General features: G+C 39.4%; 3 protein-coding genes and 1 non-coding gene across 20 annotated transcripts; 3 read left to right on the forward strand and 1 right to left on the reverse strand.

The window, feature by feature from the left end:
- Window positions 1–43,958: 43,958 nt before the first annotated feature.
- LOC141414724 (uncharacterized) lies at window positions 43,959–45,544 on the forward strand. Its single transcript, XM_074049020.1, has 2 exons — window positions 43,959–44,420; window positions 45,190–45,544. Exons 1-2 carry the CDS (start codon window positions 43,959–43,961, stop codon window positions 45,433–45,435), a joined length of 708 nt encoding a protein of 235 aa, XP_073905121.1. The 3' UTR covers window positions 45,436–45,544.
- A 53-nt stretch (window positions 45,545–45,597) lies between these two features.
- Eml6 (EMAP like 6) lies at window positions 45,598–304,011 on the forward strand. Of its 13 annotated transcripts, none has more exons than XM_074049718.1 (42): window positions 45,598–45,940; window positions 145,244–145,403; window positions 147,505–147,603; window positions 151,927–151,995; window positions 166,768–166,953; window positions 168,761–168,896; window positions 190,370–190,571; window positions 193,207–193,344; window positions 195,026–195,282; window positions 199,825–200,037; window positions 205,087–205,254; window positions 206,218–206,324; window positions 208,948–209,066; window positions 211,108–211,294; window positions 213,435–213,540; window positions 221,885–221,978; window positions 230,538–230,638; window positions 231,835–232,037; window positions 234,690–234,801; window positions 235,042–235,169; window positions 239,568–239,709; window positions 242,575–242,727; window positions 242,896–243,027; window positions 249,992–250,080; window positions 254,339–254,515; window positions 263,634–263,835; window positions 263,937–264,063; window positions 282,501–282,579; window positions 284,984–285,113; window positions 286,504–286,602; window positions 287,221–287,241; window positions 287,571–287,744; window positions 291,158–291,366; window positions 292,114–292,271; window positions 292,880–292,994; window positions 294,605–294,793; window positions 295,971–296,143; window positions 296,517–296,679; window positions 298,202–298,305; window positions 298,937–299,090; window positions 299,488–299,588; window positions 302,133–304,011. In XM_074049718.1, the coding sequence occupies exons 1-42, from the start codon at window positions 45,744–45,746 to the stop codon at window positions 302,155–302,157; spliced, it is 5,898 nt and encodes a 1,965-aa protein (XP_073905819.1). In that variant the 5' UTR covers window positions 45,598–45,743; the 3' UTR covers window positions 302,158–304,011. The 13 variants fall into 13 exon arrangements, 9 of the variants coding, with proteins under 9 accessions (XP_073905819.1, XP_073905820.1, XP_073905822.1 ...); XM_074049720.1 differs by lacking the exon at window positions 45,598–45,940 and adding an exon at window positions 82,691–82,937; XM_074049719.1 differs by lacking the exon at window positions 287,221–287,241.
- Window positions 304,012–304,242: 231 nt separating this feature from the next.
- Window positions 304,243–371,088, reverse strand: Rtn4 (reticulon 4). 5 transcript variants are annotated; one of them, XM_074049727.1, is made up of 10 exons: window positions 370,292–371,088; window positions 351,209–351,265; window positions 347,968–350,337; window positions 317,783–317,990; window positions 313,545–313,683; window positions 306,379–306,448; window positions 305,826–305,872; window positions 305,565–305,623; window positions 305,170–305,229; window positions 304,243–304,891 (listed from the first exon to the last, which is right to left on the reverse strand). In XM_074049727.1, the coding sequence occupies exons 1-9, from the start codon at window positions 370,845–370,847 to the stop codon at window positions 305,187–305,189; spliced, it is 3,549 nt and encodes a 1,182-aa protein (XP_073905828.1). In that variant the 5' UTR covers window positions 370,848–371,088; the 3' UTR covers window positions 304,243–304,891; window positions 305,170–305,186. The 5 variants fall into 5 exon arrangements, with proteins under 5 accessions (XP_073905828.1, XP_020041457.2, XP_073905829.1 ...); XM_020185868.2 differs by having other exon boundaries at window positions 304,243–305,229; XM_074049728.1 differs by lacking the exon at window positions 347,968–350,337 and having other exon boundaries at window positions 304,243–305,229; window positions 370,292–371,077.
- A 98,166-nt stretch (window positions 371,089–469,254) lies between these two features.
- On the forward strand, window positions 469,255–469,381 carry LOC141415260 (small nucleolar RNA SNORA31). The gene has a single exon (XR_012440254.1). It is a non-coding gene; the product is annotated as a small nucleolar RNA SNORA31 (small nucleolar RNA).
- Window positions 469,382–487,662: the final 18,281 nt, after the last annotated feature.

Below are 487,662 nucleotides of genomic sequence, written 5' to 3' on the forward strand. Positions count from 1 at the left end.
GAGACAGTACATCAGACCGAGGGGGGGCAAGTTGTCATCTCACCAAGTTTCTGCCCTTGTAGAATTTGTTGTATCTAGAGGTCCTGTGATACTTCCCATGGATATATTCTTTTCCTTTGTGATGGATTTTTTGTTGTGGTAGTCCTGGGGATGGAAGCCAGGCCTTCACACATGCTAGGCACTCTACCACTGAGGTACATCAGCCCTAGTTGGAACTCTTATGTAAAGAAATGTTAGTGGCTGTGGGTGAGGGTCAGTGGTAGAGCACTTGCCTAGCGTGCTCAAGGCTCCAGGCTTGGTCCCTAGCATGGCAAAAGAATTCGTCTACTTGTATAGCTAGTATCAGAAAGGAAGAGAAGTGCTTTGGAGTTTCTCATCGCAGTGCTTCCCGTGACTTCTATCATTTATAATGGATTGATTTCTGTTACCCTCTGAAGCAGTTAATTTTAAAGAGATTTTAATGAGCTGGGGCATGCATGGCTCAAGTGGTAGAGCACCTGCCTGGCAAGGCCCTGAGTATTTGAACTCAGTACCCCAAAAAAGAAAAGAGAGTGTAAGGAAGTCACAGGCTTAAAAGTATTTGGTGAGTTTTGTTCAAGTGAAGTTATCTTTTTTTACTAGGACCAGGGTTTGAACTCAGGATTTCATGATTGCAAAGCAGGTGCTCTACTGCTTGAGCCATACCTGTGGTCCATTTTGCTCTGGTTATTTTGGAGATGGGGATCTCATGAACTATTTGCCCAGGCTGGCCTCAAACTCTGATAATGATCCTCCTGATAATGGCTTCCCAAGTAGGTCAGGCTTACAGGTGTGAGCAACCAGCACCTGGCATCTTTTTTTTTTTTTTTTTTTTTTTTACTGAATGTAGTTTATAACTTTGAGTCAACCTCTCTAAGCATGGTCCACACCCAAAAAGCTTTTATAAAAAAAAAATCCTGCCCATGAATGCTCATCATTTCCTCACCATTGAAGGTCATGGTGAAATCTTTCATTGTCTGTCTCCACTACCCATCGATTAAATTACCTTCCTTGGAATTTAAAAATGTCCCATTTGACTGATGGAAGTCTCCAGGCTGGCTTCCGAAACCTTTTGATACAGCCCTGAGTGATGGCTGGCAGCTTCCTTCTATCTGGGACGACAGGTGTCCCAGGGTCACCTAGTACATTTCTTGCTCTACACCTGTGGTCAGCCACTATCTGAAAAGCCATCGCTAATCCTCACCCTGAGTGTGAGGAATGCTAATGTGACGTTTATATTCAAATTTAGGGTTGCAGGACTTTTTCTTCTCAAGGATACAGGGGGTATACAACTAGAATATCCTGTAATTATTCATTTGCTTTATCCTATATTACACACATCAATTCAGGATGACATACCAATACTACTGTTGCTGATAAAACTAATGAGGACAGTTTTGTTTTGGGGAGTACTGAGGTTTGAACTCGTGACCTCACGCTTGCTAGGCAGGCACTCTCTCACTTGAGCCACTCTGCCAACTCTTGTGGTGGTTTTTTTTTTTGAGATAGGGTCTCAAGAACTGTTTGCCAGGGGGGCTGGCTTTGAACCACAGTCCTCCTGACCTCTGTCTCCTGAAAAGCTAGGATTACAGGGGTCAACCACTGACACCCAGCTGTTTATTTTGAGACGGGGTCTCCGTGTATTGGCCCAGGTTGATCTCGAACTCCTGTTCTCAAGTGATCCTCCTGCTTCAGCCTCCCAAGTGTTGAGACTACAGGTGCACACCACCACACCCAGCTGTTTCATCACTTGAACTTTTTCTTTTGTAATGCTTGCACATTCACATGCAGTTGTAAGAGGTAACACAGCCGTTTCTTTCCCCAGTGGAACTTCTTACAACACCAGTACAAAATCACATCCACAATACTGTCATCGAAAGTCAGGTGGAACGTCTCCGTCAGCACAGGTCCCCATTGCTGTGCTTTCACAGCTACACCACTTACCACCTCCACCCACTTCCACCTCTTGCAAGCAGCAAGCTTCTCCATCGATAAAATTCATCACTTCAAGAATGTTGCCTAAGTGGAGCCATACGGGATGGGATCTTAAGGACAGGGTCTCATTGAGTAACACTCCCTGTGTCAACAGTTCATTCCTTTTTGCTGCTGAATAAGACGTCACGGCACTGACGGAGCCATTCTCTCACTGAAGGGCAACTGCGTTTCCACTTTGGACTATTAAGAATACAACTGCTGTAAACATTTATGTGTGAGCTTTTGTTATGTAGTCACTCCATTCTCTCAACCTTGGTTTTTAGGTAGTTTTTTTTGGCGGTGCTGGGGTTTGAACTCAGGACTCAGGGCCTCTTGCTTGCTAATCAGGTGCTCTACCACTTGAGCCAGGCCCCCAGCTGGTAGTTCCTTTTACTGAATTTGCAGTATTCAAGCAAATAGCTGTTTCTCTCCATCTCCCCCGATCCCCACTTTTCACCTGTTCTCCCCTCCCATGTTGGGCAGCAGCAGAGATGTGCAGTGGGGGAGAGGGCGTAGCTCACCCTGGTTCACTGTGTGGCTGCATCATGGCATTCGCAATTCAGTGTGTTAAATGCATTTTTGTTACAATATTTTCTATTTGCATTGGGACATACCTCCATTGTGTGCTGAAGTGTATCTAGCTGGCCTGACTTCAGTGCCCCTAGACAACTTGGTTGTCAGAAGCCCTCACCTGTGTTGGCAGCAGTGGTGGTGTGGTGTGATGGTGGGGTGGGGTGGTGTGAGATGGTGGTGGTGTGAAATATGATGTATGAAGTTAATTTTTACTTCTTCAGCCCCCACTGCTCCCTTTTTCGGCCAAGTCTCTGGGTCAGGCTCTTGAAGTGCTCTCTGGTTTCAGAACTGAATGAAGATTTTCCAAGGGAGAAATAAATATGAGCTTCAACTCAAGGTTTAGATCCAACTTAAAGAACACAGGCTAAAAAATAAAAAAACAGGGCATTCTAGAAAAATGAGTTTTCATCTTGTGAAAGAAAAATCAAACTGGCTCAGCTGTAAGAGCATTGCAGGCTGTTTGCAGCTTTGAATGTTTTGTGATAGTCTTCTTCTGAAAGAAGACTTTCAGGAAGTAGAATTGGGAGGCACCTCTTTTTGCCTAATTGTTTTTGTTTGTTTCTTGAGGAAGAATTTCACTATGTATCCCAGGCTGGCCTTGAACTCATGTAGTCTCTCTGCTCAGCTTCCCAAGTGCTGGCATTACAGGTGTGTACCACCATGCTGGGCTCTCTTTTGTTTAAATTAGGACTCAAGATCTATGAGAGACACTTCTCTTCTGAGCTGTCTGGGGTACTTCCACTCCAGCTGAGGAAGCCCCACCAAGCCTGATCCTAGAGAACCAGTGTACATTAGAGGTAGTGATTGAGGCAGTGTTGCTTTTGGTGAAGTCACATTGTTCTGCGATGTCACCTCATTTTAACTCTCCTCTGTAGGGCAGACATGCCTCCTGGTACCTGGGCATCACTGCTTGAGCCCCACTGGTGAGTGTTCTTTTCAAACCTGCTAAAAGCTGTTTGCGTTTGCTGTGTCACAGAGGAGAATCACAGGCGACTGCTTTTGCTGAAAGTACCAACTCTTCACTTGGTCAAAACTCAACATCTCTACCTTCACTTTGCATCTTTCTCTTTTGCTCTGAGCTGTTCTGTTCTGCTGTCACCTTGGATTCCAGAAACAACACCTTGGATAAACAGCTTGTAATGAGAATGGAATCTAGCCCCTAAGCAACAGTGACTTTCTTATTGTGACTAGGCACTGACTGACCAATCCTAAAACGATGATCGACCAAACCACAGTGTGACCGAGACTGGTTAAATGTGTACACTTCTCGCCCCTTCTACATACAACCTGGAAGCTCGCGTCAGTACTCTGAAGACCTCTTTATTATTTTCCCACCCACATGGCCACATTGAATAAGTCTCTTTTCTCTGCCCTTCACTACCACTCATCCATTTAGTTGGTGTATTGGGATGGGTGGCCAAGCCTAGTCTCTTGGCACTCCTGGAACGGGGACTTTTGCCTTAAAACTCTGTTATGAGGAAGAGGAAGAGCAAGTAGCAGATCCTTAAACTGAGACTCAGAGAAGCTGGAAGGACCTTGCTCACCCAGGGCCCACAAGGCCTGTGGCTGCTCCTTGGTGAAGCCTATTCCTGTGTGTTCCTGTCCCAGTGGAGGCATCCTTGAGGGCAGCCATGTTGGGGCCACAATTGGCCAGCAGGCTTGCATGAGTTTCCCCCGACCTTCACTTATCCTTTCTGATACCTATCACTTTGGGGAGCATTGTGTCTGGGAGTGGAAATGGCGGAGGTGAAACAGCGGACATTCCTGCTGCTGGTTCTTTAAAGGGAAAGGGAGTTTTCTGTCCCAAAGCCCGCAGGAGCTTTCTCCATGGGGTGGAGCATCCAACATTCCAGCATCTGGACTTGAGCTCAGCCTGGGAACTTTCTCCTTGGGAGCCCAGGCCTAGTCCTGGCTCACGCATTTCCCCTAGGGCATCTGCCTTTAGTCACCACTTTAGTCTCTTTGTCAGTGAGTTACTTCCAGTGTTGCTGTTCTCCAAGCTTAATTTTGTGAGGGAAACACCGCTTGAGGTTCTAATCTGCCACCCAGAGTCTCCATCTTAGGCCTTACTTAAAATGGGCTTCAAAAGCAAATGACTGAGCCAGACACCAGTGGCTCATGCCTGTAATCCCAGCTGCTTGGGAGGCTGAGATCAGGAAGATCAAGATTAGAGGCCAGTCTGGGCAAATAATTTGCTAGACCCCATCTCCAAAAAACCAGAGCAAAATGGACTAGAGGCTTGGCTCAAACAGTAGCCTGCTTTGCAAGCTCGAAGACTTCAGTTCAAACCCCAGTCCCATCAAAAAGATAGAATAAAAAGCGTATGTGTGAAGCAATGCTTGCTCATGGGTAAGCCAGGCCTTTTCCTGCTGCTGTCTGTTTTCATGCCTGCTACCTCTCTCCTCCTGGGTTTTGGAGCCTTGGTTTCCCTGGGTGAGCGTGACTTGATGACTTTACCCTGCTCACTCAGCCTCACCCTTCTGGGAAAAGACCATTGGCTTTGAGGCCAGGCTGACTGAACAGTGGCTCCTCACCTGCCAGCCCCATAACAAGCATGCTCTCGCCACCTTTGCCACACCCCCCACAGGCCAGGAGCTCTGGGAAGCAGTGCTGGAGGAGCCTGCAAAATGCCACCTCCTGCCCGCTGCTTCCCTTGAGCCCGGCTCTTCTTCCCATGGAAGAGGTGGGATCAGTGGTAACACCGCCCATGGCTCAGTTCATCCCCCCCACGCCACCGCCATCTGCGGGCACATCTGCTGCTGTGCTCACAGCTGCTCACTGCATGCCTGGAAAATGCCCCTTTACCTTCCCCAGGAGGGGCTTTGGGGCACAGCTGACCCAAAAGACCAGACAAGGGTTAACAAGTAGGCAGGGCTGACGCTGGAGTTTTAGACCCCAGGCGCAAATTCCTAAGGTTCCACACATCAGGTCCACTCCAACACGCCAAATAAAGACAGTAATGGAGAAGGGCAGAGGAAGGAGGTGGCACGGGCAGCCAAGGGAAGGAGCGAAGTAAGCACTCAGCCCATCTTCTGCCATCTCCAGTAGAGACATGAGTTTTAGATTTACATAAACGAAGAACCAGGCAGGAGAGAGAGGTCCCAGTCACAGGCGTGGTCTGCTTGATTATTTTCTCCGTTCTGGCTTGGGGAGGGGTTCTTCATCACATCCGGGGAGCAATCTGATCAGGATAAACAAGTCCTATCCAAGCTGGGCACTGGTGGCTCACACCTGTAATCCTAGCTACTCAGGAGACAGAGATCAGGAGGATCGTAGTTCAAGGCCAGCCCAGGGAAATAGTTCACATGACCCTATCTTAAAAAAAAAAAAAAACATGAAAAAAGGGCCAGTAGAAGGTGTAGGCCCTGAGTTCAAACCCCAGTCCTTCCTTTGGGGCAGCCCTCTCCATCCCTCCTCATGAGCACGGTATCCATCAGTCCTGGATTCCAAGGTGGCTGCAAGGCGAATGGCTTAGAACAAAGGACAGATACAAGTGGGGACAGAGTGCCCAGTTTTTCTCCTGTTTTAGTTCATCCAGAGGCCCAGGTAAGGAGTCAGTGCTTCTCAGCAAAAGTAGTTGAAAGTCCCTCATGGCAAAGGGCATGGCCAGTGTGGGGAAAGGAGAGAAGGGGAATGTCTGACATTCCTTAGGAGGGAGAGAGTTAAATTTCCATAGATGGTCCTGTTCTTAACTGTGACACTCCACAGGTCCATCATTGGTCACAGTTGGCTCTGGGAGAGACCCTGCTGTGGGAACATAGCCACACGGTCCCTCCTGTGTCAGAGCCTTGCTTGGGACTAGCAGAGGGCCTTTGTGTCTCCCAGGAGTGTCTTTGCAGCACTTGGAGCTCAATCAAGAGGATCGCCATTAGTGCACTGGCTGCCACCAGGAGCCAGCATTCCAGCACTTCCTGCAGGCCAGGTGCTGCCCTTCCACTGAGCTCTCACCTGACCTCATGGTGACCCTGGAAGCTAGAAACCCAGGTACCCAGGGGTCCTTAGGCTGAGACCAGAACTGTCACCAGAGGGAATGGGAGCCCCAAGGGCAGACACAGTGATCCTCTGAGGTCCACCTGACCAGGGACACACCTGTCCCCCTGCCTCACCTGCACTGGTTGTCTCGATGCCTTGAGCCGGGGAGGAGGGTGTGCGTGCAGGATGTCGTCAGCACCCAGCATGGCAGGCTCCCCTCTGAGTGGGTGTGACAGGAAGGGGGCTCAAGCCGGATCCCAGCGTGCCAGAACACTGGCCGGCAAGGCAGCCAGTGGTGTAGACGGATGAGACTGAGCAACGGGCTGGGCGTGTTCCCGCCTTTGTTCTTCTCCAGGCGGACGTTAACCTCCCCAGTAACAACAGGGACGGTGCCGGGTCGCGGTAGCCCTTCGGGCCCTGACGGCCACTAGCGTCCTGACTCTGCGGAGGAGACCCGGTTCGGTGGCGGTGGCGTCAGCGTAGGACCTGTCCCGCGTCTGCCCGCGCCCCGCCCCCCGCGGAGCGCACTGTCACCGAGCGCACTGTCACCGCGCGCTCCCGGCTTCCTCCCTGCGCGCTCTGTTCTGAGGAGCAGCCGCCGTGCAATCAGTGCCAGGCAGGAGGAGCACGCGTGTGCAGCCCGCCACCCTATTGATGGGCTTTTCGGTGAGGACAAAAGCCCGTGTCGTGTCCACTCAACAGCCAGGAACACCTGGGTTAAGTCACAGCTCTTAAGTGACTTTGCCCTCAGTCTCGCGCCGTGTCAATGGATTCACGCCTCACAAACCTGCAACGGGAGCTGAGCTGGCAAGACGCGCTGAAGTCCCCAGATCGAGTGTGAGATCCGATAAAGGAGGCATGCTGCGACACAAGAGACACTTGGAAGGAAAAGAAAAAAGGCGGCAAGAAGAGAGGAAGAAGGGAAGGAAGGAAAGAAGACTCCTCCACCTAGCTGGGTAGCTATTGCCTTTGAAAATAAATCATGGCTCTGCATAAAAGTCCCTGTCTACACTGGATTTTTTTTTTTTGCCAGTACTGGGATTTGAACTCAGGCCCTTGCTCTACCACTTAAGCCACTACCCCAACCCCTTTTGCCTCAGTTATTTTTAAGATAGGGTCTTGCTTTATGCCCAGGCTGGCCTGGACAGCGGTCCTTCTATTTGTGCCTCCTTCTGTGGCTAGGATGACAGCTGCACTACCACGCCCAACCATTGGTTGAGATGGGAAGCTCATAAACTTTTTGCCGGGGCTGTCCTTGAACTTCCATCCTGCCGATCTCTGCCTCCCAAATAGCTAGGATTATAGACATGAGCCACGGCACAGGCCACGCTGGGTATTTTTAGAAGGTATGGTGGGCACCCAGCGCACCGCTCTGTGGATAGGTTTCCTTCAGCCTCCATCGCAGCCAAAAGATGTGAGGACAAGCTGTAGGAACGATGGGCTCCACCCTCGCTCCCTCAGTGGCCGCAGCCTTTGCTCTCTGCCTTCCTTCATGGCTTCTTCTGACCTCAGACTCTCTCCACTGTCCGTTTGTCTTCTTGGCCTCCTTCCTCTCACCTGTGGCTCCACCTCCTGCCAGCTCTGAACCACTGGGCATCCTCTGAGGCTCCTCCTGCAGACCCCTCAGAGCTGCTTGCCCTGCTCTCCTGGTTTTCCTCAACTTACAGCCTTTCATTTCTGCAGAGCATAAAAAGACCTTTTCTCTTCTTTCTTTTGTTTTTCTTTTAGCAGTACTGGGGTTTGAACTCTGGCCTTGCACCTGCTAGTCAGGCATTCTACCAGTTAAGCCATACTCCCAGGCCTTTTTGCTTTTGCTTATGTTTCAGATAGGGTATCAGGATCAGCTTCCTACTGTGATCCTCCTATCTATGTCTCCTGGCCTCCCACTTAACTGGAATTACAGCTGTGACCACTTTGCCTGGCTTGTTTGTTGAGAAGAGGTCTCTTGAGTTTTTGCCTAGTGTAGCCATGAATTGCAATTCTCCCAATCCCTACCTCCTGAGTAGCTAAGATTACAGATGTGAGCTACCACGTCCTGCTACAGTGCTGTCTTTTGAATTTAAGGCCTTATATGTGCCAGGCAAGTGCTCTGAGGTATCCCCTCAGTGCCAAAACACCACTTTACTGGGATCAGAGGCTGAGCTCTAGAAGTTCAGTCATCATTTCCAGGATTAAGGATCTTTGCATTTCAAAGAAGAAGTAAAGATGAGAGAGCTGTACCCCAAGGAAGGTGGATAGCCCCACATGGTGTTTTCCAGACAAATGATGTGTCAGCCAGTTGGGACCCTCACACAAAACAGATAAGTAGTACCTGGCACGGATAACTTTCTTTTTTTTTGGTGGGACTGGGATTTGAACTCAGGGCTTTGGGCTTCCAAAGCAGGCACTCTACCACTTGAGCCATGTCTCCAGTCCATTTTGCTCTTGTTACTTTGGAGATGGGGCTCTTGAATACTATTTGCCCAGGCTGGCCTTGAGCTCCAATCCTTCCAATCTCAGCCTCCCAAGTAGCTAGGATTACAGATGTGAGCCACCAGTGCCCAAGAGAGAGATTAATATTGTAGAAAATAAGACTTTTTTTGTTTTATTTTGTATTTTGCAGGGCTAGGGGTTGAACCCAGGGTCTCATGCATATTAGTCAGGAGCTCTACCACCTTTTTTTAAAAGAATTACATTTCTTACACAGGCATTTGGTGAATTTCATCTTTTTTTTTTTTTTTTAGTGAAACATGTCGGTAAGAAACAGAATTTTTTTTAACAGGAAAACTACAATAAAAGTATTCCTAATAATTTTTAACTCTAATAATTCTTTGTCCTACATGTGTAAAACTGCTACAGAGTTAATCCTATGTGCACTCTTCGGTCTCAGGGCGGATTATATACATGGGGACAGAAAGCAGAAGGTAGTGCTTTAGCCCCCAGGGGGATGGGTGGGTTTTCTCCTAACATTGCCCATTGGTTTAACCACTGTTATGCATTCTATAATCTACTTTAAACTCTTCATTCTAGACCTGGTAATGTAAACACACATGCTTGCCGTACTCTACCCTCTGTAAGGATTCCATTTTTCTAGTTCAGGAATCTGAACGACTGAGCATCTTTCCCTCTGATTGGCAATGGACACCCTGTTAATGAACTTATCAGTCCAAATACATGGTATGCACGGTGTGGGTTGGAAACCCCAGGCAATCCCGCCCTCACCTAAACAGAGTTTAAAATTTTACTCCAAGTAAGTTATAACCAATAAAATGAGATTCAGTGAATTCATACTGAATTAAACAAGTCAGTAATAATTAAGTAAATAAGTAAACGGAGAAGGGAACTTCAACAATAAACATAGAAGAAATGATGGACTTAAAAAATCAGTGGTGTCCATGATAGTGGGTGATAGTGGGTGATGAATGGTGTACTTGCATAGTCTCGAAGTGTCTTCCAGGCATTGCTGCTGCTTAATTAGGAAGAAGCATACAGCAGCTCTGTATCGAGAAATCTGGAGAGCCCCACCTTAACCAAACCAGCAAAACTAGCACCACCGAGCTAGGGGAAACCCAGTCTCATTTGCCTCCTCATACAATGTACTGAGAAGAACAGACATCCTTGCGTGACATTCTTGCCAACAAAGCATAACATTAACAACATAGAACCAAATGAGGTGGGGCATTGGAGGCTCACGCCTGTAATCCTAACTACTTGGGAGGCTGAGATCAGGAGGACTGGGGTTCATGGCTAGCCTGAGCAAATAGTTTGCGAGACCCTGGGGTCTCCAACATCATCAGAGCAAAAGAGACCAGAGAAGTGGCTCAAGCAGTAAAGTACCTACTTTGCAAGTGCAAACCCCAACCCTATCAAAAATGACAAAACAAATGAGGAACATCCTCCAAACTAACTGGTCTTTACTTTTCAAAAATGTCGAGGCCAAGAAAAGCAGGGAAAAAAGAAGACTAAGAAAACGTTCTGGATTACAGAAGGTGAAAGAGACCCTGGAATGGACCCTGGATCCAGGGGAGGTCAAAGCTCAACAGGCCATTACTGAGGCAATGGCAAAAATTGATTTCCAGCTACATTCAATGAAAAGCTTATATCAGTGTCAATTTCTTAATTTGACATTAACACTGTTCTCCTATAGAGGGACATCCTTATTCTTAGTGGGGGGCAGAAGGGGGCGACCCTGAAATATTTCAGGATAAAAGGGCCGGATATCCACCTGCTCAGAGGACAGCAGGCACAGAGAGATGGGAGTGAAGCAGTTCTTGAGTCTGGGAAGGGTTCTCAGGAGTGGTCTGTACTACTCTCAAGTTTAAAATTACATCAAAATTAAGTTACTTCCTGTCCCCCAAAAATATCCCTGTGCAATGAAAGAAACACAACTAAAGTCAATGACTTTAATAAGCTGCTTGGTGGTCTACTTCCTCTGGAATGGCTTCAAAGCCTGCTTCCAAAACTGTCCTGTGTCCCCGTTGACTGGGAGGACTCTTGTACCTGACTCTGACCGTATCTTCTGCCAGAATATTGTCACATTTGCCTGTAGTTAATCCTCTAAGCACAGATGGACCTGGAGCTTCACCGAGTCCCCAGAGACAGTGGCAGGGCTGTTCTGTGCCTGCTTGCTAATCAACACTTATACATGTGGCAAAATTGAATCTAGGAATTATTTTTATTATAACCTGGTTACAATGAAAGCCTTAGACATTCCTGAAAGAAGACTATAGTGAATAAGCAAATCATCTCAGGTAAGCATGCAGCAACCATCAGGCCCACGAGATGTGTAGTATTCATGAGGGAGAGTCCTTTTCCATATTTATGGATGGGCCACAATTTCTTTGGGGGCACAAGAGGCCAGTTGATCTCCAGCTGAAGTTCATGACCCCCATTTGCTCCAGACCCTCCAAAGCCTTTGCCTATTTTTGTGCTCACCATTTTATGTTCTTGTCCCTAAGCCACCCCCTCCCTACAAGTTGCATAAACATCAGGCCTTTCAAAATCTGCCTGATAATTTAGGTCTGACTGGGATTTGAACTCAGGCCTTTGCACTTTCAAAGCAGGTGCTCTACCACTTGAGCCACACCTCCAAGTCCATTTTGCTGTGGTGATTTTGGAGATAGGGTCTTGAGAACTATTTGCCTGGATTGGCCTCAAACCATGATCCTCCTGATTTCAGCCTCCCCCAGAGTAATTTAGGTTTTTATTCCAGAAGGTTCTGATTCATCAGAGCAGCATGGTCTCCACCACACAAAACTGAAAATTTACTACCTGTCCTGCTTCCCATCTAAATGTAGGTCTTGTCCCATATGATACATGACATCATCTGCCCTGAGGCAGAATGTGTCACCCCTGACTTCCCAGACTGAAACAACTTGTGGTACGTTCTTGAGGCTGGACATGAGAGTGCATAAAAAGCACTGTGTGCTTATTCCCTAGGTGCCACTCTCAAAACTATTGTGTGTACATGCAAATAGAAAATAGAGATTTCCCCATTTCACCTGAAAAGTAGCACTTTGAAACGTGCTCTTTGTGCGTGGTGTGGTAATGGGGTTTTGAACTCGGGGTCTTGTGCTTGCCAGACAGGTGCTCTACCATTTGAGTCAGGTTTCCCCACCACATTTGTTGCTTTATATTTTTTTGGATAGTGTCTCAGGCTTTTTGCCTGGGATCAGCTTGAGCCTGATCTCTACCTCCAGAGTAGCTGGGATTACAGATGTTCAACACCACATGAGGTCTAAACTTAACTTTTCTTTTTGAGGTAGTAATATATCTAAGTGCCCTTTCCATATCAGTAGTTAGAGATCTTGCTCATTTCTTATAATTACGTAGTACCCTATTGTGTGGATATACTGTAGTTTATTTAAACAGTCCACTGTTAACTGTTCCTACTTTCTCTGTAGGTGAATTTTTTCTCTCTAGTTTTCTAAAGTTTCATAATTACCTTTAATACATTTACATATTAATGAAAACAAAATTGTATTTCACTAATACATTTAATAAATAATTAAAATTGTTGATTACGCTATTAGAACTGTCAAAATCCGTAGATATTAATTACAATTCAGAAACAACCGAATTTCTAATTTCAGGGATTAAAACTAAACATAGAGGCAAATAACTCCAAAAAGATAAGACCGTGAAAATTTGCTACGAGATGGCCACTCAAGATTCAGCAAGAAGATATGATGACAAGTGCCCAGGTGCTAGCCAGCCAGGCTCCTGGCAGAAGTGCTGCTGAGGACAGGGCTGCACTGAGTGACATTTGTTGTTCAGCCCATGGGCAAAGCCTACTATAGGGGTCAGGCACCCTCTGACATCTCAACTGGATATAAATGTAGAGCTGAATCTATCAAAATGAAATGTGCACACAGAGAAATGCTTTCCTGAGAGGAAACCCTTTCATCACACCACATGGAATCAAGAAGGTTACTTAGCTGGGCACCTGTGCTCATGCCTGTAATCCTAGTTACTTGGGAGGCTGAGATAGGGAAAATTGCAGTTTGAGGCCACGCCAGACCTCATGTGACCCCCTTCTCTAAAAATAACCAGAGCAAAATGGACTGGAGGTGTGGCTCAAGTGATAGATCACCTGCTTTACAGGTAACTTGTGCTGTGCTTTGCAGTTCTCCATGGCTGCATAACAAAGTATCCCGAAGGGTGGCAGCTGGAGGATGTATTATTTCTTATTACTTCTGGGGTTGACTGGACTCCCCTGGGAGGAGTTTTTTCCCCCTCCATGGTCAGCTGAGCTCATTCATGAGCTGCATCAGCAGGCAGTGTGGCAAGTACCACAGGATCCCAACGGCCTCTCCTCCTCTAGGAGCTCCATCCTCTTGGCCTTTCACCCCTCTGTTAGCTAGCTCCAAAATGGAGCTTCTAAGAACACAGGAATACTAAAAGTGCCTTTTAGGCTTCTGTTTGCACAACACATGGTAATGCCCCATTTGCCTAAGCAAATCTCACAGGCAGTACCAGTCAAGGGTGTGAAGACCAGGAAGAGGGTTGCATCCAGCACCAAGGTAACAGAGTACCACCCCCTGACTTTCTCTAATGTTATTTGTAAAGGTGGGCTCACTTCCCGCTGAAAAAGCCACTAGGTAGAAGAAGCAAGTGAAACTAAATAGGGCCAGAAGGAACACCCAGGCAAAGTTTCTCTGAGTTCAAAAAACATCCTCCCAGGGCCAGGTATGGTGGTATAAGCCTATAATCCCAGCTACTAGGGAGGCAGAGATCAGGAAGATCATGGTTCAAGCAAGCCCAGTAAAAGTAGCTCAAGACTTTATCTGGAAAACAAAAAAAGCAAAAAAGGAATGAGGTTGTGATTTAAATGATAGAGTGCTTACTCACAAGGTCCTGAGTTGAAAACCTAGTACTGCAGCCAGACACTGGTGGCTCACACCTGTAATCCTAGCTACTCAGGTGGCAAAGATCAGGAGGATTGTAATTTGAAGTCAGCCCTGGGCAAACAGTTCACAGGACCCTATCTTGAAAAACCTCACCAAAAGAAAAAAAAAAAAGCTAGTGGAAGAGCACTTGCCTGGCAAGTGTGAGGCCTTGAGTTCAAACTCCAGTACCATCCAAAAAAAAAAAAAAAAAAAGGAAAAGGTGAAATATGTAAACTATACCATAATTGTTTTGTGAGATGCTGGGGCTCAAAGCCGGGGCTTTGCAAAGCACTCTACTACTGAGTCACATTCAGCCCTGAAGCATAATTTTACCAACTGTCATTTTTCCTGGCTAAAGAGAAAGAAGCTTCACTATCTGGTGGGTCCCTTGGACTCACTTTGCCCAGACAGAGTTTAGGAGAATTTTGGCTTGTGGCCCCAAATTTCTCTGGCATGCCTACCATCAGGCTGGAGCAGAAGGTCCAAGTATGATCCAATGTCACAAGGCCAGCCTTTGCTCCTACCAAAGGGCTTGGAGCTCCCTGACTGCAGGGTGACCAAATGAGGGAGGATTCCATGACAGTAGAGCATGGCGATTCTGAGGACCACACTTACAGGGGAGGTTGGAAAGAAAATTGGGATGTTGTAGCTTAATTAAACTACTGTTTAGTTGGAAAAACAAAGCATAGCAATCAAGTCAACAGACTGGGTCCCAAGCAACTGATGGCGGCCTTATTGGTGCTGACATGGTAAGTAGTTTTGACAGTTCTAGAAAATCAATGACAATTTACAGGATAATGTTGAAGGAACTGCTAAGCCCTTAGTGAACAGAATCAAAAGGAAAAGATAAAACAGGATAGTCGAACAATAAAACCACGCAGCTCCTGCAAAAACAGCTTGGACATGCTCAGTGAGGTTTTGTGTTTTGGAAAACTGTTTAATTCTCTTTTCCTTTTTAACATTTTTAGAGTAAATGCTGAGATAGATGCATGGATTGGGATTTTTTTTTATTCATATATGCATACAATGTTTGGGTCATTTCTCCCCCCTTCCCCCACCCTCTCCCTTAACCCGCCCCGCCCCCTCCTTCTCCCCTCCACCCCCTCCATACCTGGCAAAAACTATTTTGCCCTTATCTCTAATTTTGTTGAAGAGAGAATATAAGCAATAATAGGAAGAACCAAGGGTTTTTGCTAGTTGAGATAAGGATAGCTATACAGGGAGTTGACTCACATTAATTTCCTGTGCATGTGTGTTACCTTCTAGGTTAATTCTTTTTGATCTAACCTTTTCTCTAGTTCCTGGTCCCCTTTTCCTATTGGCCTCAGTTGCTTTTAAAGTATCTGCTTTAGTTTCTCTGCATTGAGGGCAACCAATGCTATCTAGTTTTTTAGGTGTCTTACCTATCCTCATATCTCCCTTGTGTGCTCTCGCTTTATCATGTGATCAAGGTCCAATCCCCTTGTTGTGTTTGCCCTTGATCTAATGTCCGCCTATGAGGGAGAACATATGATTTTTGGTCTTTTGGGCTAGACTAACATCACTCAGAATGATGTTCTCCAATTCCATCCATTTACCAGGAAATGATAACATTTCGTTCTTCTTCATGGCTGCATAAAATTCCATTGTGTATAGATACCACATTTTCTTGATCGATTTGTCAGTAGTGGAACATCTTGGCTGTTTCCATAACTTGGCTATTGTGAATAGTGCTGCAATAAACATGGGTGTGCAGGTGCCTCTGGAATAACATGTGTCATAGTCTTTTGGGTATATCCCCAAGAGTGATATTGCTGGATCATATGGTAGATCAATGTTTAACTTTTTAAGTAGCCTCCAAATTTTTTCCAGAGTGGTTGTACTAGTTTACATTCCTACCAACAGTGTAAGAGGGTTCCTTTTTCCCCAAATCCTCGCTAGCACCTGTTGTTAGTGGTGTTGCTAATGATGGCTATTCTAACAGGGGTGAGGTGGAATCTTTGTGTGGTTTTAATTTGCATTTCCTTTATTGCTAGAGATGGTGAGCATTTTTTCATGTGTTTTTTTGCCATTTGAATTTCTTCTTTTGAGAAAGTTCTGTCTAGTTCACTTGCCCATTTCTTTATTGGTTCATTAATTTTGGGAGAATTTAGTTTTTTAAGTTCCCTATATATTCTGGTTATCAGTCCTTTGATGTGTAGCTGGCAAATATTTTCTCCCACTCTGTGGGTGTTCTCTTCAGTTTAGAGACCATTTCTTTTGTTGAGCAGAAGCTTTTTAGTTTTATGAAGTCCCATGTATCTATGCTATCTCTTAGTTGCTGTGCTGCTGGGGTTCCGTTGGAAAGTTCTTACCTATCCTATTAATTCCAGAGTATTTCCTACTCTTTCCTGTACCAACTTTAGAGTTTGTAGTCTGATATTAAGATCCTTGATCCATTTTGAGCTAATATTGGTACAGGGTGATATACATGGATCTTGTTTCAGTTTTTTGCAGACTGCTTAGCAGTTTTCCCAGCAGGTTTTGTTGAAGAGGCTGTCTTTTCTCCATCGTATATTTTTAGCGCCTTTGTCAAAGACAAGTTGGTTATAGTTGTGTGGCTTCATATCTGGGTCCTCTATTCTGTTCCACTGGTCTTCATGTCTGTTTTTGTGCCAGTACCATGCTGTTTTTATTGTTATTGCTTTGTAATATAGTTTGAAGTCAGGTATTGTGATACCTCCAGCATTGTTCTTTTGACTGAGTATTGCCTTGGCTATTCGTGGCCTCTTGTGTTTCCATATAAATTTAACAGTAGATTTTTCAATCTCTTTAATGAATGTCATTGGAATTTTGATGGAAATTGCATTAAACATGTAGATTACTTTTGGGAGTATAGACATTTTTACAATGTTGATTCTACCAATCCATGAGCATGGGAGATCTCTCCATTTTCTGTAATCTTCCTCAATCTCTTTCTTCAGAAGTTTATAGTTTTCCTTGTAGAGGTCGTTCACATCATTTGTTAGGTTTACACCTAGGTATTTGATTTTTTTTGAGGCTATTGTAAATGGAATTGTTTTCATATATTCTTTCTCAGTTTGTTCATAATTAGTGTATAGAAATGCTAATGATTTTTCTATGTTGATTTTATATCCTGCTACCTTGCTATAGCTATTGATGGTGTCTAGGAGCTTTTGAGTAGAGTTTTTGGGTCTTTAAGGCATAGGATCATATCATCTGCAAACAGGGATATTTTGACAGTTTCTTTACCTATTTGTATTCCTTTTATTCCTTCTTCTTGCCTAATTGCTCTGGCTAGGAATTCCAGTACTATATTGAATAGGAGTGGAGGTAGTGGGTATCCTTGTTTGGTTCCTGATTTTAGAGGGAGTGGTTTCAGTTTTTCTCCGTTAAGTATAATGCTGGCTGTAGGTTTGTCATATATAGCTTTTATAATGTTGAGGTACTTTCCTTCTATTCCTAGTTTTCTTAGAGCTTTTATCATGAAATGGTGTTGGATCTTATCAAAGGCTTTTTCTGCATCTACTGAGATGATCAAGTGATTTTTTTCTTTGCTTCTGTTAATGTGGTTTATTACGTTTATTGATTTTCTTATGTTGAACCACCCCTGCATTCCTGGGATGAAGCCTACTTGGTTGTGGTGAATAATCTTTTTGATGTGCTGTTTAATTCGGTTTGCCATTATTTTGTTGAGGATTTTTGCATCAATGTTCATTAAGGAGATTGGCCTATAGTTCTCATTTTTGGAGGTGTTTTTGCCTGGTTTTGGGATAAGTATAATACTGGCTTCATAAAATGTGTTAGGCAGTTTAAGGAGGGTTGGTGTCAGTTCTTCTTTAAAGGTCTGATAGAATTCAGCAGAGAATCCATCAGGTCCTGGACTTTTCTTTTTGGGGAGACTCTTGGTTGCTGCTTCAATTTCATTTTGTGTTATAGATCTATTCAGGTGATTAATTTCCTCTTGGTTCAGTTTTGGATGATCATATGTATCTAGAAATCTGTGCATTTCTTTACGATTTTCAAATTTATTTGAATATAGGTTCTCAAAGTAGTCTCTGATGATTTCCTGGACTTCTATAGTGTTTGTTGTTCTCTCCCCTTTTGCATTCCTGATTCTACTAATTTGGGTGTTTTCTCTCCTCATTTTAGTCAGGTTTGCCAGGGGTCTGTCAATGTTGATTATTTTTTCAAAGAACCAACTTTTTGTTTCATTAATTCTTTCTATGGTTTTTTGGGTTTCTATTTTACTGATTTCAGCTCTTATTTTTATTATTTCTCTCCTATTTGTTTTGGGATTTGCTTGTTCTTGTTTTTCTAGGAGTTTGAGATGTATCATTATGTCATTGATTTGGGATATTTCAGTCTTTTTAACATATGCACTCATCGCTATAAACTTTCCTCTCAGGACTGCCTTTGCTGTGTCTCATAGGTTCCAGTAGGTTGTGTTTTCATTTTCATTGACTTCCAGGAACTTTTTAATTTCCTCTTTTATTTCATCAATGACCCATTGTTCATTAAGTAATGAGTTATTCAGTTTCCAGCTGTTTTCATGTTTTTTGTCTTTACTTTTGTTGTTGAGTTCTAGTTTTATTGCATTGTGATGAGATAGAATGCATGGTATAATTTCTATTTTCTTATATTTGCTGAGGCTCACTTTGTGTCCTAGGATATGATCTATTTTGGAGAAGGCTCCATGGGCTGCTGAGAAGAATGTATGTTGTGTAGAAGTTGGATGAAATGTTCTGTAGACATTAAGAAGGTCCATTTGATCTATTGTATATTTTAGATCTAGGATTTCTTTATTGTTTTTTTGTTTGGATGACCTATCTATTGATGATAATGGGGTGTTAAAGTCTCCCACAACCACTGTGTTGGAGTTAATATATGGGTTTAGGTCCTTCTGGGTATGTTGGATGAAATTGGGTGCGTTGACATTGGGTGCATATAGGTTGATAATTGTTATTTCCTTTTGGTCTATTTCCCCTTTTATTAGTATGGAATGTCCTTTATCTCATTTGATCAATGTAGGTTTGAAGTCTATTTTGTCAGAGATAAGTTTGCTACTCCTGCCTGTTTTCAGGGGCCATTGGCTTGGTAAATCTTCTTCCAGCCTTCCATCCTAAGCCTATGCTTATTTCTGTAGGTGAGATGGGTCTCCTATAAGCAATAAATTGTTAGATCTTCCTTTTTAATCCATTTCATCAAACGGTGCCTTTTGATGGGGGAATTAAGTCCATTAACATTAGGTGTTAGTACTGATAGGTATGTGGTGACTCCTGTCATTTAGTTGTTAGTTGTTTGAAGGTTTGATTGTGTGTACCAAAGTTGAGGTTACTCTCTACTTTCTTGCTTTTTCTTTTCCTGTAGTTTGTTGCTGCCTGTCCTTTCATGGTTATGTTGGGTTTCACTTTCTGTGTGCAGAATCCCTTGAAGAATCTTTTGTAGTGATGGCTTAGTGGTCACATATTGTTTTAGTTTCTGCTTGTCATGGAAGACTTTTATTGCTCCATCTATTTTGAATGATAGTTTTGCTGGGTAGAGTATCCTGGGGTTGAAGTTATTTTCATTCAGTCATCTGGAAGATCTCACCCCAAGTTCTTCTTGCTTTTAATGTTTCTGTTAAGAAGTCTGCTGTGATTTTGATGGGTTTACCTTTGTATGCTATTTGTTTTTTCTCTCTTCCAGCCTTCAATATTCTTCCTTTAGTTTCTGTACTTGTTGTTTTAATGATGCTATGTTGTGGAGTAGTTCTATTTTGATCTGGTCTGTTTGGTGTTCTGGAGGCCTCTTGCATCTGTATGGGAATAGATTTCTCTAGATTTGGGAAATTTTCTGTTATTATTTTGTTGAATATATTACACATTCCCTTTGCTTGTACCTCTTCTCCTTCTTCAATGCCATGATTCTCAGGTTTGGTCTTTTGATGGAGTCGGTGAGTTCTTGCATTTTCTTTTCACAGGTCTTGAGTTGTTTAACTAATAGTTATTCAGTTTTTTCTTTAACTACCATTTCATCTTTGAGTTCTGATATTCTATCTTCTGTTGTTCTATTCTGCTGGATTGGCCTTTTATTTTGTTTTGCAATTGTTTCGTTCTTTTTTCTGAGGTTTTCCATATCCTAAGTCACTTCCTCTTTAATATTTTCTATTTTTGTCCTGAGTTCATTTATCTCTTTATTAATCATGTTCTTTGTTTCACTTTGGTGTTTATACAGTGCTTCTATGGTTTCTTTTATTTCTTGTTGTGCTTTTTCAAATTCCTATTTTTGTTGTCTTGGAATTTCTTGAGTGTCTCCTGTACATTTTGGTTGACCATATCCAGTATCATCTCTACAAAATTCTCATTGATTACCTGTAGTATTTCTTCTTTTAGATTGTTCTTGTGGGCTTCATTGGGTTCTTTGGCATAGTTTGTCTTCATTTTGTTGGAGTCTGGATCTGAGTATCTGTTTTCTTCATTTCCCTCTGGTTCCTGTACTAATTTTTTGCTGTGGGGAAGCTGGTTTCCCTGTGTTTTCTGTCTTCCCGTCATTGCCCTTTGTGTTGTTATTGTCCCTGTACTGTGTGCAATTAAGTATTTTCTAGCTTGTAATAATAACAATGGTGATATTTAGAATGGAAGGGTGAGCTGAGATGGAAAGCAAGAAGTTAAAGAAAAAGGGAAAACATATAAACAAACAAGTAGAAAAAACAAAACAAACAAAAATGTTTCAAAGATATAAACAGGAAGAGATAGTGTAGTAATCAACTGTAAGCTGAACAGACATTAAAGAGACAGAGAGAGGATTGAAAATAAAGAATAAAAAAAATAAAAACAAAAAATAAATAAATGAAAAAAAAATCTCCAAGTTCAAATGCAATAAAGTTTCAGTCTTAATAATTTTGGTGTTAGCTCCTCAGCCTCCAATCCTGGAGATGGTGTCTCAGAAGTAGTTCTGTCATTGTCTCATCAATGGAAAAAAAAATTAAAAAAAAAAAAAAAGAACAAAACAGAACAACACAGAACAACAACAACAAAAACCCCACAAAGTGTCCCAAGTTCAAATGCAATACAGTTTCAGAAAGTTTTTCAGCATGCAGGTATACTTCGGGTGTTGTCTCATCAAAGGTAGGGAGAAAAAAAAAGTCTGGAGACAGTTCTGTGAATGGCTATCTGAAGCTGTGGCTTGCCTGCCCACTGCTGTCAGCCTACTGTTGCTGGAGGCTTTATTTATGCAGATCTCAGGAGTGAGCTTAACACTCACCTGTCCTCTCAGGCTTTGTTTACTCAGAGTTCTCCTGTGTGCAAGCTGCTGCTACAAGCTTTCTCCTTTCCAAACACACTGGGGGAAGTGACACTGCACCAGCTTTCTCAGGCCTGCATGTTTATTTACAGTTCACATGGGAAGTGGGTCTTCCCTCCTCTCCTGTGGAGTTTTCGTCCCATCACCACTTTTAAAGCTTTCCCACTCCTGGTTGCTGGGCGTGTGCCACCACTCCTGCCTTCTCCAGCCGGCTTGTTGTGAGAGATTTCCCCTCCCCTCTCTTTGGCTCTCAGGGTGCCCCACCCTCTTTGTTATGTGTCTTTTTTGTTGTTATTGCTTATTATTCAGTTTTTTTTCCTTTTTTCCCTGGGTGGAGGTTGGTCTGTTCAGGGTGCTATGCTGATATGGCTCAGGGTTGTCTGTTTGACTACCACATACCACTTAGCTCACCTTGTGGTCTGCGTCTTCCCAAGCCGTCTGGGCGTGGGCATCTAGCAGCGGCGCGGGAGCCCTCCTGGTTTCTCCGTTTAACGTGAAGTGGAGATGCTATGCGCAGGCTGGAGGTATGGCAGAGTCAAAGTTTTGCCTCTTCTCAGTGGTTTTTCCTGTAAGGTTTATCTCCAGGGTCTCTCCAAGATTTTACTTTAGGAGGCATGCTTTCTGCTTCCTCCCTCTAGCTGCCATCTTGGAATCTCTGGATTGGGATTTTTAAATACACCTAAAATTTTACTTAAAAGAAGAAATAGATTGGTAAAATGTGCCTTTTTGGATAAATTTTGCTTTATATAATTTTTCACTAAAGCAAAAACTATAAAGATATTAAACACCAAGCCAGGCATTAAGCTTATGCTTGTGGAGAATTCCAAGATGGCGGCTAGAGGTAGGAAGCAGAAAGCGACCCTCCTATAGTGAAATCTTGGAGAGACGCTGGAGACACACTTTGCAGGCATAATCACCGAGAAAAGGCATAACTTTGACTCCTCCACACCTCCAGCCGGCACAGAGAATCTCCACTTCACGTTAAACGGAGAACCGAGGAGGCCCCCGGGGCCGCCAGTGGCCGGCGCCCATACGGCTTGGGAAGACGCGGACCAGGTGAGCTTCGCGGTACCGCGGTTCCCCCACAGACAAGCCTGGGCCAGAGCAGCATAGCCCCCTGGACAGACTGACGTCCACCCGGGAAAAAAAGAGAAACTGAGTACTAAGCAGTAAGAACAGTTAAGACACGCTGGAAAGAGGGTGGGGCGCCCTGAGCGCTGAAGATTGGGGGAAGGGAACCCTTCCCGGGACTGTAAATAAACGAGCCGGGCGGGCCGGAGAGGCTCTGGCGGGAGCGGGGCGCGCCCAGCAACCAGGAGCAGGGACGCTTGTGAGAGGAGGGAAGACCCACTTCCCACGTGAACTGTAAATAAACACACAGGCCTGACAATGCTGGGCAGTGTCGCCTTTCCCAGTGCTTGGAAAGGGAAAAGCCTGTAGCAGAGGCTGCCGCACAGGAGAACTCTGAGCAAACAAAGCCTGTGGGACCAGGTGAGTGCTAGCTCACCCCAGAGATCTGCATAAATAAGGCCGCCAGCTACAGGCGGAGAGCAGCAGGCAGGCAAGCCACAGTTGCAGATACCACTCTCGGAACTGCCTCCAGACGCTTTTTTTTTTTTTCTTTTTCTCCCTACCTTTGATGAGAGAACAACCGAATTACACCTGCAAGCCGAAAAACTTACTGAAACTGTATTGCATTTGAACTGGGGACACTTGGTGGGTTTTTTTTTTTTTTTTTTATCCTCTGTGTGTGTGTGAGTGTGTAGTTTTGTTCTACTTTATGCATCCCCTTTGATTAGACAACTACAGAACAACATCTGAGGCACCAACTCCAGGACTGGAGATTGAGACGGACATCCAAATTATTAAGACTGAAACTGCATTGCATATAAACTTGGAAGTTTTTGGTTTTTTTTTTTTTTTTTTTTTTTAATTTTCTATTTTCCATTTTATTTTAATTCATTTTTATAAATAGATATTACTTTCATATACTTATGTTTTATTTTTTTATCTTTGATTTTCAATCCTCTCTCTGTCTCTCTATTGTCTGTTCAGCTTACTGTCGATTAGTACACTAACACTCCCTGTTTATACCTTTGAAACTCTCTTGTCTGATACCTTCTTCTGCTTTCTCCCTCTTGTCTGTATATTTGTTTTCCCCTTTTCTTTAACTTCTTGCTTTCCATCTCAGCTCACTCTTCCATTCTCAATATTACCATTGTTATTATTACAAGCTAGAAAATACTTAATTGCACACAGTACAGGGACAGTAACAACACCAAGGACAATGACAGGAAGACAGAAAAAACAAGGAAACCAGTTTCCCCACAGCAAAAAATTAGTACAGGAACCAGAGGGGAATGAAGAGAACAGAAACTCAGATCCAGACTCCAACAAAATGAAGATAAACTATGCCAAAGGACCCAATGAAGCCCACAAGAATAATTTAAAAGAAGACATACTACAAATACTCAATGAGAATTTTATAGAGATGATACTGGATAGGGTCAACCAAAATGTACAGGAGACACTCAAGAAATTCCAAGACAATAAAAATAGAGAATTTGAAAAAGCAAAAGAAGAAATAAAGGAAACCATAGAAGCACTGTATAAACACCAAAATGAAAGAGAGAACACAATGAATAAATGGATAAATGAACTCAGGACAAAAATAGACAACAATAAAGAAGAAAACAGCCAGGATATGGAAAACCTCAGAAAAAAGAATGAAACAGAACTGCAAAACAAAACGGAAGGCCAATCCAGCAGAATAGAACAAACAGAAGACAGAATCTCAGAACTTGAAGATGAAATGGTAATTAAAGGAAAAACTGAAGAACTATTAATTAAACAACTCAAGACCTGTGAAAAGAAAATGCAAGAACTCACTGACTCCATCAAAAGACCAAACTTGAGAATCATGGGCATCGAAGAAGGAGAAGAGGTGCAAGCGAAGGGAATGCATAATATATTCAACAAAATAATAACGGAAAATTTCCCAAATCTAGAGAAAGATATTCCCATACACATGCAAGAGGCCTCCAGGACACCAAACAGACCAGATCAAAATAGAACTACTCCACGACATATCATCATTAAAACAACAAGTTCAGAAACTAAGGAAAGAATATTGAAGGCTGTAAGAGAGAAAAAACAAGTAACATACAAAGGTAAACCCATCAAAATCACAGCAGACTTCTCAACAGAAACATTAAAAGCAAGAAGAGCGTGGGGTGAGATCTTCCGGGCACTGAATGAAAATAACTTCAACCCCAGGATACTCTACCCAGCAAAGCTATCATTCAAAATAGATGGAGCAATAAAAGTCTTCCATGATAAGCAGAAACTAAAACAATATGTGACCACAAAGCCACCATTACAAAAGATTCTGCAAGGGATCCTGCACACAGAAAGTGACACCCAACTTAACCATGAAAAGGCAGGCAGCACCAAACCACAGGATAAGAAAAAGCAAGACAGTAGAGAGTAACATCAAGTTAGGTACACACAATCAAACCTCCAAACAACTAAGATAACTAAATGGCAGGAATCACCACATACCTATCAGTACTAACACTTAATGTTAATGGACTTAATTCACCCATCAAAAGACACCGTTTGACAAAATGGATTAAAAAAGAAGATCCAACAATTTGTTGCTTACAGGAGACTCATCTCACCGACAGAAATAAGCATATGCTTAGGATGAAAGGCTGGAAGAAGATTTACCAAGCCAATGGCCCCCGAAAACAAGCAGGAGTAGCAATACTTATCTCTGACAAAGTAGACTTCAAACCTACATTGATCAAACGAGATAAAGAAGGACATTCCATACTAATAAAAGGGGAAATAGACCAAAAGGAAATAATAATCATCAATCTGTATGCACCCAATGTCAACGCACCCAATTTCATCAAACATACCCTGAAAGACCTAAAAGCATATATAAACGCCAACACAGTGGTTGTAGGAGACTTTAACACTCCATTAGCATCAATAGATAGGTCATCCAAACAAAAACTCAATAAAGAAATCCAAGATCTAAAATATGCAATAAATCAAGTGGACCTAGTAGATGTCTACAGAACATTTCATCCAACCTCTACACAATATACATTCTTCTCAGCAGCCCATGGAACCTTCTCCAAAATAGATCATATCCTAGGGCACAAAGCAAGCCTCAGCAAATATAAGAAAATAGAAATAATACCATGCATACTATCTGACCACAATGCAGTAAAAGTAGAACTCAACAACAAAAGTAAAGACAAAAAACAGGCAAACAGCTGGAAACTAAATAACTCATTACTTAATGAAGAATGGATCATCGATGCAATAAAAGAGGAAATTAAAATGTTCCTGGAAGTCAATGAAAATGAAAACACAACCTACCGGAACCTATGGGACACAGCTAAGGCAGTCTTGAGAGGAAAGTTTATAGCCATGAGTGCATATATTAAAAAGTTTGAAAGATCCCAAATCAATGACCTAATGATACATCTCAAACTCCTAGAAAAACAAGAACAAGCAAATCCCAAAACAAATAGAAGGAGAGAAATAATAAAAATAAGAGCTGAAATCAACGAAATAGAAACCAAAAAAACCATACAAAGAATTAATGAAACAAAAAGTTGGTTCTTTGAAAAAATAAACAAGATCGATAGACCCCTGGCAAACCTGACTAAAATGAGGAGAGAAAAAACCCAAATTAGTAGAATCAGGAATGCAAAAGGGGAGATAACAACAAACACCATGGAAGTCCAGGAAATCATCAAAGACTACTTTGAGAACCTATATTCAAATAAATTTGAAAATCTAAAAGAAATGGACAGATTTCTAGATACATATGATCATCCAAAACTGAACCAAGAGGAAATTAATCACCTGAATAGACCTATAACACAGAATGAAATTGAAGTAGCAATCAAGAGTCTCCCCAAAAAGAAAAGTCCAGGACCTGATGGATTCTCTGCTGAATTCTATCAGACCTTTAAAGAAGAACTGATACCAACCCTCCTTAAACTGTTCCATGAAATAGAAAGGGAAGGAAAACTGCCAAACACATTTTATGAAGCCAGTATTACACTTATCCCAAAACCAGGCAAAGACACCTCCAAAAAGGAGAACTATAGGCCAATCTCCCTAATGAACATTGATGCAAAAATCCTCAACAAAATAATGGCAAATCGAATTCAGCAACACATCAAAAAGATTATTCACCACGACCAGGTAGGCTTCATCCCATGGATGCAGGGATGGTTCAACATACGAAAATCAATAAACGTAATAAACCACATTAACAGAAGCAAAGACAAAAACCACTTGATCATCTCAATAGATGCAGAAAAAGCCTTTGATAAGATCCAACATCATTTCATGATAAAAGCTCTAAGAAAACTAGGAATAGAAGGAAAGTTCCTCAACATTATAAAAGCTATATATGACAAACCTACAGCCAGCATTATACTTAACGGAGAAAAATTAAAACCATTCCCTCTAAAATCAGGAACCAGACAAGGATGCCCACTATCTCCACTCCTATTCAACATAGTACTGGAATTCCTAGCCAGAGCAATTAGGCAAGAAGAAGGAATAAAAGGAATACAAATAGGTAAAGAAACTGTCAAAATATCCCTATTTGCAGACGACATGATCCTATACCTTAAAGACCCAAAAAACTCTACTCAGAAGCTTCTAGACATCATCAATAGCTATAGCAAGGTAGCAGGATATAAAATCAACATAGAAAAATCATTAGCATTTCTATACACTAACAATGAGCAAACGGAAAAAGAATGTATGAAAACAATTCCATTTACAATAGCCTCAAACAAAATCAAATACCTAGGTGTAAACCTAACAAAAGATGTGAAAGACCTCTACAAGGAAAACTATACACTTCTGAAGAAAGAGATTGAGGAAGACTATAGAAAGTGGAGAGATCTCCCATGCTCATGGATTGGTAGAATCAACATAGTAAAAATGTCCATACTCCCAAAAGTAATCTACATGTTTAATGCAATTCCCATCAAAATTCCAATGACATTCATTAAAGAGATTGAAAAATCTACTGTTAAATTTATATGGAAACACAAGAGGCCACGAATAGCCAAGGCAATACTCAGTCAAAAGAACAATGCAGGAGGTATCACAATACCTGACTTCAAACTATATTACAAAGCAATAACAATAAAAACAGCATGGTACTGGCACAAAAACAGACATGAAGACCAGTGGAACAGAATAGAGGATCCAGATATGAAGCCACACAACTATGAGCAACTTATCTTTGACAAAGGAGCTAAAAATATACAATGGAGAAATAGCAGCCTCTTCAACAAAAACTGCTGGGAAAACTGGTTAGCAGTCTGCAAAAAACTGAAACTAGATCCATGTATATCACCCTATACCAAGATTAACTCAAAATGGATCAAGGATCTTAATATCAGACCCCAAACTCTTAAGTTGATACAAGAAAGAGTAGGAAATACTCTGGAGTTAGTAGGTATAGGTAAGAACTTTCTCAATGAAACCCCAGCAGCACAGCAACTAAGAGATAGCATAGATAAATGGGACCTCATAAAACTAAAAAGCTTCTGTTCATCAAAAGAAATGGTCTCTAAACTGAAGAGAACACCCACAGAGTGGGAGAAAATATTTGCCAATTATACATCAGACAAAGGACTGATAACCAGAATATACAGGGAACTTAAAAAACTAAATTCTCCCAAAACTAATGAACCAATAAAGAAATCGGCAAGTGAACTAAACAGAACTTTCTCAAAACAAGAAATTCAAATGGCCAGAAAACACATGAAAAAATGCTCACCATCTCTAGCAATAAAGGAAATGCAAATTAAAACTACACTAAGATTCCACCTCACCCCTGTTAGAATAGCCATCATCAGCAACACCGCCAACAACAGGTGTTGGCGAGGATGCGGGGAAAAAGGAACCCTCTTACACTGTTGGTGGGAATGTAGACTAGTACAACCACTCTGGAAAAAAATTTGGAGGCTACTTAAAAAGCTGGACATCGATCTACCATTTGATCCAGTAATACCACTCTTGGGGATATACCCAAAAGACTGTTACTCCAGAGGCACCTGCACATCCATGTTTATTGCGGCACTATTCACAATAGCCAAGTTATGGAAACAGCCAAGATGCCCCAGCACAGACGAATGGATTAAGAAAATGTGGTATCTATACACAATGGAATTCTATGCAGCCATGAAGAAGAACGAAATGTTATCATTCGCTGGTAAATGGATGGAACTGGAGAACATCATTCTGAGTGAGGTTAGCCTGGCCCAAAAGACCAAAAATCGTATGTTCTCCCTCATATGTGGACATTAGATCAAGGGCAAACACAACAAGTGGATTGGACTATGAGCACATGATAAACGCGAGAGCACACAAGGGAGGGGTGAGGATAGGTAAGACACCTAAAAAACTAGCTAGCATTTGTTGCCCTTAATGCAGAGAAACTAAAGCAGATACCTTAAAAGCAACTGAGGCCAATAGGAAAAGGGGAACAGGTACTAGAGAAAAGGTTAGATCAAAAAGAATTAATCTAGAAGGTAACACCCACGCACAGGAAATCAATGTGAGTCAATGCCCTGTATAGCTATCCTTATCTCAACCAGCAAAACCCCTTGTTCCTTCCTATTAATGCTTATACTGTCTCTACAACAAAATTAGAGATAAGGGGAAAATAGTTTCTGCTGGGTATTGAGGGGGGGGGAGTGGGAGGGGGTGGAGTGGGTGGTAAGGGAGGGGGTGGGGGCAGGGGGGAGAAATGAACCAAGCCTTGTATGCACATATGAATAATAAAAGAAAAAAAAAAAAGCCTATGCTTGTAATCACAGCATTCTGGAAGCAGAAGCAAGAGGATCCTGGGTTTGAGGGCAGCCTGGGCTACATAATGAGGCACTGTTTCAAAAAAAAAAAGAGAGAAAATTCAAAATGGCAATTAAAGTAGAATGACTTGTCAGTCAGATTTAATTTATTGACATCAAAGTGAAAACTTGACCTGGTGCTGTGGCTCATGCCTATAATCCTAGCTACTCAAACACAGAGATCAGGAGGATTAGGGTTCAAAGCCAGCCCTAGGCAAAGAGTTCGTGAGACCCTATCTCGAAAAAAGCCAACACAAAATAGGGCTGGTAGAGTGGCTCAAGTGATAGAGCACCTGCCTAACAAGTGTGAGACCCTAAGTTCAAACCCCAGTGCCACCAAAAAAAAAAAAAAAAAGAAAGAAAAATGGAACAATTTGACATGTTAAGCAGTAAGTCAAAGATCTCCCAGTGATGTAGTCTAACCCCCCCCCCCCAACACACGCACAGTATGTTTTGCCCTTGTCTGAGATCGACTAGTGCGGAGAACCATGCCTCTTCCTAAAATATGATGAAAGAAATATTTTGCACAATCCTCCTGTATCATGGCCACATGACCATAGTGGTGGCTTTTATTGAAAGGCTGCCATTTATTGAGTGAGTAGTATGTACCTGGCAAGGGGTTGAGTAGCACTTCCCATGACTACTCTGTTTATTGTTAACTCTCATCCTCATTTGTTTGTTTGTTTGTTTTGCAGGTTTGGAAATGAAGGCCAGGAGACAGGTGCTAAGTCACTTGGGAGACGCAGGTTTGGTTTGATAGGAGAGATGGGATTTCTGCTGGGCAGACTGACTGCAGCTCTGCCATCCCACTGATTGGGAGCTGCAGTCTAACAAGAACTGGGGTGAATATGCCTGGGAGTTGTCATAGCAACCAAAGCAGGGAGCCTGAAGAGCTGTAGCTCCACCCAGCTCAATGGATTATGGGATGGACCACCCCAATTTTCCTGTTTCTACTCCCTCCCTCCGTCTTTTTTCCTGGTGCTAGTACAAAGCAAACAAAGCTATCCAAACAGTCCGCCCCTTACACTAACTGCAGCCTAGAAGTATCATTTCTTTTACAAAATTTTGTAGATTTATTAAAGAAAGGACTTCAAAATTTTCCCCTTCACCAGCAGGGGTTGGTACACAAGCTACAAGCCTGTGTTAAAGACACAGTCCAGTGTCGCCATCTTCAGGAAGAGATGTGAACATTTCCATTGTGTTGGGCTGTCAATTTTCAGTGACTTCAATTCAATAAGACTGTCATGGACAAACGGATAAAAAGGAGTTAAAAGCCAATTCTTTAAATGTAGTTTACTTCCTTACAGTGGCTTACTATTTAAAGAATATCTAAAAACTCAACTACAGTTAAGAGAAATAAGAGTATTATAAAAAGTTGATTCTGTCATTTTTCAGGAAAATTTGGGGTCTTCACCATGCTGTAATGTTATTGAATTATCACTTCATAAAATATAGCTGCAAGCACAGTCCTTGCTTCCTAAAGATTTTTGCTCAAAAACAGAGAGCAGCTGCATCTTCTTTCTAAAGTTATTTCTGCAGGCATGGAAGCCCCACCCACCCTGTGTTTTTGAGAACAAGCTTACTTCTTTACCATTGGGGATCGACATATCCCCAGCGGACAGGTTTTTGGTCTGCTGTAGGCTTTCAGTAAACACTTGCAAGAAATGTTCTCCTTCTTTGTTCCATAATGAATTCATCCTTATTGTATAAAAAAAATTCAGACCAGGCCAAGCCAGCTTGTCTTACCAATGAGGAAATGAGCTTTCCAAGGCAAGCAGCTTTCAGGATTAAAAAAAAAAAAATGACCCTTTCTCTTCACAGAGCCTAAAATTCCATTATGAATCCCCACCATTTTTGAGTGTTAACCCTGTAAGGATTTCCTATGAAATGTTCATAATTTATAGGGAAATAAATATCTTTAAGTGCTACTACCTCTAAGCTTGCCTGGATTAAAGGCAGTCTTAACCCATGGTTAATGGATACTTCATCGGGGTGCTATAGGAATTGTGAAAAATGACTGAGGTATGTATGGGAAATATGAGTTAGGATCTAGAATGTTCCCTAAAGGTTCACGTGTTTAAAGGCTTGGTCTTCAGCTTGGTGCTATTGGGAGGTGGTGGATTCTTTAAGAGGTGGGGCCTAGTGGAAGGAAGTTAATTTACTGGGGGTGCATCCTTGAAAGGGTATTGGAACCCCAGCTCCTTCTTATTTTTCTCCTTTGCTTCCTGGTTTCCATGAGGTGAGTAGCATCCTCTACCGTGTGTTCCTGCCATGATGTACTGCCTCACCACCCCAGCCCCAAAGCAACAGGCCAACTAACCATGGACTGGAACCTCCAAAACTGTGAGTCAAAATAAATTTTTCCTCCTTTCAAGTTGATTATCTTAGGTATTTTGACACAATGGTGGAAAGCTAGCACAAGAGAAAAATACTAGAATTTCTATACATCACATTCCCAGTGTCTGTTCTATATGATTTATAAGGTATATTACTTAATATAATGGCATATGTATAGAATTTATTTATTTATTTTTTATTTATTTTGGTGGGATTGGGGTTTGAACTTAGGCTTCATGTTTGCAAAGCAGGTGCTCTACTGCTCGAGCCACATCTCCAGTCCACTTTCCTCTGATTATTTTGGAGATAGGGTCTTGAGAAGTATTTGCCTGGGCTGCCCTCAAACCATGATCCTCTTGATCTCAGCCTCCCCAGAATTACAGATGCGAGCAATCAGCACCCAGCTTTGATAGGATTGGGTTTGAACTCAGGGCTTCATGCTTGACAAAGCAGGTGCCCTACTTCTTTAGCTGCACCTTCAGTCCAGAATTTATTGTTATACTCAGTGTGGATTCCTTAATGATAGTGATATATTCTCAGAAATGTACCATTCCATGATTTCACCATGTGCAAACCTAAATGAGGTAGGTCTGTCAGCATAGCCCCTTGTACAATGAAGAGATGTCATACATATGAGACGCAGAAGGCTGCTGCCAGCATAACATGGTACTGGAGGTTGAACTCAGGGCCTCATGCTTGCTAGGCAGGCTCTCTACCACTTGATGCACTCCATCAGCCCTAAATTTTTTTTATAAGTAGAGAGGGTACACTCTGAAATAACAACAGAAAGTAAAATATAGTAAATACATAAACCAGTAATAGTCATTTGTTGCCATTATCAAGTATTAGACACTGTACGTGATTTTTTATGTGCTGTACCTTTATAGAACCAGCAGCACAGTGGGTTCCTTACACCAGCTTCACCACAAACACGAGTAGTGGGTTGTGCTACCTTATGACAGCTATGATGTCACTAAGCAATAGGGATTTTTCAGATGCATTATAATCTAATGCAACCATCCTAACACATGTGGTCCATCATTGACAGAAATGTGGCTATGAAACACATAACTATACTTGCCCATATGCTGAGGTGTTCATGCAAAAATCTTTGCTCATGAGTTTGAACACTCACTACTGGTTAAAATAAGACTTTGGGTCCAGATTCATTACTTACAGGCTGTGGGAATTGGACAAATCCTTTAACCTTTTAAGCCTTCGTTTCCTCTTTCATAACATGAAGATAATAATACCAGTTTTGCAAGGTTGTGGTGAGAATTGAATGAGTACTCTGTCAAGTGTTCAGCCCTAAACCTAGACTTCTAAACCTAGAATCTTTTCTTTCTGTGCTGAGAATTCAGGACCTTGCATATAGCTAGGCAAGGGTCTACCATGAACTATACCTCCAGTCCCTTAGCCTAGAAAATATTAATAGTTCAGTAGATAGAGGTGACTTCCTGGGCATGGGACCTGTCTTGACATTCTCAATAATCTTTGAACAAGGGCTCTGATTTTCACTTTGTACAGTGTCATGCACACTATGTATGCAAGCCCGTCCTGGTAGAGGGTAGCTCTCACTGTTGGCCCAGCTGAGCTGCTGTCCACGTTTTCTTAGTTATCTAAAGGTGTGTGCTCTTTTGTTCAAATCACCATTTAATTTTTTTTAGACCACAGAAGATACTTCTTAGGGGATGAGCACAATTTTTTTGCCTGTTTGTTGTAATTCAATTTTTTGCTGAGATATAATTAATATACCATAAACCTCAACATGTAAGGTTTCAATTCAGTAGTGATGTCCTGAGTTCAAACCCCTGTTACCCCAGTCTCACCAAAAACAAAAACAAAAACACTCCTCCTTAGTGAAATGGGAAATCTTAGAAATTCAAAATTTCAAGGATCAAGATATTTGGATAAATGTTTTTCTATCTTTCCTCACATTAGAGCATGACCACTTGATTTTGGAACCTTTGTGCTGACAATATTCTGCCTTCTGTGTACAATTTTGAAGTTACTTACCTATTTCTTAATGATCGTAACTTAATGAACATGTGACAAATTGTTTAGCTCTTAAAGATTTTGCATTTAAGTAATGTTGATGCCTTTAAGGCTATGAGGACTTTTTAGTCCAGTGCAGCATCTGTTCCAAAATATTTTAGAATTTTGTCAGAAAACATTGGTTCAGAGACTAGACGGACACCAATTTTCTGGCCAGACCTATAAACACAGCAGTAGTAAGTCAGGTAATCGCATGTGCATAATTAAGTTGAATACTTCTGTTGGATTCTTTGGAAGACTTCTGTGGGAGAGAATTTAAAAATTGATAACATGCAACTATAATTAACAGTATACACATTTTGAGTATTTACTATGTGCTAGGCAGTCTCAGTACTTTAAATGCCGTATTTTGTTCTTTGAATCTTCACAACATATTTGTTAAATGTGTCTATTTTATTGTTATCTTTCACTATTTTATTGTTATCTTTTTTTTCAGTACTGAGGAGTGAATGCAGGGCATGCTAAGCAAACTGTCTAGCACTTCACCATGCCCCTCAGCCCTGCTATCTCTATTTTAAAGGGTAAAGAAACTGAGATGTTGGGAGGTAAATATTTTGCAAATCCAGATGATAGATGTGTGAATCAATTTTCCATTACTATAACAAAATACCTGAGATAATTTACCTAAAGGGAGAAAAGGTTTATGGTTGCTTATGGTTTTGGAGGTTTAAGACTATGGCTGGATGGCCCTGTTGCTTCTGGGCCTGCGGTGAGGCAGTGCATCCTGGTGGGAGTGGGTGGATCTGGAATTGAAAGGGAGAGAGGAAGAGACTGGCATCCCACAGTCCCCTTTGAGGGCATGATCCAATGACCTAAAACTTCATTAGGCTCTACCTCTTAAAGGCTCCACCACCTCCCAATAGTGCCAAACTGAGGGTAAAAACACACTTTTACCACATGGGTCTGGAGGGCATTTAAACTATAGCTATAGAACTGGACTTGACTGCAGGTGTCTGACTCCAGGGCCTTTACCCTAGCCATCTCGTTGCACTTCCTATTTCTCTTTGGAGGAAAGAACGAACCATGATTTTACCTGACCTATGTCAGTTAAACTATAATAAAAAGCACTTTGCAAGACTAATGTATAAACCATTTTAGATGGCTTTAAGGCCAAGAGAAGGTTCTGTAGGGGATGTTGCTTTTTTGGATTGTGCCACTTACCATCTTAGCTGTGAACAGTCAGAAAGGATGTGCCCTGTTCAGGATCCTAGGTTTAAACATAGTTATAATAGTTTAAAAAAATATTTACAAATTGGAAAAATGAAATAGATGGTGTATTTCAAGTGTATAGAAAAAGAAGAGAGAATAGTATAGTGAACCTACATGTACCCATTATCAATCTTCATTGATTTTCAACTCAGGGACAATTTTGTTTTATCTGCAATCACACCCACTTCTTCCTATCCTCTCCAGATTATTTCTAAGCAAATGGAGATCTCAAAAATGTTTCATAGGTAAGTAGCTGAGCATGTATTTTTAAAAGATAAAGACTAAGCCTGGTGCTGGTAGCTCACACCTGTAATCCTAGCTACTTGGGAGGCTGAGTTTAGATGGATCAGAGTTTGAGGCCAGCTGGGGTAAATAATTTGAGAGACTCCCACCATCAATGTCCAAAGTAACCAGAACTAAATGGATTGGATGTGTGGCTCAAGCAGTAGAGCAGCTGCTTTGCAAGCTTGAAGCCGTGAGTTCAAATCCCAGTCCCACCAAACAAACAAATAAAAAAGCATAACCACAATATCACCATGGCACCTAAAATTATAGTAACTTAAAATAATTCAATATGAAGTGCTTGTTCTTATTTCCATCACTATCACATAGTTCTTAAAAAAAAAAACAGTTTGTTCAAATCAAGATCCAAATAAGCTCCATGAAATGAGATGGTATGCCCTTTAAGTATCTTTTACTATTGAATTTCCCACTCGGGCTTTGTTTCTAAATCATATAATTCAGTTGATTAAAAATACTAAGTTGTCTTTTAGAATTCTCCCAAATCTGGATTTTGCTGATCCCTGTGGTACTATTTAATACGCTGTGATGTGATGACTGAAAAAGGTTTTGTTTTTTGGCAGTATTGGGGTTTGAACTCTGGACCTCAGGCTTGCTAGGCAGGTGTTCTACCACTTGAGCCACTCCACCAGTGGATTAACTTTTTATTTATTGTTTACCTAAATAAATTCAATAGTAAAAGATACTTAAAGGGCATACCATCTCATTTCATAGAGCTTATTTGGAACCTATCCTTAGGGACACATCTTTTTAATTCCTTTTGTCCTTCACATTTCTCTTATTTTGAAATTTTTTTCCATATAGTTAAGGACCATATTTATTTCCTTTTAAGTAAGTGCTTGCTCATATATATTTTCCATAGGGCTATTTTTGTTAAATCAAAGGAAGCTCTTATATTTTAGATATCCTTTATCTGTGATATTCATTACAAATATTTTCCCCAGTTTATCATTTATCTTTTCTCTCTTTTTTTTATGGTACTGAGGTTTGAACTCAGGGCCTTGCACTTGCCAGGCAGGTGCTCTACCACTTGAGCCATGCCCCAGCCCTTTTTGCTTTCGTTGTTTTTGAGATAGGGTCTTGCCTGGCCTGGACCATGATGCTCCTATTTATGCTTTTCATGTAACTGGGATGACAGGCGTGGATCACCATGCCCAGGCATTACTGGTTGAGATGAGGTCTCTTGAACTACCCACCCCCCTCCCGCCCACCACCATCTTGATTGAATCTTGATGCTCTGGATCTCTGTTTCCCCAAAGTAGCTGGATTGCAGCCATTAGCCTCCCTTTGGTTCCAGACAGAATGTGACAGCATGAGAAGAAATGACTCCTGCCTTTGGCTGCCCCCTCTCACCCTACCTCTCACTTTGCTCACACCATAGGGGCCTCACACACATGTGTGTGGACTCAGCCTGTATGTCTAAGCTTAAGGTATAGTCTCCTCCGCCTATACCACAAACTGCTGTCCTCCCCTGGCCTAGGCGAGCTCACTACAGTGGAGCAGTCCAGAATATGACCCTGTAAGTGAGTAAAAAGTCTTTGTGAAGGTCATTCTGGGGTTTCAGGTACCTGGAACATGTTCTAAATTGGGTGGGTATGGGATTGGTGGGCATGTCTGCTTGCCCTGCTGGAATCACAAGGAAAAGGAGAGTCAAAATGGGGCCCTGGGTTGCTTTGTATGTATTTAGCTCATTCAATCCTTACAATAATCCAGTGAGATATTATTATACCCATTCTACAGATGAGAAAACCAAGACCCAGAAGGTAAACTGCCTAAGGCCAAAAGACTACTAGGTGGCCAAGTAAGGATTACCATTTGTGGAGTCTGGCTTGAGTCTTGCCCCCATCACACAATTTTCAGATACTTTATGTGTACAGTATTAACCTATCCCACACCAGTGCTCAAATATTATGTTTCTAAATATATATTCACTCAACAAAGTGGTTGCTATGAACTCTATTTTTGGCAATCGTCTGAGCCTTTTTTTGTAGAAGAGTTATGATATCTCTAAGATACCGTTTAGCTCCAGAATCTTGATTCTTAGTTGGAGACCTTCCAAGTTCCTCTTCAATATAAACTTGAGCAATATACTGGAACATATACCTGAAGGTAACACAAAATTATCAATAATTATTACTAGCAGTAATTACTAAAATCTTATTTCATGAAATACCTAGCAGTGAGATTGCTGCACATCTTCAAAAATTTTAAACACAGATCAACACCTTCTGTAGGAAGCACTCATTGCTTTTATTAGCAAATACTAGGAAAACCTGATAGCTAAGAAAGGGCTAAAAATTGAGGGAACTGTAGTGTAACAGTGCAATAGGAAGTTAAAATACCTTAGAAGAGATCATTATAAACATTCAAAAAATGTGGTTAGGTATTTCTCAGTATGGATTCTAGATAGGCACATTAATCAGCCCACAAGGCCACCTAGGAACAATGTACAATGATGCCAGATTCAGTGGTTCGTATCCATCAACTAGATGTCGCTCCTATTATACTTAACCAAAAACATTTGCAATGTTCTGGAAGTATAGCATATGTTATTAGCTATATGGCTAATTTTTCACATTCTTTCACTGAGATTAGAGCTCTCATACAAGTGTTTCAATAGGGGCTTTATCAAGACTGAAGTGTTACCCATAGGAAAAAAGAATTACTACCAGCGTTAATGTCTGGGTTAAGAAATAGCAAGTGGTGTGCTGATGTTATAAATGTTCATTGCAGATTGGTTTTCAGGCAAATCAGACTTTTTGCGCAGTCTCAGCCAGTTACGTGTTCATTGGTTGTTTTTTTGAAACAGGGTCTCACTATAAAGACAGGCTGGCCTTGCACTTGTGAACTTCCTATCTTGGAGTAGAGGGATTACCAGTGTGTACCACAACACTGGGCCCAACTAGTTTCATTTGAAAGACAGACTGGTGTCTAGGAATGATTTTTAGAGTAAATCTTTTTCAAACATGGATTAAAGCAGCCTTTTCTACCCATCTGACCTGAGCCTTTCATGTTACCTGAATTGAATAGAAATATAGGGGAATCCCATCTTCTATTAAAAAATCATGGCAAGCTTTCATTGATTTGGTCTTCTCTTAGACAGTACTGTTGACCATAGCTCAACAGACAAAACCTCACTATCCTTTGCTGGAAATGTTTGAAAAGAGATGGGGGAAGGAAAAACTTTCCATCTTTTCTTCACAAATGATTGCTAACTGCTCATTCCCTTTATCACTGACATTTTATATCTTCTAATAGAACTTTTACATCTTCCCTAAAATGTTTAGTATTCTGACAAAAATGTTAAACACAGGTTCTCAATGACAAATTAAATTTAAAAATCAATCTTTTCCTCTATAAGAAATCAGTTCTTCTCTAAAAATGATTCTGACAGTTAAGGAATAAAGTAGAGGGAAATGATCAGTATGTACAATACACAGGAAACCAAGATGTGACAACTAAAATGAGCCATACTTTGCTTTTTAGTTTTATTGAGATATAATTACAGACTGTACAGTACTCCCATTTATTTATTTTTGGTGGTACTGGAGGTGAACTCAGGGCTTCACTACCAAGTGGTCTTCTACTTAAGCCATGTCACCAGCCCTTTTCATTTTAGTTTTCAAATAGGGTCTCACATTATGCATGGTTTGATCTGGACCATTTTCTTCCTATTTGTGCTTCCCCAGATAGCTGGGATGACAGGCACACACCACCACACCCATCTTTTATTGGTCAAGAAGGGGGTCTAGAGAACTTTTTGCCTGAGCTGACCTTGAACCATGATTCTCCTGATCTCTGGTCTGCCTCCTGAGTAGCTAGAATTATAGGCATGAGCTGTTTCATCCATTTAAAGTGGTGTTTAGTATATTCAGAATTGTGCAATCACCACCACAATATTATTTTAGAACATTTTTATTACTCCTCCTCCAAAAACATTCCTTTCCCCAGCCTATCCCATTAGCACCACTCACATTTCCTCCACCTCTCCATCTCCAGCTATAAGTAAACACTAATCTACTTTCTGTCTATATATTTTTGCCTATTCTAGACATTCTATCTGAAAATAGAATCATATAATATGTGTCTTTTGTGACTGGCTGCTTTCACCTAGAATAATGTTTTCAAGATTTTCTGTTGTGGCTTGGGTCAGTACTTCATTCCTTTTCCTTGTGGAGCAATATTCCACCATATGGGTATCCATACTTTATTGATACATTCATCAGCTGATGACTATTTAAATTATTTCTACTCAAGGGCTATTATGAGTAGTGTTGCTATGAACACTCATGCACTTTTCTCCCCTTTTTTGTATTTTTAAAAAATTATCATATTATTGTTGTACTGGGGGTACATTGTGACATTTACAAAAGTTCTCACAAAATATCATAGTTGAACTCACTCCCTTCATCATTCTCCTTTACCCTCCCTCTCCCCCCATCCCTGGAATAGTTTCAACAGTTCTCATTTTTCCATTTCATACATAAGTACATACTATTTCCACTACATTCACCCTCCTACACCCTTTCATTATATCCTCCCCCTCCCACTGGTACCAACCCTCGACAGGAACTGTTTTACCTTCCTGTTCTCTGTTTTTTAAAAAAGACATTTTTGTTTGTTTAAGATAGCTACACAGGGAGTTTCCTTGCGACATTTCCATGTATATATGTATTATAACCTGAATTGGTTCATCTCCTCTGCTTTCTCTTCTTTCTCCTTTCTACCTTAGTCCACTTCTTATGGTGATTTCAACAGGTTCATTTCTTGTATAGAAAGTACATCAACCAGTTCCCCTTAGTGTGAACTGTTTTTCATAATATTGCTTGCATTTGACCTGTTTTCAGAATATTGCTTGTATTTGTATTGTGTCTATCTCCCACATATGAGAGAAAACATGTGGCTGTTGTCTTTCTGAGCCTAGCCTACTTCACTTAACATGATGTCCCCCAGTTGCATCCATTTACCTTCAAACCACATGGTCTCATTCTTCCTTATGGCTAAATAAAACTCTAGGGTGTATGTGTGTGTGTGTGTGTGTATCATACACACATACACACACACAAACACACATATACTTTTCTTCTTCTTCTTAATCCATTCATCAGTTGTAGGGCACCTAAGATACCTTGGCTATTGTGAACACTCATGCGCTTGTTTTTGTGTGGATGTATGTTACTATTTTTCTTGGGTATATACCTGGAAGTGGAATTGTGGGTTCATACAGTAACTCCAGATTTAACATTTTGTGGAACTCTCAGATTGTTTTTCAAAATGGATTCATCATTTTACACCTCACCAATAATGGGTGAGGGTTCAAATTTCTCCAAATCCTTTCCAGAAATCATTATTGGTCTTTGATTATAGCCATTGTAGCAGTGTTAAATGGTATCTCATTATGGTTTTAATTTGTATTTCCATGTTGGCTAATGCTGTCTTAAGCATTATCTCATGTGCTACTTTTATTTTATCATATTTTATTTAGTGAAGAATGTGGACTCTAACCCTATTAGTTGATAGATGGTGAAGTATTATTGGCAATTTTTAGAAGTTGAATGGTGTTTAAGTTATGGTGCTAATGAGGTCAAGGCTACAAGTTCTAGCTCCAAGCAGATTCGGTTAGGTTTGTGCAGATAAATTGTGGTCAACAGCGACTCTCATACACTAACTACTCTATGTTTTGATCGGCTCCTGATCCTGCCTGTTATCATGGAGTGGGTGGGTCAATCAAAGTGTATGTCCTAATGACTCCAGACATCATTTCAACAAAAACACAATTTATCATAAATAAATGTTTTAAGAGCAATAACTTATTATTTTAATAAAAATGGTACATGCTCATTCACAACATTTTGAACCATTATAATGATAGAGAAGAAAGCAACAAAATCTTCCTAAATGACACTGCTCCAGAAATAAGCAGGTTAGCTTTTGTGAACTATATCCCAGTATCTTGATGTATAGATACAGGTAGATTCCAGGACAGATGGCTGGATGGATAGAAATGATTTCATGGGACAGGATTGTATACTACTACTTTTTTAAATCTAAAAAGTTTCATTTCAACTAATTTTATTTGGATCTAACAAAAAAAAATGAAAAAAATACTTCAGTGAGACTGAAGAATGAATGGAGTTGTTTCCCTATTAAATTAATACTCACCTTCCATTTTTTAATAATGACATCTCTATTTCTGATCCTTTTGTTCATTCCTTGGATAGCTTAATATCATTGTCAGGAAGAAGTAGGTTTTTTTTTTAATTGGGTGCTGGAGATTGAACCCAGGGCTTCACTCACGTTAGGCAAGTGTTCTACCATTGAGCCATACCCCCAGCCCAGATTTTAAATGTTTGAGAATGTTCACTAACTTAACACGTCAGTTGGTATAATTCTGATTTTGTACTTTCCTTCTCTCAGTACTTATACAGATACTGTTTCATTTTTTCCTTGGCATTGTAGAAAGCTGAGGCAAAGCAAGATGTGGTGGGACACTTTTGTACCCCGAGCACTGGGGAGGCTGAATAAGGAGGATTATGATTTCCAGGCCAGCCCAGGCTACATAGTGAAACCCTGTCTCAGGAAAAAAAGAAAACAGAAAGCTGAAGCCAGCCTGATTTTTTTTTTTTTTTGGTGCCTGGGGTGGCCCTCAACTGGGACCCTCCTATCTCTGACTCCCAAGTAGATGGGATTACAGGTATGTTCCACTATACCCAATCTGAGATTAGCCTGATTTTTACACCCATCTTCACTGTTGCTTTTTCCTAGATCCCCAGAAAACCTTCTCAATTTTTTAATAATAAAAATTTTAAACAGGTAGAAAAATATCTGGCTTCATCAGTTGCAAATATTCTCCATATTAACTTCATCTCTCTCTCTGTGTCTGCATGCATGTTTATCTATCTATCTATACCTATTCACATCTTTCTGAGTCATTTGAAGATTAACTGCATGTATTTTTGTTTTGTTGTTTTGGGGGAACTGGGGTTTGAACTCAGGGTTTTGCACTTGAAAGCAGGCACTCTACTGTTTCAGCCACACCTTCCGTCCATTTTGCTCTGGTTATTTTGGAGATGGGGTCTCACAAATTATTTGGCTGGGCTGACCTTGAATGGCAATTCTCCTTATCTCAGCCTCCCAAATTGCTAGGATTACAGGCATGAGCCACCAGAACCTGGGTCAGATAATATTTTATTCCTAATATTTCCGAATGTTTCCTGAGAACAATACTTTCCTAAGAAAGAACTGTAATTCCTTCCTCTAGTGTCCATTCTGTATTTAAATTGCCCATTTTTGTTTCTCCTAACATTCTCTTTTGGGACCCTTAAAACAAAACTAAACAAAAACAAAGCTAAATAAAGAAGACCCAGTTAGAATTCACACATTGTATTTGGTTGTTAGATCTCTTTAGTCTCTTTTATCCAAGAATAGGTTCCTACTTTTTTGTTTTGTTTGTTGTTGTTTCATTACATTTTTTTTTTTTTTTGGATGGGACTGGGGTTTGAACTCAGGGTTTCATGCTTGCAAAGCAGGAGCTCTACCACCTGAACCACACCTTCAGTCCATTTTGTTCTGGTTATTTTGGAGATGGCATATCAAGAACTATTTGCCTGGGCTGGCCTCCAAAGATGATCCTTCTGATCTCAGCTTCCCAAGTAGTTCGGATTACAGGCATGAGCCACCAGTGCCCAGCTCATTACATTTACTTTTTGATGAGGCAAGACAAGATGGTTATCACCAAGACTTATTTCACACTTTAAGGAAGTTAAATTTTGGGGGGTTGAAGGTGAGTTCAAGTGGTAGAATACTTGCCTACCAAGCACAAAGTCCTGAGTTCAAACCTCAGTATTGCCAAAAAAGAAGTTAATATTTACCGTCATATAGCAATGGTTAACATTTATACAATGCTTTTTAACTCTCTTCATATATATCTTGTTTCATTTTCACAACTATATTGTATTGTTATAGTTTATTAAATGAGGAGACTGAAGATCAGAGGATTTACTGATTTACAGTTATGATTGAAAGTGGCAGACTTAGAACTTTTCCTCCAACTAATTTAGCAATCTAGGGTAGGAAGGCAGTCATTACTTATACTGAAGATAACTTAGGAAATGAACATGGTCCATTAATTTCTATTTGTTTAGGAGACACCTTTCAACATACTCATATTTTCTCTGGAAAATGTCCCTTCCTTTCTGGGCTACTCCCACTATCTCTAATTTAGTACCTCAAGGACTACTTGACACCTCAAATAATGCTTTGATTACTACTGTTTTTTAACTTTGAGTCCTCTGTTCATAAATTGACTCAAAGATTCTTCATTGTTTTAAAATATAGTGCACACCTCTTCACAATCTCTTCATCCCTGCAGACAGCAACTTCTCAGACACTCGGGCGCTTCTAATCTTCTAGGAGTTCCCTACAGGTCAGAGGACTGCAACGAAGCGTGAGGTAGACGGAAGAATTGAGTAAGCGATTTCATCCATCGTGACCATGGAAAGAATGTCAGACGTCCAGTCAACCTTTTGCAGCCTCTTAATCACTGGGATTTTGAAATCTCCTCTTCCCAAAGGCTGGTTGTGGCCCCCCAATTTGAAAATAGGCTATTTCAAAACACAGTGGATTCATAGTTCACCTCAGGAAGCTTTAGGAGAAATGCCACCGGCTTCTGTGTTTGAGGGCCAAAGTTAGCTGTTCATGTTGTCCTTAAATACCCACGGTCCTCTAATTTAGGAGCAGGTCATAAGAGGGCACATAGGGCCGAGTATTTTTCTTAAACTTGGCAGCACTGCACTTGAAAAACTAGCATCCATCTGAATAAAGAAGGAAAACCGAGGCAGGAAGCTTGAGTCAAGTGCGAGGTGGGGGGGGATTACTGTTGCCGTCGGAGTCAGGCGCAGAAGTCTTGAGGTGGGCTGTCAAGACAGTCTCCACTCCGCATCCACTGCTGTCCTCCACGGAGACACACCCGCAGCCGGTCTCAGTCACTATGGAATGTCAGTGCCGGCAAGCGGTCGCTCTTGGAGAACCACGGTGTCCTCACTGCAGAACTGCAGATTTCGCGGACGCTGGCGCCAGCCTCTGCTGGCGCGCGGGACTCTGGGACTTGTGGTCCGCCTCGCGCGCTCCAGATGCCAGCCAGAGAGAAGAGGACTACATTTCCCAGGATGCACGGGGAGAAGGCGTGAGAGGTAGGAACTGTCCCAGCTCTTGCGGGCGTCGTGGTTTCCTAGCGCCGCGATCTCGCCTAGTAACCCGTCCCCGCGGTTCCCGAAAGCAGTGCTGTGGCCCCGCCTCCGGAGCCCCCGCTGGAGGAAGAGCCTGTCTCCCGCGGCGCCCCAGTGACGAAGCCTATCCCCGGGTGCGCGAGGCAGGGAGGGAGGGCAGGCAGAGGATTTCGCTCGCCGGTGCGGGATTCCGGACGCGCCGGCAGCGCCGGCTGGCAGCAGAGGTTAGAGGCGGAGAGAGCGGGTATACTCCGCGGCCAAGCGGGATCGGATGTGGGAGGAGTGCAGGACGCCGCCAGGACAGCATTGCCCGCTCTCCGGGGGCTAGCATCCCTCTGACCGCGGCGGCTGGCTCCCGGAGGGGGTGTGGGGGAGGGTCGCTGTCTCCGGTGGTCCCTCAGACGACCCCGCCCCCCGCTGGGCTAAAGTCAAGACCTGGGGCCCGCCGGGAGCCGGTAGCCTAGCGCAGACCAGCCTGGGGAGAGGGACATGATTTTTTTTTTTTCTTTGCCACTTGTTAATTATTTAATTTTAACTGGACCAGGAAAAATTGTTCGAAGCGCTCTCCTCCCTCCTGCTGCACTAGTGCTTGGTTTCCTACGATTCAGAAAATCTTTTATGACGCTTGTGATTGGAGTTGCTGATTAGGGAGAGCGGTTAAGTTCTTTATGGTTTTCTCGGTGAAGAGAAGGTTCAGGGAGGATGTGAATTTTAAACACCTACATGCCATCTAATTGGAGCATCTAAAAAAAAATGACCATTGCATATTCGCCCTGGCTTAATGGGGAAACAGCAAATGTTCTTTCTAATCAGATCAGCAACCGCCAGCCAGCAGCGTTTAGGGCATATTTCATATCATTAGGGAGATGGATCTCGAGAGAGAAAGGTGGAGTAGTTGACAATTTTTAAAAAATTGGTTTAGTTTAGGGGTCATTTTTTTGAACTGGGTGACTTATGCAAAAATCCTGTTTCTTCCTCGCTCTCGCATCCTAGATAGAGATTGTCGGTTTCGGATCCAAGGACGGTGATGGCAAGGCTTACTCGGGCTGCTTGTCAAATCAAAACTGTCACAGAATAAACTCCGCTGCCTGCTGCGAAACCAACACCCGCCCCCCGCGCCCTGCAAACTTAGTGAGCGAACTGGGTAATCAGTGTCTGGATATGCAGATCTCCCATTTCAAAGGCGGGGTGACCCCCCCGAGAGCCTCTCCTGGGGGCCGGAGCCCGCAGGTGCAGTGAGGCGTGCGCACCGGTGCTGGCGCCCCTGAAGCCTCTGCGCCCCGGGGGAGGGAGCCGTGCGCCCCGCGGGGTCTGGCTGCCGCGCACAGGCGGCGGCGGCTCGTCTCCGGCGGCGGCGGATGATGGTGGCGGCCCGCGCGCTGGGCTGTGCCTGTGTTTGTGCGTCGCCGCGGAAATCAGCGCCCGGCGCTGCACGTTGAACCCTTGCGGGTCCGACGCAGCCCGAGCTTTGGCGAGGACAGACCCGGCACGCAGGGGCTACGGACCTGCGCGCGGGGAACCCGGGGGGCAAGTGGGGTTGGCTTATCATGGCGGATCGGACAGCTCCCAGCTGCCAGCTCCGGCTGGAGTGGGTGTACGGGTACCGGGGTCACCAGTGCCGCAACAACCTGTACTACACGGCCGGCAAGGAGGTGGTCTACTTTGTGGCTGGGGTCGGGGTGGTGTACAACACCCGCGAGCACAGCCAAAAATTCTTCTTGGGACACAACGACGACATTATCAGGTAAGGGGGTGGACTGGGGCGCTGAGAAGGGATTGGGTGTGGAGGATGAAGGGTGGGAAGAAGAATGACCAGCTGGGTTTTCTCAGGGTCAGATCCGGGAGACCCATGGAATAAAGGATGCTTTCTGGAGCCGCATGGATTTACAGAAGAGCTGATGATTCTAGGGCTAGGGCAGAAACAGGGCGTGTGTGTGTGTGGTGGAGGGGTACAGTTGAGGGGAGAGGTCTCTTCTTTTTATCTTTCCGGAAGGCTTTTTAATCTCTTTGGAGTTGACTATTCTGATGTTTTTTTTGTACATTCCTGCTACAAGTGGAAGGACTGGGTAACTATCAAACACTTCTCCTTCCTCCCTAGCAAGGTAAATGGTAGTACCAGTAGATGAACTGCGGGGATCATCCTCAATAGGTTTCTCAGCAAGAAGAGGATTTTGTAAAAACCGGAAAGAAATTTTGCTCCAGGCACTTTGGAACCTTCGTCAGAGATGCTTCGGACCTGGGAAATCTCTGCAGTGGGCGGGGAGTTTGTTCTCTAATATTTCTCTTGGCAGTGTTTTAGTGCCAAATGCCTATTTGCACACTCCATGGATGCTCCTACAACTCACTGAGGTTATGAAGGCTGGAAGTTGCTGGACCACAAAACCCTGCCACCTAGCCCACACAATGATCAACATCTGGTAGGGATGGTACAGGACCAGCTGATAGAAGAATTCCATTGAATGAATAGTCATTTGGGGGGGGGCTCCCTAAGCTGAGGGGGGCATATTTGATTCCTAGCCCTATCCCCTCATCAGACACTTTTCCCCCATCCCTAGTCAGCTTCTCCTATGACCAAGCAAGGTGTGGTCCAGATGCTGTTTACAGGGAATTCCTTTCCACCTTGAGCAGTGGAACAGTTCCATGATATGGGAACCTCCACCCAGAGAAAATGACTTGCTGAGGATATACTACAACTGACAGAGACCATATTTGTATCTTCCAAATGCACATGTTTCACTGATACGGAACAACTTCTATCACATGTTCTTAATATCGCCACTTGTAAGTTTGCCTTTTACAATGAAATAAATTATTAAGTGATGTAATGTCAACAGTCCTAATTTCTCAGTAGGGAGAATGATTTAAAAGATCACCTTTGCTACCCATCCCCCAATGTTGTGCTTATATTCCAGAGCCTTTTGTCTGAGACCTAAATTAAAAAAATGTTACAGAAGGTAAAAACTTAATATTTTAAACTACAGCAAGATATATATACATATATACATATATATGTTTGTGTATAAATTTTTTAATTTTAGCAGATGAAAGCTGTAAGTCTTGGGAGCATTCATGTTCTCAAGATTTGGTAGAACTGACATATATAACTTTCTTCATGTCACATAAGACAAAATAGCTTTTTCCACCCCTCCCTGATGCGGTGATGGTTGTGACTGGTACATCTTAGTTCCATCCTGCAGATTCTGTTCCTTTAATTGCCAGGCTGATTATTAAAGTCACAGGTGCAAAAGATTAGCAGTGACTCGTGGAAAGGTTGGATGTTTAAAAATTTAAACCCATTATGTTTTTGCTCTGTCTGTCTTAATGCAGTGCTTTCCATTACAACATCAAAATAAGATGTGGTCCTTTGGGGGAAGGGAGAGAGTGACAATTAAACAGAAAATTCTCTGGGGTTAGATAATATTAACGGGACAGTTCACTGAACTACTTTGAGGATTAAACTCTTAACCCTATTCTTTTTCTGATAGGGAAAAATTAAATTCACTGTTGAAACTGCAGGTGGGAAAAGGGTGGAGTTGCAGTAAAGCATTGTTATGAGAAGCAGCTGGACTGGCAGGGCTGTGATGATATCTGGCTTGGGCAGTTAAGAAACACTTAGATTTGAAGAAAAGAGGAATGAAGTTATTTGTATAACTTGGTTTGCAGAGAGCCTTGATTGGGGAAAAGGAAAAAAAAGTGATTTTATCTTCTGGTCTGTTTATTAATGTGGCTGAATACTGACAAGGTAGTAAGTCTGACTTCAGAGAAAGGGCTTTATTACTAAATTCTCCATGATATTTGGTTGGGTCTAAGTATGTACAGGTGAGCAGAGTTCTCTAAAATCCTCATATGTTTTTGCAGGTAGTAATAAAGTCTAATGGATTAAAAGTCACAACCACAGATCTTTATGTAATTAAAAGCTATAAAATTGGAATGCTTATGCTGCTCTTTTGCTTTATCTTAATTTTTTCCTGTCTTAGGCCATGCACAAACCACAATGCACAATCTTTTATGTTTATGCATTTAAATTTATTTCTGAATACAACAGTATTCTACTGTTTTCCACTTAAAATATTGAAGATTGTCATTAAATTGGGAAGAATGTAGCTAAGGTTTTAATGTAAAAATATCCTGGATTTTTGGAATAATTACATGAATACTAAACCTTCTAGCTTGTGTTCTATCAAATTAGATCAAGTATTTGGTACTTAGCTTTTGCTGTAGTTTGAAATGTTTATATGCATGCATTTCCCACTGCTTTATTTCTTGTGCAGCTTTGTCTAGAATATTAGATAGAAAATTATCCCCCAAAATATTGGTAACACACACTATTTTCTAAAACCTGTGCTCTCTGAGATCATAATGAACCTTAATGATGTAGGATTTGGCAGGGCTCATTAGAGCTCAGCATATGTGTCCTCTTGCCTTGAAAGGCTATGTATTTAATTCAGATTTTTAAAATGTCGGTATGTGAGCCATAATGTGATTTATTGGATATGGAGGCTTAGTTTTCTTCTCTTGAATGATTGCTTTTCAATGATGATAACAGATCAGAGAATGATGCCATGTTTTAGCCTTGGTAACACTGTGATAAGACAAGTAAATACCTAAAGCAGTGCCTGCTATTGGGCTAACAGCAGGACTCAAATCAGGGCTTAAAGGCAAGGGCAAAATGATGGGGACTGGAATAATTACTAACTTGGTTTCTACTTCAGGTAGCAGATCATGACATAGGAAGAGAGTAAATGAAAAAAAAGGTTATGAACATGTTCACTCTCTGTCCCTACCATTTTCACAGTGAAACCAGTGGAGACATTTTGTCTTCTTGCTCTGGATCCCAGTATTGCTTCTGGACAATTCCCATCTCTATTTTTATTCTCCCTTAGGTTTTGGCTCTCTGTCACAAGGGGTTATATTATCTGCAATGCTGTTTTAGGGGAAGGATACTGACTTCAACATTACAAATGCATGGGTATGAACCCCACTCTGGCATTTACTGGAAGCATCCTGTGAGTGGCATGACTGCTCAGGATTTTGTTTATTTGTAATGGGGTGACAATATCTAAATTGCATAGCTGTTGGCACTATTAGAAATAATGTATGCAAAGGGTTTAGTGTGGGGCTTTGCCCTTAGTTGGTGCTCAATAAATATTCTTTGTAGTAGCAGTAGGATTTAATTAAACACATACAGACCAAAACCAACAGTTCCTCATTGTGCATAGGCAAAAGACTGCTTAGCTTCCATTCTCTTTGGCCCTAACTTACTACTCTATCTTTATTTTCTCCTTAAAAATCATGACTTGTTTGCTTCCCATTTGCCACATCATATGATTACTTTGTTCTTCCCTGCCTCATACTGCAATGACTTATCTTCCTCTTTTGTCTTCTTTCCAGCCTAGATCTACCACCAGTTGAGTGACTATCTTATCAGTAAAACAGCTTCTCACTTATAGTGAGAAGTGGGTTTATAGGTATCTATTTTGTAGTTCGTTGTGAAGATTATATAAAAGGTACCCATGGTGTTTGGCAACTAATGATGTCCTCCACAGGGGTCCTGTTTGAATCCACGTCCTGCAAGGCCCCATCTGCTTCAGTTTATCCTCTGCCGTAAGACATACAAAAAGGAAGATGCCAAGTACTCCTGAAGTGTTTTTTTCTTTTCTTTCTTTTTTTTTTTTGTACTGGGATTTGGACTCAGGACCTTGCACTGTCCTGAAGTTGTGCATCTTTTGTGACCAGTGCCGCTCACTTAGTGTGTATCTAGTGCTATTCTTTCGTTCTGAATATTTTCATGTGCAAATGTATATGAGCTCCTTGATGCTGAGACTGCACACACCAGAACTAAATACAGGTTTCTCTCATCTGTCCTTTCACCTAACCTGTGTGGGAGGAGGTAGTGTTGCTAACCCTAGTCTACTGGTTCGGCAGCTGAGGCACAGAGAGGTGAAGGGACTTGCTCCATAGTAACCATCAAGCAGACCAAAGAATGGGAATTTGAATCCAAATCAGTCTGATCCCAAAGTCCAAAGCTATTACTTCAATGCCTGTGGCCTCTTATTTTTCTCAGAAACTCTGGTTCCTACCACTGTGCCTGTTTCTAGCGAGAACCAAGTAAGCTTGTTTTCTTTGTAACTCCATTTTCAGCTGATACATGGTCTACAAATCCTGTGCTTTATTCAAGAGTACTTGAAGTAGATTGCTAGAACTCAATTTAGAGGTGGACTCATGTTCAAGTTCACTTTCAGGACTTCACCAGCTTTGACACCATGACCTGAAATCATGATCTACTAGAGATGTTTCATTTAAAATTCTTTGAAGTCTAAATTGTGACAGGCTAAAATATCTAGTATTGCAAGTACGATTGAACTTGTTGGGTTTGAAGAGAGCAGTGCAACAGTGATGGTTGGGCCTGGAGTGTCAAGTAAGCAGATTAACACGAAGGCCTAGAGATAAAATTTTATGTATTTTTGGGCCTTGACCAGTTTGAATAAGGTAAACATGGAGATACCTAAAGAATTAAATTCAGGGTTAGGGGTATAGCTCAGTGATAGAGTGCCTACACAGTGTGTGCAAGACCTTGTTTTCAATCCCCAGTACCTCCCCCACTGCACAAGAATTAAGTACATACTGAGTTTAATGCCTGCTCTCTACCAAACACTTTATATATATATGTCACCTTATTGAACTCTTCTTCCACACTCTGAGACATAATCTCATTTATAGGCTTGGCTCTGAAAGGGAAATAGATTTAAGCAAAATCATCCGGTGTGGTCATTCCATTGTTCATTGGATCTCACTTATTCTGTGAATTGGTAAGAGCATGAAGCAAATTTTCTTGCTGCTTTTGGTTTTTGAGACAGGGTCTCATATGTAGCTCATGTTGACCTCAAACTTTTGATCCTCCTGCTTCAGCCTCCTGAATGCTAGAAATATTGGAAATATAGGATGTACCACCATGACAAGCTGTAAAAGCTTTTCTGAAAGCTTGTGGCCTGTTCACAGATGGTCTTATTTTACTGCTATGGATTATAGTCTATTTGGTGATTTTTATTAAGATTTATTCTCTCTTTGGCTTATTCATAATAAACTCACATCTAAAGTGTGCCCAATGCAGGGGGTATAGCAGGGAACATGACAAAGTTCCTGTTCCCTTGGAACTTGCATTCTGGACAATAAATGAAGAGGAAAACAAAATGAACATGGATGGTGACATGGACATGGAGAGGAGATGAACTGGGTGGGATATGGGTATGACCTTAAGTCAGGTTTCCAGAGCAGCCCTTTAGGGGAATGACATTTAAGTTGGGGCTTGAAAGGTGAGAAGGGGCAGGACGTGCAGACCTGATGGCAGAGGAAAGAACTTTGTCCAGAACTCTGGTATAGGTACCCAGAGAAAGACCAAGGTCATCATAATTCTCATTCAGGTCATTAATGCCTCATGGGTTTTGGTACCATATGTCCTAGATTTCCCAGGACAGTCACACATATTACATTCAATTATTGTCATGGGTGTACTTTTTCTTGTCACACCATAGAGCCTCAATTTTTCATTCAGAAATATGGCCATATTTTTATTTGAAAACTATGGTTACCATATAATGGTCACTGCTTTAAAACATTGCACCAAACTATCCTATCTTACAAGGAATGATATCAGGCTCACCAACATTAATGGCCAGTCAGACACTGTGGTAAGCAGAAAGCTGTTCCATGGCAGCATCTCCAAGCAGGGCTATTCTACAGCCTCTTTTTCTCCCCAAGGATATGAATCTGAACACCCTTTGTCATGGAAGTAACATTTTTGCCATAAAGAAAGGAAAGGGAAGCTACTGGGAAGAAGGCTGATTACCTGTGGGGCTTTATGGAAAGCTGTACTTTAGCTCATTGAGCATACACCTTCAGCAGCCAGGCTCCTTTAAGTAGGTTGACTTGAGTTTGTCATGTGTGGATTGCTCTTAAATATGGTTAAAGTTTTGAGAGCAAATAGTTCTCAAATATCAGTGTTCATAGGGGTCACCGGGGCACCTGCTAAAATCCTGTTCTGTGTCAGTAGGTCTGAAGTGAGGCCTTGCATCCTGCAGTTCTAGCCAGTTCTCAGGTGATGCTGATGCTGCTGTTCACAGATCACATTTCCAGCAGCAAGATTTTAAGGACTTCATTGGTATGTTTCAGAGCTCAATAGACCAGTGTGTTTTCAACCCAGAAGATATTGCAAACTAGTGAAATAGGCTTTTGATCATATATACTTACATGACCATATGTTTATCAAATTCCTAAATTAGCAGAGTCTGTTTTTTAAAATTAAGTTGACACTTAATCTGGTGTTTCTTTTTTTCTAGAAAGAACCAAGCAGGCACCAAGGAAATGGCAAAAGCCTGCCCCTGAGCAGTGGAAGAGAGCTCTTTGTGTGGACATATGTTTCTTAGTCTCTTGAGTGTGTACTTAGGAGTGGAATTGCTGGTAACTCTGTGTTTAACTTTTTCTGTGTGTGTGCCTACACTGGAGATTAACTCAGGGTCTCATCCTTGCTAGGTAGATGCTCTACCACTTGAGCCCCTCCCCTAGCTATGTTTTAACTTTTTGAAGCACTACCAAACTGTTTTCTAAAGCAGCCACACCATTTTGTAGTCCTGTCAGCAGTCTGTGAGAGTTCCAGTTCCTCCACATCCTTGCCAAAACATGTTATTGTCTGTGTTTTTGACCTGTAGCCATCCTCCTGGGTATGAAATGGTATTCATTGTGGTTTTAATTTGCATTTTCCTAATGCTTAATGGTATCAATTATGTTGCCATAAAATTATTGCTATTTGTATAATAATCTTTGAAGAAATGCCTATTCATATTCTTTCCCACTTTTGAACTGGTTTATTTGCCTTTTTATTGTTGAGCTGTAAGATTTCTTTATATATTTTGAATGTTGGTCTTTTTCCTCTTTTTTATTAGCATGTATTAATCATACAGAATGATGGGTTTCATTATGACATTTTCATACATGTACGAATGTAGGCCTTTATTTGCAATTTTTTTATTCAGTGAGTTGCTTTTCACTTTTGATGATGCTCTTTGAAACATTAGTTTTAGTGATAGATATCTAATTTATTTGTTTTTTCTTTTGTTTCATGCTTTCGATGTCATATCCAAGAAATCATCACCTAATCCAAGATCCTAAAGATTTCTTTTTTTTTTTTAAGGGTTTCAGGATTTTTAGCTCTTACATTTTGAGTTAATGTTTACATATGCTGTGAGGTAGGACTCCAACTTCATTCTTTCGTATGTGATTATCTAGTTGTGTAGACACCATTTGTTAAAAAGATTATTTTTTTTTAACCTCATGAATTGCATTGGATATCCATGGTCATTGAATTCTGCTACCAGGAATCCTATTTCTTCCATATAGAAGATGCTGAATGTTTGTGGACCCAGAAATGGAAACAACCATTAAAAAGATTAACCTGGAAGTAATAGTAGTCAGGTTTTGGTTGTGTTCTATATTTGTAAAGATACTCTTATATCTTCTGAATGATTTTCAGATTTTATAAATATGTAGAATAGATCTATTTGAACCTTGAGGAACAGTACAGTATTTAGTCACTGCTGATTTAGGGGCCAGCAGTCTATACTTTGGATTTAAAAATTTGTTGCTTTTAAAAAATGAATTTATAAGACTGGGGACATAGTTTAAGTGGTAGAATGCTTGCCTAGCAAGCACAAAGCCCTGGATTCAATCCTCAAACCACAAAAACAAAGTCTATGTTTAACCTTCCTACTTGTCCGATAAAAGTGATTACTAAAATAAGTAAAAATGAACTTGTTACAGACCTCAGCCCTCCTGCTGGAGATGGGTCTATTAAGTGGGGTAATGAGGGATGGTACAGAAAGCAGAGGAGTTGTGAGAGAGGGTGCCCTTTTATTTTTGCCCCTTTACTCATTCCTTTCTTCTCCCAAAGGGAGGTGAAAGGGGGCAGGCATCAGGATGTCCTCAACCCGATAGCTGAAGGATTCTGGGATTTCTGCCACTCCATTTCTCATCAGCATAGAGGAGAAAACAGTAGGCCAGCTTTACCTCCTGGAGATGAAAGAATCTGTCTCTGGACTAGTAGCATATAAGTGGTCTGGTCAGGGAATTATTCTAAGGCTCCTGAGAACCAACCCTTCCTTCCTTCCTTTCTTTCTTTTCTTTTTTTTTTCAGTGCTGGATATCGAATCCAGTGCTTCTTGCTAGCCAAACACTCTTACCACTGAGCTGTTTCCCCAGCTCTTTTTGAGAATTATTTTAAGTCATGTGCCTTACTTTTTAGTTTAATTTAACATTTGCCATACAAGATTATTCTGTGTTCATTGTGAATTGATTTTATAGATAAAAATAAAATAAGACCCACAAATAAAAGTTTGTCTTCTAAGTGAGGGATATCAGTTGCAAGAAACTAAAACGTTTTCAAAGAAGCACAATTAAGGTATGGGTTATAAGGTGACAAGAAAATGTTTTTACTTCAATTACAGGAAATGTAGCTATCTCTCAGATACTACACAGCTACCAGCTAGCTAGTGTTTTCCTACTTCTTTCTCTTGCAAGTGTCCCCCAGTGCACTGGAGGGATTCACATCTCTGCTTGTTGTGGATAATATGTACTTTTTTTTTTTTTCTGGTTTCAGATTGGCTGCTTAACTCAGTGTTTCATTTTGGATATGGCTACTCCCAATCTATCTCAGTCCTCCAGTACACATGACCATCCTGTATGGCCTTTCAAAGCCAACCTAATCAATCTTTTGAGTCTTAATTCCAAATTCCTGGGAAAGAGAAACCAATAGATCTAGTATGGGTCAAGATGTCCACCCAGTCCAATCAGCTGCGAAAGATAGGATGTGCCTATCTTTCAAAGGGCTTCCCCTTTAAGGAAGATCATCTAATAAGGAGGTCTGGGCTGAGGAGGAATGGAGAGCAACTTTAGGAGATGGACTAGAAGAGGAGGCAAATGATTTCTTGATACATAGAAGAGAGAAGGACAGTGATGAGAAATATGAGGTTAAGGACACAAAAAGGTAGGGAAAAGGATATGAATAGGACTTAGACTCAAAATATGGGTGATATATCATGGAATTTTTAGTTCTAATAAAAAGCCATGCTAGGGTGTCTTTGGGGAGTGCTGGCTCATCTCTGCACATGCCATTTTGGCTGCCTGAAATGACCCTCACACCTCCACTGCTATAGTCTTGCCCTTCCTTTAATCTTAAAGCAAGTGCCATCTCTCCCTGCAGACTTACCTCACAGCTCCAGCCTATTTTAGGTTCTCCTTTCTCTATGCATCCAGACCCTGGTGCAAGTTCCTCCCTCACTGAGTCATTGTATCATGTTGCATTTGTTGACTTAACTCATCTTTCCTCCTGTCTTGAGCTCCACGTGTATGTCTCCATGCCTAGCACCTTATCGTGGACATAGTAAATGACTAATATATTTTTATTTGTTCTTTGTTCTTCATATTTCAAATTAGTTGTAAGAATTGAGATGTGAAATAGGGAGAGATTTGTGTATGCTTTGCAAATCCTGTAGTTATTCTTAACTGGCACTAGAGGTGGATTCAGAATCTCCTTTTTAAATATTTAGATGACAATAATGACCAGTTCTACAGTGTTCATTTTTTTTTTGTGGTACTGGGAATTGAACTCAGGGCTTTACTCTTGCTAGGCAAGCACTCTACTGCTTGAGCTAAACCTCTACAGTACTTTTAAATCTAACACCAAATTCCATTTGACTTCTTTCTTCTGCTGCTTTACTGGTCTTGATGGAAAATATAGCCATTGAGGACATGGTGTTTTCCATTGAAATATTGTCAGGGCTTTTGCAATGAATGATACTTTTAAAAAAAACTGGATCTCACTATGAGCCTAGGCTATCCTGAAACTTGAGATCCTCCTGCATCTGCCAACCTAGTGCTGGGATTATGGGCATACACCCCCACACTTGATTAAAACATTCCTTTTGAATGACTTGTGCTTAAGATTTTTGATGGTATTGTAAGGAAAATCTTAAATCTTGATTTGTATCCCTTTTGAATTAGAAAACACGTGGTCTTTTAAGTAACTTTTGAAAATATGACAATGTTTTTAAGAGGGAAATGAAGTCCAGATGTGTGCAGTTATTGTTGCATCTCTAAGCTCTAAATAAATTTAAGTCTTTTCTGGCTCAGAAGAGTTTCACACAAAGACACAGAAGTAGATATTCAAGAGCAGAAGTCCAAGGTTTTGAAGGAAGTAACTTTTGGATGAAGAGGATTTGGGCAGGCAAGTAGAGCAGGGATGGGGGAAAGACGGAAGAGCTTGTGCAAAGTCTCGGGGTCTTGTAGGAGCAGGGTGCTCTGGAGGAAGAGTAAATGGCTCAGTATTGCTAGAGTGAGGCACATATTGTGAAGAAGAATCTACATAAGGGCACTTGGGCTAGATCACTATAGGGTTTACAGCTCATCCCAGAAATTGTATGAGGGGATTTAAATGGGCAAGAGAAGACTGGTTTACATTTTAGAAAGATCATTGAAAGCAGAGGACTTCGGCTTTACTTTTATTAACCTTTGCTTCAGGATTCCTTCTCATTCTTTCTTCCTTCGATGTCATACTTCTCTGAAGAGCGAGCATGCCATTGTACACAGGAAAGTGGGTCTTGTGAGTCTGAACTCTGCACCAACTCTGTTTCTTACTAGACACATGACTTTTCTCAGTCTGTTTGCTCATCTGAAAATGAGGAGACTGACTATATTATCACTAAGATCCTTCCTTCTAAGATTCCTTCAAAATGAGTGCTGAGATTCTGAGTTGTCTCCCTTTACTACTTCCCTTCACTTTGTTTTGTGGTACTGTGGATTTGAACTCAGGGCCTCAAAGCTTGGTAGGCAGGTCGTTTATTGCTTGAGTCACACCACCAGTTCTGCTGTACACTCTTCAATGTAATGAACTGATTTCCACTTCCTGCAGCCATTGGAGGTATTCTTTGGAGCTACTTTGGTGATTTCCAGTGCTTCATGGGGCTGCATCCTGCTTAATCTCTTCACAGTGTTGGGTTCAGTTGATCACATACTCAACATCCTTCTTTTTCTTCCCTTGACATTGTGGCTTTCTGGTTTCCTCTTACTCTCTGGCTACCTTTGTCTGCCTCCTTTTCACACATTCATCTCTTATATCCACAGGCTCCCAACATTACTTCTCAGGTTTTTCTGCCAAGAATTTATGACCTCAAGCTAATTATGAGGAAACAGACCAAAGCAAACTGAGGGACATTTTAAAATGCATTTGGCCTGTACTTTGCAAAAACAAAAATTCATTCTTGTAAAAGACAAAAACAGATTGACTATTAAAAAAAAGGTGAAAAAGAAACTATAACTAAATGCAATGTGTGATCTTGGATTGGGATGGAGAGGGGTTACTATAAATGATAGTATTAGAAAAATTGATGAAATTTGAATGTAGGGCTATATATTAAGAAAGTTTAGTGGAATAAAAATGTCTTACAACAAAGATTTCTTGAGTGGCTACTATGTGCCATGCACTGTGTGACACCCTGGGGATCCAACAATGAGTAGTATGCACTCCTCTTAATGTATGTGTAACCATGAGGATGATACTAAACATACACCAACACCTGGGTATCAATGCTGTGATAGTTAGCTCAAGGATGTGAGAGCCTGGGGATATAGACTTAAACCATTCAGGGGAGGTATGAGGACATGGTCAGAAAAGGCTTTCTGAAAGAAGGAGCATCATTATGTTAGGATCCAAACTGGTCATTCTGGCTGCAGTGTAGATAATGGCTTGAAGGAGAGAAGGTCTGAGGCACTTGAAATAATGCAGGTGTGTGGTGTTTATGGTAATATGCAAGGAAAACTATATGTTTTGGAAATTTTAGATCTTTAGTGATTGATTGGATGTAGCCAGAGGAGATGGGAGGGATAGAATGAAATAAGAATGGTCAAATTTCTGATGTGGTTGGATGGTGGTTATCATTCACTAAAGTAGAATAAGGAGGAGGTTCAAAGTCAGGGGATGATGAGTTCAGCTTTAAACATATAGTCATGCTACACTTGTAATCCTAACTACTCAAGAGACAGAGAGAGCAGGAAGATTGCAGTTTGGAGCTAGCCCAAGCAAATAGTTCATGAGACCCTATTTTAAAAATAGCCAACACAAAAAAAGGTCTGGTGGAATGGCACAAGTAGAACACCTGCCTAGCAAGTGTGAGGTCCTGAGTTCAAACCCCAGTACAACCAAAAAATATGGCTGTGCTGTATAAAGACATTTCAGTCAACAATGGACTGCATATAAGTTGGTGATCCCATAAAATTATAAAGAAGCTGAAAAATTCCCATCACCTAGTGATGCCATAGCCACCCTAATGACCTGGCTATCATAATGTGGTAGTGTAACACATTACTCACATATCCATGTGATACTCATGTAAACAAACTCACTGTGCTGCCAGGTGCCTAAAAGTATTGCACATATACTTGCATACAGTGTGTAACTACTTTATGGTAAGTGGCTATGTTACTGACTTCTGTATGTAGCATGTTGGTTTTTAATTATTATTTTAGAATATACTCCTTTTATTTTATATTAAAAGAACTGACTATAAAGCAGCCTGCCATGTTATTCTGGCAGCAACCTCATACAACTCATGTTACTTCATCTCTTGATCGCCTCAAAAGGCCATGTTGAGTGATTGACTGTTACCATCTAGGTTTGTGTGAGTACACTCTATGAAATTGTCTAATGATACTGTTCTCAGAATGTATCCCTGTCCTTAAAGTGAAGCATGACTGTATTTAGACAGAGGCATCTGATATATCATAGAGGTGATTACACATCTCAATGGGTCTCTTGCTCAGGAGAGATCTGTGGGAGTTTCAGTGTGGGTAGAGGAGTGGATAAGATAACTCAGAGAATGTAGGGAGAAAAAAGAAGGGGTGAGATTCAGGACCTGGAGAAAGATAAATTTTTCAGAGGCCAGTAGAGAAAAAAGTGCTCATGAAAGATGGGAATGGTCACAGGAGCAAAAGATAAACCAGGAAAGAAGAATGGTCTGGAGACCGAGAACAGGAGGATGCCAAGAAGGAGAGTCAGGTTGGAGGCATAGCTCAAGCAGTAGAGTGCCTGCCTAGCAACAAGCCCAAACCCCTGAGTTCAAAACCCCACCAAAAAAAAAAAAAAAAAAGACTATCAATAAAGCAGAGAATAGAGTAGAACAGGTAAGTCTGGAAAATGGCCCAGTGGGTTCAGCATTGAAGCAGTAGGTCATTGATTTGCTTTTACTACATAAACACTGGGAAGATTTTCCCCCTCTGGATTGTACTTTTTCTGGGTTTTAAATTTCCAAGGGTCATTTCCTTTTAGCTTTACTTTTCTTCTTACATCTCCTTTATATATTTTGGTCATGCTCCAGTGAGTGATTATGCTGCAGTGATGGAAAGGAAGCAACTCAGCGTATTGACTTCTATTGTTTGCAAGTTAGCTCCTCCTCTCTCTCCTCCTCCTCCTCCATCTCCTCCTCTTCCTTTTCCCCCTTTTGGTCCTTACTCCTCCTCTCCTTCTTTTCTGGATCATAAGAGATATTGTTACAGGTATTGCTTCTTGGTAAAGCTTTCCAGGTTAATTTTGCTGCATAGTGGATGTGAATAGAATCACTTTGGCTGATCCATGTTTACCTGTGGGAGCACCCAGCCTACTGACTGTGGATTCCCACCATTCTTTTGCCTTGAGGAAAACTCACTTTCTAGTCCATATGGTAAAAACTATTGTGGAAGAGACATAAATTGTAAAATGTTTCATAATTATTTTCTTCCCATAATGTCACCTGGATTTTTATATGATCTATAGGAGAAATGTGAGAAGATATTCAATTAAATAAACATATTTTGAGTGCTAATTAAGTGAATGACAATGTGCAAGTCCCAGCAGTGACAGTTATCCAAGCAGGAAACACAGAGTGCCTATTCCTTTCTTCCCTCTTTCATCTCCACTGTCCACTCATTCTGCCGTATGAATGATCCTGTCCTCTGCCTTTTACTTCTACTGTAGTTCATGCCCCATCAGCTTTTGTCTGGACAGTTGCTCTTCATGGTGTCCTGGCTTCCATTGTGTCTCCTTTTAGTACATCCTCTGCTCAAAAAGCTGGTAAAATTCCAAACAAAATACACATTTTGTACCCACTCCTAAAGATTCTGATTCCATATTTTAAAAGACTTTCCCAATAGAAATATAGATAAAGATATATGTAAATGAGTGTATGCACAAAGATACACATACACTCCAACAGGTGCACATATTTGCCCTGTTCTGTCCACCAAGATGACCAAGAAGTAGTGATGCATCAGCACCAGGAACACACCTGTTTCTTCCTTTTTGTTTTTTTGGTGTTACTGGGAGTTGAACTCAGGGCTCTGCACTTGTTAAGTGCTCTACCACTTGAGACACTCCACCAGGTGTTTTGCATTTATGATTTTTTTGAGATAGGATTTTTCTGTCTGGCCTGGATGGTGATCCTCCTATTATTTATGCCTCCCACATAGCTGGGAGAATAGGCATACACCACCACACCCAGCCATTGTTTGAGATGGGATCTCATGGACTTTTTACCCAAGGTGGCCTCTAATCTTGATCCTCCTGATCTCCACCTCCTGACTAGCTAGGATTATAGATGTGAGCTACCTTACCCAGCCAAAACCGTTTCTAACTACTATTCCCCACAAAAAGGCCAGGACTCTTTAGAGAAAAAGCTGATTCTAAACCCTGGCAGGGAAAGCACTGGATGAATCTGAAATGTATTCATGTGCTAGAAGTATAAGAATACTCCAGGAATAAAGGGTGATATTAAAATAGCACAGGTGTCAGCTTGGAGGGTCTTCCACTGGCCAAAGCTGGGGTGATTTAAGCATGAATTATAATCCACTGACTAAAATAAAAGCCCATGCATAGTGACATGAAGAGCTTGGTGGGGAGAAGGAGAAGTTCTTTCTTGAGTAGAGAGCCAGTTATTAAATATAGATGGAAGGATGGAGTTAAAAATCAATGGATACTATAGTAGTGGTGAAGCTTTGTTGAGGAACATGTTATTTACATTGTGCTTCATCACATGATACTTAATAATTACTAAAGACAAATATTAACCACATTGGAGAAGCGTGTCATTTATTATCTTAACCAAATTCAGTGGTAACATTCACAATAATGAGAATCCAAGTCATTCAAAAGAGTTTCCCCAAATAGTTTTAGATCTGGAACTCCTGAACTGCGCTAGCCCTTGGATTAGTCTCTAAAGCCCAGGTCTCACCGCCCTCCCTTGTTAAACTGTCGTGCTGGCTGTTGCTTCGAGAACAGATCCACCCTACCTTTCTGTCATCATTCCCTACCACAACTCGATTTCCCCATACTTCCCCACATTTGCTCCCATCACAGCTTACTCTTGCAGTGACTCAACGTGTTCCATCTCCCTATGCCATTGAACACTGCCCTACTGCTATAATGTCTTTCCAGGTCTCTGTGTGAATCAGACTTCAGTACCATCATCTCTGTGAAGACCTCCCAGATTTCTTGAGGCAGAATCAATGTCTTTTTCCTTTCTATCCCCACAGCATTTTCTCCATACTTCTCTTAGAACACTTTTCACATTATGCTATAACTTCCCACTGGTGTTTCTCCTCACTCCATCCATCAGGCCACTGGTTCCTCTATGTCCTGGAGGCACTTCATGTGGTGAGAAAAGCTAGAGCTTCAGAGCCAGTCAGACTACTTACCTTACCTTAGCTTTTTCCTCTAGAAGGTGGGATTTGGGTGGATATCCAGATGAGATAGTCTCTTGTATGAATGGAAGTCAGATGGACAAAGGTGAGATTTATCTCACAGAAGTTCATTGAGTGTCTTCCAGGAGATGCTGCTGGTAGCCATATGTGTAAGGTTAAAGGAAAGCCTGTGGAGTGAAAATGGATGAGGCTTAAGCCAGAACCCTGGGATACACCTTTTAAGTCATGAGGAGAGGAAAAGGAGCACGAAGGGGCCTGAGGAAGGAGTAGAGACAGGAAGAGTTGGGAAGCCCAGGGTCTTGGAGCCAAGGAAAGAGCAAACATCTCTCTGTGTTTTGGTGAGGCTGGTGGTGGAGTGGTCAACTGGGGTGCTCTGCAAAAAGGTGGACCAGGACTGGGACTCAAAAGAAGTCAAGGGAAAAGCAGTTTCATTTCAGTGGTGGGGAAAGAATGCAGATTGCTAGAACAGTGAGTAAGAATGAAAATGTGGAGGCAAGAGGAATGTGGAGCCTAATTAGGGCTACATTCCCACATATGGGGGCAAGGCACTTCCTGGTATCTGGAAGATTTCAGAGTCGTCTTGCTCATAGGTATCTATTCTGGGAAATTCAGCACCCCCGAGATGCCATCTGTTTCAGTTGTGAGTACTGCATGAGGGCGCAAGCTGACCATCAACTGTCTTCTCTTCCGCTGATGATCTTTAACCAAGAGGGCAAATCTGCTTTAAGGGAGCAGTAAATCAGAGATTCAAAAGCTACTGATTGTTTCCCTAGCATACAGGCTTCTGATTTTATCTGGTTTTACACTGATTTATTATTTTTTCATGACTTACACAACATTCTACTTAAGTGCTTTAGCAAAATTTTGAAAATGAAGAGAAAAAAGGGAAAATGATTTTTTATGTCAATTTTTATAGTATGTCCCACTACAAAGACTGAATCATTGGTTCAAATTTGACATAACTGAGCTTAATCTTTTTTCTGAGTTAGAGAGCTTTTTTAAGTGATAGTTTTCTGTTTTACAGATGGAAAGTGATTGATCTGATATAGGATTATTTAATTCCATATGTGTCCTAGTTACATCTAAAATCTCAGAAGCTAATTCAGCAGCTAGCTTTTTCCTTCTGGGTGCCATAAAAAAGAGGAAACTAAATTTTCAGCAACAAATCAATGAAAGTATCATGCCACGTGTGGTCACCCAGAGATGCCACAATCAGGGAGGCAGTCACTCAGTAGACATCCCGGAATCGGCTACAGGCAGTGTCACTGGACGTCTGAGTGACTTCAAAGAGTTGGACCACAGTGTGAGTGCTGACTTTCTACTCACAGGAGTTTTAACTAAATGTTTAAAATAATTTTATTAAATATCAACAAGATAGGGAACATTTCAGTAAATATATATGAAGTATAAATAATAATTAAGCGATTTGGAATTTACCAAATCTCACTGCTGTGCTGGTGGGTAAGTTCTTCACTTGTTTTTGTAACTAGGCCACCCTACAGAGTGACTTGGTAGTCTAAGGTCTTTTTGTTTTCAGAGCAGGCCACTTCACCTTTTCAACCACACGGGAAGCCAGTCTAACCAAGGACGCCCTTCTTTCCTTGCCAGCTGTGCTTTCTGCTACACTAATGTCCCCATGGTGCAATGACAATAGGAAGCCAGAAAAATAGACGGCAACAGAATACAGAATAGTGGAAGTTAATAATGAGATCTTTAAATTCATTTTTTTCCTTTAGATTAGCATTGTTTGGAGGTTCCAAAACCCTGATGCAGGAACGAAGTAAGTGTGAAATGGCTGGAAACAAAATTAACTCTATACACTTTGCTGTAACCTCGCCTGTTACTAGGATAGGAGAAAATAGTGTCTGTGTCAGAAGCCTACATAAAGAATGAACTTAATTCTCACTTAAGACTAAAATAACAATAAAAGCGATAATCATAAGGGGAATTAGAACTTTAAGTAAATTTATATCAGACTCTTTGTTTTATTTTATTTGAATACTAAGCAAAAATTATTATACTAATTAGCATAATTGACTTTATGGCATGTTATTTATCCTTTAAGCTATGTGAAATTATGAAAAATCTTGAAATATAATTGAAAACTTGGTTGTTTCTATTAGTGTACTCATTTTAATCTTCTTTAATTATAACTACATTACAGACATTTATCTAGTATTACTAATTTGCATTAATACTCAGGCTACAGAATTGAGTCATTATTACTCATCCTAACTTTGAAACTTGTTAATTTTTTTTTATAATTTAAAGTTTTGGAAATTCTCCCTTTTTAATGTGCACAAGGTGTTCTAGCATTTTGGAGAAGACGGTTCCTTTTAGTGTGGTTTATTGCAAAAATTATAAAGGGTAAAATTGTTTATTGATTTTTGGCAAGCCACCAAAATGTAATTATAGGTATTTGACAGAAAACTTGGGAGAAATAAATAGTAAGATAACAGGAAATTACCAAAACTATGATTATGTGGTATCAAAGAAAGATTCAACAAGGCTTTATTTCCTTTTTACACAAATTTGCCCCATTGCTTTTGGTGGGCATAATTTTTATCTGATTCTTAGTTGACACTATAAGCTATAAATCATGGGTGCCACTGAAAACAATCTTGAAAGAACCTGCCTGAATTGGAGAAATATGGAAAGTCATTTGGTTTTTCTTCTGGCTAAAGGCCCCAGTCTGTCTTGTTCAACATTGTCCTTGCTGTGGGCCTGGTACACAAAAGATACTCAACACAATTTTGTTCACTTGAGTTGGCCCAAGGGCCAGCATTTACTTACATTGTGGCTGTTGGAAGGACCCCTGGACTTCCAGTTTGTCAATTCAGTCTCTTTTTTTGTGTCTAAGCATTCTTATTGGTGGACATTTGGATTGCTGACTATTGCAAACAATACTGTATTGAGCATCCTTATATGATTTTTAGAATACAGTCATGTCTCTGTAGCAGTTATTTCTGTTAGAGCATGTAGGTCAAAGAATATGTATATTTTATATTGTAATAGATACTATCAAATTTCCTTCCAAAACAGATGTGCCAGAGTACATATAGGAGAGTGATGGTCCTCTTCTACAGTTTCTGCTGATCATATATCAGATTAATTTTAACATCCCTGAAGTCAGGAGGAATGTAGACATTTTATGATTTACGTAAGTAAGGCATTATTGGGAAAAAGTAAACAAAGTTTCTTCTGTTTGCTTCCTTTAGTGGTGATGCCTGTATTTACAAATGTGAAGATTCCCAGAAATAGGTTCTTTAAAATACTAAATTAAAATTATCTTTGGTTTGATTACTTCATGCATATGGTTTAATTGGTATTGTAATATAAATAAGGATTCATTTTATGGAATCCTCATTTTCTTTGGAATGGTTCTACCAATATATATTGATACAGAGAGAAAATAAAATCAACATTGTGCGTGTGTTTTATTGATTAGTAGTATATTACGTGCTAGGCACTTGGCTGGGCATTTTGCATATGTTATCTTATTTAATTCTCACAAGATGTCCTTGAGGTAGATGTTATTGTTCCTTTTTACTGAGGAAGAAACTGAGGCCTAGAAAACTTCAGTAACTTGCTCAAAGACAACCTGCTAATAACTCAAGCTGGGATTTAGACCCGGGTCTGTCTTACCCTTGACCCCAGTTTCTAATTTACCTAACTGCCTGGCCTATTTCTGTTACTTATTAATTGTCATCCGATGGTGAGAATCAGGGATATTTTCCAAAGAAAATTAATGACAATCTAATACAGATACCTATCAAGGTATATTTATTTGTGGTTCTCCTTTTTGAAAAAATAGGCTTCTTCTAAGAACTTCTGCTTGGTGCTAAGTCCAGATCATCTTTTTCTCTAGGTGGGCTTTGCTAAACAAAGGTAATAGTTCCCATCACCTGCATTTTGAGCAAGGGAAAATCAGTTCCTTTTCATGGAAAAAACATAGGTTATGACTGAAATGTGTCCTTCAGCACAGAGCAAGGTCCTGCCACAGTGAGCTCTGACTGTGAGCATGGCTCACTGCCCACCACATCCCCTCAGTATGACAGCACAGCCTGAGAGCATCGTGTCTGGCTTTTGGGTGTGGCCTGGAAAGAACTCAGGTGGCATGACTGATGATCTTCAACTCCTGGAACTGGACTCAATTTTTAGACCTAGAATGGCTAACCTGGAAATCCTCCTTTCAGAGGACTTCATGGCCACTTGCTCAACCCCCACCCACTTCCTCTTCTAAAACACCGTTAGGAGTTGGTGAGAGTAGGTAGCTATTGGCATTGCCATTTCTACAGCAGTTTCTGGTGACTTAAGATTGTTAGGGTAACAGAACCCTGAGAAAACAAAGAAATCGAATGGTTTATGTCACTGGAAAATTCTAGATTGGTGCTCACATCAGGGCCTACAGGGACTCAGATGAGTGCCAATGCTTAGACTCCCTCTTTCTCCATTGCTTGCTGTGTTGTCTCATTTGTTCTTTCTGCTGGCATATTCCTTTTCAAGCTATTGGGTGGGCTGGATGGTGATGCCATGCCAAGGGTAGCTTCTAGTTCTCAGCCTCTCAGCTAGAGACTTAAGAGGAAACTGGGAGTTTTTCTAATCCCAGTTTGTAAAATTAAAGAAAGGAAGCTCTGATTGACCCTGCACAGGTCATATGACCATCTTTGGCTATGTGACTGTAGCCAGCAGTGAGCATCATGGTGGTTAGCCAGTGGAAGGAACTGCAAGTAGCAGTTCCCCCAGGATCTTGATGGGTAGGAAAGGGTTAATACTTAAAAGAGGGAGAAGACTTATTACCAGAAAGGGGAAGAAATGTTGGGGTTACTAAAACTTCATCTTTCAGTGTGGCAATCACAAGAAAGCTTAGAAAATGATAGAGTGTGAAAGAGATGGTCACCTTTCCTAATATCTTTTTTTTAGATTAAATTTATTTTAACTGATGCACAAAAACATAAAAAGATACATACTCATGAGGTATAGTGATATTTTGATATGTGTGAATATTATGTAATATTAAATCAGATTAAGCATATCTATCCCCTCAAAAATTTATCATTTCTTTATGGCAAGCCCAATATCTTTTTAGGATGGGAGTCAGAGCCATTTTCATGGTGACAAAAACCATGTTCAGGGTCCTCTCCTTTGATTATTCCTGGAAACACAGAATGCCTGAAGGAGTGTAGGTAGAGCTTATTCTTTTTTTTTTATTTTTTTATTTTATAATTCATATGTGCATACAAGGCTTGGGTCATTTCTCCCCCCCCCCCCCCGTCCCCTACCCCCTCCTTTACCCGCCCCCCCCCCTTCCCTACCTCTCCCCGCCACGCCCTCGCTACCTGGCAGAAACTATTTTGCCCTTATTTCTAATTTTGTTGGAGAGAGGATATAAGCAATAATAGGAAGGAACAAGGGTTTTTGCTAGTTGAGATAAGGATAGCTATACAGGGAATTGACTCGCATTGATTTCCTGTGCATGTGTGTTACCTTCTAGGTTTATTCTTCTCGAACTAACCTTTTCTCTAGTTCCTGGTCCCCTTCTCCTATTGGCCTCAGTTGCTTTAAAGAATCTGCTTTAGTTTCTCTACGTTGAGGGCAATAAATGCTATCTAATTTTTTAGGTGTCTTACCTATCCTCATACCTCCCTTGTGTGCTCTCGCTTTATCATGCGATCAAAGTCCAGTTCCCTTGTTGTGTTTGCCCTTGATCTAATGTCCACATATGAGGGCGAACATATGATTTTTGGTCTTTTGGGCCAGGCTAACCTCACTCAGAATGATGTTCTCCAATTCCATCCATTTACCAGCAAATGATAACATTTCGTTCTTCTTCATGGCTGCATAAAATTCCATTGTATATAGATACCACATTTTCTTGATTGATTCGTCAGTAGTGGGGCATCTTGGCTGTTTCCATAACTTGGCTATTGTGAATAGTGCTGCAATAAACATGGGTGTGCAGGTGTCTCTGGAGTAACCTGTGTCACAGTCTTTTGGGTATATCCCCAAGAGTGGTATTGCTGGATCAAATGGTAGATCAATGTTTAGCTTTTTAAGTAGCCTCCAAATTTTTTTCCAGAGTGGTTGTATTAGTTTACATTCCCACCAACAGTGTAAGAGGGTTCCTTTTTCCCTGCATCCTCACCAACACCTGTTGTTAGTGGTGTTGCTAATGATGGCTATTCTAACAGGGGTGAGGTGGAATCTTAGTGTGGTTTTAATTTGCATTTCCTTTATTGCTAGAGATGGTGAGCATTTTTTCATGTGTATTTTTGGCCATTTGAATTTCTTCTTTTGAGAAAGTTCTCTTTAGTTCACTTGCCCATTTCTTTATTGGTTCATTAATTTTGGGAGAATTTAGTTTTTTTAAGTTCCCTATATATTCTGGTTATCAGTCCTTTGTCTGATGTGTAGCTGGCAAATATTTTCTCCCACTCTGTGGGTGTTCTCTTCAGTTTAGAGACCATTTCTTTTGTTGAGCAGAAGCTTTTTAGTTTTATGAAGTCCCATGTATCTATGCTATCTCTTAGTTGCTGTGCTGCTGGGGTTCCATTGGGAAAGTTCTTACCTATACCTATTAATTAGAGTATTTCCTACTTTTTCCTGTACCAACTTTAGAGTTTGGGGTCTGATATTGAGATCCTTGATCCATCTTGAGTTAATATTGGTATAGGGTGATATACATGGATTTAGTTTCAATTTTTTGCAGACAGCTAACCAGTTTTCCCAGCAGTTTTTATTGAAGAGGCTGCTATTTCTCCATCGTATATTTTTAGCGCCTTTGTCAAAGACAAGTTGGTTATAGTTGTGTGGCTTCATATCTGGGTCCTCTATTCTGTTCCACTGGTCTTCATGTCTGTTTTTGTGCCAGTACCATGCTGTTTTTATTGTTATTGCTTTGTAATATAGTTTGAAGTCAGGTATTGTGATACCTCTAGCATTGTCCTTTTGACTGAGTATTGCCTTGGCTATTTGTGGCCTCTTGTGTTTCCATATAAATTTAACGGTAGATTTTTCAATCTCTTTAATGAATGTCATTGAAATTTTGATGATTACTTTTGGGAGTATAGACATTTTTACGATGTTGATTCTACCAATCCATGAGCATGGGAGATCTCTCCACTTTCTATAGTCGTTCTCAATCTCTTTCTTCAAAAGTGTATAGTTTTCCTTGTAGAGGTCGTTCACATCCTTTGTTAGGTTTACACCTAGGTATTTGATTTTTTTTGAGGCTATTATAAATGGAATTGTTTCCATATATTCTTTCTCAGTTTGTTCATTATTAGTGTATAGAAATACTAATGATTTTTCTATGTTGATTTTATATCCTGCTACCTTGCTATAGCTATTGATGGTGTCTAGGAGCTTTTGAGTAGAGTTTTTTGGGTCTTTAAGGTATAGGGTCATATCATCTGCAAAAAGGGATATTTTGACAGTTTCTTTACCTATTTGTATTCCTTTTATTCCTTCTTGCCTAGTTGGAATTCCAGTACTATGTTGAATAGGAGTGAAGATAGTTAGATGCATCCATCTTTTGTTGGATGGGTTTGTGCTTTCCTATTGGTTTGCACCTACATGATAGGGGTTGCACAATACGTTATCACAAATTGTCAGTGTTCAGCTTATTGAAATTTAGCAAAGTGAATATACCCATATAACCACCACCTATAGCAAGAAATAGAGCACTAACCGTTACCTACCATCTCCCAGTCATTAGCTCCTCAACACTAACCACAATTCTGACCCATATAGAGATAAGTTTTGCCTGCTGTTGAATTATACAGTATATGTTCTTTTGTGTGGGGATTGAATTGACCACAATTCTATCTATGAGATTCATACATGTTGTTACATATAGTACTAGCAGATTCATCTGTTGTATGAATATAATTTATTATGTTTGTTATTGGGCATCTGGGTTGTTTTCCATGCTTCTCTGAACATTCATATACACATCTTTTGGTGGGTGGATTTGTGCTTTTTCTACTTGCTTGCACCTAGATCATATGGAAAATGCACATGCTAGTTTTAGTAGATACATTACCAGACAGTTTCCCCAAGTGGTTCTGCCTACTTATGTACCAGCAATGTATGAGAGAGCTACCTTTTCCATGTTTTTGCAAACAGTTGGTATTGTCCTTTTTCAGTTTTTACATCCTGGTGGGAAGTAGCACATTTTTTTTAACATTATGATTTAAATTTTATTTTCTCCAATGATCAGTAAAGTAGAGCACTGGTATAGGCAAAATAATGTACCTCCAAATATATCCATGTCCTAATACCTGGGACCTGTAAATAAGTGACCTTTACAAATGTGATCAAGGATCTTAAAATGGGGAAAATTATTATGGATTAAGCCAGTGAGTCTATGGTGACACAAAGGTCCTCAGAAGTGAAAGAGAGTGACTGGGAGTCAGAGAAAGAGCTGTCATAATGGAGGCAGTGCTGCAGCATGAGTGACTCCACTGGCCATTGAGGGCTTGGAGAATAGGAGGAGCCCACTAGCTAAGGAGGGTGGGAAGCCTCTACAGGGTGAAAATAGCAAAGGAACAGATTTCTCCTTACAGCTCCTGGAAAGAATGCAGCCTTGAGGACATCTTAACTTTTGCCTATTGAGACTCATTTTTAATTCCTAATTTTCAGGACTATAAGATAATGAATTTGTATTGTTTTTAGCCACCACGCTTGTGATCATTTCCTACTACAGCAGCAATAGGAAATTAATGAAGGTACATTTTCATGTGTTCATTGGCCATCTGGGTACCTGTTTTGTTAAGTGCTGGAGCAGGTCTTTTGACTTTTTAAAACAACTAGGTTCTTTACCTTTTTCTTACTGATATATAGGAGTTACTTATATAATGATGGGTATTCATTTTGAGAAATTCATCCTTAGGTTATTTCATCCTTGTACAAACATTGTAGTGTGCACTAACACAAACCTAGATGGTACAGCCTACTACACACCAAAGCCTTATGGTAGATACTGTCATATATGTGGTTCATATTTAACCCCTATGTCATATACTATATATAAGTCCTTTGTCAAATCAATATTCCAGGAATTGGGGTGTGGCACAAGTAGTAGAGTACCTGCCTAGCAAGTGTGAGGTCTTGAGTTCAAATCCCCAAAAATCTATGTTCCAAATACTTTCTCCAATTTTATAGCTTGCATTCATACTCTTAATGGTGTCTTTTGATGATTAGAAGTTTTTGATTCAATGAAACCAAGTCTATCAATCTTTTCCTTTAATCGTTAGAGCTTCCTGTGTGCTACTGATATTGTCTTCCAGAACAGTGCTGTCCAACAGAGCTCTCTGCATCATGGAAATATACTGCCCTAAATGGTAGCCCATTATCCACATTTGGCTGCTGGTCACTTGAAAGGTAGTTGGTGCAAATTGAATTTTATTTAATTTTAAATTAAATGTAAACAGTCACTATGGCTATGGTTGTCATTAAAGAATAGCACAGTTCCAGAGACTTTTATCATTTTACCTTTCAATTTTCCATGGGAATTGATTTCATGAGGTATGGTCATAATCAACAATTCTTTTTTTTAATACAAATAACAGTTAACCCAGATCAATTACTGAAAAGCCTCTTTTAGAACCCAATGATCTAATGGCCCCCTTGTAATAAGTCATTTTGAAGGTGTTTCTGGATTTTTTTTTTTTTTTAATGACAGTACCAAAGTTTGAACTCAGGGGCTTATGCTTGCTAGAAAGGTGCTCTACTACTTGAGCTGGCTGGGGACAGCCCTTTCTTATGTTGGGTATTTTTGTGTCTTTCTTTTTGCCTGGGGCTGGCTTTGAATCGCTATTCTCCTGATCTCTGCTTCTTGAGTAGTTAGGATGACTGGTATGAGCCACTAGCGCTCGGCTGGACTCTATTTTGATCCATTGGTCTTTCTTTATCCTTGTACGGTACCATACTGTTTTAATTGCTGATAGCATAAATTCTCCAATTTTGCTGTACTTCTTCAATATTGTCTTGGGTATTCTATGTCCTTTGCATTTCCATATTTGATTTTAGGACTGACTTGTCAGTTCTGTTAAAAACTTGCTGAGATTTGATTGAGATTATATTGATTGCATAGATCAGTTTGGAAAGAATTGACATCTTTACTTCTAAACCATAACAAAAAATATTCCTCTATTTAGTTTTCTCAGTAATAGTTTGTAATTTTCTGGGAAGGTCTTGTCCATCTTTTGATGTTCATTTAAGATATTTGGTAGTTTTTGCTGCTATTTTAATTGGTATAGTTTTATTTTTCACTTTCAAATTACTTTGCTAGTATATAGAGATATAATTGATTTCTGTACATCGTTTTGAATCCAACAGCTTTGCTTAAAGTTCACTTATTAACTGTAATTGTCAGTAGAGTCTTGGGCTTTCTATGTGCACAATCACGTAGACCACAGATAATAATAGTTTTTTTGGTGGTACTGGGGTTTGGACTCAAGACTTCCTGCTTGCTAGGCAGGTGCTCTACCACTTGAACCACACCTCTAGCCTGATAATGATAGTTTAATTTTTCCTTTTCAGTCCTTAAAAGCTTATGATTTTTTTCATGCCTTATTACAGAGGCAAGTACTAACAGCAAGCATAATGTTAAGTAGAAGTAGCAGCACTACACATTGTCTTCCTTCTAATCCTAGAGGGAAAGCTTTCAGTATTTCTAGATAAATATGACTTTTGTGTTTTCTGCCACACTCTTCCTAATAGCCAAGTTATGGAATCAAGCCTAGTTGCTCATTGGCAGATGAATGGATAAAGAAAATGAGGTATATGTATACAATGGAGTTTTATTCAGCCACAAAAAGTGAAATTATGTCATTTACAAGAAAAATGGGTGGAACTGGAGATCATCATGTTAAATAAGCCAGACTCAGACAAATACTGTATGCTTTCTCTCATATGAAGATTCTAGATTAAAAAAAAAAACAGACAAGAAAGTAGATAAAGGACTATTTGGGAAAATGGAGATGAGTGGGATGGAAGAGAGGGGAAGAGACGATAATGGGGGTGGAATATGATCAAAGTACATTGTATAGATATATGAAAATTTCACAATTAAACCCATCATTTTGTACAATTAACATACGATAATAAAACTAGGATGCTTGCTATAGGTTTTGTGTGTAAAACCTTTATCAGATTAAAAGTCTTTCTATTCTTAGTTGGTTAACAGTTTTTATCCTGAAAATATGTGAATGAGTTCTTATTTACCTCTTTTTTTTTTTTTTGGCAGTACTTAGGTTTTGAATTCAGCACTTTTCCACTTGCGACACACCTAGCCCTTTTTGCTTAAGTTATTTTTCAGATAGGGTTTTGCATTTTTTGCTCTGTCCCCACTGAGGTTGGCCTCTTATTTTTCTTACATGAAATGTAGCATGTTACATGTACATTTTTACTTTGCATTATTCACTTAGCATAATCTTTGGGAAATCACTTCATGGTGTTTCCTTTGGGATTTCTCTGTTCTACTTTTTAATTACTCCACTGTATGGAGGTATCATCATTCACTCAGCCAGCACCCTACATGAATGTAATTAGATTGTTTCCAGTATCTTGTAGTTACAAATAATGCAGTGAAGGATAATCTTATGTGTATGTGTTTTTGCATTTTGGAGGGATTTCTTTGGGTAAATCCTTAGGTTATGTTCTGGTAAATTTCTAAGAGGAGGTTTTGTATTAAGCATAAATAGTTATGTAGTTTTGTTAAGTGTTGCCAAATGCTCCTCCATGGGGACTGAAATGTTTTGCCTTCCCTCCAGCAAGGAGAGTGCTTGTTTTTCCTTACTTTTGTTAATGGAATTTAATTTTTGCCAGTCTAATGGGTGGGATATGATACTTTAGTGTAGTTTCTGTTTAGATTTCTCTTATCAGTGAAGTTGATTATTTTCCATTGGAGACTTTTATTATTATTATTATTATTATTATTATTATTATTATTATTATTATTGAATTGTCCATTCTTGGACTTCACACAGTTTTCTATTAGGTTTGCAGTCTTTTTTCTTTTAGTTTTTTTTTTTTCGTGGTACTGGCGTTTGAACTCAGGGCCTCACACTTGCTAAGCAAGCAATCTACCACTTGAGCCACTCTCCCTGCAGTCTTTTTTCTTGATTTTTTGGAAAAGCTCCTTATATGTTAGTGATAATAGTCCTTTATCTGGGATATATGCTAGTACATATTTTTTGGTGGTCCTGGAGTTTGAACTCAGGGCTTCACACTTGTGAAGCAGGCACTTTACTACTTGATCCACACCTCCAGTGTCCAGATAAATATTTTTACTTTATTTTAGTGAGAAATCCTTTATTCACACCTACATTATAAAGTAATTCACCTGTGTTTTCTGCTAGTATGTATGGTTTCATTTCTTTTACACTTACATGTCTAATCCATTTAGAATTTTTTTCTTTTGTGTTGTATGAAGAATAGAGTCAACATTTTATTTTAAAATGGCTATAGCATTCTTCTCAGGCCAGCTATTAAAAAATCCTTTCCCCTAATAATTTGAGATACCACTTTATCAATACTAAAATTTCATACATAATTGGATATATTTCTAGATTTTCTATTCTACTTCACACTACCAGTGTAGTCACATTCCAGTATGCACCTGGTAAGGTTTGATGAAATACCTGACAGTATGAATAAAAAATGTCAAGGGTGTACATGATGTTGCTTTCTGCCAAAGGAGATTTCATTTTATTTCATAGTGTGGGACAGATCAACTGAGTCATGAGCAGTTGAGATGATTTGGGGCTAGAACTCACCTGAAAACCAGGGCTTTACTGTGTGCTCTGACCTCCATCCAACATGTCTGTCTTCCACTGTGTGACTGCCACCATCTCTAGGTTTTTAAATTCTCTTAGCAGCTGTTTTGTGCTTGCTAAGAAAACTCATTCCATGAATGCACTAGTTAGGAATCAGCAGGTGCCTGAAGGAGAAACCCTGCAATGGTTACCTTTGCTCTCAGTACCATTTTTCTGAGTCTTGATCCTCTCTCTAGTGGAAGCAGCCTTGGAAACCCTGAATTTTAAGTTATGTTTCCCCAGTTTAGTGAGAGTATCACAAGCACTAGGTGGCTGCTTTCTGCTTAGCCTCTGGGCTCTGCACTGAGAAGTACTCCATGTCCTCAAGGATGAAAAGTGGGTACAGCACAGGCTTCCTGCAGGGCGCAGGGTGGTGCCTTTCTACCAGGACCTTGACCCCTCAAAATCTGTCTGTTTTGGTCTGTTCTTCAGTGCCTTCAGTTGTCTGTTTTCTTTCTTTAATTTCACTTAGCTTTTATAGTAGTTCTCAGTGGAAAAGTTGCTATAATAAAATCCATTCTGTCAAAGATGGATGGATGCATCTCTGTTAATATTAGTGGATTCCCATTCTGATTCTTGTAATATACTTACATTTTTATGACTATAAGTGTGCTGTTTATCCAAGTTTGGGTTCTGATTTTATATTGTGTCCAACACTCTCCTTAACTACTTCCCTTGTATTTGCACAGAAGTCTGTTTCCTTTTCATAAATGATGTTTTCATGAGCGTTTTTCTGTAGAAGCTTTTTCTGGATTTGGGATTATTAATAAGTGGAGTTGCTTTCTTTGAAGTTTTTAGGAATTTCTCTTAATTCCTGCTCAAGCCATGTGCCATTGTTTGGGTCTCTTCTCATCATTGTTCTAGTCTTTTTGGGATTTTCAGTCGGCTCTTCCATTTTCAAAGTCTTTTTGGGATCTCCTGGATCTGTAATTGTAACCCAAATTTACATATCATTGTTTCCTATTTTCTGATAGATTTTTCAATTTTACCCTCCAAACTTTCTATCAAATTTTTATTTCTATTATCATATTTTAAATGTTTTAAAGTTCTTTTAAATGTATAGAATATTTCTTTTTTTTAGCTTCTCGCTCTTCTGCCACTATATTACAGTATCTCTCTTATTTCTCTGAGGATATCAGTTAATTTTCCCTCCCATCCCCTCTACTTCTCCATTACCTTGGTGTTCCTTCTCTCCTAGAGATTTGCAGTGGTCTTTAACTTTTAGGTTAGAAGCTTTCATCCAATGATATTTTTGTGTGTGTTCAAGAGTCACACCCTGAAAAGTTGATTGGAAGCTTGTGACTTTACTGGAAGGGATTAAGGTGGCACACCAGCTTTGTTGCCAAATCCCCCTGCATGAGGATCTGTACCTTATCTGTATTCTCCCCACTACCCTGTATTTCCTCCAACTTTTTTCAGTGGGAGATGCCAGTATGTTAGAACTGAGAAGCACTTTCTCTTGTGTCAGTCAGTTTCCCCAGAAAGGAACCCCCCAGTCTCTTGGGGAGTGGCCTGACTGCCAGTGTTCCAGTAACCAAGGAGAGAGGGGTTTTATGGTTCAGAAGGCCAACTCTCAAGCTCCAGGGTGGACCTCAGCAGGGCGGCCTTCCCAGAGAGGAAAACCCCAGACCTTTGCCAACATGGTCTGGGGAGCTAACTGTTCTTTATATGAGCTCTCAGCTACTTCTACTTGTATTCCACCTGCCACACCTGCCCTGAGCCTTTCCTGGCATCCACCCTCCTCCTCCTTCACCCTGGGGGCTGAGATTTCTAGGGCTATAAAATCAGTCACCACTTACTCATTTGCCTTCAGGCTCTTTTTTCTTCTTTTCATACGTTCTCTTTGTGGGTTTGTATCTCTTAAAATAATGCACTACCTTTTAAATTTAGGTTTGGTAAGAAGCATAAATTAATGCTTTAAAGTTAAAAGTCTTTCGTTGGATTTTGAATGGCATCAACTGTATTTTTCACTTGTGAAATTTCGATTTTATTTCAGTTTTCTTTGCTCTGAGTTCTGGATTATTCTTGCCATGTGGTGCCTGTACCTTCTTTTACCTTTTCTTTCAAATTACTCAATTATTTCCAAGTCTTATGGTGGCTAGGACAGGGGGTGCTAATTCTCTTTTTGTGTCTTCCAACTCTTCCTCATAGTGGTGTGTCTTCCTTTGTCCTATGTGCTATGGTTTTGGGTAGGAGTCGTGTGTACCCTAGTTGTGTGGAGCCATCCCCATTTGTCTCTGCTTTTGCTTGGCTAGAATATCCTCTTCCTTACAGTCTCTCTTCTTTCTGGGTCTCTGTTTGTGGTTTCTGGAATGTGTTACTTCTCACCTGTGCTTGGCTATCTCTTAGTGATTTCTCAGATCTCTGAAAGTGTTTTTTTCTGGGACACTTTTCCTAATCACCCTTTCCCTGTGCTCTCCCCACACCCATATTTCCTCCATTGTAATACTTTCTCCCTTTGGCATAGTCATTCGGTTATTTGCTCCTCTCTTTCATATGAAGACTGAATTCTGGAGCCAACTGGTGGTGGCTCACGCCTGTAATCCTAGCTAGTTGGGAGGCTGAGATCAGAAGGATCTCAGTTTGAAGTCAGCCTGGGCAAATAGTTTGCGAGACCCTGTCTCGAAAAATCCAATCACAAAAAAGGGCTGGTGGAGTGGCTCAAGGTGTAGACCCTGAGATGAATCCCCAATACCACAAAAAAAAAAAAAAAAAAAAAAGACTAAATTCTGGGAGCAGGATCAGTGGAATCTTGTTTACCATTAAGTACCTGCTCCTAACTAGGTGGCAGTAAATATTTTCTAAATGAGTATGGTGCTGTATCCTGTTTTAAGAGGCTTTTCTGGAATGGATTACAGTTTGGTATGAGAGCATTATTTTTTGTCCTGGTTTTGCCATACCCTAGGTCCCTCCTTCATAGAGAATGTGGAGCACTGCAAGGATGTTCTGCAAGCATGAAACATGGAGGTTCAGGATGCCTGGCAGAGCTGTCAGAGGAAAACTTAGTACATATTTAAAGACTGAGTTGACTTTTATTTGTGATTCCAGAATTGGACAACATCTAATTCTGTAAATAGAATTGTTCTAATGAGCTAAGCAGAGGAGGCTGGCTTGTAAACAAAAGGGTGGAGGGAAGCAGAAATGGAACAAAAAAGCAGATTTTGCATTTCAAAATTACCTTTCTGATAGGGTTAAAATGGAGGGGCCTTTCTTATTATGCCGACTCAGGTAGGCATAATTTCCTCTGAAATTTATTATTTATTAATTGTTATTAATATTTTGGCAGTACTAGAGTTTGAACTCAAGCTTCATGCTCCTGCCATGCCTCTAATCCTTGAGATTTTGGTTTTCTTTAAACTGGGTATTTCAAAATTCTGTTTGACTTTGTGAAATGTGAATGTCTCTGTTTTGTTTCGGTCTCATCTTCTGGGGCCTAGTACAGGAGCTAGCCCTAAACAGTGGCCTCCAATACATGTTTAATAGAGCTATGAGGGTCTTTTGTAATTGTCACTTCCACATTTAACACATAAGTGGACCATATGCTTGAAAATGTAAAATCGTGATGGAATGGCTAGAACTTAGCACATGGTACATTCTTACTGTGACTCACTCTTTACAATGAAGCAGCTTTCATTACATGAATGTTTTCTTTGTTTCTCGCTCCACCCTTTCCACCTCCTCCTTCCTTTGGTGGTAGTGGGGATTGAATTCACATCCCCAGTCTCTTTCCTCTTAGTTTCTTTTTCAGACAGAGGCCTCAGACTGTGGTCCTCGTATCTCTGCCTCCTGAGTAACTGGGATTATAGGCACATGCCACCACACCTGGCCCAAATATTTTCAATTCCATTGTTCATTTGTGAAATGTTGTGACTATGGAACAGTTGTGTAGCAATCTGTTGTTTCTATAGTGCCCTCTTTACAGGTAGTAAGAAATGACAAGTTATAATGGGGAAATAGTGATATGTAGATCTAATAATTAAGCCCATAGGTTACAGTGGCTTTAACGGATATTTTTGTAGCTACCCTCCAAATTGGAGTTAAAGAATACCGTCTAAAACTTTTTCTTTTATATAACTAAATGAATGAGTGACTTCAGCTTTTTGAGTATTTCTATAGTAATACTAGAATAAAGAGTAGTGGTAATAACTATTATAAAATTGTAGGGAAATACCATACTTCATTCATTTGTGACTAATAATATAATATTTGCTAATGTTTATTGAGTGCTTACTACTTGAATTCAGAAGGCATATTCTTCTGAAACTGTACATGTACTAACTCATGTAAGTCTAAAGAAATGTTGACTTAACATCAGTAAATCTTTATAACTGAGCTAGTATGTGAATGTTTGGTAGAGAGCATCAGAATCTGTTCAAAGTGGAATATCATTCAATTATATCCAAATACTAGGTTACATTAAGGTGATAGCTATTTCTGTAATTCTTTGGCTATTTTTGACACTTTTTTTTTTCATTTTACTTTTATTATTCATAAGTGCATACAAGGCTTGGTTCATTTCTCCCCCCTGCCCCCACCCCCTCCCTTACCACCCACTCCGCCCCCTCCCTTCCCCCCCCTCAATACCCAGCAGAAACTATTTTGCCCTTATTTCTAATTTTGTTGTAGAGAGAGTATAAGCAATAATAGGAAGGAACAAGGGTTTTTGCTGGTTGAGATAAGGATAGCTATACAGGACATTGACTCACACTGATTTCCTGTGAGTGGGTGTTACCTTCTAGGTTAATTCTTTTTGATATAACCTTTTCTCTAGTACCTGTTCCCCTTTTCCTATTGGCCTCAGTTGCTTTAAGGTATCTGCTTTAGTTTCTCTGCGTTAAGGGCAACAAATGCTAGCTAGTTTTTTAGGTGTCTTACCTATCCTCACCCCTCCCTTGTGTGCTCTCGCTTTTATCATGTGCTCATAGTCCAATCCCCTTGTTGTGTTTGCCCTTGATCTAATGTATTTTTGACAAACTTTTAAATTTCCAATATTACCTACTAATGGCAGTTTAAGTAATTTAGACCAGTTCTTCCAATGTAGTTAACTAAAAAAGCTGGATGGAATATTAAAAAAAATCTATTAAGCCAGGTGTCAGTACTCATACCTGTAATACAACTACTTGGGAGGCTGAGATTGGGAGAATTGCAGTTTAAAGCTAGCCTGGGTAAATAGTTTGTGAGACCCCTTCTCCAAAATAAACAGAGCAAAATTGACTGGAGGTATGGTCCAAGTGATAGAACACCTGCTTTGTAAGCATGAAGTCCTGAGTTCAAACCTCAGTCCCACCCCCCAAAAAAAATCTGTCAAAAGCATCAAAAAATTAATAGGCTTATATTTATCTATCAATATCTATGTCTATCCATGTCTCTCTCTATCTGTTATCTACCTATCAATTGATCTGTCCCTATCTCTATCTATCTAGAAAGAGATTTATTAGAAGGCATTATTGGCCCATGTGATGCTGAGGCTGCCATCTACAAGCTGAAGATCCAGTAAAGCCAGTGGTGTAGTTGGAAGTCAGGAGACTGGAGGGCCATGGTATATATTCCAGTCGAAATCACAAAGCCCTCTAGAGAATCAGTTGTGTGGGGCTAGGAGGAGCTCAATGTCCAGCTCAAGCAGTCAGGCAGAGTTAATCCAACCTTCCTCCACTTTTTGTTTTCTTCAGGCCCTCAATGGATTGAGTGATGCCCACCCACACTGGGGAGGGCCATCTGCTTTCCTCCACCCACCAATCCAAATGCTAATCTCTTTTGAAAACACCTTCAGATACATCCAGACATAACGTTAAACTAGTTATCTGGGCATCCAATGGCCAAGTTAAGTTGGCGAATAAAATTAGCATGCAGGGAACTTTTAAGTTTGGAAGTTGTATTAATAAGGCTTTTAGGGTCTTGGGAGCCTGGCAGAGGAAAGCAGAAATCCTTCATGGAGAATAATACCACCTACACTTCAAGTTATTTCTATAATTAAAAAAAAATACAGTGCTCAGTCACAATCAGAGATGATTAGGCATTTGAGTGGACAAAATTAGAGGACCAAAAATCAACAGAAATATTTTCATTTGGCAGTTCAGAAGAGGAAGCAAGAGAATGGGATAGGAACACTATCTGAAGATAGTCACTGAAACATTTCCAGACCTGATGGAAGAAATAAGCCTTTATACTGATGAAGCTCTAAGAGGCTGGGGGAGTGGCTCAAGTAGTAGAGCGCCTGCCTAGCAAGCATGAGGCCAAATTCAAATCCCAGTACTACAAAACAAACAAAAACTCAAAGAATTCCAATCAGGATAAATAATAAGAAATTCACACCTAGACATATAACAGTGAAATTATAGGTAATCAAAGATGAAGAGAAAATAGGAAAAACTGCCAAGGAAGTTAGATTATCTTCACAGGGGACCAGTATGACGGACAGCTGAGTTTTCAACAGGAACAAGGGAAGAAAGAAGGGGAAAATAAAAAATTTCAAACTGAAACACCCTGAGAGGATTTGTGACCAGCAACCCACACTAAAAGAAATTCTACTGGGCTGGGTGCCAGTGGCTCATACCTGTAATCTTAGTTACTTGGGAGGCTGAGATTGGAAGGATTGAGGTTTAAGGCCAACCCCAGGTCAGTCGTTCATGAGACCCCCATCTCCAAAATAACCAAAACAAAATGTGCTGCAGGTATGGCTCAAGTGGAAAAGCACCTGCTTTGTAAGCATGAATTCCTGAGTTCAAACTCCAGTTTCACCAAAAAAAACCCCTCAAAAAACAAAAAAAAAAACATAGCATGACAGTAGCATTTTAGTTGACAGGGAAGAGGGTAAAAGTATGTATTAACTGTAAGTGTCCAAGTCAAAGGAATATGTTACAGTTTCTGGAGTAACCAGCACAAAAATTTAATTCCAGCTACTTGGGAGGCAGTGGCAAGAGGATCACAAGTTTGAGGCCAGCTCAGGTAAATTTAGTGAGACCCTATCTCAAAAGCAAAAAGTACAAATAAAGGACCTGGGGTGGCTCAAGTAGTAGAGTCTTTGGGCTCAATCACCTCCTTTCCCGTCCCTCCCCTCCCATCCCTTCTCTTTTCTTCTCTCTCAGAAATGAGATACTTTTCTCTTTAGGTAGCAGCAGGATGCCTTATACACCATAGGATCTTGCCTCTGGCTCTGGTTCTAGACCATTGCTGTGATGTATTAAAAATGTTAATTACTCAGGGGCTGCAGGTGTGGCTCAAGTGATACAGGGTCTGTCTAGTAAGCATGAGGCCCTGAATTCAAAACCCAAGTTTTGAATGTCATTCACATTTAGCCTAATTATCAGTATTGCTCAATTTCCATTATTTTGTAGTTAAGTTGATATGTTGTAGATTTTTACTTCGTGTTTAATTTGATCCATTTTTTTCTTTTAATCTTTGAAAATTAATATTTAGTAGTACATGAATACATTTGCCTTGAAATGTTAGAACACCCCAGATAAAGCTTTCATTTTTATTTCTGGTCTCCATACTCCTGGGAGGCTAATCACAGCTGTGGATTTGATGGAGAGCCTTTCCGATCTTTGTGGTCGCATGTTTACCAGAGAGCATAGCAAATTGCCTTGTGTTTCTTCTCTTTGACTTAATCTTCTCTTTTAAGTTCTTTTGGTTGCCTTGCTTTTGAAACAGTGTTTCAGTGAGTACTTGCTGCACTCATGGGGTGTGTCCCTGTAGGGGGTGTCCTACAGGTGGACATGGTAGGTCATAGGGATGCCAATTTGCAGTGTTAATATTCTGCAGAATCGCACTACCAAGTAGCAGCAGGCTTGAAGAGTCCTTATTTTACCACACCATGCACCATATGACACTATCAAATTGAATTCTTTTTGCCAAATATGATTCTATGTGGGTTTCCTTTCTTATATAAGGAAGTAGGTCTGTGAATGTTCCGTCTTTTCCTTATATAAGCAAACCTTGAGAGGTAACTGCTGCTCTTGCTCTAGAATTTAGAAGACTTAAAAGATGGTAGAAGGGTACAGGGGACCCATCCTCTCTCCCCTCAGCTGTGAAATTAAGGGAGCGTATTTTTTATTAGAGAAGGGATTTGGGACAGATCAAAAGAATGGAGTGTCTGGATAATACCAACCTGCTGAACACAGAGGGCAAGGCTGAGCATGGTGAATGGTGAGCAGTGATACTGTTGTTAATCTGGGAAACTCTGAGTATGGTAATCAGTGTCTTTGAGGTTTATGCTGGCAAGTTAATCCCAAGACATTTTGAAATTAGATTTTCAGCTTCCCTGCTCTATGATTTAATTCCTGCTTTATTCTTAGTGACAGTGCAGCTGAATAGCGAGTCTCATCATCGTTGAGAAATTGTTCTCCATATGGCTATTTCATCTGAGAACATGATTTTAAATGGATGTAAATGTCCCAGTACTCCCAGTTTGTACAGTGGACTTGTTCAATGTTATAAACTTGAATTTTGCATAATTTTATGAACTGGAAAATGGGATAGTAAATAATATACTTTGTTTTCTATGAATGCTTGATTAGAAAAAGCCTAAGTGAAGGTGCCTGGTTTTGTTAATCTTGGGGGAAATGCCAGGGATTAAGCACATCTTGGGACTTGTATGTTTATATTTGCTAGCAAGAAATAAGGTATTTTTCATTTTCAGAGCACTTTGCTAATTTAATCCAAAGTTGTTTCATATATGAATGTAATTACTGTAAGCATCAAATATTTGGTTAATTATTTTGAAAGTCACAAAGGCACAAAAGTAGAGATTTATGATCACATTGCAATCTGATTGAAAGTGCTTCTATCATTAACATAAATTATAAACTGTGGATATAGCTTGACTTTAATTTGCCTGAATTATAATATAGAAACATTTGAAATGGTAAAGAAAAAAACCAACCTAGTTGTAGGTGTTTTTTTCTTTAAATTCAAAATATAGAGTATTTTCTAACATCTTAGAATAATTTCAAACAGAAAATAGCAAGAATAGCCACGGACTTAATCCATTTTTATTATTTAGACATATTTGCTTTATCATTTTTCCTGTTTATAGGTACATATTGAGTATTACTATTTTCTGAATCATTAAAAGTAGGTTGCATACATTATTCATTTTACCCTTAATACTAAAGCATGTAATTTTAAGAACAAGATCCTCTCTTATATAACTACAGCACAGTTATTAAATTCAGGAAATTTAGTATTAATATAATATCGTTATCTGGTATAGATTCTGCCTTGGTCTGCCACCCCAATAATTGCCTTCAGGGCAATTGTCTTCTGGTATAGGATGCAGCCAGATTGTGCATTGCAATTTGTTGTCATTCCAGCACAGCTCCTCACCCCAAATTTTTCCTTGTCTTTCCCCTTCATTATTTGTATCTCTCTTCTTCCATAGTGAGAAGCCTAGTTAGCAAAAATGCATATTAAATAGTTTTAAGATTGTTATTCTCATCAACTATGAAAAACAAACCTACTGGGAAGAGTTGAAGATGGGTGTGGTGGTACATGCCTGTAGTCCCAGCAATCGGGGGGTAGTAGAAGGAGGATCATGAATGCAAAGCCAGCCTAAGCTATATAGCAAAATCCTGTCTCAAACAAATGTTGAAGATTTATTTTCAGTTCTTTTTTTTATGCTGAGAATAAATAATTAAGGTTCTGTATTCGAAAGTTACTTGGATTAGTTCTGCCTTGGTTATGCTTTCATCTTAAGTTTTGGTTTGCTTTCAGTGTTAAAGTCCTCTCCCATCCTTGTTGGCTTAGTTTAATTCTTTAATGTTTGTTGAATATTAACATAATTTCAAAACTGAAGACCATCCCCCCCCCCTAAAAAAAAGAAAACGAAGATATACTCAAAATTCAGAGAAGCATGACAAGATTCTTTTATTATTTTTGTTAGTGGTCTGCTTTTTTGTTGCTGTTGTTCAGGTAGGGTTTTGCTCTGCAGCCCAGGTTGGCCTTGAACTTGCAATCCTCCTGCCTCAGCTGCTCAAGTGCTGGAATTACAGGCATGAACCACCATGACCAGCATAATCTGCTTTTGAATATTGATAATTTAATATCAACCATAATATGTATCTAGATGCATCTGTGTTGTTTTGATTTTTTTCTGAGTGGTACTGGGGTTTGAACTCAGGGTCTCAAGCTTGCTAAGCAGGCGCTCTAACACTTGAGCCACTCTGCCAGCCCTCCGTATTGTTTTGGATGAGTGGGTGATTAGAGGATATTGTTGTCTGTTCTCCAAGGCGTAGAAAATATGCACAATGAAATTTTTTTCTCCCTTACCAGGAGCCTTTGAAGGGGAAGTAGTACAATGTGTTTAAGGTACAGATTGGGCATAACATTAATTTCACAGGAAAAAATCTTCGTCAGGCCTGAGGAGGGGTTTGGGAAGGTGGTTGTGCTTTCCCTGCATGACACTAGGGGGCGCATTGGCCCCAGGTGCTGTCCAGCCCCGGTCTCTGCCAGGAGGAAGCTGGGAAGTGAGGCTCAAGATCCCAGCCCTAAAGGCCTTCCAAAACTGTCTTGGTGGTTCTGTGACATCTTTTAGGGTTTTGAGCAGGATAAGGAGTGGAAGTTGAGAGGAGGCCACTGATCTCTTCCCGCTTTGATTTCTTTGTGTTTTTTGTTTCCTAGTCAATATTTTATTTCATTTAGGTTGGCAAAATGGCTGAGAGTCAAGAAGCCTGTCCATGGTCATAATTCAAACCCTAAGCTGTCTTGTTATTTTCACTATGCCATTTTAGAATTGTTGTAGAGAGCAACCATGTATGCTGTGTGTCTGCCTGTACAATAAGATTAAGTCCATATAATTTCTAAACACAGAATAAACTGGTACCACCTAGACAGTGGGAACATTTTTAGTCATACATTATGAAATCAGAGAACTGCAGTGAGGGCCATTTAAAGTAAATATGAAATTAATGAGATTAGACCAAAAGGAAAAAGTTGAACTGATAATTAACTCAACATCTGATCCACCAAAGTCATCATAAATAAATCCATTATCCCTATTGTGTATAAAACCTTGGGGCATTCCACTTGTGTGAAGAATTTGAGGTGCATTAACCTTAAATTGCACTTGTCTACCTCTTGTTGCTTGAGTAGACTTATTCACATTGCTACATTAATGCTTAATTATTCAATCACTAGAGCAAAATCCTCCAGCTTTAATTTTGCAGAGACAAAATCAAATTGTGTCCTCATCAGTAAAGATGGGATGGATGGAAAGGTGCATTTGTGTTTTAATGATATCACCTATTTTATCAATGCAATGACTAATACAATAATATTCTACTCAGAACAGAATCAAACTGAACTTGGGGAAGTAGGGTAGTAAAAGACCAAGTGACAGTTTTATTTCTATTCAGCATATGAGTGCAAAAGATGCAAATTCTCTTATTTAAGCTCTGTGATTTACAAAATCATTTATGCTAAAATTTATCCATGAGTGCTTTCATTAAGACTTTTAGTGGATTTTCCTCTTCTGGGGTTGTTGACATTTGATTAGTGGAAAATGGCTAAGTAGCACATATCAATAATTATCTAATGTTCTTGCTTTCAGTGTTCCTTGTTTTTCATTTTTATCTCTTTTGGCTTCATTAGAATATTTTTCTCTGTGTCCCGCTTTCTTAGAAAAACACATATTTTGGATATCTTACTTTGAGTGGAAAAACTACTCCATTTCAAATCCAAGTGACTGTAGATGCTTTAGAAACAGTAAATAGTTTTATATTTGGCCTCTAAATTTTTGTGTGTAATTATATGTGCACATAAATAGATCTTTAGCAATTATTTACTGAGAGCTGGGCATGGTGGTACACACCTCTAATCTCAGCACTCAGGAGTCTGAGGAAAGAGGATGGTAAGTTTAAGGGCAACCTGGGCTATATAGCAAGACCTTGTCTCAAAAAAATTATTTAATCTTTGCAGATTCTGTTGTAAAAGCAAAAATGTTGATAGATCTTACATATTTGATGTGGTTTGTCATTATTGTATATCTTCCTAAACAGTGGCTCAATATTGTTATGAATTAATTATGCATGGTTATTATTTTAGTATTTAATTATGTATCTACTCTTTTTTTAAAATTCATTTATTCACATGTGCATACATTGTTTGGGCCATTTCTCCCCCCTACCCACCCACCCCAACCCTCTCTCCCCAACCTTCCCTCACTTCCAGGCAGAACCTGTTCTGCCCTTATCTCTAATTTTGTTGAAGAGAAGACAGAAGCAATAATGAGAAAGACAAAGTGATTTTGCTAGTTAAGGATAGCTATCCAGAGAGATTCCTAGCATTGCTTCCGTGTACAATGTTGGTTCATCTCTAACTGATCTTTACACTGGTTCCTGATCCCCTTCTCATGTTGACCTCTGTCTCTTTAAGGTTTCTGTATTAGTTCCTCTGGAGTGGGGACATCAAATGCTTTCATGTTTTGGGTTTTCTGCCTATCCCTGTACCTCCCATATGTGTTCTCCCCTTGTCATGTGACCCAAGTCCAACCACATTGCTGTATTTGCCCTAGATCTAAAGTCCTCATATGAGGGAGAACATGTGATTTTTGGTCTTCTGAGCCTGGCTAACCTTGCTCAGAATGATGTTCTCTAGTTCCATCCATTTACTTGAGTGATTGGATTTCATTCTTCTTCATGGCTGAGTAAAATTCCGTTGTGTATAAGTACCACATTTTCTTGATCCATTCGTCAGTAGTGGGGCATCTTGGTTGTTTCCATAACTTAGCTATTGTGAATAGTGCTGCAATAAACATGGATGTGCAGGTGCCTCTGGAGTAATCTGTGTTGTATTTCTTTGGGTATATCCCCAGGAGTGGGATTGATGGATCATATGGCAGATCTATGTTTAGATTTTTAAGAAGCCTCCAAATTTTTTTCCATAGTGGTTGCACTAGCTTGCATTCCCACCAGCAGTGGATTAGGGTTCCTTTTCCCCCACATCCTCGCCAACACCTGTAGTTGGTGTTTTTGATGATGGCTATTCTAACAGAGGTGAAGTGGAATCTTAGTGTGGTTTTGATTTGCATTTCCTTTATGGCCAGAGATGGTGAGCTTTTTTTTCATGTGTTTTTTGGCCATTTGAATGACTTCTTTTGAGAAAGTTCTGTTTAAGTCAGTTGCCCATTTCTTTATTGGTTCATGAATTTTGGAAGACTTTAGTTTCTTAAATTCCCTGTATATTCTGGTTATCAGTCCTTTGTCTGATGTATAGCTGGCAAATATTTTCTCCCACTCTGTGGGTGATCTCTTCAGTTTAGAGACCATTTCTTTTGTTGTCCAGAAGCTTTTTAATTTTATGAAGTCCCATATGTCCATTCTTTCTCTTAGTTGCTGGGCTGCTGGGGTTCTATTGAGGAAGTTCTTGCCTATACCTATTACTTCCAGAGTGTTTCCTGCTCCTTCCTGTACTAACCATAGTATTGGGTCTGATATTAAGGTCTTTGATCCATTTTGAGTTGATACTAGTACAGGCTGATAAATACGGATCTAATTTCAGTTTCTTGCAGACAGATAACCACTTTTCCCAGCAACATTTGTTGAAGAGACTGTCTTTTCTCCATTGCATATTTTTGGCACCTTTGTCAAAAATAAGGTGGGTATAGTTGTGTGGATTCATATCCCGGTCCTCTATTCTGTTCCACTGGTCTTCATGTCTGTTTTTGTGTCAGTACCATGCTGTTTTTATTCCCATTGCTTTTTAATATAGTTTGAAGTCGGGTATTGTGACACCTCCAGCATTGCTGTTTTTGCTGAGTGTTGCCTTGGCTATACACAGTCTCTTGTGTTTCCAAATGAACTTTAGGGTAGATTTTTCAATCTCTGTGATGAAAGTCATTAGGATTTTGATGGGAGTTGCATTAAACATATAGATTGTTTTTGGTAGTATAGCACAGGAGATCTTTCCATCTTCTGTAGTCTTCCTTGATCTCTTTCTTCAGGGGTTTGTAGTTCTCCTTGTAGAGGTCATTCACATCCTTTCTTAAGTTTACTCCTAGGTATTTGATTTTTTTTTGAGGCTATTGTAAATGGAATTGTTTCCATATATTCCTTCTCAGTTTGTTCGTTGTTGGTATATAGAAAAGCTAATGATTTTTGTAAGTTGATTTTGTATCCTGCCACCTTCCAATAGCTATTTATGGTGTCTAGGAGTTTTTGGGTAGAGTTTTTTGGGTCTTTAAGGTATAGGATCATATCATCTGCAAAAAGGGATATTTTGACAGTTTCTTTACCTATTTGTATTCCTTTTATTTCTTCTTCTTGCCTAAATTGCTCTGGCTAGGAATTCCAGCACTATGTTGGAGTGGGGATAGTGGGCACCCTTGTCTTGTTCCTGATTTTAGTGGAAATGGTTTCAGTTTTCACCATTAAATATGATGTTGGCTGTAGGTTTGTCATATATAGCCTTTACAATGTTGACGTACATTCCTTCTATTCCTAGTTTTCTTAGAACTTTTCTCATGAAGTGGTCTTGGATCTTGTTGAAGGCTTTTTCTGCTTGTATTGAAATTATCAAGTGGTTTTTGTCTTTGCTTCTATTAATGTGCTGTATTAGATTTATAGATTTGCATATGTTGAACCACCCCAGCATCCCTGGGATGAAGCTGACTTGGTCATGGTGGATGATCTTTTTGATGTGTTGTTGAATTTGGTTTGCCATTATTTTATTGAGGATTTTTGCATTGATGTTCATTAAGGAAACTGTCCTTTAGTTCTCCTTTTTGGAGGTGTCTTTGTCTGGTTTTGGGATGAGAGTAATATTGGCTTCATAAAATGACTTAGGCAGTGTTAGTGTTCTTCCCTTTCTATTTCATGGAACAGTTAAGGAGGGTTGGTTTTAGTTCTTATTTAAATGTCTGATAGAATGTAGCAGAGAATACATCAGGTCCTGGACTTTTCTTTTTTGGGAGACTCTTTATGGCTGCTTCAATTTCATTTTGTATTATAGGTCTATTCAGGTGATTAATATCCTCTTGGTTCAGTTTTGGATGGTCGTAAGTATGTGGAAATCTGTCCATTTCTTCAAGATTTTGAAATTTATTAGAATATAGATTCTCAAAGTAGTCTCTGGTTATTTCCTGGATTCCCATGCTGTTTGTTGTTACCTCCCCTTTTGCATTTCTGATTTTACTGATTTGGGTTTTTTTCTCTCCTCATTTTAGTCAGGTTTGCCAGGGGTCTGTCAATCTTATTTATTTTTTCAAAGAACCAGCTTTTTGTTTCATTGATTCTTTGTATGGTTTTTTTTTTGTTGTTGTTGTTTCTATTTCATTGAATTTGGCCCTTTATTTTTATTATTTCTCCTTCTGCTTGTTTTGAGATTTGCTTGTTCTTGTTTTTCTAGGAGTTTGAGATGTAGCATTAGGTCATTGATTTGAGATCTTTCTGACCTTTTAATTTATGCACTCATGGCTATAAACTTTCTTCTTAGGACTGCCTTTGCTGTGCCCCATAGATTCTGGTAAGTGGTGTTTTCATTTTCATTAACTTCCAGGAACCTTTTAATTTCCTCTTTTATTTTATCAATGAGCCATTGATCATTGAACAATGTGTTGTTCAGCTTCCAATTGTTTGCATGTTTTCTACTGTTGTTTTTGTTGTTGATTTCTAGTTTTAATGCATTGTGATCAGATAGAATACATGGGATTATTTCTACTTTCTTATATTTGCTGAGACTTGCTTTGTGCCCTAAGATATGATCAATTTTGGAGAAGGTTCCATGAGCTGCTGAGAAGAATGTATATTGTACAGAAGTTGGATGGAATATTCTGTAGATATCAGCTAGGTCTATTTGATCTATGGTATGATTTAGTTCTGGAATTTCTTTATTGATTTTTTGTTTGGATGACCTGTCTATTAGTGATAGGGGGATATTAAAATCTCCCACTACCACTGTGTTGGAGTCTATATATGTTTTTAGCTCCTTCAGAGTATGTTTGATGAAATTGGGTACATTGACGTTGGGTGCATATAAGTTGGTAATTGTTACTTCCTTTTGGTATACTTCCCCTTTTATTGGCATGGAATGTCCTTTATCTTGTTTGACCAATGTAAGTTTGAAGTCTACTTTGTCCGAGATAAGTATTGCTACCCCTGCCTGTTTTCAGGGGTCATTGGGCTGGTAGATTTTCTTCCACCCTTTCACCCTCAGCCAATGCTTGTTTCTGTCAATCAGATGGGTCTCCTGTAGGCAGCAGATTGTTGGATCTTCCTTTTTAATCCAGTTCGTCAAACGGTGCCTTTTGATGAGAGAATTAAGTCCATTAACATTAAGTGTTAGTACTGATAGGTATATGGTGATTCCTGTCATTTAGTTGTCTTAGTTGTTTGGAGGTTTGATTGTGTGTACCTAAGTTGAGGTTACTCTCTACTTTCTTGCTTTTTCTTTTCCTGTAGTTTGGTGCTGCCTGTCCTTTCATGGTTATGTTGGGTTTCACTTTCTGTGTGCAGAATCCCTTGAAGAATCTTTTGTGGTCACATATTGTTTTAGTTTCTGCTTATCATGGAAGACTTTTATTGCTCCATCTATTTTGAATGATAGTTTTGCTGGGTAGAGTATCCTGGGGTTGAAGTTATTTTCATTCAGTGCCTGGAAGATCTCTCCCCAAGCTCTTCTTGCTTTTAATGTTTCTGTTGAGAAGTCTGCTGTGATTTTGATGGGTTTATCTTTGTATGTTACTTGTTTTTTCTCTCTTACAGCCTGCAATGTTCTTCCTGTAGTTTCTGTACTTGTTTTAATGATGATATGCTGTGGGGTAGTTCTATTTTGATCTGGTCTGTTTGATGTTCTGGAGGCCTCTTGCATCTGTATGGGAATAGGTTTCTCTAGATTTGGGAAATTTTCTGTTATTATTTTGTTGAATATATTAAGCATTCCCTTGGCTTGCACCTCTTCTCCTTCTTCAATGCCCATGAGTCTCAGATTTGGTCTTTTGATGGAGTCGGTGAGTTCTTGCATTTTCTTTTCACAGGTCTTGAGTTGTTTAACTAATAGTTCTTCAGTTTTTCCTTTAATTACCATTTCATATTTGAGTTCTGAGATTCCGTCTTCTGTTTGTTCTATTCTGCTGGATTGGCCTTCCATTTTGTTTTGCAATTCTGTTTTGTTTTTTTTTCTGAGGCTTTCCATATCCTGAGTCACTTCCTCTTTAATGTTGTCTATTTTTGTCCTGAGTTCATTTATCTCTTTATTAATCATGTTCTTTGTTTCACTTTGGTGTTTATACAGTGCTTCTATGGTTTCTTTTATTTCTTGTTGTGCTTTTTCAAATTCTCTATTTTTGTTGTCTTGGAATTTCTTGAGTGTCTCCTGTACATTTTGGTTGACCCTATCCAGTATCATCTCTATAAAATTCTCATTGATTACCTGTAGTATTTCTTCTTTTAGATTATTCTTGTGGGCTTCATTGGGTTCTTTGGTGTAGTTTATCTTCATTTTGTTGTAGTCTGGATCTGAGTATCTGTTTTCTTCATTTCCCTCTGGTTCCTGTACTAATTTTTTGCTGTGGGGAAGCTGGTTTCCCTGTGTTTTCTGTCTTCCCGTCATTGCCCTTGGTGTTGTTATTATCCCTGTACTGTGTGCAATTAATTATTTTCTAGGTTGTAATAATAACAATGGTGATATTTAGAATGGAAGGGTGAGAGGAGATGGAAAGCAAAGAAGTTAAAGAAAAAGGGAAAAACAAATAAACAAGTAGAAAAAAACAAACAAACAAACAAAAAAGGTTTCAAAGATTTAAACAGGGAGAGATAGTGTACTAATCAACAGAAAGCTGAACAGGCATTAGAGAGAGAGAGGATTGAAAATAAAAACTAAAAAATAAATAAATGAAAAAAAAATCTCCAAGTTCAAATGCAATAAAGTTTCAGACTTAATAATTTTGGTGTTAGCTCCTCAGGCTCCAATCCTGGAGATGGTGTCTCAGAAGTAGTTCTGTCGTTGTCTCATCAAAGGGGAAAAAAACTTTAGTTTTTTTTCAACACAAAACAACAAAAAAAACCCCACAAAGTGTCCAAGTTCAAATGCAATACAGTTTCAGTAAGTTTTTCAGCATGCAGGTATAGTTTGGTTGTTTTCTCATCAAAGGTAGGGAGAAAAAAAAAAAGAGTCTGGAGACAGTTCTGTGAATGGCTATCTGAGGCTGTGGCTCACCTGCCCGCTGCTGTCAGCCTGCTGTTGCTGGAGGCTTTATTTATGCAGATCTCAGGAGTGAGCTTAGCACTCACCTGGCCCCCGCAGGCTTTGTTTACTTAGAGTTCTCCTGGGCCTGAGCCACTGCTACAAGCTTTCCCTTTTCCAAGCACACTGGGGGAGGTGACACTGCACCCACTTTCTCAGGCCTGCGTGTTTATTTACAGTTCACATTGGAAGTGGGCTTTCCCCCCTCTCCTGTGGAGTTTTCCTCCCACAGCCACTTTTACAAGCTTTCCCACTCCTGGGTGGCCTGGCTGGGCGGCAGACTAGTGGGCTCACAGGCTGGAGGACTGGCAGGCTGGCAAGTAGTGGCCTGGCTGTTCTATGGGGTAGAGGCCTGGTGGGCCTGTGTGGCTGGGGCCTGGCGGGCCTGCGGGGTGGGCGGTGAAGGCTTGGCAGGCCTCAGGGATGGCAGTGGCATGGGGGCCTGCTTGTTCTTTCAATGTATAATGGCATGGAGAGTCCTTCCATGGGCTAGGGGATCAGGGTGCTGAAGTTTCAGCTCTCCCTGGTGCTTTATCTCAGCCAAGTGTGTCTCCTGCATCTCAGCAAGATCCCTGATTCATGGAGCTCACGCAGTCTGCATCTATGTCCCAGTTGCCATTTTGGATCTGCCCGCAAATTTGTTTCTTGAATTCACATATCTAGTCTTTTGAATGGTTCTGTTCATATTATTATTATTTTCAGTACTGGGCTTTAAACTGAGAGTCTTGTGCTTGTTAGGCAATCACATTCCCACTTCACCCATGCCCCCCAGACCTTTTGCTTTAGTTTATTTTTCAGATAGGGTCTCGTGCTTTTACCAGAACTGTTCTTGGAATGTGATTCTCCTACCTCCACCTCCTGAGTAGCTGGGATAACAGGTGGTGCCATCATGCCTGGCCCCTGTTTCTTTTTATTGTATTAATCCTCTTTCCCTACAAGTTTAATTTGTTTTTGCAGTACTGGGGTTTGAACTCAGGGTCTCATGATTGGTAGGCAGGAGCTCTACTACTTGAGCCATGCCCCTGGGTCTTCCCTATAAGATTAAATCCAGAAAATTTCATTCTTCTTAGTTTAGTTCCTATAGTACCTAGCACTACCCATCACATAATAGATATATAACAAAAAGTCAATTATTTAAAAAATTCTTAATGTGTATACATTCTGCTTTAAACTTCCAATAAAGTTCTAATATTAGTACAAAGAATCTCCATGTACCCTTTACCCAGATTCTCCAAATGTTATTACTTTGCAACATTTGTATTAATACCTTTCTTATTCTCTCCCATCCACATCCTCTTCCCATCCTTTCCTCCCTTCTTTTCTTCCTTTCATTTGTCTACCTGTTCACCCATCCATCTATCCATCAATCCATCCATCCAACCACCTATCTATACACATGCATTTGTAGACAGAGATGTATTTTCTTATGAGTCATTAGAGAATAAGTTGCAGGACTAATGACTTTTTCCCCCTAAATACTTTCATGTGTAGTTCCTAAAAACAAGGATATTCTTTTGTGTAACTACAGTACAGTTCTCAAAATCAACAAGTTAACAGTTAAACAATAGTATTATCTGATCTACAGATCTAACTAACACTTGGGCAATTGTCCTAATAATGTCTTTTATAGTAAAAGAAAATCCCAGTTCACATGTAGGATTGACTTATCAAATGTCTTTAGTTTTCTTTCATCTAGCGCATTACCTAATTCTTTCCTTGTCTTTCATGACCTTGATATTTTCAAAGCGTACAGGCCAGTTGTTTTGTAGAATAACTAGAAACATTTGGGCTTGTCAATATTTCCTCATTATTTGGGTTATATAATTTCGGCAGGAATGTCATAAGAAGTGATGTATTCTTTTCAGTGCCTAATTGTGGGGAGTGGATTATCAGAAGCCTATGAGAACTTGACATAAGCACAGCTGGGCCCAATGATCTACAGGCTGAGTTTGGTATGGCCCCAGTAGCACAGCTGCTTTTCCTAAGTTGTTTATGTTCGATGAAGTAGGAACTGCAGGTTTCTCTTGTTACAATGTCATGCCCCTCCAGAAAACTGTTGCTCCACCTCCTTGTTTACCACTGGAAGTAAAAGACTTGCTGAAGGAGGACAGGAGGTTTTTTGATAGGGGATTGATGGAAGGTTTTTTGATGGGAGATTGGGTTGATAGGCGGGTTGCTGGTGAAGCTGCTGCTTGCTGAATGATGCAGCTAACTACTGCTGCTGCTGCTGAGTTATGCTAGAAATTAGAGGAAACATGGGACAGTGCAAGTCTGAGCACCGAGGCTTTGAGAAAGCTAAAGAGAGAACATGGGACAGTACAAGTCTGAGGGCCAAGACTTCCTGGGACAGTGCAAGTCTAAGGAAAGCAATGTTAAAGAATAGAAAAGAAGCAAGGTTTTAAAGAGTAAGTAAAGAGTAAGACCTTAAATAATAGAGAAGAAAAGAAGCAGAGTAAAGAGAAGTAAAAAAGCAGTGAAGCTGTTGTGTGTCTCCATCTGAGCACCCAGCACACCTAGCCCCAGCTTTATGCATGTCTGTCTTCTATCATTTGTCCTTTATGCATCTCCAGTCACCCCCAGTTAGGTCAGGGAGAACAGGAGCTCAAGGAAGCTCTCTACACCTAATGATGTTAATTTGTCCTGTTACTGGTGATGTTAACTTTGGTCACTTGGTTTAGGTATGATCTTCCCATTTTCTCAACTGTAGAGTTAACTATGTTTCCTTTGTAATTAGTAAGTATCTTGTGGGAAGACACTTTGAGAATATGTAAGTATGCTTCTTGTCAAATATTTACCCAGAAATTTTAGCATCATCTGATGATTCATGCCTTGATAAACTATTACTATGATGGTTATGAAGCTAGATTTTTTTAGAATTCTGAATATATATATATATATATATATATATATAAGATCCTTGTTGAGCTTCAGAATTTTCTCCAAGTTCTTTGAGAGTATTTGCTTTATTCTATTTGTGCAATAAATAACATTTAACTTACACAAATAAATAACTCCATAACCAATACTTTTATAGCAACAAGATCATCTACTAACCTTTATTTGCTATTGCAACTAAAAGCAACACCAAGTATATGAAATATGACTAGCACAGTGGTCTATTTTCACATTATTTTAGGGAAAAATGACTATATGTGGTTATGTAGTACTTTTCTTGTCAAAATGACTGCTCTTGAAGCAGGTAATCAAGGTAAGTTTTTGTAGAGCATCTATTTTTCTGTTGCTGTTTCATGGAAACATCTTTGGCACTGTTGTTGTGACAAAGTATTAAGGATGCAGTATAAATGCTATTTAATTCAGAATTAACATGACAGTTTGACAATCCCTAATCTGTTCAGGATGCTACATCAATGGAGAAGAACCTACAGCTACAAGAAGCCTGGACTTTCATGGATCAACACAGAGATAGCTTTACAGTTTTATTGTTCGGTGATAAAGTAGAATCTACTAGAAAAAGTAACATATAATTTTTGTAGACTGGGTACCATGTTTTATAGTAAAAAACAACGAACCTTTTATTTTTAGTCTCCAACCAAAAAAGTTATTCACAGAGTGATTATTTTATTTCTACTGTGTCTATTTTAGTTCAGTTCTGTATAACATGTATTTATGGAGTAGCCTGCCAGGGCCTGTGAAGTGGCTAGGTAATGTGAAATGAAGACACACACATGTATACACTATACATGTGTGTACATTATTTACACATATATATATATATAATGTATGTGTATATATAATATGTGTGCCCACTTAAAGCTACTGCAGTAGCTTTCACTTTTGAAAAAATAACAGAGGAAATACCTTCAATTTAATTTTCAATTCCCCTTACAAACATCTGTGAGGTGAGTTCTGAACAATGGTTCTTAGGCTGTGTAGGCTTTGTGCCATTGTCATCGAGGTGTTTTGCATTGGCTTAGGTGTGGGCCTTTGGAAACTGTCATTGTGGAGGAGATCATATTCCAAGGCTCCTTCCTGATTGGTAATATCTTATTTGAGTTCTCATCATAGTTCTAAACAGCTCAGAAAAACAATGTTTTAATGATTCATTGGTCTTCAAGAACAAGAAAACTTTTAATTTCAGCCTTAGCTTACCTCAGAAGTGCTACTTATTTATGAACCTGTGTTTTTAATTAAAATGATTCAGCATCTGTCAGAGAATCAAACAGCATTGCACTGTGTTGGCACCTTATTGCTAGAACCTAGTGGCAGATGAAACATCTCATGGATCTTGTGAGGACCTTTCCTGCTTTGCTCCCACCGTTTTCATCCCCAGTGTCGGCAGAGGAATTTGGAAGTGACTCTTGGAAAGTTCTCAGGGTGGTAAGCAGCACAGAGAGAATAACAGTTGTAGGGAGTTGATTTGTATTCAGTAGGTTAGTTTATCATGTATATTCAATTTGCATAAATAGCTCTCTGTGGAATGTGCATAAGAATTGGTTAGTTGGTGGCAAGCTGTGTGGGAATCACAGTATTCAGAGGCTCAGATTCTAGTCCAGGATCTGCTGTCACCTCTCTGTGACATCAGGCAAGCCACTTGCCCTACTGTTTTCTCATTTGTGAAAATAATAGACTAGATTATTGCTAAGGATTCTTATACCCTAAAACTTTTCTAGCTAAATATATATGTGTATATGTGTATATATATATTCTTGTACAAAACTGGTTCTCAAAATTATTCTTTTTATTAGAAAATACATGTTAAATACAAACCTGTGATTTATTGCTTCCTGTTTAAATACCTCATGCTCGTGTCTACATGATGTGAACACAGTTGGCATAGGACTTTGTGGGCTGCTAAGACCCATACTATCTAAGCAGTGGAAGAGAACATATTCTAATTAATCATAATAGTGTGCAGATGAGCTGGTTGAGACCACCAGAATTTAATGGGACTTTTCAAATTAACTGGCAAAGATTTGTATGAACCAGTGTGGCTGCAGGTGCACCTGCTGGGTTGTCAGGAGGCTTTGATGAATTAGTAGTGATGTCAGAAAACCTCACCACCATTCTAGGCTCAGATATTGTCATAGGGGTGCTGCAAAGGATGTGTGGTTTTGCCTCAGTTTATCTGTCGAGTCAACAACATTGGATACTACAGGGACCAGCCCTAGAGAAATAGATCTTTTTTTTGGGGGGAGGGGAGGGCAGTACTGGGGTTTGAACTCAGGACTTGATACTTGCTAGGCAGGTGCTCTACCACTTGAGCCATAACTTCATCCCTTTTGCTTTAGGTTAATTTTTAGATATGGTCTCATGTTTTTGTCTGGGGCTGGTCTGACCATAATCTTTTTACTTTGGCCTTTGGCATAGCTGGGACCACAGGTATGCACCACCACACCCAGCTATTGATTGAAATGGGGTCTCCCTAACTTTTTGCCCAGGCTGGTCTCAAACTGCAGTCCTCTTCATCTCCACTTCTGCATTGTTGGGATTATAGGTGTGAGCCATGATGCCCAGCTGAGAAATAGATTTTAATAACATGCACCTGATCCATAGTCAATTCTTATTTTTGAGAAATGGATAGGTATGCTTTAAAACCTCTTAAAAATTATGTTACAAAAGTAATATGTGTCCACTGTAAAAATAAAACACTGAAGATTACTGAAGTATATTCAGTGAAAAGTAACAGTCTTTGTCTCCATCTACCCAAACTCTCTCCCAAGGGCAGCCACTATAGACACATTTTTAAAGCTCTTTATTGAGGTATGATGGACATAAAAAGCTGTAGTATTTAAAGTACACAACACGATGAATTTGGAGATAGGTGTATGCCTGTGGAGCAGTTACCCAATCAACATTGTAAACATAGCTGCCCCTCCAAAAGTTTCCCTTTGCCTTTTAATTCTTCTTCTTCTTCCTGTGACAGTACTGCTATGGCTGGCATGTTCCCTCCAGAGCACTTGCTGGAGTGTACTTCCACTGTAACAGCCTGAGGAGGTGGGCCTTCAAGGGAGGACAGGTGGTGAAGACAGTGCCCTCATGAGTGCATGATGTCCTGTGGTACTTCAGGCTAATTGTCGTGTGAGCGGGCTCCTGGTAAGAAGGAGCTGCCCCCCAGCTCTTTGTCTCACATGTCCTCACTTGTCCTCCTGCCATGTTATGGCACAGTAAAAAGGCCCTCATCAGAGGCCAGCACCATGCTCTTGAACCTCACAGCCTCCAGAGCCAGCAGCCTCTAGAGCCAGCAGCAAAACAAATCTCTGTTGTTTGTAAATTACTCAGTCTGTGGTGTTGTGTTATAGCAGCGGTTAATGGACTAAGACAAATACTTAACATAAACTCTACCCTCCTAGTGAACTAAGTACACAATACAGTTTTGCTAACTATAGTCACTGTGCTGTATGGTAGAGTTCTGGGATTTACCCAACTTGCATAACTGGAACTTTGTACCCTTTGACCAGTTCCTCTCTGTTTCTTCCTCCCCTGATCCTGAAAAGCTACTATAAACATGATTTTTATATTTTTTTTCAGTTTGTTTGTATTTTGTTTTTGGAGTAGGGTCTCACTGTCTTTGCCCAGGCTGGCCTTGAGTTCCTTTTGCTTCCACTTCCTGAGTATCTGGAATTATAGGCATACACCACCATGCCTGGCTCACTATAAACAGTTTGATGTAAATCCTTGGAGGCTTTTTCTAAGTATACCACTATTTTTTATGTACTGTGGTTTAATATAACTGCCACATTATGGTATTTAGCATTGCAATACTTTGCATTCTAAAATGATATGATGAAGTTCTTTAGTACTTCCATGTAAATAGAATAAGCTACTGGTACTCTGATATCTGCCTTCAGCTTATTACCCTGGACCAGTCTGGGGTAGTTTCTAACTTAGTGATCTTGGCTTCCCCTAAGTGATACAGCACTTACCCAGTGTTGAACAAGGAGATAGTGGACTATGGAGAGAGTAACAGTATGATTCATCATTCATACTGGGATGCTTTCATACACTGGAACAACAGGTTGAACCAGCCAGACTATCTAGACAAATGCTCACTCCAAAGGTTGACGTCAGCCCACATGGGACCACTGGCTTCTTTGTGCTGCTCATGGTTCCTCATTCCTATTGCTGACAAGGCTGTGAATTCTGCATCTGGGCACCAACTCTAAATGAACTGGGGACTGGTGGCTTTCTTGCCTTTTGGGTTCTCTAGATAGTTTTTAGGGGAACCTGATAGTCCATTGCTTAGACTGTTAGATCTCTTAATTCCACAGTGGTCTAGTGTGTGTCTTTTTCCTTTCTAGCCTCCCATTCTCTTTTAGTCACCTCCAGCTGGGCTTTGCTGGGTACCTTTCTCCCAGACCAGTTTTTTTTTTGGGGGGTTGGCTGGGGAGCAGTACTGGGATTTGAACTCAGAGTCTCATGCTTGCTAGGCAGGTGCTCTACCACTTAAGCCACTTTATCAACCCCAGACCTGCTCTTTGTAATGCTGTTAACAACCTCCATGTTCACAAACCCAGGGCTAATCTCATCACTGGTTTTATTTGATACAATTGATTGTTCCTTCCTTCTTGGAACACATTCTTCCCCTATTTCTGTGTCCCTGCACTCTTCCTGCTTCTCCCCCCTTTCCAGAGTTGTCCTCTTAGTATCCTTGCTGGATGCTTCTCTGCTTGACTTTTCAGTGGTGAGTTGCCCCCCTTCCTGTAGACTCAGTTTTGTGGTTGGTGCCATGCACTGTGATGGAAAGACTGGGAGACGAGCAGGCTTAAGGAGGGCTGGGATGGGGAAGGAGTGAAGGCTCTGTTTTGATCAGATTGGGCTTAAGATGTGTGTTTTAGCCCCAGATGAAAATGTCTAGTGGGAAGTTAGGTGAATAGTCCTGTCATCCAACCTATTGTAATTTACTGTGCTGTTAATATTAATGGCATACTACAGATTTTTGCAGTTGTAAGTACAGTTTAATCTTACCACCTTCTCACCAGATCAGGACAAAAACCTTTAACCCAGACTGGCTAGATCATGTCCCTTGGTGTTCTGTTCCAATTCTTTTTTTCTCATCATACTGATTCTCTGAGTCACTGTACATCTATACTGCCCCAGGTAACCTTTCTTTACCCACACCAGAGCAGATACATTATCACAGATGTCTCACACCCTGTCTTCAGATATTCAAAAGCCAGTTCAAAATTATATAGCTTTTCTGCTCCAACTGATCATTGTTGACTAATTATCAGCTGCATTTCTGTTGCTAGCTGCATAAATGAAGGCAGATGTGGGAAATTCCAGATGTGGGCTGCCTTCTGTGAAGATGAATTCTACTGGTGCCATGTGCACATTCATGTGGGCACATGCAGTTGATGAGGAGTCAGCTGTTCCTCACAGTTGTCCAATAACCTGTTGATTGACATAGTGTCAATATAATTTTTTTTTGATAGTACTGGGGTTTGGACTCGGGGCTTCATGCTTGCTAGGCAGGCACTCTACCACTTGAGCCACTCCCCCAGCCCTTTTTGTGTTGGGTATTTTTGAGCTACGGTCTCATGAACTATTCACCCAGGCTGGCTTCAAACATGATCCTCCTGATCTCTGCCCCCCAAGTAGCTAGGATTACAGGCATCATTCACTGGTGCCCAACTTCAGTATAGTTTCTTTTAGGCATAAAATGACTATATATACTGGACAGAAAAACTGCAGCTTAGTTTTGGACTCTGATGGCTTCATTTGTGTTACCTTTTCAGGAAGAGAATTAAATTGACAAGGCAAGCAAAGCTTAAAATTGAATTAATTTCAGATTTGCAATAAAAAGTGGGATCTCTCCTTCTCAGTGTTACTAGGACTCTGTGGGCTATGCAAACTAGACAGACACATTCTTGTTAAAATGATACCTTCTCCAGTGAAATGTACTGTCACTAAATACTCTTTGAAATGTGTTATGCTCCAGGTTCATAGCTGCCATCAGGACTATGGAACTGAGAGCCATTTTAATGAAAGCCATGGAAGCCCCAGTATTTATTAAGTGGGTACAATTTTACCAAGTATTTGTGGAATTCTTACTCTGTGCCAGGCATTGTGCTAGGTAGTCAGGATTAAGGACGAATAACTCATGATTTTTGTCATCAAATGGCTTCCCATATGGTGGGAGAAACTGCTACCCCTGAAAGTAAGCGTGTAGTGACTTGGTTAGTGACATGAAGGAAGAGCTATGGAGATGTGGATGGAGAGAGAATATCTCCACCAGTTGGTTTGGACAAGAAGGAATTAGGTGATAAGAGGCATGGACTTCCCAGAATTTCACCAGGCAAAGAACAGTTGTCTGGGGTTGGGGAAGCTAGAAACCATTTCATGTAAAGTTAAACCCTACGAAACAGTTTTAATGATGTGGCTTGCCTCTAAGGAGAGATGATGCTTTCATTCCAAGGTAAAATTTCTCCTAAATGGAGGCTACCTTTCTGTTTGTAAGGCTGGCAATTTATTGGATCTCTCCCATGTGCTAGACATGTCTGCGCATTTCTCACATTGTTTAAAACAATATGGCTGCAGTGTCTCTTGAGGATCCCATGTGAACTGCCTCTGGACCGGTCAGCACTCGGATGGGTGAGCCAGCTGTGCTAGAGGCTGTGGCTCTCCCCTGCCGTACTCACGCTAAGGGCTCCTGGCTATGCAAGGAGAAATATTTTCTCTTTGCGGGGAACCAGAGCTACAGTAAGTAACCTTAGTCTTTGAGCAGAAGATACCCCATAGCAATGAGGCTCAGGATGTGACCTGAAGCTGGGGGACCAGATATTCTGACAAGCTTTAGAACCACTTTCCAGAGTTCTCCTTGTGTGCCCACCTCTCTTTTGCCAGCCTTCTAAGCAGGCCTGTCACATTGCTCATGTCAGACCCATTCCTGAGCCCAGCCTTCCTCTCCTGGGCCAACAGCCTGGCTGCTCTAGCTGGAGATGACCCTGCCTCTTTTTTCCTTGTCCCAGAAGATCATGCTGAGCTTTCTCCCGTCTCATCGCTCTAGGCAGTAGGAAACTTTGCTCATCTTTAGAAATGAAGTGCAAGTTTAAAAGGAGTTTTGTGAGCCAATCAACTGCTGACATCTGTATCTCTAGGTAATTATTTTCAAATTACATTGTGTAATCTCTCAGATCTCCATGGGGAGTATCTCTGTCCTCTCTTCTTTAATCTCCTACAGTATTTACAGTTGGGAACTTCTTTGAAGCTAACTTAAAGCTTGCATGCTCTGTTTGAACATCAGAGTCTCTTTATTCAGTGCTCAAAAGAGATGGATAATCATAATTTGCACTTCTCCTGAGCAAAATCACCTCTGAATTTTCTCCCAGAGGCAGCTCAGTGTGGTATAAGAACACCAGCTTTGAGGTCAGATCTGGATTTAAATCTGGTTCTGCTGCTTATCCTCAGTTTGACTTAGGGCACACTGTTTAACTGTCAGTCATTTTCCTCTTTTTTCATCCTGGGCAATACAAACTGCTTCACAAGGTTAAGTATGAAGTCTCCCAGAGACTGGCACAGAGCCTCTTTTTTGGCAGTCTCAATAAAGATGGCTGTGCCCACTCCAGAATCCATGTCTGCATTCTAGCCACCAGAAGGAGGAAGAGGACACAAAGAAAAGCACTTCTCTTTGCACTTGATACTTCCTGAAAGTTGCACACAGGACTTTTATTTTAATACCATGGGACAGAGCTCAGTTGCTATACCCAATGGACTCCAAGGGAAGCTGGGAAATAGCCTTTATTCTTGGAATTTGCTCATATATCTAGATGTCATTGGGATGTTCTAGTTATGAGGAGAAAGAGGAGGGTCTATCATAGTTTGAGTTTCCCAGGAAGCAGTCTCTGAGACAAAGTTAAGCTTTAGGAATTGTATTGGATCAGTGATGAATGAGAAGCCAGGCTATGATGCAGACCCCAATGGCAGCTTCAGTGGACCCCTACAGGTTGTTCTGGAGATGACTAGGCCTTTGGGTTCCAACATTGATCAGCTATTGAGTACAAGTTGGTCTGGGAAGGGACATGACCTTGGGTATGACATCCCTAGGCATTTGAAGTGGCCCCTGTAGAGACTGAAAGCACTGTACAGCCAACAAGTCCTTAATGGATGGGGGTTCTGGGTAGCACATCTTAGCATATATCACAGGGAGAGTAGGAGAGCTGACATCTCTGCCACACTGCACAATAGGATGGTTGTAAGCCTCAAATAAAATAAAACATGGAGGGCTTTTGTAAGAAGACCTGGCTTATCATAAGCACCTGATAATCTTAGCTGTGATACTAAATACCCCTCCTTCATTTTTTGAAGGATATTTTTTCTCCCAGAGCATCTTGTAGGACTGAAAGTGTTGCCCATCCCTGGTCTAATAACCAAGTTTAGGAAATATTCTGTTGTAAAATCTTTAATTTCTATTCCATGTGAACTGATGTAGAGCCAAACCCTCTTCTGATGACTTATATTAGAAAAGATAGTTTTGACGTGTTTTTACCTTTGCCTTTTCACAAAGTAGAAATATGGCAAGTGCTTTGTATACATAAACTTCTGTACTATTACTATTCATTACTTCTGATAATGTGTCACATAGAAATTTCCTGAAAATAAGATCAAGAAGTAAAAGCAGTTATTTAATGGGAACATACTCTGCAGGTGGTCCTGTCCCATTCCATTCAGGCCAGCATTTCTCACTTGAGCCTCCTCAGTAGTCTCCTAATGGGTATCCCAGTTCCTGCTTTTGCTCTCTCTGCAGTATGTTCATTACAGCAGCCAGAATGAGTCTTTAAAATGTTTAGCTCAGTTTTATTACTTCCTTTACTCACAACCCTTCAATAGCTGCTCAGTGTATTTGCAGTGAAATTCAGTCCTGCCCATCCCTTGCCAGGCCCTACAGCTCTGGTCCCTTGACACCCCTGTGGCCTCATTTCTGTACTAGTCATTTGGTTCCAGCCATATTGGTCTCTTTGCTATTTCTAAGACCAGCCAAGCAAGAGTCTGACTTAGTACTTCTGCACTTATTCTTCCCAGTAGTTGAAGCACTCCTCCTTAGATGTGACCTTGACCCACTCTCTCACTTTATTCAGGTTGCTGTGGCCCTGTCACCTCATCACAAGCCTCCCCTGATCTTTCTGTCCAAAATGCCACTACTTGCCATTCTCCGTCTCTCTCATCCTAGTTTGTTACTTATTATTATCTGAAATGATGTATTTCTTTACTTATTGTTCATTGTGTGTCTCTCCAACCAGACTATAAGATCAGGGACTTTTTGTTACTGCTGTAGCCCCAAAAGAGTGCCTGGCACTAAGCAGGCACTCAGCAAGTTTTTGTGAGTCAAGGAGAGTGTGTGCTAGTTTCTGGGAATACATTGGTAGGTTAGACAGTCATGCACCAGCTCTACATGGAATAAATATTCTATAAGTAAGACCCATTCCCACTGATGGTGCAATGAAAATTATAGAACTTCATCTTTGAGTATATTGTAGTAGCAAATATTTGTAGCAGAGTTTCTAATATTGAACTATCCTTGCATTCTTATGACAACCTTACTTGATCATGACATACAATTCTTTTAATATGCTATTTTTAAGATTTAGTTCTCTATTATGTATCTTGTTTCATATTGATAAAGGAAGAATGGTTATCTGTAGTTTTCTGTTGTCTTTATCCAGTCTTGACAACCACGGGGTTAACTGCACACTCTAATTTTCTTTTCTTTGACCTCAACACTTACAGAATGGAAGTCTCCCAACCCTGAATACTTCATTTGGCACATATTTTAAGGTTTTAGCACATAGCCAAGTTCATTTTCACTGCCAGCTAATTATTTGGGGTGGGGATGGAAGAGTTTTGATAGTAGGGTGATAGAGAGATACCTATAGCTGGGTCCAGCTTTCCTACAAGAGGTCATTTAATTGAGCATCCTGATGACTTCACTTCTGCTTTACACACACACACACACACACACACACACATTTAATATATAATTCACTTCTGTTTGATATATGAATATATGAAGGCCATATATGTATATTTTTTGAGGCCCATTTCTTATTGTACTTTTTTTTTTTACACTGGGTTCCATGCAAATTTGATTTCTGTCTTCCAGATATATCTCAAAAATTTTGGTCTGCTATTAGCACTATTTCTCAGTATTTAAGTTTCAGAAAAATAAGATTCTAGCATACTCTTACCAGAGTGGAAAAAGCTCTGGAAAACAGAAACATAATTATGTTTTCATATCCTTATAGGCCTCATGTAACCTCTGCATGTTGTAATTATCCATTTGAGAGAGATGGAAGTCATGAATTCCATGCAGGACTAGAGCCATTTCCTCACCTTAGAGTGACCATCTGCTGTCAGTAGGTTGGAGCCCTTTCCATGCTTGAATATTTCAAATGGACATCAAATGCTATATGAATGAGAGTTTTCTTGAAAGCACCCATGTTTTCTTTGGCAAAGAAGCTATCCTAAAATTCAAGAAGTGAATTATCTTACAATATAAATTATTCATGGAAGATTTCTACTTCCTTAAAATGAATTTAATAAAAAATATTGGGATATATTTACATGTGAGTAAATGCCAGTTGTTCTGTCTTCAAATCTAAGCTTGTAGACAAAAAAGATAAAAAATTCAGTTTATAATCTAGGTGTTCATCACCTGTGTTAGTTACCTTGTTGATGCTTTGGCAAAATGCCTGAGAAAATAATTAAAAGGAGGAAAGGTTTATTATGGCTCATGGTTTCAGAAGTTCAGTTTATAGTCAACAGGCTCTATTGTGTTTAGGACTATGGTAAGGCAGAGGATCATGGTACTGGGAGCATATGGCAGAGGATGCTTCTCACCACATTAGCCAGAAAGCAAAAAGAGAGAGGAAGGTACTGGAGTTCCAGTCTTCCCTTTAAAGCCACACACCCATGACCTACTTCTTCCAACTAGGTTCTACCTCCTAAAGTTTTCACCACCTCCCAATAGCATCATCATCTGGGAACCATGCCTTCAACATACAAGGCTTTGGGGGACATTTCAGGTCCAAACTATAACATCACCTAAACATCCAAGAGTGAGATATCAACTGACTAGACTTTCTGTTTTCTCTCCACCATTTTGGGTTCTCTGTTAGTCTGTTTTTTGCTGTATAATAGAATACCCAAGACTAGGTAATGAAATGAGGACAAAGATTTATTTTGTATAGTTTTGGAGGCTGGGAAGTCTAATATCAGGTATCAGCCTCTGTGAAGGCCTTCTGGCTGTATCATCTCATACTGGAAGATGGAAGGGCCTTGAAGGCAGAGGGGGTGAAGCAGAGAGCAAGCAAGGGCCAAACTCATTTACTGTACTTCTTCAGTAACATTAATCCATTTAGGAGGGCAGAGCACCCATGATCCAGTCACCTCTTTTGAGGTCCCACTTCCCAACACCCTTACATTGGGGATTAAGTTTCCAACATGTGAATTTTGAGGGACATTTTGAAGTCAGAGCAGGGAGATTTAAACATGTCAGAGTAAGAGTTCTTTTTGTTTGTTTGTTTCTTGTGGTGCTGAGGATTGAACCCAGGGCCTTGTGCATGCTAGGCAAGTGCTCTATTACTAAGCTACATTCCCAGCTCAGGGCAAGAGTTCCTTCCCACTTATATGTACCTAGAAATCTCTAAAATGTTCGGGTTACTTGAGATTATTTCAGAGTATGCAAATCCAGAGTTAATTCTCAAAAGAATATGAGATAAAGTAAGTTTGAGATAATGGATGAAGGACTTGTGTAAGATTCCAGTAAATCTTATTGAAGTGTCAAAATTTATTACTAAAGAAAGCTCTAAAGTTTGTAGTAAATATACATAGAGAGAGGGGAAGAGAAAAAGAAAAAAACAGAAGAGGAGAGGGAGAAAAGACTTTTCTGTATGGATTGAAGGAAAGTTCTATTCTTCAGCCACCCAAATTGGGTTGAACCCATAATCCTGATTTCCTCATGTTGGCTGCATTTCCAAATGGTGATTATGATCACAGTCCATTTTACCATTCTGTGAGAGATGCTGAAACCATAAATTGTCTGGTCCCAAATACTTCTTTTTATAATAGAAGAGAAAGAACTAAAATATAATTAGAATTAGTACATTGCTAGAAAGAGTAAAATCCATATATCATATGTAAAATACCTCCCTTTACACTCTTTTTATGCTAATAAGAATGAATTAATATTTTGTACTTTTACCTGAAATGACAAGCTTCAGTGCAGTGTTAATGAAGTCCAAGAAGACTTCATTTTGAATGAAAGAACCAACAGGAAGGGTGAGACTGCTCTCAAGAACGTGTCAGTGGTAGAACTGGAGAAGAGAATCAAAAATTTCTGATATGTCAGTTTTTCTCAACCCTATCTTGCTCTTTTAAGAGGGATAGAGGGAAGGAAGAAAGAGGGAGGGAGGGAAGGAGGAAAAGAAAGAAAGGGGGAGGAGAAAATGGTCTTTAGGAAGGTTTAAAATTGGAAAAAGATGACTGTAAAACTTTCAAGCAATACAGAAATGTAGCGTGGAGTGAGACCCCCTTCTAACTAATTCTGCTTCCAAAGCTCACTACTACTCACAATTGGGTGTTTATCCTACAGACACTAATCTACACTGATGCTAGCACATGTACATTGAACCAACTAAGAGACATTTAGTTCACAGTTTTTCACCATTACAAATAATAATACAACTAAATGCCCTTTTATCCAAATAGTGTAATATCTATTTAAATGCAATTACAAATGAATAATTAATTATATATGGTAAAATTATTTTCGGTCTGTAATCTTATATAGCCTAAAGAATTTACTAGACTGTTGGTTAAATGTTTAAAAACCAACAAAAGTTAAAAAACCAGCCAAGCATGGTTGTACACATTTCTAATCCCAGTTACTTAGAAGACAGAGATAGAAGGATTGTGGTACAAGGCCACACCAGGCAAAAAGTCAACCAGACTCTGTCTCAAAAACAAGCTGCCTAAGTGATACACTCCTGTAATCCCAGCTAGTATGGAGGTGAAGATAGGAGGATTGTGGTCCAGGCTGGCCTGGGCAAAAGTGTGATACCCTAATCTCAAAAAGCACTAAAAGCAAAAGGATTGGGGACGTCATTCAAGTGGCAGAGCACAAGCACAAGGGCCTCAGTTGAAGCCTCAATATTAAAACAAACAAAAAATAACATTTTTAATTTCAGGCTCCATGGATAGAGGGGAAAAATAATTGAGCTTTTAATGCAGAGACCTTCCTTATATGTTTGCCTTCCAAAGAGGGCCACACTGGAGGGATTGGCTAGTAAAATCTTTTATTTCTTCTATATCCTATATCTGTTTCACCAGCAATTAAAGAAACTGTCCACAATACTGGTTGTCTGGAGGAAAAGTCAAGGTTAGAAATACATAGTAATTATGTCATTCAAATAGCATTACGTCATTCAAAACCCATGCTTGCTTATAATTCTCTGGGCAATAGGAAAGGAATTACTAGCTCTGATATTATGGTTTGTTTGCAAAATTTAAAAGGCTAATACTAATACATGGTTTTCTGTATGTGAAGGTATACTACTAAATAATAAAAATAATTTCCCATAATTAAGTGCGTACTCAGAGCTTGCACTGCTCTAAGTGCTTACACATGAAACAATTCCAATCACCAATTATAGATACCTGCTATTATCCCTGCAGTGTTAGTTCATGTTTTGTTACTATAATGAAATACCCAAGAAGGCTACTTTATTCAGGAAAAAAGTGTTTATTTTGGGTCATGATTTTGGAGGTCCAAGTGGTTGAGGAGCCATATCTGGTGATGAATTTATTGTTGGAAGACCCCTGAGGTGGTTCAGGATATCACATGACAGGGGACAAGGGAGTGCCATGTATACATGTAGTCTCTCTCCCCCTTCTTTCTTCAGTAATTCAATCATGGGGTCGTCACCTCTATTACCTTATCTAATCCTATCACCTTCTGAAGGCCACACCTCTAAATACCATAGTTGGATTGATTTTCTGCCCTCACAATAGTGATTAATTTTCAACACATGAATCCTTGGGAAATATTCTCAAACCACAGCCCCGCTTTACGCACGAAGGGGATGTATCTTGTGCAAGAACACACAGCTAGTTAATGGCAGGGCTGGCATAGGTGTTGAGAGACTTTTCTGATAGTGATGATAGATTTGCTCTGAGTCAGCTGTCCAGACCCTTATGAGGCCAGTGAACAGCATGAGAATTTGAAAAACAGTGGTTTAGATGAGAAAATGTAACTTACTGCTGGGAATGGGACATACCTCTTTTCTCAGATAATTGGCTCACAGAGGAATAAAACTTAAACTAAGTGTCTGAAATTCCCAGATTATGGCAGCTCCCCTTTGCTTCACCTGACTGAAAAATTTAAACGTAGCTGGTACCTAGACAGTGTAAATAAATCACTAAGATAGGGAATGCTAGGGGCTGTACAGAGCTGTCCTGATCAGCTGAAGGTTTTTTTTTTTTTTTGCTAAGTTCTCTCTGACCTTCTCTGAGACGCTTTGGTATTCCTACCTCATTTATTGCTCAACCCACTCCATCTCCGTTTGTAACTCTCTGCTTCTTGACTAAAGGCCATAACCTCCACTAGCAAGAATGTTGGTCTTCAGACCCGCGCCACCACCTGTCACCACATAACCTGTGGTGAGCCCTCTTCTCATTAGTGAAGAGAGGATGGGGTTATCACCTGACAAGGGCTGTTAGAATGGTTAAATTTAATGAAATTATCTGTGGGAAGGGCTTAGCATCCTGCCCAGAGCATAACAAGGGCCCAGTAAATTACAGCTGTTTATATTGCTGTCAGTGACCATTAGTTTTGCTTCTGCAAGGTAGGAAAGTTAATGTATGTATATATGCATGCATATATTATGTCAGTCACTAAATAACACTGAATAGAAGTTACATCACACTATATCACACCCAAAATGGAAAATACTTTATTTCAGTGCCTGGGAAATGTCCCTCACTGACCTCATCTTGTCTCACAAAACAAGAAATTATTCATTTCCCATGGCAATTGATGTATGTGTACATTTCCTTTTTATTATCACAGATGTCATCTAAAATGTAATTAAACACTGTATAATACGGCAAGCAGAAACCAAGCTTAATGCTTACCTAGCAAGCGAGGCCCTGGGTTCAATCCCCAGTATTGCAAAAACAACAAACAACAAGCCCCACGCTTTAATTTATGCTTTTAAAATCTTCCCTTTAATTAAAATTTTAAATAATCCTCAGAACATCACATACAGTTTTCTCTATTTGCATATGGTTAATTTATATATAGCTTTTAAAGCCCTTTCCTTTTCTGGAGCAAAATTGAATATATATGTATCTTTATAAATATGTTTTATATATTTAAGATGTTATTTTTATAAATATATTTTATACATTTTTATATATCTAAGATATATATTTTGATACTGGAGTTTGAACTGAGGGTCTCATGCTTATTGGGTAGATCTTGTACCATTTGAGCCACACCCCCAGGCCTTTTGTGCTTTCACTTATTTTTTCAGATAGAGTCTTGTGTTTCAGATAGAGTCTTGGAGCACATGTCACCATGCTTGGCTTATTGGTTGAGATCAGGATCATTAACTTTTTGTCTGTGCTGGCCTCAAACTGCAGTCCTCCTGAGTAGCTGGGATTATAGGCACACAAAATTCTGTTTAATTTGAGGAGCTCATCTAACTAGATAGGAGTTGAAACAGAGACATACCTGTTTTCTTAATCTCATTTAAAAACTGGTGTTGTGCAGAAAGCATTATGTCCATATATGTAAGTAGTTGTAGTTTATACTTAATCAAAGGCTAGCTTGATCCAACTGTGACAATTATATCCACTGAAATATCTGAGACTGATCCTGGTAGTGCACACCTGTAATCCTTCACTTCAGAGGCTTAGACAGGAGACTTGAAAGTTTGAGGCCCGCCTGAACTACAAAGTGAGTTCAAAGCCAGCCTTGAAAAATAATGAGATAAATAATTTTTGAGGTTCGATTTTTTTTAAAAAAGATTTGGCGAAAGTAAGATTTTAAAAAGTGAGATTAAAATTCCTCATTTCCACAACCCTAACAATTGTCTGTTTTTCTTTTTGCACAATACAACCTGTATAGGAGTCTATCATAATGTAGTTGTAATGAGACTGGGGATACTGTTTTATATTTTCCTACTGGATTTAATATTAAGATAAGTAAATCCACATTGGGATGTAAGTATTAATTTAAATATTTGCAAGCCAGGGCATCATGTTCATATTCTGTAATCAATTAAACTGTTTCCTTAATATGAGATCTAAGTAATTGCTGTAATAAAACCACCATTTTTTTTTTTAGCACTGTGGTTTTATTATGATACATTGCTTTCGGCAAATACCTAGACTAAAGGATAAAACTTCACTTTTAACAGACGCTAATGGCAGACTCCAAGTCAACATGGGTGAAGTGTTACTGGCCCTCTCAGTGCTCTATCTTTAGCAGTCGCATTGGTGTTTCTTCTCTTTATCATGTGTGTTGGGTGCTTTTGCAGACTATGCCTTATTTAACTGAATGCTCATGATTTGGAAGGTAGTTGAAATTCTCATCTCACAAATGAGCCAGCTAAGGCTCAGAGGCATCATCCTATAAACTAAAACACAGTGGAGATGGAATTGGAACACAGACCTGTTTAACCAGGTCTTTCTTCTAACTAGATGTTTGGTCAGTCAGTAGAGGGGAACTTTAGCATACAGTGGATCTACAAGTACTGATTGCCTTCTCTGGTTCTTGGCCACAGAAGTGAGAGCAAGCTTTATGATATGTGTGTGTTCACCTCATTTTTGCAAAGTTATATATACATTTGTATTTTTAAGTGATGAAAAATGAAAATATAACCCATTCATTGCAATGTCTATCTAGGGCACCTAAGAATAGTCAGGATTCAATAAATATTTGTTAAGGATGTCTTCCTAAGATATTGAATAGGTAATATTAATTCATATACCTTAAAACTCACTAATTGCTAGTGATCTTAATAGTAGAGTGAATCATGAGCAGTTATTTCTGAGCTAATTGAAACCAAATTGGGTACTTTGCTGTGGGCACAATGACAATTCATCCATTTCATATTTTACCTCCCACGGATCATCTACATGTATATATGTATTGTTTTTACTGATGTGTTAGTGAGTTAATTAGGCTATTTTTTTATCTTAGGAGTGTTTTATTTATAAACAGAAAACATGTAGATAGTTAATTTCTGACTTGTTGGGGGCTAGGGAAGCATCTGCACTGTAAGTTGTACTATGAACCATAGGGAACCATTTTTGGGGCATATACTCTGAATCTGAGTTACCATGTGCTCTTCATTGTCACCATCCTGGAGACCTATGTGTTTTTTCCTTTTAAAAACTTTAGTAACCACTGGGGTATAACATGATTGTTGTTAAGGACAGGATTGGTGTTAAAAGACAAATAAAATGGAAAGTACTTTTATGACGAACCTTTCTCCAGGGGCCACCACACTTAGCTACTTCAACAGTGCCATCTCCTGTTAAGGGTTTCAGATCATTTGTCTTGGCTCTTCATTTCTCTCTGCCTCCCAGGTGAGGCTGTCTGCCTTCAAGGCCTCCACCAGCCTCCTCCTGGCTTCCTTCACCTTCTGCATCTGTGTCTGGATGTCTTCAAAAGGTATCTTTTGGGTGTAGAAAAGATGGTGAAAGATGAAGACCTCCTGGGATCATCTCTCTCCAGTATAAATACTGCCAGGATTGTCAGCACCAGCTCATCCCTGAGATTCACCCTGCCTTCCCAATGCAATTATTTTGAGTCATTTGCAAACTCCAGTGACTTAAAAGTTCTTCATTGTTTGTGGACCTGGAGTCTCTGCAGTCTCCTGAATGTACAGAATTGCTGGGGCTCCTCCAGCATTTCCTATTGCCTGGGCCTGACCTCATTGCCAGGGTGGAAGTTATTCTAGTCACTGGCCTCTGGAAGATGCAGCTGGTCATTCTCATAGTGGGTACAGAACCTACACCACCTCTTTTCTTGGCCTCCCTGACATGACCTCTTTTCTTACTGCATAAAGTTGGGGTATCATTTCTCTTGAACTTCCCCAGGAAAGATTGGTTTAGAAACGAATTTTTTGTAAGCTGCCATGATCATAGAGCTTGTCTTGCTGGCTCCACTCCTGAGATGCAGACAGGTTAAGGCTTGCTGGAAAATCTAGTCCTAGAGGCCTATTCTTAACTTGTTATGATACTCAAATATGAACATTTGAAATCCAAGGATATAAGATTTGAAAACCAAAAGTTGGTTATATTTTAAAAACTTATCACCATACTTTCCTCAGTTGATCAGTCATGTTCATTTTAGTATCAGGACTTCATAATGTGTAATGGACATTTGTGATTTAAATTTTAAACTTTGAAACAAACGTTCGGTCCAGGCCTAAGTGATTGCATTATCGCCAGCATGTCTTCTGAATAAGGGGCACAAAAATAGGTGAAGAAATGAATTCAGATTAGGATATAAGGTTTTCTGCTTTATTTCCTGCTTCCCTGAGTTGTGTTTGGGAACAAGGCGATGTGATGAGTGTCTGATCAGGACAGAACAGCCCAGTGTGGGTCCCTCTGGGTATGCTCACACAAGTGGGTCTTTTTCTTTTCTCCTTTTAAGCTAATGTATTGGGCAGATGCCTACGTTCCTCTAGTTAGAGATTTCAATGGTGGTTTGCCAAGACGAGAAGGAGTCCTCATTTTTTCTCCCAGATTAAAAGAAATCTAGTAGTATTGTACCTGCAACAGATTATCCATCACTGATGGAGTTTTCCAACAGTATAAACTCTGTAGTTGATCAGTTTGTTCTCACTTCAAATTCCAGTTGGTACATTTCATAATTAGAAGGAAGAATTGCTGAGGTGCCATAATAAAATATTTACATTAAACAAATAAAGCCACCCAGTTACCTCTTGTGTTCCTCTCTCTCCATGTCCCTGGGTAGAGTAAAACATGTCTCTGACATTAACCTGTATGGTAGAACCATTGAGAATTGAAGATGTATACATTTATAGATTTATAAACTATATTGAAAGTTCAGTAATGTTCACCCTTCCCTTCTTTTGTGAAGTGTAGCCCTGGATTATACTACAAAGTAGCTCATATCTTTGGACTAGTCCTTTTTCCTCTTGGTTTTAGTTTTCAAATCTGTGAATTAATCTCACATTAGCTTCCTTTTAGCTCTGATTTCAGTGAAGGAATAGTATGTCTTGTTTGACTCAGAAAATCCCAGCAGATCTCTTTAAAGTTTATTGTAGCATTTATTACAGCAAGCTTCTCTTTAGAAGCAAACATCAGAATTCACCAGACCCTCCCAGAGCCATTCCCTGCCTCTTCAACAATCCTTTATAAGTCCAGAAATGTAATTTGAAGGAGGATTAATGGAAGGGCATATAAATTACAGTGGGAAATGGAAAAAACATTTATCTTAAAACCATATATTTCCTTGTCCCATTTTAACACTGAATATTTCCTTTTTTGTTTTGTGTTGGGCAGAATAAAAAATGGGTCTCAGTGTATTTTGTCCCTTCAATTTTAGCCTACTTTATTAATGCCTCTTGGGCTCTATCTTATAGTACTGGTGCCAATTTCTTTTTAGTAAGTCATTATGCAGATCTTTGGGAATAATTGTCAAAATGCTGAATAAAAACTTGATAACTAAACTAGCTCTTGATTTGGGGCTTTGGATCTGGTGACCCAGCAATCATACCCTGAGATATTTACCCAAGGGACATAAAAACTTACATTCATACAAACACCTATACAAAAATGCTAATAGCAGCTATATTTATAATTGCCAAATACAGGGACAAGAGAAATTTTTAGAGGTTATAGAAGTGTTGTCTGTCTGAATTACAGTATATAGTCATGGTAGTCACTATGTAGTATATAGTGACAGTATATACTTATGGTGGCCACATGACTATAGGTATTTATCAAAATTCACAGAACTAAAAAAGGTGAATTTTTCTGTATGTAAATTATATCTTTAAAAATGTAAAAAACTACTAAAATAAAAGTATCTATTGTGCTATTGTTTGTACCTCAAGTGCCCTCAGAAGGTCTATGTGGTAAGGGCTTGGTAGTCCCTAGTGTAGTGCTCTTGAGATGTGGGGGAAACCTTAGGAGGTAGAGCCTAGTGGGAGAGCTTTGGATCATTGGAAATGTGCCCTTGAAGGAGCTAGTGGGACCTCAGCTCCTTCTTCTTTTTCTCTTTGGGGTCCTGGTCATGAAGTGAGCAGTTTTTGTCTGTCATGAGCTGCCACCATGATTTGCTGCCTTGTCACAGACCCAAAAGCAGTGGAGCCAAGTGATCAAAACTCCCAACTATAAGTCAAAATAAACTTTACCTCTATAAATTATCTCAGGTATTTGCTGTATGGAAAGCTGGCCAACACAATTTCCAATATTTGTTGAAGTATTTTTTATGCCTAATACCCTGCTGGGAACTTTGGGATAAAATAGAAATTCAGACATATGGAGAGACCTAAGACATTGGACATCGTTTTCAAGGAACTTAGACTTTATTTAAGGAGGTTGAAATTTAAGATTTTTTTTTTTTTTGCAGTACTGAGGTTTGGGCCTTGCGTTGGCTAGGCAGGTGCTCTACCACTTTATCCACACTTCTAGCGCTTTTTGCTTTGGTTATTTTTAAGATACGGCTTCACATTTCTGTCCCAGACTGCCTGGACTACAATCCTCCTATTTATGCTTCCTGTGTAGCTGGGATGACAGGCATGTACCACCATGCCCAGCTTTTTATTGGTTGAGATGGGATCTCACAAACTTTTTACCCAGGCATTTTGGCTTTGAACCACAATCATCCTGATTTCTGCCTCCCAAGTAACTAGGACTACAGACATGAGTCACTATACACAGCTGAAATTTAGTATTTTTTAAAAGACATTATGAGGGCAAAAAGATGATTAGAAGCAGTCCTTTCTTTTATTGGAAAGTTGAAACAAATGTAGAAGTTATAAAAAGGAAAAAAGTCAAGGCACATATAACTTTTAAGTTGCAGCACCTGGCTTTTTGACAAATACTGGCTTGGGGCTGGCTGGCGGAGTACTTGCCTAGTGTGCAAGTCCTAGGTCCTAGGTTTGATTTCTAGCAGCTGCAAGTGTGGTCCTTCAACACTTAGGGGACAGAAGAAGGGAGGAGAATGAGATAATAAAATTCAGATCAGTCTTGTTTTCCCGAAAAGGTACAAGGTAAATATTTATGAATTGATTTTTGGTTCCAGCGTATAATAACTTGACAATCCTCATTTTAAAAAACATACATTATGCTTATTCTGTGGCAAAGCTACAAAATAACTAAATAATAAGTAAAAACATACTTGATGCAAGCACATCTATGCATATTTAATTTTTCTGTGCAGTTCAGTGAAGGCAAACAATTACTACGATCATTAAATCCTGTTGAACTTCCTCACATTCACCCCACACAGGCAATTGCCATTTCAAGGGCTGTGGGAGACTGCCAGACATCTACCATATACCTCTTCTCCCCTTCCTTAGCAACATTTATTTTTCCAGGAAAGCAGTATGTCCCAGGTCTCCTTGGTGTGGAATGTGACCAGGTGACCGTGTAGTGGCACATGGACTTCCAGGAAGCACTGATCACACCTGGCTCAGCTGAGTGGGCAGCAGTGGTGGGCCCTCTGCCCTCTGCCCTTTCCACGTCCTACTGCCGGGAATGCAATCATGGTAGCTGGAGCTCCAGCCTTTTCTCTTCACTCTACACCTCTTAGTAGTTCACAATGAGACATTTCCCTCTGTCCACTAATCTTTACTGGTTCCTTGAGGTGGTGCTTTGGTCAAGCCACTCAGCCAGCCTGTCCAGTAAACATGACAGTTGGCTCTTATTGGACATTTTCCACTTCGCCAACAGCTCACTCAGCACTTTGCATACTTCACCTGATATAATTCTCATGACTCTGGGAGGTAGTTTCTTATTACCTGCATTTCACAAGTAAAGGTGTCAAAGGCTGGGAAAGTAGGTAGCTGGCCCTGCTGCTTGGTCATACAAGGGAGTGAGTGGGGCCTTTTCCTTCTACTGCACCATTATTTTATGTTGCCCCCTCATCATCATTCAAAACCTTCTTGCTATAGATTGGAGTCTAAATTTAGCATCACAGATTCCTATCCACCATCTCTTTCTCTATTCTTACCATATTCTAAAAAATTTGCATAGCAAGAGGCTTAATTTGACCTCCTACTGACCATGTGATTTCATTATCAAAATGTTGGCTCTCAACATTTCTAGAAACATCTGAATCTGAATATGTATACCTACTCTTCTTTATCCACAGGATTGGTTGTAGGATCCCCTGAAGATACCAAAATCTGTGGATGCTCAAGTCCATTATATAATGGTGTAATATTTGCATGTAGCCTATGTACGTCTTCCATATACTTTGTTATCTCTGGATTATTTGCAATGCCTAATACAATGTGAATCCTACAGAAATAGTTGTCATACTGTTTGGGAAATAGTAAGCACAAATCTGTACATGTTCAGTATAGATGCAGGGTTTTTCCCCAAGTATTTTCTGTTCGTGGTTGGTTGACTCTGTGGATGTGGATCCTTTGGCTATAAAAGGCCACTATGGGTAAGGGAAGGGGGAGAACAAGAGTCAGACCCCTACCACCACACCCTGTGACTTCCCTAACCTGATTGGTTCTGATGCCCTCCTAAGGATCCTGTCTGCCTAATGCTTTCCCTATAAAAGCTTTTTTGCATCCAACAGCCCCTGGAAAAATGGCCCTTTTTTCTTTAAGTGGAAGAAGGACTCAGCCACCTACAAATGTTAAGTGGGATCAGGGGTTAATTTCAATAGTCAAAAGATTCTAAGTGTACTTAGGTCACAAGTGTAATAGTTGTCATGTTTGTAAATGCCTGAAGGAGGTAGAGAGGGATTTGCAGCTACAGTAGGTTGTGGTACCAGGACTGGACTTGTCTTAGGCTGTTAACTAAATATTTTCAGAATGTTTCAGAAATCATTGATCAATTCCCATTTGAGTATACTAGTAGTTACTGACTCACTCTTTTTAAGACTCCTTTCTTATTAACAGCCTTTTGCTCACAATTTACTATGCCGTTCTCCACTAGTATTTGTCAACTTTTTTCTAGGTTGGTTTCCTTTCTTGAACTAGAAGTACAGTGAGTGTCATAAAATATCTCTACCTCATGAATCTGAGGAAGAGAGGGTCCTACTGCCCGTCTCAACAGGGAATGCTTGCCTCAAGGGAGTGCCTAGTCTTCTCAGTGGGCCTCAGCAGTGCATTGTACTGTGCCTGATAGTGAGCTAAGGACTGACCACAAGCAAATTTTAGAAATCAGTCCCTGGTGTAAGATGTTGCTCCTTGTATTCAACACTGGGTGCCTGAGTGAGCCTGACTCCCTGGTTCCCGGTGAAAACAGCAGTGTATATGGAGGTGTAGCTTGAGGAGATACATCTTGAGAATTCAAGATGAATACTGCTTCTGTGGAGCTTGCATGGTTTCTACTTCATGGGCATGCTTATTAGCAGCTCCAACTGTGAGCCAGTGACAAATCTAGAGGAAATGCTTTCATTAGCCAAATTTATTAAAACCATTTGAGAACTGGATAAAACTATACAAATGAATGAAACTATAATCTTTCTATATGAGAATGCTTGAGACTAAGATTTGAGAGGGTTTCTGAAGGAAATAAAGGCAGGGATGACACAAACCCCACCTAGGATATAAATAAAATCCTGGGATATCATATCCATGTATGACATCTCTCTGCCTCTGTGTCTTATTTTAACCAAAAGAAATCTCTTTGGGAATCAGTCGATTAATGACTTCTAAAAATGACTGATGAGAGAAAATATCTTCTCCTGAATTTCCCTAGTCTGCTCAGTCTTTACTCATCACACTCAAAATAACACAGTAGGAATGTAAAGAAGCTAAATGACCTATTTCTTTGGAGAATCTATTTCTTAAAGAAAAATGAAATAGTCCCACTACAGGAAGAATTCAGATTTATGTTGCTTTTGTCATTTTTGAAGACCATTGAGTAAAGTGAGCATTTTATTTGGTAGGTGGTTTTGGTTTTATTTTTGACAAATTGAACCCTATGTTAAATATGTTTGGAGCACTCACTATTTTAAAGGGACCTTTACTAAATCCTTTTAGAACAGACCTTGACTGTATTAAATGTGTATGCCTGGATATTTAAAGGACTATCATTAGCTCAGTGCCAAAAAACTTGGGGTAAGAGGGACTTAAGCATACAAAGTATCTAGTAAAGCTTTTGGTGATCACTTTAGCCCGTACTTAGAAGAAAGTTTCGGTCTGCTGTGGGGACGGAGGGTGAAAGCATAGACCGAACCTCGAACACCACTAAGAGGCCATGCAGAGTGAGGGGCAGCAGTGTGTGACTTCGGCTTGTGTCATGCTCCCCTTGCTGTGTGGCCACACAGTCATGGGGGAATCTGTTTCAAAGGTAAGCTCTGATCTTGCAGGTCTGACGTGGGCCTGAGTCTCCATGTTTGTAATGAGCCCAACCTGTTGAGGATGCTACTGGTCTGAAGACCACACTTTGAAGCAAGTATAGAATAATAGGAGCTCAAAAAAGAGAGAAATGAATATGGTCTGACATGAAGACCTGTCTCCAACCCTATTTTACCACAAGAAGTATGATAATCTAGTCTTTATCTGCTCAGGATGCATACATCTTAAGAAATTAAAACATTGTATGAATCTTAGGAGTAGCTTTTCACAGCAGTACCCCCCTCTCTGTAGAGGATATGTTCCACAACCCCCAGTGGATGCCTGAAACTACAGATAGTACCTAACCTACACTGTGTACGTGTGTGTGTGTGTGTGTGTGTGTGTGTGTGTGTGTGTGTGTGTTTCCCAATTTTAAGCCAATCAATCATAAATTAAGCAAAAACAAAGACAGTTTTATTTGGGTGCAGGATAGATTTGCAAATCTAGAGAGCAGGGCTAGTTTTGAAACTGAGCAAGTGTTCTGCCAAGGTTAAGCAGGACTGAGGCTTTTTATAACAAAAAAGAGAAGTGAACATGCACACTTAGCATTCCTTGGGGGCCATAAGCAGGATGGAGGTATGTCCAGTGGTTAGAAACTGATGCAAACCAGGGTGGTCATAAATTCTGTACTTCCATTAGAACGTCCAGGTCAACAAGCAAATTAGCCAATCTGGTGTTTCTCAAACCTTGCAAGGTATTGTTAGATTCTGGAAAATTATTCCTGCTGGTGTGACTTAGTTCCAGACATGATGTCTCTGGAAATCTACCCATATCAGAAAAGTGTCTAGCTCAGAAAAGGCTTTTTGTTCTCTCTTAACCATTCCATAATATTTTGATTTTTATGTTCACTACACACACAAACACATACACCCCTCTGATAAGTCCTGAATTATTAATTAGGCAATATAAGAGATTAATACCTCTAAGTAATACATTAGCTGTAACAATATACTGTCATAAAGGTTATATGACCATGTTCTCTGTCATACTGTATGTACCTACATTTCTTGTGACTGAATGCAAGGGGTTTGTGTCCTGGTGAGTGCTAAGCCAGAAAGCACAACCAGGAGCTAAAGGAGAGGAGAAAGATTTATTGCCTGCAGCAGGTAAGGAGCACTGGTGTTATTTCCAAAGCTTTGTTCCCTCGAAGAAAGGAAGATGGGAATTTTGTTTGGGAAGCCTGTACATATTCCTGTAGGAAAGAACTTTAGGAGTCAGCATGCTTCTGAGACTGAACAATTTAAGCTGTATGTGTCTGAACACACTCAGTTTGAGGTCAGAGTTCAAAAATGAGAGATGGTGGACACATTTCTGCCATGCTTAGTTCAGAGTTCTAGAATACATGTTCAAAAAGAGAAGATGGCAGACAGAACTCCTTCTGGGCATGCTCCATTCAGTATTATAATAGCCAAGTTTACTCTAGGTTTTTTAAAAGAATGGGTTGGGGTGACTTGATGATTTTGACTGGTTCTTCATAAGTCACCCAAAAGAATTTTAGCTGAAACAAAAAGAAAAAAATTGTACACATGCACATACACACACTCTAATGGTGTAGGCATTTTGCCCCTAAAGGTGCCTAGCTCCCTTAGTAACTAACAAGATGATACAATCCCTGTATGATGATATAAAGTGAGGCGAATGATGTAGGCACTGTGACAGAGCCTTAGGCTACTATGTAACGGTTTACTTGGACACTAGCACTGCACAGTACTACAGGCAACCTAATAACTGAGAAGGCTGCTAAGTGACTAACAGATGTGTAGTTGTAGTGTGGACCACTGGACAAAGGGATTGATTCTTGTTCCAGGCAGGATGGTGTGAGATTTCATTATGTTACTCAGAGTGGCACACAGTGTGAAACTTAGGAATTATTTCACCCATTGTTACCAGTGGTGAAGCTGGGAAGGTCTCAAAGATAAGAAACCTCTTATCTAGTGCTTCCAGGTTCTTGTTACCATCAGAGAAAAAAAAAAGTCATAGATGAGACAAAGGAATTAGGAAGAAGTTTCATTACAAAGCAGAAGTATGCACTCAGGGGTGAGGAGTGTCAGCTTCTCAAGTGAGAATTGTGCTCTCTCTACCCCCATGTTGAATTTTTGGATAACTCACTTTATGGGAAAACTTTAATGGAGGAGAAGAGTTAAGGCAGGGGGTGGAGGGAAGGAGGGGAATTTCAGAAATGGGTTAAGATTTTCCCAGAATAGGGTTTATTCCCCTTTTCTGCCCTTATATGGGATTTTTGGATATATCATGGCATCAGCATATGATGGGAACAGTTTTGCAGGGCTAATGACATGGAGATGATATCATAATGAAACAAAGCCATGCTGGTCTCAGCTGTTTTGTGTTTTTATAGTTTGAGCATCACATTATGTCCTGCTGTAGTCCAGCACTGTGTTTTGCCTCTGCTTCTGACCACTAGGCAGCCTGTCTCCTTTTCCCCACTAGGCCTATCTAGCCTTCTTCGTTTCTGTTTAGTATTTTTGGATCAAGATTGACCACAAGTAACTGAAGCTGTGGAAAGCGAAACCATGGATAAAGAGGACTACTATAAATGAAATTTTGGAGAAAATCTCTGCAAAAGTTTTAGTAAAAAGTAATGCTGGGCATGGTGGCCTCTGCCTATAATCCCAGCTATTCAGGAGGCAGAAGCAGGATTATGAGTTCAAGTCCAGCCTGGATAAAGTAAGACCCTATCTCAGAACAAAATAAAAATAAAAGAATGGTGGGCATGGCCCAAGAGGTAGAGTGCTTGCCTAGTATGTGCAAGGTCCTGGGTTCAATCCCTAGTATTGCTCCCCCCCCAAAAAATAACGTGTTTGATATAAGGGCTTCTTTCTAGATTTGGAGTAAGTATAAGTCAAAGTGAATCTCAGATTCTGTGTTAATTTTCTAAAAATGAATGACATTTGATCTCCCCACTTTTTGAAGCATCTTTTTGTCAATTTAAATCTCTGTTAACCACATAATACAAACCTAACAATAGGTTTGGAGAAGGAGAATTTGGGATCTTTAGGTTTACAGAAATCACTTAGTGACTTGATTTTCTTGGGAGTTGTTCTAGAGCCTGTGGTCAGTGTGCTGGTTTCCTAGCAACTGTCTCAGAGATCTTTGGTCGAGTTTCTAACCAATTAAATCACTAGATATGGTTGCTTCTGGAAGTGTGTGGAATTTTAGGGCCAGCTGTACAGTTAGAGGGTACAATCTCTACAGAAGATAACCCATATTCTGACACCATCTACAAGTTCAAAGGTTCCCCAAACCACCTTCAGTTTTGATAATCAGCTAGAAAAATTCACAGAACTCACTAGAAGCTGTACTTATCGTTATTGTTTACTGCAGATTAAGATCAACCAAAGAAAGTGATACACAGGACTGAGTTCAGGATCATTCCAGGTACACTGGGCAGCTTCATCCTTTCCTATGGACTTGGATTTATTACTTTCCCAGGACTGATGTATATGTGAAAATATACCAAGAGTGCTGCCTGCCACAAAGCTCATGTTCAGAGTTCCCACAGACTTTATAACTGGCTGTCCACACGTTTGCTCTCAGCCTCCAGACCCACTGAGATGGAGACTTAGAGCCAGACTGTTGCTTTCTCTGATGTGGCCAGCCCACAACATAAGTCCTATTGTTAGACTACCTGTGTGACCCAAGGCCCTCATGCACAGGCATTCCTATCAGGCATAACATTTCAAGGGCCCAGAGGCCCTCCCTGCAAGTGGAGGGCAGAGGCCCAGTACCTTACTGTACAAGGAGTGTTTTCAAGCTGCTGGTTGCAACCCAACGTGGCCAGCAAAACCAATTTAAACAGTACCATTGGCACTTCACATTTTAAAAGTTGGGGCAACAGTGGCTTTTTTATGTAAATGAAATTGCAGCTGCTGCACTGCATTTGGGGGAAGTTCAGGTGAGACTCTTGGCTCAGCAGTGACCATACCCAGCATAAGTACCTAAGGGTTTTTTCTTTTTATTTTTTTGTGGTACTGGGAATCAAACCCAGGACCTTATCTATGCCCCAAGAACCCCCAATCTTTTTAAAAATTTTGTTTTGAGACAAGGTCTCACTGCTACCTTTGCTTAGACTGACCTGGAACTTGAGGTCTTCCTGCCTCCTCCTTCCTAGTATCTGGGATTATGCCACACTACCATGCCCAGGTGGGTTTTTGCTTTTTTGTTTTGTTTTGTTTTCATAAATCTATACTTACTAAGGCTACTGATTTAAAAATCCTTCTGTCTGAAGAGACCACCCACAGAGTGGGAGAAAATATTTGCCAGCTACACATCAGACAAAGGACTGATAACCAGAATATATAGGGAACTCAAAAAACTAAATCCTCCCAAAATTAATGAACCAATAAAGAAATGGGCAAGTGAACTAAACAGAACTTTCTCAAAAGAAGAAATTCAAATGGCCAAAAAACACATGAAAAAATGCTCACCATCTCTAGCAATAAAGGAAATGCAAATTAAAACCACACTAAGATTCCACCTCACCTCTGTTGGAAAAGCTATCATTAGCAACACCACTAACAACAGGTGTTGGTGAGGATGCAGGAAAAAGGAACCCTCTTACACTGCTAGTAAGAATATAAACTAGTACAACCACTCTGGAAAAACTTTGGAGGCTACTTAAAAAGCTAAACATTGATCTACCATATGATCCAGCAATACCACTCTTGGGGATATGCCCTAAAGACTGTGACACAGGTTACTCCAGAGGCACCTGCACACCCATGTTTATTGCAGCACTATTCACAATAGCCAAGTTATGGAAACAACCAAGATGCCCCACCACTGACGAATGGATTAAGAAAATGTGGTATCTATACACAATGGAATTTTATGCAGCCATGAAGAAGAACGAAATGTTATCATTCGCTGGTAAATGGATGGAATTGGAGAACATCATTCTGAGTGAGGTTAGCCTGGCCCAAAAGACCAAAAATCATATGTTCTCCCTCATATGTGGACATTAGATCAAGGGCAAACACAACAAGGGGATTGGACTTTGAGCACATGATAAAAGCGAGAGCACACAAGAGAGGGGGTGAGGATAGGTAAGACACCTGAAAAACTAGATAGCATTTGTTGCTCTCAACGCAGAGAAACTGAAGCAGATACTTTTTTTTTTTCTTTTATTATTCATATGTGCATACAAGGCTTGGGTCATTTCTCCCCCCTGCCCCCACCCCCTCCCTTACCACCCACTCCGCCCCCTCCCTCTCTCCCCCACCCCCTCAATACCCAGCAGAAACTATTTTGCCCTTTTCTCTAATTTTGTTGAAGAGAGAGTATAAGCAATAATAGGAAAGGCCAATAGGAAAAGGGGACCAGGAACTAGAGAAAAGGTTAGATCAAGAAGAATTAACCTAGAAGGTAACACACACGCACAGGAAATCAATGCAAGTCAACTCCCTATATAGCTATCCTTATCTCAACCAGCAAAAACCCTTGTTCCTTCCTATTATTGCTTATACTCTCTCTTCAACAAAATTAGAGATAAGGGCAAAATAGTTTCTGCCAAGTAGCGAGGGTGTGGGGGGAAGAGGGAGGAGACAGGGTGTGGGGGTAAGGGAGGGGGGTGGGGGAAGGGGGGAGAAATGACCCAAACATTGTATGCAAATATGAATAAAAAATAAATAAATAAATAAAACTTACATCTTAACATAAAAAATTAAATAAATAAAAATCTGTCATTTTAAAGCAAAACTCACAACATTGATCTTTACCATAATGCAGAGTAGATATCAAAATAAGAATGTGAAAATAAAGGCAACTATAAACACATTCTCACCATGAACAGTTTACTTTATTTGCATATGTTTGTGTGAAAAGAACTTGGTAAACTGTAAGTACTTTGCACATTTTAGTGGTTATTCTTTATCCTAAACAATAATCTAGGAACTGTCATTCTGTGAGTTTGTGGCAGCCCTTCTTTCCCCTGCCCCTGGGGTCCCCACATCACAGACCGTGTCTGAGTACATTGCTTCTTCTACTGGCAGACTGTGCTCTGGCTTAGCTGCCTAACAGCTGGTGATCGTCCTGGTCCCTTCCTCAGGCTCCCAACCCTCCACCTGTGGGCTCTTGCATTCTTCCTTACTTCCAGGGATGTGAATGGGGGTTTCTTCTGTGAGCTCCATTTTTCAGCCCCTTTAAGGCTTCCCAGGGCCTCTGGAGGACTGGAATGTTGTCATGCCCATGTTAGTTAGTCACTCTCCTCAACACTGGGGTCTTGTTCCTGGGCCTTACTTGGTGTCTGGGCCAAGTGAAGGATGGGTTATTTCCAGCGCCACCTGCATGCCTTGAATCTTGGGCAATACGCCTGACCATTCTGCATCTGTCTCCCCACCTGCCAGCGCGCATGCAGTAGAACCTGGGTTTTCTGTCCCCAGCCTGCTTCTCTGGCCCCACCGTGAGCCTGTGCTGCTGCGTCTGCCCAGCTCCTGCTGTTGGGGCCAGCTTGGCTATTTTCCCGGGATTTACTGTGTCTGGTATTCACCTTGGTTTCCCCACTCTGAGTCTACAAGCAGCTTTCTGCTAGCTCTGCAAAGTTGCAGGCCTCCTGCTACCTCTGCAATGTTTCCTGTAACTGTGACCTCATGGGATAAGGGGCAAACTCTGTAAGTATTTAACCCAGCTCCTGATACTGCTTGGGGCTCAGGGCTTTGAGAAATTATCCCCCCCGAGTCTGCTAGCATAATAAACTCCCTGTTTCCTATACGAATGGTCTTAGTGACTGTTTCCCTTGTCGTTTCCGCAACACTGCCTCATCTCAGTTGAAATCCTTGGCTGGCCCTCGCCTTTCTGCATCCTTCCTTCACTTCAAGTAAATGACAGTGCTTTGCCACATCTCAGAAATGATTGTCCCACAGTATGCAATTTCAGTATTTTGAAATTTAATAGTATTCTTTGAAATTAAAATATGTCAAATATTTGAAACTGTTATACTGATTCTATATCATCTTTTCAAATACATTTGGATTTATTCAGATGTATAAACATAGGACATCTGCACCCCAAAGAGGTACTGAATAAATATTGTTTTATCTTTTTTTTTTTGAGATAGAACTATCTGCTGGGGCTTTGTATTGTATAGCAAGTCTTTTTAATAAAAATATTTTATATAGTTTTTATTAAAATATACTCTCTGCAAGTATTAATGCTTTACAGTCTAGTCTTATTAAATCCACTATTTCAGTAAACACAATCTCATTAACAGTTAATGTAATAATTCTGAATTAGTTGATAAGAAATGCCAGTCTATATATGCTCATTGTTGGGGAAAAATATACCCATGTCATTTGACACATTGCACCTTGTCCTGGGTTAATGAGGAAGAACATGGTTCAAAGCAAATGCCTGGGTAAGAGTGCAGGGCTGGGAGAACAGAGCCCTCATGTATCTGACAAACACAAGGAGCGTCTGCTATGGAATAACTTAAGAGGATATTTTCAAGATGACCACAAAGAAGAGAAGGAGTCCCAGGAATGTAGAAGCTTCTATAAGTTCTAAACCCAGGATGGTTAGTGGATGAGCATGAAGGTGCCCTTTGACTTTGGCGTTGATGTGGTCTTTGCTGTATAACTTCCAAATTTGTCTCCAGCCTTAACCTCTCTCCAGAGCACCACACTGAAATGTCCAAGCTCTTTCTAGACATCTGAAGCTGTCTAAAACTCATCAGATTGTTCATTAATTGCACAGTTACTCGTGTGGACATCAGAGACAGGTCCCTGCCCTCAGTGAGCTGACAGTCCATCCTTTCTCCACTGACTTCCTTTCCTGTTCTGTCTCATCCTGGGAGCCATCCTCCTGCCCCATCCACAGCTATGCTTTTAGCCTGCTACCTGGCCAGTCCCATCTCCTTGGTTTACTTCCATACCCATCCTTTCCTGTGCATCTCTTCTCTCACTGCCTTGGTTCAATGGCTTCCCAGTAGCTCTCTGAATGTTCTCTGTTTTCCTTCTCTTGCTTTTATACTCATGCTTCCTTTTGATACGTGCATCTCAAAACTCATTGTACTTTCTTGTCTATCTCCTCAAGGATACTGGAACCCTCCTGTGCTTACAGTGTCCTATTGATCCGTATGTGCCCAGCATCTACCATGGTGGCACTCAGTAAATCTTGCTGAATAAATAACACAGCTAGCATTGTGTCTTGATAATGTGATTAAGTGAATATAGCACAAGATTTGAATTCAAGTCCAGTCCTTGTTTTTACTGTGACATAGGCCTCAATTTACTCATATTTACAATGTGACTGTAGTTTGTAAGGATTGGTATATAGATAACATCACTCAAAATTATCAACTATGTAATTGTTATTAGTGCACAAATCAATTTTGTAGTGGCTTCTTGCTTTCCAAATGAAATGAGTTTATATCATATGTATGCTTGGCATGACTTGACTCCAAACAACTATCCAGGTTGCTCTGTATACCACGTTCATCAGGACTTTGCATGTACTTCCTGGTTCCATTTTTTGGACACTCTGGATGCCCCCTTGCCCCAGTCTGTGCCTCTGAGCCTTTGCCCACCTTATTCCCCAGCCCAGATTTTCTTTCCACCCCGATGTCCTTGACCTAATGCAATCCTTCTAGGTCCTGTTCAAGTGGTCTTTAAGAAGACCACTGTGTCTCAGCCAGATGTAAGCATTCTTTGCACAAATCTCCTTGTTCTGCCTCTTATTATACAGGAATTGGTTCTTGTGCTCTGTTTTTAAGGCTCCTTACAGGTATTCCAGTGCACCCTTCTTCCTGGTGTATGGTAGAATCTCACCTCCTGCCCATTTAGGTGTGGTGTGGCTGTGCGATTTGCTTTAGCCAATGAAATATGAGTAGTTGCTTGAGCTTTAAAAGCTAGCACATACTTCACCATGACCTTTTTTCCTCTGGCACATTCAAGATGGTGCCTATTCTACCAGACTGAGTCCCTGAGCGAGCCCGTTTGCCAACACGTGCTGGACATGCTCCACGAGGAAAGAGACTACTGAAACTGTGGGTTTCTTGGATAACACAGCCTAGCCTAGTCTGGTTTATGTGGTGTTTACACACACTGGGTTATGAATGCCTTATAGGTAGTTCGATGTGTTGATACTCACTTCTAACCTCTGTGCCCCTAGCAGGTACTCTAGATAATTTTACTTAAATCTTCCTGGCCACTAGAGAACAACATTTGGGGGGAACCAGGAGTGAGTAATTTTTAGAAAGATTATGTAACACATGTTGGAGTAAATACCCTATTTTAGAAGCTAAGAAGGAAAGAAGCTAGGAGATGAGAGGAAGTGCTTCAGGGTGTAGCATGGAGTGAGGTTAGCTTTGCCACAGTCAGGCCACATCACCTGCTATGCCTTGTAATACTGGCAAACAAGTCCTAGAAAGACACCTGAAGCTTTAGTTGACATGGTTTTCATGAAGGTATATACGTGTCATATTTTATACATTTTTTTTCTTTTGTGGTACTTGGGATTTCACCCAGGGCCTTGTGCTTGCTAGGCAAGTGCCCTACTACTTGAGTCACATTCCCAGTCCTGTTTTATATTTCTAAATAATGCATTCTTCATTCACAAGTAGTTCATCAGTGATTTGCAATGAATTTTAAAGTTGTTAGTGTGAATGAATGCTGCATTTGCTCTAGGTTTATTAGTGAGATGTCTGTTTTAACATTAATTTATAGAGATAATTTCTGAAAGGAAAGAAGACCCAAATCATTCTAATGAGATCAATATACAGTTGATCAATAGCATTAATAGCACCATTCATGTTACTGGCTTGAAAAGCCTAGTGGTTTATATCCCTTGATTTTCCCAGTCAAGTCTATGATTCACTAATTTACCTTCTCAGCAGCTAGATTTGGGCCTCTGTAAATCCATTTTTCAAAAGAGGAAATAATCCCAAGGAGTGAAAATCCACCCCTCAACTCCAGCTCTGGCATTACAGTTGTTCTCCACAGGAATTGCAGCTCCTTTCTCTCTCTCTGTCTCTCTCTCTCTCTCTCTGTCTCTCTCTCTCTCTCTCTCTCTCTCTCTCTCTCTCCATTAAAGAACTTATGTATACAAAACATATTTGTGATTGGTAACTCTCTCTAGGAGATATATTTTTTGATCAAAGGAGTTAGGCATTGATTTTCTTTATTAGAAATTCATTTTATATATTTAGTTAGAAAACTTTTGTCTTTATTTCACCAAATTCACTCCTGTATAATATTCCATTGAATGAACATGCCACATGAACATACTGGATACAGATGCATTCATTCACTTCTGTATTGTCACAGTTGACAGCAAAGCTGTGTAGTTGCAGCAGAGACCATAGGACTTTGAAGACTAAACTATTTGCTATCTGATCCTTCCCAGGTTTTCTGACACCTAGTATAATGGAAATGTTTCTGGATTAAGTAAATGAGCTCGGAGTTTTCAGAATCATGTAAATCTCAGTTCGAATCCTCACTCAACTCCTTACTAAATGGAGTTCTCTGACCCTCAGTAGACATTATTTAAAGGATAGCAAATGGAAACTGGCTAGCAAACTGACTGGTACACTGTAAGGACTCAGCTTTTTATTTCCTTTTCAGGTCAGAATTCTGGCTTATATTAGCCCAAGGATCTGAGCAAGACTTCTGTATTCTTTGCAAATTTTCATGAATCACAGTTGGATAGCAAGGCGATGGACTGAGTTCAGCCCAGTCACCTAGGGTTCTGGGCCTCAGACTCCTTATTCACAGATGGGCATGATAACTGCCTCCTGAGATATTTGCTGAGGACTGGCAAGAACAGTAGTGGTTAACATTATGGGTATGGATCCATTGCTCACAAAGTGATGGTTTTGTTGGTTTTTGTTTGCTTTGTTGGTACTGGTATTTGAACTCAGGGCCTCATGCTTGCTAGGTAAGCACTCTATCACATGAGCCACTCCACCAGCCTGCAAGCTGGTTGTTTATGTGGTACCTTTCTACAGAGTACAGGCTATCGATTTGAAATCCGGCCTTTTTTAGGCTAGTAACAGGGCTTAAAAGAAGTGACTTGAGTTTGACTAGCTCTGCCACAATGGGTTATGGAGATAGTATAGAGTCACCCATCATGTCTTTTGATTCTTGAATTTACTTAGCTATGAACATTAATTTCTGCTTTTTAATAAAATTTTCTCAGCCAGGCATGGTGGTGAACACTTGTAATCCCAGCACTCAGGAGGCTGAAGCAGGAGGATCATAAGTGTAAGGCCAGCCTAGACAATATAGTGAGATCATTTCAAAAAGTTTAAGTCATTTCCTGTGACATGTCTAAGAAGAGGAAATAATGTAAAGTGGGCTAGGTCAGCTGGGCACAAAGCAATGCTTACATTAAGTACTGTCATTTGGGATGCTTTCTTGAAAGTGGGCATTTATTCATGCTTGGCTCACCAGTGATGTCAGGGATTGAAGACACTGTGCCCAGCTCTAAGGAGGGAATGCTTGTCTTTCTTATGGAATAATGGAATACAAATGAAGTTCTGTTTCCCCAGGAAACCACTTGCACTGAGCTAAAATACAAAGGAAAATCAGTAACCTTGAATTACTCTTGTTTGCAGTGTTATTGGCTTTCAAAGACCCTTCTTCATTTCTAAGCAAACCATTACAAAGAATATAATATGCAAGTTTTTCAAAACCAATATCACAAACCTAGTTGTTTCTTATTTTTTATCTAATTTGGTTAGAAAAGTGTGAGGCTCTATAAATTAAAATGTTTTGCCATTACTTTTCTGAATTATACTTTAGAAATTGGATTTTAATCTTTTGGATAGTTTCATAGTATTTTCAGGGAACTATTGAATGGAAATTTTCACAAACTTTCTTCTCTGTAGAATTTGTGACTGGAATTCTGTGCATGAAGGATGCTTTCAGCATTCAATGTGTTCTTTCACCCATCTTCCATTCAGGATTGGAGCTGTGCATTCACATATTACTCATTCAATGAGTATTAATAAAGGCATCCATTTGATTTCAGGTGTCATTAATGGAAAAAGACTAAAAGGCTAACCCTCTTGTAGTTAGTATTCTTTAAACACACTGATAATGACAGAATTAGAGCAAATGCTCCATATTGGAGAAAGAATGAGAAAAAGAATCATTTCAGTTTTCATTTTCCACATCTAAAAATCGTAAGTAACTCGTCTGATACTTCTAAGGCTTTGGATTTTTTTCACTTGGTAATAATTTTAGTTGTGTTGATGAAGAGCCTTGATGTAGCCTTGTTACAATTTATTGAGTGTACTGTGTCTCAGACCTTGTGCTAAGTGTTCCATGTCTCTTTAGCTGGTGGAAATACATATTCCTTTACACTTAGGGAATCTTAAAAAGGCTTTAATGGTCCTTATACCAAGTTCACAGTGATGGAATGCAAGCTGTTGAGAGTTGAGGGTGGTGATAGAGTGAAGTATGAGCTTCAGTTGGAAACCTTGGGGACTGAGGTGACATAGACACACGTCCCCAAACTCCCCACACTCCCCACTCCTCTGTGAACACACGGAACTGCCAGGTAAAATATAGCACCCTCTGGAAAGACAGAGAGAAACAGAAAAGGGAGGGAAACAGGGAAAAAAACAGAGGGGAGAGGAGGTGCTGGTAACCCAAAGCAAAATAAACCAAAGCTATTAAATGCAAGTTGCCATTGTGCAGCATCTGTAGTTACCAGGTGGTCAGGGAGTACTCTAGGCAGCAACAATTCCTTGAACTAAAATTGAGCAAAGTCAAGGAAAGCAGGCTGGTTACCTGGCTGTATTAGAAAAGAGTGGAGCTTCGGTTTAACATCATGCTCAGCTTGAGAAGTCAGTGTAGCTCAAGGCCCATGGGAGAGTGGGAGTGGCTATAAGATCCTGGGCTCTTTTCTAGGACTTGTCCGTGTCTCACACCTTCATCAAGCCTCCCAGATACCTACAGCAGCTCCAAGCCCCCAGTTATCATGTGGGGTCAGCCTTTATCTTAGGCATCAGTTGGTGAGAGTTCATGTTAACACTGCCATTGTCAATGCTTTAAAAAATACCTTGCATTTTGGCCCAGGTGGTTAGGGAATTTATAAGTCAAAGGTTGCCTCTGCTTCTGCCTAGTCACTTTACTGAAACAACTGTGAGATTGTCATTTTAATGCATTTTCACAAGACTGTTCATCTATGTAGTTTTAAAATATCAGACCTGGCCACTTGTACATTTATATGATCATCCACAGGAGAAAAAACTCCCAGGTTTTTCTTGTCTTGGAGTCTTATAATCTCTTGGGGGTGGTCACCTCTCCCTGTGATTCTGACTCTAGTTGCACATGGGAAACCATCCCAAATACTTGACAGGACATTCGGAGGAAGTGGAAATGATGAAATCACTTAGAATTCAACAGTAGAATGCTAGGCCATTTAATACAACCTTGAAATCTCATGGCTCAGTTGGTGTGATGTAACACAGTTGTTCAGCTTGCTTTCTAGTCTCCAAATCCCTTTATACGGTAAACAAGCAAATTAAGACTTAGCCTGAAAATGACTGCATGCTATGCTACAACAGAGGTAGATTATTCCAGGAGCAGAACAGATAGAAGTAGTAACATTTTGCCATTTGGCAAAGCCGCTGGACCAGATGGATTCGCTAATGACTTCTCTAAAGTCTTTAATCAGACCTTACTGAAACACATGACTGGCATATTTAATTATCCTAAATTAACAGGACTCCTGCCAGATATAACCCTTAATGCTTGAGTCATGTTCTTTGCTTAAAGGGGGGGGGGGGAAGAAGAGATGAATAGCTTCAGAAAGCTGGGTTTTGCATAGATCCCTCTTATTAGTGAAACTTCTCATTAGCAAATTGTTGTGTTACAGTCTTAGGCAGTATTTCTCCTTTTGCAAAGAATGCAGTGTAAGACTAGCCATGCTGATCAAATTTGTTTTATCAGTAACAGTTATACTGATGAAAACATCTGGGGGCTGATAAATCTCATACAGTCATCAGTCCTCCCTTCCTACTTCCTGCCTGTGGGGAAGACTTCTGAACCATCACATGCCTTCTTTTTTCTTTCTTTCTTTTTTTTTTTTTAGGTGTGTACATAAATTTTTTTCTCTAGAACGATTTTTAGTTATTGATTTTTTAATTTGTGTCAAAGCAAAGCAGACAAGTAAAACAATTATAGAAAACCTTATCATGAAGAACTGTCCCTGCCCCACCCTTTACCATCCCCAACCAAGCTTTCAAACAAAGATTTTCAAATCTTTGTGACTGTTCTTTTCTGGTGATGAGTTCCACATCTCAAAACAGTACGATTGGGCTGGCAGAGTGGCTCAAGAGATAAGAGCGCCTACTTGCAAGCATGAGGCCCTGAGTTCAAACCCCTAGTGCCACCAAAAAAACCTACTCAAAACAGGCTATTTCATAATTTATCCACTTTACACATAACTGGCTTCCTTTTAATATGCATGAGGATGTAGCTTATGTATACCATTCTTATATCCTTTTCTTTCTCCTTCCCAAAGGATTATTTTATCATTTTTTAATTCCCTTAACATTTACCTTTGTAACTTTAAGTTACATTTTTATACCATTGTTATTTGAAGTTATCAACTAGAGACAATACCTCTTAGCACCTAACTTCATATGGTGAAGATATTGTTACTTGAAATTCTCTTGAATGCTCTAGGATTCTTTTGCTCATGTAACATTTTTGAGAGTCATCTATGCTATGTATGTGTCAGTTCATTTCTTTTGATTTCAAAGAACAATTCCATTGCATGAATATGCAATAACCTATTTATCCATTCATCTGTGATGGACATTTGTAGCTATTATAAATAAAACTAGTATAAAAATTTGTAGATAAGTATTTCTTTAGTCATTTTCCTTTATTTCTCTTAGGTAAATGCCTAGGAGCAGAATTATTAGGTCAGACATAAGTAAGTTTATGTTTAACTTTATAGAGAAACTGCCAACCTAGCTTAACAAAATGATTTGTCATATTACATTCCCATTGGCAATGTATATGCATTCCAGGTGCTCCACCTCCTCAAAACACTTGTCATTGATCTTTTTAATTTTAATGGTCCTTGGCAATGTTGAAGTCATTTGGTTATATTTAAAATTCAGTTGTGCTCTTATTTTTAAATACTAGTCTTTCTTTATATATTTGGTGTACAAATCCTTGGTGACTTTTTCTCCCAATTTGTGGCTTGTATTTATGTTTTTATAATGGTGTCTGTCAATGACCCCAAGTTTTGATTTTGCAGTTCAATTTTTCCTACAGTTCATGCTTGTTTCATCTCTAAAAAAACATTATTGTTCAAAGGTCACAAAAGTTTTCTCTTATTTTTTTTTCTATCAATTGTATACTTTAGCTCTTCGCTCTTAGTCAGTTTGAATAAATTTTTGTATATGGTGAGAGCTAGTAGTTGAGGTTCGTTTTTTTCCCATATGGAGATCCAATTCTTCCAGTATTATTTATTTTTTTTAATTTAACTTTTTTAAAATGAGTACACAAAACATAAAAGGTGTACAAATTCATGGGCATACCATGTAATGTTTGATGCATGTATACATTGTATACTTTTAGTTCCAATGCTATTGGTTGAAAAGAATGTCCTTTATGCACTGAGATACCTCTCCATTTTGCAAAAAAAAAAAAGTTTCTTTTTGTTTTTTAGGTTTGTTTGGTGAAACTGGTGTTTGAACTCAGTGCCTCATGCTTGCTAGACAGGTGCTCTACTCCACTCTGCTATCTCCAACGTTTAGTTTTTTTAAGACAGAGTCTTGCTGTGTAGTCCAGGTTGACCTTGACCTTGAGATCCTCCCAAATGCAGGGATTATAGGTATGAACCACCCCCCCCCAAGTGGCACTTCATCACTTTGGTTGGAAATCAATTGACCTTGTAAGCCTAGGTTTGTTTCTAGGTTGAATTGTGTACCATCGATCTATGTATCTGTCTTGTATTAATATTCTGTCTTAATTCTTGCTCCTTCTCATAAACGCTTCTAGCAGAACACCTACTTCTATTCACACTTTACTCTTTTTTTTAGCTGTACTGGGGTTTGAACTCAGGGCCTTGCTTTCACTAGGCAGGTACTCTACCACTTGAGCCGTGCCTCCAAGCCCTTTTTGCTCTGATATTTTGGAGATGGGGGGGGGGCTTATTTTTCACACAGGTTGGCCTGAACTGCAATCCTCCTATTTTACGTTTCCCACCATAGCTGGGATGACAGATATACAACACCTGGCTCAACTGTTGGTTGAGATGGTGTCCCACTAACTTTCTGCCCAGGCTGCCCTTGAACCATGATCCTTCCAGTCTGCCTCCAGAGTAGCTAGGATTACAGGAGTGAGCCACCATGCCTACCTACTCTCAGTTTTGTTTTGTTTTTTATTGGGTTCAGATTCTCTCATGTCATCCATGGCTGGAGTGGATTTCCAAACCTGGTCTTTCTTGCTTCAGATGCTTTCTCCTTAGTATTGCATCTTCAGATAACCAATCTTGTCTTTTTTTTTTCTTTCATGTGGTTTAATTCTGAAAGGTAGCCTTCTTATTTATTTATTTGGCAGTACTAGGCTTTGAACTCAGGGCCTCATGCATAGTAGGCAGGAGCTCTAACACTGAGCCATTCCTTCAGCCCTTTCTTGTTTTAGTTATTTTTCCCAATAGGGTCATCCACTTTTGCCTGGGGCCAGCTTCAGACCATGACCTTCCTACCTATACCTCCATTTAACTGGCTTATTGGTTGAGATGGGGTCACTAACTTTTTGTTTGTGCTGACCTCAAACCTTGATCCTCCATGTCTCCACCTTCTGAGTAGCTGGGATTATAAGCATTAACCTCACAGTGCCTGGCCCTCTTATTTAAAAATTTTGGAGGATAGTCCACTGTAGCGGTTCATGTCAATTCCTGGGAAGTCAGGGAGGAGTTTCAGGCATGTCTACCACATGGCAGCTAAATAATAACAATAACAACAACTAATAATAATAATAGTGAGCACCTATATTGTGTTCATTATGATTTAAGCATTACTATTTTAATCACTGCTTTAGGATTTAATAAATTCATATCATACCTTCTTTGACATAGGTACCATTATTTCCATTTTGTGAAATAGAAACCAGGACACAGAGAGGTTGAATAATTTGCTGAAGACTTATGAGAAAGTATTTTTTGCCAGTAAGCAGAGAAGACACGCTTCAAGTGATGCAATGGTAACTGACAACCAGCTCTCCAAGAGAGATCATTGATCCATGATCCATGATCCATGATCATGGGTTTAGTGTATCTTTTACTTATAAACATATAAATGATATGTGGTACATAATTTACAAATAATAAAATATATAATCTATTATAAATTCCATATAGCCAATCAATTCTCATTGATTTTGCTGAACTTTCACTGAGTTTTACTGAACTTTTGTATCTGTGGTCAACCTATGTTGCAGTTTAACTGTGATTTGACAAAATTAGATGATGAGTCAATGCTTAATTGCTGTCTGATTCAGAAAAGAAGCCTTGGGCTGGTGGTATAACCCATGGTAGAGTGCTTGCCTAGCATACATGAGGTCCTGGGTTTGCTCTCCAGCATCAGGAAAAGAAAAGAGTATCTCACGTTGATGATGAGTGTACTTGTAACATGAATGTTGGTTGGTAGTCCATTTATGTTAATAAGACAAAAATGAAATGAGACACTTTGAAATTTTATTTTATTTTTATTTTTTTATAATTGTGCTGGGTGGGGGTACATTGGAGTATTTGCAAAAGTTCTTACAATGTATCAAATATGTCATATTTGAATTCACCCCCTCCGCTACTCTTTTATCCCATCTCACCTCATCCCCTCTCCCCCAATTCCCGGAACAGTCTCAACAGGTATCATTTTTGCATTTACTTAACATGTGTTTACATTATTTGCTAAACTGTGTAATAGTGTTTCAATACTGAAATATTTTCTCAATTTTTTGCATTATTCACAATGTAACAACTATGGACTAACACCAATTTATTCATAATTAACCTTTATCCTTTTGTATCTTAATTCTAGGCAATTGACAAAACAATAAACCAACCCCTGATTCATAGCATTTGTTGATTTCCAAGATGTAAATACTCTCACCATGGGTGATTTCAAACTATCAGTGTGACATCAAAAATGGAATTGGGAAGAGACGGGCAGTAACATACCATTCTGTAGTTTTTCTGCCATCAGACAGGATAGCAATAAATAACCTCATACCTATTGATAATAGTAAAATGTAGTAGATTAATAACAAAATGAAGAGTTTTGAGTTGCCTTTGTTTTTTAACTATAACATGATTTTTTTAACAGTGGCTGCTTAACAACTAGTTTGCAAGGTTGCTGAAACTTGTCTCCTCTTGCTGGCTCCAATCATGCCACTGCATGTTTTGATTCCAGTCAGCCAAACCACTGCAATTTTTCTTTATTTTTGTTTTTTGAGACAGGATCTTGCTTTGTAGCCCAGGCTGGCCTCACACTTGTGATCCTCCTGCCTCTGCTTCCTGAGTGCTGGCGTTATGCAGGAGCCACCACCCTTGGCTCCAAATCACTACACTCTCTCCCCGTGCCCTTCCATGGTACTGACTATTGAATTGACTTAGGGTCTTGAGCTTGCTAGGTAAGCACTCTATCACTTGAGCCACACCCGGAGTCCCAAACCACTACAATCTTAACTATTCCTTAATATAGTTTCATACCAATATAAGTATTGCATACAGTATGGTAACTATGCAAACTATTACATTTTCTTTTCTACATTGCATGAATTCTTACTAGATGTACCACTCACGCTTGCTAAGCAGTCCAGTTTGAGGGACCCTGCTCAACCACCAGTTATATAATGAGCTGAAGCTTATACAATACAGGCAAATTGTTGGTCTGTCTGAGTTACTATCACTCCTAGGGCATGAAGGCCTCTTCATGGTATCAGAAGAGATCACAGTCATGGTAGTGATACTGTGTTCCAGTGCCAAGCACATCTGGGGACCAGGACTGGAGTACAACCATCCCTGTCTGAGGCTTCACTACTTCTAGGTCACTGTGTTCAAATCAAGCTTTCCTACCCTTTTCTGCCTTGCAGATGTACATCCACTGAGAGTGGATCACTTCCCACCCAGCCCACAGAGCAGCGGCATCGCTGGTGCCCTCAGAAAGCCCAGCCTAATGAATTTGGTGTGTCTATGCCTCCAAGGTTGGGAAACTGCTCAGGGTTGCGTTCATGGAAGGAAGGAAGAGTATCTTCTCTGTGGGACCATTACAGAAACCTAACATAGCAAGTTATTCCTGAGAGCATCACTGACGTGGCCGAGGCAACAATGAAATGAGAATGGTGGGCATCTTTAAAATGCTGCTCTTAGAACAAGTACTCAAATACAATTTTTTTTTTTGCCTAGGGGCATCAAGAATGACTAGTGTTGATTAGTGGTTTTTGTCCAACCGCATAAGCAAGGTCTTCTTTCTTCAACCTTGTTAATTCTCATCATTTTCTCTACTCAACATGTTTGGAAATCTTCTTGATCTTATCTGACATCAGGAAGATATGTTTTTGCCCTCCTGACCTGCTACAGAAACAAATCCATTTCTTCTTCTGGATGGCTTGATGAAAGTCCTGCTCTGCAGTGCTTTCTATTGCTATGGTAACAGAAGATGGGATATCCCAGTGGAACATGATTTATATATGCAGAGAAAAGCAGTTCTTTCAAAGCCTGATTCCTTTCTTGTTGTCATGTTTATAATACAATAATGCAATAAACCAAAGGAAAAGCAGAATGACACCAAGCCGTTGCATGTGGGTGTGGAATGAGACTTCCTTTTATTGAGACCTCTGATGAAAGGGAGTCAATTTAAGAAGTTTTCATATTGTGACATTGCTGTTGTAGCTATAATAATTTGCAAAACTGGTGAAATAACAAATTTTCTTAGAAAAGCAAAGAGCTGGATTTGTGGATTCTCCACTGGCAGATAGACTTAAAACAAAAGTAAGTATTTTCACTACTTCCACCACAGAATGAACCAGAACACTGTCATGATGAATGAGATGAGAAGGCCAGGAGGGGATGAAGATTTGTGTAATGGAGCTACTCTCCCCTGCATAATTTCCTCAGAGAAGACATGGTAGTTGGCAATATCTCACGAACTGCTATTACACATCCAGGAATTGAGAGGATACGAGGCCTTTCATCACAGTCACTTAACTGGATACAGAGATCTAGCCTTTAGTCTGCTGGTTGGTCTAAAGGCATGACTGTAGGTGTCTTCTTAGGCTCAGTGTACTCTGTAGAGCAAGCAAAGAGCAATTATGATTAGAATGGGAGGGGGGTTGGTTTTATATGAGAATAAATCATATATGTTATCGAAAATGCTTCTGGAATAAAATTCTGAAGATGTTTTGGGACTAGACAAAAGTAAATCCTGCTCAAAATGATTTTTCATGCAATTCTTGAATTCATAAAGGCAGAGATGTGGGAAGAAGGAATAGATGCCTTGACAGTAGCTTAAAATTTAGTAAACACATGCTTCTGAAGCTGCACCATTACCAACACCTTATATTATGCACTTGCAAACCCAGTGCTTCAAGTTCATGTGCATTTTTTCTTACAAAGTTTGAAAAGTGCTTTTGAAATGAAACAGCAAATTTAGGATAAAAGTAAATACCGACTGGCTGTGTGCTGGAAGATTCAAAGATGCCTCTATCATTTTGTTATTAAGGTAAAAGGAGTAGAGTTTCTGGGCAGCTAATGGGAAGATAAGGTAAGGTAGAGTGAATAAAGGTTGTGCTCTGTGAATAAAATATATGAGTCACTGTAAGTAGCTATGTTGCATGCAAACCAGAGAAGTGAGCTCAGAGATTCTGGGCTTATGAAAAAAGAACTAGGGAAGCTGAGATGTAGCTCAGTGATCAAATGCTTGCTTAGCCTGTACAAGGCCCTTGGTTTGATCCCCAGCACAACAAAAAACCAAAATAAATAAATAAAATAAAATAAAACATGAAAGGAGAAATAGCTAACTTTGGTAATGTATAAGAATGGCAGAGAAGAAGCCTGGAGAAATGGGTGTTATGGACTGGGAAGAGATAATTTCAAGAAAAACTTGAATGTGGACAAGAAAAGTAATTCCAATGGGAACTTTTTAATGTGATAATTTATAGGCTATAATATGAATGAAAAGAACAGTACTAACAACCAGAATGCATATCTATAAATCTAAATGGGATATGTTTGTCAGCACTGATAATTAGTAACTTAGATTGATAAATTATTCTGCAGGCCTCTGTGTTAGTTTTTTGTTCCTATGACAAAAATATCTGAGAAAACAAAAGGAGGAAAGATTGATTTTGGCTAATAGTTTCAGAGTTTCAGTCCATAGTTGTTAGGCCCTATCAAGAACTCTGGGCCTGTGGTGAAACAGAACATAGGCCAGATGGGCATGGTGTATCAAAATTGCTCACTTCATAGAGGCCAGCAACAAGGTATACTCTTTCAGGGTGTGCCTCCAGTGACCTACTTCCTCCAACTGTGCCCCGTGTCCTAGTTTCTACCATCTCCCAATAATGCCATCAAGTTATGAATCCACCATGGATTAAGTCCAATGATTAGAGCAGAACCCTCATGATCTACCTTCCAAAAGTGCTACCTCTGAACATGGCTGTTGGGGACCAAGCCTTCAACACACGAACCTTTGGGACACATTTCCTATCTAAGCCATAACAGCCTCTTTAAAGATCTGTTGAAAGCTGTTTCTTCCATTTACTCTCCTCCTTCAAAGAAAGTCAGGAATTATAAAATTAGAGTAAGAATGATGGCCCGGAGCAGTGATTTTTACCTACCAAGTATCTCAAGAATTTTCAAATGGAAGCTATGATCACAGCCAATGAGTTTAATTTATGTGTCTTGAAACTGTTTCTGGCCATCCAAAGGAAATATGCTCATTCTTCTTTATTTTCTAGTCCCTGAGTAGAACTTTTTCTTGTAGCAGAGACAGGTACTGCGGCAGCCAGGATCGTTGGCATCATGATTCTCTCTTCGGCTAGCATTTCAGCGATGCTTACTCTGCCACATAATATTCCAGAAACTTTGAGAGGAATGAAGACAAGTCCTACCCTCATTAAGCATACAGTTTTATCAAATCCTTTTCTTAGGTCTCCAGGGATGGTGACAACCTGAGGAATGAAGACTGTCTTTTCCCAGAATAAGACTCACAGGCTTCAAACTCTATGGTAGCAAAGCTGTGTATGTTATAAACTCAGTTGCTCAAGCCAAAAATTTCTGTCGACTTGGACATACCCAAGCTTTTCCTTAGCATTTCTTTCTCTTTCTCTAAAATAGCTCCGGACTGAACCTTTCCCTCTGTCGTATCTCACTCTCACCTAGTCCCTAACTGGCTTCCTTGGTTCTCCCTCTAATACCCCACCCTACATCTCACTGTGAAACTGTTCATGTTTTGTCCTGCTAGAAGTCAAAATTATCAGTGGTAACCTAACTTCATGGCCTAGTTAAAGGGCTTTCATGAGCTTTCCCTATCTGCTAGATCCATTTTATTTCCTGCTCTTCTCTGTCAGATTTTAACTGTGAAAATTGTCTTTTCACGTGAATGCCCTTTTGTACTGTCTTTTTATGTGATGTTTACAAGCCCCCAATGTCCTGGGTGGCTGGGCCTCCCATCCTTTATCTTTCTATCACTGTGTATATGTGACATTGTGTAATTGTTTACATGTCTGTCCTTCTTCAGTGGTCTCCTTGAAACACAGGCAATGTATTTTCTGTTTTTGAATCTGTCCAAGGACATATCAAATCTTAAACAATGTTTACATATGAATGAATTAATGAGCTAAAATATACCGCTTTATCATAGACAGGAGTTTCACAGACTACTTCAATCCTCTTAGTGTAGCAAAGCAAACATGGGATTTCATAATCTTTTTGTGGTTTTCTGAGGACATTTACTGCTATGGTTTGGATCTTAAGTGTCTCCCAGATGTCTACGTGATAAAGGCTTGCTCCTAGACTGGTGCTATTGGGAAGTGGTGGGACCTGGTCAGAGGTCTTCAGTTCACTAGGAGCATGCCTTTGATGGAGATAATGGGATCCCAGCTCCTTCCTCTTCCTTTTGCTTCCCAGCCATGAGGTGAGCAGTTCTATCTCCACCATGATGTACTGCCACAGGTCCAAAGCAATTGGGCCAACCACACATACATAGACAGAAATCACCAAAACCGTGAGCCAGAATAAACCGTTTCTCTTTATAAATTGACTATTTCACACATTTATTATAGCAATAGAGAGCCAACTAACATGTTTACATGATATCAAATACCAGCTTATATCTCAGCAAAATTGACATTGAGAGGTTCCTTTTCTACTTTGTCTTCTCTCACCAACTCTGAAAGCTAAGATGTTCTATAACCTTACAAAGTTTTAGTCACTAGCATTCACCTATTATGAAAAATACACCTTTTTATTTGGGTTATCTTTTTTATCTTGCTTCCTTATAAAGATTCCTGAGGATAATTTTCATGGAAAGTATTTGTTATAGGTCCAACACATTCAAACTAGTTTGTTTTTGAAAAGTGTACTGTATCCACACAAACATAAATATGTTGATTGTGTATGTATAATGTCAGTTGCACAAATAATGAAACTTGTATTGAGTATTCACCCTATGCCAGGCACTGTACTAAGTGCTTTACATTCATTTGGTATTTATTTTGTGGATGAAGACATCAAGGCAAAAGAGATTAAGTAATTTCTCCAAAAATGCAGAGGTAGTAAGGGGCATCCAACAAGCAAACCCAAGTGTCTATTTCTAAAGCATATACTCTTAAAACCATGCTGAAAATTGAAAAGGCAAAATGTCTAATTTAGTTTATTTTATACACAGACATGGAAAATTCAAATTGGGAAACTTCTGTTTATTGGGTAGAGTTATCTACTAGTTCCAGATAGGTAATCTACATTTTGTTTTTATTTTTTAAATTCCCAATGCCTATTTTCATAGAGGCATACCTTCTTTATAGAATGAGTTTAGCACATAGTGATATCTCATCGAGGAATAATGGTGGTAACCTTTCTCTTGACTGCTGCAGAGCCCTTGAAATACTATTTGTGTTTGACAATGTTTTATTTTGATTAGACTACAGAGGAAAATTGCTACAGAAACCATAAGCATAGTAATTCCTAGTTCTTTTGGTGTCATGGTGACTTACGCAAAGTAGAAATTTGCATTTAAAATGCATAGTCTATGACAGCCGACACAGAAACAGTACTTGACCTTGCTGCCTGTCTGTGCTTTGAAATCCTAATGAGGATGGTAGCTAGCTTCTGCAAGCAGGTTTAATTAATTGAGAAGTGAACTTTCTCCTAGCAACAGCATTTTTTTTTCAAATTAAAGTCAAAAGCTAGCTTGAAAGTGCAGTAATGTTTTGAAAATCGGTAAATAAATATCAAAACATGAAGTAATTATAGAACCGTGTAGAAGATTTTCTAATCAGAGAATTATAATCATAATAGTGTCTGATTTTCACGGTAACCAAGGAGGTAAGATTTGATGAAATAATTGTCAAAATTTGCAAAGCCTCTCTTTGCCAAAGCAGAACATTTTAATTTAGACCCATCAGGTAATTAATTACTTTAGGGACAGTTAGACTCTTGAGATCAGCTCATTAGATGATTTAAAAATGAGAAACAAATTTGGATAAAAGATGATCAGTGGCTCTTAACTTTGTTTAATTAGAGGATGTGAAAAGAGGTCTTTTTCTCTTTCAGCCTTGCCTTACACCCAGACAAAACTCTGATTGCAACTGGCCAAGTTGGGAAGGAGCCATATATATGCATATGGGATTCCTATAATGTCCAGACTGTGTCTATTCTTAAAGATGTCCATACACATGGAGTTGCCTGCCTGGCTTTTGACTCAGATGGACAGGTGTGTACCTCTCCCTGTTTATGTTTTCTTTGATGGCTTCTTACAATTCACTCCAAACTGGAATGCAAATAGCCTTCAACCTTTGCTGGCTCCCCTTGGCAGCTTCTTAGAATTCCTCTCCTGTTTGATCCTATTCCAAGCTTGTGGTATTGATACCCAGCTCTCTGCAGGCTCCAGTTTGGGTTCTCCCAGTCCCACCATCTGTTTAAAAACCTCCATAAAAGGCCAGGTGTGAAGGTCTTTTCCAGGGGTGGGTATCAGTGGGAGGACAAAAGGAAAGAGCAAAGGAGAGTGAATATGGTGAATGTAATTTGTATTCATGTATGAAAATAGAATAATGAAACCTGATGAAATTATTCTAAGAAGGGGTAGAAGAGATGAAGGAGAACAATGGAGGGGGTGAATCTAATTAGGATATATTGTAAGCACATTTGTAAATACCATAATGTATCTGCTCTTTCATGTTAGAATCCAAGCTATGCCCCTTGAAGTTCTGTTTTGAAGCTTGGGGATGGGAGTCAACTGTGTGGTATTTAACTGTCAATTGAGAAAAATAACCTCCTATTTGCCATGATAGATTTCATGGTTTGTTGATGCCTATTGGTGAAGGTTTGTTGTATTCTCTGGACAGAGTTCACTGGTATCAAATGATGTTTAGAAAATGACAAATGGCCCATTACCTCATAATTGACAAAAGCACTAGAAATCCTTTTCCATGTAGCTGTGGGCCTGTCACTACAGATGAACAAAATGGATTTCTCCTGGCTTTTTCTTACTCCAGAAATATGAGTTTCATTTTGCCTGTGTTTGTTAACTGATATTCGTATTAAGAAATAAACTGAATGGAATTCACCCACTCTAATTTTCTTCTATGGATAAAAATATAGCCATGTCTTTTGATCATTTCCATTGCTGGGACCCTCAATGAAAAATTCCAGCATAGACCTTTCTTAAGTGCATATTTTAAAACCTCCCCCTGTACTTTTTATATAAATATTCCTAATGAGTGCCATCTTAAGTGAAGAAGCGTAAATACTCCCTGCATAACAACATGTGTATGTTCGGTCACGTGGCTCTCTGTCCTTCCATAGTGCTGCATGAGGGCACATATACTCTCTCACCAGTGAAGTATGTAGCCTCACATACTGTTGTACTTGAGTGGTACTATGTTTTTAAAGCCACTTTATTTACATTTTTTCACTTGCCTCATACAATAATAATACAAGGTAGAAAAAAAAACAAAATTTTTTTCACACCCATTTTACAAATGAGAAAGCAGATTTAAGGGAGTTAATTAATTTTCCAAGGTCATAAAATCTGGCTACTTCCAAAATCCAAAGAGAATCCACATGTACTTACTCCCAGACCTCGGTTACATAGTTCTGTCTCCGCCTAAGTCGTATCATGCAGAACCTCTGATTTTGATGTTCAAAACACCTGCTTCTGACATTTTCCATTTTGTGTTTAATTGTATGTGTTGAGCTTTCTTTTCCTTTTGAGCACAAGCAACTGATCTGAAATCAAAGAATTTTGACTGGGAGATGACATTCCATATTATTTTTGCTAAAATTATATATCCTCCTTCAATCACTTTAAATGTTTGTGATGTTATATGAATTTAAGAAGAACAAAAATAAGGCTCACTTATTGGATTTCTTCTCTTCATGTTTGTTAAACCCTTTAATTTTCACAGTTTGGTAAGGCTTTCAGATGATAGAATTTAAGGCTGTAAATCTCACATTAAGATTTTAAACTAAAACTTTGGTTAATTTTAATTTAATTCCACCTTTAAGTTCTGTTCCTTTGACTTCCACTAATTTATCAGAGACCTCATGAGATTTTTGCATATATGTCTTCTTTGTTAAAAAGTACCCATGAACAGAGGCTTTTAGGTCTTTGAAATTTCTGTATATGCTAATAGAAGCCATCTATTATGGTATCTTTAGTTTGGGGTTTAGAATGGATTTTGGGAAATTGGTTTGTTCTTAGAAATTCAATGCCTTGCCTGTAGTAGGTTATCAGTAACTATTTGTTGAAAGTAGACATGAATAATAGGAAATCTTCCCATCACTTTCAGGTACTAAATTATTATTTTTCTCAGCGTTTAGCCTCTGTGGGATTGGATGCCAAAAACACAGTCTGCATTTGGGATTGGAGGAAGGGAAAACTTCTGGCTTCAGCAACTGGTCACTCAGACCGGGTAAGACCTTTGTTGGATTACGCTATGCAGAATTCAGAACTGTGGAATAATTGCAATTTTATATTTTTAAAAGCCAATTTGCTGAGTGTAGATTTTCCCCCTACATATTCAACTTATAAATGTACTATTTCTTTTACTCGTGATTGATAGCTGTGTTAGTATGACTGTTTTTGGTGACCAAATACTTTGAGGTGCAATTGTTTTTCATAGTCCAAGCAAATTTTTGATGCTGGCATTTGGCTTCTTCATAAAATTGAAATAGAGCCTGTAGGCATGGCTCACGTAGTAGAGCACCTGCTTAGTAAGTGCAAGGCCCTGAGTTCTGCCAAAAAACCACCAAAACCTAAAACAACAAACAAACAAAACAACAAAATCAAAATAGAATTTAATTTGTATAGCTTAGATGTATCCACTTAGACATGGAAATCTGTTATAAAATATTCATGAAATATGATTATAAGGGGATGCATTTTAATTTCCAATGAATCTAATGACAGCATTGTGATTCTTTGTTATACTTGAGAATGCTGAATGCAAACTGTGGCCTGCTTACTTATATTGAACTCATTGTGATCATAAACAGTAATTCCATGTAATCATAGCTGATAAGGGATTAAGCAGGCATAGACATATAATTGATCAGGAAACTATTTTTCTACTCTTTTGCATAATTGAATAATTCAGCTCCTTTATTGCTTTACTTTCTACTTTAAAAGTGAACTTGCATGACTATCTTGCCTAGAATTTATAATTGTGTTGTACTTCTGTACTATATAGTTGTCTGTATACATAGAATGAGGCTCTAATTAAACATTAAATTCATTACCTCTTGCATAGTATGAATTCTGAAACATGTTTATAAAAATGGCACATTCATCTATGGAGATTTACAGTTAAAAAGAAACCTCATAGTTATTGCAAATTCTCTTCCAGGATCAAGTGTTTAGAAAACCTGGCTCCTGTGGCTCAAACCTCTAATCCTAGGTACTTGAGAGGCTGATTTAGGGAGGATTATGGTTTGAGGCCAGCCTGGACCCCATCTCAACCAATAGCTGGGTACGATGGCACACACCTTTCATTCCAAGCTACTTGGGAGGCTAAAATCAAGAGGATTGTGGTTCAAGGTCAGCCTGGGAAAAAAAGTTTGTGAGACCCCATCTCAATGGAAAAAAGCAGGGTGTGGTGGCATGTACCTGTTATTCCAGCTTTAGCAACAGCAAGAAGTGTAAAACTGGAGGAGTGAAGCCTACCAGGTTGACCTGAGCAAAAGTAAGACTGTATTTCCAAAATAACCAGAGCAAAAAGGACTGGAGGCGTGGCTCAAGAGGCAGAATGCCTGCCTCCTGAGGTCAGAGTCCTGAGTTCAAACCCCAGTAGTGTAACCCCTCCCCCAAAAAGAAAATCAGGAGGACTTAAATCAATAGAACTTAAATGTTGAAAAAGGACTGGTGCCCTATTATCCAATGGTTGCTAGCCCTAGAGGCACAAAAAATCCCACGGGGAGATTTTACAACATAGTGACACTAGGTCTCTACCTTCAGGGATTTGAATTTATTTAATACTAACTTAGTATTTGTGTCAGTCAGCTTTTCCATCACTATGACAAAATACCTGAAAAAAAAAGAGATTTATTTGAGCTCACATTTTCAGAAATTTCAGTCCATGGTTACTTGGTTACATGTTTCTGGGCCTGTGGTGAGGCAGTACTCTTGTGGCAGAAGGGCTTGGTAGAAGAAAGATACTCACCACATGGTAATCAGCAAGTAGAGAGATAGAGCAAGGGAACAGGGACAGGCATATCCTCCCATAGCACACTCCCAGAGACCTACTTCCTCTAAGCCTTACCTCCTAATAGCACACTAAGCTATGAACTCATTAATAATAAGATAAAATAATTATTATAAATATAAAAATAAGATAGACAAATAAATAATAAAGAGGTTGGTACCCCATGATCCAATCGCCTCCAATGGTACCACCGCTGAGGACCAAGCTTTTAACACATGAGCTTTTGCAGGGATACTTCATATCCAAACCATAACAGTACTTAATGAAATACTTGGGTTGAAAATATTTGCAATGTGGCCTTGAGACTCAGACACATGGATGTGGTGCCATACTTAGCTCTACTGAGAACATAATATTTCAGCTAAGTTATTCTGCAGTTACTCCTTTACTTATGAATGATTTTATATATTCCCACCTGCATGAATAGATTATAGTCATACTTTGGGCCTATTACCTTGGGGCAGAAGTAGAAAACTAAAGTTGTATATCACTTCCAACCAGTGCAGTCTCCTGACTTAGAGAGACCCTACTGTAACTTCGCTTGGATCTAAAGTGTTTTTGCCATGTTAAATACCTGTTAAATTAATTTTGGCCTCCAAGCTCCCATGACTTGAGGCTGACTGTATATAAGGATCTGCAGCCTATCTTGGTAAGTAAACAAATCAAAGGCCTAACTTAGGAGTATACTTTTGTAACAAATATTTGAGTCTCAGCCAATCATAGTAGCTGAGCTTTAACTAGTCACAGGTGGCCAAATGATCAGACCAAGCCTAAATAAGGCAAATGCCAAGCTCTAACACTGAGCTGTTTCTGTACCTCAGTTCGTTTTTTCTCGATATATCCTGCCTGTCTATGTTGTAGAGTGGAGCTCTCTGAATCTCTGCTGGTTCTCTCCTCCAATAAGCTGTTTAATTTAACCTTTTTCTTTTAGCACTACCAAATGTCATGTGACCTGTTTGATTTCAATGACTGCGCCCTATTGCTTCACTATGCTTTCCGTAGATTGTAAAAAGTGCAATGTTACTCTAGTGAGAAGTTATTACCAGAGCCCCCGACCAGAAGGGTTGAATCTGGGTCTGAGCACTTACTGTATTAAGAGAAAATGGCATGTAAAAAATGAAAACATTTATTTTTTTACAGTTTTGGTCAAAACTGAGAAGAGAAGAAAATCTCAGTCAGCCTCCTCCTTTCCCATGGCAGCATTACAACTTACAGAAAGAATACAACAGAAGCCAGGAAATATGTGTGTAGATTTACCTGTGAGCCCCAGTTACTGCACCTGGGGCCATGGTTTTTTTCTTGGGGGTGGGGATATCTAATCATGGTGTTTCATACAGGGAACTGGGCCATTCATCCCGGGAACTGGGCCATTCATCCCAAAGAAGGCAAATGGAAGTAATGCTGAAAAGGCAGGAAAGGATTTTAATCAACATAGCTGTTTTGGGAAGATGTATGGGATTAAGCATCTCAGCCCAGCTTTAGGGCACTGACATGAGCTTTAGGTTTAAACAGAGGAAAAGCTGGGGCAGGGGGCAAGAAATACAAAATGGGGTAATCTTGGTCAATGTGTCTTGCAAATCATTATCTCAGTTCTGGTTCTTCAAAATGGCCCAAAGAAGTCCTTATTGATTGAAAAAACAATCCAATTCTCATGAGGTAATTGCTTTTGCTTGGGGATGATCTAATCATGGGGTGATTTGTCTGCAAAGCTCTGCTGTTCCTGGAATCCAAGGTGACTGCTAGTTTAGGAGACTGGAGACTTTCAGGTGCCCTTTTTTGGGGTTCTGGAATAGCCATTGTAAAAGCTGACAGTAAAATGTCTCAGTTACTCTCCGTGACTTCAGCCTTGAAGGGACATGGGATTGGTTAAGTATCACTAGATTTTAGAGGGACACTCCTTGAGTGGATAACATGCCTACATGCAGAGTTAAGCAGGAGTCTAATCAAACCAAAGTTTGAAGACAAAGGAAACAGATGCAAAATGAACGCAGGGATGCCAGATTTTTTTTTTCTTTCTTTCTTTGTGTTTTTGGTGATGGTGGTACTGGGGTTTGGATTGAGATCCTTGTGCTTGCAAGGCAGGCACTCTATCCCTTGAGCCACTCTGCCAAGGCAGTATGCCAGACTTTTATCTTGCTTTTAGTTACCTTGTATGTCTAAGTGAGGAGTCAGTGCTTCTTTTAAGCAAAAACCAGTTTGTAAGTAGCAGTGTGAGGAGCATTAGAACATGTGCTTAAAAAGTATCCTAAATCATCAAAACTTACTGGTTTACCTCAAATGGACAAATTTAAAAATATGACACCAGTTTGGTCTCGGCAACAGTGGTTAATTACTTCTCTACTAAGGCCTATGGTAAGTTGCAATCAGGGGTTAAAGAGTGTTAGCTGTTCCTGACTTGGTTCTAGAACCAAATCCTCCCTTTTCATTCTGTGCAGGTAACTTTGTGTTGCAAGTGGTTTAGGACAGAGTCTTGACTATTGCACTGGTCCCTAGAAGAAAGCAAAAACATATGATCAATATTTAATTTTTTAACAGATTTTTGATATTTCCTGGGATCCATATCAGTCAAACAGAATGGTTAGCTGTGGAGTAAAACATATAAAGGTAAAGTAGTTCCTTTTAAAAAAAATTTTGATACTTTGTATGAAAAGAATTTTACATGTTGATATAGATAATTTGGTATTCAGAGACTGTTTGACTTTGCCTTTTTTCCCCCTTAAATTTAGAGCACTACTACCTGTTTTCTCTGGTCCTGAAGCAAGCTGGCATCCACTAATAGGGCTGTCTCTAAAAAGGCAAAGTGAAGACAGTCAAGTGACATGCTCAGCAGGCACTGACAAGGAAATTTTGTTAATTAAATGCTAATCTGAAGTCACATAACACTTTCAGGATTGCATGTTTTAAAACAGTTCTGCTTTTAATTCTTATGAATACATTACATTATAATGAATACATGTTGCATGTTAAAAGTTTTTTGACGTGTTGATATGTTCTCTTGAAAGAAAAGTGTTTAACATCGAACTAGAAGGATACGCAGTACAGTCCTAACTGAGACACTGTTTTTAAAAATACCTGTCTTCCTCTAGACTACAAGGTCTTAAGTTGTCTCTAGTGAGGCTCACATTTGCTTCTTTCTGTTTTATTACATGGGAAACAAAATTAATACCATCAACATCTTCTACTCTCCCAAAGCAAAAATTTCTCCAAAAGTATAGGAGATGGCCCAGGATCTTCTGTCCATAGTATTGTGGGTAATATAAGTTGAAGTCCATAAGTAAGAGTGTGAGGACTACTGGGTTGAATGGTAGTACAAAAATGGTGCATTTCTGTGTGAATGGAGCAGATATATTATTCCTCAACCAGCCCTTCCTGTTTTCCAGTTCTTTTGTACTTCTTTTAGTCTAACTTATCATAGTCCTGTTCGTTATTCCTACTTAATGATTGATAAGAGGCAGACAAAAAATTCTCAGACATAAATATAACAAGAAATTTATAAGAAGTATCTAAAGAGTATTGTAAAACTTTATCAAGGAACATAAAAGAAGACTTTAACAATGGAGAGAATCTTGATTCTGGCATCTAAAATTTATCAATCTTTTCTCTCCAAATTAATTTATATTTGCTAAAAATTAAGTTAAAATCCTTATTTATTTATTTATTTATTATTCATATGTGCATATAATGCTTGGGTCATTTCTCCCCCGTGCCCCCACCCCCTCCCTTACCACCCCAACCCTCTCCTCCCCACCTCCTCGATACCCGCCAGAAACTATTTTGCCCTTATCTCTAATTTAAAATCCTTATTTTTGTTATTACCTGACAGAATATCCCTTTAAGCTATTCCAAATTAATTTCAAAGGACAAAAGAATGGGAATAACTAAGAACCTTGGGTAGAAAAGAAGAACGAAGGGGAATAGGCACTATTTAATAAAGAGTCTTAAAGTTAAATAATTAAAATGGCATAAGGCTGGGATAAAGAGAAACAAACAATTATTTTATTATTCATATGTGCATACAATGCTTGGGTCATTTCTCCCCTCTGCCCCCACCCCCTCCCATACCACCTACTCCATCCCCACCCTCTCCCCCCCTCGATACCTGGCAGAAACTATTTTGCCCTTATTTCTAATTTTGTTGTAGAGAGAGTATAAAGCCATGATAGAAAGGAACAAGGGTTTTTGCTGGTTGAGATAAGGATAGCTATACAGGGAGTTAACTCACATTAATTTCCTGTGTGTGTGTGTTACCTTCTAGGTTAATTCTTTTTGATCTCACCTTTTCTCTAGTTCCTGGTCCCCTTCTCCTGAGTTGCTTTTAAGGTATCTGCTTTAGTTTCTCTGCGTTAAGGGCAACAAATGCTAGCTAGTTTTTTAGGTGTCTTACCTATCCTCACCCCTCCCTTGTGTGCTCTTGCTTTTATCATGTGCTCATAGTCCAATCCCATTGTTGTGTTTGCCCTTGATCTAATGTCCACATATGAGGGAGAACATACAATTTTTGGTCTTTTGGGCCAGGCTAACCTCACTCAGAATGATGTTCTCCAATTCCATCCATTTACCAGCGAATGATAACATTTCGTTCTTCTTCATGGCGGCATAAAATTCCATTGTGTATAGATACCACATTTTCTTGATCGATTCGTCAGTAGTGGGGCATCTTGGCTGTTTCCATAACTTGGCTATTGTGAATAGTGCTGCAATAAACATGGGTGTGCAGGTGCCTCTGGAGTAACCTGTGTCACAGTCTTTTGGGTATATCCCCAAGAGTGGTATTGCTGGATCATATGGTAGATCAATGTTTAGCTTTTTAAGTAGCCTCCAAAGTTTTTTCCAGAGTGGTTATGCTAGTTTATATTCCCACCAGCAGTGTAAGAGGATTCCTTTTTCCCCGCATCCTCGCCAACACCTGTTGTTGGTGGTGTTGCTAATGATGGCTATTCTAACAGGGGTGAGGTGGAATCTTAGTGTGGTTTTAATTTGCATTTCCTTTATTGCTAGAGATGGTGAGCATTTTTTCATGTGTTTTTTGGCCATTTGAATTTCTTCTTTTGAGAAAGTTCTGTTTAGTTCACTTGCCCATTTCTTTATTGGTTCATTAATTTTGGGAGGATTTAGTTTTTTAAGTTCCCTATATATTCTGGTTATCAGTCCTTTCTCTGATGTGTAGCCGGCAAATATTTTCTCTCACTCTGTGGGTGTTCTCTTCAGTTTAGAGATCATTTCTTTTGATGAACAGAAGCTTTTTAGTTTTATGAAGTCCCATTTATCTATGCTATCTCTTAGTTGCTGTGCTGCTGGGGTTCTGTTGAGAAAGTTCTTACCTATACCTACTAACTCCAGAGTATTTCCTACTCTTTCCTGTATCAACTTTAGAGTTTGGGGTCTGATATTAAGATCCTTGATCCATTTTGAGTTAATCTTGGTATAAGGTGATATACATGGATCTAGTTTCAGTTTTTTGCAGACTGCTAACCAGTTTTCCCAGCAGTTTTTATTAAAGAGACTGCTTTTTCTCCATCGTATATTTTTAGTGCCTTCATCAAAGACAAGTTAGTTATAGTTGTGTGGCTTCATATCTGGATCCTCTATTCTGTTCCACTGGTCTTCATGTCTGTTTTTGTGCCAGTACCATGCTGTTTTTATTGTTATTGCTTTGTAATATAGTTTGAAGTCAGGTATCGTGATACCTCCAGCATTGTTCTTTTGACTGAGTATTGCCTTGGCTATTCGTGGCCTCTTGTGTTTCCATATAAATTTAACAGTAGATTTTTCAATCTCTTTCATGAATGTCATTGGAATTTTGATGGGAATTTCATTAAACATGTAGATTACTTTTGGGAGTACAGACATTTTTACTATGTTGATTCTACCAATCCATGAGCATGGGAGATCTCTCCACTTTCTATAGTCGTTCTCAATCTCTTTCTTCAAAAGTTTATAGTTTTCCTTGTAGAGGTCGTTCACATCCTTTGTTAGGTTTACAACTAGGTATTTGATTTTTTTTGAGGCTATTGTAATTGGAATTGTTTTCATATATTCTTTCTCAGTTTGTTCATTATTAGTGTATAGAAATACTGATGATTTTTCTATGTTGATTTTATACCCTGCTACCTTGCTATAGCTATTGATGATGTCTAGAAGCTTCTGAGTAGAGTTTTTTGGGTCTTTAAGGTATAGGATCATGTCGTCTGCAAATAGAGATATTTTGACAGTTTCTTTACCTATTTGTATTCCTTTTATTCCTTCTTCTTGCCTAATTGCTCTGGCTAGGAATTCCAGTACTATGTTGAATAGGAGTGGAGATAGTGGGCATCCTTATCTAGTTCCTGATTTTAGAGGGTATGATTTCAGTTTTTCTCCATTAAGTATAATGCTGGCTGTAGGTTTGTCATATATAGCTTTTATAATGTTGAGGTACTTTCCTTCTATTCCTAGTTTTCTTAGAGCTTTTATCATGAAATGGTGTTGGATCTTATCAAAGGCTTTTTCTGCATCTATTGAGATGATTAAGTGGTTTTTGTCTTTGCTTCTGTTAATGTGGTTTACTATGTTTATTGATTTTCGTATGTTGAGCCACCCCTGCATTCATGGGATGAAGCCTACTTGGTCGTGTTGAATAATCTTTTTGATGTGTTGTTGAATTTGGTTTGCCATTATTTTGTTGAGGATTTATGCATCAGTGTTCGTTAAGGAGATTGGCCTATAGTTCTCCTTTTTGGAGGTGTCTTTGCCTGGTTTTGGGATAAGTGTAATACTGGCTTCATAAAATGTGTTTGGCAGTTTTCCTTCACTTTCTATTTCATGGAACAGTTTAAGGAGGGTTGGTATCAGTTCTTCTTTAAAGGTCTGATAGAATTGAGCAGAGAATCCATCAGGTCCTGGACTTTTCTTTTTGGGGAGACTCTTGATTGCTGCTTCCATTTCATTTTGTGTTATAGATCTATTCAGGTGATTAATTTCCTCTTGGTTCAGTTTTGGATGATCATATGTATCTAGAAATCTGTCCATTTCTTTAAGATTTTCAAATTTATTTGAATATAGATTCTTCAAGTAGTCTCTGATGATTTCCTGGACTTCCATGGTGTTTGTTGTTATCTTGCCTTTTGGATTCCTGATTCTACTAATTTGGGTGTTTTCTCTCCTCATTTTAGTCAGGTTTGCCAGGGGTCTGTCAATCTTGTTTATTTTTTCAAAGAACCAACTTTTTGTTTCATTAATTCTTTGTGTGGTTTTTTTGGTTTCTGTTTCATTGATTTCAGCTCTTATTTTTATTATTTCTCTCCTTCTATTTGTTTTGGGATTTGCTTGTTCTTGTTTTTCTAGGAGTTTGAGATGTATCATTAGGTCATTGATTTGGGATCTTTCAGTCTTTTTAATATATGCAGTCATTGCTATAAACTTTCCTCTCAGGACTGCCTTTGCTGTGTCCCATAGGTTCCGGTAGGTTGTGTTTTCATTTTCATTGACTTCCAGGAACTTTTTAATTTCCTCTTTTATTTCATCGATGATCTATTCTTCATTAAGGAATGAGTTATTTAGTTTCCAGCTGTTTGCATGTTTTTTGTCTTTACTTTTGTTGTTGAGTTCTAGTTTTATTGCATTGTGATCAGATAGTATGTACGGTATAATTTCTATTTTCTTATATTTGCTGAGGCTTGCTTTGTGCCCTAGGATATGATCTATTTTGGAGAAGGCTCCATGGGCTGCTGAGAAGAATGTATATTGTGTAGAAGTTGGATGAAATGTTCTGTAGACATCAAGTGGGTCCGTTTGATCTATTGTATATTTTAGATCTTGGATTTCTTTGTTGATTTTTTGTTTGGATGACCTATTTATTGATGATAATGGAGTGTTAAAGTCTCCCACGACCACTGTGTTGGAGTTAATATATGCTTTTAGGTCTTTCAGGGTATGTTTGATGAAATTGGGTGCATTGACATTGGGTGCATATAGGTTGATAATTGTTATTTCCTTTTGGTGTATTTCCCCTTTTATTAGTATGGAATGTCCTTCTTTATCTCATTTGATCAATGTAGGTTTGAAGTCTACTTTGTCAGAGATAAGTATTGCTACTCCTGCCTGTTTTTGGGGGTCATTGGCTTGGTAAATCTTCTTCCAGCCTTCCATCCTAAGCCTATGCTTATTTCTGTCAATGAGATGGGTCTCCTGTAAGCAACAAATTGTTGGCTCTTCCTTTTCAATCCATTTTGTCAAACGGTGCCTTTTGATGGGTGAATTAAGTCCGTTAACATTTAGTGTTAGTATTGATAGGTATATAGTGATTCCTGTCATTTAGTTGTCTTAGTTGTTTGAAAGTTTGATTGTGTTTACCTAAGTTGAGGTTACTATCTACTTTCTTGCTTTTTCTTTTCCTGTAGTTTGGTACTGCCTGTCCTTTCATGGTTATGTTGGGTTTCACTTTCTGTGTGCAGAATCCCTTGAAGAATCTTTTGTGGTGGTGGCTTTGTGGTCACATATTGTTTTAGTTTCTGCTTATCATGGAAGACTTTTATTGCTCCATCTATTTTGAATGATAGTTTTGCTGGGTAGAGTATCCTGGGGTTGAAGTTATTTTCATTCAGTGCCCGGAAGATCTCACCCCAAGCTCTTCTTGCTTTTAATGTTTCTGTTGAGAAGTCTGCTGTGATTTTGATGGGTTTACCTTTGTATGTTATTTGTTTTTTCTCTCTTATAGCCTTCAATATTCTTTCCCTAGTTTCTGAACTTGTTGTTTTAATGATGATATGTCGTGGAATAGTTCTATTTTGATCTGGTCTGTTTGGTGTTTTGGAGGCCTCTTGCATCTGTATGGGAATAGATTTCTCTAGATTTGAGAAATTTTCTGTTATTATTTTGTTGAATATATTACGCATTCCCTTTGCTTGTACCTCTTCTCCTTCTTTGATGCCTGTAATTCTCAAGTTTTGTCTTTTGATGGAGTCAGTGAGTTCTTGCATTTTCTTTTCACAGGTCTTGAGTTATTTAATTAATAGTTCTTCGGTTTTTCCTTTAATTACCATTTCATCTTCAAGTTCTGAGATTCTGTCTTCTGTTTGTTCTATTCTGCTGGATTGGCCTTCCGTTTTGTTTTGCAATTCTGTTTCGTTCTTTTTTCTGAGGTTTTCCATATCCTGGGTCATTTCCTCTTTAATGTTGTCTATTTTTGTCCTGAATGCATTTATCTCTTTATTAATTGTGTTCTCTGTTTCACTTTTGTTTATACAGTGCTTCTGTGGTTTCCTTTATTTCTTCTTTTGCTTTTTCAAATTCTCTATTTTTGTTGTCTTGGAATTTCTTGAGTGTCTCCTGTACATTTTGGTTGACCATATCCAGTATCATCTCTAAAATTCTCATTGAGTACCTGTAGTATTTCTTCTTTTAGATTATTCTTGTGGGCTTCATTGGGTTCTTTGGCATAGTTTATCTTCATTTTGTTGTAGTCTGGATCTGAGTATTTGTTTTCTTCATTTCCCTCTGGTTCCTGTATTAATTTTTTTGCTGTGGGGAAACTGGTTTCCCTGTGTTTTCTGTCTTCCCGTCATTGCCCTTGGTGTTGTTATTGTCCCTGTACTGTGTGCAATTAAGTATTTTCTGGCTTGTAATAATAGCACTGGTGATATTTAGAATGAAAGGGTGAGAGGGAATGGAAAGAAGTTAAAGGAAAAGGGAAAAACAAACAAGTAGAAAAAAAAAAAAACAAAGAAACAAAAATGTTTCAAAGATATAAACAGGGAGAGACAATGTACTAATCATCCGTAAACTTGTGGTCCGCATCTTCCCAAGCCGTCTGGGTGCGGGCATCTGGCGGTGGCCCAGGGGCCCTCCTGGTTTCTCCGTTCAACGTGAAGTGGACATGCTCTGTGTAGGCTGGAGGTGTGGAGGGGTCAAAGTTTTGCCTCTACTTGGTGGCCTTGCCTGCAAGGTGGGTCTCCAGCGTCTCTCCAAGGTTTCACTTTAGGAGGCATGCTTTCTGCTTCCTCCCTCTAGCCGCCATCTTGGAATCCCCCCACTGGCTGCTCCAAGTCCTCTGGGCCCTGGTTTCAAATGTGCAGTAAAGAATTGTCAACAAAACAATTTTTTAAGTCTCAGAAATAAATCTTAACTTTCATGACAAATTAAAATATAATAATAGTCTCTTTAGTCATTGCATACTGAAAATATTTGAGGGGAAAGTTATATTACTTCATATTCAACTAACATAAGTTCTAAATGAAGTAAGGAGTTAAATGTTTAAAGAAAACTATAAAATAACTAGAGGAGTATGTAGGTAAATGTTCATCTGCTTTCAAGTTGGGGAAAGGTCCTTCTAAATATGCAAGCAAAGAAAGAAACCATAAGGAGTAATATTGGTAGATTCAACTATAAAAATATTTTTAAAATATTGTATACCCCAATCCCAAAGAGGAAACCATAAAGTAGTGAGTATAAACAATAAGTATAGTAGGTACCAGTGAGTTCTTAAAATGTAAAGACTTCCAGCAAATCTGTAAGAATCAAAGAACATGACAACTGACATGAAACACTATTGGCCAATAGATACAAGAAAATGCTAAATCTTAATAATTAAAGAATATAAACATAAGAATAAACTTAATATGTCAAAATCATGATTAAATTGTACCCAGTTGGCACAGATTCTGTGAAGAAGTGCTCTAAAGCCTGGCTCATAGAGGGGTAAATGACTATGGTGTTTCATACCAGAAATTTCATAGCATTTATCCATAACCTTATAGTGCTAAGTCCCTGTGTCCCAGTGGTTTCATAACTTGGAGTTTCTCCCAGTGCTGATTCATTGCTGAAAACTTCTCAATAGCAAATAAAACCAGACAAAAGAAAACCTAAGCCCACCTAACTGCCCCTAGTGCTTAAGAAAATATGGTATATTCGTATGATGGACTGTACTATAATCATTATAAATTGGGTTTTAGATGGTCACTTAATGATAACAGGAGATATTCAAGAAGTGTAAGTGAGGAAGTCCAGTCTACTTCTGGCTTAGAATTTTTTTTTAAAAATAAAATATATTTTTGTGTGGACAATACATTGGAAAGATATCATCAAATAGTAAACAACTATCTGTGAGTAGTAAGTTAATGGATGATTGTAAGCCTTTCTCTTTTATTTTTAAATTATTTTGAGATAACAGTTATCACTTCTTAAATAGAAAAATTATGAAAAAATAAGAGACAAAAGCATAAGTCTAGAGGGTCTACTACTCAAAGGTAGATATCCTACCAATACAATCCACCTGCAAAGACCTGGTCTTTTGTGTGTGTGTGTGTGTGTGTGTGTGTGTGTGTGTGTGTGTGTGTGTAGTACTGGGGTTTGAACTTGGCCTCATACTTGCCAGGCAACTATTCTACCATTCTAGTCACTCCACCAGCCCAACACCTGATCTTTAACCTAAGGAAATGTCTGCTGAAGCCAGGTTCTTTCCACTGCAGTAGCAGTTGTAAGGTCCTTCTCCTGTGCTTCATACCATACACTAAAAAACCAAAAAAACTTATGACGTAGATGGACGCTGGTGGCTCATGCCTGTAACCCTAGCTATTCAGGAGGCAAAGATCAGGAGGATTGTGACTAAAAGCCGGTCTGGGCAAATAGTTCTCCAGACCCTATCACAAAAATACCAAACACAAAAAAGGGCTAGTGGAGTGGCTCAAGTAATAGAGTTGCCTGCCTAGCATGCATATGGCCCCGAGTTCAAACCCCAGTATCAGCAAAAAAAAACCTCATGATACTTAATAAATACTTGTTGAGATTGTACTGTATGAAGGAACAAACACAGACCCTATTTTCAATTTACTTGAACTTTCGTGATTAAAACATTCAAACAGATAGACTATGAAATGGTAAAGACTGCCTTCAGGAAGCTGATGACTTTCTAGGTGAACTAGAAATACAGGTTTGTAAATTTTAATACGGGAGTCCCTAAATTTACTATATAATATTTCTCAAAATGTGTTTGAAAGAAAATCCACATTTCAGAAGTGGGGGGGGGGACATTCAAAAATAACATTTTGTAAGAAAGGCCAAAAAAACCCCCAAAAACCTCTAAGGAAAAAAAAGAGAGATCCCACCAATAAGAGCCATGCTGCTTAAGCATGAGCCTTGGTGAGTAGGTGGGAGGTTGGAGGGAGCAGAACCCAGGGGTGGGTGACAGAAGGGTCCTGTTCAGTCAGGGGTAGACAGGGGAGGCAATGTTCACCATGGAGCCCTGGGGCTGGGGAGCTGGGAAGGTCTGTGGCTCGTGATGTGTGCCAAGATTACCAATGTTTTCATCACTGAAGAACTTCTTTATGTAATTTCCTTTCCAAGGGAACCATTATATTGAAAAGTTTTTGGCACAAAATAAACCAAGCATTTTTTTTTCTTTTTTTAAATTTTATTATTCTTATGTGCATACAAGGCTTGGGTCATTTCTCCCCCCCCCCTTACCACCCACTCCGCCCCCTCCCTCTCCCCCCCACCCCCTCAATACCCAGCAGAAACTATTTTGCCCTTATTTCTAATTTTGTTGTAGAGAGAGTATAAGCAATAATAGGAAGGAACAAGGGTTTTTGCTGGTTGAGATAAAGATAGCTATACAGGGCATTAACTCACATTGATTTCCTGTGCATGGGTGTTACCTTCTAGGTTAATTCTTTTTGATCTCACCTTTTCTCTAGTACCTGGTCCCCTTTTCCTATTGGCCTCAGTTGCTTTTAAGGTATCTGCTTTAGTTTCTCTGCGTTAAGGGCAACAAATGCTAGCTAGTTTTTTAGGTGTCTTACCTATCCTCACCCCTCCCTTGTGTGCTCTTGCTTTTATCATGTGCTCATAGTCCAATCCCATTGTTGTGTTTGCCCTTGATCTAATGTCCACATATGAGGGAGAACATACAATTTTTGGTCTTTTGGGCCAGGCTAACCTCACTCAGAATGATGTTCTCCAATTCCATCCATTTACCAGCGAATGATAACATTTCGTTCTTCTTCATGGCTGCATAAAATTCCATTGTGTATAGATACCACATTTTCTTAATCCATTCGTGAGTGGTGGGGCATTTTGGCTGTTTCCATAACTTGGCTATTGTGAATAGTGCCGCAATAAACATGGTGTGCAGGTGCCTCTGGAATAACCTGTGTCACAGTCTTTTGGGTATATCCCCAAGAGTGGTATTGCTGGATCAAATGGTAGATCAATGTCTAGCTTTTTAAGTAGCCTCCAAATTTTTTTCCAGAGTGGTTGTACTAGTTTACATTCCCACCAACAGTGTAAGAGGGTTCCTTTTTCCCCGCATCCTCACCAACACCTTAAACCAAGCATTAAATAATAGTTGCCTTAGCATTTTAAGAAATGGATCAGAGATTTATATCTGCAACATGAGTTCCTAGTCAGACTAATATATGATGAAGTACTGAGTTATTCTTTTAGCCACAAGTAAAGAAATGTGTGAAGTTGTGACAAACTCAAATTCCATTAGGCTGTGGTGGCTTTCTGGAATTATGGGACCCTAGTCTGGGGAGCCTTAATCGAACTTGCATATTCCACAACAAGGAAGCTGAGACCTGGTGGAGCGCTGGTGGGGATTTGACTTGGAACCCTGGTTGTGTATCTTCTACTTGATCCTTGAGGAAACAGGGATTACTACCTCCTAAATTCATTAAGAGTTAATTAAATGGTGTATGGAACCAGTAGGGGTACAGTAATGTTAACTTCTTTTTCCATTTCCTAACATCACAAAAGTGGTGACAGACATAAGATATAAACACAGCCTCTGGCTCCCTGCGTAGAGCTTTTCCCACTGAGAAGTTTTCTCTTTAATAGTCTATCTTGGCTTAACTTTTCTCCAAAAAATACACATTCATTAGATTCTAGCTGGATTAGCAGTTTATTTGAAATAATTCTCTAGATTTTTCCCTATTTTTTTCCATCCTTGGTTAATTCTAACTTTTAATCAGTCCTAAAAACAGAAGTATAAAATCCTAGAACTTTATTTGATAACACTGAGCTGCTTATCCTTAAACTTATACTAAAACTATAAGTTTTAGCATATTTAGTAATATTTAATACATTTAGTGTACTTAGCATATTTACCTCAAGTGGAAGAATCTGCAAATGTCCGCTTAACTATCCTTCCTTTATTTTGTTTAGAAATAAATCCACAACAAATTTAAGCAGGTTTATTAGTTAGTTTTATAACTGAGTACAATGAGTTTGCCTCTCGATGAGTATAAAGTCAGAGTGGAGAAAGACTTATTACCTGCAGCAGGTAAGGAGAGCATGGGAGTTATTTCCAAAGCAGTACCCTCCTCTACCAAAATGGGCATGGGGATTTTATTCAGGGAGCCTATACATATTTATATGAGAGGACTTTGGGGGTGGTCACATTCCCAAGCATGCTCAATTCAAGATGTATGCCACTGAGCATGTTCAGTTTAAGTCATTGTTCAACAAGGAAAGATGGCAACAGGAATATTTCTGGGCCTGCATGGCTTCTTTTCCCAAACAGATTTTAGTTGCAACCAAAGGAAGGACACTTTGAAGGTTGTTAATGTAGGAGTTTGCCCTAATGGTCACCTAACATTTTCACTACCTATATTTTCTACATCTGACTTCAGGATTTCTCCACCTTTTTATTCTCCCCAAATCCTGTGTTAACACCAAGTGGTTCCAGTTACAAGCTGAATGCAAAAGTCTTTGCATTTAGATACCTTAAAAGCAACTGAGGCCAATAGGAAAAGGGGACCAGGAACTAGAGAAAAGGTGAGATCAAAAAGAATTAACCTAGAAGGTAACACACACGCATAGGAAATCAATGTGAGTCAACTCCCTGTATAGCTATCCTTAGCTCAACCAGCAAAAGCCCTTGTTCCTTCCTATTATTGCTTATACTCTCTCTTCAACAAAATTAGAGATAAGGGCAAAATAGTTTCTGCCAGGTATTAAGGGGAAGGGGGGGAGAGGGAGGGGGTGGAGTGGGTGGTAAGGGAGGGGGTGGGGGCAGGGGGGAGAAATGACCCAAGCCTTGTATGCACATATGAATAATAAAACAATAAAAAAAGTCTTTGCATTTGATCAAAATATTTTTTAAGTGAAATTTTTGTAGCTAGGGTAAAATCCTTTCTAGTGTCATAAGTTTCCAATGTTTTGCAAACAGGCAAATTACACTGATCTGAAGTGAATGCTTACAAGATGGCAGCTGCTGAGCTTCACTGGTTTTACAGCAAATGAGCATATAGGTTTGTGGATAATGTTGAGCCTTCTCCAGTGTCTTAATCATAGGCTTAAGGGACTGGGAGTGGGGGTGGGGATGGACGGATGCGCAGACAGATGATGACACTCCATAGGACCAAATGAACTTCAAGGTACCTGCCAGTTCTAAAACCATTTGCATTACAGTCTGTGAATGGAGACTGGAGAAGGTAAACAATGTCTGTTTAAATGTGGATTTAGTGGTACATTGCTACCCTAACATGCTACTGTATTCCAAATAGAAAGTGGTTCTCAAGAAGAGATAATATTTCAGTACTCACCATTTTCTGCAAAAAACATTTCCTTATGCTGGCATCACATCTCTATATCCTTTCTAGGAGAATCACCTGATTATTTGAAATATTTTATGTGGGTATTATACCATTTGACAGGGTGATTTTTTGTCAGAAATCTGTGTGTGATCAAGTCTGAGGATAATGTTCTCTATTTTTTATGGTTGTCCATGTAGAAATATGTGACTCAGGACAGAGGTACACATCCCAAGTCAAAGGACAAATAATCATTCTCTAATTAATCTTCAGGCATGAGGAGACATAATGAGAAAGAAAAATATCAGCCTTAAGTGTACCACGAACAGCAAGTTCTTCAACATATTTGTGCAACCAATAATCATTTGTTCAAGTTGAGTTAAAACAAATGTTTTCTCAGGCTTATGCTTAATAAGCTTTTCCCCAAATCTCTTGTTCTTTTGACATATACTTCAACAAAAATAATATCCAAAGAAACAAATCACCAGAGTTGCCACTTTCCCCTGTGAGAGGAGAATCGTGTATTGCTTCAGGTGGTGCACACTTGCCTCTCACCCTCGCTAAGAAAGACCTGCAGAGCAACGCCCTGCAGCCACCTCCACAGCTGCTGGAGTCCCCGCCTGCCCACCATCCTGGTGGTACAATCATCCCACACTGCTTCCTTCAATACCCAGCAACTCTGAGAGGTCCACCAGTTTTTTGCTGCAGGCACAAAAGATCAGGGTTGTCAGTGATTTTTTTTCCCTTCATACATTCCTGCCACCAGAGTCATCTAATCTTGCTCTTCTGAGCCAGATGCAATTTCCTGCTCTCCACTGATTCAAATCCTATTCTTTTTCATGCCATTCAATATAACCTGATTCTCTAGCTTTGAATTTCCTTGCCTGTTGTGTATAATCTGAATACGCTGCCTTAAAATTCTTGTTCGTTGTTTCATATGTATCTTTATTATGTATATTTATTCGATATAAAGTTCTCAAGGCAAAGGTCAAGATTCCAGTAGTTTCTCATGTATAATCCCCATAAAAATCTGCCTTTGGCAAACCATGTGTGCCTGTTTTCCCTCATTTCTACAAGAGGATAAGAATAGAATCCGTCCTGACCTGTTCTCAAGAGTATTAAGAATATCAAATAACATGTAGAGAGCCTTTATAAACCGTGAAGGGGTATGTAACTAGCAGTGAGGTCATACAAGCATGTACATTAAAAAGTATATAAAAAGATGTAAGTTTTTGATGAAATTGGGGGAGGGTCTTTGTGGCCATCGTTAACTAGCTTCAGCTTTACACTTGTGGTCTTCCACATGAACTGTGTGGAAATGAAAAAGCTTAGTCTGTATGAAAATATCACTCATATTTAGAAACATTTGTAACATTTCCAAAGTAAAGATTTATAACTCTTCAGGTTTGCAGTTATTTCTAAATATATGTATGTGTACATTAAAATGCCTAGATGATATATAAGTATGCCAACAGAAAGTTATAATTTCAATTTTCCTTTTTATAGTCATCTATATTTCTAAACCTCTAAACCTACACTAGCCTTTTAATTTGTCAAAAAATTAAACAAAAACATGACTCATCCACTTTTTATTCCAACTCTAAGAACATTGGCATTTTCTATTAAATTGCCATTCAACATTAAGCAAAATTCTGACAGTTCAAAATTGTGAAAGTTTAAAAAGTATCATTTTAGTTTTTTTCTCATGATTCCAGAGGTAGGCTAAAATGTTTTCTAGTTCTTTATTGTCACTAAAAACAACTTATTTGTGCTTAGTTAAGATGTTTATTACATACTATGTATCGGCCAAATACCAATGATGCAATGCATCAGAATGCTCTATTTTTGGATCTTTTTTATCGCTTTCTAGTTCTGGACACTATGTGGAAATGCTCTGACTGCAAAAAGAGGGATATTTGGCAAAACAGGGGATCTTCAGACCATCCTTTGCCTTGCATGTGCCAAAGAAGACATCACCTACTCTGGTGCTTTAAATGGTGACATCTATGTCTGGAAAGGGCTCACCTTAGTCCGCACCATTCAAGGAGCACATAGTGTGAGTATATCATATGGGAATTTGGGGTTGACTAAGTTAAGGTCACAATTTCCTTTATTTCTTGCCCCCCTTTACTATAGAATCAGAGGATTTTAACAAACACTCCCAAAACACTTATGAAGATTTCCCAAGTTATCTTTGTTCATCTGAAAAAAAAATTTCAAAAGCATACTAAGTTAATTAGCTTCCACCTTATCTATTAATTGGCTGATTAGTGTTGTTACTCATCAAAGATAGTTTGACAGAAGACTAGACCTTTTTCTTCATCAGTTTCATTTTAGACTGGCACTTCTCAAATTGTAATATGACCACAAAGCTCCTGGGATCTTGTTAACATGCACATTGGGCCCCAGTGGGCCTGGGATGCTTCTGCTGCTGCTCTTGGCCCAAAGTTGAACTAGGAGGGCTGTGGACAACTATTGTTTTTACACTGTTGGCAAGGTCGATTTTCCTCACTCTGTGCTGAGGTGCCTGAGTGTCTCCTCCACATCTGGGTCACAGGCTCCACAAAGGCAGACGCCATTGATATAACCTTCTGTCTTGGTGGTCTGCTCTGTAAAAACAAAGGCAAACTTTACTTTTTAACACTCAGCAATTCTGGCTCATATGCAAATGGTTACATTGTTATATCTACAAATCCTGCAATGGAAATGCTCAGGACAGACAAATGATGTAAAGGCTACTATGGTGAATGGAAATTAGATAAAATATCCTGAGAAATCTAATAGAGCTTTAGCTTACAGTCTCCAAATTGATTCCCCATTTCTTTTCTTTTCTTTCTTCCTTTTCTTTCCTTTATTTTGTTTTCTCTTTTCTTTCTCTTCTTTTCCTGCACTGCGGATTGAACCCAGAGTCTCACTCATATGAGGGCTCTCAAGCTATTCCCTTAGCCCATGTAACTCTTAGTATGTGAAAAAAAGCTTAAGCAGCTCTTAGTAAGAGAGCTATGAAGTCTTAGATCTTGCATTGCCTTCCATGTTGAAGACCAATTTATGAAGCAGTTCTTAAAACAATTAAGAGGTCAGCATCTGTCCTCATTCATAAAAGCAGTTGCCTTAGTAATCAAGTTTCTCTTTACCTTGAATCTTACATCAACATGACATGTTTGTAACACTTGTCAAGACAAATAGTTTCATAACTTAAAGATACTCTTTACAGGAAAATATTTCAGTGTGAAAAGAGCATCTTCAATGATTAGTATCAAGCTGACTCAGTGCTATCTGCACTTTCTGTTAGGCTCAGTGATAACTTCTTGAGCTACTGAGATGTGTTGGCACCTTCCCATCTGTAAAAGTGTTCACATTCCTAGTCCTGATGTCTTTACTTGACTACTTGGAACAGGAACTTATATGAAACAGCTCCATAGTTATCTTACTTTTTCCTCAGAAGGCTCAGTTGTCATACATAGGAATTTATGACTTCCCAATCTGCTTTAACGGAGTACTCCTAAATAATTTTTTTGTTTTTTTATTTTTACAATTTGTTATTAAATTAAATGTTAAAAGAGCACTGGAACTAGTTTGCTTTAGGGGTTATTTACCTGTAATCTTAACTACTTGGGAGGCTGAGATCAGAAGGATCACAATTTGAAGCCAGCTAGGGCAAATAGTTCCTGAGACCTATCTCCAAAACAACCAGAGCAAAATGGACTGGAGGTGTGGCTCAAGGTGCTAGAGTGCCTGCTTTGCAAGTGAAGCCCTGAGTTCAATCCCCAGTCTCACCAAAAAAAAAAAAAAGAAAAAAGATTGAACTATAAAGCTTATTTATAATGATCGCGGCATTGAGTATTATCTATTTTAACCCTCAGGCTGGAATCTTCAGCATGTATGCTTGTGAAGAAGGCTTTGCTACTGGTGGGCGAGATGGTTGTATACGGTTATGGGACACTGATTTCAAACCAATAACCAAAATTGATCTCAGGGAGACAGAACAAGGATATAAAGGTAATACATATATATATTAATATTATATAATAATATGTATATTAATTCCTATAACTTGGAAAGTATTAAACACAATACGAGGTTCTGTATTTCTGTTTTTGTTTTGTTCACACAGGGTCTTCACTATGTAGCCCAAGCTGGACTTGAACTCATGATCCTGCCTCAGCCTCCTGAGTGCTGGAGTTACAGGTGTGTACCGTCATGCCTAGCTTGTATTTCTGTTTAAGAGAGTTAAATATAAGGTGAAGTTCTGTACTCATTCTATAAAAGATCTGAGGAAGTTTGAATAAACATAAATAAAAAATCAACAGTGTTTTAAAAATAAGTGGGTACCCTTTTCCCCAATTGACAAAAAGATATCTTTCAGCGGTTGTACAGCAAAGATAAACAATGTATGGTAAAGCTGCTGAGTGCTTCCCAAGAGATGGGAATTTCAGTGGTAAAGCTAAGACATTCTAGACAAGTTGGTCAACCTAAATGTGACGGTGCCAGCCTCTGTAAACAAGCAAGTAATGATAGTAAAAGTGGGACAAAGAAATTAATTTTTACAAATAGCTTTAGAGTAATAGCTACTGTAGTAGTGGGGGCTAAGAACAGGGGTTTGGATTTAGGGTGCCTGGGTCCAAATACAAGTTTTAACTTGTGATTTGGGACCTTGGTCAAATTTCTTAACACCACTGGATCTCTACTTCTTCATCTATAAAGAGGCGGGTAATTCTAGCACCCAGTGTAGAGTTGTCTGAAGATGAAATACACTTGGAAAGTGCTGAGGATCCATCATTGTGCATAGTCAACACTCACTAAATATGAGCTGTGATCACACAGAGTACACACATGTAGGATACAAAGAGGCCTAGGTACATCTTTTAAATTATTAGAATAAGCTATAATATTTTTACAGATGATGAATTTAAGTGTCTGAGAGACTAAAGCAGAAATGTAAATAGGAAAGGTAAGACAAAGTGTCTAAACACAGGTGGGCTCCAGACCTGGCTCAAGGCTCTGTGGCCAGTCCTGAGGGAATGACTTTCAGTGCCATGTGTCATAGGGTCCACAGATCAAAACTTACCCATCATTCAAGTGACAGGAAGTCATTCCTGGTTCTGAGATCAGAGAGAAATCTCCTGAGAGGCTTCCTAGAGAGGACTCTGTGACATGAGACCCACAGTCCTTAGAGGTCTAGAGGGGAGTTATTATCACTGGCCCTTCTTCATTTAAGTCCCTCTATGTGAGCCGAGGGCAGTTCTGCCCCAGATGTTCTGTTGCTACTCAGAGGCCAGCTTCTTTATGTAACTATTTCGGTAGAAAGTACCAGGACTGGGTGTGGCTCAAGTGGTAGAGATGCCTGCCTAGCAAACAAAGGCCCTGAGTTCAAACCCCAGTATTGCTGAAAAATAAATAAGTGAATAAAGTATTTGATACAAAAACTGTAGTACAAGACACGTAGTATAAAAAACAGTGCCTAGATAACTGATGAGCTAACACTCGAGATGGGATTATTGACCATATACTGGGTAAATGTTGGGGAGCATCAATTTGAAATAATGACTTCTTTTTAGCAGTCACTTCTCCAACTCATCCAAAAATTGTATCACATAATTGAGGTATAAATTTTAAAGCATGGGAATCAGGACAGAGCCATTATTAACTTGCTCTATTATACTTTCCTACCTGATACTAGTTGACTCTGACTCTCAAAGTTTAGGAGCTGGCTCTTAATGAGCAACTATATAACAAGAGGTTTGTACTGATTACTCACAGTCAACCCCATGGCCACCTCCTGTCCCTGGAGTCAAAGGAAGACAGTCAGGGATGTCTTCTATCTTGTATCTTTCTCAACAGATTCCCACACACACCCCTTGGCAGGATCAACGCAGAACTGGGTAGCACACATGGGCAGGTGGAGCCCAAGACAAGCCCACACATTCTGTTGGATGTGACACCCTGCAACACCAGGACTTAGTTTATCAGGGAGGGATTGGCGTGCATGCTAGATGGATGACTAATGGGTCTGTAGACTATATTGTACTATATTCTGGGGCAAGAGAGGACCTGCTTTTAAAGAGTGGGTTATATAATCTTCTCCTTCAAGCCTAAGGGAGTCATGAGAGGGGTGTAGTTAGGAAGGAGCTCCCAGGAGAGTGGAGAGGGCACTGCTCAGCTGATTGTCATCATCATCTTACTTTTTAGAATTGCTGTTCATTGCTAATACTCTTGTTTACTTAATATTTTACTTTGATTTTAATGTATCTTTGAAAAAATTCCTTATGATAAATAATATCTGTGAAACCATGGGCTTAATATGTTGTGTTTTTTTAAATCATTAAAATATTATTAAAAAAAAGAAATTAGCACCCACCAAAATCTCCTCATCCTCTACCCCCAGATGCCTGAGTTGACACACTTTCGGTGGCAGTTATAGAAACTTGCTGTATACTGCCAAACTTCAAAAGACATATTGGCATTCTTTCTAGCTTTCAGTGGAGAAATAGAATAAACATCTAGAGTCAAAAGAACAGAAGGCTCCTGGTTGAAATACTGGTAACAACCAAATCCAGCCTACCTGACCCTTGAACTCAGGGAGTTCTTGAGCCTATGTGGACAGGGCAGTGTTGGGGAAGCCTGCTATATGTTGCCCTCATCCAGGTCTTGATGTCATCCTCATGCAGAAGCCAGGAAGGAGGTTGTTGGATTCAGAAACCACTTTGTACAGCTCAGACCAGGACAGTGTTCAGAATAGGCCTCCTGTTGTGACCTCTGAGGCCAGCCAGCTGTCCAGACAACCTTGTGACAAGGTCAACCTCTCAAGAACACACAAAGTTATGCCCCAACACCACATTGAGGCAGGAGAGGCAGCACAAATAAGGAACTAAAATCTGTAGGATTTGAGGAGATTAGAAGTAACCCACATGTAAACAGTTTTTTGGCCCAGCTTCCCTTTCAGCCAGGCAATTACAGACCCTTGATCCTCCGAGTATTGCAGAGTATGGGTTAAAGAATAGGGAAGAAGAGACAGTGAGAAAAAGAACAGAAGGGAGAAGGCAGAGGGGCCAAAAGACCTGTGGGGTACTTTGTCCCACCCTGAAAGACATCTTGACCTTGTACTCTACCTGTGTTTTGCCCCAAAAATGGAAACGAAGTGCATTTGAAAGAAGCAGATTCAGGCAAAGCAGTGTTAGAACCTCCCTGCTCTCAGTTTGGACATAAAGTTGCAGGTATGGATGGTTTTGTTTTTAGAAGAACCTATTGACATATGCAAGCTTTTTCCATATTTTTTCTGTTTGTGTCACAAAGACTCTCAAGTTCATTTCCATGGAAATAGTGACTTCTCATTTTAGCCAAATGGCTTTCTAAACAAATTTAACAAGTGATTTATGATCACATCCCAATCTGTATGACATGGTACTGATAATTTTCTGTGTTCCTTAAGTTTCAAAATGTTAGTTAAAATTTAGAAACTCTCTACTATTAGCATTTGGAAATCCAAGACTTTATAAAGATACAGTATGCTATCTGTAAAGACTTCTACTGTTCCTCCTATCTGCAACATGGTCTGGCAACTTCCAAGCTTTTAAATGTAAAATCTGTGTACATTCGCATCTTCTAATTTCTATTAATTGTTCATCATCAAGAGAGATGGACGGTTTTTTGGGTTTTTTTGGTGGGACTGGGGTTTGTGCTCCAGGCTTCATTCTTGCAAAGCAGGTGCACTACCACTGGAGCCACCCCTCTAGTCCATTTTGCTGTGGTTATTTTGGAGATGGGGGTCTCGCAAACTTTTTGCCTGGGCTGCCCTTGCACCTCCATCCTCCTAATGTCAGCCTCCCAAGTAGGCAGGATTACAGGCATGAGCCACCAGCACCCTGTAGTAGAGCAGTTTTAAATGAACTAGGAGAAATACTAAGTTTAGCCAGGTGTGGGGTGCGTGCCTGTAATCGCAGGACTTGGGAAGCTGAGGCAGGAGAATTGTGAACTTGAGGTCCGTTGTAGTGAAACCCTGTCTCAAAACAAAACAATCAGAAACAAAAAAACTAAGCTGTATTAAAGAGAGACACTGTTAATCAGTTCTCTTACAACTTTGTAGTCAAGTTTGAATTAAGACATTTGACTTCCAGTGAAAGCTATTAACCTTACTTTAGATGCAGGGTGGATCAGCTTAGAGATGGGTCATGTGCATATCAACAGGAATCAGTAAGGCCTAGACTGATTCTCAGTGTTCCTTCTTCCCTCCCCAAGGCTTAGTCAAAGAAAATGTCCCTCACATAATCAGGAAGACCATTCCTCAGTCAAGGGAGTTGTAGTGTTTTAGTTACTACAGTGACTTGTAAACCTTTTGTGACAGACCAGATTTTTGCTGAGTGTTCAAATAAACTTTCTTTAGCAATAACTATTCATGATACAAATCAACCATCTAGTGCATCCAAGATCTTCTATCTGCAGTTCTGAGAGCCATACAGTTTAGAGCCAAATGACTTTTTTATGACTAGTTGGGCAGCAAAACCTGACCTGAACTGACATGAGGCTATTTACTGTCTTCATACATGTGAATATTCATACATTTCACCTCAGAAATGTGTGATTTAAGCCTCAGATCCCATTGGACTCATAATAAGTCCAAAGTTCAAACCTTTTTGAATTCTGAGCTGCACCTGGCACCAAAGGATGTCAGATGATGGGATGGACGACAATGAATATTTCAGTGAATATCAAATTCTGGGATTTTCAGGCTGGGAGAGACATTGGATGCAGTGAGAAGAACTTTCCAACCTTATGGATGGATAGAATGAAGTTCATTAGTGTCAAGTTAATTGCAGACTTAGGGCTCTACCTCATCTCACACCAAACTTAATAACAGTTGAATCTGATGATTTTTAAAACAAATTTATGATCTGGGTAAAATAACAAAGTTTAAAATGACTTACAGTGGTGACAAGAGAAGCTAAAAATAGTTCTTAAAGTAAGTCAACCAAAATGAATTATTTCTGTGATGACAAAATACTTTGAGTTAATGGTTATAAATGATTGTATCTAAATCAATGCAGGATTATTCATACAGCATGTGCTATTTGTCTACTCAAACATTTGTTAAGCATCTACTAAGTGTCAGACACATGCCAAAGAACCAGATAGGCCATTCTAGAAAGCCTGCTTTAGTCATCATTACATTTTACTAGGGGAGGGTTGTGTGTTTAATTGCAAATACCTATTTACTGAATAGTTGTTGTATCTAGTGAACTATACAGTCCAAATCCAGAGAGATCCTTCATTAAGCCAATCACTGCACCTATGTTGGAGGCTAAGGTCCCAGGATACAAGATTCCCCTTAGATTTGTCAATATGTCCGCTGCTCCTTCCCTAGTCTGGGCCAACATCACCTCTCACATCAGTTACAACAGTTGCTTTATAATTTGTGTCCCTGCTTTGACCATATCTCTCTGCACAGCAACTCAAGAGATTGTTTAAAGTTTATGAAAACCAGATCCCATTATTCCTTTCCTCAAGACCTTGTGATGCTTCCCCATAATTCTCAAAGAGTCGAAGTCCTTATGATGGCCTTGTAGCTTCTGTCTCTTCCTTGCTCTGTGGGGCAGGCCAGGCTGGTTCACATCTTCCGCTCTGCACTCAGGTTGCCCCCTCTGTCTGCAAAACGCTCCCTAACACTCTGCATAACCACTTCCCTCCTCTCCTTGAGCCTCTGCTCCAGTGATACCTGCCCTGATGGCTTTACTTGAAATGGCAACCCACTCAGTCTCCCTCTGCTTGGCATTCCAATCCCTTCTCTCCAGTTTGCTTTTCATCTAGTAAAATGCAATATAACTTACCATGTGTTATGCTCATGGCCTTTGTCTGTTCCCACAAGGATAAGGACCTCTTTTCCATGATGCCCTCTGATCACTTACCTCAGTGCCTGGACATAGCTGGCAGGTGAGTGAGTAGACTGCATTCTATAACAGGAGTGCAGAGCCCTGCAAGGTAGCCAAGTGACAACTATGCAGAAGGAGAAACATATAACTTGGTTCCTTTGGGTCAACCTGCTATGTTCAAGCTTGGTTGGCAAGAGCCAGGGTGGGTGGTCATGGATCGAGTTTAAGGAAATGAGTGTCATGTCCACTTAGGGAGCTCTCCTCTCTTACATAAAGAGTAGACAGCGTGGGACAGGTAGAGGTTTTTCTTCCTGTTTATTTTTCTTCTTCTTTCTTTTTGGCAATATTGGGGTTTGAACTCAGGGCCTCCACTTGCTATGCAGACACTCTACCACTTGAGCCACACCCCCATTCCTTTTTTGCTTTGGTTATTTTTTTGACAGGATCTCATGTTTTTACCAGGGGCTAACCTGTACCAATATCCTCCTAACTACCATGTCCAGTGTAGCTGGGATCACAGGCATGCACCACCATACCTGGCTTGAGATGGGATGTCACTAAGTCTTTGCCAAGACTGGCTTTGAACTCTATCTTCCTGATCTTTGTCTCCTGAATAGTTGTGAGTCACTGAGCCTGGCCTTCATTTTTCTTATTACCAGTTTTCTTCCTCAGAGTATCTTAATGGTCATGTAGCCTAACAATTCTCAACAAGGGGTGATTTAGTCTCCTAGACATTTAATATTGTATGGAGATGTTTTTGAATGTCACAACTGTACAAGTGTGATTGGCAGTTGTGGGCACAGGACAGTCCCCACAATGAAGTGGCCTCAAGTGTTAATAGTGTCGCAGTCAAGAAGCCCTAGTGTAAAATATTCAAAAGACCAACTGAAATCTGAACACTCTGTTCACAAAAGAAGCTTAACAAGCACATCCTGTTGCTCCCCTGGTCCCTTGGGTGGCTTTGTTCCTCACCTCTCTAATCCCTTTGGCCTCTGTCACAGTCTTCTGTCATATTCCTCTTCAGGCTGGGCCCTCCTGTCTCACTGTTCTGCAGAGGTAGAGGTGCAGCAGGGGCATATGGTGTGGGAGCTGGAGACAAGGAGGTGTTTGCTCAGACTTCTGTGTATGTCAGACAAGCAGAGGGCTGGCTGGCTGTTCTTTCTTGGGGGTAATTCCTTTGTAAACACACTTGCTGATCCAGCTTTGTATACAAGACAGCTTGGAATTCCTCCCCTGGGTGGGAGGCTATGGGTTTCTGTCTTCCATGGTCCTATGGATCCTTCAAAGTTCCTGTGGCTATAAGATCTTGGATTCCATGGGGTAGATTTTGAAATAACCAGGGATTTTTAACAAGCATAACTTTCACTGTAAGAGATTTGTCTGGAAATTTGTCTGAAAATCTCAGGCAGAGATTGTAAGCAGGACCTGTGGTTGTGATGAGGACCAAAACCGATGGAGGAGCAGCCCCAGCCCTGTTGCCTAGAGGCCCTGACACTTTCCTACAGCAAAGCCCCATCCAGAGTGCCAGCTCCATGCTGTCCTTTGTGCTAAGTGCTCTCCACACAGCATCTATGTAATCTCAAGCTCCCCAGGCAGGTGCCTTCTTTGGCCTGAGATCTAGGTGATTACGCAGGGCCCTGTACTCAGAAGGTCCCTGCACTTGGTTGAGAGATTTGTTGTTACTGCCTTGAATTTTTCTTTTCTTTTTGCTGTAATGGAGTTTGAACTCAGGGCTTTGCACTTGGTCTATCAATTGAGCCACACTTCTAGTCCTGATCTTTTTTATAAACCAAAAAAAAAGAAAAAAACTAGGGATATGGATTTTAAGTACAATGTTCTATTTTAGCTTTTATTTTTAATTTTTGGATAATGTTTATTAATGGAGTTCAGTGTGGTATTTCCATGTATGCATGCATACAAATGATCAAATAGACCCTTCCTCCCTTTATCTGTACCTCTCACCTCTATCAATCACTATTCTACATTTTGGTTAGCTTTTTTTTTTTTTTTAAGTTTCTACATATAAGAAAAAACGTGGCAGTTGTCTTCCTGTCTAGCTTATTTCACTTAACATAATGTCCTCCATTTCCATTGCTTTTGCTGCAAATTATAGAATTTCATTCTTCTTTATGGCTAAGTAGTGTTCCACAGTGTATACATTTTCTTTATCCATTCATCTTTTGATGGGTAGCTAGGTTGAGCCATAGCTATCTTAGCTACTGTGAATAGTACTGCAGTAAACATGGGTGTGAAGGCATTTCTATGATATGCTGATTTCACATTCTTAGGATGTATAACCAGAAGCAACTACATGGATCATGTGGGAGATCTGTTTTTAGTTAGTTAGTTTGTTTGTTTTGGTAGGACTGGGTTTGCACTTGCAAAGCAGACCCTCTAAGCTTGAGCACACCTCCAGTCCATTTTGCTCTGATTATTTTGGAGATGGGGATCTTACAAACTGTTCACCGAGGCTGCCTTCGAACCTTGATCCTCCTATAGATCTATAGCTTTTATTATGTTTATACATGTTCTATGCTTAGTTTCTTCATCAATCATGAAGTGATTGATGTTGAGTTTTGTCAAAGGTTTTTTTCTACATCTTTTGAGATTGTTGTGATTTTTGTCCCTTATTCTTTTGTGCTATGTTATGTTTATTGATTTGCATATGTTGAATCATCCTTGAATTGCTGGAATTAAACAAATTTGATCAGAGTGTATGGTTCATTTAATATGTTACTGAATTCTATTTGCAAGTATTTTATTGTATCTATGTTCATGAAGGAAATTGGTCTATAACTTTCTTTTCTTGTTGTGTCCATATCCAATTTTGATAGCAGGATAATGCTGGCTGTATAGAATGAGTTTGGTAGCATTCCTTCCCTTTCTGTTTTATGGAAGAGTTTTAGAAACATTTTTAGTTCCTCTTTAAAGATCTGGTAGAATTTGGCAGTAAATCCATCTGATCCAGGGTTTTTCTTTGTTAGAAGACTATTACTGTTTCAATTTCCTTGCTTGTTATAACTCTGGTTGAGTTCTTTGTAGCCTCTTGGTTTGGTTCTGCTAGGTCATATTTGTCTAGAAATTTATTCGTTTCTTGTAAAGTTTCCAATTTATCAGAATATAAGTTTTCAAATAGTCCCTAATGATCCTTTGGATGTCATTGGTATCTATTGTAATGTCACCTATTTTTTCTCTGTTAACTTGTGTCCTCTTTTGGTAGTTTGGCTAAGGGTTTGTCAATCTTGTTTATCTTTTCAAAGAACCAACTCTTTGTTTTATTTATTTCTTCTCTCTTTCTCTCTCTCTCTCAGTATGGGACTATTTCATTAATTTTTTATATCATTTTTTTAGTCTCCATGTAATTAATTTCTGCCCTGATCTTTAATATTTCTTTCCATTAACTGATTTTGGTTTTGGTAGCTTCTTTTTAAATTTTTTTCCCACAGACCTTGAGGAGCATCATAAATTATTTGTTTGGGATCTGTCAGATTTTTTAATGTAGGCACTCAGAGCTATACACTACTCTTATCACTGTCTTTGCTGTGCCCCAACAGTTCTGGTAAGTTGTGTTCTCATTTTCATTTGATTCTAGTTTTCTGATTTTCCCTTCTTATTTCTTTGATGACCAACTGATCATTCAGAAGTATATTTTTCAGTCTTCATGTATTTGTATTTTTTCTCTAGTTTTTCTTTCTGTTAATATCTAGTTTTATTCCATTGTGGTCAGATAAAATACAGGACATTATTTCAACTTTCTTGCATTTGTTAAGATTTGCTTTATGTCCTAATCATTGTGAAGAAAGTTCTATGAGCTGCTGAGAAAAATGTGTATTTTGTGACTGTTGGGTTCTGTAGATATCTCTTAAGTCCATTTGATTTATTCTGAAGTATTTTATTTTTTGATCTGGATAACCTGTTTGTGAGAGTGTTATACTGAAGTCACCCAGTGTTATTGTGCTTTTATGCCAGTAGTGTTTGTTTTGTGTGATTGGTGCACTGTTGTTCAGTGTGTTTATGTTCACAATTGTTATAGTCTCTTGATTGTTCCCTTTGTCAAGATGAAGTGATCTTCTTTGTCTCCTCTAATTTGGTTTGAAGTCTGTTTCATCAGATATTAGTACTACTTCTGGTTGCTTTCAGGCTCCACTGGCTTGCTTTTTTTCCATTCTTTCAATTTAAGCCCCTCTCTGTCTTTGTCAGTGAGGTGAATTCCTTATGGGCAACAGATAGTTTGGTCTTGCTTTTTAATCCAGTCTGTTTGTCTATGTGTTTTGATCTGAGAATGGAGGCAATTAACATTCAGAGTTATTGTTGAACTGTATGTAGAATTCAACTAGGATATATTGTAAGAACTTTTGTAAATGCCACAATGTACCCCCAGTACAACAATAATGTAATAAAAAAAGCAAAAAGTATTCCTGTTATTTTGTTATTTTTGTAATGTTTGAGTCTTTCCTGATCCTCATTGCTCAACTACTCATCTAATGAGATTTATTCTTTCCTGTATTTTCATTATTGGGCTTTCTTCCTCTTCTGTGTGTGGGATTCCTTTAAATATCTTCTGCAGTGTTGACTTAGTAGTAATGAATTCCTTTAGTTTTTGTTTTTCATGGAAGGTTTTTTATTTTTCCTTCAATTAAGATAGTGTACCTGAATCAAGTTATGTAGGCTGGCATTATTTTCTTCAGGGATTGAAGTGTATCATTCTGAGACCTGGCTTTTAGAATTTCTGATAAGAAACCTGTTATTGTGATGGGTTTGTCTTTTTATGTGACCTGGCACTTCTCTTTTACAGCTTTCAATATTCTTTATACTTTGTCCAACTATAATACAATGTGGAGAGGGTCTTTTCTGGTATTGTGTGTTTGGTGTCTTAAAAGCCTTCTATACTTTGATAATCATCTCTTTCTCAAGATTTGAGAATTTTTCTGCTATTATTTAATATGTTTTCTGTGCCTCTTCTCCTCCTTCCATGCCCATGACTCATAGATTTGATCTTTTAATGGTTGCCCAGAGGTCTTATATGTTCCATTTGTTCTTTCTTTTTCTTTTTTTAATCATTTTCTGAATGTTCTAATTCATCTACTTTGTCTTCAATCCCTGATAGTCTGTCTTCTACTTGATTCAACCTATCAATGGGGCTTTTGACTGAGCTTTTTGTTTGACTTATTGAGCTTTTCATTTCCAGATTTTCAATTTGATTTTAGTTCAAGATTTCTATATCAATATTGAATACCTCTTTCATATCCTGTCTTGTCTTCCTTCTTTCATTCAGCTTTTTATTTGTATCCTTTAGTGATCATTAAGATACTTATTCATGTTGTCTTTAATTTTATTTATAATTCTTATGGTCATTCTTTTGAATTATTTGAGATTTTATTCACTTCAGTATCATTTGCATCTTATTGTGAAATTGTTGATTTTCTGGGGGAGTCATATTACCTAATTTTTCATATTTCTTGTGTTTCTCTGTTGAGATTTATGCATATGAGCCCAAGTCATTTGTTGAAGTACTGAAGTTGAAATAGTAACAATGTTCTAGCAAGGCTGGGTAGTGGCAGTGTTGCTATATAGTTTCTCACCACTGGACTGGGGAGCATACCTCATTAGCCAAATGTTTGACCATATGCTCAGGAGACTGGGCCTGATCCACTCAGAGAGAAAAAAACTAGCTGGAGTCTTTTGCAGTTCCTAGTGTAGAAATTGGTTCTTTAAATGACCAAGAACTGGGCTTGTCAAGGGTCTATTGTCTGCTTCAGGGCAGAAGTTTCCCTTTTTTTGTACTGGGAGCTGCTGCTGGACGAAAGGAATTTTGAAGCCTATAGACAGACAGTTTCCCACTTGCTGCACTATTTGTACTTCTAGGAACAGCAAGCATCCAAGCCTAGGTGTGTCCCACTAATGTATTGGAGAATGAGGGGTGCAAACAATGCACTGAGTTCTGAACTGGAGGGAGAGAATTAAGGGATTCAGGCACTCTTCCTGTTGGTTTCAGTGCTTTCATTCACCATCTAGCAGTTAACTACCCTGAGGGAGAGAAGAGGCTTGTAAATTGCATGACCTGTGGGACCAGAAATCAGAGCTCTGTCTTTCCTGGTAGCAACCCCCATTTAGCTGGGAGGCAGAGGCAAGCTCTTCACCAACCATGGGCTTGGTTAAGGGGCCTGGTCCTTACTAGAGAGAATAGGGCCACTGACCACCACATCCTTCACTACCTGTGATCCTTACTGCTAAACTTCTTAGCAGGTCTATGTCAAACTTTCCCCCTCCCCTTGACCTCTCTTGTGGTTGTCTTCCACTCAGATACCACGGCAGGATGTCCCCAGGCTCCCTAAGCTATGATTGTTCTTTTTTTTCAGGTTCCCAGAGTAGCTCAGTCTCAAACATTAGGCTCCCTCTCAAGATGGGGCCTCACTATAGCATGCCAAGATATGGGGAGCAACAAAATGTCTTTCTTCAATGCTAGCCTGAATATAGGAGTAGTCATTGTCAAACCAGATCTCTGCACTTGGTTAAGTATGGGATTATCCTTTGGCTGGTTAGCCAGTCTGTTGCCAGGGCCACCTGGCTTACCTTGTGGTTGTGGCTTGAGCTTCCCCTCACTCCAAATGAACTGGAGTTTGAGTTGAAGACTCTTTCATACTTTCCCTGTTTTTCCATACTTTTCAGCCGCCCTGTTCCTCTTTAGTGATTCCCAATGCCCTTCCTCTCTTTCTCTGTTCAGAATATAGTCACCCTAACTCCTTTTATTCAGGGAGTCAAATGGAGGAAGCTTTTAATTTGCCATGTTGCCCCACCTACCTCATCATATATACATATATACATATACATACATATATATATATATATAATATGTACATATAATATGTGTATATATTCACACACATATATATTTCAAAAGACCTGTCTTCAGGTTCAAATATCATTTCTTCTACTTGATCTATTCTATTGTTGAGACTTTCAAATTTGTTAAGATCTTCATTTCTAAGAGTTCTATTTAACTCTTTTTTTGAAATCTCTCTTTTTTAGAGGCTGGCAGAGTGGCTCAAGCAGTAAGAGTGCCTGCCTAAAAATCCCAAACAAAATCTCCGTTTCTGCTGAATTGTTTTTCTGATTTCATTTAGCTGTCTATATCTTTATCCTCTTGGATCTTATTGAGCCTTTTTATAATCACTATTTTAAAATTTTTATCAGGTGTTTTGTCCATATTGTTTGGGATTTAATGCTAGAGTTCCTGTGTTTTTTAAGGGTGTGATATTACCTTGTTTTTAAAAAATACTTTTGTGCTCCTACACTGAAATTTGCACATCTAGTCAATCAATCTTCTCTACCACTTTTATAGGGTAGCATCATTAGTAAGTAACTTTCTCCTGAAGCTGTGTCTTGGGATGTTGGTTTGTTATCCAATGTTGGCTTTGTTTTCAGCTGCACTATAGTGTAGTTTCTCTGTAGCTTCCTTGACTAAGTTCGTGACTTTCAGCACAGTGCATACATACCATAGCACAGTCAGACAGACCCACTCTGTCTGTGGGCTATGCAAGATTAGGGACACTTCAGCAACCCAGGCAGGTGTGATGCATACAGCAACAGGTGCTTTCTCTGTGGCTGTTGCTACACTGGGAGTGGTGGCTTCAACTGGGGAAGAGAGACTGTCTCAGGCACTATTGATGCCAAGTCTGCTGCCAGAAGGGCCTCTGGTGGCCCCAGAAGTGATGAGAAGCCCTTTGTCCTCTGAGCTATTAGTGATGCAGGCCCAGACACTGCATAAGGAGAAGTGGTAGCAGGAACTGCAGCACCTGCTATGGGATGTTCACACATAGTACTGACAGAAGTGTGTGGTCAAATGGGATTCAGGGTGATTGCAGGAACCACGCAGGTGGAGTGGCAGTGAGGGCCCTGGTGTTCAACTCTGCCACTGCAGTGTTAGTCCTGGCTTGAGCTATGGCAGCTGCTGGAGCTTTGGAATCACTCAAGGCCTCCTCAGCCCACACCCGTGGGGTGGGACAGTTCCCTCTCCACCTGTCAGTAACAGGTGCCTCAGTGCAGTGCAGAGAGAGGTGTGGCAGAAACTACATGGGCACCTGCTTTCAGTCCTGGCACTGTCATGGGTCCACACATGGCTGGCTGTACCTTGGTCTTAGAGGGCAAACCTCTGATCTTCTGGTTCTCAAGAGTATTGCCCTCCATTCCTCTTTGCATCTCACTCCATTGCCCTCTGCTTCTCAACACTTGTCTCCTATAGTGCAGGATATCCAGTGGGCTACAGTCAGACTGTGGGGTAAGTTGGGTTCACAGATAGCTGCTTCCAAAGCCAGTTCAGTGGAATGTCTGTGGGTACCAGAGATGTAGTGCTTTCGGATCCCCTGAGCTGCCCAAATTCATACAGTAGCTTCCTTTTCAAGATGGCTCCTGGCTACAGCAACCTGGGTGTTCATTGGGAGATAATGTGAGATATTTTCCCAAAGCAGGGCTCCTGAGCCTATTTCAGACTCCTTACCTAGTGGGCTGCTAGCCTGTGAGGACTGTGGAACTTCCCATTAGCTAGGATTGCCAGAATCTGCATTGGTGAGTTGCTGGGATGGGATGCCCCCTTGTACCCTTATTCCTGTAAGGGGAGTCTCCCCCTTCTCTGATGTGGAGCTGGGGTGGCAGATGCTGGGGATGGTGGTTTCCTTTTTCTATGCTGTCTTCCCAGGACTCTGAATCTTCCAAGGCTCCAGTCTCTCTTTTGTTGCTTTCCAGTGTTCTCCCTTGGTTACTCACATCAAAATGCAACTATATACTTGTTACTTTGGTTTGGAGAAGAGAATATCAGTGCTGTGTACCCTGTGTAGCTGTCTTAAATTCATTTTTGTTTTTGGCAGTGCTGGGGTTTGAACTTGGGACTTCACAATTGCTAGGTAAGTGCTCTATCATTTGAGCCATGCCCCCAGCCCATTTTGCTTTAGTTTGTTTTTTTATATGGCCTGTCACCTTTGCCAAGACCAGGCTTAGACTGAAATCCTCTTACTTCTGCTTCCTGAGTAGCTAGAATTACAGGTGTGCACTACTGTGTCTGGCCTGGTTTTTGAAGTAGGATCTCACTAACTTTTTTGCCTGGGCTGGCCTCAAACCATGATCTCCCTGTCTCTGTCTCCTTCTACACCTGGCCTTAAATCATTTTTTAAAACAAGGATCACCATACTTTCATTTTGTACCATGTTCCCAAATTCACAGGGCCAGCCCTGTCCCTGGGTGTGTGGGCTTGACAGTGCCTGGGAGATGCATGACTTCCTTCTCTTGTTTCCTTCAGGCCCCCAAGTTCTGCCTTCAGCAGAGCCTCAGACAAATTGTCAAGGCTAGGAGCTGCTGCAGTGTCCAGGCTTAAGTCCTCAGGTTGTTCCTGTCACCCTTAAGTAGTTCAGAGGTCTTTGAACCAGCACTCCCTCTTGCAGCTGAGGGAAATCTCATGCTTGCTTTCACCTCTTTCACCCCAAGGCGCTTCTTGGCATTGCTTGCTTAATCAGGCTAGATTTATAGGAGACAACAATCACCCTGTCCTGTGTAATCTTTGCTCCCATTTCCCAGGCACACATTCACAGAGATTGGAAATATTCCTTTGTGGGGAAATATGTGCTTCAGACTTGAACTACCTGAATCTTTTATTTTTATTACTTGTTTGCTCCATGACCTGGCAAGTAATATAAACTTCCTGTGTTGTGATTTTCCATTTATTTAATAGATTTTTACATCTGGGGCCTGGCACTGTTTATGGAGTTGATGATAGTGCTTTCTCCTAAGTTGTTACCCTCATTCATGAGCTTGGACTCAAGAATGTCAATGAGGATCCTTACTGTCATCTTGCAGTGCTTGGTTGATAAAGCAACTTGGAATCAATGTATCAAAGTTGTGCTTTTTACCTTAATCTCATCAGGACTTGGTCTTTCTTATCTACTGGGGAGTACTTTGCCACCTGCAGCTGGAGAGTCATTGCTTTGGAATCACCTGATAACTTAGCCTGGCACTTTTAAATGTTCACCCAACTGACTAAAGTCTGAGAACATTAGCTGGGCTTGATAGGGAGTGATTCTCAGCCATGGGAGCTAAAATTAACTAGGCCTACCCAGACTCCAGACCAACTGAGAGGACTCTCTGGGTGGGGTCCAGGCAGTTGCTTTTTCTTGTTGTTGTTTTGGGTTTTTTTTTGAGACAGTGTCTCTCTATGTAGCCCAGGCTGGCCTCAAACTCATGATTCTCCTGCCTCAGAGTTCCAAGCATCAGGATTAAAAAATACTCACCTGGCCAGGCATCTGTGTTTTTAAAACACTCCATTTAAATTCTGATGCACAGGAACAGTTGGGAACTACTCCTCTAGGCTGTTTACCGTATCCTCAGGCCTTGGAGCCACAGATTTAAGAATATGGCTAAGTACCAAGCTCCACCCTGCTGCCACTTTTCTCCTTTTGGGTCATATAATTGAGAAAAAAACCCATTTTATTATCGTTCTTAAATCATCGTCTTACCTTCTGAGAGTTTTCATGATAGCACATCAAAACTATAAAACAACACAAATAAGTTGTAACACAAGGAACTAAGACTCAAGGAAACGCATCTTTAGAATTCCTAGCTGACTCTCCATGGGGCTAGAATCTGACCACATACACAGCGGGTTGCTCTTCATTGGGATATGAGCTTAATGAAAAGACACCAACAAGGCACAAAGATCTGCTGGTTAAAATAATGACTTATATTGACCAGATGCAGTGACTCACATCTATAATCCCAACTACTCAAGAGGTGAAGAATGGAAAGAGAAACTGATTGAGGTCAGCATGAGCAAAAAGTTAATGAGATTCCTATCTCAGGAAATAAGCCAGACATGGTGGCATGCACCTGTGGTCCCAGGTGTGCAGGAGGCATAAATAGGAGGATGGTAGTCCACAGCCAGCCTGGACAAAAATGTCAGAACCTTTAAAAAATAAAGGAAAAAAGGGTTGAGGACATGCTAGCTAGCAAGCGTGAGCCCTAAGTTCAAGCACCAGTACTGCCAATAAATACATAAATAAAGAATTACAACTTATGTTGATTAATTTACTAAGATCTAGGCTCTGGGCTGAGTGCTGATGCCTTGAATCCTCACAGTGCTGTGAAGTGGGAGTGCTAATATTACCCCCACTTTACAGATGGGAAAACTGAAGATTTGAAAGGTGAAGTAGCTTGCCATCTCCCATAAGGAGGGGCTTGGATATAAATTCAGTGCATTCAATCCACTAGTGGACACTAAGCAATGTCCTTTAGTAGTGAGGTCCATGTGAATAATCATGATCAGATCTCCCTAAGTCTGGGGTTCATGACTGTAGCAGAGAGGATTAGAAGGATGCTGTTTTTCTGTCCTCTGGTTGGCATGCAAAACCAGGACAAAGGGCTGGTAAGAATTTAGTCTTAACCTTAGAGGATTTTTAGGTTTAAATGGGTGGTTTGCTCTGTAGTGCCATCTGCTGGCCATGTGTACCATGCTCAGGCCAGAGCTCTGTATTTCTCACAGCAGAGGACATGGTGTCCAAAATGTGGACAACTCATCACACTGTCAAAAATATCTGTGCTCTGCATTTTGAAGAAGAAAAGAGAATTTCTGTAGCTTTAAATAGTTACGATGGCTTTCCCAGAATGTCTTTTCACTATTGGTGGGTTTCTAACCATATTCCAAATAATAGCCTATGTTTTCCTGGCTCCAAGAGCTGAAGACAAAGAAGCAAAGACAGCTTGATTACTTTCCAATGAGATGGCTGCCTTGGCCGTCTCCTTTTCTCTGTGTTTGTGTCAGGGAAGTTAAACCAAACCCGTATGGACAGGAGAAGGGAAGCACTGTCAAAACCTTGTCAGGGATCGGTCACTCTGCAGGGTCTCTCCCAAACATGCCCAGAAGAGACTTTGTGGTCCCCTAGTCACTGTTGCATGAAGAGGAGCAATTAGGTTTAGAATGATTAAACTAGGCTATTACTAGGAAGCGTGGATGCAATTTTCTCCCCACTGTGTGTCCTTAGGAAGCAATTCCTGTTTAAAATAGTTATCTTGGGAGTGAGAGTGACCCAGTGTGATAGCTGTTATCAGGTAGATAGACCCCTGGGGTAGACTTGTCTGATGTGACAAAAGATAATTTTTCTGTTTGAAGAACAGAAGTATGTGTAGAGAGCCTGAGTTGGTCTCTGAGAGAAAATGTTCACAGCTCACTAACTTTATACTGTAAATGATGACAGTTCTCACTCACTCCGCCTCCCCCACCACTTCCCCCCATATTCAGCCAGACTGAGTCCCTGTCAGTTCAGCCTCATTGCCTTTGCTGAGAAGCTTCCCTGTTACCTTCATTAGTTCACTGGAAGCCTTTTTTTCAAGTAAAAACACAGCTGTGAGGCACTGACAAAAAGGCAGGGTGGGATTCTCACATCCTTGCCCCTCGATCTCCCATTTCCCAGCCCTCTCCTCATCAGGCCCTGGAGTTCCTCTGAGGAGTCCAGTAACTCTCTGAATGTAGTCTGAAATTGTGGGGGTCCCTGTAACTTGGCTGCCTCTTCAGTCTGGGCTGAGTTGGAAAGTTCATGCTGTTCCCAAGCTTCTTAAAAATAAAAGACAAAGCAAAAAATTTAAAAAATGTTAGCAGTTGCTGATTCAGGTAATGAGTTGCGGGTTTCTTTGTACTTGTCTGAATTTGTTCCCCCAAACGAGGTTATAAATAGTGGGGGTGGTAAGAGAATAAACATTTGTACTTTGGACTAAATACAATGCCAGGTCTTTGGGAGAAGTTTCTGTTTTCAAGGCGCTTAGGCTCATATGACTAAGTTTGCTTTTGGTGGCCATGGGGAGGATTAATATGTTCATGTTTACAATGAAGCTGTGGATTCCAGACCTTCTTGGAAAGTGACAGTATCTTTAAAATTATCAATGAAATTTAAAAAGAATTGTGGTGTAATTATTCCAAATCAGTTAAGATACCTATTAGCTAAAATATGTATAGAATTTTAGTTGGTTTGGGGATGTAGATGCCTGCTCATAAATGTATAGCCCCTCCTTAAATGTAAATTCCATTAGATTGGCTTGTTTTCTGCTTGAGCACAATAAAATTTGTTAAAATGAATGAATATCTCCCTGTTCCTCTGAATTTCTCATTGGTAATAGGGAGAGTATTTTTCATTCCTTGGTATCTCCAAGAACTGAGGAAACATTTGTGATTTTGATGTTTTATTTCATTCATTCAACAATTCTCATCGAGCCTCTATTACCTGCTAGCTGCTGGCTAGGTACTGAGGTTGCAGCAGTAAATGGAGCTGATCACAGAAGTTCTGATCTGCTGAGAGGAAGGAAAGACAAACAAGTGAATGGTCCCATGTTTCTTGCTGATGTTAGAATAGCCTTAACTCTTTTCTTCCCAACAACTGAAGGACCCTATATTATTATAAATTATTATTATTATTTATTACCCTTTTGGTAATAAAATTGTGCACAATGCAAAGCCTGCTGGCAAGGCAGTGAATTCAGCCCCTTCCCATCTGCCCCCTGTAGGGGGTAAGAAAAATGCAAGGAAGGAAACCAATTCACAGAGGAATCTAAACCCCTGAGAAGGATGGAGGGAGATAAGGATAAGGACTGTGGGGAATGGCTCCTCGCTACAGGGCAGAGCAATTCTTCAGCCCTGAGTAACCTATACCATGAGCTGACTGTCCCACCGCAGCTGCTGTCACCATGTCTTCCTTCCCATCTATGAAAACTTGTCCTGAGGTGTGCCATGGAGGATTGAGTAACTGACCCTGAATTAGCCGTTGCTGAGGTATCATCGCTGCTCATTACGAGCAGCAGAAATAATGCATCTACCTGTCAGCTTTCTATTTCCACTTCAGGTCTTATAATGAATTCAGATTGAGGAGTAAGGATGCTTATCTTATGTAAACATAGCCTGGGACCTTAAAAAAAAAAAACAACCCAGAAAACAAATAAATGCAGTATTTCATTTGATCCTTTGAAGGTCATAGATGAGGATTATAGTTAGGATGCTCCTAGACTCCAAATTGCCTTTTCTGTAGTCCCAGTATCCCATCTGGCTTAGCATTTGTTCTGGATTTTTAAAAACATTTTATTTTTTAGAGAAGTTTTAGGTTCACAGTAAAATTGAGTGGGAAGTATAGAGAGTTCCTATATACACAGCCCCAACACACATGCACAGCCTCCCCCACTGGCAGCATCTGGACTGCAGTGGTTGAGCAATGGATGAACCTACATTGACATGCCATTATCACCCAAAGGTCACACAAGGGTTCTTTCTTGGTTTTGTATAGTCTGTGGGTTTTAACAAATGCACAATGACATGGATATACCATTACATTGTCCTACAGAATAATTTCATTCCCTAAAAAATCCTCCGTGCTCTATTCCTCTGTCTTAAATTTTTCATCTTACAATAGTGTTATTAGAATTTTATATTTGAAATTTTTGATAGAACTATTTAATAGAGCTTTCAACATAGTGAAACTACTTTCTTGGTCAATAAATAGTTCAAAAATTATGTAAACTTAATTATTTTTGGAGTTTATTTTCACTTTCAATAAGGATCAAATTTGGATGATAAATTTCATGGTCTCCTTAATTGTAGTCTAATTACAGGGAGAAAAACTGATCCCCAGAGAGCAAGGCACTCTCCCTTGGGTGTCTTGCCAATTGGATATATATGAGGAGTAAAACCCAGCCCTGGACTTGTGGTACTCTGTGTACCAAGGACACAAAGTCTGCTGAGGCGGCAGCTCTGTTTTCAAAACATACTGCTGCCTTGCCTTGTTTTAGAGGAGCTGGAAAGTAGAATTGCTTGTATATTTCTAACTCAGATGTGAGAAAATTCACTGGGCAAGTTAATAAGTAATGAACCCAGGAAGGAGTAGGACGGATTACAAGAAGTCAAGAGATCCGAACTCCAGAAGACTGGCAAGGACCTGCCTACAGAGTATGAAATGCTTCAGAGTTAGATGACTGCACTTAGAAACTGAGTGCTGTGCATTTAGGGAAGATTCCATCAATTCAGGCAGGGAAGAATAGCATCTTCACTGACAAATATCTGATGGTATTTTGAGACTAAATTTTCATTTGCATATTTCTGGGGCATAATACATCTGTTTAAGTCAATAGAATGAGTCTAGGTTCTTATAAAATATATACTAAACTTGCCTAATATGATAACTATTCTATAGTATCATCTACATGAAATTTAAACGCAATGTTATCCTAAAGATTGAAGTGATTACCAACTTTTTCATAGCCAATCAAAAGGAAATTGTTTCAAGGAGGGCTAGCTGTTCATAAAGACTGAGTTTTTCTGTTTATTCAAAGATGTAGCACTTAACGTACATCCTGCTGTAAAGACACACAGGTTTCCCACGGCAGATAAGAAAGAGCAGTTACTCTTGCAAAGAAAGCCACAGGCATAGAGGTGAAGTCCAGCGTGTGTAAAAGAGACAGAGTGGTGGGTGGAATTGACACTGTACCTTCAGATTTTGAGGAGAGGGTATTTACTTCAGGCATCTCATCATTTACTTGTGCATGGTGTGAAGAAATGGTCTGGTTTTTCGTTTGTTTGTTTTGTTTGACCAGGCCTCTCTATCCGGAGCGTGTGCTGGAAAGCAGACCGCCTGCTAGCAGGTACCCAGGACAGCGAGATATTTGAAGTGATCGTGCGGGAGCGGGACAAACCCATGCTGATCCTACAGGGCCACTGTGAGGGGGAGCTCTGGGCTCTGGCCCTGCACCCCAAGAAGCCTTTGGCTGTGACAGGCAGTGATGATCGCTCTGTCAGGTGAGACCCCAGAAACAGCCGCCGTCCCTTCACTGACGTCTTTGGGATGAAAGACAGATCTCTTTTGCTCAAATTTGCTTGCTATTTGGGGGAATAAATGACAATGTAGGCTGACGTACTTTCTGAAGGGAAGGTGAGGAAGTTTAGTCCACCACTAGTCAGTTTCTTGGCATGTTATTGTTGTTACCTTTCTTTGGCTCCATCCTAAGTCACGAAAACATTCTTAGAAGAGAAAATGCATGAATACCATTTAGGCTGGCTTCCAATTCTCTTTCTAGTAAGAGCCAAGTGCACTGCTCTGTGACAAGACCAGATCTCCCCTTAGCACACTTGTCCTCTGCAGGGGACTGCATGGCCACCGTACAGTTTAATCAGAGTTTCATTCCTCATAAGACCTTCAGTTCTGATTTTTAAAGTCATCTTCAGCACATGAGTAAATGATTATTACTTTGTAAATTCTCAGATGGAATTTTGAACATTGTCTTCAAATCAAAAGAATGCTGGTTTCTGAGAAGACATGTGGTTTCATTAGGGCGTTTGGATCACCTGTAATGCTTTGAGAACACAATATTGGATAAAGTGAGCAAAATGAGAATGGCTCCAGGGTTCTTATGGTTATTTAAGGGATGAATATCTCATTTAAAAGTGTGAGATGAAGACTGTTACACTGATTTCAGTATTTATGATGAGCTTTAAATATGCTCAGCAGCAAACAGGACACAGAGAGTGGTGAGAGTGAGGGTAAGAGAGTGACTGACCAGCTGCAGACTGCTTCTGTGATTTAACAGCTAAAGTAGAACATTGTCAACTAGGCAAAAGCCACTGCTTTTCCCGTTCCTCTCCATGTTCACATGTCTAACCACGATATAGTCTACTCAATTCTGTTTTTAATTTCTATCAAGTACCAAGGCCTCCTTAATCTCAGAATTAGTGGAAACAGCTACATTCTTCTCCTCATGCAACATAAATGTTCATTTACTGTCTACTTCTCTCAACTCCCTCCTCTTCTCATTCTTTTTTCTTCTTTACTGTGAGCTTTCCCAAAGCAGCCAAAACATCACCACAGTTATCCAGACACCCATGCAACTCAATTCATACCCATCCAGAAAGGGAGGAATCTGTGAAAGTCCTTGGCTTTTGTGTTTTAAAAACTGTGTTGAGTCTCTGAACAGTAAACATCCATAAGGAGTCTGGTTGCCAGAATCTGTTCTATCTTCCTCAATCATTAATTTGACTAAAGTTGAAAATGCAGTTTTATACTGAGTATTGAAATTGAAGGAGGGTAAGAATCAGTTTTTTGAGAAAGATTATCTTAGCGGCTTAGGGGTAATACTGTTTACTGAGGAGTGGTGGTTTCTCTGTCCTGGTAAAGCAAAGCTTACATTGCTTAAAATAGTACAGGGCTAAAAACAGCCTGGAATTATGAATAATGGATTAGGTACTGAGAGAATATCATCAGCTTTAGGCTGAACAGTACAGACTACCTGAGGGACCAGTAAACTACTTCCCCTGCAACTGCCTATTATAAGGGGGTGCCCTGTCTCTCCTGATGACAAAGTACACTTAGGAAAATTGCCATGTGTTGCAGTTCTTGCCCTTCCAATATATGATTCTAGGTTCTTGGCCCCCCCAGCAGACACTGTTATTTGTGTGCTAAGAGAAGTCCTAGTTGCTTGGCACCACGGCTCAGTTGGTTAAAGTGCCTATCTTATAAGAAAAGTCCTAGCAGAGATCAGACACCACAATTTAACTAACATTTTGTTTGGGTTCAGTTAATTTGGGGTGCCTGGACTAAGTGTTCCACGACTGGGGACATGTGTAGCTGGCTCTGGTTAGGGCTCTGTGTTGGCTCCACTTGCCCTTAATTGCCATTTCTCCAGCAGTGATTGTGCTCATTGGCCACCAGCACTATGAGGTGTCCCACCAGCAGTGGCCCCATCAGCAGTGTGGCACCCAGGGACTCATGAGTGATAGCCATGACTGTACACAACCAACTTTGGAGCTGTCCTGGAGAAGGGCTATCATTCACTCTTATCTCAGATACATTTTCTTTTCAGGGAGGACAGCAAATGTAATGTGTGTTTCAATCTGCTGTATTTAGATGCCAACTACTAGAAAGGTACTCATATATATAGGTTTTTAAACTAACATCCTGTAAGTATGATTAACAGCCACTGGTATTCTTAATTTTCAAAGAGAAGAGAAGATATATGATGTAACATTTATTCTGTGACTCTTAAAATCTTTGGTATTTCTTTTTTTTTTTTTTAATTCTTTTTATAAAATGCTATATCTCTGTAGCCCAGGCTGGCCTCAAACTCGAGACCCTCCTGCTTCAGTCTCCAGAGTGCTGGAATTACAGAATGTGCCACCATACCTGGCATGAATCTCAAAATCTTTGAAATGTTATCTTGTTTTGCATTTCTTGCTGGGCTTTTCAAATGATGAAGGTAACCCAAAGATGGACAAAACATCTCCCGAGGTTTCTTGGGCTATGATGAAGGACCCTGGTGTGAAGTTACTGTGTCCTTTTTTGTGATTGTCCGTGTGATGAGTAAGCCTCCTGCCTTGGGCTGGCTGATGGCTGTGAGAGGAGGTTGGTTTGGTTTGGTTTCTACTTTGTTCCTGTGCTTAGGCTGTGGAGCCTGGCTGACCATGCCTTGATTGCCCGCTGTAACATGGAGGAAGCAGTTCGCAGTGTGGCCTTCAGCCCTGATGGATCTCAGTTGGCCCTAGGCATGAAGGATGGCTCTTTCATTGTTCTCCGGGTCAGGTACGTACCAACATTGAAAATAGAACTTAGAGATAGTCTTTTGTTAAAACTTAAAATTCTTCTGGTCATCATATGTGTGCCTTAGGAAACCTACATTTACTCTTTCAAATAGGAATGCTATGGATCCTCAATCCCTTATCTGTAATTCTGAAATCTAAAACACTCTGAAAGTGAATGTCTTCAGTAGTTCATTTGGAGGCAGAGCCCAACCCAGTGAACTGATGTGAGGTTATTCAGTGTCTCAGTCTCTTAGTGGAAATAATGGTATATTCTGTGATTTGGGGCAAAAATACTGTGCATAACCCAGAGTATTTCCCCAGCTTCTGTTCACATTGTATGTTAACCTTTCTAAAATCCAATGAATAACAAATTCTCAAGCACATCTGATCCCAAGGGCTTCAGAGAAGATATTCTGAGCTTTGTAGTTAAGTCAGGAAAAGAGGAAGGCAGAATAAAGCAGCATCCAACAGCACTAGATTTTTAGAGGTGAACTTGAATAAAAGATTTCTTCTTCCCATAAAAGATATGAAATGGAATGTTCCCTATTTGCTGATAATCCTTTGTTATTTATACTTAACAAAAATTATGACCCACCTTGTAATTCCTCTGAATACATTAGTTCTCTTGTCTCATACATTTTGTGATCATAGAAAAGAAATGCAGTTGTGCCTGTTTTACACAAAGAAAATTTTAAATAGCATTGAAGAGTGTTCTTTGCAGTTTGTTACACAAATTCTCATTACCAACCACACATAATTCATTACCAAATTGGTGAGCAACACTTCCTTTCTCTACTGAGTGGTTTGTGATAAGATGGCTAATTATTAGATTTTCTTTTTGATAGAGTTCCCAAGCCAAAAAGAAACAAACCCACACACATATTTTATGGCATTATTCCACAATATAATAAATTAATAAACAAAAGCAGGAATAAGGGATTATTAGGGAGAAGCAAATACTTATTGGCACATTCAGTTTGTTTTGGAGTTGCTGAAGTCATCTTTACTGTCTTGGGAGACCTATCAGTTACAACCCTATCTCATAGTCACAGGGAAAAAGCATCCTCAGGAAGCTTCCAAATGTGAGCCGAAATTCTTAAGAATCTGATCAGAAAGAATGCAAAATATTGCAGTGATTCAGCATATTTATTATTGCCCTTTCATAATGAAAAATTAAATGATTTCATAATAATTTAACATTGAAAAAGGTAATTCTCTTCTGCTTTTTGGACTTGCTCTTTTTCAATAATAAATGTCAAACTTAATAATCACTGGTTTCTCATTCTTTAAAGCATAAAAAGATGTTTTATTTTTGATGTTGATATATTTTGCCTTTCTCCATGGAATATTTTGAAAACAATTAAAACTGTAATTTTAAACAAAATTTTTGGAAAAAATAACACACAGTTGAACATGAAAGCAAATATTCATTACATTAAAGTTTTTTTGTATTTGATTTGTTAAAAGCACCCAAATTATTTTAAATGCTTATTATTAATTTTTATAAACTGGCCACAATTTTAAATAATATTCATATCTTTTCTCAAAAATTAATCTTTTCATTCCTATAGGGTTTCTCTCCCTTTCAAAACATTTTTTTTCTGACACATATATTTTAAAACAAGACTTGGGTTTTCTATTTCTAGATTTTATGCTTATCACTTTGATTTTTGTTCTTATAGAGATATGACAGAAGTGGTTCATATCAAAGATCGAAAGGAAGTCATTCATGAAATGAAGTTTTCTCCAGATGGTTCTTACCTCGCAGTGGGATCCAATGATGGCCCAGTGGACGTCTATGCTGTCGCTCAGCGGTACAAGAAAATTGGAGAATGCAACAAGTCCCTTAGTTTCATTACACACATCGACTGGTCCTTAGACAGTAAATACTTGCAAACTAATGATGGTGCAGGAGAGCGATTGTTCTACAAAATGCCATGTAAGTCACATGTGGTCATCGCTTGTGAAAAGCTGAACTTTGAACCACACGAGGAAAGTTTAAGAGACTGTCCTTATGACCTCAGGGCAAGGAACAGTTTTCAAAGCAAGACCCTAAATCACAAACTCTCAAAGTTGGAACACATTTAAATAAATTAAAAAAGAGAGAACCTGAGTAAGATTGAAAGACAAGGCGTAGACAAGGTATAAACCCTTGCAATTGTTTAATGAACGAAGAATATAGCATGTAAAGAATGACTAAAAATAAATGAAAGGAAAGGTACTAGAAAAATGCACAAGTCTTAAATGTCCAATAAACGTATGAACTAAAATTAGGACAACGATAATTAAAACAACAATGAGGGATCATTTTGTGTTATTTAGACTGGCAGAAGAATGTCAATATTAATAATGAGAAAAGGGAAATTGAAGCCATATACACTGCTGGTGGGAACAGCAGTTAGAAAGGAACATGCACAGGAATGCAGCAGTGGTTGTAAGAACCAAAAATGAGGCATAATGCCTCAATGATTGTCAGAATGAAGAGAGACTAATTAAATGTGGGCAATTATATAACAGAATACTATAAAAAACTTAAACTAGTGTCAATATGGGAAGATCTCAAAAGTACACTGAGCAAATCAACGTTGCAGAATGTTATGTATGGTGTATGATCATTTATATAAAATTTTAGGACATGAAAACACAGTCAATATATTATTTAAAAACATTTACATGTCTGGCACAGTGGCTTAAGTGGTAGAGCACCTGCCTAGCCAAGCCTGAGGCCCTGAGTTCAAACCCGTACCACCACCACCACCAAAATATGTATATATATAGAGAGAGGTGCACAGATAGGTAGATACACACATATATATACACACACGTATATACGTACATAGTAGAATGTTTTAATAATATGTGAAAGTGATAAACACCTAATTCAGGTTTTTAGTTACCTCTAAGAACAGAGAAATGCAATTGGGGGAAAGTGATCCAGTGTATTTTATCTGTAACATTTTCTTTACAATTCTGTGATAACACCAGGTGCCTTGGCTCCTGCTTGTAATCCTAGCTACTTGGGAGGTGAAGATCAGGAAGATTGTGGTTAAAGGTCATCCCAGGGAAAAGTCCAGGAGATCCCAACTCAACCAATAAAAGCTGGGTATGGTGGCATGCACCTGTCATCCCAGCTATGTTGGAAGTGGAGAATTGCAGCCCAGGCCTACCTGGGAATAAACACAAGGTCCTAGCTCAAAAATAACCAAAGCAAAAGGGAGTGCAGGAATTACTCAATTTTTTTTTACTCAATTTTTTTATAAAGAGCAAAATGTTAAGATTTATTGAAGCTGGGTAATACACACAGTTGTTTATTGTAGTTGTGTCTATAATTTTCTGTATTCTTGAACTATTTCATGATCTCTTAAAGTAGAGACGATCTAAAATAGTTGTATAGCCAACTTCCAAGTATTTGGAAGGGCTCATGACCCGTTTGGTTCTTCATCCGGGTCTTGCTTTATCTGCTCCTCCTTTTTTTTTTTTTTTTCATTTTTCTTTTATTATTCATATGTGCATTTGAATAATAAGGCTTGGTTCATTTCTCCCCCCTGCCCCCGCCCCCTCCCTTACCACCCACTCCACCCCCTCCCTCTCTCCCGCACCCAATACCCAGCAGAAACTATTTTGCCCTTATTTCTAATTTTGTTGTAGAGCGAGTATAAGCAATAATAGGAAGGAACAAGGGTTTTTGCTGGTTGAGATAAGGATAGCTATACAGGGCATTGACTCACATTGATTTCCTGTGAGTGGGTGTTACCTTCTAGGTTAATTCTTTTTGATCTAACCTTTTCTCTAGTACCTGGTCCCCTTTTCCTATTGGCCTCAGTTGCTTTAAGGTATCTGCTTTAGTTTCTCTGCGTTAAGGGCAACAAATGCTAGCTAGTTTTTTAGGTGTCTTACCTATCCTCACCCCTCCCTTGTGTGCTCTCGCTTTTATCATGTGCTCGTAGTCCAATCCCCTTGTTGTGTTTGCCCTTGATCTAATGTCCACATATGAGGGAGAACATACGATTTTTGGTCTTTTGGGCCAGGCTAACCTCACTCAGAATGATGTTCTCCAATTCCATCCATTTACCAGCGAATGATAACATTTCATTCTTCTTCATGGCTGCATAAAATTCCATTGTGTATAGATACCACATTTTCTTGATCCATTCATCAGTAGTGGGGCATCTTGGCTGTTTCCATAACTTGGCTATTGTGAATAGTGCCGCAATAAACATGGATGTGCAGGTGCCTCTGAAGTAACAGTCTTTTGGGTATATCCCCAAGAGTGGTATTGCTGGATCAAATGGTTATCTGCTCCTCCTTTGTTCCCGTTCTTTGCCAGTTTCATTGCTCAGTAACGCATCTCTAAAAGGTGAAATAAACAAATGATGATATTGCAAATAGTCTTAATATTTCTGTTAGTGCCTTGAGCTTAGAGTTCTGCAGCAGGCTTAGAAATGAACGAAAATGACCTGGAGGTTTCAGCTTGCCGGCCAGTAGCACTCCTATCATGACCCAGATACTAAGGATTGTTAGCTATGTGAGCATTAGGAAAACTCCTTTCTGCCAGAATCCAAAAGGAAGGATGGCCCTTCAAGAATTACAGACTGTTTCTGAAATCAGTTTAGAAATTCTACACAAAGCTCAGAATTTGAGTCCTCAAAGATTTGAGGATCCTACACCTCATTTACTATGATTGCTGTAGTCCCAAATCTGTTCTGCATAACTGAAATCCCTCATGCTATGATTATTTGATGAGATATGTTCATTGAGATTTTAAAAAGCCATGATGTTTTTGGTGACCATATTGTAACATTTATAAGAGATTCATAATACTAATTTAGTAACATTATTTTGTAATACTAAAATGTCATAAATAAATGACAAACTGATAAATTTTATTATATTTTAATGAGTTTTACAAGTGTAAAGAGGAAATCTTGACCTTAAATAATTTTGTCTTAATTTTTTATTGAAAAATTATTTACCATTACTAAGGAGACTGAGGCAAGTTTAGGTCCATATTGGAACTTAGCAAGGAAACAAAATTAAACGAAAAAAAGGTTTGAGGAGCATAGTTCAAGTGGTAAGGTGCTTTGCCTAGCATGCACAAGGCCCTGGGTTCAATCCCCAGTACTGCAAAAAAATTATTTACCAATAAATGTGTAAGGCACAACTTTATTTTGAAAAGTATCTGATTTACCAAATTTATCAGTACACCATACTAGGTATGTATTTCTTTGCTTATTTCATACATGTTTTTCCATATGTGGGAACATTTGGAACACTTTTGTCATTTGCAATAACAAAATAACATCCTGCTCAGTGATGATGTCATAATTTCCTTTATCATCCTGCTATTGGACATTTGGGCATATTTCCAGTTCCTTTGCTAGTCCAGATAGGACAGTTCTAATACCTTTGTAGAGGTGGGATTTTCTCTTCTAAGTTACCTCCTGATACTGTATTCTCAAAAAGCAGGAGCACTGGGTCAAGATTATGTTCCAACTATAATCTCTGATCTGTGGTCTTTTTAATGGATTTTTATGTAACAACATTGCAGTACAGAATTTTAGGCTGCCAATTTGATATGAACCAGGGCATCTGTGCTCACAGGTTCTTCACTTGAAATCATTTGTTTATTTCAAAAGGGCAACTATCAAGAAGTATGCTTAATTGTATTGATTTTGAATTTTAAGATTGCCTGGCTAAATATTTCCCAAACCCTTTTATATTGTTTGTGTTTTCCTCTTGTGTGCTCTTTGGGAACCCCTCTAACCTGCTGGTGGTATAAATGGGGTATTGGGCTATACATTTGGGACCAGACCCAGCACAATTGTTGGGATGATTTCCCCCAGCCAATTATACTTATTTTACCAGAATTTTGTGAATGCAGTACCTAGAACTTTAATTTTTTTTCCTCTGGTACTGTAGTTTGACTCAGGGTTTTGAGCTTGCTAGGACAGGCTCTCTACCATTTGAGCCACTCCTCCAGCCCGAGACCTTTTAAATTTAAATAATAAAATCCATTGTTTTCTAAAAACTGATTTATAGAGTCTGAATTTCTAAAAAAATCATATGTAAGCATCCTTAAAATATGAAAAATAGAAGTTCAGGATAAACTTAGCTAAAGTTTTTAAAACATAGCAAAATGTTGGTAACACAATGTGATAATGTATAATTTAATAAAGTCATTTCATCATAATATGAAGCATAATATCACATATATAAGTGATTAAATTCAAGTATATATCAGTTTGAGACATTTACTTAGCATAATAATAATTTTCTGTTCACCACATAACTGAGTTTTGAGCAAGTACTTTCTTGAAATCCTGCAAAAAATAAATCACAAAATTGTGAAGAAATTAGAACCTATTGTTTCCTTGATTTATAGGTTTTTAAAAGTTTTTAGTTACCTATAAGAAAAGAAAAATGAATCACATAAATTAGACTATGCTTTCTATGTAATTATACAATTATTGGTCATTTTTAGCCGGGAAGCCTTTAACGAGTAAAGAAGAAATCAAAGGGATTCCCTGGGCCTCCTGGACATGTGTGAAAGGCCCTGAAGTGAGTGGAATTTGGCCCAAATACACTGAGGTTACTGACATCAACTCAGTAGATGCAAATTATAACAGCTCAGTGCTGGTGTCTGGAGATGATTTTGGACTGGTCAAATTGTTTAAATTTCCTTGTCTCAAGAAAGGTAAGACCAAAAGAGCTGTCACTGGGTTAAGATTTGCTCTGGACTGTGCATATGCAGTACAATTAAGGCTTGTTTTCTTTGTGTCTCTTCATCAGACTCTTCATTTTCTCTTGCATGTTCATATTTATTTCTTAACTGTGTTACCATAGAATGTGTTGTTAAAGGGCAGGTGGCATGACTCAAGTGATGAAGTGCCTACCTAGGAAGTGCAAAGCCCAGAGTTCAAATCCCAGCACTGCAAAAAAAGCAACCAACTAAACAAACCAAACACTATCATCTTCTTTTGCTAGCAAGTGTGAGGCTCTGAGTTCAAACTCTAGTTTGAACAACTAAAGTGTTGTTGAAGTTACTTTTGTCCTCTTAAGATGCATAGAATTTGTTAACAGTTAATACCACTTTGTGATTCAGAAGCTTTGTGTTTCACATTTCAAAAGATGATTTTATTTACATTTATGTGAATATTCATAATTTAAAGTTTATATATTCCATTAAAATATTATAATTAAAATTATTTTATGCTTCCCAGGTCCTTATGCTTTAATACATAGAAAAGCAAAGCAAAATCTTATAAGCATAATTGAAGTAATTGCTCTGGTGATGGTGGTTTCCCTTGTCACAGCACTAATTTTGCAAACCAAATATGTAAAATTGTCCCTGATGGATTTTTTTGGGGTGGGGGGGGCTATACTGGGGTTTGAACTCAGAGTCTCACACTTGCTAGGCAGGTGCTCTATCACTTGAGTCATTCTACCAGCCCTGTTTTGTGGGCCTCATGAGATATTTGCCTGGGTTGGCTTTGAACCATAATCCTCCTGATCTTTGCCTCCTGAGTGGCTAGGATTACCAGTGTCCAGCTTAACTGGTGGATTTTGAGAGAGAAGTTGGATTTGAAACAACCTTCCCAGTCCTCAAATTTTGTTCTTGTGTTGAAATTTTGTCCCTTCAGTTATGTGGCACCTTTAGGCTTTGAAGAATGTGATTAAATTAACCACGTAATGACTTTGTCGTCTTCTTCCTTTTCAAGTTTAGACAAAGCCCATACATGGGCTCTTCTGAGACTCCTCCACTATGCCCTGAAAATATGATCTTAAGAAAGTAATCAGCAGGGACATGCTGCTGCCTGAACACTCTTTCACTTGACTGATTTTTAAATTAAGCAAGGAAAGAGATTGAAAAATGTAATCAGAAAGTAATTTTCAGCTAACTGGAAGTTTTGAAGCAGTGACAATTATGGTACAAAATGGAACATAAAAATGTATAGCAAAACCACCATCACTTACAAATGATAAAATGGCCATCAATTTTAAATGCTCAAGGCACAAAATTATCTCAACATGCCAAATTCAAACTCCCTTGTTTCTCTCTAATGGACCTTGTGAGTAATAGGTCATAGCTCATTGCATTGAGTAATGTGCTTACAGAGGGTGAGTTAGCAAGTTGGAAGGTATCTGAGAATTCAAGATTCAGAAGAAGCATTGTGCTGCTAGTCTCCCCAGCAATAACATTAACTCATGAGCTTTGGTATGTCCTGTGTATCCCCAAACCTTTTGAGGTGGCATTGGGTCTGGAAGACAACAATGGCAGCATGGCTCTATTAATAGAGCTAAGAGGGGGTGAGTCTGTCAAAACAGGACACCTTATATGGAAAGGAACCCTGTGGACAAGGCACGTAATGGGCAGCTGAGTGAATGAGGACACATGGGCAGCAGGGTAGCAGTATGGTGACAGTAGCAAAACCAACCTCAGCAGTCAGCAAAGTATCAGAGTCCTTACAGCAATTGACTTACTCTGCTTTGCATGACACAGGGTTTATAAATCTTGCAATTTGTCTCAGGCTTTTGTGTTCTTTTTGTGCCAAAACTGCTGATGGGAAAGTTAATAAAAACGTGTGGCAATTGTTGGTAGGAACAACAGTTGTGGAACTTGTCTCTCTCTAATGAAGGGTACCAGTGACTAGTATCCCCTCAAGTTTCAAACCTGCAAAATGACACATGTGAGTGAAGGCTGATGACTGTGACCAAGTATGGGAGACTGAATAGGCATTACTCCTTTCCATTGTTATTAAACAGCATTCATAACCAAGATACTTTGACACATCTGGAATCATATGTCTATATGTTATAATTAGATCTACAGTACTGAATTGGCATTGTTTTTATTCAGCCAATGCAATTCATTTTTCTAATTTAAACACTATTCAAATGTTAATATAGTTAGAATGAATACCAACAGTTTTTCCTGGTGCTACTTTGTCTACATCATTTTTTACCATCCTACAGACACCCCCATAATGTAAAATGCATAGCCTTGCTTGTTGACACACACCATGTGTTAGCATCCTTGGTACCATCCCTACTCCAAGGGAAGCTGAAGGATAGAGCTCATGTTTTGCCTGCATTTCCACCCCCTTCATCCTTTACACACAGTCTTGAACAACTACCTCCTGTGACAAGTGTCCAATGTGTTGTGAACTTGAGTTACAAAAACCTTGACCTTCACTGTAGCTTGGATGGGCCAGATGTAGAGAAGGGATGCAGGTTACAGTGTAGTGGGGGGGGGGAGTTGTGTGCCAAGAAGTTTGAGAGGGTGTCACAAAAGGCTTTGTAGCCACTACCAGAAACTTGGGTCTTATTCTATGTGAAGTGAAAAAACTACTGAAGATTTTAGGTAGAGGAGCAACACCACCAATTTAAGTCTTTGAAAGACTGATATGTATGAAATATATTAGAGAGGAGTCCACCTGTGATGATGTGGCTAGGAACAGATGCAGAGAGAGGTGGTTGGTTTAGGTAAAGTTTCAAGCTAGATTGAATGTGGGAATAGTGGGAAAAATCATTGAGGATGACTTCTTCATTTTGGGCTTCAGCAATGGGGTTGAAGCTGACACTGTTTACAAAGATGAGGACATAAGAAAAGATTGTCTGTTCTGTGGGGGTCAGAGATAGGAGGAGAAAGGGAACTCCTCAGTCTGTTTTGCCATGACAAGTTTGAAGCAGCTATTAGACACCCAAGTGAATAGAGCACATGGGCCATTAAGAAGTATTTGCTAAGTACTGGTCTAGAGGGTGGAGATATGTCAATATATAAAGCAGGCACAGCCACTGCCCTTATGGTGCTTCTGTTCTACTGATGGGACCCAGTTAGTATTAAAAGAAAAACAAATGTGTCTGATGGTAAGAAACATCAAGAAAAATAAAACAGACCATAGGAATAGAGCATGCGAGGGTGGTTCAGTATAGCGTGAGTATTTCAAATAAGGTGATCAAACGGGGACTCACTGTTGGGGTTTCATCTGTCTGGAAACCTGAAGGAGATGGAACCAGCTGTTCAGATATCCAGAGAAAGAACATCCCAGAGAGAAGGAACAGCAAATACAAGGCTTAAAGGTAGACAGTGCCTGGCATGCCTGAGGAATAGCAAAAGGGTCATTATACCTGGAGTACAAAATCAGATCAGAGCAGTCAGACCTAATTATAAGTGATCCAGTGCTGTTCAGGGTCTGGCTCCAGCCTATAATGGTATGTTGATTATTGATTGCTTCATAACAAATTTCCTACCCTCAAACTTAGCACCTTAAAATTTTAAAAAATTCATGCTCTCACAGATTTTTTTTTTTTTTTGGCTGGGGAGGAGGGGATGTCTGGGATTCATGAGCAGCTTAGCTAAGTGATTCTAGCTCAAGGTCTCTCATGAGGTTGCTGTCATCTGAAGGCTGATACCAGAGGATTCACTTCCTCTTACTACAGGACTCTAAACTAGAGGTCTCAGTTTTTTGCTACATTGTCCTCTCCTTAGACTGCTTGAGTGTCCTTATGACATGGCATGATCCAAGCAGGATAACAAAGGTGGAATCCAAGGTGGCTTTTCTAACTTCCTCTTGGATGTCACGCAGCTTTACTTTTGCCATATTTTATTCAGTTTGTTTTGTGTCAAAGAATTTGCAGATATATTCTTAGACCACTATGATGATCCAGGTTCAAAGATCTCTGAGGAAGACAAAGGATAGCCCCACATTTTAAGATCTACAGAGATATGGGAGAATATATATTCTGCTCCCCAATTATGAAAGTATCAATCACCCCTAGTTGGAATCAATTTGACTTTACTACCAAAATTGATTTAGGCAACTTTTGAAATAGGCAAGCTTGCTTTTGAGACCCAGCATTTTCTTTTGACAGTATACCTGAGGGCTTTTTAATAGGAAGGAGGGAATAAGAAAATAGGGCTTACCTGGTCCAACTCTCAGGAGGGGGACACTAGTAGTCATTTTCACCTTCATATAAACTTAAATCATTACATTTCTAGTGGATGTTTTGAATTTTAAACCTATGATAGCTGAACAGATGACCTTTTCTCTCCTCTGAAAGAGGCAGAAGTGTTCTGGAAGTGGGAATGAGTTGCCTCTTGACCTTCTGAACCTCCCCACAGTCTGTGGAGTTCTAGGCTTCACATGGGAAGATGGGCCTAATTTATTACCATGAATGTCTTTATCTTGCTGTGTTCTGAGCATACACTGGAGGCTTTATTGCAATAGTTCAACTACAAATAAAACTTCAAATAGCTTTTCCTATTGCACTCATTACCTGGGGCTGGTGCAACCAATTTAGGAGAAAAAAAATTCATTCTCACAGCTCTACATCTGCATGACCCCAAATGATAATTTGGCATTTATTTCCACAGAGTTATTTTCTGTTTCCCTCTTGTAAAGGATTGCCTGTTTTATCTTGCATTTGAATAAGAACTTCTAAGATGTGCCTTCTTTATCATTTATTTTCAGAGTCAGTGAAGCAGTAAGTGTTATTTGAAACAGGTTCAGCTGTGTCTTTAGCTATGCAACTTACATTTTAAGGCTCATCTTCAGATTAATGCACAATGGGATAATAGAGACAGATTTTGCAGCATTTCCTTATTTGTTATGATATGCATGACTTAAAATAATTTTTTGATATATTTAAAGATTTTACTCCATGTAAGTAGGAATGTGATTTCTTTTTAACCAATGACTTTCTTTTTTGGCATTACTAATCTTCTCAAAAATTATATTTACAGGAGCCAAATTTAGAAAATACATAGGCCATTCTGCACATGTCACGAATGTCCGCTGGTCCCATGACTTCCAGTGGGTACTGAGCACAGGAGGAGCCGACCACTCAGTTTTCCAGTGGAGGTTCATTCCAGAAGGTGTTAGCAACGACCTGCTGGAAGCCACACCACAGGGTAAAATCAGCCATTATTCTTCAATGTCTTTATTTTTCAATGAGTGGTTCAGGGAATTCTCTAACATTTACTCTGGAGGTACAGAGTTGAGGCAGTTTTGAAAAGTGTACTCCTGCAGTTTTAAAATGAAAAAAACTTTTAAGATTAGTATTGGTCTGTTAGATCATTTCCTTTAAAAAGATTTTGATTTTAGCACATGCAGGTCGAAGGCTTAAGGTTTACATGAAAAATTAACCTTCAAAGATGACAATGACAGCACACATTTTAGCCTCCTTAGGATGATGGTAGTGGGTAGTGGGACTGCCTGGTCAGTCTGTAGGGTGACAGGGCAATCTTGGTAACCCCTAGAATGGTGGGGTTTGGAGAATGGCCCACAATGGGGGTCCATGTTCCAGTTCAGTAGATGTGTAGTCTTTTCATTTATTTACATCCATTGACATATTGGCAGGAATGAGCAAGTAATAATAGGAAAAATGGCTTGAATAGATGTGTTTATTGGGAAGGGTACTACACAGACTTTGGCCATGGCAATTTCTAGTACTTGGTAGGCCTGTTTAAAAGTGAAAAAGGGTCTTTACTGAAGTAAGTGGATGGATTTTCTTTTGCCCCAGCTCTCCTCTTTGGTAAAACCTGCACGTTTTCCCGTTTTTTTCAAAGCAAGGTTTAAAAACCCAGGGATCCTATGATCTAATAAAAGAGAGGAAATGTTTCCTATCTGCCTGGGGGAACTTGTCATAATCTGTTAATACTCCTGAAAGGGGATGCAGGGGTGGGCTGAACTTAATCAAAAGATAAAAGGTAAAGAAAGATGTTTTTAGGAGTCTATATTAGATGGAAACTATGGTGTATTTATTTTTTATTTACATTGCTAGGATAGAAAAAAGGAAATACTTCAAATAACTGTTTGTAGCTATTTAGAGTGTGAGCATTTTTGTTTATGTCCTGTGGGTTATATTTCTGCAGAAGGTGGCACTGATTCCTACAGTGAAGAATCTGATTCAGATTTATCTGATGTGCCTGAGTTGGACTCTGATATTGAACAAGAAACTCAAATCAATTATGATCGCCAGGTTAGTAAGCAGAGATCAGTGAAAATGCGTGACTCAGAGCCTTGAGCTCCTTGAATTTGGACATTGCACTAAAAATGGCTGGTACTTGGACAAAATAAGAAAAATCATATACTTCTTGTCTTTTCAATACAAGTTTAAAATAAAACATTTACCTGATAATATCATTTTGAAAAACTCAGTGGAAGGTAAATGGAAAGTTCTAAAACTGAGCTCCTAACATTTGAACTTTTTGTTTTTTGCTAAAACTTTTGAATATTTTTTAAAGAAAAATGTACATGTAAGCTATGAGGTGTTCCCCCCTACATTTTCTTAGCAAGTCACAAAGGATTGTACCGTGGAGGCATGACAGTTTGCATGTGAGCTCTTACCCTCAGTTTTCTCTTAACTCACAGGCAACCATTTTCCATTTAATTAAAGTAAAACCCAAATTAAACTGCATTCTCTCTCTAGTCAGAAATCTCTGGTAGAAAAGTTGGCCAATGGCATCCAGCTTTTTGGAAATTGACATTTCATTTTAGCACCAGTCAGTGTACAGAAAAGCAATCCTTCAGAGAGATCTGGACACAGACTACCTTGTCATGGTAATGATTGTAGGGGTTCTGTTTCCTTCTGTCATTTATACAGGATGTGAAGCAGATTCTGTGCATGAACATGGAATGAGTAAGACATCACATTTCAGACACATCAACTGTCAGTGTTGTCTAGGGAGGTGTCTCAGATAGGCCTCTGGCAACTGCCTCTATGGGCCAGGTCCTAACCTTGGGAGGTCAAGTAACTTGCTCACTTCCACATGGCCTTGTATTAGGGTAAGAATGCTGATCTGGACTTCTCTCCAAGGCACCTATTCTCTGTATGCCTTGGTTTTCCTCTGTGTGAGCCCTGGATTGGCTGCTTTTCAGATGGTTACATTTTTCCTTCCTATAATCATCACTTACGGATTTGGTGTTTGAAAACTTGGATTAGTACAAAGATAGTTCAGCTTACAGTTTGGGTCAACTTTATAATTAAATCAGCTTGACTATGTATTGATGAGTGTATTATGCAAATTATGTATTATGTAAAGGATTTCAAAAGAAATTATTAATTTTGAACTAGCACACAAACACTAAACAATAAATTGTGATATCAAGAGGAAATTAAACTTAAGCAAAATGAACATAGGGTTGATGGGGAAAAGTCATTTTGTTCACTTGGAAGGTTTTGATGTAATAAAATGATACTAGCATAGAATAAAAAGGCATGACTGTATTGAGCCATGAGTTTAACTTATGAATTCTTCTGACATCATGGGTTTCCATGCTTTTACCTATACTATTTGATTTATGCTCACAATATTCTGAGCAGGTGTTCTGTTCTACAAATAGGAAATTGAGGCCCACAGAGGTGGTGAGACTTGATCAAATAAGCAGTAGCAATAACCTAGAATTCAGTGTTCTAAAGTAAATAATTGAGGACCTGGTGAAAATGTCATGAATTCAGATGAATGCTGATCTTTAGATTAAAACTTACCTCATTGTACTTGTTACAGACAAAACAGTAGTAGTATCTCCTGACTTCTTCTTTTAATGATTTGTGGCCAAATCCTAAGCAGACTTTTTAATGTTAGTATTTTATTATTTTTTTAGCAATGTAGCTGATCAAATGAAAATTTGTACATGAAGGTTAGAAATTCTTCCTCATTGTATTTCATCTTTAATGTTTAAATTGTCATTTCTTGATGGCAGAGCATATAAACATGGTAAAGAACAGATTGAATTCTATGTCAATTTAAGTTAAATTGTAGAAAATGTTCTCCCAGCCGCAGATTTTAGATCTTAGGTTAAGTTAAGAGAGTGAGCTCTTGCTCTGTATCTCAGAATCTGATCTGTCAACAATGTGTGAGGCCAAGAAAGGACAAGAATTCCAAAGAGCAATTCTAGGAAAAAAAGACTCATTTTGCAAATGTCAGAATCAAGAGATTTCTTGCCTTAGAAGAAATAAACAAAATATATTTTATTGATAATTTAAGTAATTTTTACTAGTATATCAACTTAATTTTTTTTTCTGGACATAATTACCAAAGAAAATAGTAAAAAAAAAAAATCAAGAGGATAAAAGGAAATTATTTAAAATTTCAGTCATTTAAAAAAATATTTTGTGTTAGTTTTGTTCATTAAGAGAAAGTAGTGGCTGGATGGAGTAGTTTACATCTATAATCCCAGCTACTCAGGAGGCAGAGATTGGGAGCATTGCAGTGCAATGATAGCCCAGGCAAAAAGTTAGCAAGACCTCATCTTAGCCAACAAGCCAGGTGTGGTGGTGCTATGTGAGAGGTGTAAGTAGGAGGATCAAGGTTTGAGGTTGGCCTTGGGCAAAAATATGAGACCTTACCTGAAAAATAACTAAAGCAAACTGTGCTGCATATGTGGCTCAAGTGGTAGAGCACCTGCCTAGTAAGCACAAGGCCCTGAGTTTGAACCCCAGTACTACCAAAAAAAATAGGGAAAGTAATATTCGATCTTGTGTCTTTCATTTTACAAAACACTGTATTAAAGCAATTGAAAGTTTCCCAATAGTGCCAAGATGGTGGTGTTTTGAAACTGGAAATGGAGGGCTAAGCTGAATGTTTCTGTTGTACTTTAAGGTTTACAAAGAAGATCTACCTCAGCTAAAGCAACAAAGTAAGGAGAAAAACCATGCAGTGCCCTTCCTCAAACGGGAGAAGGCTCCAGAGGACAGCTTGAAACTCCAGTTCATACATGGGTGAGTGGCTGTCCTGGGACTCTGAGCTTCCTCCTCTGCTCTGCCAAGCCTGTCATCAGCCTTATGGCCAGGCTGAAGAAGTCCCCTCTTTTCAGGGATATGCTTTCCATTTTGCTGTTATTCCTGAAGCTGACATTTTAGCTGTGACTCTGTCCAGTTTCCTCTGGATCCTGCATACTTTATGTAACTCAATGCTGTAGCTGTGCCCACTGCCAGTGGCCACATCACAGCTGCCTCACCACCATCTCTACTTCCTCCACTCCCCTACCCCCTGCTCTGTTTGCTGGCTCCACCCTAGTCGTCTTCAAATGTTGTTTTCATGTTTTGACTCTTGTTAAATTATACATACCTTTGCACATTTTAAGTTGGCACCTAAAATTTTTCAATATAACTTTATATGGTTGAGAAGAATATAAATATATTTGGTGTCTTATAAATACATTCATGATTTAAATGGATCCAATGGAACTGAAAAAGGCCATAAATATTTCATTACCACTATTATCAATTTTAAAATACCTGAACAAGTGCTTCTGTCCCAGGAAAATATTTCATATAATTTATATTTCTACTCAAACTCTTATGTCTATTTGAATGCCTCTGTAAAATTTACCCTACTATGTTTTTATGCTTGTGAATTTTTAATTACTGCAGCATTTCTTCTGCAAGAAAAAGTTCAATATAAATTTTATTTCCTCCAACTCTCTGTCCAAGACAGTATCCATGAGCTGCACATGGTTATGAGGTACTTAAACATGGCCAGTCTAAAATGAGATGTGCTCTCTATATAAAATGCACACCAATTTTCAAGACTTAGTATAAAATCTCATTAAGGTATTTTTACCTTAGTATATTATCTCATTAAGGTATTTTTGTTGATGATATATTGACATAATAATTAGTGTGCTGGGTTAAAAAATAATCTCAAAATTCATCTGTGTTTTCCATGTGGCAACTAAAAAAATTTGATTACCTATGTGACTCACATTATATTTTGATTAGACAATGCTACTCTGTTAATTTTTTAAATTGAATTGTTATTTATTTATTTTGTTTTGGCAGTACTGGGGTTTGAACTCAGGGTCTCATGCCTGCTAGGTAGGTAATCTACCCCCTGAACCACTCTGCCAGCCCTGGATTGTTATAATTATTAATAGGAAAATTTGACCAAATTAGTATAGATATTATAAATTATATTTAATTGTTAGGCACAGAAAACTTGAATTGGAAATTATTTTAATAATATAGGATTTTTTTCAGTTCAGATATCAGTGCATATGTGTCACTTATTTCTAGAATATGGCAGAGCTTAGCATTGAGTTTATTCCTACTTTTCACCTTTTAATGTAATAAGCACTGAGAGTTTATTCTCATAAATAAGTAGGTGAGAATGGAAATAATCTTATCATAGCAATGTTTCTCAGTTCTTTAAATTCCTTCCATGTTGTAGGCCAAAAAATCACATTTTGATTTTGATATGTCACAAAAACAGTAATCCATCAGTGCTATTCAATTAAGTCTTTGTTCAGTTTTGTTAACAAGCGAAGAACTAGGGATCACTTGATTTGCAAAAGGTTCCCTTTACCAGTCACTTAGAGTTGTTCACTTGTATTTTTGAGCTATATCACTTTGTATTTTAGTGCCTCTGGAAGTTTCCATACCCCAAAGTAATACACCACACTCCAGATGGAGGAGAGTGACCTCCAAAGAGGACGAAGGGCAGTGTGAAAGGGCACTTCGATGGAACCTAGTCACAGGGTGTTTACAGAAGGGTGACTTTTAAAAGGAGTAGTTGAGGATCTGGAAACAGATAATGTTAAGATGATCAGTGCCCATGTGCTCTTAGAAAGCCATCCCATGCCGTCAGAGGCCCTGGAACACCCCATCTGGCAGTTCTGTCCTCTGCACTGCGGGGATGCCTGGGTCTCACTCGTGCGTGTCACATTAGCATGTTTGCTTTGCCTCTGGTAACCTCTGGTAGCTCCTGCTCCAGCCATCTGTTGCTCACTCCACCACTGTGTTCCTTGGCCCTGTGCTTTAGTTACAGAGGCTACGACTGTAGAAACAATCTGTTCTACACGCAAGCGGGAGAGGTGGTCTATCACATTGCGGCAGTTGCTGTCGTGTACAACAGGCAGCAACACTCCCAGAGGCTGTACCTGGGGCATGATGATGACATTCTGAGCCTGACTATCCATCCAGTGAAGGACTACGTGGCCACTGGACAGGTGCGTCTCTCCTCTCTAAGACTGGAGGCCTAACCAAAGAGAGGGCATTTAATTTTGAATCCAGTTTACAGGTGAGAAAGTCGAGAAAGATTTGGTAGAAATAAATATGGGACAGGATGCTGAAGGGTCAGTGAACATTGGATCGTTTCATAACAATGGGAGAATCAAGCAATGCATTCTAGCACCACTGGGAAACCCTGAGGAACTCTCCTGAAGTGATGAAATCCGAATGGGACTAGCAAAGATAGTGACTCTTTAATAAAGGAATAACTTTATATATTTCCTCATCACTGTATACCTGGTACATAGAATATCCTAGATACTCACCAAATATTTATTGAATAAACCATATTTTAAATATTATAACATCTAGATTGTAGTAATTTTTGTAAAACTTAAAAGTTGTAAGAATTTTAGTTAATTTATCACTTTATAGTGTAGCCTTAAAAAAAAAAGCCCTAAATTTTATCTGAATTGCTTTTGGAATGCCCAAATCTTGACTTGAGTCTGTGATTGAAAAGCTACTCAAAAACCAAGGCATTTTGCAGTGGAGAGGGAAGTGCAAAAGAGTCAATTTAGTGAACAGAGAATCTATTAAACGCAAGTATATTATCTTGCTGGGAAAATGGTAAAATTATCAAAGTATTCTTAATTTACTGTTTTTCTCAAATGTGCACATTTCATTTTTGTTCAGTTTTATCACAAACTTTTAATTGTGGGTAATATTACAACTAATATTCAATGTCTAAATTGCAAATTCCAAGAAAAATCTCTTGGTACTATGTCAAAGGTTGACAGGAGTTGACTAAACCTGACTGTGTCTGAGATTTGACATACAGATGGTAGAAGTTTTTGAATGGGGTCCATAACCTGGGGTTCATGAGATCCACAGATGAAATCAAGAGCATGAAGGGGGTCAACCCATAGAAATATGCATAGGGGGTGAGGGGGACAAGGGATTGCTAGCTTTCACATGATTGTGAGAGGATTGCAAACCCCCAAAGGTAGGAACCACTGGTTTCTGTGACTTGCTACCCACTCAGCTGTAGGCCACCTGTCTGGAGTTTCACAGGAAGTGGTCACTGCTTTGCCTTTTCACATGCATTTACATTTTTGCCTGTCTCATAAACAGATTGTGCTTGGTTCATGAGCATTTAATTCCTTTCTTTTGAAAGTAAAAACCAGAGATAGATTTTTACACCCCTGAGGAGACACCACACTCACTACTGTCACTGCTGGGCTATGAGCGAGCGGTGTGCTAGCAGCCACTGGTGGGAGTGGTGTGTGATGGGGCAGGAGGGTTGCTTGGGTTCTGCTCAGCTATGCCTGTGGTCTTACCTCCAGTTCTATGTTTTGAAGTTATCATACCCAATAGGGCTCTTTCCCTGTGTGTTATAAGTAAGGGAAATCACTTTACTATTTTAATTTTCTCTGTTGTTTGATATCACATGATTATATGCTCACAAGGGCAATCCATTTTAATGACAGATAGTCAAGCCATGCAACTTTTATTTCTCAGGAAGAGAAGCAGAGTCAGGCCCTTCTAGGAGGAGGATGAAATAATTGAGAATGGGTAGAAGAATTTTGTGCATAGTGTCATGACAACAAATAGGTGACTTCCTTGACCAAGAAGTGGACACTTGTGACACATGAGAAGTCAGGAGAAAGAAAGTAGACATTGGAAGTGGAGTCTTAAAAGTCTCTTAACTAGCTGGATACCTGTGGCTCATGCCTGTAATTCTAGCTACTTGGGAGGCTGAGATCAGGAGGATTGCAATTTGAGGCCAGTCCAAGCAAAAAGTTAGCGAGATCCCATCTCAACAAATAAGTTGGGCTTGGTGGTTCATTTCTGTAATCCCACCTAGGTGGAAGGCATAAGCAGGAGGATTGCAATCTGAGGCTATTCTTGAACAAAAATGAGAGACCCTATCCAAAAAAAAAAAAAAAGGAGCTGGGAATGTGACTCAAGTGGTAGAGTGCCTGCCTAGCAAGTGTGAGGCCCTGAGTTCAAACTCAGGATTGCCAAAGAAAAAATTAAAAGTAGTAATAAAAATAGAAACAAAACCAAAAAAGGTCTGTCCCTAAATTGGGAGCCATACACCAGTTCTGCTGGAACTTAACACTCATGCTGTTGTTTCAGGTTGGAAGAGATGCAGCTATTCATGTGTGGGACACACAGACTCTAAAATGCTTGTCACTGTTGAAAGGACAGCATCAGAGAGGAGTGTGCGCACTTGATTTTTCAGGTAAGCACACTAGGGTCACTGACAGGTGGTCTATCATTCATTTGTTAAAAACCATTTTCCCACTTGATTGATTTCTGTTTATAATGAGGTTAGTAAGCTCTTTGGATGTCAGCTACCTAACATCAGGGTAGGAGTCCCATATGACGAGCTTACACTGAGCTCTGCCTCAGCTTGGGCAAGTTGGAATCCAGAGCAGCCGTTGCGCCTGAATGGCTCAGTTGCAAAGGTCTGGCATTGACTCAGAGCACCAATTTCATCTCCAAATAAGTGGGTGTGCATTGCTTCTGACTTGAAATATGAACTAGAGGGAGGGTTGCAAATCCTCTACAAAGGGCTTCTTCATAACACTGTTTTGGAAACAAATTTCCTGTTGAAAAAATAGAACTGAAGCCTTCCTCTCCTTAATTTAAAATTTGAACATAGTACTATAAAAATGTTAACTGATGAGTGCAGTTTTCTTTAGCACAAGTTTTCTTTAAGCTAGAATCTGAGAATGAGGGTCTATCACAAAAGATGTTATTAACTAGAAATTTTTAATAATCTCTATTATAGAAATTAGAGCAGCAAAAGAACACCTCAACTTTCTACATAAAACTGATTTTATGTAGAAATCCCATATGACTCCACAACTCCGTTCTCTGTCCCTTCCTCCCCTTGTTCAGGTCTTCATCCTCTCATCCATGATATGGTAGTCATGCTGGTCTCTGATTCCATCCCCACTTCTTCTAGTCCATCCTCCCATGTCTAGAGTTTTCTGGACTGTTGACTATAAGTTAGCATTACTGCCATGGACTCCCCTTGTTAGAAATTCATGTCCTTCCCTGACTTGACCCTGACGTCCTTTGCAGCATTTCACCCCCTAACTCATTCATGCTCCTCTACCCATAAAGCCTGCATGCATTTCTGTCCCCTGCCTGTGTTCCTATGTGTCAGCTAAAGTCCTCCATCCTTTCTGGAAGAAATAATCTGTCCCTTCTTCTGTATCCCTTAGTCCCTTGTTGTCATTGCTTTCATGGCACCTGTCTGAGGCCATGTGGTGCAGGATTTATTTTTGTCAGTATTGCTTGTGCACAGCACATACAATAAACTTATGTGTGGAGGAGAATCTATCTCTGTTCCTACCGTACATGGTGTGGTGTTGTGGATGTAGAAAATGTTGTGGATGGGTCAAGTACTGTGGCTCATTCCTATAATTTCAGTTATTTGGAAGGTGGAGATCAGAAGGATTGAGGTTCAAGGCCAGCCCAGGCAAAAAGTTCTCAAGACCCCATCTCAACCAATAAAAGCTGGGCATGGTGGTACACACCTGTCATCTCAGCTATGTGGGAATCATAAACAGGAAGATTGCAGTCCAGTCTGGCCCATGCATAAAACAAGACACTATCTCAAAAATAACCAAAGCAAAAAGGGCTGAGGTGTGACAGAAGAGTGCCTTCCTAGCAAGTGCAAGGCCCTAAGTTCAAACCCTAGTACTGCCAAAAAAAATGTTGTGGATGAGTGAACAGTTGAGGTTTTGCTTAATGAGCTCTGTCTACCAGAACTTCACATTGCAAACCATATTTTGGATGAAAATTATCTTTATTCTTTAAACAATGCAACATAGGGCAGTATTCTTACATACTGTAAATCACTATACAAATGTGAATTGTCCTATAATTGAATTGAAATGTGAAATGTGAAGAACTCCCTCCTGTGGTAGTGACTTAGTAAAATGGAGGCTAGCAGTTCACATGTACATTGGTGGGCCTGTGAAGCAGGAGAAGGCCTGAGTATTGAGGGAGAGAAAACTGCTCAACACACACCTACAGGGTGAAGGCTCAGATGACATCCTCGGTTAACAGTGAATCCAAAGTCCTTAAGCTTCCAGAAGTTTGGACATGCAGTTTAAAAATAGGTGTGCCTCACAATAGCCAAGTTATGGAAACAGCCAAGATGCCCCACTACTGACGAATGGATCAAGAAAATGTGGTATTTATACACAATGGAATTTTATGCAGTCATGAAGAAGAACAAAATGTTATCATTCACTGGTAAATGCATGGAATTGAAGAACATCATTCTGAGTGAGGTTAGCCTGGCCCAAAAGACCAAAAATCATATGTTCTCCCTCATATGTGGACATTAGATCAAGGGCAAACACAACAATGGGATTGGACCTTGAGCACATGATAAAAGCGAGAGCACACAAGGGAGGGGTGAGGATAGGTAAGACACCTAAAAAATTAGCTAGCATTTGTTGCCCTCAACGCAGAGAAACTAAAGCAGATACCTTAAAAGCAACTGAGGCCAATAGGAAAAGGGGACCAGGAACTAGAGAAAAGGTGAGATCAAAAAGAATTAACCTAGAAGGTAACACCCACGCACAGGAAATTAATGTGAGTCAACTCCCTGTATAGCTATCCTTATCTCAACTAGCAAAAACCCTTGTTCCTTCCTATTATTGCTTATACTCTCTCTTCAATAAAATTAGAGATAAGGCAAAATAGTTTCTGCCAGGTATTGAGGGGATGGGGGGGAGAGGGAGGGGGCGGAGTGGGTGGTAAGGGCGGGGGTGGGGGCAGGGGGGAGAAATGACCCAAGCCTTGTATGCACATATGAATAATAAAACAATAAAAAAAATAAAAAATGAAAATAAAAATAGGTGTGCCATGTGTCCTTGATAAAGCAGGAAAACCTAAAATGAACCTGTAATTTTACTTCACAAGGGGCTCTATCCCAAAGACCCAAATGAACTTCCTCTGCTTTTTCTCCCCATAATCCTATTCCTCAATGGCCAAACTACCCTTTTCCTAAAATTGACTTTGCTAACACATACATATGCATGTACTTAATATAAATAAGTGTGCTTTAGAAAAGTGGCCAGACACTCAAGTAGCAAATGTAAATAAAAATAATAAAGGCTACATGATTACAGGATCCAATATAACCATGCTTCTGGCACACTGAACATTGACTCTAATTCTGCCAAACAGTTTGGCAGTGTTTTTAATAAAAGCTATAATTTAAAATGTCAAGTAGATGAGCTATGTATATTTCATGCACATTTCTATGTATCAAATTAAGTAAAAGAAAAATAGAACTCAAAATACTATCTATCATTGATTTTATATGAAAATGAATGTATGAATATTAACAAAGTGACAGGAAATTTAAAGGAATATAAGTAGAATTTCATAATCAGGGTATTCTATAGAGTATTTAGTTTTCTGGTTTTTATATTTAGAAGAATCAAAGGAAATTACTTACTTAAATATCTTCAGACAAAGGATCAACGACCTTAATTATGAGATGAGTTGGTGGCAGTGAGCTGGTACCCCGTAGCCTGGTGTCTGCATTTCAGGAAGCTCACACCTCGCCTGGGCTTATTAGTTTTAGAGAAAAAAGAATAAGAGATTAAGTGATTTTAGATATCTTTGCCTCAGAAGGCAGCCCTGCAGATTGTTGGCCCAGTATGGAAACCAGATAGGCTAGGAAGAGGTGGGGAAGGGAACTGATTCTGTCCCTGCTCTTAATCCCTGTCATAGGCAAATAAAGAAATTCTCAGGTGTGAAGAGTTTTGGGCATAAGAAGTCCATTTTGACTTTAATAATTCCATCTCTGTTCCCCAGATAACAATTACTAGGGAAGAGCCCATTTATTTGGCAAATACATTGTTTTCAGTTATGGAAAATTTGCATATATAATTGGCAGAAAGGAATCTAGTTGGTATTTTAGAAAGTTTAGGTAGTTTAGAAAGTACTAATATTAAGGAATATCAGGAAAACTTTCACCAAGGTCTGTCACATGTGATTCATCATCAGGAATGGTTACATGCAGATGATTTGTGGTAGCTGATTGATCCATTGGTCCCTATGGTGACACTTAAAGCCGCTGAGGCCTCTTTGGTTTCATTTCTGTTGACAACACTTTGTGTTATAATGATGTCACTTTAAATTTACACCTGCTAGCCAAGGATGGAGATGGAGAGTTTGTTGGTGTGGCTGAGGTGCAAGGCAGGTCCAGAGCTAGAGCCCAAGTCTCCTGGCTCTCAGTTCAAGGTGAAAGTCATACAAGATTGTCAGCTGGCAGGAAGTATGCTGGAAATTCTCTCTCCTCTGTCCTCAATCTCTTACCCCCGCCTTCCACCAGGGCCAATGTGGACTTTGAAAGCACAGGAGTCACACATGGAACATTCTGTGTGCGCACTCTCTTCCCTGATTCTTGCCCTGCTCCCTTTTGTGCTTAGAGGTCACCATGGGGACACCACCTCCTTCTCCATGAGAAGAGACCCCTGTTCTGGAATAGCCCTGAATTTCACACTAATCTAAAATATGAGAGAGACAGTCTTAGCTTTCTTTTGGAAATGGACAGGAAAGTCAGTAGCTCAAGTCAAGAGACTGTTTAGCTGGTATCAACAGGACACCAACTTAATTAATGCTCTGTGCCCCCACAGCTACCTGTCTTTTGTGAATGGTGTGGGGGGGGTTCTCATTGGAGAGCTGCAAATATTTGCCTTATGTTAGAGAAATAAATTGTCCTGGAAATATAAAGCAGACACATAATGCAAATGCAAAACAACAAATAAGCAATTAAATGAAGGGGTTTAGAGCAATCTGTTTTTGCCACTTTTCTAAAGCAAATAAAAGAAGACATTTTTACTCAAAAACATTTCTTTCAACGTGACCTATAATTCTGGAATATGTAGACAAGAAAGTGGGCCTTGTATCCTACTTACTACTTTTTTTTTTCTTGGCAGCACTGGAGTTTGAACTCAGGGCCTCATACTTACTAGGCAGGTGCTCTTACTGCTTGAGTCACTCACCAATCCTTATCTCACTTAATTGAGCAGCTCTTTTAACTCTTCAATTAGCATCTTCTAGGGAAAGGGAAGCCATCTTTTTTTTTTTAATTGTTTTATTATTCATATGTGCATACGAGGCTTGGGTCATTTCTCCTCCCTGCCCCCACCCCCTCCCTTACCACCCACTCCACCCCCTCCCTCCCTCTCCCCCCCTTCCCCTTAATACCCGGCAGAAACTATTTTGCCCTTATCTCTCATTTTGTTGAAGAGACAGTATAAGCAATAATAGGAAGGAACAGGGTTTTTGCTGGTTGAGATAAGGATAGTTATACAGGGAGTTGACTCACATTAATTTCCTGTGCGTGTGTGTTACCTTCTAGGTTAATTCTTTTTGATCTCACCTTTTCTCTAGTTCCTGGTCCCCTTTTCCTATTGGCCTCAGTTGCTTTTAAGGTATCTGCTTTAGTTTCTCTGCGTTGAGGGCAACAAATGCTAGCTAGTTTTTTAGGTGTCTTACCTATCCTCACCCCTCCCTTGTGTGCTAAAGCTTTTATCATGTGCTCAAAGTCCAATCCCCTTGTTGTGTAAGGTAAGCCATCTTCATGCTTCCACGTGAATAGATTAGAAAGAGAAAAGTTCAGCCACATAAATATTTTCTAGCCTAAATACCACCCATGGATTTTTTTAAACATTCATGGACTAATAGTGATTTCTTAAGGGCACATCTAAGACTAAGGTGACTTCATTGTGCTCGAATGAGAAAGCTTATGCATCTTTAATGAGCCCTGAATAGGAGGACCAAGTTGTAATTGTCTGAATAAAAATTTTCTCTTTCTAATTTGCCCTTTACTGTTGACATTAAGTGCCTTAGAATTATTTCTGGACTATGTCACAACCATCCATAATTAATCCACACTGTGACTGGAAGGATTTGAAAGGGCATTATTTTGACTCTAAAAATATGGCCAAAAATAAAAAATAAGTAACTGGTCTGGGAACAATAGATTTTCAAAGCTAAGGTCAAAGCAGGTGAAATGAAAATCAGAATCAGGAAAAAAATGAAAATAGCCAAATATATTTCCAAACTGTGTGGCATGTAGAAGTAAATAACTTACCTCTGCAGGATTCAGGAAAAGTTCCCAAAGGAGAGGAGTAACTATTTGGAATTTGCACTGTTTTTTTTCCTTTGCTGCTCACAGACAGGATACTCTTGGGGTAGAAAGGTCACATAAGTGAGGGTAAGCTGATGTGGCCTTGCAGAAATTCTAAAAAGAATTTCCCCTGAAATTCTAAAAAGATTTCCCCCGAAAAAATCACTTACCCTAGCCTTCTTCAGAAGACAGAAACTAAAAGCTGTCATTTTAAATGTGTAGATGTCTTGCATCCCAATAAGAACATATTAATATAGCTACACAACTTTCAAAAGACAACCAAAACTTTGGAATTAACAAATTAAAAAAAAGACTGAATATGTGTGCAATGTTTTCAAAAGGGATGATAATGAAAATATTAACGCTTTTAAAGCTACATAGCAATACATTTCCTTTCCCTTCACACCACCCATAGGCATCTTCCATCTTCATCTTCCTTGTCCTCAGTGTCACTGCCACCATCAGCATTTGATGAAAGTCAGCTCAGTGTGAGTATTACAAAGGAAATGTGATACAATTGCCATGAGCCTTAAAAGAAGTTATCTAAAAAGGGAGGGAGAAAACACCAAAAATAAAATCACGAAGCACAGAAGCATGTAACATAGAACACAGCCAGGCTGGTCTAAGGATACAGAAAAAGTAATAATGTTGGTAATGCATACAAAGTCATTGCTGCTTCCTTCTCTTCTCCTGATTGCCTAGAAAGACACCTTACAACTTAAGGCCTGGTGGCATTTAAACATAAGGACTTATCATAGTAATCACCTGGTGGTGATTTAATCCTTCAGGAAAGTGTTACTGTCTTCATGAAATGCTTTAGCCTTGTAGCTTGAAAGGGTTCATGTAACCTTTAAATCCTTGACTAATATTTAGTGTAGTGGTTGAGGGCTGGGGAAGACTTGGTTTGTTAAGCCAGATTCTTCATTTCTTTTTCTCACCTCCTTCCTCCAGACAAGGAGGAGTGACCATCATTTCCATTTGGTTAGAAGAGGATCTTTGCATAAGCATAGGCAGTCAAAGGGTGGGGCTCAGTTAGCACTCCAGGTATGGGTACAGTTGCCAGATTTAGCCAATAAAAATTCAGGGGCCCAATTAAATTTGAATTTCTGATAAGTGAATTTTAACATAAATATGTTCCCTGCAATACAAGTATGCAATGCAGATATAAATATTGCATGGGACATGCTTATACTAAAGAATTGTTCAGTGGTTATCTGAAATTCCAGTTTGATAAGGCTTCTTTTATTTTACTTGACAACCTGAATTTGGAGTCTACCCAAGGCCTGCCTTTGAAAGTAATAGTTGAGATCCTGAGAGGACCAATGGGCGCAGGGAAACAGTGTATCACGTACTTCTGTTGCCTTACCCTAATGTCTAGTCCTCTGCAGTGAGAGAAGAGATCTTGATAAACTGATGCAGAAGAGCTAGGTCACCCATCTCTGAGCAACTGCATAGCTGACGGCAGGAGACTAACCCTGAGATGCTTCTCTGAGTCTGGCCTTGTGATGAGGCAGCAAAGGAAAAGCTTACTGACTGCACCTCTTCTGCAGAGGGAAAAAACAAATTAATACTTAAAAATTTAAGGGAAGAATAGCCTAGATGTCCAAATTCTAATAATCATTGACAGTACTATAAATATTTAATAAGAAAAATGTGGATGATATAATAGATGTAAAGATTAGGTGGCAGGTTGTACACCCATGACCCTGCTTTTATTTTATTAAAGGACATTTATGTAGAGAAAAAGACTGGTAATCTACACATCAAATGTAGGCCTAGAAATTGGGAAGATTTAAATTTTTCTTTATCCATACTTTTTTAGTGTCCTGTAACATTTGAAATAGGGAAAATAAGAAGTTAAAAGTTTAAAATTACCATTCTTTTTTTGGCAGTACTGGGTTTTGAACTCAGTGCCTTGCACTTGCTAGGTAGATGCTCTATCACTTGAGCTACACCCCTGGCCTGTAAAATTATCTTTTGAAAGAACTTTTTAAGTTAAAATTTGTTTCTGAAATCCTTTTATCTTAGAGAGTTAAATCAAAATCAGGTTTTTGGAGTTGGAAATGAACTCAGAGTCACAAAGCCAAGTAGCTCTCCCAGTAAAGGTTGTAAGGCTTGCCTATCACAGAATAGACAAGATTTTGTGACTTCTCTGAGAAGACTCCTCCATAACTGTGTCTTATGTTGGAATATCAGGTCACTACTGGCTTCAGCAAGCAGTCATGTATTAGGAAGCTTGATATTCCTGGTCACGCATTCCATCCTGCGCAGTCCCTTTACTGTATATTTCTAATGTATTTGAGCCTGAAGAGTATTGTAAAGATCAATTTCTTCTTCTTCTTTGCAGTATATGAAATGTTTTTGTTTTCCATTGGAGAAATAGTTATTTGACATTTGTATTGTTTTCATACAGCCGATGGAAAATGTCTGGTGTCAGTTGGTTTAGACGACTTTCACAGTATTGTATTTTGGGACTGGAAAAAGGGAGAAAAGATAGCCACGACCAGGTAAGAAGCTGCCGGGCTCTGACTGCATCTTCTGCTACCATGCTCTGGTAGAGGGCGATTATTTTCATTTTCTGCTAAGATTTTATCTTCAAGCTCAGATGAAATTCACGTAGAAAGCTTAACGCCTAAGTGAAAACTTAGTGCCCTGTGTCCTGGAGTCAAACCTCATGTATAGCAGTTAGTGCTTGTAGGAAATTAGAAAATTCTGGAATGCTTCCCAGAGAACTCTTCATCACTTTGTTTTCAGCAATATTTGTATTATCTCTATCAAAGCCTTTCCTAGCAGCAGAAAAGCAGCTTTTCTCAGGCTCAAGCTCACCCCTTGTTTTTCCTCTGCCTTAGCATATGTGAAGGGTTGTCAATGTCACCAGAGTCATGAGGCTGTGGTGTGCTGGAAAGGAGCCACCATCGTGTGCATCTGTCACTTGCTTTCAGAGCAGGCAAATTGTTTCTCTAATCTCTGCATCTTATAAATAGACTCTGCAGGACAACTGCTGTTTATAGACCACCTGCTCTGCCTGAGCCGGCCTCCACCCTGCTGAATCAGCATTTGGTCCAGCAGGACTTTCCACTGCTGCTCACGTCCAGCTCAGCCACATGCCCTGCCCGGGTCAGAGGTCAAGATCCTTGGCAGCCACACGTGGCCCAGCAACACTTATTGCCCAGGCATGGTGTCATGCCTCCCGCCTGGCTCTTCCTTGCATTACCAGCGTCCTGTCTGTCTTGCAAAACAGTTAATGGCCAATATTAGCTTTTTAAATTAATATTGTCCTCTACAGTGTTAAGTAGGAATAAAGTTTTTTGACAGGTCAGTTCTGTAAATGAAGAGCTATAAATTGCTGGAGGTAGGGGAGCAGCAGATGGAGTCTGTGGGACTGCAGCCGATCTTCTCAGGAGAAAGAGCAGCTTCTGATGACTGCTGTGGAGAGGGAAGTCCTGGCAGTGGTGCATGCCCTTTCTCTTCTGTGCTCTCTTTCCACTACCCCTGCTGTTGGGCCACTCCTCTCTCAGACTGGGATTCAGCTCCTACTCAGAGCTCTGGTTTTCTCCTGCACTAAATACTGAGTTTTCATTTCCTATTTCTGGTAGCATACTATCTGCATTTACAGGTAATCTCAGGAAAAGCACCTGTCTGCATTTAAAGAATGGCAGAAATGGAATTTTCCTGCTGGAAAACCTTCTGCTGTTTTGGTGGCTCAATAGTTACATGCCAGAAACATTAATAGAAATGGAAGGAATCAAAAAAGTATATATTCTTGCCAAATGGTATCACTGTGTCTAATTAACACAAAGCAACTTCACACCATTCTGTTAGTGAGACAATTTATAGTTGGGATTGCTCCCAGGGCTGTGACCCATTCCCCAAACAGAGAACCTACAGAAAGAATTGTCCTCAGAGAACAGTTCTGCAGTTATGGCATTAATTGGGCTCTTTCCCAAGAGAAACATCAGGGATTCTTAAAACTCTTTGGAAGAATACTAGACTTTAATCTTGTATTTACATATAAATGTAAATAAAAATATTTATATAAATACAACTTGTATAATATCAATAATAATGTTTACATGAATATATGAATAACCAACAAGACAATTAAGTAGAAATTCTATTTATGGCTTTGAGAATGCTGAGCTAGATAGGAACTGTAAAACAGTGTCTTAAGCTGTGCATGGTAGCTCACAGCTGTAATCCCAGCACTCTGAAGGTTGAGACAAGAAGATCTCGAGTTCTAGACCCTGTCTTAAACAACAACAACAACAACAACAACAACAAAAAACTAAACCAGGTGCTTTAAAGATGTGACAAAGGAGTAATACTTATGGAATTGTCCTTTCCTGACTTCTAGGAAGAGTTCGCTCTCTTAGTTTTCAAAAGGATCTAATTCACACTCAGAAAAATAACTGACTTGATTCCACCCCTCACTTTGCACTGCTATGTCTCTCTCAGTCATTGCCACAGAAAACCTGCTTCTGGCAAGGCAGTTGTTCCACAACAGTGTCCTCACTCAGGATGGGAAATGTCCCCAGAGGGGAGGGACACAGTCCATAGCCGAGATGGCATCGCAGGCAATGCAGCTGGTGCCCAGTGCCACTGTGTACCAACTGCACAACTCTTGTGCTCATGAAGTCACCCCTCATTTGAAAATGTTTAAATGAGTCTCCTCTTTATCAACTCAGAAAGAGAATCAGAAATGGCAACATAGAGATCTTCCCCAATTCCTGAGAGACTCCATCCAATTTATGTGAGCGATATCTCTGCTAATTGTCACCTCATTTAGAAAGGGACTTTTCAACCATTTTCCTCGTATCGATTGGTTACATTTTAGCCTAATATACAAGTGACCCATTCAGAAACCACGAAGTAGATAGATGAACTAATGTCAGAGACCACTGAGGCAGAATAAGGAGACATCAGGCACCTCTCTGCTTCTTTATTTAGATTTATTGCTCTGGTGACATGACTGTGGGGGACCATGACTAGTTATTACTGATGTGCTTTGCCTCAGAAGTTTGAACAGGTTGGATCTTAGGCCAAAGGGTATAGTTGTCATGTTGCTTAGCAAGAATACATCCAAGGTCAATCTGAAGTAGTTTGCTGTGAGAGAGCTTAGGGCCAGAGCTAGGCCCGCATAGAGCAGTGTCAAACCAAACTCCTTAGTGGGAGACATCTCTGAAATAAGAGAGCTTATGAAACTGCAACAGCTAGCCAGAGAAAGGACCAGGTACAAGGACAAGACTAAATGGCAGATGAAAAATGTCCACTGGACCTGGAACAAGAACACAGGTATAACAGAAATCTGGGAAGGAATGTATACATTGTTGATGTGAACCCCTCACTGGTTATCGTTAGAGAGGCAGTTAGCAGGAAGAGCAATGGGGACAGCTTTGGAGTAAGAGGACAGTCCCTAAAGAGAAGTCATTGTTGCTTCTGGATTGGCTGGAGTTGTAAAGCAGGACGCAGCGGGACCTGGGGCCACAATGGCAGGATTGAAGGTGGGGTTTTAATGTACATTCAGGAATGTGAAATGGTCTTTTGTTGTTTTGGGCCCTTGGCTGTTTCTCCTCCTCTCCATGAACATCTCAGAGTTTTCTTTCCTCGTGTTGATGGAACTTCGGGATAAGACTTTCTATATTAGCTTCATTGCCTGGTCTATTTTTGTTCTCTACACCATGTGCATTTACTGAATATGACAGAGCTTCATGCATATTATATTGGTACTATGTTCACTCTCCTCAAAAACATGTATTCTTTTTCTGTTTGCAAAATAATACATGATCATTATAGAAAAATAAGAAAACACAGAAAGGCACCACGAAGAAAATGAGAACCATCTCTAATTCGTCTACCTAGACGAAGTTGTAGTTAACATTTCAGCATGTGTTTTTAGTATATGTTCTTCTCATACCTTATTCATTTTTATTTAGGTATGGGATATTGTGCATATTTCTCTGTAACTGGCTTTTCTCACTCACCAACATATCACTCACCATCTTCTAATTTATATGCCATGGTTATTCTAGATAATAAAAGCCATTTTAAGTCTTCTTTGTAGAGGGGTATAAACCAAAAATTCATTTAACCCTCCTGTTACTGGATAGCTTCATGCAAAGAGAAAGTCACAACCAGGACTGAGCCTCTCTGCAAACAGAAGGGTCTGAATGGAAGGTGTGGACCCTTCTTTCCCTTTCTCCTGTGCTTTCTGAAAGGGTTCATGAGACCTGGCATTGCAAATTACTTGTGACCCAGGCATGAAGAGTTGTTCTGTAGTAGGACAGTAGTAGAGTCTTCTCCATTCTTATTTTCTCAGTTTAGGACCTAAAACTCTTCTCGCTGTCTCTGTCTCTTTCAGTCTCTCTCTCTCTCTCTCTCCCTCTCTGCCTCTCTGTCTCTCTCTCTCTCTTTCTCTAACACACACACACACACACACAGAGTTATATGCAACTTCCCTGAAATTTTTCTATTTTTAAGGAGAATTTTATTAATATTGATTATACAACTTTGTGTTCTATTAACTAAGGACATTTTCCCTCCATGTGTCTCTTTAAATTAGCATATTATAGCTATAAAAGGGGTACATTGTGACATTTACACAAGTGTTTACAATATACCTAAATTAGATTTACCCCCTCTATCTTTTTCCTTTATTCCCCTTCCTCTCAATCTTAAAACACTTCCAACAGGTTTCATTGTTCTGTTTTCATACATGAATACAAAATACTTCCACCACATTTGCTCTCCTTCACCTTTCCTTTTGCCCTCCCCCTCCCCCTGGTATCCACTCCCAAACAAGATTCCCTGAAATTTTAACAAGTGTTTAAAAGAAAAATAACAGACTTACTCTTTGTTTCAGTGTTGACATTTGCTAAATAGTTATATGCTATCATTAATCAGTTTAGAACTTTAATCACAGCAAAAACAACATTGGTGTTTTTATGGCAGTAAAAAATTAGATGAAAACTAAAAAGTTCCTCAAAAAAGACTTTCAAATGTTTGACATTGTACAGACATGAGCAAAAAAAAAAATGTTCTCTTCAGGAATTTTATTTGTTATATTTGTTCTTACTTCCCATTTTGGTTTTCTCTAGCTTCTTTCCAAAGTATGTATCAGTGGTTTAGAGTCTGTGGGGATTTTCTATCAATCAAGAAATCGTTGAAAGGGCTTAAGTAGTGGAGTGCCTGTAGTATGAAGCCCTGAGCTCAAACTTCAGTACCACCTCCACCACGAAAAAAATGAGAAAGAAAAAAGACAGAAATCTTTGGATACTTTATGGTTATCTGATTCATATCTACTGTTTGTGTTAGCACATTTTCTCTAAACCCTTTTATTGTTTTTTGGTAGTACTGGGATGTGGAGTCAGGGCTTTGGCTTACTAAGCAGTCACTCTTATACCTCCAGCCCTTCTTACTCTGGCTGTTTTGGAAATAGGGTCTCATTTTTTTACCCAGGCTGGCCCAAATCACAATCCTCCTATTTATGCTTTCCACACTGGCTGGGATGACAAGCATGCCCACCATAGCCAGTTTTGTTGTTGAGGTGGGGAGTCTCACAAAATTTTTTACACATGCTGGCCTTGAACTTCAATCCTCCAGATCTCAGCCTCCCAAGTAGCTTGCATGTCATTATAGACACGGGCCACTGGCACTCGGCTTAAACCTTTTTCTTTCAAATTATGGCTCTAGTGTTTTTATTTTATTTTTTCACAGTGCTTGGGCTTGAAATTAGGACTTCACACTTGCTAGGCAAGTGCTCTCCTACTTGAGCCATACCCATAGTTTTCATTCCTATGTGGTCATATTTATCTGTCTTATCCTTTGCTTTGGGGTTTTAGGTGACAAAAAAGTATTACCCATTCCCACATCATATGGAAATCACCTGTAATTTTTTTTCTAATCTTCTATGCTCATTCTTTTTACATTTTAGATCCCTCAAGCAGTCAGAAATTATCCTGTATTTGTTGTAAGATACAGGTCCAACTTGATTGTTTTTCAATATGGCTATCGAGGAGTGCCAAACACCATTTATTTCTTTCTCCTTTGAAATAGACTTTATTTTTTACAGCAATTTTATGACCATCGCAAAATTGAGCAGAAAACACATAGTTCCTATATACCCAGCCTCCACACACACATGGACTCCACTATCACCATCCGCTACCAAAGTAGTTTATTTATTACAATTGATCAACTTATGGTGACAGTCCATAGGTCATGTTAGAGTTCACTCGTGGTGCTGTACATAGAGGTTTGGATAAATGTACATTGGCATGTATCCATGGTAATATCATAGACACTAGTTTCACTGCTCTAGATGTCCTTCATATTCTGCCTGTTCATCCTTCCTTCCCTAGACCCTTTGCTAAGCCCTAGTGTCTTACTGTCTTGATAGTTTTGTCTTTTCCAGAGTGTCATGTGTTTGGGGTCAGGAAATATGCAGTCTTTTCAAATTGATTTCTTTCAGTTAGTAATATACATTGAGGTTTCCTCCATGTCTTCCATGGCTTGTAACTCATTTCTTTATAGTGCTGAATAATGTCCCATTATCTAGATGTAAAATCAGTTTGTCTGTTCACTACCTGAAGGATGTCTGGGTTGCCTCCAAGTTTGGGAAATTATGAATTAAGCTCCTATAAACATCTATGTGTAGGTTTTTATGTGAAAATAAATTTTCAGCTCATTTGGATAAATACCAAGGAATACACTTGCTAGGATGTATGGCAAGAATATGTCTAGTTTTGTAAGAAATTACCAAAGTGTCTTTCAAAGTAGCTGCACCATTTTTGCATTCCTGCTAGCATTTAACTAGATTTCTGTAGCTCTACAGCCTAGCCAGCATCTGGTGTCAAACACCATTTACCCTAAACGTCTAGCTTTTCCCCACTGACATAAGACCTTGTCTTTATTACATGTTACATCTTTATATTTCTTTGGGTCTCTCTAGATTTTCTGTTTTGCCCTTGGTTGTCAGTTAATTTACATACCAATACCATACTGTTTTAATTATGGAAACTTTGCAAGTTATTTTAATATCTAAGAGAGCTGTCTCTCATTTTGTTCTTTTCCAAAGTTTTCTGGCCATTATTGCAAGTTTATCTTCTATAACAATTTTATAATCAAAGTATCCAATTCCAGATTAAAAAATAAATACCCACTAGTCTTTTTATTGGAATCAGGTTGAGTTTATTACACTAAGTTTTGGAAAAATGACATTTTTAGGGCTGAGTTTTCCTGAATAAAACAGATCAAATTCTATTGTGGTTTTTTGGGTTTGTTCTTGTTTTAGTCACTGCTTTGTTTTTAAGAGTACTCTTCTGCCTTATAAATGTGGGTTTTTTTCTCTCTCTCATGAATATATATTGCATACTTCTTATTAACTTTATACCTTGATATTTTTGTTGTTGCTTATAATATTTCTCTTTTCCATGGTTATTATCTATGAAGGTTTTTATTCTGTATTTAATTTTATATTTGAAACTTTACTAAATTATTGTTTGTAATCATCTTACAATATTTTCTTATGAGTTTTCTAGATGTATAATTATTTCATCTGCTATTAAAAGTAGTTTTCCCTCCTTCTTTCCAACTCTTCTTTCTTTAGCTTTGTACATTGTGTCTAATTGCATTAGTTAATATGTTCAGTGCAAGGTTAAATAATAGTAGTAATAGTCTTGTTCCTATGCGATTGAGGATGCCAGCAAGTAAAAATCAGACTTTAGAGTTCGCATACACTTACACACATCACAGATAAATTGTGGTTACATATTCTGTTCTTAAACAAAAGATAACAGCACACAACATGTTTGGGAACCAGCCTGTGGGTAGTTGTCTTGAATAAATCCGGGTTTTTCAGTGACAAGGAAATATAAACATCAAAGGAGTAAGTCTGAGTATCCTTTAATTTCTATTTTTTTGAGTGTTGAGTGTTTTTTCAAATAATAAATGAATGAGATTTTTGTCAAATACTTTTTTAGCATCTGTGAAAATGTATGATTTTCTCCTTATATATGTATTAATGTATTAATATGAATTGTACTATTTAATTTCTTAACATTGAGCCACCCTTATATTTAGCCATAATGTATTATTTTTTAATGTACTTTTAGATTCTGTTTGCTAATATTTAAGATTTCTGTGTCTACATCCATGAAGGATATTATTGGTCAGTTGTGTTCTTTTTGATTAATTGATTTTTGGGGGGAGGGGGTGAGATTTTGAACTGAGGACTTCATGCTCACAAAGCAGGTGCTCTACCACTGGAGCTGCACCTACAGTCCATTTTTCTCTGGTTATTTTTGGAAATGGGGTTTCACAAACTACTTGCCAGAGCTGGCCTCAAACTGCAATCCTCCTGAATTCAGCCTCCCAAGAAGCTAGGATTACAGGCTTGGGCACCCAGCCTCAATTTTCTTTACTTAACTAAAAAACATGTGCTAATATGCCAGAGAAGACCATCAAATAGTCCATTAAGACTAGGAAATCCTTAGATTCTAATGTGATGACTCTATACTATAAAACAGATTCCCAGACACTGGACACAGGTTTAGGATCAGCTCTTGCTTTTATATTTGTTTTTCTGCCCCTTGGCCAGAGGCTTCAGCTTATAGTGAATACATTTCTAGCCAAAAAAATATGTTGAAGCCAGAGTGATGCCATCCATAGCAAGAATGGTGCATTTAGAGCTTCTCACTGGTACTGTTGAGGTGCCTTCTCCCTGCTGCCCAGGGTCTTGACATCCCAGAATTACATGCGGTCCAACAGTGATGGCATTAATTTTACCTAGGGAGACATTCTGGTACATGATAATATGTCATTAATTTGCTTGAAGCATAAGTAAGTAGACTTTGGTAGCAGTGTTAGGAGAGAAAGAGAGGACTCCAACATGTACAGAAAAGTCAGAGCTTGTTATGTTAGTGTAGACCCCTGTATGCATTTAAAATTATTTTCTAATTCAGCTGTCCTGTTTGATGTTCTTAATGAATGTCAGAAATGCATGCTGTTAATAAAACTCTGTATCAGTGCATCCTTCCAGACTAGATTTTTTTCCTGTTTGTCTTTTACAGGGGGCATAAAGATAAAATATTTGTGGTGAAGTGTAACCCACACCATGTTGACAAACTGGTTACAGTTGGGATGAAGCATATCAAGTTCTGGCAACAAGCAGGTACCGCCATGTGGGCTTGCTGTCTACCAAGCTGAGCGCTTCACCCCTGCAAAGGGGGGTACTATGTGGCCTGTCTCCTGCAAACTAAAACAAAAATATGCCTAACAAACATCCTCTCCCAAATTTACTTTGGACTGCTTAATGTATAAGCTGTGAAACTTAAACACTATATGATGCTATACATATGTATCAGTGTCTAGAAAGCTTTGGAAAATATTCTACTGTGAAAATGATTACTTTTATATTTAATCATCCATGCTGAAAGCAATAATTATGTTGGATTTCTGAGCAGAATTAATCACTTTGCTTGGGTGAATTCAGTTTTCAATATTTTGAGGGCTCTAGTATTAATCTATCATTAAATTTGGCATGTGAGTTAAACTCTGACTCTGCACACAGAAGGCAGTCAAAATAAATATTTGTGGATTATATGCTGATCATAATGATGAGCAAATAGCATGAGAAAACATGGAGGAGAAACATTCTTCTCACTAATAAGCCAGACCCATTATTGCAATTGTTTCTGAATTCTTAGCATCAGCTTTGTACTGAGCCCAATCTTACAATGTGCAAACATCAACAGCCTACTCTTCAGTGCTTCTTGCTTTTAAAGGATGGCTTTGTATCGTCATGCATGGCACTGGGCTTCTCAGAGTGGTCACAGAGTTCAGAGACTAGGAGTGCCTCAGGATGCTACCTTTCCTGGGCAACAATTTCTTCCCACCCCAAACTTGCTGTGATAAAAATCAAGGCAGAATATGTGTAGCATGCTGACATTTTGCATGTGCAGTCAGTCCTGACTTTATTTTTGCTCTGCATGCATGAAGGCTTTCCTGGTATCCTGGACCACTTGGTCTTTCCTTCCTTGGGCAGGCACAGAACTGGTGCTGAGCCTTGATTGGATGCTGGTCTTGGGCTGAGATGCACATTGAGTCTTCCCTCTCTCTAGCCAGACCTTCATTCCTTCAAGGCAGGAACTTTTTCCTTTCATTGTCTCCCCAGCATTGAGCACTACACCTGCCATAAAGTAGGGATCCCAAAAACACTGAGTGAATGAATGACATCTGTCGCTTTTATATATCTTTATATATATTCACATACTGCAGGCACACTGGGTTTTTCATTAAAGATAGTCATTCTCCATGCTCATAGGAAGAATTGACTTTAAAATAATAAATAGTCTTCATCTATTCCAGGTGGGGGCTTCACCTCTAAAAGAGGAGTTTTTGGAAGCATTGGAAAACTGGAAACAATGATGTGTGTTTCTTACGGGCGAATGGAAGACCTGGTGTTCTCAGGAGCAGCTACCGGAGATATTTTTATCTGGAAGGATGTCCTGCTCCTAAAGACAGTGAAAGCTCATGACGGGCCTGTGTTCGCTATGTATGCCTTGGATAAGGTACAGGATCTTTTTCAGAATTTGTTTTCCTCACCAGCTCTCTAAAATGACAAGGTGGTCTTAGGAAGGCCACCGAGAGGAGGCCTGGATCTAAAAATAGTCCTCCTTGAATTAGGAAGTAGTCACCATGAAGCCCCATGCAAAGGAAGATAAGGAGAGTACATTTTTATAATTTCTCCTTTATTAATAATTCTTTCTCCACTTTTTCCACACTTGAACCTCCTGGCTCTTACCCCTAGGATACCCTTAAAAAGTCTGGAGATAAGGCCAGGCAAAGTTGTTCTTGTCTATAATCCTGGTTGCTCGGAGGCATGGATAAGAGGTTCTCTGTCTGAGACTGGCCCAGTGCAAAGAGTGTGAGACCCTATCTGAAAAATAACTAAAGCAAAACAAGAGTTGAGGATGTAACTCAGGTGGTAGAGCTCTTGCCTAGCAAGTGCAAAGGCTCTGAGTTCAAAACCCAGGACACACACACACACACACACACACACACACACACACACAAAGTGTAGGAATAAATATGGATACACAGTAGCAGAAAAAGCCTAGGATATATTGATACATCTTAGCAACGTCTTTCTCTCCAGTGGCACAATGAGCAGAGACTTGGAAGTACCAAGTGGTTCACTTATTCTCCCACACATTGATTGTTTATGACCAAAAGTTATGTTCATAACATAGTCACGTTCAGCTTTACCAAGAGTGTTAAAGTGAAGTCTGCTCATGGCTGTAATTTACCCCACTCCAGCTCACCTTTATCCTAGTCCATCTAGCTACCTGCCTGTCTTGCGGTTTTCCTTTATGAAGATGGTATTTAATACTAAGTGCAATTATGACACTTTTTCAGTCAACCTGCTGGCAAAACCAATTTTTCCATTCATATGTAATTTGCTAGTGATACCAGTTCATCTGTGCTCTGTGACCCCCAGTTTAAGCTACTCAACACAGTTTCTCCCCAGGTAATATGGTGAACCCACAGTGATAGTAGACTCTTACAAATTTGTTTTGGGTTAAACCACATATGTCAGAAAAAGTTAAAGGAGAAAGCAAAAAATGTACTTAGGCCAGAAGTTGGCATGGTGTACCTTGGTCAAACTCTTTGTTTGGTAAGTTAAGCTACAAAATCTTGGTGAAAAACGAGGATACCACAATATAATATGCTGATTTAAATTTAATTTGAGGATTCAGTCTCCTGAGTACAAATTCTACCCAGCTGTCCTCAATATCCACTGGGGATTGGTTCTAGGAAGCCCCCCATAGATACCAAAATCTAAGGATACTCAAGTCTCTTACATAAAATGGCATAGTAATAGCATGTAATGTTTTCACATCCTCCTGTGTATATTCAGTCATGTCTACATCACTTAGGATACCTCATACAATGTAAATGGTATATAAATAGTTGTAGTTCTGTGTTATTTAGGGAATAAATATAAGAAAAATGCTTGTACATTTTCAATGTAGATACAATGTTTTTATTTCCCTAGTAATTACTTTTAATTAATTTTTTGGTTTTTTTGAGACAAGGTCTTGTTATGTAGCCCTTGCTGACCTTTAACTTATGGTCCTCCTGCCTCCACTTCATGAATACTTGAATCATAAGCATGTACCTGACTTTTGTATGGGTCTGTGGATGCAGAATCCACAGGTGCAGGTAGCCAACTGTAATGAGAATAAGAATTAAGTGTTTGGATAATTTAATATTCCATTAAAGTACATTCAATTAAAAGTTTGGGAAAACAATGAATAATTTAGTACTTTTCTTTTAAAGAAGAAACAACAAATAAAACCTCCAAGAAGAATTGGTGTATATGATAAATTGCCAGAAGGGAAAACTAGTAAAGACAAGAAATCATAAGCTTGAACTAGAATAAAAATCCCTGTTAAGTAAAAAGAAAAAAAATAAAATAAAAAGAAAGAAATGTCCAGGCTGGCAGAGTGGCTCAAGTGGTAGAGTATCTGCCTAGCAAGTGTGAGGCCCTGAGTTCAAACCCCAGTACTGAAAAAAAAAAAAAGTTAAACTTCTTACTTTCCAGGTTTAATAAAAATCTGGATGTTAATTAATTATTGTGAAAATTGTCTATTGAATACCAAGTCAGTATGGGTTTATTAAGTTTCTCTTGATAGTGCTGTTTTCTTTTGGAGTAACTAGTAATTTTAAAATATTTAACAGTCTTTTTTTGTGATGTTAGGGATGGAACCTAGGGCTCATATGGGCTGTGCAAGTGCGCTACCACCAAGCTTCACCCCCAGTCCTTGACAATTTGTGATGCTAATTCCAATCCATTTGGTAGGTGTTTGTGAGCTACCAGGAGCTCTGTTAGGTTTTGAGGCTCTTCCTGTCCTATGGGAACCCATATTCTGGTGGGGGTCAGTGGGCCTAGAACTGGTCATCCATGATCTAGTGAGCCAAGGGATTCCCCAGTGGTCTGAGGAAACGCAGTGACAGACAAAGTAAGAATGTGCTTAACCCTGACAGATGCTTCTGGAAAATAGTATATGAAGACTGCTATCACCAGATTTGTTTAGTCTTGTATTCTTAGGCAGAAAATGTACATAAAGCTGCCTTATCTAAAGAGGAGTCCTATCAGGGTCAGTGGGTGATTGGTCACTTTGATGTGGATATAATATTTCCTACGTGTGCCTTCACAGGGCTTTGTCACAGGTGGAAAGGATGGAATTGTGGAGCTGTGGGATGACATGTTTGAAAGATGCTTGAAGACTTACGCCATTAAAAGATCAGCACTGTCAACAAGCTCGAAAGGTGCTACCCCTGAGTGTACAATAGAAACCTTTCTGTTTTAAATAGTACTACACTTTTAGAAGGAGAAGTTCATCACAAAATCAACCTGATGCCTCCCCCCGCCCTTTAGGGCTCTTGGCCTCCTGTAGAAATGTCAACAGTGATTGCCTAGTACCTAGTACTTCAGAGCTAGAGAAAAGTGAGTTTGTATAAACAATCAGTCTTCTTTCTGTTATATTTAATGTAACCTTTTCCCCTCAGGCCTGCTTCTGGAAGATAACCCTTCAATACGTGCCATCACCCTAGGGCATGGACATATCCTGGTGGGAACAAAAAATGGAGAGATTCTGGAAATTGATAAGAGTGGCCCAATGACACTGCTTGTTCAGGTACTGCATTTGCACATATTGTGAACTATAGTTCACATCAGGACTGAGACTAGGGTAGGCGAGGGGGGCACTTGGGGTATGGAGCTTGCACAATAACCCCCAGCGTGGTGCAGGTATTGTGTTAGCTCCCTGAAGCTATGTGATAACATGGTCACAAATCATCAACAACTGTGTCTGTGGTCAGGAGTCTGAGCACAGCTGAGCTGGGTCCTCTACTGAGAGTTTTGCAAGGCTGCATAAAGGATGGGGTCACAGTCTCACTCAGCTCCCTAGGGGAAGGGCTCATCAGGCTCACTCTGGTTGTTGGCAGAATTCACTTCCTTGTGGTTGTAGGCCTATGACTTTCTTTACTTGCTGGCTGTTAGCCAGAGACTACCCTCTACTGCTAGAGGCTGCTCACAATTTCTTGGCATATAGGATTTCTCATGGCTGCTTTTTCAAAACCAGCAAGAAAGAGAAAAAATAGACACACCACAATCTTGTGCAATATAACCATATCATCTATGCATGTTGCCACAACCTTTCTGTCACTTTTGCCATCTTTTGTTGGTTGGAAACGAGTCACGTGTCATGCCACACTCAAAGGGAAGAGATCATGCCAAGCTATGAACCAGGAGGCTTGTGAATGTCACCCCACAAGCCTGTCCATCACACTCTACCCTTGGCCACCAATTATTCATGTCCACACCACATACAAAATACCTTTTTCCAAGGTCCCCAAGAAACTTATCCCATGACAATACCTGCTCAAAGTTCAAAATCTCATCAAATCAGATCCAAGTATGGACGAGGCTTCTTAGATATATTTCCTTTTGATCCATTGATCCAAAAAGCTGATAAGACAGGTTGCCTGCTCCCACACACCAAACGTGCAAGTGTTTCTTCACATTGTGTGCCTTGCTGTGGTCTCAGTCTTCTTCACAAAACCACATTACATTCTCCTTACTCCTTGCTCCCTCAAGAATCATATTTAAGTAAAACGTGAGTAAAGTAGTAAGGAAATGATAAAAATCTACCCTCGGGATGGGAGATGGCAGGATGTGGATGTGGTCGGGGTTCTTGCTTGGTTTGGGCATGCATAGATCTGATTACAGGTGCAGCGGCATGGGGGAGGGGTGAAGGGTATATTCAGAAGCTGGAGGAAAAGAATGCACCCTGGTGACTGGAGCTTCAGGCCATCTGGGGTCCAGTGGGGCAGCTGTACCTCCTTCCTCTGACCTGAGTGGTACCCGCAGACCTGCTGCATTGGAGATGAGCCAGTGTGAGGGTTCCTCTGATTTGCTGCATCATAGCGCAGGTCTGTACATACCAACATGGTTCAGAACACCATGCATTGTTTCAAAAACACATATGCCTGAGCCAACTATAGATAATCTGAGTAAGAATCTATGTTTTAGAAAAACCCAAAATTATGTTAAAATAAATCTCAAGCATCAGATGTTATGACTCACACCTGTAATCCCATCCACTTAGGAGGCAGAGATAGAATCATAGTTCAAGACCAGTCCAGGCAAAAAGTTAGTGAGACCCGCATCTCCACCAACAATCTGGGTGTGGTAGTATGTGCCTGAAATCCCAGCTACGTGAGAGGCCAACTTGGGCAGCAAGTACATGACCCTATCTAAAAAATAAATAGAGCAAAAAGAGTTGGGGAGTGACTCGTGATTGAGTGCTTGCAAGGCCCTGAGTTCAAACCCCAGTACAACCAAAAAAATAAAGAAACAAAACAACCCGCCAAACTGTAGCTTTTTGTGCTAGGCAGGCAGAATGAACTATGCTAAAGGTACAGATTGAGAAGGGGCCTCTCTGGGCTCAGCTGTTCTTGCTTCTCTTTGTTTCCTTCCAAACTATTTCCTTCTCATTCTGGCCATAACTTCTCATTCAGTATTACTAAAAAGTGTCTATTTCTAAGCCCCAAATATTTGAGAGTTTAAAGGGTATTCATACATACTATATTGCTAAGTACTTTGAAAGATTTGCCTTATAATATGATTTTAACAATACTGTAAGATTTAAACTATTTTTTGATTTTACAAAGTATTACTTTATAGTTGAGGTAGTTTTGTTTAAATATGCTTAAACTTGATGATAAAGGTTTTTAACTTTTTGGTTCTTTACCATTCTGTTCGTTCCTGAAAATATCCTCTACTATCATTTATTGAGCACCTAATGTGTGTCAGACAGTACTGCTGTACATTTCTCTCTCAACTTCATAAAAAATTTCCTCAGTTAAAACTGTTTTATAGGTGAGGGAACAATAAATCTGGCCCAATAAATTGCCTACTGCCTAAGAACTGCCACATCCTAAGAACTGCGGAGCTAGTCCCCAAGCCAGAGTTTGTCAGGTCCTAGACCTTCCTCTCTCACCATGCACGCCATTTCCTACGTGACTTCTAGTTGCTGACCCTGGCCAGAAGCAGTGCAGAAGGTGCAATCCCTAGGTTAGGGCTGGCCAATTGAGCTGGTAGAACCTTGTAGACCATGTGTCAGTTTCCACCATTTTCTCAACTTACATGTGAACTGTTCTAAACCTTTCCTTCCTCAGCATCTCTCTTTTCTCTTCCGTGCAATCTCTCATTTGCTATTTCCTTCTAGATAACTTCAATAGTTCAGTTCAGTCAATGTCTGTCGGGCTCCTGCTGAGGTTGGCCTTGTGCCTTGTGGTGTGCACAATGAAGTAAGAGCTTCCTGCTCCCTCAGGGCTCACAGGCATATTCTGAGGATAGATACTGAGGGAAAGTTCAGGAACCATAGAGGCAGGGTAAGACCATTCATTGTCCTGCTGTGGGAAGATCCCAGAAGCTCTTTTCCAATTCCAAATGTATTCCAGTGTACTTGGAGTGGATTGGATAGTGGTTGAGAGAAGGAAAGCTGGTTTGGGAGAAAGGACAAGTAGCGTGGAGTAGATTATGAAAATTCCATTGTATACTTTGGATGTAATCAACTCTCTATTATACTGTGTGTGATCAGCTTTACGGGAGATGAGTAACCAAGAAAGATCCTTGGGCCCCTTTGTGTCATTCAGCATGCTTCTGGACTGCCTCATTCTCTGTCCACTCCTGCGTCATGCAGGAATTAAAATAATCCCATTAAGGAAAGATAATTTTGAAATCAGTTCAAGCCACAGGTTTGGAAGGATCTTAGGGCCTGCAACCCTGTCCTCAGGATGTACACAGGACTCGGCCCATAGAAAACTCTTGGCAAAGCCAGTCTTGGAGGAGATGGGGTGAATACCTGGTCTGTCCATCCTCTGACTGTGCCTGAGGGATGGAAAACTTCTGAAGTAAAGCACGCTGAGGAAGCAAGGTTGCTCCCTCAAGTCCAGTAAATGAGAAATGGGGTCTGCCCCTTCAGCCCATGTTTTCTCACATATTTGAATGCCGGATATATTTGGAACTTTGCATCTTCTTCCAAATTACTGTTTTGCTCAAATAGCTTCACAGTTAAATTGGAATCCTCCAATTTTCCCTTCGGAAAGCCCTTGTGCCCCAGAGCATTCCAGTTACACACCTTTCAGATAACTGTGTGAAGTCTTCCTGTTTGCTTCACTATGCAAAGGCTTCTTATGATTAGCTGTTAAAATCAGAAATTCAGTGAAGTCTGTTGTTTTATTGTTCTGCACACTAATTCTCTTTACACTGCTTTATTGAGTGATAGATTATATGAATCAAGTTAATTTTCTTCCTATTCGATGTTCATTTTTAAAAATACTGTTTTATCTCAGTATATTATTTGAAGCCAGTCAAGTCGATAAGACATTAATGTGTAGAGTTGGTCCAGTGCATATTAAGTATGTTAATTGCACTGATGTTCATTATTGGCACAAGGAGAGATCCATTTGTGACAAATGCTGAATCTGAGCTACACCCATCACAGGCAATGAAAATTCAGATTTATTTCTGCTCTGCCAAATGCTACGCATTCAAAGGTCTAAAATTTTATAGATAAGAATATTGCTTTCCAGTTCCATGACAAGGATAGGTGGTACCTACATCTTTTAGCATGTGATTTTACTGAAGGAAGTGATTTGGGTTATTGTGATCAAGCTGTTTTACTCAGAGATACATCCATAGTGTTTATTCAGTATAAAACAGGACAATTTGCTTGGATGTTCATTTCCAGATGGGAAGATGTCGGGCATGACATAAATAAAACATACAAGGCACAAGTCCGTAATTTGCCTTCTGAAAGAATGATTTAGCACCATGTAGGCTCAGCTTGAAATAAAAGTTCAAGCAAAAAAAATTAATCAGTGCAATCATTTTGGCTCGAGGAAACCGTGTTTATTCGTATCTGACCCTGTCTGGGACACTGAGGCTGAATATACAGCACAAGGCTGAAGAAGGGCTAGCAAGAAGGGGTGACCTGGTTTTCATTGTTCTGCTTCCTCTCCCACAGGGGCACATGGAAGGAGAAGTGTGGGGTCTGGCAGCTCACCCTCTCCTGCCCATCTGTGCAACAGTGAGTGATGATAAAACACTTCGAATCTGGGAATTGTCCTCCCAGCACCGTATGCTGGCAGTACGGAAACTCAAAAAAGGTACAGAGCATCACCTTATACATCTATAAAGGTATTTACAAGCAACAGAATATGTTGGATTCAGTCATTCATTCAACTCATATTTATTGAGAACACCTATTATATCCCTCCCCCAATATGCTTTGCAATGGGAATTCAGAGATCATTGTTAAAACTACACATATGCAGGTTTTCCAGAAGGCTGGCCTGATCTGATGGTACCCGAGCTCTATTGTTTGCTTCATTTTGCTTGCATTGCACAGACATTTGCCACCTGGGGGCAATATGTTCTTCCTCTTCTCATCAAGAGCTGTGAGAGTCAGTTGAAACATATCAGCTTGTAAAGAATGCTATTTATCTTTATGACTAAATCTCCAATACTTATTACTGAAAAAAGGGCCAGTTATGATAGAAAACTACTTACTATCACAAAGCGAGTAAGTTTACATTGAACTTCTATGTGCACTTAAGAAGACTATCAGGAGGTACAAATTGAGCAAACATTTATTGAGTAACATCAGTGTGTCAGTCACTGAGGACCCCAAGATGAACAGTCTCATCTGTAGTGTCAGAGATAGACAAGATTTGAGTGGATTCCAAACAGATGGCCCATTCAAACTGGGTAACTTGAGACGAGTCTGAAAATGGAACTCTTTATAAGGAGGTGGGTAGAGTATAAAGGAATGACCAGGGGTAGTACAGCACTGTGCAACTAGTAACAGTGAACTCTGGGCTCCATTACCTGCCGTGGACCCAAAGTGGGAAGAGGAAGAAGTGATCGCTCGCACTTTGAAAGTATGAGCTGTGTGAGATGGCAGCTTTAAAGGAGCTGTGGCCGTCAACCAAGAGAAATCAGCCAGCATGCAGTGACCCTGCAGGAGGCACCCCAGCCTCTCTATCTTCCTCCACCCTCCAATCTCTTGCCATGCCCTCCCTTGGCCAACCAAACAGAAACAAAGGGGCAAGGGGGCCCTCTGTCTCTTGCAGCCCACCAGGTCAGCATCAGGCACAGAGCTGGTGGAGAAGTGTGAGGAGCCATTGTGGAAGGGTAAATTGAAGCCACTCCACACAAACAAGGTGTCATGGATGCTCATAGAAGACCTGCTGCCTGGGACCTGCCTGCTGTCTGTCAAGGAGGTGACATGAGAGCTGAGACTGAATTGGGTCTATCCTCTCTTGAAATAAAAAAGGATAAGACTGGGATCTGGTCCTACACTATTTGTACTGTGTGGTTTTTTAAGCAAAGAGACATGGAAGTGTATTCTAGAGGAATATGTAAGATGAAAACTGGTCTTGAGACAGTAGGAACAATAATTAGTCTGCATAGAAACCCAGCTATTACTGTCATCTGAAGATTAGGAATCAGAGGCACAGAGTGCTTAAGTAGTTTGCCCAAGGTCACATAGCTAATAAGTAATGGAACTGAACTCAAACCCAGGCAGGGTGGCCCTGGAAAGCATGCCTGTGGCCACTGCTTATTGCTATCTGCCTCCACTATGTTGCTTCTCTTTCCCCTACACTCCTGTGTCTTACATGCTGGAGCCCAGATTCCAATTCAGATGTGAGTGCATGTTCAGATCCTCTATAAGACTGAATCATTTTGACCATTGATTTATATTGAGGACATTAAACCTGTCTCGAATGTCACTCAATGTACTTTATTCCCTAGGATAAGAGTTAGTTCAAAAGAACAACTATTGACACATCTTAGATAAGATGACAGTTCAACACAGTTTAGTCAGTTATCCTGGTGAAATGATTAATAGCTCTTCTTTTTACCCCCAAAATTGTCCTGGTTTGTACAATAAATTATGGTTCACCTAAACCTGATGACTCTCCACAAGGCCGGCTCTCAGTACCGGCACTGTGACTAGCTCACAGTAGGTCAAAAAGTGCTAAGTAGATGAATGAATGAAGACATCACTTAGATGAATCACATTAAAGTTACTAGTATTAACACAGCACAGTGACAGGAGTCCATATGGAAGCTCAGCTTGGGATGCCTCAGCACAAGGCAACATGGCTGCTCTATGCTACAGCAATAATAGTTCTGAAATGGATTGTGGTGATGGTTGCTCAAGTCAGTGATCATACAAGGAACTATTAGACTATATACCTTAATTGGGTGAATTATATGATACATGAATTGAATCTCAGTAAAGTTGTTTGAAAAATTGTTGATGGAAGTGACTATATTCTTAAGCAGGCTTTCTCTTAGATCTATCCCTACAAAGTCTGTACTTCTTATTCAGAAGCATCTCCCTGTAACCCTACAGAGCAGCAAAAACCATTGCTTAAGCAGCACCACCATCCTAGTACCAGTTAGTTTTATACAGAGACCTTGAGAAAACTTTGTCATATTTCATTCTTCTTGTAACAGAAAAGAGGTAGCCCAGAATCTTCCACCTCTGGAAAAGATTATGGTCCACGAAGCAGAGAATTGAAGTGACTGAAATTAGAATTATGAGGTTTTCTAAATAAACCATGTTTATATGTCAGTCATGATATCCAAAATCAGTCTCTAGAAATTTTATTGCAGAACCCCCTCCTTAAATAGTTCTTTTCTTAGAGGCTAAGTAGAGCATCTTCTAATCCTCTAGTCCTGTCCCCTACTCACTACACCTGTCTCTTGAAAACCCCAGGTATTCAGATACTAAGAAATGAATGGATAAACCTCATAACATTGAAAACATATCTTTGACATTATGATGACTGTCTCTGGATTTGGCAGGAAGAGATGTTTTAAATTAGGAAATTTTAGTTTTCCCCAGAGTAGTGATGAAGACCCAGCCACACGTTGTGCTTGTAAAGATTTCTCCCTCTTCATTTGGCTTGCTTGACGGTGACGTGCTGGATGGTGATTGCTCTCTGTGGGTTCCTTTGCAGGTGGAAGATGCTGTGCCTTCTCCCCGGATGGGAAAGCCTTAGCAGTTGGCTTGAATGATGGGAGTTTCCTGGTAGTAAATGCTGACACTGTGGAAGACATGGTCTCCTTCCATCACAGAAAGGAAATGATTTCTGATATTAAATTTTCAAAAGGTGAAGATGGAAGCAGATGCTTTAAAAAATTTCAGTCTTGGAACCAAATATATAAGAATACACTGTTTTAAATGTTTCTTTGACTTTCCTCCTGCTTTAACGTACTAATTCCTGGAAAAGTAAGTTCCCATTCCAGTGGTTTGATGTTGACTGCACGTTTGTCTTTAGATACAGGGAAGTATCTAGCCGTGGCATCCCATGATAACTTTGTGGACATTTACAATGTACTTACAAGCAAGAGGGTTGGCATCTGTAAAGGAGCTTCTAGTTACGTCACCCATATTGACTGGGACTCTAGAGGTAAAGCATGTTCTGACTTTTAAGGTACAACTTCTGTTTTGTTGTCAAGTCAATTTCTGTTCATATGTTGGTTCCAGAGAGAACGGCAGTTGAGTTTTAGAGAAAAATTTGGGGCAGGGGACTCACATATAAGTGACTATAACTTTGTAACCCAGAAGTAAGCTGCTGTTAACATGTTGAGAATATTTTTCCATCTTTAAAAATTATCACTATTACATCATTATTAATTCAAGCCATTGTGTTTTAACACTGTTGAAGATACATGATGCCTTTTATTACCATACAAGCTCTGTCCTTGCCTTTGATCATCTCCTCCTTCCTGCTTTCCCCTTTCTGGCCAAAACCCCCCCTCCTGGAGAACAGCCCAGGAAGTTTCATCAATCAGTGGAGACAGGAAGCAAGGTTCAGCTTGCCCGATAGAACTTTGCCCTCCAAAGCTTGCAACCTACACCTTGCTCCTCCAAGTTATGCCCACAAATGCCATGAAGACTCGTCTGTATATTTAGCACTACAATTTACAAAATCTTAAGCCAGCAAATGTGGAGGATCTAGAAGTGAGACATGGCTCCCGCTCTCTGAGGAATTTGTAATTTAGTGAGGGAGACATGCTCATATTGAAGTGATACAAGAGCATAAACTGGGAGCATGGGAGTGAGAAGTGCTTGAGCCAGGGCCAAGGCAGCATTAGGGTGGGATCTAAGTGCTATAGGATGGGTCACTTTTAGATCCTCTCCCAGAGATTTGGCTGACGTTGAGGCTGGAGCAGGCAGTTAGGAATGGTCGCTTTCGAAGAAGTCATAGTCTGTTGTAGAAAATCAATAAGCACGGTTTGTGCTCTGAGGGAGAGCTCCCAGGGGATCCACAGAGCCTTCGTAGATGGAGTGGCCTTTGAGGTGGATCTTGGAAGATGAGCAGAAACTTACCAGATATGAAGAGCATCCCAGGCAAAGGGAACATGGTGTGGGAGGACTAGGAAGTGTTTAAGAATAGTGAATCATGCTGAGTGGCTGAGGAGGTAGGGGGGAGGGAATGAGGAGAGGCAGACAATGGGGCAGAGTGAAAAGGACTCTATTCATGCTAGTTAACTTCGAACTTTATTCTGGAGGCACTGGGTAACTCCAAGTTATCTTGAACGAGCATTTCCCACCCTCTTGGGTAGGGTAAAGGAAATGAGTTGGAGAGCAACTAATACAAACCAGAGAAAGAGGTGGAGGGCCTCAGTCAAGAAGAGGCTGCTGCAGAGACACCAGAGCGCTTCAAGTATCCTGAAATAGTCATAGACTGATCTGGACATGGTGGGGCAGGCCTGGAATCCCAGCTACTCTGGAGATCGAGGCAGGAAGATTGAGAGTTCAAGGCCAACTCAGGCAAAGTTAACAAGATCCTATCTCAAAAACAAAATTTTAAGGAGCCAGAGGAGCTTAGGGTGTAGTTCAATGGTAGAGTGGTAGACTGCTTGCCTAGCAAGCATGAGGCCCTGGGTTCAATCCCCAATACTTAAAAAAAGTCATAGACTGGGGCTTGAAAATTCTTCTGCCAGGCAGGTTTGTATCTGTGGCTAGACTTGCTGCACTGGAATTTGGACTTATTTAGCTTTACAACCTGCAGGAGTTTTATAGCAGACAGAAGAGGAGGAAAATGTAATCTATGGTACAAGTGCCAACAAGGGCAAAGGGAGATCAGATAAGTCCTTCGGCTTTCATGTCAAGGCTGTGCTAGCCACACACAGTGTTCAGGGTGCAATCTGGCCTTTATGGTCAGCAGGACATTGGCACCTGAGAGTCACCTAGAAACTGGAGAAGGTAAGGGGATAGGTGGGAGCCCTGCTTTTCAACCCCTTCTTTGACATGCTCTGCTTTGGTTTTTTCTTTTTTTTAAATAAAGGCAGTGATTTTTCCCTCATTTTATTCTCTTGCTAGGTAGGATGGAGTATAATGACTTTGCTATAGAATCTTGACACAATATATGAAATCCCACCACCACAACCACTCTGAGGGCTAAAATCCATTGTTATTTTTATTAGGAAGTGAAGGGCCAAGTGAAATGACATATATTAAGCATAGGTTTTGGTTAGGAGAATTTTTTAAAGATTTTAATTGTGGTAAAATGCATACCAAATTTACTGTCTTAACCATTTTTAAATGTGCAATTGAAAGCAGTAAGGATCTTCACATTGTCATGCTATCCTTAGTATCATCTGTCTCCAAGACTATGTTCATCTTGTAAAACAAACAAGATGCGTTCATCTTTGATGCACACCTAGTGGCGTCCACATTTTAGTACTGTGACTAATACTGCTATAAGCATGAATGCACTAGATAACTTTTCAAGACCCTGCTTTCAGTTCTTCGGGGTATATATATATCCTGAGAAGGAGTTGCCGGATCACAGAGTAGTTCTACTTGTAATTTTTTTTTTTTTTTTGAGGCACTGGGGCTTGAACTCAGGATGTACACCTTGAGCCACTTTACCAGCCCCTCCCCCTTCTTTTTGTGATAGGTTTTTTTCGAGATAGGGTCTCATGGAACTATTTGCTCCAGCTGGCTTCAAACTGCGATCCTCCTGATCCATGCCTCCTGAATAGCTTAGGATTAAGGTATGAGCCACCAGCGCCTGGTTCTATTTGTAATTTTTTGAAGAACCACTGACTGTACCATTTCCCGTAGCAGCTGCCCCATTTCCATTCTCACCAGCAGTGCACCTGCATTCCAGTTTCTCCACATCCTTGCCAACACTTGTCATTTTCTATCTTTGTTTTGATATTACCATCCTAATGGATATGAGGTGGTGTCTCCTTGTGGTTTTGATTTACATTTGAGGAGGTTTTTGGTTTTGTTGTTGTCATTTTGATGCTGCAAGTATGTAGGCCTTCTGTCACTTTAATGCTGGGGACTAAAGAGGAGTAAGTCCGGGATGGAAAGCACATCTGGCCAGGACCAGAGGGTTGCTGCTGTGGAGGGGCTGTGGGAAGGTCTGTGTGAAGTGCCTCGGCATGGGGCCATCACTTGGGGGGTTGAAAGGCAAAGCTCACAGTTTCCATCATTCTGCCCAAGGCCAGCCCCCTATAGCTCAGGACTGTGGGAAGGGCACTGGGAATAGGAAGGGGAAGGCTGAGATCTTTGAAGAACACCTGGCCTCCTCTCCTAATGGCCACTTCAGTCAGATGAGGGTGTCAGACCAAATAGTTGCTACAGCTTGAGAGCAAAGCAGAATGCTATGGAATCCTAGCTTTAAACTACACCACGTGGAGCAGGTGCCATGCATCTTCCCTGGCCTAACTGCAGTCCCACGAGCCACATGCCATGCTTGTATCCTAGGTCCCCAAGTGCCTGAGTGTGCCATGCTGCCTCAGGTCAGCACCTGGCCTCCTTCAGTGGGGACCTCCAGGTCCTGGCAGGGGTAGAGAGCAGAATTTAGAAGCAGGGGTCTGTGTCATTCCTCCGATCCTGTCAAAAAGAGTATATACATTTGCCAGAGCCAGCTGGCTTGACAGGCGGGAATGGCACAACCTCAGCCTCAGCAGTGCCCGTGCCCATAGCAACCACAGGTCCCAGGAAAACCAAAAAGCCCGTCGACTTTTGCAGGAACATCAGTGAGAGCTGTGTAGAAGGCTGGCGAGAAAAGATACATAGAGAGAGATTGAACAGGAAGGATATATTCTACATGCTAGAAGTTCATTACTAGAAATGTCAGGATTGTAAGATCTCTTACCAATGAACATAGGACATTTCAGCCACATTTTCATTGCAAATGGCCTGGTAGGTTTGATCCACAGAGTACCAAGTATGGACTTACTCTAACTTGTGACTCACAGGACAACTGGAATGACGTGTGTGGCTCACTTTGTGGAAAGGTATGTGGTTTACCATACCTGCTTAGAAAGGAGGACAGGGTTTCAATCCTCTTATTCTGTGTAAGCAGACTTTTCAACTGAATAAAAATGAGAGAATTCTAAAAGAATAGGGCTTCTATTTTCAGGAACAATTATATATGGATTATACAGAATTTCCCTCTTTGCTCCTGCTCCTTGCCCTCAGAAATTTTCAATAATTATATATATATGTATACACACATATATACACATATATATGTATATGTCTCGTGTGTATGTGCATGTGTATGAGAGAGAGAGAGAGAGAGAGAGAAAGGAAGTACAACTGGCAGGCAGGAGAAAAAGAATGGTGACCTAATTATTTTCTCCATATTCAAAAAAAAAAGACAGTGTAATAACAGCCATCTCAGGTCAGGGGAAAAAAGGCCATACACATAATTACGCCTTTCTAGCACAAGAATACATTTTTACATTCACATCCTAGGTTGCAAGGAATGGAAAGCCACTCAACCTTAAATTTAAAAAAATACCGAAGGCTGAGTTGATTGGAAAGAACTCAGCTGTCCTGTAGGATGCAGGAGCAGGAAGCAATGTCTCCTGAAAAGTGACCTTAGGAATGAACTAGAAATAAGTGAGCAGTTTTGTTCCCTCTCCTGCTGGGCAGCAGCCACCTCACACCCAATGCTCCTGTGTGTCTCTGTCTGCCTTCAGCCCCTCTGTCTGCATGAACAGGTTTTCCTTGCTCTTTTGCATATGCTCCAGTCTCAGCTGTCCCCAAATGCCACCCCCGTCCCAACATCCATGTCCCATCCCAGGCAGTCACCCACACCTTTCTTGGGTCACCATCTGCCTTCAATGGAGTGAAGTTCTCAGGGTAGGGTCCCAGGCCAAGAAAGTGCCCTACACTACGACCTGGTACAGCCCTTCTGATGCTGCCTCTTTTGAGAGCCTGTAGTGTTCATGCCATTATAGGCACCCATGGATTGATCGTATGAGTTTTGGTTTGTGTTATCTGTAAATGAAGTGATCTAAAACCGTAGTATGAAGCAAGGTGTCGGGATCATCTGAAAGTTACGGTCCTCTGAGTCTTCTTATAGCTCGTGACCAAACTTCATCTCAGCTTAGCCACATTCAAGAATGTCTTCTCTTCATGAGCTGACAGAGTAACTCGTGGCAGAGCATCTGCCTGGCAAGCCTGAGGCCCTGAGTTCAAACCCCAGTACTGCCAAAAATAAAAAAAGAAAGAATATCTTTACTAAATCTTTTAACACTTTTTCCACATGCTTTGTTATATGTAGTCACTTTTTTTTCTTTTTTTTGGTGGTACCGGGATTTGAATTCAGGGTCTTGCATTGTTAGGCAAACACCCTACTGCTTGACCACTTGAGCCATGGCCCCTGTCCCTTTTTTTATAGATGCTGGGGTTTGAACTCAGGGTTTTGTGCTTACTAGGCAGTCACTCTACAGTTTGAGCCACACCTCCAGTCCTGCTTTTTTCATGTAGAGTCTCATGCTTTTTGCCTAGGACCAGCCTTGGACCACAGTCCTCCTACCTATGCCTCCTGCCTAGCTGGGGTTACAGAGATGCACCACCACACCCAGCTTTTTCTTTTTGGCAGTACTAGGGTTTGAACTCAGGGCTTCATGCTTGCTGGGCAGGAGCTCTACCATTTGAACCACTCCACCAGCCCTGTTTTGTGTTGAGTTTTTCAAGATAGGGTCTCTCAAACTATGTGCCCAAGCTACCTCTGAACCATGATCTTCCTGATCTCTGCCTCCTGAGTAACTAGGATTACAGGTGTGAGCCACTGGCACCCAACTTATACCCAGCTTATTTATTGAGATAGGATCTCACTAACTTTTTGCCTTAAACTGCACTTCTCTGGATTTTCACCTCCATAGAAGCTGAGATTGTAGGCATAAACCACTGTGCCCAGCCCTTATTTACAATCATTTTCGAAAGCCGTAAAATATAATTACTACAGATACACTTAGTTCATTAGAAAAATATCGATTACTCATTTTCTTCTAATGCTAAGTAACTAAAGATAATTTAAGTCCCTTTTTTTCTTTTCCTATCTTCAACCATGAAGTTAGCAAAGCATATTCCTTTTAGAGGACTCATTTCCAGATTCCCTTGTGCCTCAGGATCAAGACAGCTTCTCTCAGTCATGTGATAACTTACCAACTTAGAAACAAGTACATTTGTCAGTGAAGAAATGAGAGAACCTTGTTTTTAATTCACTACTTAGAAATACACCTATGCTTCCTTATGGTTAGCCAAGCTAGGTTTCAACCCACGTGTTGCCTACTTAAACATTGAAGAATGTTATAGAAACCACATAGGAGTTCTCTAGGTATTTTTCCCCAAAAATGAAATTTTAAGGCTATTAGATAGGTATAGGGAAAAGGGAGGGGGGATTTTAGCTTATGTGTATATGAATGCACACACATGATTACACATACACTAAATTATTCACAGATCAAATATTATGATGTCTTTAATATAACTGGGCTGAGGCAGTCAGAGGAGGCCCGTGAGACAGGCTGGGCCCTGCATTCCTGACTGTTGGAGCTGGACCATGCGGACAGAGGCTTTTCCTACCACTCTCATCTCCACATAGGTTTGAAATTTTGTATAATTAAAAAAATAGTAGACTGTATACCTTGAGTCATTAAAATGACTAAGTAGATACAAGGATGTCACTTCTAAGTTTATGCAATTCTGGTCAGAGCAGTTTGCTTGTGCTTTTTCCATATGGTAGGAAGCAACTGGGGAAAAGAGCAAGAAATTGATATTGTCAGGCTTTGGAAAATCATAGCGATTTTCAACACAACAAAGCGAAGCACACCAAGCTTGATTCTTATGCTATTTGAAGAGTGTTCAAAGTCACATTTGTGAGGCCCACATTCTGGACTTCATAGCTTTGGGGTTTAGACCATGCTGTGTAATTGCCTTTACATTCCTTTCTAATAATTTAACATAGATTTACGCAATTTTTGAGACCCATTAAAATGAATCAGATCAAATTCATTTGATTAAAAGGAATCAAAATAGTGGCAGCCATGCTTATTTTATAATAAGATAAATGTACAGTTTAATTGTCTCTCTACTTCATTCTATCATAACAGGAAAATTATTGCAAGTTAATTCCGGTGCCAAAGAACAACTCTTTTTTGAAGCTCCAAGAGGCAAAAGGCACATTATAAGACCTTCAGAGGTAACTTATACGAAGTTTTTAAAAAATCTTTTGTAAATATTTCAAATGTGCATTTTAACAAAATCTATCACTCTTAATTACTAAAATTAACCCTGTCATTTCTTAAATCTGAATCATTGTTTAATCTGGTTTCCTAATTGCTGAGGACATGGATTTACTGTCCCACTGACAGAGCAAAGTAATGCTGGTACCTACTTTATTTGGCTTGCCTGAAGACAATGAATACGCTAACAATTTGGATGCTCCATTTTACTTTTGCCTTTAGAAATGTTATTTTGAACAAAGATTTTTATTATTATAAATTTTTAAAATATTTTCTCCATATTTAGTTGTAATAATAACTAATATTATCTAAATGATAGCAGAAATTACTTTTTGACACAAAAACTATCCAGTGTGACCATTCCAGTGTATCCGACCATCTTCCTCTTTTCCATGTGTTCCTTGTGTCTTTAGCCACACACATAATTTTTTAATTGTTGAAGTCTATATGAAATTTTGATCCATACACCAATGCCTTCCTGGAAGCTCCTTGTTTTGTGGAGAAGTGCCTCTTTCAAGGTCTGTGCATAATGAACCCAGATGACCCAAAGGTCATTGTGTGATTAACCACTAAGAAAGTCCTCTTAGTCCCTAGAGACAGCTGACCCATTCATTTGCCCTAACCTTTGTGGAAAGAAAGGGAAATATTGCTTCCTTCTAGGAAGAGGACAGGCATTGCCTCTCTCTAGCATCAGATGACCAGTATTATGAACAGTCCAGTATCATCACACACCCTAGGGTATTGGACATAGGTGCATTCATAGTGTTTTCATTGTCTGTAAAGGGAGTATATGTGTAGTTCCTAAGAAATTCAGCTTGTTATAGATGATGGCCTCTGTTCATGGAGAGTGCTACTGCTGAACTGACCTCAATCCCCAGTTACAATTTATTTCTCCCGTCAGTCCTCATTTAAACTTGAATATAGGGACACTGCATCACTGAGTAAGAGAATCTTATGTCATTCATTCACTGAACATTTGTTGAATGTGCTAGATACTATATAAGCCTATATTTTATGGCTTATCACAGTGGCTTTATGTGATAAATGTTAGTCTTGCTTTACAAATCAGGAAATTAAAGGTCCACAACAGAAAGCCATGAAACTGTTACCCATCTAGAGGGTCCCTGTGGGATCCACAGCCTGGACCACAAGACCTCCCGGATTTCCTGTGTACTTAAGCATCATTTACATCACTTGTCCTTTCTGTTTCCTTCCTGTCCTGGAACTTCCAAATACATTTACTAAAATAAAATGCAATTGAACCAAATGGTGGAGGGGATGAGGTTGGCTTAGTGAAACCCCCAGAGTTTAAGGCACCAGGCCCAAACTCTCAAGGTTCTCATGTTAGGTCTCGCCATTCTCCCCTACATTTCCAAATAGAGATAATAATGGTGCAGGGCAGAGAAAAGAGATGTATTATGTGCCACAGGCAACCACACGAAGAGGCAAAGTAAACACTTCAGCCCATCTTCAGCCATCTTCAGGGTACAGGTATGAGCTTTAGGCTTAAAGAGACAAAGGGTTAGGACAGGCGTGAAAGGTATGCACAATTATTAAACAGTCCTGGTCACAGGTATGTTCTGGCAGTCAGATTGGTGAGGTGTGGCCTGGTTGACTATTACCTCAGTCCTTGTTCTTTGAAGGCTCTGGAGAAGTTGTTTTGCTGGCGGGGAACAGTCTGGTTCCCATGACATGATCACTCCTACTCCAGGGTACTGGCGATTACTCCAGTTCCAGGTGATTGCCCTCATTTTGGAGGTGGGTTGTCCTGTGAGGCTCACTATTGCTTGGGGCTAGTTTCAGTCCCTCATCATAAAGATGTTATCAATTAGTTTGGTTCTTTCTGGAATCCAAGGTGATTGTAAAGTAACTGCAGAAAGAATAGCTGTGGACAAAGATAGATACAAAATAGAGGCAGGGATGCCAAGCTTTTCTCTTGCTTTTGGGTCATTTGTGGTCAGATTTGTTTCTTTGGCCAACCCCTTGATGGTGTCAATTTTAAGAACAGTGAAGAAGCAGTTCACATTTTAATCACCAATATTGTCAAGCTCATTGACTGAGTATAAAGGATTTTGAAAGTCTCCTCCCTTTCAAAAAAAAGTTTAAATGGTGAAACTAATACAGATCTTACCAAGGAAAAATTTTAAATATGCCAAGTATCAAAATGTCCATTTAAAATCTATCTGATGCAACATGGTAAGGTCAAAGTAACACTGTACTAAAAGACGCTCTGGAGTACAATGCCCACTGCTTCTTACAAATACTATGTCAACGTGATGTGACCTCTGGGGCTTCCTCTGCAAAAGGGTGGTTTTTGGGAAATGCGATTTATCTGTGAAATAAGACTGACAACTATCACATGACACTGTTGTGAGGATTAAAATAGAGGCACATAAAGTCCCTGGCATAGTCAGCAAATGTTAATGAATGAATGACATAATCCAAGGCACCAAGGCAGAGACAGCTTGAGTACTCTCTTCATCTAAATTCCAGGGTTATTAGCAAGTTTGTTTGACCCTTTTGGGTTTTATGGGTTCTAGGGATCATTCTTAATATTCCACTTTAAGTGCAATTTCTATAGTTTCCAAGTTTAGGAATTTGCTTCTTCTGGAGAGCACAGGGTCCAAACTTGGCTAAGGGTGTTCTATTGGGGTGTCTGCATGGTGAGCGATACCAGCCCACTCTTCCTGCCCATCTAATGAGGTCAGCACCCCTGCAGGGGTGGTTCTATAACCTGCAGGAGTGGTTGCCTGCTTTTCTTCCTGTGAAGGTCAGTGTAGGACATCAGGAAAGTTTGGAGAACTCCACTTGTCTCAGAAAATTTAGGACATTGCTGGGGGAATTACCTTGAGTCACTTCAGTGCCTCAGTCTGAGGCTCTGCGTGAGACAACCCGAGTTCCAGTTCTGCATGTGTTCAAAGCACAGTATTAAATAAGCACAAATTTGAGTGACTTAAAAAGTGTACAGCACCTGACCACATGGTGACTTAAACCCTGACTGCATCTTTATCCCATAATTTCTCTTCTAAACAGTGACAGCCGCCAGAAGACAGCAGTACTAGAGTAGAGGCAGTGTGATAGCAATCTGCACACTGTTCCAATGCAAAGAGACAAGTCTGGGCTTTAGTTTAGCTACAGCTCGCTATATTCTTTTTAGAGAGTGCTTTAAAATACTTATCCGAAGAAACTGTAATGCTAAGATACACTAGCAGATCTTGAAAGAAAGTAAAATGAGATAAAAATCTCCAGGAAAGCCTAATACATAGTGCTATTGTTGTTTGTTGTTGTTAAAACAAAAGACAGAAAAGCTTCACTTTTACCTTGATTTAATCTATACATACTGCAAATCTTCTAGATGTGAATTTCAGACAAAACAATTTTAAAGAATGAAATATTTTTCATAGCAATACAATGTGAACAGCTCTTTGCATTTTTAAGATTGTCTTTCTAGAGCATAAAGGATATTAAGCTAGCTGTAGATATTATTACTTTTTCCTCTAAGGAAGCAGTCCTTTTAAAAGAAAAGTTATATCTTGTAACATCTTAAAATACTTTGTTAAGTATTCATTGATCAATGTAGCTCAGTAATTCTCAGCCAGGAGCAGTTTTGCCCCAGGAATATCTGGTGATGTCTATGGACAAGGGTGTGGTACTGGTGTCCAGTGGGTGGATTCCAGGAATGTCATTAAGCATCCCACTGTGCACCTGACACTCCCCCACCACAGAGGTGTCTGGCCTCTGTGTTAGTACTGAGGTTGAGAAGCCCCAGTCTAGCTTATACAATGCTAAATGTCTAGTTAAGAACTAAAACAAGGGGGGAGAGGGAGGGGACGGAGTGGGTGGTAAGGGAGGGGGTGGGGGCAGGGGGGAGAAATGAACCAAGCATTGTATGCACATATGAATAATAAAAGAAAAATGAAAAAAAAAAAAGAACTAAAACAAACAAACTTATTGTGGTCAGATTTCCATAATTCTAAAACATGCCTTTGATTAAGAGAAAAATCTGGATACTTGTCTGCAGGGTTGACTTGTTAAGATAATGCAGTTAGTATTTTAAATATGCAGCTTGGAATTTGTGTACCTCAGCACACAATACAAATGGCAGATGTTGGCAATACCATCTTTAGAACTACCTAGCTACAGGTTGTTTCTCTTCAATAAAATGCAAAGGACCTAGGCTGTGTGAAGTTTTAATGTTCTTCCCTCTTTTTACAGATTGAGAAGATAGAATGGGATACATGGACCTGCGTCCTGGGGCCCACCTGTGAGGGAATCTGGCCAGCGCACAGTGATGTGACTGACGTCAATGCTGCCAGTCTTACCAAAGACTGCTCCCTCTTAGCCACAGGAGATGATTTTGGTTTTGTTAAGCTTTTTTCATATCCCGTCAAGGTAGTATTTCATGTTTATTTTATATACTTTCTTAGTCTCATTGATAACCCCAAATCCATCTATTACAGCTAAGTGTATGTTTATATTTTAAAGATAATTAATATCATTATTTCTAGTGTTCACTATGCTATATACAAACCACCCTGATGTTCTGTTTGAGTGACTAACTTCAGTGAAATTCTAAGGCTTAGAATTCCTCCTCAAAGGGCATTTATTGGTCATTTAAAGCCAATGTCTCACAAACTGCAAACTGAGTCATCTTTATGACATCTCAGACACTGCCTTTCTGACTTGTTCTAGCATAATTCCAGGGAAGACAAACTTATTGCCTCACATAACAGCCCAATTTTCATTTTAATACCTCCAGTTATTAAAAGGTATTGCTTAATACTGAGGTAAATTCCTTTCTCTTTAGTCAAAGTTCTGCCTATGGAGCTATCATTGACTCATCGTGCTGTCCTCTAACAGCCTGGGTGTGTGCATGTAGGAAGATCATGGTGTCTCTCTCTAGTATCATTTTCTCCAGCCTGAGCGACTCCAGTTCCTTCAGCCATTTCTCATGTGCCCCCTACTCACTCCTTTCATCAATTTCTTCTTGAACTGACTCATCTAGAACTGAATTTAGTGCTGATTCTTTTTTTCTTTCTTTCTTTCTTTTTTTTTTTTTTGATGGTACTGGGGTTTGAACTCAGGGCCTCATGCTTGCAAGGCATGCTCTACCACTTGAGCCACTCCACCAGCCCGATTAAGTGCTTCACATGTAGTCTGATCAGCTCTTAGCACAGCAGGACTGTTACTTGCTTGGTTTTGATTTTACAACTGCATTAAATCAAATTAAAATCATCAACTGAATTGAAATTATAGTTGAACCATAGATTCCATTCTCAAAAACGTTCAGGTTATCCCCCATCCTGTACTTACACAGTTGATTTTCTAAAATCTGAGTGCATAACTTCACATCTGTACCAAAATGTACGTTTTTTATTTAACTTCATTATTCTGTCCTATTGATATCTTTTAAATACCTTTTCAGAAAATTTTCTTTCCTTTCCAGCATCATGTCATCTTTTCCTTTCACAATCATGAGTTCTAAATTGTGGACGAGAAGATAGATTAAAACAAAGGCCATGCCAGGAACCCCCATTCAATCTCTCATTCCATTTGTCAGTCCACACATTTGGTTAGTTAATCAATCAATAACAGATATTTAAATCTGTGTAGTTGTGTAATCGTGCACCCTAGTCCAACAGACATCGTTAAAATGCTTGGTAAATATCTTGCTAACAGCCAGGTTGATTATCTCTTCTTCTAATAAACCACTCAATAAAAGAGGTGAAGATAGTTCACAGTGAACCCCTTTTCTTGTCTGGTAACCACTGATGCCCTTCCCAAGTGCTTGTCAAAACTTTCGTGTAATATTTCACCCATGGATTACATCAGCTCGTGAGTCAATATTTGCCAGAGTCTACTTTTGTTTTTCCTTTCTGGATGCTGAAAACTTTTCATGTCTGATGCCACCTCTCCTGATTTCTAAACTCCTCAGCTATTACCAGCATTTTTGTGGTCACACTTTATGGCACCTATAACCATGCAAATGAACTATTTTGCCTTTTCTGGATTGAAGAACATTCTCTTTGACAGAGAAAATAAATAAATCTTCTTTCTGTTAATATTAAGCCATCTGATCTAAGAAGTATTCCTAACTTTGCTCTATTTCTCTTGTTAGTTTTCAACTTTGCACTTCTTGAAACTACACCAAAAGATCTGTATAAGACTTTTGTATTGGTCCATAGTTATTTGCTTCTCCTTCTGTCATTTGTACATTTAAAACCTGAACACACAAGTTCCCCCTGCACCCATGTTGGTTTCTTTGGATGCTTTGCTTCTCCATTTGTCAATATCTCACTGGATTCTGCATTTAGTGGCCTTTTCTAAAGCACATGTCTGAGTGTGTCCATTCCTGCCTTCATTGTTCATCCCAGATTTCAGTGCCAATGACCCATCACTTCCCTTGCGTTTAACAGTCCTTTTTATTTGATCAAAATTCACTTTTAAATAGCCATTCTCCTTGATACTTTTTTTTTTAAGTTTAATTGCTTGCAAGACAAGTCAAGAAATTAGACAATCCTTGGTTTTAGTAGACAATGAGTGTGGCAGATTTAAATAACTGGAACACTTTTGGTACTAATAGACCTTGCTCCTGTGCTAGGCTTATTGTTGGTCCTGGAATTCATCATCTACCTCTCTAGCCTGACCAGATGGGATGTCTGCGGAAGACATTTGAAACTGTACTCCTCAGACTCACAGAGCTCCAGGGAGGTGCCTCAGGGACCAAGTGGAGGGGCTCTGGGATTCTACCTCTGCTTCATAAGACTCTCTGTCTTTTGTCCTTATTTATTGAGCTTCTGTGTAAGAGTTCTTCCAACATTTTATCATGAAACGAAACATTTCAAGCATACAGATAAAATGAAAGGAATGATAGAATAAATTCCTAGAAACTCACAACTTAGATTCAAAGTAACAATTCAAAGTAAATTGTAGAACTAAGGAAATGACTCAACTTTACAAGTCAAGCAATTATAAAAACAAGAACAAACTAAGTCCAAAGTTAGCAGAAGGAAGAAATAATAGATTACAGTAGAAATAAATCAAATAAAGACTATAAAGGTAACTGAAAAGATCAATGAAACTTAAGAGTTGGTTCTTGTAAAAGATAAGCAAAATTGGCAAGCCTTTAGCTAGGCTAACCATGAAAAAGAAAAATTATAAATGAAAGAGGAGATATTACATGATACTACAGCAATACCAAGGATTGTAAGAGTCCACTATGAAAAATAATATGCAAATAAATTGGGTAACCCAGAAGAAGTTTATAAATTCCTAGAAACATACAATCTACCAAGACTGAATAATGAAATAGAAAATCTGAGCAGCCCAATAATGAGTAAGGAGATTGAATTATTAATCAAAATCCTCCTAGAAAATTTCAGGGCCAGATGGCTTTGTGGGTGAATTCTATCAGGCATTAAAAAAAAAAAAATTAATGCCAAAAATCCCTTAAAAAATGGAAGATGCTTTCAATTTCTCTTCCAAACTCATTTTGTACTACCTTCATACCAAAGCCAGAAAAGGATACTATAAGAAAAGACCATTATAAATCAGTATCTTTGATAAACATAGGTGCAAAAATCCTCAACAAAATACTAGTCAGTCAAATACAACAGTACATCAAAAAGGATCAGTCACCATGATCAAGTGAGACTTATCCCTGAAATGCAAGAATGATTCAACATATGCAAACCAATAAATGTGGCATGACTACATTAACAGAATAAAGGATAGATTTAAAAAAGCATTTAACAAGATTCTCCATCCTTTCATGAGTAAAAACTCAACAAATCAGACTTGAAACAATATACCTCAACATAATAAAGGCCATAATTAATACTCAATGATGAAAATCTGAAAGCTTTTTCTGTAGGATCAGGAACAAGATAAGGATACCCACTCTCACCACTTATAGTTAACATAATTCTTGAAGTCCTCGCCAGAGCAATAGGCAATTAAAAGAAATAAAGGCATTCAAACCAGAAAGGAAGAAGTGAAATTGTCTATTTGCAGATAATATGATCTTGTATATAGAAAAGGCTAAAGACTCCACCAAAAAACTGTTAGAAATGGAAAAATCAATAAAGTTTCAGGATACAAAATTGACATATAAAAGTCCATTACATTTGTATACACTAACAAACTATCCAGAAAAGAAAACAATTCAATTTATAATAGCAGCAAAAACTAAAATAGTTAAGAATAAATTTAACCAAGGAGGTAAAAAATTTGCATACTGCCAATAAGTCATTTCTGAAAGAAATTGGAGGTGACACAAATAAATGAAAAGATATCCCATGTTCATGGACAGGAATAATTCATATTGTTAGAATTTCTGTACTACCTAAAGTAACCTATAGATTTCTACAAAATTCTAATGACATTTTTCACAGAAATTAAAATAAATAATCTTAAAAGATGACAAAGACACAGTGTACAATGGAGAAGGGATAGTATCTTCAGTAAATGACATTAGAGAAATTGGATATCCACAAGCATCTATAAAAATTAACTCAAAAAGCACCAAAGACTTAACTGTAAGACCTCAAACTATAAAAATTCTAGAAGAAAACATATGTGAAAAGCTCTTTGACATTGATCTTGGTAATATTTTCTTAAATATGACTAAATTACAGACAAAAATATACAGGTGGGATGACACCATATTAAAAATATTCTACACAGCAAAAGAATCAGAAAAATAAAAAAATAATCTCCAGAATGGGAGTAAATATTTGCAAATCATGTCTGATATAGGGTTAAATCCAAATATATATATGGAACTCATAAAACTCCAGAACAAAACCAAACAAAACAATAAAACCCAAAAGCTGGATTTAAAAATGGTTAAAGGGTCTGGAGATAGTAGCTCAAGGGTAGAGTGCTTGCTGGCACACAGGAGGCTATGACTTCAATCTCTAATACTGCAAAAAAAAAAATGTGCAAAGGACCTGAATAGACATTTCTTCAAAGAGATAGAAATGAGGAACAGGAATATGAAAAGGTGCTCAACCTCACTTACCAGGGAAATGCAAATCAAAACCACAACGAGTTGTCACCTCACACCTGGGAGGATGACTGTTATTAAGAACACAAGAGAGAGTATTCAGAAGAGTGAGGAGAAAAGGAAACCTGATGTAAATTGGTACAGTCATTATGGAAAACAGTACAGAGGTTCCTCAAAAAAATTATGAACAGATTACTACTACTACTACTACTGCTACTACTACCATGTGATCCAGTAATCTCATTTCTGAGTATATATCCAAAGGAAATGAAATCAGTATCTGGAAGAGATATCTGCAGCCCTCTGTTAACTGCAGTAGCATTCACAATGACTAAGATATGGAAACAACCTACCTATCCATGGATAAATGAATAGATAAGGAAATTGTGGTAGATAGATTTACAGTGGGATTATTTTTAGCCATTAAAAAAAGGAAGGAAATTCTGCCATTTGTGACAAAATGTATAAAATTGGAGGATGTTATTCTAAATGAAATAAGCCAGATACAGAAAGACAAATGCCATATTATTTCACTTACATGTGGAATCTAAAAAAGTTGAATTCACAGAAGCACAGAGTAGAATGACAGAGGTGGGGAAACAAGATGTCAGTTAAAGGATACAGACTTTTAGTGATAAGATGAATTATTTCTGGGGATATAATTGTATCATGGTGACTGTAATTAATAATACAGTATTGTTTCAATATGCATGTAATTACCTAGAGTTCAATATTTGTTTATGGTATTTTTAAGTAAAACTTACATAGTTGAAATATAGAAATTTATACCTTCTGTTTGATGAGCGTTGGCAAACATACACACCAATGTAACCCAGTCTCTTCAAGACAGAAGTCATTACTTCCTCAAACTCCTTGTTCATCAGTCCCTGTTCCCCACTTAACCCTCAGATAAAACAACTGTTCCAGTGTTGTTCAGATTAGTTTTACCTGTTCCTGAGCTTCATATAAATGGAATCATCTAGTAGGGACTAGCAGCTCTGGCTGCTTTCACTCAGATAATGTTTCTGAGATTTGTCCATGTTGTGTGTAATAATTGACCATTTTATAGCTGAGTGGAAGTCCATTTTATGCATATAACAGAGGTTCTTACGTGCCTGTGGATGGACATATACCTTCCAGTTTGGAGTTATGATAAAGCTGCTATGAACATGTTGGGACAAGTCTTTGTAGGCATTCTTTCTTTCTCTTAAGTAAATACTTAAGAGTGAAATTTCTGGGTCACAGGAGAAAATATATGTTTAACTTTTTAAGAAACTGCAAGACCTTGTTCCAAAGTGGTTGTATCATTTTACATTTCCACTAAATAGGTAAGAGTTCTAGTTGCCAGCAGCACATAAAATTTAGCTGTCCTATGTTGTAGATGGTACTGTTTAATTGTGTTTTTAATCTACATTGTTGTAATGTCCAACAATGCTTTTCCATCTGTCTGTTGGCTATTTGTGAAGTATTTATTTAAATCTTTTGCCCATTATTTTAAATTGAATTGTCTTTTTACATTGAATTATACTGTGTAAGATTTGTTGAAGAAATAGTTTCATAGTTTACAAGCATTTGAAAAACCCTGGCCAGTGTGATTTATTTGATAGTATCACCTCTCCTCCTATTTTTTTAGAAATCTTTTTCCAGGTCGCTTTCCTTTCCCAGTACATGGATCCCATGCCAACATGTATTTCTGTCTCCATTGTCACTCTGAATCTATTGAACAAAGTTCACTGTCTATTATGAAGAGAATATGTCCTTCCTCCAAAGTTGTATGTTGAAACCCTAATTCCCAATGTGACTATATTTAGAGATAGGACCTTTACAGAAATAAGTAAGGTTAAACGAGTTCATGAGGATGAGGCCTTGATTTATAGAGTTAATGTCCTTTATAAAAGAGACACCACAGCCAGGCATAGTGGTTCACTCCTGTAATCCCAGTGCTTAGGAGGCTGGATTGTGAGTTCCATTGCTATGTTCTAGGTCTGAGTCCATCATGTCTTGGTGATTCCTGTGAGCCCTTATTATTATCACACAACTCACTCACCTTTGTCCAAAATTCAAGCTCCATTTATTAATTGCTAAAATCGTAAGTTTTCTTCTTGACCCCTTTTCCCGTTCTCCTTTCTTTTGAGTTAAGAAATGTCTCTTCCAAACATTTTTCTTTTCACAGTAAACATGTACCCTTATTAACATTCAGTTTTACACTTCAAATCCTGCTCGATTCAGTCATTAGTCTCTTGACTGTTGCCTCATCCCCAGCCTGCAGGAGAGAGCCTTGCCAGAGTCCAGCCATTTCCCCAGTACTTTAAATTAGGATCCAGAAAACCAATTTCTATCCTTGACGCCATCACTATAGCTAGTTGATTGCTTCTCATAGGCCTTCCACTAGACTGGCTAAAAGACTGCCATGCTGCTTGTAAAACCATTCATGCCCTCAAGTCCTCAACTTCCCTTCTCAGAATATCAAACTTATAAAACTTTAGACAGAGAAAAACTTGGAGAAATTATGTATGAAATTTTGTAAATTGGGGACAAGAAGTTGCATAGCTGTTACCAGATTCCTAGGAATTTCTTATCTATAAGTGGTTAACAACCAGTGCGCTGGAGATATATTCCAGATTCATCTCTCTGTATCACACATTTTTTCATGAGTCAATGAAAGAGAAAAGTTGTGGTCAAGTAGTGAGTCCAGAAATGAAGAACTTGGCATGACAATCCAGAAAGGGAGCTCACCTGACTGGCTGTGCCACGTGTAGAAGTCTCCCTCCATACACCTGAAGAGGAACCTCCAAGCATCCCTGCCAGCCACCTCCTACTGAGACACCATCTGGTTTTCTGGAACCTTCCAATAACTGGACTTCCCTTTACTGTTTGATGGAGTACTGATCGTGTTTCCTGTTCTGAGAGTCACCTTTTTTAGGAAGGAGCTTAGCTTCGTTAAACAACTTCGGTAGTCCAAATTTTTCCCCCTCTATCCTCTGTTTCTTTCTCTCTGAAACCTGACTGATCTGATCATCACTTTAATATCTGTTTTCCCTTAACTTTTTCTTTTTGAATTCTTTCTTCCATCCCATCTAGAAATTCCATGTCCCCGCTTATTAGTAAGGGTGCAGAGAGACATTCCTCAGGCTCTTTTACTTTCCACTCCTCTAAAGAAACCAACTTGCAGTAGGTACTCTGAGGTAGATTCATGCTTCCAGCATGAAGAGCAGCAGGGCATGTGGCTGTGGCCACTGTGACTATCCCACTCCATGGATGTCACATGGTCACACACAAATTTCCCTTGGAAAGTCTTATTTTGTTTTGCTTACTTGGTAGCAGACCAATGACTCTGGAGGGCTTCCTGGAAATGCTGCCTGCCTGTTTGCCTTGCTGATCTTTCTATACACTTGGTACTCTGTGGAGGAGTTGGCAGTTCCACTGAGCTGACAGGATGGGGTCAGCCAGGTACAAAGAGATTCTGACCAGGAGTATTTCAAAGTCACAGATGCCTCTCCACCTGTTTCCTGCCATGTGTCTGTGCTGGTGTCAGGTTTTCCAACCCCCACCCTCCTTGAAGCCTGTCATCAGTTGTGTCCCACAGTTTTCACGGGGGACTCTGGTGGCCATTGCACTACCTCAGAGTTCATGTGGCTTCCCACATTGTGTAAGGTATTCCCTGGGCACCACTGAGAGGATGGAAAAACTCTCCCTCTTTAAAAGGCTCCTGCTGGGGCTGTTTTTGCCAGACTGTGTCTCATGAGCCCAAAATGGAAGGTCTTTCTCGTGCCAGCTTTGGCTACCCATCACTTGTCAGGACTGCCCTGGAGAGAGCTGCTGACCACATTCCGCCCTCTGGCCCTCACCACCGAGGGATAAAGATGGTATGGTCTGGGCACCCCACTCCAAAAGCTTCCAATAATTACTCATAAACTGAGTTTCTTTTCTTTAGATATATTTGTTGAAAAGGAGCTTATTTTGTCTTTAAACCCATTTTTTAGGTCTTTGTAGCATTAGAAATTGTTTCCAGTGTGCGCGGCAGAGTATGCTGCTGGGTTCACGTTAAACCTTACTTGAAGTCCTTGCTGTTCTGTTGTTGCTGGAGCTGTGGTAGAAAAGCCACCATTGGGGCTGACGGGAAGATGTTTTTGATCTCAAATGTCGGCCAGACTCTCACTCAGGAATTTACACTAAAGACCTGTGGAGAAGGCACATTTGATAGTTGAGAAAAATTAAAATGAGCCTTTTATACTTCCTTAGATTCAGAAACATTTTATTCATTGCCGCCAAAGTATTTAGATCTATTATAAGCCAGGTACAATCTTAAGAAAAAAGAGACCTCATTCCTGCCCTCATGGAACATATATTCTGAAGACATGGAGGGAAATTACTGTTTTAAATGAACTGTTTCATTACATCAGGAAAAAACCACCCTAGAAAATAACATGGATGAAGTCACACAGAAACAAGAATAATGAGCCATTGACTGGGGTCCCTGCTAGTTTCTGGCTTTATTTACAGGGGCAGCATGCAAGATTCAAGAAGTATGTGGGACACAGTGCCCATGTCACCAACGTTAGGTGGCTACACAACGACTCTGTGCTGCTCACAGTAGGTGGTGCTGACACAGCCTTGATGATTTGGACCAGGGAGTTTGTGGGAACCCAAGAGAGCAAGCTGGTAGACAGTGAGGAGTCGGATACAGATGCCGAGGAGGATGGAGGTGAGCCACAACCAGCCACATGCCTCTCGCACTGACTGTGCCTTCCTCCATTGTCCCCGCCTTAGCCACTGGAAACCAACTCACTCTTTCTGTTGTTTGAGGTTATGACAGCGATGTTGCTAGAGAGAAGGCCATTGACTATACCACCAAGATCTATGCCGTGAGCATCAGGGAAATGGAAGGCACCAAACCACACCAGCAGCTGAAGGAAGTGTCAGTGGAAGAAAGGTATGGTGTTGCACAGGTTGGTTGCATTTGTCATACCTGACCAGAAACTTGTTTAAAACAGAATGCATTTGCTTTGCTTTCAAGAGTTGATACTGAGGCAAGTCTTTTATTATCTGCCTAGCGTCTGGACCTATACACAGGCTTACACTGTGAAAAATTGTCCAATGACCTCATTTTGTGGCAAAGGGTGGGTTCCACTTCCTAGAAGTTGGTTATGGAGTATGACTTGAAGAGGTAAGTTTGATTGGACTGGGTTCCCTGCTGGAAGCCCAGATGCTATCCTGAATGCAATGACTCAAGGTGACTGTGCTTATTAACAAGGTAGGAGGGAGACCAAGCTTCTCAAGTCATGTGGGAACATTTGTGGAGTGGTGGGAAATCATCCTCCATTCTAGTGGTGTCTGTAATTCCAGCACTGGGGAGGTAGAGGCAGGAGGATCATGAGTTCAAGACCAGGTGGGCTGCATAGTGACAACAACTACTGCCAAACCAAAAACAAAGATAAATTGTCAGACATTCTAGAATTTCTAAAAGGCAAAGCTCATAATTGCATAATTTACCATGTTCATAGTTAGGAGGTAAATATTGAATAAAAACTCACATCTAAAGAGAATTTGATGGATCTCAAAGATGTGTGAAGAACTCTGAAGGCTCCTCACCTTGTGGTGGGCCCGATGTTAACAATTACACTGGTGCCATGATGTATGATAATGAGATTCAAGTTGCTTGTGCTTGATCAGGCTTTCTGCCTAATAATAACTAGTTAATAAATATGACGTATCGCCACTTACTATTAGGTGTGGACTTAGCTATAAAGAAATAAAATGTGACTTCCTACCCTCTGGCTTCAGCTCAATGACAGAGGCTAAGATTAGCTCGTAAGTGGTGGCTGAGCTCCTGGCACAAAGCCAGCCTCTGGTGAAGGAAGCCTTAAATCGTCCCTACTATCTTTATTAGATGTTGCAATGAAGGGGCAGAGCTCGCTTTTGATTTAAAAAACAGATTTTACTGCAGTGGTTTGTAAAGTATAGTTATTTTGCTTGTGACATGATTTGAACTGGCCACAAAGAAAAAATAATTTTAAAGGACTTAATTCTAAGAATTAAGAAAAAACAACCAAATGCATGTAAGTATGTGAATAGGCTTCCCACTTAACTAATCCACTCTGAAAAATATTTGGCTGAAGTTAAATTTTTTTTGCAAAATAAATTATCTAGCCTTCCCAATTCCAAAGAGTTGACATGGCTATTATTCCAAGTTTGTTTTGGGCTGAATTCTAGAAGATGCAGTGGTGTATCATGCTGAAATTTAGACCAGTCACTAAAATACATCTAACTGAAGTCCTAATTCCCAAATTAGGGAATTAATGCACAATTAAACCTTTCCTTGTCACATAGTTTCCTGCACAATTGTATTAAAATTCACTCTGTCCAATTTAGTGCAAGGTGGCAGGGATAGAGGAGCTAAGGAAGAATTTTTCATTTTATAATTCAAAATTTTGGAGCTACCTTATTTTCTTCACCATGCCAGATTGCAAACTTGTTATTACAGTAGGATGCACTGAATTGACTCTTTTTTTAACAAAAGAAAATACTTCATGGCACTATGAGATATAGGAGTAGGAATTTCAGTTCTTTAATGGCACTTTTAAAAATAATTCACCCTAGAATGCAGTGACAAAAATATATAGTGAAGAAGACAATTTTCAGATAAGTATAGGGTCCAAGGGAGTAATGAAGCCTTTTCTGCAGAGAGCAGCTTCCTTGATAACTTAAAAAGGCTTGACAGCATCTGTTTGCAGAGAGGGCTATAACCAGAGACAATGCCAGCTGCACAGAATGCTGGGAGCAGAGCTTGTGTACCCACACCAGCCAGGGCAGGCAGTGCAGAGCTGAAAATGCCTTAGCAGCATGGAGGAAATCATAACGGAGACCAAGGACAAGCAGTCTCTACCCGACCTGTTCAGTAATTTTAGGGGCCTTAACCTCAGCATTCAGATCATAGGCAGCTTCTGAACCATGACAGAAAAGTGTCAGGCAAGGAGGCACATTTAGGGAATTTGTGAGTAAGCAGAGTGATACAGTGGGGGACAGGACTAAGCAAGGGACAGGTGGGTGGAACTTGACAATAAGTCACACAGCACACCTCAGTCTTCAGATAGGGTGAAAGTGGGCTCCATGGACCCCAGCGTCCTGAGAACAAGAGAGGGGCAGAGACAGAAAAATGCTGTGGGTTCCTCACACTTCAGGAGCATGAAGCCAAGAAGAGCCCACCCAACCTCTTGGGGAATGATCAGAACTGTCATCCAACAGCTCTTGAGCTCCCTTTGACTACTTCAGGCTATGCTGATTCAAGAGGCAGGGGCTCTCTTTGACTTGCCTTTTTGTCCTGTTGGTGTATAATTCCTGGAGATTCTGGGCCAAGATTCCTGTCTCCTAGATAGGATCTAGGAGAGACAGCACTTGAGGACTGGTGGAGATGTGTACTTGCAGCAACCACACTATGCAGGGCCCATAGTTGTCATTTAGCACTGTTCTGTCTCTAACTGAAACTCATTTCCACTTTCTAAAAGCAGCTAAAATCATGAGATGAGTGCAGCAGCTGTCATATTGAGAAAATGCCTGGAAGACAGCTGTATGTTATACATCAACCACTCGTTAAGCAACCAAATACCTAATTCCTAAAGTGTAAGATAGTCATGGGTGTTTCTTAATTAGATTTAAAAATAGCTATGAGACTTTAGATGGTGTTTTCTGTGCAATTTCTAACACACTGTGAGTTCTTACTCTTCTGAAGTCATAATCTTCAATTCCATTCTTTTAAGAAGTGAAAAAGTTGAGAAAAAAAATTATAATTGCTCTGACGAGAACACTGGGCCATACCTCCCAAATGTGCACGCCCCTACAGTGCTTACTGGGCACTTCACCTTTGCTCTAGCACACCAAATGCCTTGCTTCCTTCACTTAGGCTTGTTCAGCCAGTCCCCAACCTTGGGTGAACCTGCTGCTCAGTTGCCGTGTGTGGCATGTGGCTGAGGAAATCCTGAAGTCTTTTCCAGTTTTGAGAATCTGTGCTTTCACACCTCATCTGGACACTGGGACTTCCCCACACTACTTCCTTCATGCCCAGCTGACTTGATTCTGACTCTGGTCTAGAGAAACCTTCCCAAACTTCTTGCCTCTCAGGTGCCCAACTCAACCTGACATGCTCCTTGCTCTCCACTTTTGACCTCATCTCCTACTCTACCATCTTTTCTCATAAGGTCATGGTGTTTTTAACACCTGCAAACTTATTTAATAGATGTTTAAAATGTTTCTCTTTTTGAAAAGAGAAAAAAGGATGGGGGGAGGCTTAGAGCAATTTAAGGTACAATATGCTAACCATTGTCACACCACAAAAGATGTGCCCAAATTCTATATTCTGACTTAGGTAAAAATGGTTCTTCCCCCAAATTCACACATGACAAAATCACTAATGGTTGCTCAGTACTAAATTACTAGAGTTGCATGAAATGAAGAAGTCTTTTTTTACCACATTACTAAAGTCATCCCTAGTTTACATATTGCTCTTGATTTATTACAGGGTTAGGAAGGTCACCCAACCCAAATTGGCCAAATCGGTTCAGATGCCTAAAAATCCAGGGATAGGGCATCTTCAGGTGTCTCCTGCTGTTGGGATTGTGTAATCTTTTTATATCTCAGTTATGTTTCTTTTGATTTACTGAAAATCTTCAAGTAGCAAAATGGCTAGAGCTTCGTCTTTGTGAGTCAAAGCCAGCAGGCAAGAACTGGCTGTGAGTCACATGTCTGCACAAATGTCATGAGGACCTTTGAACCAGTCGCTATGGCCTAGGATAAAAGAGCCTTTGATTGACAATTCCCAACTAGTCCAGAACCAAATATGCAGAGCTATTTTCAAAATTAGAATGAGTACTTCCTAGATGTACTCAAAACAGCAAATGCCCACTGTACTCCATCCTTTTCTTATTATGTATGCTCCCAATTACTGCCTGTCCAAAGAGAAACGTCCCAAAGCTCCATCTAGTTACTGCATCCAGCCGTTTCCAGGATCTGTGACGTTGTCTTAGCCATGTGGCTATTCATAGTGTGAGCCATCTTAACTTGCCAAGTAGACCCAAGTGCAGAGAGGACAGCATGAGTGTCATTTTTTTAACTACCACCTGGATGGAGAGAGAATGAGACACAATTTGTAGTGGTCATTGTCAATGTCCATCCTAACCTTGACTGGACAGGACAGTCAAGCATTTCTGCCCCAGCCATATGCATGCTCTGTTCTACTGGACAGTCATATGAATGTGAGAAGACACTGACAGTCAGGATGGAAAGGGTTTTGGTGGTGGTGGTGATGGTGTTAATGACAAAAAGTATAGACACATATGGAAGCAAAAACATAAAACAGGAGGTGATTTAATATTCTCTTAGAGGTCCAGCCTCCCAACTCTCCTAAATGAGCACTGGGATATAAATGATGCTTGTGTTTTGTCATTCTCATGGGAAAATGGAGAGTTTCCCACCTTTCCGTGAACTCCATCTAGACTTTTGGAGGACCCTGGTTCCAGGCCCGGCTATTCCCCTTGTGCAGGTAACCAGTGCATGCCAGCTGCCAGACTGGGGGGGGTTAGAGCAACTTTCAGAGACCTCTCCCAAGAGGCCATGCTTCAAGTCAGTCTAAATTCCATTTTTGTCATTTCATTCTTTGGTCTAAGATTTGGCATTTCATAGTATCAATTTAGGAGGAAAAATGTCTTCTACATCTCAGACAAATAATTACTTAATTCTAAAGGTGAAGGCATAGCAATTAAACAAATTGTCATTTTATTTTTTAAAAGTTAATTAAGTCATTAATTAACTATGTCTACCTTCATTTTTGGTGATAAACTGAGCACCATTTAATTGATTACTCTTGGCAAATACTCCTTTTTTTTTTAAAAGAGTTTGTATTATTTGTTTCATGACGTGATATAACTATTCTTAGACCCAAATGATTTCAATGAATGTTTTCTATGATTATTGTTTTCATGTTTAAATTATCATTATCTGGTCTTCAGCCAACTTTCCTTTGGGTTGGTATATAGTCTATTTATTTATTTATTTTGGTGGCCCTGGGGTTTGAACTCAGGGCCTTATGCTTCCTAGGCTGATGCTGTTACCACTTGAGCTGCTCTGCCAGCCTCCCCACAACTCACCTGTTTTGTGATGGTTTTTTTTCAAGTAGGGTCTCCCTGACTATTTGCCTGGATCTGCCTTTGTAGCTTGATCCTCCTGATCTCTGCCTCTTGAGTAGTTAGGATTACAGGCATGAGCCACTGGTGCCTGACTATATGTCTTTTTATAATACCACTGTATACTTCTGAAATTGTCCTTGTTTTTAACAGGAAGTCCTACACTCACATTTGGTTTTCCTGTCCCAATAATGGCATCTGAGTAGTTTGTTTCCCAGGATTATTAGTGGCTGCTTCAGTAATTATAGACCCAAGATAGAAAAAAAAATTACTTTCTTTTTAAAGATCTTAAGTCTAATACTGTAATAAATATGTCAGACCACCAGACTCAAAGAGAAAAGCTTTTGGCACACAGTTTTAGAGGTTTCAGCCTTGCTGCTTTGGGCCTGTTGCAAGGCAGCACATCATGGCAGACACACGTGAAGGAAAAAACCACTTACCCCATAGTGGGGAGAGGGTAAGTAGGAGATAGAAATCTTAAACTTAGAAATCGTTCTTTTTCTTTTCTGGTTTTGTTTCTTAGCTCAAACTCCTTAAAGCTGGCTTCAAAGAATGCAAAAATATGGAACCTATAGTATCTTAGACAGATTTGTAAAATTGGTACATAGTGAAAGGAATAAATGAAATGTTTTTAATTTGGCCTAAGCTGTGTCTGTTGTGGCCCCAGGAAAGAGGGTCCTCAGAAAAGAAGATAATTGAGAAGACCTTAATGAAGGGATATTAAGGAAGGAGTGGGCAGAGTTAAGAGGAACCAGAAGGAATGGTGAAGCTTCATGGATTTAGCACAGCCAGAAGCCATTACCACCGAGCTGTAGAAGGGGGCCACCTAACAGGAGCAGAGACCTGAGGGAGGGGGTTGCAGGCAACCACCATGAGTCCCAGCAAAGAGGCATAGTGGGAGCAATGCCCCCAACTGCCTTCTCCCGCCTCTGGTCTACTAGTTACTCCCATGGGCAAAGCCAGTCAGAAGCTGAAGGGCAAGAAGAGCCAATTGATGCCATCCATGGAGGTCGTCTTTCAGGGCGCAGCAAGAAATTGGGGAGGAAACATGAAGAGTCACACAGAAATAGCTAGCTCATTCTCCTTTGCTTTTTTCTGATGAAATTGGTGTTATCACTGAAAAGAACTCCAAGCTATTTTATTTTTGTTTTGTGTCTCTTTTTTCTTTTCCAAGCTATTTTAATGTTGAACAGTAATCACTATCATTCATACATGCTTCACACATATATAAATATTTATTACCTGATATTCTATCTGAGGAACTCTTTAAAATCAATTAAGGATGCCAGTAAAATATAGCTAAATCCATATCAAGAATCATTAGAGACATTTAAACCTTTACCCAATATAAATATGACAATTTTGGAAGCCATGGCTTTTGCACTGCTGTCCGGGGTACCACAGAATCAACTTCTAAGAGGCAGTAGTACACTGAGGATTTTAAGTTTTTGAAATTGTAATCATGCATATTTCATTTTGGCATTCCTAAATATCTTTAAAAATAGCATTTGAATGTCTTTGGCCCATCCCCAGAGGTTTTTATTTTTACATGAAGAAAATAATTGATCTTAAAAGCTACAGAAAATTTTTATGTCAATATCCACATTTTTATGTGGATCAAATTATTATACAATCCCAATTTTACATTCTGTGGTAACTGTGATCACCACAAAAGTACTTTCTTCTCATGATTTATAGATAGGCTCTAACAGTGTCTCCATACGTGGGAGCCAGTGTTTCACTTGAGTTCACATGAGCTGACCAGGCAGTACTCCTCCTAGCTGCATTTGGTGGAGCCATAGTTAGCAATTTATTTTAAAATGTCTGTTGCTTAACACAGGTGTCTCCTAACTACTTAGATTAACCATCTGTATGAAGGACGGTAATAATGGGAATTTTTATTTACTATATTCAACTGGAATCTGCATTCAGATAGAAACCTAACCTTAGGATAAACACAAGATACAGGATAAACACAAACTGAACTATTTTGATGGAAATTGGCATATAAGTATTCACTAACCTGAACTCATTAGAGTTGTTTTCTTTGTGCACCCAAGTCAGCAGTCTGCACATTTTTCAAGGTCCTTCATTAATAAGCACTGCATTTTGCAGCTTTTGGCTATCTACCCAAAAAACGAATAAAAGGACATGGGAATTTCACATTCTGATTCTGCACTATCTTTACAACATCATTTTACTTAAAGAATTTTTCACTGACTAAAAAAGAGGTACAACCCCCCTTTCTTTGTGTTCTTACCTCCTAAGCTACGTAACTTATGGCCACAAATCAAAATCCTGCACTGACCTAAGGCTTATTTTTTTTTTCTTTCCTCAGAAAGGCCTTGGGCTTTCTGCCATCCTCTTCAACTTTATCTCAGGCTGAAAAGGTCATCTATCCCTTTAAAAGAATGAAGTAGAAAAGTTATTTTTAACACTTAAATTTAATGTCTTACTAATTATGAATAACTATAGAAATTATTATATCATTTTAGTTACCCATTTATCAGATATATTTAGTCTAGCTATTCAGCTGTTTTACTTAGGTAACATGTATTCAACTATATTTTCTTAAAGGAAGCTTTAAGAAACAATATTTTTATACATTTTATCATTAGTGTATTAGTTAAATATTATTTTTCCAGGGATAGAGTCCTTAATACAATTAGAAAATCATTTTTAAAATTTCTGTCCTCTTGGGGTCTGGCAAAGTGGCTCAAGTGGTAGGGTACCTGCCTAGTAACTGTAAGGACCTGAGTTCAAACCCAAGTACCTCCAAATAACAATACCAACAACAAAAAGAAGCTAGAAAAAGAACAGACTAAACCCCAAGATAATAAACAGAAGAGTATAGCATTTCTGTTCTCTGAACATCATCTTTAACATCTATTTTTCTAAATGGCAGAATTCCAAGGTCCAGCTACTTGAAAGGAGAAAATGGTACACATATTTTAAAGTAGAAACCCTCACAGCTAAAATTTTTAACTTGAAATTAGTCTTCCTCTGCACCATTTTAAAAAGTACAAGTCAGTTAATGACAGTTTTAATATCATCTTTAGTACTATTATCTCTCCCAAACTTGAAGCCTTTGGCATCTTTCAATTTCCCTTGCTTATTGCTTAGTTTTGGTTTTCCAAAGAAAAGTTGGGCATGAGAGTCAAAGCAAAACTCAGCTTACCTTGGAGTTCCTCTTACATCTAAAACTTCAAAAGAATCCAGTGTTTACCTTGAAGATAGCTTGCTGCATTCTAGGAAAGGGTGAAGATGTCCTGTGCATTAACTCCACTTCTGACACCTATCTGCTTAGTCCTCTGAATAGGACAGTGATGTAAATGATGGAAAGGCAGCAATACAAAAGCTAGAGATTACAATTTTTCTTTAATTTTTGAATGCATGGAAAGCTGCAGACATGGTTACATAAAGCAGGAGCTTCAGCATTTCCTCAAAAAGTCTTTCTTTACTATTTTCCTGAGATTTTATTCTGTACTTTTCTACCTTTATAACTCCTCCAAAACACACAAATATTTAAGAGAATCTAATGACAAGCCTACCAGCTCAGGAGGGATAAACACTAAAAGCAGTTCTAACACACTTTAGCCATGAGGTCAGAGGAATTAAGTTTGACTTCAACAGAATAATGTCTCAGCAAGCCCAGGCCTCAGGCTGTCTGAGGTTCTGTCCTGCCCAGTGGGATGGCTATACCTTTTCTGATCTCTCAGAACTCTTTAAAGGCAAAATTTTTGTTTTATATACTGCTTTATCCCTAAAATCGAGAACATGGTGGCAGTCAGTAAATACTAAATGAAAAATTTCAATGAGAAAAAGGAACAAATGAGTGAACTTCTTTTCAGTTTACCAGGGTATAGGTTGTTTTCCAGTCACAGGTACATTTGGATTAGATATCAAAGTCTAAGATCTTGTTGATACCTTGTCTTTAAAATTCAAAATTCAGCATGGAAACTTCTGCCTTTAAGCAGTTGGCACCCCTGGCCATCCTTCCAGCCCTCAAGTGTGGTTTCCATCTGGGTTCTACCACTGGACAATTCCAAACAGTGGCCAGGAGTGGCAGTGCCCTTACATCCAGACTCCAGTTCAGGAGTCTGCCTTTGTGTGGCAGGGAATGTGTGACAGTGGGTGTCCAGGAAGCATCTAGGGGATCAGTCACATGTGCTCTAAGCTTCTTTCCATGTGTGTATGAGTAGTGCCTACAATGATCCCTGTGGTTAGGACTCATTTCCAGGCACCAGTGGTCCCTTGCCATCTTACCCACATTTGGCCAATCCCAGCTATAAGCATCTCATCTTCTTTCACTAACCCCTGACTGTGACTCTGTGGTCAAATCAGGATCCTGCAGGACAATCCTTGCTCTCCCTACTCTGTGCACTGCCCCTGTCTGGGATCTGCCAGTTCTCACCTTCCCCTTTCTTTCTCCACTCCTCTGTAAGAACAGGGCTAACATCTTTCATACAGGAGATAGTCATCTTGGTTTAATGGGGTTTGTGTACCCAAGACTTCGAACCAGGGATCACCCTAAATGGAGTCCCTCTCCCAGTCCTCCATTGTGGAGCCTGGGGAAAGGAATAGTTGTCATGTCACAGACTGCCTTCTGCCACAGAGATAGCTCACTCTCCATCCATGTCACCTGTCAGAGCAAGGAGACTGTGATGGCAGTATCAGAATTACTCTTAGTAGGAATTACAAAGAAGAGAACTGTAAGTATTCTTTAGTCCTGGTACAAACTCTGTGGTATATGATCCTTGAGAAACAAGGAACTTTTACCAAACCAAAATGAGAATCAGATTTTGAGCTTTTTAAAAGTAGTAGTGCCTCCATCTGTGAAGGGACAGGTGCTAGCTCCAAATGACCTCAAAATTCCATTCTGGCATTAAGGTTTTCCAGACATTTTCTTAAACTGTGCCTATGGCTAAGTGAATATTGCCATAAATTTATCTTCTGTCTCATATCCTTTCTGAATTGATTCAAGTGGATTTATGTACCTAAACTAAAAGTAACTCCTATCAAGAAAACTGTGCACACTGGGTTTATAAATAATGTTATGGGATTTTTCTTTGTTCTGATTTTTTTGTTTCAGCCTCAAATTAACAGTCTTCTTTAATTACTGGAAAATATTTTTGAGGTGCTTAAGCTTCATGCTTATGAGGCAGACCCTCTTAAGCCATGCATCTAGCCTGTGAGTTTCTTAATAAATGGGTCCATGCTATCATGATATTTAAAGTTCCACAAGATTACAGACTTCAACTGTAGGATTTTCACCTCCCTGAGGATTGTTGCCAGGTCTGTCATAGAACCACCATGTGCCCAACACAATGCCTTGCACATAGGATATAGCAAATAAATATTTCTTGAATGAGTAGGCAAATGGAAGACTTTAGTTAGCCTGCTTTTCTTAAATCAATGAATTTTAAATCAATGAATCTGCTTGCAGCATGCAAGCTCATTTCTTACCAGCAACCACTTTTACCTTCATTTTCTTAGCACCTGTGGTGGTCTTTGTGTAGCCCATGCAGAAGCTGATCCAAATTGGTCATAGATGCTCTTGGTTAAGTGATTTTATTTTTAGCGTCATACCTTCTGTCCATTAGGAATTGAAATATTTGTTTGCTTTAAACCTATTGGACTCCAAGCAAAAGGAACTGCAAAGAACCTTCTTGTGGCCACAGCCACCACACTTACTTTACTCACAAAGCTTTTTTGTCAGCATATTTATAATGAAACAAGGAATCATGCTCACAAGTGACAGTATTAAAAAATAGGAAAGATTTAGACAGATTTCCTTGAGTTAAAACAAGGCACTGTATATAGGCAATCACAGTTTTTCTTCTAACCTTTTATGCTATGTTTGGAGACAGAAATCTTCTGGGAGAACTTGCCCTCAATTTTGAATGAATGTTTTACTTAATCAGTAGCTGTGTGGGAATTTCAAGCAGGCAGAATGAGCATGATGAAGCCAGGCAGTTCTGCCCTCCATGGTCATGTCAAAGGCAAGTAAGCAGCCTACGCTCCTAGCATTTTTCTCAGCTACATGGGTCTGAAAGAGGCCCTTTGTCATCCAGGACAACAGCTGCTTTGTAAGCTTGTATTGTTAGAGTTGCTAAGAACTGACAATCCTGCTAAGCAATTGCTGTCCAATTTGCCCTACTTGGACCTCTCAAAACTGCTAAATCCTGTCTGAAGCTTGGTCCAGTACACAAGGGGCAACCTTTCATTCTGCATTTCCACCCCATTTGTGAGGGTGGAGTGACTGTCAAGAGCCTGTTAGTACAGAGACCTGCAGTGGCTTATGTGTCGCATATAAACTAAACTCAGCCCTGACCGTGAGAGAGTGACTGCACATGTGCCCACCCCTGCTGTCTAGAGCCCTTCTCTCTGGGCTAAGTTCTTCCTCACTCCATCCCTTAACTCTGTGAGAATTCTGCACACAGAGCTAATCTGAGCAGGTAGAATGCACCAATATTCTTGTTTTTTATGAAAGTGGGTGGAAGGATGTGAGATTACCATAACTATTAAGCCCTGAAATCCTGAAATTAATCATTTCCAAGACCTATGTTTAGATGGGTGACTCCACCAAACCTGATTTTTTAAGTAAATTTAATGCTGTTTTCATTAATAATTTTCCTTATTCAAACCCCTTGGTTTTCTGTGTTGGTTCGAAGCAAAACAGTGACTTCTATCTACTTGATAACTTTGGAAATTAAAACTGCCATTCATTATGGAATAGCTTTTTCAGTTTTTACCACAAAGAATGTGTCAAGGCATAAAAATTCAGAGGTAAAGTGCTAGTAAATGATTTGTTGAAAGATCAGTACACCTATGAAATCACACTCCTACAGTGTAATCGGTTGAATCAAACCTACTCACGCTTAGAGGTTAAAAAAAGTATCAAAAATCAGTAAGTACTTTTCTATCAAAAGGGGGTGTTTCTTAGAAGACATTTCACAGAGACTGTGTTTGGAGGGAATGGATGCTACCAGGGATGCTTATCCTTTCTACTGAGTAAAATGTGGTAACTAAGGAGGTATTAGAAGGGTGCACAATTTGTGTCTCCTGAAATGAAGCCTGTGGGCCAGACAGTGTGGAGAGGGAGGGTGTTTTTGTGGGTGTATTTAAAGTATACTGACATCCTCTTTAACCTGCTCCACCCCACTCCTTTGAGATTTATGTCATGCTCTGTCATCTTCTACAACCCCCCCCCCCACTACCTTGTTCCTGTCACTTATCAACTTCCTCTGTCTAAGGAGTTTGGCTAATGGTCACCTGGCCACGCCAGCTCCTGCCATGCCATGGTAATGGTATCACCCTCTCCCTCAGTGACTTACCTGACCTCTATATTTCTCTTTCCCAGGACACTTGATCTTTGTCCCCATGAAGACAGCCAGTGCCTAGACATCTCCATTTTTTTCCCCCATTTTATCAGCCCTCTCTTGGCTGCCTTTTTTGCTTACCTAAAACACCACTCTCCCTGGCCTCTTGGTCCTTTCCTCCTGTATTTTCCAACAACCTCCCTCTCTACTTTTCTGATTAGGAAATTGCTCACCTGTGCAGATTGCTCCACTGCCACATTGCCAGCTGCATGCAGGTCCTCTACACTACTGGGTCATTTTTATTCCTCTCTTTGGTGGGCTTCTTCTGCCACTCTCCCAACTGTCAGCAGATTTTTGCCTCCTCCTCAACAGAAGCCATGAAAACAGAAGCCATCATCAAGCCATCCTGATGTTTCTTCTCCTTTTTCTTGCATCCTATCCTCCACCTACATAAACCATTCACCCCTTTTCTTCTCTTCTCAGAGGAGGTGAATTCTCCTCTTACTCAAGATTGAACCCTCAGCTGGTGGTTGGACACTGGCCCCCTGTCCATCCATGCCTCTCATCATGTCTTCTCTTTGTATCTCCTTTGCCATTCCTGCATGGCTGGAACCATTTTCTTAGCCAAGAAACACATTCCAGTCTTTTCCATCTCTACCCAACACCCTTCAGAAAAAAGCAAATCATTTGGATTTTGTACACTTACATATATATTTCTCCCTTCTCTCCCCTCCATTTTTCCCTTCTCATCTAGGCTTCATGAAGTCTTTCACCTTCTGTCCCCTTCCATCTGTTTTTAGTCCCTGCCATTCTGCTGATGTGGGACTTTCTGATTCCCTAATGTCAACTCTCCTCTTTGTCTTGCTCAGAGAAAGACTTTGTTTCTTCTAGGGTAGCTTTATGCAATAGAGACATGACAGCCACATGTGTGATTTTTCTAGAAGCCACATTAAAAAAGTTAAGAGATGATAGAATTAATTTTAATAATATATTTAACTTTACCCAATATATTAAAAATATTATCTCAAACTGTAATCAGTGTAAAAATGGGTTATTTTTATTCTTTATAAACCTAGTTTTATAGCCCAGTAGGTGGCATCTGCCTATAATCTCAACATTCTAGAGATTGAGGCAGGAAGATTGTGAATTCAAGGCCAGTCAAGGCTACATAAGGAGATGCTGGCTCACAAAAACCCAAAAACATTATTTTTACTAGGTCTTCAAAAATCTGGTGTATATTTTATAGTTAGAGCACATTTGAATTTTGAATAGCCACAATTCAAGTGCTCAGTAGTCACATATGGCAATAGCTACCATATTGGACAGGGCAGTTACAGACATTCTGCTCTCTTTCACTGTTTTGAAACAACCTTGCTTGTTCCTCCCACTTCTTTCTCTCTTCTGAGCCTCCTTTGGTTTTTAGGACTTCACCTTTGTCTGGTTTCTCTTTTTACCCTGTACTTTCTCCTGATCCAACTTACATGTTTGATGGATGCTGAGGCAAAGTCATATCTATGCCTCCCACCTCTCAGCTAAACTTCCAGCTGGTATAGGCATCTTTGCAGATGTCCAAAGCTTGATGTGCCAATACTGAAGTCATCATCTTCCCTTGGAAACTTTCTTCTCGTGGTACCATCACCTACCCAGATGCCTGGGCCAGAAAACTGGTTTTCCACTATTTTTCCTTCTTCATGCCCTACAAACCAGTTAATTACAAAGTGAGGGGAAGCCTGTTTCACCAGAATTTGCCTGCTTCCTTTGCCTCAACCATCGTTCTACTAAAGTTCTCCATTGTTCCTCCCTTGGATTTTTGCAGTGGCCTCTTTAATAATCTGTCCAGCTTTACTTAGTTCTTCCACTCCATTCTCTATGACTCAAGTCTTTCATCATTGCTTGGCAGCACTTGAACTTGAGCTATGTCTCCAGTTTTTATATACCCTTCAAAAAAAACAAAAGTCTTTTTCATAGGCTTCAGTAGAAAGTATTTTCAAGATGCCAGACTTTTTCAGGCCATTCCATGATTCTCCTGTCTGACTCCATTACCTCCTCTTTACCACTGAGAGGATATGCAGATGGTTCTAAAAGACATATGAATACACATGGAGACTTTCCCTGAATCTGGACTTACCCTAGACCAACAGATGATCCTAATCCATGTCTTTGTCTCTCTCTCTCTCTCTCCTCTCTCTCTCTCTCTCACATATATATACACACACACACACACACACACGCACACAAACATACATTACACACACATACACACACTTTGAAAATCTGATTGAAACATGCTTCCTTTCCTACACAGGTGCAAACACAATTTTGTAGTGTCAGATGAGTTCATTGAATCCCAGAAGCCCATCCACAGGATGATTTTCTGGGAGAACAATTCTGTTTTCCCACCTAACAGCAGGATCTAAGGTTATCTGGATTTCCCAAGACATTTTGAAAACTCTTGGAGCATTTTATGACACATTTTAGTATCAGAACAAAGTTATAGTTTCTCTAGGAATACTTTGAATATTGAACCATCATCTAAGTAAAAACAATTTCATACTTGATTTTGTGTCTAACCGAATCTGAGTTTCCCCATTCCCACACCCCTTTGTTTCTCATAGGCTCTCCAGCCTTGCTTCCCATTGGCTTTCACTGTGGCTCATCCTGGGTTGCATGTTATCACAGCTTTCTTGAGAACTTTGGCTCAGGACTCTCAGGACTCCTGTCCATCTTGGGTCACTGTGTGCTCTGCTTCTTGCTTTGTTCTACCAGTCCAGTGCCTTGGGGAGGGGATAAGGAAGTGGGAGAGAATAGTAGAGCATTCGCTACCCTTAGTGGCCTTGCTGGGGTGACAAGTGTCAGGGTAACACCGCACACATGAGCAAGTCTCAGCTTTCTCTTCAATAGCCTGGCTTCAGGACAGTGGGATTGCAGCTGGGATTGGTCTTCCCATGGCCCTGCACTGCCCACAGAATATGCCACGAGGTAGTGGCTCTTCCCATAGACATGGGTGGATCTTCAAATCTGTGCCCTGCGTCAGTACTGGGCCTAAGAGCAAGATTGCCTCATTCTTCAACTCCATTTCACAGGCCGCCTTCACCGTCTGCTTGCAGAGCTTCTTTCCTGCTCTCTCTGGGCTCAGTCCTGTCCAGCACCCTCTCTCAGCATTTGTTTGCTGTCTCACCAGGATCCCTTATTAAATTTCTTATCCAATGGAAGCTCTCTTCCCTCCTTGTTTCCCTGAGTCTCTTGAATGTCCCATTTCCTTGTGTCTCTGTGCCTCCCACCCTGCAGGCCCTGCATCTTCCCAGCTCTTAACCTTGTTGTCACTTGCAACTCCCAGTAGCTCTCACTCTCTTCCTAGCTCTACCATCCTGGGCCTAACAGGAACAACCAACTCTAAAGAGTTTATTGGACTGAAAAGTGAGTGAGTGCCCTCGCACCCTCTGCTCTGTTCCACCACAGCAGAGCTTTTCAGACTCACATTTCCAATGATATCTAAATCTGGAAGGATTTAGATCTGCTGAAAAATGCTAAACCTCCTGTGTTTAGCTGTGTTTGAAATTTTTGGCAGCTCCTCCTACGTCTGATGTTACGAACACTGTTTTCAGATGCTTGGAAAGAAGCCTTTAATACTTCTATTGTGTTTTAACTTGCTTTCCTTTGGAGGCAGGGAATTGTCAAGTAAGTATCCACAGCACTCTGGAAAAGCATAGGTGCTGGGTGAATATCTAGTACTGAGTGGTCATGCAGAATCCACAAGCGTGAAGGGTCAATACTTAAAATCTGCTGAATTTGCCACAATGCAGGTTTCCTCCCCTTGCTCCTCTCATCTTCAGTTTTGAAGCAACACAGCTATAAACATATGCTTGTGAAATAAGAAAGAAACATTCTGAGATTGCTTTACTTTTCAGTTTTTTTGTACTGAAAATCAAGGTGAAAAAAAAGCATTGGATTGCCTTTTGTGTGTATATATATACAATCTCATGTATATATAGCTACACAGTGTTTGTGCTTGTATGTATACTCTCTCTACACTGTATAATATGTTGTATATTATACAACCTGTGTGTACCCTCGAACTGACCCCTGTGTTGAATTCAAGTTGTGCCTTCTGAGCCATGCTGTAGTTCTAGCATACTCTCACTCCCATCACAGCCCCTGGCTTGCTTTTGTCATACACGTAAACACTCTTAGGTGAAAGAAGAAACCCATGGATTTCATTTGAAAGTCCCACTAAAACAGAAGAAAGAGCAGATGTCCTGGGAAGTGATAATTAATGTGCAGGAAGTGTCTAATTGTGAGAACTGGCAGGCCCCAGCCTCGAGATTTTGCTCAATTTGGTGGTGATGATGTCAGCCGGGGGTGTCATTTTGCAGAGATGTGCTCTGTGCTCTCTTCCCCATGCTTCGGTAGTGATGATAATGCCATCCAACCAATTATCACTTTGATTACATAACGTGTTTTGATTGAAAAGTTTCTGAGAAAATAAAAGGTACTTTGTTCTCTCTGGCACAAAAAAATCCACAAGCTGTTCCAGCAGACAAGCTGACCTACTGAGAAACGCTGGGAATTATTAAGCTAAATTATGAATCGAACTTAATTTGGGAACAAAGCATCCATTGTGCATAGCTCCCCATGACATCCAGCAGGACGTCATTGTTTTTCTGACAAGTTTCTCCCCAGCACACTCTAAAATAAGCAGAGTCCCCAGGAGTAAAGCCCCCAAGAGCAGAGCGAGGGAGTGCGGGAAGCATTGACAAGGCTTCCTTTTTTCTCCCTATTCTGTAGGCGCTTAGTGCAGAGTTTGCCCAGAGACGCCAGGGTATGAGCTTTCTGAATTTGTAGACTGGTGCACTCTTTCATTTCTGTTTTAGTTCTTTGCTGGCATGCTGGGGAAGCATGGTTTGTGCCACGCAGGAATGTGTTCACTTGGAAAATGCTTGTGCATGAGTGAGGTGGTTGCTAATGCTTCTCTAAACTGTACTAAGTTTCTCACTTGGCTTTGTTTGCTGCTTCCAAGGGGATCAAGGTAATCCTTTCTCTTTGTGTTGCCCAGAACAATCACTTATTGTTGGAACATGCAGTGGAAGCTGCTGCAGGTCTCCCTCCACCCACCAGGTTTCTTAAACCTAAGAGAAGTCTGATTTTAGGGAACCCAGTGCCACCAAGAATGAGCCTCATCATACAGGAGCCCATTAGGGTTTCCACCTTATACAGTCTCTTAACTGAGTTTGAGGGCCCCAGTCTCAAAAAAGAAGGGAAAAGCAACCTTTGACATGGTAATAGCAGCATCACATTGACCATAACCCTGGGATATAGGGCATAGTGGGAAGCCCAAGTTCTTTCTTCCCTTTGCTTTTTTCTGGCCCTTTTGAGTAGCCAGACCAGCCTTGGCACTTTGCACACAGCCCTCAGGGCCTATTCCAAAGCCTAGCTTGTAAGTCACTCTATTTCTATTTCACACCAGTCTGATCTGTGACTACCCAATTCTGAACAACGTTGGCACATCCCTGCCTGAAACATGGCCAGTGAGCTCAGGAAGTGAGGTCCCTACCTTCCCATGCTTAGGCTTCTCCTGAGTTTTAAAACAAGTCCCTCTAGCTCCTCAGTTCTTCCTGGCTTCCAGGCAATGCTGGTGGGTGAGGAGGGACTGAGGCTGCCTAGGAGCCTTAGGTGTGAGGAAGCCCAACTTAGCACTGTGAGCCGAGGCTCCATCACCTGAAGCTGCTTTTTCTAGGAGGAGGTGAGGGAGAAGGGCAGGACAGGACAATGCCAGGTGGAGGGTCCTCTGAGGGCCAGAAGAGCTGGCTGCCAGGCAAGCAGTCTTGTAGCCTTTCACTCAATGCTGTGCTTCCTCTGACTTTTCTCTGTTCTAGACCACCTGTTAGCCGAGCAGCTCCCCAGCCTGAAAAACTCCAGAAGAACAATATCACCAAAAAAAAGAAACTGGTTGAGGTGAGGAGGTTGAACTATTGTGCTTCTAATCTGATATTGGTGTTCAAAATCTGGCAGACATCTCTGTCTACCTGTCCCACACTGTAAAAGGAGCCCAAGTGGATCCATTGACTCTCTTGTCCCCTTTCCCTTCTACATGATGTTATGTCCCCATCCCCAGGACCAGAATTACATCCACTGGGACACATTCCTCTTCCCCTGGCCCTGCCACCAACCCTATCAGTACTAATTCTAAAGTGTCCCATGTCCTTCAAACCTGGTTCCCTATACCTCTTTCCACTCAGGTCCTCAACATCCCTTTCATGGACAAGAAGGTAGGGGAAGAGGGACAGAGAGGAGAAGGAAAAAGGGAGGAGAGATAGAGAGAGAGAGAGAGAAGGAGGATAGAAGGGGCACTTACTGTCTCTAATGTCACATGGGCACTTCCACATGCCACTCTGCACATAGCTCACCTGTTGTGAAGCATCTCATAAGTCCTCTCACATATGAGGTGGGTCTATTCTTGTTCTCATTTGCAATGAGGACACAGTGGTGCAGGGAAATTAAGGGAAAGTTGGGTCTTGTGTCTGTAGTTACCAGTGCAGTGAGTGGGGAAGGATCAGGACTCGGTCCTTGAGACATGAGGACCAACTCCAGTGAACCTGCTGTTTTCACAGAGAGACCACTCTCCCCTCCGCCAGAGCTCACTTTTCTTTGAAACCCAGGAGGTTCCCATATTACCAATGAGATTCAAGTTCATGATTTCAGAACCTTACCCAGAGCCACCTTCCAAGCTCATTGCCTATAATTCACTACAACCCAAATCTCCAGCTCCAAACTCACCATTTAATATTCTCTGAATTTGCCATGGACTTTGAAGTCCTGTGTTTTAATTCCTGGTGTTTAAAAGGTCCCTCTGCTCCCCACACCTCCGTCCTTCCCAGCCCTTCTCCAATATCTTCTCTCGGTGATCTTGTTCCTTAATCCTCCGACCCTGCCCATACTCCCTCTTCCACAGCCCTGCTCACACACTCTACGGCCTCCTTCCTGTTCCTGTCTTCTTTACTATACTGTAAACTTACTGAAGCCAGAAAAAATCTATCTTTGATTTTTTTATTGGAAAAGGAAAATTTACTGTGAGAGGATTTATCATGGGGCACAGCACAGGCCAGGAAATGCAGCTAAGCTTCAGGAAAGATGGGATCCAGGAGCCATCAAGGCAAGATCGCACCTCTCTTCTTCCTGTCTTGTGTTCATCTAATACATCCTTTTTTTTCCTGAAGATTTCTTGAAATACTGTGCCCACCCATGCCACACTATAAGTGCCTCCCAGCACCTGAGTACACATCCCCTCAGCCAATTAGACAGATGAGCCCACCAGCATTCCCGGTTCTAAATTCCTGGGAGACTCGTATTGGCCAGTGTGTGTCAGTTGTCCAGTGTGTCTAGGAACTGAGTCACATATTAACAGTTTCGGGGAAACACCTTGGAGGAGTCTGAGGAGTAGAGACTCACTAGGGTAAAACGAGAATAAGGGCTTTCCAGATGAGATATTTTAAGAAGCAAAATCAGAAAGCTAGGAAAGGTTATGTTATATGGACTAACTAGATAAGTCAGGTTGCCCAAGGGGCATTGGACATAATCAGAGGTGTGAGTAGGGGCTCACCATGCCAATCTGAGGAGTTTGGGCTTTATCCCAGTCAGTGAAGGACAGTCAATGATTTTGAATAAAGAGGAGCCATGGTATTTCAGAACTGTGATGTTTGCAGTTGGCAGGCTGTGGAGATTGTAAGAATCAAGGAGACTAAAGAAAAGGGACCCGTATCCTGCTAATATTGTATCCCACCAACCAGCACAGGGCCAGGTGTGGAAGAGCCTCCCAATACATGTATGTTGAATGGAGTCAGGAACTGATACGAATCAGCCCCTGCTCTTTGTCAGGGCAAGATCGGAAGAAGAGAAAGATTACAAATTCAGTACCTAGTTGCCAGAGAAGAAATGCAAATGTGAGAAGCTTTGTAGGGCAAAAGTACCCACCAGCAGAATGAGTATGGCATTTGCTCAATATTCTGCTCTGCCTGCCCCTGTTTTGTCAGAGCAAATCACTGAGCCACCGTTCAGCTGACCTAAGGATCATATGCCAACACCCACACGTGAAGCTTCTAGGGCATCAGAGCTAAGGAACCAGGAAGCAAATCTGGCTTATTTAGGAAAGTTGCTCTAATTCTATGTGGTTGCCTGCTACCCCTAACTAAAGAAAAGGCCGCATTTTTCCTTAGCTAGTCAAGAGCAGAATGCCTTCAGTGTGCGGCAGCTGCCTCCCCAGCCACAGTTCCTGTGACATACGTAGCTGCTCACACAGTGTGCGTTTGTTCCAGTGCTCTTATTTCCTCTGAGGGTGGCTCTTCTCTGTGTGTCACTGTAGGAGCTGGCACTTGACCACGTGTTTGGCTATAGAGGATTCGACTGTCGAAACAACCTGCATTACCTTAATGACGGTGCAGACATCATCTTCCATACTGCAGCGGCCGGTGTCGTCCAAAACCTCTCCACAGGTAGCCTTCCCAATACAGGTCTCCACGGTCGCCCTCCTGCAGATTTGCCCAGAGCTTACCCATTTCCTTCCCTTTAGAGCTCAGATGCAGTTCTAGGAGTCAAAGCGCTCTTCCTTTCTGGCCTGAGCCCAACTTGAGCTTGGTGGAGGCCCTAGAGGGAGCTGTCCATGTTCACTTCAGCTCCTCTAAGGTGAGAGGTGTGGAGAGAAGAGCAGAGCAATTCCATAGAGGCTGAAACTGAGAGCAAAGCATGGGCAAGCCTTCTCATTAGCTTTTAACAGTGAGCAATTTTTTAGAAGCTCAGATCAAGTTTTGTTTGTTTTGACTCTTGAGCCATATTTACAATGAGAATGTTAATAAACAAAAATAGCCAAGGTGTTGTTCAACCATGTGATGACTCCACTTAAATAATTTAAAAAGATACATTTCAAACAACAAGAAGCAGTCAGAAGTTCATTTAATACACATCTATATTCTTACCACTAGATTAAAATGTTAGCATTTTGTCCTATTTAGAAAACTTCTTTCAAATGTTCATATTCAATCTGAGTTCTGTGTAGTTGTTCAGGTGTAGATCTAGGCAGTAGTATCTTTGGGCACACACTGATTGTATCTCTTCTGAGAAGGAAGGCCTTGAAATTTTCTATTCATTTTCTCAATTATCAGTTTAGTAGCAATGTGCTATTTCCTTACATATCAAAACCTCCATTCATTTCTGTGTTCTTGGGCATGGAGTGGGTTTACAGTGGCCACTTAGGAAGTCAACAAACCTATTTACTGAAATAGATAAAGTGTTTTTTGCCCTTTCTTCCATTTCCTATGATGTATGTCAAGTTAGGATTTGGGGAGTAAGGCCTTGCCCTGTGCCACCCAGGCAGCCAAATGGATTGGTACTTGGTAAGTAAAAGCGATTCACTAGGAATTTCTCATTCCATAGACTCCCCTTTATGATGAGAAAGGGGCACCATTTTGCTGACTAGAGCATTATCTCCAGGCCTTGCCCTGCCCTGCCCAGAAGCAGACACTGAGAAGCCACCCTGTACCTAGAAACCTAGAGTTTGTCATCTTCACTCGGGAAGCCTCTGCACTTGGACTGTGCACTGGACCCATACAGGGCAGCAGGAAAGACTGGGGCACAGCTTGGGAGTATTAGGAAAGGGACACCAATTCCTCTTCTCCCAGATCTAGAACACAATATGTGAATTTTAAAAATTTTAAGTTTAAACATTAAAAAAAAAAATCCCACCTCCCCAAGGACAATTCTGAAAGTGAGAATTTGGGGGCTTTCAGCTACTATTTTTACAAGGAATTTCCAGTTCCATGGGAAGCTTTAGGGTTGCCCTGAAGTCTTTAAGTTCCACTATTCACCTTCTCATGCTTTCTCTCCTAGGCAGCCAGAGCTTCTACCTGGAGCACACGGATGACATCCTGTGCCTCACAGTGAACCAGCACCCCAAGTACAGAAATGTGGTGGCCACCAGCCAGATAGGTAGGGGAGCTTGCATCAGCTGAGCTCTCCCAGCTGAGCAGGGTCACTGACTTGTTAGCAATTACTGGGAGAGAGTATGGGTCTCTGATGTTCACCCCTGCTTATTGATGTCACTCTTGATTTCTTGAGCTGTAAATGTATCTGCGTCACCAAAGTTGACACACCCAGGGATTGGTTGTTCTGAGGGACCATAAAGGCAGAAACGGAGCCTGATAGTGCAAACCAGTGGATGGTCCTCATCCCCATGGACTTGTGAGAACAATTTTTCAGACCCTTGTGTCAAACAGCCCCATGTCTTGAAGCCTGGCAGTTTTGCTTGGGGAGAGTAAATTGTAGCATGTGTGCCTGCCTCTTCCGGACCCTCGGAAACTGCCAAGGACAAATGTGAACTGCCTCACATTTGTGAAGTGTGTTTGCTTATTTGTTTTTACTTTGTCATTTTGAGGCAGTCTGTACACAAGTACCTTCCTGCTTGTTTTCATTGAGCCATGTCCATTTTTAGTTTTACTTTGGAGCTTTCTGATGCTGGTGTTGAGTGCTTTCCTCCTAGACACATGACTGAACTTAGCTATTGTTTTCCCTTGCTGCTTCTTCATTGCCATTGCCCACCCAACGCAGGTGATAGCACTGAAACCCCAGGTAAGACTGTTTCATCCGTGAGTAGTTTGAATCTGCACAGAAAAATCATGTCATTATACCATGTTTGCTGATTGTATCTGGCTAAACTGCTGATACAAATCACTGAACTCACCCATCTCCTTTGTACAAAACCCTCCACAAGTGTCCGTTTTAGACATAAAGGTCCACAGGCCTTCAGCAGTGAGTTTCTCAGTCTTTTTCTGGCCAGGTTAGGTTTAGAAGTCTCATGTCCTGTAACTATAATGCCCCTCAACACCTGCCCAAGGAAGGGCTTGAAAATCACAAGCACTGCCTCAATCCACCATTCTCTGTCATGCCTCCCACACTAGGAACAACACCTTCAATCCACATTTGGGACGCCATGACTAAACACACCCTCTCCATGCTGCGGTGCTTCCACTCCAAGGGGGTGAATTATGTGAACTTCAGTGCAACTGGAAAGCTCCTGGTGTCAGTAGGAGTGGACCCCGAGCATACCATCACCGTCTGGCGATGGCAGGAAGGTAATGAACTGGGCTTTGTGTCCCTCCAGGAGAGGTCTGTGGTATGGGCTGGGCTAGAACCCAGATCTCCCTCACTTCAGTGCCTACCATGGGCTCTGCTGCTATGCCAGCAGTAGCCAGAGCTCTTGGGATCCTTGAAAAGCTGCACCTCAGATGCCAAGGCATCCTGGGCCCTCAGCCAGGCCCATGCAGACCCGATCTGTGGGCTAGTTAGGGAACGGTCTTTGGGTACTTGAGGGAAGTGCCCATGTTGGAGGCCTTCCTCCTCAGACAGAGGCACCATCGTCCCATTTGTCTTCACCACCTTCCTATCCAAACTTCCTTGTCCTCAGTGTTCTTGCTGGTGGTTTCTGGATTCTGCTCCAGTCCTTTCACCTTGTTATAGGAAATGGGATGACTATAACCAGTCTTAGAAGCAAATTTTAATTTTAACATATTTTATGTTTTACCTTTTTTGAGATGGGCATTTATCTTATCAAGGCTTATATTTAATGGATTTCTTATCCTCCCCCAACAAACCCACACACACGCACACACACACACATGCACACCAGCTGCTACTAAATTTATAGTCATCTTACGAGTAAAGATATGCAATTTTCTGAGTGTATCCTCAGGTCAGGTGCTGGTTTAGCAAAAGCAGATCCAATTAGTGAGGACATTAATGAGGTCTGTCTGCAGCTGGTATCTGGGACATGCTGAGCAGGCAAGCAGAGAGGTAGCACTTCTCCAATCCAGGACTTGAGAGGCCCATTATCTCATTTTCCCATGGAGGGGGTGGGGAGAGGGGCTGAAGAGATGGGCACATTAAGAAGAAAGTTCCGATCCTTCCTGAGTTGCTAGTGAAGACAGGCTGGCAGATGTTAGGAATCAGACTTACTCTTACACTTCATCGGGAGGTGGCTTAGACTAGCAGTATTTCTTATTTTCTTGTTTGCCAGTACATTGTGTCCAAATGGTCCCATAATCCATCTCTTTGTGATGCAGATTCACTCCTGTGTGGCCAAGTAATTAGAGCTTGAGCATCTTACCACACAGCTTCACAGCATCTCAGAGTTGGAAGAACTAGAGATGTCTTCCCTTCAGCCAGGATCCACTTAGAAAAATTCCCTCTAATGCCCTGCGATGTGCTTCTCTCTATCCTGTGCTTGCATACTTTCAAGGCTGTGGACCCCATCATTTCATGAGGAGCTCACCTACTGTTAGAAAGCTCTGTTTATAAGGCTCTCTCTTACAGGGGGCATCACTGGCTTCGGGAAACCTTTCTTCTACACTACTGACTTTAGTCTCAGATCCTGGGAAGATCCTGTGCCCCTACACACAGTCTTGTCTTTTTAAGTTCAGGTTCCCTCTCCTCATTTCCTCTACCTGTCTTTTTGGGCAATACCTGCTCTGGCCCTGCCCTGGCCGGATGCTTGCTCACCTGGGGACCCTCTGACCTCCCAAGGGAGGAGTAGAGGAGCCAGGCCTTTAAACAAGCTCCCAGGAAGGAGAGAGACCTGCTGTTTGGTAGCTTTCCCTTCATGTCTTCATTGGAATCAGTCTATATAGAAGGGTCTGAGTCAGTGATAACATCTGGCAGCCTGTCACCAGCCACCACCTCTTCTCAGTTGGCTGGATATGGCCTTTCTTCTCAATTACTTCTCCAGTATGGTTTTTCCTTCACTTCAGGTCCTTGCTTTCAGATAAATAACAAGTGTTTGAGGAGGTTTATATGCATTTCATTATCACTATAGAACATATACCTTTCTCATTTGTTAGAGGATCATTTTGGGAAACGTGTGTGTGTATAATAAAATGGGATTAAAACTGAACTTACTCCTTAAAATGCATGTTGTCAGATCCAAGATATGTCTATGTAATTTGCTTTGAATGGACTAGAGGCCAAAGTATAGAGGGATCCAGAGGTCTCCACAATTAGAAGTATCCATGAGATTAAAACAAGGAAAAAAACCCAATGGTTTAGAAAAAAATATGGATGTCATTGTTAATTTGCATTTTCCCTATGGCTGGTGAGATTGATCGATCATCTTTCCATGTCTTTATTGGCCACTTGTACTGCTGTTTCTGTAATTCACTTGTTCAAATCCTTTTTCTGTGGGGGGGTGAGAGGGTTGTTTCTTATCAATGATTTATTTTTCTTTATAGATTATTAATATTAAACCTTTGGCTCTTATAAGAAGTGCAAATGCTTTCTTCCAGTCTGTTGTTTGTTTTTTGTTTATGGTATCCTTGGAGACTATCAGTGTTAAATCTCTGAACCCTAGGTAGAGAAGATATCGGCTCTAGAGAAAGAATCACAGCCAGGAGAGGTGACCCATGGGTCTCCCCAGCCTCCCCTAGGACTTCCTTTAGGGAGCATCTGTGAGGTAGTTACAGGCCCAGCTTTGCTAAAAACCCACCACCCACACTCTACTACAGAGCCATTGTAAAAAAGAACAAATGTAAAGTGATGAGAAGAAAAAAAGTTTTGGACACATAGTAAAAGGAGAGAAGACGAGGAACTTTGAACTAAAACACTGAGAATATGTGAAAGGAGTTTTGTGAGAAAAAGTAACAAAAGTTTAAAAATTAAAGGGCTTAGAAATAATGACGTAAAAAGAGATAGATTTGAAATACGGGCAAAAAGAATAGAGACCAAGCTGAAAAAGTGATAATAGCCATCACTGACACCGAAGGCTCACATTAAAGCACTTAGCACTTCTAATCCTCACAACAACCTATAAAATAGGAACTATTATTATTTCCAATTACAGGTGAGGGGACTAAGGCACAGAGAGGTTAAATAACTTGTCCAAAGATGTTCGATGGGTAATTAGTGGAGTTGAACATGAAGACAAAGGTTAAATAAAACTCAGGGGACATTATGAAATGCACTAAGAAAAGAACCCCTAGTAATTAAATATAAAAGTTTAAAAAACCTAAAGATCACAAAATAAAAAGGAACATGGAGAATTTTCTTTTGAGAATATAAATGCAGAAAATTTTGGAAAGAAATAAGAAAATAAAAGACATCTAAATGAGTGTGAGCCCCCAGTGACCCCTCTGGGTGGTGTCTGGCCTTCTAGGGGCTGAATTCTGTTTTATTTTATTTTATTTTTGAATTAGTGAACATAAATACTATGTGGGGTTTCACTGTGATGACGCCATACATGTGTGTGTTGTACTTTGAACAATTCACTCCTCATGGCATTTCCATTCCTCCGTCTACCCCTCCTTTTAGACAGTATTTGGCGGGTTTCATTATGCTGTCTTCATAAGCATAAATACAGTACTTCCATCCTCTCCACCCTTCAGTATCTAGGAGCTGAATTCCATGGTGATGGGAGATCTGCCTTTTCCTCCCACCTGGAAGCTTGCATCTCAGGAGCCATTCTTTCCTGCTCCATTCATGGATGCTGTCACCCACACAGGTGCCAAGGTTGCTAGCCGAGGGGGTCACCTGGAGCGCATATTTGTGGTGGAGTTTCGCCCTGACTCAGACACACAGTTTGTATCCGTCGGGGTCAAACACATGAAGTTCTGGGCCCTGGCAGGCAGCTCCCTTCTTTACAAGAAAGGGGTCATCGGGTCCATGGAGGCAGCCAAGATGCAGACAATGCTGTCCGTGGCCTTCGGTGCTGTGAGTTCCAGCAGATGTTTCCTCAGAGGGGACCCTGATCCCCTGGGAATGGGCATGGGGAAAGTTTGGCCAAGAAGCTGATATGAGGAAAGCCATTTCCATTTTTTCTTTGCTATTGATTCTTAGCAACTACTGTTCCTTACCATGGATGGGCAAATTAACTGAATTCCCCACCCCCCATTTTTTCCCCTCAAAATGTTGGTCAGAAAGGGTTGGACTCAGAGGCAGCCTTGCTATGCAAACCTACTAAGCCCAGGGCTAGGTCGTCCCCGAGGATACTGGGAGCAATTTCCAGTAGTCAGCCTCTTGAAGCTCTCCTGCTCCACACTTCCCCCAGGTGCCACCATTAGGTGGGCTGTGGGGCCTCTCAGTCAAGGCAATGCCCCTTGGGGACATTTTGGAACACAGCCCTTGGTCCTCCAGGTATGAACTTACCACTTCCTAACTGAGCCCCAGGAACACTTCCTCAGGCTGGAAGAACCCCTCCCCACTCTGACACTTGGGTTTGCTTTTATTGATGCAGAGGTGGCACAGAGGGGAAGTAAAATGTCCATGCCAACTACAGTGAATGTCAAAGCCAGGTGGCTGCCTTACACTCTTTGTGGTTTCTCTGCAAATTCTCTGCTTTGCTTAATGCAAAGATAAAATTGATTATGCATGTCTGGTTCTTTTAATAAAGGGGTGGGGAGCTGGGAAAGGTCGCTCTTGTGCAGGTTCCTGTTGTTAAAGATGTCCCTTTGTTTGCAGAACAACCTCACTTTCACGGGTGCAATCAATGGAGATGTCTACGTGTGGAAGGACCACTTTCTCATTCGACTAGTAGCCAAGGCTCACACAGGCCCCGTGTTCACAATGTACACCACCCTCAGAGATGGGCTCATTGTGACTGGCGGGAAAGAGAGGCCGTAAGTGAAAGCCCCCCTGCCCTCTGCCAACAACTTGTCCTTTGTCACTGTATTGCGAGAACCTGACAAAAGCATCCCTAATTTGGGGAAAATGCAGATTGTCCTTCTATCTTTTCCATTAGGGAGACCAGTCAGCCATCTTTCTAAGAGGGCCTAGGTCAAAAACTTGACAAGTGAGAGGCAAATAGAGAAGGGTTTCTGGTTGTTAAAAACATGAGATATTTTTTAATAACTCAGGATAACTTTGCTGCTCCAAATGCTACTTTTAGCAGCAATTTGGGGGAAGGGAGGAAGAAGTGAGAAGAGAGACAGACGTTCCAGTGGGATAGGACAGAGGTGACAGCAAAGTGTGAAGACAGGAGAAGCATCCTATCAATGACTTTCCAGATTGTGCTTTCTTTCTTCCGAAGACTCAAAGGCATTTTAGGAAACCTGTAAGGTCAAGGGGTTGTGAAAGCTCATCTGAAGGGCCTCTGAAGGGGTCCTGCTGTGACTGGGTGACCATGACCTTTGTGACTGATGTGACTAAAGAGGAAAGGATGGGTCACAAGGAAGTCTACCAAAGACAACAGTCTGAATGCTTATTATTATTATTATTATTTTTTTAGAACCAAAGAAGGGGGTGCTGTAAAATTGTGGGACCAGGAGATGAAGCGCTGCCGGGCCTTCCAGCTAGAAACAGGGCAGCTGGTGGAGTGCGTGCGTTCTGTGTGCCGAGGCAAGGTGAGCAGAGCCTCTTCCCAAGCCACCCTGGCCCCAAGGAAGGGGCAGGGGTCCTAGTGAGCCTTCTCTCTGTGCCTTCCCAGTCAGTCACCTTACCTATGCTTGTTTGTTCAAGCCTCAGCCTCCAAGGTGTGGATGTACTGCAGTGCGAGGAAGCGTAAGAGAGTCAGACAGACCTGGGCAAAGTAAGATCTGGCTGTGCAACCCTGGGTGTTTCTTAAACTGCTTCCAGCACCCAGATCAGTTGTGAGGATTGCACTCATCACAGATGGTAGTGCTTTCCATATGTTAGTCATTCAGGAGATGCTAACTACTATCATCACTATTACTTTTTTTATTGATACAGGGTCTCACTATGCAGCCCAGACAGGCCTCAACTGCATGATCCTCTTGCCTCAGCCTCCCAAATGCTGGGATTACAGATGTGTGCCACCACACCCAGTGCAGGTACTATTATTATAGATAGTATTGCTATAAGCTGAGAGATATGAATTAATTGCTTATGTCTATGGTAGTGAGACCAGTCAGGGGTAGTAAGGGCCAGCAAACTGGCTCAAGGCCATTGGTTTTGAACTCATACTTTGGCTGAGAATCAAAAACAACTGAGCTGCCAAGTTAGGATCTCAGGAGTGTAACCTCGACCTGTGTGTTTTCCTTTTTTTTTTTTCCCTTCTTTGCTTTTTAAAACTCCCCCAGGAAATTTGATCTATTTGAAAACAAATTTCTTAATTGCTATTTAATATCAAGTGTTTATTTTTTAATTGGTATCAGCCTAAGAATTTTCTTTCTAGGTATTCACATATTGTGAAATTAGGAAGCATGATTAGGGGAACTGTAGGAAGGACCTGGAGGCTGTCATTTGTCTTTGTTCAGTGGAAGGAAGAACTTAAGCATTTGAGCTATCAAGAACAGAAACTGAGCCAGGCACATGTGGCTCATACCTATAATCCTAGTTACTCATGAGGCAGAGATCAGGAGGATTGAAGTTCGAAGCCTGTCCAGGCAAATAGTTCGAGAGACCCTATGCCCTATCTTAAAAAAACCCACAAAATAGGGCTGGTGAAGTGGCTTAAGGTGTAGACCCTGAGTTCAAGCTCCAGTATCAGAAAAACAAAACAGAAATTGGCTGCCTATAGAAAGTTCTAGCTGAGGCTGGCTGACGAGGGACTCTGCTGAAGCTCCCACCCAAGGGAATTGATAGAGCAAAAGCAAGAAGGCAGAGATGCTTACTGATGAGTTATTAACAAATCACCCCTCAGCGCTTCCTGTTTTATACCAGCATAGCAAAGCCACTTCCCCAAGTTTAGTTTAGTTAGTGCTTGTATAAAATCATTTTTAAAATTGTGGTAAAATACACATATACAGAACTTACCCTTTTAAACACTTTAAGTGTTTAAGCACATTGGTGTGCTTAAGCACCACCATCATCTATCTGCAGAACTTTTTCCTCTGTCCTCAGTAGGTACCAACTCCTCTTGTTTCCCTCCAGCCCATGGCAACCACCATTCTACTTTCTCTCTGTGAATTTGACTACTTCCTCTGTGAATTTGACTACTTCAGGTACCTCAGACGAGTGGAACCATTTTCTAATGGCATTTTGATTACAACAGGGAAAAATTTTAGTAGGAACCAAAGATGGAGAGATAATTGAAGTTGGTGAAAAAAACGCTGCTTCCAACATCCTGATTGACGGACACATGGAGGGGGAGATCTGGGGCCTAGCCACACACCCCTCCAAGGACATCTTCATTTCTGCCAGCAACGATGGCACAGCCCGGATCTGGGACCTGGCTGACAAGGTGAAGGGCCACTCTTCCTGGCTTGGATGTCCACAGCTGCAGGAGCCAAGTGAAGCTAGAGATGGGTTGTGGGCTGGATCAATGAATAGCCCAAAGTCAGGAATTAAGTTAGAAAGCCTAATAATAAAAGAAGTTCCCCCCACCACACACACACATACATCACCTATGTTCTAGCTATCTATCCATCTATAGGCCTTGACAGTCTGGGTGTCAGAATGATTATTTTCCTGTTATGAACATACCCACAAAACCTAAAAAATAAAGAGACAAGGTTTGTCTTCCCTGCATGGGAAGACAGGATGTTTTTAAATGTCACCTGTTTCAAATAGGCTAATATATTCCCACAAGAATCCCAAGAAGGTTTCTCTAGAGCTTGGGAAAACAATTTTAAAGTTCATCTGGGGTAAAAATGTAAAAAGCAAGGAATAATCTAGAAAAAAGTTAATAAGTCTTATCCAGTCCAAAACAAATTCGCAAATTCTAACAATGAAAGCACTTGATTTTATTTCAGCCTGGCAAGGAAATGTTTCTGTCTTATTTTTAGTGTAAAGGTCAAAGAATAGATAATCCAAAGCTTGAGTGTGGTTCTTATACTCTAATTTTAAAATCATTATACTTATTAAGAACAGTTATCATTTACTGAAGACCTACTGTCTACCAGTTACTTCTGTATTGTTTACCATAACCTTCCAACGCTAGTATTAATACTTCTTCCATACAAGAGGGAAAACTGAAAAGAACCTTACCAGATGCACCTGGCTAATTTGAGTCAGTGAATGCTGAAATGCACACTTCTTTCCGTTAAGCAAGAGGTTGGCAATCTACAGCCCAAGGGCCAGGTGTGGCTGCACCGTTTCTACAAATGAAGCCACACTCATGTGTTGTGTACTGTCTACAGTCACTTTCATGCCAAAGGGAAAGTAGTCAGGACAGACACAGATGGTCCACTATCTAAAATCCTAACCATTTAGGGAAAGTTTGCCAAACCCTGCCCTGAAGCGTGCTATCCGTCAAGCTGCTCTAATCAAACCATCCTGCCTACCTCAGCTACTCACAGATGTTTACTATGAGAAGAAAGAGATTGGTGGTCTAAGATGACACTTTGGCCTGGTACAAGATTCCCCCAGAGACCAGTGAGGAGGTGAGGGCTCAGGTGACTTTCTTTATATCTACTTAGAAGCTGCTAAACAAGGTGACCCTGGGCCATGCGGCCAGGTGTGCAGCCTATAGCCCTGATGGAGAGATGGTGGCCATTGGCATGAAGAATGGAGAGTTTGTCATCTTGTTGGTGAACAGCCTGAAAGTTTGGGGGAAGAAACGAGACCGGAAATCTGCCATCCAAGATATCAGGTACCTGAGCGGGTGGTCTGAGCAGAAAGAAAGTCAAGTGCTCTCTTTACCATGGTCCACTTCCAGAAGAAGGGTCCTCCTTCACAAGTCAGCTGAATGAACCCTCACTGGTTCATTCTTGGTTGTCTACTAATTTCTGTAAGAGTGTGATAAAAGTGCTTGTTTGTCGTGCTATAAAAGGCTGCACACAGCTATTTCCTTCTGTGGCATTTGATCCAGAAAATGCAAAGCAGGGAGAAGCTAACATGTGAGTCAGGAGGCAGAGGTCATTGTTTTTGTGCCTAGGGACCCCATCCAGAAGAGCCCTCATGCCTGATCAGCCCCAAACAGCCTCCTCATGGAACATACTCTTTTTTTGGATTGCTTTTTCTAGAATCAGCCCAGACAACAGATTTTTAGCCGTTGGTTCTTCTGAGCACACAGTTGACTTCTATGACCTTACCCAGGGCACAAGTCTGAACCGCATTGGCTACTGCAAAGATATCCCAAGCTTTGTCATTCAGATGGATTTTTCTGCAGATAGCAAATACATTCAGGTATGCTTCCAGTTTCCTTACGTCATGGGCAACCAAGTGAGGTGCTTACTATGTGCTGAGCCATGAGCTAATTTACTCTCACAGGAAATCTTTTAAGCACAGTTGCTTTCCCCTTACTTTGCAAATACAGAAATAGAGGGTTAAAGAAAGTAGAAGAAACAAGATTTAAAGTAATAAAGTTATTCTTCAATGGGAGAGAAAACAGAAATACATGCCTGGGTCATCTCTAGCCTCCCCTCTCCAGCAACCCTTCAAAGCTCCCTACTGTCTAGTTCTCTGGGCTGCATTAAGCTGTATTGCTTCTTATTTCTCTTCCAAAATCTACTGGGCAGCATGGCCAGTAGACTGGACCTGGACTCCAGACAGTGGGCCTGGAATAAGAAAGTTCATCACTGGGTCCCACCCAGGGGGCTGACAGCTAAAAACAAAACAAAGATTTCTCCAGCATTCAACATTATTCATTTATGAGCCTGGAGTTGGACACTCACTGAGAGATGCATTCATTCATTTATTCATCAAATGTTTACTGAACCAGGCATTGTGCTAGGTAGGCTTTTGGATGGACAAAATATGCTTAATTCCTGTCTCCTCCTGGAGCTTGCTTTGTCATGGAGAAGACAAGCATTAAACAATCACAAAATACACATGTAATTACAAATTGTGACTGTGGGCTGAGAAGGCAAATATAGGGAGCTTTTAACAAGGTGTTGAATTTACATTTGCTTCCTCTCTGAGCAAGTGATTTAAGCTGAGGTCTGTAGGGTGTGTAGGAGTTAGCTAACAAAGAGGGGTGGAACACTGTTCCAGGCCATCTCATGAAAGCCCCGAGGTGGGAAAGATTTAGTGAGGCTCATTCCATGAACAGAAGAAAAGCCAGGATGGCTGGGGTAGGCATCAGGGGGAAGGAGCTAAAGATGTATGCATTTGCCATTTGCATAGGCATGGGGGGGGCAGCTAAATATGTATGGATTGGCCATTTGCTGGCAGATGTCCTTAACTGTGGAAAAAGTGGTCAGTTTTCTCTACAAGACTCCTAAAGAAGTAAGGGTCAGGTCCTAGGGCACTTCAGAAATCACCTTTATTGGCTGCTGTCCTTGAGAAAACTTGCCTTCCCTCTGTACCACAGGTTCTTGGTTCTCTGAGGACAGTTTTCTGTTAGACTCACCTGCAGGCTTGGTTAAAACAGATTGCCGGGCCCCACCCTCTGTCTGATTTGGTAGGTCTGGTGGAGGGCCCAGTAATTTGCATTTCTAACAAGTTTCCAGATGATGTTGATGCTGCTGTTCAGGAACCAGTTGGAGGACCACTGCCTTAGGACTCTGGGAAACAGTGAAAAAGTGGGTGGAAAAATGTCCTGCTCTGTGAATTTTGTCATGGGCTGGCTACAGACTTTGCAGCCTGTTGCTGAGCTTGGGTTTAGAGAAAAGCCCTATAGATAGGCTGTTCTGGAAAACAACGTGCCTACAGGGAGGGTCTTTTGGACCGAGAAAGTTGATGAGCTTGGGTTCCCTTCTACTTGTAGGTGTCAACAGGAGCGTATAAGCGCCAGGTGCATGAGGTCCCCCTGGGGAAGCAGGTAACCGAAGCCATGGTCATTGAGAAGATCACCTGGGCTTCCTGGACAAGGTGACTGGAGAAAACACTTCTTGAGGAAGAAGTCACAAGGGAATCTCTTGTCCCTGGCTCTAAGTTTGTGATGGCCAGGATCTGAAGAGCTCAAAGCCGGATCTGTCTTTTCTCCTGGGGTGAGGTTGGGAGGCTTCTTGGCTCTCTGGCTTAGGCCAATGGCCTGACCTGACCAGACCTTTGGAAATGCAAAGTCCTTCTTTTATGTAATCACTCCAAACCCCAAACCCCATTCAGTAAGTTCAAAGGGAAACCATCTCCCATCTCTTGGTCAAGTCCAGTGCACAAGGAAGCCTCCAGTCACAGTGAAAGGGAGGGGAAGGCCAGAACTGCTGTTTACCCTGAGTCTGGAGGAGCTACTCTAGCCCCTCACCTCCATGTTCAGGACTATAGGAAGAAAGATGGGGCTAACTTTTCATTCTGGAGTACAGTGGACTGAGGCAGAATGGTATGAGCTGGCCCAAGTGTACATAGGGGAGGGGTGGATGGTGACAGAGAGCTGCATGACCAGACTGAATTATGCAAATTGTCCCCCTCTCCCTCTCCCCCCTGGGAGGGGATGGGAGGGGATCAATAACCCAGGAAACCTTGTCACATGTCTTCCTTCTAACACCTCTCCCTGTTGGAACAGCATTCTGGGAGATGAAGTCATTGGAATCTGGCCTCGAAATGCAGATAAAGCTGATGTCAACTGCGCATGTGTGACCCATGCTGGTCTGAACATTGTCACAGGAGATGATTTTGGGCTGGTGAAGCTCTTTGATTTTCCATCCACGGAAAAATTTGTGAGTCTTCCTAAGTAACTTCCCTGCACTGCCTCCAGGCTCTCTGCTCTTCTGTCCTGTGGGGCAGTGGCACGTCTAGATGGCCGCCTGGGGGACAGAGTAATCTTATCCCAGCCCTGGAGATTGGGCAGTGACTAACGTCTTCATCTCCCTCTAGAGGGGCAGCCCTGGAAACTGTTACAAGGGAGTATGGTGGGCGGACAAAATGGCCACTAGTGGGGCAACAGTGAGGCAGGAAAGTAAGCAAAAGGCTGGCTACCAGATGTGCAAACCAAATGGGAACCCCATCCCCCTAGAATGAAGGTTCTCAGAAGAGAGGCTTTGAGTTCAGGAAGTGCTCAAGGGTTACTGGGACACACAGGGTCTCTCAGCTATCTCCATTCACTTTTCCTCATAGGCCAAACATAAGCGTTACTTTGGTCACTCAGCTCATGTGACGAACATCCGTTTCTCTTACGATGACAAGTATGTGGTCAGCACTGGAGGAGACGACTGCAGGTACTAACCAGATTGACGTGGTTCTGACTCCTTGGGCCTGGCCCCCTCTCCCTCTCTCCCTCAGGTATTCTGTGGTCAGGTTCTGCCAGGGCATGGGTAGCAGCTGATGTGAACAGTAAACAGGACTTCCAAGTAGAAGGTATTCAGTTTCTGGAGATGATCAATCCAAATCTTTTTTTTTCAATTTTTATTTTATTCATATGTGCATACAATGTTTGGGTTATTTCTCCCCCCTTCCCATGCCCCCTCCCTGTCCCCCCCACCCCCTCGATACCCGGCAGAAACTATTTTGCCCTTATCTCTAATTTTGTTGTAGAGAGAGTATAAGCAATAATAGGAAGGAACAAGTGTTTTTGCTGGTTGAGATAAGGATAGCTATACAGGGAGTTGACTCACATTAATTTCCTGTGCGTGGGTGTTACCTTCTAGGTTAATTCTTTTTGATCTAACCTTATCTCTAGTTCCTGGTCCCCTTCTCCTATTGGCCTCAGTTGCTTTTAAGGTATCTGCTTTAGTTTCTCTGTGTTAAGGGCAACAAATGCTATCCAGTTTTTTAGGTGTCTTACCTATCCTCACCCCTCCCTTGTGTGCTCTCGCTTTATCATGTTCAACCCAAATCTTGATAGGCCAATGTTCCGACTAGAGCTGTCCAGGGACTGGTGAGAAGCTGAGGTCATAGACAGCTAATCTGAAGATAAAGAGCATTGCTGGGGGGAGGAGCAAAGTGATGAGAAGCACAAGATGGCTGATTTCAGGGGGAGTTCTCAGCAGCCCACAGACATCACTGAGAAGAATCAGGTTACAATGGACACTCATCTGAACGGCCTTTAAGAACTCCCAGTCAAGCTGGGTGTGGTGGCTTATACCTGTACTCTTAGCTACTCAGGAGGCAGAGACTGGGAAGGCTGAAATTTGAGGCCAGCCTGGGCAAAAAGTTTGTAAGACTCCATCTCAACTAGTAAAAAGCTGGGTGAGTCTTGTTTACCCTAAGAAATAAACAAGTGACATGAGATCAGATGAGAGGTAATAAAATTAGGCTCAGTGCTAGTTAGCAACAGGAGAACCCCAGCCAGTTATTCAAGATAAGCAGGAGCAGCTTTTGACCTTAGTGTCAAACAGGCATAGGTTCTGCATGAGGTGTGCCAGGGGAAGCCAGAGTTTTGGAAGAATTCCTATCAACTTGATCCACAAGTAAGACCAGCTTCTTTAGTTTCAGAGTAGGCAGCTTCCTCCATCAAGGGCGTTTCTTGGGAGTATGGAGGAACAGGAGTAGGTCATTCTGACTCAGCTTCTCTACATAAGATATCATTTAAAGATTTAATTCCAGCATGAATATTGGTTTTGGTTCAGCCCAAGCAAAATCCTCAAAGTGATAAAGAAATACATGCATTCCGATGTTTTTAGTGGTTTGAGTTAGGCTGTGGAGAGGCACCTACAGATTTCAGCCCCTTCCCACTCAAAGCATCGTGTAGGCCATGGCACCAAGGATGCTTTCTCCTGGCCTGCCTGGTATACTCATGTCTAGCTTGCTATGCCAACTGTTGCTGGTACTTAGAACCCTTGAGACAGTACTGACAGCAACTCCCTGTGGCGTATAAACACCCATTGAAAGCAGGACCAGCCAAACTTAACAAGCTAGGAATAAAACACCTAAGTGAATTGGTCACCCCAGTGCAGGAGATCCAAGGTGACTTCTGTTTACTTCCCAAGGCTTAGAGTTACTTTAAAAACTCAGGACCTGTAGGCCTTTGCAGGCACAGGAGTAATACCATGATGTCTGGCTTTGTGGTAAACACTCAAAAGGGCTCTCTGACTCAAGTGGCAATGATAAAACCTTTTCAATAACAACAGAAGAGAAAGTGAGAAATCAAGTTGCCAAATTCCTCACTGACAACATTCAGCATAGGTGCTCAGAGCCAAACCAAATGAAAAAAACCCTTTTAGGGACCAGGAACTAGAGAAAAGGTTAGATCAAAAAGAATTAACCTAGAAGGTAACACACACGCACAGGAAATCAATGTGAGTCAATGCCCTGTATAGCTATCCTTATCTCAACCAGCAAAAACCCTTGTTCCTTCCTGTTATTGCTTATACTCTCTCTACAACAAAATTAGAAATAAGGACAAAATAGTTTCTGCTGGGTATTGAGGGGGTGGGGGGCAGAGGGAGGGGGCGGAGTGGGTGGTAAGGGGGGGGGGGAGAAATGACCCAAGCCTTGTATGCACATGTGAATAATAAAACAATAAAAAAAAAAGAAAATAACCCTTTTACAAAGAACAATAAACCAGGCACAGTGATGCACACCTGTAATGAAGCTGAGGGAGCTGTTCAAAGCCAGCCTGGGCTACAGTGACTGCCTTTTATTAAATTTTTTTAAAAAGCAGTAGACTTTTAATTGGTAAGATCGCTGGTTTATTTTGAAATCAAAACATTATACCCCCATCACCTAAGCAAGATTCTTGAACACTTGGCAAGATTTTTTTTTGGCACCTGAAAAAATTATCATGTCCAACCATGCAAAAGTGACTGGTCTTGCTTTTTCAGTGTATTTGTGTGGCGATGTCTGTAAATGCCAGAAACCTCTTATGTTATTGCTGCTGCTACCACCCAGCAACTGCAGAGGCAGTGCCAAGGCACCTCCTGGTCACCAGCTGCTGGGGAATGCCTACAATGCTGCATGGACACACAAGCTCCAAACACTGGTGAAGTCGTACGGCTGTTCCCATAATCTGTGCTCTCCAAAACTGTGATGCCAAGAAGGTGAAGTTCTGAGACTAAAAACTAAACACTAACCACACTGACAAAGAAACCCTATCTGATGACGTAGCCCACTGACGAAAGTTAAAAGCCTCAGTTACCCTGATCAATATGTAGCTTTTGATTTGCATCAAAACTTTTACAAATGATGTTTTGCTATTCTGTTTCTATATACTTCAAGAATGTTCATTTTTACAAGTAAGCTGAAGACAGTTTAAGTTAGATGCACTAAAGCACTAGAAATATTGATAGCTGGTTCTCTACATTTAGCTTTCAAAACCAAATGAGCCATGTATAAACAGTCAAGAAACTTAATTTTTTAATGTTTCATTTGCAGTTTTATATCCATTAAGTGCCTTTGAAAGTTCCCAGTTGTGTGGGCTGCTGTCTCACCTCCCACAGACGATCTCCCTTCTATGTATGGTGCTAAAGCTCCAAAACTGAAGAGGGCTACAGGACCCTTAGCAGATTCAGAGTCTGTCACCCATGTCCTGTGTTTATGTCAAGGCTTTCTAAGTGAGAGACATCAGTTACCTGCTTGGGAAATAGTGGTTACAAGGAAGGCGAGCAGCAAAAGAATTTAAGTTCAGCAGGGGGTAGAATGGATTTTCATCATGTTAGTGCCAAACCTGCAAAAGCCAAACTAGAATTCAAATATAACTATGGCTACACAATAGAGGAGAGAAATTCCCCTGTATGTCCAAATGAATGAGCTCATTTGTCTTGCTAAATCTTAAAATGGTAGTGAGGCGATCGGAGGCTGCACCAGAGTAGGGTTGGCTAGACTACATTGATTTGCGTCAAGTGAACTCTACAGGTTAAGTCCCCATTTTAAAAAGTCTGCAGCATTCCTAAGAAGTTTAAGGACTATTTGAAAATCATAATTACAAAACATAACAACCCGGCTTTGAAGCACCTCATTTAGTTGTATGATAATGTGACTTGGACAATATTAACTGGAATCATCCCGAAAGCCCCGCAGACACACTAGTAGCCAATTGTGGCTGTAAGAGGGGTTGACAGCACTCACTGAAAGGACAGTTGGAAAGGGAGCTCTGAGCACAGACACCACCTATTCCTTCCAGTCAGTGCACTAAAATTCTGGAACTTGAGTTCCTGGCTATTTGCAGTTGTCAGTTTAGAGGAAAGGTGAAATGAAGCATTTTCAATTAAAAAAAATAGATTAACATTTACCACAGAAGTGCTTCAGCATTCTAAACGGATTAGATTACTCATTAAGCTATTTTTTATATGCCAATTTATTAATGCCTTACATTAATCCACTAATAGGTTGTTGAGCCCACAGTAGAGTCCTAATTCTGTGTTCTGTATCCATGTGACTGGTGATGCCAAGTGGTAACCATGTCTGCCTATATTGTACTTCTGACCTTTCATACTGACCGGATGTTGCATTAAAATAACTGTGTGGACAATGAACCAATTAATGATATGTACAAGTATATTTAAAGAGCAATAGTGTCTGTGTGTCAAGACTTCTTAGGTCTTATTTGTAAACATTTATATAGAATAATTTTATGTATGTTCATAAATCCTGCACTGTATTCTACTATATGTGAAACTATTGGTGCATGAATTTATTTTCAATCAAAGTCTAAAAAGAAAAACATTTTGGTATATGTTAAATAAATAAATTTGATTACAGAAACATGTTGACTTTTTTTTCCTTGGCGGTACTGGGGGTTGAGCTCAGGACCTCATGCTTGTTAGGCAGTGCTCTTCCACTTGAGCTGCTCTGCCAGCCCTAGTTCCTTTGAACTTTGTTTTCAAAGAAACATAGCTACTCCATAAACTGAAAACCTTTTACCACTCACTGGTTGAAGCAGAGACTACCTTCTGTATGCGTTTAGTTTGGTTTCATGAAACTGCAGCAAACACATTTTTAAGTCTATAAGCTTTATTGATACTTGCTTTTACAGTTCACAATGCATTCCACAGATTTAGTTCAGTACAGCTTAAACCACAATGGTATAAGTCTTTGTTTTATGATTTCTTGCATAACAATGTTTGATATTTGCAAACAACATTTTTGGAAGCATTATATTCAGTCCATAGATTCAGAGTTTGTGACAAAATTAACTACTTGTAAGTCTTTGCAATGAAGGATTTCTATGTGCATGGCATTGCTTCATACTGAAAACAGATGGTAGTGCTCCTAGAAATAGATTTTCTTTTTCTAGCCTATGAACTTTGGAACTACACATGTATAACCAATGGCTGAAATGTCAAGCACTGTAGGGCAGCTGGAAGGTAAAGGTCTAAGCTTGGTGAAACACTATATATTTATATATATAATCTATATTTACTTATATTGGCAATTCATATAACAGTAAAATTCACAATACACCTAGAACATACCAGAAATGCAAGCTTTTCATTCCTGCTTTAATGGTATGATCTCGTCTAAACATTTCAGAAAATCTGCATTAACCTACACAGACCATACACAGTGCACAAACTGTGAAAAGGGATGTTTTTTTTTTCCAGCTCCACCTTCTCTGCAACGTCCCAAAATACAGCAAGACTACCTGCAACAAAATGTAATATACAGCTGTCTCAGATCACTTTTTTATTCACCAGTGCCTCATACAGGAGAAACAAATATGATTACAACTTAAATCCATACATAGCAGCTTACAATACTTAAGATGATGAACACATGGCAGTCAATACAGGTAATTTTTCCTCAAGCAGTGCATTGCTGAAAATAAAGATCTGTGAAACTGCACTGCAATGTCAAGGCTCCATTCCTCCCTGACCCTCCCCCATGTAATCAAATGAGGACCTCTGAAAGATGAACTCCTACTGTTAACTGGGGCTTTTTCATTCAGCTTTGCGCTTCAATCCAGGGATTTTTGCTTGGATTCTACAAATGAAAAGGAAGAAGAAAAAAATCTGAATATTTTAAGGCTTTGTGCTTCTTAAAATATGCCATCTTTTACTTACCCTATCAAGTCCTAAAGCTGACAAACTACAAACTATAATGCTGCCACCTTTGCCTTACAAGTTAAACAGTGACTTAAAACAGCAAACCTAGGAATTAAGGATCCAAATGTTAGGGAAAAAATATTTTGCCAACGTAATTCACCCTTAGGGTCTGATTCAGATCTACTCATTATGCCTATAGTATGAAAACAGTGTTATCAAAATCCAGCACACCCCATCTATAGCTTTCTTTAAAAAGTTGCTGATTATACTTACTTGGCCATAGCATCTCTAACATTCTTATTTGCAAGTCCTAGGTAATGATCTATCTGTGCCTGAAAAAGAGAAAATAAGGGAGCTATTAAAAATTACAACTGCTAGAGACTCTTACTAAGCATTACTATTTGCCAACAAATTAGAGGCTTAAGGCCATTGATAATTCTCATTTATAAGAGATTTTGGAAACCAGCATTGCTACATTTGTAAATACATAGTAAGAGTGAGCTCTGTATTCTGAATCAGCAGTGAAGAAATTACCTGATGACGTTCATAAATAACAGGAACACTGAAGAGTGAAATCAGAGCTGAGAAAAGAAACAAACTTTGAAAAGACCGGTATGATGTAGGGAGTATCACTAACCTCTTAAACTGGCAACACTCAAGATAACTGGACAGTATTCCTAATCAATGAACTAATGTGCAAGGATCCTTGGGGGACCTGATACTGAGGAGGTACTTCAAAGGAATGAGAACTATGCCTAGCACTATATGCCTAGCTTCAAATCACGCCACACACATTTTATAAAATACAGGCATCTTCTGATTAGATTTATAACTGCATCATCAGGTAAGGCTACCCACTTTCTGGATTATCACCATTAGTTGGAGCAGTCTTTAGGAACTAAAGTAACATTTCAATAAACCAAGTATCAGCTATTTTAGGAGCTCACAACCTCAAACTTATTACCTCTATTGTTCGTACAACTTAAGAGTATCTCTACTAAAATGTCTCTAAGCTTATTGGTTGAGGAGGAGTCTAAACATAATCTTTGTTCTGTAATTTTTCATTCTAATGGTTTTGTAGACTTACCCAAAATCAGTAGTGTCAGACCATTGAACAAGGCACCAACATAGGTAAACACCCACATCAACACTGCAAACTGTAAACAAACAACAGCTTAAATAAGCAAAACTCAAGTCAAATTTGTCAAGCTTTCCAAAAAAGTATCCATTTCATGGATGGATGCCAATCTTTTATCCTAAAATATATACCTTTAAGACTGGGTAAAGTCATACAAATATTTCACTTAGTCTAAGTCACCAAGTCTTTATTCAGAATTTCAGAATCCTTACAAAACCAGCAGAATTGATCTATATTCTTTGGACTACATAGTAGTTGATCCATCTTCTCTAGATGAGAAGCAGGCCAGCTTGAATAATCATTTAGTTCTAACATATTTAGCTTTGAAATGCAAAGACTGAAAAGGTATAATTAACTATCAAAATGATTTTAAAGTACTAAAAAAGTCCCTGAAGATAATACATGTGTATGTGTGGGATGTGTGTGTATTAAAGCTCAAAATTCAAACATTAAAATTTTAAGCATCTGGTGAGAAATAATGGGGCAGGCAATAGTTATCAGGAAAACTAGTTTCAGCTACCGAAAATATCACCCAGCTTTTTTTCTTTTTTGAGGGGCGGGGAGAGCAGAGGGGGTACTAGGGTTTGAACCCAGGGCTTCACACTTGCTAGGCAGATGCCCTACTGCCTGAGCCATTTCCCCAACGTGGACCTCCATCTTCCTATTTATACCCGGGAAGACAGGCACATGCCACCATGCCCAGCTTATTGGTTAAGACGAGAGTCTCACTAACTTTTTGCTTGGGCTTGCACTGAACATCAATTCTCCCAGATCTCTGTCTCCCGAGTAGCTGGAATTACAGATGTGAGCCACCACACCCAGCCTTCACTGCTCTCATTTTAAGGATCAGACACTGCCCAGTGATAGGTATTTCAGGACCATAGTAAGTTTGGGAAGGAGAACTCAAATTTTTATACCTATTAATAAAACTGACCATTTTTATTCTTAACTACTGCCTTCTTTATTTACTAATGCTAATATACTTATATGCTGGACACTACTTTAAGTGCTTTATAAATATAAACTCACCCCTCTTAACCTTATGAGAGAGGTGCAGGCACTGCAGCACGGAGAGGTTTTCAGCAAGTACAGGTTTCATTGTTTCCTCCAGGGGCTGAAGACTGCAATGAACTGACTAAACTCAGTACCACCTTCATTAACTACAGCTGGAATCAGCAAACATTTTGTAAAGAGCCAGATAATTACGTTTTACATTTATGAATCTCACAGAGTTGCTGTCTCACATTGTTCTTTGACATTATTGTTTTAAAAATGTAATCCACCATTCTTAACTTCCAGGAAGAAGGCTAAATAGGCAGTAGTTTCCTACCCTTGACCTAAAAGCGTATCTTCCTCCATAAATTCATTCATTCATTCAACAAAATCTGACAGAATGTCTTACTATGAGCTGGGTACTGAAATTAAGGTGTTCAAATTCTGTTAAGCACAGTTAACAGATTAAGAACACCCTTTGGATTCCTGCACCAACTATGAAGTAGCAACACTGATCACTCCTTTAGCTGAATTCAACTAATACTCAAATTAGAGAATGTCAGGCATTCTTAACACCTGTCAATTGAAAATAATAATTGTGAAAATGCTGCCCTGTGCTCAGCCATTGCTAAGAACCTCTACCAAATTTCTGGTAAAGGTCTGGAGGATGACTCTACTAGCAAGTCTTTTCCCTCTCATGTAGTTTTATAGACTCCTATTGCAGAGGCTAAATATAACTTATGCACTTCAGCAACTTTGTAACAAAGCTAAAGAGCTATTTTCATCCATCACAGTTCATAAGTCTAAAGGGAAAAGAGTCGACCTTCCACATTTTACAAGAAATTGTTTTAGCAATCAAGACACACAATGACAGAATTCAGAAGGTAGCACATACAAGCTAAAAATAAGTACCAGTTTGGTCATTACAGTCACTGACAAGGCTATACTCCAAATCAATAAGGACAGCAGTCAAAGACTCTACATCTAGGCCATCCAAAGGGTTCAAATAGTACCTGCCTCTTCAAGAACACTCTTCTTAAAAGCCATGCCATTCAGAGGCAGAGATCAGAGGGAAGCCTCAAATGTCCTTGGGGCCAGGAAAGTAATATAGATGTGTCATGAAGGCTGATGCCTGAGAACCAAGGCAACCAGACACACAAGCACCTGCAATCCAGGTTCACATACTGTGACAGCCGTGCCAATACTCTAAGTCAATGATGCCAAAACTTCCCATTTTACAAAGAAATCAGAAATTTGTTTTATATGCTATCACAGAAGTTTTAAGTGCTGTAGCTACATTTAGAGAAAAGTAACACTCCACGGGCCCAAAGAAAAAATACTGGGTAAGGGTTTCCAGAGAACAAAACATCAAAAGACAAAAGGGGGCTGGGCATCAGTGGCTCATGCCTGTAATCCTAACTACTCAGGAGGCAGAGATCAGGAGGATCGTAGTTTGAGGCCAGCCCAGGCAAATAAGTTTGCAAGAACCTATCTCAAAAAAGGGATAGTAAAGTGACTCAAGTGGTAGAGGGCCTACCTAGCAAGTATGAGACCCTGAGTTCAAACAGCAGTACTGCAAAAAACAAAAACAAAACGGGGGTGGGGGGAGACACACAGTAGGAATTAGCACTCTACCATTTACACAATTACTGGAACTATTATGTAACATCAAATAACTTTTTAACATTTACTGTAACAATTGCTGTGCTTTATAAAATGCATTGGTCAGTTAAATCTTATAATTAATCCTCAAAGTTAAACACTTGTTATTTCTATGGAAGAGACAACCAAGACAAAGATTAAGCCAGCTGCAAAGCCAGAGGTTAAAGTGATCTCAGGTGCATCTGACTCCAGAACCCATTCTGCTCTACAGTAAGCCACCTACAGAAAACCATCATTACTGGGAATCTAAAACAAATGTACATTAAAGTGCAGAGGAAAATTCAATAAGCACCATTTGTTACCATCACAAAAAAGTATTTGTAATTACAAATTCCATGCTATTTTACTGCAAATACTCTGTAACATTATAGTTAAATGCATATTAATTGTGGAACTCAAAACGCACTTCTCTTTTGGGTAGTCATGACACTAGAGGAAAGAGGCCCAAGTATAATGAAGACCTAAGAAATACTGAAAGAAAGTAGGATCATGTCTTGTTTGTTTTGCTTCCATGGAGATAAGGAAATTCTGTGTATCACACACCTGAGTAGGACTTCTGCAGAGTAATGATGTCTCAATTGAGAGCAGGAGGACAAATTTAAGAAAAATGGAGGCAGGATTGATAGTAGTTTCAGAAATTACTTTAGCAATTCTGCTAATTTCAAAACTCTTCATTCTTAAACACTGAAAATTATTTGACCTTTTTGTACACTTTGACTCAATTCATTAGTTAGCATTAATTTCACTACCTCTACATCTCTTCTAATTTTTCTGCTAAGAAACCTGACAGGAAACTGTCAAAATCTTACATTAACTGTGTAAGAGGCTGATGGCTAGATTTTAACATTCTTTTGGGTCATCTATTTCTGGAGCTCAGGCCTTTTTTGATTGCCTTCAGATTTAAGACTGTATCCTGGAACATTACAGTTGGGTATCAGGTAACTGTAGCTAGAAATTTTCTTAAAAACAATTTAAACAATTTTTCACCAGAAGTCATTCATGGAACTACTATCAAACAAAACCTAATCCTTATCACCCAAGACTGTATTACAGAATCATGGCCTGTGCTGAAAGAACCTAGTCTTAGTGCCCAATAAGGGAAATTATTAGACAACTTCTTGGGATTTGAGGTTTCAAAATGCAGGCTATTCTCATTCTCTTCTCTCCTCTCTCCTCTCTCCCTCTCTGGGGAAGTGTGTGTGTGGGGGTGTCTCAGGTTAGTCTCCAACTTGTGGGCTTCTTCCACCTTAGCCTCTCAAGGAGCTGGGATTATAGGCATGCATGCACTACCATGCCTGACTTGAGAGGCAGGAATTTTCTAATAAAGTTTGGAGCCTGGACTGGCCCCAAAGCTAAGCTCACTAGGGACTATCATACAGTTTGTTTGTTTACCCAAATTGGGAGTAGGAATAACTCAGGGTTTATAGCTTAATGCCAAACTTTCTGAAACAGTAATTCTTCAGGCAGTATCCACAAAAAATTAACTCCCACGCTGTCACCTTCCCAGCTACGAGTAGATTTTATAGTTCCTTGCTAATTCCAATGGGCAACCAAGACTGAAAACCACTGTTTAAAATGAAAGCCCTTATCAAAGAACCCTTAAACAGGCTGAGGCAGGAAAATCATGAATTCGAGTCCAGCCTGGGCAACCTACCAGGTCCCCATGTCTCAAAAAAGAAAAACAAATTAAAACAATAAAAACCTCCAAAACAAATCCTGAGAACTGGTGAAAATATTTACTTGCAGTGAATTTTTATACTATGAAGTGTCTGCGCTAAGTTTTACTGAATGGAATTATAAGTATTTGGTAGTGATTTTTGCCCATACTGTTTGACTAGGAAATGGATTTACTTATTTATTTTTGGTGGAACTGGGTTTAAACTCAGGAATCTCAAGCTTGCTAAGGCAAATGCTCTACCTGCTTAGCACCCGGCCCTTTCTGCTTTTAGCTATTTTTCAGATTGGGTCTCATGTTTTTCCCAGGCCAACCTGGACTGCAATCCTCCTAGTTGGAATGACATGTGTGTACCACCATGCCCAGCTTACTGGATTGAGATGGGGTCCTGCTAACTTTTCTCCCAGGCTGGCCACAAACCATGATCTTCCTGATCTCCTCCTCATGAGTAGATTATATAAACTTGAGGGCACCAAGGGATCTTGCTTTTATGAAGACAAGTGAAGTCTATAGAAACATATTTCAAATTTTTATTTAAAAGGTATTTCTTTATCTAAGTCACAGAGCTTGGTATATTGTCTATTTTCTCAATGATACATAATTTCCAATGCATTTTCTTAAAATTGGAATGGTTTCCATCCTACAATCAAAAGCTGATACTGTAAAATTTTTTAAAGCCTGGTGTTATTTAGACAAGATCACAAATTCACCTAGAAACTCAAAAGACTGGAGCTGTTTATCAGCAAAATTTCACAAGCTAAATAAATTATGTCTAAAATAAACCAGTAAGAGCACCTGCTTGCTCTTAAGTGAGAGAATGTAACTTCTCCTACCAGTTGCTATGGTTAAAAAAAGCAAAAAATCATACACAGTTTACTCTCAGGAAGAAAATTATTTGCTTTTAAATATTCTCCATATGACCAAAAGCTATGGGGATAAATATGGCCACATACAAAAGGCGAATGCACAGGAACTCTCTAGAAAGGGAATACTAGCAACTACACATAGGACTGTGTTATAGGTAACTAACTTTTTTTCTTAAAGATTAAGTTTTCTTTTGGTTAAAACACAAGTGGAAACTTCATACTCAAATTTATAAAAACTGGAATATAATAAATTGCTCCCTCATCAATTTATTTTACTTGCTTTTTAAGTAGATTTCTCCAGATGACTCTTCTCAAGAAAAATGTTAAATTCCAGACATATATCTGCATCCCTACTCTACTGTGCGAACGTGGAACTTTGGTTTGCCTCTGTTGCCATTTGTATTAAGTCTATAAAGATGACAAGAATCTTGCCTCTATCATGCTTCATGATGCCTTTGTTTGAAGTCACCTCTCCTTAAGCTTTTCACTGCTAAATTCACAGATAGCCCTTTGCTGTTTAAAGTTCTGTATCACTATTTCCAGATAATGTTTCTTCTCAATCAATTCCTACCCATAAACCCTCATTGCAAGCTACACCAGTACTTCCTTCTGAACAATCTTCCACCATGTTTTACGCCAGCAGTCAAGCTACATATAGCAACTGTTGCTTCAGAAAACAGGCACTGGTTTCTTCCCAGTCATGTGAACAATGTTCTATTGCACTAAACTCCAAAATATGCCTTATTTATTCTCTCTTAAAACTAAATCAAACCTGCTAAACAACATAATCATCTTCTTCTTCAGACTGACATCAGATCATTTCAAAATACTACTGCAGATTAAGTCACTAAATGCAACCATTCTACACAAAAGAGATAATATGTGATTAAAAAAAAACTTTAAAAAAGCTAAGTTACTTATCCTTGGTAATATTAGTTACTTAGATTCCATTTTTAAAATACAAAAAGCACTTAGCTGAAAATACTAACATGTCATCTACTGGCTTAAAAAGGCTAAAAAAAATTTTTTTTAAAGCCCTGAAACCTATTCTGACCACTTCAGAAATTATTTTTCTGAGTTTTAAGCCTTGATCATCTATTGGTAGGATATTCATGGATTGCATGATAAATTGCAAACTACAATATTTCCTTTGGGGGAAAAAAGATAATCAATACCACCATACTACATTTCTTCTCAGGCTTAGATTGGAAAGGAGTCTTATCAGAGTAACACAAGCACACAAAATACAAATGGCAAGTTCTATGTGAATGAAAAGCAGCACGGTTCCAGTGCTTGGGACTTAATGTTTGTTTCAAGTCAGTGAGAACTCTGGGAAAGTTTATTTGCAGGATGATACTGTAGCATATGCTATGTAGCAAGACCCAAAAGCTAATGAAAAATTTCTGTAACTACAAACCAAAGATCAGTCGAAGTGTTTAGAAAACTAAATATTTTCCAGAATACATACTCAAAAAAAGAGTCCAAGATATGAAATGCTTTATATGTGCGTGTGTATAAATCACATAAAAGCTAAGAAACTAAGAACTAGACACTAAGACAAGGTCAAACAGAATAAATCACATCTAGTATTATATGCATTAATCTTTATTCTTATAGTCAAAATTCCCTTTAATTTTCTCCCACCTTTAATTTTATGATTCCTAAAACTATGAATTTGTTATTTTCCTTTAAAAAGAAATAGTACTTTGTAGTACTTTGCTAAATATGATTGGATAGTGAATCTTTTTTTCTCACCACCCCCACCTCTGGATACTGAATTTTAAAGCATAAGTTTACAGTTATATGATTTCATTACATGTTTATCATTTATTTAAATATAGAAAAACAGAATTTCATGCTCAATTATTTTGATACTAAATTCTTTGTGTGTCAAAAAATGAAAAGCAAAATAAACTTACCTTCAGAGAATCAACTAAATCATCAACTAAAAAGAGGCGCCTGAGTTCTTTTATTGTGCAGTTCACATGACCAAGAGCAGAATTACTGTATTTCTGAACCAATTCCTCAGATATAGCAACTTCAGATTCCAAATAAGCCCTAGAGAACAAAATATATATATACTGACTGATTTATCCTCAAATGTCAATTTGTTTAAAAACAGAATAAAATTTACTACTATAAAAGCCTAATGTTTCTATATTAAGCACAATATAAAAATGCCCCAAGAAAGGAGTTTTTTACTGGTATGTTCGATTAGCTAACAAGCAAAAAGCATATGCTTTGAAGCCAGATTACTTGAGCTTGGATATAAGCTCTGTCACTTACTTTGCTGGGTAACTATACAAAGTTATTTAGTCTTTCCTTTTAAATCTCAGTTTCCTCATTTATAAAATGGAAATTATCATGAGGAGTCAATGTATAAAGATCTTAACACAAATGGTCAAAAGAATCACTTAACAAATGGTTTTCATTATGTATGGATGTGGGTTTTTCCTTAAAGTGAACATTATGCTGTCTCATCAAGTTACCTTACCAAAGACCCTATTTATTTTCTAAGCCTACACTCTCTCAGCTTAGCCTATATGGGAAACTGGCCCTAAGTGTTAAACACCAGACTATAAAGTGGCTGCTAAAAGCACAGTGGCAATCTTAGTAAAAATACCTATTGCCTATCTTGATGCCCTCTTTACTGAGGTACATGGAATTGTTAAATTAAAGAAGATAACAGGGAGCAAAGTCAAAGTCTACAGGAATACAAGGAACTATTTCATTAGCTTTTGTTTCAAAGAGTCACTTTATCTTGAAAAGCAGAATCAAATTACAAGTACTAAGTATCCTCTTCCATACCCAATCCCTCCTAATTCCTTCCCCACATTCTTGGACGCTACTTGCTGCTTCCACTGAAAATAACAGTCCTTTATCATGACTCCTTGTCCCATATTTTTATCTATGTAATATGCCCCAAGTATGTCTCCTTGTTTTCATTCATAGTGCCATCACTCTAGTTTGTGTCCATTACATACAAACTAAAAGATTCCACCAGAACCCAAACCTGACTCTCACCAATCTCTAGGCTAATCTATTCTATCAGCCAATGCCACATTAGCCTTCTTTGAGCTCTCACAGATAACACTACTTCCTAGCTAAATATTTAACCTTGCAAAAGGCATTTAACCTTCAGGTCAGGGTTCTAAGTCTATAAATTAGAGAAACAGACCTACCTGAATCCCTTCAGGTTCAAACATTCTGTAAGTCTATGGTTCCAGCTTTTTAACCAGAGAGACTTCCTAAGTCTTTCTAACCTTTCTTCCCACTAATATTGATGTTACAGTTAGAAATGAGTCTCTCCTCCCCCCCTTTATTGAGCAGTACTGGTGTTTAAACTCAGGGCCTCATGCCTGGTGAGCAGATGCTCTATTCAAATTACACCCATAGCCCTTTTAAATTTAGTTATTTTTTCAGATAAAGTCTCCCTTTTCACCAGGGGACAGCCTCTGGACTGTGATTCTGCTGACCTCTGCCTCCTGAGAAGCTTCCTCAGGAGGCCTGGAAATGAGTCATTTACAAACCATTTTTTAACCTCAATGCCTCTTGGTCATCATGCTGTTTTCTCAATCCACAATGCTCTCTCCTCACCACTGGTGATGGTTTATCTGTTAGACTCATCTCAGATCCTTCTCACATAAAAGTCTCATCTATAGGATCTTGATGTAATCTCTCATTCCTATATACGCTGTATAATGCTTTCTTTTCTTTTTCTTATCAGTATCTACCATACCCAGCACTGAAATATAGACATGCATATACATGTATGTTTTTTCCCAGTAGAGATAAACTGTTCAGAATCAAGAATATACCTTTACTAGTAAAATGGGCTAGGATACCATTAAAATATTTATTAGTCAGTAAGAATTCAAATTTTAATATCAAGTTAAAACATTCAAGGACTCACATCAACTTTTAAACCAGAAATAATGTATTCATGTAGTTTTGAGAAATACAGAAAACTGGGTGGTGTTCTGCTTCTTTGTACCACTGCTGCTCGCTCTTACTAAAGACAAGATGCCTGACTAGAAAGCACAAGGACTCCAATGACATCCAATTAATGACATCTTATAAACATGTACATAATTTAGCTTGCATTTAGTGGTATTAATGCAATGCCAGCACTATTCATCATCCTTTCAAATGACCACAGGTGTTAGATATGAACTGTGTAATTTCACTGGGAACTAGGAAAAGCTGTCCAATAGGTTTAAGTTGGCATGTCAGCTGAACTTCTAACTATAAAAGACTTCTGAACTAGAAAAAAGTATTCCTATGAAGAAATGGCTGTTTTTTTTCAAAAAATCTTCTTTAAAACTAAATGGAGTGGGGGGGGGGAGGGAGGGGGCAGAGTGGTGGTAAGGGAGGGGGTGGGGACAGGGGGAAGAAATGACCCGAGCCTTGTATGCACATATGAATAATAATAAAAAAAAAACTAAATGGAGTATAAAACTTGTAGTAGATAATTTACAAGTTTTGGCATGACATCATTTTTATACATTTCATACTTTGTTAAATGATTTGTGATGTAACACAGCTCTACCTTTTTGAAGCTGCAATTTCAAGTTACTAAATTCAAAATGTTTCTCCCCTTTTGTAAAATGGAGTAATACCATCTATCTCATAGATATCATGAAATTAATTATGTACATAAAATTCCAGATGCATAATAGAAAACCCACTAAATGAATGAGCATTTTCATATTCCAATAAGACTTATAAAAGCAGGCAAGAAGAGCCATTCAATAGATGTTGCTCTTTCCTACAAAACTTGGGGAACATCATTAATTCATCAAAGAATATTTGGACTTTATCCTATAATGAACAGAGAGCTTTTATGCCTAAAAATATGATAAAAGGGGTAACTTAGAAGAACTAATCTGATAACATCTGTAAGAGGTGAAGCAATCTGAGGTAGCCAGAAGTCAATCTGTCAGCAACTGAAGTCCAAGCAGGAATAGGCAGATTTTTTCTGTACAGAGCCAGGTGGTATTTTAGGCTTTAAAGCCCATATGGGTCTCTGTCACAACTACTGAACTCTGCTATTACAGTATGAAAGCTGCTAAATGAATGGGCATTCTGATGTTCCAAAAAACTTTATTTATAAAAGCAGGCAGTAGACTGGATTTGGCCATGGCTGTAGTTTACAGACCCCTGTTTTAGACTGAGGGAGAAGCGGGAACAACTACATTTAGTTATCGGGTTTACAAGATGCAAAGACAGCATCAAAACCAGGGCCTGAATATTAAGGCAGTGGTGTTACTGAAATAAGCAAGTTTGAGGAAAAACATCATTTAAAGACACGATGAGTTAGGGGCTAGGTGGGGAGTCACTGCTAACAAGCATGAACGTTATTTTTGGTGTGATGAAAATGTTCTGGGGGCTGGCCAGGGTAGTGGTGGTGGTGTGTGGCATAAGTGGTAAACCACCTGGCTAGCAAGCATGAGGCCCTAAGTAATAATAATGAAAATGTTCTAGAATCAGATGGTGATGGTTCCACAACTCTGAATATACTAAAAACCACTGAATTTTATTGTGTGCAGGTTATATCTCAATTTTAAAAAAGGGGGAAATGTGGAGTATCATGTGAGGGCAGAAGATTCAAGTTGAGTGTTTCAATAGCAATTACATACATAATGCTAGCGTATGCTTGTGAAACTTCTGGCAAAAGATTAATAGCTGAGAAACCAAGGATACTGAAATAAGGCTCTCCAAAATAACAATCATGATGATGCTGTAATGCCTTGGGAAATAAGAAGCTAGATGAAGAAGTAATGGTAAGAAAAGACAGTCATGAAGAATAAACATACTGCTAGAAGATACACAGTATCAGATAGCGTTAACCCACCAGGGAGCAATAAAATCATAACCCTCATCAATTGTAACTATGTTAAAAGATAAAACTTAGATAACCTAACAAGTGTAAGAATTTAATATGATATGCAAATCCAGTCTTTTCCATCATAGGCCTTTCAAAAAGGAAAAAACCAAAAGCAGTGTTTACGACAGCTTTTTTTTTAAATTAAGCAAAAAACATGTAATGTAAAGAAAACACATGGCTGTTAATTATACAAATAGTAATAGAATGAAGTCTTAGTACCCATCCTGTTTACACTGTTGCCAATGTGTGCCTGTTTTCCAGACATCTCACCTGAATGGGTGGCCTTCATCTGATTTCTGGATAGCCTGGATCACACCCTTATATATCCTAAAGCTGATAGTCACAGAGAGCAGGGCCAAGGCAATGTAGGCTGTTACACTCACAATGCTGAATACTGTCAGTGAAAGCAGCAGGAATAAACTGGCACCAAACACCACTCCAGTCTTCTTAATGTCTCTCCAGTAGAGGAGGTCAACAACTAAAAATTGAAAAAGAAGTCATCTGGGTTAGAACACTATTTTATTCATTTGGACTTAGCACATTTACAGTTGCTCTACCTACAGAAGTCAAAAGGCCACTAAAGTAAAACCTAAGTCCAAAATGTTAAACACCAACTTTATAAGCTACACTTTAAGCCAACTCTAAGCTGTGAATTAGTATAATACCTACATGTATTTTTTACTTTTTACCATAAAATGTTTTTCATTCCAACTGATCTCCTGCATGACCAAATCATTCTGGCTACCTGAGACTATTAAATGTCTTAGGCCTGGCAAGACTTATAATCCAAAATAAGAGGTTACTTAAAATCATCTTGAGGGTTTTCTTCTTTATACCACATATGACATATAGGAAAAATTGTAATACTAAAATGAGATACTTCAGTGAGAAAAAAAGTACAAGTCACTAATTCAAACAAATGTTGGGAAAATTGAAATTTTATTTAAAAACTATACATCTGAGATTTATAGCTCTGCTTCTAAGAGCTAAAAAACTTAAAATGATAACTTAGCCCCACTATACATAACAAAAGTTTCCTACAGAGCAAAAGAAAGAAGGGAAATAGACATCTGAAAAGCTACTTTACTCCAGGAGTAGAAAAATATGTAACAAAAACTTAGGGGTCAAAGAAAAACTACATATGTTATATTGTTATGTAACATTTATTAATAGTAAAGAATCAGACAAAGCCTAACTTAGCAAGTCAGCTCTTGACCCATGGTCACAGGGTCAGTGTGAAGATCAAATATTCACAGGCCTATGGTCTTAAGATCAGGTTATGATCACCTCAAGTAGAGCTCCACGGTGTGCCAAAGGGCTATTTGACTGTCAGGCTAGATGTAATTCATCTGTCTCTGGATTATAAATAATTGGGAAGAAGAAATTATTCCATAGTAAAATATATGGATATACTTGGGAGAATTTTAAACATTTAAGATAAAGGAGATGGCATTAAAAACACTACATTTTGGGGAACTGCGGAGCTTTTTATCCCTAGTTCTCCTGAGTATATGTGACTTCCTTTTACTGTCAGGCACTTTTTGTCAAAAAACTATGTATGTGAATGGTAAAATGCTAGATATTATTACAGCCCCTAATTTGTGTTAGTATATATGATACTAAGATATTTTATGAGGCTGGTGGTGTAGCTCAGTGGCAGAGTGTGTAGCTAGCATAAGCAATGTCTTGGATTCCATCTCCTGTGCACTCCCCAACTAAAAACAAATATTTTGTGTCCATTACTGTGTCTACCACAGAGTTAAATTCTAGTAGAATTTAACAGGTTTTTATTCTGTTCTCAAAACTCAATCTAGTAGAATGAAAATCTGAAAATGGGAGGCTAGGCACAGTGGTTCACACTTATAATTCCAGTTACTTGGGAGGCAGAGATCAGGGAGATTGCAGTTCAAGACCATCCCAGGCAAAAAGTTAGCGAGGCTCCCATTTTAATCAATAAGCTGGATATAGGGGCACAAGTAGGAGAATTGTGGTCTAGGCTGGCCCTTGGTGAAAAATAAGACCTTGTCTGAAAAATAACTAAAGCAAAAAGGGCTGGGGAGGGGCATGGCACAAGTGGTAGAGCACCTGTCTATCAAGTGCAAGGTCCTAAGTTCAAACCCCAGTACTGCTAGAAAGAAAGAAAAAAAAAAACAACTCTGAAATGGACTTTTCTTTAAGGCTCCACCAGCTCTAACCACTACAATCCTAGGGAAAATATCTTTAAGCATACATATAAAAACAAAGTTAATAAGGGTATGAGAGTAAATATTGCACTGTAATGAGAACTTGGGAATAGAAGAAAATTGGAAGATTAAAAAGACCACAAAATAAACAGCAACTGAGTTGGTCTTTAAAAATGAGCAGGATCAAGAAAACCTAAAGGTACAGGATTATGTCTTTTTTGTAATCAATGTTTCCAATAACTAATGTCATTTTTTCCTAGCACAATAAAGAGAGTAGGAAAGTGATGATAAAGACAGACCTTGGTAAGATTCTTTTTCTGTCAGTGGTTTATACTGTTTTTGTTATTGTTATTTCTTGCAATGCTGGGGATTGAACCTAGGGCCTTGTGCATGTGAGGTAAATGCTCTATTACTTAGCTACATTCTTAACCCTCCCGTGAATGGTTTACATTAGAGGAAGAACTTAGGCACTAGAATTCAATATCCTAGATTACAACAGCTCTACAAATTACTAGCTATGTAACTTCAGGACAATTCACTAAACCCCTCTACTCTTCACCTTTAAAATGTGCAAAAAAATAGGGATGAGCTCACTGAATGGGATTTATTGAGATAAGTAAGATTTTCCATTAATAAGTAATATGAAACACAACATAGCACGTAGCATATAGCAAATTCTTAGTATCAGGGCTGTTATTTGTTATTGATATTATTGTTAATATTACCATGCTCACTATCACATTACATTTCTCATCCAGGTATTTAAATAGTAAACATATAAAGAAGAAAAAAACTTTTAGCTTTATGATTAAATAGAAACAAAATAATATACATTGCTGTTACACTGTGAACATGTTACTTTCTAAACTACAGAGAAAAAAAGGATTTTAAAACTAAGTTTTCACTATTATAGGGCATATAAAAGTTGACAGCATAAAAGAATCAGCAGGCAAATCATCTTAAATCCATTTTTTTAAGAAGTCAAAGATGTAAGGAAAGAATGTAGGCGGGTGAATATGGTGGGTGAAACCATTTCAGGAATGGGGGAAGTGAGGGAATGGAAAATGATAGAGGGGGTAGATTCCACTATGATACACTGTAAGAACTTTAGTCAATGTCACAATGTACCCACAGTACAACAATTAAAAAAAATTTTTTAAAGGAAATCAAGTCCATTTTTTTTTTATAAAGATAGATTACAGAATTTACTTTTCCTGGCCACTGGGGTTTCAACCCAGGGAAGCAAAGTGTTCTACAGCTTGAGCTATATCCCTAGCACATTTTTTTTTGGCAGTATAGGGATTTGAACTCCAGGTCTGATGCTTACTAGGCAAGTGCTCTACCACCTGAGCCACTCCACCAGCCCCAAATCCATTTTTATATGAACAAATGCTACTTCATAAAAATGTCTGGTTCTCAAAGTGCTCAAAAGCATTTTATCATCAAAAAATCACTGTTGGTGAGAAGCTAAAATAAATGTAGATGTACTCACTATTCCCTAGCTTATTAAAAGCCACTGATTATAAAATGAATGACTTGTAAGGTATATAATACTGTACCATAAATCAAGTCTAACCAAAGACTATTTGAAGAAATTTAATGACTAGATAACATTTATAAGTAATCTATACGTTTTCTGTAAATGAATATAGTAAAAAGAAAATATCAGGTCTGAGATTCAAGACACCCACCTTTTAGTACTGGTTCTACAGTTGTGATTAATAAAGGACATTAGTCATATATAGTTTCTCTTTTTCCTTCAGAAGCTACCGTGACTCACATTTAGTACAAAAATATACATGAGTCCTATATTCAAATTTCCATCAGTGTATCCAAATCAATGAGGCCTTACTACTGGCATTAATCTTGCCAAATATAATTTTAAAACATTCCCTTTCCTCTTTAAATCTAGAGTTTGGGATACAGGAAACTTAAATATTTTTATTCATACCAGTCTTTTAAACTGAGACACATTTTTAAAGTGCCACACATCATTAAAACTTCAGGAAAACAATACATAATCCTGCAATTTTTAAGTAATTATAAACTACACTGTTATAGTAACTGTATGAGAGGAGTTTTAAAAAATGCTGGAAAAGCTTCTTAAATCTGATGGATGTTTTGGAATAGCATCCATCCAAACTTTGATCCAAACTCTCCAATCTCCACACCTTCATTTCCTGCATCAGTATTTACTGGTTAGTTAACATTATGTCAAACCATTACTGTTAGCCCATTCGTTTCACTATTTGTTTCAATCATTAAAACCCAATGAAAATAAAGCTTTCAAAAAGTGAAACTCTGCTCTTACATGACTGGACCAGACCACGTAAGTGGCAGAACATGAATATGAACCCAGTCTTCCTGTTGATAAAACTCACATTCTCTATTCATGATTATCAAACTGAAGACCCAGCACATTAAAGTTCTTCAAAATGTTACATGTTTGTATGCCTAATGATTAGGCAGAAGGTAGGCAGATAATTATTATACATGAAATCAATCACAAGGACTAAGAAGAAAGTATAAGTGCAATTCCTAAGATAGGCTAATAAGAGACACAAATTTTAATGTGACTATTCTGTACTGCTGTAAGATGCAAAAAAAAAAAAAAAAAAGGGGGGGGGCTCTTCCCCCAATACAGGTACTTTCCTGTAGCAGAATAATTAATCAAGTTGTTGCAAATGTCTTCTAAGAGCCATGTGAATGGAGTTAAATAAAATTAGGGTGCATCTAATGAAAACACTTATTTAGCTATTAAAGAAATTATAGAGATCTATATTATCCTAAAAATGTCTATAATGTTATATGAAAACAGAGTATTACAAAAAAAGACTCATAGTTCCACTTAAAACATGTCTAACTATGAGCTGTGAAAAGGTATCTATTAAACAATGCTTTTTCTTCTGGGTAGTGGGATTATGGATGAGTTTTACTTCTTCATTCTTTTCTGTGCTATCTGAAATTGCCCCATTCTAACAGCAAGCATGAATTACAACTATAATCAGAAGTTCACCTTCTTCAATCCCTACTCAAAAACCACTAAAAATACCTGTAGCATGACTGTCTCCCACCCACCATGCAGGCTTTCTTACTGTAAAGAGAATGCACTTTCAGCTAGCTTAATAAAATTTGGACACAGTTAAAATTTTAAGTCTCTAAGTTGAAAATTTGGGTGTTTGATGTTGAATTAAGTCAACTTCCTCAAAGCTTATGATAGTGGTATAATTATGTATAATCCCTAACCTTCTACACCTCCTTTCCCCGTTACATGTTTCTTAGCAATAAGGTCTTTTAATGATCGGAGGAACTCTGGAAATCATACATGCAAGCTACACATACTGCATGACAATATGTAGACATCATGAAAGACACACTGAAATAAGCCCAGGAATGCTGTGGTACAGCTGCTCACTAGACCATTAGGAAAATACAAGCCAGAGATGAGACAACTGAGCACTGATATCACACATAAGAAAGAATGAATACATTCTACAATAGGAAGGTCTAAGAGGCAATCAACAGTGCTACCAAAGGCATTGGGAAAGGTATAGAAGGATTTCAATTTTGTTTTGTAAAGGAATATAAGAGATTGCTAGTGAAGTTGCAGAATGAAAAAGTGTTAATTTTTAGCAAAATAAGGTTGTTGTCTTAACTGATCTTGCCAATAGTATTTCTAGTCCCATAGATTCCTTCAATTGGTTTTAATTTTTAAAAAACTGAAAGATTAAATTCATCCAGGATTGTTGGTTCTTGATATGGATAAGGGTCATAAAACTCAACAAAATACCAATAAACCCAATTCTGTTAAAAGGATTATGTATCATAGCTCAGTGGGATTTAGCCCAGAAATACAAGGTTGGTTCAACATATGAATATTGAGCCACAAGATACACCATGTTAATAGAATAAGAACAAAAGACATGATCACTGCAATAGATGCAGAAAAAGCATGTGATAAGACCCAAAACACCTTTCTTGATAACAGTCAACAAAGTAGGAACAGAAGGGACCATACTCAACCTGATAAACAGCACCTACAAAAACCCAAGCTAGTATCATACTTAACAGGGAAAGACTGAAATCCTCCCTCCTAAAAGAAGGATATCCTTTCTTGCCAGGCTCTTCCAAAGGTGTCCTGAGTACTAAGCAGGCCAATTAAACAACCAAAAGAAATAAAAGGCATCAAGATTAGAAAGAAAGAAACTAAACTATTTCTTATTTGCAGACAACCTGATCTCATATAGAAAAATTTCCAAGAAAAGCTATAATTAATGATAACAAGTCCACTAAGGTTGCGAGTTAAACATTCTATTCATATTTGCATACAACAATACTACTTGGGAACAAGCTAAAAAAAATGCAAGACTTATAAACTGACTACAAATCATATGACTACAACTTAAATATGTGGCACTCATCGTTAAAGATGACTTAATTAACTGGGAAGACATCCCATTCATGAATTGGACGACACTGTTAAGATGGAAATATTCTTTAAGTTGATATGGAGTGCAAGCCTTATCAAAACTCCAGCTCTCAGGTAGGCACCCATGGCTCACATTTGTAATCCTAACTACTTGGGAGGCTGAGGTTGGGAGAATCGTGGTTTGAGGCCAGCCCCAGGAAATAGTTCACGAGACCCCATTTCCAAAATAACCAGAGCAATGGACTAGAAGTATGCAAGCAGTGCAGTACTTCTTTACAAGTGCAAAGCCCACCAACGCCCCCTCCTCCCACCAAAGTCCAGCCTCTTTTAGCAGAAACTGATAGGCCAATGGTAAAACTCATATGGAAATGCAAGGAATCCAGACTAATCAAAACAATCATGAAAAAGAACAACAAAGTTAAAGGACTCACATGTCTCTATTATGAAACTTCTAAAAATGCTATAATAAACTTGTGAGTCTAAAGCATAAGACTGATAGTTTGATGCCAGCCTGGGATACACAGCAAGACCCTATTCTCATGGGGAAGAGTGGAGCTACAGTAATCAAGTTAAATAAAATTCAGAATTTATGGTCACATGATTTTGACAAGGGTGCCAGGACAATTCAAACGAGGAAAGACCGGTCTTTTCAAAAAATGGTGCTGTGGGACAGCTGGATATCCAACTGCAAAAGAACGATGCTAGGCCCTTCTACCCTGTATTATGTTTAAAAAAATTAACCCAAAATAGATTAAAGATTTAAAGGTTTGAGTTTAACTAAAGAACTATTTTAGAAGAAAAAGAAGGTATAGATCTTTAAGACTGGATTTCACAATTTTTTTTTAGGTATGATACCAAAAGCACAAACACAAAAATAGATAATTGGACCTCTTAATATTAAAAACTTATTCTTCACAGGGCATGATGAAGAAAGTGAAAAGACAATACACAAAATGGGAGAAAATATTTGCAAAACAAATATTTGATAAGGGACTTATATTCAGAAAATGTAAAGTACTTTCACAACTCAACAGTAAAAAAGACAACCTAATTTGAAAGGGCAAAGAATTTGGATACTCTTCCAAAGAAGATATACAAATGGCCAATAAACACACAAAAAAGATGCTCAACACCATTTAGGCCTTAGGGGAATAATGCATAAAATATAGTATTAGCGTAGTCATGTATTAGAATATTAGTGAGATAAAAAGTAACGAAAAGAGCAGGGCACTGGTGGCTCATGCCTGTAATCCTAGCTAACCAGGAGGCAGAGATCAGGAGGATCACAGTTCAAAGCCAGCCCAGGAAAAATAGTTCACAAGACTCTGTCGTGAAAAAACCCTTCACAAAAAAAGGCTGATGGAATGGCTCAAGGTTTAAGGCCCTGAGTTCAAGAACCAGCACCACAAAAAAAAAAAAAAAAAGAGTTGAAGAGCACTGATAACATCTACAAATTGCACAAGCCTTGAAAATATGCTAAGTGAAAAAAAGCAAGTCACAAAAGCCATGTATTGTTTGATTATTTATATGAAATGTTTACAATATGCAATTCTATAGAAACAAAAAGAATGACTGCTAATGGGCATGGGGTCTTTCTTTGGGAGGGTGAAAATATACTAGAAATAGATAACGAGGGTAGCTTACAATTTTGTGAATATATTAAAATCATCAATTGTATACAATAAGAAAAAAAATTACTTATTTTAACATCTGTGTCTCTGCTAGGTTGTAAATTCCATAAGGAAGCATGCTTGTCTTACCCATTACACCCTCAGAACTAAGCACAAAGCCTGAAACAACTAATCTTTCAACAACTACTTCTGTCTTAAGGCATGCATTAATTCTAGTTAGCACTCAAAAAGTTTCTATGCTTTGAACTTAATATTTTATAATATTAAGATTAGATATTTACATTTATTAAATAACAGGTGTCAGTGGTTCCATATAATTTATAAAACAGCAAACAATGTTCTATAGGTTTGCCTTCCCTTATCAGGCCCTAAAGGACTGATTGATAAATGCCTCTCATTTTTATATTCTAATACTTGCTTCATTATTGTTTGACACACAGTCTAACTAGTTACCACATCATTCTTAGGAATGAAAAATAAAAATGTTTTAACAAAAAATTAGACATCTTTAAACATCTTTAAATAAGAACTTATAGGATCACCAAAATGCTAATTTTGGATTCTTCTGTAATCACTTTACTAGCTCTGTTTATGAATGGAGTTTAGCAGGTTCCTTATTTTTGTGAAAACAAAATTTATATTATGGGTTTGTACTAGGAAAGCTTAACTTTTCATGGTTCTTCAAGTCTTCTTCAATATTGCATAATAAAGTATTAACCATGCCTCAGCTAAATGTTCATGCAGCACCATTTTAAAGATCTGAGATTAACAGTGCCTGTCCTCTTATAACTGTGTAGAGTGCTTATGGATTTCTAAAATAATGCTTATCAATTTTTAATAAGTTCTTATTTCAAAAAGATTTACTACGTGCAGTCCCTGCCCATTTGTTTATAAAATACATGTGAAAAATACTTATTTTGATTGTTTTGTGCAGTGCACAAAGTAGTAGCATCTTTATGAAACTAAAATTTTAATTTAAAATAACTCAGTAAACTACAATCTTTTCTTTAAAATAAAAATTTCTGGCCCAATGCAGAATAAGAAGAGCTGCCTACATTTGGTAATCACAACCCATCATCTCCATAGCTAAAAATAGTGCTGGCCCACACACCTTACATGCAGAAGCCATGCTATTACATTTTGCCTAAAATCAAACTCTGTTGAAGCTTGAATAGTCTGAACTCAGGTTTCAATTTTAAAGTCTTTTGTTTGGGGAAAAAAATGTTGAAATACTAGTCCTAAAAATATGGGAAAGATGAGAAATGGTTGGCAGGAAAATACTTAATTCTAAAGCAGGAGGAAATAGTAAGTTCTCTTTTGCAAAGTCAGGTAAAGAATGAGAAAGGCAGTTCAGTAAGAAATACACAGATAAAAAATAAATATTAGAATGATATTAAAATTTTAGTTACATTTCACAATCATGATCTCTATTTTAACAAATAATTGGGTACTTATTAAGAACTGTAGTGCTTAAGCAAATTCTTCCCAATTGCCAGGAAAAGTGACTAGAATTCAGAGGTGATCATTTAACACAGAGTGAGCTTTTGCCTCACACAGTAAGCACTCATCTGGCAAATAAACAACAGGTGAAGGTACAGAAAAAGGATGTAGGGGGGTGCTTAACTCTTTCCACAAAGACAGTAACAGGACCTTAAGTCCTAGGTCTTCCTTCAATTTGCCATCAGTGTAACCTGAGCAGATCATTTAACCTACTTTCCCCATGTGCAAAATTCAAAAAAAAAATTATACCCACCCAAGAAGTTATTTGAAGCAGAAAGAAAATGTCACATATGGAAATGCTGGCCAAACGTAACACACTAAATAAAGCTAATACTGAAACAGAGAAAGTCAATCAAGGAAATCAAATATTAAATGTAATGCTCAATTAAGCTCTGATTTTTTTTAAAAGGTAAATTCAACTTGCAATTAAAATATTGCCAACTTGGTTTCACTGATGGGCACTATTGCTACAAATACCTGGCAAACCAATAGCTCTCTTGGCCATCTTCTCTTCCTGTAACTAGTTTTTAAAAGACACATGCACAGTTTCAGGCCCTTGTCTCATCATTAAATCTTTCTTGCATTACTTCTGCTATTACAGTGCTTTGATCAACCACCACACACTTAAGGAAAAAACATTTTACATACAGATAAAAAGAGAACCTTTATACTTGCCTTTTCTAATTATTTAGCAATCCTCTTTTCTGAGTACTTTGTACACATTATCTCTAATCACAACTCTACAAAGTATTCACTACCTGCATTTTATATATAATCCTAAGCAAAGTTAAATGTACTATTTAATCTTAGCTATGCATTTCGTTTGTGCTCAAATAACAAAATTTGTGCAATCCTCTGGAGAGCAGTTTTGCAACATGCACCAAAAGCCTAAGTACTGTAATACAGCAATTTGGAAATAATCATGGATAAGAACAAAGATTTCATTCAACTATATTCATTTTAGCATTATTCATACTTGTGAAACCTTAGAAATACCTTATTTAACTATTTCTAAATTTAATAATACCTTATTTAACTATAATACATTAAAATTATGTGAATATTTTAAAACACAAAGATACTTATCTGTTGAATAGCGGAAGGAATGATTATAGAAAATGTACCATATAACTCCCCAACACATATACTCTGGAAAATATGCCCCAGATCAATATCAAGTGATAGATTTGTTCTTCTTCATACCTTCTACACTTTTTACAACACACAATATAGTGGTGTGTACTAATAACCCAAAATCTAGAAGAAATATCTAATGATTACCTAAACACTAGGTTTTAGCTAACTTGAGAATTTCAATCAGTAGGTCTCATAACTGACTAATGCCAAAAGTGCTATTAACTCAAATAGCACTTTTGTCAGTTATAGTAAATTACTTATGTGAATCAGGTTTATATTTCAAAATAAATGTGCACATTTTCTATTTATGTACAATACAATTTAGAATATGCTGAGAGCAATGGTGGAAATAGTATTTCTGTTTTCTTTATTTATGCAAATCTGGGTACTCTTACTAGTTTTTCACCAGGACGCCAAAGTAATTTTTCTCCTGTATCCAATGGGTCTTGGCCAAATTAAAAGTAATCTTGTTAAAGTACCATTCTGATCATGGCACTGAAGGGATTTTTCTTTATTTTTTAAATTAAAATTTCATATTTGTTCTGTATTTTTGAAAGGCATTGCATGGCCTACTTCCAACCTTATAATCTCATCTCACATTATATCCAGTGTCAGGCCACATTGAAGGACTTGGTCCCTAAACATGCCTGTTAACACATTTGCTCATGTTTCCTCTCTGCTGTTTCATTTTGCCCAAGTACTACCTAATACCCAGACTTCCCAGGTAGAGGAGATCCAGCATTCCCTAGAACTCCTATCACTTGGTTTTCAGTTTGTGCCTTCTATTATAGATACATAATACGTGTGTGTATGTATTAACGGTGGCTTTCTCACTGGGTCTCTTAGTTGGCCCTGCATTGCTTCTCAATAAAGTGAGAGGTGGCAAGCTCTGAATTGAGCCAGATTTACTCCTTGATTTGACTATATACATACCTTTTTGGAAAAAATTAGGTGACTAATGCCAAAGTTTCCTTCTCCGGCACTTTTTGCATTCAAAGAAATAATGCATTTCAAGCATTAAAAAAAAAAAAACACCCACAAAAAGCAAGCAAACAAAAACCAACACAATTTCTTAAGAGAGCACTCTGTTTTACTTGAGTAAAGGGTTTTTGGGGGAGAAGAATGCAATAGAAAAAACATTTATAGACCTGAATACATTTTAAAATTTACCTAGGCACTAGATTGGGTTCCTTTTTTCATGATAGCTTTGGCTTTTCAGTGCTGACTTCCAATTTAAATCTTACTCTGTGATCTACAACATTAAAATTAGCTACTGATAAAAGACAATGTTAAAATGTAACTTAACCATTGAATCAGAAAAAAATAAGTAAAGCTGGTCTTACCAGAACAGCCAAGGACAAGTACTAAAATTATTGGGCCATTCTTTATAAAATGAGGCTCTGCAGAGATATTTAAGAGTCAATGCAATTTTATATGTGATGCCTGTAAACAAATGTGTCAGAATATCAGCTATATTAGATTTTAGTTTCTTCTATCTTAAATATCTTTAAATTACTTTAGCAAATAAGGAACTTAACATGTTAATAAATGGTCTAAGATTTAAATCATGAGTAGAGAGCCTTAAAAGTTGTAGAATGGCCCTAATGTGACTTTTCATTTATTTTTAAAGCTTGTACTTACTGTGTTATCAGTAGTATCATTTTTACTCATCAAAAACTAGTGTACCAATTCATCTTTCATTTTAAACACTAATAGTGTTGAATAATAAAAGAAAAATGAAAATAAATAAATAAATAAATAAATAAAATAAACACTAATAGTTACCAGGATAACTAAAAATCCTTCTTCTCATCAAGTTCACATGTGAAAAAGTCATAAAGGTAAAAATCCAAACCTATAGTTGTTTTCTACTCTTTACTTTACGACCTTTCCAATGTTTTAATATGAACTCAATCTTAAACTCACCCCCCACCATTTCTTTATTGTGAACAATTTTTTAAAGAGACACTGTGAAAATTACTGGAATTAGCTTTAGACAGTGCTTTTAGAAACATTATCCCCATTCTGCTAATAATTCTGTTCTAGAAGGAAAATAGCATTTTAAAAGAATTATAAAACTTCAATCTAGCCAGGAAAAACAAAACAAACAAAAACCTTGCATGTGTGGAATGTCTACTTGGACTACTTAAAAAAAATAGTTCTAATCATTTTTAAGACAACTTAACCTAAGTGTTCAGATATATAGCCTACTACCTTCTATTTTTTTTTTTAAAAAGGCATTTAATCCCATCTATGTAATAAAATATTCATTACGGTCAACATTTTACCATTTATAGGCTTAAATTCTTACACAATGATCCACTGAGATTTGAAAGGATCTGGGCTTTCAAGGGGGAGGAAGGGGATCAAGATCACTGATTGGCTATTACAAGGACAAAGGTTAGGGATTTAAATCCAGTCATACATGTAAAACTGTATATTTGAACAATTTAAAAATACACAGAAATATAATAAAAAGGCAGTTGGTAATATTTTAAAGGTTCAAGTTAGATTTCCAAAAAAGAAAAGCTTATGCAAACATAGTTATCTTGCTACCTACACAAACCTTTGGATAGAATTTCAACTACACCAAGTAAGCTTTTTTAAAATAGTCACAGAAAATGTCATCCGGGAATACAGTTACATATATTTATCAACCAAATGACCAAAAAATGGAATCTGTTAGACTTACACTATTTACAATATGCAACATTAGAAAATAAAACCCTAATGACTAGACTGAAAAGACTAAACCAAACACCAGTGAAACAGAACAGCATGACATTTGCTAGCACACAACCAACTGTAAAAACACCCAACAGCTGTTTTAATCCTTTAGCCTAAAAACCATTCACAGGCTTCACTTTCAATCCCAAATACAACTAAATTGCAATGCTTATTTGTAGAAATGTTAGTAGTTACATGTAAAAACAGAATAAAAGATTAAAAAGCAGATATACCCTTGTCCTTCCAGTTTTTCTTCTGACCGTCCATCTCTTGTCACGATCTGCCCTCCAGCTGCAATTATCAATTATGCATACCAACGGAAAGGCTGTAACTGCAAAAATCTACTCCCTGAGACATTAAATATCGTTTCCTCAATCCAAGTCTGCAGTCTCCTCTGCTGCACAACTGCAGCAGGGCTGAAGTCACCTGACGTCTTCTGGGTGTGGAGCAGTCTGACGCAGTGTAATCTGTAACGAGGCTACTAATACTCAGGCATTAATGCCTTCCTTCTATCTGTTTTTTGTTCTAGTCATTTGCTTGTTTCTCATACCAAATAGAGCTGCATTTGCATGGGAAGGGGCAAGGAAACATGAGAGGGTTGCTCTTTCAACAGAGCTAACCACTAAATATACTTGAAATGCAGAGAGTCTATGTAGGGGGTTCCCCCCACCCTTTCCTTTTATTCTGCTCTTTGGACAGATGCTGGAATTATGCTGCTGTTTTTCAGTTTCATTGAAAACTGTAAAATCAAGTTGCCCTCTAAGATAAAAACGAAATTTCTAGTTAGGATAACACTGCGTTTCTTCTTACTTTCCTAAGTTTATTAAAACATTAAACATTTTGCACTGTAATGAGGGTATGAGCAGAGAATCAACATAAATTTGTTTACTGAGTATATATTACTTCAGTGGAAAAATTTTCTATTTCAGCAATCTAACCTTTCTAATCTTTTCCCTCCTTTACAATTACGGAAACCCAAACACATCCAAATATACACTTATTTATCACTTGCTCCAATTCAATCTAACATTTATTGGATACTACTTCAGCCACTATAAATAGATCCTTAACTTAGAGAAATATTCATGAGCTAATTCTATCATTTGCCTTGGGAAAATGACATAAGCAAATCAAAATTTTATTGATTAAAAACTAATCTACTTATAGCATTTCTAAAATTTCTGTTGAACTTTATAAAAGTGGCATTTATTCTGGTGCAGAATATGTCTTTAATAATGTTCCACAACTGATTTACCTGATGCTATCATCTGCCTTAATACATAAGACAATATAGCTACCCTTAAATAGGAATATTTTCTGAAACTTGCTATAAATCTATAAAACTTTATGAAATCCTTATCAGAAGTGAACTAATTTCTTTTCTCTCTTACTCCAATTATATAAAGTTGTTTTTAAAGACAGTCCAGTATTCTCAGTTCAAGAGTTAATATTCAACTTTAAATTTTATTCACTGAATGCTGGCAAAATGTAGTATTTGAGAATTGTGTTACCAAGTCATAACATGGATGAAAATGTGTGGCCTCTTCATACACAACAGTTTAGAATCTCAAACTATTTAGTATGTATTCAATAATTCCAAGAGAATATTTTCTAGTAATGAGTCCCTTAAAACTGAAGGTCAGGGACTTGGTGGTTTCGCTCAGTCATGCACTGCTCACCTAGCATGCTCAGATGCTCAGTACTTGCGTTCTAACCCCAGCACTATCAGGAGAGAAAAAAAAAGATACCTGATGGCCAATGAATACTTAGCACGAGCCTGAAGTACTCAAAAATAGCACTCAAACGCAATTAGAGAGAAGAGATTTCTTGAGATGAAAGTAATTAGAATTTATCCTACTCACATCTTTTGTGGTAACTGATTTAGTTTAGAATTTTTTTAAAAAGTGTTTAAGAGTGGCAAGAATGTGCAATATTACATAAAACTCATGTAAGCATTAAACAGTGCCCCAGACAGATTTAAAAAGTCAAAATAAAAGCCTTTTAGTTCGGTAACATTTTTAACTCCATATGGTGACACCTAATTTTTTAATTTTTATATTATTTGCAATTTGGGCTACTAAGTGTACAAGGAAAGCTACCTTATGAAAATCAGGGATATTTTGCCCTTCCTTAGAAAGTTTTTAAGCTACAGTTGTTTTAAGTTTTGTTAGCTAAGCAAAATGCATAAAATTTGAGAAACCACTGGTATTTTAAAACGAAATTATAAATGCACAGCTTGAGCCCATTGTCACATTAAACCTCATCTTAATGAGTTAAATAAAGAGATGCCATAAATCTGTTAAAATTTATCTTCATTAACTTTTTCTTCAGGTGAAAACTTCAAGGGTAATTTTCAAAAGGCGCACACACAACTCAACTTGCGAGATGGTTCCTGGATGATTTGAGACAGCACTCTTTTTCCTTAAAGCTACAGGCTCCCAAAGGAGAATCACATAAGATTCCTTTATTTCTAATGCAAGTAAATAAAAGTGCTGTCCAAAGTCTAAGTACTGCCATATAATGGGAGAGGGGATAATGGAAGGAGTGTGAAAGTATTCTATTCCTGATTTAAAAAAAAAAAATCAGCCTTACACAGAACTTGTAAAACAAAAGTTCACAATTCATTTTTAGCAGTTTCCCACTCCTATCAATGTTCATATCCTGAGGACTGCAGTTCTCTCAAACATTACAAAAACGTCCCTAAATATTTGCTCTAAAATCATCTACTTTCTATGTCTCCTCACATTTCAAATTAAATATTCATTTTCTTACTGTGCTTACTTTAAGCAGGAATATTATATGATTAATTCCTACTGAAGTACTTTTTAAAATCTTTCTACATCCCTTGCAGAAAATTGTATGTGTACTTGCTATTTACTTTTAGCTTGTATATAATTAGCAGAATTTCAGACAGCAGAGAAAAGTATTTTAGAACAGGCACAGCAGTAAAAGCAAGCAAGACACTGGCCCTGTCCAGCTTTGAGATGCTTTTCCTTTTCCATTACTTTCCTTCTCATATTTTGGAAGCAAAGAAAAGATTCGAATTTTTGTTGTCTTCTTCCCAATGGTTAGAGACACAAGGAAAACAGGATGTGAAAGAAGCAGTCATTTGCATTCAAAGTGCTACTCTCTAAGTTAGAAATGGCTTTTCTGCTGTTCTTGACAAATGCAGTAATTATTTCTACTTCTAGCCACAGAGAACAGCTACAGCTACACAGTAGTTTTAAAACTTATTTCAAAATTCTGAGCTACACAAAGGTACAAAACTGAACCTGTTTCATTACTGAGTAGTATTTAAACAATTTTAAAAACCTACCATATGCTGTAATATAATGCCCTCTATGGACTAAATTATAGCACTTCAATATTACTGAACTGAATCTTCAAGACTTTAATATAGAAAATGAATCACAATACAACTTAAATAGTAGAAACTGACCATTTTTGAGGTTTATAAGCTATTTCACAGTTGCTAAAATGAGTACTAAAATCCATAAAGAAGTTAAAAGTGATACTGTTCCATGAGAAGAAATACTTAGTATATTAGAATCTAAAATATATAGGTATGTACAAGAGTCCAAAGCATTTCTAAATTCAAACAGAAATAGTCATTAGCCTCTGAATAGATCTTTTAAAACTTTTAAGTTTTCATTAATACACAGGTTTGAAAGAATCTTCAGTCACTTCAAAATGTTTATAATAGCATAATTCCAATTCAGCACAAGATATCAAATCCAAAATTATTTATAAATTCATTTTAGAAGTCATTTATAAATATCAGCAGTTATCTACAGCTCACTAAAACATCTCTGCCCAACTGAATTTATTCCATACAGTTGAATGTTGTCCCTTAGAGTATCCCATGGAACTAGTGCTCTATCAACACTAGGTGGCACCAACACCCAGACTATAGCTGACTACCCAACTGACCACAGGCAATCTAGCAAAGACCATTCAATATTCTGACACTTCCACAAGATTGTTGCCTGGCACTAGGGAGCTAGATCAAAATATGTTGAGAATAGGAAAACAACCCCACTAGCAAAAAGGTATGTGAGATAAAATAATCTCAAGCCAGAATCCAAAATCAATCTTAAAAATAGATCAGAATTAAGTGTCAAAATGAAACTATAATAAAAAGATACTTTCCCTTGTGAAAAGTGAAAATGTCCACTAAAATGTAAAATAAAATACTTCAGAAAAATGAGGGAAGAGTATAACATAAGAGTTTGCATACAATAAAAATAAAGACAAAAAACATATAAACAGCAGGAAACTGAACAAGGGGTCATTGATGAAATAAAAGAGGAAATTAAAAAGTTCCTGGAAGCCAATGAAAATGAAAACACAACCTACCAGAACCTATGGGACACAGCAAAAGCAGTCCTGAGAGGAAAGTTTATAGCCATGAGTGCATGTATTATTAAAAACTCTGAAAGATCCCAGATCAATGACCTAATGATACATCTCAAACGCCTAGAAAAACAAGAACAAGCAAATCCCAAAACAAATAGGAGAGAAATAATAAAAATAAGAGCTGAAATCAATGAAATAGAAACCAAAAAACCATACAAAGAATTAATGAAACAAAAAGTTGGTTCTTTGAAAAAATAAACAAGATTGATAGACTCCTAGCAAACCTGACTAAAATGAGGAGAGAAAAAACCCAAATAGTAACATCAGGAATGCAAAATGGGAGATAACAACAAACACCACAGAAGTCCAAGAAATCATTAGAGACTACTTTGAGAACCTATATTCAAATAAATTTGAAAATCTTAAAGAAATGGACAGATTTCTAGATACATATGATCATCCAAAACTGAACCAAGAGGAAATTAATCACCTGAATAGATCTATAACACAAAATGAAATTGAAGCAGCAATCAAGGCTCCCAAAAAAGAAAAGTCCAGGACCTGATGGATTCTCTGCTGAGAATATATCAGACCTTCAAAGAAAAACTAATACCAACCCTCCTTAAACTGTTCCACGAAATAGAAAGGGAAGAAAAACTGCCTAACACATTTTATGAAGCCAGTATTACACTCATCCCAAAACCAGGCAAAGACATCTCCAAAAAAGAGATACAGGCCAATCTCCTTAATGAACACTGATGCAAAAATCATCAATAAAATGATGGCAAATTGAATTCAACAACACATCAAAAAGATCACTCATCACGACCAAGTAGGCTTCATCCCAGGAATGCAGGGGTCGTTCAACATACGAAAATCAGTAAATGTAATACACCACATTAACAGAAGCAAAGACAAAAACCACTTGTTCATCTCAATAGATGCAGAAAAAGCCTTTGATAAGATCCAACACCATTTCATGATAAAAGCTCTAAGAAAACTAGGAATAGAAGGAAAGTTCCTCAACATTATAAAAGCTATATATTACAAACCTATAGCCAGCATTATACTTAACGAAGAAAAACTGAAACCATTCCCTCTAAAATCAGGAACCAGACAAGGATGCCCACCATCTCCACTCCTATTCAACATAGTACTGGAATTTCTAGCCAGAGCAATTAGGCAAGAAGAGGGAATAAAAGGAATACAAATAGGTAAAGAAACTGTCAAAATATCCTTATTTGCAGACGATATGATCATATACCTTAAAGACCCAAAAAACTCTACTCAAAATCTTGTAACACCATCAACAGCTATAGCAAGGTAGCAGGATATAAAATCAACATAGAAAAATCATTAGCATTTCTATACACTAATAATGAACAAACTGAGAAAGAATGTAGGAAAACAATTCCATTTACAATAGCCTCAAAAATAAAATCAAATACCTAGGAGTAAACTTAACAAAGGATGTGAATGACCTCTACAAGGAAAACTATAAACTCCTGAAGAAAGAGACTGAGGAAGACTATAGAAGGTGGAGAGATCTCCCATGCTCATGGATTGGTAGAATCAACATAGTAAAAATGGCTACACTCCTCAAAGCAATCTACATGTTTAATGCAATTCCCATCAAAATCCCAATAACATTCATCAAAGAGACTGAAAAATCTACTATTAAATTTATTCAGAAACACAAGAGAACACGAATAGCCAAGGCAATACTCAACAAAAAGAACAACGCTGGAGGTATCACGATAACCAACTTCAAACTATATTACAAAGCAGTAACAATAAAAACAGCATGGTACTGAGACAAAAACAGACATGAAGACTAATGGAACAGAACAGAGGACCCGGATATGAAGCCACACAACTATAACCAACATATCTTTGACAAAGGCGCTAAAAATATACGATGGAGAAAAGACAGCCTCCTCAACAAAAACTGCTGGGAAAACTAGTTAACAGTCTGTGAAAAACTGAAACTAGATCCATGTTTATCACCCTATACCAGTATTAACTCAAAATGGATCAAGGACCTTAATATTAGACCCCAAACTCTAAAGTTGGTAGAAGAAAGAGTAGGAAATACTTTGGAACTAATAGATACAGGCAAGGACTTTCTCAATGGAACCCCAGCAGCTCATCAACTAAGAGATAGCATAGATAAATGGGACTTCATAAAACTAAAAAGCTTCTGCTCAACAAAAGAAATAGTCTCTAAACTGAAGAGATCACCCATAGAGTGGGAGAAAATATTTGCCAGCTACACATTAGACAAAGGACTGATAACCAGAATATACAGGGAACTTAAAAAACTAAACTCTCCCAAACTTCATGAACCAATAAAGAAATGGGCAAGTGAACTAAACAGAACTTTCTCAAAAGAAGAAATTCAAATGGCCAAAAAACACATGAAAAAATGCTCACCATCTCTAGCCATTAAGGAAATGCAAATCAAAACCACACTAAGATTCCACCTCACCCCTGTTAGAATAGCCATCATTAACAACACCACCAACAACAGGTGTTGGCAAGGTTGTGGGGAAAAAGGAACTCTTATACACTGCTGGTGGGAATGCAAGCTAGTACAACCACTCTGGAAAAAAATTCGGAGGTGTCTTAAAAATCTAAACATAGATTTGCCATATGATCCAGCAATATCACTCTTGGGGATATACCCAAAGGAATGCAACACAGGTTACTCCAAAGGCACCTGCACACCCATATTTATTGCAGCACTAGTCACAACTGCCAAGTTATGGAAGCAGCCAAGATGCCCCATTATTGATGAATGAATCAAGACAATATGGTATTTATACACAATGGAATACTACTCAGCCATGAAGAAGAATGAAATCTTATCGTCAACAGATGGAACTGGAGAACATCATCCTGAGCGAGGTTAGCCAGGCCCAGAAGACCAAAAATCGTATGTTGTCCCTCATATGTGGACTTTAGATCAAGGGCAAACACAACAAGGGGACTGGACTTTGATCACGTGATGAGGCGAGAGCACACAAGGGAGGTATGAGGATAGGCAAGAAACCCAAAAAAACCAACATAGCATTTGATGTCCTCAATGCAAAGGAACTAATGCAGAATCTTTAAAGCAACAGAGGCCAATAGGAGAAGGGGACCAGGAACTAGAGAAAAGGTTAGTTCAAGAAGAATTAATTTAGAATGTAACACATATGTACAGAAAAGCAATGCAAGTAAACTCCCTGTATGGCTATCTTTATCTCAACTAGCAAAAACCCTTGGTCCTTCCTATTATTGCTTATACTCTCTCTTCAACAAAATTAGAGATAAGGGCAAAATAGCTTCCTGCCTGGTAGCGAAGGGGCAGGGGGGAAGAGGGAGGAGGCAGGGGAAAGGGCAGGAAGTGGGATACCCAAACATTGTATGCACATATGAATAAAAGAAATTAAAAAAAAAAGTTTGCATCCTGTCAGGTGTTGACTCACACCTATAATCCTAGCTGCTTCTAGGTGGGAGGCAGAGATCAGGAAGATTGTGGTTCAAGGTGGTGGGGGGATAACGGAGAGAGATCCCATCTCAAAAACACCCAACAGAAAAATAGGATGGCAGAGTGGATCAAGTGATACAGAGCCTGCCTAGTAAGCATAGGCCCTGAGTTCAAACCCCAATACCACCAAAAAAAATAAATAAAAAAAAAGTTTGCATCCTGTGTACATAAAGAACACTTGTAAAATCAGAAAAGAGCACTTAAATTTGAAAATGGGCAAAGGGTATGCACAAGCAATTCACAGAAATCAAAAAACAAATAGTGAATAAATATTCAGAATATGTTTATATTCACTAATAATCAAAACAGCAAGATATCACTCTCATCTACCATACTAGTAAAGGTTTTGTTAAAATATCAAGTAAAAAATGTCTAGAATACTTAAGAAATGAGAATATTAAAGGGTTGGTGGCATGGCTCAAGCAGTAAAGCCCCTGCCTTGCAAGTGCAAAGTTCAAATCCCAATCCTGCCAAAATAAATAAGAAAATTCTTAAAAATGTTCATATCCATCGACCCAGGTATTTATTTCTAATAACTAGGGAAAAGAATAATTTAGATATGCAAAATATACCTAACTATACAAAGATTAATAGCATCATTTATAAATTAAAAAGTTGGGAATTAAAATCCAGGGTCCAAAAACAGCAAACTGTTTAAATCATATCCATACTAAGGAACACTAAGTATTAAAAAATAATGTTGTAGAAGAACAAAGACATGGAAATGTTTGCATGATTAATATATTGCTAAAAGTCTTTAATGCTTATAAGCAATATGCAGAATATAATCCTAATTTAGTAATACTTATTTACATTCATAAAGTAGATACATACACTGAAAACAGACTAGCATATATTCTAAAATATTAACAATGATTATCTGGGCAATATGATTATAATTTTTCATGTCAATGCTTTTCTGTATTTCTCAATTTGTACAATGAACACCTATTTTTCAGGAAGTGTTGCTCTGACTCACTGACGGTCCATGAAAAAACTCTCAGTACTAAAAGTACTGAAACCAAATAGATTGTTAGAACATTTACTTAAGATGAGGAAATGTCCGAGAGATGAGAAACAAGGTCTATAAAATGCTGAAAATTAATTTCTTTTAAACACATTCTATTTAGAGGTATCTTTTATGATACATATATATTCTCAATCTGTACTGAGTCTACAGTAAGCACTAAATAAATCCTAACTAACAATGTTACTTATTAAAAGTAAATATACCCAACTTATTAATAAGGCAGCCTCTACTTTAACCACACTGTCCATTTACTAAGTCTTCTGGTTAAAGATATTTTTACTGTTTGTTTATTGACTAGTGGATTGATTGCAATGTTTGGTATAGAACCTAGGGCCTTACTCATGCTAAGCAAATGCTCCACCACTGAGTTGTACCTCTACCCCCCTCAATTTGTTAAATATTTTAATTTTTCAGAGAAAATTCTTACTTTTTATCAGGTTAAGTGCTCACCACCATAGTCAAAGTCCAACTAATATCTACCTATACAAGTGTTCTAAATATATTTGCTCATATTTAAAAAGCTAAACCTTAGTGTCCACAATTCTTTAATGAGAAAACTCAAAGCCTATTTTCAAATATAAAAATGTTTAAAATCATAAACACATCAAAGAAAAGTCCTTATTCATGAATATACATAAGGATGCATGAATTTGTGAAGCACGATTTTTAAATTTATTTACCTAGATAAATAGGCCCTTTTAAAGTAAGTTCTTATGATGGACCTTTAGGTAAGTTCTTTTATTATACTACTTGATTAATCCTGGATATAACATAGTTTGTGTAAAATGAGTAATGATGTGTGTGGTTGGTTTGCACTTTACTCACCAATATTTCTCAAAGGTCAGCAAGACACACTCTATATTTTGAATATGAACTGGAAATATTCTGTGCATTAATGACAAATCAACCAACAAACATATTAAGTAATCACTATCATTAAGTCAATTATCTCAGTTGTTGAAGTGAAGACATTAGCACCTTCCTTCATCACTGGCCTACTAAAACATAAACAGATAGCAGCTGTCCACTCCAACAGGGTTATTCAGTCTCCATGTAGCAACAACAGAATGTTACCCTACTTCTGGTACCTGTTCATATATATATATGGGAGAACATGTGAGAAAATGTAGATGGCAGTGAACCTTCTCAACTTCTTAAAAATGTCTTATACTGTTTAACTGCCCAACACAACAGGTATATGCTGAAAGCAGCAGCACCTTGATATTGTGCTAAAGACAACACAGTAACTGCTCATTAGAAAATGGGGAAATAACTAAAAAGCAGACAAAAGCTGTATTGGAACTGCAATTCTTCACTTACTGTAAATAAGACCACTCTAGTGGAATCCGTAACAGCTAACATAAACAGCTCAAAGTTTAGAACACAACAGAAGTTGAAAAGTATTGTGCTTATTATGTAATTTACGATGCAATCACCAGAAAACTATTGAACATCTTTAGACTTAAGTTTCACCACCTATAAAAATGGTTCTTTCTTTCAGATTAGGGTGAAGACTAAATGAAGTAAGTATATGAAAGCACTTGGTAGTCATCTATTTTCAGGTTAAAAAAAGAAGAGTTCAGCTTCTTTTCTAAGCCTCTTAAAATTCCCCCCCCACCAAAAAAAAAATCACAAAATGGGAAAAAGAAAAAAGTAAACCAAAAAAAAAGAAACTAAGTATATTTCAACAACTTTATAACCAGACTGAAGGTAAAGACAGAAAAGAGAACTTACCCGAACAATCTGTAAGCAGCTTTTGGCACATATATTCAATCTTGAACACTGTTGTAGGAAGGGGTTTCTCAAACAAATCCTGAACTCTTCTATGACATTTATAAAGCTTGTTTATTTTAACATTATGAGGAATGTATTCTAAAATTATTTTAAACATATTAAAGGAATGCACAAATGAGTAAATGCATTGGTGGAGTTAGGAAGTAGGCTTTCACTATCAATCAGATAAATATGAAATGAAGAAAGAACACTGTGGGAATGGATTAAAATTGGAGATATCTATAAATGCATCATTTCTAAAGTATGTGTTTACTTGCACGTATGTATAAAATAAATTTCTACCTCTATCCACTAGAAGAGCTGCAACTGAAAGATTTCCACCATAGCAGTAAGCACAACCAGCATTGATTCCCGATCTTCAATACCTCAATGTTATGAAAATGATCTCACTCCATACTAAAGGAACCAGGGATTCTTGAGGAAATGGCTAATTCCTGGGCTGAGGCAGAACAGGGGTAAGATAAAACCTACATTTTGTTATGCTAAAAGTAAGAAGTGTTCTCATTCCAACCTCCCAAAATGGCTTCATGTCCTCTAGCAAAATTGAAGGAGCCCTCCAAATCTGGAATAATTTACTACCAAAATAATAAGTACAGCAATCAATTATAAGCAATTGGGGGAAAAACAGAAATTCATGGAGCCACAGTGATAATTAACTCTTGCTCACAGTAGAACAACAGGGGCAACTGAGAAATGTGGAGGGAGTGCTGGAGTTGAAAAATCATCATTTGCAACCATTATAGTAATGGTAGAGACTGGATCAAGCAAGAATCATCAATGGACATTCAATCTAGGGAGATGGACTTTGGTGGGAAGCAAAATATTTGCATGATCTTAAAGGATCACCACTCAGAGTGCTTACTAGTTTTGAAAGGAAGAAATACTCTATACAACAAGGCAATCAGGAACTACCTTGGCCACATGGGAAAAATTAACATCACCAATAAGGGACTGATATAGCAAGAACCTCCAGATGTAATACCTTGAGAGTGACACTAACTACATTGCCTACACAGTAGATGATCTAATCTCTAAGAAGCAATGGACAAATCCAAAGTGAGGAATGTTCTATTAAAAAGGGAGAAAGAGCAGACCTGTGTTCCTCAAAAATAATAATCACCTAAGAGATAAAGACTAGAAGTGTTCCAGATAAGAAGCCAAAAGAAACATAACAACTAAATGTAGTAATACTTAGCTGTAGAATGGATCTTGTGCTGGATCATGTATTAGGTGAACTATCAAAATTGGTGTATGGATAGAATAGAAAAAAATGTAAATTTATGAAGTTAATAGCTGTACTGAGGTGAGAATATCTTTATTTGAAGTATTTATGGGTGAAAGGCCAAAAGCATAACTTTTGCTTTGTGTTCAGAAAACACAAGGATGTGCCCACATTTAGTTACTTGTAGAAAGAGAAATCATGATGATAAAAGCAAACAGGGCAAAATGTTAATAGATGAATTCAGATGAAGAGTTTTATTTTTCCAACTTTTTTAGTTCGAAGTTATTTTAAAATAAAAAGTTAACTTTAAAAAAGCAATTAGCTTTAAAACAAATAAAAAATCCTGAATGGTATCATGGTATTTTACTCTGCTTATTAATTCTAGTCAGAGATAATTTAGTAACTAACATACAATAAACCCTTCTTTGCCATAGATTGATTTTTCAGTTTTGTTCCAAAGAAACCTAAATGTTTGTGATTAATCACACATAGCCAGTCTAGAAATGTATCAATGTGCCTAGGTGCAAATAGCATAGACACTGACCATAATATCCACCAAAATAGAATCTGTAAAACTTTTGTCATATATTTATAGCTTTGTAAACTTACATTGACACTTTTTTCCTAGTCCAACATCCACATTTCAACTATATATACACAGGTCTACATGTTTTTTCATGCACTTGCTATCTGTAACCTCCATAAAAATTACCTCTTCTGTGAAGCCATTTTAAATACACCAGCAGGGAGCTAGCCTCTTTTCCTTTACCATGTGCTAGTGGTCTTCCACTTGCAACCCGTTACACTCTCATCTCCCTAAACTATCATTCCTATGCTAAACTGAGACTTCCATGCATCATCTGACAAAACATTTCAATTACCATGTGATAGAACTATCATTAATGCCTTGGCCTATAATAAAATAAATTTATGCAAATATTAGTGTTTTTTTAAAACTTGGTATTTTTAAAGTACATGGAAATCTGAAAAATTAAACTTTCAATGATAATATTTTGAACAAAAATGAGAAAATAGTACAAAAATCTTTACAACCAAGATTTTTTTAATTAAGTAGAGAACCTTTATGAAATGCTGGGTATAGATAATTAAAAACTGCCTCTAGCCAGGCGCTGTGGTACTTATCTATAATCCCAGCATTCGGGAGACTGAGGAAGGAGGATTAAAAGTTCCAAGTAGTGTGTGCTACACAGGAGGTTTCAGGTCAAACTGGGCTACAGTATGACCCTGCCTAAAAAAAACAAAACAAAAAAACTTGCCTATAAATAATGAGGTAGATGAGTTACAGTGAAAGAGAGAAGAGACTGGATATCCACTGATAACAAAAGACTGTGAAAAAATCAGCATTTACATTTCAATATTAAAAACAGTTTCTCATAAACTCCTTTATCAAGGGAGAGAGGAAGAGTAATACTCATTTTTTAACAAGTTTTACCTCATAAAATTAATGAAGCAACAAAGTATGCAACATAGTAAGACCTTATTCATTTCCCGTTCAAATCAGTCTTTTTTCCCCTAAAATTAAATTCTGCTTATAAAAAGTCATTTCAAGAAAACAAGAACAAACTTAATAGTGACGTGAAGAAATTAGTATTTTATTATCTAATACTTTTCAATGCTCTTAAGGTTTAAATGTATACATAGTAGTAAGACTCAGAAAAAATTTTTAAAACTTCCGAAATATATCATTATTAGGCGTGGTATAAGATTTTTAAGCCATCTGAGAACACAGCCTCAAGTCTACTGCTATACATCTGACTTCAGTATACTTAACCCACACTTTCCTAAAGATACAGGCTTGTACCCATTAGAACATATATCACGATGCTTAGCTATGTACTTACCAGTCTGTCCCCACAAGTTAAAAGTTACATGAGGACAAGATTTTTATTTTTGTCTGACCCACCCTCAAAAAAAATCTAGTATGATTGATAAAAGCATGCTGAAGCAACTATGCCACCTACCTGCTTTTAACAGATGCCTGTTAAAAAGCTGCAGAAAACTCATCTAATCCCATTTTTTTAAATAGAAAAATAAACATGACATCTAGAGAAATTAAAGTGACTGTCAATGGGACAGTGAAGACCAGAACTTATGTCATTCATTTTGCTTTTTATTATACCAACACTGGGTTTCCTTTCCAGGACTTTTGCAGAATATACACGTTTAATGCATCCAAATAATTTTCCATTCCCTAGTGAGCTGTCATGACAGTTAACATCAAAACAAAAGACTGAAAAAATAACATGCTTAATAAGATAGAAATGCTAAATACCCTGTTTTGATCTTTACACACTATATATTTATCAAGTTATTACTGTGCCTTATGAATATGTACAACTCTGTGTTGAATGAAAATAGGCTTTTAGTCATCTTTTTGAATTGGGGGGTTAAAATAAAGGTTGAGTTAGCCAGGCATTAGTGGCTAACGGCTATAATCCTAGAGATCAGGAGGATATCAGGTTTGAAGCCAGCCCCTGGGAAATAGTCCTCGAGATCCTATCTTGAAAACACCCATCACAGCAAAGGTGGAATGGCTCAACTAGTAAAAGTGCCTGCCTCGAAAGCATGACATCAAGTTCAAACCCCAGTGCCGCAAAAAAAAAAAAAAAAAAGGGTGACTTAAAGAGTCATGAAAATGATTTTTCAGAGAAAAGGCATAAATGTTTCCTAAAAAGAGATGCCCATGCAGTACTTACACTTTCTTCAGCTATTCCTACTAAGCCTTTAAAGGCACTGTCTCTATTTTTCCCTTAATTCTGAACTACTGACTATAGAACCCTAGGTTTAGCAAAACCAATCCAAGAATCAGCTGATTCCCGAAGGCTTCCATCTGCCATTCCAAACTTAAAGCTGGGGGCACAGTTTTTGGAGTAGGAGACAACCTCACAGGTGTTTCAACATTGCTTACACAACCTGCTTCTCTTGGGACTTCCCACACTATCATCTCTGTGTTGCTCTGGGTTTCTCAGACATGTCTTTCTGCTGTTCCCTCCCAAAACTTTTACTTTTACTGTGCTGCTTGAAACCTCGCTCTACTATGAACCAGCTCTCCTAATGCTCAGCTTCTTTACTAAGCACTCCTGCCATCATCTCACGTTGAGGATACTGCTTTCCCTGTGGCACTTTCTCCATGGAGGCTGCCTATTCTACATTCCTGGGGACAGAGAGTGTCCATACCCTCTGCTCACCAATGCTGCTTTTAGACTATTCACATGCCTTGACTAATCGGCTATGCCACTCACTACCCTTCTGTGCTACTCTTATCTATTATCTATCAGTTTCCTTACTACCCTTTAGCAAAGATTCTTGTCCCCATTTCTTAATCTTTTCCATCAGAAGTCCTGCCATTATTCTGGATGATGATGCCACTTCAATGCCACGTGAAATGCAATTCAACCTCTCGGCCTCCAAATTTACTTGTCCTCACTTCTAACAACCTTCACCCAACTCTACTATAGGCCTTACCACTTAAAATCAACCTAAACTTCTACTGTTCTGAAACTCTAAATTCAACAGACAGCATGCCCACCCATGCACATTTGCAATCTTATTTTGACCACAACATTCTGGCAGTCACATTTTTAATCCTATCATTTTTGGTTCTTAGACCTAATTTGGAACTAGAGTTCACTGAACACATTCTACTCTCCTCTTAGCAACTCCCTCACTTCCTCAAGTGCCACAGACCACCACTTCAAACTACCTCTTCCTATTACCCTCTAGTGCCCACTTAACAAAACACAACCACCTTAAATAAAGACAACCATCCACTTTTGCTGGGCATGGCGGTGCACACCCATAATCTTAGCCACTAAGGAGGCAGAGATCAGGAAGATCTCAGTTTGAGGCCAGCCTGGGCAAAAAGAAAGACCTCCATCTTGACAAACAATTCCAGCCACACAGAACTAGGATCATGGTTTGAGGCTGGCCCCAGGCAAAGCCTTGGCAAAAACACAAGACCCTACCTGAAAAATAACTAAAGCAAAAAAAAAAGAAAGTGATAAGAGTACTTGCCTAGCATGTTTAAAACTCCAGTACTGACACAACACACACACACAAATATCTGCTTTCTTTGAACCCAACCCAGGCCATTTGGCACAAAGAAAAGTCAGGGGTCAGCTCAGTAGTAAAGCACTTGCCAAGCATGTGCAAGTCTCTGGGTTCGACCCCCCCAGTACTCAAAAACTTTTAGAAAGTTATCCTATCACATAGACCATCCTTCATCCTTGACTGAACTCTTAACACACTGCCTTTATTTCCCTAGTCAGAATTCCTACTAAAATACCTCAACATGCACTTTTCTAAAACATGTCTACATTCAATACGCCTTATCTTATACCTCTCATTAGAAAAATAATGTACTATACTGAAATATTTTTAAATGCTACAGAATGTTTATTCTTTACAAATTAACTATGAAGTCATTTCTAAGATAAAAATAAACACATCTGAAAACATTGTTTTAATATCTCTTTTGCTTTTCATGTTATATTGGGAAACACTGAATTAAAAAAAAAAAGACATTGAAGCCAACTGTAATAAAAAATTTTTTTCTAGTTCCATGATGCAATATCAAAGTGACAAATGAGGGCTAGTGGCCCAACAGATAGAACACCTGCTTAAGCAAGTGCAAGGCCCTGACTTTAAACCCTGGTACCACCAAAAAGAAAAACAGTCACTAAAAGTAACTTAAATATTAAGAGCAAGGGTGAGTGGTGAGTGCAAGAGGGGTGGAAAAAACACTGAAAACTCTTAACTGAGATAGTGGGAAAAAATTCTAATTAATATGACATAGTAGACACTATAAACATAACATAGGACACAAAATGTAGTGGGTGTTTCACGATAAGTCAAAAAGCAGCATGACTGCACAACAGTGCATAAATTGATTACCTGAAGTTTTACTCAGCTCTGCTGAAAATATAGCAGATGGTGATCTGTCCTCTTTTTCTGAAGGTAGTTTTTTCTCAGCTTCTTTCTTAAGAACTTTGGGTTTAACTATGCTGCCTATCTCTGTTTGAGTTGCCAAAGCAGACACATCTGGAGGCAGCAAGGGTGCCTTTGATATTTCGGACCCATCTTTGGAGAATTCATCTGAAACATGGATTTTATCTTCATCTTTAGGGTGTATGTTCTTGAAAGAAAGGTCACGGGACAATTCTGAACAAGGCATTGACCCAGCTCCATCCTGGACATAAGCAACTTCACTCTTGGGAGATACTTCTAGGTCAGTGTATTCCCTGGCTAATTTAGGGGAAGAATCAGTTTTAGAACTGACAAAGGTAGGGAATTCATCTATAATCTCAATTGGAGATGAATCTGAAAATGTTTCACTTTCTCTTATTTTTGCTTCCTTAGAAATAAGTAAGTCATCATTTGAATAAACTGCAGTATTGAGCTCCTCCATCTGCAAAGGAATTTTCTCCTTTTTGGTCAATGTTGAAACTTCACCAGGTGATAGGACATCTTTTGTGGTATATAAATGGGGCTGAAAAGACTCCAAATATGGCTTCCCTCCTTCAGGAAGTAAAGCACTGAGTTTTTCCTTATTTTTGTGTTCTATTACTGATTCTGATGACACTTCAATGAGATTTTCTTTCATGAGCATCACAGCTTCCTCTTGTGTTTGTGGGACTTCAGGAATCGAATCATCACTAAATAAGTCAACTGGTTCAGAATCAGGTGAGGAATCCTCAACTAACTCAGAATGATCAGACATTGGCTTTTCAACATTTGCTATTTCTGAATAATTAGAGAAACCTGGACTTGGTTCAGTAGAGGGCTTTGTTTCTTTAATTAAGTCACATGCAATAGATATATAAGGGGCATCTGCTTCCTGAACAGCTGCATTAATAGTTTCAGACTGTTTAATTTCTTCCTTTATTCCTGAAACTTTTTTTACATTCATGGCCTCTTCATATGGTGGGGGATTTTCAGATTCAAGCTTCATACTGTCATAATTAACTGAAGGAGGAGCTTCTAATGGTGAACTGGGCTGCACTACAGAAGCAGCAGCACTAGGAAGCAGAGAACTTAATGGTGCTTCCATAACAATGTCAGGCAAAACTGGTGAAGGAGTTGCTTCAGATTCTTCAAATGATGGGCAAAGCTGTGCTACAGGGTGGAGTGACTCCTGCACAGTTTCTGATGTTTGGACCAAGTCCATTTTTGTTTCATAAACAATTTTTGTGCCTGTAGCTTCATTCAATTCACTTTCACATGCTTCCTGTACTAAATCTGGGGTTAGACCTTCAGGCATATTTGCTACTACTGCCTCGGTCACCTTTGACAAATTATCTGTTGTGACATAATCTGTCTCATAATCCTGTGTGGCTACAAGGAAAGGATTTGATGTTTTGATGCTGGTCTTCTTCTCTGTTACAATTAGGGCCTTCTTTTCTTCTATTTTTTTTTCATCAGTCTTATTTTCTGAAGTATGATCTTCTAACAAAGGAAAAATGTTGGTTGCAACACTCTCAGTTGTTGCTGGGTTGAAAGGAGCACATGTAATATATGCTCTTGAACCATCTTTTACAGCTTCTGGTGTACTTGGAAAGGAAGCATCATCAGTACTGCTTTCACTATCTTTTTCAGGATTTGTTTGTACAAGGCTCTCTGCAAAACATTTCTTATCCACTTTACTTTCCGATTTGCTTTCTATATTACCTCTAGCAGCCAACACATCACCATCTCCCTTATAAGTATCTTTCACTTCCTTTACTCGCTCAAATGGTTTGAAGTCTGCATATTCTTCCCTCATTGGGGCTTCTACTGCAACTCCCATTTCATTAAAACTATCCTTTGTTTTTATTGGAGATACAACTTTGTCTTCTTTAACCAGTTTAGTAAGGGCTATAGGTGATTCTTGTTGATTATGAAGGACGGTGTTACTAACTAAGTTTTCTTCATCTTTACTCTTCATAATTATTTCTTCCCTAGGTTTTTCTACTAGTTTGGCAGATTCTGCTTTTGATCCCATTTCTGAGTATTCTAATTCTGAAAATTCTGTGAAATCTCTATCTACAAATGGATTTTTTGCATTTGAGAACTCTTTAGAAGCTTCATTTAAAGTTTCTTGAACTGTTCCTTCTGTGGGTGATACCACTGGTAAACTGCCAAGGTATTCATGTTCTTTAAGAGAAGCAGCTGAGAGAGGAGACAGAGAAGGAAGAGAAGCAGCAGTTTCAAGTAGGACAGATGGGAAATCCTCTTGACCAGCTGAAACAGTGTTACCTGGCTGCTCCTTCAAGTCCATAGTTATTTCTGTGGCCATGGACAGAAAGGAAAGTTAGAGAATGCCAGTGTTCTCAGAGTTAATGCAAGTTTTATGACAGACTCATAAAATAGTGTTAGTAAAGACTATCAACTAAAATGAAATGTTAATAGCATTTAATTAATAAATAAGCAGACTTGGATTATTACTGAAAATATGAAACTACTGTCAATGAAACATGTGCATGGCTATTGCACAGCATGGTGACTATTGTGAATAATGTACTATATTTCAATATAGCCAAGAAAGAATATTAAATATTCTCAGAAATGAGAAGTATCTGAGGTAATAGATATGCTAATTAGCCTGATTTGATCATTCCACAATGAATACATGTACTGAAACATCAGATTGTACCTTATAAATATATACAATTATTATTTGTCAATTAAAAAAACTAAAAAATTGTGTGTGGCTTCAGAGGCAATTTCATGCTATGCAAAGACAAAAAATGTGAGAAAGATCTCATGTGTTACTAACTCATAAAAGCTACTTTAAACTAGTTTTAGAAGATTTGAGAAGAGAGTTTGGTTGACAGCATAGGAAAAGAGCTGGATAATTAAATGCCAGAGACTGGTATTTGTTTATATAGCATTTGGTGCTAGGAAGGTAAACTGTATTTAAGGAAGTAAATTGTTGACATGTAAATCAAGGGTCCAGGAATCCCTTACATTAGTAATTAAGTCCTGCTCATTTTTCCCTTGGACATAGCATAAAATGCAAATTTCAACTTTTTCAATTGAGAAATACCCTTGGAATCATGCTAATTTTCAGTAAATCCAAACTACTCCGTATGCAGTTAAACATAACTAGAGTTAAAGTTAGAATACACAGAAGATAAAGGCTGGCAGAAGAACTTGCCTGCGGAGGAGTGTATCACAGGCTCAGATGCAGCAGGAAGAGCAAAAAGGGTCTCATCTGAAAAACAAATAGAATATAACCTCAGCAGAAATAAAGACAGGTTGGAAGAAGACTAAAGATAAGAGGAGCAAGCAAGGGTTCAGTTTTTAATGAGTTGTTAACAACAACAACAAAAAAAAGCTTTATCTTTACAGAAAAGGCCAAGATAGAAAGGTAGAAATAGTAGGACCATTAATTCAGTTAAATCATCCATCACATATATTAAAGTTTACCAAATGCTATTCATAGAACCTATCATTTTTCAAGAAGCAATCTAACATGTTTATATAGAAGAAACTTCAGGAACCAAAGCATCTTTAAGATAGTGTTCTCACTTAACACAATGCAGCCAAAGCTTTTACTTACATTTGTAGTCTTGTCCTAGTCAAGCCAAAAGTTAAAAAGATGAATATGAATAGACTTGTTTAGTCTCCTGTTACTGGCACATGTTCAATTTAAACTCTCAGAGAATTATGTATTTTTCTCTTAAATTCTAGGCTGCCTATCTTGAAAGAAAAAATTGCAAGTCATTGTACATTGTTCTCTGAAGACATTATCCATATGCCAGAGTAACACACACACACAAAAATACTTATCAATACTTCTAATCTGTTTTAATATTAATATTGACTGAGAACTACTTGTTATTCTAAGCACTTTAATTCATTGTAAGTGAATTCACCAAAGAATTCATTTTACTCCTGTAACCGTATGGTCATAATGGATATGTTGATATCCCCCTGACCCCTTAACAGATTTAAAAAGAAAAAACTTAGTGAAAGACAAGTAACTCACTTAGGTAAATACAACTAGTGAGAGACTCCAGTAATTCAACTCTAAAGCCTTTCTTTCCTTTTTTTTTTTTTCCCCTCAATACTGGAGCTTAGACTTGGAGCCTACACCTTGAGCCACTCGGATCTTGCAAACTATTTGCCTGAGCTGGCTTTGAACCACGATCCTCCTGATGTCTGCCTCCTGAGTAGCTAGGATTACAGGTGTGAGCCACCATGACACCTGGCTCTAAAGCCTTTCTTAATTGAAATATAGAGCATATTTCAATGTTCTATTTCTGTTCAAAGACAGAATGTTCTTATGTTGAGTCCCTAACCTGTATGCGATGCTGTATGGAGATAGGACATTTAGAAGGTGATTAGGGCTAGATGAGGTCATGAGGGCAGGACCCTGGTCTGATGGAATTAGTGCCCTTATAAGAGGAGACACCACAAAAGTTTGCAGTCTGTCTCCTCAAGCACATTAAGATCATGACAGCACAAAAGCAAACTAACAAATCACCAACAAGTCAAAAGAGGCCTCAGAATAAAACCTACCTTACCAGCACCTTGATTGTATTAGAATTGTGAGAAATTTGTTGTTTAAGCCACCTAGTTATGATATTTTAACATGGCAGTCCAAGTAGACAAAGCTTTATATATTAGTATATTAATTTTGTACACTGTCATTTTGTACCTGCAGGTAAAAGATCTTCCATTTGATACTAGAAAAAGGCCTCTAGTATAACTGAAATAGCCTGAGGGATGTCAGGAAGGTAATCCTTTAGCATACTCAATAAATTTGGACACTTCTATTTAGAAGGACAAGCTAGACAAGGCTGAACCAAAATAGATAAAAATAAAGCAGATGTAGCTACCATGAATATGGACTTGTTTTCCAAGTCCCCTTGATGAATGTCCAATAATTGTTGATAAATCTATACAGAGCACAATGTCGTATTTAAAGTATTCTTTAGACAAAGTGGTGAGAAGAAATTAATGTATTTAAAAGGGTCTCCTCAAGCGAGGAATGGGGGGCTGCATACTTGCAATCCCACCTACCCAGGAGGCCTAGGTGGGAGGATCAATTGAGCTCACAAGTTCAAGAACAACCTCAGAACATAGCAAGACTCCCCATCTCAAAAAACAAGTAAAAGGCCAGGCACCAGTGGCTCACATCTGTAATCCTAGCTATTTGAGAGGCTGAGATCAGGAGGATGGCGATTGGAAGCCAGTCTAGGCAAACAGTTTGCAAAATATTTGCTAACTCCAAAATAACCAGAGCAAAACGGACTGCAGGTGTGGCTCAAGAGGTAGAGTGCCTGCTTTGCAAACACAAAGCCCTGAGTTCAAACCCTAGACCCACCAAAAAACAAAACAAAACAAAACAAACAAACAAAAACACCCCACAAGTAAAAGTGTCTCTAATAATCTAAAACAATAGGTAGGATGGGGACACTCCCCCCAAACCAGTGAAGCAATGGTGTCTTAGGAAATGTTATAAAATGTATATGCCTATATACAAATTTCAAAAAGATAACTTGCTATGTGATCTTAGTTAAGCCGCACAATTTCTCAATTGTAAAGCAAGGGAACTTCTTTCTGCTAAAACAATGATATATGCTTATATAAAGCTGAAATTTACTTTTGTCACTGAAGTGTTCTGAGATACCTTGATGTTTAAAAAGAAAATTTTTGTTAAAATAAGATTAGGTTTCATCTTGTAGGGTACACTTTATGAATTTTCCATCCCTTGTACAAGTTCTACATGTACTAATCCTAAAAAAATGAGTATGTGAAACTGAAACAGTTTGATGGGAGGAACTCTCCACAGGGCCTGTTTTCCAAAGAAAAGTACTGTTTACAGAAACAAAACTTCCTAGGTGTGTTGTAAAACCCTTACTCAACAAGGCTTGTGTGTGGAAATCTAGTACCCAAGTCACATTCTGCTTTAAGAAGTAACAAATACAGATGAGTTAACAGTGAGGGGGAAAAAAACCCTAAGATTTAGGAGTCAAAAGCAGAACCAAAGCATTCATTTAGATGTCACAACAAATAAAAGATAAGTAAAAGATAGCCAGTTCTTATTTTAGAAAGTTTTTAAGTTGACATTTCAAAATATTCATTAAATTTCAAATAGAAAACAAAGTCTTCATTGTGTAAGTGGGTTAATCACAAAATAAAATTCTTAGAAAAAAATCCCAAAGAGGTCACTATTTGTGCCTTCAAGAACAGAGCTGTCAATCTCCTACTAAAGCAATCACACATCATGGAATGGAACTGCCTGGGTTCAAACTACACATCTACCACAATAAACTGTGTAACCCCAAATAAGCTATACTTAACTTTTCTGGGCCTATTTCTTTGTAAAGTAAGCATATTAGTATCTATCTCAAAATTCGAGGGCTGGAGGGAAAAGGAAAAGCAAATAGCAACTTGCCCTGAGTCACAGAGCTAAGCAGGAGGGCAGGATTCAAACTAATGTAACTCCCAAGTCCTTGTGTTTTAGCTTCTGAGAGATATGTTTGTGTTTACAAGTAAAGTTGTACAAATTCTTCTTGCTTATTGGCTCCCTCAAATTCTTCCTCCTAAAACAAGATAAAACTGTCATTCATCAAACTCTAATTATCCAAAATACTGGACTAATTAATTGCTTATATTTCACAATGTAATGACGTCAATGGGGGCCAGACACTGCGCAGGCCAGGCCCATTTGTTTTGGCTGTTCATCCAGTCATCAAACCACTCTATATAAAGTAGGTACTACTGGTACTCCATTTCACAGTTGAGGAAACAAGAGGCATAAGAAGGCTTAGTAACTTCCTCAGTCACAAACTGAAAGTAATGGATTGGAGAGCAAGAGTTTGTAAGCCTATGCCATTTTCTTTAATCACTCTGTAGTACCTCCTCTCCTGGATTTTATTTATGTACGTTTAGAAGTTTTAAATAGTCAATAAATAAAATTAAGGATGCCAAACAAAAACTCCATTCAACAATACTTATGCATCATAAACTGCCAGATTCTAAGCCTAAAAGTATCTAAAATTTCCAGGCCCATGGCTCACACATGTAATCCTAGCTACTTGGGAGGCTGAGATTGGGAGGATTGTGGTTCAAGGATAGCTAGGCAAGTATTTCAAGAGATTCCACTCCAAAGTAACCAGAGCAAAATGGGTTGGAAGTGTGGCTCAAGTGGTAGAGTGCCTGTTTTACAAGCACAAAGTTCTTAGTTCAAACCTCAGTCCCACCAAAAAAAACCCTAAAATTATTTATTTTGAAAAAAATTTACTGATTTTAGATTACTCTTCCTTTTTCTGTAAAGATCCTGACTTTCACAAACAAATGATTTTATAATCAGGGGTATTATATAAGTAAAAAGCATAACACTCTAAATTACTGAGATATGTTATGTACATACCATTACATTATTAAGAAAAGGGCAAATAACTACCTGCTTTGGAACTACTCATAATGCCAAATTCTAACTACTGAAGAAAATGAAAAATTTAATCATTGACTGGACATGGTGGCATATACCTATAATCCTAGCACTCACAAGGCTAAGGCAGGAGGATTACAAATTCTAAGGTAGCCTAGGTTATACACAGATACCCTGTCTGGGAGAAAACAAAATTCTAATCATCACTCTCACCTGTGCTACTTTACACAAACAGCATACATATGCATGTATGCTATATATTTTATGTATATATAAAGACAATTATATCCACACTAACTAAAACCATTGTGGCGTATTTAAAAAATAAGTTTTCACTAAACAATAGGTAAAAAGGAAGCCAGAACATTACTGTTATACTACTGCCATCAAATAAATATTCCTGAAAGGGAAATACTTATATTTTCTTGCTTAAACACATTTAACCCAATAATTCTTCATACATCATTTGTGCTGGCCAAAACTAATTCTTCTTAACTATACCCATGATTCCCCTTTCTGCGTATCTAAACTCATTAAACCACAAATGAGTAACTTATTCAAAAGTCACATAGCCAGTTAATGAAAAACTAGAAAATTATAATTTAACTGTCACTACAATAAGATATATACTTGTTTCCCAATAATACCCAGTAAAATGTACAGAATCACTAATGACAGTATGAAATGACAGTATGAAAGAGGAGCAGTCACAAAACAACAGTTTCCATATGATCCTCACATTGGTCCTAACACTAGACTGCCTTTCCTTAACGAAGCCTGAACCTATGACATTCAGATGGCTTCAGCCCAACATATTTTGAATCCTAATTACTACCATTACACAAGGATCAGTTTCAAAATTAAAGTTCACTGAAGTGAGTTAACATTTTAAGTATATCATTTTTAAAAAACAGAAATACCAGTTTTTCATGTGTTATTACAATTTATTACTGATAAATTTAGAAATATGTATGCTACAATCTCACCGATGTCCACAATTCGAATAATTATTTTCTTTCACATATTCATTTCAAAAATTTATCAGCCAAAAATGTAATTGATCAGTGAAAAATTACATCTAATTTAAGAAAGAATGCATTTTAGAACAATTTAAGAACCATTTTTAAATTGCATTAAGAACTTAATGAGAATAACTATATCAGACTAACTCAACATAAAGGACTATAAATATGGACAAAAATATATGAAGCAACTGCCTTGACACACTGGACAACGAGCAGTCCCTGGAGTGTGAGTCCTAAGATCCAGAACCTAAAGGCACTTTCGGGTTCACAGCCTAGAGAAGAGCCCAAAAATACTACACTCTTGCTGAGCTGAGGTAGCTTCAGGGTTCTCTGGAATTTTCAGGGCAGGATAACATACAAAAGAAAACTTCACAAAAAAGAAGCTCCAGAGATTTAGGTAGGAGTTCCCTTTAAACCTTCAGCACAAGCACAACACAAGACTTAGCAAGGTGTAGTCCCAGAAGCTGTGGTAGATTTGCCAGTTAAGTGAATTATTTCAGAGGTCAGATAGGGCTGGAAGACCTGACCTAAACTTTTGACCAGCCAGAGTGGAAAGATCTCACTGAACACCCAAACACACAACTGGGACCCCAGAATAGGCTCACTTTGAAAGCAAGTCTACTACCCTGATTTAAACATCACATGATGTATACAGAGAATCAGAACATCATGTGTAAGCCCACTGATAATCTAATTTTTATGTTTTTATGTACCAGTTAAAAATAAATTTGATTTAAAATAAAAAAGACTACTCTTAATGGCAAAGCAAGAGACACTCTAGACCAAGTTTCAGCAGAGGATGGCTGCTCATGGGTCAAAGGGATACTTAAACACAGCCACTTCACTCACACGTGTATTTAGAGTGACTCATGTAGTTGTTAAGAGAGACTGTTAGGTCCCACAAGCCTAAAATGTTTGCTGTAAGAAATATTTAAGAAAAACCTCTGCACTAGACCCACTCTAACTGTAAAATAAAACTTGAAAGAATGAGGATGGCTTACTAGCAAATTAACCATGTGCCAGGACAAAATTAACACCATTGTATTCATGATATGTACTCAAAATTTTTTTCTTAAATCACTGGCTATGTAAAGCATGAAAATATGACAATAAGAAAAACAATGTATAGAAATAAATGTTGAATTAGCAAACATTAAAATGGAAATTAAAATAGCCATTAAAATATTACTAAGTATGGGACTGGAGGTGTGGCTCAAGTGGTAGAGCATGTGCTTTGCGAAACCCTAAGTTCAAACCCCAGTCCCACATCCCCCATATATATATGTTACTAAGTATGTACAGAAAAAGATGGACATAATGAGTGTAATAGAGAATCTTGTAGAGAGTTATAGGCTAAAAAAAAAAAATGGAAATGCTCCAAGTAAAAATGACTTTAACTGAAAGAAAAAAATCAAGTAAATAGGACAATACAGAAGAAAACATTTATTGATTTAAAAAAAAAAAGTTAAAGAAAGGATCAACAGAAACTACCCAAATTGAAGCACAGCATTAAAGATGAACACAGCCTCTGTGACTTGAGATATAATCAAGCAGTTAAACTAGCTGTAACTGCAGTACCCACCCCGCAAAAAAAGCAACGGTGACTAAAGCAGGAAAAAAACTTACAAAGATAAGATACCTAAAATTTGACAAAATTTGGTTATTTGAAAATAACCACAGATGCAAAAGGCTCAATGAACTCCAGACAGGAGAAATACAATACCACAAAGGGGCATACTGCTGAAAAACAATAAATAACTTAAAAAACAGGGACAGGAAAAAAGGCAGGGAAACCATACCTAATCACTCCATGGAAACAATGTAAGCCTAAAAGTAACGAAACATTTCTAGAGTGATTAAAAAAAAAATCAGTGATATAAAATTATACAGGAGATTGTCATTATTCACTGATTCTTTATTTGCAAATTTACCTACTTACTAAATTTGTAACCTCAAAATCAATACTTACACCACTTCAGAACATGCAGAGCAGGCAAACCTTTGAGCCACCCAAAGTGCACATACCTAAATGAGGTAGAAGAAGGCAACCCTACTGCCTTCTTGCTTCAGCTCTAACACTGTAAGTGTCCCTTTCTCTATTTTATGCCATTTTTCTTATCTGGGAGTTTGACTACCCTGCTTTAAATGCCCCCTAAGCCACAGAGCTATCTAGTGTTCTTGACTGCAACAAGACTATGAACCTTATAGAGAAGTAGGTTAGATAAGCATCCTTCAGGCATGAATTACACTGCTGCTGGCTGTTGAGGTCAATGTTAACAGATCAACATAGATAAAATAAGGCGTCTTTTTAAATAGAAACATACATAAAACAAGTTTATGTAATGACTGGTAATGAAAATATAACCAAAGGTTCACAGGAACCAAACCCTGTATTCCCCTGATTCAGTATTTGCTAATTCAGTGCTTGCAGTGACTGTATGTAGACAGCATAACTGCAGCAAGAATAATGAACTGTATTCATCAAAAATCAAAGATTAATGAAGATATTTTCAGATGAAAGAATTTATCACCGAGAGAGACTTGCACTAAAAAAACCCATTAAAATGAAGTTGTTCAGACTGAAGGAAAATAATAGCAGATGGAAACCTTGCTCTTCAGGAAGGAATGAAGAATGGAATAAGCGGTAAATTTATAAGTAGATATAAAACTTCTCATCTTTTAATTTCTTTAAGGAACAGTGACTTTTGAAGCACAAATTACTACAATATATAAAATTATAATACATGTATAAGAAAATGCATGCCAAAAAAAGGAGTATATAAAAATGTAATGTTATGAAACATGTAAAGTGGTATAGTATTAATTCTTAGTAGGCTATTACAAAATCCCTCTAAAAAATAAAAAGGTACAGTTAACATGGAGGAGGTAAATCTGACCATTAAAAAAATACTCCAAATTAATTAATCCAAAAGAAGTCAGAAAAGGAGAAAATAAAAGAACAAAAAGTGGACGAGTCAAAGAAAAGTCAAAGCTTAAACATATTTTATATTAGTAATTACAATGAATGTAAACAGCCCTAATTAAAAGGCTTTTATACTGAATGAAAATATGCTATGCCTCAAGATACAGGTTTGAGACATACAGACAGATTAAAAGCAAAAGAATTTAACAGGCTCATTCAAGCACTTATGGTATAAAATGTGGAGATGCAGTAATGGCAAGGAAAGTAAATTTTAAGAAATATTACCAGAGATAAAGGGGGGTACTTAATAATGATAAAGAAATCAACAGACATAACACTAAGTAGATGGAACAACCAGTGTATGTGAAGTATTTATAGCAAAAAATAAATGGGGAGATATAGACAAACCACAAATTTTAGTTAAAAAATTTAACATTCAATTCTCACTTACTAGAAAAGGACACACACACAATCAATTATTAGGATATACATAGTAAGCCTGCTTTATTTACAGATTAGACATAGTTTTGATTAAGCACAGTCAAAAAAAATTTTTTTTAATCCCATAAGAAATTTCCCACCATGCATGTATTACCCAGCTCAGTGGATGCAGAGAAGCTCTTAGTCAGCCATACTATCATTAGCTGTGTCTAAATCATTGTGTGATTTGAATGATTCCCTGCCCTTAGTTTTATAAAAATCTGCCTCCCCAAAAGTAAATAATGCTCAAAAAGAAAGGTGAAAATGAATGTGCGTAATTTGTGATTAAGTGAAAATTTTAGACTTGTTCAAAGATTGTGTCTTTTAGCAGAAGTTAGGCAGCATTAGAGGGAAAACGAATCAAGTATCCACAGCACAGTACTGAATGAACTCTATGCGGTTTTTCCTTAATGGTGGTCTCTATGGAACCATAGACCCACAGATACCAAGAGTACAACAGATGATTTGAAACATACTACTATTAAGGAACTAAACCTAACTGACTTTTATTAAACACTACAGCTAGTAACAGAATACACTTCTTCTCAAGTACACAAGGAACGTTCACCAAGATAAACCATTGCCTATGCTATAAAACAAACCTTGGTAAGATTTAAATCATGCAGCTTATGTTCTTTAACTACCAATGAATTAAGCTGAAATTAGTAACACAAAAATATCTGGAAAATCCTCAAATGTCTAGAAATTAAACCATAGAATTCTAAATGACCCATGGGTCAAAAAAGATTTCATGAGGTAAACATTAGTCTGAATCAAGTGATAGTGAAAACTTGTGGGATGCAGCTTGCACATTTATACTTTTAAATGCTTTTAGAAAAAAAAAAAAAAACATAAAATCAAAGTTTAAAACTCCCACTTTAAGAGGAAAAGAGTAACTTAAACCCAAACAAGTAGGAGAAAATAAATAGTAAAAATAAGAACAAAACCTTAACTATGTAGAAAACAGACAAGAAAAATCAATGAAATCAAAAGATAAAGACAGAAGTATTGGAAATAAAAGAGGAACTTTTGCTGCATCCTTAATATTTACATGTGGGAATATTATTATGAACAAATTTGTGGCAGTATCAGATGAGTAGACAAATTCCTTGATATTCACTTATCAAGATGAAATGGACAAATTCCTTAACACTCACTCATCAGGAGGAAATAAGACAAATTCCCTGAAAGATACAAATTACCAAAACTAACTCAAGGAGAAACAGAAAATCTGAACAGCCCTATGTCACTTACGGCACACTTGTAAAATCTCCACAAAGAAAACTCCAAGCCCAGAAAGCTTCGCTAACACATTTTATCTTACACAAACTCTGTCAACATAGAAAGAAAAAGCAGACACTTCCCAAAAAATTTTAGACTTAAGCATTAATACCAAAAGTAATCAAGGATATTACAAGAAAGTAAGTTTACAAAACAGTATCACTCACAAACACACACGCAAAAAGGAGCTGAGAAAAGACTGCATACTTAGCATGTGCAAGGCTCTAAATTCAATCCTCAGCAACCAAATGTATGTATGTGTATATGTATAAAATGACGTGACAAAATTCAAAACCCACTATCATGAAAATTCACAGCAAACTGGGAATGGGAATAGAAGGAAACCATCTCAACCTAAGGGTCAAGAATCTAGGAAAAATATGCTGCTAACACAGTAATTGTGAAACACTAAATGCACTCAGAATAAAACAAGGAATCCACTATAGTTTTCTTACCATGTTTAATAGCATAAAGATCTGAGGAAAAGTAAAGCTATCTTAATTACAAACAGCAGAACTGTATAATTAGAAAATATATGTATATACCTTAATAAAGCTAACAGTAGATTTAGAAAGGAAGCAAGACAGATTCAAAGACACACTACAGAACTCAAATTGCATTTCCATATACTAGTAACAACAAACGGAAAATGAAAAAAATTTTAACTATCATTTATAATAGCAATAAAAATACATTCTTAGGCATAAACTTAAGAGATACAAAATTTATGGCTTGAAAGTTACAAAACAAAGAGAGATATTAAACACCTAAGCAAAAGAGATCTATTAATGTTGCCAGATGGGAATATTTAGTATTTCTGAGTGTCAGGACCAAAGATTCAGTTTCCCTAAGTTCAAATTTGCTCTCCTGTAATAAAACCCATTGCAAGTACAGATGTCACCTGGCCCTCTTGGTGTTGCTCTGTGGGAAATGCGTTTCAGGAAACCAGCACAAGAAAATGCTGATGTTACCATTATTGCTGTGAGTAATAAAGTCCTTCGTCTTTAACATAGGCATATTCTGCCAGCATCCATCAAACTGTGTGGTACACTAACTTGCTTCATACCATAAACAAAAATTAATTAAAATTGGATCACAGTCTCAAATATAACTAAAACTATGAAAACTCTAGAAGAAAACAACCTTGGAGCAAAGATATCTTAGCACACACTTACACTAACTGTGACAGAAAAAAATTGATAAATTAAGACTTCTTGAAAATTAAAAACCTAAACTCATCAAAAGAAACCAATAAAATTAACAGGCAAGCTACAAACTAGGAGAATATATTCACAATGCATGTAAGAAAGAATTGTATCCAAAATGTACATAGAACGCCTTCAAATAAGAGACATACAATTTAAGAATAAGCAAATTGCTGGTTGCACTGGCTTACTCCTAGCTACTTGGGAGGTGGAGATTGTCAGGAGCCTGATTTGAAGTTCCAGGCCAACCAGGGCAAAAAGTTCACTAGACCCCTTTCTCAGTCAATAAAAAGCAGGGTGTGGTGGTGTGCACCTGCCATTCCAACTATGCACACAGAATTGTGGTCCAGGCTGGCCCAGTATAAACATGAGATCCTACTCAGAAAATAACTTAAACAAAAAGGGTAGGGGCATGGCTCAAGTGATAGGCGTGCTGGCCTACCAGGCACAAGGCCCTGAGTTCAAACCCTAACAACACAAAATAAAAAAGACAAATTGCTTGAAATACACCAAATGTACACATAACAGGCATGTAAAAGTCCTCTAACTCATTAGTCATTAGGGAAATACAAATTAAAACCACAATGAGAAAATACTACATAAGCACTAAAATGGTCAAATTTTTACAAATTGGTAGTATCAAATGTGATGACAATGTAGAGCCATCAGAACTCTCGTATACTGTTGGTAGAATAGTTTTACCTACAACTCTTTTAGCAGACCATTAAAACATTTAAGACATTTTATTCTATCACTACTAAACTTAACTACAGCCCCTTGTAACAGGTTTCATTAACAAAAATTTTAGTGAGGGAGACAGTTGGTATGTTGGTAGATGATAGTATCCTACAGCCCTTTATCCTAATAGGAGATCTCTTTGTAGTGTAGATGACCTATAAAATACAACATAATGAAATACTTACCTTCTAAATTCTAATTTTTATAATTTACTTTATATAAAACAAAAGCATCTAACAAGCCAGGTGCTGGTGGCCAGCAGGGGCAAATAGTTCAAGAGACCCTATCTCGAAAACATACAATATAAAAAAGGGCTGGCAGACTGGCTAAAATGGTAGAGTGCCTGTCTAACAAGCATGAGACCCTGAGTTCAAATTCCAGTACCACCAAAAAAAAAAATCAGAATTTGTACAATTAATAACTTTCTATAGTAATGTTGATGAATTTAGATTGAAAAGTTCTAAAGACTAAGAAAGGATATACACGATAAGCTTAAGCACCTTTAATAACCTCCTTAAAAGAACAGAATAAAAAGTTAATTCCCTAATTTTCTGATATCAAAAATACTGATGGCATAAAAAAATGCTTTTTAATACTTTAGGTTAGCTCTTTGGAGGGCCATTAGAACCTGAGATAAATAAATTTAATAGTTTTACCTTCCAATGAGCAATGTTTACAAATCAACCTGTGAAGTTAGGGGAAAAACTCTGGAGGGAGACTAGGAACCCCAAGTAAGATTCTCTTTTCATACAGGTAGCTTACAGATAAGTAAATGTGTGATTGTTTTTATATAGTACAACCACAAGTGTTCTCTGGTTAAAAGCAGAAAACTCTTTACAAAGCAGGGCTCTTATTTTTCCCTTTATCTGCTACTTGTCCCTCTGATAAGTGTGACCTCTACACATTCTTTTTTGTCCCATACCGAGTGCTAAGCCTAGTTTTGTTTTGTTTTTTGAAGTGCTATTAAACATTCAATGGGCCACCAATAAGGAGACAACTTCCAAGTCTGGTAGCAATTCCATCAATGAGAATGGCCATTAAGGAAATAATGATTTGTGAAACCTAATGGTCTGTATCCAATAGACTCTTGTACTTTGGGCCCATTATTAAGTAAAAATGATTATGTAGTCTTCTATTATCCATGGAGGGTACATGCCAAGATCCCCAGTAGATGCATGAAACCACAGGTAGTTCTGAACTCTACTATCATGTATTTATGATAAACTTTCACCTTTTCATTTAAGGGAAGCATTTTGGGGTCATTATTAAATAAGGGTTACTTGAACAAAAGTACTAAGAAATCACTACAGTTCATCTGATAACAAAGAAGGCAACTTCATGACTAACAAGCAGGTAGCATATACAGCATGGATACAATGGACAAAGGGATAACTCATATCCCTGGCTGGAGAGGGATGGCACAAGATTCATTACTCATAACAGAATTAGTTTAAAACTTATGAACTGTTCATTCCTGGTATCTTCCATTTAATGGTTTCAATCACTGAAACCATTAAAAGAGAAACCAGGAATAAGAAGGGAATATTGTAAGGTAGTCCCTCCAGAGGAATTAGGGTAGTTCTCACAAGAGGACTGTTATAAAAGAGCAACAATGGCTTCTCCCCACACTCTGATTTCTCCCCATCTAATGACTTCTCTCACATGTGCTCCCACCACTGTGATGTCATCCACCATGATTTTCACCAGAGCCAAGCCAATGCCAGTACCATGCCTTGAAACCACAAGAACTATAAGCTAAATAAATCTTTTTATAAAGAATCCAGTCTCAGGTATTCTGTTATAGAAACACAAAATGGACTAATACAATCAGTATTCATCTATATCTTATTCATCAAATAACTGAGTGCCTGCCATATCTAAAGCACTATGCTCAGCAATGGAGATTCGTCATATAGTCCTTATCTTTAAGGAGTACACAGTATGTTGCAGGAAAGAAATGAGTAAAGACATCATTATCATGTATACAGTGTAATACATACTGTGATAGAGTAATAACAGAATATTATGGAAACAGAAAAACTAGCTGCTTATGTGAAGTTATTTATGTGAAATTATCAACTCTTCTTTTGGGATTAAAAAGGATGATGATGGCATTAGTATAAGAGAACCTCAGCATCAGTAAAGAGCTGGATCTCATCATTTTTCATGCCTGTACCCTAACTAGCTAGCCACAAGTCACATTCAGCCTTTTAAACAATACTGATCAACTACAGTTCAGCCATTACATTTCTGCCATCCAAGGTCCTCCACCAGGAAACTTCCAAACTCTTATTTAGAAAAAGGAACAAAAAGTCTGTAAGAATGTACTGTAAGTATAGTGTCTCTGCAACATTTACTTCCGTTTAATCAGAAGTTCCAGAGAAGAACCAAGAAATATCATCCAGGGACCAGGAGTGTAACTCCATGGTTAAAAAGTTTCATGTGTGAGGCCCTGGGTTAAATCACTAGTGGGAGGAAAGAAGGGAAGAAGGCAGGAAATAAAGGAAAAGAAAAATCTGTTCAGCTGGTAGGTACTTTCATCCTGGACTAGCAAAGTACCTTCAAAATGTACATTTAGCAGGGCACCATGGTTTCATGCCTGTAATCCTAGCTACTTGTGAGGCTGAGATCAGAAGGATCATGGTTTAAGGCCAAACCAAGCAAAAAAGTTTCCTAGACTCTATCTCAAAAAAAAAAAAAGGCTGAATGTAGTAGTACACACCTGTCATCCCAGACTACTGACAGCCACATAAAACAGGAGGACTGCAGTTCAGGACAGCCTGGGCAAAACGCGAGACCCTATTTTCAAAAAACAACAGAAAGGGTTGGAGTCATGGCTCAAGTGGTATAGCACCTGCCTAGCAAGTGCAAAGCCCCAAGTTCAAATTTCAGTATCATCATCAAAAAAAAAAGTATATTTAGCTGGGTGTGGTGGTAAATGCCTGCAGGAGGATCGAGTTTGAGGTTGGCCTGGGCTACAGAGCACATTCAAGGCCAGCCTGAACTACATAAAAAACAAGACCCTTGTTCAAAAAACCAAGGGCTGGGGGTGTAACTCAGTGGTAGAGCACTTGGTTAGTATGTGTAAGGCTCTGGGTTCTATCCCTAGAACTGAAAACAAAACAAAAAAAGTACCATTTTGGCAGGGGGCCTTGAATAAATTGTATTTCAAATGAATTGCTTTTAGGTATGTTATGAAACTACACATAAAACAGAGTGCCTACTAAAATGGATAATATGCTCTTTTTTAGAAAAGTTTTAGATACATATAGCATAGCAAATCTTTTATGTTTAAATGGCACAGCACTAAAATATCATGGTTTATAAACACAATTCCACTTATCAAAGGTTCACCTATGTTCATTACCACAACCTTAAAACAGTAGTTTTCAAATTACTATAAAAGACCATAAATTTGAGACTGAGCTTCCTAGGAACCAATGTGAAACATAATTCACCTTACGTAAGAAGCATACCGGTTGTTCTCAATTTTTTTAACTAGTCAGAAAATTAGCAATGGCATAATAAGTTATTCAGAATCTCTACATTCATCACTTCTATTCTTTATCATCCTTTTCTAAATAAAAATAAGGAGTATGTGGGGAATTGACAGGGCCTGGCCACCTTTTCTGTAGAGGTATCTACTTCCTGGACTGTAATCACTGTTTACTTGGACTTTATATTTAGAACTGATAATTAAGATTTAACTGTATAGATAGATGATAGATAATCACTCAAAATCTTTTAAATTTCCAGGGGCTATGTCACATTAAATAATCATGTAACAAATGGCTCTGTGATATACAATGTACTTTATTAGTCATATTAGCTATATTCTACACATATGAGTAATACTTAATCCTATATACATTTCCATGGTAATTAATAATTTTGAACAATCTCTAATATTGATTTAATAATCACTAATATTCTTTTCTTGTATTTACATCCATAGCCTCCAAGTCCTATCAAGTCTTCTTTCATGAGGCTTCTTTATAACTATAAAGGTTGAGACTCACAGTCAATTAAACATAAAAAGTATGTTTAGTCTCTTATATTCCTCCCATCTGTTCCATTTTCACGGAATAAACTAGCAATGAATTAAGTTCAGGACCTACTCACCTCTCTCAGTACTGCAAAAGTTTTCTAAATAGTTCACCTTTTTTTCAACCTATTCTGAATATAGTGTTTTCATGATGCCTTGCCTCAACGCAATAATCTTCAGTGACTTCCCAATGTCTCAGGCAGGAATTTAGAAGAGGAATCAAAAACAATGAAATAACTTTATATTTTAGAAACTAAAACTTAAAACATTTTTTGTTTCACAGTATGTTACCAAAACTAAGAGCACTGTGGATGGCATAGTATGAATAAAAGCAGGATGATATAGTTGAAATTCCTTAATTTGGCCTTCAATATCCTTCAGAATCCAGATTTACCACATATCTTCGGTCTTAACACTGATTCAGAACATGTACAGAGACCAGCTCAAAATCATCTTTACTGATGATCAAATCAATTTTTACCCAGAAGTTCCCTTCCATCTCCTCAAAGACTGAGCTAACCATCTTTTCAAATGGAAGCCATGTTTCTCCATGAAAAATGGTCATCGAATGAGATGCCCTGGTCCCATCTTTAGTTACTGCACCGCAATGGAAATGCTCCAGGCACCACGGCAAACAGCAAAATTATAATTTACCAACTGAGGAAAATCAGAGTTAACTAGATCTAATGCAAATGGCAGTATTAAATACACAAATGTTGGGAATCTACAAGCCCTCTTCCAGGTAGGGTTAGTCTGTTTCTAACCATGCTCTGCACATTTCTCACCTCCTTTGTCCTCACATCATTCCTCTCAGTCCCTCTCAATCTTCAAAATTCTGTTTTCTCTCTAAAACCACAGTATAATTCTAAACTAAGTATTTTTTAAAACCAAACTTTTTAGTGTGTCCTACAAGAGACCCCAAATTATCTGAGTGTATCCCACCACTCTCCCACAAATTTTTCTTATCAGTTTTACTAGATAACCAAAAATCTCACTCTTACTTCAAGCCTTTTGCCCTCTTAGTTACTTGGAAATTTTTGATCTCTGCAGCTCAAACCTCAAGTTCTCAGAGAGGCCTTTATTGGCATCACCCAACCTAAAAAAGGTCCCACATTTCTCAATTATTCTCCTTGCCACCACGCTGCTTATTTTCCTCGTAACACTTACCACTACTCCAAGTTCCTTATTTATGTGCTTATTATGTTTATCCCCTCCACCCTTGGGGAACACATGTGTCTTGCCTATTGCCAAGCCATCAAACCCTAGAGTTGTGCCTGTGTCTTAGTAAGGTAAGGTGTCTTAGGTAATCAATAATGTGATCGATTAAAGAACAAACTGTTCAGTACATTAAAAATCTAGATGTACTGAAATGGTTTACAATCCATGCCCACCATCACTATTCTTGTATTTATTAAAGGAACTGAAGTTCCAAAATAGTATCATCAATACAGACTTATACAGAATCCCTGAGTAAGGGATATTCTCTTTCCTTCATCTTTTAAACTTAATATTACAACAGTCAAGATTTCAAGAAAATACTGTCACCTCCTGAATTTCCAATGTTCAAAGAACAAAACTCTTTGTTCTCATGAAGAAATAGAAGATGACATGTTAGTATGCTTTTGTCAATCATTACATTTCCAGTTTAAAAAATTCTAATTATATTTTTCTACCTTACTTTCCCTCAAATGTGTCTTTTTCACACAAACAAAAAAGCTTGAATTACTTTTCATCTTCTAACATCTTTAGTGTAATTAGTGTTTTGAGCAGTGCCTTAAGAGTTTGTCAGTATTAAATGTTAATTCAAAAGCATCACAATTGGTTTATTTTCCCCACTGTGGAAAAGGTAAAGAAAAAAGACTGTATGACCTAGGACTTGTATTTTTTCCCCTGGCAAATGAACCACCTCCAAAATCCTACAAGACTATAAAAACTTATCAGCAAACAACTACATCAATTGATTCCTGACCTTTATAAATAAACAAAGGTTCTACTGCTAGTGGGACACTTTAGGTCCCAAAGCAATAAGCTGAGCAATAGGCACCTTAGGAAGATGCATTCTCAATTTCTATCAAACTTGATTTTTCCCTTCCAAATCATTTCCCAAGATAAAATGAGCAATAAAACAATATTTCTAAAAATAAAAACATAAAGATACTACATAATCAAGTATTTGCGAATAAGATTGAGAATCATTTTTTGTCAAATTGACATATTTTGTCAATCTAAAACGTATACTTCTTTTAAAAACAAAAAAAGGTCTGTCTCAAAACATTTCATTAGGACTCAAGGTAAATGTGCCACAAGTTCACTCAGTCAATTCCTGGCAAGGAATCCACAGGCTTTCCCTTCTTAAAGAAGGTCTACCATTTTGCCATTTCTGTAAGATTCGTCAGCGCTGCATTAAGAGGCTGCGCCAACCTCTCACCCTACAGTTGAGGCCCTGCAGAACTGGGCCCTCTGGGCACAGAACTGCCAGGCCGTTCCCCTGGCTGGAATGGGCTGGTCGTGGAGTCGTCACATTAAGGCCGGAGTGAGCTGGGCGGTGGCGGGATGGCTTCAAGTCTCCCCAGCCCACTCCTCCCGGAACCGTACCGCTGGAGGCGCTCTCTCCCACTGCAGCTGGGTCAAGTGGACGTTTTCCACTCGGCCAGCTTCCCACCAGCGCAGGGGGAGGAGGGGAGAAGTGCAGGAGAACCCAACGCCCGGCGGGGAGCGAGACCAGGACTGCCTGCAAAGCAGACAGACCCTCCCCTTCCCCAAGATCGACAGTCCAAGGGACAAAAGCCCAATGCGAAAGGGATGCGGACGCCAGGGCCTTCCCATCCTCACCTCGAAGCCCAGCCAGCCCGATGCATGCATGCGCGGACTTAGCTCCTCCATACACACCCAGCTCCTACTAGGGCTAGTTGGAGTCTAACTTCCAGGGCACAGTGGCATGGGGACCCGAGGGGAGAACGAGGCAGCGGACGGGGGTGCACGTGTTCCCCGAAACCAAGACAGACAATGAAGCAAGCGGCCGCCCCACCCTTCTCCCGGCCCGCCTCCCACCAGGGGGGGCGCCAGCGCCCAGACGTCGACGGACAAAGCCCCTCGGGGTGCACACAAAAGCGGGAGGGGCGCGGGCGCGGCACTCACCCACGGAGCCCGAGGAGCCCCTGCGCTTGGGCGCGGCCGGGGTGGAGGGGGGCGCGGCGGGCGCGGGCGCCGGCGGGGTCCACACGGGCTCGGCCTGAGGGCTCACGCCGGCGGGCGGCGGCGGGGGAGGCCGCGCCGGGGGCTCGTCGTCCTCGGGGAGCTTGGAGGGCAGCACTGCGGCAGCGGACGGGAGAGATGGCGCGGGCGCCGTCGATGGCGCGGGGCTCCGCTCCCAGGACGACTGCCGCTCCGGGGCGGCGGGGGGCGCGGCCGGCAGGGGCCCTCGGGGTGCCGGGGGCACCGAGTCAGCTCCCAAGTCCAGCAGGGGTGCAGCGGGGGTGGGGGGCACCGGAGCCGCAGTCAGCCCGGCGGCCGGCTTCCTCTCCAGCACCTCCAGCTCCTCCAGGTCTTCGTCCTCGTCCTCCTCTTCCTCCTCGTCCTCCTCTTCCTCCTCGTCCTGGGGCTCCCTCACGAACTGGTACTGGAAGGCAGGCTGAGGCCGGGGCGGGCTGTCCGCGGACGAGGAGACCAGAGGCGACTGGTCCAGGTCTTCCATGGCTGGCTGGCCGGAGATGATGCTGCAGCTGCTGCCGCCGCAGGGCCGCTGCTGCTCAGAGCCGCGGGCGGTTGTGCGGGGGGTTGGGGAGCACGGAGAGGGGCCGGGCCGACCGAGCTAAGGAACCTGCAGTGGCGACAGCTCCCGGAACAATGAGACTGCTCCTCCTGCCTCCGCGCCCGTGATGCGCCACCCGCCCCGTCCCCAGTTGCGCCGCCGCTGCCGCCGCCCAGAAGAACGAAGAGAAGCCAGCAGACGCTCCGCCCAATTTGGCATGACTCACACTCCCGGCAGGGGAGGGCAGGGACTGGCGCGGGAGGGAAAGAGCCAATCGGCTACGGGATAGAGAAGATGGGCAACCAGCCTGCCCAACAGCAAGGGAAAGAAATGAAAGTGGGCATGGCCTTCTGCACTTCCTCTCTCTTACCGGCTGGTGGGGCTCGGTGGGCGGGGCTTGGAGCTGGGGTCTCCACGCCCATCTTGAGTGGACGCGGGGTGGGGTGGGTCTTAGCCTCGCCTGTAGCTGGAGGTGGGCCGGCGGTTTGGGTAATGGGAAGAGGGGCGGGCTGCCTGCGCAAGGACTTGGAGAGGTTCCTGGCGAGCCACCGGAAGGGCGTTTTCCTGGGGACCTGGGGTGGAAACTTTCCTCCCCGGAAAGGAGAAAAACTACAAGTAGTAACAGGATTGTGAAATAGGCCCTAAGGATTTTTTTTTAAATGTTGAAATGAAAGCTGTTTTTTCAGACTTGAATTCCCAAGCTACATCACAACCATCACCACCCTAAAAGAGAAAAGAGAGAAAAAAAACCCAAAAAAACCCCCACTTTTTTGACGGTTTTAGGACCACTCCCAGTAAATTGCAGACCCTGGAACAAGGTAGGCAAAACAGCTATGCTAGGTTATATGAGGATCCGGGACCGACCACTTGGAAGTCTGTTCTTCAAAAAAGGGTTTGGGGCCCTGCCTGCTGCTGGACTCCAACGTGGTAGGAGAATGAGTCACCCGAAAAGAGGGAGGAGAGGAGAGAGGAAAGTGGAAATAGACCTTGGAAGGCAAAATTGGTTCACATTGCATTTCAATCACCTGAGGCTGGCTCATGAGTCAACGTTTCAGATGATTCAGGCTTTCTGGAAGTCAGGAAGCCCAGTGCTCACTGGTTTGATAATACAGGAACAAGCGTGCTCCCCAATGCACTTTTTCCAAAGCTGGAGAGGTTTATTTATTTATTTATTTTAATGGTTGCAGAGCATAGAAGAGTCAGCATCCAGAAGTTTGGAGAGCTCTTTTATCTTTCTGATATACCTTTCAAAAACACTGGCTGCGTGCCTTCATCGAAGTCCTGGAGAAAGGAGGATACCTTCATTCAGCTCCCTCAATCTACACCTGTGCTGTCAAATCCCTAGTGACTGGCTGTTTGTGGCTACTGAGTACTCAAAATTCCCCAAATGAGATGTGCTCTAAGTATAACTTCCAGAATTCATACCAAAACAAGTAAAAATAACAATCTTCACATTGGTTATATGTTGAAATCGATATTTTGGCTACATTGGATAGCTACAATACATTATTTAATTAGCTTCACTTGTATCTTCTTTTTAGAGCAGCTTCTAGAAAAATTTAAATTCATGCATAATTCATATATTTCCATTGGACAGTTCTACTCTACATTAATGATTAAGAAACTGTGATTGCCATGGGGAATCACTGGTTATTTAAGCAAATTCTTAGCTCCAACTAATTAATGTTACTCTAGGCTTAATTTGGGTATTAAAAAAAGAAAGGCAGGGGTTGGTGGGAGGGATGAATAGGTGGAGCACAGGAGTTTGGGGGCAGCAAAACTATCCTGTATTATACTATAATGATGGATATATAACATGCATTTGACAGAACCCACAGAACTATCCAACAAAGTGAACCCTCATTCAAACTAAGGGCTTTAATAATTATCAGTATTGACGCTAGGGTTATAATTTAGTGGCAAAGCACTTGTCTAGCATGTACAAGGCCCTGGGTTTAATCCTCAGCATTGCAAGAAGTAATTATCAATATTGGCTTATCAGTCATAATGACATAACCACATTAATGCAAGGTGGGAAACTGGTTGGGGGATAAAGGGAAGATGTATGGGAATTCTTGAGTTTATCTTACCTGTAAACCTAAAACAGAAAGTTTTTGCTCAAAGTGTTATTTACATCTAGTTCCAATAATGTGTAACAAGCTAAGAAATAGTTTATTGATTTCTTTTTTTGGTGGGATTGAGGTTTAAACTCAGGTCTTCATACTTGCAAAGCAGGTGCTCTACCACTTGAGCCACACCTCCAGTTCATTTTGCTCTAATTATTTTGGAGATGGAGTCTCAGCAGCCCAGGCTGGTCTCGAACCTCAATCCTCCTGATCTCAGTAGCTAGATAGGATTATAGATGTGAGCCAGTAGTACCTGGCCCAATTTATTAATTTTTAAAACAGAAGAGTAGAGCAAGATTTCCTAGCAGTGTTACCATATCAGACTAATTATCAACAATCTATTCAAAAGCTATCAACATGAATTCCACAGAATTCATTTGGCTTTCTACAAAAGGGTTGTACATTGCTTTGAGTTTGCTTGGTTTTCTTTGTGGAGTGGTTATGATTAGCAGAGTGTTGGTGTAGAATTTAGAGGCAGGAGGTTAATGACAAAAATTTTAAAACAATCCTATAATGATGTCTCAAATAGTCATATTTCAAGTCTTTGTCAAATATTTGTTACAAGTTACCAAAATGTGTCTGGTTTACAATTAATTACATACATACACAAAAAAATATAGTAACAAAATTTTATGGTATGAACTTTTTCTATTAAGTCACAATTTATCAGCAGTCAGGCTTCCCTATACTGTTTTTCCCCATTATGATTGTTCTGAAATTCTGTAATGGAAAGTTTTACTGGATCTTCATATATTATAAGTTGCTTATATGATATTTTTGCATTTGTGTGTCTCTGTACCTGTTACTTCCAAAATAGTCTCAAAGTAATATATTAACAAAAGTTTCCTAAAAGAATGATTATAGAAAAGTGGTAGGTTTGCACCTTTAATAGTAAGTAGCAGTAAATACTGAGGAAATAATATGAACGTTCTCTTCTGATGAACAAAGTAAGAAGTTATATCATTAATCTCAGAATTCTTACAAATTAAGTATATGTTGGATGACTAAGACAAGTTTACCTAGTGTTCGTACAATGATCAAGAAAGCATAAAAAAGGAGAATGTTGCTGCTATTGCTATACTAGAACTAAAAATAGATTTAATTAAACATCACTATAATAGATATAATAAATATCACTCTTAAAATGGTTAAAGGAAGAATACAAATTCTAGATATTAATAATGGCTTGAAAATAATTGTTCAGTGAATTCTGTTTGAAAATACTATATCAGAGAGAAGATTAAGGTATCCAGATAATACCAATTCATAACTGTTCTCTCTGAAATCACTAAAAGATTCAGCTTGGTAGAATCATAGACTCTTGGAGGTCTAAGGACTTTGGGAGTTCAGCTTGACCAACCTTCCTCCCTTTACAAGATTTCTCTAACAAAAGGCTTTTAAAAGTTGGTCAGCTGTGCTAAATTTTCAAAATAGCCATAAACACTTTGCAACAATTCCCTTCAAGAGCTGGGGTCAATTTCCCCACCTCTTCCATCTGGCCTTGTAACTTTTTGGAGGAATAGAATGCCTTAAGTGAGTTCCAGCCTAAGCAGCACAAACATTGCAGCTTCCACTCTCCTGGCATGCTGAGGTCCTGTGAAAAAGCTCTGGCTATTCATCCTGAAGACAAGAGACACATGGAGAGAGACACCTAGCTGTCCCAACCATGGAGTGTTGTCCCAGAAATATGAGCCCATGCCAGAGTGCTGGCCAATCCATAGAGTCATGAAAAATAATGAATCATTGTTATAAATGACTACTTTGTGCAATGGTTTCATTACACAGCAAAAGTTAATTGAAACACCATCCATTTTGTGCTTCCATTTTATGCTTTATTGATTCATACAAGAAAAATTTTGTTGAGTATATACTCTACGAGGCCCTGTTCTGCAATCAATCAATATAAATAACAGGCACAAATATGCTTGCTCATTTTCAGTAAAGGGAGACTGACTACTTAGGGAAATAGTCCAGTTCATTTCTATTTTATACAATATTGCAAAGTGTTTTTTACCTAAACTAAGTGACCTCTCAATAGTTAAAGGCCTAAAATGGGTATACTCTTGTCTACACATTTGCAAGATGTGAATTTAAGTGTGTTTACCAGTCATAGCAGAAAGATGGAAAGGTGAATTCCAGACAAACCTGCTTCAAGAACTTCCAACCACAGCTTTCCACCTATTTGCAATGACTTGCCTGTATTCAAGAGCACTGCTGAATTACATTCAACCTTTCTATTTAAAATAGGCTGAAACATCACTTTGGCACACGTAAGTGAAAAAATTAACAGCTTAGTATACTGCTGTGCCTCCATTTCACTGGGATTTTAGATTTCATATAATGTACCTTTCTATAAAATGCAACTCATGATCTTGGCTAAAAACTTTGATTTATGCTAAATTTATTCTGTAATAAGAACAGAAATATAAATATTATAAGGTCAACTTATTCCACCATACTAGTAAAACATTGGCAATTAGTGCTAGACTTAAAATAAAATTTTAAGTTTAAAAAGACTTAAAATCAAACATATTCTTTCTCCTTTAGTTTCCCTGAGTCCTCTGGCTATTACTATATTTCCTTAGACTATTTCAATGTGTATTATTTGTCTGGTGAAATTCATTTTCATTTAGCAAAAAGTTATATTTGAGCCAGCAAAAATATAAGTTTTATTTAGCAGCACAAATCCAAGCAAAAGAATTCCTAAACTACAAATAAAAATGCTCCCTGGTAAGAAAGAACTACAAAGAAGAGTTCATAAAATAAATAACTCACCCTAGTATATCATCTACTCTTCCTTACAACTAAAGATTGAAGTGTAAATTCTGTTGCTTTATCTTCAATAGAAAGAGAACCAGATGGTCAGTCTCTTTAGAATAAAAATCATTTATTCAATTAAAATTTATGGAGCATCTAGGTTTTGGTGACATGAATAAATAAGACACTTTTTAATGTCAAAGAACATATAGTGAATTTACATAAGAATAGATATACATATGTACGTATGTGTGCTGTAGAGGTAGAGAAAGACAAATTCTAGCAGGATTGGGGGAGGCTTCATAAAAATTGATTGATATTTGATCCTTTAAGGTATAAAAAAGAAGGCAATTAAAGGAAAGGGAATAATATGCACTGCAGCAGGAAGGAATGAAACAGCAGAAATCCAAGGCATAGAAAGACATTTGTTATAGCTAGATAGGTAGGAAGTGATTGAAGATAAAACCAGAAAAATAATTTAAGTAAGGATGGTGAAGGTATTCAAATGCCCTGCCAAAGAGTGGAAGTATTACTTTTAAAGAGTTATAAAGGTCATTTAAAAGTATGGTAGGATGTCCTGATTGGTAATTTACAAAATGGAGGATGGATTGTGGGTACTAGAGTAAGGAACAGAATATTAAAGATGCAATTGTAATATTTCAGGTAGTCATTGTCCCATAACTTTATTTAGCTACTGCAGTCTAAATAAAACATAATTACCATTTATAGTTCTGACAAAAGTTGATGAGAGCCTAAAACAGCATAGGAAATAGGAGAAGATAAATTTGGAAAACATGGAAGAACATGAATTCATAGAATCTGGTGACTAAGGGATGGAGGACTGATGGCAAAGAAGGAAAACTGATTCTAAAGTTTAAGTATAGTGACAAGATAAGTTGATGCTGTCATTATGAGAGAACAGAACTCAAGAAATGGAGCACGGTTTGAATGAAAAATGTTGGAGAGACTATAAAGACCTAAAGTTTTAGATACATTGAATTTGAGTTGACCGTAAAACATTGTAGAAATTATCAGAAAGCAGCTAGAAAAAGAGGCAGACTTAGGACAGAGGTCTAATCTAAAGAGCAGGTATCTAAATCTGTTAGTCAAAATTTGAGAGAAATGTTGACGTTGGTGGAGGGGATGGCCAGTCAGGATACCATCTGCTACCTATAAGAGAAATGCACATAAATGGAGCCTTAGAAGACATCAACATGGAACATCTCAGGATGTACTCTTCCAGTGTTATCTTTTCTGAGCAAAGTAAGGCAAAAATAATTTAAAAAAAAAAACCTTTGGGGCTGGGGATATAGCTCAGTGGTAGAGCACTCACCTAGCATGCATGAGATCCTGAGTTCATCCCCAGATAACAAAACAAAACTTTGTTTAGCTTTTGTTCATAGGTCCAATTCTTTAATTTTTAAATAAATACCTTTCAAAAAATCTCTATCTACTTTAAATATGAGACTCAGAACTTAAAAATAGTATTCCAGTAAGTACTCAGTATAATTATATTTAGCACTAAGTACTCTACAGCAATAAGGACAGCACCAAAACTGAAAGCCACCAGGAGATAATCCTTAAACCCTCATTAAGCTGGCAGCTCCAGCCTCTTAGCCAGTGCAAGTAGTGGAATTGCCTGCTGGACTTCTGTCTTTCCTGTAACCATTCGCTAATGAAAAAGCTAAAGAAATGGAGGAAAGAAATGCAATATAAAATTAAGTGAGCTTCACTAACTAATAAATTTAACTGCATAATACATTATTCTTTCATGTGCTGCATATATTTAAGAATTATATGATTTTTTTAGTCAACAGATCTATATTTCTCTTATCACCTTGTTTTCTAGAGAAAACGAGAGAATCTAGAAGCACAATCATCACTAGAAATGCTGTGTGTTATTTACCTGTGATTTTTTTTTTTTTTTTTTTGGTGGCACTGGGGCTTAAAACTCAGGGCTTCATGCTCTCAAAGCAGGCACTCTACCACTTAAACCACAACTTCTGCTGGTGACTTTTTAAACTCATTTTATTACCCCCAAAATTATTGTGATTTTATCTTACTTTTATTTTGCTGAGTAGAATTTTTTCCTGTCAAATGATAAAATAAATGCTATAAATAATTTATGAATGATAAATGCTAGTTACTCTAATAGTTTGAATATGGTATATCATGTGTTTACTTCCTCTCCATCCAAAATCCTGTTAAAATGTCAGTAAAGCAATACAAATGGTATCAACCAACAAAGCCAAAAAGACTAAGAGAAAAAACAACAGGGAATAAAATATTTGAGTGCATTTTTGGAAGATTAAAAAGCAGATGGAGAAGTTACTGACTTAGCAGGGTGGATGAAGCTACAACTTATATATCTCTCACGGGACAATAGCAACTAGAAGACATTTCATGGCACAAAATCCCTCAGAGGCTCAGCCTTGGAGGTGACAGGATTGAAAACAAGGACGTTAAGTAAAAGTGGATTCCTTGGTCCCCCATACCCCCATCTTGCTCTCAGAAAGCCTGAAGGAAGTCTTGAACACATTCCTACCACCTCAGCACTGCTGCTTCCCCAGCCCCATTTGACCCCAGACAGGAAACCAGAGAACTCCTGTGGAGAAAAATGGCTCTAAAGAAAATTCTTCAAAAGACTGGCATTTGGACCGACCAACCCCATTGTCAAGGGTACCAGTCTGCCCTCTTTGCCCTTTGTCCCATGAAGCTTCCATTCTTTTTCTTTTTCTTTTTGTTAGGGTCTCACCATGTAGTCAAAGATCAAACTTGTGATCCTCCTGTCTAAGTCTTCTGAGGCCAGTCCATTTTTAGAATTCTACAGTCTGACACATGAAACAAACAAGTAGACAAATATGAGTCACCAGACATTTGATAAAAGCCTCAAAGGGAAAGCTAGAAATAAAAACAAATAGAAAAGGAAACTTGAGGGAACAGAGACCTCCAGAGAACAGAAAAAAAACTAAATTTTTCTAGATTAAAAAAAGGTATCTCTTCCATAAAACAAAGACAGAAATAAGTAAGACTAAAAATCAGAGTAGCTAGGTGCCAGTGACTCACACCTGTAATCCTAGCTACTCAGGAGGAAGATCAGAAAGATCAAGCCAAATATTTTGCGAGACCCTATCTTGAAAAAAACCCATCACAAAAAAAGGGCTAGCAGAGTGGTTCAAGTGATAGAGTGCCTGCCCTCACAAGCATGAGGCCCTGAGTTCAAATGCCAGCACTGCCAAAAAAATAAAACAATAAAAATAAAAATCAACATGACAGAGTTATATAAATTAAATCAACTTCATGTCCATAGCAACATAATTCTCAATAATCAAAAGAGGGAAACAACCAAAAGTCCATTAACATATGACTGGATAAGGCAAAATGTAGTATGCAGATAATACTATTTGGCCTTTAAAAGGGATGAAGTTCTGATACATGCTAAAACATAGATGAACCTTGAAGACACTGTGCTAAGTAAAATAAGCCAGACATAAAATGTCAAATATTGTATGATTCTACTTATATGAGTTCTCTAGAACATTTAAATACATAGAGACAAAAAGTAGAATAATGAGGATCATGGCTAGCAGAAGGGAGGAAAGGGGAGCAGTGTTTAATGGGTATGGAATTTCAGTATGGGATGATGACAATTTTCTGAGGATAGACAGTAATGATGGTTGCATAATGTAAATATACTTAAAGCCTCTGAAGTAACTGTATACTTAAAATTATGAAAATGGTAAATTTCATGTCATGTATATTTTACCACACTAATTTTTTAATTGTAATTTTTTTAGTTAATAGAAACATTTAAAGATAAAGTTGAGTATACAGGAGATATAAAAAAGAACAAAAAGATATATTAGCAACAAACAAGTGGAAATTAAAGAAGTTTTTAAAGATAGTATCAATATTGGTCAAAATGATACAAAACTTCTGTTAGGAAGAGTAAGTTCAAGAGAGCTAGTGCACAGCCTGGTGACTATAATTAGTAACAATGTATTGTGCTAAGAGAGATTTTACTAAGAGATTTTAAGTGTTCTCAACACAGAGATAAATGAGGTAATGATGTCAATTACCTCAGTTTAGACATTCCACGATGTACTTCAAAACATACATAATAAATAACAATTTAAATAAAGTCATCCCATGTGTAATAGCATCAGAAAACATGAAATACAGAAGAATGGACTTAACAAAATATGCCCAATAACTGTACACTGCAAACTACAAATATTGCGGAGAAAAAGCAAAGAAGCCAGAGGGACTTAAGCTTGATTTCAAGATTTATGATATTGTGCCTGGAAGCGGGGAGTGGGGGAGGTGGCCCAAACAATGTATACACATATGAGTAAATGTAAAAATGATTAAAAAAGATTTATGATAAAACTATACAATAAAGACAGTATAGTTTGACAAAAGGCAGGGAAATAAATCATTGGAACAGAATAGAGAGTATAGGAATAAATCCATAGACTCACACATACAGTTTATTAATTTTTGACAAAGGTATTAAGATTTATCAATGAAGAAAAGATAGTCTTTGTAACAAATGGTGCTTACTATAGTTTGGACCTGGAATATCCCTCAACGGCCCATGTGTTAATGGCTTTGTCCTCAGAGGGGTGCTATTGGGAGGTGGTAGAACCTTTAAGGAGGTGGGGCATTGTGGGAAAACTTTAGGTCTTTGGGGGTGTGTCTTCACCCCCAAAGATATTCCCATGTATACATGTATAATAACCCCAAATGGTTCATCTCCTCTAATTTTCTTCATTCTAACTTAATCCCTTTCTTATGGTGCTTTCAGACAGTTTAAGATTTCTATATTCATTCTTGTATAGAGAGTATATCACCCATATTCAAGTTCTTAGTTTCCTTCTTTTACCCTACCCCTCCCTTGCATGACCTCCCCTTAGTGTGACCAATGTTTCATAATATTGCTGTATTTGTATTAGGTCTGTATTCCACATATGAAAGAGAACATGTGGCTTTTGGCCTTCTGAGCCTGGCTAACTTCACTTAAGATGATGCTCTCCAGTTCCATCCATTTACCTGAGAATGACACAAGTTCGTTCTTCCTTGTGGCTGAATAAATTCCATTCTACATAAATACTACATTTCCTTAATCATTCCTCAGTAGTGGGGCATCTTGGCTGTTTCCAAGAGTTTTTTTAAATATACATTTCAAAGTAATAAAGAGAAAGAGGAAGTCACATAGTGTGTTTAACTTAGGTAAGCTTTTGTCTCTGATTTTTTTCTTCATTTCCAGAAACAAATATGAAAACTCTGTGTGAAAAGCTGAGTAGACTTGCAAAAATATTCAAGAAAACTATGTTAAAGTCATCAAGTCAGGCAAATATCTTAATCAAAAATATACACAATATTGGCTGCAGAGCTTTTATTGAAGTCAGAAATGAAGAGTTCCCATAGAGGCCTAGCTGACCTGCAAAATTCTATTACCATATGCCAGGCACTGGTGTCTCATGCCTGTAATCCTAGCTACTCAGGAGGCAGAGATCAGGAGGATCGGGGTTTGAAGCCAGCCCAGGCAAATAGTTCCCGAGACCCTATCTCGAAAAAATCCATCACAAAAAAGGGCTTATGGAGTGGCTCAAGGTGTAGACCCTGTATTCAAGCTCCAGTACTGAAAAAAAAAAATTCTGTCACCATACATATTTTAACAGTATAATATTCGTTTGTTTCTTTTTCTATTTCAAATAATAGAGTTGAATCCATTAATCTATATTTGTAATGAATATGCCTATATTTATGTGATCTCCTAGTAAGTACTTAGGTATTAAGAAGATACGGTATCACCTAACCCCCGCAGCTCAAAATGAACTTATTTGGAAATAGGATGAGTATAGATATAAGTAGTTAGGATGAGGTCATACTGGAGAAAGGTGGACTTTTAACCCTATTTGGAGTTGCCTATAAAGAGAAGACAGACACACACAGGGAAGACGCAGTGAAGATGGAAGCAGAGTTTTGGGAGAGGCCATCACAGCCAAGGAACACCTGGGACCACCAGAAGCTAGAAGAGGCAAGGATGGATAGTCTCCTAGAGGTTTTCATGGGACTATGACCCTTTTAACACTTTCATTCCAACTAGGTTCCAAAACTATGAGAGAATAAATTTCTGTCATTTTAAACTAACCAGTTTGTAGTGCTTTGCTATGACAGCCACAGGAAAAGAAAACAAATATATACCCAAGTGTTTTAGACACACACACACACACACACACACACACACACACACACACACACATACACACACCCCTCTTATAATCCATGGAAAGAGAATCTCATTTAAACCAAATTATTGGATTTCTAAAATCTAATGCAATCATCAAAATTGGAGATATAAGTATGAGTAGTTAATTATGATAATGCATGACATTTTAGAACATTTATACAATCTCTTTAAGATACTGAATTTCCAATTTTCTGTAGTATAAAGGAACCAAGTTGAAAAGAAAAGGCATATTTTTTTCCAAGGGAAATAACACAATATCTTTTAGAGCAACAGTACAGACTACTCAAGGATAAAAACTCAGAAGAAAACAACTACAGAATGATTTCTAAATAGCCAACTTATACCACTTGTTATGAAGCCATTTGAGTCTAAACAATAAGAACTTAATAGCAGTAATAATTTCAGAATTTTATGATAAAACTTGTTATACCTTGGATATGAAATATCCCCCCTCCCCCCCAAAAAAGCTCATGTATTGAAGGTTTGGTCCCCAAGGCAAGCAGTGTTCAGAGGTGGGACTTTTGGAAAGTAACTAGAACCTGAGGGCTCTGCTTTCATCGATAATCTGCTGATGGACTGGTAACTTGATGCCATTATTGGAAGGCTGATGGAAGCTTTCAGAGGTGGGGCCTAGTTACAGGAAGCCACTAGGGGATGTGTCCTTGAGAATATATCGTGTCCCAGGACCCTCTGTGTCTGGCACTTTCCCTCCTGGCCACCATGAGATGAGAAGCATCCTCTCCAAACATTCCTGCCATCATGATATTCAGCATTGCCTCAGGCCCACAGTAATAGAGTCAGCCTGCTATGGACTGCTATGGACTGACCTACTATGGAAACTGCTGAAACCATGAGCCAAAATAAGCATTTTCTCTCCTAAATTGTTTCTTTCGGGTGTTTGTCATGGCAATGTCTGACCAACATAAAACCTAAATGGAAAATTTTCATGACTGCTTTAAATATGAAAACGTTGGAAAAGGATGTGACTGAAAATCTTCCATGTCCATTGATGTTAGATTCAGAATTTGTGATTTCGTTTTTTGGAAATTTTTAAAAATTTTATTGAAAGATTATAGAGACTCAAAGAAATGAAAAGATACACATTTAAGGATGAGAAGACTCAATATCAAAAAGGAGACAATTAGTCGGGTGTGGTGGTGAAGGTCTGTAATCTCCGCACTCAAGACTGAGGCAGGAGAATCAAAAGTTCAAAGCCAGCCTGTGCTTAGTAGTGAGATCTTGTTTCAAAAAAAAAGAATTGAGGAGATGATTATCCACAAATCGAGTAATATGATCAAGGGAGTTCACAGTTATCCAAGTAGCTGATAAATGCACGCATTCCGCCCCCCCCCAAGGGGGTCAGCGCCCATTGGCATGTATTAACTCTAGAATTACCACAGTTATCCAAGTAGCTGATAAATGCACACATCCCCTCCGCGAAGGGGGTCAGCGGATCAAGGGAGTTCAAATCAGATTCTCAAGAGTTTTACATTTAACTTGGCAAGGTACTTCTGAAGTTTACATAGGAAAACAAGGGTTGAGAATAGGTTTCCGTATCAAAATTTGGGATACCTCATTTAATTCAGAATAAAACAATCAGAATGTTAAAAGTCAAGCCACAGGTTTTCACAATGTAGGTTATACACTAAGATATAAATTTCTCATATACATATATATATATGTATATATATATATGGTTTGATCTAAAAATATGATTTTTATCCTGAGAATAACTTAACCCCTTTCATAAACCTCTTTGGGATGTCATAATAACGCCTGACCCTAGAAAAAAATGCACAACACAAATCAAGTATTAGATGCCAATAAACTTAACTGACAATACATTTAAATTTAAATTCATCTCCAATTTAACTGGAGAAGAATTTATACACTTGAAATAACTAACCATACAGGGATATTAAATATCTAAATGCATACAGCAAGAGTGTCAAAAAGTCAGATAGGGTAAAGATCAGTGGGTCTGATAAGACTTAAGGAGACTTGGGAATGAGCTGAGAAACAATGTCTCAAAATGTTAGTAGGATTTGGGAACAGAGAAACTATAGAAATTAGAGCATAAGCGCAGTATGAAAAAAGCAAAGTTCCTTACCAAGCATGGTAAGGAATCCCAGAACTTGGAAGGTGGAAACAGAAGGAGCACAAGTTCAAGAACAGCCTGGGTTACCTATTGAGACCCTGTCTCAAACAAATAAACAAAGGAGTGAAGTATATATGGAAACCATGACACTTGTCAAGTTGGAACAAGGGCTTATTTTTAGTGAGTTGTATACGCAAAGCACCCATCATAGGATATTCTGGTACTCAATTGATACTAATTGTTATTCTTATTATTTTCTTTTTTTGGTGAGACCAGGGTTTGAACATTATTCTTATTATTTAGGAGAGTAGGATGAAGTCACATAGGTAAGATGAGGCCATATTCTAAATGACTTTGAAAGAGCAATTAAGACTTGACAAGTCATTGTGTTTTTAAGCAAAAGAACTTGACTCAGTAAAACTCTTTGGTGGGCTGGAGGCATGGCTCAAACCATAGAGCATCTACCTTGCAAGAACTTGAAGGCCTGAGTTCAAACCCTGGTACCGCAAAAAAAGAGAAAAAAATCAACTTGGAACACATAAAGAATGGCTTGGACAAAGGAACAAAGTGAGAACAGAAGGAAAGGTAAGAGAAGTTCAGTGGGTTTTGTAGCACCAATAGTAAAGAAAACTTAACATCAGATGGTCAAAATAGAAATAAAGGATATATTTGAGGAGCTTAAAAACTATGGAGAGGCCTCAGGAATGGTTAGTGATGTGCAGGGGATAAAGGAAAAGGAAGACTCAATGCAAATATTCTAAAATTTGTTAAAACACTACTTACTTATTAAACATTTCTAAGTTAATCTTCCATTGTATGGGTTCTACAAGTGTGGCACTATTGGAATGTTTGTTCTGGGTAAGGCATGCAAGTGTTCTCTGTGATGCCACCCCCAGTTCACAGCAGAGCTAAGCTAAGATGTGACGTAGGAGGCAATCAGGGATTTCTCTTCAGCCACGAACAGCTTTTAGCTGAATGAGTAGGTGGTGATAATGTTAAATACACCACGCAAAATCACAGATTCACTTTTTTGTTAACTCATGAGGAATATCCATGGCATACATGCCAGCTACTAGCCACTTTCAGCCTTGTCTATGCTCCACAACTTCTGAACTGTTGATGGAATCTTAGTGGAAGTTCTCATAGTAGAATCCAAAACATTCTCTTCTGTGTTAAGCCTGATTCGTGGTTGTGGGAGATTTTCCTTCCCTCTTGATTATTACATTGGGTCTGTAGCTGCTGGAGCTCAGGACCAAGAAGAATGGAAATTAAATGGTGCTTTTAAGTTGGGGGAAAAATATCACAGAAAGTTTTAGAAATCATCTCTGCAGTCACACTGAACTTGGCACAGAGTGGCATCAGACATGCAATGCTGTGTTAAGTTTTGGTTTCCAAAAGGTAGTGAGATATGGAAAGACAAAGAGTCACAAAAAATGAGTTCTAATACCACATTGAACTCTAAGTATGGAGATGAACTTAAGCAAGTCCATAAAGCTTTTAACCCAGCATATGGTGGGTTGCCAAAGCTCTTTGTAAATGTAAAACAACTCAGAAAAATAAGATGTTCTTGGGGATTTTGTTGTTGGTGGTGGTTGTTATTTTGTGGTACTGGGGTTTGAACTCAGGGCCTCATGCTTGCTAGGAAGGTGCTCTACCACTCGGGCCACAACCCTCACCCAGGATTTTTTACTTTTCTTTTACCTGTGTTAAACTTGACTACCCAAGGACAAGCTCTATACTTTAGACTTAATCAGTCCTCTTTTAAAATGCTTTAATATATATAGTAAAAATTTTTATTTATACTTTTTGATTAAAGATGCAAGAGAAAACTTTTCTGGAATGTATCTGGTTAATAAGTTGACACTATAGTCACCAAATGAGTATCTTGCTACCTTAGTATTGCAATAGAAGGAAAAAGATAGAAGGTGATGGGAGGGTGGGGGGAAGAGGTACTTATATTTCTTTTTTTTTTTTTTGATATCATAAAACTATAATTTGAAGATATATTTCTTTGATGATTATTAGTGATTATTTTACATTTATAACTATTCAATCATATTAATTGTACAAATTAAGGGATTTTATTGTGATATTTACATGTAAAATATATTGTGTTTTGATACCCTTTTGCCTTCTCTTTTCTTACTCTTCCCAAGTCCCTTTCCTCTTTCCTAATCATACCTCTTCTTCTTTAAGGTGACATTTTCTGGTTTTCGACTGTAATACGAAGTGTGTAATGCTCACCATTCTGTGCTTGACTGTGTTTTAAAGGTCACTTCCAGCACCATCAAATTTCTTTTTTTTTTTTTTTCATTTTTCTTTTATTATTCATATGTGCATACAAGGCTTGGTTCATTTCTCCCCCCTGCCCCCACCCCCTCCCTTACCACCCACTCCACCCCCTCCCGCTCCCCCTCCTCAATACCCAGCAGAAACTATTTTGCCCTTATCTCTAATTTTGTTGTAGAGAGAGTATAAGCAATAATAGGAAGGAACAAGGGGTTTTGCTGGTTGAGATAAGGATAGCTATACAGGGCATTGACTCATTGATTTCCTGTGCGTGGGTGTTACCTTCTAGGTTAATTCTTTTTGATCTAACCTTTTCTCTAGTACCTGTTCCCCTTTTCCTATTGGCCTCAGTTGCTTTAAGGTATCTGCTTTAGTTTCTCTGCATTAAGGGCAACAAATGCTAGCTAGTTTTTTAGGTGTCTTACCTATCCTCACCCCTCCCTTGTGTGCTCTCGCTTTTATCATGTGCTCATAGTCCAATCCCCTTGTTGTGTTTGCCCTTGATCTAATGTCCACATATGAGGGAGAACATACGATTTTTGGTCTTTTGAGCCAGGCTAACCTCACTCAGAATGATGTTCTCCAATTCCATCCATTTACCAGCGAATGATAACATTTCGTTCTTCTTCATGGCTGCATAAAATTCCATTGTGTATAGATACCACATTTTCTTAATCCATTCGTCAGTGCTGGGGCATCTTGGCTGTTTCCATAACTTGGCTATTGTGAATAGTGCCGCAATAAACATGGATGTGCAGGTGCCTCTGGAGTAACAGTCTGGTACTTATATTTCTAATAATTTCCTGAAAATACCCAGAATTTAGTTTTATTTGTATTTGGTCTTTTCAATGCCTTGGATTTTGAAAGGAATGAGTATGGGACAATAAAATTAATAATAGTATCCTCCTAGTTGTCTTTTTATCATTTTGGCATGTTCTCCTTTTCTTTTGTTTCTTTGCAGTTTCATAGTTTTTCCTGTCTTGTGAGTCCTCAGGATAGTACCTGGTTGTTATGTTTCAGTTGTACCTATTTTGAAGTGCAGAGATCTTGTGAGCAATGTTTGCTGACTTCTCAATGTCAGTGGAAATCATGGTAATTTCTGTATTCCTTTCCCATCCTCACTTTATTCATTCATTTAACAAATATACAGAGTCCTCCATGCTGGGCAGTGGTTATGAAGCGAGAAACAAAAGAGCAAAATCCTTATCCTCATGCAGCTGACAGTCTGATGGTGAAATGTGCTAAAGACTTTGTGTTGCCCCTCCCATATCCATTACTATCTTCTTTTTTAGAAATAGACCCCACATTTATTATGCTAAAGTGTTTTTACTTATTTGTTCATTTATTGGTGGTACTGGGGTTTGAACTCAAGGCCTCATGTTTGCTAAGCAGGCGCTCTACCACTTGAGCCACTCCACCATCCCTAAAATACTTTTAATAAATAATTATTATTATGACATTCTTTCCCTAAATTTTAGCATGCATCTTTAAAAACTAGAAACATTTTCCCACATAGACAAACTAACATGACCTCTATTGACAATAATAATCTCTTGATAACACATTATGTCTAAATACTCACTCATATTGAAATTCTTTCAGTTGTCCACATATGAATTTATAGCTGGTCTGTCCAAACAAGGATTTGGTTATGTTCCTTTACTCTCTTCATAGTAGATCAGTTCCTTTATTGATGATACTAAAATGTTAGCAAGACAGAGACAAGAATGTTCCAATTTTTCCATTTGTCTAATTGTTACCTCAAGATATCATTTGTTTTTATTTCCCTTGTAATTTCCGTAAAACTAGAAGTTATAGCAAAGGGCCTCAATAGGCTCAAATTAAATATTTTTGGCAAGATTACGCCATCAGTGATAATGTGTACTTCATAGGACATCACATCAGGAGACAGAATATTTGGTCACTGGATTAAATTGACAAAGACCAGGCTCTTCCACTGTGAAGCCACTTTTCCCCCTTATGGACTAAAAGTCTTGTATGTGGAACTTTTTTTGGCACCTTATGAATGTTGTTTTCTTATTAGCCATTCATCTAACAGTTTTAACACCATTTCTAGCACATTAATAATAATGGTTTTGAGCAGCAAATAAACAGAAGTATGTCTATGTTTAGAAACAGGTGATAATGTCAGGATGTTCTCCCATCCAAGTACTAACCAGACCCAACGCTGCTTAGCTCCCGATATTAGATGAAATCATGCACATTCGTGATGGTATGGCAGAAGACTAGAATGTTCTAAATGTTAGGAACATATTCTACTGCAGTTTGTTTAAAAATTAAAACAAAAATAATTTTGCTAATAACGTAATTACTATGGAGTATCATTTTGGTATAAAATAGTACTTTTCAAATTTCATTTGTTTTGCTTGTGACATATACTTGAAATACTAAATAACATCTCATTTTAAAACTCTGGACCATTGGGGTGAGGGTGTCGTTTAGTGATTGAATGCTTGCCACACACATTCAAAGACCTGAGTTTGATCCCCAGCACCACAAAAACAAAAAACAAGAAAAGATAAATTATTAATTAGAATTTTCAAATAACTATATGTTTTAGTATTCTGCAGGTGGAAGAAAGTTGTAATGGGTAAAAAAACACATGACAGACTCCAGACAGCCCAGATTTTTACTATATACAGCACTTTCATAGCAATAATTTATACTGAAAATGATAATATAAAAATTCTTTTATTTATTTATTTTTTTGCAGTACTGGGAATTGATCAGGGCCTTGTCACTTGTTAGGCAGGCACCCTACCATTTGAGCTATTCCATCAGCCATAACATAAAATTTCTTTAATCATCAAAGAATAATTGGATTTTTATACCAAGAGAGTAAGATTAGGAAGTCTAATAATTTAAAAAGACTCACCAGTGAGAAACAAAGAGAATTTTCTGGTTAATCATTAGTTAACCAGAAATTAAGCAAATTATGATGTAAAATTCCAGTTAGTTGACTTCCTCATTTTAAATTACATGTTTAGCTAAACATATAAATTAGTCCCTAATATGATTTTCCTTTTTTAAGATTAATCATGTATCTAAAAGTCATTTGATATCAAATTAAATTAATATTTTAGATTAGTAACATCTATTTTTCCACTTGGAATATAATATAATGCATATATTATCTGAATTTTTAAATAGTATACTCAAAATAAGCCAGTAAACAATTAGAATGCAATGAAATCACAAGGCTGTTTAGTTAGTGTATTCCTGGCAGATTGTGTATAGCCTGGAAAAGCCATCAGTTCCTACCCTGACAGAATGCTTACTTTCTCCAGAATTCTACAGGAGTTTCTTCACATCAGAATTCACTACCATACTTAACATCCAGCTCACATAAATAGCAGCTTACTAGAACATTAGTTTTTATTATGCGTTTTCTTCCCATGGCTTTAACTAAAAGATTTTCTTAAATCTCACTAGTTTCTGTATTTCATCTCATTTGCCTTCTACCACTATTTGGTGGTATGATGGGTATTTCATACTTCCTCTGTTCTGGGCTCCACTTATAGGCATATTCATACATGAAATCAGATAAGAATATTCCTGCTATAGTTTGGATCTTAACTATTCCCCCCAAGCCCATGTACTAAAGGCTTGGTCCCTAGCCAGTGACTAGTGGAAGCGTTAGCAGGTGTGGCTTGGTGGAAGGAAGCCAGGTCTCTGAGTGCATGTCCTTGAAGAGGATAGTGGGACCCTGGATCTATCCTGTGTCTTGCTTTTTGCCTCCCAAGTGCCATGAGGTGAGCAGTTTCCTCTGCCACATGCGCCTGCCATGACGTTCTGGCTTGCCACAGGCCTAAAGACAAGGAAGACAACCAGCCATGGACTGAATTCTGAAACCAAAAGCCAAAATAAACCTTTCCTCCTTTGAGGAGCTGTTCATCTCAGGTATTTTGTCACAGAGACAGAAAACTGATTAACACAATGCCAAAGAAAATTAATGGCAATATTTACCAAAAAAAATTTAAAGAAAATTCATGACAGCTTGTTTATAATAACTTAAGAAATAAAAACCAAATGCCCATCAACACCAGAATGGATAAATTCATGTAGCAAAATACCATAGAGCAATCAAAAGCAAAAGCTGCTATACATAATAATCAACTCTAGAGAACTGATGCAAGTCAAAGAACCCAGGCACACATACACAGAAAACACATACAGTATCATTCTGTGTATATGAATTTTAAGAACAGGAGAAACTAATCTGTGATGATAAAACTCAGAACGATAGTTACTGGTTTGGAGAGTTGTTATTGACTGAAAAGGGATCCGCCAGAGCCTGCTTGGATGCTGGAAATGTCTTGAGTGTTGGTTGATCTGGGTGGTGGTCACATACATGTGGAAATTAATATGCAAACACATGCATAGACACATGTAGAAAATAAACTTTAAAAACAATGCATGTTCCTGTATGGATACTGTACTTCAATAATTTTTTAATTCAATGTTATTCAAATTATGATACTCTCCAATAAACTAATAGAACTAAAAAAAGGAATAAAACTGCATGAATTAAAGGGAATGCTATCCAAACATATTAAATGAAAATGGCAATTTGAGGTTAGTTTGTTTAGAATGATCTTGGGTGTATGTGCATGAATATGTCTGTGCTTTAATACATAGTACATACACATATAACACACATTTGCACGTACTTGGGTGATTTCTGGAAGGACATACTGGAAATTATTGATAATAGTTACTTCAAAAGGATTAAGGTTTGGGGGTTGTCAGGCACTCTTATTTTTTAGTTTAGGCTTTTTAATCCTCTTTATGTAATTTTTAACCAAACTTGAAATGTTCTGTTCATATTTTGTTTTAAAATTTGTCTTACGCAGTTAATTAAAGCCAGCTACAGAACCAAAGCCCAGAGATAGATTTCAGATGGAGCAAAGTTATAATAATCTTAAGTATTAAATGATACCTGATTTTACCTGTTTATTAAGATGGCAAGATTATGTAAAGTCACAATAATCAGTCTGGGAGAAAATGTCTGGTGAGTAGGGTTCTACCTGATAATTTCACATTGAATTACATGCTTTGTGACAGACATTGATGTTCTGTTCTAAACTGCCAACAAGCTCATTTTTTAAAAGCATGGGGCACCATTGGTTAAAAATTCATAAAAGCATAATCATATATTTTGTCTTTAGTTTTTAGGCCCTTATCAATCATGCTTTGATGTTTAAATATATGCATTTTGCTTCAATAAAATTGCCTTAATATTAAAAGTAAAAAATAAAATTGAATTAGGTTGAGCATATAAAATTATTTTTTGTAATTCAAAATGATAGGATATTGACAGTCTCATATGGTTCAATACAACACAATGAACAGAGATAAATATTATTTAAAAAATTCATTTAGAGCCAGGTACCAGTAACTCATGCCTTGTAATCCTAGCTAACTGGAAGGCTGAACAGGACAAATAGTTCATGAGATCCCCATCTCCAAAATAGCCAGAGCAAAATGAACTAGAGAGCAAAATGAGTGTAGAGTGCCTGCTTTGCAAGCAACAAAACCCTGAGTTCAAACCCAGTCCCACAAAAAGAAAACAAAAAAAATATATATGTACACATACACACATTTAGACATTCCAGAATTTGAAATAATTTGCATGTCCAACATATAGAGCATAACTCAAATTCAATATAATTTGCTATATAATTGAGTTTAATATTTGTTATCCAAAAGCAATTTAATAAACTTTTTCAAAATTTGTTTATATCTGCACAATTCACATACTAATGAATTTTTCATGGTTTCTGAACTTATTTCAAAAAGAGTATTATAAAAGTATGATGAAATTGAAAATTGGAAAATCTGGGGTCAGATCCATGCTCCCAGGCCTCGGAAAAACCATTCGAGGATTGCTCTGAACCTTAATTTTCTTTATTGTCACATGCAGAAATAACACTTGGCCTATATGATTGTTCAAAGGATTAACTTGATGGTGCATGTAAAAGCACTTTGGAAAGTACAAAGCATTATCCAAATGCAATCACTAATGCTTTTAAATGAAGAAAGGAAGTAACCCGTATTTGCTTTGAAGAGATCGAGTTTGTACATCAGTGGTTCTCAAAACTTTGATCTCAGGACCACATCATACTCTTTGTGATGTGGATTTTAGCTGTTGGCACTTATTGTAATTACAATAAAAGAAATAAATTTTAAATATTTATTTTAAAATGACATTAGTAAGCCAATTATGTTAGCATAAGTAACATTTTATGAAAAATAACCATTTTTTCCTAAATCAAAAATACTCAGTGAGAAGAGAGGTATTATTTTATGGTTTTTCGAATTTCTTTAAAGTCTACCTAAACACAAGACAGTTGGATTCTAATATCTACTTCACCAATCTGTTGCACTACGTTGTTTTGGTTAAAGTATATGAAAACAACTTGGCACTACATAGATATGTAGTTGGAAAAGGAAGGAATATTTTAATAGCCTTTTAAAGATAATTGTTGTTGGTATTACTATTTGACAGCATATCACAACTCAACAAAAAAAATAAAAATAAAAATAAAAACTCAACAAGTAATGGTTTTAAGTAGTTCCTTAAAGGTTATTTGCAACATGCAATCAAACTATATCAATGAACTCTTCTTCCCATGCAACATTGAAATCCATTGGTCTGTTTTGTACGTTGTATGACCTTTTCACCCAGGCATGAATTACTAACATTATTTATTGTTCTTATTAAAAATATCAGTACATGGACTTATTTATATATTCCCAATGTTTACACATGTCCTTATACAATACTAAAAAACCACATATCCATATCATCATTTATCATATCAGAAAAATATTTACCACTGGGAAACTGTCAAATTCATAGTGGTGGATATAAATTTCCAAAATTCTAATTGTAGTTTACAAACTCAAATTTTATTTTAGAAAAATTCTGACAATTTTTCCCTTAAAGTGTTAAGTTCATTTCATCTATTTTTTTTTAAATCAAAGTTCTGGCAAATACCTAAATTTTAATAACCATAATTTGTCTGCCCATTGTTCTTTCAAGAACAATGTCCCATGAAAAACTGTGGTGAGTTCAGCTTACAACTTCAACAATTGTGTCAATGCATTTTCTTACAGTCACCGTTGCACTTCCAGATGCAGCAGTATTGCTTTAGAGGCACTTCCCATTTTGTTTTGCCACAAGAGGAATACAAAGATGTGAATCAAGAGCCCAACACTAATAAAATCAATCATTTCTATTACTTTAATAAGGATCTTTTATTTTTGGAAAGTGGTAGGAAAGTTTTTTAGGAAAGAAATACACTTTAACTAGACTAAAAGCAGTTCATCTCTAGAGAAAACAAAAAAGACGAGCAAGGACTTTCTTAAGTGACACTGGCGTTACTTTTACTGTGTGTGTCAGTGAAGAATACAATGATTGCTAGAGCCACTACTTAGATTTGTGCCAAAGCACCTGCCGTTCTCACTACCATTGCTTTTGCATTACCAGAGCAAAAATAAAGAAGCATGGCACAGGGAAAAGAACACTTTTTTTTTTCTTTTGCAGTTCTAGGAATCGAACCCAAGGCCTCACATATGCTAAACAAGTACTCTACCACTGAGCTACACCCTTAGCCCAACATCTTTGTATAATTATGAAAAAGGGTTAGACCTTGTAGACTTTCTGAAAGAGTGTCAAGAGCACCCAGGGGCCTGCACATGTACTGAGAGAACTACAGATTCAGAAGACAGTTCAGCCAAAGATAATTGACATATTTTACGTAACTCAGAACAAACCTTAACAAAACTATTTAAAATAGTCACCTTTAAGCCAGTTACTTAGGATATGCAGTTCTAATCTTTATCACTGAGGTGCAAATAATGTTTACATGCATGTCAGCATTCTTTTGGAAAATAAAATAACAAAATTAGTCCTCTGTATCTGCACTATCCCTAACCAGAAATTCCTCTAATACTCTAAGTGTTCCTCTTAATCAGTAAATTCAACTCTACATTGTCCAAGAGCAAATGGAAAATATTGCCATGGACAAAGATTATGATTTAAAGAATCCATTGCTATTAAACAAGTAAGCTTTATAAAGTGCAGGTGAATGTACAGTATAACTGTTTACCCTCCTTCTTGAAGTTTACTTCTAGGAAAATTAGACATCTGGTCTTCAAGGCAGGCTTCTGCTTCCTCCACCTAACCATTCCTTCAAAACTAAGCAGAAGTTGGGAGATGGACAGTGTTCAAAAGATGTCCAATCATTGGACATCTCCTCCAACAATGGAGGCACCATTCCTGTTGTTGCCTCCAGAACCTCAACTCCAGCCCCACCCAGTGTTTGCTCAGGCCCACTGTTCCAACTCAGAGAGAGAGAAAGAGAAGGAGAAAGAGAGAAAGAATGAGCACAACAACAAAAGGGAGTCAAATCCTTTAAGTTTATGTTGAAGAGGAAAGGTGAGAGAGAAACTTGGGGAGGCCTCAAATCACTATGCTCCCAATCTCAGCCTCCCAAGTACTAGAATTACAGGCATAAGTCACTAGCACCCAGCTTTCTTTCTTATTTTAAAAAATAAGTAAAACTAAAGTAAACATCAACAAAGAAAATCAGTTTGTGTATCTATATTTCCTTCAGATATGTATTCGATTATGACATTTAATCAAGGGCTCTGTATATTTTCAAATACAATGTTGAGGATTTTCTTCTCTTTAATTATCATGATGCTGTCTTGCCGAGCTAGATATGACAGTACCACTTAGCCACTTAGCACTTGAACACATGTCTAATGGTACTTGATAGATACTCTAATTTTGAAATTTCCCAAAGGAATGTTTATGTAATCTTCCAATATGGAAACTCTCTAAATAGAAAGATCACAATTATAAATGTTCTTTGTCTTCTTTTTTAGTGCTACCATTTGTCCTTTCTACTTCTTTACCTGTGCCATATTTACCCCAAGTACTCAGAAGGGAAATCATGAAAGCGTTCTTTTTATAACTCTACTCCTGAAAACAAGCCTTTCCAGTGGCTTTGCTTCATCATTTCTTCATCTTACTCAATCACCTCTTCAGTTTCCATTCCCCAATACAATTACGTATGTTTGAAATTTTATTAAATGATTCTGTTAAGAGGCAAGGCTTGATTTTACATATCTTCAAATAAATTATAAAGAAAAGTTTTACCGTGCCTACTGTACAGCAATACAAAAAGCCATCTTTCTCACAAAAGCCGTTTTAAAATGTAGCTTATAACTATGTGTAAACACAAATGACCTTTCTCTTCCTTATTGGGGATAACCTTTAGTTCAAATCTTATCATTTATTTCTCCATAAATATCATACGACTACGAGTATTAATTTCATCATCCAATGTTCATCCCATAATCTTACTTTTTACAATAGTGTCTATAAATGGTTTTGTAGCCGACATAAGTATGCAATAGCATAGCACTTGCTTGTGCCTGTTAGAAGAAACAATAGCAATAGTGCAACTTGTAATGTCTGTACAGCTAAGAGTAGGAGAAAGGAGAATTTGGTGGTAAGTTGGTATACACGAGGGAATGCCTAAGACCAAGCTCAATGTCTTTTGGAAATAGTTTTGGGAGTTACACCAGAAATGTAATATACTGCATCTGTATGAAGCTACATTATGTCAATGTGCAAAACTCCACATATCAATTATGATGTGCCACTGCAAAAAACAATTTTCAGGATTCCCATCTATTTTTAGATTACTCTCGTCAGTGGCTTTCTGGCTGGCATTTGACGATTCTCTCTACTGACATTGTGATCTAACAGCTTGATTCACAGATGTTGAGAACTAAAAGAAAGCCTTTAAAGATACACAGTTTTCCTCATTTAAAGGCAAAGAGACCATTAAGCTTGTCCACCTCACTCACTGAGAAGTGGCAGCTCAGCCTCTGACATGCGCTCTGGTGTGCCATACCCATATCACCAGTCGCATCACAGATTACATTCCTTATGAACTTAAGCCAGAGCCACGGAGTGTCCCAAAAGCAGCATTCTTGCATGACCTAGTCAATGAAATCAGGAGGCAGCTAAATCAATCTAATCCGGTCTTGGCATAATTTGTGATCTTCTCTTTCAGACTCTCGTGTGTCTGAATAATTCACTTGCTTTACAGGATGCTATGGACACTGGTAGTGACCCTGAAGTTGCCTCACAGATGAATATCATGAAGTTAGGAAATATCAGTCCAGAAATAATATTCTTAGGCCAATAAGCCTAGATTTAAAAATTATATTTCAGCTCTTCTATATTATGGAAGAGAGGAAACAGTAACAAAAAGTAAACAACTTCATATTATTAAATACATTTTTGTAACTTTTCAGAAGACTTCAGCCTATGTTCCTTTTGTGGTTCCTTCAAGAAATTTAAAACCTGCTAGAAACATTTGCAAGATACTATTCTTGGAGTTGTGAGCATACAAAATGATTCAAAAATGAACTTTACTTCAAAAAATACTATTGTCACCTAAGCACAATATTTGTAAAAAAAAAAAAAAACACAAAAACTTTAAAAGAAGGAAAAATACTTCTAATAGAGAAAGTAACTCTGAGGCTACTGAAAGAGTGGTAGCATTTGAAAGTATGTACAGGGTGGAGGGAAAGGCTTTTAAATTGAAAGAATGGAATGATCATGGAAATAGTACTTGGAAAAAGAGAGATTAGTTTACCTCAGCAGTGGGAATAAGGATGGAGATGAGAAATAGAAAATAAAATGAAGATAAATTGGAGCCAGTAAATCTATGGAGAGGGGCTGTATTAAGACAGTCCAGACAAGGGACAGGGAGAATCTGCACTAAGGTAGTGCTTTATAGCTGAGCATGGGGAACACAGAGAAGACTGTGGGTTCAAGAGATCTAGGACTTGGCAGCTGATTAATCTATAAAGCAAAGACCAGGGAAGAGCCAAAGAAGTAAGTGAATAATGATGGGGGAACTCAATTGCATCCTTTATGGAAGCAAAAGTTTTCTACCAGTGCTAGTGAGAAATAACTTGTGTCTAGGTGGTTGACTTATCATGAAGGAACTGATAGTCTTTCTTCTGCTACTTGGGGGAGGGAGGGTAGACAGGACATTGTTAGGAGAGGAAAGAGCTTTATTTTTTCTGTCCAAGGACAGAAACAGGATCACGAAGTCCAACTGGAGCACGAAGGCCTGGTAAAGGGCAGAAGGTGATGAGCTTCAGCCCATGGGCTGCAGAACACTGGCAGCGTTGCCATGTCTCCTGTACTTGCAATCAAAACTGGAAATCTTGACTTTTTAATCAACATTTACATTTGAATGTTGTCGGTTCAGAGTATTGAAAATACTGAATTCATGAAACAAAATGTGTCTGCTGTCAGATGTGCTGACAATTTTCTGACTTTGGCTATCAGATTATGGAGCAACAGTTCTGGACTCTCTACAGAGAGGTGGTTCCCAGAATTGAAAGCACTTCACTCAAGTCAGAATTTTTCAGCTCAGCGAATTTTCACAAAACGAATACTCCCATGTAACTGCCACTGATATCAAGAAATGGAACATGACCAGCACCTCAGAAGCCCCTTTGGGGCCTTCCCAGTTACCACCTTTCCCACGAAATTAGCATCATCCAGATATGTACACTATCAAACAATCTTGCCTGGTTTTGGCCTTATATAAATGGAATCTTACTGCTTCTGCTTTTTGTATCTCACTACTCTGCATTATGCCTATGAGATGAATCCACTCGCTTGTTCCATTGTTACTGCTGTGTTACATTCTATGGTATAAATGAAGCACACTTTAGGCCTGGTGCTGTGGCTCAGGTTTGTAAATTCCAACTACTTGAGAGGTGAAGAGTGGGAGGATCTCTGTACAAGGCCAGCTCTGTACAAGATCACATCTCAACAAATAAACTGGGCATGGTGATGCATGCCTGAAATTTCAGCAGCATGGGAGGTATAGGCAGGAGGATCATGGTCCAAGACTGGCCCTGAACAAAAATGTGAAAACCTATTTGGAAATAACTAAAGCAAAAAAAAAAAAAAAAGGCAGGGGATGTAACTCAAGTTGTAGAGAGTCTGTCTAACAAGCACAAGGTCCTGAGTTCAAACTCCAGTGCTGCCAAAAAAAAAATGAAGCACAATTTGCTCATCTGACCATCCAATCAACAATTTGGTGGTTCTCCAGTTTGCGAATACTGTGAACAGTACTGCTATGATCATCCTTGTCCACAAGCTGTAGTCCTTGTCTGTATGCATTTCTGCTCAGCATACTCACAGAAGTGGAATTGCTTGGCTCTACATCTGTCGAGGTTCCAGTTTTACTGGAAACCACCAAGTAGCTTCCAAACGTGGTTGTTCTAATTTGCACTACAGCCTCTGGCCATTGATGAGATTTTCAGTCACTCCACAGACTCACTACCTCTTGCTATTGTTGTCTTTCCAATATTATACTTTTACGTGGATCTATCCATACCCATATATAACATCAGCTTGTATGCTTTTTAACTTCATAAAAATGTTGTCACTCTGAAAATATTCTACAATTTGCTTTTGAGATTTATCTATGTTGATACATACAGTTTCAGCTTATTATTTTTCATTCCTTTACTTTCCTTCTACTTCTTGAAATCCAAGTCCTATTAATAGTCATTTAGCTTATGGCCATTTTTTCACAAATACAATGATGTAAAACTATTCTTTGTGCCATGTGTGAGAATTTCTCAAGCATCCAACTGTTGTAGTATATGTATATCTTCAGTTGTACTAAATATTGCCAAAATTTGTTTCCTGTTCTCTTTCTCCTCCTTCTACTCTTTCCTCCTCCCTCCACCCCTCCCCCTCCTCTTCTGCCTTTCTCACTGCCCCCTCCCACCTCCCTCTCTCAGGCCAGCCTCAAAATTGTGATCCTTTTGTCTCAGCCTTCAGAGTAGATGGGATTGCAAGCACACACAGCCCCACTTTGCTTAAAATTGCTTTACAATATGGTCACACCAACTTACACTGCTCTGAGGGCATCCATTATTCCTGATCCTAGCCAATAATTATAATGATTAAATTTTTAAAAAAATGTTTTTCAATCAGATGAGTGTGTAATATTCTTAATAATTCTATTACATACGTTTTCCAAATACTTCAATAAGTAAAGAAGAAAACAGGTTCCTCTCCCTTCTCTGTTCCCACAGGACTGTAGCTCTGGAACCTTCGTGTTCTTCATATAAGTGGGGCCCAGGAATCTCCTGACCATGCATACAGGTGTGTGAGTGCCATGTGTTGAGGACGGTAGCCACCGAGCTTAACATGCACGTGATATGATTGCCCTCACGGTTATCCCATGTGTACTTTGTGGTTGTGTTATCTTCTCTCCAGCTAGAACATGGGCTTCTGGGTGGAAGAGACAAGTGCTCTGCAGTTTTGTGTCCCTAGGACTCAGGCCACAGAGGGAACTCAGTGAGCTTTCAGGAATGTAGGAATGAAGGAAAAGTGGGAATGACAATTTTTTTCTTGCTTGGTCTATATCAGAGCTTAAGTAACTATAGGCACATAAAGTTTACTTAAAAATGTAAACCACACATGTATTTTTTTGGATGACCTGCTAGATGATTTAGTAATATTTTTAATACGAATAATTTTTAACTTTGACTAACTAATGACATATCAATATCTTTCACTTTATACTACTTCCTCGTTCTCTCAGGAGAAACGTATATTGGATACGTTCAGAGCCGAGGGCTTCCTGGACCTAGTAACTAACAGTACCTGGTAAAGAACTGGCAGGAAAAGACGAATAAGGAATCATAGTTAGAAGGTGCCTTAGAAATCATCTAACCCAAACACCTCATTTTACAGAAAAGGAAGTAGGAAGACTGCCTGTGTTTACTGGTGATGAAGCTCAAAGCAGAGTTAGCTAGGGCCCTGCAGGGAGGCCAGGGTCACATCTCCCTACTCCAGGGTCATTTCTCCAGCAAAGAACTGACAGGTCACAATGTTGACCCAGAGTTCATAGCTATCTCTCTGCTATCAACCACTGTGTGGTCCCTCATAGAAGGGTCCTTAACCTGGTGTCCAGGAATAGATTTTAGTAGCTCTAATAATGTGTGTTCAGATACATACATTTTTCTTAAATGAGGGTCCATAGCTTTCCTCAAAAGAGTCTGGGAAGCAAAATAGGTTTGAAACAACTACTTGGATTTGGTGACAATCAAAGAAAAAAAAAGAATATGCTGAAAGCAGAGGAGTAGAGAGGAGGAACTTAGAAAAGGAAAGAGAGGAGTAAAAGAAGGGATTTATGCAAGAGATTCCATCAACCGGGAATGGGTCCTCATTAGGCAATGGTTTTATGAGGCAGTTGATTGGTCTCCCATTCTCTGGCCAGATTGACAGCATTAGAATAAAGCTATTTTCACGGTTTGTTTTTGTTTTTGTTTTTCTTTTGGTGGTTCTGGGGTTTGAACAAAGGGTCTCACACTTGCTAGCTACTACTTCAGCCACACCACCAGTCCTTTTTGCTTTAGTAATTTTCCAGTTGTGTCTTGTGTTTTTGTCGAGCCAGCATCAGACCACAATCTTCCTACCTATGGTTCCCCCTTAGATGGGATCACAGGTGCATGCCACCACACCTAGCTTATTGACTTTTTTACCCAGATTGAACCTTAGTCTTCCTAATTTCCATCTCCTGAGTAGCTGGGATTATAGATACTCAGGGTTCTTTTTATATGGAATATCATAAAACAAAAGGGTTGGGAAGGACTCAACCCATAGCACACCATCTATCAATAACTTAAACACCAATATGCATGCTTAAAACACAGGACTATACCCAGTTTAGTGGCAAAATACCCACTCAACCCAGAATATCACAGCTAAAACCTTCACTTTGAGCTAGAAGAAGGTCTATGCTCTGTCTGAGGTCACAACCCTGAATGTGCCTTCTCCACTTCTATAGTTCTTTCTTGTCATGTCCCATTCTGTCATCCCAGCCACTTTCTTGCATTATTTGCATCCATGGACATATAATTTACAGAAAAATCTGTCTCCTTGTCTGGTTGTACTTAAAATTCAGTGTTTAAAGAACAGAAATATTCTAACTAAGTGAACACTGTCAACTGATGTATAGTGTTTCAGCTATTTCTGTTTCTAGTTGCCATTTCCTAAATCTGTGAAATGCAGAAACACTGGTGGTACAAGCAATCCTCCAAAGCAAGACCATTCTATAAATTACCTCCTGGTGGCCACTGGGGCACTGAGCCCAGAGAGCAGGTCTTATTCCTTCCCCTGCTGCTGGCCTTTCCAGGTATGTGATCAAAGATGACTCCTAGAATATCTGGGGCATGAAATATGTCCTCCATTCCTGAGATCAGTGACTGAAGACAGCAACTAGACTGAACCCTCTCCTCAGTCCTCTCCTCTGAAGCTGTCTGAATAGTAAAATACACACAAGGTGTCAAAGACTCTTTAGACATTGTTTAAAAAAAAAAAGCGTTCAGTTTTTACAAACAAATGTTTTTTAAGGAGAGATTTATTTAATGAAAAATCCTTTTTGCCTCCTAAATCCTTGGTAGATTTGAATAAACAAGAATAGGTCTGAAGATGGTTAGGGGTATGCAGGGGGAGTGAAAGTTGAATTCCTGTATGAAGAAGACCAGTAAGTGGGACTGGAGGTATAATGAGGTCATAGAAATATCCCAAAATATCCCTCAGACAGAGTGCCCCCAAACAGAGAGACTCTGTGTTCCACTAATGTTATGTTTTTACGGTGTTACACTCCCACTCCCCAAACAGCTCGGCCTCTAGCAAATGTTTAATGAGTTTCCTGCACACTCTGTATCTTGACCAGATAGGGCCATCCAGGACATCAGTGAATCCTCTCTCTGAAGGAAGGCAGTTGCAGAAGAGATAATTCATAAACTTCCCTAATTCAACAAAACAAGAAACTGGAACCAGAGGTGACAAAGAATGAAGCCACCTGGAACTTCCCAAATCACCTTGAGGCCTTTGAGTTGCATGAGATGTGGAATAGGGCTTTCGGCCCATTCTAAGGGACAGCAACACTACAGCTGCTGACTCCCAAACACCTGTCTCCAGTCCTGACCTTGGATATAATTTCTTGCTCCATTTTCCTCTGACATGTCTAGTAACTCCAATTTAAAATGGCCAACCAAACTTGACTTCACTTGCTCCCCTCTGTCTTCCCCACCTCAGATAACAGCCCCACATCCATCCACACAGTTGCTGAAGTCATTCTTGATCCCTCTCTTCCTCTCATTTTCTACATCTAAATAATCAGTAGGCTTTGCCAGTCCCTCCTCAAAGACATATCCCAAGTTTGGACATGTCTCACCTTTTCTGAACATCTCCACTGATCCCACCCAAGTCTCAGCTTTCATTCTTCAACTTAATTGATGCAAAAAATCTCCTAATTAGTTGTCCTGCCTCTATTATACCCCTCCCCCACTGGTTCCCTTTCCTCTACATGACAGTAGCAGATAGGGTCTGTCTGTGAGTCTAAATCAGGTTGCATCCTCCACCATTTACAATCATACATGGCTTCCCACTGCAATCTAAATTCCTCTTTGTGGCCTGTAGGGCTCTGTGTGACCTGGCCCTGCTTACCTCCCTGACCTCACTTCTATCTATTCTTTCTCCACTCCTGGGGTGTAATCCGCACAAGACCATTCTTCTTACATACACACAAAGCTTTTTCATTCCTCAGAAACATGCCATTCTTCTGCCTAGAATGCTTCTTCCCTAAATGTTTACATATCTGCCCAATCCCCAAACTTCTACCCTATAGTCACTCTCTACACTTTACCTTGTTTTATTTCCTTGAAACATTTATTTGATATTTGATTACATATTTTTCAACTTTCTCTCCCCCACCCCTAGAATGTAAGCTCCATGAAGGGAGAGATTTGTATCCACAGCTCTAGAACACTGGCACAGAAGAGTGGTCAATTACAGTTTGTCCAATGAATGCATCTGAGTTTCACTTCCTGCCTGCCTTCCCTCTTCCAAATATCATCCCAAACAGTGGCACCTGGCAAAAGTTTCACTCATTAGCTTTGTCAATTAACTCTTTCCCACAAATTAGGCAAAATGGACCACATGTACATGTAGATATCCTCTTCCACTTTCAGTTTGGGGGCTCCCCTGAAGAAAGCAGGGGCCTCACTAGAACTGGCAGAGGTCCTAGGAAAATTCATGCAAAGGGGTAGGTTTCATATTTTTGAAGTAGTTGGTTTTGCCCCTTGCCATTTTATTTCTTCTTCATAGACGTCTCCAGTGGTAAAAACCTTTGTTTGACTTTAGTCACTAACCTCAGTTAGTGGTTGAAAATTCACTTTTGTCACTTATCTATTCAATGTTGCTCACTGAGTTCTAACAACTGACATAAATAAGCATGGGGTGTGTGTGTGTGTGTGTGTGCATGCGTGTGTGTGCATGTACTTGTGTGTATATGTGTGTGTGTGTGTGTGTGTGTGTGTGTGTAGGTGATGAGGGCCTTGTCTTGTCCTATTCATTGGAAATGCTTGTGTTCTGATGCATTTTCATGGGCCTTCAAATTGTAGTAATAGTTCTTGTAGTGAAGTAATGATTCATGCTGTTTATTTTTTATAGAACATAGAATTTGCGTTTGCTCTTAGTAAGTACTTGTAGGTGCCTAGTTCAGCAAATTCTGTGATTAAAATGCTCAAAACATAAATGAAATGTCATTGAATTCTAATGGCTGAGAGCAGATAGATTTGTATGGTTTATTTACACACACACCCTAAATAAATTAAGCAATAATGATCCTCGGCCCCAAGAGAGTGTGAGCAGCAAGGTGGTTGTTGTGTTGAGGGAGGTCTTTGCATCTGTAACCCCTATGTGACCCTCCAGCACAGCTTGGAGGTGCTGTTTCTCCTAGAGCAAGGCCTGAGCCACTATTTGTATCTCTCCTGAGATTGTGAGCACACTAGGGCACCACAGCTCTCCCACACCAGCCAGGGGAGTTAGGAGAGAGTCGAAGATGAAGAGAAGGGGAGAGAAAATGGTAAGGGGAAAAGGGCAAATAGGGCCAATTCTTCCCTTCTCTTATCATCACCAGAGGAAGGCACTCTGAGGGCCTTTTTTATTAACTCCCTTTTAAGATCTGGCAAGGATAAAATGCATTGAATTTAGATATGCTTCCTTCTGTTGCCTAAATGGTTTCCTTTCTCTAAGAGGAAAAAAAAGAATTGGGGAAGGAATTACAATGGAAAAATAATTTCTTGCTTATATTCTTTTTATAAAGAGAATATGAGAGGAAAATAGAAATATATAAAAGATCGTACCATTTGCTCCTAATCACTAATATCCTAGGTTGATGTGTCTGGGTAGCAGAAGAAATGGAGCCATAGTGGTATTTCTTATGGACTGAATGTTAGCCCCTCAAAATTCACATATTCAGGCCAGGAGCTGGTGACTCACATCTGTAATCCCAGCTACTGGGGAGGCAGAGATCAGGAGAATCATTATTCAAAATAACCCAGGCAAATAGTTTGGGAGAACCTATCTTGAAAAATACCCAACACAAAAAAGGACTGGACGTGTGTCTCAAGTGGTAGACTGCCCACCTAACAGGTGTAAGGCCTCAAGTTTAAGCCACAGTAACAAGAAGGAGAAGAGAAGATTAAGGAGTCATGAAAAAAAAAAAAAAAAAAACACACCAGGGCCTGAGATGCAGTGTGACTGAAGAGGGACTATTTTAGTTAGTCAAATGAGGCTTTCAGGGGAGGGGACATTTGGGCCAAATGACAAGGAAAAGTGACTAGGAGACAATCTGGTGGGGAAACTTTCCAGGCACAGGGAACTGAGGTATTAGCATTGTGCCTATGATAGTTACCTGTGACTTAGGTCCGGTAAGTAATGAAGTAAACTTGAGACAGACTAGAGTATTAATATCCAGAAGTGGATGAAAGAGATGCTTAGCAAGAAAATTCATATCTGAAGCTTCATATTTTGAATATCAATGAAATACCTGTAGTTTCAGAACTACCTCCTACTCCACGTAAGCCCTTTGCTTATACTTCTTGCATTGTCCTCATCCACCATCCATAGAACATGCATCAACAACCATGCAACATCATGAAGTCAGGCACATCAGCAGCCACCTCCAAGTAACTTTTACTAGATCATTTTTAAATTAACATCTTACATTAATATGGCACATCTATTACTACTGACAAACTTCCATTGATCCATTGTTATAAGCTAAGATCTACATTTTATTCAGCTTTCTAATGCCCCTTTTCTTTTAGGATCCCATTCAGGATATCACGCTACATGTAGTCAGTTTCTCAGATTTCTCTTGTTTTTTCTGACCTTGACAATTTTGAGAGGTACTGGTCAGGTCTTCTGTAGAATATTCCCCAATCAGAATTTGTCTGATGTTTTTCTCATGATTAGACTTCAGTTAAGGTTATTGGAAGAAAGACCACAGAAGTAAAGTGTGATTCTCATCGCATCTTATAAAAGTACCTGCTATCAACATGACTCATCATTGTTGATGGTGACCTTGGTCCCCTGGCAGAGGTTCCAAGCCATTTTTGGTTCCTCACTCTCTCTCTCATCCTTGGCATCTTACATCAGGACTGGCCTGGTACATCTTCCAGATGACTCTCCCAGACCCTGCTCCTCATTTGCATTATCCCCATGTCTCAAAGTCTAAGCTCCAGACCCTTCTCAGCAACCTCTACCACACCACTAAAGCTGCCTTTTGAAAACAAAGCTGTAATCATCTCCTTTCTCCAGCCAAATAACCCTACTTTAGAAACAGAACCTTTGTTTTAGCTACAGGGAAAGGCCCAAGGTTTTTGGCATTACTTTGAGGTCTTTTTTCAACCTAAATACACCTTGTCATTCCATCATGCTGCAATGGTTACTGTTTATCAAACAGCTCTTCTGTGCCAGTCATTTTTCTAGGTCCAAGAATACAAAAACTACTAAGAAAGGGTTTCTTACTCTCAAGAAGTATGGTGTAGTTGGGTGACAAGCATAGTAAAGGGATATTTTGCAGGGCTGTGGGGTAGATGAGAGGCATTAACTTGGGTAAGTACAAATTGCAAAGGGAGCATATAGGCTGAAAACCCTCACTGTGCCCCAACTATGTAGAGGAACTACACAAAGAAACTATTATCTGAGCAATGACTTGGAGAAAGATAAATGTTCATCAAGCCAGCAAGAGGCTGAAGAAACGTCTAGGCAGAGGGCACAGAACACAAGGTGTAAAGCATGGCCATTAAACAACTTAATATGGAAGTATTTGTAGAAGAGAAATAAGATCTAGATGTGGCAAAACAAGCTCAGGAACTTGGATTTCAACCCTCAGAACAGTGTTTAATCCCTGATGATGATTATTTTAAAATGAAATAGAATAGAGAAGAAAAATTAGTTTAGCAAAAATTGTGCTTTTGTAGTGAAGAGGTCTGGTAGAGATGAACCAGTTGGGGTTGTATAGCTGTCCTTGTATAGCTATCCTTATTTCAAACTAGCAAAAATGCTGTTTTTCTTTTTTATCTTATATGTTTTTTCTTCAACAAAATTAGAGAACAAGAGGGTGGAACAGATTCTGCCCAGGGGAGGGAGGGGGAGGTGGCCCAAATAATGTATACACATGTAAATAAATGTAAAAATGATAAAATAAAATTTTTAAAAAAGAGCTTTGAACTTTAGAGAGAACATAATGAAGGTGTAAAATTGTCTACAGCTGTCTTCTGCTTCCATCCTCAAATAAAATTTCTCAATTTAACATCAAAAATTGTGCTTCTTTCACTGCATGTGTATTTGTCTGTATGCCATGGTTTACACTTTTTTTTTATACCAGAAATCACCTTCATGTAAGTTGTAAAAAATACTGCTACGTGGAGGTATTGCAAGGATGTGTAGCAAAGATGTGTTTGCAAACAGTATTTCTCAAAGTTCCTAGAGAGTAATAGTAAATCAGGGTTCTTGTTATAGCAAATTCCTTGGTCTGAACCCAGTGTCACAGAGTTAGAATTTCCAGGGTAAAGTGTGGCTAGCAATCAGCATTGCAATAAGCACCCTAGGTATTTCCTATTTGGAATCTGGGTACTGTTATAGCAGAAGAGAAAACTGATTGGAATGAGAAGAACCTGGAGGTGGGAAGAGCAATTGGAAGACAACTACTATTGCCTGGGAGATGGCAGGGCTTGAACCAAGGCAACAGCAGCCAAGGGAGGAGGAGGAGGTAGCTTCAGGAGGCCTGTAAGAGGCCAACTGTCAGATCTGGAGGTGCAAGACACAGGGGTGGCCAGGCCTCAAAGGCTGGTGTCTTGGACACCTTTGACAACATTGGGAATGTGAGTGGTGGCATAGATTTCAAGGAAAGATAATGAGCACAGTTTTTGGATATGTTGAACTTGAGGTAAAATCCATAATGTATAATGAGCATTGGACACACAGTTCTGCAGCACAGGATAGAGCTGAGGGCCAGAGATAAAGATTTCTGAATCCTTAGCAGGAGGATAGGCCATGAAAAATGAGATTCCCCAGGAAATGGGTGAGGTCTGAAAGCCAAGCCTGACATGCTCACCAACCTCAGTCCTCCTTTTTTTCTGTGACATTGCTCTTCCCCCAATCTCTTTTTTCAGCCTAGCACATTTTATCAAATGCCCTATCCCCTACTCTCACCACCCTAGACACAATCATCCTTGGCACTGATCTACCACACCTCCTTGACCTACCCTCCATCATATCACCAATCATTTGGACAAAGGCTGGTGTTGCTCCATTTGTCTTTTTTGCCTATCAGAGGCATAAATGTGTCTAGATTCCCAACATCTAGCATAGAGGAGGCATTCAATAAATGTTTGGGACATGATGGAGAAGATATAAGGATAATTCATTAATTCGTACTCCTAATTCCAATGCTTAAAGTATAAATGAATTTACTCAAATAATAGCTATGGAACTATTAGAAATCATTGCTGATGATATTTCATTACATAATACCATCTGTTTTTTTTCTTCCTATTTCTAGCCCAAGATTCTACATTTTATTGTAACAATAATTACTCAAAGTTATCTTTTCCACACCATTACACAGCATACAAAGAGCATACATTAACATTGTGTGTGGAGATTCCAAGATGGTGGCTATAAGGAGGAAGCAGAAAGTGTGTTTCCTAAAGTAAAATCTTGGAGAGATGCTGGAAAAACCACCAAGAAGAGGCAAAACTTTGACTCCTCCACACCTCCAGCCTGCGCATAGCATCTCCACTTCATGTTAAACGGAGAAACCAGGAGGGCTCCTGCACCACCAGACACCAGTGCCCAGATGGCTTGGGAAGACACAGACCACAAGGTGAGCTAAGCGGCACATGGTACTCCCACAGACAATCCTGGGCCAGATCAGCATAGTCTCCTGGTCAGACCGACCCCCACCCAGGGAAGAAAGAAAAAAAAAACTGAATACTAAGCAATAACAACAAAAAAGACACATAGCAAAGAGGGCAGGGCGCCCTGAGAGCTGAAGCGGGGGAGGGGAAATCCCTCACAACAGGCTGGCTGGAGAAGGCAGGAGCGGCTGCACATGCCCAGCAATCAGGAGCAGGAAAGCTTGAAAAAGTGGCGGTGGGAGGAAAGCTCCACAGGAGAGGGGGGAAGACCCACTTCCCAGTGAACTGTAAATAAACATTCCAGCCTGAGAAAGTGGGTGCAGTGTCACCTCCCCCAGTGTGCTTGGCAGGGGGAAAGCTTGTAGCAGTGGCTCACACACAGGACTCTGAGTAAACAAAGCCTGCAGGGCCAGGTGAGTGCTAAGATCACTTCTGAGATCTGCACAAATAAAGCCTCCAGCAACAGCAGGCTGACAGCAGTGGGCAGGCAAGCCACAGCCACAGACAGACATTCACAAAGCTGACTCCAGACTCTTTTTTTCTCTCTTCCTTTGATGAAACAACTGAACTACACCTGCATGGGGAAGAACTTACTGAAACTGTATTGTATTTAAACTTGGGACACTTTGTGGGGTTTTTTTTGTTTTGTTTTTTCCCCCTTTAATGAGACAATGAAGAACTACTTCTGAGACACCATCTCCAGGATTGGAGGCTGTGGAACTAACACCAAAATTATTAAGACTGAAACTTTATTGCATTTGAACTTGGAGATTTTTTTTTCATTTATTTATTTTTTTATTCTTATTTTTTCAATCCTCTCTCTGTCTCGCTAATGCCTGTTTAGCTTACTTGTGAATAGTACACTATCTCTCCCCGTTTATATCTTTGAAACTTTTTTGCTTGTTTGTTTTGTTTTTTTCTACTTGTTTGTTTATTTGTTTTTCCCTTTTTCTTTAACTTCTTTGCTTTCCATCTTCTCTAACCCTTCCATTTTAAATATCACCATTGTTATTATTACAAGCTAGAAAATACTTAATTGTACACAGTACAGGGACAATAACAACACCAAGGGCAATGACAGGAAGACAGAAAACACAGGGAAACCAGTTTCCCCACAGCAAAAAATTAGTACAGGAACCAGAGGGAAATGAAGAAAACAGATACTCAGATCCAGACTACAACAAAATGAAGATAAACTACGCCAAAGAACCCAATGAAGCCCACAAGAATAATCTAAAAGAAGAAATACTACAGGTACTCAATGAGAATTTTATAGAGATGATACTGGATACGGTCAACCAAAATGTACAGGAGACACTCAAGAAATTCCAAGACAACGAAAATAGAGAATTTGAAAAAGCAAAAGAAGAAATAAAGGAAACCATAGAAGCACTGTATAAACAAAAGTGAAGCAGAGAACACGATTAATAAAGAGATAAATGAACTCAGGACAAAAATAGACAACATTGAAGAGGAAGTGACTCAGGATATGGAAAACCTCAGAAAAAAGAACAAAACAGAATTGCAAAACAAAACGGAAGGCCAATCCAGCAGAATAGAACAAACAGAAGACAGAATCTCAGAACTTGAAGATGAAATGGTAATTAAAGGAAAAACCAAAGAACTATTAATTAAATAACTCAAGACCTGTGAAAAGAAAATGCAAGAACTCACTGACTCCATCAAAAGACAAAACTTGAGAATCACGGGCATCGAAGAAGGAGAAGAGGTGCAAGCAAAGGGAATGCATAATATATTCAACAAAATAATAACAGAAAATTTCCCAAATCTAGAGAAAGATATTCCATACAGATGCAAGAGGCCTCCAGAACACCAAACAGACCAGATCAAAATAGAACTACCCCACGACATATCATCATTAAAACAACAAGTTCAGAAACTAGGGAAAGAATATTGAAGGCTGTAAGAGAGAAAAAACAAATAACATACAAAGGTAAACCCAACAAAATCACAGCAGACTTCTCAACAGAAACATTAAAGGCAAGAAGAGGTTGGGGTGAGATCTTCCGGGCACTGAATGAAAATAACTTCAACCCCAGGATACTCTACCCAGCAAAACTATCATTCAAAATAGATAGAGCAATAAAAGTCGTCCATGATAAGCAGAAACTAAAACAATATGTGACCACAAAGCCCACCACTACAAAAGATTTTTCAAGGGATTCTGTATACAGAAAGTGAAACCCAACATAACCAACAAAAGAAATGGTCTCTAAACTGAAGAGAACACCCATAGAGTGGGAGAAAATATTTGCCAGCTACACATCACACAAAGGACTGATAACCAGAATATAGAGGGAACTTAAAAAACTAAATTCTCCCAAAATTAATGAACCAATAAAGAAATGGGCAAGTGAACTAAACAGAACTTTCTCAAAAGAAGAAATTCAAATGGCCAAAAAACACATGAAAAAATGCTCACCATCTCTAGCAATAAAGGAAATGCAAATCAAAACCACACTAAGATTCCACCTCACCCCTGTTAGAATAGCCATCATCAGCAACACCACCAACAACAGGTGTTGGCGAGGATGGGGGGAAAAAGGAACCCTCTTACACTGTTGGTGGGAATGTAAACTAGTACAACCAATCTGGAAAAAAATGTGGAGGCTACTTAAAAAGCTAGACATCGATCTACCATTTGATCCAGTAATACCACTCTTGGGGATATACCCAAAAGACTGTGACACAGGTTACTCCAGAGGCACCTGCATACCCACGTTTATTGCAGCACTATTCACAATAGCCAAGTTATGGAAACAGCCAAGATGCCCCACCACTGACGAATGGATTAAGAAAATGTGGTATCTATACACAGTGGAATTTTATGCAGCCATGAAGAAAAACGAAATGTTATCATTTGCCGGTAAATGTATGGAATTGGAGAACATCATTCTGAGTGAGGTTAGCCTGGCCCAAAAGACCAAAAATCGTATGTTCTCCCTCATATGCGGACATTAGATCAAGGGCAAACACAACGAGGGGATTGGACTTTGAGCACATGATAAAAGCGAGAGCATACAAGGGAGGGGTGAGGATAGGTAAGACACCTTAAAAACTAGATAGCACTTGTTGCCCTCAACACAGAGAAACTAAAGCAGATACTTTAAAGAAACTGAGGCCAATAGGAGAAGGGGACCAGGAACTAGAGAAAAGGTTAGATCAAGAAGAATTAACCTAGAAGTTTACACACATGCACAGGAAATCAGTGCAAGTCAACTCCTTGTATAGCTATCTTTATCTCAACTAGCAAAAACCCTTGGTCCTTCCTATTATTGCTTGTACTCTCTCCTCAACAAAATTAGAGGTAAGGAAGGGCAAAATAGTTTCTGCCAGGTAGCGAGGGGATGAGGGGGAGAGGGAGGGGGTGGGGGGTTTAGAGAGTGGGTTGAGGAAGGGGGGAGAAATGACCCAAACATTGTATGCACATATGAATAAAAAAAATAAAAAAAAAGAATTCTAGCATTAAAAAAAAATTGTGTGTGATAGAATAAGGCTGATTACGTCTTAATATTTAAAGTATTTTGAATCAAATTACTCATGTATTCCTTAAATAGAATCAGTCTGTACTTTGTGCAATCTAAAAATTACTCTTTTAGTTAAAAAACATTTTATTATGATAATTTTTACCCTAATAGAATAGTAGAAATAATAATAATGAACTTCCATCTATTTATCACCTAACTTCAGTAATTGTCAGCTAAGGAACAATTCTGTTTTATCTCTCCCCCTACCTTACTGCATTTTTTTAAAAATCGAATCTTGGATAACAATCAATTTCATCAGTAAAAGAGAAGACTTTTAAAAAATAACCATATTATTATCAAACCTAAAAAATTAACAATAATTCCTTAACATCATCAAATATACAGTCACTGTTCAGATAACCAATTTTCTTATGAGTGATTTCTTTTAGAATTAAAAAGAAAAAATTAAGATTAAATTAAAAAAAAATTAAGATCCCTTGCTTTCTCTGCTTCCTGGCTACCATAATGTGAATTTCTGTGCTCCTCCACACCTTCTCCACCATAATGGACTAAACCCCTATGAAACCATGAGCTAAAAATAAATGTTTTCTCCTTTCAGTTGTTTGTGTCAGGTATTTCATTACAGTGATGCGAAGTCTGACTAAATTTAGAGAACTGGTACCAGAGAAGTGGGGTCATTACTGTGACTAAACAGGTGACTCAACCTTTAGAACTGGTTTGTGGAAGGAATTTAGAAAAGTTGGGAGATGCAGGAGAGAGAAGCCCCGGGATACTGTAAGCAGTGCTTAATGGGCAATCTGACAGCAAACTTAGAAGATCAGAACTCCAATAGGAAAGTGGATGGTAAAGGCCAGGCTCACAAGGTTTCATGTGGAATGAGGACTGTGTTGGAAACTGAACTAGAAGCCATTCATGTCACATTCTGGAAAAGACTTTGTCAGCATATTGTCCATGACCGTCAAGCTGAAATCAAAATCAATGGACTAATTAATTTGGTGGGGAAATTCCACAACAGCTAGCATTCAGTCTTTGGTATGGTCTTTGCTGGGTGCTTTTAGCCAAATTTATAGTGAGAATCATAAAAAAAAAAAACAAAGCAGAAGAATTTGAAAAACATGCAGTTTGGCCAAAAAAGAAGCAAGTGGAAAGTTGTGAACCAGTTGGGTGTGGGTGTTAAAAAGCTTAGTGTCATTAAAAGGAAACCAAGCACTTTGAATTGGAGTAATAGGAAAGATGCCTTGAGGGCATCTCAGGAACTGACCAGACCCCACCCATGGCAGGCTCCAGGGTATAAAATTATAAAGTCATTTGAAAGACTCTCCCTTGAGAAGACAGAACACTTGGGGCACACTGTTCACACAGGGCCACATTAGGAAGCATTTTTATTAGGTTCAGCCACCTAGGTACTCAGAGGCCACTGCAGCCATGGTCCACTGGGGCTTGGTTACTGTTCAAACTGGCAGCAGACCTGGAGTTGTCCATGTGATGCTGCTTTTGCAGGCATGCAGAATGTAAAAGTAACAGGGTCATTGAGGTTTCCTCTCTGATTTCAAGGGAAGGCCTGGAAAAAAATGTGTGGCAGAGCAGGAGACCCTGAAGGCAGCCCTGAGAGAGCAATGTATGAAGCGGGGAGGGTGAAACTTAAGCTACAATGGAGACCTGAGGAAGTTAGAGATAGCAGGATCCTGGACGAGGGAAAGCTGCAGGCAATGAGCAGAGCCAGCCCAACAGAGAGGCAAAGTGGTCTGAAAATGGCGAAATTTCAGGGGTGAGGCCTTCCAAGCCCCTTGGAACTCACATCAGGACATCATGTGCCTCAGATACTGGATGTGGAACTGCAGGATGTAGTGTGCCCCCTACTGAGTTTCAGTCTTATTTTGGTCCTATCCTTCCTTGCTATTCTTCTGTCCCCTTGGGAATAGAAACGTTTACTCTGTGCCACTGTATGTTGGAAATATGTAACTTGTTTTTTATTTCTACATAGGTTCACAGCTAGGAGTTGCCTTGAGTCTCAGAGGAGACTTTGAACTTAGGTTTTTGAACCATAGTGGAACTTTTAAGACTGGGGATTCTTGAAGATAGATTGAATGCATTTTGCATTATGAGATGGACATGAGTCTTTGGGGACCCAAAGGTGGAATGTTATGGCTTAAGAAGTATTTGGATGTCAAACTGACAAGGAATGGACTTGTGATGGTTAATCTTGACTAACCAACTTGATTGAATTAAGAAGTGCCTAGGAAATTACTAAAGTAAAATACAAAACAGATCCACACATTGAAATTATTGATATATATCTAAGTCTCTTTTACTCTATAGGTCTTCCCACGTTTTTCATATTATTTGGTGAAGAGATCAGGTAACCTGTCCTGTTGAGTTTCTTACAATCTGGGTTTTTGCTGTTTACATTTTCCCAGTGTAGAATATGTTCTTCTCTCCTCCAAGTTTTCTGAAATTGGTAATTGGAATGAGAAGCTTAACAAGATTCAAATTTGCTTCCTTTTTTTGGCAAATCTTCTTTATGAGTGGGGATATGTTCTTCCTTCAACCATCAGAAGGCACATATTGCTTGGTTGTTTAAGGTTTTGCATGTTAGCAATCATTTCTCCTCAAAGCCTACATCCATTAGTTCTTTAGTAGCTGTAGAAAGGTGATTCAGCATCCTAATCCAAAAGCATCCTAATCCAAATTCCCAAATCCAAAATGCTCCAAAATCCAAAACTTTTTGAGCACCAACATGGTACCATAAGTGGAAAATTGTATACCTGACCTCATGTGACAAGTCAGTCAAAGCACAAATGCACTAAAAATATTGTATGAAATTTAAAATACATACTTATAAAATTACCTTCGGGTATATATGAGTCATATGTGAATTCCTTAGACTTGGGCCCCATCCCTAAGATATCTCATTATGTACAATATATGCAAATACTCTGAAATCTGAAAAAAATCTGAAATCTAAAACACTTTTGGTCCCAAGCATTTTGGGTAAGAGATACTTAACCTGTACTCTAATTCTATCATTCTTTTGTCATTTACCAGCTGGATTGGTTCTTAAAAGAGTAGTTTTATCTCACGTATTATTTAGTTACTTTGGGATACAGTTCACATAGTGAAGACAGAAAAAGAAGGTAGCATTTATTTACTATTTTTCAATAACCCATCATCCTCTAAATATGACCAATTTTTTAGCATAATTATGGAATCATAAGTTTAAACATATTTGATGTGGTTCAGTCTATTATTGTCATCCCTGTCGATGCTCAAATCATCACAACTTTGGCCATTGGGAGCCTCTTTAAGTTGGCTCTTGAGCCCTTTTGAAATGACCCTCATAGTCTTTTATATCTTTCCCACCATCAATAAAACAAAGTACTTCAGGCTTTTCTTGTTCACTTCCTGTCTCAGATTTCAAGCCACCCATTTTTCCAAGTAGTCTGGCTCCTTTTAATTGGACATGTCATTTCAAAACCAATTAAGCCAGGTACTGGTGACTCACACCTATAGGTACTTGGGATACTGAGATTGGGAGGATTGAGATTTTTTTTATTCATATGTACATACAATGTTTGGGTCATTTCTCCCCCCTTTCCCCCGCCCCCTCCCTTAACCACCCCACCCCCTCCCTCTCCCCCCTACCCCCTCACTTCCAGGCAGAAACTATTTTGCCCTTATCTCTAATTTGGTTGAAGAGCGAGTATAAGCAATAATAGGAAGGACCAAGGGTTTTTGCTAGTTGAGATAAGGATAGCTATACAGGGAGTTGACTTGCATTGCTTTCCTGTGTGTGTGTGTTACCTTCTAAATTAATTCTTCTCAAATTAATCTTTTCTCTAGTTCCTGGTCCCCTTCTCCTTTTGGCCTCTGTCACTTTAAAGTATCTGCTTTAGTTTCTCTGTATTGAGGGCAACAAATGCTCTCTAGTTTTTTGGGTGTCTTACCTATCCTCACACCTCCCTTGTGTGCTTTCACTTTATCATGTGATCAAAGTCCAATCCCCTTGTTGTGTTTGCCCTTGATCTCATGTCCACATATGAGGGAGAACATATGATTTTTGGTCTTTTGGGCCAGGCTAACCTCACTCAGAATGATGTTCTCCAGTTCCATCCATTTACCTGCGAATGATAACATTTCATTCTTCTTCATGGCTGCATAAAATTCCATTGTGTATAGATACCACATTTTCTTAATCCATTCGTCAGTAGTGGGGCATCTTGGCTGTTTCCATAACTTGGCTATTGTGAATAGTGCTGCAATAAACATGGGTGTGCAGGTGCCTCTGGAGTAACCTGAGTTGCATTCTTTTGGGTATATCCCCAAAAAACTGAAACTAGGTCCATGTTTATCACCCTATAACAATATTAACTCAAAATGGATCAAGGATCATAATATCAGACCCCAAACTCTAAAGTTGGTACAGGAAAGAGTAGGAAATACTCTGGAATTAGAAGGTATAGGTAAGAACTTTCTCAATGGGACCCCAGCAGCACAGCAACTAAGAGATAGCATAGATAAATGGGACTTCATAAAACTAAAAAGCTTCTGCTCAACAAAAGAAATGTTCTCAACTGAAGAGAACACCCACAGAGTGGGAGAAAATATTTGCCAGCAACACATCAGACAAAGGACTGATAACCAGAGTGTATATAGGGAACTTAAAAAACTAAACTTTCCCAAAATTGATGAACCAATAAAGAAATGGGCAAGTGAACTAAACAGAACTTTCTCAAAAGAAGAAATTCAAATGGTCAAAAAGCACATGAAAAAATACTCACTATCTCTAGCAATCAAGGAAATGCAAATTAAAACCACACTAAGATTCCACCTCACCCCTGTTAGAATAGCCATCATTAGCAACACCACTAACAACAGGTGTTGGCGAGGATTTGGGGAAAAAGGAACCCTCTTACACTGTTGGTGGGAATGTAAACTAGTACAACCACTCTGGAAAAAAATTTGGAGGATTCTTAAAAATCTAAACATAGATCTGCCATATGATCCAGCAATACCACTCTTGAGGATTGAGATTTGAGCCTAACCCAGGCAAATACTTCATGAAATCCTATCTCCAAAATAACTAGAGCAAAATGGACTGGAGGTGTGGCTCAAGCGGTAGAGTGCCTGTTTTGCAAACATAAACACCTGAGTTTAAACTCCAGACCCATGGGGGGAAAAGAAATTTGTCAGGAGTCTTGGAGTACTCACTGCTTCTGGGTTGGTTAGACATTGCCTTCAAAATTTTGGATTTCTCAGATGTATGTGGCTAACAACAAAAGCTCCAAAGGTAGACTACCTGGATTTGTATCACTGCTCTCCACACATCATTAGGTATATGACATTGGGTTAGTTTATCAACTTATCTGCACCTGAGTTTTCCCAACTGTAAAATGAGAATAACAACAATACCTAGATTTGTAGGATTCCAGTGAGGTTTAAATGAGGTAACTCATGTAAAGTGTTTAGAATAGAGACTGACACAGTTGGTTATTATTCTTATTACTAGATTCTAGCCTTGTCATTGTTGCTTGTTCATACTGTGGGTCATGAGATATGCAACATGGACTTACATTTTATTCATATCTACTGACACAATGATTTATTTTAATAAAAACTATTCTAAAGTTCCATCTGCAACATTTGTCCCACTAGTGTGCTGATCTAAAATGATTCAACACACCATGTTAGAACATTTCCTGTAAAGGATTCCAAGTTCAACAAAACAAACAGCACTCATAATGTCCTGAGCACCAGTGTACTTCCTGCCTTTTATACTTGTCTGGAAAGGGGTAAATTGGCAGGAAACTGGCTGGGAGTGACCCAACCAAGGAGTTACAGTTTTACTTTGCCCTGGGGTCTTTGCCAAACCACATTTGTCTGTTCTTTCCTAGTTGAACATAGAGAGCTATCAGAGGTAGCAGTCCCCCAAAGCCCTCAGTAGGCTCTCTAATCAAACTGGCAGCTGCAAGACATCCCAGATCATACAAACCCTGACTCTGGTCCTGACTGGAATCGCAGTGAGATTAGGAACTCCTGGATCTATTAGTCTTTGTCACACAGGGTTGTTTCTTTGGTGGTCCATTAGATTCTAAGAAAGCCTCAAGCTACTTCTTTTCTAAACCTAAAAACTCTACAGAGCTCTAACAATCTCAATGGTGGTTATGCCTTTAAAACAAGGGCTTTTGTTTGCAATAGTCTCACCTCTCTGACATGTAATTGCACTATTATTGCATCAGCCATACCAAGATTTCTGCAGCCTGTTTGCTAGAAATTCCCAAGATGCACTGAGGTCTATCACTGCTTAAATAAAAAATGTACTTGCCTATTTTTCTTTTCCTTTCTTTTTCTCTCTTTATGGTATTTAGCATTTTTAAAAGTATCTGTTTACCACTAAGATGACTTGGTATTTGGAGCACTTTAAAACATAATTTTAATTCAAGTGTTTGTCAGTAAGAAAGAGTGGACAAATGATGATGGAATATTTATATGATATATACTGTTCAGTCACTAGAAATAATAAAGTAGATATTTGAGTATTGGCATAAAAACTTGTTTTTGAAAGAAATAAAGCAAGTTTCAAAACTATGTACAGTAGGATTGCATTTTAGAAAAAAACACTTATCATTATATGTGCTGGCAGATGCATAGAAAAAAATCTAAAGAAAGACAGCCCAAGTTATTAATAGGGGTTATCTTCAGGGACAAAATTATCATTAACTTTTCCTATATATTTCCATAGTCTCTGAATTTCTTATAAATATGTATTACTCTTTCAATCAGAAAGATATGCTTTTTGGAATATCAATGTTGTTATAACCTGTCAAGAACATAGAATATATTACCAACTGTAATAAAAATTTTAATGAGATTTCTTATGATAGCTTCTCAGGCAGGTTGTATAATATTAGTGAAATATTTGTGAAAATAGAAGCTATTATTAAAATAATAACTGTACAACAATAATATAATAAAAAAGAAGAAAAAAGTTCTGAAAATATAAAGCAATAACTGAAGCATTGAAAAACAGTATACCTAGTGTTCACTGATTCCAAAATAGTTTAGTATATGTTTTATGCATATGCAAAACTAAATGGAATTTAAAACTTTGATATCTTTAGAACAATCACTAGACCACATTAATTTTTTAAGCATGTATTTATGCACCACAGTGTGGGTCACGCAATGTGCTAGGCATGTGAGTACAGCTATTTAACAATGAGGAAGATCAACTCAGTTTCTGTCATCGTCTTATGGCACAAACCAGTCCTGTGTGTATTCTAGAACATACTACAATTAGCTACAAGAATGATGGCTAATGAATATACTTCTACTCAAATTTTCATTGCTAAACTGAATTTTTCATTTGGTAACAACTAAGTGTTGAAAAATATTTATTTCATCAGCATATTCAATTTCACAAAATCACTCACTGTAGGATATATGTTCAAATGTTTTGACATCTCTAACTCAAATATAAAATTTAAAAGGTATAAATAGATGTGAAAGTTTATTATTCTTTCCCACTATTTCAGTTTTAGATGTGACATAAGCATTCTAAAGACAGAGTTGGTGGAGTGGCTCAAGTGGTAAGAGTGATTGCCTAGCAGGCCTGAGGCCCGGAGTTCAAACCCCAGCATCATTCAAAGAACAATAAAACAAATTAAAAAAGAATGATATGAATTCTAAAGACATGTGTTTAAAGGCTTCTGATCTCTGGCCCTATGTTGATTTATAAAGTTAATAATTCAAATTTTAAAAATTAACACCAGTTACCTTAATGATGAGATATCCTTATTTCATAACCTTTCATCCAAATCATTTTGACTTTTTGTGGTCTTTTCTTTGAAACAGATGAAAATTTATGGGGAAAACCTAGGAAGGATCAAAAGGTCAAATGAAATTGAGTTTGTGGATACAGACAGAAATTCCTTGAGGGTGCCATATCCACTATTGTTCTAGACCAAGGGTCAGCTAACTTTTACTGTGAAGGGCCAGACTGTAAATGTTTTTGCTTTGTGAGCCATGAGGTCTCTGCCAGAGTGACTCAACTGCTGTCGTAGGACACAAGTAGGCAAAGGGACATGACTAGGTTTCAATACGACTTGATTTATGGGCATTAAAAATGTTAATGTTATATAATTTCTGCACATTATAAACTATTATTTTTGATTTTTTTTTGTGGTACTGGGACTTGAACTCAGGACCTTCACTTTGAGCCACTCCATCAGCTCTATTTTTGTGAAGGGTTTTTCAAAGAACTAGTTTCTGGGCTGGCTTCAAACCGGGATCCTCCTGATCTCTGCCTCTTGAGTAGCTAGGGTTAAAGGCGTGAGCCATCCGGCTGGCTACTTTTGATTTTTAAAATTATTTGACAATATAAAACTCATTCTTAGCTGAAAAACCTCACAAAAATTTTGGTAGGCAGGACTTGACCCAGGACTGTTTGCTGGGGCCGGGGCTTGTACTTGGCATCTGCTGCTTCTTTTTAGTCCAGGTATTGGAGAAGGAGGAATGGGGGAAGGAATCCAAGAGGTTTGTACAACAAAACTTCATACTGTTGCTTTTCTAAAATAATAATAATAATAAATTCAAAGATCTTTATTAATCCAAGAATTTATTATTACAAAGAACATTTTAAAGCCAAGCTATAAATCATTTACAGAAACAAAGTGTTTTAAAAGGCAGCTCTGAATAAAAAAGATGTTCATTCCTCTTTATTTTTTCTTGCTATACATTGGGGAATAATCTTTTTTAAAAAGAAAGGAAGGAAAGAAGGAAAAGAAAGAAGAAAGGAAAGAGAGAGAGAGAGAAAGAGTGGGAAAGAAAGAAAAGAGCCTAGATTAATAGTGAGAGTGTCCTCATTGTTTCATTAGCATCTCTTTGATTACTTCATATATATAATTCTGTTCATATTCATAGGAGATTTATATCTCTTTTTTGTGAATTGCAGTGTCTTTTATCTGTTTTTTTTTCTATTTGGATGTTTATACATTTATTTATTTATTATTTATTTTTGTGGTGTAGGAATTGAATAAGGGGAGTGGTAGCCAAGGTATCTACCACTTGTGCTGTACCCCAACCCCATATTTTATTCAAGTTCTTTGTCTTGATACTGACCCTTTATCTAGTATTAAGTAACAAATATTTCCTCTTTCTATCTTGTTCTTTTATTTTGTATAGCATGTTCATAATAGGTAACTTCATTTTAATCTTTTCTTTTGTATCTTATTTCTTTTCTCTTACATTTACTATGAACTTCCCACCAGACACAGTGGTGTACAGTTATTGAATCCTAGCACTTGAGAGGTTGAGATGAGACTGAGCAACATAGTGAGGACTGGTCCCAAAAAATAACAGCTGGGCGCCTATGGGTCATGCCTGTAATCCTACCTACTTAGGAGGCTAAGATTGGGAGGACTGCAGTTGGAGACTAATGTACAAATAGTTTAATAAACTCCCATCTCCAAAATAACCAGAGCAAAATGGACTGGAAGCATGGCCCAAGCGGTAGAGTGCCTGCTTTGTAAGCACAAAGCCTTGAGTTCAAACCCTAGTCCCACCAACTAAAACCAAAACAGGAAAATAAAAAATTTTCCTATTTCAAGATCACATAAACATTAAATTATATTTTCTATTATTGGGAATTCAAAATTCAGTTTGATGTATAAACTAGTAATCCCAAGGAATGATTTTCTAAATAGCTTACCTATTTTCCTATGTTCAAATCCTACCTAATTTTTAGTCTCAGCTCAAGTGCACATCCCCCACTTGGAAGAAAGCTCACCCTCTCCTGAATCCTTTGCTGCCCCCCATCTTCCTTCTCCCCTGTGGCATTTCTTTCCTGTATTATAATTATCTTCTCCTGTCTCTTCTACTGTACCACACTGTATGTTCCTTGAGAGCTGGAACTGAATCTTAGTCATCTCTGTATCCCCCAAAGCTCTCATCCAGAGCATCACACATTTGTGGGAAGAAAGGGCAAGTGATGGCAGCTCCAGGCCCTTCGCCTTGCCCTGGCCCCTCTCACAGAGGGAGAGCACATGAAACCTCACAGCCAGGATGGGACTGCCTGCCTGTGCATCTGGAGATTTTGTGGTGGCCAGGAATCCAAGGCAGCTCTTATTTGAACAACAAGGCTGGTATTTATAGAATGAGGTCATGCACTTCAGGCTAAGCAGATAGAAAAGCAGGCAGAGATGTCAGTCAGGCTCCGGGTAGATAAAGAGTTCTCAAGGCATCTATAGCCCTCCTATCTGTGAGCATCAGGAATGTCTGACACTCCCAGGACAAACAGAGATCCTAAGACAGATTCCTCACCGTTGGTCAAGTATAATGACAAAAACAGACATTGTGAAATACTTTGCATGACTCAAGAAAGGCTGCAGTGGTACATGTAGTGCAGAGTCTAGATAACCTCATTGTGCCCTTGGTGCCCTTGGTGACTGGCTTTAGCTATAAAACATATTTTTCCTATCATGTTAATCTCAGTTTGATATAGCTATAGATACCACTTTAGGGAAGTGTGATTAAGTCTTTTCGAAAGTGGTCCATTTCAGGTGTAGTCCTAAAATTCTAAGCTAGAGAGTCCTTAGTAACCTGAGTGCTTATCTCCTGCTTTGCAGGAGAGGGAGCAGAGTAGAAGAGGCTACAGAATGCAGGGCTGGGAGAGAATTCCACCTGCAGTGAATAACATTTTGACAACCTAGGATTGATTAGGTATGAAGTCCCTTATGAGCCATGGATGGATGGGTTGTTGTTGTTTAACAGTATTTTGAAGGGAAGAACTTGTAAGGACAACTCTAGTAGAAGAAAGGGGGAAGAGGTGTCAATAAAAGTTGATCACACTGGGTTTAGAAATGGAGAATCACTAGGCCTTGTCTCCATCTTTACCTCCTTCTCTTGTTTTATTGCCCTGACCCCTGCAAAGAAATAAGTAATGACTTAAATCTCAGAAAATAGTAAGAAAAGAGGATCAGTGGGGACTCTTAATAGTTATATTCCTTGCAGAGTAATTCTAGGAGCTGTGCTAAATATGTTCCTAAGAAAACCTGGTGGCAAAGAGAAAGCCAAGGCCAAAAGCTTTTTTGGATCCTCAGCGTTTTCCAGCAACACAGGCTCAGCTAGCTGCTGCTCCAAGTACAATTTCTTGAATTATGAGAAGAGGGGCTGTTTTAAATCTATGGATTGAACTATTATTTCTAAATATATTCAGTTGTGAAATGTTTCAGCCACACTAAAAATGATAAGGTACAAGCTCCTGAAATCTTGAAATCAAAAAAACACAGGTAAATATGATAAATTCCTTTTTAAATGTACTATTTGTCCAAGATTCCAACTATAATGAAAACCCAACAAATGCAGGCCTGCAAGGGAGAAAGTCACTGAACAGACTGAGCCCTTTAATAATAGATGCAAAGTTAAGGAAATGCCAACACTGATAATAAATTGCTCAGGGTGACTCAAATGCAGCTTTACTCTATTGATCACGTCTGGTAATAACTGTGCTTACGAAAGCAAATAGCTCACATTTCTTCCACTGTATAGAAAACCCAACAGGTTCAGTATCACATAGCTAGATAGGCCTTGAGTAGGGAAAGTATAACTCAGCTTTGCTAAGAATGTTTAGCTCTGGAATTTCTGTCCTCTGAAAAATGGTAGGAATATTCATTTTATTCCCCAACCACTCTGCTAGAGCATCTAGATAAGGAAGAACTTGAGTGGGGCAGTTATTTTTGAAGGTATTATCATGCAGGCACTCTGTTAGGGGTTTGTCCAGGAAAAAGCAGTGCACAACTAAAGAGACAGAGCAGACAGTGGCCTGAGTGCCCTGCAGCACACAGGAGCTCCAGGCAGAGAGTACATATTCCCTAAATATTTGAAAATGAGCTTCACCCAACTCAGGAAAGAGGAGTCTGAAGGAGTACCCAAATAAAATCTTAGATTCCTAGCAGATAGTATTTATTCCCTGGAGAACAACTCTTTACCTCTACATAAGAATTAACTACAGATATGTAGTAAGAAAAAAAAAAAACTCCAGTTAAGGGAGTAATGTTAAATGATGGGACAGTAAACATTCTGGAATCTCAATTTCAAAGAGTCTCTCACTGATAGGAAGTACGGTTGTGGCTGTAAAAGAAGCAGAGACACAGCCAGATGACTTTGGAGTCCCTGCTCGCCTCTCATTCTTATGGTGGTAGATATTCACTCAAGGTTACAATAATTTCAAAACAAACAGAACAATCAGGAACATCTTGTGATGTATCACAGCTAATAAAGGCTCAAAAATTTCTTGCTGATGAAGAAAACAAATGTTCTCAAACAGCATTTCCTGATTACTTATCAATAATGCAGACCAGTGTCAATCTGTTTTAGGAGACATATACACTCATTTGGATCCTTTTTTAAAACTGTCTCATTCTTTAAGTGCCAAAGGTGCTTATTCAAGAAATAAAATAAAAAACCAACCTCAAATTGGGAAAGATACAGATATAAAAAAATGTATACCATCTCTCTTTTCCCTCCCTTACCTGTTAACCTTGGGAAATTTGCTATTGCAAAGTTGCTTTTTATTTTCCAAAATAATTTTCCAATAATTCATGAGGGACCATTAGAGTACTTGCATGAAAGAAAGCCCTTCAGTTTAACCTCACCTTCCCAAGATTTTTAAACAGTTAAGTACCAAGATAATTAATGAAGCCTTTTCCAGAGGCATTCTCATACCCTAGGCCCAAACAGACAACAGAATTAACAGAAACAACTAAATGTCCACAGCAACTGTGAAAACAGATCTCATTGCATAGTCTTCTTTGCAAGTCACTTCCTTTTGTGACATCAACCTCCTGCAGAAATAAACAGTTCCGTAACTTCACCTAAGATGTACATGCACAGGAGAAGAGGGGAGGATCGTTTCCCTAATTGGGCCCAGAAAAGTAGATTGCCCTTCCGCGACCACCTCCCCTACCCCTCCCCTGGGAGACACAGACTCCTCCCAAGGGCCTACTAAGTGTGTCTGGGGCTATTTAAGAGGAGAGGGTCTCCTCTCAGTAGTTTGGGTAGAACTCAACAGAAACAAAGTCTGATTACTAGGGCCAGGAATCTAAGTGTTTGGTAAATGTTAACACTCACCCCTCCATTCCTCCATCCTGACACATTAAACAGATATTCACTAAAATCCCCTCAAGAAATATTCTGGACACTGGCCATTGTTTCTGCTGACTGCAGCCTGCCTCTTGCCTTGGTGACTGGCCTGCCAGCAGACCCTGCAGTATGACTCAGCGTGTTGCAGTCTGGCTTTGTGAGCACGTACAGGTCTCAGATCTGCTTTGACTACCAGAAGCAGTTGATTGCAATGGGTCTCTGGGGACCCTCCTCCAATGGATGCTCACAAGGAGTGAACACCAGATAGAACTTTCCAATTAAATGCTACTTAAAGCCTGCAGAGTGTTCAGTGGCCTTGTGAGGAGCTCAGAGGCTCTGAGAGGCTCCCTTGTGTGTGAGTATGCTTACAACTATTCCAGGCCCACCTTACTAACCTGTATATTTTGAGCTGTACCAATGAGAATGGTGATGACAGCAAATACTACTAATAATAAGTGTATCATTGACTTAGTGTTTATTATTTGTTAAATGCTTGGTATATGTTGCATCATTCATACCCTGTAGCAATCTTGGGACATAGACAGTAAAGCACTCATTTACAAATGAGGAAACCAGGGTCACAGAGCCAAAGTCAAATGGTGAGTAAGCAATATTTAAGTCCAGACTGTGGGGTGAGGGGGTCCAGGCTCCCAGCCACTTCAACTCTCCTGGCTTTAGAAAAACTGCACTTTTTACCCTAGTATTGTTCTAAATGTAAGCATGGCCACAGGAAGGAATATGAAGCTTCTAACTGACCTCTGCACTTAATATAGAGCAGCATCTCCCCAGACACTGCCTCTCCAGCAAACATGGAGCCAGGCTGCCTCAGCTGCATCTACACAGCACTCAAAGGCTCTTCAGGAACCTAATCCTGCAGCTCCCTGCATCCAGGCTGCCATTGGCTCCTGGCCCAGTCTTGCAAGCTTAAGCTGTCTTTATGAAAACAGATTTCCAATGGATAAACCCTGAAGGTTCAAGGATAGACAGGCACTTCTATAAATAAATAGGGGTTGAAGTAGTAAGTTTAATTAAAATAATGGGTAATCTTCAACTCTCATTTTATGATAGAATCAAAGTTCTTTGCTAGAGAATTCATCAAACTACTCATGGCTCTGGCTTCCTTGTTTTATTTCTTCTGCTAACCCTCAACCAGAGTTTGTGGAGTAATAAACTAGCTAAAAGCAAAAAAGAAGAAGTGGGAAGAGTCTGACATTTACAAAGATGGGAAACTGGGGGCAGGACTACGAGAACAAAGGAAAAATGAGACCAGAACAAAATGGGTAGCCATGAATCCAGCAGATGGTCCACAGATAGCAATCCCTGGACACTGATCTCAGGGCTCAGATGAAGAACCAGGGCTATTGTGAGTAGGAAGAAGACTGTGGTCTGATGGTAAGAGAAAGAACATGTCCTGTGCTGTTCCTAGAAATAAAAAAAGTCCCATCATGAAAAGAATCCCTTCTTTTCTTCTGGGAAGAGAGGAAGTAGTTTGATCCCAGGTTCCCTGGGATGGGAGAAGCTTATAGAAGAGGACCACAGTCCTTTGGTTTCTGCAGTCTGGGGGATGCTTAGACCTGGTGGAATTGAACTCATGCCTCATCAACACTCATACAAAAAATAAGGATCTCAGGTGAGATTATGGCTTCCTTCCCTCTCATTTAGCATCCCTGAATGTTCAGCCCCCCTCAGTCTGAACAGAATGTTCAGCTTCTGTCAGTCTATCTACAGAGGAAAGAAGAGGTGGGGTAGCAGCCACTGCTCTGAGGGGAGAAGTTGCTGCAGTGGCCCTTGTTCTAGTTGAACAATATTAGGGACTTTTCTTCATGAGGTGACCTCTCATCCTTACCTGTAGGACATGGGAAAGTGGCTCATCAGTCTGGTTTTCCTATCCATATGTCCCCCCAGTGCTTTTCCCCAAGAGTTGCCAGGAGCACTTACTACTCTTGCAGGAAGGCGAGGGAACAGTGACCCCCCACTCTCAGTCCAAAGTGATTTTCAAAGTCTCATGTTCAAAGTGATTGGGAACCATGAATAGCCAGCCTGCGATCAGAAGGCCAAAGAACCTCCTGCTTAAAAGTCTGGTGCCAATTGTAGGTCCTTCTTGCTCCTGGAAATGTTCTTGTCCACCACTCCAAGCCAAAAATAAAACCAACTACTTCTGAACTTGGACTCTAAGCAATGAACCTGGGTTGTGAAAGAGACTTCTCTGCTGGGCATCTGGTCTCTGAAATGGCCTCACAAACTTGATTTGGGAAACCATATATCTTCTAAAATCTGATTTTCTTTGTACTTGTTGAAAATTTTGTTTTCCTTTTAAAATGCTAACTATACAATTCATAGAAAAATATAGCTAGATTTATTCTTTTCCTATCAATAGTTTAGAATGGTCTCTACATTAATCTGTAATAAGACCGGAACACAGAGGATTTTGTAATGTCACTTTTTCATTCTGGAACGTGGTGCATCTTTTGTACTTGATGGTGTTAGCTTGTTCTACTTCCCTCTTCTGTGAATCAGTCTGCAGTTCTGCTTTGCAGTGTGAGAAGTGAGTCAGCACAGGGAGAAACTCACTTCTTTAGGAAGGACCTGGAGCTAGAAAGGGACAAAGAGACCCCAAAGTTCAAGTCATGATTGAGGTCTCCTGATGAAGGCAATCAGAGAACCACAGAAAGTTAGCATCGCTATTAAGGCTGCCTGTGAAAAGCTATTCCACTGTTTCTCTTCTAAAGCTTTCTGGGGTGCAAAGGCTCCAGAAAGGCCATAATATGGAGGGTATTGACTTGCAATCACCTCCTGTCAATCCCAGTGATACCAGAAAGAACATCTGCTGATAGGCAGCGTTAAATACAACTTAAGAGATAGCAGTACCTATCTACTGCTACCACTGTTTACCCCACACTAGCACATATATATGGGCTTACAAGCTTCAGTACTTGGAATATAGATGCCAAAGTTGGGAGGGGAATTCAAAAATTCTTCCCTCACCCTATTCAATTTTCCAAATTATATTCTTTGAACTCAGGGTACTATTCCACTTGAGGAAACCCTTCCCCTCCCCCAGCCCTTTTGCTTTTTTAGTTTGTTTTTCAGATAAGGTCTTGCACTTTTGCCTAGGCCAGCATCAGAGCACAGTCCTCCTATCTCCACCTTCCAAGTAGATAGGCAGGCAGGCAACACCACCCCCAGTCTCCAAATCATCTAGGTTAAACTATGTCCATAATTTGTTATGACTTCTCTAACAAATTACAACAAATTAGTGACTTAAAACAATACATATTTATGATCTTAACAGCTTTATATGTCAGATTCCTAACATGAATTTCTCTAGGTTAAAATCAAGGTGTTGGTAGGGCTCTGGAAGCTCTAAAGGATGATCTGTTTCCTTTCCTTTTCTAACTTCTACAGGCTCCCATATTTCTTAATTCCTTGTCTCCAACTTTTGTCTTCATAGTCAGCCATGGCTGGTGGAGTCTTTCTCACATTGCATCACAATGAAACTGACTCTCCTTCTTTCTCTTGTAAGGTCCCTGATACTTACAGTGGACATACCTGCAATCTGAAGATTGGGCCATGCTCGCCATCTTTTGGGCAGGGGCATGATTCTGCCTACCATACTGCGGAAAAGTTTAGAAATCTAAAAACAAAGAGAAAATGTCCTTATCACAAAATTATGGGAAAAGAAAGGAGGGGGGTCTACCTTCCCTTTTCAAGTTTCTGATGCTGTTGCCCAGAAGAGCAGTCTACTCCCAACTGTCCCCTCAGTTGGGGACAGCCCTAAGTCTATGTCATCAATAGAAAAAGCATCCTGTCTAGCTCATCCCTTTACTTCTCTAACAACACATGGGCTGGGTAAACGGTCAACCTGCCTTTTCTGATCAAAGTTAGAGTCACTAATATGCTACTACCAAACTACCCAGCCAAGCTCCTCTATGCCATCCTCTCAGGACCATTTTCCAACCCTTGAAAAATTCTGACAACTTACTGCTGCAGAATCCCAACTCGGTGAGACATGGGTATATCCAACATGAATACTGTTGTGACCACCAGCCTCTGTTGTGAGAGTCAATCCAAAAAGATCATCCTTAAGTCCTCATTTCTATTTGCTTCATCAGGTTGATGTAGGACAAGAAACTGACAGGACTTTGACTGGCTAGAAGCCCATGAGAGGTTAAAGACAGATAATGGGGGGAACACATCAAGAAGAGACATAAAATGATGATAAAAATAGTTCACAGTGCTGGGAACCTGCTCATGCCTGTAGTCCTAGCTACTCAGGAGGCAGAGATCAAGAGGATCATGGTTAGAAGCCAGCTCCAGGCAAGTAATTTATGAGACTCTAATCCTGAAAAAATCTGACACTAAAAAGGGCTGGTGGAGTGGCTCAAGGTATAGGCCCTGAGTTCAAATCCCAGTACTGAAAAAAAGAGATAGTTCATAGTTACTGATCTATACAACAAAGTAGTTAGGAGTGTTAAATTGCCTCTACCACAGAGCAGACATAGGGTTATGGGAAATTTTTTTAAACATTTCTCAACCTCAGTTTCTTCATAGAAAATTGAGGAAACAATAGACTCAATTATATAAGATTCCAGTACCTGGCACATCGGAAGTATTTGTTTACTGTTAGCTGGGATTATTAGGTAGGTATTTTCTAAGAATTTCTTTTCTTTTTTTGCAGTGCTGGGGCTTGAGCCACTCCACCAGCCCTTTTTTGTGATGGGTTTTATCGAGATAGGGTCTCGTGAACTATTTGCCCAGGCTGGCTTCGAACTGTGATCCTCCTGATCTCTGCCTCCTGAGTAGCTAGGATTGCAGATGTAAGACACCAGTGCCCAGCAAGAATTTCTTAATGAATTGTCAAGATATCCCCACAGTATGTAGCATTGTTAGAATCTCCTTTATTTTATTTATTTATTTGCAGTACTGGGGCTTGAACTCAGGGCCTATACCTTGAGCCACTCCACCAGCCCTTTTTCGTGGTGAAGGTTTTTTTTTTTGAGATAGGGTCTCAGGAACTATTTGCCCAGGCTGGCTTTGAACCATGATCCTCCTGATCTCTGGCTCCTGAATAGCTACAGTTACAGGCATGAGTCACTGGTACCTGGCCTAGAATCTCCATTTTTAAGATAAATGGCAGAGCTGCGACCAGAACCCAGGCTGATGTGACTTAACTACCGCACTCTTAACTTCTGTGGGGAACAAGAGGCTGGGGCGGAGGGGGAGAGGGACCGACAGTAACTGCCCATCTCTTTTATACTTTCCCAGCACTCTGTCTGATGGATAGTTGTTGCTTGTGCAATAAATTAGAAAATCTCAATGAAATAAGTATGAGACTAGCATATACTACCTTGAAATAAATAGTCCTGGATCTTTCCGGCCCTGATCTAAAGCCACAAGCTTTTGGGTTTTAAGGTTCCCGGGAGCTTATATCTCTGAACATTTCCTTCAACAAAGCACCCTCTCCTAAAGGGCCTTCTGATCATCTCTTCCATCGCAGAGAAGACACAGCTGGAGCCTGGAGCAGTGATTCCTGATTCTGACTCAGCAACATCCTAGAAAAACGTCTATGGCTAAAGGAGCACAATGAAATCCTCATTAACCAAATTTATTTTACTTTGCTGTAATTGTAAAGGAAAATCTATGTTGTCCTGAGGTGTTGCTATGTATCTAAACAATGGAAGCACATAGCAACCCTACAAAGGGCAAGAATTGCTCTTGAAATCTCACAGAGAAATGTTGAGCAAAAGAAACCAGACACAAGGGAGTATGTACTTGATGATTTCATCTGAATAAAGGTCAAAAACACACAAAACCACCCTGTGCTGTGTAGGGATGCATTTTTAGATGGTAGAATTATAAAAGACAGAAAAGAATTGATTACCACAGAAGCCAGGAGAGTGGTTACTTCTGGGGTGAAGAAGGGAGTTGGGTTCCACTGGGAAGGGGCTCCTGGGGGGCTGACAATGTTCTGATTCCTTGACCTGGGTGAAATGATGTGGGGGTCCTTTCACTATAATCTATTTAGCTTTATAGGATTCCCCTTATATAATTCATTGGTACACTTTTCTCTGTGTTATATTTCACAATAATAAAGGTAGTTTTATTTCACTAATGAAATTTTTAACAACCTCACCTTAAAAGACTGAATTTCTAACAAGCTCCCAACGTGTGATGCTACCATACTTTGAGTAGCACTGATCTAATTTACCAAAGTTTTGCCTCATCCTTTATACTCCACATAATATAAAATATAAGTCCTGCTTGATAATGTAGATCTATTCAGCTTCTGGTGTGGACTGGTTATTGAATCTTGTTCAAGATTATGGAGTAATCCTTCCTTGACTTCCCCCAAACTCTCTCTCCCTCTCTCTCTCTCTCTCTCTCTCATTATTACCCATTATTTGTGTCAAGCTGAATTTCCACCGAGTCAAAAATAAGTTTAGTGGTTTCTAAAGCCATGCAAGCAGCCATCAGTACAGAGGGAAAAATACAGAAAGGTTCTAGCGGCCCTGAAAAGACACTGTTCTCTGACGCAGGTGAGGAGCGACCGCTCTGCTCCTGCTGTTCTGGCTGCTCTCAGCCTTCAGCCACCAACTATGGATCCTGCCAATTTATTAGGCGGCTAACAGCCTGACTTCTCCCCTCTCTCAGTTCCACGCTGCATTTCCTAGGATGCTACACAGAATGCCGACGTGCTAGTGAGGCGGATTTGTGTGGAGCAGGCAGAGAGGCAATGTCCTAAGAAAGGATTCAGCAGAGAGGAGCCTGAGTCCCTCCCTCAGCTGTCAGCAGCACAGAAAAGAAAGGAAAAGGGGTGAGAGGATGGATAGACTAGCCAATTATTACACCTTATTCATCAAAATGCACTGTTAGTGAGCTGCAGTCATGCTTCCTGCAATTATCCAGTGCAAAATGTTGTTTTCTACACTGACAGTACAGTGTAGGTCTCTGTGCACAATAGTAATACGCTCAACAGTCGGTACTGTTGATGATGATGATGATAGGATGAATTTCTTATAGTGGCAGACAAGCTGCAGCTTTAAGTGAATCCATCTGAAAACCTTTTGGCAAAGCCTTGAGTCTATTCAAGATCAGGGAGTTCACGTGATAGCTGGCTGGCCTCATCCCTCAGATTTACTGGATGTGAATATAAAAGCCTTACTGTGAGAGTAATGCTTTGGATTTATAGAACACTTTTAAAAATTTTTTTTATTCATTTATTCACATGTGCATACATTATTTGAAACATTCCTCCCCCCTGCCCCCCACCCCCTCACACTCCCCCTTACCTCCCCCTCGCTTCCAGGCAGAACCTGTTCTGCCCTTATCTCTACTTTTGTTGAAGAGAAGACATAAGCATTAATAAGAAAGACAAAGCATTTTTGCTACTTGAGATAAGGATAGCTATACGGAGAGATTCCTAGCATTGCTTCCATGCACAAATGTGTTACATTCTAAGTTGATTCATCTCTAACTAACCTTTTCACTAGTTCGTGATCCCCTTCCCATATTGACCTCTGTCGCTTTAATGTTTCTGTATTAGCTCTTCTGCAGTGGAGACATCAGACACTTTGATGTTTTGAGTTTCCTGCCTATTCCTGTATCTCCTGTATGTGTTTTCCCCTTAGCATGTGACCCAAGTCCAACCACATTGCTGCATTTGCCCTAGATCTAAAGTCCACATATGAGGGAGAACATATGATTTTTGGTCTTCTGAGCCTGGCTAACCTCGCTCAGGATGATGTTCTCCAGTTCCATCCATTTACTTGAGAATGGTAAGATTTCATTCTTCTTCATGGCTGAGTAAAATTCCGTTGTGTGTAAGTACCACATTTTCTTGATCCACTCATCAGTAGTGGGGCATCTTGGCTGTTTCTGTAACTTGGCTATTGTGAATAGAGCTGCAATAAACATGGGTGTGCAGGTGCCTCTGGAGTAACTTGTGTCGCATTCCTTTGGGTATATCCCCAGGAGTGGGATTACTGGATCATATGGCATATCTATGTTTAGATTTTTAAGAAGCCTCCATACTGTTTTCCAGAGTGGTTGTACTAGCTTGCATTCCCACCAGCAGTGTATGAGGGTTCCTTTTTCCCCGCATCCTCGCCAACACCTGTTGTTGGTGGTGTTGCTAATGATGGCTATTCTACCAGAGGTGAGGTAGGATCTTAGTGTGGTTTTAATTTGCATTTCCTTTATTGCTAGGGATGGTGAGCATTTTTTCATGTGTTTTTTGGCCACTTGAATCTCTTCTTTTGAGAAAGTTCTGTTTAGTTCACTTGCCCATTTCTTTATTGGTTCATTGATTTTGGGAGAGTTTTGTTTTTTTAGCTCCCTGTATATTCTGGTTATCAGTCCTTTGTCTGATGTGTAGCTGGCAAGTATTTTCTCCCACTCTGTGGGTGGTCTCTTCAGTTTAGAGACCATTTCTTTTGTTGTGCAGAAGCTTTTTAATTTTATGAAGTCCCATTTGTCCATCCTTTCTCATAGTTGCTGAGCTGCTGGGGTTCAATTGAGGAAGTCCTTGTCTATACCTATTACTTCCAGAGTGTAGAACACTTTTCTTCATAGAACTATTCTCTCTGGGCAGAGTGACCAGCTCAACTTGGAATGTTGTTCAGCCACAATGACAATGATGTATTACAGGAAGCAAAAGAACAAATCAAAACTCCAAAACTAGGGAGAGAAGTAAATAGCTGCCCAGGGATCTCCCAGGACAGCCTTGCAGGTGGAGCATAACAGGGCCTGTGGTTTCAACAGCTACTTGCTTCACCCTCGTTACAGGGCTGTTGAGAAGTGAGGTTAGCCCATAATCGCCTGAGGCACAGGAGTTAGGTCATTGACTAGTTGTCTTCTTGCTCCTCCTTCTCTCAGCTGCCCACCGGCCTCAGACTCAGGAGGGTACGGATTGAATTCCCAGAGCACTTCTCCTCTTGCTCTTGTGGACTGGTTTAAAAAAGTGCAGCCTTTGCAACTGGCTGTAAAATACAAACCCACGCCTCCATGTAGGCTGTGTGCAGCCTGGACTGGCTCATGGCCCTGAGTGTTGGATGACCAAGGAATCCCACACCCACTCCAAGTGCCCAAGCCTCACTTCAGCAACTCAGCCGTACTCCTGCACCTATATGGAGAGAAATCCAAATGAGCCCCAGGCAGAGGAAGCAGATGTTCTTAGAAAAAAGCAAACCATCCTGCCCCTCATACTTCAGGTCTCTCGAGCTCTTTTCCAGCAGGCCTTCCCCCAATGCCTGGCTCACCAGGGTGTGCACAGACAGGAAGAAAGTAGGACTACACCCCTGGAGCCACAGAGAAACTAGAGCCTAGGCTCTGGCTCTGCCCGGCCAGCTTCTCTCCTGCCCAGACTTCCTGAGGGGCCTTCCCCTGAAGCTGCCATCCTCAACCTTCACTTTCCTCCACAGAAGACCAGCAGGGGATATTCAAAAACTTGAACCTGACGGAATTAACTAGGAGATGGTTAAATAAACATCCATCAGTTTTCTATGTTTCTGTGTTCTCTCTGACTTCCATTCTAAAGCAACGAAAAACTGTCTATCTGGGTGAAGCAATCAAGTTCTGGCTAAGAATATAGTGTTGTTATTATTAGAGCAACTGAGGGGTGGGGGAAGTCATGCCATCTCCGGGCAGGGCCCGGGTGGGCTGTGTGGGAGGCTACTGTCAACAGCTGCTGGGAGGGAAGCTTGTTTATTGTCAGCAGTCTGGCAGAGATTAAGATGATCTGGGGCTCCAGATCACACCCACGTAGCTGCAGACAGCCGCTGCTCCAGACATTGCATCCAACTGCAGGGGTCCCCAGGGTCTTCACTCAGGGATAACTCAACCAATAAGGAAATTCAGGAGGCCACCAGACAGCTGGGAAAATTCCTGTGGGGCCATGCAACCACACACTCCCAATAAAAAAAAGTGCAGTGTGGAATGCTTTCCCCCAAGAGACAAAACCTGAGAACACAGAACCAGCTGTGGGTCAAGACTGGTTTTCAGTAACTCACTGAATACTTGCTGTACATGGGACCAGGAACAAAGTAATGAAAGAAACAGTCCTGATCCCTGCTCGCTCTACTTGCCATGAAGTTGGGCATTACGTGATGAGTGTTAGGACAGAGGACGTTCCAGGGACCACAAGCACAGTCACGAGGGACATCTAAAATGACCACAAGAAATTGCCTTGAGAGGGAAAGTATCAGTAAGAAATATTGTAAAGTTCAAGCTATTGGGATCTCAAAAGATGTCAGCCTAAAGCCATTGCTGCTTTTTCTTCTTCAGCTAATTAAACTTTTAACTAATATCTGCCCATCTGGCTCATGTTCTATTTCATTACCAGCCTCTTGAACAGAAAACTCTGGGAAAAGATAATTATAATTCTAAATTCTTTGGGAAGCATGAAAGACCCCTTTATTCTTTGCGGTCATTATAGTTACGCTAATGCCATCTTCCATTAGTCTTACTCCTCCCTGACAATGATAATCAGCAGGAGTCTTTCCTTGGGCAGGTCCTGCCCTTTATGGTATTGCACAAACAGCCCAAAGCATCTAAGAGGAGACAGTGGGTTAGATACCCTCAACCCCTGGACAGAAAAAGTGAAGCGGTAAAAAGTTTCACTGACTTCTGCCAGCAACAAGCACCAGGGTGAACCTTTTAAAATGTAAGTCAGATGATTGTGTCCTCTGCTCAAAGCCCTCCAGTGTTCTCAGCTCATTCAGACGAAAAGCCAAAGTCCTGACAATGGCTACTGAGGCTGTAAGGACCTAGCTCCTTGTTACCTCTCTGACTTTTCCTTGAGCATACTGCATAACCCAAGGGCCTTTGCACTTTCAATCTCTCTGCCTGGAACGTTCCTCCCCCCTTCATCTACAACCTCACGCTCTCACTTGCTTCGTGTCCCCACACAAGTATCGGATTGTCAGTGATGCCATCCCTGATCCAATACTCCCTCCACAATCCTTATCTCTTCCTCTGTTTGACTTCTCTTTATAGACAGTATCACTAGCTGATACACTGTATACTTCATTTAAAGTTTGTCTTTCTACAAAAATGTGTACTTGAGACGGATATTTTTTCTTGCTCTTTTTTCCCCTACTGCTTTATCACCAGTGTGTAGTATAGTGTGTGACACATGGGAGAAACTCAACAAATATTCAATGAATGAATAAATGATAAATTAGTTGAGAAAGGAAGAACTTCAATAAATAGTACTGGAATTGGGGCATTCCAGATTAAAACTATCAAAACTCAATTCCTACTAAAGCAAATCCTAGATGGCTTGCACACCTGCATATAAAAAATGAAAGCTTAAAACTTTTAAATCATAATATAGGGGGCTATCTTTATAATTTCAAGATGGGGAAACTACTTTTTCTTAGATAAGAATGTAACAAAGTTTTTTTTAAAAAATCAAGCAATAAACTGACATAGAAATCCGCAACATATATACCTCAAAAAAGGATTTGAATTCAGAACACATAAAAAATTCCTAAGCTAGGCACTGGTGGCTACGTCTATAATCCTAGCTACTCAGGAGGCAGAGATCAGGAGGACTGCAGTTTGAAGCCAGCCCAGGCAAATAGTTCAAGAGACCCTATCTTGAAAAACCCTTCACAAAAAATAGGGGTGGTGGAGTGGCTCAAGGTGAAGGCCCTGAGTTCAAATCCCAGTACCGCCAAAAAAAAAAAAAGAGTTCCTAAAATAACAAAAAGGTAAATCCCAGTAGGAAAAGGGGGATAAAGGAAAGAGACAGGAAATTTACAAAAGAAGAAGCTGCCTACCCTCATTAAGAAACAAAAGCAACGATCCACTCACCTTCATCAAATTAGCAACAAGTAAAAACCCGATCAAGTGAGATATACAGATGGAATTTTAGAAAATAAAACTTCTTATTTAGCCTTGTTTGAGAGTCTGAATTTGTATAGCAACTGTGGAGGGAGATTTGCCAGCAAAACTGCAAATGCACATACCATTCACCTCAGTAATTCTACTTGCTCTGAAGAATCCCTTCTACATGTGCACAGAGACTTGTGAGAAGGTGTTTTCATAGCTTTGTACAAGTGAAGCACTGGAAGTGACCAGTGTTCATCAAAAGGGAATGAACTGCTATATTCTTATATAAAGGAATTCTATACCACCGGGCTCAGCAAGCTCTCTAAGCCTAAAAGTAAACATTTTAGACTTTGTAGATCACCTAAGTGTATGTGTTGCTGATTCTTATTAATAAGCTTTAAAAATGTAAAACCATATTAGTTGCCTAGCGCTCATGCCTGTAATCCTAGCTACTTGGGAAGCTGAGATCAGGAGTACTGCAATTTGAGGCCAACCTGGGGAAAATAGTTCACAAGACCCCATCTCCAAAATAACCAGAGCAAAATGGACTGGAGGTGTGGCTCAAGTGGTAAAGCACCTGCTTTGTAAGCATGAAGCTCTATCCCACAAAAAAAAGAAAGGAAAAAAAGATGTAAAGCCATTCTTAGTTGTACAAAAGGAACCAAATTTATTCACAGGTTGGATATGCATACAAGCTATAGTTTGTCAACTTCTACTATACAGAAATTAAAACTAATGACTTAGTTTTATGCATGGTCAACATGAATATGTCTTAAAAACAATGAGTGAAAAAAAACCCAAATTCCAGAAAAGTATGTACAGTTTAGGTACATGTAAGTAAATCTTTAATTCCTCACAAAACACTCTATGAATACATGTATGTAATAAGTCTATATAAAAACATGTATGGGAAGGATAGATTTGAACTCAGAGAAGTTATCTTTTGGGAATGAAGAAAGAAAATGGCATCTGAGCAAGCCAAGGAAGATAGAATTTATCAACAATATTTTATTTTGTTTGTCAACAAAGTAATCTAAAAAATATAAATAAACATTCATTCAACATATGGGGTACAAGAGTGCTTGTGTGTTATTCCCTATACTTTTCTATATTTAACTATTTTTTTGAAAAATATATACAGAAAACCAAAAATACCTCTAGAGCATATGCAAAAATTTTAATAGTGGTTATTTCTGCTAGGTAGGTATAATGGTCAGCTTTTTATAAGTAACAAAATACCTGAGATAATGTACGTACAAAGAGGAAAGGTTTACTAGGCTCACCGTTTTGGGGGTTTGAGTCCATAGTCAGTTGGACCTATTGCTTTTGGGCCTGTGGGGAGGCAGCACACATGGTGGAGAGCACATGGTAGAACAAAAGTGTTCACCTCGTGGCCGGGATGCAACGAGGAAGAACCTGAGTCCCTTTACAGGGATGCCCCAATGACCTCCCCTAGGCCCCACCTCTTAAAGACTCCATGGCCTCCCAATAGTGCCATGGGCCTACCTAAGATCCAAATTATAGCAGTAGGTGTCTTACTTTTACTAATTTGTGTTTCCTAAATCATCTATCTCTAAGTTGATTTTGTAATTAAAAAAAAGACTTATAAAAACTTTCCAAGGCAGTAGCTTAACTACTGAACAGTACTTATTTTTTGGAATCCTGAATAAAGAGAGAAATTCCACTTCTATCTTCATGGACCTTGAATGCCATCCTGAAGAAAGATCTTGTTTAGCGTCAAAACAAATGTCGGTACTCTTGCCCTGAGATAAGGCCAGGTCTGCTTTTCTGTATACTCCTGTTTCTCTGCCCAGTGTTCATTCACTAAGCCTGGGGAGGGCTTGGGACACTGCCCACCACCCCCTAGCCCTGTTGACAACACGAGCACCGTGATGATAGTAAGTATCAGTGGGAGATCAGATACTTTGTCACTGGCAATGATAACCCCACATGCTCTGCTGGCTGACCTCTTACTAGGCATAGGTCACCAGAACTTGTGGTGAGTGCCAGGGAAAGTAAGTAACAGTTTCTTGATAACAAGAGAATAAGCCTTTCAAACTGTTTATCAATACTTTACAACTGTACTTTACAACTTGGGATGTGCTAGGTTTCTATTTTTAAAACACGTTTCCACATTTTATGGGTCTCCTGATTTAGAGTACTGTCTGGTTTGCAATACAAAGAAGCTATTGCTTCCCCACTAAGGTTTGCACACGTGCCTTCATCAGGGTGCATCCATGGGCCAATAACCTCTACAGTTGCACAGACCCAGCTCTCTGAATGAGCTCCACCCTTGGCTCAATGCTCTGTGGCCACCATTTTGAAATTCTTAATAATTTTATCATCAAATCTGTATTTCTAAGTGAAGTCTGATGAGGGATGGAGCAGGAGTGAGGAGACAAGATGAGCTGACAGCAGGGCATGTGCACACAGGCTCAGGCCTGTGGGCACAGCAAGCAGCATGTGGACAGGGTAGCCAGGCTCAGCCCTGAGTCCAGATTAGCAACAGGGGTGGTGGCAGCAGTGACTACTCCCCAAAAGAGGAAGAAGCTTTCACGTGGAGGCACCAGGACGGCGATGGAAGCCTGTCCGGAGCGAGAGCTATTCTTGTATCAGCTGCACAAAGAATAACTCTTACGGAGGACAGGAATTGCTGGTGCTCAGCAGTAAACTCTGTCAGTAAATCACTCAAATAAAACTATACACGTGGACATCATAATGCATCTATCAGAGCTGTTAGAATTCTCCAAAGGATCTAGAATTTTGGGTTTTGAAATTTTTTCTATTCACAGGCTTAGAAATTAAATTTAAAGACTATTATTACAGTCAACAGAAAAATAATATTTTCATAAGAAGTTTCACATACACCATTATTAACAAGAAAGATTAAAATTATTTTTTCTTATAATGGAAGATAAAGCTATAGAATGCACGAGCGGGCATTTTAAGTTATATAAAAATTATGACTTTCAATTCTCATATGACCACTACAAGTTTCAGGAAATGACAGAGAAAAGATTAAAATGCCATTGTATAAATTTATATTTAAAATTAAATTCAGATTTACCTGCAACCGATCTTCAGTTATAAATGTGCCAAAATTTATATTTTGAAATAATTCATCATAAATTTAGCCTAAAGCTATTCTAGTTTATAAAATATACTTAACAGCTACAGCAACAGTTGTGTCAACAGAAATATCCTTCTCAAAATTAAAAACAATCAAAAATTATTTTAGATCTTCCACTTGCCAAAAGTGACTGTTATAACTTCTAATTATATCACTTGAAAAGGAAGTCACTTGAAGTAATAGTTTTATGACCTAATAAATGAATTTGCAAAAAAGCAAGCCAGAAGAATCTTATGATCAAGATATTACATTTTTAAAATGTCATCACTTATATATGATACCAAAAATATTTTTGCATTTATAATTTTATATTGATATTGGTATAACACTATGATGCCTACTACATTTGTAAGTAACAAAAAATTTTTAAAGAAAAAAAGCTATATAACAGTACTTTTCTTTCCTGATTTCTTAACGAGGGCCCCCATTTTCATTTTGCACAGGGCCCTAAAAATTATGCAGCTATCCCTACCCTGCAGAGGTGGTCTATCCATCATCTCCCTTTGCAAAGGTCAGCCATCTATCTATAAGGCAGCTGGTCCTGGAAAGTAAAATGACCCATTCAGAGATGGAATGGGGGATTTGGTGTTCTCATTGTACTGGTGCACAGCTGAGCAAAGGCAAAAACAACATAGAGGACAGTCAAGTCTCTTCTCTGTGAACTACAATGGAATCACCAGACCACCACATATAGACTCTATAGCAAGTTTTGGCTGAAAGCATCACCACAAAGCCCTCTTCTTTGTCAATAATATCCTTTCCTTCTCTGATGAACCTCTGTGTTCCTTTGGAGGCACACCATGGAACAAGATTGAATTCCCAGGAAGGAATTCAGTATAGTCCACACTGGGCCCTGAACAGCCAGTTTCTTAGCCTTTCCATCTAGATCCTTCTTGGTAATACCTTATTAGAGACCCAGAAGCCAGGGTCACTACACCAAGGCTGTCCTAGCAATGGATAACAGTGTACAGGGATACAAGGCTAAATTAAAGGAAAAGAAAGACAACTTCAGAGCCAGAAGCTAGAGACAGAAGCTGCCCCAAGTTGTGCTCCACCATCCTTCAAAATAAGACTGCACAAAAGGATTCAGGCTAGTGAGACTTTGGATTGTTTCATTTCATTTTACACACTAAGCAACTTTCATAAAAATGTAATCATAGATAGGATTATACTCAGGTCATCTAACACTAGACTCTTCAACTTCTACCATTACAATTTGACAACTTGACTATTTGTGGCTGTGTTTTCTGTTTCTCTGCATGTACATCACAAGCTCCTTGAAGACAGAAACCACACCCTCTTCTTCCTGTGGCCCCAAACACCAAGTACAATGATAATAAGAGCACTTACAACCTGCTTTCCCATGTGTTAAAGTTATCAATCTTCACAGTACCCCACAACATCCATGATAATTCCCATTTTACAGGGGAGGAGACAGAGAGTTCAAAAAGGCCACTGATTTGACCATAGTTCCAATGCTGCCAGAGGACAGAGACAGGACATCGCCAAAGACCTCTGCTTCCTTTCTCTTACACCTCTGGGTCTCTAAAGTGGCAGGCATTCCTCTAGAATACTACCTAGTATGGTGCATTATAAATGCAGACAATTCAGCTAGACCTTGTGATGACAAATGTTTTCATGTTTGGCATCAGAACCACAGTTCTACGACTTGTTTTTCTACTACAGGGCAGTCACTTTTAGAATTATCTCTCCCGTTACACTTATCTACATGGTTCTGGGTCTGTTACGTCAAAAACCAGACCCTCAGGATAGCCTCACTTTTTTTTTCTCCCCACCCTTCTAAAGCAGAGTGGGCAACAGCAACAGCTTAAAGCACTCTGTCTAGGTTTGCTTTGTGGTGGTAGTGGCCAACTATGTCATCATAGTTTCAGTTCTTTCCAGTTCTAGGATCCCAGAACATAGTCACCCTTCTCAGGCTTCTCTCCTAAATCCCAAAGGTCAACCAGACACTAGCCTCTAGAACAGTCCCAACTTGCTGCAAGTTGAAAATGGGTTCACATGTATATAACCATGAGGAAAGGAAGGCCTTCTTAAGAAAAGCACAAAATAGGCTGGGGGTATAGCTCAGTAGTAGAGAGCTTGCCTACCATGGGTTCAATTCCCAGCACAACAACAACAACAACAACAACAAAAAACGAAAAATGAAAAACAGGGAGAAGAAAAGCCCAAAAAAGTGGGGGAGTGGGGAAAATATAAAAGGTAACTTGTAGTAACAGAAACATAAATGCTTAACAGCAAAGGAAAAATACAATAAGTCTCACCATAAACAGAGAAACACAACAGAATACTAAAATATCACTGTTTGCTCATCAAATTAACAAACATTAAAAAGACTAAATTATCCAGCATTGGGAGTTGGGGGGCAATTAGATTGCTTCAAATTTTAAAATGTGAATGTTTTTTAACCTTGATTTCTACTTTCAACATCTAACTTAGAAACAATTTCACATAGGCATAAAGAAGCATGTACAAACCCAGGCATGGTGGTACATATCTGTAATCCCAACATCAGGGAAGCAAAGGCAGGAGGATTTTGAGTTCAAGGCCAGCTTGGGCTCGATAGAGAGACACTAGCTCAAAATTTAAAAAAATAAGCATATACAAAAGTGTTAATTTTTACACTGTTTGTGAAGGCACACAGTTGGAAACAAACTAAATTTCTTCTAATAAAGACAAAGCTAATAGCATGAGACAGCAGAAAACTATGCAACAGTTACAAAGGACAGGTAGTTTGCTGAGTGCTGACATGAAAGGATTTCCAAGACACATCTGAAAAAAGTGAATTGTTCAACAATACGTACAGTGAAATCTCCTTGTATTTTAAACAAACTACACATTTCTATAGGTCCATATATGTAGTACATAAATGCACAGATGTTCATATATCCAGAAAAACACATACTAAACTGACCCCCAAAAAAGTATGTGAGGTGCAGAGTGGCAATTAGCTTAATTGTGATAATCAATTCACAATGCATACATCTCTCCAAACATCATATTGTACACCTTGAACATACACAATTGTTGTTAAGTACACCTCAATAAAGCCAAAATAAAATAACTGACAATAGTCATGCTCTCTGTAGAAGAAAGTAGGTTTGGGGATGCAGTAGTAGAGGGGCTCTTGCTTTGACCATTCTGTTGATTGACTTTTTTACAAGAACAATATATTCATGTATTATTTGTGCAATTTAAAAGGAAAAGGGAAAAAAAGGAGCCATTATAGTCTCAGAGCTCAAAGACAGTCCCATAAAGTCCATTAGCTCTGCCTTTCCATCAGGGACCTAAGAAGCCTGACTGAGGTCTTGGGGGGAAGAACAGGGTAGAGAAAAGGATTGCCACCTGCCCAAGTACCAGCCCCCCTCCTCTCCTCGCAAGGTTTTTGACTTTCTGGCATTCCTTCCAGAATGGGCTTTTGCTGAAAATTCCTTGTTTCTTTCTTGATTTGATTCTACTGCATTTACTTACTTGAATAAGGTCAATTTTTCCTTTGTTCTCATATTCCTTAAGTTATCATTTTTATAGATAAGTCTTGGAAAGTACTGAGCCAGTTGTTATACCAGGATTCCTGCTTCTAATAAGCTCCAAGAATAATTGACTGATGCTATTCAGGTCAGGTTTCCTGGGAAACAGACTCTGAGAGTTGCATGAGAAAAACTCTCAGGGATATCATCTCTGGGGAATGAAGACAAGATTGAACAGAGGGAGAAGTTGAGCTGTGATGCTATCACAATGAAAGCCTCAGTAAATCCCAAAAGGAGCTCTGGAGCTGGGATGACCATTCAGAAATGCCCCAAAATGAAGAAAGGGTGCTGGATCTTTGTACCACCACATGGACCTGTCATTGGACATCTCTAGAAAGGGGTGTGACTTTGGCCAAAGCAACTTGCTTCAGCTGAAAGACCATCCTAGGAGAGACACAGCTGCAGGAAACACCAATTGCCAAAAGGATGGCAGCAGGGAGAATGAAATCTCAGTCCTGAAGAGGAATCTGAAACAGAGTGAACTCATTAGTAAGAGTGGAGAAAATAAGGAAAAAATACACCATTTTAATTTACTTATTTTTGTGGTACTGGGGTTTGAACTTAGGACCTTGTACCTGCTAGCAGGCATTCTACCACTTGAGCCATGCTCCCAGTCCTGATTTTGATTTCCATTTTACAGGCTGAAACTCTGAAAGTTCTTTTAGTTATGTTCCACAAATCAGACAACAGTGGAGGCACAGAACTGATCAATCACCTCAACCAGGTCTTGCCTACCAGGCCTACCTGTGTTGACTTTCTCTGTAAGATTCATGAAGCAGGATTTGAAGGGAAAATATTCTGAATTATTGAGGGGGAAAATACTTTGATCAACAATAAAGAGAAATATTTTGTGTATAAATATCTTGGCAATTATCTCACTTCAGCTTACCTATCTTACCTATCTAAAAAGAACTTAATTCACAGTAAATCAAGTACATCGCTTAAAGATAGAGATGAGAATAATACCATGTTTGTGCTGCTATCTCAGCTGTCTGGAACTAGGCTCCATGGCTCTCTTCCATTCTTTTCCTCTAATCCTGATTGTTTAAGGCCCTTATATATGAATTCCACATTCCACAGGGGGTTAGCGGCTTCCATCATCCTGAAAAACTGGGCTCAGTAAAGTTCCATAGTTACCAGATGGAAATACTTATTCTTATGTCATTCTATTCACAAAGGAACTGCATTACCTCCCCCTGCCCCCCACACACATACAGATTCTGAAGAAACCTGCATGGCTTTATGTGATGGTTAATTGCAAGGGGTGGCTGAAGCTGAGCATGGTGGTATGTGCCTGTAACCCCAGCTAGGTGGGAGCCTGAGGCAGGAGGATCGTGAGTTTGAGGCCAATCTGGTAATTTAGCAAAAGTTAGAGATCAACCTGGACTTTAAGACCCAGCCTTAAAAACCAAACCAAACCAAACCACCACTACCAATAACAAAAAAACATGCGGGAGAGAGATAAACACTTAGTGGGGGGCTGGGGATGTAGTTCAGAGGTTGAGTGTTTACCTAGCATGCTGAGGCCCAGTGCCACAAAAAACAAACAAAAACAAGCAGGGGGAGGAAAAGAAGGGGGGCATTTAAGGGACTTCAGTTTGTATTTCTAATATAATACTTCTTAAACTGGGTGATGGAAACAAGAGTATTTGTTATATTATTGTGTCTAAAGGAAGTAAAAAGAGTAAAATACCTTTTGTACTTTGAAACAATATGTAATAAAAAATTTTAAAGTGTTTAAATAAGAAATCTTAAAATAGCTAAGTAGTAACATTACTACTGTTCATGCTTATTTTGATCCTAACTCTAATTTGAGGCATTATGTAGCTTAAAAATAGAAAGAACACATTAATAACCATGCAGGTGCTTAAAGAAAGATAGCAGAGAAAATTGATGAGTATGTGCAAAGGACAATCTGCTTGCCAAATAATTCGCCTATTCTAATGCAAGTATACCTACAGTCTTTGACTTATGTTACCATGACCTTTTATGGAAATAGGACAGAAATTACAAATACAGGTAACATACAAACTGTATATTGGCCAGGGTTGTTCTTTAGCCAGGCAGGTTTTGCTCTGCCGACAAAAATCTCCCCTCCCTTGCACTTCTTTGTTCTAGCATGACCTTCCCCTCGGAGACCAGAATGGTAGACTTCTCATTGCCACCTGCACAACTCCACTCCCTCCTCACACACATAGGGCCTCTGCTGGTCCCTAAGGGTATCCCTAGTTCCCCTGGGCTGCAGATGACCCAGTTTTCCAATCCTAAGATTTGATTGCAAAAGTGCTTAGCGCTGTACAAAGGGTAGCCCTTAAAAGAGAGGCAGAAACCAGAGATCTCCCTGCACCCCTCCCTGCTTTCAGGAGCAAATACCTGGTGATGCCTCCATTCTCTTAAGAAGCTGAGTATCTAGGACACCAGCTCCCCTTCTTGGCTTCTACCACCTTGTCACCATGTGTCACTTACTGTCCTGGAGCCAATGAGCACTACCCTGAACAGGATGAAGCAGGCTCAGAAAATGACCTTCAGACAGCACAGCTCACAGTTCCAACCAGGACGTGTGTGTGTGTGTGTGTGTGTGTGTGTGTGTGTGTGTGTGTGTTACAGGGGCTTGAACTCAGGGCATGGTTGCACATGCTAGGCAAGCATGCTACTACTTGAGCCCTCCCAGCACATTTTAAAAAGAGTGTCTTTTAAAATACTTTTTGAAATTCCAAGCTTTCTTTCTCTCTCTCTCTCTCTCTCTCTCTCTCTCTCTCTCTCTTCCTTCCTTCCTTTTTCTTGTTTTCTCTCTCTCCCACCCTCCCTGAGAGAGGGGGCGCAGGGAAATCTTCCTTCCTTCCTTTCTTTTTCTTACTTTCTCTCTATCCATTGAGTGCCTGTTCAGGGCACTCCCTCCCTCCCTCCCTCCCTTCCTTCCTTCCTTCCTTCCATCTTTTATTAACATGTATTAATTGCGCAAAATAATGGGCTTCATTATGACATTCTTGTGTAATGTAGTTTGATCAAATTCATCCCCCCCTTCCACAAATATCCTGTCTTGTCCCCATCTCCCCTCCCCAGGCCGTCTCCCTTCTATTTTCATGTATTTCTCTCCCCAATACTGGGGATTGAACTCAGGGCCTCTTCCTTGTTCGGCAAGCACTCTACCACTTGAGCCACAACTCCAAGTCCTTTGGCTTTTGTTTTTCAGATAGGGCCTTGATGGAGATCCTTCTATCACCACCTCTGAAGTAGCTGGGATCACCAGTGTATACCACTACACTTGGCTTGATTTTTTTGTTTCTTTTTTGTTTGTTTGTTGTGGTATTGGGGCTTAAACTCAGGGCCTCATGCTCGCTAGGCAGGTGCACTACCACTCATGCCATTCCGAAAGCCCTTTTCTGTGTTGGGTATTTTTCAAGATAGGGTCTCACAAATTATTTGCCCAGGGTTGTATTTGAACCTATCCTCCTGATCTCTGCCTCCCGAATAGCTAGGATTACATGTGTGAGCCACTGGCGCCTGGTTTACCTGGCTTGTTTTTGAGATAGGGTCTCAATAATTTTTGCCTGGACTGGCCTTGGTTCTTGATCCTCTTACCTCCAACTTCCAAGTATTTGGAATTACAGGCATGTGCCACCACACTCATCCCTTCTGTGTCTTTTTTTAAAAATGTAGATTCTGCACATAAGAGAAAACATTCTATTTGTCTTTCTGAGTCTGGCTTATTTCACTTAACATGATGATCTCCAGTTGATACAATTTTTCCTCTAATTAACATTTCATTCTTCTTTATGGCTGAATAAAACTCCGCTGTGTATATGTATCACATTTTCTTTATCCATTGATCTGTTCAGGGGACTAAGACTGATTCCATAGCCTGACTATAGTGAATAGAGCTGCAGTCACTATGTTCAGGCATCTCTAGTGTATGCCGACTTGGATTCCTTAGGGTACACTCAGGAGTGGTATAGCTGGAGCATATGGTAGTTCTAGTCTTAGTTTTAGGGGATTTTTTGGGGGGTGGGTGGTACTGGGATTTGAACTCAGGTCTTTTGAGCCATGTCTTCAACTCTATTTTTAGTTTTTGAGGAAACTCCATGCTGATTTCCACAGTGGCCAGCTGTGGTGACCAGCATTTGTTTTTTGTTTTCATGATAGCTGTTCTGACTGGATGAAATGGAATCTCAATGTGGTTTGGATTTGCATTTCCTTGGTGGCTAAGGATGCCGAACATTTTTTCACATATTTGTTGCCTATTTGTACTTCTTCTGAAAACTGTTCAATTAATTTTCTATTTGTTCATTGGATTATTTGTACTTTTGGTGTTTAATTTTTTTGAATTCTTTATATATTCTGGATAGTAATCCCCTGTCAGATGAATATCTGGCAAAAATTTTCTCCCAAACTGTCTGTTCATTCTGATAATTGTTTCCTTTGCCATGCAGAAGTTTTTTTTAGTTTGATACAATCACATTTGTCGATTCTCAATATTATTTCCTGAATTATTAGAATCTATTCAGGAAAAGGTTGCTTACATGCATATCTTGAAGGAAATGTTTTCCTTAAGTTTTCCAGTAGTAGTTTCAAAATTTCAGAACTTACATCAAGATCTTTGGTCCATTTTGAATTGATTTTTGTCCAGAGTAAAAGTTCTAGATCTAATCTTGCTCTTCTACATGTGGACATTCAATTTTCCCCCAAAACATTGTTAAAGAGGTGGTCTTTTCTCTACAATTGTTTTGGCACTGTGGTTAAGAATTGGATGGCTGTAGCTATGTGGGATTATTATTGGGTACTCTATTCTAATTCACTGGTCTGTGTGTCTGTTTTTGTGCCAGTACCATGTGTTTTTTGTTAATATGACACGGTGGTATAATTTGAAATCAGGTATTGTATTACTTCTAGCATTGCTCCTTTTGCTCAGGATTGTGTGGCTATTTGGGGTCTTTTGTTCGTCTATAAGAATTTGAGGATTGTTTTTCTATTTCTGTGAAGAATATCATTGGAATTTTTATGGGGCTTGCACTGAATATGTATATTGCTTTTGGTAATTAAGCCATTTTCATAATATTGATTCTGCTAATCCATGAACATGGGAAGTCTTTCTGTCTTCTAGTGTCTTTTCCAATTTTTCCTCAGAGCATTATCGTTGTAGAGGTCTTTCACCTTCTTGGTTACGTTTATTTTTATGGGTTTTGCTGGTGGTGGTGCTGGTGGTAGTGGTTTTGTTTTGTTTGAAGCTAATGAAAATGGTGAGGTCCAATGCTTCCTAGCACTGGTAGTGTCCCAGGTCCAAAGGTCAGATGCAATCTCCAGTCTCATTCCAGCTCTTAGAGGCTGATGCCTACACAACAGATGTCCTTCCTAGCTTGGAGTATCCCCCACCTCTGAACACAGCACCAACCTACTGCACACAGACAATGAAGTAGACTTTACTTTCTGATGCAAAAGTGAAAATAAGATGTCATTGCCTTAAAGCAAGCAAATATGCAAAGACACTGTTTAAACAAAAGAAGAAAAGGCAGAGTTGCACAGGAGGTGGGAGTTCACACAGTTTGTAATCTTACTCTCCAGAGCCAGCCTGTGACTCTCAGCCCCCAAGCACAGGAGCTTTTCAGGGCTCAGAAAGCAGCTCACAAGCAACTCCTCCCAGCCTACCCATCGCTCCCATCCCTAGATCATTATTGGTCTGCTTTCTGTTGTTATAGGATAGTTTGCATTTTTAGAATTTTATATAAGTAGAATCATATACTAATGTATTTTTTATTGCTTTAACTTGGGGTAGCTGTAAAATTCATTCATGTTGTTCCATGTATCAGTGATTCATTCATTTTCATTGCTGAGTAGTAGTTTGTTATATTAATATACCACACTTGGTAGTTTCGTTCATTTGGTGATAGACACTGGGATTATTTCCATTTTGAAGCTACTACATGTAAACATGAGTATGTGTTTTTCTGGGTTGTTTAATGCTTTAAAATGTGACTACTAGAAAATCTAAAATGTGGCTCACATATTTCTATTAGACTGCACATTAGGTTCTTCTAGGCCCCCCATTAGGCTGTACCTGGCAGACCATTCACTTAATTGAGTTTAATTCAATAGACTGGTATGACAGACTAGATACATAGCAGGAGAAAGGGGGTTGGTAATTGCTACAAAGGTGAAGGGTCCAGGAAGGGGAGAAATACTGGATGTTCTCCATTTCTGCTCTCCCCCCTCATACACACCAACCTTTACTAGGCACAGCCCAAGGAACTGGTGGTCTGGTAGAAGACACGGATGCTTAAAAAGTCCCCTATGATTCAGCAGGAGAAGCCAGGGAGAGAGAAGCACAAGGGCTCTGATGATGCAAAAGAGGAAGCACTCATCTCTGTTTGAGGAGTGGGAAGGTTTCCCCAGAGACATTACTTGCACTGGATTTGGGGGATGAGAATTCAGCAAGCCCAGGGGAGTGAGGACTCTGTGAGAGGAAGCACTGAAATGCAAGCAGACTTCAGGAGCTTGGAAGTGTGAGCAGAGAGGAGGGCCTGAAATGGGGTGGTGCCCAGCAGGCTGGAGAAGGGGACAGCTGAGATCTCACTAAGGGCTTTCCATGCCATGCCAAGGGAGAGGACATTGTCTGCTAAAAAGTGACACTGCAGAGCCAGGAAAGAGCCAAGCCAAAACTGCACTGTGGGAGAACACAGGAGGGATAAATAACTGGATGGTGGGAATGGACGGCAGGAACTAAAGTCTAGAGAGATTAGAAGCAGACTGGGCAAGAAATGGTGACTGGGTGGGAGGCATTTGGAAGAGCACCACCTGGATCACTCTTGGCCAGTACTCCTCTTTAGACTCTGGCTATCAATTCCCCACAGGTGTTCCTCTCGCCCTGGCCAGACCACCTTCCTCACTGTTGGCACAGGAAACTTAAACTTTCCTACAGCTCAGTTTCCCCTGTGGCTCCCCACCAGCTATACAATGAGATCTTACCTTCCTTACCTTGGCACCAAGCCCGGGGTAAACTGGGCCCACTGCAGGCCTGTGCAGCCTGATCCCTCCAGCCTAGTGCACTTCAGCAGGTCTCCTATCTCCCCCTTCCTTCCCACCCCACAACCCTCCACCACACACACAGAGCACAATAGTGCACAGAGTTCTCCTTCACTGTGTTCTCAACCTGTGTACCTTGTCCCATGGCTTACCCTAGACCAGACACAAATCCTCCTCCCTTCCAGATCTGGCTTGATGGCTCCTTCCCCGGGAGCATTGTCTAAGGCCCTGGACCTATAAGCTCTTTTCCCTGAGGCTCAGCACACAGTGCTCATCACCCTTTATAACATCCTTCACCCATGAAACCATAACTGCTTGAGGGCAGGGTCTAAGACTTTGTTTTGGGAGGGTGCTGGAGATAGAGATTTGAATAATTTGATGCTGGAAGTAATTGGTTTAGGTAAACTGAGATGAAGATAAAGGAACAGACTCAAGGAAGGACTTCTGATCCAACTCAGTGTGAGAAGAGGGTGGAAGTGATTTTTTTCCAGGTAGAATCATTACTGTAGTCTCCAATCCCAAAGTCCTGAGGAAAGCTTATTTTGTCAAAGGAGGAAAAAGTTATATGGAGATAAGAAAAATACAGGAGGCGATCTCTGCCCTTAATATGTTCATAATGGAGATGAAGCAGTCAGAACAAGTGTGCATAAAAGGATATTAAAGCTTTTACAAGGAAGAACAAATAAATGTGACCTAGAGGGCAAATTTGCATGTAATTAACCAACAAGTATTTATTGTGTTCTTACAGTGTGGTTCTGAAGCCCTAACAGATGTCACACACAAACCTCAAGTCTCCTGTCTTTGTCTTTAGGTGATAACACTCTTACCAGGGAAGCAAGATCCATGCGCATGAAGACATTCAGTAATAAATTAAACCCTAGGTGGAGAGGACCAGGTGATAAATATCAGAGGCTTCTGGAACAGGGTTCCTTAAAGTTCACTCTGTTCAGGAAATACTCAGGAGTTTGGTTCAAATGCAGATTTTGACTCAGTAGCTCTGGGGTGGAGCTCAAGATCCTGCAATTCTCACGTTTCCAAAGGAAGCTGAGGGTGCTGGTCTGAGACCCTATTTTGAGAAGCAAGAGCCTTAGAGAACAACATGATCTAGAGCTTTCAGGGAAGACTCTGAGACTTGAAGTCAAAGTGGACTAGATGAGGCAGGAAGAAGCCTTCCAGGTAGAGTCATAGCCTGAGCAGTCATGGAGCAGAATTAAGCTCACAGGTGGGAAAAACCATTGGGATAAGAAGTAGATATACTGAACTGAGACGTTCAATAGAGAATTCTCAGCAAGAACTAAAATAGGTCTAAATATGGAGTTTTAAATGCTGCTCTGAGGAGATTTGACTTGCTTTAAAAGGAATAGTAACTAGGATTGGTTCTTGGGTCATATTCTGTTGACATGTCTGGGAAAAGTAGAGAAAAAGGAATGTACATCCATGCAGACGATAAGGTGAAATGGAGTGCAACTTCCTTCACTTCTTACCTTAACAGATGCAATTCAGCTCTTGAGACTACGTGCCCATCCCATATCCTCCATGCCCTCACCTCAGTTCCAGGCCCTTCTCTCCATGACCTTGGCTCTAGAAACCTTTAAAGAGGAGAGCTAAATCTCAGATGATCCAGCAACTGAGCAACAAAACCTTCTCTGGTTCTGTGGAGTCTTTCTTTCTCTCCATAGATCTATAAACAATTCAACAGCACATGATAAAATTGGAGGGAGGGGAGACCCACATTAATTTCCTCGAGGCAAATGATAAGCTGGCAGATTTGGCCCCATGGAAGGAGATAAAAGCTCCAAACATAACTGAATGACTCTTGGGATCCGAGCCTGGTACGAATGCAAATTAAAATAAAAACTATATAAACAGCAGCACAATCGCACTATTCAGGGCTGCTTCATTAGCAGCCAACTCTCCAGTGCCACTGCTCCCAAAGACAACTTCCCTTTCTTCTCCCTTCTAACTAATTTCCAAGCTGATCAACAAAAGGATGCTAAGGACAAAAGCAGTTCTAATTGATGAGGCTCTGGGGAGAGGGTTGTTAGGGAGATTCATTTTATGTGTGCAAATCAAAAAGCAAATGTGGTGTGTCAGACCAGCTGAGGACAGGTCTCCTGCTGAGATGCCAAGTTCTCCCCTCAAAGCTCATGAGGACTGGCTGGGCTAATACCCAACCGGTTACATCCACCAGCCCAGGCCTCCCAGTGTCTGTGAAAGCCCACTTCCCAAAATGCTGCCTTATTCAATGTGAGGCCCACAATGCAATGATGCACCACTGTAGAGTACCATAAAGAGTACCAGCCTCTACCCTTTACTGCAGAGAACAGAGTTCATTTATTGTGTTATCATGCCACATCATTATGCTGGGGTGAGAAGACACAGTTTTCCGAGAATCTACCTCTTATTGAGTCTTCAGGCTCCAGGAGGGAACCTTTGCCACAGACCACAGATTTCCTCATTTTCTTACCATTTGGTTGGATTTCCTAAGTCACCTATACTTTCCTCTCCAGGAGCTCCTTCAAATGTCAGCTCTCTCACTGTTTCTTTTATAACTGTTAGGAAAAATGCTGCTCACAAGAAAAGTCTCACGTCCATAGAGCAAAGTCTAATGGCAGGCCCAAACTGCCAGGCTGGCTGGGGGAAAGATGGCACAGCAGTGAATCTGGGCCAGGCGTGGCTTTTATAGAAGGGGACAAGTAAGGAAGTTAGCACATGCGCAGTAGTCTCTGATAGGGGTGGGGCTGTCTTAGAGCGTGGGAATTTGTTTAAGGACGGGGCTGTCCTTGGAAGTTTCTCAAGTGAGGTCTGAGGACAAAATGGCTGCCGATTTACAAATAGTGACATTATTGTTCTATCAATAACAGGTTCTTAGAAACTGCTTTGATAAAAAGCACTGACTCCTCACTTGGGCCGACAAGGTAACTAAAAGCAGAATAAAAGCCTGGCATGAGTAACTGAGGTATTAGCTTTTACAATGTCCTGTTCCAGACTCCCCAAAAGGTGCGTAACTGTAACTAGTCATTGTCCTAAACCTGCAGTCACCTTGGATTCCAGGAACAGCAGAGATTTGCAGACAGATCATCCCATGATTAGATAACCCCCAGGGAGTGATGGTCTCATGGAACCAGATTGTCTCTTCAAGTAAGGACTTCTTCAAACCACCTTCCAGAACCAAAACTCAGATCATGATCAGCCAGACCACACACTGACCAAGACTGCCTAATTAGGCATATTTCTTATCTCTTTCCCCAGTTCTTCCTCTATTTAAACCTAAAGCTCATGTCAGTATCCCAAAGAGGGGCTTAATCTCATTCATCTTCCCAACATAGCTATGTTGACTAAAACCCCTTCCTGCCTTTGCACCATTACTTCCTCTTGATTTCTTTGGGGTGGGTGGACAAGTCTGGCCTAGGATTCCAGTTACTTTCGAAGTTACACTTTCACCCACATGCCCTGCTCTGCAGCCAGGAGAATTCTTGCATTATTTCAGGTTCCTTCATACTCATTCCCCATTGCTCACTCCTCCCCATGCCTGGAATTCTCTACTATTTCCCCACTGTCCATCTATACCCCCTAAACCTCATGAGCCTCCACTTTCTCTCTTTAAAGTGGGGTAAGAAGCCCTGGTCTACTCATCTTACTGGCTCTTTGGAGACTCACATGAAATCAGAGACATGAAAGCAACTATAAATGGCATAAATGTATTAACAGAGATGTCTTCACTAAGACTACTGCACTGAACCATGTAGTGACTGCCAAAAAATTTCCCTCTTTATTGTTACATAGGACAATTTTTCAACCAATAAAAGAAATTGAGATTCTTGCATATCAACACCAACATGAACTTCCACTATTTTAAAATTATGGAAGCCAAAACAGCCCAAGCAAGCCATGCCCCACCTTTGCCCTTGGTGGTTCCCCCAAATATCTCCCCTGCACATGCCTGCTGGTCATGCTCCGCTTCACCCAGTTTATGTTTGCAGCCACACTTCTCTGATTCCAGGTGAAATGACCGGAGCCTGGAGCGGGAAAACCAAAGACAGCAGTGTAGGTAGGAGGATTTCTTTTCTCTAATTTTGAATGTTGCTTTGCTTTGCCCCTTTGGAGAGGATTTCATCACTGAGAAAATGGACAGTTTGTAGTCTAACTGGCAGCTTCTGCTGTGGACAGGAATGCTGCTTTTTTTTTCTGCTTATGTGCTAAGCAGCAAAGGGGGCCTAGGGAGAAGAAAGATACAGGAAACTCCTATGATCCTGCTGGAATGATTGCTCTTTTTGCTCTCTCCACCTAGCACAGTGATCCCTGAGCTGTTGTTCTCTTCTTTTTCAGCTGATAAGAATGAGAGTGGTGTTATCTGTATCTGCCATGATCAGCCTCTTGCTTTAGGGGAAAATAACCCCTAGGCTGGTGGTTAACAACACATGACCCAGAACTATTTTCCTCAACAATTCCAAGCCCTGGCTGCTGTCAGCCTAGACAATGCTGTTGAAAAGATAATATGTGGGTTTATATGCTCATCTCAAAGGTCTTTTCCAAATTACACTTATATTACCAGTGTATCAATTTCCTAGGCTGCTATACTAATTATCACAAACTGGGTGGTTTAAAACAATGGAAACTTACACTGTCTTACTTAATGGAGGCCAGAACTGCTAAGTCAAGATGTTGTCAGGGTTGATTCTTTCCTAGACTCTGAGGCACAACCTATTTTCTACCTCTTTTCTAGTTTCTAGCAGAGAAGATGACTGCTGGCAAATTTTGGCATTCCTTGGATGATGGCTTACTGCAATTTCTGCTTCCATTTACATAGCCTAGTCTGTCCTCCATGTCTGTGTGTCTTTTCTTTCCTTTTTTTTTTTTTTTGGTGCTGGGCATTGAACACAGGGCCTGGTACATGACAAGTACACTGGGCTATCCTCCCAAGCCCTCTTCCCTTCTTCTTAGAAGCATATTTGCCATTGGATCTAGGATTCACTCTCAAGATCCTTACATCTGCAAAGACCTTTCCCCCTCCCTGCAAATAAGCTCACCTTCATAGGTTGTTTTGGGCTGCCACTATTCAATCCACTATACTACCCAAAAGAGGAAGGGAGAAGATGAGACAGTCATACTGAGCCTCAATTCAAGTCTATAATAATTCATGGGACAAGGTAGAGACTGGAGTTATTTGGGCAAATTATAGTAGCAAGGACTATAGGAGCTGAATGGAGCTTCAACATGGCTATAGTAGAAAAGGGGCACAGCTTGAGATCTGCCCTCCACTGAGACTCACTGAGGACACCTGGGGGCTGTATTAACAAAGTTAAAGGAAATAGCTATGTCATCAATATCTCTCCTTGTTACCCACTCCAATTTTCCTTCATCCCACTTACTCCTGTTGGGTGACCTGGGGATAGCCCAGAGCATTTTGCCCTCCTGGGGGAGTAAAAAAGGCAGCAGCCTGGGCTGAACTGGATTTTATCCCAATGGCCTTTCTGTGTGGTGCTTTGACTGCCTACTTTGCAAAGGTCAGCCAACTTTGTCCACTCTGAGACTACTCAAGTAATTGTACTTCCTCAACTGGCATGTTAATACAGGATTCAGCAGCTTTCTTCTACTGCTGTTAATGTTTACAAAATGAAGACAGAAGAGGAAAAGTCTATACTTAATTAACAAAATCCAACTGAAGAATCATTAAAAGGCCCAAACAGGTAGAAAAAGTTTTTAGTTATTCTCTCCAAAAAAGAGGAGGAAAAAAATGTACTGAATGAATGACTACTACCAAGTTTCAAATTAAATGTTTCTTAATTATTTAATTTAATTTTTTAAAGACAGCTCTTTGCTATATAACTCAGATTGGCCTCAAACTTGCCATCCTCCTGTCTCGGTCTCCCAAGTGCTGGGATTGGGGCTGGCGGAGTGGCTCAAGTGGTACAGTGCCTACCTAGTAAGTGTGAGGCCCTGAGTTCAAACCTCAGTACCACCAAAAAAAAAAAAAAAAAAGTCCAAGTGCTGGAATTACATCATGTTTACATCATCAGTTCTTAATGTCACTTCCCTCCAAGAAATGTTTCCCTCCTCCCGAGCCTATCGCTTAGTCCACAGACCAGTCTTTAGCCTTATGTGCCACAATTCAAATTCACATACTCTAAATCTAAAGTTGCTATGTTCAGTACAGTAGTCACTATTTAAATTCAAATAATTACATCCAGACCTTTGCAAAAAGAACCTTGCTTTAGGTTGCTTGGAGCTCTTATCTTTATACCAAGATGTCTCAAAAGGCCCATCTGGATTGCTTTGTAAAGAAGGCAAAGACCCTAACAGAAAGTCCATGTGCTCAGAGCATCAGAGCACACTAATTAGCACCTACTGTGAGCCATGCTCTGTATTGAAATATCATTGCATTTAGCCCTTACATCAATTTTATAAGGTAGGAATCATCATTCTCAGTTTATAGATGAGAAAACACAGACTCCAAGATGTAAAGTCAAATGCTGATGTTCAAATTCATATTTGAACTTTGACCTCCCTGTTGACTTTATCATTGTATCCAACTTTCTACACTGTCTGCTACTTAACCATTTCTAAAATTAATAGAACAGAAAGATTCCACCACTTTGAATAAATAAAGGAACTATATCAACTGAATCCATTCTGCACATCGGACACTATTAGGCCATCCCTGTAGCCCAAAGTCACTGTGTTAATTGCTGCAAGTTTGGAGATTGGGCAGTTACTGTTGGGTTCCTTTTTGAATTCTTGCATTTGTGGGCTGCAGTAAGAGTGTGGGGTGAGCAAGGGAATCATTCAGAGAGAAGTTTGCCTCATTACAAGACCCTCAAAGACCTAGTGGCTTCCTCCCAGTCTATTACTACCCCAACAATCACATTCCAAACATTCATGTTCCTCATCCAGAGGAGGGAACATGAAAACCACATCAACAGAAGACACTTAAATGACCAGGATATGTTTAGTTCAAAGGAGACCGGAAGGATGCATGCTATTTGGCCATTATTTCTTCTTTATGATTTTATTAGCATAGAATAGTTGTGCAGGCATTATTTCTTCAAGAAGCCTGCCATATCAAGAAGGGAACAGAGCTGAGAATGAAGACCAATAGTTGGAAGCAAAATAGAATCCAATTTGGGCCCAAAAGTTGATAGAATATTTCAACAAGTAGGAATGTCAAACAATGGAATGAGCTGTTGATTTGATGATGAACCCATGTAACTCTAGAATATCCAAGCAAGAGCTTGATGACATTTGTCTGGGATACTGTGACCTGAGTGTCTAAAAAGTGTGAAAGGCCAGACTACCTCAACTCTACAGTCCCCTCCAATCCCAAGATCCCATGATTCTGTAAACAAGAGATTAGCCCGAAGACCACACTGGGAAAAATCAGTGTCTTGAATCATATTTGCTCTTCCCAAATCTTTATGTATCATGATCACATCTTAACAAATATAACTAACATCATAACTAAAGCCAGTGCCTGTTTTCAACCAAACTCCAGTCTCCTAGGATCACAATCTAGGAGTAATCCAAGTATTTTTGACATAAAAAGAATGATTTTGCAGTTTCCCAAATGAAACAGTAAGGTTTTGGGCTTTGAAGTAGGCCATAGGGGAGTGAATGATAAAAATAATAATATTAACTAACATTTATGCTAAGTTTTGCCATTTACAAGTGGATCTATGATCCAGTTGATTTTCATAACAGCCCTTGCAAAGAACCGAGAATGTTAGTCATTATCATCCATTTGCACGGTAAGAGGTTGCTCACAACTAAATGACTAATAAGTGATGACATGAACTCAAACCTAGGTTTCTGACTCCAAATGTCTACAGAGGTGTTGAGTGACACATTGAAGATAGAATAGGTCATATTGATAGATACCTAATGCACTACAGAGACCAGTGGACAGTTTAGGATTTTTACTTCCAATTTATTTTAAGTCCTTATAATGAAGGTGGTCATTTTAGCATATAGAACCATGCAGAAGTGAACACACACTGCTTAGAACACTGTGTATTTATGATATGAGTTTTCCAGTATTTAAAATATTAGAATGTGTTTCACATCCTGAGGATGCATTGGGCTTGGGAGGCTAGATACTGCAAGAGATAATTATCAAGGCTCATGCCACTTAAATATAGGTTGTCACTACTGTTCATTGCTCACATCAGTAGTATTTGATTTTATATCCTGTTTTCCCATCAAGTCTGGACTGAATCATCTCCTCTTCTGTCACAGCACTTGCTTTTGGAGGCTCCCAGAAGGGAAACAATGAGAAAGTGATAGTTAACCCTTGTTCTGATTAGAGGTTGTTTGCAAACTGTCACTTGAAGAAACCCTTCAGTGCTGCTGGGGTTCTATTAAGGTGATTAATGGGCCTGTGAGTAACTGGTATAGCCATCTTTGCCTGCCAGTATTTAAGGTAATAAAAACTTTCAGGCAAATAATTAGGCAGACAGATATGGGATAGGAATGGGAGATAATTCCAGGAAGAAGAACCATTGTGGTAAAAGCAGGAAAGAAGGTCCTCTTCTGTTTAACCAGAACACAGAATGTGCCATGGAACAGCATGAGGCTGAAAGGGGTGGCCCTGTACTGTGAAGTCCCTCCAATGACAAGCTCCAGAGAACACTTCATATTGTAGTCCAGTGTTTATGGACCTCCAATATGCCTCAGAGTCACCTGAAGGGCTTATGAAAGCAAAGCTTACTGGGCCATCCACAGAGCTCCTGATTCAGTGGGTCTTGGATAGAGCCCAATAATTTGCCTTTCTAATAAGTCCCCAGGTAATGCTGATACTGTTGATCCAAGGACCACTCTGAGAATCACTGCTACAGTAATCAGTAGCTGATAACAGTTGGGAGAAATAAGATCTATGTGTTTACTGTCTTTAAGTGACCAATATAAAGACATAAGGTCTGTGAGAAGATATGTAGAGAGAGAAATTTTTTAAAAGAAGGATTTAACCCAGGTAGTGGATATATCTTCAACAGTGAGATCCAATCAAAGCACCTATCAATGGGGAGTAAGGAAGATGAACCACATAATTCACATTCTTCAAAGAGCTTGGAAACATGGGCTGGGAGTGTGGCCTCAGGTGGTAGAGCACTCGGTTAGCATGCACAAGGGCCTCAGTTCAATCCCTGACCTCAACAAAGCAAAGCAAAACAAAAAAAACCCACACTAGAATGTAAAAGAGTTTTAAAATTACTACCCCATTTGTAAAGTTCTAGAGTAGGGTTTTAACATACTCACACACAGGCAAATGTATATTCTTAGTGTCACTTTTTCTAAAGATTTATCATTTTAGTCATCAATGACTCTAATGGCTGGCAGAAAGAATGATTATAGGTTTTTTTCTCCTTTACTCCCGATCTAGATGTGAAGAGAGAATGAGTGATCATGAGATTTATTCTGAAGCACCTTGACTTTCACTTCATTACAGAAATTACAACTAGAAAATACAGGAAAGGTCCAAAGATTTGCCTTATCTAGAAAAACAGCATATGGTCTTTACCCCAAATGGGAGAGTCAACATGATCTTCTTTTATGCTAATCACTGCAAAGATGTATTCCTGACTAAGGTGGGCATCTATTTAGGCAGAGTAGAGGAAGAAAAGAAGGGGGGCAGTTTTTAACAGTAGTAGGGATGGGAGCAAGTTATTCTTAAATCCTATACTACTGACCTAGTTGGTATAAGAGAAAGATATGCTTATCCATACTGAAGTATTACTGATAATTGGTGCTTAATCTATAACCCCATTTTATATTTTATTAAGGGAGTTCTAGCACCAAGAGTCTTAATCTAACCCAGCTGGAGAATATCATACTGTAGGCTTCACTCCATTGTTGACACCTCTGCAGGAGGTCACGGGTTCTTGTCCTTTGTAACTCTGAATATAGGCAAGATCTTAACTTATCTGGGATGCAGATTCATTTTATGGGTGAGGAGGGAAGTTGTACCTGATGTTCTATATGATCTCCACCATCACTGGTCTTCAGTGATTCTACCATACCTATCCTGAAACCAGCTTTATCAAATAAGCAGAGATCATGGCACTGTTCCTCTTGGGCAGCTGGTTTTTACCTGAACCCTGCAAAGTTTGATTTCCTAGTATCATTAGCATTTGCCTCTATGAGAAAAAAATACTCTCTTTGAACTAAGTATTTCATGTAGTTAGAACGAATAAGGGAAGTATAGTCCTCATCTCTTCACCAGCATTATTGAGACATGCATGTCACAAAAAGGAACAAACACCATCAATCGCTTTAAGGAATTTCAAGAGGAAAGATTGCTCTCCCCATTTGGATTACTGAGATTGGCCAATCTCATACTCAGCTCACACTCAACATTTTCTATCCTTACCCGTCACTCCATCTCTGTTCACTCCCCTGAATTATGTGTGTCTGTGTTTACTCCCCAAACCACCCCATCACACTCTGAGAGCAAGGACCACAATTTGTCCTTCTTTATCTGATCTTGCTTTCTACACATTTCAAACCTGGGGAAACTGTTAAAGGCAAAACTGCAATGTATTTGATTCCTAACTTTGCACCAGTTTTGTTATTAAAAGTCCAAGCTCGCCACTTAGACCCCACCATTACCAAACATGCACTAGGATTCCACTGCTCAAGAGAATTATGGTCTTCCTCCATAACTCTGTTGCTATTGACCAGCAGAGCACACTGCTCCTAGAAGCAAGACACCAAGGTCCTGCTTCACCTAGCTGGTTGCTCTCCATGTCTTCTCTCTTGTAGTTTTCACTCCCACCTCTCATCACAGACAGGAAAACATGTTTGTTCACCAGTGATGTCAGTTCCTACTAGACTTCTCCCACCTCCAAAGTAAATCTAATATTTACATCTCTGTCTGCACGTGGGTGAAGGCATTCCCCAAACTGGAAAGAGGGCATCAAATGATGCCTCCCAATGTGTACCAACCATGACCTAGTATCCAAGATCAAAACAGATGGGGATGTAAATTTTCTTCTACCTCATGGTAAGTTCCTCCCCCATCTTAAGTATTAGGATCACCCATTCTCTTCCCTCCTGGTGTATAATTATGAACATAAATGAAGGGGCTATTTTTGGTGGTACTGGGGTTTAAACTCAGGTTTTCACACGTGCAAGTCAGGCACTTGACCACTTGAGCCACTCCTCCAGTCCATAAATGAGTTTTTATAATTCTAGGGCTCATCCTAAGTCTCAAAGTTCTTTTATCTTTTTCTCAGAAAGTCTTAGGATATTCTCAGAAAAGTTAAGTGCTGGTGGTGTTCTGATGTCCTAGAGTTATTGGGGCAGAGTGATTGCCTCTCTGTGGTACCTATCACAGCACTTCCACTGCAGAAGGCAAGCAAATAAATGCATTATCAAATAATTCATCTCATCTTGGAAAATGCAAAGCTCAGCAGTGAAGGGCCACCAAGGTAGTTAGTTTGTAGGAAAAAGTGAGTAGAAGGAAAGTGAACAGGCTCCTGCCTGGGCCACTCGTGTTCAGATGGGCTACAAGTATGTAAGCAAAAGGGAGGCTAGAGGCCTCCCTTCTCACATGTGGAGAAGAACATGTGAAGAAAATTGAAATACTGGGGCTAGAACAACAATGACATGGGAAAATGAAAGAAGAAAGAAGTCAAACTGGGAAGATGCCAAATACCTATTTTTTCCAGTCTGCAACTAGCTCACCAAAGAAGACCAACGTGGAAATGTTTCAATATAAATTAATAAGAAAATGGTCTGAGATTTCTGTAGAAATGATTCTGTTCTCCAGTGATCAGCAGGAGGAAACAGGTAGTGTCATCCAAATACCTGAGATTCCCTGTGGAGGTCCTAATCTTAGCTCTGGTCTCCATCAGTGTCTCTGTCTTCTCTGAGTCCCACAAGACTTATGAGTACTTAACACACTTCACCCACAAGGTTGCAGCTGCCTCCTTACCTAAAATATAAACTTGTTCTTAGCAAGAGCAATGTCTCACAATGCATCTCCAACCTTCACAGCACCATAGTGGAGACACTTGCTAAGTAGACAGCAATCATAGACTAAAATCCAGAAAGATGGTACAGATTTTCCAATAAGCCTTGCAGGGGAGAACACAAATTTTGCCAACCTAAAACCTTTCTTCAATTTCAAATACCTGGTCCAAAGACTATTTCTATTCACTAAATATTCTTGCATAGCTGTTCGGATGAGAGAATCAATGACATGTCCTTTCAAGCTCAATCAAATAACTTTTCTGAGCACCTACTATATGTCAGGCTCTTTGCTGGCACTGGTGCTACAGTGACAAGACTCAAAGTTCCTAGCTTTTTGAAGTTCACTGTTCATCATGGAAGATAAGCATCAAATAAGAAATTACACATGCCACGAGGTCTGCCAAAGGATCTGCAGAAGTGCTCCGTAGCTCAAATATTTAACTTCAAAGTGGCCAATTGTTTGCTATGGCATTATGTTTACCTGACCACCTCAGGTAAGACAGGTTATATTTCCTCCTGGAGACTTGAAGGAAAAACAGATTATTCTGATAACTACTTGGTAAAATATATCAGAGCAGGGCTTCTGCCCAGGTCAGATTAGGAAATAAATGGCATTATCTTCATCATATGTACAATGAATTTATAATCTATAAGATCCTCATATAGGCTGAAAGGCATCTTCCCAAGTGGCAGTTCTGTTTGACATCAATTCTAGTAACAGGTCAGAATAATTGAGGCTTTTCCACCCTACAGAGTCTATAGCAAAGCTATGAATTCTGGAGTAAACAAGGAGGACTTCTCAGCAACTTGACCACTGTGCTTAACCTCTCAAGGAAAGAAGAGCCATTTCCAAGTTCTTTATTCCACTGTGTGAGAAATAAGGCTATAAATCGAAGCAAGAGAACACATGGAAATAGGAAGAAATGAAAGTGGAGAGTGCTAAGCGGCCCGGTGAAATAAAAGCACACAACAATTTAGATATTTGGGATTAGGTAGTAAAGGGGGGGAAGGGTCAACCTCGGGAGTCTCAATGGCTTGAGAGAGTATCACTGAGCACAACAGACTACATTATACAATCTCCGAGGTTAATTGCCTCAAGTTATTAAAATAAAAACTATGTTATACTAAATATGTAATATTTAAGAAACCAGAATTAGATCACAAAAGCTTAAAATCCTTAAAGTTTTTACTTCAAGGGAGAAGTTTTAGATACTAGAAAATATACTCTAGAGTACATATACTCTAGAGCTAGGGATATAACTCAGTAGTAGAGCACTTGTCTAGTTGATCCTCAACACTGTAAAATGTGTGTGTGTACAATTTGTAATACATCATCATTCTCTGAGAAGGCTAGGAAATTAGAAAAATAGTACATTAGTTACCATATGTAAGGGTTCTAGGATTAGGGGTATGGCTCAAAGGGTAGATCATCTACCTATAAGTATGAAGCCCTGAGTTTACACCCCAGTACCACACACACAAAAAAAAAACTTCTAAATTTCTGCCTACTGTACATCTTTGCTTAAATAACTATCATGGTGGTGATTACCACAAACAGGGAAATATTGGTGGTGATTATATGACACAGAATTTTACAAGTATTTTGGATGTGGTATGCAAAAATGCTTCTGAAGAGCTAATGAGAGGCCCTGGGGAATTTTGGTTCTGGCAATGCATCAATAAAACCAGCAGCTACTCCCCAGTTATCAAAGGCTGTGATCCCCTAAAGAGATTGCTGACAGCCCAGCAACTGAAAGAGCTACCAAAATCAATATTGATCACAAGGCAATGACATTTAAAGGACATTGAACACTCAGATAATTATGTCAGGACGCCATTTGCTAGAGCTAAATGCTTGCATTTCCAAATGGCAGGCCCTTTAGAGGAGCAGATGTATGGCAACACAGGCCTGGCTGTGTTGAGAGCCAAGGAAACTGTTTTGCAAGCTGCTATCGTTAAGCAAGTAATAACACTCCTAAAGCCAGCTTCAGTGTGTAGTTAAGACAGGTTTCAACTCATCAGCTGCCACACCTATTGTCTGGAAACATCACAAAAAAGATAAGTATGCACGCAATAAAATGAAGTAGAGCAAAGATAAGACCTTCCAGGTAAATTATGTTGCCAGAAAACTGAGTCTCTGGAAGCAGCAGGGAAGGGGTATGATCTGCACATAGTGTCCTGTGAGACCACGTGCCTTTATTTCGCTGAGCAAATGGTCAGATGGGTTTAGATAAAGAGGACATGCTGCATCCTCAGAGCGCAAGAGGGGAGAGGGAACTGGGTGAGGCAGATGACACAAATTCTTTCCTTTTCTGAGCTTTGCTGTTCTCCCCAGTGCTATGAACCAGGAGCATGCAGTCTTCCGCACACACACACCGAAAGGTGAGTTTAGTTTCAGACGGCATTTTCCCCCAAGGGCAGAGGAAAAAAAATAGAGGACACCATATTGTGCCCACCACAACCAGCCTAAGCACCTCTTGGATTTTGTGTTGGTATTAACAGCACCTGTACTCAGCACCAGGCACTCAGGCACTCTGGTGCTGAGTCACCTTTTCTGCTAGGAGCTGTCTTCTCTAGACAGATTCCTCTCATTTTCCCTTCAGAAATCTGAGAAGTATGGCCAGGAGCTGGTGGAATGTAGTAGAAAAGGCATAGCTTTGGAGCCAGGTAGACCTCACCTATAATCCTGGCTGTGCCACTTTTTAGCAAGGTTGCCTGTATCCTAACCTCTCTGTGCCTGAGTTTCCACAAGTATAGAAGGGAACTAATAAAATGTCTTTGATATCTGTTTTAAGAATTCAAGATAGGTCGGGCACAGTGGCTCAAACCTATAATCCTAGTTACCCAAGAAGTGGAGATTAGAGTTGGGTGCCTGTGGCTCACACCTGTAATCCTAGCTACTTAGGAGGCAGAGATCAAGAGGATCATGGTTCAAAGCCAGCCAAGGCAAACAGTTCACGAGACCCTATCTTGAAAATACTGACTTCAAAAAAGGGCTGGCAGAGTGACTCAAGTGGTAGAGCACCTGCCTAGTAAGTGTGAGGCCATGAGTTCAAACCCCAATGCTGCCAAAAAAAAAAAAAATAAATAAATAAAAAGAGGGATACAAGGAGACTCACAATTCAAGGTCATTGGAGGTGTCTGTTGGTGGGGGAGGGTTGAGTATGGTGACATGTGCCTGTCATCCCAGCTATGCAGGGAAACACAAATAGGAGGATCGTGGTCCAGACCAGCCCAGGCATAAAGCAAGACCCTATCTCAAAATTAAACAACGCAAAAAGGGCTGGCAGAGTATCTCAAGGGGTAGAATATCTGCTTAACAAGTATGAGGCCCCTGGTTCAACTCCTAGTACTGCCTCCCACCGAAAAAAATTCAAGATAATACAACATTGGTAGAGTGACTGACAAATAGGATTTGCTTAATAAATAGCAGATATTATTAGATATTAATAAATTATCGTATGGGATAAATCACTATGCAGGAAATAGAAAGAAAAAGAGATACTAACACAAACAACAAAATGGGCTTCATTTGCAAAGATTTCCCAGGTCACCATGTGGTTTATCCCTAGAAAATGTTCAGGCTGGGCTGGGGGTATAGCTCAAGTGGTAGAATGTCTGCTTAGCAAAGGCAAGGCCCTGGGTTCCAACCCTAGTACTGCCACCAATCCCCCCCCACACACACACATTAAAAAAAATGTTCAGGCCAAAAATCCTGCCTCCTTCAAAGGTTTTAAGAGTGTGTAAACATTCTTTATTCTCTTTAAGTGAGTTTCCCACAGCTCTGTGATCTTCAGCAAGCATCATCTTGTTTTCATGGGTAGAAGAAACTGAGGTACAAAGATCAACTAATTCTGAGTGAGTCAGAGGCGCCTCCCAAAATAAACCCAGGGGCAACACAGTCTCCACTCTTTCTGGCTTTGAACTGTTTTAATAAATGACTCATATTAGTAGAAACCCCAATTTGAAAGATGAGGAGGAGGTGGAGAGAAGAGGGGAGAGTAAGAAGGAGCAGGAGGAGGTAGAGGAGGAGTGACTAGCCTATAGTGGAGATCCCTGTGTTGTTGGCAATCAGGAAGTAAACTGCCGTAGCTAGGGCTAGTCTCCCACAGCACATGCTCCAGTATCTGTGTTAATCTTTCCTTCCTTGGTTGTGTCTGGTTCTCACGGGAATGAGCAGGAGCACAATAAGACTGAATCCCACAGCACACCTTCTTCCACAGTAGCCCACCCTGCCCCACAGGGGACTGTGTCCACTGAAGGCATCTGTCTATTCCCCAGATTCTGTTTCTTGTATAACCTGGACCAGTTCTTGAAAACACACCTTTTCACCAGCAGGCTAATTCAGATAAAGTCATCTGACCTGGGTCAAAATCAGGCAGAATGCACCTGCACGTCTAAGAAAAAAAAAAGCAGCTTCATCAGAATTGAGCCAGTTTGCACTCCTTTGCAAGATTCCCCTTTGGGTTTTGTTCCCCACTTCATAGATCATTCTCCTTCTCTTCATCTAATGCCTTCTTGCTTATCCAGCTCTGGACAAGGATCTTTTCTTCCAAAATTTGGTCACCTCACAAAGTCCCCAGGGGAATGAGGCTAATGCCTGTGGCTAAATGGCTGCCAGAAATTACTGAAGAATTCCCTTGTCTCATCCTTCCTAGCAGGTGAGTAGTTCATGTTTCCATTAGAAGAACTAGAGTCTGGAATTCCTTGCTCACCTAGCTGGCTAGGGTCCTGATCTTGAGTATTTAAGAGACTGGTTTGAGTGGGGCTTTTATAAGTAGGTACTTGGTTTTGTGTCAAGCACAGAGATTTGAACATAGTAGGGAAAAAGTATCTGTTGAATGAATGAGTGTTCATCGTTGGCTACCCTATGCTACCCTATAGTCTTATTTCATGTCTGGCTGTGTGTGTGTGTGTGTGTGTGTGATCCTGGGGATTAAACCCAGGGCCTCACACATGCTAGGGAAGTACTCTACCACTGAGCTATATCCCCAGCCCTTTCCTGTTTTATAAAGTGCACCTTAAGTGATTATATACCAGCTTTTATACAAATCAAATTAAGTTCTTTTAGAGAAGCCATTAGAATTTAGCCATGTTCAGGGCATGCTCAGGTAAGGAAATGCAAGAACCAAAAGTATCAGTGTAATTAATAATTTTTCCTGCTAAAATAATGCAGAGCACTCTCAACTGCTATTCTATTTCAGGGACCACAGGCATTCTTCTGTACTCAGGGAGAGGAAACCAAAGCAAGTTTTTTGGGACAAGTTCAAAAAGCCAAAGAATCTACCAACCTGGAAAGATCTCCCCGAGCTTGTAAGACTTTGCTGCCATGGTCACCAGGACAATACCAACATAACAATATCAGGAGCATCAGCCCATGGTTGGAAGGATTGCTAGTAAAATATATTTATGCTTGACCCCTGATTTCTTTTCTTTCCACTTTTGCTGGCTAATTTTACTGCAGCAATCCGGAAGCTCTGTAACATCGAACTGCTCACTCTCTCTGCACATTCCTCATGCCAATCCTCTTTGTAAATGTTTGCTTTAAACATAATCTGCAGCTTTACTAAGATTATGTCCTGAGCACACATTTTGTAGTCATCTGAATCTCTATGCTGGGAGAGCTGACACTTTCCTGCATCCTCAATTTTTGCTCTAGCTTTATGCCTTCGGCTTCTCCCATGCTTTTCTGTTCTGTTGGGGGCATTTCAGAGTCAGAGTATACAGAATTAGTGAGGATGAATATCACTCATTACCCTTACTTTGTATGTGCCATGTGCCTTGTACATGGAAGATGCTTGATAAATATTTTTAGCATACCAGTCTACCCGTTGCTCCCTGAATTCATTAGGCACATTCTCATCTCTGAGTGCTTGCTGAAGCCATGCCTCCTGCCAAGAATGCACTCACTATTTTCTCCTTTCTATTTATGCAAATCCTGACTGTCCCTTAGGCCCCAGACCAAGCCCTGTGAGATCTTACAGAACCCTGTTCTCTTGACAATTAGCATACCATTTTAAAAAAAGACATTAGTGTATGTTGGTGTTATCTCCTCAATTAGACCAAAGTCCTATATGCTCTGTCTGAGCCAAATCAAGTTCCTGGAACCCAGGAGACTGGCCAAGATGAGAAAGGAGGTCCAGCACCAAAGCTCTGCCTCAGAAGTAATGCCAGGTGTCTTTCCAAGTCTGATACAGATAAATGAAAACCTTCCAATACAGGTGTAATCTATGTGACTACACATAGATTCTATTCACTTTCTTAGACAGGAGCAAAGAAAAAGAACAGGTTGCAGAAGCTGAGGTTAAGATGTGTTCAGCTGCATACACTGATAGACTTTGAACAATTTGCTGTTGTTCTTTTGGTTTGCACTAGGATGCAAAAGAAAATACTCCCTGTGCTTTCTGTCTTCTTGGCAGCCCAGATTGAATTGGGGGAATACATTAATAGAAAAAAAAAGATGTGGTCAGCCCAGAATGACGCCCTTGGGCAAGGCTTGTTTTCCCTGATGCTTATATTGAAAGTCCACGTCACTGCCCCTTCAAACAGCATAACTTGGCCCTTAAGATAGTACTCTCCAACTCTAGCACTGACACCCCAGCATAGAAACCTTTGAATCCTTTATTGCAAGGTACCCACCCCTACCCAGAGTCCAGCACATTGTTATACAAATAGTAGATTTTCAATTGTGAAGAAAAGGAGTAAGGGAGTAGATTGTAAATCCACACCCCCTACCAGTTCAGAAGGCCAAAGTGAGCCCAGGTAATGTGAGATTCACACACATACACAATTGTTTTTAAACAATTGTCACACACAGGGCCATTACCTGGGGAGGAGGGGGGTTCTTGTTGTTTCATTTGATACTGAAGAACAGGCACTGGTTCCAGTCTCAAACTGAGCATGGAGGGTCTCACTGCACTGCTCAAGGGGGTTCACCAGGAATCAGGACCCATGTTTATGACCCTGTGCAAGTCCCAGCAAACACACCACTGCAGAGTACAACCAAGAACGGACATGATATAAGCACAAGCTGGACTGTAAGAATGGGTCTGCCCTTCTCCCTCCTTACTGTGTTTCAAGGCAAAATTACACATAGGGGTAGGGAATCTACCACTGTTCTTACCATGGCCTTTCCCTCTCTTGTCACAGGCAAAGTTGGAAAACTAAATTTATCAGGTGAGTTCTGTTTTTCTTTTATTTCTTTTTCCCAACTGAATTATTTCTGAACAGCAAAAACAAGACAAGATTAAGAAATGAAATGAATTGGGTATGTTAACTCAGTGGGAGAGTGCATGCTTGAGACCCTAAGTTTTATCCTTGGCACCACAAAAGAAAAAGTAATGAAACAAAACACACACCCTACACCCTTGGAAACAAGAGTGAGAAATTCTCCCCCATTAGATAAAATCCAATTTCAGATCAACTAATTGTATGAACAAACAAAAGAAAGAACCGTACTAGAACAGCGAATTAAAGCGGCATGAAAATCCAAACAGCAGATGGAGTTACCAGGAGGTGGTGCATTCGTGGTTATTCTTAAAATCAGTGTGAAAAAGAAGCCAACATAGGGGGAGAGACTGACCTAGTCATGGCCACAAGAAAGAAGTTCTCTGAGTAGACAATCCAGCTGGGCTTGTCTTTCCTGTTCCAAGCCAGGCACACCTGTGTTATCTCTGAGCAAACAAAAGCTTATCTCTTATCAGCTTGAGAGGTATAATGACACACTTTTCCAGCATACAGAGGCCACTTCTATGGATCTAGACTATAGCTCTGTGAGTAGGCAGGTCAGGGACTGTTAATAGCTATTACACAGGTGAGAAATCCACATCTCAGAGAGATTTGCTCCAGGTCCTTCTGACCAGGTAAATGATGTAACCTGGATTCGAATTTGGCTTTTCTAATGCCAAGCTTAGACCTCCCTGCTTGGGCAGTAGGAAGGAAAGGAATTCAGCTGAGTAGTCCTTGAGGCTTTGAGAGCTTCTTGTCTCCTTAAGTAGGAAGTAAGAGCACAGACCCCTGTCCAACCCCAGTCACCCCACAAACACACATTATTCCAGTTAACCCCTAGGACCAAATGGCTGCACATTCCATAGCCAGCAAACTGGCCTCAAGCCAAAGGCATCTGCTCCCCTCCCCCTACATTTTGGCAGTACTGGCGTTTGAACTCAGGGCCTTGAATTTACTGGGCCGAAGCCCTACCACTTGAGCCACACCCCAAGTCTACACCACACTCCTTTATGCCAAAGTTTCTTCTGGTAAAACAAAACTGTCAAGAAAGATTTATACTAAAGAGGCCTCATCCAGCTCAGCCAAGGGGAGCAATTGGGTGGGTGACAAGGTTTCTTATTTTAGGAAATGTGTCAGTTCTCTATCAGCAGAACCTGGGCATCTGGCCAACAAGTCCTTGGAGAGGGGAAGTGTGAGAGGTCAGGAGATAGCTTGAGAAAACTCCTCACCCCAGAGGCTGCAAGGCTGCAGGGAGGAGGTAGCCTCAGCCCTAAGGCCCTCTGAGATCATGCTAACACAAGTCCATCATGGCCTGGCTCCCCTTTCACCTCCACTGGGCGGTACCACTGTCCTGAGCCCACTGGGGAAGGTGTGCGCACAAGTGCACATGCGAACACATGTGTCTATGTGTGTACATGCACATATACACAGGCCTCCTCCTCTTCCCAGGGGGAACAGACTACAATCCCTCCTTTGCTCCTATTTCTTTCTCAGGGGGAAGACTATGGCCTTATGCAATAGCTGAGAACCCTCTGCAGTTTCCTCATCTCTATCAGCAATGCCTACTTCACAGAATATGATGATTATTAAATGCAATAATGTATGTGAAGCACTTACACATAGTGGACACTCAAGTAAAAATGGTGGTTCCTTCTTCCTGGCAATAATTCATGAATTTTTTTTTCTTTTGTAGTACTGACGTTTGAACTCAAGAGTCTCACACTTGCTAGTCACAGTTCCAGTAAATGCTCCCAACAGATGCAAAAGGTACTAATTTTGTAAAGGAAAACTTGCTAACCTTTATTTCTATTTCCAAATGCAGTATATTTCTTCTCATCAGGTGTTTCAAAGTATTACTTTGCAAGTTTCTGATCTAATGCATTATCTTTAAGAACTTCCCTCAGCTCAGGCCTACTCACCTTACATTTTAGGACTCAAGCAACTTTAAGAGTCAAAGTCAAACAGCTGTGCCTAGCAAATTATGAATGTGGATGCCCTGCTCAGACTTTTCAAAGTAGACAGTAAGAAGGATGCCAGTGACAAGTTGGGGGTGCCCAACAGACCTGGTAGGGGCAGTCAAAGGAAAGAGGGTCAGAATCAGCAGGTTCCAGGGAGCAAACATTTCAAGCTAAAATCTCTGCCTTGGGCCAGGGCAACCCAAAGCACTGTGATTAGAGGGGCAATCTAAAAATCAATATTGACGGGGCAGCCAACACAGCACCTATGAAATAGCCAACCAATGTGTCCTCTCCTTCAAGAATCTGGCAGCACAAATAAGTAAAACCCCAGAAGCATAAATAAGTAAACTTTCTAAACCAAAACAGTGTGCATGGTGTGAGAAACAATGAAAGACACACCAGCAGAGCTGGGAGTGTTAGAAAGTCCTAAAGCACCTCTTCAGAGAAGCTAAAATAAGATAAATCCCCTGAAGTGCTGTCAATCACTGTCATTATAGTCTCTATTAACTAATGATAGGGAGGGGGAGAAGGAGATCCTATATCATACTTATCATTCAACAATGGTGCACTTAACCACTAGACACATCTACTCATCATCCTAGCCTGCCTGCAGGTGGATGAGGCAAGTAAGGAGGTTAGATGTGTTTAAAGATGTTGATTTGAGGATAACCGGACACCAGTGTCTCATGCCTGTAATCCTAGCTACTCAGAAGCAAGAAATCAGGAGGATCGCAGTTCAAAGCCAGTTTGGGCAAATAGTTCACGAGACCCTATCTCAAAAAAACCCATCACAAAAAGGGCTGGTGGAGTGGCTCAAAGTGTAGGCCCTGAGTTCAAACTCCAGTACTGAAAAAAAGAAACCAGGATAAAAGGATAGAGATGCAGAAGTGCATTGGTAATATTATCAATCATTTGAGACTCCCCTGTCTTTCCACTGGGAAAAGTGAGGTGGTGGGGAGGCCCACTAGCACTAAATCCTTCACCAGCATATCCTTTGCTGGGATCCTTTAGTTGTGGCACATTTTCAAAGTACCAAGAGACATCAAATTCCCAAGACCCTGTCTCATACTTCTTTTCCTTTTCTGTTACAGTAAGAATGCTGTTTTATACTTACTTAGTGATATTTTACAAACAATTTTCTTCTGGCTGGTTTCACCAGATAATCTTGAAATCTACTGGGTACCTACCAACATGAATGCTATAAGAGGGTTGATTTATTAACCAAAGAAAGGAAAAACAAAATGTCACCTCTCCAGAGGCAATGGTTCTGGGACATGGAGGCAGTGAATGGTTTACTTAGAACTAGCACAGGAGGGTTCACCTTCAGGACAGGAAGGAACTCCTGAACCAGCCCACTATGTGAAAGCCTGCTACTCCTTTGATTTTTACTCTGAGACTAAGATCCTAAGAGGTGTCACAGAATTTAATAATCCAAGCTAAGCCTTTTTTTTTTTTATTCATATGTGCATACAAGGCTTGGTTCATTTCTCCCCCCTGCCCCCACCCCCTCCCTTACCACCACTCCGCCCCCCCCACCTCAATACCCAGCAGAAACTATTTTGCCCTTATTTCTAATTTTGTTGTAGAGAGAGTATAAGCAATAATAGGAAGGAACAAGGGTTTTTGCTGGTTGAGATAAGGATAGCTATACAGGGCATTGACTCACATTGATTTCCTGTGCGTGTGTGTTACCTTCTAGGTTAATTCTTTTTGATCTAACCTTTTCTCTAGTTCCTGGTCCCCTTTTCCTACTGGCCTCAGTTGCTTTTAAGGTATCTGCTTTAGTTTCTCTGCGCAAGCTAGGCCTTTGTCTGGCATTTATCACTGCTGATAGCACCTGCCTGCACTGTATCCATCATACCTACCTCTGTTTCCCCTGTCCCCATCTCACAGAATAGGAAAGGATTTCTTTTCTGCCCAGCCAGCAGCTGATAGGCATTTAAGGTACAATATGACATGAGCTCCATGGTGGCAGCCCTGTTTGATTGCCATGGCACCTGCAGTGCCACTTGGTGTCCCTGCTCCTTATGCAGACCCACCTACAGCTCCTTCGGCAAAAAGGCAGAATGCCAATAAGGCTGGAGGTACTAAACGAGGGGAGCTGAAATCTCATTTCAGCCAACATATTTCCCATTATCCCTTAACAAACATTTGACTTCCTTTTTAGAATCCCTTATAACCCTAAGGAGAGAGGTCAAAATAAAACCTCTACAGGCCAGGCCTGGTAAGTGAAGAATATACAAAGGACCCTGCCACTCTATATGGTAGGAAAGAAGACACTGTGTATGGCAGGTGCTCAATAAATATATGATAAATAAATAAAAGCAGTTCAGCTATGGCATAAGCCCTCCAAGGGTCATTTTCTGAAAAGACATGGTCAGTATTAATACTTTATACGTTTGTCATAATATTTTCTGCCTTCCAAAATGTTTTTATGTGTTATCACATTTGATCTTTGCAACAAGGAAAGGGCACAAGAGCTGGATTGGGAAATCATTTCCATTTTGCAGTTAAGAAAACTAAGGCCAAGAAAGATTTAGCTGAGTGACTCAGCATATCAGTGGAGGTCATGAATGGGGAAACCTGGCCTCTAGCCACCAACTCCTTACTCTGTCCTCTCCAACCTCCTCTAATGACTCAGCCCAGGCCTTTGTCTTCCCCATTTCCTGAGTGGGAGTCATTGGTCATCTGAGAGGATACAGAGGACTTAGGTATACACCAAATCCCTATCCCTGCCTCAGCTCAGTGGGGACTCATGATGAAATATTTATTTGGTGATAAGACCTTGCATTTCAGATCAAATGTCCATTCTTGCCTGGATTACTTTACAGTAAAGTAGACCCGATGTCATTGTCTGCTACCTGCTGTACCCAAGTCACTGGAGGGTCACTCACTCTGACTTGCATGTGAGTCATCTCAACCACTGAGTCAGAAACAGATCAACCAAAGGACAGTTATGCTTCCAAGGAGCTGGAGACACAAAATCTAGGTCATGCACCAGCATATCCAGCCCACGTGCCTCCTTAGGATCATCAGCTCTTGGCTTTTCTGCTTCTTTCCTTCCTCAGTGACAGCACCAGGGGACCCACCTATTCTTCCTTATACTGAATGCACTTCCTACAGCATCCCACAGGGCCTGTCTCTTCATAGGACTGCTGTGGAAGCAGAAGACAATCTCCCTACATTCAGGACAGAAAGCACAAATGTGGGGAAATCACAAAGTCTGAAGAGAGTAGAGAAAGTGTTCAGAGTCACTGTCCAAGTGAGTTTTATTCTATTGGTATTCAAAGCCAACTTTGGCCTCTGTCTTCTGATAATGGGTTTCAACACACTTCCCTTCTCATCTTATTGACCTGAACATGCCATGAGATACGAATGTGTACTATGCCCACTAGCCTCTGTTCTGAGGAACCCCTGGCTCAGCCTCTAGGAGGCTGACACCTGAGAAATGTATCATAAATACACACACACACACACACACACACAAATACTCAGGAACATTCACATCAGCATCTAATGGGCTAAAAAGATCAGCTTTGTCCTCATTCATCACTGGAGTTGAGAGACTACAGTATCCAATGCTGGCTAACTGATCTCCAATGCAGAGCTTCAAAATTCCAAGCGAAGCAAACTTGCCCTTCCTTCCTCCCCTCATCTTTCTAGAGGCAGTGGCTTCGCAGCACATTCTTATAAAGCAGCTCAGCATTGGCTGCCAGCAATCTGACATCAGGATGGAAGAAAACAGAGGCCTCAGAGGTTTAGCATTTCCTTGAATGTAGGATTCTGCTGATCCTCTGATGTCTGGCAATAGCTATTTCAATTTCAAGATGCTTAAATCATTTCTGTGTTCTTTCTCTTGTATAACTAGGGCACCACTAAGTGTCTGAGGGAGTAATTATTTGTAATAAATTTTTTTGAGGGGGGTTTGGTTTTGGAAGAATTTTCTTCTGTAGCAGGGTTTTCTTCTTCAAAATGAGGTTTGTTTCTGTGTCCTTCAGTCTCCAACATTAAATAAATTACTTCTTCTTCTCTTTTCAGGGTGGATGTCTAATTTGGGAGATCTAAGACCTCTCCTTCTCCTTTGTATTTACCTCCCTCTAACCTCCAGGTAGCAGCAACCTTCACTGCCAAGTCACTTAGCAGGTTACTTTGATGCTCTTTTCATTGCACAGTTATTTACTGAAGGTCTGTCATGTGCCAAGAGAAACATTAGTAACCAGACACTGTCCCTGCTCTCCAGGATCTCAAGGCAAGTAAATAGCCCTTTTGGATTCTGCCACTTCACCAGAGAATTATGAAGGTGGGATGGGAAGGTTAGGGAGGTGGTCACTTCTGTCTCTGCCTCTAGGTCATGAGCATACATTCTAGGACAGGGATCAAGTTCACAGCAAGCCTATTTTCCACACCTCAGAGGAAATGTGCTTCATAAATAAGTAACCACATCAGAGTTGCTATGCAAATAAGCTAGGTCTGCTCTCTGAACACCTAAGTTCACTTTTCCACTAGTCGTTTCCCTTCAGTGTCTATCTTCCCTTTGCACTATAATTAGTCTGCAACTCATCTTTTATATTCTGTCATTATTGAATGAAACAATCAGCTTGGAACAGAAAAGATAACTTGAAAGGTCTTTAGCTGCTCTCCCTGAGACTGAGGGTTATTTTTTGGTGGTGGTGGGGGGGGGGGTGGTGGTGGTGGTGGGGAGGATGGGAGGGAGCTTGTGCTTGCTAGGCCTCAGGAGCTCTACGACTTGAGCCCTCTATCCCACCTCCCTCCAGCCCTGAATCTGAGTTGCTTTCAAGGGCCAATATTTACACAGGCTCAGTCTCATGAACAAAACAAAACAACAACAAAATAAAAGAAAAAAACACTTGCTACAGAAAATACCAATAGTGCTAACTAAATCCATTTAGATTAAGAAAAAGAGGAGGGAAGTGAACAGAATGAAACCAGCAGGGCAGCGAATCTCTCTTGCAGTTTCTCTGCATTTCAAACACAATACCACACAAGTCCTGATTCAACTTCTCTTAACCTCACACACGAGCCCTGTAGACAAGGCTAAGTGCAGCTCCAAGATGTGCTGCTGAGAACTTGCAGATTTCAATTCAGACTGGTTTCCAAAATGTTCTGGGGATCCCAAAATTTTTCTCCCCAAAACACTTCAGATTATGCTATAACTAATCCCACATTTTAAATTTATTTGGGAAAGGAGACTCCATGAAGTGAGATATGAAGTAAAGATTGGGAAGGGACTCTGACATCCCTTTTGTTCTCATTTCCTTTTGTGAAAACTCTTTCCAATAAAAAAGTTATCAACCATTAGCATTAGAAAGGAGATCACTTAGTCAATGTCCTTTCCCTGTTTTAGAAAGGTAACAGAAGAAACAGGTCCTGCAAGCTAGTGCCTGAGCTAAGCCAACGTCTAGTCCAGCGTTCTGCTGGCATACACTACTGCCCTGGGATCATAGAGGGAAGACACATGGCTACTGAAGGAAAAATGTCAAAACTCCAGAGGGAGAAAGCAGCCTGACATTCAGCTTGCTATCTAGGCTGCTGACAAGAATCTGCGAATTGGCCTAATGAGAAGGAGGGAAGTAAGGAAACCAAGGAGGAAGGGATGGAGAGGAGGAAGGAATAAATGTGATTCTGTGTTACTCCATGTACTTGGGTGGTAAAGGGTTGGATGGGAATGAGGAGAAAGGAAAATACTTCCTGTATAAATAAGTAAAAGATGAAGGGAAGTCTCAAACTCCAATAGAAGGCAGGAGAAGCTACTTGTGAGGGACTCTGTGGTGCTCCTCCAGGCCCCCTTTCATGAATGAAGGATTTACTTCCTCATGTGATGGGGGAGCTGCTGGAGTACCTGGCCTGAAGGACACTGCCCCGCCCAACATCATGCCTTCCTCTGGTGGCAGCCCCATCCAGTGACTTATCAATAGAAGGATAAAGGTTCAGTCCCATGACCTCAACAGAGAAGCCCTCCCAGCTTTAGAGCATTCCATGTGCTCAATCGTTATTGGGACTGCTTCAGAGCTTAACTGGTCTCAAGCCCAATTCTGCTTCCTTTCTTTCCCTCCACAGTGTTTATACTAAGAGCTCTTTCTAATGAACAACCAGCTCACAAATCATCTCAAAGTCAGCTTTTGAAAGCAGCTAACCCATAGTACTGCTTATTAAGTAAATATGCAGAGCTCCACTGAAGGCAGAGAAAAGCTCTTCTTCTGTTGAATATGATAACTCACACCTGTGAAAGAACATTGTCCAAGTCCTTATTTAGAGAATGAAGTTAGGTGTCACCTCACTGCTGACCACATGTGTTGGGTCATCCAAGCACCAGAGTAGTAAAGCTGAAAAGACCATCCTTTCATTTTCAGGACCACAGCTGCCTCGACCAGTCAGCCAGAGATGGGTACTGGCAATTGTTAAAGCTCTTTAAAGATGACCTCCAAATCAGCCTTCATACTGTTACTCCACATAACGTTCCCCTGCATAACTTACCCCATTGTTAACTTGTTTTTGTTATCTTAAGCAGTAGAAAACAATTATTTGGTTCTCTGTACAGTGACCCTTTATGGTTCATCTTCAATATTTTTTTCCAGGTGATAAATCCCATTTTTCACTAACTTTTCTGCAAAAGGTTCACTTTCAATCCTATCATCTTCATCTTTGTGGCTTTCTGTTAAAGAACATGGAAAAGCCTCTTTCAAACATTGGTTTGATGATAGGCAATTTAATGGCTATGACAATTTCTCACCTTAGTGGAACCAATTCTGTCATCCTCTATCAAATGGTACTCCAGTGCAATAACAAATCAATTACAAGCCACTGAGGGCACTTTTCTTAATTTCTACTCTTCAAAGTAGGTGTCTCCATATCCTGGAGGCTCTAACTGGGTTTCTAGTGGAAGACATAGGAAAATATCAAGAGGTGGGAAGAATGACAAAGAAGATACCATACCAGGCCCCAGAGAACAAGGTGGGGGTTCTGCAGAGCTCAGAAGGCAGGTAGCGCATGCTTGGGGGTGATGAACTTCTGCCTGGGAGAGAAACCTAAGCATGTCAATTACTTCTTTCTTACTAAGTATCCGGAGATATTTAGATTTTTGAGTCAAGGGTAGAAAGTGAGATAAATCCTGTTTTATTTGCTTGTTCCCCTTTCCTTAACTCATGGTGCTTTCTGGATCCGCATGATAAACAGTAATTAATATAGGAGAAAGAAATACAGGAGATACATTCATTTATTTGTTATCTGTGACCTTCTTTGCAAAAGAACCACCGGCTAGTAGTAATATTTAACTGTAGGTTGGTAGAGTTTTCATACTCATAAGTAAAAATTACACAAATGGTTAAAACCTACTTAACAAGGTCTGGAAACACTTCCGATGATCAAAACTGGGAAGCGTAAGCACGTGACATGTGTGTGGCTGGGGGACAGAGGGAGGCAATGCTAGTGGTATCTAGTGGATTGAGACCAAAATGCTACGAAGCATCCTCTGAGCACAGGACAGCCCCACACAGCAAAGGGCTGTATGTTCCAAAATGTCAGTAGTACTGAGGTGGAGAAACCTTGACTACAAATAATTTTGTTTCCTTCTGAATATGTTTTTCACTTCCTCAGAGAACTTCAGGCATTATTGTTTCTTCTCCTTTACACACTCACCTGCCTTGAATAAATTACAAGCTACTCAACTGACAAGTTCACTATCTTGTGTTTTTTTGACTGGGGAGGGCAGTACTGGAGTTTGAACTCCTCACACTTGCTAGGCAGGTGCTCTACCACTTAAGTCATACCCCTACCCCTTTTCCACTTTAATTATTTTTCAGGTAGGGTCTCAAGGGTTTTTTTTTGTCAGAGCTGGCCTCAAACTGTGATCCTCCTATCTTGGCCTCCTACTTACTACCATGCCTGGCTTTCTTAAGGTGGTGGTGGTGGGGTGTATGTGTGTGTGTGTGTGTGTGTGATTTTTCATCTCTCAAATAGCTAGGATTTACAGAAGTAAGCCACAGTGCCAAACACTATCTTGTTCTTGATAGAGGCAGAGCTGAGAAACAAAGAGAAGTGAAACCCCAACTCTAAGCTTAACCTTGGCTCATAGGCTCCCTTTAAAAGCTATGTTACATGTGGATCTGTGAGCTGGTAGGGCCGATCAGTAAATAACAAGGAATGCTTAGAATTGTAATGCTTAGAAAATAACGAAGAATACTTCTTATTCAGAAGCACAAAGAGATGCCCCTTGCCTTCAATTCTGTAATAATCTCCTTTTCCTACCCTGAATCAGGGTTGAGTAGTCTAAGCAGAATAAGCAGATGCCCTTTTCAATTAGTTCTGAAAACCATCTCAGTGATTTTAGGAAAAGGGATATCCCAAGATCTGACAGTAAGTTGATCAGCCTCTGGGATATTTTTAAGTCTGTATTTCCTGGTTTCCTAAATCATAGACTATGCATGCCAAAAATTTTCAAAACTACAGTCATCAGCAACAACTTTCCAGCCAGCCTGTTCTTCAACTCAAAGCAGTATAAATAGAAAAGTCAGCCAAACCCTGAGGATCTGGTCAAGCCCCTAGCAGTGTGGGAGAGCTGCATAAGAATCAGGATTCTGATACAATCCTGCCTTTCAAGTGTTTTTAAAAGAAACCCTATGTCTAGAAAACAAAGCCCTCTTCCCCATGCTCCATTCACCCTACTTACCCACCCCCATTCCTGCTTCAATTGAAGAACTCAAAAAGAAAAACTGCTAGAAAATTTTTAAATATTTCACAGTAACTTTATTCTTTAAAGGGCCATCTTCCTAAGAATACAAATCCCCAAGAATGGTCCTTGAGCTACTTAAACATTCCAACACCAGAATGCCCATATTAAAAAATATGGCTAGCAACAAACCCATCACCATTTCTTCCCCATAAAAACAATTCAAATTGTTGCTTGTGCTGGTATCTCTACTGCCATCTACTGAGTAAAACTGCAACTGTAGTTTGTTAAATCCTAACCAAAGGTCTTTATACTGGTATAACTCCCATAACTCTTACCATCATGGATTACAATTGTTTGTGTTTAATTTTGCTTCTAGGTTGCAAATGCCCACAGATATACAGGATGTCTTATTCATCCTGTATATAAGGAAATGGTTACTGAATTAAGTAATTATGGATGTTACATGGTCCTTGACCAAAAAGACTAGCTCAAGGATTTTTCTTGAGGACTTTTCTTCTAACATCCAGAAACTATCATAATTATATGAAACAGAGGAAGGAAACTATAGAGTACCTTGTAAGACCTTAAGAACAGCTACTTCTATAACTTTCCTCATCCATGCAATATTAGCTTTCACAGTCTCCACCATCAGCAAATTATTGTCTCATATAAAAATGGTTAGTCTTAGGCTAGGATGTAGCTCAGTGGTAAAGAAGTTGTTTAGCATGAACAAGACTCTGGTTTGATCCCCAGAACTACAAAAAATGTTTATTCTTCAGTGCTTGCCTCATGTGAACTAAAGTTAATCATATCCTTAACACGAGGCCTTTATGCCCTCAAAGGCAGCACTGTGATTGTACGTTTATTTTCTTCCAAAATGGAATGAACCCTTCCTTCAACTCTTCTGTCTTCATACATGCTCAAGATTTGCAATCATTTTCTTAATGTGATGCCTCAAAACTACTCCATTATTCTAACTAGCATTTAGGCAGAGATGAGTATAACAAGTATTTGTGATGCCTGCTGTTCCCATGGATATACACACATACCTCGGATTAGGCAAGCCTAACATTTATAGACAGATAAATCAGGAGTGGTGATTCATTTGAGAACATTCCCAGGAAGATTTCTTCAAAATGATTTTTCAATGCTATTACAATTTGATTTATAAAATTTAATATATAAAATGTTCATTTTATGAGCACTTTTTCATGAATTACAAATCAGAGAATAAAAAAAGCTGTAAGCCTACTGATGTCTAATTGATGTGCCACTTGGGTTTAAAGTATGCGCCTTTTACTGGTATCTGCTACTAGTGATATAAGTTCCTCAAGATCTCTCATTTAGCATGGAGACCAACTCCTAAATGAGAAAATATCATGATATTTATTGGGTTCAAGGGGACCTGAAAAACCACTTCCAGAGGGTAGAAGAAACCTGGAGAATATTTATGCTGACAAACAGCATAAAAGAGTTTTCTCTACCTCTGGCGTAAACAATGTGGGCAAAGGGACAGAAAGATTGTCCTTTGCAATCAGTTCCCCTGTTGCTGTCCATTCAGTAAGACAGGCAAAGTTATACTCTCTGATGCCAAGGGTGATACTGCCTTGGGATTCTCAGCAAGCAGGATCTGTGCACTGCAATCTGGAAGCCAACAAAGTCTCTCTGCCAATGTTTTTCCACTCTCCTTATTGATCCCAGAATCAGCACAACCCTATTTCTGAGTGCTGTGCTCAATAACTGAAAGTTACTTGTACCAGGGAGGCTGGGTAAAAATAGCATTCAGACTTTTCCAGCTAACTTATAAACTGTGTATAAAGCCAAAGGGATTGGTCAAAGCCTGAAACTCAAAAACCATGTTTTTTAACTCATATATGCCTAACTCTTTAAGCAACTTGACAAAAATTTTCAATAGTTCAGTCCCACTGGTGAAAGTTGCTTCCAAAATGTACCTTCTCACATTGATTCTGGCTTTCAAAATGTGTGGACATTACGTGGTGAGGGAAGAGTTCCAGGAGAAAACGGGGATTTCTTGATCTGTATACAACCAGAGTTGGAGAATGTCTTAGTTCATTTTGTGCTACTCTAATAGAATATGACTGGCTATTTGACTGATTGGGTAATTTATAACAAACAGAAATTTATTGGTTCACAATTCTGGAGGCCGGGAGATCCAAGATCACACATGGCAGAAGGCCTTATGGGGTGGGGGAGCAGGATGGAGAGAGAGAGAGAATGCCAAACTTGCCACACCATTTTTGTGGTACTGAGGTCTGAACTTAGGCCCTTGTACTCTACGACTTGAGCCACCCTCCAGCCCATCATGAACTTGCCCTTTTATGAGGAACCCACTCCCACGATAATAACCCCTCCTCCCCCAATAATGTCATTAATCCATTCAGGAGGATCCACTTCCCAGCAATGCCACAAAGGGGATCAAGTTTCCATCATATCAATTTTAGGGGACACATTCAAGCCATAACAGAGGGTGACAAGCACTTCCTGTTAAGCCCCAATCCAACTAAAGCTGGCCCTATTTATAGGATTTTTATCATCTCACTCAAGGAAGCAGAAAAACAGAATAGAACATACAACTGTTCCTTGGGTGAAAAAGATGGATCCTCCTAAGTGGCCCTAATACATTAATACACATGGGCGCTTGAAAGTAAAGTCTGCACCTAGTGGAAGACTGAAAATGCTTGGTGTGATTATTGCTGTGGGTAGTTTGATAAATAACATGATAATAGCAACCCCCCACAGCCACAATGGAATTTTCACTAAAGAGTTAACTAAAGAGGTAAGTATCCATGTAGGAAAATCTTCAAAATGTATCATGTAGCCTCCTTTCAAAAACTGTAATATTGCAACTTTTTAAAAATAATTTGTGGATGAAGTTTTTTTTTTTCTTTTGGTTCAATTCATTGCTTCTTATTTGACAAAAGATATGGACTTTGGTTCTTTGGTCAAAGGTCATTCAAACTATCATGATGTATCCTTTGGCGTGAAAGTGAAGGAGACATTATGATCAAAATAAAAGCAATTAGAATATATGCATGAAGTGAAATTTGCATGAGGAAAAAACTCATTACTTGCATGCACAGTAAGACTCAACATGAATGGAAAAATTTGGAAACTTGATCTAATTTATGATTATGATGGGGTATTTGCAGATATCTTCTCAGAAAATGAAAAAGATAACATTTGTTAATATGTAAGTTGGTTGAAACAGTTAAGAAACTCCAAAACATGTGTACAAAACTCTTGAAGAAAATACACATCAAAAAGTAAAACAGGAACTAGACAAGGATGCCCTCTATCTCCACTCCTATTCAACATAGTACTGGAATTCCTAGCCAGAGTAATTAGGCAAGAAGAAGGAATAAAAGGAATACAAATAGGTAAAGAAACTGTCAAAATACCCCTATTTGCAGACGACATGATCCTATACCTTAAAGACCTAAAAAACTCTACTTAGAAGCACCTAGACATCATCAATAACTATAGCAAGTAGCAGGATATAAAATCAACATAGAAAAATCATTAGCATTTCTGTACACTAATAATGAACAAACTGAAAAAGAATGTATGAAAACAATTCCATTTACAATAGCCTCAAAAAAAATCAAATACCTAGGTGTAAACCTAACAAAAGATGTGAATGACCTCTACAAGGAAAACTATAAACTTCTGAAGAAAGAGACTGAGGAAGACTATAGAAAGTGGAGAGATCTCCCATGCTCATGGATTGGTAGAATCAACATAGTAAAAATGTCAATACTCCCAAAAGTAATCTACATGTTTACTGCAATTTCCATCAAAATTCCAATGACATTCATTAAAGAGATTGAAAAATCTACCATTAAATTTATATGGAAACACAAGAGGCCATGAATAGCCAAGGCAATACTCAGTCAAAAGAACAATGCAGGAGGTATCACAATACCTGACTTCAAACTATATTACAAAGCAATAACAATAAAAACAGCATGGTACTGAGACAAAAACAGACATGAAGACCAGTGGAACAAAATAGAGGACCCAGATATGAACCACACAACTACAACCAACTTGTCTTTGACAAAGGCGCTAAAAATATACGATGGAGAAAAAGCAGTCTCTTCAACAAAAACTGCTGGGAAAACTGGTTAGCAGTTTGCAAAAAACTGAAACTAGATCCATGTATATCACCCTATACAATATTAACTCAAAATGGATCACGGATCTTAATATCAGAACACAAACTCTAAAGTCAATACAGGAAAGAGTAGGAAATACTCTGGAGTTAGTAGGTATAGGTAAGAACTTTCTCAATGGAACCCCAGCAGCACAGCAACTAGGAGATAGCATAGATAAATGGGATTTCATAAAACTAAAAAGCTTCTGCTTCTGGTCTCTAAACTGAAGAGAACACCCATAGAGTGGGAGAAAATATTTGCCAGCTACACATCACACAAAGGACTGATAAACAGAATATAGAGGGAATTTAAAAAACTAAATTCGCCCAAAACTAATGAACCAATAAAGAAATGGGCAAGTGAATTAAACAGAACTTTCTCAAAAGAAGAAATTCAAATGGCCAAAAAACACATGAAAAAATGCTCACCATCTCTAGCAATAAAGGAAATGCAAATTAAAACCACACTAAGATTCCACCTCACCTCTGTTAGAATAGCCATCATTAGCAACACCACCAACAACAGGTGTTGGCGAGGATGCGGGAAAAAAGGAACCCTCTTACACTGTTGGTGGGAATGTAAACTAGTACAACCACTCTGGAAAAAAATGTGGAGGCTACTTAAAAAGTTAAACATTGATCTACCATTTGATCCAGTAATACCACTCTTGATGATATACCCAAAAGACTGTGACACAGGTTACTCCAGAGGCACCTGCACACCTATGTTTATTGCAGCACTATTCACAATAGCCAAGTTATGGAAACAGCCAAGATGCCCCACTACTGACGAATGGATTAAGAAAATGTGGTATCTATACACAAGGGAATTTTATGCAGCCATGAAGAAGAATGAAATGTTATCATTGGCTGGTAAATGGATGGAATTGGAGAACATCATTCTGAGTGAGGTTAGCCTGGCCCAAAAGACCAAAAATTGTATGTTCTCCCTCATATGCGGACATTAGGTCAAGGGCAAACACAACAAGGGGATTGAACTTTGATCACAAGATTAAAGCAAGTGCACACAAGGGAGGTATGAGGATAGGTAAGACACCTAAAAAATTAGCTAGCATTTGTTGCTCTCAATGCAGAGACACTAAAGCAGATACCTTAAAAGCAACTGAGGCCAATAGAAGAAGGGGACCAGGAACTAGAGAAAAGGTTAGATCAAAAAGAATTAACCTAGAAGGTAACACACATGCACAGGAAATTAATGTGAGTCAACTCCCTGTATAGCTATCCTTATTTCAACTAGCAAAAACCCTTGTTCCTTCCTATTATTGCTTATATTCTCTCTACAACAAAATTAGAGATAAGGGCAAAATAGTTTCTGCTGGGTATCGAGGGCGTGATGGGGAGAGGAAGGGGGTGGAGTGGGTGGTAAGGGAGGGGGTGGGGGCAGGGGGGAGAAATGACCCAAGCATTGTGTGCACATATGAATAATAAAAAAATAAAAATTAAAAAAAAAAAAAACGAGATCATGGAAGATACACTAAAGTAAAAAAAAAAAAAAAAAAAAAAAAGTAAAACAGGTCTGGAGGACTGGCTTAAGTGATAGAGTCCCTGCCTAGCAAGCATGAGGCCCTGAGTTCAAACTCCAGTACAGCCAAAAAAAAAAAAGTAAAATAAAATATAAATGCACATAAAAAAGTAATTTGATCCAAAAAAGGATATCATAAAAATGTAAAAGGTATGAGACCATATTAAGCTACTAGAAAGGTCCCAACAACTAATAAAAATTCATTTTTCTCTGACTCCTTAACCATACTTTAAAAAAAATAAAAATTAAGCCTATGGCATATTAGAAAAACATTTTGTTTCACTCATGGATCTAATGTAGTTCAAAATTAATTACCTTATTTGATTAAAAAGGATACTACTTATACATTATTGCTTAAACCTTAAAGAATTATGTCACTTCAATGTTTATCTTCAAGAGTAAAAATTAGAAATACATAGTTCAGATATTTACTTTAAGAATGACCTACTGATAAACACAATATATAACTTTTAGAAGGTTTCCTTCAGGTTGTATAATTTCTGAAGCAAACTAAGTAAATTACTTTGCATCAAGCTCTTTGTAAGATTTATATTCATAGGATTCACTACAAAAGGAATTTTCACAAGGGGGTGAAAGTATTTGTTTCAACTAAAACTCTAGTTGTGTTTTTTACATTTACAAGATTTTGATCCTGGGTGGGGCCAACTGAAGTCTTTTGCACATCTCTTCTATTCAGGATTTCTCGCCAAAGGACACTGTTCTATGATTGTGAATCCAACTGAGATGACTAGAAGAATATTGATATTATCTCTCTTCATTGTTATCTTCACTAGAAAGGTCATTGAGGAATGAAACCTTCCCACATTCTATGTTAAGAAATTCTCCCTAGTGCCAGCATGTCTGTAATCCTAGCTACTCAGGAGGCAGAGATCAGGAGGATCGAGTTTCGAAGCCAGCCTGGACAAACAGTTCCCAAGACCTTATCTTGAAAAAACCCATCACAAAAAAGGACTGGTAGAGTAGCTCAATGCAGGCCCTGAGTTTAAGCCCCACCACTGTAAAAAAAAAAAAAATTCTCCCCAGTGAGTTCCTTCATATCTTTGAAAGTTACTCAAACAAGGCTTTCCCACATTGCACACATACATAGTGTTTCTCTCCAGTATGATTCTGTTTAT

Source organism: Castor canadensis, chromosome 12 (genome assembly GCF_047511655.1).
Source record: "Castor canadensis chromosome 12, mCasCan1.hap1v2, whole genome shotgun sequence".
Taxonomy (NCBI): domain Eukaryota; kingdom Metazoa; phylum Chordata; class Mammalia; order Rodentia; family Castoridae; genus Castor; species Castor canadensis.

What these genes read in the sequence shown, in the direction of transcription:
- Eml6 (XM_074049718.1), top strand. Translation starts at nt 45,744, where the DNA reads ATGGCGGATCGGACAGCTCCCAGCTGCCAGCTCCGGCTGGAGTGGGTG. An exon ending in ATTTCCTTGTCTCAAGAAAG is followed by an intron (nt 200,038 to 205,086) that starts GTAAGACCAAAA and finishes TTATATTTACAG; the next exon opens with GAGCCAAATTTAGAAAATAC. An exon ending in TGATAGCACTGAAACCCCAG is followed by an intron (nt 287,242 to 287,570) that starts GTAAGACTGTTT and finishes CTCCCACACTAG; the next exon opens with GAACAACACCTTCAATCCAC.
- Rtn4 (XM_074049727.1), bottom strand. Translation starts at nt 370,847, where the DNA reads ATGGAAGACCTGGACCAGTCGCCTCTGGTCTCCTCGTCCGCGGACAGC. An exon ending in TGTGATACACTCCTCCGCAG is followed by an intron (nt 350,338 to 351,208) that starts GCAAGTTCTTCT and finishes CCATGGCCACAG; the next exon opens with AAATAACTATGGACTTGAAG. An exon ending in ATTTAGTTGATTCTCTGAAG is followed by an intron (nt 306,449 to 313,544) that starts GTAAGTTTATTT and finishes GTTTGTTTACAG; the next exon opens with TTTGCAGTGTTGATGTGGGT.
- LOC141414724 (XM_074049020.1), top strand. Translation starts at nt 43,959, where the DNA reads ATGGAATGTCAGTGCCGGCAAGCGGTCGCTCTTGGAGAACCACGGTGT. An exon ending in AGCGCCGGCTGGCAGCAGAG is followed by an intron (nt 44,421 to 45,189) that starts GTTAGAGGCGGA and finishes CTCGCATCCTAG; the next exon opens with ATAGAGATTGTCGGTTTCGG.